Source organism: Eurosta solidaginis, chromosome 5 (genome assembly GCF_040869045.1).
Source record: "Eurosta solidaginis isolate ZX-2024a chromosome 5, ASM4086904v1, whole genome shotgun sequence".
Lineage (NCBI taxonomy): Eukaryota > Metazoa > Arthropoda > Insecta > Diptera > Tephritidae > Eurosta > Eurosta solidaginis.
The window spans coordinates 89,086,695-89,663,410 of NC_090323.1; the positions used below are offsets into that span (position 1 = coordinate 89,086,695).

Below are 576,716 nucleotides of genomic sequence, written 5' to 3' on the forward strand. Positions count from 1 at the left end.
GTTTTGTTCTTTGTTTTTATTCGTAGCGTAAAATTGGTGGATATAACCATTAATAAGGTGGATCGGAAACTCGTTGTTTTGAAGTATTTTTTTGATGATGCTTATATTTTTCGGGTGATATATTCTATCGGTGATGGAGAGAACTCGCCTGATAAAATTTTTGGCAGTGTTTATTATTATACTCCTATCATGTTTCGAGTTAAAATTTATTAACCTCCCGGAATCCGTAGGCTTTTTATACCAGTCAAAGGTTATGTTGTTATTTCTTATTACTACCGTGTCCAGAAACGGCAACATTCCATTATTTTCCATTTCAGATGTGAATTTTATTGAGTTATTATTTATCTCTAGTAAAAATATCTATTTACATTATAATTTGAAACAAAAACGTATATTATGGTATTCTAAATGGCACAACTATCGCTTCCTTGTGGTCGATCCGTAAGTCTTGCACAGCTGAATGACTTTTACTTAAAAAACTTGATATCTGCAATTAAAGATTGAAATATTTCTTAATAAACTAGATGATTTAAAAATATGACATAAATAAAATTTGTATCAAAGTTAAAGGCATCATCATTCTGTATTGCGAGCGATATCTCAGACGAATGATTCGTCTCTTGACGATTTCGTCTAGCCTCTATATTTTCTATCATTTTCGTTCGGCCCTTACTTTTCTTACATTAGTCAAAACATAAGGCGATACAATTTGTCAAGTAATATATTGCCAGATGTAAATTTTTTAAAAATTTATAAGAATAAGTTAAGTTTGTTATTTTATAGTACTAAATTTTTAATTATTGGAAACACTGAGGCGAATGCTTTCACACTTTGCTAGTGAGACTATTTTTCCCACTCGTTGAAACTTTTCTAACATTTTTCACAATTAAAAACTGCATTTTAACAAAAGAAAAAGGCACAAAATATGTTAGCAAGTATTTTGGGAATATTTAATTTCAAAAAAATTTTTTTTTCAGTTAAATAAATAAAAAAAATGTTGTATTTAGCTTTAACATTAAAGTACGTGTATTTAGAATATCATATGAAAAAAGTTACATTAAAAACTCAAGCGCATGCATCGGCTTTTCTTTGCCATTTCATCTAAAATTTCATCAACGGTAACAATTTGATCACGGTGGATGCTTAGTGATGCACAGCCATTCAATCGATTTTCACTCATCGTGTTTCTCAAATAGTTTTTATTCAGCCTAAGAGTTGAAAAAGATCTCTCGTTCGTTGCCGTTGTTACTGGAAGCGTACACAAGATTTTCAACAACATGTGAACATTAGGAAAAACCACAGAATCGCATTCCTGTATAGATAAATTAATAAAAAAAAAAAAAACCGAAGTATCTCCTTCAGGAATAAGTAGAATTCATGCTTTTTGAGCCTATGCATGAGATCTAACGTATACGTATATAAAATTGAAAAGAAAGAAACTGATCGAAAAGAAAAAAAATTAATGTAACAAAGTCATATTTACACGGAAAAAACACTAATGTGTTTTTTTACATTTTTAAATGTGAAAAACACATTATTTTTCATTTATCAAATAATTTGAATTTTACATTTTTGAAATGTGTTTTTGACATGCAAAAAATGTAGATATTATCTTATAATAATGTGTTTTCCACATGAAAAATAATATCAAATTTGCATTACATTTTAAAATAGGAAATGTGTACTTAAAAAAAAAAATGCTGTAAATTTAACATTATTTAAATGTTAAAAATATTTGCCTTTTCATTCCGATGAATGTAATCGCTGTTGAGGCAAACGAGCAAACGCCTGAATTGATTATATTCACACATGCAATAAGTTGGTTGATTTTAAATCAATGTCGATTATGTTCGTTTAAGTAAGTTGGATCATTGAACACGATCATGTTGCCGTTGTTGCCGAACGTTGTTGTGTTCGATTTTTGCTGTTCTCTGATATGTATGTAGATGGTCGTTAGGCAAATTTACAAGGAAACTTCTTTATGAAATTATAGTAAAAGTTAACATGTACATTTGTATATTTAATAAATTGCAGAATTATTATGAAACAGAATATGATTAAAATATATAAGTGTTCAATTCGTACATACATATGCTTGCATATTAAAAATATAATATCATCACCAAAATAAATATGTAGCAGAATTATAAAGAAATTTATTAACATAGACATAAAACATCAAATATTTTAATTGTAATGACCTAAAAAATCAAATGATCCGGAGGCAAGGTGGGGCTATAAATCCCCAAAACCCCCGTCGCTACGCCCCTGTATCTTATTATTAGTCAAAGTTTTAAGATTCTAAAGTGTTAATATCAGCTGCAACTTTCTGTCACTATGTTTTGCGACAGTTTTCTGATAGCGTCAGGCAAGAAGCACACGACGCGTAGCTTCATAGACGCGTACAAGATATGATATGTAGCTCCGATTTCTCTACGCCTCAGGATCTGCACACGAAGCTACTTTCGAACGTCGCTACAAAAAGCAAGCAATTATTGGAAAAAATAGGAAATTAAATTTCTTCAGGTATATCCGTCCCCGATACTAAAGGAAATAGGTATTACAAGTTGTTTGCATCCCCGTGCCTTTGTAAATTATGAAAGGCAACTTTACACCACCGCGGACTAGAGAAACAAGTGATTTCTAGTTTCCAACACTTTTTAGCCTTTTAATCGCTTCAACAATCTCTACCCAAGTTTTTGTGGGGTTGAATACTCTTTTTCGCTTTGGGAGTATACCTTTCACGCACTTTTATTAACTAAAATAACATTTTCTAACTAATTACACAAATTGTCATACAAACAAATTTAACAAACATCTTGTTCTTGCTTTTTTCAAGCGTACGTACGCTCAGGAACCAACATTGCTGTACGCTTATCTACCAGTGAGCTGCAATTATTCATGTGTTAAGGTTATTAGTGGACTAACCAAAAAATTAGTATTACACACATTTACATAGTCATGCTTCGTAAAATGAATAACCGCTCATAAGCCACGAAGCAGTTCAGTACTCAATTGTCTTATTGAGCAAGAAAGTCAACTGTGTTATACGAAAACACTAATTTTAATCAGTATGACTAACAGTACAATCAAATGAATATACTCATATCAGTCTTCTGACGTTAGCAACACAACGATGTACACGAAACTAAACTGAATACAGCGCTAAATAAAAACCGATAATAAACGAAGTATACAGTGTATTACATACGAAACCAACATGCTAATGAGTTAAAGCGACTATGATTTCAGTTTATACTCAACAATGTCATATACATACGTATGGGACATACATATGTGTTGCTGGGCACTCGTATGTATTTTCTATTTTATGTGCTAGTCACTCATAGTATTTGTCTGCACTTGACTAAATACACATTTATAAACAATTTTTTGGCTCATGACTAAGTGCACTAATTTTATTAGTACTCAAAGCAGACATCTGTTAGCTACATGAAGCTTTCATGCTTTGTCGCTTTCATGCAGCTTACGCCTCGTGTGCAGCCCTCCATTCAAGTACATGTGTTCGACATCAAAGCGTACAGATTTCGCCTGCAGCATCTAATACGCGTCTATGGCGCGTATCCTCGTGTGCACCTTACCCTGATAAATTATTGTCGAATGTTATATGTGCTCACGTGTAACATACGACATTATTTTATCCAGTCCACGATATGCAAATGTAAACTTTTGTATGTGTTTGTTGTTTTGTTATTGTTATGTATGCAAGATCTTTTAATAGCCTTACTTTCTTTATTTAATCCTATTAAACATTGTATTTGCGACAGACACATTTTACCAATGCGAACTATCGCGCATGTATTAGTCTAAGAGCCCGTGACGGCCAGGCCTTAGTTAAAGAATAAAATCTAAAAGTTTCTCTGTGTATGTCCACTATACAGGTAAGAACGATCCCAGGCTATGAAACTTGGGTCGTGGTGGCTTTGGCAGGTAGCAGGTAGTAAAGGTGTGTAAAATTGTGTCTCAAATTTAGTATAGTATAAAGCTCAATTTTCATACATTTTATTAGTGATAATATTAGAAATCGCCTCGTCCACAGCCAGACACTTAGTACAGTTCCAACCCTCTGCCAGACACCCTTAAAGTAGGGTTAGGGTAAGCTTAATTTAAATATTTTATTTTGCAAACAATTTTTTATACTGAAAGAGGGAATAATTATTGTGATTGTAAAACATTCAATGAAAAAGAAATTTAATTATAATTATAGCCCCTGAATACAAAGTAAAAAAATATTTTTTAGACATGTATTATTATTATTATTATTATTATTCTTAAATTCAAAAAAGTATTCAATTATTTTCATCGTTCTCGTCGATATCTTCATCATCCTCATCACTGCTACTTCTGTCTGTGGATTGGTCGTCGTCAGTATCTTCTTCTTCGCCATTTTCTGTGACGGCCAGGCCTTAGTTAAAGAATAAAATCTAAAAGTTTCTCTGTGTATGTCCACTATACAGTTAAAAACGATCCCAGGCTATAAAACTTGGGTCGCGGTGGCTTTGGCAGGTAACAAGTAGTAAAGGTGTGTAAAATTGTGTCTCAAATTTAGTATAGTATAAAGCTCAATTGTCATATATTTTATTAGTGATAATATTAGAAATCGCCTCGTCCACAGCCAGACACTTAGTACAGTTCCAACCCCCTGCCAGACACCCTTAAAGTAGGGTTAGGGTAAGCCTAATTTAAATATTTTATTTTGCAAACAATTTTTTATACTGAAGGAGGGAATAATTATTGTGATTGTAAAACATCCAATGAAAAAAAAAATTTAATTATAATTATAGCCACTGAATACAAAGTAAAAAAAATATTTTTTAGACGTGTATTATTATTATTCTTAAATTCAAAAAAGTATTCAATTATTTTCATCGTTTTCGTCGATATCTTCATCATCCTCATCACTGCTACTTCTGTCTGTGGATTGGTCGTCGTCAGTATCTTCTTCTGCGCCATTTTCTGTAATAATTAAACCAAGTTAACTTAATTGCGAATAGTTTCAAATGTATTTATAATAATTTGACATCATAGTAACATACCTGACGAAGCTGTTAAAGAATCACTTACATATATGGGTATTTCTCCAGTGTCGAATGCGACATTCGTACGCATTGAAAGTGAAAAAAAGCAAATGCCAAAACACTTTTTTATTTTGACAAATAATGAATCTTATACAATCTTGCTTAACACAATAATTTGTGTTCAGGATGATTTTAGGCAAGTGTTAATTTTCAAGAAAAACCAAGGAGTACGCTCACTACAAAAACAGAAGTAGCTTTATAAAATAATAGTTTAACCACAGATTTTAGCGAAACCTTAAGCAATAATTTATTGCGAATAATTTTAAAATATTTAAACATTAGTTATGTTAATAATGTTTTCTATTTTATTCAAAAATATTGAGTAGTTTATTTTTTTAATTCAGTTTTTATCAGGTTCGAATGCGACAGGTCGAACGCGACATTTTCTTACAATACATTTATATCAATAAGACAATACATTCAATTTATTAATTTATTACAAAAAAGTGGCAAACTTAACAAAATATATTTAATAAAGAAAAACAAAATAGATATATTCATCCTAAACATGTGTAACAAAGATCAACTTAAAAAATAGCCTTATTTAAATTTTTTGCGGTAGAGGGTGCAGTTCTAGCTGCTGTCAGCTGTTGGCCATTGCAACAAAACGCGTGGAATTTGGCTATACCTGGGATACTCTTTGTTTTGTTCCATTTTTCATCTAATTTATATGCAGACACAAATGTTCAATTTGAGCTGTTGACATAAAGTAAATTTGAATGCCTTTAACATTATTCTTTGCACATTCATAAAAGGAAAATGCATCGGATAAAACCAAGTTCTTGGATTTGGTTACCTGCCAGACTTTTTTTTAAGGACGGCTCCAACTCCATCAACGGCTCCCTTTCCGTGTGAACTGGAAAAAAAAATTCCATTCAACATAACTGCATTTAATTTCTTTTATGATATCGTTTAAACTACTCATGATGTATTTATTTTTGAATTGAGCGCAGCATCCATCGGAAAATATTGATATTTTTACAAACTGGGCAACAATTTTACTAATTTCGCGGAAAAGTCTCAAAACAAAAATATAAGCGTCATGTATATTATGTGTCTGTTTGCCACTTATGACCGCAAACTACTGTGAAGCACCATGTACCCAAGCTACGCAAGTAAAAATTGTTACCTGGTGGTAGCTGAAATGAGCACTTTGAATCTCATTTTGGTGTGTTAGCCTGTAGTTCTCGGCAAAATCTATTTGAATAACGAGCTCAGAAGCCTTCAGGTTATTTTTGGATTCTTCGAAATATTTCTGCTGAGCTCTTTTTACAAAAAAATGAGTTTTAAAAGAAGGTAATTTTGTTTCCAAATTTAAAATTAGGTTAGATACAGTTGATGTTGTACTAGAGAGAGCCATGTGGTTGTCTATTTTTTGCCATTGCTTCCTGCTTACTTCATCTTCTATATTAGCCAAATATGCAAGAGGAATAAGCTCGTCCTTTAAATTTGTTAGGCACTTTTTACAATTATTTGTCATGCAATATTCATTTTGAATATCGCTGCAAACAGATTGAAGGAACTCTTCACCATCTCTGGCAATATATTGAATATTTTTGGAACAACTTTTCAAAATATAATCAAAATTAGCATGATACATGCAAACACACATATTATGTGGCAATTTACTCACCAACTGCACATGGCGAGGTCGCATTTAAAAAAAAGTGGATTTTCCCATCTTTTCGCTTGGAAAATGTTTTTTTTTTTAAGTCTTCATATGTTTAAGACATGGTCATCAGCATAAAACGCTTTGCTTTTAATTGTCCGTTAATTATTATTGTGTCTTTTTTTCCAGCAGCTTGTACACTAATATTATCGTTCTGATAAAAATCAAGTACGGCACTAACCAAGATGTTTGGTATGTTCTTGTGAGAATGACTTTCGTTTGACTTTTCTATAGATAGCATATATTTTGTGACCAAGACTTCGAGAACCTTTCGCTTTTTTCCATATCCTTTGGCATCGCAACCTCTACCTTTTTAACAGCTTTGGCCAAACTTTGCTTACATAGGTACGGCGAGTTTGGGTTTTCCCTTACACATGTCGTTCTATTTTGTTGGTTTACTTTTTGTCGCCTATCTTTTTGTCTTAAGCGATTATATTCCCGCCTCTCTTCCATCAAATTTTCGTATTCTTCAGCCAGAGCTCTCCACTTTTGTCTAGCACTCCGCATTCTTTCCCTGTTTTTTAACTTATAGTTTTCATCATCCTTTAACTTCTCTCTCCACTTTTTGCATTTTGCTTTATTATTTTCGCTGTTGTTTTTACTCATCTATAATACAAAATTACATTTTTAGTTTCACATACTCAAGTAGGGGGTAATTTAAAACATAACGGTCATTTAATATATTCTTACCTTTTTATGGTGATGCACGCGACACACTTTAAATAAAATACCACGATCAAAGCGCTGAATATTTGCGAGCGAAATTTGTTTTATCAAATTTCTGGTAGGAATTTATATTTGCTAATAAATTTTGATGCTTATTGTACAAATATTTTCGAGTAACTGATAAGAAAACCTATTTTTCAAGGTTGAACGCGACATCCAAATACACATTCGAGCAAATAAGAAATTTACCGTAATATTCAATCGCATCGTTTGTTTTACATTTTTCTCATATTTCTTAAACATAAACAAAGAGTTTAAAGAGCAAATTTCAATGCTTAATGCCTCTTATTAAGAACATTGATAGCTCTCATTAAGAACATTGATAGAAACAAAAAGTGCAAGAGAAATGTTCAAAACAAAACGTTTGCACTTGTTCGGCTTTGCATGTCAATATATCTATATGTATTAATAATAAATGTAAAATTGGCTTATATTAGTTTAATTTAATAGATTTGTTTTAAAAATATGTTAAAAGAACATACTTTTATAGACTTTCAACTTTTTGTCTGTGGTTGACCTTTTTGGAGAAATGCCCATATGTAAATATAAATTAATTATAAATTGGTTTGAAAAAGCACAAAAAATAATGATATTTCAGTATCAAATACACTAAAAATCGCACTCCTATGGGAGGACCAATTGAAGAACCAGGCGTACCTCTTGATTTGCGAGTTAGCGCCAGTTAACGAAAGAAGAAGAAACTTTCGAACGGTGAAACCCGTGTAACAAATTGAGCAGCAATTTTTTTGAGAATGGAATCGAAAAAATCCATTTTTCAAAAAATCGAATCGAATCCAGCTCTAGCGTGTAACATCAACTATCCAGCGAATATTGTAATCGGAAGTGTTGATACAGACATTGTTGATATAATGCTTGCTCATATGTACTACCTAAAAAATTATTCGTTTGTTTGGATGCTGACGGGAACTGGAAACCACTTAAGATACGTGGACCTAACAAAGATACACGCAGAATTGGTAGAATCTCTTTATCAAAGCTTACCTGGATTGCACGCATAACAGGGTGCGATTATAATCCTGTATTATTCAGAAAAGGAAAATTAAAAACTTCTAAACTATTGAAAAAATGTTATGAATTCCAGGAAGGTTTCATTAAGATCGGTGACAGTGAACTAATTTAAAATAAAGATGAACAAGAAAACTTCTTTAATATTATTCAAAGATTTATATGCAATATATACAATATTCGTAATATCATTGATGTTGATGCAGCTAGACTTCAAATCTTCATAGATCGTAAACAGTCTCTGATGTGAATGAAGCTGTTAATCGAAAAAAATTGCGAAATTCCGACGCTAGCAGTTTACCACCTTGTAAAAGTGAACTATTACAGCAATTTTTACGAACAAATTATATTTGTACTATTTGGAACAATGCTCACTTGCAAAATCCATCTTATGTACCAGAAAATAATGGTGGGTAATGGAAAATTACCAATACCATTTTAAATGGTTTGAAGGGGATCAACTAGCAAATTATGTCAGTGATTCTTTAAAAACTTCGTCAGGTATATTACTATGATGTCAAATTATTATAGATACATTTGAAACTATTCGTAATTATGTTAACTTGGTTTAGTTATTACAGAAAATGGCGAAGAAGAAGATACTGGCGACGACCAATCCACAGACAGAAGTAGCAGTGATGAGGATGATGAAGATATCGACGAGACCGATGAAAATAATTGAATACTTTTTTGAATTTAATAATAATAATAATAATGATAATAATATTAATGATAATAATAATAATAATAATACACGTCAAAACAATATTTTTTTACTTTGTATTCAGTGGCTATAATTATAATTTTCTTTTTCATTGAATGTTTTACAATCACAATAATTATTCCCTCCTTCAGTATAAAAAATTGTTTGCAAAATTAAATATTTACATTAAGCTTACAAAGCTCTAAACCGTAATTAATAAATTTTTGGATGGTTGATTTAAGGATTCATTCGCGAACGCACTATCTCACTCGAACCCGCTTACGCACATATCCCTCGCGCGCGCACCTATACTAGATCTTTAATGTGTCTGGCAATACAGGGGAACTATCAAAACTGTCTGGCTACTGAGGAAACATCGTTTTATAGTTCTCCAAGTATCATATATAAAATTCAGGTTTTATACTATCAGCCCTATTCTGCATTTCGACTTGGATTGGAATTTTTTCGATTTGGCAATTTTGGTATTCTGTGTTCCAATCTCTTTCGATCCAACTTCGAATCGTTCGATTCTTTGTATTCTGCATTTCGATCGTAGTTCCGTTTTTCTAAGTTGCAAATTAGTTGGCGGAAAAATATTTTCTTTTTATTTTTTTATTAATTTATAACAGAATTTTAACAAAAATGTAAGTAAAACTTGTTAAGAAACGTAGAAGGCTTGATGATGATTGTTTTTTATATGTTTCCAGGTCAAAAACAACATGTCGATGTCGAAGTCCTTGGACGTATTTGCCCCGCAAAAGTATCTAACACATACTTGAAAGCATCCTTGTTAAGTCGAGAGTTTTTTTTGAACCTAAATAAGAGAATAAGTCTTTAAACTTTACCACTTTTAAGTTCAATTTCTTACAATTCGTCACTCATCTCAAATGGATTACACAAATGTCGCAATATTTGCCTTTCCATTCTCGTCTGGCCATTTTCGTATGCGTTGCTTTCCAACTCCACAAATATGCCGCGGCTATTGATTCCATTATAATAGACAGCTATAATTTGTGTCTTTTCGTTGGGTCCAGTTATATGCCAAAGCAAGCTGCCGGCGTAGAGGAAGGTGAAGCGAAAACGTAAACAATCCTTGCGGAAGGAATAAATAAACCTTTATAAAGTATTTTAGGCCAGTGCAACGAAATTAGCATCCTTAAAATTCAGAAAATGTCAACTATATTCGTGCAGGAATCCGTTTTAACAAAACTTGGTGGCCACGGCAGGGAATTGGCCAAAAGAACGACAAAAACACACTTACAATTATGAAAGCACTTCACTCAAAAAAATATAACACTGCGGCAATATATTCTATTGCTTTTTTTTTTTGTACAAAATGGCGTGGATAATAAAATATAAACGTTTTTCAGTGTTATTTACAAATTTGCTTTAATTTATTTTGTTCCAATGTTCACACATTCCGTACCAACAGATGATTTCGAAAAATCATTTGCTCTTCCTCTTCTCTTTACGATTCCGGCGTAATGCAGAATACCAAACTTCGATTAAAGCGGAGCGGAGAACGGGAACGTAATCGAAATGCAGAATAGGGGTATATAACTAAAGTACAATTAAAATTAACCCTACTTTAAGGGTGTCTGGCAGGGGGTTGGAACTGTACTAAGTGTCTGCCTGTGGACGAGGCGATTTCTAATATTATCACTAATAAAATATATGAAAATTGAGCTTTATACTATACTAAATTTAAGACACAATTTTAGACACCTTTACTACCTGTTACCTGCCAAATCCACCGCGATCCAAGTTTCATAGCCTGGAATCGTTCTTACCTGTATAGTGGACATACATAGAGAAACTTTTAGATTTTATTCTTTAACTAAGGCCTGGCCGTCACGGGCTCTTGCTCTATATATGCATGCTGTGAAAGTGGGTGGTTATGGGTCGGTATGAAGGTATCACCCGCACTAATTTTATGAAAAAATAATTCTCACATATTTGTACAGTCGTGACCAAAGTTTCACGTTGATATCTCTACTGTCAGTATTTTTGGCCACCTACTCCATATGCAAATGATATAAATGCATTTATTTACGTTGAGTATCTTACGAAGACTGACTTACTTAAAGCTGACATAACTTAATTCTAGCCCTAACCTCCCCGTTGGCGCTGCCACGATCGTGTTTGTTGTTGTTGTTGTCACTGTCGACTGTGCTTGTTTGCTTTATCGCTGCCGCTAAGGCGTTACGCTCAACAGACGCTAAATCAGCAAAAACCGATTCCCACACAAATCGTGGGAATCTTTACGAATGCTTAGTACTTAGCTTCCGCCGAAAATTCACCAGAAGCTATCGTTAGCAAAAACAGATTCTTACACAACGCATGGGTATCACCTTCTTATTGCGTAACTGGCGATAACTCTTCCCCCACCAAGTTCTTCCCAGTGCCTTATCTATTGCCATATTTAATATTTTTGCGGATCGTTGCGGATGTTTTTGTTTAATTTTCCAGAAAAATATGGAAGCGACCACGACTCCCAAGATAATGACCAAGGCGCTGATAATGGTAATTGTTGTTATTCTCTCTAGATGTGAGTAAAGGCTTTCAATAAGTTGTCTATTTTGCACACTATGGTGCTTCAAGTACGGCAAGCTGATCAAATACTTTGTATTCGCCAAAATCTATTTCTACGTTTATCGGAAGTTCCGCTGCTCTCGCTGGCATTGTTTTTATACCTTTCATGAAAATGAAATGGTATATTAACTTTGGCACGAATCTCAAAATTGTAAGTCCTTAAAGGAAAATAGATAGACCCACCATTAAGTATACCGAAATAATCAGGATGAAGAGATGAGTTGATTTAGCCATGTCCGTCTGTCCGTCTGTCTGTTTGTATGCAAACTAGTCCCTCAATTTTTGAGATATCTTGATAAAATTTAGGGAGCTGGTGTATTTAGGTGTCCGATTAGACATTTTTCGAAACCGGCTGGATCGGACCACTATAGCATATATCCTCCATACAACCGATATTTCAAAAAAAGGGGATTTTTATCATATCTTCCTCAATTTATCAGATTGAAGCTTCAAACTTCACCATATGCTTTCGTACATTGCACATACTGTTGTCTGAAAAAATGGATGAGATCGGTCGTATATATAGTATATATCCCCCACAACCGATTGTTCAGATAAGAAACTTTTCGTAATTACTGCCCCATTTTAAAAGCTAGAGGCTTCAAATTTCAACGAATGCTTAAAAAAATCACCGCTAGGTGGCGCTAGATCGAGATATTGACAAAAATCGTATTTGTGGTCCGAATTCGCTCATATTTGGAACACATAATACATACAAGAATAGAAAGCGATCTATAAAAAAAAATCGCCGCTAGGTGGCGAAAGGATCGAGTTATTCACAATTTGTGGTCCGATTTGGCTCATATTTGGAACATATAATACATACAAGAATAGAAGGCGACCTATGAAAAAAAAATTGCCGCTAGGTCCATATTTTGAACATATATTACATACAGTCCGGTAGAAGTGACATTAAAATATTTTGGAGTTGGAGAAGGGACAAGCATACGTGGCGCAGAGTCGAGTAAAGTCTCTGGAAGGTTTATGTATTGAGCACTTAGATTGTAACAAATTGTAAAGAAAAAGTCCTTGTAATAATGAGTCACTAAATAAACTAAATACAATGAGAAATAATAGTCAATTAAATAAATACTAAAAACTTGAAAATAAAATAATTTGAAAAAAATTGTTTAAGTTAAACGGTTTTATTGAAAACAATACTTACATGAAATAATAATAATACTAAAAGCTAGAAAATAATTAGGTAGGTCCTAGGTACTAGTAATCAAACTCCTCATCAATCTATGGCGTTGATCAGAAAATTAAATAAAAGCGTTGGACGCGTAAAATTTCTATTGATAGTAATTTATAAGACCAACTGAACCTTAACCATGTTATGCTACTCCTCGCATTTTTAGAAATTTCACGCGCCCAACGCTTTTATTTAATTGCCTGATCAACGCCCTAGTTTGGTGAGGAGTGTGATTACTAGTACCTAGGACCTACCTAATTATTTTCTAGCTTTTAGCATTATTATTATTTCATGTAAGTATTGTTTTCAATAAAACCGTTTAAATTAAATTTTTTTTTTATTATTTTTTTTTCTTTGCCTAATACAGAGTGAAAAAGATTGAGTGGGGCTTCGTTTGTCATGGAATGGATTGTTTTATTATATTCAATTGTAGCAAGTAGGACTAGATCTGTTGTTTCCTTTATTTTTAAATTTTCAAACATTGGGACATCTCCCCTAAAGTACTATGTAATCTTTCCACTTGACCATTTGACGTGCTATGAAGTGGAAGGTCGTTCACAATTTCTATACTGAAATAGTTTGATAGCATTGACTTTATTGTGTTCGAGTTAAATGATCGCTCATTGTCGCAGTAGATCACCTCTGTACCCGAAAAAAATTCAATATTTGCAACATTTTTGGCTTAACATCTACAATTGTCCGCGAGTCTATTGGTTGTACAATAGCAAATTTTGAGAACTTATCAATACAAGTTAGGTAATGCCTCGAGTCCGTAGAATAAATATCAATGTGAAGTATTTGGACAGGATGGGTAGGAATCGGGGTGCTGGCAATAGGATGATTCACCGGATGTCTATTATATTTTGCCAGTGAACAAATTTTAGTTTAAAGCCACCTCCCTCGCCAACTTGCTCATTTTTGGAAAGAAATAGTCATTTAACATTTGCTTGACGTTCTCTTGAGAGGCTCTGTGCGCCCTATTATGTTCAGTTACTACAATTTCCCTTTGTTCATTAGGGCCCAATATATCATACAACCCTCTTACAAACCTCTTTGTATACACAAACTTTGTAGTTGGAAATACCTCTACTAGGTTATGTTGAATATGGGCAAGAATCGGTAGTTCGCAATGAATTGCATTCACCACATCTGCGTTCACCGCATCCCGAGGCAAGTCCAATAGATTATGCCTATCAACAATATTAAAAACATATCTGGTTTTCTTCCCAAATAATATAAGAATTCGCTTTGAAGGATATTCATCTTCCTCAATTATAATTTGGTTTATCAGTGGTGTCAATTGTTTAGGTCAAAGATTCCTCGCTGTGCACGGTTGCACAATCCGAGGCTACGTCTTCCTCCAAAACATGTATTGGCTGTCGCGACAAAGCATCTGCCACATAGTTTTCCTTTCCTGGTTTATAGTGCAACTCTGCGTTATGTTCGTCGATGAAAGCTTTCCAACGCTTCATCTTTGCGTAAGTGTTCTGTCCGAAATCGCAAAAGTCAAAGGCTGGTGATCAGTAAATATGCTAAGATTTTTCACACCATACAAATAATTCCTAAGTGTCTTTAGAGCCCACACAATCACAAGTAATTCCTTTTCGTTAGCAGCAAATTGCACCTCAAAATTTGGATATTGCAAAATTACGTTCTCTGATATTAAAATTTCCCTTAATTTGTTGAAGGCATTTATTGTTTTTCATCAAACTGGATCTGAACTTTTTTTTGACTGAGATGCTTTATCTTTACCATTTTTCCTTTGAGCAGCTCTGTTAAGGGTCTAGCAATTGTAGCAAAATTCCTTATAAAACACCTGTAATAGCTGGATAGTCCAAGAAATGATCTAACCTCAAACAGATTGGTTGGTTGTTTGTAATTCTTAATTGCCCCGATCTTTTCTGGGCACGTTTTTATACCCCTTGTTGAAACCAAAAGCCTAAATACTCAACTTCTGTTTTGAAAAATTTAGATTTTTCTATCGAAACCCTCATGTTTGCATCACAAAGAGCCTGCAGCACCCACTGACTATCATGAGCGTGCTGCTCTTTCGATTTTGAAAAAATTATGACGTCGTCCACGTAGACATGGCAGGTCTTGCCAATTTGTTCCCTAAGCACGTCATAGATGGCTCGCTGAAAGACAATTGGTGCATTTTTGAGCCCGAATGGCATTCGATAAAATTCATATTTGCCATTATTTATCGCGAATGCAGTTTTTTCCCTGTCACTCTCTTTTAGTTCTATCTGGTGAAACTCTGATTTAAGATCAAGGGTCGTGAAAATTTGCACTTTCCCCATATTTGACAATATTGCCATTACGTTAGGAATGGGATACTTGTCATATATTGTTTTGGAGTTAAGCTTACGGAGCTTAAGACAAGACGTTTCTTTTTATTTCCCTTGTCGTCAGTGCCCTTTTTGTCAACTACCCATACTGGGTTATTGTGTGGAGACCTAGATGGCCTAATTATGCCAGCCCTTAAAAGCTGTTCTATTTCGTCATTTACACAGTCTACCGCCTCCCCTGGATAGGGGTAAAATTTCGAGTAGGCCGGGTCTTGGTCTGTAGTTCGAATCGTAGCGACAGTTTTTTCCTTTGGTCGGCAAATGCTTCTTTTTGGCTTTTAATCATTTTAATAATTTTTCCCATACTTCTTCTGGAATTTCCCCTTTTAGAATTTTTAGCACGTTCCAAGAGTAAAATTGTGTCTGTACGCAAATCATAATTTATTAATTTCGGACTCAAGTCTATTTTTGCGTTAACCTTTGTTAAAAGGTCAAGCCCTATAATGCCATCAAAAGTTGATAAGCTTGGTAGAACAAAAAAATTGGAATCGATACCGAAAACAGTTATCTTGTAAGATCATAAATGCAACCATGTCAACTAAATAATAGAATAAGCAAAAATACATCACTGTAAAGGAAGAAAAGAGAAGATGGTGGACTTCCGGTTCATTATTGGATTGACGACTGAAGAATAAAGAATTAAGATGAAAAAATGGATGAGATCGGTCGTATATATAGTATATATCCCCCACAACCGATTGTTCAGATAAGAAACTTTTCGTAATTACTGCCCCATTTTAAAAGCTAGAGGCTTCAAATTTCAACGAATGCTTAAAAAAATCACCGCTAGGTGGCGCTAGATCGAGATATTGACAAAAATCGTATTTGTGGTCCGAATTCGCTCATATTTGGAACACATAATACATACAAGAATAGAAAGCGACCTATGAAAAAAAATCGCCGCTAGGTGGCGCAAGGATCGAGTTATTCACAATTTGTGGTCCGATTTGGCTCATATTTGGAACATATAATACATACAAGAATAGAAGGCGACCTATGAAAAAAAAATTGCCGCTAGGTCCTTATTTTGAACATATATTACATACAGTCCGGTAGAAGTGACATTAAAATATTTTGGAGTTGGAGAAGGGACAAGCATACGTGGCGCAGAGTCGAGTAAAGTCTCTGGAAGGTTTATGTATTGAGCACTTAGATTGTAACAAATTGTAAAGAAAAAGTCCTTGTAATAATGAGTCACTAAATAAACTAAATACAATGAGAAATAATAGTCAATTAAATAAATACTAAAAACTTGAAAATAAAATAATTTGAAAAAAATTGTTTAAGTTAAACGGTTTTATTGAAAACAATACTTACATGAAATAATAATAATACTAAAAGCTAGAAAATAATTAGGTAGGTCCTAGGTACTAGTAATCAAACTCCTCATCAATCTATGGCGTTGATCAGACAATTAAATAAAAGCGTTGGACGCGTAAAATTTCTATTGATAGTAATTTATAAGACCAACTGAACCTTAACCATGTTATGCTACTCCTCGCATTTTTAGAAATTTCACGCGCCCAACGCTTTTATTTAATTGCCTGATCAACGCCCTAGTTTGGTGAGGAGTGTGATTACTAGTACCTAGGACCTACCTAATTATTTTCTAGCTTTTAGTATTATTATTATTTCATGTAAGTATTGTTTTCAAAAAAACCGTTTAAATTAAATTTTTTTTTTATTATTTTATTTTCTTTGCCTAATACAGAGTGAAAAAGATTGAGTGGGGCTTCGTTTGTCATGGAATGGATTGTTTTATTATATTCAATTGTAGCAAGTAGGACTAGATCTGTTGTTACCTTTATTTTTAAATTTTCAAACATCGGGACATCTCCCCTAAAGTACTATGTAATCTTTCCACTTGACCTTTTGACGTGCTATGAAGTGGAGGGTCGTTCACAATTTCTATACTGAAATAGTTAGATAGCATTGACGTTATTGTGTTCGAGTTAAATGATCGCTCATTGTCGCAGTAGATCACCTCTGTACCCGAAAAAAAATTCAATATTTGCAACATTTTTGGCTTAACATCTACAATTGTCCGCGAGTCTATTGGTTGTACAATAGCAAACTTTGAGAACTTATCAATACAAGTTAGGTAATGCCTCGAGTCCGTAGAATAAATATCAATGTGAAGTATTTGGACAGGATGGGTAGGAATCGGGGTGCTGGCAATAGGATGATTCACCGGATGTCTATTATATTTTGCCAGTGAACAAATTTTAGTTTAAAGCCACCTCCCTCGCCAACTTGCTCATTTTTGGAAAGAAATAGTCATTTAACATTTGCTTGACGTTCTCTTGAGAGGCTCTGTGCGCCCTATTATGTTCAGTTACTACAATTTCCCTTTGTTCATTAGGGCCCAATATATCATACAACCCTCTTACAAACCTCTTTGCATACACAAACTTTGTAGTTGGAAATACCTCTGCTAGGTTATGTTGAATATGGGCAAGAATCGGTAGTTCGCAATGAATTGCATTCACCACATCTGCGTTCACCGCATCCCGAGGCAAGTCCAATAGATTATGCCTATCAACAATATTAAAAACATATCTGGTTTTCTTCCCAAACAATATAAGAATTCGCTTTGAAGGATATTCATCTTCCTCAATTATAATTTGGTTTCTGTAACAATTCGCCGGTTTATCAGTGGTGTCAATTGTTTAGGTCAAAGATTCCTCGCTGTGCACGGTTGCACAATCCGAGGGTACGTCTTCCTCCAAAACATGTATTGGCTGTCGCGACAAAGCATCTGCCACATAGTTTTCCTTTCCTGGTTTATAGTGCAACTCTGCGTTATGTTCGTCGATGAAAGCTTTCCAACGCTTCATCTTTGCGTAAGTGTTCTGTCCGAAACCGCAAAAGTCAAAGGCTGGTGATCAGTAAATATGCTAAGATTTTTCACACCATACAAATAATTCCTAAGTGTCTTTAGAGCCCACACAATCACAAGTAATTCCTTTTCGTTAGCAGCAAATTGCACCTCAAAATTTGGATATTGCAAAATTACGTTCTCTGATATTAAAATTTCCCTTAATTTGTTGAAGGCATTTATTGTTTTTCATCAAACTGGATCTGAACTTTTTTTTGACTGAGATGCTTTATCTTTACCATTTTTTCCTTTGAGCAGCTCTGTTAAGGGTCTAGCAATTGTAGCAAAATTCCTTATAAAACACCTGTAATAGCTGGATAGTCCAAGAAATGATCTAACCTCAAACAGATTGGTTGGTTGTTTGTAATTCTTAATTGCCCCGATCTTTTCTGGGCACGTTTTTATACCCCTTGTTGAAACCAAAAGCCTAAATACTCAACTTCTGTTTTGAAAAATTTAGATTTTTCTATCGAAACCCTCATGTTTGCATCACAAAGAGCCTGCAGCACCCACTGACTATCATGAGCGTGCTGCTCTTTCGATTTTGAAAAAATTATGACGTCGTCCACGTAGACATGGCAGGTCTTGCCAATTTTTTCCCTAAGCACGTCATAGATGGCTCGCTGAAAGACAATTGGTGCATTTTTGAGCCCGAATGGCATTCGACAAAATTCATATTTGCCATTATTTATCGCGAATGCAGTTTTTTCCCTGTCACTCTCTTTTAGTTCTATCTGGTGAAACTCTGATTTAAGATCAAGGGTCGTGAAAATTTGCACTTTCCCCATATTTGACAATATTGCCATTACGTTAGGAATGGGATACTTGTCATATATTGTTTTGGAGTTAAGCTTACGGAGCTTAAGACAAGACGTTTCTTTTTATTTCCCTTGTCGTCAGTGCCCTTTTTGTCAACTACCCATACTGGGTTATTGTGTGGAGACCTAGATGGCCTAATTATGCCAGCCCTCAAAAGCTGTTCTATTTCGTCATTTACACAGTCTACCGCCTCCCCTGGATAGGGGTAAAATTTCGAGTAGGCCGGGTCTTGGTCTGTAGTTCGAATCGTAGCGACGATATTTGTATCATAAGGCAGTTTTTTCCTTTGGTCGGCAAATGCTTCTTTTTGGCTTTTAATCATTTTAATAATTTTTCCCATACTTCTTCTGGAATTTCCCCTTTTAGAATTTTTAGCACGTTCCAAGAGTAAAATTGTGTCTGTACGCAAATCATAATTTATTAATTTCGGACTCAAGTCTATTTTTGCGTTAACCTTTGTTAAAAGGTCAAGCCCTATAATGCCATCAAAAGTTGATAAGCTTGGTAGAACAAAAAAATGGGAATCGATACCGAAAACAGTTATCTTGTAAGATCATAAATGCAACCATGTCAACTAAATAATAGAATAAGCAAAAATACATCACTGTAAAGGAAGAAAAGAGAAGATGGTGGACTTCCGGTTCATTATTGGATTGACGACTGAAGAATAAAGAATTAAGATAATTAATCTGGACGTTTCTGCTGTTTTATTAACCATCGAAGCTAGAAGCAGGTATGCACCTTAACGTTAAGCTAATCGTTTATCAAAAAAATTCCACCGTTTCTGTTGACACTTCGAAATTTTATCGATAAAGAAATTGTCAAGATAAATTGTATCTCGTTTTTAACCGAAACTAAAAGCTTTCGTTAACGGTAAAAACGTTAACAAAAACCTGACAATTTATGTTTGAATTATGCTGGCAATGCTATAGCCATGGTGAAGCCGTAAAGTGGTAACAGCGAGCGGACATACACACAAACTCCATGTAATTTGTTTGTGTAATTCGTCGGTGGTAATGTCAAAAATACTCTGAGAAATGTTCGTACTGTCAAAATTCATGAGAAAAGTTGCAATCAGCTTGGCTAATGCTTTCCCCTTAAATGAATCCGCCATCAGTCAGCTTTGCCAGCATAGTTTTAAATTAATAATCAACATAAACGATTTGATTTCGTTTTGATATGGCATAAAACGAAACAAAATCATTTCGTTAATTTGACGTTCTTAACGTTAATAAACGAAATGAAATGACTTTGTTTCATTTATTAATGTTAATTATCGTAACGAAATGATATCGGTTCGTTGGTTAAGCATGCCTGGCTAAAAGTTATATCTCAGGTGTGTTAACGAACTATTATAAACAAATATTTTGTAAAATGGATGCTCGAGAAAACATTATCAAAGTTTTAACTGAAAATATGTGAATTTCCCTCCTACTGCCAACATTATACAATTACGCAGATTACTGCAAAATATAGTTAGCGTGGGAGATAATAAGTAGCTCCGCAAATACGATGAATACCACTCCGAACACAAATATATCGGAGAACATTCCGGACGAAATGATTCAGATAAACACTGCCGTTTCTATTGATTCCTCTGCCGCCACTGCCGTTACCGCCGTTCATACTGCCGCCACTGCCGTCTATTCTGCTGCTCCCGTATGCTCTGCCGCCACTGCCGTCACCGCCGTTTATACTGCCGCCACTGCCGTTCCAACTGCCTCTACTACCGATGTTTTGGTTGAATTCAATTCAACACCTGCTATTCACGATGTTTTTGTTGCCGTCTATTCTGCTCTGCCGCCACTGCCGTCACCGCCGGTCATACTGCCGCCACTGCCGTTCCAACTGCCTCTACTACCGATGTTTTGGTTGAATTCAATTCAACACCTGCAGTTCACGATGTTTTTGCTGCCGCCCCATCAAACTCTGCCCCAATTGACGCAAGAGCCACGACCATAAGTGTGGATGACGAACTGGTGGCGTTACGAAAACGTATGGAAATGTTAAAATTAATGAAGGAAATCGACGAGCTAAGAGCTAGTACTGGGGTACAACAGCAAGTTAGACTGGATTTTGCCGATAAAGAGCATGCTATGCCCAAGTTCAGTGGCGATGATATATCAGTGACGGTGGGGCATTTTCTTCAAGATTCCGAAGATGTAATGGAGTCGTCAAGAGTAGACGAACGATTCAAATTGCTGGCTTTTCGTCGCTGCCTGGTGGGAACAGCCAAAGTTGTCCTTACCACCAGCAAAGCGTTAAGCTATGCCGAGTTAAAAAAGGCCCTTACGACGGAATTTGAGGTGCCGATACAGAGGAACGCAGTTTATAAGATGTTGGCAAGACGCAAGTGGGACAAAAAGAGCGAGTCATTACATTGCTACGTTCTATTGATACAGGCAATAGGAAAACGGGCAAACATATGCGAAACAGAAATCATCGATTTCATAATAGGCGGCATAGGCAATGTAGTGCCAAATGCACATCTACAGTTACCGGCCAAAACACTTGATGAGTTGAAGGTATTAGTGAGCCGCTTTCAAAGAAAATATTTCACAGTAGAACCAGACTTATATTTGTTGGAAATTAAGTTATACTGTATCGAGGTCGATTACAGTGTCAGATTGGCAGAGCGGTAACTCTGAACACAAATATCGAATTGTATTAGATTAGGTATTAGATATAGATTATGTATTAGATTAAGAAATGTACGATAGTGAAGATAGAAATTAAGTTATAATGTATCAAGGAAAATACAGTGCGATCTGTAACTCTGAACACAAATAGCGAATTGTATCAGATTAAGAAATGTATGACAGTAAAAATAGAAATTAAGATAAGTTTAAGTTTCAGGCTGGTCGAGTTGTAAAATCATAGATGCAACCATGCCAACTAATTAATAGAATAAGAAAAAATACATCACTGTAAAGGAAGAAAAGAGAAGATGGTAGACTTCCGGTTCATTATTGGATTGACGACTGAAGAATAAAGAATTAAGATAATTAATCCGGACGTTTCTGCTGTTTTATTAACCATCGAAGCTAGAAGTTACAATCTTACATTTTTAATTTATTTTATTAAATCCGTGGATTGATTTTACAAAAAACGGAGAAGACACCGGTCTGATGCCTTGCAGTTCTTCTAATTTTTTTTATATAGTTTTTCGCTGTACCTGTGTCTACTAATAGCTTAATATGCCTACTTTCTCTACCTATGGTTCTACTGATCCATGGGAGAGATGATCTTTCCCTAAAAAAATCGCTTGTTCCTCTTCTTCAATTTCCGAGATCTCACCCTGCGCTGTGTTATTATAATTATCTTCCTTGTATTTGTCGTCGACTATATGATTTACTCTTTGAAGCTGGGGACCGGTATTTCGGTCGGAACCTGCATGTCTGTTAGGGTGTGATTGGTACTGCCTAGCGTTATGGAAAGTATTGTTCCTATACTGCTGCTCATTCCGAGTGGCACCATGTGATGGTTCCCTACGCCAATTTGTGCTTTGTCGCAGCTTTGATTCCGATGGATCAACGTCCATAGGAGTGACTTGCTCTTGTCTATTATTCCTATATTCATTTGCTCTGTATTGTCTGTATTCGAAATGGGGATTTTTTTGTTTTTATCCGAGTTGACGCATTTTTTTAGTTTACTTTTTTCTTCCATAGATGTAGAAAACTGTTGTTCAATAAGGGACCTTTGTCCGCATAAGTGAAATCTAGCCTCACAATTATTGCGTCATAATTCAGAACTGTATTAAATGATGCCAAAATGGCATCAGCAGAGCCCTTTATTTTATTTCTAATTATGCCGACCGATTGATGTCTGGAGCTACCCTGGTGGCTCCTGAAAACTTCATATGCTGTATGAGCAGCCTGTCGCCAGGACCCATATGAACTAATTTGCCCATCAAAATCTGGCAATGATTTTACCAAATCTAGGGGCACCTCACACTTAACTCCGGGTTGTATTTTCACCGGTTCGAATACTTTTGGTGTTTTTCCTGTAGTTAAAGTAGTCATCTGATCTGTCAGTTGCTTTATTTTAGCTTCAAAAACCTGCCTTTGCTTTTCGAGGGCGCTTGTAACGACCACCTGAACTAACGTAGTTACTTAAACCGTATCAATTTTTTGCGTAACTTGTAATTTATAAATCTTGTCCAGAAGGTTCTCTAATTTTGAGTCACTCATGAACTAAAAGTTTCCTATTCTAAGGCAATCTAACCGCGTTCAATGCACAATTAGCCAGTCACAACACACACAGACACTACAAACAAAAATTCGCTTCACAAGGCAGTCGGTTCTATGTACCGGAGCGACTCGGGATTTTTCCCGACCAAGGACTGTCATTTCAGTGTGACCCCATTTAATTTGTTTCGTCCCTCCCACAAATTGTCATCCTCCCAGCAGCTCCTTGCAGCAGGAATGCTAGATATTCTCTTACTCCGGGAACCCAATCCGGGTCCGTCTCCTGACCCCGGTCCTGAGAAATGGTTTTGCTGCATTTGCCAGAAAAGAATTTTTTTAGGACGGTCATACTCTGTTCAGTGTGTCTCGTGCAAGGGATGGTTGCATCGGACAGGTTGTTCTGGGCTTGATCCCAAAACCCGACGTCCACGTAACTTTTATAAATCTTTTGTGGCTCCTTGCTGCTCACGCCCAAGGGCGTCCCGTAGTCTACGCCTAAGCGTATCCCCACTACCTTCCAGCAGCTTCGCTGCTCAGCAAGCCACAACAAGTACCCGCTGCTGCTCGCGCCCCACGGCGCCAACAACTCAAACAGCTGATACCACTCATAACTACTACCTTCGTAGTAGAGCTGGTAGCAATGCTGAGCATCAGCCCCTGCCCCCGTCTTCTTCTCCCCCTCTCTTTTCTGGCAGCAATCGTGCAGGTCAGGGAAACAGACTCTTAGTCCCTGCCTCCGTTTGCACCGTCTGCCAGCACAGAATATATCGGTTTGCGACATCCGCTCAATGCAGCTCCTGCCTTGGGTGGTGCCACTTTCCTAGATGTTCTGGTCTCCGCGACGGCAACCCCTCGACGGGTTTCATCGCGCCATGTTTCCAGGTCGCAAACCCAAATCATCCGGGTACCCCAATGCTTGCCCAAGGGCGCCCAGTCCCAAGACCACAACAGCAATTGCGTCCTGGCCTTCCACAGCCTAGGCGTAGTCACCCCTCAGTTACCCCTAGAGTGGCGGCGTCACCCCTCATGCACTTCAGAATTCTGCAGTTCAACTGTAATGGACTAACTGGGAAGATTACGGAGATAGTCGATTTCATGAAGCGGCACAACATCCGCATTGCTGCGATTCAAGAGACTAAACTCACAGCAAGATCTGCATTGCAGACCTGCTCTGGTTATAATGTCCACAGGAAAGACCGCGAGAGCGGAAATGGAGGCGGCCTCGCGTTTATTATACACCTCTGTGCAATATCATATATTTGATCCTGGCATCGACCGCAGTGACAATGTCTTAGAACGTCAAGGCCTATCTGTCCGGTCAGGCGATGCAAATCTAGAAATCATCAACATCTACATCCCTCCTGTCACCTGTTGCCCCAGTGGATACCGCCCTAATATCGAGGCGCTACTCACTGGCAACAATCGCATTATCTTAGGCGATTTGAATGCCCATCACGACCTATGGCATTCAAACTTGCGGGCGGACAGTAGGGGTGAGATGTTGGCGGATCAAATAGACGAAACGACGTTCTGCACAATAAACGGAGACGCCCCCACACGTATGGTAGGAAGCTGTCATAGCTCGCCAGATATCTCAATCGTGAGCGCAGAACTCGTAAACTGCGTCAACTGGGAGCCGATGGTAACATTGGCATCCGACCACCTGCCCATACTTATTTCGTTCGAGCGTACCGCCGACTTCATCGTCACCGAAAAACGCACTTTCATAAACTTCAAAAAAGGAAAGTGGGAAGAATATAAATCTGCAACAGACAGCAGCTTTGCTGCCCTCCCTATCCCGACTGATGCCCGCCAAGGGGAGCGTGCCTTCCGTAAGGTCATTGAATCCGCCTCGGCACATTTCATTCCCGCCGGGAGAATTCCCGAAATCCGGCCCCACTTCCCGGCGGAGGCCGCGAGCTTAGCGAGGGAACGCGACCTTATAAGACAGCCTGATCCAGGCGACCCCCAAATAAGGGATATAAACCAACGCATCAGATTGCTTGTGGACGAACACAAGCGGGCGAAATGGGAAGAGCACCTAAGAGGTTGTAACCTCTCTACCGGTGTAGGTAAACTTTGGTCCACCGTAAAGTCCCTATCGAATCCGACTAAGCAAAAAGACAAAGTTTCCATCGCCTTTGGCGATAAGGTGCTGCCGGATGCGAAAAAATGCGCGAGCGCTTTCTGCCGATAATATATAATGCATCCTACGGTCGGCAAAGATAGACGGAGAGCCAATAGACACGCACATAAACACAAACTCAGCGCGTCACCAATTACCATCACCGCTAGAGAGGTTGAGGACGCCATTGGTCGCGCTAAACCATCCAAAGCAGTGGGCCCAGACGGCATAGCCATGCCGATGCTTAAAAACCTAGGGAAAGAGGGTTTCAAATATTTAGCGCTTGTCTTCAACCTGTCTCTTTCCACCTTTGTCATACCCGAGAAATGGAAAATGGCCAAGGTGGTCCCGCTACTAAAGCCTGGGAAACCAGCTAACGTAGGTGAGTCATATCGTCCGATATCTCTCCTATCGCCAGTGGCAAAGACGCTTGAAGCCATTTTGCTCCCTTATTTCTAAGCACATTTGCAGCTAGCCCCTCATCAGCATGGCTTCAGAAAACTCCATAGCACTACCTCCGCGCCAAATGTCATTAGCACCCAGATAAATTGCGGTTTGAGTCAATATCCCCACCATAGAACAGTACTCGTAGCGTTAGACCTATCAAAAGCTTTTGATACGGTCAACCATGGCTCGTTACTGCAAGACCTGGAAGGGTCTACCCTTCCCCCATGTCTTAAAAGGTGGACCGCAAATTATCTGGGTGGTCGGCAGGCATCGGTGCAATTCAGAAACGAAACATCAAAACAAAGGAGAATTAAACAAGGGGTGCCACAGGGTGGTGTCCTATCCCCGCTTTTGTTTAATTTCTACATATCTAAGCTACCTTCACCACCGGAAGGAGTCACAATCGTTTCCTACGCCGATGACTGCACAATAATGGCCACAGGCCCAGGCCCAAAGATCGATGATCTATGCAATAAAATAAACGGCTATCTCCCTGATCTCTCCAGTTTTTTCGCCTCGCGAAACCTGGCATTGTCACCGACTAAATCTTCCGCGACCTTATTTACAACATGGACGCCCCAAATGTCGACCATATTGAACATCCACGTCGATGGCACTACGCTACCGACTGTCCTACACCCCAAAATCTTGGGTGTGACGTTGGATCAGGATCTACATTTTGGTGCGCACGCAACCGCAATTGTTCCAAGAATTCAGAGCCGTAATAAAATCCTCAAATCCCTTGCTGGCAGTACCTGGGGAAAAGATAAAGAAACGCTCTTGACCACATACAAAGCAATTAGCCAGCCGATTACGTGCTACGCGTCACCCATATGGTCGCCAAGCCTAAAAACCACCCACTGGAAGAAACTACAGGCCTGCCAAAATACTGCTCTCAGAATCGCCACGGGCTGTCTTCTTATGTCCCCAGAACACCATCTGCATAATGAGGCGAGAATACTCCCCATCAGGGGGAGAAATGAGATGCTGACCAAACAGTTTCTGTTGAATACCCAGAAACCTGGGCATCCCAACAGACATCTGATTGACGAACCAGCACCGCCTAGGGGCCTAAGGAGTCATCTCCGTAAGCGTTTTGAGGAAATACGGCACCTGAGAACCCAGCCGTATGAAGCGGAAAAACACAAGCAGGTCCTTGGTGAACTCCATAGACAGGCGTCGGACCTTTATGTCGGGAATTGCCCGGTGAATCCAGTACTTGAAGAAAAATATCCAGAACTCGCAGAAGAGGAACGCATACTCCCCAGGGAAACGCGTGTCACTCTTGCTCAACTTCGTTCTGGATACTGTAACAGGTTAAACTCTTACCTATCCAGAATCAACCCCGACGTCCTTTGGTTTGTTTGTTATCTTTTGGTTTGGTTGTTATCCTTTGTAGTTGAACTTTCTCAGAGTTGGACGCCAATTTTATAAATGCATTTATTTACGTTGAGTATCTTACGAAAACTGACTAACTTAAAGCTAACATAACTAAATTCTAGTCCTAACCTTCCCGTTGGCGCTACCGCGATCGTTGTTGTTGTCGCTGTCGACTGCGCTTGCTTGCTTTATCGCTGCCGCTAAGGCGTTACGCTCACCAAACACTAAATCAGCAAAAACGAATTCCCACACAAATCGTGGGAATCTTTACGAATGATTCACCAGACGCTTTCGTCAGCAAACACAGATTCCCACACAATGAATGGGTATCACCTGCTTATTGCGTAGCTGACGATAACTTGCATGTATTATGCATGCGGTGAAAGTGGGTGGTTGTGGTCGGTATGAAGGTATCACCCGCACTAATTTTATGGGAATAATAATTCTCCCATTATTGTAAAGCCGTGACCAAAGTTTTATGTTGATATCTCTACTGGAAGTATTTTCGGCCGCCAACTCCATATAAGACCGACCAGTGTAGATTGTGGCGATGTTACTCTCATGCATAAGATTGCGTTAAACGCATCTATACGAAAAACTTCATTGTGGCTCGGCCATTATTCGTCACAACAATTACCTTAAAGTACGGCGACCCGATATTTCCGTTGCAAACTAGGCCAAGAAGTCTGTGAAGCTGACGTCGCTTAAATCTTCAACAAAGATTTGGCAGTAGCGATGTGGTCAGGAGGGTGGTGCCGTGGGTAGAAGTCCATGCAAGTGGGGAAAGCTTCTGATCGCCATTCACCAAGGAATGGCCAGTGCGATTCTATTGCTCGCGATTCAACAGCGCGCTTCTTCCGGTCGCTTGATGCCAATTATCCTCTGCGTAGCCGCTGAATATACGTTTAGTGGCCACTCTGACGTACTAGGTTTAAGGGCTAGCTGGGCTGGGGGATTTTCATCTCCCATCGGGCGTCTGTCTTCGGTCAAGCCGCTCGATATATGAACGTGCAAGTAAATTTCCATTTTTACTGAGCGGTATGTGCGCTGGGCTTAGGACCCGCCACGTCAAACCACTCTCTAATGAAAAACAACATAAGGCCTCTGTTAAGATGACAACCCTTACCTGATGACGATCACGGCAAACGTTTGATGGGCAATGACGAGTCTCGCAAACGTCAAGCTGTGTAGTTGAGTTTCTATCTGTGTTTTCAATAAATATAGTGTTTAATATTGCTAAATATAGTTTTATTGTTCAAATAGTTCGCGAAGTGCAATAATTGTGTATGCTGAATTAAGAAATTAGATTTAAATTCAATTGCTCTTACTTAAATTTTTAAAGTAAAAAACTAAAATTTTCATCAATTTTGGATATACACATATATGTACATATTCACTTGCAGTTAAATTGCCTAGCGTTTTGCATGGTTTTGTGGTTGTTGATAAGGTTCAGTTTTTAATAGTGTATTTTGTTTTTATTTTTGATTTTTTGCGTACACATTCTTTCCTCAGTGTCACAGCTGTTTGCGTGGTTTGTTCAGTGTTATTACAGTGCATCTCAAACTGCTCATACAGCATATCCCTTTCTAACAGCTACTTTTAAACTATTGTATTTTTTCTGTATAACCCGTTTTGCTATCGTTCAATTAATATTCATACTTTTCCTATTTTATTAATTCTCGGGTTTCTGTGCCATTTATATATATATTTATTCTTCACCCTCTTTAAGTTTATTAAGAATGTCGTGTCTATATCCAAACTGCTTAGTAAAAAGTGAATCGCATCCCTTCGTGGCATGCTGGCTTTGCGATGGGCTTGCCCATATGAAGTGCGCCGGTTTGTTAGCACGAGTGGTTGAAGAACTTAATGATAATAATAAGGGAGTGCGTTGGGCTTGTTTAAAATGTAGGCCTACCGAAATTGATCCTTTCAAGGTTTTCAAACAGACCCGAGATGGGTTCTCTGAAATAGGCAGAAATCTCCGCTTTGTTCGAGAAGTTTTAGCATTATGAGAGCTTCTTTAAGTCTTTCAAACACTCAAATGTAAACATTCCGGATAATAATCGTAGGCCTATCGATGTTTCCCTTCCAGCTCCCACTATGGGTGCTGATCCCAAAGTTCCTCCACCTCCAGTTCTTCCACCCGCAACGATTGAATTGATAAACCTGTCCTCACCGAGTCCCTTAGCAGTTCAACCATCGACAGCGGAATCTGAAACGCCGGCTAGTAGATTGATTACTCTCCCTATTAAAAAGTAGATTTTTGTGTCCAGATTCGAGAGAGACACTACAGAAGAGGATCTGAAGTCTTACATCATAAGTAAACTCAAATCCGAAAACGTGACTATTCGTCAATTTAATTTTAATTATCCTAGAGACATTTCGTCATTTAGGATTGACATAACCGCGCAACACTTTGAAACAATTTTAAATAATTCATTTTGGCCACCTGGGGCTTTTGTGCGTAAATTCGAGCATAGACGCAACGTTAATATTCGCAATCTTGCTGCCGTTCCTCATAACAATAATGCAGCAAAAAACTAAATATTAAATCTGTCCTTAATATATTTTATCAAAATGTAAAAGGACTAAACACGAAACTAACTGAACTGTACTTGAAATCATTTAACTGTAATTACAATATCATCGCTCTTAGTAAAACTTGGTTAAATCCTCATATATTTAATTCGGAGGTTCTTTGCAATGATTACCAAATATATAGAAATGAACACTTGAACAGAGTTGGAGGTGGAGTTTTGCTCGCGGTACATTCTTCTATACCTTCCACTGAGGTTAATTTACCTGTTATAAAAGCTACGGAATTTAAGTGCATTAGAATCCAGCTGGGGATAGGTTTTACCTATATTGCCATTTGCTATATCCCACCATCTGCTGATCCCCCGGTGTATATGAATCATATTACGTTACTGAAAGCTATCAATTCAATGTTGAAGCCTATTGATCCTATAATTGTCTTGGGTGACTTCAATCTCTCGCACGTATCATGGATCACAACCGACCATGGTACTGTACCGGTTTCTTCAAAATTGTCCAGCAACGACTGTTTAGCGGAAATAACTGAACTTTGCCTTAGACAGATAAATACAGTTTGAAACATGTTTGGGAGGGTACTTGATTTGGTATTTGTTGATAATACATCAAAATCCATTCTTAGGAGGGGTGAACTTACTGTACCTGAGAACCGTTATCATCCTTCGCTGGAAATAGTTTACGAAATGGAAAAAAGTTCTCGGAGTTGCACTAATACAGAAAACGACTCTAGTTATAGATTTGAATTCGCGACGGTTAATTTTAATAAACTTAGCCAAATTTTATCTACAGTAGTTTCAGGGGGGCGGCATCCTCCACCGGGCGCTGTAGTGTAAACAGCCAACAATTTAAGGCCAAATATTTAAATCAGCTACCCTGTAACAAAAATAGTCTAAATGTTCATCAACACATAAAAAAGCATTTTCAATTCTTGCTGACATAGCCATTCATACGATTTAATACAGATGTATGTAAAACACACGACCAAACAAATTTGCATTCAAGCAAATTTGAGAATGTTCCATTTCCCACAGAAGTCACAACTCAACACAGGTTTGTAGGTATATATATTGTATCAAGTTGTATCTAGGTATGTAAGTATGTGAGCTTAAGGTAAATATGTATGTAAGTATGTATTTAAATGTAAATATGCATGTAAGAATATGTTAGAATAATTTTGTATAAATAAGCTGACAACATTTGAATAAAAGAGCAATTAAGCATTGATCTTTGATCACTCACAACGCAGTCTATTTTATTTCAAAACTTTCACATGGCGATCCTGCCTATGATTCTTCTGGCTGATTTTTCAGCCTAATTTCATAGCTGGCAAGATGTTTACTGGCTGATTACAGCCTAAGCTTTATAAAAGGAACAAAGAGTGAAGCTATAAAACGAGTTTTTTACTCTAAATTTTATCCTGGAAGAAGAAAAGCAAAAAGGAGCTGATCAAACGAAATCTACTGAAAGCTAATTTGAAGAAATTTGGAGCACTCAAAAATGACGCCATTTAGCAATTTTTATGGTAATTTACTGGCTTTATAATCGAACTGATGCAGGAGCAGTGGATATGACCAATTTTGAGCACTCAAAAATGACGCCATTTAGCAATTTTTAAACATATTGATATTACCTCGGAAAGAACAAAAGAAACACATTCGGAATAAACAACAAGACTGGCAGCATAATAAGTATAAATATAATTACCTTAACTTTGAAATAGTTTTAACATTTTAGACATAATTTCTAAGCAGGAAAAATATTCGGGCAACCTAACAACTGCCTATTGACAAGCAAAAATTCAAATTTCTGCTGTAAAAACCTTTTTTTTGCTAAATTTTGAGACATGTTCCAAGAAGAGGACATACAAAGTCAATTTGATCAAATTTTTGAAAGATTAGTTAAACAAAATCTGAAGTTCCAAGAAGGTGAAAATAAACCACCTGAAATACCCAAGCAAGGTCCTAAGCCAATAACAATCGAGGAATATAGACAGAGAAATAAGATTCAAAAAATTGAGGAACCTAAAGTTCCAAAACCGATAAAATTGAAAAGAAAAAGAGGAGGAAAGCAGTTTGCCATTCGAAAAACAATAGCCAAGATTTATGAAAAAATTTATTTAAGCACAAATCAGACAGAAAAAATTAAACTAAAACAAGAAATCAAGGAATTAAGGAAAAATAATTATCAAAATAAAAACCAACCCAGCAATGTAAACATTCGGGTGTTGAAAAAAAAATATAAATAAAATACAATTTTGTAAAACTATTGATTTTAAAATTATGGAAAGTTCAAGAAAAATTAAAAGTTGTGTAAAAGGCCCACTTGAGGACCTTAAAAATGAAATTAAAATTGTAGATGAGGAAAAAACTCTAGTATGGTTGAAAAAATGGTGGAAACTTATTGATATGCCTGGGGAATCAACAATATGGAATGTAAGAAACCCACCAGCAACAACATCCGAAGAATTATATAGGTACGAAGTCAAATTTATGGGAAGGACAGATTAATCTATTGAAAAAAAAAAGAAAAATTTTTTTAATAAAAGAAAAAAAAACAAAAAAAAAATTTTATTTCATCATATTTTTTTACGATGGGAAGCCAAGAATCAAAAATAGAAAAACCAACGGCAAACGTTGTAAACTCAGTCCAAGTAGTAGATCATACTGAGACACTAGATACTATCAAAATCATGCTTCTAATAATCTGCGTAGTCCGTTGCATCAGTTTGTTTCTGAAACTCTACCCAACCCATAATAAATTCCTAAAAAAGCGATATACCAGCCGCGCAGGGGGTTTAGATAAGGTTTAACTAAATTTTAGCTACCATCCCCAATGGGCAAATGGGAAGATATCGTTAAACTACTTATAGAAGAAAAAACGATAGGAGAAAAATCTTACAATTGTATTAATAAAAATACAAAATAAAGGCAGAAACAGTAGTAAAGCATCTTAAAATAATAGTTGAAGTATTTAACAAAATAAGAAAAACACTTCAACAGTTGAATGGTAAACTAGACGGCAATCGAAAGGACCAAGCATATCAAATTTTTTCCAGCGTTAGAGACAAATTGGTGACCTCACTGGCAAGATATGATATAGAATTCAAAGTACCAACGAGTTTCAAGAAGGAAATAGAAATAGACTTTAGCACATTCCTTCTGGAGTCAGCCTCCGATTTAGAAGAGGAACCAGAAATAGAACAAAAAGTAGAAGAAGAAAAACAGGAAATTTTAACAGAGACATCAAACTCACACACTGAAATCAACAAAATGTCACAAACAATAGTCGAATTTTTAAAGACTGCTTCATCAGTTTTGCCACAATTCGATGGTAAAGCTGAAAACTTGAATAGCTTTCTGGGTGCTTTAGATATCTTAGAACAAATTAAGGATACCCATGAAGCTATAGCGGTTTCAATGATAAAAACCAAGCTGAAAGGAACAGCCAGAAACCTAATAAACACTGAAAGCACAATCGAAGCAATAAGACAAAAATTAAAAACAGTAATTAAAGGTGAATCGGTTGAAGTTTTGACAGCAAAACTCCTGAATATCCAACAGCGCAGTAAAACTTCAAATCAGTACACTGCTGAAATTGAAAAGTTCACAAAATCGTTGGAAGGAGCATACATATCCGAAGGACTAACACCAGAGTTAGCAACCAAGTATGCTACACAATCAGCTGTGAAAGCTATGTGTAAAAAATGCCCCAAAGATAAAGTAAAAACAATTATGCAAGCTGGAACGTTCAAAACAATGAACGAAGCCATATCGAAATTTACTAACAGTTACACAGAAGTAACTGGAAATACAAATTCACTACTACATATTCGCCAACAAAATTCCAATTTCCGAGGAAGCTTCCGCAGGAGTTACCAAAACAATAATTATAGAGGAAATTATAGACGTTCTTTCAATACGTATAATAATAATAATAATAACAAGAATAATAATAACAGACAAAATAACCAAAGACCTGGTCGAAATTTCGGATCGCGAGGAAATACCCGCAATAACACCAGAAATGTCCGAAATGTTACACAACAGGAAAACCAACAAACTCCACCTCAATAAATAACAAATTATATATTTTCAATTTACATCTTAATAGCTACATATCTTCCAGAACAACTCTGAATGATTCCATATCAACCCTCCTAATCGATACGGGAGCGGATATTTCAATAATAAAAAAGGGGCAGATTGACAGTAATGTGACGATAAATAATTCTCAAAAAACAGATCTAAGAGGAATTGGTCAAGAAATAACAAGCACTATTAGCACGGTTAAAGCAGATTTAAAAGATGATTACCTATTAATTAGACACAAATTTCACGTAGTAGAAGACACTTTCCCAATCCCATGTGATGGAATATTAGGATTAAATTTCATTAAAAAATATAATTGCATTTTCCGCACGATCAGAAGTAGTTCGACAAATTCACATAGAAAATAAATATTCAGATTTATTAATTCCACAACAAGAATTGTCTGAAGGTATTTTTATTGCAAACGCACTAGCAAATTCACAACAAACATTTGTTAGAATTATAAATACAACAAATAAAAATGCAACACTGCAAGATTTTAATATACGTACAGGAAACTTGAATGATTATAGAATAATTGAAAATAAAAAACTCGAAAATGAGGCCAACAATAAGGAAAAATTAGAAAGATTAAATAAAAATTTTCCAAAATTTGCAAATAAATCACTTAATGCATTATGTGCAGAATTCATTGACATTTTTTCATTGGAAACAGAACCAATTACTACTAGTAATTTTTACAAACAAAAACTTCATATGAAAGACAACAACCCAGTCTACGTAAAAAATTATAGAATACCAGAAGCTCATAAGAGTGAAATTAATAAAGAAGTAAACAAATTAGTTAAAGATGACATAATAGAACCTTCAATTTCAGAATTCAGTAGTCCAATATTATTAGTACCGAAAAAATCACTACCGAATTACCAAGGAAAAAGATGGAGAATGGTTGTAGATTACAGAGAAGTAAATAAAAAATTAACCGAAGATAAATTCCCTTTACCAAGAATTGATGACATACTAGATCAATTAGGAAGAGCTAAATATTTTTCATGTTTAGATTTAATGTCTGGATTTCACCAGATTGAACTCAGCGAAGAGTCAAGAGATATCACATCCTTTACAGCGGATAATGGTACTTATCGTTTTAAAGTAGCACCGAACTCATTCCAAAGAATGATGACATTGGCATTTGCAGGCTTAAAACCTTCACAAGCATTCCTATACATGACGATTTAGTCGTATTAGGATGCTCCGAAAACCATATGATTAAAAATTTACGAGATGTTTTCGCAACTTGTAGAAAATACAATTTAAAATTACATCCGAATAAATGCTTATTTTTCAAGCAAGAAGTAACTTACCTTAGTCATAAATGCACAAGCAAAGGAATTTTGCCAGAGCCCAATAAATTCGAAATTGTTAAAAATTTCCCAACACCTAAAAATGCGGATGACGCGAAAAGATTCGTCGCATTTTGCAATTATTACAGAAGATTTATCCCAAATTTTGCAGAATATTCTAGAATAATAACAAGACTTTGCAAGAAAAATTTAGTTTTCGACTGACAGAGGATTGCAAAAAATCCTTTGACTATTTGAAAGCTGCGTTAATAAGCCCTAATATCCTATAATATCCCGATTTCAATAAACAATTTTGTATAACAACTGACGCAAGTGGATATGTTTGCGGAGCAGTATTAAGCCAACCCAGCAGAATTTATTCATGCGCTTCTCTAAACTTCATTTTTGATGCGCTACCTTTTCACTTCTAAAAACGCTGAAAGATAGACATTTAGCAAAGTGCTCCGTATTAGCTACATAACATGCAGAAAATCAGCAAGCGCTTTTTTTTGCTTATATGTTTCTGCCATTTTGTTTTATTTTCATTTCGAGTTCAGCAGTCGAAGATTGAGTTTTTTGCACGTGCGTGTTTGTCGCGATTTCATTTATTAATAAAAATAGATAAATAAATCTAAGTATTGTAATAAAATATGTGCGGTGTTTATGAAAATATAAACTAAATTGGAAATTTGCCAAAAACTTAAAAATCAGATTGGTATATATAAAAATATAGAAGTGGGAGCTTTCCAGAATAATACAAACTCTTGCTGGCTTGGTTTTCATCATATTTTTATCTTTTTGGAGGTGAGTAGAGTGAATTTCAGTTGAATCCGTTTTGCTATAGATCCAATTTGCATTTTAATTCTTGTATTGAATATTCATTTTGCAGAGCACACTTGCATCAAAAACCACACATTGCGTCGTAGCTTGGCCTTTTCTAGGTGAGCAAAGTGCATTCTATAAGTGCCGCATGGAATAAATCTCATTGCACCACGTATAATGAAATTTTCATTTTGCAGAGAACTAGTTGTATGAGACAGGTAAAATGAGTTATGCGTTTTTGGGCTATAGCAAAAGGCATTTCAAGCGACTTGTAGCCAAAGAATTGAATAGTATCAAAACCATAGATGAGGAAGCCTCAAAAGATTCAACAAATAGCCCTGAATTATGCACAGATAAAGAAAATACCGATGCCAGTGAAATTATTGTTCCGGAAAATGCAGAATTTGAGATGCTTGTTATGGAACCGCCATTCAGTATTGTCACGGGATTTAAGGAATGGATGGTGAACCATAAAATAAGACGAGTCGCTGCAGAAGATATGCTTCATTTGTTAAACAAATCTGGTCTTAATGTCCCTAATTCAACAAGTGGTATTTTTGTAAAACAATCTATTCAGACGCGTGTAGTAAAATCTGGGGAATATTTTCATTATGGGATAGAGGGCATTAAAAAATGTTTGCAGTTGAAAGTCCCTCTAGATCAAAAAAGTTTACAGTTGGACATTGGTATCGATGGTCTTCCCCTATATAAAAGTTGCTCAAGTTCATTATGGCCAATTCTTGGATCAGTAGCAAACCATACCAATATGTCTCCATTTCTAATTGGATGCTACATGGGGCAAAAAAAACCCGAAGATATTAACGATTTCCTATTTGATTTTGTGCAGGAGTTTTTGATTTTAAAGGAAAGAGTATTGAGCTGGAATCTTCTACAGTTTTTATTAGACTACGAGCAATTATATGCGATGCTCCCGCTCGTGCTTTCGTTAGCGGAACTGTAGGTCATACTTCTGCCACAATGGATGCTCCAAGTGCACACAACAGGCTATGCAAAAAAGTGAATGTTCTAATTGTTCTGGGAAAAAAAGAAACGCTTGACATATAGCGTAACAGTTGGGCCCTTGAGAACCGACGATGACTTCAAGACGAGAAAGGACAAAAAATTCCATCTAAAAATGTTTATAAACAATGAACATATTCTAGAAAAGTTAAATGTTAACATGATAAGTCAGTTCCCTTTAGACGTAATGCATCAAATTGACCTGGGAGTTGTTAAAAAAATGCTGCTTTTAATATGGAATAATGAACTATGCAGTGAAAAGATTTCAAAAGAAAAAAAAGACGATATGGATAAACTTTTCGTATCTTTAAGAAACTGTATTCCAAATGAGTTCCACAGGATGCTTCGATCTTTCAATGACTTATGCCGATGGAAGGCTACAGAGTTCAGGCTGATTGTTTTATATGTGGGTCCTGTTCTGTTTAAAAACTTTCTAATACATACATATGTTGTACACACATTTCTTTCTACTTCATGCTTCTTACAGGCTTATTTCATCTACTAACTGTCAAGCTAATTTAGACTGTGTGCAAAGTATGTTAGAAGTATTTGTGCATAATTTTCAATATATTTATTGCGAAAACAAAGTAAGCTATAATGTGCATAATCTGCTTCATATTGCAAGTTGTGTGCAGCTATTTGGAAATGTAAATTCTTTTTCAGCCTATAGGTATGAAAATTATCTTCAAGTATTAAAAAAAGATTGCCGGAAGCCTAACTCTATATTACAACAGATTTGTAATAGAATCAATGAACGAAACGAATTGTCAACTAAAAATAAAATCGGCATGGGTAAAAATATAGTTACTCATAGGTTTCCATACTCAAATTCACCTTTATATACAAATTACAAGTTCAACGAATTCTTTTTGAGTATCGACGCACCCGATTGTTATTGCTACTTTAAACCATTTGTGCCTGCAAAAATTTATGGTTTTTTCAAAGATCAGTCTGGCCAAGAATATATTGTAGGTTTTTCTTAATAAAAGTAGTTTTTTCACTGAACCTGTGGATTCAATGTCGTCGTTAGGGATTGCATATGTTAGCAATCTCAGTGATAATGAAGAAATATTTCCAATTACAAACTTAATCAGCAAACGTATGTTTTTGCCAATAGGAGAGAGAACAGTTTTTGTATCAGTTTTACATTATTATTAAAAAAGGGTGACCGCTTGAAGAATGAAGGGCATGAAGAGAAGGTTTTCAACGAAGGCAGCGCAAAAAGAAATGCTCGGCAATTTAGAGGAGAACAGCCAGTTGCAAGCAAAATGCCCAAAAATTGGTAAGTATACCTTCGTTTAAATTAAGTAATTACTATTTATTTTCAGTACTTGATTTTTTTTCTAAAATTGAATACTTCTTTTCGTAGAATTTCACAACGAGGAGCAAACTAAGTTCATGAATGATCAAAGAACAGATATAGCAGACATTAAAACCATTTTGTCTCAGCAGCTTGAACTTCTAAAGGAACTAAAAACAGAGATATTAGCAATCAAACAAAAGATGGCAAGCCAAGATGTGGTTATCGAAAAATTGATGAAGAGAGTCTTACCAAACACATCAAATTTAACAATTCTTCCGTTCAAAACGATTGAAGAGTTTAAGTCTGCAGACAAAATTCCATCACAGTACTCTCGAGATGAATTGGTATTACGCAACGTTAACCTCTTCATATCACAACTTTTAGCTAAATAGGTATTTAATATAATTTCAGGTCGCATACGTACGCACTACTGTGGGAGTTACTCCAATAAGAAAAATTGTTCCCTTTTTATTTGCTGAATCTACTCTGCCTTTTATTAATTGGGATGGTCGTCACCAAAAATTTCCAATCAAATCGCTAAAGTTTTTCAATGAGATTGTTTTCCGTAAGCATAAATTTCCACAAATATGTACTTAACGTTAAAACTCTACTTCCATTTAACAGGTGCAGTTCATGGTCCCGATATGGATTTTTCTAAATTTGACAGTGAAATGCGAAAGGGGGTCCGATCCGCGAAAAACAAAATGTATAAAAGCAAATCCAACCAGTAATATTTTCTTTTGTAATACATACATATGTAAACTAAACTAAACTAGAAGTATTTATTTAGCATCTCAAAGTCAACTTAATTCATATTTATTCCATTTTTAAATTAAAAATAAATGTACATTAACATAAAGTAATTTAATAAATTCCAGTGTACTTATGTAAAATGAAAAGACAAAACGGACAATTTGAAGCATAAACTTAATTATTTATATGTATTTATTTTCACCATTTCTTATACTTATAAATCTCAATAATCTATTTTTTTTTTTATTGATTAAACAAAAGACAACCGTAAATTCTTCGCTAACCGTAAGAAATTAAAGGTTTATGTACTAAAAATGAATTTAAATATACACTAAACTTATGTTCATTTAAACAATTCATATCCTTGTTCTTATTCAACTTCGTATCGTAAATAGAAAAGCAGTTTTAAGAAGTGAGTGCAGTTCGCAAGAAAACACTCAAAAAATTCTAGGTCAAAAATAAAAAAGTTCCTTGAGCGCTTTCCTGTGAATTCTATTTAGCCCAATACGGGGACCCCAATACGCATCTGCCTCTCATTATTATATGCCAAAAAAGATGCGCCTCTAGGCCGCAGTACTAGTTGCGTAGTCGGTGCGCATCACTCCTGCATAATTAGTCGCTTAATCGATGCGCATCACTCCTACATTTTTGGTTGATTATTTAGGGCGCATCATTCACGCGACTCGTGAAGCGTTCTACCTGCGCAACATTCATAAGAAAGTGATGCGCCGATTTCCAATGACATGCCAATGTTAAAAGAGGCGTAATGAGCTACATACACGATGCGCTTCATTGCATCTACGAAGGGCTGCTAAAGCGCTTCCGATGCGCTATTCCGCCTATAGGGAAGAGTATGAGGGAAAACAATTACCAATTGCCTATGCATCAAGATCATTTACTAAAGGAGAAATTAATAAAGCAACAATTGAGAAAGAATTTGCATCCATTCATTGGGCCATAACATATTTTAGACCATACGTTTACGGTAGAAAATTTTTGGTCAAAACAGACCACAGACCCCTAACATTCCTATTTTCGATGAAAAATCCTTCATCAAAATTAACTCGAATCAGATTAGATCTGGAAGAATATGATTTCGAGGTGGAGTATATCGCTATGTAGCCGACGAATATCACGCATAGATATTAAAGACCTAAAACAAATATCGGTAGAAGCGTGTAAAATATTAAAAGTTACGACTAGATCGGAAACTAAGAAAAATTATAACAATAAAGATTCCAGTAGTAAAAATGAAGAAATAAAAAGTCACAAAGAGAACCCAATAATATTTGAAGCGCTAAATAAATGTGAAGTAAAGACACTAGTCCAGCTCGTTTTCGATCCTCCGAAATTACGTTTCAAGAAAGGAAAGAAAATTTGTAGCGAAATTAATATAAAAAATCTAATTGTTGAGGCGAAGATTGATTTAGGTAAATTCTTTGCCAGGCTTATAAAAGAAACCGGCAATTTAGGAATTAGAAAAATACAGTTGTGCTTAGGAGACAAATTGTTTAAAGATAATTATGCCCGGGTCGACACATTTAAAGAAATTGGTAGCAAAGTTCTCAAAAATCTAATTATAGCATTAACTCCAGAAGTTATGCACGTGACAACTAATGAAAAAATTAAAGACATTCTTCACAAATTTCATGACGATCCTGTTTTTTGTGGCCACCCAGGAATAAAGCGCATAACAAATAAAATAAAACAAAAATACTATTGGAACGGAATGAAAAACGACATCAGAAAATATATCAAAAAATGCACTCATTGCAATAATAATAAAATAATAAAAAACTTGAAAGAACCTATGATTATAACCGAAACGCCCACAAAAGCATTCGACACAGTACAAAGAGATACGATAGCGCAATATATAGCTTCTCCAACCCAATTGTCAACCTCACCATCGAGCGGCGAATCCCGTTTCACTAACAGACGAGGCTCTGGCGACCCCAAGCTCCTCATGGAACTTGGGGGTGGGGAGGGAGGGATGGCCTGAAGGTTTAATGTGGCCATATAAATCGTTCCCGAGATGGTCGGGCCAGCACCTTAATGGTGCTGTGTTACCGGAGCGTATCGGATCTGTATCCGACAAAGGACCATCACATCGATAACACTCCCCAAAGCCTTCGGGGAGTAACCTAATCGCTACAACAACAACAACATAGGCCGTATTCCCAGGTCGGAAAATAAAAATGAATATGCAGTTACTATAGTATGTGACTTAACTAAGTATTTAGTTGCAATACCAATACCCAACAAACACGCAAAAACAATAACGAAAGCGATATTCGAAAATTGTATCCTAGTTTATGGTTGCATGAAGACAATTATAACAGATATGGGAAGCGAATATAAAAATAGTTTATTTGAAGAATTATGCAAACTTCTAAAAATAAACCATAAAACGTCAACACCTTATCACCATCAAACTTTAGGCACAGTTGAACGTAGTCATAGAACATTCAATGAATACGTACGTTCTTACATATCCATTGACAAAAATGATTGGGATGAATATCTTAAATATTTTGCGTATTGTTACGATACTATTATTGTCCATACGAATTAGTATTTGCCAAAAAAACCCCAGATTTACGAATTTTTAAGAGAAAACACAGTAAGCCCATTATACAATTATGAGGCTTATGACAAAGAAATTAAGTATAGGTTACAAATAGCGCAAGATAGAGCATATAAATTAGTAAAACAGGCTAAAGAAAAACAAGAGATTAGTTATGATACAAATATTCACTATAAGGAAATAAGGAAATATAGGAGATGTAGTGCTAGTAAAAAATGAGTCAGGACATAAGTTAGATAATAGATATAAAGGGCCCTTTAGAGTAGAAAAGATCGACAGAAACAATAATTTTACTCTAACTCCATATAAAGTAGAAAATATCGATAGTAAAAATAATGACACTTTAGTCCCATCTAGAATAATAAATGAGGATAAGCAAAAATTTCCCAGTAACATAGAGAATAGCAATATCATAAATAATAATAAAATAATAATTCACAAAAATAGACTTAAATTAATAGAATAAGTAAATTTTCTACCTAAAAACATAAAACACAAAATATAGAATTAATTTATACTAGAATGCTCAAGCATTCTCCAAATGCATAAGCATTCTAAACAAAAAAGGGAGATGTAGTGTAAACAGCCAACAATTTAAGGCCAAATATTTAAATCAGCTACCCTGTAACAAAAATAGTCTAAATGTTCCTCAACACATAAAAAAGCATTTTCAATTCTTGCTGACATAGCCATTCACACGATTTAATACAGGTGTATGTACAACACACGACCAAACAAATTTGCATTCAAGCAAATTTGCGAACGTTGCATTTCCCACAGAAGTCACAACTCAACACAGGTGTGTAGGTACATATGTTGTATCAAGTTGTATCTAGGTATGTAAATATGTATGCTTAAGGTAAATATGTATGTAAGTATATATGCTTAAATGTAAATATGTATGTAAGAATATGTTAGAATAATTTTGTATAAATAAGCTGACAACATTTCAATAAAAGTGCAATTAAGCATTGAGCTATGATCACTCACAACGCAGTCTATTTTGTTTCAAACCTTTTACAGCGCTACTCACAGGGGGCGCCAAATGGTCCGCAAAGCGGAACTTCCTGGATAATTATTATTTTTGTTATAACTGATTTCTGCAAAATATTTTCTATACTAAAAAATGCACGCATATATCCGGGACACTTGCGACAGGTTGTGGAATAATTAAAAGCATATATCACTGTCAAACGTGAATCTGAAACACGATGGACAGCCAGAATAGAAGCGGTTAGCGTTATCGTCGGTGGGCTAGAGAATGTAGTAGAAAACTTAGAACAATTAGCAGAGGACACTAACACCACAAGTGACACCAGAAGCGAAGCTACAACTCTGTTGCCAAATATACAAAAGTTTAGTTTCATAACATTAGTTCATTGCTGGTATGAAATCTTATGGAGGATTGATCGTGTGCAGCTCAGATTACAAAATCCGGGGATGAATTTTAGAGAAGCGCATCATGATCTTAAATCACTAGCGACTGAACTATACGAAATTCTCTGTGAAGAAGCAATAAAAAAGCAAATTCTCTTTGTGAAAAATGGGATATTGATATAGTAAAATGTGTAAGAAGGCGACTCAAAATGCCCGGAGAATCGGGGCCACTGAGCAGTTTGGCCCAAATACGGTGCAGATATTGACAAAAACGTTTCTGACTTCAATGCTATCATTCACGCTATTCTGGAAAGACAGGTACCTAAGCGTAAACGTATGGTTGAGGGTTTCCTTCTGGTATGAAATACCGTGATGATTTCTCTATTCTCGTATCAACTTAACTAAACGCAATTAATATACCAGCAATATCTCCACTTCTGGTTTTTACATATTTAACGCCTTTGAATTATAAATACGGCCCTGACCTAATTCACACATGTTTTCTTAAAAAATGCGCTGAATACATTTATCAGCCCCTAACTGATTTATTCAACATGTCCCTAAAACATAGTGTTTTTCCTGCTGCTTGGAAGGAAATTTTTCTAATACCCCTCCAAAAAAACGGCAGTAGGTCATGTGTAGAACATTATCGAGGAATTGCAAAGTTATCGGCCATCCCAAAGGTATTTGAAGCCATTGTTACCAATCAGCTAACATTTTCCATTTCTACATTGATTGCAGACTCCCAACATGGATTCTGTAAAGGAAAATCTACAATTACCAACCTACTTGAATTCACAACTCATGTTTCTAATGGATTTAGAGAAAATCTTCACACCGATGTTATTTACACTGATTTCAGTAAAGCATTTGATAAAGTTTCCCACTTCTTGCTTATCGACAAGCTGAATCGACTTGGCTTCCAACCTCGTCTCACCCAACCCAGTAGATATTTTCGTATCTCTGCGGTAGAACGCAACAAGTAATTTTTAAAAATACTCTTTCAAATGCCATTTATGATCCCTCTGGCGTCCCACAGGGCCTTCATCTCGGTCCAATTCTGTTCTTGCTATCTATTAATGATATCTGTACCACAATAAAATGTTAAACCTTTTAGGTCATATGCGTCTATTGAAGAACGTTCCTTGCTTCAAGCGGATGTTAACTCCTTAGTTGCTTGGTGCAACGCGAATTCATTGCCGCTGTACCTCAATAAATGTAAATGCATGTGCCTCTCTCGGTATATCAGTAAATTATTTTGTTGACTTGAGAGTCACGATGGATGCTAAACTTAGTTTCCACCTTCATATTATGACTACTGTCAATAAAGCTAGAGGTGTTCTGTCATTCTTGAAGCGATGGTCTAAAAATTTAGTGACCCGTATGTAACCAAAGCCCTTTTAACCACATTAGTTAGACCGATACTAGAACACGGATCAATAGTCTGGAATCCGCGATATCTATTATGCAGATAGGCTTGAATCAATACAGAAGCAATTTTTACTTTTCTCTTTATGGAATCTTCATTGGGACTCTGCGTATAATCTTCCACCTTATACTAGGCGGTTAAAGCTTATCAATCTTCCAACCCTCGCAAGTCTTAGAGAAATGCTAGGCGTATTATGTATGGCTAAACTACTAAATGGACTAATTTCTAGCCCCTTTCTTTTGAACGAAGTAAACTTCATTGTCCCATCACGACCGTCAAGACATTACAAACCTCTTTTTTTGAGGCAATGCAGAACTAATTTCGAATTAAATGAATCTTTTCGGTGTTTGTGTCATGATTTTAACTCTCATCCGAATTCATCTGATATAACGGATTCACTTTTTACTATGAAGAAAACTGCCCGATCCTATCTTAACTCATAACAAAATAAAAAAATAAAAATAAAAAAAATGTAAAAAATTAAAAATTTAAAAAACAATAAAAAATTAAAAAAAAATCTGTATATGCTAAAAGCGTTAACTTATTTAACGATTTACTATATGTATAATTTCCAACTCTTATGCATAATACTCAACTGATGATTTTTATTCTGTAACTGAGCAGTTTTAGATCTCAACGCTTAACAAACCTCTGCCTATCAACAACTCGCCAAACAAAATCCGTGCGTCATACAGATGCGCTCCTCTGGGAGGGCTTTGGAGGGTGTTAATCCGTTGGATTTATTATTATTACTATTCACTTTTGCCCACAAATTCTACTTTGGACAAGGTAGGCAATTGAAAATTAAAGTCCTCTCTCGGCAAACGAAAATCATGATCTACAAGTCACTTATCGTGCCCGTCCTGCTATATAGTGTTGAAGCATGGATCACGACAACATCAGATGAAGCGGCTCTGGGAGTGTTCGAGTGTTCTATGTGCTGGCGACGGGTACCATAAAAAATTTAAAAATGTACGAGCTTTACGCAGACATCAACTTAGTCCAGCGAATTACAACGCAGCGGCTACGCTGGTTAGGCCATGCTATGCAAATAAAAGCTGATGCTCCGGCAGCCATAGCCGTTTCAACGGTTAAGCGCCAATTAAGTAAGTTAGGAAGATGTGGTCTACCATTCCAATACATTTACGCTTGAGTTGCATTAGGGCTCAAGTGTATAAATATGAACCAAATCGGACCACAAATACGATTTTTTGAAATATTTCGATCCATGTACCTATTGGGGTTTTTTCTTATTATTGTATTGTCATCGAGTTCTGAACTATATTCCAAGTTTCAAGCTTGTAGCTTATCGGGAAGTTACTTAAATTTTAATTACAAAATTCGTTCACCGTTTAAAAAGGGACTTACCTCTATCATTAATATCGCCCCCTCCCCATACGCTGTGATGCGCATTCGCATCCGCGCCTATGACAAGCCATCCTCTGGACCGTTCTTGATCCACCAGCCTTTTGAACTCCTCTGGTGGGGCTTCCACGTTATGGGCCATGTAGCAGGATGCCAGGATAAGGGATGCCTCCCCAACTGAGGAGGGATGACGCGATCCATCAAACGACAAAGGGCTTGAGGGGCGTTATATAAGCCAAATGGCATTACACAATAACGATAAAGTGGACGGTTAGGGACAGTGAAACAAGTGTAGTCACGGGAATTGGCTGCCAAGGGAATTTGCAAAAAGGCGCGGCGCAAGTCTATATATATATTTTGCCTTGGGTATTCTACTTAAAATACCATCTATGTGAGGAAGGGGATACGCATCTTTTACGGTTACGTTATTTACTTTTCTAGAATCTAAGCACAGACGGACTTTATTTGCCTTTTTCACTAGGACGATCGGACTGGAACACGGACTGTTTGGGGATTCTTCAATGACTCCAAGCTGGAGCATATCTTCGATCTTCGCATGGACGAGTTTTTCTACTGCAGGCGATATGGGAAATATCTTTGTTTAATCGGACGGACGTTAGGTTGTAGTTCAATTGTATATTCCATTAATGAGGTTCTTCCCAACCCTTCTTTTTCAAAACTGGGGAATTTGTTTTTAACTAACTCGAGTCTTCGTTGTTGTTCACAAGTTAGTGAGAGGACCCTTTCACATCGTTCTATTCCTAGAGATATTTCGGAAACAATATTTTGCGCTATTTGGAATTTTAGCCAAAAATCTATTCCAAGTATTATCTTTTGTGCCAAACATGGCATTACGAAAAATGTTATTGTACTAATTCTATCTTCAAATTTAACGTCCAAGTCAATGGTACCGAAGGCGATTTGTTTATTTCCGTCCGCCGTACCGACGTAAAATGTTTGCGTAGCTGGTGGTTTTTGCAAACGTCTTCAGCCAACGAAGAACCTAAACAAGATACTTCAGCTCCACTATCCAAGAGTGCCAATTGCTCAGTTCCCAGAATTTCAACTTTCGCATACGGCCTCAGGTCGGATGATTTTTTGAGGTTGTAGGACCATCAGGTTGTTCTGACTTTGTTGATCGCTTCAGTAAATGCTTTATTTGTTGTTCTTCGGATCTGAGCGAGGACTCATCTTTAAAGCCTCGCTCACCTTGGAGTTTTCCGGGCAGCAAGTTGCGCATTTGGGCCTATAGACTCCAGGTGAACCACAGCCATAACAAAATACTTTCCTGTCTTCAATGCAGTCAAAGTATCGGTGCCCTTCGCTTCTACAATTTTCCGGGCAGCAAGTTGCGCATTTGGGTCTATAGACTCCAGGTGAACCACAGCCATAACAAAATACTTTCCTGTCTTCAATGCAGTCAAAATATCGGTGCCCTTCGCTTCTACAATTCCAACAAATCAGTTTTGGTTTAGCTGGATATTTGAAAATTTCATCGATTTCATAAAGTGGGTTTTCTAAGGATTCGATCACGCACTGAAGTTCATTGGCGAAACACTGTCTCTGACTTACCATGGCCTTTGGGTTGATGGATTTGGAAATTTCGTTTTCCAGGCTTTCGCTTTTTAAACATAATCTACGGAATTCTGCTAAAGAGTTGACGGGTAAATGCAACAACTGTTGCCGAACTCTCGGCCGTAAATTGTGCTGTAATATTTCGACGAGCTCCTGCTCTGGTAGAGGAGAACGTAAAGGCTCTGTCAATTTAAGTACGGCATTTCTAAAATCGTCAAAGTTTTCTGCTGGTCCCTGTTTTCTACTGCGAATAAGCTCTTTAATTTCAAAGTCGCTTCTGTGTTGTTGAAAATTAGTAAGTAACGCTTCACAGAGCGTAACCCAAGTAATTCTTTCGACTGAGCGCCGGTATCTCCAGTACCAGTCTTTTGCTTCATTCGTGAATAGACTTTGAACGTGCTCGCATAGGAGATTAAAATTCCCTCCAAGGGTATCTATAACCTGACATTATATCCTATATATAAAATTATCGACGGATAACTTTCTCGGGCCATCAAATTTTATATCCCAGCTGGAAATCAAATGAGCTATCCTACTAGAATTTGGAACGCTAGACATGTCACTGAATCGGAATTGGTCAATCTGTCTGTTGAAATTTTGTTGGGGTGTATTTGGTAAATTCGGTATTTCTCTAGACCACTGGGGTGATAAATTATTTGCCGGAGCGTTGTCAGTATTATTAACTCCCCTAGGGCGAACGTTTGTAGTAAGTTCAGGTGGTTGAACGTTTAGATTTAGCCGGCCTAACATATTATTTAAGCAGCTTTCTATTCTATTTTCTATAAAATTCGACACGCGATGATCCAAATCATCGAATATAGATACCTGCGTTGCAGAAATAACTGCAGAAATAACTGCAGAAACGATGTTTCGTATACGATTATCTTCGTCATTACTTTGAGTATTAGCTGGATTTGCCGGGGGCATACAAGCATTCCCTTCAGTCTGGTGGTCATTTGCTGACGCCGACAATCCAAAGTCTCTATTGTCTTGAGTTTTTTGTATGGCTGTACGATTTTTTTCTGCGCGCTATTGTTTTTCCCGAAATCTTTACTTGAACATTTTGCACGACACTGTGGGCATGCGCTGTTTCTTTTAAGGTAAGTTAGCAGACATATTCTGTGAAAACGGTGGGAACAAGCCGTAACTAAAATATCGTCTCGCTCTAATAGACCTTCAGTGCATATTAGACACGAGTTCAGTTGAGTAGGCGAATGCCCACTGCTATTTCGGTTAGCCATCTTGTATATAAAAAGTAAACAAGAAAAATTATAGTTTTTGAAGCTTATAAGAATGTAAGACTTCTTTTCTTAATATAAAAGGTGAATATAAATTCCGTTGTTCTTATTCTAATCTCACATTAACATTCAAGATCATCTATGCCGTTTTGTTCATAATTATTGAACCATAAAAAGTACTCAGCTACTCAAATGCAAAAAAAAATGTTTCTCAAAGAATATCTCAAAAAAATTGTATAGTTTGATCACTCAAAAAAAAAAATGAATATTTTAGCAAGCACAAAGTTGTTGTCAATCTCTCCAGGTTGTGTGGTTATTATTTTGGGTAAGATGGTGCCAGGGTGACTAAAATAAGCGTCAATAATCTGAGGCTTTGAAAAGAAATTTATCTGTTTAAGGATTAGAACTAATCTCGTATATAATGATATCTTGAAATCATTGGAGATACGTGCTATACAAAAAAAAAAAAAAAAACAACTATTGAAAGCATCTCAAAATAGAAGGTGAGATAAAGATTGAAATCATGTGTCTGTAAAACATTAGTTGATTAGGCCATCGGTTAGCTAGAGGGCATATAGCCTTACTACAACTAAAATTCCTTATAGCTTTACCAAAAAAAATTCACATGTCTATGAAGTCAAAAAGAAACTAAAAACTTTTGTATTGTTATGGATTGCCATAGACACTATCATCAGCGGTCTATCCTGTGTGCATATAGCCTGTAGGGATAGCAATTCCAGCATTTGAATTCGTTTTGCATAATCTAACAACTGTAAAGAAAGTGATAATTTAACTCTTTATAAACACTGGTTAGAACTACGGCATATAGCCAGATGTGTCTCTTATTTCCAGAAACAAATGTTATAATAAAAAGTTAACGAAGCAGACGGACAATTAAATATTCCTAGAGGGAATAAAAAAAATGAGGCTTTGTGTTATTGTGAGTAGAGTACGCAACTCATTAATCACACGTTTCGTGCCCCACGTTGGGCGCCATTTTTATCTGTTATGTGACCGTAGTCCAGCAGTCGTGAAGGAGCTTGCATCGCTTGTCTGCGGCTGCTCGCATGTAGGCCGGAGCTGCATTCTGTAGGGGGGGGGGGGGTCCATAAACGCCACCACAAACCAAACTACCTTCACTTCGGTCTTCGCCCTAACAAGATGAATAATATTTTCCACACTATCCTATCAACTAACAAAGTGAAACCATCTCAAGACCAGTACTTACTTCTTCACTCACCACTACGATTCCTTACCGTTCTTGGCAGCGCACCTAATAATATGTTTTGGCTGCTCTTCGCCCTCCCTACCTTGGCTCTGTTGTTTTTGTTAGAGCCCCAAAGCTTCCACACAACCCTTCGAGAAATGACCAAAGATTACGATTACATAGCCATATTATATTAATCTTTATTACAATTCAGGTCCTTCTAACTATCTATAGGTTAAGTTGAAATAAGAAAAAAAAACTTAAGGTAACAAATGCTTATGAAAGTAGATAATTACTAACAATATTTTTTTGTGGGTTAAATTTTCTAAAGATCCTAACCTACCTCAACAGCTGATCTTACTCGCGGTCATTGGCCTACATTTCAAATAAAATTCTTTGCATATATTTAAGAGTATGAGAGTTTAAAAAAAAACATTGGTTGAGAACTTAGAGAGTTAAAATAAGGAATTGAGACGACTCATTTGTCTATATGTACATATGTATGTTTGTATGCATATACTTCCATTTGTCTTATTCAGAATTGTACACCCAAAAATACATATGACACTTTAAGCAAAAAACAAAAAACGCATGTTAAATTAAGGTATGTTACATTATTCAAACTTACATCGTGATTATTTTTTTTCCGTCCACAAATCCATCAAAGCGTCGAACGCCTCCTCGCTATGGTATTTCTTGTTCTGCGCTTTCCGTAGCTATATAAACCTTATTAAATTAGGTACATATGTATACATATATTTATATATATATATGCATTTATAATTTATATATACATATTATATATGCTGTTTTTGCAAAGGAGCGATCGGATTAGATAGCAAAAACAACAACCCTTTTGCGACTACCGCTAGGTCTTCGGTGCTGAAGTTAGATAGCATGCACGAGTATAGGTGTTTCCTTACCATGACTGCAGCTCTAACCCTGCTCTTTGCGTAATAAACGCTGAATCCGCGGGCGCTGAGCCCAGAAACCTTTCCGCCAGATGAGTCATGGCTCCTGTAACAGCGCCACATCAAACGAACCCTGCCCAAGAGTCAGTAGGAGCTCGCTTGATGCCACTTTACGGTGTTGGAGGTTTATCTGTAAGACTCGCAGTGCCATTAAGTTGTTTGTCTCCCACCAAATTATCCGCCACTGCGCTCACACAATGGATTTTTTCGCTGTTTTCCGAGTCTGGAGGTCCGTTTCTCCCTCCCCTGTTCGAAGCGTCTTTGTTACACTCGCAGCATCATTGAGCTGTTTGACCACATCCAAAATCTCTACTTTTACACCTTTACTCTTGTCTTTTCCTGCTACTTCCAGGCCTTTGTGGTCCTTTTCCACCTCTCCTGCTTTTAGCATTTTTTGATTCTTCTCAAAGTTCTCAGCACCATTGATTTGATCGTGCATCTCTGCCACTGCACTTTTTCCCCGTCCTTTGCCGCTACTTTCAGGTTCTCGAGCTCCTTTTCCACCTCCTCTGCTTTAAGCGTATTGGGGTTATTGTCCTGAGGACTCCGCTTCTTAAGGCACACAAATATACTACCTGTGCCCCAGAAATTTTTCCCAAGCTGTAAGTGCAACGATCCTCCGATTCCTTATTAATTTGGAGGATGTAGAACTGGGCCCCTCCACGGTTCGGGATACGTGGAGTACCTTCTAATCCCATCTTGGTATGTTCGGGTTCTGCCGCTGCAGCATGTTAAGCGTGTCTTCCGCCTTTACCACTCGGGGTATCCAAACCTTGACCTTTGGTATCGTGGGGACCAGTGCTCTATCCACCACCTCAACATAGCGTCCTCTTGTTTTTGAATGTCTGGAACAACTCTCTGCAGCCATTCTAAAGTCGCGTTATTGGTGCAGGTTATCAGTTTAACTCCATTGTCCCATCCAGCTGTTTCGAAGGCTGGTAGCGGTCTGTTCGGTTCATCATGCATCATTTTGATCATGATACTGATCAACTCCTCCTCTACGGATCTCCCCCTTTCGGTTGATATCTGCCTATTGGGAACGCTGCAATCTAGTAGTGCCACAGTCAGGGACTGCTTCGCAACTTCGCTCACCTTCTTCTCGGTGAAAACCGGACTCTCAGCGTTAGCTCCCTTTTATTATCATCGAGTAAGCTGGAGTCTGATTGTTATCTCCCTTTAGCTTATTAACATTTGTGTCTTTGCTTCTCAAGCCATTATTGCCTTCCTCCTCCTATATACAGCTTTTGAGGTACATGGCTTTGCAGTACTTATAATTCCCTCTTCGACCAGCTTTGCAGATTTTGAGGTTTGGTTCCTGTCATTCCGGCTAGTTCGCCTCCTGGCTCATGGACTGGGGCGTTTACTCTCCCCCTTCTGCCTCTTAAAAGCAGGTTTTTCAGGTTCAGCCGATTGCTGCATCTTACCTCTCGGGACTTCTTCCTCTTCGATGCGGTTGCAAAATTGAGGGTTGCTCGCAGCAAAGTTTTCGACAATGAACTGTCTTCGACATTTTGCCACTGTCTCACGGGACCACCTGGCCCAAGCCCTGCATAATTCTTAATGCAGCCCGATATTTTGAGAAGGTTCTCTTAAGCTCTGGCGGCCGCCGTGGTGTGATGGTAGCGCGCTCCGCCTGCCACACCGTATGCCCTGGGTTCGTACCCCGGGCAAAGCAACATCAAAATTTTAGAAATAAGGTTTTTCAATTAGAAGAAATCTTTTATAAGCGGGGTCGCCCCTCGGCAGTGTTTGGCAAGCGCTCCGAGTGTATTTCTGCCATGAAAAGCTCTCAGTGAAAACTCATCTGCCTTGCAAATGCCGTTCGGAGTCGGCATAAAACATGTAGGTCCCGTCCAGCCAATTTGTAGGGAAAATCAAGAGGAGAAGCTCGGCCTTAGATCTCTTTGGAGGTTATCACGCCTCACATTTATTTTTTTTCTCTTAAGCTCTCTATCTCGTTGTTCCCGTTCTAAATTAGTTCTATGCCCGGGCTAGTATGCCGCTCCTTCACCGAGGGCACTGAATGAAAAACAATCATCGCTATCCGCGTCCGAGTCATCCCTGAAAGCGATTTCCTCTTGCCCTGCTACCGACAAAATCGCCTTTTCGTTCTCCTTACTTTCTTTTAAAATTTTTGAGCTCGTCTTGGTCGTACGACAACCTGTCTGCAAGCGGGCTCAGCGGTCTAGTGTTAAGAATGGGGATAAGGTCATCATGTCTTCCCGAGACGGCCAGGTATCGGGAAGGCTCCGTTCAAATACAGCCGAATATACCCCCTGGCTGCAAATCGTGCAATAGGCACGGTCCGCATTGGCAGTTCTTGGTCACCGACATCCCGTCGCCCTCCTATGAAGCGAAACGGCGTAGATGCAGGCCCTAAACCGCTCAGTCCCATAGTCGGGCGCTATGGAGTTCGGCTAAGCCCTCACAACAACGACAAGGTACCTGCCATCAAAAAAAATTTAGAAAAATAGATAGAGGATAGAGAACCAATTGAGATGTACCCTGTCGGGAAAATGAAAAGGGAAGAGAAATGATATGCTGAACGAATAGTTTCTGTTGAATACCCAGAAACCTTGGCATCCCAAAAGACATCTGAATGAAGAGGCCCCGACTCCCAGGGACCTAAGAAGCCATCTGCGCAAGCATTATAAGGAAATACGGCACCTGAGAACTCAGCCGTATGTAGAAGAAAAATACAAAGATGTTCTCAGCTATATCCACAAAAGGCGTCAGACCTCCATGCCAGGAATTGCCCGGCAACCCCGTTCTTAAAGATAAATACGCTGAACTCCCAGAAGCAATTTCCTTAGGGAGACGTGAGTTACGTTATTATGTTAACTTTTAATTATTGTTGATTTCTACTATAAATTGTTAAACAACTTTGTGCCAAAAAGATATTTCTTGTATTCAAAGAAAAACTTATTTCATATTTCAATTCAATACAACAGAAATGTTCATTCTAAGGAATATTCTTGTTGCAATCGTTACAAATATTTTTTTAAATAAATCCAAACATTTAAATACAGAGTTTGAGTTTTATATCGGTTAGTTTTTACATATGAACATGTAAATTATTTAAAAACATATTTCGTGCGTCAGCTCAACATCGATCTGGATACTGTAACTGTTTAAACTCTTACCTAATAAAGTTATACGCCGCCGATATACGCCTACGCCGCCGCAGATTTTAGTCGTTTTTAGCACCCCGCCGCCGAATGTCAAAAATATCGGCGCGACGGCGGCGGCGGTGGCGTCCGGCGCGTTACTATATTTTCTACTCGTTTATTATTGTTTAGGCCATGTCATGTCGAAAATTGGTCGGATATGGTCGAAAGTGGTATCAACGGATGCGTAGCACTGCCATTTATAAGAAACTAATTGCGAAATTTAACTTTAATTGTTCATAAGTTATTTAAAAAGCAGGCGCCTTCGATGTCAGCGTAACACGGACTTTGCATCACCCAATAACGACAAAGTTATTAAAACAAAACACTAAAAGAAAAGTTTTATAATAAATTTATATGCTCAATTTGCTTATTTTTTTTTTAATTAATAATGAACAATGAATTCAAATAAAATGGCCCAAGGCGAACATGTTTTCAAATTGTCCTCAAGTTGTTAAAAAAACAAATTACACAAAAAAGGTGCCGAAAAAAATGTACATTGCGATGGGCTGAAGAAATAAGCGAAATCAGTGATGCAAAATCCTTTAGTAGGTTCTAGAGGCATAAACACTCCTTTGAAATGATGCTTACCTCAGTCATACTTAAGTTGAGGATATATGTATGTATGTATGTAGGTATGAGAAGGGTTTGACAGGGGTTTTGGGCTTACATTCAAACATCTGTTTATTTGCGAAACTATACAATAGCGTCTCAAATGTTAATTTTGATTTTCACACTTCATCCTTCATTTCCTAAAGTTGGCGGGCCTATCCAAAACTAGTCCTTTGGAGTGAATCACATTGTTTATAGCCTACCAACCAAGTTTAAATATAACCCACGCGTTACTGCTTCTTTTACAAATGTGAATACTTAGGCACATATCTTTGGTAATTTGAAAAAACCACCTAATTATAGTTGGGGTAATGGCGATACATAGACCTTTATCTGAAAAGCTAGCCACAATTCACCATTGTAACTTCCTATATTTTGTAGCAGCCATTCGGCGCTAGGGCTGTGATTAAGTAACACAGGGAGATCTGTAACGGATTTCTATTATGAAGCTAGAATCACTTTTATCCTAACTCGAATTAGGTTGTTTTTTCGAATTGCCAGGTGAGGCTTTGTCCTTCGCAAGAACACTCAAAGTGGTGAAGCAAAAGCTTTCCAAAGACAGTCGAACTAATGACCGTGTGTGCTACTACGCTAAAGTAGTGGAAACTGAAGCTACGCGGTCATCCAATCTAACATATCGTTTTGATTTAACGAAGACTATTTAAATCAATGTTGTGAACACTAACGTCTGCAAACTTTGGTCTACATTTTAAAAATTGTATCCAGGGCCCTTGTAAAATTTTAATTATGTAGATGCACCGAGGGTTATACGATTTTCACCCATGAGTTACGCAGTGACATCCACTTAGACTGCTTATGATTTCGAGGGCGGTATTCTTGGCCGAATAGTCACTCCCTAACGTTTCAAGATGTTTCTCTGGTGTAGCTCGGCAGCATAGCGCGACAAAAAAATCCGTTAGAAAGTCTTCGGAGCTACACCTAGAGCTTCTAGGAAAGTGACGTCGACGAAGGTACATATGAGTTCGAAGTCGCAGTCCTATAGCTTCTGTGCTAGCATATGGTGTGAAGGTCAGGAGGCATGCTAGCGACTGGTAGCGCACATCGGGAATTGTAGCTCTTAATCATCGGGAATTGTAGCTCGAAAAAACACGATGCCGCTGTGCCACGAGAGTCATGAGTATTAATAGACCATTAATAGCAACCGTAAGTCGACTTTGTGCATGACCGCCAAGGAGCCACAAATGATTTAAAGAAATTGTATTCGCGAAGATTATTAGGAGTTAACCCCAGGTGAAACTACGCTTTGCACGAGATAGTGTGTGACCATTTTATGTATCTCTATTTCTTTTGAGCAAACGCAGCAGTACCAAATCCAAAGACCGGGGTTAGGTTCCCTTCCCAAGACCGTCTGTTCTATGTACCGGAGCGACACGGGACTTTTCCCGACCAAGGACTGCCATTTCAGTGTAACCCCATTTAATTTGTTGCGTCCGTCCCACAAATTGTCATCCTCCCAGCAGCTCCTTGCAGCGGGACTGCTCCATATTCTCTTGCTCCGGGAAGGTATCGAACCCAATCTGGGTCCGTCTCCTGACCCCGGTCCTGAGAAAAGGTTTTCCTGCATCTGCCGGAAAAGAACCTTTTTAGGACGGTCATACTCTTGTCAGTGTGTCTCGTGTAAGGGATGTTTGCATCGGGCAGGTTGTTCTGGGCCAGACCCCAAAACCAGACGTCCACGTAACTTCTATAAATCTTTTTTGGCTCCTTGCTGTTCACATCCTAGGACGTCCCGTAGTCTGCGCCTTAGCGCCCCCGCTACCTCACAGCATCCCCGCTGCTCAGCAAGCCACAACAAATACCCGCGCCCCAAGGCGCCACCAACTCACACGGCTGCTCCCTCTCATACCTACAATCTCCGTAGTAGAGTCGGGAGCAATGCCGAGCATCAGCCCCTGCCCCCGTCTTCTTCCCCCTCTTTTCCGGCAGCAATTGTGTAGGTCAGGGAAACAAACTCTTAGTCTCTACCTCCCTTTGCACCGTTTGCCAGCACATAATATATACGTTTGCGACATCCGCCCAATGCAGCTCCTGCCATGAACGGTGACACTTTCCTAGATGTTCTGGTCTCCGCGACGGCAACCCCCGACGGGTTTCATTACGCTATGTTGCCAGGCCGCATACCCAAACACAACGGGTACCCCAATGCTTGCCCAAGGACGCCCAGTCTCAGGGCCACAACAGCAGTTGCGTCCTGGCTTTCCTCAACCCAGGCGTAGTCACCCGTCACTTACTCCCAGAGTGGCGACGTCTCCCCCTATGCACTTCAGAATTCTGCAGTTAAACTGTAATGGATTAACTGGGAAGATCAAGGAGATAGTCGACTTCATGAAGCGGCACAACATCCGCATTGCTGCGATTCAAGAGACTAAACTCACAGCAAGATCTACATTGCAGACCTGTTCTGGGTATAATGTCCGCAGAAAAGATCGCGAGAGCGGAAATGGAGGCGGCCTCGCGTTTATCATACACCACACTGTGTAATATCATATATTTGATCCCGACATCGACCGAAGGGACAGTGTCTTAGAACGTCAAGGATTATATGTCCGGTCGGGCGATGCAAATCTAGAAATCATCAACATCTACATCCTTCCGGTTATCTGTTGCCCCAGTGGATACCACCCTGATATCAGCGGCGTACTCACTGGAAACAATCGCATTATCTTAGGCGATTTCAATGCCCATCGCGATCTATGGCATTCAAAATTGCGAGTGGACAGTAGGGGTGAGATGTTGGCGGATCAAATAGAAGAAGCGACGTTCTGCACAATAAACGGAGACGCCCCCACACGTATGGTAGGAAGCTGTCACAGTTCGCCGGATATCTCAATCGAGAGCGCAGAACTCGTAAACTGCATCAACTGGCAGCCGATGGTAACATTGGCATCCGACCACCTGCCTATACTTATTTCGCTCGAGCGTTCCGCCGACTTCATCGTCGCAGAAAAACGCACTTTCATTAACTTTAAAAAAGGAAAGTGGGACGAATACAAATCCTTTACAGACAACCGCTTTGCTGCCCTTCCTATCCCAACTGATGCCCGCCAAGGGGAGCGTGCTTTCCGCAAGGTCATTTAATCCGCCTCGGCTCGTTTCATTCCCGCCGGTAGAATTCCCGAAATTCGGCCCACTTCCCGGCAGAGGCCGCAAGTTTAGCGAGAGAACGTGACCTTATAAGACAGCTCGATCTCGGCGACCCCCAAATAAGGGATATAAACCAACGCATCAGATTGCTTGTGGATGAACACAAGCGGGCGAAATGGGAGGAGCACATAAGCGGTTGTAACCTCTCTGCCGGTGTAGGTAATCTTTGGTCCACTGTAAAGTCCCTATCGAATCCGTCTAGGCACAATGACAAAGTTTCCATCGCCTTTGGTGACAAAGTGCTGTCGGATGCGAAAAAATGCGCGAGCGCTTTCTGCCGACAATACATTATGCGCGCATATTCAGCGCGTCACCAATTACCATCACCGCCAAAGAGGTTGAGGATGCCATCGGTTATGCTAAAGCATCCAAAGCAGTGGGCCCAGACGGCATAGCCATGCCGATGCTTAAAAGCCTAGGGAAATAGGGTTTAAAATATTTAGCACATGTCTTCAACCTGTCTCTTTCCACCATTGCCATACCCGAAAAATTGAAAATGGCCAAGATGGTCCCCCTACTAAAGCCTGGGAAACCAGCTAACATAGGAGAGTCATATCGCCCGATATCTCTCCTATCACCAGTAGCCAAGACGTTTGAAGCCATTTTGCTCCCCTACTGTAAAGCAAATTTGCAGCTAGCCTGTCATTAGCATGGCTTTAGAAAACTCCATAGCACCACCACCACGCTGAATGCCATTAGCACCCAGATAAATTGTGGTTTAAATCAGAAGCCCCACCATAGAACAGTACTCGTAGCGCTAGACCTATCAAAAGCTTTTGATACGGTCAACCATGGCACGTTACTGCAAGACTTGGAAGGGTCTACCCTTCCCCCATGTCTTAAAAGGTGGACCGCAAATTATCTGGGTGGTCGGCAGGCATCGGTGCAATTCAGAAACGAAACACCAAAGTCAAGAAGAGTTAAACAAGGGGTGCCACAGGGTGGTGTCCTATCCCCACTTTTGTTTAAGTTTTACATATCAAAACTACCTTCGCCACCCAACTACCCGCCACCAACTACCTGGCCACGGGCCCACGCCCACAGATCGATGAGCTTTGCAACAGAATAAACGGCTACCTCCCTGATCTCTCCAGGTTTTTCGCCTCGCGAAACCTGGCATTATCACCGCCTAAATCATCCGCAACCTTATTTACAACTTGGACGTCCCAAATGTCGACCATTTTGAACATCCACGTCGATGGCACTACGCTACGGACTGTCCTACACCCCAAAATCTTGGGTGTGATGTTTGATCAGGATCTACATTTTGGTGAGCACGCAGTCGCAATTGTTCCGAAAATCCAGAGCCGTAATAAAATCCTTAGATCTCTTGCTGGCAGTACTTGGGGAAAAGACAAAGAAACGCTCATTACCACATACAAAGCAATTGGCCAGCCGTTTGCGTGCTACGTTCCCCTATATGGTCGCCAAGCCGAAAAACTATCCACTGGAAGGAGCTACAGGCCTGCCAAAATACTGCGCTCAGAACCGCCACGGGCTGTCTTCTTTTGTCCCCAGAACACCATCTACAAAATGAGGCGAGAATACTCCCCATCAGGGAGAGAAATGAGATGCTAACCAAAAATTTCCTGTTGAATACCCAGAAACCTGGGCATCCCAACAGACATCTGATTGATGAGCCAACACCGCCTACGGACTTAAGAAGTCATCTCCGTAAGCATTTTGAGGAAATACGGCACCTGAGAACTCAGCCGTATGAAACAAAAAAACACAAGCAGGTCCTTGGTGAACTCCACAAACAGGCGTCTGACATTTGTGCCGGGAATTGTCCGGTGAATCCAGTACTCAGGGAACAGTACCCAAAACTTGCGGAAGAGGAACGCATACTCCCCAGGGAAACGCGAGTCACTCTGGCTCAACTTCATTCTGGTTACAGATTAAACTCTTACATATCCAGAATCAACCCCGACATACAAAATGTATACCCGCTGGCAATGTGTCCCCACATGACACCAACCATCTCTTTAATTGTAATGTGGAACCAACGCCTCTAACATCCCTTTCATTATGGTCCACCCCTGTCGAAACAGCAAGTTTTCTTGGACTCCCGTTAGAGGATATTGATGACAATTTGTGATCGGTCGCAGCTATTAGGTGGGCGAAACATTGCTACAACAACAACAACACCGGGGTTAGGTTCGAAGCCTCCCTGGAGTAGGAGAACGAGGGACAATCCCTCCGCAAAGAGCTACTCCTGAAAATGTTTGAACAATCTGCGAGTTTTTGAGGCAAAAACCCCGGATCTTTCCGAAATGCCTAAAACATTGATTTCCTTAAATACATACAAATAAAACCTTTCCTAAATATTATTTTTTAAATAGAAAAATCAAGCTTTTTAAAATAAGAACACCTGCGTACGCCGGCGCGCCGCCACGCCGCCGCCGCTGATAAAGTGATGGGCGTAAACCTCTATTACCTATCCAGAATCAACCCAGACGTACACAATCTATGTCCTGCTTGCAACGTGTCCCACATGACACCAACCATTTTTTCAATTGCAATGTGGAACCAACGCCTCTAACACCCCTCTCTCTCTCTGGTACACCCCTGTTGAAAATGCCAAGTTTAATTGGACCTCCGTTAGAGGATGTTGGTAGGAATTTGTGAGTAGTCGCTCCTATTGGATGAAGCGATGCACTGCTACAACAACAACAAGATGGTGCCCAGGAAAAAAAGCAAAAAAAGGACCACCTTAATCTATATGGCAAAGTATCGTATTAAAATTTGTGTTTACGCGACGTAGGCTGCCACCCGTCCCATCTCCCCCTTTGCACATACGTATATCCATGAATTTATATATGTATATAACCCGTATCTTGTATTATATTCGATTATTGAATTGTATTATATCGAATATCTATGAATTTATATATAACCGGTATCTTGTATTGTATTCGATTATTGAATTGTATTATATCGAATTATCCCCTACAATCAATGCATTGTATTTAACTTTAAATTTCCAACTGGGAATCCTCATGGACGTGTGGCAGCCTCTACCGCGCAAACCCACCAACTTGAATTCGCCGCATGTGCAGGATGGCGATCCGGCATGATCGCCACCTGTCAAAAAACCACCACCTTTTGGTCCCCTTTGTTTTGATTTTATCATAATTTTGAAGAAGCATCGCGCTTTACTAACTTTTATTTTGCAAATCCGCCATCGTTTTTCAGTTTGATTAAAATAATTATCGTGGTTTTCTCGCGTTTGCGGCACCCAAATCATTTTAAAATATTAATATTAACATACTTGCGAGGTGAAATCGTGGTCGTGTAAATTGAATCACAGTAATTCAGCTGAATATCGCGAAAAGCCGAGAACCGATACGCTGCTACAGTGAAAAAATCTAAATTTGTGAAAAGTTTACATCCAAATATATAATTCTAAATTTGTGAAAAGTTCACCGCCAAATATATTATCGCATATCTATTGATTTAAAGAAGTTTTATTTGGGTTTGTTGGCTAGACCTATACGGTTTTCATAATTTCATTTGAATCGGTGATTGATTTGAAACCAAGACACCAGGGTTTTGTTCATGAGAAATCTATCGAGTGCGTAAGGAAAGATCATCAAGGTTTTGGAGAAAACAGTGCACCACAATCCAGAACAACCAGTGCGTATAGCAGAAGCAGAACTTGCTAGGCAACCCTCTTGTACAAGGCGTAAGTTTGAGATCAGCAGCAAACCATCACCACCACATCGTCACCGCCAAAGCGCCATTGCTGCCGTGCTACGCCACATACATCACCATAAAGGAGCGGTTTCCTAACCAACCCTATGAAGAAAATCGGTGAGTACCATCCTCTAGTTTAACTAATGGTCCTTCGTCGCCATTGAACAATAATACTTCCTAAAGTATATCCCCCCAATTAAAATTTGGCGTTTCCCAAGAACTACATATATAGATTTTCCCGCCAAATACATAATTTTCCCGCCAAAAAATATATTTTCCCGCCATAAAAGTATATATTCTCACCCCCTATATACATATATACATATCGCGGTGCATTACAAACCGGCAAATCCCACACACACTTGCACAAAGTTAGCTCATTGCCCTTTAATACTTGTGTCTCTTGCGGTTTAATTTAAATACATATTCCCACATCTGTAGTATTATTCGCGATACCCAGCAGTAAATTCGGCCACATTTACATTGCTTGAAATACCCAGCAGTAAATTCTGCAGGTCATCCCAACTGCCCCAGACTAATCCCAATTCAGCCTTACTGTGCCTATATCGAATTATCCCCTAGAATCAATGCATTGTATTTAACTTTAAATTTCCCACTGGGAATCCTCATGGACGGGTGGCAGCCTCCACCGCGCAAATCCATCAACTTGAATTCGCCGCAAGTGCAGGATGGCGATCCGGCATGATCGCCACCTGTAAAAAAACCACCACCTTTTGGTCTCCTTTGTTTTGATTTTATCATAATTTTGAAGAAGCAGCGCGCTTTACTAACTTTTCTTTTGCAAATCCGCCATCGTTTTTCAGTTTGATTAAAATAATTATCGTGGTTTTCTCGCTTTTGCGGCACCCAAATCATTTTAAAATATTAATATTAACATACTTGCGAGGTGAAATCGTGGTCGTGTAAATTGAATCACAGTAATTCAGCTGAATATCGCGAAAAGCCGAGAACCGATACGCTGCTACAGTGAAAAAATCTAAATTTGTGAAAAGTTTACATCCAAATATATAATTCTAAATTTGTGAAAAGTTCACCGCCAAATATATTATCGCATATCTATTGATTTAAAGAAGTTTTATTTGGGTTTGTTGGCTAGACCTATACGGTTTTCATAATTTCATTTGAATCGGTGATTGATTTGAAACCAAGACACCAGGGTTTTGTTCATGAGAAATCTATCGAGTGCGTAAGGAAAGATCATCAAGGTTTTGGAGAAAACAGTGCACCACAATCCAGAACAACCAGTGCGTATAGCAGAAGCAGAAACTTGCTAGGCAACCCTCTTGTACAAGGCGTAAGTTTGAGATCAGCAGCAAACCATCACCACCACATCGTCACCGCCAAAGCGCCATTGCTGCCGTGCTACGCCACATACATCACCATAAAGGAGTCGGTGAGTACCATCCTCTAGTTTAACTAATGGTCCTTCGTCGCCATTGAACAATAATACTTCCTAAAGTATATCCCCCCAATTAAAATTTGGCGTTTCCCAAGAACTATATATATAGATTTTCCCGCCAAATACATAATTTTCCCGCCAAAAAATATATTTTCCCGCCATAAAAGTATATATTCTCACCCCCTATATACATATATACATATCGCGGTGCATTACAAACCGGCAAATCCCACACACACTTGCACAAAGTTAGCTCATTGCCCTTTAATACTTGTGTCCCTTGCGGTTTAATTTAAATACATATTCCCACATCTGTAGTATTATTCGCGATACCCAGCAGTAAATTCGGCCACATTTACATTGCTTGAAATACCCAGCAGTAAATTCTGCAGGTCATCCCAACTGTCCCAGACTACTCCCAATTCAGTCTTACTGTGCCTAGCGTACTCCACTCTCGACCAATAGGAAAGCTTCTGCCTTTGGTAGTCCCTCATAAATAAACACCAGGCAGTCCCCAAAAATTCCCAAAATAGCTAAAGTGAAATTAAGCAAGTCCCTTTTTAGAATGGCTACCGTGGTCAAACTAAAACACACTTGCACAAAGTTAGCTCATTGCCCTTTAATACTTGTGTCCCTTGCGGTTTAATTTAAATACATATTCCCACATCTGTAGTATTATTCGCGATACCCAGCAGTAAATTCGGCCACATTTACATTGCTTGAAATACCCAGCAGTAAATTCTGCAGGTCATCCCAACTGTCCCAGACTACTCCCAATTCAGTCTTACTGTGCCTAGCGTACTCCACTCTCGACCAATAGGAAAGCTTCTGCCTTTGGTAGTCCCTCATAAATAAACACCAGGCAGTCCCCAAAAATTCCCAAAATAGCTAAAGTGAAATTAAGCAAGTCCCTTTTTAGAATGGCTACCGTGGTCAAAACTAAATTTATTTCCGAAACGGATCTCTTTTCGGATTACTGCGCTCGGTTCGGCACAACCGACATCCAAGATAACACCGAGGCATCCCTAAAAATAAAAGATAAAAATATCGATGTGTTCTGGGAAAGGGTACAGAGCGCATATGACGCCGTCGTAGAGTCAGATGACAACGACCTTCCCGAAGACTTTAAGGCCTCAGCTTTCAACAAATACCGCGCCTGCCTTATAGCGTATGAGAACTCAAAGGCAAGAATATGCGATCAGCTCCAGCTAAGGGTACTAAGCAATCCCGCCCGCTACAACCACCACTCCCCAAGAAAGTTCCGGGATGCACCTCAAAGTACCCGCCTGTGACACCGAAGTCTTTTACGGGAGTTATGATCAATGACCGTCCTTCCGTGACATGTTCACGGCGGTCTATATCAACCACCCCAAACTCTCGAGCGCCCAAAAACTGTACCACCTCAGGTACAAGACCCAAGGAAAAGCCGGCCAAATAGTGAGCAATTCCCACTTAGTGATAACAACTTTGCTCTGGCGTGGGAAGCGCTGAAATCCCGATATGAAAATAAAAGAGTACTGGTCGATAATCAGATAAAAGTCCTGATGAACCTCAAGGCCATTCAGACTGAAAACAGCCAAGACATCCAAAAGCTGCAATCTTCCGTTAATAACTGTCGACAGATAGTTGGGATCCCATATTAATATATCTGGTAACCTCAAAACTCCCAGAAAATACAGATGCGCTTTGGCAGCAATGTTTAAGCTCCAGCAGAGCCCTACCGAACTGGTCCCAAATGAAGCAGTTTCTGACAACTCGCTACGAGATAGTGGAAAGGGTGGATCAATGGCGACCAGCCACACCCCGATATAATCCACCCTCCACAAATTTCTCAAGGCCTTCCCCAAGTCAGAGCAATCCCCAGTTCAGGCAGGCTCAAACCCAAAATCAAAGCCGCAACCTCCCGCACAATAACAACTACCCCAAAATCGCACAAATGCTCATGTGGCCGAGCATCAAAAAATATACGCCTGCAGAATGTGCAAGCAGTCTTCCCACACTCTACAAAGCTGCTTGCGTTACAAGAAGCTGACAATCCCTGAGCGAAAAAAATTCGTCAAAGTTGTCTATCTCAAACCCACCTCTTAAAAGACTGCACGAGCACAAGAACGTGCCTCTACTGCCAAGGTTGCCACAACTCCACCTTCCACGAGTATCTCATCAAACCAATGGCCCTCGAAGAACAACATCCCAAGTAGCAACTAGTCAGGACGTTACCAACCCAGAACCCAACGAAGAACTTCCCAACACCTCAAACGCTGCCTGCATCCAATCGTTCCATGCAGAAAATGATAGCCAAATCATTCTCCCCACAGCGATAGTGTCGATAGAACACCGAGGGGACTGCTTCAGGCTCAGCGCCTTAGTGGATCAAGGGTCAGAACGTAGCTTCATCTCTTCAAAAGCTCAAATCAACCTAGGCCTCCCATATACCCACTCCCTATTTGAAATATCGGGCATGGGAGGCGGAGTAGTACAAACCTCCAACAAATTATGCTCACTGACCCTAGTCTCAAATGACCACAAGGTAAAAATAAAGGCTCAGGCAGTAGTGCTACCTCGGCTCACTAGGCAACTCCCAACACTCAGGCTAAATAACGAACAAATACGTAAATGGCCACACCTCAAGCTAGCAGACCAGATTCTCAGAACCCCTCCCAAATCTATCTGGTGTTAGGCAGCGATCTCATCCCTCAAATCATGCTAAATGGCATAGAAAAGATCTCGCCCACACTGCTAGCCCAAAACACAATATTTGGCTGGACAATAAGTGGCCAAACCCCCGAGAAGGTCGGATCACACTCCTCTCAAGCGTGGGAAGTGACGAATGTCCAGCTGAATGAACAGCTAAGACAATTCTGGGAAATCGAAGAAATACCCAGAGTGCGAGTGGAAACCCCAGAAAATAAAATGTGCGAAGACTTTTATCAAAGCACAACCACTCGCATGGATGACGGTCGATATATGGTTCGGCTCCCCTTTAAACGAACATTCCCGAACGATATCGACCTAGGCCAATCCCGTACTGCAGCCCTACGACAGTTCCACGGTATGGAACGTACCCTCTCAAAAAAGGGCGATCTCAAGCAGCAATACGACCAGGTACTCGAAGAATATCTGTCCCTAGGCCACATGGAAGAATGCAGTCCCAATGAAATAGAATCCCTGGGTAAATACTGCTCGTTCTATCTCCCTCACCATGCGGTCGTAAGGCCAGACAAGAAGACCACAAAAGTCAGAGTTGTGTTTAACGCCTCTAAAAAGTCGGGTTCCGGTCACTCCCTCAACGATGTCTTATGTACCGGACCAACCCGATCTCCGACTTATGTTCTTGAAATAGCGAACATATAAATATGTGTTTAATGGCGATTTCGAGAAAATGTACCGCCAAATTCTCTTTCACGCCGATGACCGAGACTACCAACGGATAATATTCAGAACCCCCGAACACAGTCCAATAAAGGACTACAAGTTAAAAACGGTCACCTTCGGGATTAACTGTGCGCCTTTCCTGGCTATTCGCACTCTACACGAGCTGTCGAAAGATATAGCCGATTTCCATCCACGCGCAGCCCCAATACTCAAATACGAGACGTATGTTGACGATATTTTATCTGACAGTCATGATCTCCAATCAGCCGAGCAATCCCCAACAGAGACTATAGATGCTCTCAATTCAGCCGGCTTTCCCCTAAAAAAGATCACGGCAAACCATCCCGACATCCTCCAAAAAATATCGAAAACTGATCTGATGGAAACAAACTTTCTCGAGTTCGAAAAGACTAGCACCGCCAAGACCTTAGGCATCCAGTGGAACGCCCTAACGGATACATTCTCGTATACCGTCGACTCAAATCCGGCATCCGCTGCAGCCACGAAGCGGCAAATGCTGTCATCCATCGCGAAACTTTTCGATCCCGCAGGGTGGCTGGCGCCCATAATGATCCAAGTGAAGATGCTCATGCAAGAATTGTGGTTAGACGGGACCGAATGGGACGAGGAGGTTAAACCCATCCGCCTAGCCAAATGGACGCAGTTCTCTCAAAATCTTCCCTCTATCTCAGCCATCCATATACCCCGATGGATGAATTTTACGCCCGATCAATATATTGAGCTCCACGGATTCTGCGACGCCTCAGAAAAGGCTTATTGCGCAACCCTGTACCTAAGAAGTACCGTCGGTACTCAGGTCCACTCTCACCTTATAGTGTCCAAAGGCAAAGTGGCTCCTCTCAAAACTATTAGTCTGCCACGCCTGGAGCTTTGCGGAGCGCTCTTAATAGCAAAATTAGTCGCAGTAGTCCAATCCCATCTCGGCCTAAGTAAAAAAAAATTAATAATGTAGTCCGATTCGGAAATCGTGCTAGCCTGGCTAGAAAAGCCACCCCACTCGTGGAAAACACACGTCTCTAACCGAACAGCGCAGATTATAGACCTCGTAGGAAATGTCCCTTGGCGACACGTGGGAAGCAAAGACAACCCCGCGGATCTTTGAACCAGAGGATGTACTCCCGACGATCTCGCTAACTCATCGCTATGGTGGAATGGTCCAGAGTGGCTTTCCCGACCCCCCGAGGACTGGTCAACACCAACGGCCAGAAGTATTGTACCCCCCCAACTCCGCCGAGTCGAAGCACTGCATGCAGCGGAAGAGTCAGAAGATGCCTTAGCACGGTTTTCCTCCTATCCCCGCGCCTTACGCATAACAGCGTACATGTTGAAATTTATAACTCGGCTTAGAAATGATGTAGGAGGCAATCGTGCCCCTAACGACCCCGGCCTCTCTTACGCCGACGTCATGCGCGCGAAAATCTGTCTGCTGAGCTTGGCTCAGTCCAGATTATTCGCTTCCGAAAGAGCTTCCCTCGAAAATTCAAAACCAATCGGAAAGCGAAGTCCCCTACTGGCACTTGACCCCTTCCTGGACACAAACGGCATTCTTCGTGCCAACGGAAGATTAGTAAACGCCGACATGACCTACAATGAGTGTCATCCCATCATTCTCCCCGAAAAGGCTAGATTTACTACCCTCTATATAAGGTTTCTGGACGAGAGCTTCCTCCATGCGGAAGTCCGCCTCCTGCAACAAGCTATGAGGCAGGAATTCTACACCCCCCCCCCCCCCCCCCCCCACTCAAACCTCAGCTGAACAAATGTATTTTCCAATGTAAAGTCTGCTCGTAAAAGGTTATGTGGCCGTTTCGTTTGCTTCACCACCAAGGCGATCCATCTGGAATTGTGTTCCGATCTCACCAGTAAGGCTTTTCTCGCTGCCTTCGCCCGGTTTTTAGGGCGTCGAGGATACCCGAAAAAAATGATGAGCGACAACGGCACAACATTCATTGGTGCTAAGCGAGCTACCGAAGTCTCGACAGATATTGTCCAAAAGTACGCACCACAGGGCATCGAGTGGAACTTTATACCCCCGGCACATCCCCACATGGGCGGATTATGGGAGTCTGCCGTCAAAAGCTTTAAAACCCATTTTAAAAAGGTCGCCGGACACAAAGCTTCACCTTTGAAGAATTCTCGACGTTATTAATTCGTATAGAGGCCGTACTCAATTCTCGTCCCATCTCCCCGCTTTCTCAGGACCCAGCGGATCTCACCGCCCTCACACCTAGCCATTTTCTCTGAGGCGCACCCCTTCTCGCCATCCCCGAACCGAACTATCAACACCTCTCTATGATCAACCGTTGGAAACGGTTGAAAGTTTTACATCACCAATTCAGCAAGCGCTGGAAGAACGACTATCTCATGGAGTTACACAAGCGTTATCGATGGCAAACAACCCAACCTCCTCCTCGAAAGGGCGACCTCGTGGTCGTCAAGGAAGACAACCTACCCCCTACCGAATGGCGCCTAGGACGCGTGGAAGACACCCATCTCGGAAGAGACGGCCACATTCGAGTAGTCGATGTACGCACCCAGAATGGCGTACTCACCAGGCCCATCACAAAATTGTGCTTTCTACCGTCCTCTGAGCCTGACTCAGGCCCTCAAGGCTCGGTAGCATCCCCAGAACATAATACAGTCCAACTCCCTGTGCTATCGTAAAAATCTACATAAATAAGCTCAACCCCTGCCAACACTCCACTCCCAACATCATGAGTGACTAAACTTTATTTTATCCTATCTTCCTCAGATGGATCGCCAACGCCCTCCAGTCCCCGCAACGCGCCGATCGCCAGCATCACAGGTGACAGTACCCACAGCTTGCCAACGACGTGACGAAGTCCTGCCCGACTACCGACGATGCTGTGCATGCATGCGACCCCATGCACTATCAATGTGCTCCGTGTTCGCTGCCATGCATCCCCGACAACGCGCCTTGGTCGCACGGGCACACAATTATTGCACAAACAACTTGGCACTGTCACACGCAACACGCGCATGTTCATCCAGCGAGCGCTGCCACATCTGTGAACTCCCTCACCATACGTTGTTGCATCGAGACACCGGGAGTCGCCCACCCCCGAATGTAGAACAACCACCAAGGCGCCAGCGCCATTCATCGCGCCGCCATATGCCACGCCATCGCAGTAGCGGGAACGTTCAGCCACCACAACCACCACCCGCTGCAAGCACATCCAGCGTTCGCCGCAACAAACGCGCACCGACCGTGCCCAACCGCACTATACGATGCACCGCCACCGGCCTGCGAACCTCGACATACCAACGTAAAGTTGGGAAAATACTAATTAAAGAAGCAGTTCGAGCTCTGACCGAGCTGCCGCACACGTTAGGCGCTTAGTACGCCTAGGCGGGCCAGGATGTTTACGCGGCGTAGGCTGCCACCCGTCCCATCTCCCCCTTGCACATACGTATATCCATGAATTTATATATATAACCCGTATCTTGTATTATATTCGATTATTGAATTGTATTATATCGAATATCTATGAATTTATATATAACCCGTATCTTGTATTGTATTCGATTATTGAATTTATTATATCGAATTATCCCCTAGAATCAATGCATTGTATTTAACTTTAAATTTCCCACTGGGAATCCTCATGGACGGGTGGCAGCCTCCACCGCGCAAATCCATCAACTTGAATTCGCCGCAAGTGCAGGATGGCGATCCGGCATGATCGCCACCTGTAAAAAAACCACCACCTTTTGGTCTCCTTTGTTTTGATTTTATCATAATTTTGAAGAAGCAGCGCGCTTTACTAACTTTTCTTTTGCAAATCCGCCATCGTTTTTCAGTTTGATTAAAATAATTATCGTGGTTTTCTCGCTTTTGCGGCACCCAAATCATTTTAAAATATTAATATTAACATACTTGCGAGGTGAAATCGTGGTCGTGTAAATTGAATCACAGTAATTCAGCTGAATATCGCGAAAATCCGAGAACCGATACGCTGCTACAGTGAAAAAATCTAAATTTGTGAAAAGTTTACATCCAAATATATAATTCTAAATTTGTGAAAAGTTCACCGCCAAATATATTATCGCATATCTATTGATTTAAAGAAGTTTTATTTGGGTTTGTTGGCTAGACCTATACGGTTTTCATAATTTCATTTGAATCGGTGATTGATTTGAAACCAAGACACCAGGGTTTTGTTCATGAGAAATCTATCGAGTGCGTAAGGAAAGATCATCAAGGTTTTGGAGAAAACAGTGCACCACAATCCAGAACAACCAGTGCGTATAGCAGAAGCAGAAACTTGCTAGGCAACCCTCTTGTACAAGGCGTAAGTTTGAGATCAGCAGCAAACCATCACCACCACATCGTCACCGCCAAAGCGCCATTGCTGCCGTGCTACGCCACATACATCACAATAAAGGAGCCGTTTCCTAACCAACCCTATCAAGAAAATCGGTGAGTACCATCCTCTAGTTTAACTAATTTGTGTCCCTATTATTTTATGCAAAATTATTTTTTTACATCGATTTACATTGAATTCCTTTTTAAAAAATTTTGAAAGTGATGGTTTCCGTATGGCACGTCGACACCCCCAGCGAGTTAGGGGGATTAGAATATACCCGCGGTAGGTATGCCTGTCGCAAGAGCGACTAAAATACCAAATTTATTCAAGGGGTTGTGTAGCGCAACCCTCTCAAGGGGTTGCCAGCGAAAATATATAGCTTCTCTAACCCAATTGTCAACCTCAGCTACCCGTGGCGAATCATGATTCATTAACAGCTGAGGCTAGTTCCTCATGGAACTAGGGGTGGGGAGGGCAGGATGGCCTAGAAGGTTTAATATGGTCATATAAATCGTTCCCGAGATGGTCGGGCTAGTACCTTAATGATGCTTTGTTGCCAGAACGTAGCGGATCTATATCCGGCAAAGGGCCATCAAGATCGATGACACTCCCCAAAGCCTTCGGGGTGTGTCTTTATCGTTAATACAATAACAACAACATATATAGGAAATTTTTTTTGGTGGCATAAGCTGACATTGTTTTTGATATAAACACAGGTTCCCAAATAGACGAAATCCTTCACAGTCTCGAATTAACATACGTCAAGATTAAAGAGGCTGCCAAGGCGCGAATGCAATGTACGAATAACAATACCCAGGTTAATAAACAAATCCGCTGACGCTGATGGGTAGCCTTAGGAGCTATTCAAATACGTCGGCGAGGAGTTGGTAAGACGCCTCAACTTATGTGCAAAATGTGGACGGGTGTGATCTTAGCCCAGTCCACAAGAAGAGCTATCCTGCAAACTGCGATAACTGTCGCCGAATCGGCCTTCTTAGTATCGCCTTTAAGGACCTGTCAAGCGTGACGAGGCTTATTAGAGTTTATCAGTGCGGCTTCAGACCAGGTGAATCTACCCTCGACCACATTTTCACTATGCATCTCTTTTAAAAACCCACTAAAAAGAATTGGCATACATCTCCACTTTGTCCACTTTAAAGCCGCCTCGACAGCACGAAAATTAGTTGCCTACATATATGCCGCTGTGTCAGAAGTTAGTGATTTACCCGCAATTTACCTCCGAGGAGATTTAGGCAAAGCTTTTCTTCCAATTTGCGTCATACTCCTTTAAATCTTTTTCCTATTGGCGGGACGGGACCTTTATATTTTATGTCGACGCCGAACAGCTTCAGCAAGCCAGATGAGTTTTCAATGAGCTTTTCATGGCAGAAATATGTACACTCGGAGTATTTGCCAAACCCGCCCAGGGGCGACACCGCTTAGAAAAAATATTTTCAAAATGAAAATATTTATTTCTAAATTTCCGATATTGCTTTTCCTGGGAGTTGAACCCATGACCTTCGGTCTGGTAGGTGGAGCACACTACCACCACATCAAAGCGGCCGCCCCGCAAAACTTATACGACTGTGCAAAATGACGTTGAGCAATACCACCTGCTCAGGCAGGACCTCTCCGAGCTGCATTATGGGGTAAAATAGAAAAAGTTATCTCAAAATCAAATTTTTTTGTAACGGTTTAGCCTATTGCTATCACACAAAACAAATCTTGATAGGTCAATTCTTTGCCGATATGAAAAAAAAAATCTGATATTAACAGTAACGTTTTTGACAACGTTAACAGTAAGAAACACAACAAGAGGTGAACCTACACCTCTAACCGCAACATCACAATGGTCCAACCCTGTTAAAAATTGGACTTTGGTGACAATTTGAGAGTGGTCGCACCTAATGAACGGGGCGAAGCATTGTTAACACAACAACAACTCCATATGGGGGAAATATGGATTTAATGGTGAGTTTGGACAAAACGAGTTACCTGCTGTCATCAGAAAAAGAGTCAGCGCATTTGTATGAGCGACGACAACCTTGCCAATATCAATGGCAACGCTACTCCAACTGGAAGAGAGGAAGAGATTATTCGTAAATAACGAGCGAGGCGTACACCACGCCTTTATACTTTCCTTTTATTTTATTGAACTGATATATTTTTCATGTAACTTTTAAAACTTAAATTTTGATATCGCACAAACAATTGTGTGCCTACAGTTTTAGAGTGGGATCAGAATCCACTTGCTACGAAAAACAAAATCAAAAGCGTATGATTTTGTGGCAGCGCATGTGAGTACATGCAAAACGGCAAGTCATCCTTATTTTCTTGCAACAAAAACGAAGTGTGCAGCGACTGTGACGCAGCAGTGACGGAACGACGAATAAGTATCACTTAACGTGGAGCAGTGATTTTAAAACTCAGCAGCAGCGACAACGATTTATAACGAAAACGACTACAGGCAAATAGGCAACGATACAGCGGCTAGCAAGCAACGTCAAAACGAACGAAAACGAATTTGCAACGTAACAACGAAAAACCAGGGCGGCAATGTTCAGGAAGAATCAATGTCAAATCAATATCCCAGCTACAACAAGAAATGAAGCAACTTCGCAAAATGATGAAGCAGTTTTGCACACGCAAAACGCCAACGCTAGTAAAAACACGTCGAAGGTAGAAGAGCAAGAAGCAGGAGAGCAGCGCGCGGATAACGACAACACGGTAGCAGGCAACGAGAATGCAAGCGAACCTAATAGAAACAACGAGATTGTTCTAGAAGACGACGACAGCGCAATTTCAACTAATGTTGGTGCAACGCTACAAAATCAAGGAAGTACAAATTTCTCAAACGGAAATATGAGCAAGCATCGGTCAAAGAAATTTCGCATACACTGCCGGAATTTGATCCAACAAACAACGCAAGCATTACCGTATAGCAATTTATAGATAGGGTCAATAAAGTTTTAGAGACCTATCGATGAGATGAAAGAATTTTATTATTGGCTTTATACACCCGATTAAAAGGTGCCGCACGTATGTGGTTGGATGAATCACCCACAATGCACACAGCTTGTAATGATTTTGCCAACGCGTTGCGACTTTGGCTCAGGTAAAGACGAGGCAGAAATTCACTTTGCCATGGCTAGTGCGACACCACGACCAAAAGAAACTGTGAAGGAATATTGTTTCGGTATATCAACACTAGGTGTTCGGTACAAGCTTAGTGAAGCAGCATTCATCAGATACGCTGGGTCGGGTTTGAAACACCGTGAGCTCCAGTACAGTATAGCAGCAATGAAGTTTACAACGATGAAGCACATGCGCGATGCAATCGAGGATTATTTCATTAATCGTGGCGAGTCTAGTAAACCGCATGCAAATCAAGTAATCAAACGAGACGAAGCAAAAACAAAATTTTACGCTGTAGAGAAAGTTAACGAAACGAAACCGCAGCTGAAATGCTACAACTGCTACGAACCGGGGCATTTTTCAAACAATCGTCCACTACCACAAAAAGGTCATCGCTGTACAACTTGCAACAAAATGCATCATCCAAATGGAGGAAATTGCGACAAAACGACAGCAACTACAAGAGACTTGGGGCGGATAACTACATGAATGCCATGACAAAGCAGGTAACATGGGCGTAGATAAAACGATTAAGCACATTCTCAATATGTTTATGTTTTGGTTTCCTCGTATGCGTAATTAGGTGAGGAGCTACATCAACTCCTGCGTCGGATGTGCTCTGAATAAAACACCATGTGGACGACGATAAGGCCAGTACCATTACAACAACGTTAAGCCGATCCATTTAATACTATTCACCATTTAGGGCCGTTTCCTAACAGTTCCAAACGCAACGAGCACATATTGGCCATTGTCGACTCATTCACGAAATTTACCATAACACCGCGTTACACACATTCTCTCCTATGAACCAAAAAAAAAACGGAAAAATAAAAATTCACGTGTATCGGCGATTTTCATGTACACGTCAGAATTTTTTTTTATGTTATACTTTACACATAAAAAAAAAATCTGACGTGTACATGAAAATCGCCGATACACGTGTATTTTTATTTTTTATTTTTTCTCCCTTTTCCGAAAAAGGATATTTGGTGCATAGGAAAAATGTCACCGCAACCAAAAAAAAAAAAAAAAAAAACAAAACTACGAAAAAAATATAATTTCCAGCTCGGTGCCTTTCAAGCCTCAAAGAACTTTTAAGTAGGCATATTGATAACATCTTGTTACACACATTCTGTCCTATGACCCAAATATACTTTTTCGGAAAGGAGAGGAAAAATAAAAATACACGTGTATCGGCGATTTTCATGTACACGTCAGAATTTTTTTTTTATGTATAAAGGACTAGCCTTTATCCGCGGCCATGTCCGCAAGAAGAAAATGAAATATATGGGCTATGTCTAATGCATTTTATTTATGTAATTGAGTAAAAGAAGATCTAAAGGAGCTGATAAGCTGATAGGATCCACAAATGAAATTATCCAGAAAAAGCCACGAAAGGACCCCGACGATATCGCGGGCGGATACCGAAAACCATCCAGAAATGCCCCGATAGGGTCTCCAAAAGTTCCCGGAATAGTCCAAAAACCGAAAAAAACCGAAATGACAACGACACGCTTCTAGACTTATCCAGAGAACCATACAGAAATGATCCCTGAAGGGTACCAAAATGATCCCGGAAAAGTTCCGAAATGACCCTAACGGGCTCCCGGACGGATCTCAAAAACCATCCAGAAAATACCTAGGAAGGGTTCCTAAATTATCCCGACATAATCAAGAAAAGTTCCGAAATAAACACGAGGGGATCCACGACGGATCGCGAAACCATACAGAAATGATTCCGGAAGGGTCCCAAAATGATCCCGAAATAGTCCCGAAATGACCCTGACGGGATCCCGGACAGATCCCGAAAACCATCCAGTAATTATGCCGAAAAGGTCACCAAATGATCCCGAAATAGTCCTGAAATGAACCCGACTGAATCCCGGACGGATCCCGAAAACCATCCAGAAATGATGCCGGAAGGGAGATCAAATGATCCCGAAAAAGTCCTTGAAATGACCCCGCCGGGATCCCGGATGAATCCCGAAAACCATTAAGAAATGATGCCGAAAAAGTACCGAAATGACCCCGACGGGATCCAGGACGGATCCCGCAAACCATCTAGAAATGATACCGGAAGGGACCTCAAATGATCCCGTAAAAATTCCGAAATGACCCTGACGGGATCCCGAAAACTATCCAGAAATGATGGCGAAAAGGCCACCGTATTAATCGAGAAAAAGTCCCGAAATGACCCCGACGGGATCCCGGTCGAATACCAAAAACCATCCAGAAATGATGCCGGAAGGGACCCCAAATGATCCCGAAAAGGTCCTGAAATAACCCCAACGGGATCCCGGACGCATCCCGAAAACCATCCAGAAATGAGGCCGGGAGGACCCCAAATGATCCCGAAAAAGTCCCGAAATGACCCCGACGGGTTCCCGGGCGGATCCCAAAAACCATCCAGAAAAGATGCCGGAAGGCGGATCAAATGATCCCAAAAAATTCCGGAAATTACCCTGACGCGATCCCGAAAACCATCCAGGAATGATACCGAAAGGGTCCACAAATGATCTCATAATAGTCGCGAAAAAGTCCCTGAAATGACCCCGCCGGGATCCCGGACGAATCCCGAAAACCATCCAGAAATGATGCCGGAAGGGACCCCAAATGATCCCGAAAGTCCCGAAATGAACCCGACGGGATCCCGAAAACCATCGAGAAATGATGGCGAAAGGGTCCCCGTATTAATCGAGAAAAAGTCCCGAAATGACCCCGACGGGATCCCGGACGCATTCCGAAAACCATCCAGAAATGATCCCGGAAAAGTCTCGATATGACCCTGACGGGATTACAAAAAAGGTGAAGCTAATTATAAAACCATGTTAATAAGGCTGTAGGCGCGTTGGAGCGAATGAAATGTTAGAAAGAAACATACAGGTAAAGCTAATAAAAGCGTGCTAATAAAAACAATTGAAGGATGGCGGGAGGAGACGGAGAGCACCACAGATCGTTTTTCCAAAATTGTTTAGATCCAGATCTGTATGAGCCAGATACCAAAAATTATTGATTTAGGAGAACATTTATATTGAGTTATAATAATTTATAGATTTTATACCAAAGGGGTTGAGAAGGGGAGGAGGGGGACGGAGGGTGTCACTGCTCATTTTATAAGTTGTCGACTTATTTGAGCTATTGAGTTTGTAATATTGGTGAAGGTCAAGTTATAATGTGTAAAAATTATTAAAAAGGAATTTTTCGTGGGAGCCCTACCCCCCTTTCCATGTTCGAAAAAAATTTCGCTAGTAGACTATTGTCTGTGTCCCAAAACTCTTCAAAATCCGTGTAGCCGTTCTGGAGTTATTCAGTCACAAAGACGAAAAAATATAATAATTCAATTATAACTGTTCCTAGAGGGCGGGGACCTCCCCCTTTTGAAAAATATATAGCTAGTATATCCTTCTAGACTATTGGCTAAACGTGTGCCAAATTTCATCCAAATCTTTCCAGCCGTTCTTGCGTGATTGAGACACAAAGACAAACGTCTGGACATCCAAACATCCAAACTTTCCCATTTATGATATATACCAGCCTTTACCCGCGGCCCCGTCCGCAAGAGATAATAACATATATGACTATTCACGTTAGCCTGCTTATCAAGTTATCTGTTTAAATTATTTTTGCCAATGAATTTTATTTTTGTGATAGAGTAAAAAAAATAACTAAATGAGCTGATAACCTGAAAGACACGCTTACGTGAATAGTCCGATACAGTTTTTTCGAATTAAAAAAATACGTTTTGTTTTTAAGTTAAATTGATTGATATGACAGGGGTGAAGGAATTACTATTCATAGAACAAAGGAGTGAAACTGCAATTAGCTAAAACCAAAGAGACTTTTTTAGATGAAAATAGTGTTGCTTTTTAGGGTATTTAGTTGGTTAAAATATTACAAAAATTGTAATTATAGTTATTACAGTTCGTTACAGAATTATTCTAAAAAAATCAAAAATACACAGAACGAAAAAGGTGTGTTAGATTTTAAAGATAAAGCATACCGAATTTTAATTACGAATAATTTGCAGCGAATCCATGGGCATAAAAGCTCATAATTTAAAAAGGCATGTGCGCTGAACTACCGGTTTCGAAGAGTCCTTAAATGATCTCGGAAGGGTCCCAAAATGATACCAAAATAGTCCCGAAATGATCCCGACAAATCCCGAAAACCATCCTCAAAGGTCCCCAAATGATCCCGAAATGACCCGGACGGAGTACAGGACGGATCCCGAAAACCATCCAGAAATGATGCCGGAAGAACCCCAAATTATCCCGAAAAAGTGCCGAAATAACCCTGACGGGGATACCAAAAATTGTTGATTTAGGAGAACATTTATATTGAGTTATAACAATTTATAGATTTTGCACCAGAGGGGGAGAGGGGAAGGGGGGGGGGGGGTGAGGAGAAGGAGGGTGTCACTACTCACTTTGTAAGCCCTCGACTTATTTGACCTATTGAGTTTGTAATATTGGTGAAGGCAGTAAACGTAAAGTTATAATGTGTAAAAATTATTAAAAAGTAATTGTTCGAAGGGTCTTGATACCCCCACCCCCCTTTCCATTTTCGAAACAATTTCGACAGTAGCCTATTGTCTATCTGTGTCCCAAATTTCATCAAGATCCGTGAAGACGTTCTGGCGTGATTCAGTCACAAAGACGAAAAAATACAATAATTAAATTATAACTGTTCCTAGGGGGCGGGGACCTCCTCCCTTTTCAATAAAATATATCTAGTAGATCCTTATATACCATTGGCTATACGTGTGCCAAATTTCATCCAAATCCGTCCAGTCGTTCTTGCGTGATTGAGGCACAAAGACAAACGTCTGGACATACAAACATCCAAACATCCAAACTTTCCCATTTATAATATATATTAGATTAGACTAGCCTTTACCCGCGGCCCCGTCCGCAAGGAGAAAATAAAATATTCAGATATGTCTTCTCCAAATGTCTTGGCCGGGTCACAGCTCAGGGATGGTGCCGGTCAAGATTTAATGTAGAAAAGAAGAAAAAGTTTGGTATTAGAATTTGAATTTAAATATAATATCTTTATTCGAAATAAAGATTGTGCACAAAAATTAATTATATATATCTTTAGGTTACCTTTTGGTTGAAGCTGGAAACTGCGGCGGGATACGTCCTTTCTCCTTGATGTGTGAAAACAAGTGAAGTAAAAGAGCATAACAGGTCAATACCGCTTGCCAGTCAAACTGTTTATTTATTCCAGCGATGTTCATTTGTATGGTTAACATAAACAATTTGACTGGCACTGTTAACCAATATAAGAAAAATGCAAGGGCGACCTTTTATGTTTGGAGTTTGGGCTGTCGGCCTAAACATGCCGGCCCCCTTGCGACACGCAAGATCTATTTGGACATATTCCGCCGCTGGTTCGCAGAATTTGCTTAAATTAAGTTTACAAATATTTTCAGCTTAAGTTCCGCTTGAGCCACCTAAAGGAGAAAATTGTAAAATAATAAATGAAGGTACACATGGTTCTAATTCAGTGGCACATTTATTTTCAAATTTCATACATTTATGTATAAAATACGTTATTGCTTATGTGTATGCATAAGCAGTATTTAAAATTCATTTTTTTGTAAAAAGTATATATATAAAGTATTCAAGTTTACTATAAATTCAATTATGTTTTTTTTTTTGTGTATAAAAGTAGTAATGCAATTAATATATATATATAAATCAATTTAGCAGGCGCCAGACAATACCCAGCCATGGTGTTCTGTGCCAACAGGGGCCCGAAAGTTCCGGCTGGTATGGCGCCCAGCATAACCTTCGGGACCACGTCGGCACCGAGCACCAACCGGACTGGGGCGGCGACGTAGAACCGCGGGTCTGCGAGCCTGATGTTGGCATATGGTGTGGCAACCGTTGTGTCCAGGCTCGTTAGTGGGGTTTGCCTCCGGAAATGAGGCAACGCCACGGCATAAGTGGTGACGGTTGCCGTTTGCCCATGCTTGCCCCACAGCTTGATGAAGCACCCACGCCGATCCCCCAGAATCGTCACATCAAGGCCGAGTCGGCGGATGAGCTCTTCCGCGATGATGGACGTCGCAGCACATGGATCGAGTATAGCTCGAACCAGGTGCAAGCGTCCACCCGACTCAATCTTAACAACGGCCGTAGGTGCAACCGACGTGAGGCACTGGATCAGCTGCGGCGGCGCACGTGGGCTGACAACCGTCCCAGCCCGGAAGGCACTCTTTGGATGGAGGTGGAATGCAGGTGATTCCACTCTCCTTGCGGCGCGACTATGATGCGCTTGCTGCTTGCGTCGATTCTTTTTGCTTTTCCCTTGGTAGCTATTCTTCTGCGGTTGGAAAGTTTGCATTTCCAATCCGCTCGCGATCACCTCATGTCGAAGCATAGGTCGAAAACGGCGCGGTTGGAAAGTTTTCATTTCCAATCCGCTCGTAGAAGGTGGGTGGAATGCCGATGATTCCACTCCACGTGAGACCTCCGGGCGGAAAGCGGACGTTTCCGCTCCAGAGGACTCTGTTTCGACCTCGGATGCAATTATGGAGAGGGTGTCGCTTTCCTCGGTGGTTTTGTCGACGTAGCGAGCGTATTTCGGTTGGCGAGCAATTCTGATAAGGTAAATGTGAACTTCACCTTATAAGGGGTTGTTGGTGGAAGCAGGGTAAAGCGGGTGATATATAAATCCGCTATGGATGTATCGTATTGTAGAATAATTGATATTCATTTGTTTTGCAAATGATACCCTCGGACCCCCAAGACAGAAACAACGCCAACCCAAACATTACCAGGAAAGATTTTCAAGTCTAATTTATACATTCCAAGCATTTATAGCGTTTATTTTTGATTACTAACTCGTTTCCCAAAAATGTAAATGTCTACGTCATGCTTTTCCGTATGTGACGCATGTAGCCTTACGGATAATTGATGATGTGTCAATACCCTTATGCTACCGTACTAGTGAATCGATTGGTTGCAATATCGATATATTGCATATTTCACTAACTTCAGTTCCGGATTAATTAATGAAACGAAAAGAAAAAAAAACGTGCGGGAGTGAATTCTTTCTTAAAATTGTAATTTTAATTAGTGCGTGTGCGGGCGAGTAATGTAAATCGCGGACATTTAACTTTTCCGTCGTTAATTTGTCGTTAGTGAAGTGTTTTTGTGAAACAAAATATACATATGTGTATATATATTACAACAAAAAAGAGAGCAAAAAGGATATGATAATGAAGACCTATGAAAGGTCAAGCAAAAAACCTCCACCAAAGCAGAGTAACTGGCATAGTGAAAAGTGTGTGATTGTGTTTTTTTTGTTTTTTGCAACGATCCGCAATAAAATTATGCGATCGTGGAGTGACAACATACATATGTAGTAGGGTGAGCAGTGGTTTTTTTTTTTTTTTTTGTGAAAGAAACATTTTTTTTTCTTTTAAGTGTTTTTTTTTTGTTGGTTTTTGCTTCGAAAAGCAAAAACTTATTTGCAATATGTTGCATTAGGGTGAACCGAGCAACCCGAAATTTCTCCTCTGTTTTTTTTGTTGTTAGAAAATTTTTTGTTCCTTTCTTTTTTGTTTACTATTTAAACTTTTTACTTCGAAAAGTAAAAAGGAATTGTGCTATGTGCCGTGCATTATATTAGGGTGTCCTTAATTGAAAAATTTTTATTTCCGTAATTTTTGTTTTTTACTTATTTTATTTTTGTTTTTATTTTTATTTTGATAAAAACGGGTGTATGCAATGGAATTGGCAGCGCTTTGTTTAATTTAAGTAACGTTGCCTTTGCCATTGCACTATCCTTTTTTCGTTTCTTCGTAACAAAACAAAAAAATTGTGTTTATGTGAGGACCCCTGTATATAATGCACTAGGCGAAAGAACAAGGAAAATAATTATTTGAGGGAAATTTCATAATGTAATATGTGGTTTGCGAAACCCCGAACTTTTTTTTGATTGCTTAAGTAGACCCGAATTTTTTTTCTTTCATGATTCCATGCAGTCCAATGCACATAGTCATTGTGTATATGCCTGTGCACATGTTTTCGGTGGCGACTACCTGATAACCTCAATTTGTAGTGAGTGTGTAAAAATCGCGTTAAAAAATTGAAAACTTAATAATAGAAAGTGTTCATCAATTCTAGAAAAATATTGTTGCTTTTATAAATGAAAATCACCACCCATGTGCGCAAGCATGTATGTACATGTACATATGTAATATTAGGCTGCATCAAAAAAAGAAATTTTTGTTTCCACTATGAGTTTGTTGAAGTTGCTTCGTTTCGGTTAGGAGAAGTTTTGATGTTGTGTGGAGATTTTGTAACTCCAATTGTAGCGTTACTGCTGAAGATTAGGGTTTGACGTGTTTTCGGTTTCCGCGGTATAGGGTGGTAGTAATATTAGTTTGACAAGTGGTCTTGTTACTTGCCCCCTTTCAGTCCTTATATCCACAACGCGCACCCGGTTGTCTGAACCAGGGTGTAACCTTATAACACGCCCCAATCTCCATTCGTTGGGAGGAAGATTGTCTTCCCGTATAACCACCATATCTCCGACTTGCATATTTGATTTAGGATGCTTCCATTTTATCCGTTTCTGTAGTTCGGAAAGATATTCTGATTTCCATCTTCTGCAGAAGTTTTGATGTAATGCCTTGAGTTTCTGCCAGCGATTGACTATTGAGGCAGTATTTTCATCAACGCTGATTTCCGCTGGTGCTAATAGGTGTCCTCCAATCAGAAAGTGTCCTGGTGTTAGAGGCTCAAGGTCAGATGGTTCATTTGAAGCGGGGCTAAGAGGGCGAGAATTGAGACACGACTCAATTCTACATAACAATGTGTTAAATTCCTCAAAAGTGAATTTGTTGTTTAAGGCCACTTTTTTGAAGTGGCTTTTAAAGCTTTTCACTCCCGCTTCCCATAGTCCTCCCATGTGTGGAGCTCCTGCTGGTATGAAATGCCAATTTAATGCCTGATGGGAATATTTTGACAGGGTTTGGTTTCTTGCATCGGCAAGAAATTCCTTAAATCCAGTTTTAATGCACGTGATGCACCGAGAAAATTTGTTCCATTGTCCGAATAAATGTTTCTTGGACATCCTCGTCTAGCTACGAATCTTGAAAGAGCGGCTATAAACGAGGAAGTGCTCAAATCACTAGTGGCTTCTAAATGTATGGCCTTAGTAGAAAAGCAAACGAACAGACAAACGTAACCCTTTGAGGTACGACACCCGCGCCCACTGTAACTCTTAATATCGAAAGGCCCTGCGAAATCTACCCCTGTATTGGTAAATGCACGCGAAAATGTGGTGCGTTCTTGAGGTAGAATTCCCATGAGCTGATTTTGCGATCGTTTCTTGAAGATCGTGCAGATCTTACAATTATGAATTACGGATCGTATCATGGTTTTAACTTTTGGAATCCAGTATTGAGTTCTAATGATGCGCAGCATTAATTGGTTTTCACCATGGAGAGACATTTCATGGACAAACTGAACATACAGACGTGTAATCCTACAATTGTACGGAAGTATTATGGGATGGCGTTCAGATTCGGTAGTATCTTTGGATGCACCAAGTCGTCCACCCGTTTTCACTACTTCGTCTTCATCAAGATATGGAGTGAGCGAAAGTATTTCGCTTTCAGATCCAATTGGTGTTTTGGATTGCAAACTTGAAATTTCTGATCCGTAATATTGCTTCTGAGCAAGTTTTATTAAACGGGTTGTTGTAGCTTTAATTTCATCTGAGGAAATTAAATAAGATTCATGTTCACTACAATCTTTCGTTTTAGAATGCGTTCTATGAAAAAACCTGAGTATATATGAGATAACTCTTAAAGCCTAGGAAGATTTGAAAACCTATCGAGAATATCATTAATATTGCTTGAAATTGCGGTTGCATGTGCTTGTACGCATTTTTCTTCAATATTCGTGTTAAAATCCAAATCTTGTGTTGGCCACTTTTCCTTCTCTTCTTGGAGCCAAGAAGGACCCTGCCACCACAGAGTTGTTGACTAAATCCTCGGCTAGTATTCCTCTACTGGCTAAATCTGCTGGGTTTGTACCTGAATCCACATGATACCACGATGAACTTCCAACTTTGTCGACGATTTTTGTAATTCGATGCGCAACGAAAGTTGACCATGAGCACGGAGGTTTTCGTATCCAAGCCAGCACGATTGTCGAATCTGTCCACAGGCGAATGTTTTGTTGACCTAAATCAAGGTTAGCGCAGATAGATTCGGTTATCTCCGCTAATAATACAGCTCCGCAAAGTTCCAATCGAGGAAGTGAGATGGTTTTGACTGGAGCTACTCTTGTTTTTGCCAAAAGCAGATTCACAAATATGCCGTCGTTGGTTTCCACTCTCAAATACACGGCTGCACCATACGCTTTCTCGGAGGCGTCGCAGAACCCGTGGATTTCGACCTTTTCTGTTGGAGAAAAGGCTACCCATCGCGGTATTCGTATTTTGTCGATATCCTTGTACGTATTGGTAAAATTTTTCCACCTGTCTAATGTTGAAGACGAAACGGTTTCATCCCAGCCAGTACCCTCTAACCAGATATTTTGCATGATCATGTTTGCCACGATAATTGTTGGAGCTAGCCACCCTAATGGGTCAAAGAGTTTTGCGATAGTAGATAGTATCGCTCTTTTTGTGGGCTCGGTGTTTTCTTCTATAGGGTTTGCTATGAAGTAAAACTGATCGGAATGAGCATTCCACCTAATACCGAGCGCCTTTACACTACTTGAATCTTCAAATTCTTAGAAATCTTCGCTCAGTAGATGAGCTTTGGGAATACCCTGTAATATTTTACTGGAATTTGAAGTCCATTTTCGTAATGGAAAACCAGCTGAACTTAAAACCCTGGAAATTTCATCTCTTGCTCTGATCGCAGATGCAATAGTATGCCCTCCCGAAAGAACGTCGTCGACATACTTATGTTTTCGTAGGATATTTGAGCCGATTGGATGAGATTTTTCGGAATCATCAGCCACTTTAAGTAATGTCCTTATTCCTAGATAAGGACCACAATTAATACCAAATGTCACAGTTTTGAGCTCATACAGACTGATTTGATCATCTGGACTTGAGCCGAAAACTATTCTTTGGTATCTTGTATGATTATCATCTACTAGGATTTGCCTATACATCTTCTCAATATCGCTATTGAAGACATATCTGAAAAGTCGCCAGCGAAGAATTAATGTTGGTAAATCAGCCTGAAGCACAGGACCAGGAAGAAGAACATCGTTCAGGCTGACACCATTTGAAGAGCGTGAAGAAGCATTGAAAACAACTCTAACTTTGGTAGAGATGTTTTCTTCTTTTATTACTGCATGATGTGGTAAATAGTAATTATCGACCGCATTGGCAGATTGAATTGAATCTAATTTTGACATATGCCCCATAGTCTCGTATTCTAGTATTACTCTATTGTACTCCTTCTGTAAATCGAGATTTTTTCTAAGTCGGGTTTCATTTTTATAGAATTGAGAGCACGCTATTCTTAATGATGGACCTAGATTTATCTCTCCTGGGAATTCTGACCTGAACGGAAGCGACACAATGTATCTTCCGTCAGAATTCCGCTGCGTTGTACGTTGATACAATTCCTCACAAAATGTATCTTCTAATGTGGAGGCTTTAGCTTTCGGCGTGTCTTCGAGCTCCCAAAATGACCTTAGCTGCTTGTCTAAAGCCACTTCATTGTAAAAGGATACCCGATTATGATTGGTTGGACTGGCTGCATCAGCACGACCAGTCAGTATCCAACCAAAGACAGTTTCTTGAGCTAAAAGAGTGCTAAGAATATTTTTTTGATACCGTCTAATATGATTTGCGGATAAATATCCCCGCCCAGAACAAGATCAACTGGCTCATTCACGAAGAAACGTTTATCCGCAAGCACGAGATCAGGGAATGCTTGTTGTGTTAATGCACTAACATCGCATGTTGGCAAATTACCTGTCAAATGCGTCAATAGAAATTAGTGGGTCAACTGGGGACCGCAACTGAATGGCGCGCCTCTTTTACCTGCGCAGAAACTGAATTATTGATGCCCGAGACTTGAGCATGCATCTTTCGAGTTGGCAGGTTGATTCTTCGTCTGAGTCTTTCAGTGATAAAAGAGCATTCAGATCCCGAATCTATGAGAGCTCTGGCCGAAAAATCTGTACCATTATAATGAATGGTGACGCGAGCTGTGCCTAGTAAAACCCCTTTACTGGTATTAATAAAATTAGATTTTACAGTAGTTTTATTTTGCTGCTTTTTTTGTTTTGCAGATTCATTTTGAGATTGAGCTTGCCTTGAAGTGCACGGTTGCTCATCTGATGAATCTGCAGAATTATTTACCTGTGTAAGTTTTGCCTTGCTTGTCTGTAAATGCAGAAGGGTATTATGTCTTAAATGGCAGTTGCTGCAATTGTACGCACTTGTGCATTTTGACACTGAATGCCCCGATGACAGACAGTTTAGGCAGAAGTGATTTCTTTTTAGGAAAGCAAGTCTTTCATTGGTGTTCAAATTTTTGAACTTTGAACACGCATAAATTTTGTGATCATTGCTTTGACACATTTTACAAGTGCCTTTAGCTACACTTGCTTGGAAAGCGCCAAGTTTCTTTGGGGGATGTTCAGAGGCCTGCTTTGAGTTTTGTACCTTTTGAGGTTTTGTACTCTTTGTACCTCTTAAACCAGAGACTGATTCTAACGTTTGAAAACGATTTGTCAGAAATCGGTCCATATCCGCCCACTTGGAAGTTTCTGTCTTGTTTTCTACGGACTGTTCCCATAGGAAAAGGGTCACATCAGGAAGCTTAGTTGAACATAAGTATGAAATAATTGGATCCCAATTAGATATGTCAATATGATGACTTACTAACGAGGATATGCAATTATTTATGTCCCTTTGTAATCTTTTTATTGAATTACCGCATTCAGTTTCGACTGATTGAAGGTTGAAAAGAATCTTTAATTGGGTGTTGACTAATATTCTCTTGTTTTCATACCTGTCGCACAAATTTTTCCAAGCTATATCAAAACCATCATTCGTCAATTCGCATTTCTTAACGATTTCTCTGGCTTCACCTTGGGTTTTTTGTATGAGATAATATAATTTTTGTACTGGCGACAGGCTTTTATTTAGAATATAAATGGCCGTGAACATGTCACGAAAAGTTGGCCATGACAAATAATCACCTTTGAATATATCGGTATCACAAGGTGCTAAGTGCAAGTTGCGTGGCGTGAAGGCAGCATCGTTTTCCTTCTCTGCCCTTTCAAGTTTTTCTGCCAGGTCATTTATTTTTGTCATACACCGCACAAAAACAGTATAGCACGACTTATTTTTTTTCTAATTGCCGTAACATTCTTCTCAGATATATTTTCTGATTGTAGTAACGCATCAAAGGCTTCTTTAGCTTTTTCCCACATCGATTTCAACTCCTGCTGCTGAATTTTCAGCGAATTTTTGGAGTGTTCGCTAGTGGCTATGCTTAAAAATTCGATGTCGAACTCAATAATTGTGTCGACTAAGCGGTTATATGCTTCCATATTGAAAATTTAAAAAAATCGAAGCAATTGATTTTTCAAAAAAAAAAAACAAAAAACTACAGAGACAGAATCTGTGGAATTACCCAATTTGCTAATATAAAAATTAGAAAACGCTTTCCACCAACAAAATCAACCCAACAAATTAAATTAATTTCTGACAAATTTTGTGTAAAAATTACAAACGTAAATATTTATTTTGAAACAAGTAAACTCAAATTTAATAATTTTAAGAGTGATAAAACCAGTGGACTGTATGAAATAAATATATATATACGTATAAATATACGTGTTAGAACCAAAAGTAATTGCTCGCCAACCAACTATATTTATGTAAGTGTGCGTGTATATATGTATGTAGCACAGTATTGATTCAAAGCAAACGCAAGTGAAAAACTGAGCAAGAGTTGGAGGAAAAATGTTCCGTCCACTAAATAAATGCTCAAATTAAATTGTTTTGTTTTAAAAAGTGAATTGAATGTAGAAGCTGAGTGATTTTTGTGAAACTAATTTTTCTTAAATTCAACTGTGATGAACCAAACCCAAAAGTGAGGTTAATTACACAGTGCAGTGTTGTTGTTGTGGGCTGTTAATAACAGAGCAGTGCAAGTCATATAAATGTATATTGAATTAATTTATTTTTGAAAAATTACTTGCACTTTTCTATTAAATTAATCCCAAACACTGTTTGTACAAATAATTGTGTGCAATAAAGCAACAGCGAAGACCCTTAAGCCGTGTCCAATATTATTTACCGTCGGCGGCAAGCAATACTTGATGGACAAATGGGCTATTTGTACAACAAACTTTGTATTTAATTTTTTCACAATATCACTCGCGCACTTTTCACTTTCACTAATCTTATTTGAATGTGTACCACTGAAATATACCACGTACCTTTTTATATTTGTAGATGTCCTTTTTGATGCAGTGGATCCAATAATATATAAACAAATGGATTGTTAGTTCCTGTGTTGTTTAAGTTGGTATTGCTGCTGCTATTGACATGCAATTAAATATTTAAAACACTGTGTGTTGTTGTTTCGCAAAATGGTCGCTCAATATAATATTTAAACACTGTGGTTGGTTCGCAAAATGGTCGCTTTGAAAAAACGGATTGAATGGACCAATGTCTTGGCCGGGTTACAGCTCAGGGATGGTGCCGGTCAAGATTTAATGTAGAAAAGAAGAAAAAGTTTGGTATTAGAATTTGAATTTAAATATAATATCTTTATTCGAAATAAAGATTGTGCACAAAAATTAATTATATATATTTTTAGGTTACTTTTTGGTTGAAGCTGGAAACTGCGGCGGGATACGTCCTTTCTCCTTGATGTGTGAAAACAAGTGAAGTAAAAGAACATAACAGGTCAATACCGCTTGCCAGTCAAACTGTTTATTTATTCCAGCGATGTTCATTTGTATGGTTAACATAAACAATTTGACTGGCACTGTTAACCAATATAAGAAAAATGCAAGGGCGACCTTTTATGTTTGGAGTTTGGGCTGTCGGCCTAAACAGCCTGCTTATCTGTTTAAAAATTATTTTTGTTAATGTAATAAAAGGCACACTTACGTGAATAGTACAATAGCTTTTTTTCGAATTAAAAAAATACATTTTGTTTTAAGTTAAATTAATTGATATGACAGGCGTGAAGGAATTACTATTCATAGAACAAAGGAGTGAAACTACAATTAGCTGAAACCAAAGGGAATTTTTTAGATGAAAATAGTGTTGCTTTTTCAGGTATTTAGTTGGCTAAAATATTACAAAAAGGGTAATTATAGTTATAACAGTTCGTTACAGGTTTCATTTAAAAAAATTAAAAATAGTTAGAACGAAAAAGCTGGGTTAGATATAAAGATAAAACATACCGAATTTTAATTACGAATAACTTGCAACAAATCCATGGCTTTAAAAACTCATAATTTAAAAAGGCATGTGTGCTGAAGTACCCGTTTCGAGGAGTCCTTAAATTATCCCGACGGGATCCCGAAAACTATCCAGAAATGAACGCAAAACCTCCTCAAATGACCCTAACGGGATCTTGGACGAATCGCGAAAATTATCCTGAAATGATGCCGGAAGGGTCCCAAAATCATCCCAAAAAAGTCCCGAATTTACCCTAACGGGATCCCGAAAACCATTCAGAAATGATCCCGGAAGGATCCCCAAATAGTACCGAAATTACCCTGACGGGATCTCGAAAGTCATCCAGAAATGATACCGGAAGGATCCCCAAATGATCCCTGAATAGTCCCGAAATAAGTCCGACGGGATCCTGAACGTATCCCGAAAATCATTCAGAAATGATCCCTAGATAGTCCCGAAAAGGTCCCGAAATAATCTCGACAGGGTGTCGAACGGATCCCGAAAATCATCCAGAAATGATTCCGTAAATGTCTCGAAATGACCCTGACATAGTCCAGAAAAAGTCCCGAAATTACCCCGGCGAGATGCCGGACGGACCCCGAATACTAAGAAGAAATGATCCCGGAAGGGTCCCAAAATGATACCAAAATAGTCCCGATATGACCGCGACGGGATGCCGGATGGATCCCGAAACCAATCCAGAAATGATGCCGGAGGGTCTCGATATGACCCTGACGGGATTACAAATAAGGTGAAGCTTATTATAAAAACATGTTAATAAGGCAGTAGGCGCGTTGAAGCGAATGAAGAGGTAATAAAAGCGTGCTGATAAAAACAATTGATGGAGGAGGATGGCGGGAGGAGACGGAGAGCACCACCGATCCTTTTTCCAAAATTAAATTGTTTAGATTTCGATCTGTATGGGCCAGATACCAAAAATTGTTGATTTAGGAGAAAATTTATATTGAGAAATAACAATTTATAGATTTTGCACCAGACGGGAGAGGGGAAGGGGGGGGGGGGGGGGGGGGGTTGAGGAGACGGAGGGTGTCACTGCTTACCTTGTAAGCCGTCGACTTATTTGATCCATTGAGTTTGTAATATTGGTGAAGGTCAGTCTACGTAAAGATATAATGTGTAAAAATTATTAAAAAGTAATTGTTCGAAGGGTCGTGGAACCCCTCCCCCTCCATTTACTAAAAAAAAATTCGCCAGTAGACTATTGTCTATCTGTTTCCCAAATTTAATCAAAATCCGTGTAGCCGTTCTGAACTGCCGGTTCCGTAGAGTCCTTAAATGATCCCGAAAGGGTCCCAAAATGATACCAAAATAGTCTCGAAATGATCCCGACGGGATCCCGGACAAATCCCGAAAACCATTAAGAAATGATGCCGAAAGGGCCCCCAAATTATCCCGATAAAGTCCCGAAATTGCCTTTGGCGGGGTCCCTAAAACCATTCAGTACTGATCCCGTGAAAGTATCGAAATTACCCTGACGGGATCCCGAAAATCATACTGTAATGATCCCGGAAGGGACCCTAAATAGTCCCGAATTGACCCTGACGGGATCCCGGACTGATCTCAAAACCATCCAGAAATGATGCCGGAAAATTCTCAAACGATCGCGAAGTTGTCTCAAAAAACTCCCGAAATGACTCTGACGGTATCCCGGACGAATCCCGAAAACCATTCAGAAATGATGCCGGAGGAACCCCAAATGATCCCGAAAAAGTGCCGAAATAACCCTGACAGGTTCTCGAAAGCCATCCAGAAATGATACAGGAAGGATCCCCAAATGAACCTGGAATAGTCATAAAAATGTTCACAAATGATCCTGACGGGATCCCGGACGGATTCTGAAAACCATTCAGAAATGATCCCGGAAGGATCCCCAAATTATCACGAAATAATCCCGGACGGATCCCATATATGATCCCTAAAGAGTGCCCAAATGATACCGAAATGACCCTGAGGGGATCCCAGATTGATCCCGAAGAATTTCCGAATTAACCCCGACGGGATCCCGGGCGGATACCGAAAACCATCTAGAAATGATGCCGGAATGGTCCCCAAATGATCTCGAAAAAGTTCCGTAATGACCCTGACAGGATCCCGGACGGATCCCGGAAACCATCCAGAAATGATGCCGGAAGGATCCCCACATGATCTCGAAGTATTCCCGTTCCGAAATTACCCTGACGGGATTCGGAAAACTATCTAGAAATGATCCCGTAAAAGTCCCGAAATGAACCTGACACTCCATAAAAAGTCCTGAAATTAACCCGACGGGATTCCGGACGAATCCTGGAAACTATTCAGAAATTATCCCGGAAGGGTCCCAAAATGATCCCAAAATAGTCACGAAATCACCTAGACGCAATCCCGGACGGATCCCGAAAACCATCCAGAACTGATCCAGGAATAGTACCGAAAAGTTCCCAAAATAATGCTGACGAGATCCCGGACGGATCCCCAAAACTGTCCAGAAATGATCCGGGAAGTGTCCCAAAGTGATCCCGAAAAAGTCCCGAAATGACCACGACGGGATCCTGAGCGGATACCGAAAACCATCCAGAAATAATGCCGATGGATCCCGAAATCCATCCAGAAATGTTCCCGAAAGGGTCCCAAAGTGATTCCGAAATAGTCCCGAAATGACCCCGACGTTATCGCGGACGGATCCCCAAAATCATCCAGAAATGATGCCGATGGATCCCAAAAGCCATCTAGAAATGATCCCGGAATAGTCCCGAAGAGTCCCAAAATAACCCCGACTCGATCCCGGACGGATCCCGAAAACTATACAGTAATGACCACGGAAGAGTCCCAAAATGATCCAAAAATAGTCGCGAAAATGTCCCGAAATTACCCCGACGGGATCCCGGATGGATCCCCAAAACCATCGAGAAATGATCCCAGAAGGCGGAGGAGACGGAGAGCACCACCGATCGTTTTTCCAAAATTGTTTAGATCTCGATCTGTATGAGCCCGATACCAAAAATTATTGATTTAGGAGAAAATTTACATTGAGTTATAACAATTTATAGATTTTGCACCAGAATAAAAAGCACGAAAACGAATCGCATAATCCAGGTGTTACTAGAAGTCACGATCTACTTAGGAATGCCTGAACGCGGAACAGCTTTCACGCGAAAAGCGTTCCAGAAGTTTTGCAACGACAACAACGTCAAACATGTTCTCAACGCCGTCCGTATTCCAAGGGCAAATGGTCACGCCGAACGGATGAACCGCATTATAGTATCCATGCTATTACCAACAACCGAAAATGAAAAACGATGGGACGACGGGATGGGACCTTCCTTCAAATTATGGTCCACCCTGTTGAAACATCAAGTTTCCTTGGACTGCCGTTAGAGGATATTGATGACAATTTGTGATCGGTCGCACCTATTGGGTGAGGCGAAGCACTGCTACAACAACAACAACAACACCATGCCCAACAAGACTACAGGCTGTACCCCATTCCAGTTAATCTATGGGTATACGCCACAAGATATCCTGCACATCCAGCTCATCCAAGCGCTCCAAGATGATTCCAACGACATGATGACAAACACCGAATTACAGCAGCTACGAGATGTAGCTAATCGCATCGACGACATTGGAGCACACGCAAAAGTTCCATACGACTCCAAGCACTCCAGGCCGAAGACTTATAACGAAGGTGATCTAGTGCTTACCACAAATGAACCAATGAGCACGGGTATATTACGTAAGCTGGAACCTCGATACAAAGGTCCGTTAATTGTCAGCAAGGTATTACCAAATTACCGCTACGTAGTAGAAGATTGCCTCATGCTGAAAGAACACAATGCCACTATACGTCCTTCATTACATCTGATCAGCTAAAGCACGTTACCGCCTGATGATCCCGATGATATTAGTGACAACGACTGTGAGCGACGGCAGCCTTGCCAATATCACACTAACCGGCAACGCTACCCCAACTGTCAAACAGCTGGATACACACGAGCGAAAAAGAGGAAGAGATTATTCATAATTCGGATAACCAGCGAGACGTATATAGATTATTTAAAATAAACTATTAATTCTATAAATAGTTTTATTGAAATATTTGAAATATTAATAGGTATAACAAAATTTAATAATCTAACAAAATTTTATTATTTTGATACATTCCAAAATTTTCATTTAAAAAAGGTAACTTAATTATTTTAAAAAAATTGAAAAATCACAAGTAAGAAACAAGTAAAAGTATTAATATAAATAAAATAAACAACTTAATATAGACCCTACATTTACTCCCCCTCCAGTGATCAATAAAATTAAATATTCACCCCTATTCTGCATTTCGATTACGTTCCCGTTCTACGCCCCGCTTTAATCGAAGTTTGGTACATTGTGAATGATGACTAAGTGTGTTATCTTATCTGTCAACTGCCTGACAGGCTGTTCAATATGGCTACTTTTCAACGTTTTGCCTGGCTGTTCAATATGGCGGCGCCTATCTTCAGCGGGTGATAGAAAGAGATACAGAATGAGACAGCGATAGTCATTTACAAATCAGGTGATCCAATCACTTTGGAATTTTGACGTTTATGCGGAATATATCACACTTATTCATCATTCACAATGGTTTGGTATTCTGCATTACGACGGAATCGTAAAGAGAAGAGGAAGAGCAAATGATTTTTCGAAATCAGCTGTTGGCACGGAATGTGTGAACATTGGAACAAAATAAATTAAAGAAAATTTGTAAAAAAAACACTGAAAAACGTTTATATTTTATTATCCACGCCATTTTGTACAAAAAAAAAGCAATAGAATATATTGCCGCAGTGTTATATTTTTTTGAGTGAAGTGCTTTCATAATTGTAAGTGTGTTTTTGTCGTTCTTTTGGCCTATTCCCTGCCGTGGCCACCAAGTTTTGTTAAAACGGATTCCTGCACAAATATAGTTGACATTTTCTGAATTTTAAGGATGCTAATTTCATTGCACTGGCCTAAAATACTTTATAAAGGTTTATTTATTCTTTCCGCAAGGATTGTTTACGTTTTCGCTTCACCTTCCTCTATACCGGCAGCTTGCTTTGGCATATAACTGGACCCAACGAACAGACACAAATTATAGCTGTCTATTATAATGGAATCAATAGCCGCGGCATTATTTATGGAGTTAGAAAGCAACGCATACGAAAATTGCCAGGCGAGAATGGAAAGGCAAATATTGCGAGATTTGTGTAATCCATTTGAGATGAGTGACGAATTGTAAGAAATTGAACTTAAAAGTGGTAAAGTTTAATGACTTATTTTCTTATTTAGGTTCAAAAAAACATTCGACTTAACAAGGATACTTTCAAGTATGTATTAGATACTTTTGCGGGGCAAATACGTCCAAGGACTTCGACATCGACATGTTGTTTTTGACCTGGAAACATATAAAAAACAATCATCATCAAGCCTTCTACGTTTCTTAACAAGTTTTACTTACATTTTTGTTAATATTCTGTTATAAATTAATAAAAAAATAAAAAGAAAATATAAATGCAGAATACAAAAAATCGAACGATTCGAAGTTGGATCGAAAGAGATTGGAACACAGAATACCAAAATTGCCAAATCGAAAAAATTCCAATCCAAGTCCAAATGCAGAATAGGGCTGATTAATTAATGTTAAATGAAATTTTTTTTTGTGGAGTGTAGTGTATTTTTGTTTCGTGTATTCGTCATTATTGTATGTGCGGGTTTAAGTAAATCTATGGAAACAGTTTTAATAGTATTACCATGTTGAATTTTGAATGTTTTATTTTGTCTGGAAATAACTTTAAATGGTCCCTCGTAAGGTGGTTGTAAATTAGACTTATGAATAACTTTAAGAAAGACGTATTCACAAGTGTCTAAATTTTTGGGAATAAAATCATTTTCTTTGATATGATGAGTTATTTTTGATCGAACAATTGAGAAATGTTTTCTAAGTTTAGTAAGAGTTGCATTTGTGTTATCAATTTAATTATTATTATTAGAAACAACTAATTCACCAGGTAGTCTAATTGTTTGTCCATACACAAGTTCAGGGGAAGAGCATTTCAAATCTTCTTTAATAGAAGTTCGTAAACCTAAAAGTATCCAAGGTAAAATCTCTGACCAATGTGTGGAGTCGTCCGAAGCTGTAATTGCCGTTTTTAAAGTTCTATGAAATCTTTCAATCATTCCATTTGACTGTGGGTGATATGGAGAAGTGTGAATTTTATGAGCCCCTAATAAAACAGTTAATTCAGTGAATAATTTAGATGTAAATTGTGAACCTTGATCTACTGTAATTTTGAGTGGAATACCGAAACGAGGAACATAATTTTGAACAAATGTAGTTGATACTGTTTTTGCTGAAATATCTTTTAATGGATATGCTTCTGGCCAACGTGTATGTCTATCGATAATAGTCAATATATACCGATTTTCTTTGGATATAGGTAGTGGACCAACTAGATCCATATGTATATGTTCAAATCGTCCTGAAGGAATATCAATTTTTTGAATAGGACTTTTCGTATATTTAGAAATTTTACATTTTTGACAGTTAATACAACTAATTGCCCAATTATTAATTTCCTTACGCATTTCTGGCCAAAAATATTTAGATTGAATGAGACGTCTAGTTGTTCGAACACTTGGGTGAGATAAACAATGAATTTTGTCAAATATAATTTTTCTCATTGAATTAGGAACATATGGTCTTAAAGGTTTTTGAGTAATGTCACACCAAATATTGAGATTTAGAAGAGGAATATTAATTTCCTTTAAATTATTTTTGGAACTAAGATCTGAAATTAATTTTTTAAGAATTTCATCTTTTTGTTGTTCATCGTATAATGTTTGAAAATTAATATCTTTTGTTAAAATTGTATTAATATGTGGAATCCGCGAGAGAGTATCAGCTACTGTATTATTTTTGCCAGAAATGTATTGAATGTCATTGGTGAATTGTGCAATGTATTCAAGATGACGAGTTTGATGAGGTGATCTGTCTGTTTTTGAATTTAAAACATGTGTTAAAGGTTTATGATCAGTGTATATAGTAAATGTTCTTCCTTCAAGAAAATGTCTAAAGTGTTTAATAGAGAAATATATTGCTAGAAGTTCTCTATCAAAAGTAGAGTAATTTATTTCAGTTTGAGTTAATTTTCTTGAAAAATATGCAAGTGGTTCTAATGAGTTGTTACTTACTTGTTATAGAACTGCTCCAATTGCAACATTTGATGCATCTACAGCAAGTGATAGTTGACCATTTTTATCAAAGTGAGTGAGTAGTGTTTTTTGTGTAAAAATTTTCTTAACATTTTCAAAAGCTGAAGTAGTTTTTTCTGTCCAATTTAATTCTTTACGTTTATTTTTGATAGCAAAATTTAACATTTCATGTAGTGGACTAAGTTCTTTTGCCAACATTTTAATATATCTATAGTAATAATTCACCATACCTAAACATTTTTGTAATTTATTAATTGAGAGAGGTTTTTCAAAATTAGAAATTATTTCAACTCAGTCAAAAGAAGGCCTGATTCCTTCACTAGAAATTTCATAACTTAGAAAGTCAAATTTTTCAACTCATTATATACAATAAATTTTGTAGGTTTAATATTTAAATTATACTTCTCAAGTCTTTTAAAAACTGCTTTTAAATGTTCTATATGCTCTTCCTGATTGTTACTAGCTACTAATATGTCGTCAATATAGACAAAAACAAAATCTAAACCTGAAAATACTTCGTTTATGAAATGTTGAAATGTTTGAGCACTGTTTCGTAATCCAAATGGCATTCGTACGAATTCAAACATTCCGAATGGAGATGTTATAGCTGTTATGTGAATATCTTCTTCTGCCATTGGTATTTGGTGATATGCACGAATGAGGTCAATTTTCGAAAATATTTTTTTATTTTTTAAATCTATGTTAAGGTCATGAATATGAGGTAAGGGATACCTATCCGGTATTGTTATAAAATTAAGTCATCTGTAATCTCCACAAGGTCTCCAGTCATTTGGATCTTTCTTAGGGACCAGATGGAGTGGAGAAGTGATGTGAGAGTTAGAAGGTCTACATATACCAGTTTTGACTAAAAATTCAAATTAAGTTTTTGATATTTTTAATTTTATAGGATCTAGACGACGAGGTTTAGAAAAAGGAGATACTTCTTTTATTTCTATTCGGTGAACCGTTTTGTGTTGTACCTTTTCAGTATAATTAGGTTCACAAGTAATAAGGGGAAATTCATTTAAAATATTTATAAATTTATTTTCTGAAATAGGAATCTTAAGAGAAAATATGTCGCAAAAACCAGAAGATCCAGAGACTTTTAATTTTGTTTTCGAATCTGTAATTTCTTTATTTTTAATATCTACCAAAATACCAAATTTTTCTAAAAAATTTGCACCAATAATGGGAGTAGAAATATCTGCAAGAATGAAAGGGAATTAAAAATATCTTCTAAGACCTAAATCAATTTTTAAAAGCTTTGTTCCAAAGGTTTCTATGCTAGATCCATTAGCTGCCGAAAGTTTAAGGTCGGAAAAACGTTTATAAGTTTTAAATTTTGAAGAAGGAATAACTGAAACTATAGCACCTGTATCAATAAAATAATTTAATTTATTGAATTTATCAAATAAGAATAGGCGGTGGGACGATTGATTGTTAACTCCATTATTACCCACAGTCATAATGGATTTGTTTAGTTTAAAGAATTTGATTTTGAATTTGGATTATTTTTATTTACATTAAAATTACAGGGTTTAATACATTTGTAAGCATTATGTTTAAATTTTCGATAATACCAACATATATTATTATCATTATTAAAACTTCTAGATCTAGAAAAATTTCTGAAGTTAGATTGATTTCTTTCTCTAGATCTAGATCGAATTTTTAATTCATTAATATCGGTAGTAATTTGATTTAAATTTTAAAAAATTGTAGTAAAGTCAGTTAAATTTTTTACACATTATTTTCAATACTAGCTATTGAAGAAATTTTCTGATCCATAATTTAAAAAGTAATTCCTGACTAAAAATAGATGATGAACTTGTTAGTGACTTCATATATCTAAAAAGGTCAGATGGAGATCGATCTCCCAATTCAGTATTTGAAAATAAATTTTCAAGTCTGTTTTCCTCACTTAGAGAAAATCTTTCACAAAGAATTTTTTTTAATTGGATTAAATTTGCATATTGTTTCTTGTTGAGTTGAAATAAGAACATTTTGAAATTTGATATTATCATCAATAAAGTTATTTATTTCAAATTGTCCTTCAATAAGTAAAAACCATGTTTTAGGATAATCTGACCAAAATTGAGGTAATTTAAGGGATTTATTTGAATGGAATCTAAATTTATCTCCTTGTGTAGAATTGTCTGAGTGTGTGTCTGGAGCAGTATTAATGTTTGTATTTTGTGTTTGATTTAGAGACATTGTGTTATTCGTGTTATTATTTAAATTCTCTAAAGATGTAAAGGATCGAGTTTTTATTGGTGAACGTAAAACCATTAAAATTTAAAAATGTAATTGTTCCCTGGAAAGGAAGTTAACAAGAGAAAAACTAATACTTAAACGTGAAGTAAAGTTAAAAACAAAAAAATTAAATAAAATTTTATAATAAATTACAATAATTTGTTTATATATATATATATATATATATATATATATATATATATATATATATATATATATATATATATATAAATTTAATATTATTTAATTTTGATAAAAAAATTTTATTCATATAAAAATATATATTTATATTCGTACTTACATACAATATTTATAAATTATTTATATTTAAATTGCTGATATTGCAATGGCTTTATAAAAGTTGTCTAATAGAGTAACAGTTAAAAAAAGTATTAAGTGTTGTTGAAGTATCTTTAATGATGTTGCAGTGACTTTCATTTATAAAAAATTCATTGTAATTTTCGTTCAAAGAACTGCTGTATGAGATCATCCGCATTTAGATCAAAATCAGACGTCGATATTATGCGCAATTAGTTAATAAAAACAAAAGGCGTTGTAACAGCTATAAAAATATTAAATAAACGAATAAAGGAGTCGTTTATATGTAGGTACGAAGTACTTGAGAGCGACGTAATATTACTTGAAGATGAGGCCTTTGAAACTGCTTAATATGTATTAACTCTTATTTGTGCAGTAAATCAGGATAAGTTAGTTTCTTCTTCTACATGCATGCATGTATGGAGTACTCGCTATGGACCAACCGAGTACTCCAAAATTAACCACAATTCATACAAAAAATATGGTCCAATTAACATTGCGATGTCCTAGGACTGGACCATATACTCCAGCGTCGCATTACATCAGAGTAATCCATGGAGTACCCACAGTCCAATAAACATCGTGTAGTGATTACAATCGTTAAAAACGAGCAATGATCGGCTTACAATGTGTTCGTGTAGAAACATGTGTTGGTCCATTGCTGCATTTCAGTGGAGTATAATGGTAAGTACTCCAGTGGACCACATGATCCAACGATTTTTGCAGGGCCGTTTAGTCGATACATACTGCGACGAATATTAGTGATACTCACATCACTAGTCTGATGCTAAGTAAATTAAGCCACAACAACAATAAAGCAGACAATCACTTGTATCTGCATAAGCGAATCAATCATAATGTCTACACATATGTACGTACACCCAGCGGAGAAGCATCGCACAACCACATGCATATATCTGAGATACTCCCGAAAGTATGCAATAATTATGGAAGTAGCACTCGCATATACACGTGCTTGGGGTATGAGAGAAGCTTTAAAATCGTGCATCTGTATTTATAGCTGAGAAATTTATAGCTGATAACTAACTAGTAAATTCTGGAAACAGAAGCGCGTTCAAATATGTCGGCGAGGAAACCGGACAGTATAAAAGCGGCAACAGTTGAGGCACGACAAGTCAGTTTGATTTAAGCACGCTATCTGTCGAGAAATAGAAGTGTTATTCTGAAAGTAGTTTAATAAAGACCACTTTGCATTATCGAACATTGGAGTTATTTATTCAACAGTTTAGTGATTCGAACGTTAGCAGAAGGTTGCAAATAAGCGGAATTTCAGTAAATTCGTTACAATACATATATTAAACGAAAAATAAAATTTCCAAAAAGTGAATAAATTCACCAACACAAAAATTAATAAGCCGATCATTGCTCGTTTTTAACGATTGTAATAACTACACGATGTTTATTGGACTGTAGGTACTCCATGGATTACTCTGATGTAATGCGGAGCTGGAGTATATGGTCCAGTCCTAGGACATCGCAATGTTAATTGGACCATATTTTTTGTATGAATTGTGGTTAATTTTGGAGCACTCGGTTGGTCCATAGCGAGTACTCCATACATGCATGCATGGAGCACTCGCGATTTTTGCAGGGTAATTATGGAGGGCACAAAAAACTAGTTGGTTATGGTGGGATTATGACTAAAGCGTGGTATCGGACCAATAACTGATTATATTGATTTCATTATAACATATGGATATGGCAAGTTGGCCAAGGCTTAAACAGTTCCACCGTGACCGTTATGCGGGACCATGTTGGTAAAAGGAATTTAATTTTCTAATTTGGAGAAAACAAAATTTGCACAACAACAGTCAGATGAATGCTTTTGTAGGCCCACGATCGTCGGGTCAGCTATAATCTAAACACTTAAAACAGGAATATATCTAATACGTTACCTGAAATAAATCTTCAGCGGAGTTCATCATAGGAAGCTGATCACCAGCATTAGGGATGTCTCTTAAGATACCTAGTGGCAAAAACAAGATAAAGATAAGAGATAAAATTTTCAAAACAAGAAATTGTTAGTTTTTCATAGTATAAAACTGGGGATTTGTTTTAAATGTGTTTCTCTCGAAAGCCAAAATCCAGAGTTGGTTTTCAATGGCGATGTTCACACACGGAAACTCAATTGCTTTTTTCCGATTGCATAGCGAGAAGGTGGCGAGGCAAGACGGCGGGTGAGTTGTCCCCCCATCTTTCTTCCTCGGCCTACCTGGCCCACCGATTTTTTGAAAGAAAGTTGGCGGCAATTTGCATTCGTATGTGGACATTGAAAATGTCTATGCTGTACAAAACTATGGAGCTGGAGAATTCAAATTGACACCGTATTCCCGATTAATGTTTCGTGACACGCAACACATTTAAAAGTTTAGTGAAATAACTTCTTTTTTTAAATTTTGTTCTATGCTTCAAAAATATTTTCGCGAAAGCTTCCAAAACCCATAAAATAATGTAAAAAACGTAATAACTATTTCACACAGAGGGTTAATTATATAATTAGTCAAGTTTTCTACATTAAAGCCCTTGTTGAAAACAATCTTCCATACAAAATACAAATTCATAATTATCTCCTTATTGAATGCCTAATGGAGTCAAAAATCTAGTACGTTTTGCTTAATGGGTCGGATTTTATTGTCAGTGTCACAAATGACAATTAGAAAATAAATTATTTTCAATAATTTACTAAAAATAGAAAAACAGTAAAAATATTAAACATTTATTTTCGCTGCATTTGCTTACTCAAAACTTGTCACCTATACTTTACCAAGTGCCGATGGTCTACAGGTTTAGGATCAACAAAGTACAGTCCATCAATACAATAACTCGAGCAAAAACTGAAATATATTCACCACTCGGAGATATTCAAATACGGCGGCGAGGAGTTGGTAGGGCGAACGCATCAGTTTCTTTGGAAAATATAGTCGGATGAGTGCATGCCCGCATTTTGGAATCTAAGTGTTCTTTGTCCAGTCTACAAGAAAGGGGATATTTCCGGCATGAGTGAATTTGGTTTCCCCAAAAAACTTATACGGCTGTGCAAAATGATGTTGAGCAACCCATAAGCTCAGTCAGAATTGGGAAGGACCTGTTGTTATGTGTTAACAGTGCTTCGCCCCATTCAGTGGGCATGACCACTCACAAATATTCATCATGTGTGGCCACACCGCATGCAGGACATACATTATATACATATGTCGAGGTTGATTCTGGACAAGTAAGAGTTTAACCTGTTACAGTATCCAGAACGAAGTTGGGCCAGCGTGACTCCAGCATTTCGTTGTGCTCTTTAATGTTGAGCTCTTTGGCCTCACTATGTAGGTGGTGTTCGGGGGTCAAAAGGAGATATCCGGTGGCAGTTCTGATAGCAGCATATTGACAGACCTGCAGCCTAACCAGTATACGTTTTTAAGACCAGGCGACCAAACTGGTGACGTATAGCGCACGAGCGGCCGCCCAATTGCTTTGTACGTGGTTAGCAACGTTTCTTTATCTTTTCCCCAGGTGCTGCCGGCAAGCGTCTTTGTTCTTTAGATACAATTTCGGTGGCATCCGCCTTGAAGGTCAGAGTATTATCGAACTTTACCCCTAAGATCCTTGGGTGACTGACAGCCGGTAGTGTGACACCATCGACGTGAACGTCCAAAATTTGTGTCATCTGTTCCTTCGACGTCATAAACAGAGTGGCCGTGGATTTTGTCGGTGGTATTGCCGGGTTGCGCGAGGTGAAGAAACTAGAAATATCGGGGAGATAGCTGTTTATTTTAGAAACTAATTCACCAATTTAATGGCCAGGTCCTGTTGCCATAATCATGCAGTCGTCGGCATAGGAAATGATTGTAACTCCTTGTGGCGGAGGGTGTTGATATGTAGAAATTAAACAGAAGCGGGGATAGGACACCACACTGTGGTACCCCCTTTTTAATTTTCCTAGGTTTTGAGATTTCGTCCCTAAATTGAACCGACGCTTGCCGACCATTCAGATAATTTGCCGACTCGTTAGGCAAGGGGGATGGTGTGAGCCTTCTATGTCTTGGAGTAGCGTGCCGTGGTTTACTGTGTCAAAAGTTTTGAGTGCCACGAGCACCGTCGTACAATGGGGTTTTTCCTGATTTAGTCCGTAATTAGTCCGTAATTCGCGCGGTGCTGGTGCTGTACATTTCGCGGAAGCCATGTCGGTGCATGGCTAGGCGAAGATTTGCCGTGAAATGAGGGAGAAAACGGTTTCCAATGTTCGCTACTGTCGAAAGGAGTGATATCGGTCGATATGGCTCGCCTTGGTTTGCTAGTTTGCCAGGCTTTAGTAGTGGAATCATCCATGCCATTTTCCATTGTTCAGGAATGACAAAGGACTTCAGCGACAGGTTGAAAACGTGCGTTAGGTAGTTTATTCCCTCAGCGCTAAGGTGTTTTAGCATTGGCATGGCGATTCCGTCTGGGCCTATTGATATATATTGTTCGAATTAGATAAAGTTTTGTCGCCGAAGACTATGGATACTCTATCATTGTGTTTAGTTGGATTGGACAGGTATTTGACGGTTGAACACAATTTACCAACACCCGCAGAGAGCTTACAGTTCTTTAGATGCTCCTCCCCTTTGGTATGCTTGTGTTCATTCACCTGCCGCATAATATCCAAGTTGAGGCTTCTAAAGTGGGGGTTCTCTAGGGTTGAGATGTCTCGTCAGGTCACATTCCTTGATAAGCTTGCGGCTTCAGCAGGGCAATGCGGTATGATTTCAGGTATTCTACCGGCCGGAATAAAACGTGCAGAAGCTGAAGCGATGACCTTGCGGAACGCAAGCTCGCCATGCCGGACATCAGTTGAGATGGGGAGAGCAGCAAAAGATTGATTTGTGAAGGTTGTGTAGCCTTCCCAGTTAGCTTTTTTTAAATTAATAAAAGTCTGCTCTTCAGAAGTGATGAAATTAGCAGATCGGTTTATTGAAAGGAGTATGTGCAGGTGGTCAGCTGCTAAAGTAAGCATCGGCTGCCATTCAACGCAGTTTATGAACCCTGCGCTGACGATTGAGATGCCAGATGAGCTGTAATAATTAGCTGCAATTCGGCTGGGGGATCGCCATTTATCGTGCAGAAAGTCGTATTGTCTATTTGCTCTGCTAGTTGCCTGCCTCTCCTCTCGACTAGGAAGCTGGAATGCCAGAGGTCATGGTGAGCGTTGAAATCGCCAAGGATAATGCGGATTTCGCCACAGTAGCGTACTGATATCAGGGCGATAGCCACTTGGACGGCAGGAAGAATATAGATGTTAATTATTTCTAGGTCAACATCGCCTGGCCGGATGATTATGCTTTGACTTTCTAAGGTATTATCCCTGTGGTTGATGCTAGGTTGAAATAGACTATATTGCACGGTGGGGGCAGTCGTCACTCTGGGAGTCAGAGATGGGCGAAGGCGCCTTGAAGAATATATGCTTTGTCGAGTGTGCTGTCTGATTGCAGCTGGAGTACCTGGTGTCGATTAATTGGTAAAACTAAACGAGGTTTCAGACAGGGTGACCCCTTTTCTGCAGGACTTAACCGCTCTGGAAGAATATTCTATAAAACGTACATTTACTGGCATATGCTGATGATATTTATATCATCGAGGCTTGTTTACTCCAAATTGTAAAAGCAAGCGGTAAAGATGAGTTTCCTGGTGAATGAGATTAAACGAACTACCTGCTGTCATCAAGAAAAGAGTCAGCGCATATGCACCTTGGAAACAAAGCAGCCATAATTTAAGATTGTAAAAGACTTCGTTTATATGGGAACCGGCATTAACACTGACAACATCAGCTCTGAAATCCAGCGAAATATCACTCTTGCAAATAAATGCTACTTTGAACTAGGTAGGCAATTGAAAAGTAAAGACCTCTCTAGGCAAACGAAAATAGTGCTCTACAAGTCACTTATCGTACCCGTCCATGATATATGGTGCAGAAGCATGGATCATGACCACATCACATGAAGCGGCTCTAGGAGAGTTCGAGAGAAAAGTTCTTCGAAAGATTTATTAACTTCTACGCGTTAGCGTTGGCGAGTACCGAAGAAGATTTAGTGATGAACTGTACGAGCTTTACGCACATAATAGTCCAGTGAGTTAAAACGCAGCGGCTACTCTGGTTAGGTCATGTTATGCGAATGAAAGATGACGCTACGACTAAGAAAGTATCGGAACCCTCCCATGGAAGCAGAGTAAGAGGACGGCCCTCACTTCGCTGGAAGGACCAGGTGGAAAACGATTTAAACACCCTTAATGTGACCAATTGGACCCAGTTGGCAGAGCGAAGAAGCAACTGGCGCGACTTGTTGGACCACCATAACCGTTTAAACGGTTAAGCGCCAATTAAGTAAGTATATTTACCAAATGTGGTTCAAATGACAATATTGTGTTTTTTAGTGTAAGGATCTTTGATCCTTTAAGTGGCGCCCGAGCAGGGACGGTGAAGCTAGTGTATAAAGTGAAAAGAGGCTTATATTCCAAAAAATTATAAAACAAAAAACCGTGCGTTATAAGAAGTGAAAAGAGGCTGATAGCCTGTGGAAACGGGGGCAATGGAACATGACGTGTTCTGCGTTTTCTAACTCCGTGGTACAAATTGGGCAATGAGTATCTTCCTCTATCCTACGCTTCCATAAATACTCTTTGAAACCGCCATGTCCACTCATTATCTGCGTGAGATGGTAGTTCAGTTCGCCGTGCTTCCGCTCATTCCATTGAGCTACGTTCCAAACTAGCGTGAAAGTCCAACGCCCATTACTCGAGGCCTCCCTCCGTTCTTGCCACTTAGCTATTGTTTGTGTCCTTGCTCTTTTCTTGTCTTCTTCAGATGGTCGCTCGATATTAGTGTTATACAGATCGGTCATTTCGCTTGCCAGTAAGTCGACTAGGACTTACCGGGTTAGAACCAGGATCCCGTCGTCGGACACCGTCCGATAAGCACTTGCTATTCTTAAAAGGGCAAGTCGGTACGCTGCTAATATATATTTTTGATGGGTCTGTTTAGATCCATACCACACTGGCGCTGCGTATAGTATTATTGAGCTGGTTACTGTGGACAATAGCTGACGTGTAGCTTCGCTCGGACCACCTATGCTAGGCATTATTCGCATAAGTGATCCATTAACTTTGGTAATTTTCTCCCCCACCGCTCTGAAGTGCTCTTTGAAAGTTAACTTAGAGTCAATGTGCACTCCTAAGTATGTTAAGGAATCGTTTGAAATGATTGGATGATCCCCGACATTTAAGACTAACTCGTTCGCCGACCGTTTGGAGCTTACTAATACCACTTCCGTCTTTTGGCTAGCCAACTCCAGTCCCGTATTGGTCAGCCATTCCTTCATTCTTGCTACGGCGTCATTACCCAGCAAACACAGTTTCTAACGTTAGAGAAATATTGTAATTTTTTTTATTTTTAAAATTAAAAGGAAAAACAAAAACACAAGTGAAAACAAGATGAAGCAATACTACAAACACATGAAGTACAAATATGGACAAAATACATGCATTACACTGAAACACTATAGCAAACAAAAACACAAACTAGCAAAACAGATCGAACAGTTAAAGTTTTTACTGTAATGCAAGCAATACGGCTTAATCCCAAATTACTTATCAAATTCCATAAAGAATGTAAAGGCAGCAACAACATCTGGAAAAATCAAACAGCAACTGGAAAATTCAAAACGGGTTTTTCTCACAAAAATTCTAAACATCGAAATAAGTCAGACAAACATTAACATCAAAACAACCAAAGACTACTTGTACCATGAAAGCATCTTTAACTAACTCCGAGGTAGACGCGTTCACCAATCAACAGAACCTCCTTTTGACAAAGCCAACGAAAAACGATCAACAGTTATGACAAAAATAGAGAGACTTAAATACGAACAGATGCAGAAGTTAGGGATACACAAGAACAACAATTGGTTTGTTAACAAAACAACCGTCGATTTTCCCGATGAAGTCAGGTGGGTACTCTCTCTTGGTAGAAAATTCACACTACCAACAACAAAAACAAGTTTCTCACCAATACATACTATAGCTGAAATGGAGCAAGTTATCACAGGTATAAAAGACGAAAAAGAGAAAGAATCGGCAAGAAATATGCTAAGTAACAGAATAACACTCTTTAAAAGAAACATAAAACACAACGCTGCGGAAAAATTCATTTTAGCATCATTCGCCCACACAAAGGAGTTTTTGAAATCCCACAAAAACATTGTCATAACAGATGCTGATAAAGGCAACAAAACGGTAGCAATGTACGAATCGGAATACACAAACAAGATGAACGAATTACTGGAAGGCAAAAACACATACAAAACCATACGGGTAGACCCAACGAACACTCTACAGAGAAAAAACAATAACATAGCAGATGAGCTTTACAAAGCACAACACATAATGAGAAGAGAAAAACAACTTCTCACATGCACAGCAGCCATCGCGCCAAGGCTTTATGGACTACCAAAAGTTCATAAACCTCAAGTTCCTTTACGTCCCATTGCCTCGTCTGTCCTGGTCCCCTGTTACAATTTGTCAAAATATGTTGGAGAAATTCTCAAGCCACTTATTTCAGAAAGATTTAATGTGAAAAATGCATATGAATTGAAAGATAAACTAACTAATATATGTTTGTCCGATGATGAAGTGTTAGTCTCATTCGATGTCATTTCCCTGTTCACAAATATACCGACAATGCTTGCAACCAAGATTATAATGAACAAATGGGACAGAATACAAGAAACAACAAAAATCCCAAAGAAAAGATTTCAAGAAATCCTGGACTTTTGTCTCAAAGACAACAATTATTTTAAGTGCAATAACAAATTATACTTCCAAACATTTGGAATGCCAATGGGCACTCCCCTCTCCCCAACCATTGCGGACATTGTTATGGACGAACTACTTGACAACACCATCTCGGAGCTGAAACAACACTACAATATTGACATCATATTTATTTATTTATTTATGTAGACGACATTTTTGCAATAACAAAACGAAGCGTCACGAACAAGATTCTAGAGACACTTAACAAATATCATCCAAAACTCAAGTTTACAATAGAAATGGAGGAAAACGAAAGCATCCCCTTTATTGATGTCCGTATAAATAGAGACAAAAACAATATAATTCTGAACTGGTACTCTAAACCCACCTCCTCTGGACGTCTGATCAACTATTTCTCTTCCCAACCTAGGAAATATAAAATCAACACAGCGAAAAATTTAATTAGTAAAATATTGACAATAAGCCATAGAAAATTCCACGAAGCTAACATAGAAAAAAATATACAACATATTAAAAAGCAACAACTACCCAGTGCAATTGATACGCGAACTGATCACACAAGAGAAAATAATAACAGGAGAACAGAAAACGAAGCAACAAAACCCAGAAACATCTAATGCGTCAAAAAAATATTACAGCATCACATACATACCAAAACTTAGCGAGAACTTTGATCAGAAAATATTAAAGCAACAAAATATTACGCTTGCATACAAATCGAATGCAACAATATCCAGCATTTATACGAAAATGAAAAGCCCAATAGAAAAACAACAACAAAGCAACGTTGTTTATGAAATAAAATGCAAAGGCAACGACGACGAACGCTGTGATATCGGAACAACAAAAAGAGCATTAGGCGTCCGCTTAGCCGAACATGAATCGGATATAAAAGGCAAAAACAAAGCACAGCCTTAGCTCAACACATTTTAAGTAGTGGCCACGCAGCTGACTTTACCAACACCAAAATCATCGACAAAGAAAAGAGAGAAATAACGCGATACACATTAGAGAGTCTAAGAATATTACAAAGAAGGGAGGAGACGATAAACAAAACAGAGGACACCGATAATATAGCTTCAGCTTACTTGTTATGCATAAGAAAATGAACAGCAATTTAGTTTAGACAAGACTACCACAAGAAGTGGTACTGATGGTACTAGTTTTAAGCTCTAATATAATTGTTTAATATTGTAGTGAGTATTGCAAAAATTCAAGTGAATTTATTTCTTCTGTTTGTGCGAATGTATAATTGATATATGTCTTTCGTTTTTTAAAAATAAACAGAGTTGCCCCTGATGATGCTGAAATTTGTCAGCGAAACGTTGGGCAGAATGGTGAATTGAATTCTTTCATTTGCACCAAAATAAATGGATCAGCCAAGCCTGAAATAATTCATATAAATTGTAATTCTACATTAGAATTCTAATTTAGTTCTCTAATGCAATTCGAATCGAAAACTAGGTTAGAGAACTAGGTTAGAATTCGACTGTGAAACGATTCGAATAACACTAGAAATACGATGTTATGATTATTGTCACAGTTATCGATTATTTGCACGACATGATCACTCATTCTTAGTGTCATACAAACAAAATAAAAATAGTGGAAATATTACAAGTTGCGAAATGAGTTTTTTTTTATTTATAATAATAAATACTAGTAAATGAATCAAAAAAGGTTAAAAAATGAAAGCGAGCAGATTATTGAAGTGCTATTTGAATGGCATAAAAAAACGCTTCCTCATCCGTACCTCAAACCAACGCTGAGCTCAATCTTTAAGTACGTTTTTAATTTATTATAATAGAAAAAGAATTTGAAATATGTTATTCTTAATACATAAGATTATAACCAAATAAACGTATTTGATATAATGAAACAATGAAAATTTCGCTTATTTTAAATAATTGAACTTAATTGCGCATCACTCCAAAATTCTCATTAGCAACTCATTAGAATTTGGCGTTAGAATTCGATTAGAATTCTAACCCTTTTCTCGATATCGAGAACGAAGTCCCCTTTTTGTCGAGAATGCTATAATTCGCGACAGTTTCGCAAATCGTCCTCTAACCTTCTACCTTAGAGAAATACATTAGAATTCGATTCGTCTTCTAATCATTTTCTAACCTAAATGTTTGTTGGGTACATAATGCTTGAAGCAGGTCCAGTTTCTTGGCCACTACTACCACTGCAATATCATCAGCATATCCCACAGTTTGCGTGTTTTCTGGTAGATCAATCTTTAGCACCCCGCCATGCATTACATTCCAAAGCGTTGGACTGAGAACAGATCCCTGTGGGACGCCTCCTGTGATTTTGTACTCTTTTGTTCCTTGATCCGTGTCAAAAAGAAGTACTCTGTCTTTAAGAAAACTACCTATTATTCTGCGTAAGTAAGCTGGAGTGCCGAAGCTTTGCAGCGCTGCCATTATCTGCATCTAGTTCGCAGTGTTAAAAGCATTCTTGATGTCCAACAAAATCAGTGCACAGAACTTCCTTTTATTTTGGCCTCCAGAGATAGCTTCTCTAGCTATATTGACGACAGTTTGTATTGCATCTACGGTGGATCTTTATTTGCGAAATCCATATTGACTATTCGATAAGCCACCTGGTCTTTCTAGAGTCAGCTGTAGGCGCTCACTAATTATAAGCTCGAAAATCTTCCCTAGGGAATCCAGCATACAAAGTGGCCTATATGAGGATGGTTGGTCCGGCTGTATACCACGTTTCAGTAATAGGCCAAGTCTTTGTCGTTTCCAGGCGAGGGAACACGCCTTCTTGCATACAGGCATTAAAAAGATCAGTAAATAATGTAGCCCTAGTTGTGATCGCGGCTTTAAGGGCTATGTTTGGTACTTCGTCGGGTCCTGGGGATTTGTTATCAGCAACTCTTTTTGCAGCGTCCAGCACCTCTTGCTCTGTAATTTGCGGAATTTCCGTACTTTCTAGATCCTCGCTTGGATAAGTCCAGCGATCTTGCGCCGGGAAAAGTGTTTCAACAATAATATTCATCAGTATCGGGTACGTAGGTTGCTGTGATATCGGTCCTTTAACTTTGGCCATCACAGTTCTGTAGTCCGATCCCCAAGGATCTAGGTCGACATTATCCAGCAGTTCCCTAAAGCATAACTTTTTGCTCTTTTTTATGGCATTTTTAAGTGACTTTCTTTATGCGACGTAGGTGCTGTGTAACTCCGCATATCGTGGTGATGAGCGTGCCCTCTGCGCTATTCTTCGTGCTTTGTGACATTTTCTACGCTCTTCCGCAATTTCGTCATTCCACCAATATACCGGAGTGCACTGTGCTTTTCCGCGACTTCTGGGCATGGCAGCATCACATGCCATACATAGCAACTTAGTGATTTGAACCGACTGGTCTTCCGCATGCGATTCTCGTACTATGGCGTCCTTCCAGATAATATCAAATATTTGTGGGTCGAAAAGGTGCTGTTTCCATTTCCTACTTTGTCGATGTCTTGCTGCTACCGTTCGTGGAGTTTCGAGCAGCTCTACGCTAATAGCTTTACGGTCGCTGTGTGTGCAGACGTTGCTTATGGACCATTTTGCTCGTCTTGCTATTTCGCTGCTAGCGAAGGTGAGATCTATAATGGATCGTCTGGTACCTGTATCGAAGGTATATATCCCTCGTTCATTTAGGACTTCTAGCCTCAAAGAAGTAAGGCTTTCGAGAAGAACTCTCCCTCTTTCGTTGGTTCGTCTATTTCCCCACACAGATGACCATGCATTGAAGTCTCCACACACTAAAAGCGGGTGTTTACCTCGTGCTTCAGAGGTGATCCCGTATATCATGTCTTTGAATTCGGCGATGGTCATGCTCGGAGGGGCATAGCAACTGAAGACGTATATACGGCTGATTTTTGCCCACGTGAATACTGCTACCGTTGGCGTCATATTTTCCTGTGGGAGAAATTTCCCTGGTGCCCAAATTGAGGCTTTCCCTGCCGAATCTGAGTGCCAACCCTGCTCCTGACGATTTTTGTATTATTCACTATGTCATATCCTCCCTCATAGACTGTTTGGGATAATAGCTCTTGGGCTGCCTCGCAATGGTTTAAATTGAGCTGCAATACCCTCATGAGACAGTCATTTTGTTGCCCTCTCGTTGTGGGCATCTGAAACTGCCTGCTGAGTGTTGTCCCCCACATAGCGCGCATTTCGGTGCGTTTTCGCAACTTTCAGCCTTATGACCTTCCTGCATAGGCTAGACCTATCTACAGTCTCTTTACATTTCTGAGCTATATGCCCGTAGCCCCAGCACCTATAACAGCGTTTCTCTTGCTTAAGCTCTCTAATTCGGCAGGAAACCCATCCTACCCGGATTCTTTGCGTATTAAGAACCGCCTTGGCATCATCCGCTGTAAGGCTTATAAGTGCCGACTTCGTGCCACTGTACCATGTGCGTATGCTTTTTATGGCACTCACATCTGGAAGTTTGATGTTGCATTGCTGGTGGAGGGCGTTGCAAATTTCCTCGGGCGTAGTAATCTCATCGAGATCTCTGCACTGTAGTGTGACCATTTGGGACTTTGTTATAACTTTAGCCGAGTCCTAAGGTACCGCTTCAATTTCTGCTTGGTACGCGCTTGTTTTCCCTTTTTTCAGCTCTAGTATCAGCTCTCCTTTCGCCGATCTTCTAATCGTTTGGACGTCATCACCTAGATATTTTAATTCGTCGCATCTTCTCACTTTACGCAATATGTCCGCGTACGTCGCATCCCCCGCCTTGGAAATGATGATTGCATCCGGCCTAGCCTTAAGTACTTTTTCCTTGCTCTTTTTAGCTAACTGCCACTCTCCCGTCTTTTGGGCTGCAGTTTCCTCTTTCCGCTCCGTCTTCTCTTGTGTTTCTTGCCGTCGTTTGTGACCACCCACGTGCCCTGGTAAGACGTCTTTTAGTGTAGTAGTGGGTTTTGCCACGTTTTTCTCCTTGGTCGAGTACGAATTATTCCTCGGTTGCTTTCCTGGGGGTGATGGACTTCTATCCTTGGCACATTCGCTTGCACGCAATTTCTGTACTAAATTCTTTACATCTAGGGCCGACTCGATGTACAGCACTTTTATTACGGAGGCCAAGAGCTTGATTTCCGCGTGTATATTATTACGCTCTATGAAGAACTGCGTCAAGTCCTCAATCGCCTTGCCTAGCTTGGCCATCTTTTTTTCTCCAGGGGGGTTTTGCTGATTTAACGCAGCTGACGCCTGCTTAATTAGCTCACTTAATGTTGGTGTGCCCGTTTAAGCCTTGCTGTCGGAGCTCTTTTTGCAAAGCTTCGGTGTAGCACCCGGCGACAACGCTCCTTGCTTGCTTTCGGCCTCCGCTCCTTTGGGTTTCGTTACCACTTGCGACGAATTGTTAAGGCCCCCAGCCGATGGGCCACGCCCTTCTGGAGAGCGAGCTTGCTTCCTTCTTACGAATGGATTGAACGCCATTTTATTCTCCAGCGAAGGGGGCTATTACTCAAACTCACACCCGGAATACTCTTGGGAAGTCTAGCCATGATTTTTATCATCTGGCGTGCCCACTGGGAACTTGGCTTCCACATAGCCAAGTTTTCAAGCAAGCCAAAAGCAAAATTGCAGGTTTATGTTCACGCCTCTATACAAAGATATGTATTTGGGTGGGCATATAAATCCTGCAAACAAGAAACAAATATATGTACACACGTTTATAATATCAGTTTTTTATAACATCAGTTTTGATTGGTTTAATAAGTTTGCTTTTTGAATTTTCGCCAGATCACCTCAAAACAACACACTGGAAACTGTCTTTGGTTGTACGAAGGCACAACTTGGAAACAACAACATTGAGGAATTTATGCTAACAATACGTCAAACACAACAAAAGCACGGTGGTAAGACAACACGTCGACAACACTATATTTTTCTTGGCAACATAGATAGCAAAAACAACACATTTAAAACGGATCCAGAAACACACAGCTACCACGTAAGTTCAGGACATTAATGACGGCCAATACCGATCCAGGCAAAATTAACACTGCACAAGTTCGTTGGTAGCAGCAACAACAACATACAAAGCATTCCAACAAGGAGTAGATTTCAGCAAAATCTCAACAACCCCGGGCGCAGCAACATCAGATTTGGAGCCACTTTTTGATAGTTTTTTATATTTTTTATAATTTGTAAAAATTACCTTTTTTTAATATTTAGATTAACAGTTTAATACGAAAGGGTGAGGGCATATGGAAACATTTCTAATTCTGTTTAAACATTTTTCTTTAAATTTCTCCTAGTTTCACTTTAATTTCAATCTCCCTTTTTGCCAATTACTTAGTTCCTTTCACTTTCAGTTTAATTTTGTTTTTTTCTTTCCACCTATTCATTATTACGAAGTTCTTTTGATTTCTTATTATTTTGTCTTACCCCACAGATTATTACGATAATCTTTAATTACTCTTCTTATCGGGATACTCTGCCCACGTAACAAAAGGCAGAGGTTTGAACTTCTATAGTGAAATTTTTTTATTTTGTTATTTTTTTTCTGTACCCTTTAGAATTAGAATTTAACTTGTTAAGAAATTGGTCAATGAGAGGGCATTAAGGAGAGTCGGAATAAGTCTAGCTTAGTTTGAATTTATTTGAAGTTAGTTTCTGGTTCACTAATTGAATTGTATAATAATGCAATGGCATTAGGGTAGTCTAAGAACCAAGCGGCAGCTTTATTAGTTGAAAGTTAATTTAAGCCCTATATACGATTTTTCTCTGTCGGTTAAACTCATAGTTTTCTTTTAGAGACTAAGCAAATTGAACTTATGAATAAAATTGTTAGTATGTTTGGATGAAATTCGAATAAATTCATTATGCAGGGCTAGGTTGACAATATTTGGTGTAGGTGCTGCGCTTGCGCGCGATAAGGGTAAGTGAAGGTGAACATAGGGAAATGACTTGTTGGCGGACGGACGGACTTATGTCAGGTTTGGGGGCACTGTAAGTAGATAGGAGTCAGCACAGTGCCCACGGTGCGGTACACTTTGCACTGCAGAGGGAGGGTAGCCTCCACCTGACAGGACAGGCCTTCATCTTTTTGCCCTCTTAACTTAGCCCCTCTCGTATGTTTCCATCTTTTTCAGCTTTCCTCTCTTTTACAACACATGCAGGTATGAACCCCTTTTGTTCATGTGGCTGTGGGTGAGGACGGTGGTGAAATGCCCCGCCCAAGATGACGAGCTAGCCTGGACCCGCAAGCATACCTGCTTGCCGCCGCTCCTCGCCATCCAAACAGTCAGCCACGTAACAATGGCGCCCAAGGTCAATAGCCCGATCAATTTTTCATTTCCATGTTAATTAATTGTCTTTTGTTTTAAATTTCCCATTTTTATTTTAATTATTTCGCATTTATCATTTTTGAATTTCTTAATTTTTTTCAACCTCTCCTTCCTTAGATTTTCCAATTTTTTTTTCTTAAATTCTTTTTACCCTTCTAAACCCAATCCTTATTTCCGTCTTTTGACAGAACTGGGACCGCCATTTGGGTTCACCTGATCGACAAGTGTCATCATGACTAGAGGATAGGGATAAGCCGACTGTCCATGTCAGGGTTCCTTTGTTGAACTTCAACAGTTCGACAAAGTGATAACTGGCATGTCACTTAGCTAGTGGCGAGCTATTCAAGCTACCTTACCGGGAGTCCAGCATTCCTGGTAAGTGAGGTTTACAGTCGTCGCCACGATAGTAGAGGAGGTGTGGCATCCACTCTTAGGGACTAGCTCTTGAGCGTGATGTGCCACACTTCCACGGACAGCACGACGGACCAGACCTTAAGGTACTTAGATACGGACGTAATCACCTTCTTTGAACCTTCGCCAAGGCAGCACCAAATACACCAAAGCAAAATTCCTAAAAAAAAAATAATAACTTAATTGAATTCGTATAAAGTAGCGTTTTCACTTGTATTTCTATGAGAATTGCGTTTCACTAAGTTAGACATTGCATTAAGTTTTAGGTTTTTGGTAAAGGCTAGGCCTCACAAAACTATTAATTTTTTTAAATATCGCACACTTCTGTTGAACTTACATACACCTATACATAAATTTGAATTACACATATATTTACACACGTCTATATTTAAATAAGTGTCTTTTTGCAGACACATAATTGAATTGTATATTTTGCTGGTTTTCCTTTTTTACTTTTGGTGTCGTGTTATATGAATTAGACGTACATTTGAATTACATATCAGTGCGACCCTTACGTCATCATTAAATTGTTTTCCTTATCTCTTGTCAGGAGTCCAATTTTTCTTTAGCGTGTATCGCAGTGCGATTGTTACTCGGATACATTAGTGTGTCCGGCCAAATTCTAAATTGCTTTTTTCGATTTTTTTTTACATTTCTTATTTTTGTATCAGACAGTGAATGTCTGACAAGGGCCAAGACACGGATCACAGAGTTGTGGAGCGATTGGAAGTTTTAGACAGCAATAGGATAATTACTAGGAGTCGCACTCGGGAACTAGAAAATCTGATTGCCGGATCGATTTTTAATCAATATGATTCCGATGGTGAACGCACCACCAGCGGCTTCGGGCGGTCTTAATGTTCCTCGCACTGACGCCAATGAAAACGCAACCAGCGTCGAACAGCTGAGCCGAATGATGGCGCAACAGCAAGATTTGGTTGTAGAAATGGCGGCAGAGGTGCGGAACATTAAAGCCAATGTTGGAAGCCTTGGTGGCCGCGTGGCAGAGATGGAGGCGTCTGCGCAAGCGTCGGGACATCGGTCCGCCTTGTCATCTACGCCACAACCTCAGAACCAGAGGGGGAAACTACCGGACGCGATGGTACTCCGAATGCCAATCGGACTACCGAGCGAGATGGTGGTAACCCTCAAAGATGGAAAAAACTTGACGTAGAAAAATGGCACATTAAATTCGATGGGACCAACAAAGGGATGAGCGTCGAAAGCTTTGTAGTATCGCGTGGAATTCACCTCACTTCAAACACGCTTAACATTACAAACATACGTTCATTGACCCAGGTAACTACCATAAGTTCATTCGCGTTCACCAAGTCAACTAATGCATTAATGCGTCATACCCAAATTGTTGAAGTAGGAATCATATTGACAATATGTAAGTCAATATAATAATTCACTAACAAAGCATTCCTCACTATTGAGTCATGCACCTCTAGTATGTAATTATTAATGTAAGAATGTATATATGTATAGGTTAAGAACTTTTGTATAAATAGGAAAGAATTTATTCAATAAAGAAGATTTATGAATCTGATGTCAGCGCTGAACATTAGCGCCAACAAAAACCATTTTCTTTTAAAATCTAAAAGTATACATTGTACATGGCGATCCTGCCAGTCTAGATCAAAATTGGCAAAACTGCTAAAGATCTAGCTGGTCAGAACAACCTGTCGTAAAGCAGGGTTAGCTGGAGGAAGTCCTGCCAGTTCAACATTTAAGGCAAAATTGCTGATCAAGCAATGCCAAAAGGATTTCATTAACATAAATCCTGACAGTCTGAAGCAAAATATATCGAAGAAGATCTCAAAGATCCTGCCACAAAATTTGAGTCACCAAACAATTTTGGAAGCACACCTGAGCGATATGGAAGACCAAAAGGGCAACCGATTTGAATTTTAAAACGAACAAAGGCAAAAGAAGACAATATACTAGAACAAAGGGCATACTTCATGGCAATCAGCAAACCGCAATTACCACGCATAAAAAAGGGTGGAATAAAAATAATATCTGACTGACGGCCGGAGACCAACAATAGCAAATCAGCAGGACCAGATGAGCAGTACGACTAGCAGCAAGATTAGCAATGAGTTTTACGTATGTTAAGTATATACATTTTTAGAATAAATTGAGCGGCCTTAGGGACGCTTACACATTAGCAATTTTGCTTAGGCAATTTTTTTTTTTTTTTAAATCAGGAATGTTAATTAAAAATTAAGAGAACACTTGAAATTTATAATGTTCAAATATTAAAAATGAATTTATTCAGCTAAAATTAAAAAAAAGAAAACAAAAAAAAGAGAATTAGTAAAATAATTTAAGTTCGTAAATTGGAATGCTTAGGGCGTGTTTTTAAACTAGTCAGTTAACTTCCGACAGTTTCTATTATCCCTTTGTTAGGAATAAAATAACCACGGAGGAGAAATCCCATAGGACATTCTATAAATTTTTCTCACTCTGTTAAAATGCAAAGAGACTCCTCAGACTTTCCCCTCCAATGGTGGGACGAAAATACCATACACTAGGGACCTAAAAACGGAATTAGAAGGATTAAAGAAATTGTGGAAATAATAGGAATGGAAAGGGAATCCACAATAGAAGGCATAATAAACCCCACAACCAGGGTGGAGGGAATAATGCGGATGATGAGAAGTGTGTTCCCCGAAAACGCCAAATGTTAAATTAAAATAGCATCTGAAAATTTTTTTTTACTATGAAAAGATAAAAATATTTTTAAATATCTTATAAACTATACCAAGCTAGTAAATTATAAGTTTTTTTTTTTTTTTGAAATATTAAACATTTTTTACCTAAATAAAAATCATTTAAGAAATATTGTAGAATAACAATTTTTACAATAAAAAGATATAAATAAAATAAGATACTTAACATTTTATTAAAATTAGAAAAGTTTTAAAATGTCTTGGTGGGCAAAAATAGCCCAAGGCATCATGATAGCGATAGCCGGATACGAGTTAGGGAAGGAAAACTCGGAATCAACGGAAAATAGTCGTAAAATATGAACCACCAACAGAAATAGACACAAAAAACTCGCCAAACGTTCCAGATGTTTGGTTAGCATTAACATTTTGCGCATTCATGCTATTGATCGTCACAATAGCTATGACGCTCAAAAGTTGTATGAAATTCAAATATAGGCACCAAAAACCCGTTCAAACTCGTATCTAAAGAACTCTATTTTTAGTACCAAAACCAAAGCTGATGAATAGCGATAAACAATTCAATTATTAACCCTCAAAATGTCGCAAACGACCTTAAAGGCAGCTTCATTAGACTTGCCCAAATTTAATGAGAAATCAATAATTTCATTAGACTTACCCAAATTTAATGACAAATCAATAATTTGCACACTTCAAAGTAACAGTTTCCATGAAAGTTATCAAAAAAACATCCTTGAAGGCTGTCAAAAGAAACTATTTATAAAACAGCCCTGGTAAAATTTGCGTCAGTGGACATATGAAAAAAAAATTGTTTACAACCAGCCAATATTAACAACAAAAATGAAGAAAAGCCACAAAGAGAACCTATATATATATATATATATATATATATATGTTAAAGCGCTATATAAATTTGCAATAAAAGACAAGTCGCGCATACCCGCGGTAGGTATGCCTGTCGTAAGAGGCGACTAAAATACCAGATTCAAGGGGCTGTGTAGCGCAACCCTGCAGGTTGCCAGCGCAACATATAGCTTCTCCAAACCCAATTATCAACCTCACCTATCCGCGGCGAATCCTGTTTCACTAACAGACGAGGCTCTGGCGACCCTAAGCTCCTTATGGAACTTGGGGTTCGGGAGGGAGGGGATGGCCTGAAGGTTTAATGTGGCCACATAAATCGTTCCCGAGATGGTTGGGCCAGCACCTTAATGGTGCTGTGGTACCGGAGCGTACCGGATCTGTATCCGGCAAAGGACCATCACATCGATAACACTCCCCCAAGCCTTCGGGGAGCAACCTTATCGCTACAACAACAACAACAACAGGACCCAAATCCACCGGCTTTGGAGCCCACACATTCGAACCTATAAATATTTGTCAGAACTTATTAAAGCATGTATAAATCCTATTTGAATTACAAACTATACATCATTTTTCGAAACGCCCTAATGTATATTACAATGAATTTATATCAGTACATATAGCATGTAAAACATATAAAACTGAATTATATAAATTGAATTTACACATATAAAATAATCATTTTTTGAATCACCCTAATATACATAAAAACATTCAAGACAACATCTAATTTCTTCGTTTAAATAATTGTCTCTGCACGCATACGGTAAATATTTTGGTTGAACATTATAATTTTCACAGATATCCCATAACCAGCTGGAATTCTAAATAACGCTGGGAATACAGCAATGCAATAAGCAACACACATAAGCTCCCATTCCAAGACCAAGCAATTGCGACCAAGCACAGCAGGCATTGAGGCGAACCGTCGGGGCGGACATCGCACAAAGAGGAAACAAAAAAATGCAATGTACTAGAAAGACGTCACCTCAGCATACCAACAACACAGCGTGGGTACTAGGCACTTGCAAGTCACTTACGAAGGGCAACCAACTCGTTGATAACAAAGAGGCACAATAAGCAGGCAACAGAGGGAAATTGAAAGTAACTATGCTAACTGGAGATGCGTACCAATGAACTCGCATGCTAGGGGACAGTCCAAGGGGAATTACTACATACGTAATTAAGAAATAAATACTTATATATACAAGTAGATAATTGGATATATGGGTAGAATAATACCGTTGAACGTAGGATACCTTATGTAAATACATATAATAAGTAAGATTTATTGCTGCAGGATAACTGTCCACCTGCGCGTGGACAAGTATAAAAGGGCGACAAATTTTGCGAATTTGAGTAGTAGCCAGCTAGGTATAGTAGCCTGCTAACGCCTTGTTTAGCGGTGAATGGGATTCCTGGGATTTTTCCATCTCACGAGTTCTTTATTTTAGTAACTTTGGGTGTTTTTCCAACCCCATCGTTAGAGGGATTGTGGTGGTTTTTCCACCTGCGCAACCTTCAGGAAGAGCAGGGTATCTTTAAGTTATATACTTGGTGGGGGTTTTGCTAACTCCACCGACTGGGAGGAAGTGGTGGTTCTCCACCTCCGCTTTCTTTACGAGTAGTCTGAGACTTTAGTTTAAGCGTAGTCCCCGTGGGGGTTTTCCCAACCCCATCGGCGTAGAACCGACGGTGGTCTCCCACCTCCGTCGCCGTAGTATTAGGGTAGTTTTGATATTTTGAATAAAGAATTTATAACGTTTTAACAACAAACAGGGTCTTTCTCTTTAAAAGGAGACGATAGGGATTCTTCTCTATTCCCACAGGGATCCTGGACGGACTGAGCATACCCCGGCGTAAGGAAAAGTCCGTCACACACTAATATAAACTACATTGCTCTTCCGTCAATAACAGCTCCTAAATTTCTACATAATTAGTTACATATTTCATATTATAAATTTCTATAAATTAGCTATAAATTAGTTTAATGTAACCCTAATGAAATGAAATAACAATGAAAAGATGTTCTCTAATAGAAATAATTAAAGAAATAGTTATAAGTATGAGATTCTTCAGTTAGGAAACCTAATTTTTGGAGAGATCATAATTTTAGGAAAGATAGTTTCATTTAGCCACAGGTAGAATAGAAAATAGTAATAGAAAATATTTTTACTTCAACCCATACATATAATCCATACGAATAAGTTTAATCCGGTATAGAACATATTACATGACACAGTATAGAACACTTACTAGTAACACATTTGATTTAAAAACCAAAACAATCATGCTATAAGCATCCCAATTTACTCAACAATATAGATACGTAAGAAAGAGCATAACAAACAAAAGAAATAAAAATACTAACCCATGTTAGCACACATAAAGTAACTGTAACACTTTATAATAATTTGTAAACACATGCCGCTTTTTAAGGGAGTCGACGTCCTTAAAGGTCGGCTGTGCAAAAAAAAATAATAATAAATTACTCATCATAGTAAATACACAAAAAAAAAACAGAAAAAGTCAGCTTATTATGAAATAGCGAGAATGAGCATAACGGGCATAGTATGTAAAGCAAATGCATACGAATAAAAGCAAAAAAGAAAACATATAAACTTATAATATCAAGTTACCACTATGACATAAATTACAACTGAATGCAAAAAAAATTATTTGGTAACACCAAGTAAGTTGACTGGGTCATTCAACGAAAAATTAAACAACACGGCACACTAATCCCAGTGACATTGGAGTGACCGTCTATAATTAAGCATACAATTATATACTCTCACTTAATAGGCCGATGGTGTAGTATCGCGTGGAATTCACCTAGGAGGTGTGGCATCCACTCTTAGGGATTAGCTCTTGAGCGTGATGTGCCACACTTCCACGGACAACACGACGGACCAGACCTTAAGGTACTTAGTTACGGACGTAATCACCTTCATCGAACCTTCGCCAAGGCTTTTTGACAGTCTGAAGCAAAATATATCATATCAAAGATTCTGCTACAAAATTTGAGTCACCAAACAATTTTGAAAGCACACCAGAGCGATATGGAAGACCAAAAGGGCAACCGATTTCAATTTTAAAACGAACAAAGGCAAAAGAAGACAATATACTAGAACAAAGGGCATACTTCATGGCAATCAGCAAACCGCAATTACCACGCATAAAAAAGGGTGGAATAAAAAAAATATCTGACTGACGGCCGGAGACCAACAATAGCAAAACAGCAGGACCAGATGAGCAGTACGACTAGCAGCAAGATTGGAAATGAGTTTTACGTATGTTAAGTATATAAATTTTTAGAATAAATTGAGCGGCCTTAGGGACGCTTACCCATTAGCAAAAATTTTATTTTTGCTTAGGCAGTTTTTTTTTTTTTTTTTAAATCAGGAATGTTAATTAAAAATTAAGAGAATACTTGAAATTTATAATGTTAAAATATTGAAAATTAATTTGTTCAGCTAAAATTAAAAAAAAAAAAACGAGAATTAGTAAAATAATTTAAGTTCATAAATTGGAATGCTTAGGACGTTTTTTTAAAATAGTCAGTTAACTTCCGACAGTTTCAATTATCCCTTTGTTAGGAATAAAATAACCACGGAGGAGAAATCCCATAGGACATTCTATACATTTTTTCACTCTGTCAAAATGCAAAGGGACTCCTCAGACTTTCCCCTCCAATGGTGGGACGAAAATACCATACACTAGAGACCTACAAAAGGAATTAGAAGGATTAAAGAAATTGTGGAAAATAATAGGATTGGAAAGGGAACCCACAATAGAAGACATAATAAACCCCACAACCAGGGTGGAGGGAATAATGCGGATGATGAGAAGTGTGTTCCCCGAAAACGCAAAATGTTAAATTAAAATAGCATCTGAATTTTTTTTTTACTATGAATAGATAATATATTTTTAAATATCTTATAAACTATACTAAGCTAGTAAATTATAAAATTTTTTTTTGAAATATTTAAATGTTTTTACCTAAATAAAAATATTTTAAGAAATATTTTAGAATTACAATTTTTACAATAAAAAGTTATAAATAAAATAATATATTTAACATTTTATTAAAATTAGAGAAGCTTTAAAAGGTCTGGGTGGGCAAAAATAGCCCAAGTCATCATGATAGCGATAGCCGGATACGAGTTAGGGAAGGTAAACTCGGAATCAACGGAAAATAGTCGTAAAATATGAACCACCAACAGAAATAGACACAAAGAACTCGCCAAACGTTCCAGATGTTTGGTTAGAAGTTACAATTTGCGCATTCATGCTATTGATCGTCACAATAGCTATGACGCTCAAAAGTTATATGAAATTCAAATATAGCAACAAAACCCCGTTCAAACTCGTATCTAAAGAACTCAATTTTTAATACCAAAACCAAAGCTGAGGAATAGCGATAAACAATTCAATTATTAACCCTCAAAATGTCACAAACGACCTTAATGGCAGCTTCATTAGACTTGCCCAAATTTAATGACAAATCAATAATTTGCATACTTCAAAGTAATAGTTTCCATGGAAGTTATCAAAATAACATCCTTGAAAGCTGTCAAAGGAAAATATTTATAAAACAGCCCTGGTAAAATTTGCGTCAGTGGACATATGAAAAAAAAAATTTGTTTACAACCAGTCAATATTAACAACAAAAATGAAGAAAAGTCACAAAGAGAACATATATATATATATATATATATATGTTAAAGCGCTATATAAATTTGCAATAAAAGACAAGTCGCGCTCATTTTCATCTTACGATAGAATAATGTTAGCGTAGAAAAATTATCAAGCAACCAGATTGTTGAGGAAGTTATTGACTTAGGACAATATTCGACCAGGCATACGAGAAATGCCGGCAATCCAGGACTTGAAATTTATAAGGAAAAACACAGTTCTCCTGAGGGACAAATTGGTGATTAAGAATTGAATATTTACTGCAGTAGGCAAATTTAATAAAATAATAAAAAGGTACACAAGTTCTCAAAGATCAAATAATTGCACTAACCAAAGAGGTTGTGCACGTGACAATCCCGGTATAAAAATAACAATAATTCTTCATAAAAGTCATGACGATTCTGTCTTGGTGGCCGCCGCAGAAATCGCATGACAAATAAGATCAAATAAATTGCTGGAAAAATATGAAAAATAAATTAGCTAAACTGCTACCACTAATAAAACTATATTGCTCTTCCGTCAATAACAGCTCCTAAATTTCTACACAATTAGTTACATATTTCATATTATAAATTTCTATAAATTAGCTACAGATTTTTTTTGTACTGAGTTTAGTGTAACCCTAATGAAATGAAATAACAATGAAAGGATGTTTTCTTATAGAGATAATTAAAGAAATAGATATAAGTGTCAGATAGGAAACCTAATTTTTAGAGAGATCATAATTTTAGGAAAGATAGTTTCATTTAGCCACAGGTAGAATAGAAAATAGTAATAGCAAATATTTTTACTTCAACCCACACATATAATCCATACGAATAAGTTTAATCCGGTATAGAACATATTACATGACGCAGTATAGAACATTTACTAGTAACACATATGATTTAAAAACCAAAACAATCATGCTATAAGCATCCCAATTTACTCAACAATATAGATACGTAAGAAAGAGCATAACAAACAAAAGAAATAAAAATACTAACCCATGTTAGCACATATAAAGTAACTGTAACACTTTATAATAATTTGTAAACACATGCCGCTTTTTAAGGGAGTCGACGTCCTTAAAGGTCGGCTGTGCAAAAAAAATAATAATAAATTACTCATCATAGTAAATACACAAAAAAAAACAGAAAAAGTCAGCTTATTATGAAATAGCGAGAATGAGCATAACGGGCATAGTATGTAAAGCAAATGCATACGAATAAAAGCAAAAAATAAAACATATAAACTTATAATATCAAGTTACCACTATGACATAAATTACAACTGAATGCAAAAAAAATTATTTGGTAACACCAGGTAAGTTGACTGGGTCATTCAACGAAAAATGAAACAACACGGCACACTTATCACAGTGACATTGGAGTGACCATCTATAATTAAGCTTAAAATTATATACGCTCACTTAAAAGGCCGATGGTGTAGTATCGCGTGAACCTCACCTCACTTCAAACACGCTTAACATTACAAACATACGTTCATTGACCCAGGTAACTACCATAAGTTCATTCGCGTTCACCAAGTCACCTAATGCATTAATGCGTCATACCAAAATTGCTCAAGAAGGAATCATGTTGACAATATGTAAGTCAATATAATAATTCGCTAACAAAGCATTCCTCACTATTGAGTCATGCACCCCTAGTATGTAATTATTAATGTAAGAATGTATATATGTATAGGTTAAGAACTTTTGTATAAATAGGAAAGAATTTATTCAATAAAGAAGATTTATGAATCTGATGTCAGCGCTGAACATTAGCGCCAACAAAAACCATTTTCTTTTAAAATCTAAAAGTATACATTGCACAGCTTCATCTTTCGTGTTGAGCGAATGCGGGAACAACATGCTATTTCATTCTTCCAGCTTTTCACGGACTTTCATTGTCTGGTGTCCGGCGGTGCCTTGAAGTGGTATTGGCAGGTCCTCGAAGAACATGCAGATTAGCCCGATTTCGGTTACTTCGAGCTGAAAGCCGAGATACTAAGCCACTTCAAGTCCGCTGAGTCCGATTATGAAATAATCCGTGAAATCATGCAGAGGAAACAGCAACCCGCCGAAGCTTTCGACGACTTCTATAGCGAAGTACATAATTTGACATTCCGTTTGCGGAAGAGAATCCCTGAGAAGGAGCTAGTGGGCATAGTCAGGGGTAATCTCAAGCCGTACCTTGCCAATTTGAACTCGTTGGCGGAGCTCAAGGCGGAATGCAAGAGAGCCGAGAAGCTAATTAAGGAAAACAAAAGTAGGAGTAGGGTCGTTAGCACAATGGATTTTGAACAGTCGGGGATAGAAGCAGAAGCCAAAATAGAAGCTTTTGATAGGAAGCCTCAACGTCCACCCCAAGAAAAATCCCAATCCTCACCACAACACCAAACCACTTCCAATCCTATTAGTGCCCGTCCGTCTGTTAGTGATTCTGTTAGTCCTTCCGTGTCCAAGTCTACCGTCAATTCCTTTTGTGCGTCTCCCTTCCATTTAATGTTGTGTTTTTCGTGCGGTATGACGGTGGATCAATATGTGAAAAACCCGGCAGAAGCACAAAAACCAAATAAATGTTCGTCCGCGTTTCACAACATGGTGTGTTTTGCTTGTGGTAGTGATGCGTCCTTCTGTGTTTTTAAACCCAAACAGGGAAACCCGAGGCTGGCGGAGTTGACCGGGGACTCCAGCCAGGAGTTAGGCAACCCGGCAGACCTGAAATAAAAATTTTGAAGAAAGAAGAAATAGAACAAAGAGAGGAGGTTAGGAAAGCACAAGGGACGGTGGAAAAACGTAAATAGTTTACACCAAAGAAAGCTAGAGTATGAAGAAGCAAGAAGAAGGATATTTTGTGAAACCATAAGTACTAATAGGAAAAAGAGAAATTTTGAGAAGATTCAGAAGATGAGGGAGAAAAGGAGATATTTTAAGAGGTTGCGCAGCAAAATTCTCGCGACAATTGTCACTGTAAAAGGTGACAATAGATTTTTTGCCAAAACGAATGTAGGAGGTCAAGAAGTATTGGCTCTCTTGGATTCCGGGGCGAGTGCCAGCTGCTTAGGAAAAGCTCAGCGGCACTCCTGTGCGGTAAAAAGGCCTTGATTGTGCCAATCAGGGGCCAAAATATCCGAACCGCGAGCGGGGAGGAAACCACCGTGGTAGGGGTCATAAAATTACCAGTCGTGTGGGATAATACGACCAGAGAATTGGCATTTTTGAAAGTTCCTGATCTGCAACAGGAAGTATATTTTGGGATAGACTTTTGGCAGGCCTTTGGTATGAGTGTTGTAAGTAAAGGTATGAATGGGAATGTGTGTCCAAATGTTGCCAGTGTGGCGGAGATTGTACCCGCCGAGGGTGACTTGTCTTTCGTTACCGTGCAACACGTTTTAACGACGGAACAGCATAATATGTTGGAGCGTGTGAAGACCCAATTCCCGTCCTTCGCGGTACTGGGGTTAGGCCGGACAGACAAAGAGGAACACGTCATCGAGGTGGTGGACAAGAATCTGCCAGTCAAGCAACGCCACTATCCAATATCACCAGCCATACAAAAATTAATATATGCAGAGTTGGACAGGATGTTAGGAATGGGAGTAATAGAGGAGTCCAACAGCAGCTGGAATTCACCGGTCTCCTTGGTCATTAAAGGAACAAAGAATCGCCTATGCTTGGACGCTCGTAAGGTGAATGAGAGAACAGTTAAAGACGCATACCCGTTACCCCACATCGATGGAATACTCAGCCGGCTACAAAACACGAGATATATCTCTGCAATTGACCTCAAGGACGCTTTCTGGCAGATTCCCCTCGAGAGAAAATCACGTGAAAAGACCGCCTTCACTGTCCCTGGCCGACCCCTATACCAATTCACCGTAATGCCTTTCGGGTTGTGCAACGCAGCGCAACGTATGTGTCGTCTTATGGACAAGGTCATTCCGGCCGCTCTACGTGAATGTGTTTTTGTTTGTTTAGATGATCTGTTAGTTTGTTCCGAAGATTTTTCGTCTCATATGTGTTTGTTGGAAAAGGTCGTTCGGTGTCTTCGCGAGGCAAGATTGACCATAAACGTGGAAAAAAGCAAATTTTGTTTTAAAGAGGTTCGCTATCTAGGATACGTAGTCGGGGATGGTTGTATTCGAACAGACGCCAATAAAGTGGTGGCTGTGAGAGACTTTCCAATCCCAAAAACCCCGAAGCAACTACGACGGTTCCTGGGTATGTCGGGCTGGTACCGACGTTTCATACAGGACTACGCGACTATTGCAGCTCCGCTGCACGACTGCCTCAAAAAGGACAAAATAAAGAAATTTGCAATGACGGACGAAGCAATGAAGTCATTTGAAGTTTTAAATCAGTTTGATTTCTGCACCTTCACACAGCCTGACTTCAACAAAAAATTTTATATTCAATGTGATGCATCGACCGACGGAGTGGGAGGGGTTTTGTTCCAACTAGACGGTGACCAGAACGAAAGGCCGATTGCCTACGTTTCGGCAACACTAAATAAAGCGCAGAAAAACTATAGCATTACTGAACTTGAATGTTACGCCGAGATCGTGAATGTGAAGAGATTCCGACCTTACTTGGAGGGAACCCCGTTCACCATCATAACTGATCATGCCAGCCTCAAATGGCTCATGAATCAGAAAGATCTTTCTGGGAGGCTGGAAAGGTGGAGTTTGGAACTCCAGGGTTATGATTTCGATATCCAACATCGAAAACGTGCACAAAACGTGGTTCCTGACACACTCTCACGAATGCACATGGACGAAATACAGACGAATGACAGAGCCATAGACGTGTGTCTCGAGTCACCGTGCTTCGAGTCGGAGGAGTATACGGAGTTGAAAAAGACGGTGACCGAGAACAAAGACAAGTTACCGGATTTGTGTTTATCGGACGGTTACGTTTACAAACGGATGCAATTCGACAGGGGGGATGATCTTCTAGCGGACCAGACCTGGAAGCTCTGGGTTCCGTCGAAATTGCGACCGGGGCTGGTAGAGTCGACTCACAGCTCACCGTCCGCTTGTCATGGTGGCATCCACAAAACATTATCCCGACTACGTCAAAAATACTACTGGCCAGGAATGGTCACCGATGTATGCGCTCACGTAAAAGACTGCGAAACTTGCAAAACTAACAAAACTCAAAACTTTTTCAAACAACCCATGATGGGAAAACAAAAGCTCACAGAGCGACCTTTCCAACGTTTGTTTATTGATTTTATGGGTCCCTATCCACGTTCTAGTGATGGTAATGTCTTTGTCTTTGTGTGTTTAGACCACTTTTCGAAATTCGTGTTTTTGAAACCAATGCGGAGGGCCACTTCAGCGGAAGTCATAAAGTATTGGGAAAAAGATATTTTTCACATTTTTGGCGTGCCCGAATATATCCACTCTGACAACGGAAAACAGTTTATTTCAGAAATGTTTAGTAGTTTTCTTGATAAGTACGGCACTAAGCACATAAAAACAGCATTCTATTCGCCACAGGGTAACGCGGTGGAGAGGGTGAATAGATCTGTTCTGCAGATCATCAGATCCTTTATAAAGGATAATCAGAAGAATTGGGACAAATGCGTCAGTGATGCAGCATTTGCTCTCCGCAGCGTTACACATTCAGCAATCAACATGTCGCCATATTTTGCCACTTTCGGTATGCCCATGATACAGCATGCTGCATCATATGAGCTATACCGAAAGCTGGCGGCGGTAAAGGATGTTGATTGCGATGTGCAGGAAAAAAGCGATAGAATGCAGCAAATCAGAAATAAAATAATGAAAGAGCTGAAGTTGGCCCATGACAAGAGTAAAAAGGTGTATGATACTAGGAGTAAGGATATTAAGTTTCAAATTGGACAAGTGGTATACCGCCGAAACTTTAAGCAAAGTTCCCAAGTCGATAACTACAACGCTAAGCTAGCTCTGAAACAAATAAAATGTATCGTACTTAATTCCATAGGGAATTCTATGTATGAGCTTGGCGATAGCAATGGGAAAAAGATCGGTGTATACCACGCTAAAGATATTTTTGCAAAATAGTTACATTTTAATTGTTCTGTTTAATGTTTTTGTATTTGTTGTGGTAGCATTTGATTTATTTTATTACTCCAATTTATTGACACATGTTATTTATTCGACTCTTGATGTACGAAATTATTTACCAGCTTCTTGACCTTTTTGATTCTTGACGTTAATTTGTTTATTTGATTATTTTTGCAATTATTTATTTTTTTAATTTTTTTATTTATTCTATTTAAATTTTTGTATCACTTGACCATTTTGCTGTGATATTTTCCTATTAATTTTATTTGCATCTGTGATATATTTTTTATTTTATTTTTATCTTATCTTTAAATCTTTGCTCCTTTTATCTGTGACATTTTCTTTATTTTTTTATTTTATTCGACTTTTAGTTTTTAGAATTTATCTGTGATATAGCTTAAGGAGCAGGTAAATGTTAGCAGTGACCCAGTTTCCTAGCTCCTTGATGTTGCAACAAAATTATTACGAGAGGCAAGCTTTGAGACTTGAACAATAAGATTAGGCCCGGCATTGAGTCGTGGGTCGAGGCCACACGTTGGACGGGAAACAAGAAGTTGCAGGCTGCGTATGAATCCTTTTACTCACACGCTCCATAGTGCAGGCGAATGCGAGCCTGTAACGACAGCCTTTCACCACACTGGGCTAAATGTACGTCAACATGTTTCTATGTTAAGTGTCTGCCGCATTGTTACAGCGGAAGAAACACAGCGCGTTGGCATCATGTTGTTGGCGGTACTACAATGTTGCCAACAGCATTGCAACATTGCGGCCAAGACGCGATCTAGATGTATCTGTGTGGGTGCTATTTTGTGTGAACGTACAAATGTGTGAATGTATGATTGTGTGAATGTATAAAGGAAAGTACGGGAAATCCGAAAGTAAGTAGCTTGTATGTGTTAAGACTATCCGTTTTGGGTAACTTTCCTTACCACGGCGGTAGAGATAAAAAGGCAGAACGTTAGACAACGGGCCAAGGTTTGGTTGAATCAGTGTCCAGTGAAAGTGGCAGTTCGCTAAGCGCGAGTGAAAAAAAAGGAAGTTATGTTTTAAAGTGAAGTGCGCGACTAAATTCGCAAGTTAAGGGTTTCCAAGGAAGGCAATCCCATCAACAGCCAAGGGGGCTATTACTCAGACTCGCACCCGGAATACTCTTGGTAAGTCTAGCCATGATATTTATCATCTGGCGTGCCCACTGGAACTTGGCTTCCACATAGCCAAGTTTTCAAGCAAGCCAAAAGCAAAATTGCAGGTTTATGTTCACGCCTCTATACAAAGATATGTATTTAGGTGAGCATATAAACCATGCAAACAAGAAACAGATATATGTATACACGTTTGTAATATCAGAATTTTATAACATCAGTTTTGATTGGTTTAATAAGTTTGCTTTTTGAATTTTCGCCAGATCACCTCAAAACAACACACTGGAAACTGTCTTTGGTTGTACGAAGGCACAACTTGGCAACAACAACATCGAGGAATTTATGCTAACAATACGTCAAACACAACAAAAACACGGTGGTAAGACGACACGTCGACAACACTATATTTTTCTTGGCAACATAGATAGCAAAAACAACACATTTAACACGGATCCAGAAACACACAGCTACCACGTAAGTTTAGGGCATTAATGACGGCCAATACCGATCTGCTGAATCCAAAGCAGAAGCAACAACAACAATACTGTTGGCGACCGCTAGCAACAGATACAGGCAAAATTAACACTGCACAAGTTCGTTGGTAGCAGCAACAACAACATACAAAGCATTCCACCAAGGAGTAGATTTCAGCAAAATCTCAACAACCCCGGGCGCAGCAACATCAGATTTGGAGCCACTTTTTGATAATTTTTTATATTTTTTATAATTTGTAAAAATTACCTTTTCTTTAATATTTAGATTAACAGTTTAATACGGAAGGGTGAGGGCATATGGAAACATTTCTAATGACTATCTCCGTGATCTTCCCAGCTATTCCATTACAGTTTAACTGCAGAATTCTGAAATGCAACGGGGAAGACGTCGTCACTCTGGGAGTAAGTGGCGGGTGGCTACGCCTGGGTTGTGAAAGGCTAGAACGCAACTGCTGTTGTGGCCGTGGGACTGGACTTCCTTGGGTAGGCATTGGGGTACCCGATGTATTTGGGTTTGCGGCCTGACAACATGGCGCAATGAAACCCGTCGGGGGGTTGCCGTCGCGGAGACCAGAACATCAAGGAAAGTGGCACCGTCCAAGGCAGGGCTGATGCTCGGCATTGCTCCCGACTCTACACCGGAGGTTGTAGGTATGAGTGGGAGCGGCCGTATGAGTTTGGTGGTGCCATGGTGCGCGAGAAGCAGGGGGTCCCTGCTGTGGCTTGCTGAGCAGCGGGGCTGCTGGAGGGTAGTGGGGGCGCTAAGGCGTAGACTACGGGACGCCTTTGGGCGTGAACAGCAAGGAGCCACAAAAGATTTATAAAAGATACTGGTACTTCGGGTTTTGGATCTAGCCCAGAACAAACTGTCCGATGCACGAAGCACACTGACAAGAGTATGACCGTCCTAAAAAGATTATTTTCCGGCAGACGCAGCAACACCATTTCTCAGGACCGGGGTCAGGAGACGGACCCGGATTGGATTCGATACCTTCCCGGAGCAAGAGAATATGGAGCAGTCCCTTTGCAAGGAGCTGCTGGGAGGATAACAATTTGTGGGGGGACGCAACAAATTAAATGGGGTTACACTGAAATGACAGTCCTTGGTCGGGAAAAATCCCGAGTCGCTCCGGTACATAGAACTGACTGCCTTTTACATTGCTGATGTTAGTTGTTGCTGATTTGGTATTTCATTCCTGCCATCCGCGGTGCTGCTGCTGCCGACTGATTTTTTTCACCTTCTTTGCCTCTCTCTTTTCTCTTTGTATTTTTTCATGTTGATATGATGGCGTGGTTATACCGCTATTAACGGTAGTGCTTTGCTAAGGGCGTGGTTGTGCTCTATATCACCGTTATGCCATCGTACAGCCAGTTCAAAAAATAATTTTTCCGTATACATGTATGTATATGGTTTTTATTTTATTTATTCAGTGTTTATTTAAAAGTAAAAGTTCAATACACTCGATGTAATTTGTTTGAAAGAAAATTACAAATATAATATTTGGGAATATAAAGAAGCAAATGAATATGAATTGTTATTGTTGTTGTTGTTCACGAAAATTAATTTGTCGAATGACTAATGAAGAGCGGCTGTTGTGTCTACGTCCACGGCTATAGTTCAACTGCTTGCTATTTCTGCTTGCTCACACGACAACTGCTTATTCGCGCATTGTTCACCACGACTTCTCATTATTTCCACTATCGGTGCTCATTCCCAAATTCGGCCATTCTGTACTACTCATCTGCCTCAGATGAGCTACTTCCAAATTCAGCGTTGTCACCAAAATCAGATAGCTCGTCGTCTTGCACCCATGCTTTCATCTTATCGGCACTTGTTGTAGTTGAGGTGGGTCCCTCACCATCTCCCACCTTTTCCACTTTGTAGCGATCAAATCCTTTCGCTGCTATCACTCTGTATGGGCCCAAAAACTTCGGTTTTATTTTAAGGCCGACTCCGAACTGGGTACGTTCGATAGCTACGAGGTCATTTGCTTTGTACTTTGTTGCAGCCTTGCGCTTGCGATTGAATTGCTTTCGGTTCTCTTCTTGAATTTTACCTATGGCATTTTTTGCGTTCTCACGCGCTTCTTCTCTGCTTTGGTTAAAATCATCGATCCAATCCTCTTCAATTAATTTCATTATTTCCTCTTCATTTTTAGCTCGCTTCTTAACTCCTATTAATAATTCGAACGGTGTTGTCTGAATAGCTCGGTGGAACGTGTTGTTTAACACCCTTTGTAACACAGGTACTTGTTGAAACCATTTATCTAACTTGTCTACACAGAGCTTCGTTAGTACAGATATGATAGTCGAATTCAGCCTCTCCACCTGACCGTTACCTCTCGGGACACCTGCGGTTACATGTACAAGTTTTACATCATGGCTCAGGCAGTAATCTCTGAACACGTTTGATATAAAAGCGCCGCCTCGATCTGCGATTACTCGGTTGGGGTAACCAAACGTATCCGCCACTATTTCAAACTTTTTGACGACCTCTTCGGCATTGAGCGTTTTGGTTGGAAAAAGCCAACAAAACTTCGTAAAGCTATCTATCATTGCAAAAATATAGCGATACCCTTTCGTTGTTGTAGATAAGGGACCTAAATGGTCAATATGCAAGGTTTCTAGTGGTCGCTCACCTTTTGGTATGGGATTAAGGAACGACTCCTTCTTGCCTTGCTTCCGCTCCGCTAAAATACACTTCACACAGGAAGCGATGCACGCATCGATTCTTTTGGTCAAGTTAGAAATAAAATACTCACGCTCGATTTTTTCTTTAGTCTTTTGGTGGTGGAAGTGGCCATCTTCATGTGCTGTCCTAACAATGGTGTTTTTCATCTGCTCTGGAACGACATATAAAAAAGAACCGTTGACATTTTTACACAAAATACCATGTTGAACTACATAGTCCTTATAAGGCCCGTGTTTTAACGCTTCCATTATAGCACATATCGTTCTATCTTTTGATTGTGCTTGGCGTAACCTAGTTGCGATGCCATCTGGTTGCGCGCAAAGAACTACTGGATTTCGACTGAGAGCATCAGCATGCTTCATTCTGATGCCGGAGCGATGTTCAACCTCGTATTGATAATCTTCCAGCAAAAGTGCCCAACGTGCAATGCGCGTAACTAAATCTTTCTTCTTTAAAGTAAGAGCAAAAGCCTTACAATCAGTTACCAACTTAAAAAACTGTCCTAGGAGGTATGTGCGAAATTTTTTCACCGCTTGGACTACGGCCAATACTTCTAATTCGTAGCTTGAATAACGCGCTTCGGCGTCACCAGTTTTTCTGCTCATAAAGCACACCGGATGTAACTGGTCGTCCTTGTTGCATTTCTGCATCAGCACTGCACCGTACCCGTGTTGGCTTGCATCTGTATGCAGTTCGGTATGCCGACCGTATTCAAAAATTTGCAAGACTGGAGGGTTAACTAATTTTATTTTTAGTTCATTAAAAGCGCGTATTTCGTTTTTTCCAAAGTTAAATTTTGCACCGCTCTTTAAAAGCTGGCTTAATGGTCTCGCTACTAAAGCATACTCTGGAATAAACTTGCGAAAGTACCCCGTTAGACCCAGAAAGCTCTGCACCTGCTTCGTAGTTCGCGGCTGCGGAAAATTCATAACGGCCTTGATCTTGTGTGGCGAAGGGGAAATCGTGCCTGCCGTAACCAGGTGGCCCAAATACTCTACCTCGGACCTTAAAAATTGACACTTCGACCATTTAATGCGCATACCATTTTCCTCAGCGCGTTTCAAAACCTTCTTCAGTCGCTCTAATCCTTCGTCTACGGTTTTAGCGGGTATAATTAAGTCATCAACGTAAACGATGACTATGTTTTTATTTATTAAGTCTCTGAAAACGTAGTTTATGTAGCGTTGAAGAACGCTGGGTGAATTACATAATCCAAAGGGCACGCGTTGGAATTCGTACTGCCCCTTTTGCGTAACGAATGCAGTGAATTTTCTGTTCATCGGCTCTATTTCCACATGGAAAAATCCGTTCTCCAAATCGATCGTGCTGAATACAGAAGCTCCTTGTAGTTTGTCCAATTGGTCCTCGATAATAGGAAGCGGATAGTGGTCGCGTCTGATTTTCTTATTAAGATCGCAAAAATCTATACACAAGCGGTGCGACCCGTCCTTCTTTTTTACAAGAACCACTGGACTAGCATAATCGGAAGAACTTTCTGCTATGATTCCTTTTTGTAGCCACTCTTGTACCTGCTCATCAATAATCTTTTGCTCATAGGGCGGAAACCTCCGCGGTTTCTGGAAGATAGGTAATTCATCCAACGGGATGATTTTCATCCGAACAGGTAATTGCTTCGGTACCGCTGGCGAATATTCTTTAACCAATTTGCAAATGTCTTTTACCACGGATTTGTCGCATACAGCCGCAAAATCAATTTCGCTGCTAACCGCTTCAAGCTTGATGTCGGCTAGGAAACATGTACTATCTTCATCGCGAATGCAATCTTTAGATTCACCTAACCTCTTCACCTTTGTCAACTTGCCGGCATTTATGTTTACTACTGCCTGTTCAATTATGTTGGCCCCCAATAACATATTATATTTCATACAGCTGTCGGTCATGATATGCGTTTCAATCTCTTTGTAAATATCGCCATTTATTTCCATATCGAGTTTGCAAACACCTTTAGTGCCCACCTTAGAACCCAAACCAGCCACGGATATTGATTTGCTTCTGTTATAAGATGTCGGTTTTAATATTTTAACTACGGACTCTTTGATTACGCAAATGTCACTTCCAGTGTCAAGCAAGCCTTCGATGACGACCCCATTGACCTTCACTGGTACACACATATTGTTCACTGCGACAACATTTACCAGCGATGACTTTGTTGCTTTTAGACAATCACTACGCTTATGGCCGAAGTCATTACATCCGAAGCACTTTGGACCTTTGTGTTTTTGAGGACACGTATGGAACTCATGTTCGCTCGAACCGCAATTAAAACCATAACGTGATTTAGGTTTTGACTGCATCGTTTTGCTTTTGTCCGAACTTCTATCATGCGTAACTCGCTGTTTATCTTTTTGTACGCTCTCACTCTTTTTTAGTTTCTCGTATATTATCAGTTTCTCTTTGAATTCGTTTATGGAATTTGCCCCGTACAAAATCGTTTTACCGCTTTTACCTGTATCGTTGATACCCTGTATAACATAACTTATAATAGAAGCGACGTCTACTTCTGCCTGTGAACCTATATCAATCATTTTGTACAAGTATTCACGGCAACTTTCGTCGTGGTTCTTTTTTGTTGTTGCCATTTTTCTATATACGTCCGCTGCGTTAATTCTTGGTTTAAACTCCGTATATAATGAAGATTTTAATTCCGAGTATGAGCGAGGTTTGGCTTCACATTCAATGTACAGTTTTGCAGTACCGCTAAGGGATCTTTTACAGAATATGTAGCAGTGCAAATCAGTCCATCGAAAAGTTTCGGCGAAGCTCTCAAAATCGTGTAGCCATACCAGCACGCTCATAGTTTCGTCTCCGGTGAATTTTTTGATTATGCCTTCAATATCATTAAAATTTATTTTTGTCGTACCACCAACTTCTCTCTTCTCCATTCGCGTAGAGTTCGTCATGGTGTTTTCGAATTCCACTGAACGGTTACTGCTCTGCAGGTTTCTTCTTCTACGGCCGCTCATTTCAGTTTTCCGTATCACTACAACAACTGTGCTTCTTTTAAGACGAGAATATCCCGGTTGAGCCCCCACGTTATGGTTTTTATTTTATTTATTCAGTGTTTATTTAAAAGTAAAAGTTCAATACACTCGATGTAATTTGTTTGAAAGAAAATTACAAATATAATATTTGGGAATATAAAGAAGCAAATGAATATGAATTGTTATTGTTGTTGTTGTTCACGAAAATTAATTTGTCGAATGACTAATGAAGAGCGGCTGTTGTGTCTACGTCCACGGCTATAGTTCAACTGCTTGCTATTTCTGCTTGCTCACACGACAACTGCTTATTCGCGCATTGTTCACCACGACTTCTCATTATTTCCACTATCGGTGCTCATTCCCACATGTATGTATATACCACCACAATGTTGCCAATAACTTTTGTCCAAGTTCCAAATTTATATTTATTAAAAATTGTATTTTTAAATTTCTTTTAACTTTTGTCAAATTAATTTTTAAATATATATGTTCTAAAGAGTCCATTTTGCCATTTAGGATATACCTTTTCTTTGTGGCTTTTTTTACGAAATTTTATGTATTTTTTTTGTAGTTTTTTTTGAAGTTTTGTATATTTTTTGTCTGTTTTTTTTTTTTGAAATTTTGTAATTATTGTAGCTTTGAAATTTTATAAAAAAAAATTTGTAGTCTCTTTGTAATTTTATAATTTTTTGTGGTCTTTTTGAAAGTTTATAATTTTTTTTATTTTTTTTTTTAATTTTGTTGATAAATTGAAATTAGATATTACTTCATGCAATTTTGCAAATTTTCCGCCTTCACACAACCACCACGCACTATTTTTCCACTACCACCACACACATATTATGTATTCTATAAAAATTTTTAAAGCCTTTTGACTTTGTGCTGCGGGGGATATTTCCACTTCCCCGGAGCCATTATTCCGCAGGCATGGTCACGGTCGCCATGTAGGATGACCATCGTGGTCATGTATATGTCCATCATGGTGGACAGGAATTTGCTCCAATGCGGTATGCTGCTGCCGCAATTGAGTGAGTGCTTCCACTTGTTTGTGCGCACGCACGTTATAGTTTTCTGTACTTTTATACTCACAGCAAGATTATCGGACATCGAAATAAATAAAACGAAACTAGCACACTTTGTCTTATAATTAGTTTTATTGAAAACATATATGTAATACTCCTATATTGCTAGAAAACACAAAGTACATTCCCCAACATCAAAGTACAGAAATATAAAATATAGAAAAAGAAATTCGATGAACGAATGTACCTGAAATGACAATTTAGCTTTGAAAAATACATGAGCATATCAAGCATTAATTGTGAAATCGGTTATTGTTGGAAAATAATTTAAAATAAAAACTATTCAAAAAAAAAAAAAAATGCCGAGATTATGCTATCGCTGCAAAAATCATACACATAAAGAGAGGCGCCTAGATGAGTAAGTAAATTACATCCGTTTATGAAATAATTAAAACATTTTCTATTTCAGTATACCCAAAATGCTGGGCTTGTAAGAAAGTGGATGGAAGCATGTGGTATTGAAGATACATACCGGCATATGATTTACGTATGTTCTAAAAATTTTAAAACAAGCGATTATATAGGCTCGAGGTATTTGAAGAAGGACGCTTTCCCTTTTTTGTAACTGATGGCATGGATATTGATTCCATTATGTAAGGGTTATTTTTGTTTTTTTTTTTATTTGCATAACAATTATGCTATCTTATTTTAGATATAGTTACATCGACTACATACATACTTTGGTGGTTAACCAAATATATAAATATTTATTTTTTTAAAATATTACGTTATTTATTTTTGAGTTTAAATATTTTCCAACTAATTAGAATTTTCTTTTTTTTTTTGAAGTTATTCAAAAATTTTAAGTTAACACGAAAACTCAATTAAAAATTATTTTAAAAATTAAAGTAAAGAATACAAAGTAGTTAACACTATATTTACTCCCCCTCCAAGAAAATTTAAAACAAACAAATTATTAATTAATATTAAATGTAACCTTTTTTTCTTTTTTGTTGTTTAATGTATTTGTATTTGTATTTAAATTAGTGTTAATAAGTATGTTTGCTGGTTTAAGTAAATCAATTGCAATATTTTTAACAGTATTTTTGTATTGAATTGTAAATGTTTTATGTTTCTTAGGAATAACTTTAAAAGATCCTTCGTAAGGTGATTCTAAATTAGATTTACGAAGAATTTTAACAAAAACATACTTACAATTTTTTAATTTTTTATGAACGAAAAAGTTTTCTTTGTTATGATGAAAAACTTTAGTGAAGAGCGTCATTAGAAAAATCATGTTCTTTATTACTATTTGAAATAATTAATTCCCCATGTATTCTAAGTGTTTGGCCATAAACAAGTTCAGCAGATGAACATTTTAAATCTTCTTTAATAGAAGTTCGTAAACCAAGTAGAATGAATGGTAAAATGTCAGACCAATGAACCGAGTCGTTTGATGCTATAATTGCTGCTTTTAAAGTTCGATGAAATCTCTCTATCATGCCATTTGCTTGGGGATGGTAAGGAGATGTATGAATTTTATGAGAACCTAAAAGTTTAGTTAAATCTGTAAAAAATTTTGATGTGAATTGTGAACCTTGATCTAAAAAAAAAAAAAAAAAAAAACCTTGATCTACTGTAATATTTAATGGTGTACCAAATCGTGGTATATAATTTTGAATAAAAGTTTTTACTGTAGTATTTGTTGAAATATCTTTAAGTGGATAAGCTTCAGGCCAACGTGAAAATTTATCAATAATTGTTAAAATATAACAATTTTCATTTGAAACTGGAAGAGGTCTAACAATATCCATATGAATATGTTCAAAACGACCTGATGGTATTTGAATTTTTTTAATAGGAGATTTAGTATGTCTTGAAATTTTGGACTTTTGACAATTGATGCAAGATGAAGTCCAATCGTTAAATTCTTTACGCATGTTAGGCCAATAATATTTATTTAGAATTTTCTAGTTGTTCTTATACTTGGATGAGATAATGAGTGAATTTTTGTCAAATATAATTCTTCTCATAGAATGTGGAACATAAGGTCGAAAAGGTTGTAGAGAAACATCGCACCATATATTTAAATTAATAACTGGAATATGAATCTCTTTTAAATTATTTTTAGAATTTTGATCAGAAATGGTTTTTTGTAAAAATATATCAGTTTGCTGTTCTTTATATAAAGTTTCTAAATGTATATCTTGAGTTGAAATTGCATTTATTTCTCGAATACGGGAAAGTGTGTCCGCAACTATGTTGTCTTTTCCACATATATATTGAATATCATTTGTAAATTGAGCAATATATTCAAGATGACGTAGTTGACGAGGAGATCTATCCACTTTAGAATTTAAAACCTGAATTAAAGGGTTATGATCAGCATAAATTGTAAAAGTTCTACCTTCAAGAAAATGTTTAAAATGTTTAATTGAATTATAAATTGCTAAAATTTCATGATCAAATGTTGAATATTTAGTTCCTGTTGTAGTTAACTTTCTTGAAAAATAAGCTAAGGGTTCTAGCATATTATTGCTAGTTTGTTGAAGAACTGCTCCAATAGCAACATTGGATGCATCTACTGCTAATGATAAAGTACCATTTTTGTCGAAATGTGTAAGTAAAGTATTTTTAGCAAAAAGTTTTTTAACATTTTCGAAAGCTGTTGTGGTTTAATTTGTCCAATTTAATTGTTTGAGTTTGTTTTTAATTGCATGTGTTAACATTTCATACAGAGGACTAAGTTCTGTTGCTAACCTTTTAATATATCTGTGATAGTAATTTATCATACTTAAACATTTTTGTAACTTATTTATAGAAATTGGTTTTTCAAAATTTGTTATAATTTCAATTCGATCTAAAGATGGTTTAATGTCTTCGCCTGAAATTTCGTAACTTAAGAAATTTAATTTATTTACACCGAGAGTATATTTTGAAGGTTTGATATTTAAATTATATTCTTCAAGTCTTTTGAAAATTGATTTTAAATTATTTATATGTTGATCTTAGTTATCACTGGCAATAAGAATTTCATCAATGTATGTAAATACAAAATCGAAATCAGAAAATACTTCATTAATAAAGCGTTGGAAAGTTTGAGCACTGTTTCGTAAACCGAAAGGCATTATTACGAATTCAAACATTCCACAAGGGGTAGTTATTGCAATTTTATGAATGTCTTCTTCTGCCATTGGAATTTGGTGGTAAGCACGCACAAGATCAATTTTGGTAAAAAAAAAATGTTTTTTAAATCAATTGTTAAATCGTGGATATGTGGTAAAGGATACCGATCTGGTGTAGTAATAAAATTAAGTATTCGATAGTCTCCGCAAGTTCTCCAATCATTTGGTTCTTTTTTAGGAACGAGATAAAGTGGAGATGCAATAGAATTTGAGGGTCTGCATATACCCGATTTAACTAAAAAGTCAAATTCAGCTTTAGCAATTTTAGGTTTGATTGGATCAAGACCTCTGGGTTTCGAAAATGGTAAAATACCTTTTGTTTCTATCCTGTGAACCGTATGGTGTTTAACTTTTTTAGTATAATCTGGTTCCCAGGTAATAGATGGAAATTCCTGAAGTAATTTTGAAAACTTATTTTCGACAATAGGAATTTTGAGTGAGAAAATATCAGAAAATCCAGAAGATCCAGCAACTTTATTTTTTGTAGTAGAATCCATTATTTCTTTATTTTTTATATTGACAATAATTCCGAATTTTTCTAAAAAGTTTGCTCCTAAAATTGGTGTATCAATGTTCGCAATAATGAATGGAAATTCAAAATCTCTTCTTAAACCTAAATCAATTTTAAGTAGTTTTGTACCAAAAGTTTCAATTGAAGAACCGTTTGGTACAGTCAAAGTAAGATCCGAATTTCTTTTATAAATTTTAAATTTAGAAACAGGAATAACTGATACAACTACGCCGGTATCAATTAGAAAATTAAGTTTATTGAATTTATCAAATAATTATTAATAATTAAATTTTGTTCGGAATTTGAATTATGATTTTGATTAAAATGCATGGGGGTATACATTTAAGAGTGTTATTTTTAAATTTTTTGTGATACCAACAAATATTGGTTTGTGAATTAAAATAATTAAGTAATTCTTGACTTACAATGGAGTCAGTTCCTATAAGTGATTTCATAAATCTGATTAATTCAGATGGTGAAATATCAGTAAGTTCAGTTTTTGAAAATAATTGTTCTAATCGTTTTTCTTCGCTAAGAGAAAATCTTTCACATACAATTTTTTTGATTGTATCATATTTACTGAAAAGAGGAGGACGGTTAATAACGTCAAAAATTTTAGAAATAGTATCTCGTTGAAGGGTAACTAGAACATTTTGAAATTTTAAATTATAATCAGTGATATTATTAATTTCAAATTGTCTTCAACAAGTAAAAACCAGGCATCGGGAGATTCTTACCAAAATTGTGGTAATTTAATAGATTTAGTAGAAGAAACATTTGTAGAGTTATTTTGTGTTGAAGCATCTTGTGTTATATTAGAGATGCAGTTTTGTGTTGTATTAATGTTAGAATTTTGAATTGTATTGTGAGTCATTGTGTTATTTGTATAGTTATTATTTTGATTTTCCGAATTTGTAAAATTACGAGCTCGTACTAGTGAACGTAGGACCATATAAAAAAAAAATAAATGAATAATTTGAAAATTAGAAAATATTAAAAAATTTTTTTGGAAAGGGAGTTAACAACAAAAAGATATTAATAAAATAATAGTTGATAGATAATATTAACAATTGTATATATATTTATATTTAAATCAATAATATTAAAAAAAAAAAAATAATAATTAAATTTAATTAATTTTATATTATAAATTCTTTAATAAAATAATTATTTTAAATATATATATATATATATACTCACATTTTTTATTTATTTTTTATTTATTTATTATTTAAAGTCGACGACAAACTATGGTCGACTGCATAATATAAGATATATAAATATACAACTCAAAAGATAAAATTTAAGATATATCGAGCTTTCAACAATGTTATATTACAAACAAAGAAATATTAATGAACATTACTATTTAATTTCAGAATATAATAATAATAAGAAATATGAGCAGAAATAAGATCTTATGCCGAAATCTTATACTGGCGGAATGCATCAGATTCCGCTCAGCATGATTTCGGAATGCAGTGGATTCCAATCTCCCTGTTGGAATGCAACAAGATTCCAATCAGCATGTCATGGGAATCCGGCAGTGCTAAGAGTAGTGTAATGAGGATACGCCATCACAAGGCATAAAAAAGTAACATGACCTGTGTTGTTGGAATGCACCGGATTCCAATCAGCTCGATGCCTGACCCATAAGATTATACTGCCGGAATGCATACGATTCCGGTAAGTGACTCATAAAAATGCATGTTTTTTACGTTGTTGGAATGCACCAGATTCCAATCAACACAGTACTGTCTTGTTCCTTCTTAATGATACATGTTGATAAATGTTCCTCCATCCTTAAGCGAGATAGTTCCTGTTTTTTATCGAAGGAATAAAATGCCGGTAAATTAAATTAGCTTGTATCTCTTAAATTAGATAGGCAAGAATTGCATTACGTATAGTGGCAAAAGTACATTCAAGACTGATGCAGCTATACAAATCATTGTAGTGCGCGCACCAGATAAGAAGAGGATTATTTTTAGCAAAGTTTCGTCGACAAAGGGGTAAATAGAAAGGAACGTAGTGTCTGGATACTCTAGGGGGAACCGCAAAAAACAAGCGACTGAGGAGGTCCGCGGAATCAATTTCTCCAGTAATGAGCTTATGGATGAACAATACCCCCAGTAATATTCTCCGATTTTCCAGAGTGGGTAAGTTAATAAGAAGAAGTCTACTTCTGTATGGAGGAAGGTGGAGACTTGAGTCCCAATTAAGGCCGCGCAATGCAAATATCAAAAATTGCTTTTGAACTGACTCAAGACGCTTTATATGCTTTTGAGAAACAGGGGACCAAACGCATGAGCAATACTCGAGTATTGGACGAACCAGCGATGTGTAAAGAACCTTAGTGAGGTACGGATCATCGAACTCTTTAGCCCATCTTTTAACAAATCCAAGTAAACCCAACGCTTTGTTGGCTATAGATGAAATATGCATGTTAAAATTCAATTTCGGATCAAAAAGGACACCTAGATCATTTGCAATAGATATACGCTCCAAAGGCGTACCATCTATTACATAAGATTTCAATGCTGGCTTCACTCGGTGAAATGTCATATGCTTACATTTAGAGCAATTTAAAGCTAGTAAATTTGTTGTGCACCAACATTGGAACGAGTCCAAGTCGGCCTGAAGAAGATCCAAGGAACTCAAATCGGTAGGACAGTAAGTGTAGCAAAGTTTTACATCATCCGCATACATTATAGTATGGGAATATAATATTGTCTGTGGCAAGTCATTAATGAAAAGGGCAAAGAGCAAAGGGCCTAGATGACTTCCCTGGGGTACGCCGGAGGAAACTCCGAACGATTCCGACAGATTGCACTTGAACAGGACTTTTTGGGTCCGGTTAGAAAGATAGCTTTTCAGCCACATTAATAAGTGAAACGGAAAGCCCAGTAAATCAAGCTTATGAATAAGCAACTCGTGGTTGACGGTATCAAATGCTTTGCTGAAGTCCGTGTAGATGACATCCGTTTGCTTGTTCGCTAAAAATCCTTCCAAAACTATAGAGGTGAATACAAGCAAATTTATAGTGGTAGACCTTTGACGAATAAAACCGTGTTGACATGGAGATAAAAGACTAGAACACTGATATTGCAGTTGATTGGTGACAATCTGTTCAAAGACTTTAGGAATGACTGAAAGTTTAGCAATACCCCTGTAGTTTTCAACTTTTGACCTACTACCTTTTTTATGCAGGGGTATAATAAAAGACTGTTTCCAAAGTGCCGGGAATGACGCAGATCCCAGAGATAGCTCAAATAATTTTAAAATAGGCTCATACATGTTTTCGGCGCAGTACCTAAGCACGCAACTAGGAACACCGTCCGGTCCCGGAGAAAAGGTGGGCTTCAAAGATTGAAGACTCTGAAGAACAATATTACCATCAATAGCAGGATTCCTAATGTAATTCGAGCTATCTAAGCGATAGGGATATTGACCAGAATGAAAACCACTGGATGAATACGTGGACTTAAAGAACTCAGAAAATAGTTCAGCAACGTCGTCATCAGTGCAAGCTTTTTTACCTCCAAAGGTTAATGAGGAAGGATACCCAGAAGTTTTCCGTTTTGAATTTACGAAACTGTAAAACTTTTTTGGATTTCTAAAAAATTGGGCTTTACAACAACTCAAGTAATTTTTATAACAAAGCTGATTAAGACGGTGAAATTTAGAACGAGCTATTAGATATTTAGAGAGGTCTGCAGATGCTCCAGATTTCTTGAACCTCTTATAAAGCCTAGATTTGATGTTATTAAGTCTTATAAGTTGCCTTGAAAACCAAGGGGGCTTATTCGAACATAGGGTATAGCGAGTAGGAACGCATGTTGAGCAGTGGGAGTTAAAAAGTTTGAATCACTTATATTAACCCAACTAACTGTTGGCAAGTTAAAGTCACCAACAACAACAAGTCGATCGTTATCTCCCAACTGCGAATGCAAATCACAGATGGCCGAGCTATGACTAGCATAAACATCCATATCCGAACGAGGTGGTATATACGAACAGCAAACAATTACGCTATAGCTACCGAATGAAAGCCTAACTGCTATGAATTCGATATGAGAGATATTGTCCAGCGAAATCAACTCAGACGATAGGTTAGATTCAACAGCAATAAGGACACCTCCCGCTCTAGAGATGCGATCACGCCGATAAACAGCATATTTATTTGAAAAAACCTCAGAATTGTAATTATCAGGCTTTAGCCAGGTCTCCGTAAAAGCTACAACTTGTGCAGAAAAGTTGAAAGAATTAAGGAAGAATGGAACAAGTTTTGATCGTAAACCACGAACATTTTGATAATTAATGAGAAGACGGGACAGATCAGCAATTACCTTTGTGTTGTTATTACTGTGTTCGTCATACCGTTTTTTAGCTGTAATAAAACAGGTTCGGCCCTCGCCTTTCTCGTGAACAAGTGAACCACAGTATGCTTGGGCCAAAAAGAGGAATCAAGTACCTTATCGAAATATTCATCTGAAAGGGATATTTTAAATGAGGAGATGTCTCTCTCATATTTAAAGTTAAATTTATACACATTGATGTTACTAGTGGGTGCAACACCAAGTTTAGAGCAAACGTAATGAGCAATGTCATTTTCGGTAAGCGAGGCGTGTAATCGGGACACAAATACAGCCCTACGAGGTGGCACGGCAGTCACCTGCAAAGGAGTAGCGCACCAGAGAGCTGGGAAGATGCGGCCGTTATAGCGTTGGTTATCGAGCCCGTACTATTTTTTTCAGGTACACTTGTATCGCTAGCAACAACCCCAGTATCGGTAACTGTTATTGTTGGAGCTAAAGATACCGGTGGAGGTGTAGGATGAATTGGGGAGTCCAGCGAAATCAACATTGGTGACGTAGAACAAACAGCCGCAAAAGTACCACTATTAGTTCGTGCATCGTTTAATTTGCCATAGATCGTCTCACTGGAAGTCTCGACACAACCTTGTGTAGATTCTCGTGGAGATTCCTGAGCTGCATTGTTCATAACGTCTTTGGTTAGCCTGTTCGTATTAGTCAACGCGGTTGAAGGGACATTCGTAGGAGGACAGCTTTGCCCCTGACTCGAAGACAAGTTGGAGTCATTGTTGGGCATACATTTCTTTCGTTTTGGGGATTCAGATATCACTTTCAATTTTTTAAAGTGAGCCTCCATCGTTTTGAATCTTTCGTTAAGGTCACGAAACCCAATAAAAATGTTGTTGAACTCTTTCTGAGTTTGCCTCATAAAAGCTCGCATGTCATTTTCTACGGAACGACAATCATGACATGTCCAGTTCAGTCCAATTTTGCTGGATATTAGGTCAACCACCCGACCACCTATGTGAGAGAAACCGGCACAGATAACATGAGCCATATTATCACAGAGCCAACAACAAACATAAGTATCACCACGGGAAATTTTCTTTTGATTGGTGCACTTCTTGACACAGCAATCCAACATAATTGCAAATTTAAACAAACCCAAAAGAAAAATAGGCAAAAGAAACTATAAGTATAAGATAAATTGAACAGCTGTTCAAAAATTATGGGCAAGAGTTATTTTGGAGCACTGGATGCAAATCGCAAGACAGCGTATAGCTAGCAGCGAACACAACACAAAGCAAAAAGGGCACACAATGACTTGCTAATAGCAGCTACCAACAAAAAGGTATGCAGTTATCACAAATTTTCGTGAAAATCTATGATATATGAACACACAGGCTGAATGTTTAAATTGCACCATGAATATATTAACATAAAAATTAAAAAAAAAACATTTATTGAAATTTTTATTTTTGAAATATTGATTGATGATTTGCAATGGCATTTACGTTATTCGAGAAATTTTGATTGTTGATATTGATAAATATTTTCGTTTTGATTGTAGTTGGAAGTCTGGCTAGTCTGGTGACTAGAAGGTCTATATATCGATTTCTCTGATGAGCAAATAGCTTTCATACATGTAGAATGCATAAATTGTAAAGAATTTCAATATTACTTTAACATTTTTTTTTTTGCTTTCACAAATCGCAAATCAGTTCGTGCACTTAAAAATGTTGTATGTACATCTGCAGATAATGAAATACATACATACAATAATTCAATTAGATATTTGACGTTTCAGGGTAGTCTTTTAAATCGGCACTATGACGTTGGATTTCTGTTAAATTTTAAAAAATTTCTTTTTTGTTGATTTTTATTTATTTTTGTATTGTTATCTCTTAAGAATAATTTTGTATAGATGATAAATTTTTATTTTAGTTTGTTTATGTGGAAATGTTTTTATGTCGGAATTTTAGGTAAATTTAAGGAATAATTTTGTGATATGATTTTTTTTGCTTGCTGGTGCGATTTCATTTCGCTATTGTCTACGTCATGTTATAAAAAATTAAGTTTAGCACATGTTTAAATGAGCATATAAATAACTGGTTGTTTTGTGTATTGCATAAAATGTTCTAGTTCACGAGTTACACTGGGTTGTTTTCATTTTTCTTCATATATTTTTAAGTTGCGTTAAACAATTCATGATAACTTAAACCACACGTGTCTTTTATATTTTAAGTTTTGCATTTAATATTGGTAAGATGACGGTTGAAGATATATTGAAACTTCGCATGAGCTTCTGTTGGTAGCTACTTTCAGCTAGATGAGAAAAATTGGTTGCACGGAAGTACTACACCACTTTTGTCAAAAGAAAATTATATCGTTCTTGAACTTATTGGGGTTTTATTGATTATTGATTCGACTGTAGGATCGTTGGTAAGATCGCCAATATATTTGGTGGTTAACCAAATATTTAAATATTTATTTTTTAAAAATATTATGTTATTTATTTTTGGATTTAAATATTTTCCAATTAATTAGAATTTTCTTTCTTTGAAGTTATTCAAAAATTTTAAATTAACACGAAAACTCAATTAAAAATTATTTTAACAAGTAAGGAAGGTTAAGTTCGGGTGTAACCGAACATTAAATACTCAGTTGAGAGCTGTGGAGACAAAGTAAGGGAAAATCCCATGTTGTAAAAAGAACCTAGGGTAACCCTGGATTGTATGACATGTGTATCAAATGGAAGGTATTAAATAATATTTTAAGAGGAAGTGGGCCATAGTTCTACAGATGGACGCCATTTAGGGATTTCGCCATAAAGGTGGACCAAGCCTGACTCTAGAATTTGTTTGTACGATATGGGTATCAAATGAAATGTGTTAATGATAATCTTAAAAGGGAGTGTGCCTAAGTTCTATAGGTGGACGCCTCTTCGAGATATCGCCATAAAGGTGGACCAGGGGTGACTCTAGAATTTGTTTGTACGATATGAGTATCAAATGAAAGGTGTTAATGAGTATTTTAAGAGGGCCTGGGCCTTAGTTCTATATGTGGACGCCTTTTCGAGATATCGCCATAAAGGTGGACCAGGGGTGACTCTAGAATTTGTTTGTACTATATAGGTATCAAATGAAAGGTGTTAATGAGTATTTTAAAAGGAAGTGGGCCTTAGTTCTATAGGTGGACGCCTTTTCGGAATATCGTTATAAAAGTGGACCAGGGTTGACTCTAGAATGCGTTTGTACAATATGGGTATCAAACGAAAGGTGTTAATAAGTGTTTTAAAAGGGAGTGGGCCTTAGTTCTATGGGTGGACGCCTTTTCGGGATATCGTCATAAACGTGGACCAGGGGTGACTCTAGAATTTTTTTGTACGATATGAGTATCAAATGAAAGGTGTTAATGAGTATTTTAAAAAGGAGTGGGCCTTAGTTCTATATGTGGACGCCTTTTCGAGATATCGCCATAAACGTGGACCAGGGGTGACTCTAGAATGTGTTTGTACGATATGGGTATCAAATTAAAGGTATTAATGATGGTTTTAAAAGGGAGTGGCCCTTAGTTGTATATGTGAAGGCGTTTTCGAGATATCGACCAAAATGTGGACCAGGGTGATCCAGAGCATCATCTGTCGTGTACCGCTAATTTATTTATATATGTAATACCACAAACAGTATTCCTTCCAAGATTCCAATGGCTTTTGATTTCGCCCTGCAAAACTTTTTCATTTTATTCTACTTAATATGGTAGGTGTCACACCCATTCTACCAAGTTTTTTTCGAAAGTTATATTTTGCGTCAATAGACCAATACAATTACCATGTTTCATCCCTTTTTTCGTATTTGGTATATAATTATGGCATTTTTTTCGTTTTTCGTAATTTTCGATATCGAAAAATTAGGCGTGGTCATAGTCGTATTTCGGCCATTTTTTACACCAATACAAAGTGAGTTCAGATAAGTACGTGAACTGAGTTTAGTAAAGATATATCGATTTTTGCTCAAGTTATCGTGTTAACGGCCGAGCGGAAGGACAGACGGTCGACTGTGTATAAAAACTGGGCGTGGCTTCAACCGATTTCGCCCTTTTTCACAGAAAACAGTTACCGTCCTAGAATCTAAGCCCCTACCAAATTTCACAAGGATTGGTAAATTTTTTTTCGACTTATGGCATTAAAAGTATCCTAGACAAATTAAATGAAAAAGGGCGGAGCCACGCCCATTTTGAAATTTTCTTTTATTTTTGTATTTTGTTGCACCATATCATTACTGGAGTTGAATGTTGACATAATTTACTTATATACTGTAAAGATATTAACTTTTATTTTAAAATTTGAATTTAAAAAAAATATTTTTAAAAAGTAAATGTGGTCGTTCTCCGGTTTTGCTAATTTTCATTAAACAGACATATAGTAATAAGAGTAACGTTCCTGCCAAATTTCATCATGATATCTTCAACGACTGTCAAATTACAGCTTGCAAAACTTCTAAATTACCTTCTTTTATCGCACTTTTCCGATTTTTCGAAATTTTCGATATCGAAAGTGGGCGTGGTTATTGTCCGATATCGTTCATTTTAAATAGCGATCTGAGATGAGTGACCAGGAACCTACATACCAAATTTCATCAAGATACCTCAAAACTTACTCAAGTTATCGTGTTAACGGACAGACGGACGGACGGACGGACGGACGGACATGGCTCAATAGAATTTTTTTTCGATACTGATGATTTTGATATATGGAAGTCTATATCTATCTCGATTCCTTTATACCTGTACAACCAACCGTTATCCAATCAAAGTTAATATACTCTGTGAGCTCTGCTCAACTGAGTATAAAAATTAAAGTAAAGAATACAAAGTAGTTAACCCTATACATACATAATAAATGTTAGGACATCAGAAGTTGGATTTACACCCAGTACAATCATAGAGCTTACGCCTAGCATGAATATTGCTTTTGGTAGGAGTCTATTACTTATGTTTATCCGGTTCATACAATTAATTTTCGTATAAACCACACATCCATTTTTCCATATGTGACCCGGTCTATGAAAAGGTGGCTTATGACTAAAAAAAAAAATCAGCTGTTAACAGCTGTTTCTCGCAAAAAAAAAAAACAACTGTTAACAGCTGTATTTCGCAATCTCTTTTTTGAGTCAAAAGCCACCTTTTCATAGGCCGGGTCACATATACAGAAAAGGCTTTTATATTTATATTTTAGATATTGTTGCCGTGAGCGATCCGCATCCCAACTTTCGTAACATAATCAACCGCTGCCGCCAAGCATTGAGTTCATTGAGTTACCTCCAAGCATGACTATTGATTCTAGTAAGAAAGTATTTCCGTGTATAATTTCAATCCGAAAAAAATTAGTTTGAATTTCTTAATAGCAGTGGGATGCTGTAACTACTTAGCTACAATTCAGATATCGCAAGCATATTTTCGACACTTGCTGCCTTTAAATATTAATATCCATCTACATTAAGGAGGTGGTATCAAAATATTGATGGATCACCTGGTTTTACAAAACAGGCTTTAGAGGCAATTTCCTTGAGGACAAAAGACAATCGTATTGGTACATCTCATAATTGATGAGATGGCTATTAGGGAGCAAAAAAGGGCGGCTTCAAAGGCGGAATAGATATCGGTGTAATTCAAGAAAGTGAAGAAAATGACTCCATTCCCATCGCCAACAGCGTGTTAGTAATAATGGCTGTTTCACTAACTCCAATTGGAAGATACCAATTGGATATTTATTAATACGTTCTCAACGTGATGAGGAGCAGGCCTCTCTAGTGATCGAAGCACTTTATGCATTGCATAGCTGCGGAGCTCGGGTGTATTCAATACTTTTGATGGTGCACCAAAAAATGTTACCATGTGTACTAGTTTAGGAGCCAATTTCATGTATAGATCAAAATTTAATCCAACGTTCATAAATCCTGCTACGAAAGATAAAGTATATATTTTTTTTTTGATTTTTGCCACATGATTAAATTAGTACGGAATGTTTGGGCGACAAAAAAGTTATAAAGACGGAAGATGGACAACTAATTGAATGGAAATTTCTGGTTGACTTGTACAACGTTCAAAAACAAGAAGGACTACGTATAGCGAATAAATTAACAAAGAAACATATTAATTATAAAAATAGCATTATGAACGTTTAGTTGGCTACACCGAGAGAAAATATGCATAGTAAAAATTAATATTTTTTACTTGATTGGCGTTTAAATATGTCCGTGTTCAAAAATAATACGATCAGACCAAAGTTTAATACGTACGTATTTAAATGCTGTAAAGAGAACTTTGAATCCTAGATGTAAGCATTCAGCTTAAATGGCAACCGTGTTCAGGCATGCATGCCTACCTTCATTCATATATATGTAAGTACATTCTTTTGTACGCTTGTTGATAAGCGGAGCGGACTAAGTATATAAAAATGCGTTTATTCCATGCAGTGTTGCCCGTGTGCTTCATAAACTTCAAAATTGATACACATTTCAGCCCGTTTTGGAAAGAGATTTAAGGCTCGTTTTGCTATTATATGTTTCTCATTAACAGTTTAAAAACTAAAAAGAAACAAGGTTTAATATCTAACCGAATTAAATAATAGAACAATATTTTTTAAGTACAAATAGTAAATATTGCAGTAGTAGAAGATCGATCGATCAATCCTAATTAATCGCCTCAAAATAATATCTAAGTTATAAACAGAAAAATTCAATTCAGAGTTAAAAGCGTGGGGTTCTTGATATATTTAAATAAAATTTAACAATCCTTCTATTGGCAACTATCTATAAGAGAAAAGTTATGAAAAGTAGTAAAAGACACTCCACGCTTTTTTAACTCTGTATTGAATTTGTTTGTTAATATCTTATATTTTATTATAACTTTATTTTGATACAGTTTATAATAATTTTTCACTTTTTAGTTTGATAAGCCATAAAACGAGTTTTTTAGTTTTTTTTTTTAATTATACCGAAAGGGGGACTCCCAAATGATCATGAAATTACCCTGGCGGGATCCCGAAAACCATACAGAAATGACCCCAGAAGGGTCCCCAAATGATCAGTAAGTTCAACCGAAATACTAATTCTAGATAACGAAGTTCGTGAATTAGTGCGCTTCGTCAATTAAAATTATATTGCGGAAGAAACATGTGTAATTTAATTCAATTCGGTACCTACCAAATGAATAATAGTTAAGTGGCAACTCATTAATAACGGTATGATTTTATAGCAGCTTCAAGAAAAAGGAAAAATGTGTGAACAACTGAAAGAAATGTTGCGGGTTTCTTATTAATTAGATAAACTGCTAGAAGAATTAACCGGTAACTAAACAAATTTTTGTAAAATATTTATTAAAAAACGTGTAATATTATTTTTTATAATCGCTGGCATAGAATTCCGTCATTTGAGTTACTCAAATGAAGCTGATATTGCCGACGCTGTTAAGATAGTTGGGAAAAGAGCTGAATTTTGAGAAGAGCTTTTTGCTTGGCAAAAGAAAAATGTACGTAATACTATATTTTGAATTGTGCAATTATTATTCAAAGTGCAAGTGTATTTTATTAAAGAAAATAACGCATTTGGAAGCAAAATAGTTTGTGTAAGCACAAATATGTATGTGCATATGTACATATTGTGACGAATATTATCAACGTCCCTTAGCGTTACTATCATCTCTAAGCCAATACTAAGCAGTGACTTGTATGCACATCAACAAGTCAATCATTATGTCTATACATATGCCCATAAAAGCAGCGGAGAGCAACGCATAAACACATGCATATATCTGAGATACTCCCAAAAGTAGGCAATTATTTTTGCAAGTATCACACACATATACACGCGCATATGAGAAGCTATAAACGTAGTTATAGCTGGTAATTTTATGGCTGGTAACTAACTAATAATATCTAGAAATAGAAACGCCTAGAAATATGCCTACGAGGAAACCAAACAGTATAAAAGCAGCAACAGTTGAGGCACGACCAATCAGTTTGATTTAAGCAAGCCATCAGTTGCGAAGTATAAGTGTTATTGTGAAGTACTTTAATAAAGGTCACTTTGCATTGTTGAATAGTGGAGTTATTTATTCAACAGTTTAGTGATCCAACGTTAGTAGAAGGTTGCAAATAAGCGGAATTGTTCTAAATTCGTTACAATATGTATTTTTGCTAACGTCGTTTCTACTACCAGCGCTGGACGTAGCAGAGCAGTTTTTCTGTGTCTGAATAACCACACGGTGCATTTTGTGAGGATTCTGTGCATTATTAGCATAATAAAAACTTGAAGTGAAAAATGTTGGTTATTATAAATATTACTATATTTATTTATATATATGTAGGTCTGTGGTGGTGATGAACTCCACAAAAAAGATAATCAAGATGATTTCCATTATGCAGAACTTTTATTAGATATAGTAATAGTATTTAGCTTATTTTGTGCCTTAATATAACTACATATATACGTACAACCAAAGTTATATTTAATAAAAATAAGTATCTATAAAACCATAAAAGCGTTTTTTTAATTCAGCAAAAGCAAGTTTAAATATTTTTAAATTTTAATATACTATTTAATACTCAAAAAATAAGTAAACACGAAAGTTGTTTAATTCAATATTTCGTATTTGAATAGGATTTGAATATCATCTTATTACACGCAAATATTTCGTATTCAGATCGCTTTCAAAAGCTATGTAGTAAAATTAATATGAAAGTATTCAATTGAGCTTCAAATATTGCATATTCGATTCGAATAATTTCGTGTACAATGTCATATCAAATATGTGCATGTTTCATTTAAATAATTTGCTCTATACAGCACTTTCATTGCCGTGTTTAGTCAAATCATACGCGTTTGTATTTGATTCTACTATTTTTTTCCTCAGTGTATACAAACACTGAGCGGAAGTGTGGGTAAATCGCTTTTATTCTTAGAAAATATTTTACGAGACCACGTAATAAATACAAAATTTGAAGGCAGTAATGCTACTCAGAACTTTGTATGAATTTAAATAATATTGTCGACATTTTGAACTGTAAAAATAGATATTCTAAGAGGGAATTTGATGGACCCGTTACTGAAGAGACTTTTTAAATTAAAAGCGCAGGCAGAAGTATTTATAGAATATATGTGACCCGGTCTATGAAAAGGTGGCTTATGACTCAAAAAAGAAATTGCTAGAAACAGCTGTTAACAGCTGTTTTTTTTTTTTGAGTCATAAGCCACCTTTTCATAGACCGGGTCACATATCTTCTATAAATACTTCTGCCTGCGCTTTTAATTTAAAAAGTCTCTTCAGTAACGGGTCCATCAAATTCCCTCTTAGAATATCTATTTCTATTTTCTTTTCATAGTCGGATCACACATATTATACTTTGCGCAACGTATTCCTCTGATAAGAAATTGTAAAAAATTTGGTTTTCTTGGCCTAATTATTGATTTACAAAATATGTTGGAGTTATATACGAAACCTATGGCGTTCGGCCAATCCTATTTGTTGACGTATAAACTCTCTCAGGACTTTCTAGGGATCTTTTTTGGCGCCATTCGTGGAATAGGTGGTTTTAACAATAACCCGAATTCCGAGCAATTCAAGAGTGCCTATAAACGTCTTTCAGTTCGACATGAATTAAAGGAATTTCAAAACGGAAACTGTAGTTTTGATAATTTTAAGTGTTTCTTCTGGCGTAAGCAAAAAATCTAAATTACAATTTGACACGACGGGTGAATTTGACTATGCATATGTTGACACATTGTGGCAACTTTCTCCTTTTGTCGACGAGGTCGTACGTCATATAGCCGGTTTGGTATCGTGGAAGTTATAGCACAAATTAATATGCTTAACTTGCAGAGAACAACTTATTGGCACTGAAATTCGTAGGTTGTCGGCTTTAAAAAATCAGGGCCCATCTATTCCGGCTTCGAGCGATGTTATAAGTCTATGTTTACAAAGCGAAAAAGTTATAAGACAAAACGTACAAAAGCTTGATAAAACTAATATTAAATTGTATTTAATTATTCAAGTTATGAACAGCATTGGGGAGGTATTTGTGAACCATTTTATGGAAGATCACGTTAAAGTTGAAACCTTTTTCAGCAATGACTTATTAAACGATCACCGATGTCAACTTTGCATGTAAGTTGCAAATATGTATATGGACACACGCCTTTTTTACGAAAGTAAAAAGCAAACCGAAGATAAAGCATATATACGAAGAAAATTGACAAAACTAATTTTCTTCCACAACAATAATGTTAATACATTTCTGGGTATATGCAAATAATATGCCTTATCAGCTACAAAGTTAAAAGACCACGCGTCATTAAATCTGATATTTGTTAAGGTTGGCGATTTTGCTTTGAACGTGTTCGGACGTGTTTTTATTTGCTCATTTTGATTTTGTTTACTGTTTTTGGTTACCTTTTATTTTTCTCAATTAAACAATTTAACCATAGACGATTATTGCGTGGAAAATGCGGACGCACCCGTGGAGTACACCGAGAGGGTAATAATTCAGAGTTTTATAAATGGAGTACGGGATATCGAAACGAAGCAAGCAACATACGCAAACCCAAAACCTACATTCACAGAAACGGTATCACATGCTCTGATTCAGGAAACACCATCGTTTCTGTGTAAGCCAGCGTTCAAAGCACGCAGTGTGGAGGTGGAAAGGCCAGACTGAGTGAACACAATATTGGAGGCGCTGAAAGGATCGCAAAAGCAGAGTGAACGAGTTATCAAATGCGGGAAGCCCGGTCACATTGCACGTCATTGCGATCTTGATCCTAGTGGTTTCAACGGCATGGGTGGTCTTAATAACAAAGCTGGAGGGGATGAGCAAGAGCGAGTAAGATGTAGAGATCGAGAGCTAGCTTCAGCTATTGAATGTCCTGTGATATCAGTGTCGCAAATTGGTAGAAAATCGAGCAGTCTTACCGTCAGACGGAATGTGGATGGCAAAGAACGTGTACTGACTGTAGATACGGGCGCATCTCATTCCTTAATCCGATCAGACTTGGTCAACAGGAGAGTAAAGCCGTTACCTGGAGCAAGGTTGCGTACGGTCACTGGCGAGTATAACCAAGTCCAGGAAGAAGTGATATGTGAAGTCTTAATTGGAAAGGTCACAGTTCTACACAAATTCTTTGTGGCGGAGATCGTTGATGAAGTCATATTGGGAGTGGACTTCTTGGTTGACCATGAGATCAAAATAGATATGCAGAGAAGGGTGATGCGTTATGAGAACCAGGATGTGCCACTTAACTTCAGTTTGGAAAAAGGGTTCAGCAGTAATCGAGTGCTGGTGAAAGAGATTCGACAAAAACCACAAAAGTCAAAGGCAGCAGATCGGGCAAGGGTTGATGGAACGATTGGGCCAAACAAATCAAAACCAAAGGTACCTGCAAGAAAAACACTGGCACTGACAAACCCTAATGGACGCACTAAAACGACTGAAAGAATTTTCCAGAAAGAATGCAAGGGTGGTTTCAACCCAGCGCGCACTGCTGTTGTGAAACGTCAAGACGATACTGATGATGCAAAGTCAATCCGTCAAGATCAAGCTCTGCGAAGTAGTTCTTCATTGACCAAACAACAGAGTGCGAGGGAACGATCCAGAATAATGAGTAGTAAAATGAAACGCAGGTACGATGAGAACAATAATTCGGAAGGTTTCTTGGAGGGAGATTTGGTACTATTATACAACCCTCACCGGCAGAAAGGTGTTCCATCCAAATTTCGATGCAGCTGGGAAAGCTCGTACAAAGTTGTGAAGAAGATCAGTGACACCATATACCGCATACAAACCATTGGGAAACCACGAAGTAGAATAGTGGTACATTTGGAGATGCTAGCGGCGTTTAATCAGGAAAAATGTCTGATCGGGACGATCAGACTTAGGTGGAGGGCAGTGTGACAAATACTAGCAACACTAAGGGGTACTATCATCTCTAAGCCGATACTAAGCAGTATGCACATCAACAAATCAATCATTATGTCTACCCATTTGTCCATACGATTAGGGGAGAAGAGACGCACAAACAAATGCATATATCTTATCTGAGATACTCACAAAAGAAGACAATAGTTTGTGCAAGTATTACTCACATATACACGCGCATGTGAGAAGCTATAAACGTAGTTATAGCTGGTAATTTTATAGCTGATAACTAACTAGTAAATTCTAGAATAGAAAAGCCTAGAAATATGCAACGAGGAAACCAGACAGTATAAAAGGAAGCAACAGTGGAGGCACGACAATCAGTTTTGATTTAAGACGCTATCTGGCGAGCAATAGAAGATTTATTGTGAAGTACTTTCATAAAGGCCATTTTGCTTTATTGAATAGTGGAGTTATTTATTCAACAGTTTAGTGATTCGAACGTTAGCAGAAGGTTGCAAATAGGAGGAATTGCAGTAAATTAGTTACAATATATATATCTATATATATATATATATATATATATATATATATATATAAGCAAAGGAATTGATTACATTTCAAATCCTCAAAAAAAAAAATACCAAAAGTAATTTTGTATTTTCAGGCTTAAGTACAAAAAATTGTTTGTTTGTAATTGAAAAAAAAAACCTTTGCTCAAATGTAGTTCCTACCCAGTACCTTCGAAAGGAATTGCAATTGCAATTGAAAATTTTCCAATTACATTACAAGGAATGGAAAAAGTACTTTCTAATTTCCCATTCCATTCCTCAGAGGAATTGCGAAAGTAATTGAAAAACTACAAGTTAGTCTGTGAATAGGAACTTACTCCGATTGATGTGGGTGACTTTTCGGGTCACAGTTTTCATTATTTCATCAGATTCTTCTTGTGAGTGGGTACTGAAAGCATTTGGAAACACCAATGAATATAAAATCAATATCCTCTTAAAGTTCACAGCTAAGTAAGGGCATCTTCTTTCCTTACTCCGCTATCAAAGGGTAGTGGCTATAGGAAAGCAGCATACTTTTTGATTTTCTTTGATACATTCAGCTGGCGTTTTCTTTTGTTGTTACATATTTCACAAATGCAATATAGAAAACAGGATTCCGGGACAGATGTAAAATGCATTCCAATAAAAAACAATTTGTGTTGATGAAATTGTAAATTTTTCTCTTGACTTACCTGGCTTTATATGGGAAAAGGGTTTGGAAGTATGCTTCTAATATCCCTCACTAAGGTAGGCACCTTGTCGGTTGAGGCGGTTTAGGACTGGCATCTACGCCGTTTCGCCTCATAGGAGGGCGGCTGAATGTCGGTGACCAAGAACTGCCAACCCCCTAATTCACGGCGTTATTCGTACCGTGCCTATTGGACGATTTGCAGCCAGGGGATAAACTCGAACGAAGCCTTCCCGATACCGGACCACTCGGGAAGTATTGATGGTATTACCACAGTAAGGAGCGCTGCTGTGGAGGACGGTTCTTTCCCCGTAAATAATACTTAACCGCTGAGCCCGCCCTGTCGGGCAGGTGGTCATACGACGAAGTTGAACGACTCATTATCTAATTGTAATAAGGTAGGTGATAATGGGAGGACTGAGTCAGAAGCCAAAAACGACAAAAACGCATTAAGCGATGCGTCGGACCCGGGGAGCGAGAGTAAGGCTGATTCAATGAAATTCGTGTTGGAAAAGCATACAACTGAAAACGGTGTAGAAGAGTGGAGAAGTGTACTGGGCAGACAAGTAAGAGAGCCCTGTCGCATTACCGATCAGCACTGAGAATTGTCCAACGCCTGGGAGCAGTCGACCCAACAGAAGCGGAGATCGAGCGCTTGGGATGGGCTCATTAGGCGGTAGAAGTAGGTCGAAGGCAGTTCAAAAGGTTTGCTGCGAGAAACTCTCGGCACTGCAACCGGTACGAGTAGGAAAAAGTGTCGAATGGCAGAATGAAGAGGCAACGTTCGGCGGAAGGCGAAAAGTCTGCTTTTAAGAGTCTGAAAGGGCCCAAGGCGGCGTGAGAGCCGCGAGGCAGGGCAGCCGCATAGACAATATAAGTAGGCCTAAAGCTGTAGGACAGGTGGCCCCAACAGCGAGATAGCAACTACCTCGAAAGTTGCAAGTCAGAGGAAGGACATCAAAAGTGGCGAAGTGCCAACTAGGGAAGTAGAAGATAAGCCAAAGGGAGACCAAGCTAAGACTCCGGCTTTTCCCGAGAAGATGAATGATGTGGCAATGTAGTCACTGACTTTGGTGCTGGTTGATCGTAGGAATCCTTTCGGACAGATGACTACTGGAAGGTGGAGATCTGTAGAAAGGGAGCATATTTACTTAATGCTTAAGATGATACGGGAACAACCAGCCCTGGTGTGATGATAGCGCCAGCGAGCTTGCTGTGGCTGGAGGAAGTGGTTCCAAACCTCCAAAGCCAAGGCACGAGCGCGAAGTTCCAGGTGGTTGATAAAGCGCAAATCGCCATGGTACCAAAATTTAAAGTATGGATAACATGCGTGGTGAAGTCGAAGGATACACTGCGACTTCTGCAGAATCAGAATCTGAATATACCGACACAGGATTGGACTTTGGGATCAATAAATTGATTTCCATTGTGTTGCAATATCACCGGGCTCAGCGCTATGATTCGAGCTCACCTGATATATGTTTAAAAATTAATTAAAAGATTCTATAAAGGCCTTATCTAACCCAAAAAACACAATGATAACACAAGTCGGCAGCATCTCAGACCCACAAAGTGGACTATATATTTTCGGAGGATTTTGATGCTATGAATCGAAATCTGGCCTAAAAATTTCTCTATCAGTGTCTAACCCCTAGAAACCACCCCTACCACACCGCAAATTTCAAAATGCGATATTTCAGCGAAAAAATATTTGAGAAAACTCAACGCCATTTGAAAGATGCCATCCTTTAATTTTGGTGAACGAAAACATCTGCAAGACTACATAGCCCCAAATATGGGCAAAAAGGATTTTTTTTGCACTTTAGGTTAGGATATCTCGAAAACCAGAGCTTATAAAGCAATTATGAGGCCAGATTTGGATTCAGCGCATCATAAACCTTCGAAAATATATAGTCTGGTATCTGGGTCTGAATGTTAGTTAAATTATGTCGGCCTGTGTAATTTATCAATCGCCTTTGGCGATACAACTCTGAGGTCTCGAAGACATGCGTGAGCGGTTTTTGCCGGCAATTTTTAATGCCCGTAATTTTTAATTCCCCGGATGAGGGGAACATGGACACAAACACGACGTGTGACCCGTTTGAAGAAGCCATGGAAAAATCCAAACCTTCTAAATCAATAGGTCCAAATGGAATAGTCATGTCAATGCTAAGACATCTTGGCACTGAGGGAGAAAGCTACCAGAGGCACTTTTCAAGCCTGGGAAACCGGCTAACGAAGGTGAGTTATAACGACCGGTATCACTCTATTCGCGAGTAGCAAAGACATTGGAAAACTTCCTGCTCCGTCAGTTTAGTGCGAATCTTCGCCTACCCACTCATCAGCATGGCTTCCACAAAATACATAGCACTACCAGCACTGTTAAAAGCTTTTGACATAGTCAACCACGGTACTATACTCCAAGATATTGAAGATTCACCCTTTCCCCTTTGTATAAAAAGATAAACTGCAAATTATCTGAACCTAGCCGGCCAATACCACGGTCACTGTTTTGCGACGTGGAATATTGGACGTTCACGTCGATGGTGTTGCGCTACCGATTGTCAGCCATTAAAATATCTTGGAGTAACATTCGATCACACTCTCACCTTTAAGACGTATGCCATCGAAGTTGTATCTAAAGTACAAATACGCAACAAAATCCTCAAGTCGCTTGCCAGTAGCACTTGGGGAAAAGATGAAGAACCGTTGCTAGCCACGTACAAAGCAATTGGCCGGCCACTCAACAGCAAATCTAAACTACGATGATACAATCTCACCATAACCTTCCTCATATATGGCGAGAATAAATGAATTGCAAGTCATTGAAGGCAGTGCTTGTGTTCTAAAAATATTTTCTTATGGTCCAAAAAGTTACAATGGCCTCATAAAATCACCGTTTCAATCGCAAAAATATTTTTTACACTAACAATTTTTCAATTACTTTTGCAATTCCTTTGAGGAATGGGAAATTCGAAAGTACTTTTTTCATTCCTTGTAATGTAATTGTAAAATCTTCAATTACAACTGCAATTCCTTTCGAAAGTACTGGGGCAGAAATTACATTTGAGCAAAGTTTTTTTTTTTTTTCAATTACATACAAAAAATTTTTTGTACTTGATCCTCAAAAACTGAAATTACTTTTGGTATTTGTTTTTTTTTTTTTTTTTTTTTTGAGGAATTGAAATGTAATCAATTCCTTTGCTGTGGAAGGAAAGGAATTGATTACTTTCCTCAAGTATATGTAATGGGGAATCGACGGGTATTGATTACCTAAAGTAATCATTACTACCCAGCTCTGATTATTAGCAGGACACGAGTAACTCAGGCGAGGAACGGGCGAACATGAAGAGGACGTACGGTTGACAAAAGCATCGTTAAGAGTGTCAGGCTCTAGCGTGCATTCTACATTGTCACTAGCATATACCCGAAGGAGCTCGCCGAATGTTACCGCATCCCCGTCGACCGGCTCCTCCCAACGCTGCCGAAGCTTCTACGTGGCAAAGCACTCCAATGGTACCTCGCCGTAAGCAACAGATACACTGCTGGAGCGATCTGCGGAGGGAGGTACAAAATTTTTTCCTGCCTAAGCGTCACCTGCCTATGCGTTGGAAGAGGCCATCCGACAACGCAAGCAACAAGGCCGTGAAAAGGCCAAGGATTACATCCTCGCGTTGGAAACGCTGATCCGCCAGCACACAGCGATGTGTGAGAAAAACCACCTCGAACGGATCTACAATGGCCTACGCGTGGAATACCGCATCTTCGCCAAGCGCAGCGAGTTTAAGACAATCGAAGAGCTCCTGGAATTAACTGAGGAGTATGAGCTGCTAAAAGACGAGGAAGCGAAGCAGGGCAAAGTGGTGGTCCACAGCCTATACCACCTGAACACGGAATACGATAGCAAGGAGTGCTGTTGGCGCTGCAAGGGCCCTGCAGAAAGTTCTGCTCCAGTTGTGGACAAGACAACATCCTCTCCAGGAACTGCCCATGCCCTTTGACTAACCAAGCCACCGATAAGAACGCATCCAGGACACCGCCAAACGCTATTAAAGGAAACCGCCAAGGTCCGTATATACGGCCAGAGAAACGGAGGGAACCACCCGCCAGCGAACCAAACGCAAAAGCACATGTATATGGCCGTTTCTACATACCGGCGATCATCGAGGGCATGAGCGTGCGCGCACTACTGTACACCGGCGCCACCCTATCATACGTGAATGATACAGTACGGAAGCACCTGGAAAATAACAACATCAAACCGCGTCTTAACAAGCGGAGCATCCAACTGGCAGACCAGACGTGCGTCTATACATCGAACTCCTACCCCGCAAGGATTGTGTACCAAGGACGAACAACGGACACAATGATGTCCTAACCTGGCTGAACGTGTGATCCTGGGAATGGACTTTCTACGAGAAAGGGGAATCATCCTCACGCTGGCTGGTCAGCCGCTAGAAGCCACCGTGACCAAGAGAGCACCCGAACTGAAGACATTATGCGCATTAACGAGCCAAGAACACTTGCGCGAAGACCAAAACACGGAACTGGGAAACTTTTTGGCACACTAACAAAAGCGGTTTGGCGAAATTACCGGACCAAGCACTGCAGCCGAGCATACGATTATCCTCAAGCATAACCGGCCGCTGAAGCAACGATACTATCCCCGTAACCCTTCAACGAGAAGGTGGATGAGCTACTAGCAGCAAGAAGAATGGAGCCATCGCGAAGCGCATAAAGCTCGCCAATCGTGCTAGGTCGCAAAAAACAGGACACCTGGAGGATGTGCTTAGCTTACCGCCAATTAAACGCCGCCAGCGAACCGGACGCGTCTCCGCTACCGAAAATTGGAGCAATCATCGACCAGCTGAAGGAAGCCAAGTTTGTTTCAACCATCGACCTGAAGAATGGGTATTGGCAAATCCCCCTCGCCAGGAAGTCCCGACCATACACCGCATTCACGGTTCCGGGCAGGGGACTGTTCCAATGGAAGGTTATACCCTTCGGCCTGCACGCCGCACCCGCCACCTTCCAACGCGCCCTGGATACGCTACTTGGGCCCGAGCTCCAACCAAAAGTTTTCGCCTACCTGGACGATATCATCGTGCTGGGAGATACCTTTGAAGAATACTAGGCGATCTTAGGGGAAGTTTTTGAGTGCCTACAAAGACACAAGATGCAAGTAAATTTCGAGAAGTGTAGCTTCGTCCAGCAGCAACTCCATTACCTAGGACACATATATAGTTCAAAAGGAATCCACACCGATCCAGCAAAAGCATCCACTGTACAGGAGATGCCAGCGCCGCAAACGCTCAAAGAGCTCCGACGTTTCCTTGGACTCGTGTCATGGTACCGCCGCTTCGTCTCTACACTCGCGGCACCGCTTAACCAACTCCTGAAGAAGGGAAAAGTCTGTAAATGGGAGGCGCAACAAGACCACGCCTTCAAAGCACTCAAAGACAAGCTTTCCAGCGCTCCGGTACTTTGCTGGCCAGACTTTTCTCGACCGTTTTTCCTCCAGACCGACGCGAGCGGAGAGGGCCTGGACGTCGAACTTTATCAACGCCACTCCAACCACGAGAGGGTAGTAGCATATGCCAGCCGAAGCCTGACCCTGCTAGATAAGCGATATTCGGCCACCGAACAAGAATGCCTCGCCGTGCTATGGGGTATCCGAAAGATGAGACCGTATCTATAGGGGTATCACTTCACCGTCATCACCGACCACCACTCACTAAAATGGCTACACTCGCTCCAAAAGCCCTCTGGGGGAGTACCAAAAAGGAGCGCAGAACGTGGTAGCCGATGCGCTCTCCCGCTGCTCGCGACAACACACGGAAGCCGATATGTTGTACAGCGACTGGTACGAGAGAAAGGAAGACAGGTGCAGGAACGGCCGCAGGCTAACCCAGATTACCAGATCGTCGATAACTGACTCTTCCGCCATATCGCCCCGAGAAACTAACTATAGCGATCACCACAATGGAAACTATGCGTCCCAGCCGATCGACGAAAGGACGTGTTACAGGAAGTCCACGACGCCGCTGCCGCCGTTCATCTCGGGGTGAAGAAAACGCTCAAAAGAGTGCAACAAAACTACTGCTGGCCCGGGATGTTCCGCGTGTACTCAAGCACGTGCGGAAGTGCATCAAATGCGCTGAATATAACGTCGTACAGAAACGCCCAGCGGGATTAATGGCAACCATGCAATCTCCACGGCCGTGGGAAATAGTAACCGCTGACTTTGTGGGGCCGCTGCCCCGGTCCAAGCAAGGAAAACTTGCCTCCTCGTCATGGTGGATAAATTGTCCAAGTGGGTGGAATTGATCCCAGTGCGACAAGCAACCACGGCAAGCGTAATCAAGGCGCCACAAGAAAGAGTCATCTACCGATTAGGCTGCCCGAAAACCTTCCTCACCGACAATGGGAAACAGTTCATCGGGAAAGCGTTAGCATCGTTTTTGAACGACCACCACAAAGATCATAAATTTTCGGCAGCCTACGCACCCCACGCAAACCGTACCGAGCGAACCAACCGAGTCATAAAAACCATGATAGCGCAGCGATTCAAGGACGACCACCGCACCTGGAACAGGATATTCCACAAATAGCATTTGCAATAAACACGGCTAGCCACGAATCTACAACAGCAAAAATCAATTTCGGTCGAGACCTTACAGCACCGCACCAAGTGCGCACGGAGAGAGCAGTACCAGCGGAGGTTATGGGACGAGATAAACGGGCATTCAGCCAAGTCTTCGAGGCAACAGAAAAAACATTGCGACCTACGCAGACGGCAATGGAAACCACGCATAGGCGAGGGGGTGATGAAAAGGGACCACCCACTCTCATCTGCCGCAGATAAATTTGCCCAAAAGTTAGCACCGAAATAAAAAAAATTCCCGTTTACTTACTCATTGCAGGAACTAAAGCGCCCAAACAATGAGCCGAAAGCACTGACAACCCACACCGCCAGACTCGTCGAAACCGATACGCGTCCACCGCTCGAGGCAAGGGTGGGGCCGGCAAACAAAGCGAAGATTCAAAGAATACAAAATTTTTATGGACCACCAATAACGGAACACTTGATGGCCATAAAGGAATCAGACGCATAACCAGAGTTGGCACCAGCGCCACAAGAACGGCGCGCTCCCGAACACAACGACACGCAGAGGTAACACAAGAAGTACTACCGGAAAACGAGGAATTTTTCGAGGAACTAAACCTGAAGCGCCCGGCAAAGCTGAGCATGAAAAGCTCGACATTCCATTGGAGGAACTACCCGGTAAAGGTGAAAATGATGGGCGAAACCCGGGCAAAAGTCTCGCTGATGGTGGTCAAACGAATAGTACCAATCAAATAATACTCGGAAGAAGGGAAGGTCACAAAACAATTTATATATACCTGTTTTTACAAATACGCATGTTAGAGTAAGATAAAATGAAATGTAAATTATTTTTCAAATTGTAAAAAAAAATTACAACAACAAAAAATAATATATATGCATATATACAACATTAAAAGGGAAACAGGAGAAGTACGACAATGGATACAGTTTAGTGCGATCCCTTCCCCGAAAATACATCAAAAGAGAACTGAAATAATGACTTAAACATGAGATGTAAACATTATTTTTGTTAGATATAAGTGGAATTTCTCTGTATATTGCTGAGAGAAAAAGAAAAAAAATATTTAATAAAGTGCGTCGCCCACATGCACATCGACATGAAAGCTAGGCCATGCCTGGAGATCCATCTTTCCCCACAGCAGCTTTCCGTCACCCGAAGTGGGAGGGGGACTGTAACGTAGCGTTACAATAATATAACCCCCCTGTACCTCTGTCTTACTTGCGCCTGAAACTATGTCTACATAGCATAGCGAACAACCAACAGCTGATGGCAGGCAGCAACAATACAACCATCATATTGTTACGAATATTAGCAAAACTAAGGAGTGCTGCCATCTCCAGGCCGATGCTAAGCAGTGACGTGAATTCACATCAATAATTCAATCATTATGTATCTACATAAACGAATCAATAATTGCGTCTACACATATGTACACATTCCGACGAGCAACATTTACATACAAGGCAGCGAGAGATGAGATGTCACACACAGATGAATTTACTTATACGCTTATGTGTGTGAGGGAGACTGTAAACTACAAACACATGCATATACCTTATCTGAGTTGTCACAAGAGAGAGCAATAATTTGTGCACGTAGTTGTGGCTGGCGATTTTGTAGCCGAAACAACTAGTAACTTCTGGAAATCGAAGAGCCTAGAAGTATGCAGCGTAAACTATGACGATATCTAGCGAGCAATAGCAGTGTTATTTTGAATAGTAGAGTTTCATTGAGCTATCAATCAGTGTGGTTATTAATCAAGCTATTCGTTGCACAGTTTGTTATTGTGAAGTACTTTAATAAAGGCCATTTTGCATTATTACAAATTGGAGTTATTTATTCAACAGTTTAGTGATTCGAACTTAGCAGAGGATTGCAAATAAGAGGATTTGAAAGTAAAATCGTTACAATTGGTGTCAGAAGAGGAATTGTTGAATAAATTCCGAAGATTGGGAATACAACTTGGACATGGCAAAGTTCAGTGAATTGAAGATCCAGCAACTGAAAAAGGAGTTGGAGAACCGTGGATTAAATACAACCGGCAATAAGATCGAACTTCAAGCACGGCTACGAGAGGTAATGGAGTCGCAAGGAATTGATGTGGACGAGTTTGTCTTTTATCCTGATGGGGACGAAACAACAACAAAAATTGAAGAGAAAAACGAAACATCGCAGACAGTTACGAGCACAGACTTGAACATGATATTGGCTGCAATATCTGCACAAACATCGACAGTAGCATCAATGTCGTCGCAACTGGCATCTCAACTAGAAGAACAGAAAAAGTATATGTCATCTCAACTAGAAGAACAGAAGACGTATATGGTATCCCAACTGGAATCGCAGGAAACCCGTATAACATCACAATTGGAAGAACAGAAGACACATTTGGCATCTCAACTGGAAGCGCAAGAGGCACGTATATCTGAAATGTCGGCACAAATTTCGGAACAGGTATCATCGCAGGTCTTTGTGAAACTGGAAGAACAGGATGCAAAAATTTTACAACTCGAGGACAAAATTGATGCCGAAATAGAAGCGTTAAAAGGTCGTATGGAGCAGTTACAACTAAACCGCCCAGCTGTTTCAGCGAGTAATCCAAAGGTAAAGACACCATCCTTTGACGGTTCTGTTCCTTTTCAGGTCTTTAAGCTACAGTTTGAGAAGACCGCAGCAGTGAACAACTGGAATGCGGAAGATAAAGTTGCTGCACTGTTCGTGGCATTGAAAGGGCCTGCAGCGGAAATCTTACAGACGATTCCAGAGTACGAACGGAACAGTTATGAAACATTGATGGCTGCTGTAGAACGACGTTATGGAAGCGAGCATAGGAAACAGATTTTCCAAATTGAGTTGCAAAACCGCTACCAAAAAGCAAATGAGACATTGCAGGAGTTTGCTTCAGATATTGAAAGATTGGCTCATCTTGCAAATGCGGACGCACCCGTGGAATACACGGAAAGAGTGAAGATTCAAAGCTTTATAAATGGCATACGGGACGTCGAAACGAAGCGAGCCACATACGCGAACCCAAAGCAAACATTTTCTGAAACGGTATCCCATGCATTGACTCAGGAAACGGCGTCATTATTGAGTAAACCAGCATACAAAGCTCATCGTGTGGAAGTAGAAAGGCCGGAGTGGGTAGACACAATTTTGGAAGCACTAAGGGGATCTCAACAGAAGAATGCCGGAGTTATTAAATGTTTCAAGTGCGGCAACCCAGGTCACATTGCACGTCATTGCGATCTTGGTCCTAATAGTTCCAACAATGTGGGTGGCCGTAAACGCAAAGCTGGCGGAAATGAGCAAGAGCGTGTCGAAAGTAAAGAACGAAAACTTGCCCCGGCTGTTGAATGTCCTGTGATATCTGTGTCGCAGATTGGAAGGAAATCAAGCAGTCTTACCATCAGAGGGAATGTTGATGGGAAAGAGCGTGTACTGACTGTAGATACGGGGGCATCTCATTCCTTGATTCGATCTGATTTGGCCTACAGGGGAATAAAGTCATTACCTGGAGCGAGGTTGCGTACGGTCACAGGCGAATATAACCAAGTTCAGGGAGAAGTAATATGTGAAGTCCTAATTGGGAAGGTCATGGTTCTACACAAATTCGTTGTGGCGGAGATCGTTGATGAAGTTATATTGGGAGTGGATTTCTTGGTTGACCATGACATCAAGATCGATATGCAGAGAAGGGTGATGCATTATGAGAACCAAGATGTGCCACTTAACTTCAGTTTGGAAAAAGGGTTCAGCAGTAAGCGAGTGCTGGTCGAGGAGATTCGACAGAGACCACGAAAGTCAAGGAAAGTAGATCGAGCAAAGGTTGATGGATCGAATGTGCCAAATAAAGCGAAATTAAAAGTACCTGCGAGGAAAAGACCGGCATCAACAAACCCTAATGGACGCACTAAATTGACTGAAAGAATTTTTCAGAAAGAATGCAAGGATGATTTCAAGCCAGCGCGCACTTTTGTTGGGAAACGTCGGAACGATACTGAGTATGTGAAGCCAATCCGTCAAGAACAAGCTCTACAAAGCAGTTCTTTATTGGCCAAGCAACAGAGTGCGAGAGAACGATCCAGAATAATGAGTAGTAAGATGGAACACAGGTACGACAGGGAAAATAATTCGGAAGGTTTCCGGAATGGAGATTTGGTACTGTTAAACAACCCTCACCGGCGGAAAGGTGTCCCAGCCCAATTTCGGTGCAGTTGGGAAGGCCCGTACAAAGTTGTGAAGAAGATCAGTGATACCATCTACCGCATGCAAACCACTGGGAAACCACGGATTAGAAGGGTGGTACATTTGGAGATGCTAGCGGCGTTTAGATTGGGAGATTTGTCTGATCGGGACGATCAGACTTAGGTGGAGGGCAGTGTTACGAATATTAGCAAAACTAAGGAGTGCTGCCATCTCCAGGCCGATGCTAAGCAGTGACGTGAATTCACATCAATAATTCAATCATTATGTATCTACATAAACGAATCAATAATTGCGTCTACACATATGTACACATTCCGACGAGCAACATTTACATACAAGGCAGCGAGAGATGAGATGTCACACACAGATGAATTTACTTATACGCTTATGTGTGTGAGGGAGACTGTAAACTACAAACACATGCATATACCTTATCTGAGTTGTCACAAGAGAGAGCAATAATTTGTGCACGTAGTTGTGGCTGGCGATTTTGTAGCCGAAACAACTAGTAACTTCTGGAAATCGAAGAGCCTAGAAGTATGCAGCGTAAACTATAAAAGCGGCGCCAGCGAGTAAGAAGCAATTCAGTTTGATTTGAATTGTCAAGCAGTTTGATTAAGACGATATCTAGCGAGCAATAGCAGTGTTATTTTGAATAGTAGAGTTTCATTGAGCTATCAATCAGTGTGGTTATTAATCAAGCTATTCGTTGCACAGTTTGTTATTGTGAAGTACTTTAATAAAGGCCATTTTGCATTATTACAAATTGGAGTTATTTATTCAACAGTTTAGTGATTCGAACTTAGCAGAGGATTGCAAATAAGAGGATTTGAAAGTAAAATCGTTACAATATGGTAAATGGCCATATGCAACAAGCATCTGACGGCAAGCCAGTGGTGCATTTCTCCCGCAACAAGGCCATCGCCACAGTAGTGGTGTATTTCGCCAACGTTTTGTGGGGCAAGCCGCATAAATGGAGTGAATTTACATTTTCCAATTTAGTCCTCGCAGATGAGCCAGCGGGAGTGGTTGTCTTTTTAAAGACATAATAACCACTCCGGCTAGCTAGCTGGGCGGAAGGGGCGCTGTCATGGCGCGGGTCACCCTCCACCAGGACTGGACGACGCGAGTGGTGTCTTCGGACTACTTTTCCCTTCGTCACCCACCTTGGTATTGATCGGCCCGCCGCCCTAATGACCAAATAACCCCTCAACACGGGCTTAGCGGAAGGGGCGCTGTCATGGCGCGGGTCCCCCTCCACCTGGGCTGGACGACGCGAGTGGTGTCTTCGGACTACATTTCCCTCCGACGCCCACCTTGGTGTTGAGCGGCCCGCCGCCTTAATGACCGAATAACCCCTCCCCCTCAAGTCTGGTTTAGTAAGCTGGCCGGAGCGGTGGGACCACTCCCACTAGCTAGCTGAGGAGAAGATGGTGAGGCCGTGGCGCGAGTCACCCCATGCTGCACCAGGACGACGAGAGTGATGTCTTCGGGCTACTTTTCCCTCCGTCGCCCTGGTCTGGTAAGGAATGCCCCGTCGCCCGAACGACCGCACGACCCCTCTCCACAGCTCTGGTTTCGGCCGTGAGCCGATGCGTGCGCTCAAGGGGCTACCGCTGTGCCGTTAATGTGCACTTCCCCTCCACCCACTTCCCCTCCTCAGCTGCTGTCGCATCATCTGGTGCCGCCGCTGCTACGACGACCATTGGCCGTCCGCCATCCTACCGCCGTTGAGCCGCCACTGCTTCCGTCCCGCACCTGCTAGGATGGCCGTTGGCCGTCCGCCATCCTACCGCCGTTAAGCCGCTTGTAAATAAAGTTAAACAAAAATGATTAAGAGCCGAAGGCTGGTGAGTAGCGTTGGATAGCAATTCTTCTTTATTGACAAAATTCATTACTATTTATACTTAAGTTCTTAACCTATACGTATATACATACTTGCATGAGTCAATAGTGAGGAATGGTTTGTCAGCAAATTATTATATTGACCTACATATTGTCAATATGATTCCCCCTTGCCCAACGCATCAATATGTTGGGCGACTTGGCAAATGCGAATGAACTTATGGTAGTTATCTGGGTCAATTAGATATGAACGTATATTTGTAATGTTAAGCGTGTTTGAAGTGAGGTGAATTCCACGCAATACTACACCATCGGCCTTTTAAGTGAGCGTATATAATTTTATGCTTAATTATAGACGGTCACTCTGTCACTGTTATATGTGTGCCGTGTTGTTTCATTTTACGTTGAATGGCCCATTCGACTTGCTTAATGTTACCGAAAAAATTTTTTTTTTCAGTTTTAATTAATTCATAGTGGTAACTTGATATTGTGAGTTTATGTGTTTGTATTCGTTTGAATTTGCTTTACATACATGCTGATTTTCACTTTTTTCATAATATGCTGACTTTTGCAATTTTTTTTTTTTTGTATATTTACTATGAGTAATTTTTTTTTTTTTTTGCACAGCCGACCCTTAAGAGCGTCGACTCACTTAAAAATCGGCATGTGTTTACAAATTAACGTTTGTGAATTAATGGTAACTGGATACCAATATGAAAATTTTTTTTTTTTTTTTTTTTCATTTTTATTGACGAGTAAATTGGAATGATATTGTTGAAACTGGTTTTTTTTGTTTGTTAAATTATGTGAGTTAATAGCAGTTTTTTTGGTTATATTGGTATTTTCCTATTACTATTTTCTAGTCTACTGGAGTTGAAGTAAAAATATTTTTTATGGGTGTTTCCAATTCTATTCTACGGGAGTTAAAGTAAAAAATATTTTTCCTAAAATTGTGACCTCTCTAAAAGCGAGGTTTCCTAACTGAAGCAGCCCATACTTGTATCTATTTCTTTTTTTTGATATTTTTTATTTTAATTATTTCTATTAAATAACAGCTTTTCATTGTTAGTTCATTTCATTAGGGTTATATTAAACATAGTACAAAAAAAATCTGTAGCTAATTATACGGCAATTTATAATATGAAATATGTAACTAATTATGCAAAAATTTTGGAGCTGTGATTGACGGAAGAGCAAGGTAGTTTATATTAGTAGTAGTAGTTCAGCTACTTATTTTTAAATTTACCTACTCGAGTAAATATTCAATTATTTGCCACCAATTTGTCCCTCAGGACAACTGTGTTTTCCTTATAAATTTCAAGTCCTGGATTGGCAGCATTTGTACACAGTGTGTACAGCCTGATAAGGAATTGTCCGAAGTCAATTTTATCGTCTACAATCAGGTTGCTTGTATTTTTTACGCTACCATTTTACAAGCGCGACATGTCTTATTGCTGCAAATTCATTTATCGCTTCACATATATTTTTATTTGTTCTCTTTGTGACTTTTCTTCATTCTTTGTTTTTTTTTTTTTTGTTATGGGCTGGTTTTAAAATTTTTGTTTTTTTTTTTTCTTGTTCTTAGTTTGTGCCTATATCCACTGTCCTAGAATTTCCTATTGCTTCATGACCATCTTTGTCAGGCGCATTCAAAGGAATTATGCAAATTTTTGATTTGCTGTTAGCTTTAGGCAGGGCTGCCTTTACTGTAGATTGTGACATTTTTAGATTTACTGTTTGAGATTTACTTAAATTGTTTAGTGCTCTTCCTCAGTTTTGGGTTTGGTTTTAAAATAGTAGGGTGTAAGTTTAAGTAATAAGGTACTAACAATAGAATTCCTTAGATACGAGCTTGAACGGGTTTTAATTGCCTATATTTAAATTTCATATAATTTTTGAGTATCATGGCCATTGCAATAATCAATAGCCCGATTACGCAGATTAAAACTGCTAGCCAAACATCTGGAATGTTTGGGCTATTTTTTGCTTCTACCTCGGCTGGTGGTTCATATTTTACTATTTTATATTCTGATGCTTCAGAATTTTCTTTCCCTAGTTCATATCCGGCTATCACTATCATGATGCCTTGCGGCTATTTTAGTCCAAGCCATGTTAAAATTTTCCTATAATTATTTTTCTGCTTTTGTGAGAAATGACTAAATTAAATTTTTAATAAAATTTTTTTTTTATTTTATTCTTATATCCTATGCATTCCATTTTACTTGTTTATTTAGTTAACATTATTAAAGTATAAAAAGTGTTGTTCTTAATGGCAAAATTTGTTTAATTAAAAAAATTTTTTTTTTTTTTTTCAATTTACAAAATATTTTAGAAATTAATTTTTATGCCATTTTGCCTTATTTATTTGACATTATAAAGATCTAAGAAGAATTTTGCTACTTTTACTACTGTTTAAAATTTGTTTGATTTTCTTAAAAAAATTTTCTAAAGTTAATATTTTTAACATTTCTAGTTTTCTTACAAGTGAAAAAACATTTTTTTTTTTTCAAAGTATTGTTTAAAATTAAATTTTATGCTATTATTATTATTTTTTTTTCTACGCCACTTTGGGCTTAATCTTTTTCTCTATTTTTAGTTTGAGTTTGTGCTATTTTCAAAGCTGACATCAAACTTTTTGTAAAAAATTTGTTCATAAAAAAAATTCCCAAGCAAAAATAGAATTTTTGCTAATGGGTAAGCGTCTCGAGGCCGCTCAATTTATTCTAAATTTTTATCTACTTATATTAATTGCTGCCAGTCAGAATGTTGTTTTTCTGTTGCCCAATCATCCACGGTTTGTTGGTGTTGTCATTCTGTGATAAAATTTGATTACGCTTTATTCATCCTTGATTATGCTTTATTCATCCTTGGTTATATTCCACTTGATTATGCTTGGCTCATCCGTGACCACTGCTGTAGCTTAAGTTTGTTTTTTTCAATGGTATTTGGCTGTCCTACACTGTCTGCATTACATTCTTCTGCGCAACTAAATCATTGCCTGAATCTTGATTTATCCTTTTTGAAGTTGCTGAATTGGTGATAGGAATGTAGTATACTACTACTTCTACTGCTGTACGCGTTAAATTATTGTAGCTCTACTGCTGTACGCGTTACACGTAAAAACGTTACAACTTTACAATGTTACAACGGAACAATGTTACAACTCGCGTTAAAGTGATACTTTTTCCGTTTTTTATACAAACAAAAAAACTTGGCAGGATCTCTGATCAGTCAGATCCTTCAATCAATTTTCGCTTGTTAGGCAAATTTTATGTCCAGCTAGATCTTTAGCAGTTTTTTTAATTTTGATCTAGACTGGCAGGATCGCCATGTAAAGAAAGTTAAACAAAAATGATTAAGAGCCGAACGCTGTTGAGTAGCGTTGGATAGCAATTCTTCTTTATTGACGAAATTCATTACTATTTATACAAAAGTTCTTAATCTATACGTATATACATACTTACACTAATATTTACATACTGAAGGTGCATGACTCAATAGTGAGGAATGGTTTGTCAGCAAATTATTATATTGACCTACATATTGTCAATATTGTAACGAATCTGCCGCAAATCCTCTTATTTGCAATCCTCTGCTAAGTTCGAATCACTAAACTGTTGAATAAATAACTCCAATATTGAATGATGGAAAAATGGCCTTTATTAAGTACTTCACAATAACACTTATACTTTGCTACTCACTGGCTTAATAACCAAACTGATTGATAACTCAAATGAAAATTTACTATTGGCCGCCAGATCGCGTGCTTAATCAAACTGATTGATAGCTCAACTCAAACTGAATTACTTCTTACTCGCCTGCCCCGCTTTTATAGTTTACGCTGCATACTTCTAGGCTCTTCGATTTCCAGAACTTACTAGTTATTTTCGCTACAAAATCGCCAGCCACAACAACGTGCACAAATTATTGCTCTCTCTTGTGACAACTCAGATAAGATATATGCATGTGCCTGTGCATTGCCGCTCCGCTGCTCGTATACGTACATATGTGTAGACGCAATTATTTATTCGTTTATGTAGATTCATAATGATTGAATTATTGATGTGAATGTTTGTAGTTTACAGTCTCTCGCGCATACATAGGCGCATAAGTAAATGCATCTGTGTGTGACATCTCTTTCGGCTGCCTTATATATGTGTATACATGATTTGATTATTGACGTAAATACTGCTTGGCATGGCCTTAGCATCGCCTCAGTGATGGTATAGGTTAGTGATGCTAATATCCGTGACACTGCCCTCCACCTAAGTCTGATCGTCCCGATCAGACAAATCTCTCGATCTAAACGCTGCTAATCTCTCCAAATGAACCACTTTCATTTTGGTTCGTGGTTTGGTAGTGGTTTGTATGCGGTACACTACATCGTTGATCCGTTTTACAACTTTGTATGGGCCTTCCCAGTTACACTGCAATTTCGGGGACAAACCTTTTTTTTCGTTGTGGGTTGTATAGCAGCAGCAAATCTCCTTCCTGAAACCTTTCCGAATTAATTGCTTTATCGTACCTCGCTTTCATCTTGTCACTCATAATTTTTGCTCGTTGCCTTACCAGATCGTGTATCTCTCTCAGCTCTTCTTCTAAGACATCAGTGGATTTCTTGACATTCCTCTCCGCATCGGCATCTATCCCATACTTCAAATCAGCTGGCAGTCGAAGGTCATTGCCAAAAATTACCTTTGCGGGAGTTTGGCCCGTTGTGTCATGTACTGCCGATCGGTAGGCCATCAAGAATAATGATATGTGTGTATCCCAGTCCTTATGGTACTTGTCTACTACTTTCCTTAAATGCTCCTCCAATGTTCTATTGAAACGTTCCACCATACCATCGGACTGAGGATGCAATGCAGTTGTCCGTGTTTTTCGAATGCCCAACTTCTGGCACAGTTCTTGGAACACAGCTGATTCAAAATTCCTGCCTTGGTCAGAATGTAACTCCATTGGTACACCATACCTTGCAACCCATTCGTTTTTAACCACTTCTGCTACTGTTTCTGCTTCTTGGTTTGGGATTGGGTATAGCTCTGGCCATTTACTGAAATAATCCATAACCACCAGTACGTATTTGTTTCCGCGGTTGCTAGTAGGAAATGGACCTGCGACATCCATGGCGATCCTTTCAAATGGTGCACCTGAAATATACTGCTTCATCTGGCCATGACTTCGGGTTTTGGGCCCTTTCGCTCTGTTGCATACCTCGCAATTGGCAATCCACTCGGTGACCGACTGACGGCAGCCAACCCAATAGAATCTCTGCTTAATTTTCTCGAGTGTCTTCGTGATTCCAAGATGGCCTCCACTTGGACCATTGTGCAACTCGCTGAGCACGTCAGGAATCCTCTTTCTGGGAACAACTATCAGTTTCTTCTTGCATTGACCATCCTCACTCTCCCATACTCGATGCAAGCAACCGGATATCAATTCCAAACTGTTCCACTGTGCCCAATATGACTTCGCAATGGGACTCTCTGCTGACATATCCTCTCTGCTTGGTCTTTCGTTTCGTTCGAGCCCTTGCATAACATGTGACAGATCTGTATCTTCTAGCTGACACTTTCTTAGTTGTTCCTTGTCCCATTCTTCCGTACACGTTATAGTCATTAGCCGGACATCTATAATGTCTTCTTTAGCCTCGGCCTTTGAACAGTGCTTGCATTCCAAACTACATGGCCTTCGTGACATTGCATCGGCATTTCCATGGGTACTACCTTTTCGATGCTCAATGGAAAAGTCATAGCTTTGAAGTCGCTCGATCCACCGTGCCAATTGTCCTTCCGGATTACGGAACTGCAGAAGCCATTTCAATGCTGCGTGATCTATCCTGACATGGAATCGCTGGCCGTAGAGGTATTTGTGAAAATGTTTAATGCACTCTACCAATGCCAACAGCTCTCTCCGCGTAACACAGTAGTTCCTCTCTGGTTTTCCAATCGAACGGCTGTAATATGCAACTACCTTCTCCTGTCCATCGACCAGTTGTGATAAAACGCCTCCTGTAGCATATCCACTTGCATCTGTATCTAGAATAAACGGTGCTCCTGGAATCGGATATGCTAACATTGGGGCAGTGCACAAACGCTCCTTCAATGTTTGGAAAGCCACTTCTTGCTCCTTCTTCCATTCAAAAGCTTTGTTTTTTCTTGTAAGCTCATGGAGGCTATGGGCTACGCTGGACAAATTTGGTACAAATCGGCGGTAATATGTGCACAGCCCAAGAAAACTTCTCAATTCATGTAGGTTCTGTGGTCTTAGCCAATCCTGTACAGCCTCTATTTTTTCGTTCGCAGTGCAGATGCCCTCTGTCGTTACCTTGTGACCCAAATAATTTACTTCCTTTTTAAACAGCGCACACTTTTTGGGACTTAACTTCAGACCAGCGCCAGCTATTCTCTGGAAAACTTCCTCCAAGTTCTTAAGATGTTCATCAAAGTTCTTGCCCAATACGATGATGTCGTCCAGGTACACCAAGCATGTTTTCCAATGTAGTCCTTTCAGTACCTGGTCCATGAGTCTCTCAAAAGTAGCTGGTGCATTACTAAGTCCAAAAGGCATCACTGTAAATTGCCAAAGACCATCACCGACACTGAAGGCTGTTTTCTCTTTATCTTCCTCCTTCACCTTCACTTGCCAGTAGCGGCTTTTCAAGTCCAGCGTGGAAAACCATTTCGTACCAGATAGCGAGTCCAGAGTGTCGTCAATTCTTGGCAATGGGTAGCTATCCTTTTTCGTTACGTCATTCAACTTCCGGTAGTCCACGCAAAACCTCATTTTTCCATCCTTCTTTTTTACAAGTACTACCGGTGAGCTCCATGGACTAGCTGATGGTTCGATGACGCCGCTGTCGCTCATTTCTTGAATGATTTGACTCACAACTTCCCGCTTCGCCAGTGGAACACTACGTGGAGCTTGACGGATCGGCCTCGCATCTCCAGTGTCAATTTGATGTTTAACAACGTTGGTGCGGCCTGGTTTAGAATCATCCTGGTCAAATATGTTCGCGTACTTTAGGAGCAGTTGTTTTGCCTTACTCTGATATGCTTCCTCTAGCCCCTGTATCCATGCCGTGATGTCATTTGAAAGATCAGTATTACTAGCTGAAACGTGTTCCTGGAGCTATTCACAATTAATAACTACTTCAGCCTCTTGGCATCTTCCCAAAATAGCTCCTTTAGTCAGTTTGAGTGGTGACTTGAACTCATTGAGTACTCTTACCGGAATACGTCCATCTTGTTTTGTCATAGCCAGGGTTTTTCCTACAAGTATGTTTAGTGCTGATTTGTATGCTGCTTCGACAACCCACAATTTGTTTGTCCCACAAACTCCATCAACCTTTGCCCAGATGACTGCTTCGGATTTTGGTGGTATTCGCTAACTCTCTTCCACCAGCACTCGTTTACTGCTGTAGCCTCTCTCGTAGCCGAAATTAAGTGGCACATCCATGTTCTTATATCGCATCGTCTTGCTTTGCATATCGATCTTGATGCCTTGCTTGATTAAGAAGTCCACTCCAATTATGATTTCATCAACAATACCTGCCACTAAAAAATTGTGAAGTACCGAGACGTTCCCAATTGCTACTTCACATTCTACTTCTCGAATTACCTGTGTGTCCTCTCCCGTGGCTGTACGTAATCTTGCTCCAAGCAATGGTCTTATCTTCTTGTTGCTAAATCTGATCGAATGATGGAATGGGATGCACCCGTATCTACAGTCAGTAAACGTTCCTTTCCATCCACATGTCCTCCGACAGTAAGATTGCTTGACCTTCTTCCAATTTGCGAGATAGAGATTATGGGGCATTCAATTGAGGGAGCCAGCTGTCGCCCCTTGCGGCTGACTCGCTTTAGTTTAACGATTGAGTAGATTTGGAGATTTGCTCGTCTCCTTCAGCTCTGCGTTTACGGCCACCCACATTGTTGGAACTTCTGGAATTGCTACTGCAATGACGTGCAATGTGACCTGGGTTACCGCACTTGAAACATTTCATAACTCCGGCATTTTTCTGTTGTGATCCCTTCAGAGCTTCCAAAATTGTATCTACCCACTCTGGCCTTTCTACTTCCACACGACGAGCTTTGTATGCTGGTTTACTCAATAATGACGCCGTTTCCTGAGTCAATGCATGGGATACCGTTTCAGAAAATGTTTGCTTTGGGTTCGCGTATGTGGCTCGCTTCGTTTCGACGTCCCTTATGCCATTTATAAAGCTCTGAATCTTCACTCTTTCCGTGTATTCCACGGGTGCATCCGCATTTGCAAGATGAGCCAATCTTTCAATGTCCGAAGCAAACTCCTGCAAAGTCTCGTTAGCTTTTTGGTAGCGGTTTTGCAATTCTATTTGAAATATCTGTTTCCTGTGTTCGCTTCCGTATCGCCGTTCTACAGCAGCCGTCAATGCGTCATAACTGTTCCGTTCGTACTCTGGAACAGTCTGTAAGATTTCGGCAGCTGGTCCTTTCAATGCTACGAAGAGTGCGGCAACTTTATCTTCCACATTCCAGTTGTTCACTGCTGCGGTCTTCTCAAACTGTAGCTTAAAGACCTGGAAAGGAACAGAACCGCCAAAGGATGGTGTTTTTACCTTTGAATTACTAGTTGAAACTGCTGGGCGATTCAGTTGCAACTGCTCGATACGTCCTCTCAAAGCATCCACCTCGGCCTCGATTTTTTCTTCAAACTGTAAAATTTTTGTATCTTGCGCCTCCAACTTCGAGGAAATACGTCCTTCTTGCTCTTCCAGTTGAGCAGAGATCTGCGATGATATCTGTGCTGAAATTTGAGCCGAAATTTCGGATATACGCGTTTCTTGTGCTTCCATCTTCGATGTAATCTGTGTCGACATTTCTGACATACGCGTTTCTTGTGCTTCAATCTTTGATGTTATACGCGTTTCTTGTGCTTCCATCTTTGATGTTATACGTGTCTCTTGAGATTCCATCTGTGATGACATTGTCGATGTTTGAGCAGATATTGCAGCCAATATCATGTTCAGGTCTGTGTTCGCCATTGTCTGCGGTGTTTCTTCCATTTTTGTTATTTCCTCGCCATCAAGATGAAAGTCATACTCTTCCACATCGATTCCTTCTGCTTCCATTGCCTCTCGTAGCCGTGCCTGAAGTTCAAGTTTAACGCCGCTTGTATTCAGTCCACGGCTCTCCAACTCCTTCTTTAGTTGCTGGATCTTCAACTCACTGAACTTTGCCATGTCCTTGTTGTCCTCTGGAATTTATTCAACAATTCCTCTTCTGACACCAATTGTAACGAATCTGCCGCAAATCCTCTTATTTGCAATCCTCTGCTAAGTTCGAATCACTAAACTCTTGAATAAATAACTCCAATATTGAATGATGGAAAAATGGCCTTTATTAAGTACTTCACAATAACACTTATACTTTGCTACTCGCTGGCTTAATAACCAAACTGATTGATAACTCAAATGAAACTTTACTATTGGCCGCCAGATCGCGGGCTTAATCTAACCGATTGATAGCTCAACTCAAACTGAATTACTTCTTACTCGCCTGCCCCGCTTTTATAGTTTACGCTGCATACTTCTAGGCTCTTCGATTTCCAGAACTTACTAGTTATTTTCGCTACAAAATCGCCAGCCACAACTACGTGCACAAATTATTGCTCTCTCTTGTGACAACTCAGATAAGATATATGCATGTGTCTGTGCATTGCCGCTCCGCTGCTCGTATACATACATATGTGTAGACGCAATTATTTATTCGTTTATGTAGATTCATAATGATTGAATTATTGATGTGAATGTTTGTAGTTTACAGTCTCTCGCGCATACATAGGCGCATAAGTAAATGCATCTGTGTGTGACATCTCTTTCGGCTGCCTTATATATGTGTATACATGATTTGATTATTGACGTAAATACTGCTTGGCATGGCCTTAGCATCGCCTTAGTGATGGTATAGGTTAGTGATGCTAATATCCGTGACAATATGATTCCCGCTTGAGCAGTTTGGTATGACGCATCAATATATTGGGCGACTTGGCAAATGTGAAGGAACTCATGGTAGTTATCTGGGTCAATTAGATATGAACGTATATTTGTAATGTTAAGCGTGTTTGAAGTGAGGTGAATTCCACGCAATACTACACGCTACTTCCATCCCGCCGCTGCTACGACCGTAGCCGTCCGCCATCCTACCGCCGTTCAGCCGCCGTGCTGATCCCGCCGCCGCTTTCATACCGCCGTACCGATCCGTCCGTTACCCTACCACCGTTTAACCGTCCTACCGTTCCCATCACTGCCACGACGACCGTTAGCCGCCGCTCCCCTCATCATCTTGTAACGGAAAGCTGCTACCCTCCAAACACCTCCAGCCGTTGTGCGTGTGTTCGGAACAAATAAATATTGTGTTTTTATTCAGTAGGGGTTTGTGGGACCTTTACTCGACTCTGGATTAACTGAGCGTTACCCCAGCCTTAGACAAAACCCACCTCATACGATCTTGATTCTCAGATGGAGACTGCTTAAATTCCTCAACATAGGAAATTTCAACGGATTCTTTTTCGTGAGTCCACAGATAAACCCATCCGTCAATTCCAATTAAATACGGCCACTTTCGGCGCTCCCTACCTAGCAATAAGGACATTGCTTCAATTGGCGGACTATGTTCAAGACTCACACCTCCACCATTTTAACGCGAAATATGTTCGTTAACGACGTACTTGCAGGTGGCCACGACTTAGAATCCACCATTAGTTCGGCAGGTTTCCCACCTAGAAAGTGGACTGCCAATTGCAAGCAAGTTCTGCGCGACATTCGTGTTGCCCACTTGCTTAACCAAGACTTTTTGGATTTCGAAAATGCTACCAGCGTTGACCTTTAACTACTGACGTGAAATATTTGGACGTAGTTATTGCGGTGGGGGTAAATTTTACCCCTTTATAATCTATAAATAATTTTTGTCAACGAAAATTTTTTTAAATTATTTGCTTTTAATTAGAATAATAAAACACATTTCTAAATGAATAAAATAATAAATTTAAAGAAATCAAACTTCTAGTTTAACAAAACAAGGACTTTGTTTCATAGTCACTTTTCTTAAAACTAAAAAGTGCATAACTTAAAAAAATTGTAAAAAAAAAAATCAAAAACACATAAAGACACTTTTCACAGCCAAATGTATGACATTAGAATTACAAAAAGGAAAACAAACAAATATTATGTTATTTTATATATAAAATTATGTACTACGTAACCCCGGACGAGTGGTAATTTTGACACCAGCCCTGGTATATGTCCGCTTATACAATACCCACGACTGTCCAAACACAACTGAATAATACTAATAGGATAAAGAGAAGATACCAAGAGAATGAAATTGATAGCGCTCAACTGAAAATAGTAAGAGAGAAAACAAACTACGAGGGGTAAAATTTACCACCACCTCAGTACTTAAAGGTTAAAGCCCTTGGCATCCGGTGGAATGCCTGTTCAGATCAGTTCTATTTCAACGCTACAGACGTCAATCAATTCCAAGAAGTGACAAAGCGCAAGATTCTGGCGGCCATCAGGAAACTATTCGATCTCTCGGATGGCTGGCTCCCATAATTATAGTAGCGAAAATGTTGGTGCAAAATGTCTGGTTAGAGGGAAAAGGTTGGGATGAACAAGTGTCTTCGACCACATTAGTGTTGGCATAAATTCTCCACGGAGTATTCTGCAATTGACAACATACGTATCCCACGATGGGCTAAGTTTTCTCCATCCTACAAAATGGAACTCCACGGGTTTTGTGACGCCTCTGAAAAGGCCTACGCGGCAGCCATTTATATGCGCGTGGAAGAAGGCGAGGAGGTCCACATAAATCTGCTGTTAGCCAAGACTCGAGCAGCTCCAGTGAAAACGATATCTCTTCCGCGCTTGGAATTGTGTGGAGCAGTACTCTTGGCCGAAATGATGGACTCAGTCGTCACTAACCTCGAGCATCGATCCCTGCAGGTTTATCTCTGGACTGACTCCACTATCGTGCTCGCTTGGCTGAGAAGAGCACCACGCTCCTGGTCAACCTTCGTGTCCCACAGGGTTACCAAAATCATCGACAAGGTGTGGCAGCATCACTGGTATCACGTGGACTCATCCTCGAATGCAGCCGATTTAGCCAGCTCCGGATTTAATTGACAATTCTTTGTGGTAGCAGGGCCCTTCTTGGCTGCAAGAAGGAAAGTCAGAATGGCCAAAACAAGAGTCGGTCTTCCAAACCGACGAAGAGGGAAAGCGCGTGCTCTACCACGCAACGAAAGTCGTTGAAGTGTCGGATATATTCCAACGCTTCTCTTCGCTTCCGAGGGCCTTAAGAGTTCTATCGTACGTCTTTTGTTTCATCCAAAGGACCCATCCCATTCAGAAATCAATGTTTCAAGCAGCTTCTGTATCAATCTCTCCAGAGGAAATTAAAGGGACAACCCAGCGAATAATTGCCCTCTGCCAGCAACAACATTTTTCATCGGAGGTTTCGAATTTAAAATCTGGACTTGCGATAAGCGCTAAAAGCGAAATTCTAACCCTAACCGCATTTATCGACTCAAGCGGAATATAAAGAATCGGAGGTCGTCTCGGAGCATCGCAAGACCTCAGTTACAAAGAACGGCACCCAATCCTTCTGCCGTATAACTGCCATTACTCACGCTTGTTAGTGAAGTTTATCCACGAAATATCACTTCATGGAGATCTTCAGTTAATGTCGCGCTTCATTAGAGCACAATATTGGATCCCCCGGATCAAAGTTATGATCAAGTCAGTCATTCACAATTGCAAGGTATGCACTATATACAAAAAGCAAAAGCAATCTCAAATCATGGCTTCCCTACCTTCAGAACGCATGACTTTCTCTAGGGCCTTTACGAATACCGGCGTTGATTTTGCAGGTCCTTTCGATATAAAAAACTATAGAGGTAGAGCTTGTGTTATTACAAAGGAGTACGTGTGTCTTTTCGTCTGTTTCGCAACGAAGGCCATTCATCTAGAACCCACAAATGACCTTAGCACTGCCACCTTTGTAGCAGCCTTTTCTGGATTTATTTCGCGTAGGGGATATCCTAAAAACATATATTCAGACAACGAAACTAATTTCGTTGGAGCCTCCAGATCTTTTAAGGCTTTTCTATCTGATTCTCGTACTGCACTTCTTTCCAAGTACTTCTATCAAGAACTTTCTTGGCATTTCATACCCGCATCACCTCCTCACGTGGGGGGCTTATGGGAGGCTGGCGTGAAGAGCTTTAAACCCCATTTTCGAAAAGTAGCATCTGGACTGAAGTATACGTTTGAGGAGTTTTCGACACTTTTATCTAGAATTGAGGCTTGTCTTAACTCAAGACCCCTTAGTCCCGCTTCAAATGTCCTATCGAGCTTAGAACCATTGACTCCTGGACACTTGCTTATAGGCGCTCCTCTGTTATCTCCCCCGGAGATTGAAGTTAGCGAGAATCCAGCATCAGTGATCAACCGATGGCAAAAGATGAAAGCATTGCGTCATTCGTTCTGTCAACGATGGAAGAACGAATTCATTACGGTGCTGCAGAAGAGGACTAAGGGGAAGCGACAGCAGCCGGACATGAAAGCGGATGATCTCGTCGTGATCCGTGAAGATAACGAGCCTCCAAACGAATGGCGACTTGGCGGAGTCGTTGATACACATCGCGGTTCGGACAATCGCGTCCGAGTAGTGAAAGTTCGGACCGAGAAAGGACTAGTCACTAAACCAATAGTGAAACTGGTCCGACTACCATCTAACGCATCCGGAAATAAGTTTACGAAATACTTCGCCTCTATGCTCATCATCCACCCGTCGCCTCTACTTTCAAATTCATTTTGTACTCGATTAAAACGACTTCTTTTCATTACATAATGTATCGCTTTGTCGCACCACGCAAGACGACCGAAAATGGTTCGGACGCTTTTCCAATATCATGCCGCATCTGCAGCAACAATCACGACATCACGCTTTGCCCTCGATACCGAGCTAAGTGACCAGAAGAAAGATTGCGTGTGATATTGATCCATAAGTATTACCCGAATTGTCTGTCGCCCTTCCTCCGTATGGTGAACTGTCCGAGCTCCGCTCGCTGCCGTTACTGTGGTGAGAAACATCACACCACGCTACATATAGAGGGTGAAACGGGTACCATATCGGCTCCAACGGAGCAGTCAAACCGCCACGCTGACAACAACGACGAGTCCGATGACGCCCTGTCGATACATTTCACCGAGGATACTAAATCGGGCTCAACAGGTTGAGGAAGAGGAACTGGAGCAAAATGAGGCAGTTGGCGTTTTTCCAATAGAAGGTAGTGGCGCGGCATTAAATACTTTCCGCCCGCTGCTCCATCACGAAAGGCGGTCGCGCGACTTGACATTAAATGCTTACCAATCGCCGATTCCACGAAGCCTTACAGGTAGAGACTTTCGCACACCAGTCCATGAACGTTTTGGAAGCTCAGTAGCTCGTCCTGCTCCGCAGAAAAATTGGCGACACGGCGGCTCGGCATCAAATACTTTCCAACCGTCCAAACGTCGCAATCATTACAGAGCCCTTAACACCAGCAAACTGTATACGCGGAACGATCCTAAGCAATCTGAGGAGAGTAACTCCCTCGTCCTCCACCGCGCCGCACCGAAAGGTTTTCGTAGCGGGAAAATATCTTGAATTTCCTCTGCACCAATTTTGACCACCCTCGAGTCGATAGCACCTACCGCCATAGTCAAAATTGAGTCCGGTGGCCGACTTCACCTTATGCGGGCACTGATTAACCCTTGTTCGCCGAATACTACCATCGACAAGGAGATACGACTGGATCGCGCAGGGTGTAGCCACAGCAGGATTCGGTACATACATTTCGTGGAAGACATGACGTAAGCGAGCGGATATCGACACTGGCGACGGTAGTTGAGGAGTACGCGAAAGTAAGTCCAAGAACAAATATGGACGAAAGATTGCTACGCCATTGCATTTCATGCGATTAGCAGATCCGCAATTTTATATTTTATCGCCAATTCGGTTCGTAATCGGCGCAGACGTGTACGCCAAAATCATGGTGAGCAGTACACCAACGTCATCAATAGGAATCCTGCTATTGAACCGACCATATTCGGTTTGGTCATTTCCGGTGCCACGACAGGCTAGCAGCAGAAACATCTTTAATTTTTTGTCATTTTAAATTTGTTATTTAAATTTCAAATACTTAAATATGTACAAATTTTAGTTGTTGTTGTTGTTGTAGCAATGCTCGCCCCACCTAATAGCCGCGACCGATCACAAATTGTCATCAATATCCTCTAACGGGAGTCCAAGGAAACTTGCCGTTTCAACAGGGGTGGACCATAAGGAAAGGGGTGTTAGAGGCGTTGGTTCCACATTACAATTAAAGAGATGGTTGGTGTCATGTGGGACACATTGCAAGCAGGGCATACATTTTGTATGTCGGGGTTGATTCTGGATAGGTAAGAGTTTAGCCTGTTACAGTATCCAGAACGAAGTTGAGCAAGAGTGACACGTGTTTCCCTGGGGAGTATGCGTTCCTCTTCTGCGAGTTCTGGATATTTTTCTTCAAGTACTGGATTCACCGGGCAATTCCTGACATAAAGGTCCGACGCCTGTCTATGGAGTTCACCAAGGACCTGCTTGTGTTTTTCCGCTTCATACGGCTGGGTTCTCAGGTGCCGTATTTCCTCAAAATGCTTACGGAGATGACTCCTTAGGCCCCTAGGCGGTGCTGGTTCGTCAATCAGATGTCTGTTGGGATGCCCAGGTTTCTGGGTATTCAACAGAAACTGTTTGGTCAGCATCTCATTTCTCTCCCTGATGGGGAGTATTCTCGCCTCATTATGCAGATGGTGTTCTGGGGACATAAGAAGACAGCCCGTGGCGATTCTGAGAGCAGTATTTTGGCAGGCCTGTAGTTTCTTCCAGTGGGTGGTTTTTAGGCTTGGCGACCATATGGGTGACGCGTAGCACGTAATCGGCTGGCTAATTGCTTTGTATGTGGTCAAGAGCGTTTCTTTATCTTTTCCCCAGGTACTGCCAGCAAAGGATTTGAGGATTTTATTACGGCTCTGAATTCTCAGAACAATTGCGGCTGCGTGCTCACCAAAATGTAGATCCTGATCAAACGTCACACCCAAGATTTTGGGGTGTAGGACAGTCGGTAGCGTAGTGCCATCGACGTGGATGTTCAATATGGTCGACATTTGGGGCGTCCATGTTGTAAATAAGGTTTCGCGAGGCGAAAAAACTGGAGAGATCAGGGAGATAGCCGTTTATTTTATTGCATAGCTCATCGATCTTTGGGCCTGGGCCAGTGGCCATTATTGTGCAGTCATCGGCGTAGGAAACGATTGTGACTCCTTCCGGTGGTGAAGGTAGCTTAGATATGTAGAAATTAAACAAAAGCGGGGATAGGACACCACCCTGTGGTACCCCTTGTTTAATTCTCCTTTGTTTTGATGTTTGGTTTCTGAATTGCACCGATGCCTGCCGACCACCCAGATAATTTGCGGTCCACCTTTTAAGACATGGGGGAAGGGTAGACCCTTCCAGGTCTTGCAGTAACGAGCCATGGTTGACCGTATCAAAAGCTTTTGATAGGTCTAACGCTACTAGTACTGTTCTGTGGTGGGGATATTGATTCAAACCGCAATTTATCTGGGTGCTAATGACATTTAGCGCGGAGGTAGTGCTATGGAGTTTTCTGAAGCCATGCTGATGAGGGGCTAGCTGCAAATGTGCTTGGAAATAAGGGAGCAAAATGGCTTCAAGCGTCTTTGCCACTGGCGATAGGAGAGATATCGGACGATATGACTCACCTACGTTAGCTGGTTTTCCAGGCTTTAGTAGCGGGACCACCTTGGCCAATTTCCATTTCTCGGGTATGACAAAGGTGGAAAGAGACAGAATGAAGACATGCGCTAAATATTTGAAACCCTCTTTCCCTAGGTTTTTAAGCATCGGCATGGCTATGCCGTCTGGGCCCACTGCTTTGGATGGTTTAGCGCGACCAATGGCGTCCTCAACCTCTCTAGCGGTGATGGTAATTGGTGACGCGCTGAGTTTGTGTTTATGTGCGCGTCTATTGGCTCTCCGTCTATCTTTGTCGACCGTAGGATGCATTATATATTGTCGGCAGAAAGCGCTCGCGCATTTTTTCGCATCCGACAGCACCTTATCGCCAAAGGCGATGGAACCTTTGTCTTTGTGCTTAGTCGGATTCGATAGGGACTTTACGGTGGACCAAAGTTTACCTACACCGGTAGAGAGGTTACAACCTCTTAGGTGCTCTTCCCATTTCGCCCGCTTGTGTTCGTCCACAAGCAATCTGATGCGTTGGTTTATATCCCTTATTTGGGGGTCGCCTGGATCAAGCTGCCTTATAAGGTCGCGTTCCCTCGCTAAGCTCGCGGCCTCCGCCGGGAAGTGGGGCCGGATTTCGGGAATTCTCCCGGCGGGAATGAAATGTGCCGAGGCGGATTCAATGACCTTACGGAAGGCACGCTCCCCTTGGCGGGCATCAGTCGGGATAGGGAGGGCAGCAAAGCTGCTGTCTGTTGCAGATTTATATTCTTCCCACTTTCCTTTTTTGAAGTTTATGAAAGTGCGTTTTTCGGTGACGATGAAGTCGGCGGTACGCTCGAACGAAATAAGTATGGGCAGGTGGTCGGATGCCAATGTTACCATCGGCTGCCAGTTGACGCAGTTTACGAGTTCTGCGCTCACGATTGAGATATCTGGCGAGCTATGACAGCTTCCTACCATACGTGTGGGGCGTCTCCGTTTATTGTGCAGAACGTCGTTTCGTCTATTTGATCCGCCAACATCTCACCCCTACTGTCCGCCCGCAAGTTTGAATGCCATAGGTCGTGATGGGCATTGAAATCGCCTAAGATAATGCGATTGTTGCCAGTGAGTAAGGCCTCGATATTAGGGCGGTATCCACTGGGGCAACAGGTGACAGGAGGGATGTAGATGTTGATGATTTCTAGATTTGCATCGCCTGACCGGACAGATAGGCCTTGACGTTCTAAGACATTGTCACTGCGGTCGATGCCAGGATCAAATATATGATATTGCACAGAGTGGTGTATAATAAACGCGAGGCCGCCTCCATTTCCGCTCTCGCGGTCTTTCCTGTGGGCATTATAACCAGAGTAGGTCTGCAATGCAGATCTTGCTGTGAGTTTAGTCTCTTGAATCGCAGCAATGCGGATGTTGTGCCGCTTCATGAAATCGACTATCTCCGTAATCTTCCCAGTTAGTCCATTACAGTTGAACTGCAGAACTCTGAAGTGCATGAGGGGTGACGCCGCCACTCTAGGGGTAAGTGAGGGGTGACTACGCCTAGGTTGTGGAAGGCCAGGACGCAATTGCTGTTGTGGCCTTGGGACTGGGCGCCCTTGGGCAAGCATTGGGGTACCCGGATGATTTGGGTTTGCGACCTGGCAACATGGCGCGATGAAACCCGTCGAGGGGTTGCCGTCGCGGAGACCAGAACATCTAGGAAAGTGGCACCACCCAAGGCAGGAGCTGCATTGAGCGGATGTCGCAAACCTATATATTCTGTGCTGGCAGACGGAGCAAACGGAGGCAGAACTAAGAGTCTGTTTCCCTGACCTGCACGATTTGCTGCCAGAAAAGAGGGGGGGAGAAGAAGACGGGGGCAGGGGCTGATGCTCAGCATTGCTACCAGCTCTACTACGAAGGTAGTAGTTATGAGTGGTATCAGCTGTTTGAGTTGTTGGCGCCGTGGGGCGCGAGCAGCAGCGGGTACTTGTTGTGGCTTGCTGAGCAGCGAAGCTGCTGGAAGGTAGTGGGGATACGCTTAGGCGTAGACTACGGGACGCCCTTGGGCGTGAGCAGCAAGGAGCCACAAAAGATTTATAAAAGTTACGTGGACGTCGGGTTTTGGGATCAAGCCCAGAACAACCTGTCCGATGCAACCATCCCTTGCACGAGACACACTGAACAGAGTATGACCGTCCTAAAAAGATTCTTTTCTGGCAAATGCAGCAAAACCATTTCTCAGGACCGGGGTCAGGAGACGGACCCGGATTGGGTTAGATACCTTCCCGGAGTAAGAGAATATGTAGCAGTCCTGCTGCAAGGAGCTGCTGGGAGGATGACAATTTGTGGGTGGGACGAAACAAATTAAATGGGGTCACACTGAAATGACAGTCCTTGGTCGGGAAAAATCCCGAGTCGCTCCGGTACATAAAACCGACTGCCTTGGGAAGCGCCCAAATTTTAGTCGACTAGTTTCGTAAGTCAAGTTTGCTGTTTTCAAATTTGCAAATGCTCTTATGGTAGATTTCTCCCTTTTTCAATTTAATGTTCATTTCATAACTTCTTATGGTAGATTTTTCCTTTTTTCAATTTAATGTTCATTGCATAATTTCAAGTCAAACGTTGAACCGGCTGGTGTTGGCATTTCTAATATTGCCCATGGCAAGGGGCCGGCATGTTTTGGCCAGTGGCCTAATTAATTTCCTACCGGATAGCCACCCTCGAATTAACTATTTTTTTCGTTTGTCAGCAAGCAACCGCTAACTTCCAATTGTCCTCTTGATCCAGCATTTTCTTTCGTTAAGAGAGAAAATCCGGGGTTCGGTGGCGATTTGGAAGTTGTCGTCGTGTCTGATTTAGTTTGCCTGCCAACAAGTCACCAGCTGTTCCTGCGTTTTTTTCTCATCTTTGGATAATCAAAATACACAAAACGTGCGTTCCTAATTTCCTTTATTGTGATACTAAAATAATAGATATTGACGAAATAAAGACATATTTCTATGTATAAATACTAATTATTTTGCTTTTATTTCTTTTCTGCAAAACGCAATTCGTTCCATTCCCGCCAATTGTTTCGATTGTGTTTTTCCATTCTACAGTGAAATTTAGTGGAGTAGAGTTAGCAGATTTTACAGCATCGTCAACGATAGATTGGCATTGAAAATCACATTATAACCAAGCCCACGTTGAAAAATTTCAAAACAAGATACTTGACGAGTGGGTTAACTAAATATAAACTGACTTTAATTTTGTAAAATGGGAGTGGGACGGCCCACATTTAGTAAAGGAAAAATTCAAGGTTTTCAAGCCGTTGTTATCATAAATTACACGGGTCAACACAAAATTTGACTTTGACTTCAAAGCATTAAATTTCAATTCTTTATGTCGTAATTTGGCGAAAAAAATATATGGCATGGAAAAGTTTGCTTCCTATTTAGGAAACCGCTTGACCGAAATTTTTCAAAATCTGTGGTTTGAATTTTTAGTTCAAAATGAAAAAAATTCAAATAAATTTTTTTTATTAAGTTTTAATATCGAAATAACTTACAAAAAAGTGGAAAATGATTTAAAAGTGTAGACTTTTTCTTTTATGTTCAAAGGTACTATCCCTCAATAAACCCCAAATATAATCTCCCATCATGTTTTCATTATATTGGCCTTGATAACGTTCGAAAGAAAGTAAGGCTCTGCTTTACTTTTTGGTAAATTTAAATCCCTAATCAAATCATTAAAATCTTCAGTAGTGATGTAATGATGTTGTGGTTGTTCTGGTGTTGGTAAAAACTCCTGCGATAATTTTTTCGGTGGCTCTGATACTGGTCGTGTCAGATCGGGTGCGACTGGAACAGAAGAAGATTTAAGATCAGAATATTCGATAGGTTTTGCATTTTTACCCCTAAGTCTTTTACTCGGACTCACAATGCAAAAGTAAGTCTTTAACGTGGTCTTTTAGCTCTCTCCAGATTCTTGGTGTTGCAAATTTCATAGATCTTTTCTCACCTCAATACCAACCTAAAATATAGAAAGGGGAATCAATATGTCTACTTTATTTAATTTACTATTTTAATAAAAATTTGCTTACATTCCAAACATCTTTTACAATAACTACAAGCAACATGTGGACCCCATGTCTTGGCTTGATTCCAAACAGGACAGCCGAAATATGCTTCGTAGGCTTCACAGAGAATGAAAAATGTATTTAATTAATATTTTATGTCTCGAACTTTAATAAATTGCCCACATATATAACAAAAAGCATCAGCTTCGTATTTACACTTTCGCGACGACATTTTAGGTTATTCTAGATTTGTACAAAACACCTGCTCGTTTTCACTCTAGCGCCATTAGTATTGTTACTATAACTATTACGAAAGCAAACTTTATACCGAAAAAAGGTATTTTCTTTTCGGGTTTCTTTATTATAAAACAGAAGATCATGAAATAAACTTTAGGACAAAGAACAAAAATTTTTTTGTAGAGTCGTGTTATATTTATATATATTTTATTTTGTTTACTTTAAATATGTATGTTTTATTTTGAAGTTACAATTTTATTTATTATTTCATATTATATATCTAACATTTTCAAAAACAAAATTAAACTAGATTACTAAATATTTAAAAATTACAAGTACAAAAAAGATTAGAATAACAATTAAACAACACTATAGGGAACAACATACCTATCTTATATAAACTCCGAACGTCAACTGCTATGCAGATAAATTTTCCCTGAAGCTTTTCATGGAAGATATATACAGTCGGAGTGTTGCTGGCATGTGTGCCTAGCCTAATGCTTTTCAAAATTTTATACATCTGGTATTTCTTACATTTTAATATAACTCGGTTTAAGTTTCCGAAAATTTGATATGTACCTATAACTGCTTTCGGCTTCATTATTTCACGAAGAACCGAGAAGCAAGCACAAAAAAGTATGTAAGATTGAAATAATTTGCCTTTAATTCTAATTATATGTTCTTACAGATATTAAAACTCCTCATTTGTAACATTGTATTTTTCGCCATTAATAGAGTTACTAATATATTCGTTCTTCGAAATCATCGGTATTTTCTTGCGAAGCTTGCCTCCACAACATTTTAATATTTATTCTACGAACTGCCGTGAAAAGCCGCGATTTTTAATTGACGCATGCAACGCTATAATTTAAGAAGCAGAAGCTCAGACAAATTAAATGCAAATATGTCAAATTCTAACGACAACTCATTCAACGATTGTGAAAACAATGGCACCATGATGCTGCAATTGAAAGTCTTCAGCAACAAATTTTAGAATTGCAGATATCTCTGGAAGCTTCTGAAAAAGTCAGGTTGTGTCTTCAAGAGAAATTTGCAACAACAACAACATCACCTTTCGTCAGTTTAGTAACAAGTAAGTCACTTGCTGACTCGCCCCAGTGCTACAACGTCTGTTACATAGATGTATGCGTATACATCTACCGCCACCAAATGCCCAGCTCACCAGCTGTACACAAGTTTTGCCAGCAACGCTCAGAACAACCAAACTGCAGTAGCCGCTTCTGCAGACTTATTGCCGTCACGCTCATATATGTACCCGGAGTACGCCAACGCCGTCCATGCCCATCAACATGCCAACATTCAGACTATTGTGCCTCAATCTAACCATATTTTAGGAAGCCATCCTACGAACTACTCGCTTAATGCCAACTATACAAACGCTTATTCCATGCCCAATGTCGCCGCCGTATGTGGTCCTCCACATCCATCGCCATCACTTAATAATAATGCCCAAATCAACATGCAACCGTGTGTTCAACCTTTTGTTAAGAAATTGTAGGACTTGCCACAATTTTCAGGCGCTCCTGAAGAGTGGCCTATGTTTATTGTCGCATACAAAGAAACCACAAATCTGTTTTCCTACACCAACGTGGAAAGTTTACTCCGATTAGAAAAAACCCTTCGAAGCGACGCCCGCGCTAAAGTGGAATCTGTTCTGATTCACCCTTCTAGCGTGAATGCCGCACTAGCATCGTTAGAGTTTCACTTTGGACGATCCCAAGTGTTAATACTGTAACGATTTTTACTGCAAATCCTCTTATTTGCAACCTTCTGCTAAGTTCGAATCACTAAACTGTTGAATAAATAACTCCAATATTGAATAATGGAAAAATGGCCTTTATTAAAGTACTTCACAATAACACTTATACTTTGCAACGAATAGCTTCCTTAATAACCAAACTGATTGATAGCTCAAATGAAACTCACTCTTCGCCTCTACTGTCGCGCCTTTTATACTTTTTGATTTCTCATTGCATACTTCCAGGCTTTTCCATTCCAGAACTTACTAGTTAGTTTGAGCTACAAAATCGCCAGCCACAACTACGTTTGTAACATCTCATTTGAGTAATACTTGCACAAATTATTGCCCTCTCTTGTGAGCAATTCAGATAAGATATATGCATGTGTTTGTGCATTGCTTCTCCACTGCTCGTATACGTACATATGTGTAGACGCAATTATTTATTCGTTTATGTAGATACCATGGTTCAATTATATGGTTGGCTCATCTCATCAGCTGATTTTATTTATTTCATTGCATGGCCGAAGGGATTGTCAAAAGGAGATGGCAAACTCAAAATGAAACCAACACATTGGCAACATTTTCTTACACATACAAACACAGCTAAGTTTTATGTTTCCATTCCATATAATTCGCCCCAACACCAATACACAGATTTTGACAATTTGAACAGACATATTTTTTTGCTTTACAGATGAGCCAACCATGTAATTGAACCATGTGTAGATACATAATGATTGATCTATGGATGTGCATGATATCACTGCTTAGCATCGGCTTAGAGATGGCAGCACCCCTTAGTTTTGCTAATATTCGTAACAATATGTAACCAACTCACAAAAGCCAGAGCGTTTCCACCAATTACAAGTGGTAAAATCAACGAGATTGTTAATCTCAGCTCAATGGTCGCCAATTTGGTCCCTTTTTTGGAAAATGCAGGAGCAGCACCACATCTTTCCAATCCGATACTCCTAGATGAACTGGTAAGTAAGCTCCCACTTTATAAAAGAGAAGAATGGGCACGCCATACATTTGTTTTAAATACGCCCTTTCCGTCGATTCGAGAGTTTAGTGTGTGGTTGCAGCAAATGGCAATGTATATTGCAAAAGCAACTGAGATTAATCAACCACCTGCTAACCCCGAACAGAGAAGGTTATATTGGGTTGAACTGGCCGGTCCATGAGGACCTCACATAGACTGAATAAGTCCGTAGTGTTGCCAGAAGTTTGTTTTAACGATCAAACTGAATAACCCTATCAAAAACCAGGACCTATGTTATAAAATAACTGAGTCCTCTTGGCAAATACTAGAAGCTTCCTAGGACTTAAGCCACTTGCTGCTTCTAGATCTGACAGCTGTATCACTTCTAATAGCTGGATTCTTAGCCTGGCAAGCGCATATCTGAATAGAAAGCAAAGTGTGTATGTTGCCAAGGAAACCATAGGTTATATCAGTGCATAAAATTTAAAGATGCTGATTATGAGCAACGTTGGGAAATAGTAAAAAAGAATAAGCTTTGTTTTTGTTGTCTAGCTGCAGGCCACAATGTATCGAATTGCGCTCGACGTCGTACATGCGGCACATAATCGTGCCAAAAATTCCATAATAAGTTCCTACATAATCAAGATACCAAAAGTTCAAATATCGGGCCTACCGGCAACTCCGTGTCGTCTATTGCATCAGCTGTTGCTGTTAATACTTGTCCACCATTCGTAAAAAATAATAAAGATTTGGCAAATCAAGTGTACACAAACACAAACCAAAATATAAATAAAACTTTACTAAAATTTTTACCAGTCGAGTTATATGGCCCAAAAGGTAGTATTCGCCTTATAAGTGCTATGGTGACATTATTGGAAGAGCAAATATCAAATCAGATTGGCCTCAGAGGTGGAAAGGAGTTGCTGTGGCTCAAATGGTTCGATGACCAAACAACCAGCGAAGTTTCAAAACGGGTAATTTTGGAAATTTCGAGTACGCTTGATAAAAATACAAAATTTTATATGCAAGGTGTGCGAACGACGAAGAAATTGTTTTTACCTGCGCAAACGCGATGTGCAGAGATGTTTATTCAACAAAACGAGGAGATGCGCGATACTCCAATACAAAGTTACTTTAGTGCAATGCCAAAAATATTGATCGGCATGCCGCACACATATTTGGTTCGCCCATTGAGTATACTAAATTTCAATGAAAGTTTTACAGCACACAAAACTAAATTAGGGTGAGTACTATTCGGTTCAGATGAATATTGCTCCGATTCCGGTACAGTGTGTCACGTTCACATAGATGAGCAAAGTTTGAACGAATTTCAGAAGCAAGTTGCCGACTACTTTGCACTGGACGGGTTCGAGGCAAAGCTACCTGCTATAAAGTCAGTTGCCGACGTTAGGGCCGAAGAGATTTTGCGCAGTACGACGAAGCTTGTAGGTGGTCGGTACGAACCGGCCTTTTATGGAAAAGTAATGACATATCTTTTCCTAAGAGTACGCTGCCGCATTGAAACGTCTTCAATCCGTAGAACGCAAAATGTCAGGTTATGCTAACTACAAAAAATGGCACAACGAAACGATAGTAGACTATGTAAATAAAGGTTATGCAAGAAAGCTGACCTCAAACGAAGTTGAAAAACAAAGCGAGCGAATATGGTATTTACCCCGTTTTGCGGTATATAATGTTAATAAGGGTAATAAACCAAGGTTAGTATTCCATGCATCCGCTACAGTCAGTAATGTCTCTTTGAACTCTATGCTTATGAAGGGCCCTGATGTTTATCAACCGATACCATTGCAGTCGATATTGTATACATCTAGGGAAGGGAATGTAGCTGTATGCGGGGACATAAAAGAAATGTTCCATCGCATAAACATATGTGAAGAAGACATTAATGCACAACGGTTTATCTGGCGCAAGGGAGATAGATCAAGGCAGCCCGACATATATGTAATGAAAGCCATGATTTTTGGATATATCTGTTCACCATGCTCTGCACAGTATGTGAAAAATTTGAATGCATCGGAGATTCATAGCAAAGCAGGTTTCGTTCTCAGAGGTTTCGTTTCAAACTCTACACAATTACTGCAAGCCATTACACCCAAAGACCCAAAGCAGGAGTGTGTTTCGAAAAATATGTGCGGTTCAAAATCAGCATGCGACAAATGGAATGCATTGGGATGCTAAAAGAGATATTTTATTTTTTAATTTAACATTTACAAAAATACTAATTTCAGTTTTAAATTGCGATCGGAGACCAACAAAGGCAGAGTTGTTGGGGTTAACCCTGTCGATATTTGATCCATTTGGTTTCTTTGCAAATATTACGAAATTCAGCAGTCAAAATTTAAAGTTACACTCGGTGCAATTAATGAAACTGAGGAGCTGCTAGTTCGGTTGGTTCAGGAAACTGCCTTCGTGGATGAGCTTTTGATATTACGAAATAAAAAACAGATTCCCAGGTGGAGTCCGTTATTTACCCTGACACCCGTTTTGGACGCAAAGGGACTGGTGTGCCTTGGTGGTCGTATTGACAACGCCCTGTGTTTACCCGTCTGCAGAAGGAACCCAGCCCAGTAATTTTACCAAAGGATCATGCCCTGTCACGACTAATAGTCCAGGATTTCCATGAAGCATTTTATCACCAAAAACAGGAAGCTATTATATGTGCGATACGAGCTAAATATTGGATCCCGAATGTGCGAAGTCTCCTGACGTCAGTCAAGCGCGAATGTCAAGTCTACAAAAACGCATCAGCTATGCCGAGCCGTCCTATCATGGGTCACAAATACCAGCTGAACGTCTTTCACCATTCGTCAGAGTGTTCTCGTATACTGGTATTGATATTTTGGGCCAGTGATGGTCTCCATCGGAAGACGGCGGGAAAAGCGATGGGTGGCATTGTTCACCTGCCTAACGGTCAGAGCGAAACATCTCGAGGTGGCCAGGGATTTTTCGATCGACGCGGTTCCACAATCGAGCCTACTTATCAAGGCTGAAAGTTTAATTAATTTGCGTCCTCTTACGCAATTGATAACCGTGATGCCGACCCGATAACACCTAACCATTTTTTGTTAGGCTGTCCAAACTATATATCATGAATCAGAAAACTTTGTCTCCGAAAGCAGTGGCGAATTTTGAATTAAAGCAAACGTTTTGGCGCAGATGGATACTAGAGTATCTACCAACACTTACTCGTCGAATTAAATGGCACAAAAGGGCCAATCCCATTCAGGTGGGAGATGTTGTTATTGTATGCGATGATTCGCGACCTCTTACGCAATTGATAACCGTGATACCGACCCAATAACACCTAACCATTTTTTGTTAGGCTGTCCAAACTATATAAAGACTCCTGTTGAATCAGATAAACTTTGTCTCCGAAAGCAGTGGCGAATTTTGAATTAAAGCAAACGTTTTGGCGCAGATGGATACTAGAGTATCTACCAACACTTACTCGTCGAATTAAATGGCGCAAAAGGGCCAATCCCATTCAGGTGGAAGATGTTGTTATTGCATGCGATGATTCTCGTCCTCTTACGCAATTGATAACCGTGATACCGACCCAATAACACCTAACCATTTTTTGTTAGGCTGTCCAAACTATATACAGACTCCTGTTGAATCAGATAAACTTTGTCTCCGAAAGCAGTGGCGACTTTTGAATTAAAGCAAACGTTTTGGCGCAGATGGATACTAGAGTATCTACCAACACTTACTCGTTGTTGTTGTTGTTGTTGTAGCAATGCTCGCCCCACCTAATAGCCGCGACCGATCACAAATTGTCATCAATATCCTCTAACGGGAGTCCAAGGAAACTTGCCGTTTCAACAGGGGTGGACCATAAGGAAAGGGGTGTTAGAGGCGTTGGTTCCACATTACAATTGAAGAGATGGTTGGTGTCATGTGGGGACACATTGCAAGCGGGGCATACATTTTGTATGTCGGGGTTGATTCTGGATAGGTAAGAGTTTAACCTGTTACAGTATCCAGAACGAAGTTGAGCAAGAGTGACACGCGTTTCCCTGGGGAGTATGCGTTCCTCTTCCGCAAGTTTTGGATAATTTTCGTTAAGTACTGGATTCACCGGGCAATTCCCGGCATACACATACAAACACAGCTAAGTTTTATGTTTCCATTCCATATAATTCGCCCCAACACCAATACACAGATTTTGACAATTTGAACAGACATATTTTTTTGCTTTACAGATGAGCCAACCATGTAATTGAACCATGTGTAGATACATAATGATTGATCTATGGATGTGCATGATATCACTGCTTAGCATCGGCTTAGAGATGGCAGCACCCCTTAGTTTTGCTAATATTCGTAACAATATGTAACCAACTCACAAAAGCCAGAGCGTTTCCACCAATTACAAGTGGTAAAATCAACGAGATTGTTAATCTCAGCTCAATGGTCGCCAATTTGGTCCCTTTTTTGGAAAATGCAGGAGCAGCACCACATCTTTCCAATCCGATACTCCTAGATGAACTGGTAAGTAAGCTCCCACTTTATAAAAGAGAAGAATGGGCACGCCATACATTTGTTTTAAATACGCCCTTTCCGTCGATTCGAGAGTTTAGTGTGTGGTTGCAGCAAATGGCCATGTATATTGCAAAAGCAACTGAGATGAATCAACCACCTGCTAACCCCGAACAGAGAAGGTTATATTGGGTTGAACTGGCCGGTCCATGAGGACCTCACATAGACTGAATAAGTCCGTAGTGTTGCCAGAAGTTTGTTTTAACGATCAAACTGAATAACCCTATCAAAAACCAGGACCTATGTTATAAAATAACTGAGTCCTCTTGGCAAATACTAGAAGCTTCCTAGGACTTAAGCCACTTGCTGCTTCTAGATCTGACAGCTGTATCACTTCTAATAGCTGGATTCTTAGCCTGGCAAGCGCATATCTGAATAGAAAGCAAAGTGTGTATGTTGCCAAGGAAACCATAGGTTATATCAGTGCATAAAATTTAAAGATGCTGATTATGAGCAACGTTGGGAAATAGTAAAAAAGAATAAGCTTTGTTTTTGTTGTCTAGCTGCAGGCCACAATGTATCGAATTGCGCTCGACGTCGTACATGCGGCACATAATCGTGCCAAAAATTCCATAATAAGTTCCTACATAATCAAGATACCAAAAGTTCAAATATCGGGCCTACCGGCAACTCCGTGTCGTCTATTGCATCAGCTGTTGCTGTCAATACTTGTCCACCATTCGTAAAAAATAATAAAGATTTGGCAAATCAAGTGTACACAAACACAAACCAAAATATAAATAAAACTTTACTAAAATTTTTACCAGTCGAGTTATATGGCCCAAAAGGTAGTATTCGCCTTATAAGTGCTATGGTGACATTATTGGAAGAGCAAATAGCAAATCAGATTGGCCTCAGAGGTGGAAAGGAGTTGCTGTGGCTCAAATGGTTCGATGACCAAACAACCAGCGAAGTTTCAAAACGGGTAATTTTGGAAATTTCGAGTACGCTTGATAAAAATACAAAATTTTATATGCAAGGTGTGCGAACGACGAAGAAATTGTTTTTACCTGCGCAAACGCGATGTGCAGAGATGTTTATTCAACAAAACGAGGAGATGCGCGATACTCCAATACAAAGTTACTTTAGTGCAATGCCAAAAATATTGATCGGCATGCCGCACACATATTTGGTTCGCCCATTGAGTATACTAAATTTCAATGAAAGTTTTACAGCACACAAAACTAAATTAGGGTGAGTACTATTCGGTTCAGATGAATATTGCTCCGATTCCGGTACAGTGTGTCACGTTCACATAGATGAGCAAAGTTTGAACGAATTTCAGAAGCAAGTTGCCGACTACTTTGCACTGGACGGGTTCGAGGCAAAGCTACCTGCTATAAAGTCAGTTGCCGACGTTAGGGCCGAAGAGATTTTGCGCAGTACGACGAAGCTTGTAGGTGGTCGGTACGAACCGGCCTTTTATGGAAAAGTAATGACATATCTTTTCCTAAGAGTACGCTGCCGCATTGAAACGTCTTCAATCCGTAGAACGCAAAATGTCAGGTTATGCTAACTACAAAAAATGGCACAACGAAACGATAGTAGACTATGTAAATAAAGGTTATGCAAGAAAGCTGACCTCAAACGAAGTTGAAAAACAAAGCGAGCGAATATGGTATTTACCCCGTTTTGCGGTATATAATGTTAATAAGGGTAATAAACCAAGGTTGGTATTCCATGCATCCGCTACAGTCAGTAATGTCTCTTTGAACTCTATGCTTATGAAGGGCCCTGATGTTTATCAACCGATACCATTGCAGTCGATATTGTATACATCTAGGGAAGGGAATGTAGCTGTATGCGGGGACATAAAAGAAATGTTCCATCGCATAAACATATGTGAAGAAGACATTAATGCACAACGGTTTATCTGGCGCAAGGGAGATAGATCAAGGCAGCCCGACATATATGTAATGAAAGCCATGATTTTTGGATATATCTGTTCACCATGCTCTGCACAGTATGTGAAAAATTTGAATGCATCGGAGATTCATAGCAAAGCAGGTTTCGTTCTCAGAGGTTTCGTTTCAAACTCTACACAATTACTGCAAGCCATTACACCCAAAGACCCAAAGCAGGAGTGTGTTTCGAAAAATATGTGCGGTTCAAAATCAGCATGCGACAAATGGAATGCATTGGGATGCTAAAAGAGATATTTTATTTTTTAATTTAACATTTACAAAAATACTAATTTCAGTTTTAAATTGCGATCGGAGACCAACAAAGGCAGAGTTGTTGGGGTTAACCCTGTCGATATTTGATCCATTTGGTTTCTTTGCAAATATTACGAAATTCAGCAGTCAAAATTTAAAGTTACACTCGGTGCAATTAATGAAACTGAGGAGCTGCTAGTTCGGTTGGTTCAGGAAACTGCCTTCGTGGATGAGCTTTTGATATTACGAAATAAAAAACAGATTCCCAGGTGGAGTCCGTTATTTACCCTGACACCCGTTTTGGACGCAAAGGGACTGGTGTGCCTTGGTGGTCGTATTGACAACGCCCTGTGTTTACCCGTCTGCAGAAGGAACCCAGCCCAGTAATTTTACCAAAGGATCATGCCCTGTCACGACTAATAGTCCAGGATTTCCATGAAGCATTTTATCACCAAAAACAGGAAGCTATTATATGTGCGATACGAGCTAAATATTGGATCCCGAATGTGCGAAGTCTCCTGACGTCAGTCAAGCGCGAATGTCAAGTCTACAAAAACGCATCAGCTATGCCGAGCCGTCCTATCATGGGTCACAAATACCAGCTGAACGTCTTTCACCATTCGTCAGAGTGTTCTCGTATACTGGTATTGATATTTTGGGCCAGTGATGGTCTCCATCGGAAGACGGCGGGAAAAGCGATGGGTGGCATTGTTCACCTGCCTAACGGTCAGAGCGAAACATCTCGAGGTGGCCAGGGATTTTTCGATCGACGCGGTTCCACAATCGAGCCTACTTATCAAGGCTGAAAGTTTAATTAATTTGCGTCCTCTTACGCAATTGATAACCGTGATGCCGACCCGATAACACCTAACCATTTTTTGTTAGGCTGTCCAAACTATATATCATGAATCAGAAAACTTTGTCTCCGAAAGCAGTGGCGAATTTTGAATTAAAGCAAACGTTTTGGCGCAGATGGATACTAGAGTATCTACCAACACTTACTCGTCGAATTAAATGGCACAAAAGGGCCAATCCCATTCAGGTGGGAGATGTTGTTATTGTATGCGATGATTCGCGACCTCTTACGCAATTGATAACCGTGATACCGACCCAATAACACCTAACCATTTTTTGTTAGGCTGTCCAAACTATATAAAGACTCCTGTTGAATCAGATAAACTTTGTCTCCGAAAGCAGTGGCGAATTTTGAATTAAAGCAAACGTTTTGGCGCAGATGGATACTAGAGTATCTACCAACACTTACTCGTCGAATTAAATGGCGCAAAAGGGCCAATCCCATTCAGGTGGAAGATGTTGTTATTGCATGCGATGATTCTCGTCCTCTTACGCAATTGATAACCGTGATACCGACCCAATAACACCTAACCATTTTTTGTTAGGCTGTCCAAACTATATACAGACTCCTGTTGAATCAGATAAACTTTGTCTCCGAAAGCAGTGGCGACTTTTGAATTAAAGCAAACGTTTTGGCGCAGATGGATACTAGAGTATCTACCAACACTTACTCGTTGTTGTTGTTGTTGTTGTAGCAATGCTCGCCCCACCTAATAGCCGCGACCGATCACAAATTGTCATCAATATCCTCTAACGGGAGTCCAAGGAAACTTGCCGTTTCAACAGGGGTGGACCATAAGGAAAGGGGTGTTAGAGGCGTTGGTTCCACATTACAATTGAAGAGATGGTTGGTGTCATGTGGGGACACATTGCAAGCGGGGCATACATTTTGTATGTCGGGGTTGATTCTGGATAGGTAAGAGTTTAACCTGTTACAGTATCCAGAACGAAGTTGAGCAAGAGTGACACGCGTTTCCCTGGGGAGTATGCGTTCCTCTTCCGCAAGTTTTGGATAATTTTCGTTAAGTACTGGATTCACCGGGCAATTCCCGGCATAAAGGTCCGACGCCTGTTTATGGAGTTCACCAAGGACCTGCTTGTGTTTTTTCACTTCATACGGCTGGGTTCTCAGGTGCCGTATTTCCTCAAAATGCTTACGGAGATGACTCCTTAAGCCCCTAGGCGGTACTGGTTCATCAATCAGATGTCTGTTGGGATGCCCAGGTTTCTGGGTATTCAACAGGAACTGTTTGGTCAGCATCTCATTTCTCTCCCTGATGGGGAGTATTCTCGCCTCATTATGCAGATGGTGTTCTGGGGACATAAGAAGACAGCCCGTGGCGATTCTGAGAGCAGTATTTTGGCAGGCCTGTAGTTTCTTCCAGTGGGTGATTTTTAGGCTTGGCGACCATATGGGTGACGCGTAGCACGTAATCGGCTGGCTAATTGCTTTGTATGTAGTCATGAGCGTTTCTTTATCTTTTCCCCAAGTACTGCCAGCGAGGGATATGAGGATTTTGTTACGGCTCTGAATTCTCGGAACAATTGCGGCTGCGTGCTCACCAAAATGTAGATCCTGATCAAACGTCACACCCAAGATTTTGGGGTGTAGGACAGTCGGTAGCGTAGTGCCATCGACGTGGATGTTCAAAATGGTCGACATTTGGGGCGTCCATGTTGTAAATAAGGTCGCGGAAGATTTAGACGGTGATAATGCCAGGTTTCGCGAGGCGAAAAAACTGGAGAGATCAGGGAGGTAACCATTTATTTTATTGCATAGCGCATCGATCTTTGGGCCTGGGCCTGTGGCCATTATTGTGCAGTCATCGGCGTAGGAAACGATTGTGACTCCTTCCGGTGGTGAAGGTAGCTTAGATATGTAGAAATTAAACAAAAGTGGGGATAGGACACCACCCTGTGGCACCCCCTGTTTAATTCTCCTTGGTTTTGATGTTTCGTTTCTAAATTGCACCGATGCCTGCCGACCACCCAGATAATTTGCGGTCCACCTTTTAAGACATGGGGGAAGGGTAGACCCTTCCAGGTCCTGCAGTAACGAGCCATGGTTGACCGTATCAAAAGCTTTTGATAGGTCTAGCGCTACGAGTACTGTTCTATGGTGGGGGTATTGATTTAAACCGCAATTTATCTGGGTGCTAATGGCATTTAGCGCGGTGGTAGTGCTATGGAGTTTTCTGAAGCCATGCTGATGAGGGCTAGCTGCAGGGACTTTACGGTGGACCAAAGTTTACCCACACCGGTAGAGAGGTTACAACCTCTTAGGTGCTCTTCCCATTTCGCCCGCTTGTGTTCATCTACAAGCAATCTGATGCGTTGGTTTATATCCCTTATTTGGGGGTCGCCTGGATCAAGCTGTCTTATAAGGTCACGTTCTCTCGCTAAGTTTGCGGCCTCCGCCGGGAAGTGGGGCCGGATTTCGGGAATTCTCCCGGCGGGAATGAAATGTGCCGAGGCGGATTTAATGACCTTACGGAAGGCACGCTCCACTTGGCGGGCATCAGTCGGGATAGGGAGGGCAGCTAGGCGGCTGTCTGTAAAGGATTTATATTCTTCCCACTTTCCTTTTTTGAAGTTTATGAAAGTGCGTTTTTCAGTGACGATGAAGTCGGCGTTACGCTCAAGCGAAATAAGTATGGGCAGGTGGTCGGATGCCAATGTTACCATCGGCTGCCAGTTGACGCAGTTTACGAGTTCTGCGCTCATGATTGAGATATCTGGCGAGATGTCACAGCTTCCTACCATACGTGTGGGGGCGTCTCCGTTTATTGTGCAGAACGTCGTTTCTTCTATTTGATCCGCCAACATCTCACCCCTACTGTCCGCCCGCAAGTTTGAATGCCATAGATCATGATGGGCATTGAAATCGCCTAAGATAATGCGATTGTTGCCAGTGAGTAAGGCCCTGATATTAGGGCGGTATCCACTGGGGCAACAGGTGGCAGGAGGGATGTAGATGTTGACGATTTCTAGGTTTGCATCGCCTGACCGGACCTTGACGTTCTAAGACATTGTCCCTGCGGTCGATGCCAGGATCAAATATATAATATTTCACAGAGTGGTGTATGATAAACGCGAGACCGCCTCCATTTCCGCTCTCGCGGTCTTTCCTGTGGACGTTATACCCAGAGCAGGTCTGCAATGCAGAATCGCAGCAATGCGGATGTTGTGCCGCTTCATGAAATCGACTATCTCCGTAATCTTCCCAGTTAGTCCATTACAGTTTAACTGCAGAATTCTGAAGTGCATAAGGGGAGACGTCGCCACTCTGGGGGTAAGTGACGGGTGACTACGCCTGGGTTGGGGAAGGCCAGGACGCAATTGATGTTGTGGCCCTAGGACTGGGCGTCCTTGGGCAAGCATTGGGGTACCCAGATGATTTGGATTTGCGACCTGGCAACATGGCGCGATGAAACCCTGCGGGGGGTTGCCGTCGCGGGGACCAGAACATCTAGGGAAGTGGCACCACCCAAGGCAGGAGCTGCATTGGGCGGATGTCGCAAACATATATATTCTGTGCTGGCAAACGGTGCAAACGGAGGAAGGGACTAAGAGTCTGATTCCCTGACCTACACGATTGCTGCCGGAAAAGAGGGGGGGGGGGGGGAGGAAGACGGGGGCAGGGGCTGTTGCTCAGCATTGCTTCCGACTCTACTACGAAGATTGTAGTTATGAGTGGTAGCAGCTGTTTGAATTGTTGGCGCCGTGTGGCGCGAGCAGCAGCGGGTACTTGTTGTGGCTTGCTGAGCAGCGGGCTGCTGGCAGGTAGTGGGGGGGGTGCTTAGACGTAGACTACGGGACGCCCTTGGGCGTGAACAGCAAGGAGCCACAAAAGATTTATAAAAGTTACGTGGACTTCGGGTTTTGGGATCAAGCCCAGAACAACCTGTCCGATGCAACCATCCCTTGCACGAGACACACTGAACAGAGTATGACCGTCCTAAAAAGATTCTTTTCCGGCAGATGCAGCAAAACCATTTCTCAGGACCGGGGTCAGGAGACGGAGTAAGAGAATATGGAGCAGTCCTGCTGCAAGGAGCTGCTGGGAGGATGACAATTTGTGGGAGGGACGAAACAAATTAGATGGGGTCACACTGAAATGACAGTCCTTGGTCGGGAAAAATCCCGAGTCGCTCCGGTACATAGAACCGACTGCCTTGGGAAGCGAACACTTACTCGTCGAATTAAATGGCACAAAAGGGCCAATCCCATTCAGGTGGGAGATGTTGTTATTGCATGCGATGATTCGCGTCCTCTTACGCAATTGATAACCGTGATACCGACCCAATAACACCTAACCATTTTTTGTTAGGCTGTCCAAACTATATTCAGACTCCTGTTGAATCAGATAAACTTTGTCTCCGAGAGCAGTGGCGAATTTTGAATTAAAGCAAACGTTATGCCGCAGATGGATACTACAGTATATACCAACACTTACTCAGCAATTCTTATGGAAGTGTTCATGGAAAATCTGGAAGAAAATTACACACAGGTGATGAAGTCCAAATTAGGCGTGTCATTTTATGCTAGATACGTGGATGACATAATATGCGTTTTAACTTTTAAATACGAAGATCTTGTACTGGAGTACCTCAACAAGCAGCACGGAAATATAGAATTTACAATGGAACCGAAAAAGACGGAGGAATCAACTATCTAGACCTCACAAAAAATATTGATAAAGAAGCCAAAAGATTTAACTATGACATATATATAGGAAGCCAACGGCCACCGACACAATAATACACAATACTTCAAATCACCCCCAACAGCATAAAAATGCAGCATTAAGGCACTTGGTACATAGACTTGAAAGAACACCTCTTACACAAGAGGCATATAAGAGAGAACTTGAGGTCACATATAATATCGCTGCAAACAACGGATATAAAAAAGCACTAGTAGATAAGCTCAGAAGGACAAATGGAGAACCAAAAAAAAAAAAGAAAAGGAAAATAATAGCTGGACGACTATGACATATACTGGAAAAGCAACATATAAATTGGCAAACTTCTTTAAAAAATACAACATTAACACAGCATCCAAAACATCGAACAATCTAGGGCGAAAACTAAGAACTAACACTAACTCAGAGTATCCGTTTAGCAGACACGGCGTATACAAGCGTACCTGCGGATGCCAGCATAGTTACATAGGACAAACAGGACGGCAAATAAGAACGAGGTTCCGAGAACATATTAGAGATTACAACAAAAAAATACGGAATCCAAACATACCCGAGTCTAAATTCGCGAATCACATGGTCGAGAATGAATGTTCCCCAGCAAACATCAATAAGAGTTAGGGTTCTTCACATACAAACAAAAGGCCGGCGTCTCAATGTACTCGAAAACGTGGAAATCTACAAACAGAAAACATTCGACGGTAGACTAATAAACGAACATATAAACACAATTTCTGACACAATATTCGAGCCTTTAAAACTTGTTTACAAGGAACAAAGTAATCACACAGGTACAACAGACAAACACACAACAACAAATAAACACAAAACAATTAACACACCAAAACAACAAACCCACAAAGAAGGTCAAACGACTAAAATCACGGATTTTTACCTACCCCACACAAATCGATTAGTAAACCACCCTCGGTTCTGAATGAACATGCTGCACATACACAGGCATCAATTTTGACAATACCTGCTCATGTACCTACGAACTATAAATACAAATTTGACAAGGGCTGCCGGAAAATCGTTCGAATATACATCATGTAGCTAATTATTTTCATCTACGACCCTTTTAAAAATCTTGTATATAAAAGTGAGCGTGGTCTTTAACCGATCTCGTCCATTTTTCCTAGAAATATTTCCAGCTATAGGGAAAATTAATTTAATTAATATTAATTTTTCTTCGAGTTATGGCTCCCGAAACATAGAAAATTGCTTAGTCATAAAAGGGGCGGTGCTACACCCGTTTTAAAAAATTTTAGTGTTTTCCAATTTAATGTTATAATTCAATTTAGAAAGTTAAATTCTATTGACACAAAGCTCTTTTCGCTAAGATATAGCTTATTATTTTCGTCTACGACCCTTTCAAAAATCTTTTATATAAAAGTAGGCGTGGTCTTTAACCGATCTCATCCATTTTTTTCTAGAAATATTTCCTGCTATAGGGAAAATCTGTGTACCCAATTTTATTACGATCCGTTAATTTTTCTTGGAGTTATGGCTCCCGAAACATAGAAAATTGCTTAGTCATAAAAGGGGCCCATTTTTTAAAATTTGAAGTTTTTCCTATTTTCCTATTTATAAATGCACTTGGGAAATGAAATACCATTGATATAAAGCTCTTTTTTTTCAAAGATATAGCTTATTTTATTCGTCCAGGACCCTTTTAAAAATCTTTTATATAAAAGTGGGCGTGGTCCTTAACCGATTTCGTTAATTTTTCTTGAAAGCATTCCTTATAGTAAAGGCAACATCTCCGCCGAATTTTGTTACGATAGGTTTAACGATTTTTGATTTATGATTAATAATATTTGAAAAATTGATTTTATCACAAGTCAAATTTTTATCAAGAATCTCAATATCAGTCCACACGTCAAATTTCAACATTCTAGGTGTATTATTTACTAAATAATCAGGTTTTTGTGTTTTCCAAAATGTTATATATATAAAAAGTGGGCGTGGTTATCATCCGGTCTCGCTCATTTTCAATACCAATCTATTTTGGGTCCAGATAAGCTCGTGTACCAAATTTGGTGAAGATATCTCAATATTTACTCAAGTTGTGGTGTTGACGGACAGATGGACGGACGGACATGGCTCAATCAAATTTTTTTTCGATACTGATGATTTTGAATTATGGAAGTCCATATCTATCTCGATTCCTTTATACCTGTACAACCAACCGTTATCCAATCAAAGTTAATATACTCTGTGTGCAAAGCACTCTGAGTATAAAAATAGATTACCTTCATGGTTTTAAGCTCCTTCATGCAATAGTTTTCTTCGCTTTACCGAAAATGTCTCAATTGTAGATACGAAGTTAACGAATGAAATTTTTTTCTATGACACTATGGCATCGTTGCCATAAAACAAGTCCCATATTCACATCTTTTCTTCGACAGATGCCGCAGCCCTGTGAAAATCAATGGGCAAGAAACAGAATAGAAGCAGAAATTATAGAAACAAACAACCGGTGTGATAGCTGAATGGTTATAATAGCGGCGCACAGTGGTCGGTTCCATAGGCCAAAAATAAAAAAATCAAAGTGAAAAGTTTGTCACCAAATGTGTCATTAGTATCTCTTATTATAACAGCCTTTTAAAAGGAATATTTGTTTTTGTTGTATTCGAAGTGTACTCTTTAAGAATAGCTTCAAAAGTGAGGTTATGGTATTAGCTGGTTTTTGCCGCGTGAGCAAGTTAAAAATAAAGTGTACGTTTAAGCTTTTTAAAAATACATAAAATATCATTGTATCGAAATAAATAAAAATGAATATTAAAGTCAAAGGTATTTACTTCAGTTGTTTTTGTTTTTAATGGGCCGATAAAAACAAAAACAATTCTTAATATACCATGAGCACTTGGGAATGTCAAACAAAGTAATTGACAATAAACAAAAATCCAACATTATCAGTGATTTGCACCAGATGGCACAACACTGAATAAATATAGTTGGTAAAAGGAATAGAAGTAGCAAATTTGCCAGTCAAACAAACCACCGCTGTATAGCTAAATGGTTAGCGCAGCGTGCCTAAAGCGTACTGACGATGAAGGCTTAGCACCCTTCGAAATGGATCTATCTGCGCAGCTATGGCAGGTTGTCTGAACAATTTTCTACTTACTATTCCAAAAACAAAATACAATTTTTCAAATTTAGAAAAATTAAAAAATAAAAATAATTATCATTAGAAAAAAATTATTGTTCTGTGTAGGGTATTTGTAATAACTTTGAAATAATATCAACCTTTGTTATTTTAAATATTTTATGTATTCAAATTTGTTTTAATTTTCAATCTTGAATTTGATGTTTTCAAAAATTTTCATTCTTTGTAATGTTCTGCTGGAAATAGAATTCAATTCAATAAAATATTCTTTTTAAAAATATCTCTAAAAATATTTATCCTACAACTCTACATTCTGGCCTTGAGCTCGAATCGAACCTTGAGTCATTTATAAATAGGCCGATAAAAACAAAAACAATTGTTAATAAACCATGAGCACTTGGGAATGTCAAACAAAGTAATTGACAATAAACAAAAATCCAGCATTATCAGTGATTTGCACCAGATGGCGCAATACTGAATAAATATAGTTGGTAAAAGGAATAGAAGTAGCAAATTTGCCAGTCAAACAAACCACCGCTATATAGCTAAATGGTTAGCGCAGCGTGCCTAAAGAGTACTGATGATGAAGGCTTAGCACCCTTCGAAATGGATCTATCTGCGCAGCTATGGCAGGTTGTCTGAAAAATTTTCTACTTACTATTGCAGAAACAAAATACAATTTTTCAAATTTAGAAAAATTAAAAAACAACAATAATTATCATTAGAAAAAAATTATTGTTCTGGCCTTGAGCTCGAATCGAACCTTGAAGGAATTTACTTCATTTTGAAATTCGTGAATTTTGTGTTTTTTTTTATTTAAAATTTCACCAGTGCGTTTATTAGTGTTTATTTGCACAAATATTTCAATTTCAGCTAAAGTTTTAGTTGGGTTCTCACGATCCTCACGTTGGGACTCATATCATATTATTAGTCAAAGTTCTAAGATTCTATAGTGTTAATATCAGCTGCAACTTTCTGCCACTAACTATGTTTGCCACAGTTTTCTGATGGCGTCACCCTGATAAATTATTGTCGTACTTTATATGTGCTCACATGTAACATACGACATTATTTTATCCAGTCGACGATAAGCAAATGTAAACTTTTGTGTGTTGGTTTGTTATTGATATGTATGCAAGATATTTTAATAACTTTAATTTCTTTATTTAATCCTATTAAACATTGTATTTGCGATAGACACATCTTACCACTTTTTCCCCCACATCTACTTATTTTCTGTATGCATGCGGTGAAGGTGGGTGGTTGTGGGTCGGTATGAAGGTATCACCCGCACCAATTTTATGAAAAAATAATTCTGACATATTTGTAAAGCCGTGACCAAAGTTTCACGTTTATATCTCTACTGGAAGTATTTTTGGCCGCCAACTCCAACTCCATATAAGACTGACCACTGTGCGGCGCCTAAGCGTTGCCGATGAAGGGATAAAGCACGCCCCAGCGGATTATGGGGCTTACAACATACCCGCGGCAGGTATGCCTGTTGTAAGAGGCGACAAAAATACCAAATTGATTCAAGGGACTGTGTAGCGCAACCCTCTCAAGGGGTTGCCAGCGCAATATATAGCTTCTGTAGTTGTTGTTGTAGCGATAAGGTTGATCCCCGAAGGCTTTGGGGAGTGTTATCGATGTGATGGTCCTTTGCCGGATACAGATCCGGCACGCTCCGGTAACACAGCTATATTAAGCTGCTAGCCCGACTATCTCGGGAACGATTTATATGGCCACATTAAACCTTCAGGCCATCCCTTCCTCCCCACCCCAAGTTCCATGAGGAGATTGGGGTCGCCAGAGCCTTGTCTGTTAGTGAAACGGGATTCGCAGCTCGAAGGTGAGGTTGACAATTGGGTTTGGAGAAGCTATATATTGCGCTGGCAACCTGAAAAGGTTGCGCCACACAACCCCTTGAATCTGGTATTTTAGTCGCCTCTTACGACAGGCATACCTACCGCGGGTATATTCTAACCCCCCAACCCGCTGGGGGTGTATATAGCTTCTCCAACCCAACTGTCAACCTCACCTATCCGTGGCGAATCCTGTTTATTAACAGCCAGGGCTCTGGCGACCCCGAACTACTGTTGGATCTAGGGGGTGAGAGGCACTATAGCCTAGAAGGTTTCATGTGGTCATACCAAATCCTTCCCGAGATGGTCGGGCTAGTACCTTTATGGTGCTTGTTACCGGAACGTACTGGATCTGCATCCGGCGAAGGACCATCAACATCGATAACCCCATCATAGGACGGTGCTCGTGGGACTCAAAAGCTTTTGACACAGTCAACCAAGGCTCACACCTTCCCCTTGTTTAACAAGATGGACCGCAAATTATCTGAATGGTCGGCAAGCGTCGGTGTAATTCAGGAACGTAACATTCAGGAACGTAAACAAGGGGTGCAACAGGGTGGTGTCCTATCCCCAATTTTGTTTAACTTCTATATATCAAAGCTACCTTCGCCACCCGGAGTCACTATCGTTTCCTACGCCGATGACTGCACAATAATGGCCACAAGCCCTGGCCCACACATGGATGAGCTTTGTAATATATTTGCTATCTCCCTGATCTCTCCAGTTTCTTCGCCTCGCGTAACCTGACATTGTGACCGACCAAATCATCGGCGACCTTCTTTACAACATGGAAGCGCCAAATGTCGACCAAATTGAACATCCACGTCGTTGCCATCACGCTACCGCCTGTTTTACACCCTAATATATTGGGTGTGACGTTCGATCAGGATCTACAGTGCAGTCGGAAAGTATTAGAACAAGATGAAAACAGTTGTTTTTGTCGGTTTATCATATCATTTATTAAAATATTATTTACATATTCGCAGTAGTTTTGTACATTAACGTAGTTCTATGATCCGTAGACATTTTCCATGAATTTTACTGAGTTTCATCAAAATTTATAAGAAAACAGTGAGTATGTCACTTTAAGCGATTTTCTTGAGAATGGCCACCTTTTGCTTTGATGACTGCAGCGCAAAATTTCGGCATTCTTTCTACGAGTTTTTAAGTGTTTGATGTGGAATATTACACTGGTCGACGGCCAAAATTTACCAGAGACGCCGTTATGAAATTCGTATGTAAAACCACCCCCTTATTTCGAAAATCGAGTTCATTTTCGATTCTATGGTACCGCTTTTGAGATATTTGGAATTTACCGTTATTCAAAAAAACCAAAAAGATGGCTCCCTTTAATTACGTACGTCTCCCGAACGGGTCAAGCAATTGCAAATTACAGAATCGGAAAGACGATAAAATTTGCTATAAATGCATCATACATTCTTTTTTGCTCAGCGGGACAGTTTTCGAGATATTAGCTTATCATTTCAGATTTTCGTTTTTTTTTATGAAAAAATATAAAAACAATTACTCTTTGCGAGGGCCGCATTCCAAAACTTTTTTCCAGATATTTTTTCTTTACGTAAAGCTCTGTTTAATTAGAAAAAAGATAAGCTATCATTGAGTGCAAAACTGCGTAACTTATAAGCGATAAAATAAAAATACCCAGGTTGCGCAATTTCAACGTATACCTCAAAACGTATGTATGGTATAAAGAAGAGTGAAATATCTAGCTATGCTCTGTTTCTATTTAGTTAAAAGTTCAATTTATGAATGAAATTACCCATATTTTTAACTTTTTTTTTAAATATATTTATGTTTATACTATATTCTAACATCTTTATCTTAATTTGATTTTACTATATATAATTATGTGTTCTATTTTGACGCTTATTCAGTTTAGGATCGGTTTCTCTTATGAGAAACCAGCAGTAATCACCAATCATTGCGACGTCCCAGAATCCTTGATATCGATTCTCAATTAGTTTCATTTGCTGATGAAACCTTTCGCCATGTTCGTCACTTTCGTCGCCAAGATTTGCCGGAAAAAAGCTCAAATGTGAGTGCAGAAAGTGAATTTTTAAAGACATATTTTCGCCTGGAAAGAAAATATTAGTTAGGTAAACAAGTTATAGAATTTCGCGAAATTAATTTTAATAAGCCTTTAATATTTACCCATTTTCGCATAATTATTGATTAAGTCGTTCACTACCTGCTCGTAGTTAGGGCTTTTGTGTCTACCGAGAAAAGAAGCAACGATCTTTTCAAAGGATTCCCACGCTGCTTCCTCAACTGATGAGAGTAGTCCTTTGAATTGATTATTGTTGATCCACTTTTTTATTTGTGGTCCAACAAAAATACCTTCATTTTTCTTGGCTTGAGAAATATCTGGAAAAATTGTTTTCAAGTAGTCGAATGCTTCGCCTTCTTTGTCCAAAGCCTTAACAAAGTTTTTAATGAGACCGAGCTTGATGTGTAAGGGTGGAAGTATGATTTTCTCTTTCTTGACAAGAGGGGTGTATTTGATGTTATCCACACCAATGGTAAACTCGACTCTTTCCGGCCAATCCTTTCTGACGTAGTGGTCCTTACGAGCTCGGCTATCCCACTTGCAGAGGAAGCAGCAGTGCTTGGTGTAGCCACTTTGTAGACCGCATAGCATTGCAACGACTTTGAGATCAGAACATATTTTCCAATCGTGCTCTTCATATTTGATAAATTTGAGTAGTTTTTGCATTTCCTCGTAGGTTTCCTTTGTATTTACTGCATGTGCGATCGGGATAGAAGGCTGTTTGTTACAAATATGCAATAATACAGCCTTCAAACTCAGTTTATTGCTGTCTATGAACAATCGCCACGCTTTTGAATCATATGTTTGACCAAACTCTTTGAATAAACCAGGAATGTCGTTGCAGTAGCATATACTGTCTTTCTTGGTATAGTGTTTGGAAAATGGTTTGGGACGAGTTCTACAATATATCACCTTAACATCGGATGACACAAATTTAAATTGTTGCATACGAGAAGTGTGGATCTCGGCCTTTTCCTTGGATAGTTCCAAATCTCTTATCCAATCATTAAGTTGTGCTTGTGACAGAACGTTTCTCTCGTTTCCCATGCGAAATTCAGTACAACTTGATTCCTCGCACTCAGATATTACTGTTGACAATGGAACTGGATCCGCAACTGCCGTTGAATGTAGTACTGGTAATGTCACTGTAGGTACGCTGGCATAGGTTACTCTTCTTGATCTTCCAACGCCAAGTACTTTTGTTTGACAAATATAACTCTCTATTGAATGGCAAGTAGGTTCTCTCCATATCATTGGTGTATCAAATTTTATTTGTTGTCCTGATCCCGACTGAATCAATTCTACTCGACACGATGTACACAAAGTGTTTGGTGTCCATGGTTTTTCAGCATTTTAAGGCTCAATGCCAAAATACTTGGAGTATAAAGTTTTGATATGATCTGAGAACACTCGTCGTCGCCTTATGATAGTATATTGGCCACACATGAAACAAAACATATCTGGATCGTTATTACAATCAAATTCTCGCGTCCTTTTACTCATTTTATTTTTTTTAATAAATCACGGTTTTGAAATTTTACTTATGAACTGAACTATCTCCGGCGAGCTTTGCAGATGTTATGAAGTTTCAAGGCGCATTAACTCATATTTATACTCGGAACAAGAATAAAATTGAAAAAATCAAATCGTACCTAGACAGAAAGGTTCCTTTTTATACGAAGCCGGGAAAAGAAAATACTACCTGCTTTAGATGTAAAAATTTTCTGTGTCTTATAATTTTGAAAATCTACCTGCATACTTACCCATAAGTGACGGAAATACATGTTTATAACTACATGCCTACAGCAGGCTTCGAACCCAACCACTCTTCCTTTCGATGCAACCACTCTACCTACTATAAAACAATTCGAGTATTAAAAGTACTATTTGATTTATTTAAGGAAAAAGAATTATCATTGTTATGGTGTTATTCGTTTATCCGGATAATATCCCATTTGCACTTTATACCTTTAATATATGTATGTATACATACATTGAAGTTGCGCAACCTGGGTATTTTTATTTGATCGCTTATAACATACGTAGTTTTGCATCGATTTTTTTCGATGGTAGCTTATCTTTTCTCTAATTAAACAGAGCTTTACGTAAAGAAAAAATATCTGAAAAAAAGTTGTGGTTTTGGAATGCTGCCCTCGCAAAGAGTAATTTTTTTTATATTTTTTTCATAAAAAAAAACAAAAATCTGAAATGATAAGCTAACATCTCGAAAACTATCTGGTAGAGCAAAAAACAATGTATGACGCATTTACAGAAAATTTTATCGTCTTTCCGATTCTGTTTTGCAATTGCTTGACCCGTTCGTGAGATATACGCAATTAAAGGGAGCCATCTTTTTGGTTTTTTCGAATAACGGTAACTTGCAAATATCTCAAAAACGATACCTAGAATCAAAAGTGAACTCCATTTTCGAAATCAGGGGGTGATTTTACATTCGAATTTCATAACGGTGTTTCTGGTAAAGAGAAAAAGTTGAAATTCGTGGTGCAGTGTTATTCCACGCTTCGTTCAAACAATCGCAGAGGCCAGGAAGGTTTATATCTCTCATACGTCGATCCAATTCTTTCCAAAATAGCTCGATGGGATTTAAATCGGGGGATTTTGGTGGCCACTCCATTGTATCAAGGTCACCTGCGTTTTTCTTTTTTCGTTCTAAATAAGAAGTACAATGTTTTGATGTATGTTTGGGATAGTTATCTTGTTCGTAAATGAATCCACGACCAATCAAATTAATGCCAGAAGGTATTGCATGGCGTTGGAGTATACTGTGATACTGTTCTTTTTTCTTAATTCTTTAAATTTTTTTTTCCGTTGACCAACGCCAGCGTATGGGCGAAATCTATAGTGCCCGATTTTAAGAAGTCTGCTTCGGTAAAGGAAAAGGCCTCCGGCCTGCTCAACAAGGACTCGTGGACGGCGCTATTAAATTTGGTTTTGACACGGTGAAGGTCAAGGTGTACTCCAATGATTTAAAGGCGGCCTATGATCCGGAGCTGGAGATAGAGCCTGAAAAAGCGGAGAGCGAGGAGGAAGAGGACGCAAAACCTAACAGGGTCAGTCCGACGGATGACACGCTGGGCGGAGACGCGTCTTCGCTATCCTCGCAGACGCTGGACAGACTCAGTGCTTACACTGGAGAGGAGCCAATGTCTGATGGAGACGGCGATTCGACAGTGGTGGAGGTGGTCGGTGCTCGGCTTAGTGCGAGTCCTACAAATAAACCTCCACCACTGTAAAGCAGCATCTGCTGCGCTGCTGCTCCAGTTTTCCAGTGGGGCGGCTGACATAGCCCTTATCCAGGAGCCTTGGGTAGTAGAGCACAAGATATGCGGGCTGAAGGCGGCAGGATTGACGTTGGTCAGTGGTGCCACACGTGGGAAACCGAGAGCTTGTATCTTGGTAAGATCTATTATAAATTTTCTTTTTCTTCCCCAGTTTAGCGACGAGGATGCTATAACTCTGATATTGACGGTCGGTGGTACAGATGTTACACTGACGTCTTTCTACTTCCCCCATGAGGTGTCGGCTCCGACGGAGCTAGTCTGCAGGATAGCTCGGGAGGCGATGGACCCACTATTACTAGCGGAAGATGCCAATGCGCACCACGAAGCGTGGGGCAGCGGAGACACGAACGAGAGGGGTGAGTCACTCTTTGATTTTGTTATTTATCATAACTTTAAGATTTGCAATAGGGGTTCGGTACCCACGTTTGTTAATAGGAGCAGACAGGAGGTTCTGGACGTCACCCTGATGTCGGGCAGCGGGGAATCCTTGATAAAAAAAAACTGGATGGCGCTTGAAAACCACTCCTTTTCGGATCATAGATTTGTTGGCTTCGAACTTGGCGGGGTGGCGCTCAGAACTGGCTGGCACAGAAACCCAAAAAACGCCAATTGGCGTATCTATAGTGAGGAGCTTCAAAAGAGGCTCTCGGGATCTAGTGTTCGTATTCCCCAGAACTCTGCAGAGCTGGATAATATGGTTCACTTATATACGAAGGCTCTTAATAAGGCCTGCACTAGGAAGAAATCTAGAGGTAAAACCAAATCACCATGGTGGAACGCGGACCTAGACAATCTACGCAAGGCTTGTCGGAAAGCATTCAATCTTGCTAAAGCCTCCAGGGAGGCTGAAAAATGGGATGCATACAAAATGATGCTCGGGGATTATAAGAAACTGCTAAGGTCGACGAAGAGAACCTCCTGGCAGAAGTTTTGTAGCGAAATGGAGACGGCGTCTGAGGGATCCAGGCTCAGAAAGGTGCTCTCTGGTGCTCCAAAAAGTGTCCCTGGATGCCTGCAAGGATCTGATGGCACATGGACGGATTCGGCAGAGAGCACCCTACGCCTGCTCCTGAGTACGCACTTTCCGTGCGTTAGTGATGGAGAAATGAACTGGAGGGAGACCCATACTGGCGAACCGTTTGAGGGGAAGTTCATTACTATGGGCAAAATTAAATGGGCTATAATGTCGTTCAAGCCCTTCAAAGCACCAGGGCCGGATGGATTGGCCCGGTACAACTCCAGCCAACAATCGACCTGAGCTCCTTGTGGTTGTATAACATCTTCAAAGGAGTTTGTGCTCTTAACCATATGCCACGGGGTTGGAACGATTCAAGGCCCACCTTTATACCAAAAACTGGAAGGGCTGGTCACGCGACCCCTAAAGACTTCAGACCGATATGTCTGACATCCTTCCAGCTGAAGACACTCGAGAGGTTAATGGAAACGGCCGCACATTGTCTACATCCGAGCATGCGTATATGAAAGGGAGTCCACGGAGACAGCCTTGCATGCAGTTGTCTCCCGGATCGAGAAATCCTTGGGTTTCAAGGAATTCACACTCACAGCCTTCCTCGACATTGAGGAAGCTTTTAACAACGTTGCGCCCTCTGCTATAACTGATGCACTAACCGGCGTGGGCCGATTCGGGGTGAGTGAAACTTGTTCAGCAGTTGCTGTTGCGAAGAAAGGTTCATGCCCACCTAGCTGGTTCAACGGTGGTCAAACACATATGACTTACACACTTAATGAGATCTTGGTTCTTCTTGAGAAGGACGGATGCAGCAATGTATTCGCATATGCAGATGACCTCGCGTGTTAGTTAGCGGGAAGTTTCCGCACACACTATGCGATCTAATGCAAACTAAGCTGAGACTGGTGGAGGACTAGACCAGGAGTAAAGGTCTATCGGTCAATTCAGCCAAAACTGAACTGGTTTTGTCCACTAGGAAATATGATATTCCTGTGTTGCAGCTGCCGGTGCCAGCGGGTACGACCCTGACGCTTAGGAACTCTGCCAAATACCTAGGAGTAATTTTGGATAGGAAACTATCCTGGAGGGAAAACGCTCAGGAGCGTGTGAGGAGAGCAACGGTGGCACTGTACAGCTGTAGGGGAGCTGTTGCACGAAGATGGGGACTATCGCCAGATATTACCCTGTGGCTCTACGCTGCTGTGTTTAGACCAATCCTTCTATACGGGGCTTTGGTCTGGTGGACGAGCTTAGATACAAAATCGAACCTAAGAGTATTCCAAAAGGTACAAAAAAGTGCTCTAGTCTGCGTGGCGGGTGCTCTACGCACCACCCCTGCGGAGGCGCTGGATAATCTTTTTAATGTGTTGCCAATAGATTTAATGATCAAGCAATGTGCGGCCGTTTCTGCTCTACGGCTGCGGGAGTTATCCGGCTGGAGAGATATTGTGGTTGGCCATGCTGCCATCCTTAAGAATTTGGATTCGCCTTCGTCGGACTATTGCGCTCCGACTGCATTTTTCGATATGAAGTACGAGGTTGTTATCCCGGATAGGGATTATTGGTCGAAGGAGTCGCCGGACCTGAGCGATAGGCTGCAGATTTATACTGACGGCTCCAAACTGGATAAAAAGGTGAGCAGCGGGGTCTTTGGCGGCCACCGTGGTGTGATGGTAGCGTGCTCCGCCTACCACACCATATGCCCTGGGTTCACACCCCGGGCAAAGCAACATCAAAATTTTAGAAATAAGGTTTTTCAATTAGAAGAAAATTTTTCTAAGCGGGGTCGCCCCTCGGCAGTGTTTGGCAAGCGCTCCGGGTGTATTTCTGCCATGAAAAGCTCTCAGTGAAAACTCACCTGCCTTGCAGATGCCGTTCGGAGTCGGCATAAAACATGTAGGTCCCGTCCGGCCAATTTGTAGGGAAAAGGAAGAGGAGCACGACGCAAATTGGAAGAGCTCGGCCTTAGATCTCTTCGGAGGTTATCGCGCCTTACATTTTTTTTTGTTAGCGGGGTCTTTGCACTTCAACTAGGGTGGAACATATCCTTTAGCCTACCCGATCATTGCAGCGTCTTCAGAGAGGTGGCTGCTATAAATGAGGCCGTTGATCACCTGACGAATGCTGTTCACGGCTATAATAAAATTTGTATTTAACCTGACAGCCAGGCTGCACTAAAAGCGCTTGGATCAGTCACATGTAAGTCCAGGACAGTGGAGAAGTGCCGCAAATCTCTTAACGAAATCGCTGAGCAAACTTCCCTCAGTCTGGTATGGCTGCCTGGACACTCGGAAATACCGGGCAATGAGATGGCAGACAAACTTGCAAGAGGGGGCACATCCGTTCCGCTTTCGTCGTCCTGGAAGGGATTAAGCATGCCGCTCGCTACCTGTAAGCTCACTTTGAAAGGAATTTTCCTTATGGAAGCGGGTGTGAGATGGAGCAATCTCGTATCCTGCTACAACACTAAGCTCGTGTGGCCTGAATGGGACGCTCCTCGAATGGGAGTCTCCTGATTCTTAGAAGGGGGGACATATCTCTGGTGGTTAGACTTGTAACCGGCCACATAGCAATCGGGAAGAATGCACAACGGCTGGGTGCTCCTTATAATGACTACTGCAGGAGCTGCAAAGACGAAGAGGAGATAGAAACAGTCAAGCAAAGTTCATAGATCTGTGGGCTTAGGCCTGTGGCCATTATTGTGCAGTCATCGGCGTAGGAAACGATAGTAACTCCTTCTGGTGGAGAAGGTAGCTTAGATATGTAGAAATTAAACAAAAGTGGACACCACCCTGTGGCACCCCTTGTTTAATTCTTCTTGGTTTTGATGTTTCGTTTCTAAATTGCACCGATGCCTGCCGACCACCCATATATAATTTGCGTTCCACTTTTTAAGACATGGTGGAAGGGTAGACCCTTCCAGGTCTTGCAGTAACGTGCCATGGTTGACCGTATCAAAAGCTTTTGATAGGTCTAGCGCAACGAGTACTGTTCTATGGTGGGGGTTTTGATTTAAACCGCAATTTATCTGGGTGTTGATGGCATTTAGGGTGGTGGTGGTGCTATGGAGTTTTCTGAATCCATGCTGATGACAGGCTAGCTGCAAATTTGCTTTGAAGTAGGGGAGCAAAATGGCTTCAAGCGTCTTGGCTACTGGCGATAGGAGAGATATCGGGCGATAAGACTCTCTTATGTTAGCTGGTTTCCCACGCTTTAGTAGCGGGCCATTTTCCATTTTTCTGGTATGACAAAGGTGGAAAGAGACAGGTTGAAGACATGCGCTAAATATTTGAAACCCTCTTTCCCTAGGCTTTTAAGCATCGGCATGGCTATGACGTCTTGGCCCACTGCTTTGGGTGGTTTAGCATGACCGATGGCATCCTCAACCTCTTTGGCGGTGATGGTAATTGGTGACGCGCTGAATTTATGTTTATGTGCGTGTCTGTTGGCTTTCCGTCTATCTTCGTCGACCGTAGAATGCATTATATATTGTCGGCAGAAAGCGCTCGCGCATTTTTTCGCATCCGACAGCACTTTATCGCCAAAGGCCGGATGGAAACTTTGTCATTGTGCCTAGACGGATTCGATAGGGACTTTACAGTGGACCAAAGTTTACCTACACCGGCAGAGAGATTACAACCGCTTAGGCGCTCCTCCCATTTCGCCCGCTTGTGTTCATCTACAATCAATCTGATGCGTTGGTTTATATCCCTTATTTGTGGGTCGCCGCGATTGAGCTGTCTTATAAGGTCACGTTCTCTCGCTATACTTGCGGCCTCCGCCTGGAGGCGCAACCTACTAGGCGTCCTAGGGCGTGAACAGCAAGGAGCCACAAAAGATTCATAGAAGTTACGTGGACGTCTGGTTTTGGGATCTAGCCCAGAACAACCTGTCCGATGCAACCATCCCTTACACGAGACACACTGACAAGAGTATGACCGTCCTAAAAAGATTGTTTTCCGGCAGATGCAGCAAAATCATTTCTCAGGACCGGGGTCAGGATACGGACCCGGATTGGATTCGATACCTTCCCGGAGCAAGAGAATATGGAGCAGTGCCGCTGCAAAGAGGCTGGTAGGATGACAGTTTGTGTGAGGGACGCAACAAATTAAATGGGGTTACACTGAAATGACAGTCCTTGGTCGGGAAAAATCCCGAGTCGCTCCGGTACATAGAACCGACGGCCTTGGTAATCGTGCACCTCATCGTCTTTCTCCTCTCCTCTGTGTATGGGTGCAGATGAATTATATACATACTAAACAATTTTGCTTTTATTCGGATAGCGTCGATACGTTCGTCCACATGCGTGAACGCCAGTACTTGACGACAAAGTCTCTCCCCCCGAATCCGGCGCCGAAACTGCACTTATTTGTATGGCCACTCCAATAGATGTCACAATTTTTAATCTTCTTTCTTCCTTGTTTCGTCCAACGCATTTCTTGGATGGCGGTGACGTCAGATTTTGCTTTGACGAGGACATCAACCAGCCGGGCATCTGCACCAATCCCATTCAGGGAGCGGACGTTCCGTTAAGGGTTGTCTTTTTATCCGAGGCTTGTTGTTGCTTTTCATTGGAGTGTGGTTTGACGTGGCGGCTCACGAGCCCAGCGCATAACCCGCTCAGCGTGGGTGAAAATATTACTTGCACCTTTATATAGTGAGCCGCTTGATCCAAAACAGGCGCCCGCTCGCATCCGCACCTCGTGCAATCTGCTTTGAATCTTTCACTGACGTTTCTAAGGACGTATTGACGCCTATGGCTACCGAAAAGTTCGAATTTTGATTCGTCTGACCACAAAACTGATTTCCACCGATCAATCGTCCAGTCAATATGTTCTTGAGCCAACTTTAGTCTTTACTGTTTATTTACTGGCCGTAGAAGTGGCTTTCTGACAGCAATGCGTTCAATCATAACTTTTTCTTTAAGCCGGCCTTTGACTGTCGTGAGCGATATTGGTGAATCCAAGTCTTCATTGATTTCACGAATTTATGATGGCCTTACTTATTGCATATATTTTGTTGTCGATTCTTTGATTTGATAATGATTTGGGCTCGAATTTCGACGGATATTTCCTTTCGCTTGACCATTTTCAATCTTGAAAAATACAATTCTGAGGCTATTTCAACATCAACATCTTTTTTATCTTGTTCTAATATGTACTTTCCGACTGTAAGGAAACAGCTGCATTCATATATGCTGCCTAATTACATTTATCCCGGCGTCCTGCTGCGGAGGGCGCAAAGGGCGGTTGGTCATAGGCGCAGATGCAAATGCGCACCATAATGCGTGGGGAGGAGCAAATACGAACGAGAGAGGCAAATCTCTATTTTGTTACATCCTGCAAACCAATTTGCATATAGCCAACAGGGGAAATGTCCCTACATATATTGGTCCAATATCCAGCAATGTTCTGGATATTACATTGAGCTCCGAGCGTGATATATCAAGGTATGATTGGATGGTTCTTGATAGACCATCCTTCTCCGACCATGCGTATATCAGCTTCAGCATCCCCCTAAAGAGGGTAGAGAGGGGAGGAACCTTTAGAAACCCTAGGTCAACGAACTGGACTAAATTCCAGAAACAGGTAGAAGCAAAACTGGGACAACCCAGAGAGGTTGCCAATGTGGAGGAACTGGAGGAGTCGAATGAATTCCTAACAAGGACGCTTATGACTGCGTATAACAAAGCTTGCCTTCTAAGAATATTCAGAGGAAAAGCAAATCCGCCATGGTGGAGCAATGATCTGAGTCTTCTAAGAAGACAGGTAAAAGAAATGTTTAAGCTCGCAAAGACCGCGTAAAGCGAAGCGCGTCGGGACGAGTACAGGGATCAACTGAGGATCTACAAGCGTGAAATTTCCAGGGCGAAGAGAATCTCATGGAAAAGTTTCTGTACGGACATAGAGTGCTCCAGCGAAACAGCACGGTTGAAAAAAGTCCTAGCAAGGGGAAACATAGTCCAGGGACTAACAAAGAAAGAGAACAGGGAATGGTCACGTAATAGTGAGGAATCCCTTGAGGTGCTTTTCAACACACATTTCCCATCGGGAGACGGTTTAGAAGAGCCAGCCGACATCACTCACACTTCGATCATGGAGCGGGTAGTGCCGGGCTTGGTGACCGACACAATCGAATGGGCAGTGAAAACGTTTTCTATGTTTAAATCGCCGGGCCCGGACGGTATATTCCCGGCCATGCTACATGTTTCAAGTATGACGGTCGTGGAATGGCTTAAAATAATATTCGATGGGTGCATAAGGCTGAACCATGTACCGCACTCTTGGATAACTGCTCGTGTAGCTTTCCTACCAAAGGCGGGGAATATCGGTCACGTGTATCCCAAAGACTATAGACCCATTAACTTAACACATTTCTACTCAACACCTTTGAGAGGCTGATAGATTTGTACATAAAGTCCAACGTGGATGAAAAGCTGCTCTCCACAACACAGCATGCGTACACCAAAGGCAAGTCGGTAGAAACCGCATTGCATAGGGTGGTAATAAGCATAGAGAAATCCCTGCAATATAAGGAGTATGCTCTAGGAGTCTTCTTGCACATTGCCGGGGTTTTCAATAATGTTTCTAAATGGGCGATTATGGATGGTCTTAACTACATTAAAGTACATCCCGCCTTAATCAGATGGATCGGCTGCATGTTAAATTGCAGGAAGATTATATGGGGTATATAGGGCTTATCGCCCTCTCTTTCTCATTGGGTTTTTACAGGGATTGTAAGCCCTGTTCTATACTACGGAGTTCTTGTTTGGTGGAAAGCCACACAAAAAACAACATACCTCAAAAAATTAGATGGGGTATGCAGACTATTGGCGGCCACCGTGGTGTGATGGGTAGCGTGCTCCGCCTATCACACCGTATGCCCTGGGTTCAACTCCCGGGCAAAGCAACATCAAAATTTTAGAAATAAGATTTTTCAATTAGAAGAAAATTTTTCTAAGCGGGGTCGCCCCTCGGCAGTGTTTGGCAAGCACTCCGGGTGTATTTCTGCCATGAAAAGCTCTCAGTGAAAACTCATCTGCTTTGCAGATGCCGTTCGGAGTCGGCATAAAACATGTAGGTCCCGTCCGGCCAATTTGTAGGGAAAATCAAGAGGAGCACGACGCAAATTGGAAGAGAAGCTCGGCCTTAGATCTCTTCGGAGGTTATCGCGCCTTACATTTATTTTTTTTTTTTTATGCAGACTATCGATGCTTTGCATTATGGGAGCCCTGAAAACCACCCCGACGGTTGCACTGTATGCCATTCTGCACATTCCACCTGTAGACCTGGTAGCAAAGAACATAGCATTAACAACCGCAACCAGGCTCGGTGCCTCGGGGCAGCTTGAGCGCCGACCATATGGTCATAGTAGTATAGCGTCATCAATCACAAGACGAACAGACTACCTGATTCCCTATCTGCGCTTCGAGGGAGATCTTAAGGCCACAATAGAGGTGGACGGTTGGCGCAAGAGTGCGCAAATGGCGGACGAGGCGATACATGTGTACACAGATGGTTCCAAAGTAGTGGAAGGAGTAGGGTCTGCGGTATACTGTGCTGATCCGCAAACAAGCAGATCCTACAGGCTGCCGGATTACTGTAGCGTTTTCCAAGTGGAAATATTAGCCGTAGCCAAAGCAGTAGAAACCCTGGAAGAGAATAGCTTAAGCTGCAACCGTGTTAACTTCTATATTGACAGTCAAGCAACAATTAAGGCAATAATGTCGCATAGCACAGCATCTAAATGCATGTTAGAGTGTAAGCAGCCTCTGGAGAGAATCGGGACAGGGAGAAGCATATATCTATATTGGGTCCCAGGGCATATGGGAATAGATGGGAATGAAAAAGCGGACGAACTAGCTAAAAAGGGCGCATCCCTTGAAGCTTGTTCCGTAGACGTCCCAATTAGACTGGGCGAGATTAAGCGAAGGCGAGAGGTGCACACGATCGACCAAGCGGGAAAGGCGTGGGTTCAAGCGCGGGGCTGTAAAGTGCCGAAGATTATGTGTAGGTCTTACAACCTTAGACTAACAAAGTTGCTTCTATCATTAAAAAGAGAGGACTGTAGACTCACGACGGGTATTCTGACTGGACACTACCTTCTGGCGTCACATGCCTTAAAATTAGGTTTGGTCAGTGATACCAGATGTAGGAATTGCGGGTTGGAGGAGGAAACGATCGACCACGTTCTGTGCTCGTGCCCTGTACTTGCCAGGCTAAGACTACAGCTATTAGGAGTGATACAGCTGTCAGATCTAGAAGCATCAAGGGGCGTAAGTCCTAGGAAGCTTCTAGTATTTGCCAAGAGTACGGAGTTATTTTATAACATAGGTCCTGGTTTTTGATAGGGTTTTTCAGTTTGGTCATTAAAACAAACTTCTGGTAACACTACTGACTCAATCAGTCTATATGAGGTCCTCTTGGACCGGCCAGTTCAACCTAACCTAACCTTCCGACTGTACTGTACATTTTGGAGCGATTCTGCCGAAAATCCAGAGCCGTAATAAAATCCTCAAATCTTTTGCTGGCAGCACTTGGGGTAAAGACAAAGAAACGCTCATTACTACTTACAATGCAATTGGCCGGCCGATTGCATGCTAGGCGTCCCCGATATGGACGCCAAGCCTAAAAGGTATACACTGGAGGAAAATACAGGCCTGCCAAAATATCTACTGCCCTCAGAACCGCTACGGGCCAGAACACCACCTACACAATGAGGCGAGAGTACTCCCCATTCGGGGAGAGAAATTAAATGCTAAACAAACAGTTTCTATTGAATACGCAGAAACCTGGGCATCCCAGCAGGCATCTGATTGATGAGGTTACACCTCCCAGGGGCTTAAGGGGTCATCTCCGTAAGCATTATGAGGAAATACGGCATCTGAGGACACAGCCGTATGAAGCAAAAATCACAAGCAGGTCTTCAGTGATATCCACAAACATGCGTCGGACCTCTATGCTGGGAATTGCCCGGCGAATGCAGTACTTAAAGAAAAATACCCAGAACTAGTAGAGGCGGAACGCACTCTCCCTAGGGAACTGCGCGTCACTCTAGCTCAACTTCGATCTGGTACTATAACAGGTTAAACTCTTACCTATCCAGAATCAACTCCGACATACAAAATGTATGTCCTGCTTGCAATGTGTCCCCACATGACACCAACCATCTCTTTCATTGTAATGAGGAACCAACGCCTCTAACACCTTTCTCATTATGGTCCACCTCTGTTGAAACAGCAATTTTCCTTGGACTCCCGTTAGAGGACATTGATGACAATTTGTGAATGGTCGCACCTATTGGATGGGGCGAAGCACTGCTACAACAACAACAGCCAAACCAAATTTGGTTTAAAATTCAGATTACACGGTCTATGAGTTTCTGAATGTTTTTGCTTTGGTTTTAGCAACAAACGTTAAGAGACAATAGTCTCGAATGTACAAATTTATTAATAAACTTTGAACTTAGAACCAAAAGAGTATACATACAAGTATATTTTAAGATTTTTCAAACTGACTAAAATTTGATTTGTTCCACCCTTGGAGGAATGCTCAAGAGATGCCCAAGAGAGAAATAATTGCAGGCATTAACGAATTTCCAAAGCAGTTTCATAAAAAAATTTAAAAAGTAAAGGGAAATACTTTCAAAACAGGAGCTTGAAGTTTGGCTTACAAGCAGAATAATTTCTTGAGCGTCTTCTTATTATTTGGATACTGCGATTTACATTGCTTCAGCAGCTGACATTGAACAAACAAGGTTGAATTGCTACATATGTATAATCCAAATCCACAGCCAACACCAAACAATATAATAAGAATTCAAAAATTGTTAACGTTTTACAAGACGGTGCACCACGTAATTTTTATCGAAAATTAATAAAGGTGGTATCAAAACACGCGTTTTATTTCTATCGAAACTTATTCACAAAAAACCATAAAATGACCCCGAGAGGGTCCGAAATATGGGGCCCGATCCATAGCTTTTTTGCGTTGCCGGCCTTCGGTCGCGTTTATAAAAAATTACCCTGGGTGGGTCCGACACCGGTTTGGGGATCAAAAGTAAATGCGCGCAGAACACCTTTTTGCATTAGTGTGTGTGTGTGTACAACAAATCTGACTAAAAAACAACAACCACATGAAAATTAAAACCGATTTTTTGTTTATATCTTTTGACAGAAATAAAAATTTTAATAAAAATTTTAATTTTCGCTTCGGGATTATAAAAACGGAGATCGTGACGCGTGTTTTGATACCACCTTTGATAATTTTTGATAAAAATTAGGCGGTACACCGTCTTGTAAAACGTTACCCAAAAATTTATATTTGCACTTGCGTTATCAGTCTGCTTTTGTTGTACCTTCAAATTTTTTTAAATACTTTCATCTTTGTTTTCGCAATCAAAAATATATTTTTTTAATGACAAAGTCAAAATGTGAGTTTTTTGCATTTGTTGTGGCAAACTATTAGCGTGCATTCAAAGTGACGTCAGCGCCCAAAGGACGCAAAAGTGCAATGTGTACAGGCCTTCGAAATAAATAAACGCGATAATTAGTTTCGGCCGCCGTCTCGCCACTTAGTACGAAAAATTAATGAGCATGACGTTAAGGGTTGTCTTTTTATCCGAGGCTTGTTGTTGCTTTTCATTGGAGTGTGGTTTGACGTGGAGGCTCACGAGCCCAGCGCAGAACCCGCTCAGCGTGGGTGAAAATATTACTTGCACCTTTATATAGTGAGCCGCTTGATCCAAAACAGGCGCCCGCTCGCAGCCGCACCTCGTGCAATCTGCTTTGAATCTTTCACTGACGTTTCTAAGGACGTATTGACGCCTATGGCTACCGAAAAGTTCGAATTTTGATTCGTCTGACCACAAAACTGATTTCCACCGATCAATCGTCCAGTCAATATGTTCTTGAGCGAACTTTAGTCTTTACTGTTTATTTACTGGCCGTAGAAGTGGCTTTCTGACAGCAATGCGTTCAATCATAACTTTTTCTTTAAGCCGGCCTTTGACTGTCGTGAGCGATATTGGTGAATCCAAGTCTTCATTGATTTCACGAATTTATGATGGCCTTACTTATTGCATATATTTTGTTGTCGATTCTTTGATTTGATAATGATTTGGGCTCGAATTTCGACGGATATTTCCTTTCGCTTGACCATTTTCAATCTTGAAAAATACAATTCTGAGGCTATTTCAACATCAACATCTTTTTTATCTTGTTCTAATATGTACTTTCCGACTGTAAGGAAACAGCTGCATTCATATATGCTGCCTAATTACATTTATCCCGGCGTCCTGCTGCGGAGGGCGCAAAGGGCGGTTGGTCATAGGCGCAGATGCAAATGCGCACCATAATGCGTGGGGAGGAGCAAATACGAACGAGAGAGGCAAATCTCTATTTTGTTACATCCTGCAAACCAATTTGCATATAGCCAACAGGGGAAATGTCCCTACATATATTGGTCCAATATCCAGCAATGTTCTGGATATTACGTTGAGCTCCGAGCGTGATATATCAAGGTATGATTGGATGGTTCTTGATAGACCATCCTTCTCCGACCATGCGTATATCAGCTTCAGCATCCCCCTAAAGAGGGTAGAGAGGGGAGGAACCTTTAGAAACCCTAGGTCAACGAACTGGACTAAATTCCAGAAACAGGTAGAAGCAAAACTGGGACAACCCAGAGAGGTTGCCAATGTGGAGGAACTGGAGGAGTCGAATGAATTCCTAACAAGGACGCTTATGACTGCGTATAACAAAGCTTGCCTTCTAAGAATATTCAGAGGAAAAGCAAAGCCGCCATGGTGGAGCAATGATCTGAGTCTTCTAAGAAGACAGGTAAAAGAAATGTTTAAGCTCGCAAAGACCGCGTAAAGCGAAGCGCGTCGGGACGAGTACAGGGATCAACTGAGGATCTACAAGCGTGAAATTTCCAGGGCGAAGAGAATCTCATGGAAAAGTTTCTGTACGGACATAGAGTGCTCCAGCGAAACAGCACGGTTGAAAAAAGTCCTAGCAAGGGGAAACATAGTCCAGGGACTAATAAAGAAAGAGAACGGGGAATGGTCACGTAATAGTGAGGAATCCCTTGAGGTGCTTTTCAACACACATTTCCCATCGGGAGACGGTTTAGAAGAGCCAGCCGACATCACTCACACTTCGATCATGGAGCGGGTAGTGCCGGGCTTGGTGACCGATACAATCGAATGGGCAGTGAAAACGTTTTCTATGTTTAAATCGCCGGGCCCGGACGGTATATTCCCGGCCATGCTACATGTTTCAAGTATGACGGTCGTGGAATGGCTTAAAATAATATTCGATGGGTGCATAAGGCTGAACCATGTACCGCACTCTTGGATAACTGCTCGTGTAGCTTTCCTACCAAAGGCGGGGAATATCGGTCACGTGTATCCCAAAGACTATAGACCCATTAACTTAACACATTTCTACTCAACACCTTTGAGAGGCTGATAGATTTGTACATAAAGTCCAACGTGGATGAAAAGCTGCTCTCCACAACACAGCATGCGTACACCAAAGGCAAGTCGGTAGAAACCGCATTGCATAGGGTGGTAATAAGCATAGAGAAATCCCTGCAATATAAGGAGTATGCTCTAGGAGTCTTCTTGCACATTGCCGGGGTTTTCAATAATGTTTCTAAATGGGCGATTATGGATGGTCTTAACTACATTAAAGTACATCCCGCCTTAATCAGATGGATCGGCTGCATGTTAAATTGCAGGAAGATTATATGGGGTATATAGGGCTTATCGCCCTCTCTTTCTCATTGGGTTTTTACAGGGATTGTAAGCCCTGTTCTATACTACGGAGTTCTTGTTTGGTGGAAAGCCACACAAAAAACAACATACCTCAAAAAATTAGATGGGGTATGCAGACTATTGGCGGCCACCGTGGTGTGATGGGTAGCGTGCTCCGCCTATCACACCGTATGCCCTGGGTTCAACTCCCGGGCAAAGCAACATCAAAATTTTAGAAATAAGATTTTTCAATTAGAAGAAAATTTTTCTAAGCGGGGTCGCCCCTCGGCAGTGTTTGGCAAGCACTCCGGGTGTATTTCTGCCATGAAAAGCTCTCAGTGAAAACTCATCTGCTTTGCAGATGCCGTTCGGAGTCGGCATAAAACATGTAGGTCCCGTCCGGCCAATTTGTAGGGAAAATCAAGAGGAGCACGACGCAAATTGGAAGAGAAGCTCGGCCTTAGATCTCTTCGGAGGTTATCGCGCCTTACATTTATTTTTTTTTTTTTATGCAGACTATCGATGCTTTGCATTATGGGAGCCCTGAAAACCACCCCGACGGTTGCACTGTATGCCATTCTGCACATTCCACCTGTAGACCTGGTAGCAAAGAACATAGCATTAACAACCGCAACCAGGCTCGGTGCCTCGGGGCAGCTTGAGCGCCGACCATATGGTCATAGTAGTATAGCGTCATCAATCACAAGACGAACAGACTACCTGATTCCCTATCTGCGCTTCGAGGGAGATCTTAAGGCCACAATAGAGGTGGACGGTTGGCGCAAGAGTGCGCAAATGGCGGACGAGGCGATACATGTGTACACAGATGGTTCCAAAGTAGTGGAAGGAGTAGGGTCTGCGGTATACTGTGCTGATCCGCAAACAAGCAGATCCTACAGGCTGCCGGATTACTGTAGCGTTTTCCAAGTGGAAATATTAGCCGTAGCCAAAGCAGTAGAAACCCTGGAAGAGAATAGCTTAAGCTGCAACCGTGTTAACTTCTATATTGACAGTCAAGCAACAATTAAGGCAATAATGTCGCATAGCACAGCATCTAAATGCATGTTAGAGTGTAAGCAGCCTCTGGAGAGAATCGGGACAGGGAGAAGCATATATCTATATTGGGTCCCAGGGCATATGGGAATAGATGGGAATGAAAAAGCGGACGAACTAGCTAAAAAGGGCGCATCCCTTGAAGCTTGTTCCGTAGACGTCCCAATTAGACTGGGCGAGATTAAGCGAAGGCGAGAGGTGCACACGATCGACCAAGCGGGAAAGGCGTGGGTTCAAGCGCGGGGCTGTAAAGTGCCGAAGATTATGTGTAGGTCTTACAACCTTAGACTAACAAAGTTGCTTCTATCATTAAAAAGAGAGGACTGTAGACTCACGACGGGTATTCTGACTGGACACTACCTTCTGGCGTCACATGCCTTAAAATTAGGTTTGGTCAGTGATACCAGATGTAGGAATTGCGGGTTGGAGGAGGAAACGATCGAGCACGTTCTGTGCTCGTGCCCTGTACTTGCCAGGCTAAGACTACAGCTATTAGGAGTGATACAGCTGTCAGATCTAGAAGCATCAAGGGGCGTAAGTCCTAGGAAGCTTCTAGTATTTGCCAAGAGTACGGAGTTATTTTATAACATAGGTCCTGGTTTTTGATAGGGTTTTTCAGTTTGGTCATTAAAACAAACTTCTGGTAACACTACTGACTCAATCAGTCTATATGAGGTCCTCTTGGACCGGCCAGTTCAACCTAACCTAACCTTCCGACTGTACTGTACATTTTGGAGCGATTCTGCCGAAAATCCAGAGCCGTAATAAAATCCTCAAATCTTTTGCTGGCAGCACTTGGGGTAAAGACAAAGAAACGCTCATTACTACTTACAATGCAATTGGCCGGCCGATTGCATGCTAGGCGTCCCCGATATGGACGCCAAGCCTAAAAGGTATACACTGGAGGAAAATACAGGCCTGCCAAAATATCTACTGCCCTCAGAACCGCTACGGGCCAGAACACCACCTACACAATGAGGCGAGAGTACTCCCCATTCGGGGAGAGAAATTAAATGCTAAACAAACAGTTTCTATTGAATACGCAGAAACCTGGGCATCCCAGCAGGCATCTGATTGATGAGGTTACACCTCCCAGGGGCTTAAGGGGTCATCTCCGTAAGCATTATGAGGAAATACGGCATCTGAGGACACAGCCGTATGAAGCAAAAATCACAAGCAGGTCTTCAGTGATATCCACAAACATGCGTCGGACCTCTATGCTGGGAATTGCCCGGCGAATGCAGTACTTAAAGAAAAATACCCAGAACTAGTAGAGGCGGAACGCACTCTCCCTAGGGAACTGCGCGTCACTCTAGCTCAACTTCGATCTGGTACTATAACAGGTTAAACTCTTACCTATCCAGAATCAACTCCGACATACAAAATGTATGTCCTGCTTGCAATGTGTCCCCACATGACACCAACCATCTCTTTCATTGTAATGAGGAACCAACGCCTCTAACACCTTTCTCATTATGGTCCACCTCTGTTGAAACAGCAATTTTCCTTGGACTCCCGTTAGAGGACATTGATGACAATTTGTGAATGGTCGCACCTATTGGATGGGGCGAAGCACTGCTACAACAACAACAGCCAAACCAAATTTGGTTTAAAATTCAGATTACACGGTCTATGAGTTTCTGAATGTTTTTGCTTTGGTTTTAGCAACAAACGTTAAGAGACAATAGTCTCGAATGTACAAATTTATTAATAAACTTTGAACTTAGAACCAAAAGAGTATACATACAAGTATATTTTAAGATTTTTCAAACTGACTAAAATTTGATTTGTTCCACCCTTGGAGGAATGCTCAAGAGATGCCCAAGAGAGAAATAATTGCAGGCATTAACGAATTTCCAAAGCAGTTTCATAAAAAAATTTAAAAAGTAAAGGGAAATACTTTCAAAACAGGAGCTTGAAGTTTGGCTTACAAGCAGAATAATTTCTTGAGCGTCTTCTTATTATTTGGATACTGCGATTTACATTGCTTCAGCAGCTGACATTGAACAAACAAGGTTGAATTGCTACATATGTATAATCCAAATCCACAGCCAACACCAAACAATATAATAAGAATTCAAAAATTGTTAACGTTTTACAAGACGGTGCACCACGTAATTTTTATCGAAAATTAATAAAGGTGGTATCAAAACACGCGTTTTATTTCTATCGAAACTTATTCACAAAAAACCATAAAATGACCCCGAGAGGGTCCGAAATATGGGGCCCGATCCATAGCTTTTTTGCGTTGCCGGCCTTCGGTCGCGTTTATAAAAAATTACCCTGGGTGGGTCCGACACCGGTTTGGGGATCAAAAGTAAATGCGCGCAGAACACCTTTTTGCATTAGTGTGTGTGTGTGTACAACAAATCTGACTAAAAAACAACAACCACATGAAAATTAAAACCGATTTTTTGTTTATATCTTTTGACAGAAATAAAAATTTTAATAAAAATTTTAATTTTCGCTTCGGGATTATAAAAACGGAGATCGTGACGCGTGTTTTGATACCACCTTTGATAATTTTTGATAAAAATTAGGCGGTACACCGTCTTGTAAAACGTTACCCAAAAATTTATATTTGCACTTGCGTTATCAGTCTGCTTTTGTTGTACCTTCAAATTTTTTTAAATACTTTCATCTTTGTTTTCGCAATCAAAAATATATTTTTTTAATGACAAAGTCAAAATGTGAGTTTTTTGCATTTGTTGTGGCAAACTATTAGCGTGCATTCAAAGTGACGTCAGCGCCCAAAGGACGCAAAAGTGCAATGTGTACAGGCCTTCGAAATAAATAAACGCGATAATTAGTTTCGGCCGCCGTCTCGCCACTTAGTACGAAAAATTAATGAGCATGACGTTAAGGGTTGTCTTTTTATCCGAGGCTTGTTGTTGCTTTTCATTGGAGTGTGGTTTGACGTGGAGGCTCACGAGCCCAGCGCAGAACCCGCTCAGCGTGGGTGAAAATATTACTTGCACCTTTATATAGTGAGCCGCTTGATCCAAAACAGGCGCCCGCTCGCAGCCGCACCTCGTGCAATCTGCTTTGAATCTTTCACTGACGTTTCTAAGGACGTATTGACGCCTATGGCTACCGAAAAGTTCGAATTTTGATTCGTCTGACCACAAAACTGATTTCCACCGATCAATCGTCCAGTCAATATGTTCTTGAGCGAACTTTAGTCTTTACTGTTTATTTACTGGCCGTAGAAGTGGCTTTCTGACAGCAATGCGTTCAATCATAACTTTTTCTTTAAGCCGGCCTTTGACTGTCGTGAGCGATATTGGTGAATCCAAGTCTTCATTGATTTCACGAATTTATGATGGCCTTACTTATTGCATATATTTTGTTGTCGATTCTTTGATTTGATAATGATTTGGGCTCGAATTTCGACGGATATTTCCTTTCGCTTGACCATTTTCAATCTTGAAAAATACAATTCTGAGGCTATTTCAACATCAACATCTTTTTTATCTTGTTCTAATATGTACTTTCCGACTGTAAGGAAACAGCTGCATTCATATATGCTGCCTAATTACATTTATCCCGGCGTCCTGCTGCGGAGGGCGCAAAGGGCGGTTGGTCATAGGCGCAGATGCAAATGCGCACCATAATGCGTGGGGAGGAGCAAATACGAACGAGAGAGGCAAATCTCTATTTTGTTACATCCTGCAAACCAATTTGCATATAGCCAACAGGGGAAATGTCCCTACATATATTGGTCCAATATCCAGCAATGTTCTGGATATTACGTTGAGCTCCGAGCGTGATATATCAAGGTATGATTGGATGGTTCTTGATAGACCATCCTTCTCCGACCATGCGTATATCAGCTTCAGCATCCCCCTAAAGAGGGTAGAGAGGGGAGGAACCTTTAGAAACCCTAGGTCAACGAACTGGACTAAATTCCAGAAACAGGTAGAAGCAAAACTGGGACAACCCAGAGAGGTTGCCAATGTGGAGGAACTGGAGGAGTCGAATGAATTCCTAACAAGGACGCTTATGACTGCGTATAACAAAGCTTGCCTTCTAAGAATATTCAGAGGAAAAGCAAAGCCGCCATGGTGGAGCAATGATCTGAGTCTTCTAAGAAGACAGGTAAAAGAAATGTTTAAGCTCGCAAAGACCGCGTAAAGCGAAGCGCGTCGGGACGAGTACAGGGATCAACTGAGGATCTACAAGCGTGAAATTTCCAGGGCGAAGAGAATCTCATGGAAAAGTTTCTGTACGGACATAGAGTGCTCCAGCGAAACAGCACGGTTGAAAAAAGTCCTAGCAAGGGGAAACATAGTCCAGGGACTAATAAAGAAAGAGAACGGGGAATGGTCACGTAATAGTGAGGAATCCCTTGAGGTGCTTTTCAACACACATTTCCCATCGGGAGACGGTTTAGAAGAGCCAGCCGACATCACTCACACTTCGATCATGGAGCGGGTAGTGCCGGGCTTGGTGACCGATACAATCGAATGGGCAGTGAAAACGTTTTCTATGTTTAAATCGCCGGGCCTGGACGGTATATTCCCGGCCATGCTACATGTTTCAAGTATGACGGTCGTGGAATGGCTTAAAATAATATTCGATGGGTGCATAAGGCTGAACCATGTACCGCACTCTTGGATAACTGCTCGTGTAGCTTTCCTACCAAAGGCGGGGAATATCGGTCACGTGTATCCCAAAGACTATAGACCCATTAACTTAACACATTTCTACTCAACACCTTTGGGAGGCTGATAGATTTGTACATAAAGTCCAACGTGGATGAAAAGCTGCTCTCCACAACACAGCATGCGTACACCAAAGGCAAGTCGGTAGAAACCGCATTGCATAGGGTGGTAATAAGCATAGAGAAATCCCTGCAATATAAGGAGTATGCTCTAGGAGTCTTCTTGCACATTGCCGGGGTTTTCAATAATGTTTCTAAATGGGCGATTATGGATGGTCTTAACTACATTAAAGTACATCCCGCCTTAATCAGATGGATCGGCTGCATGTTAAATTGCAAGAAGATTATATGGGGTATATAGGGCTTATCGCCCTCTCTTTCTCATTGGGTTTTTACAGGGATTGTAAGCCCTGTTCTATACTACGGAGTTCTTGTTTGGTGGAAAGCCACACAAAAAACAACATACCTCAAAAAATTAGATGGGGTATGCAGACTATCGATGCTTTGCATTATGGGAGCCCTGAAAACCACCCCGACGGTTGCACTGTATGCCATTCTGCACATTCCACCTGTAGACCTGGTAGCAAAGAACATAGCATTAACAACCGCAACCAGGCTCGGTGCCTCGGGGCAGCTTGAGCGCCGACCATATGGTCATAGTAGTATAGCGTCATCAATCACAAGACGAACAGACTACCTGATTCCCTATCTGCGCTTCGAGGGAGATCTTAAGGCCACAATAGAGGTGGACGGTTGGCGCAAGAGTGCGCAAATGGCGGACGAGGCGATACATGTGTACACAGATGGTTCCAAAGTAGTGGAAGAAGTAGGGTCTGCGGTATACTGTGCTGATCCGCAAACAAGCAGATCCTACAGGCTGCCGGATTACTGTAGCGTTTTCCAAGTGGAAATATTAGCCGTAGCCAAAGCAGTAGAAACCCTGGAAGAGAATAGCTTAAGCTGCAACCGTGTTAACTTCTATATTGACAGTCAAGCAGCAATTAAGGCAATAATGTCGCATAGCACAGCATCTAAATGCATGTTAGAGTGTAAGCAGCCTCTGGAGAGAATCGGGACAGGGAGAAGCATATATCTATATTGGGTCCCAGGGCATATGGGAATAGATGGGAATGAAAAAGCGGACGAACTAGCTAAAAAGGGCGCATCCCTTGAAGCTTGTTCCGTAGACGTCCCAATTAGACTGGGCGAGATTAAGCGAAGGCGAGAGGTGCACACGATCGACCAAGCGGGAAAGGCGTAGGTTCAAGCGCGGGGCTGTAAAGTGCCGAAGATTATGTGTAGGTCTTACAACCTTAGACTAACAAAGTTGCTTCTATCATTAAAAAGAGAGGACTGTAGACTCACGACGGGTATTCTGACTGGACACTACCTTCTGGCGTCACATGCCTTAAAATTAGGTTTGGTCAGTGATACCAGATGTAGGAATTGCGGGTTGGAGGAGGAAACGATCGAGCACGTTCTGTGCTCGTGCCCTGTACTTGCCAGGCTAAGACTACAGCTATTAGGAGTGATACAGCTGTCAGATCTAGAAGCATCAAGGGGCGTAAGTCCTAGGAAGCTTCTAGTATTTGCCAAGAGTACGGAGTTATTTTATAACATAGGTCCTGGTTTTTGATAGGGTTTTTCAGTTTGGTCATTAAAACAAACTTCTGGTAACACTACTGACTCAATCAGTCTATATGAGGTCCTCTTGGACCGGCCAGTTCAACCTAACCTAACCTTCCGACTGTACTGTACATTTTGGAGCGATTCTGCCGAAAATCCAGAGCCGTAATAAAATCCTCAAATCTTTTGCTGGCAGCACTTGGGGTAAAGACAAAGAAACGCTCATTACTACTTACAATGCAATTGGCCGGCCGATTGCATGCTAGGCGTCCCCGATATGGACGCCAAGCCTAAAAGGTATACACTGGAGGAAAATACAGGCCTGCCAAAATATCTACTGCCCTCAGAACCGCTACGGGCCAGAACACCACCTACACAATGAGGCGAGAGTACTCCCCATTCGGGGAGAGAAATTAAATGCTAAACAAACAGTTTCTATTGAATACGCAGAAACCTGGGCATCCCAGCAGGTATCTGATTGATGAGGTTACACCTCCCAGGGGCTTAAGGGGTCATCTCCGTAAGCATTATGAGGAAATACGGCATCTGAGGACACAGCCGTATGAAGCAAAAATCACAAGCAGGTCTTCAGTGATATCCACAAACATGCGTTGGACCTCTATGCTGGGAATTGCCCGGCGAATGCAGTACTTAAAGAAAAATACCCAGAACTAGTAGAGGCGGAACGCACTCTCCCTAGGGAACTGCGCGTCACTCTAGCTCAACTTCGATCTGGTACTATAACAGGTTAAACTCTTACCTATCCAGAATCAACTCCGACATACAAAATGTATGTCCTGCTTGCAATGTGTCCCCACATGACACCAACCATCTCTTTCATTGTAATGAGGAACCAACGCCTCTAACACCTTTCTCATTATGGTCCACCTCTGTTGAAACAGCAATTTTCCTTGGACTCCCGTTAGAGGACATTGATGACAATTTGTGAATGGTCGCACCTATTGGATGGGGCGAAGCACTGCTACAACAACAACAGCCAAACCAAATTTGGTTTAAAATTCAGATTACACGGTCTATGAGTTTCTGAATGTTTTTGCTTTGGTTTTAGCAACAAACGTTAAGAGACAATAGTCTCGAATGTACAAATTTATTAATAAACTTTGAACTTAGAACCAAAAGAGTATACATACAAGTATATTTTAAGATTTTTCAAACTGACTAAAATTTGATTTGTTCCACCCTTGGAGGAATGCTCAAGAGATGCCCAAGAGAGAAATAATTGCAGGCATTAACGAATTTCCAAAGCAGTTTCATAAAAAAATTTAAAAAGTAAAGGGAAATACTTTCAAAAAAGGAGCTTGAAGTTTGGCTTACAAGCAGAATAATTTCTTGAGCGTCTTCTTATTATTTGGATACTGCGATTTACATTGCTTCAGCAGCTGACATTGAACAAACAAGGTTGAATTGCTACATATGTATAATCCAAATCCACAGCCAACACCAAACAATATAATAAGAATTCAAAAATTGTTAACGTTTTACAAGACGGTGCACCACGTAATTTTTATCGAAAATTAATAAAGGTGGTATCAAAACACGCGTTTTATTTCTATCGAAACTTATTCACAAAAAACCATAAAATGACCCCTAGAGGGTCCGAAATATGGGGCCCGATCCATAGCTTTTTTGCGTTGCCGGCCTTCGGTCGCGTTTATAAAAAATTACCCTGGGTGGGTCCGACACCGGTTTGGGGATCAAAAGTAAATGCGCGCAGAACACCTTTTTGCATTAGTGTGTGTGTGTGTACAACAAATCTGACTAAAAAACAACAACCACATGAAAATTAAAACCGATTTTTTGTTTATATCTTTTGACAGAAATAAAAATTTTAATAAAAATTTTAATTTTCGCTTCGGGATTATAAAAACGGAGATCGTGACGCGTGTTTTGATACCACCTTTGATAATTTTTGATAAAAATTAGGCGGTACACCGTCTTGTAAAACGTTACCCAAAAATTTATATTTGCACTTGCGTTATCAGTCTGCTTTTGTTGTACCTTCAAATTTTTTTAAATACTTTCATCTTTGTTTTCGCAATCAAAAATATATTTTTTTAATGACAAAGTCAAAATGTGAGTTTTTTGCATTTGTTGTGGCAAACTATTAGCGTGCATTCAAAGTGACGTCAGCGCCCAAAGGACGCAAAAGTGCAATGTGTACAGGCCTTCGAAATAAATAAACGCGATAATTAGTTTCGGCCGCCGTCTCGCCACTTAGTACGAAAAATTAATGAGCATGACGCAAATTGGAGCCTAAATCTCTTCGAAGGTATATCGTGCCTTGTATTTATTTGTTAATTAGTTTCTATTTTCCAATCGATCAAAATAACTCGAAAAATTATTATTATTTTCCAAGCGAAATAAAAAAACTCGAAAAAGATTTATATGTTATTTTTAAGTGAAAATTAAAACTCAAACAATAGGTAATTATTGAAAGCTAGAACTAAATAAGCGTACCTGAAATTCCCATTCCTGGGTGCTGAATATTATTCCATTGCTGTTGTAAACGCTGAGAATATAATTTAATTCTATCATTATATTCTTCATTTTCAAGGTTATGTAAATCCATGGCTCCAACATCGATCATATTCCTTTGAAAGATATAAAATTTCAATATTACTTTTCAACGAAATTTTGTAGTTAAGGGACAGGTGCAGAATACGAACTACCGAAATTACAAACGATAAATCTGGACTTATGAGAAATTTAATGCTAATTCTGACGTTATACCATTTTATCAATGCAAATGATAACAAATCAGATATTCGAGATCAAGATTAAAAAACATAAGGTGTTGATATAATTGAAACTTTATTTAATATGTATCTTTCTAGCTGCCTCGCGATCTGGAGCCTTGACCTTGCGAGCGTTGGACACGAACACAAGACGTGCTTAACCGTTTCTTCCTGCAGCCCACACTGTTTCTGACGAGGCCTAATTTATATGCTTGTGACGCCAGAAGGTAATCCAGTTAGTTTGCCATCATGAGCCTGAAGTGTTCTCCCTTTAGCGATAGGAACAAATTAAAATTAGTCCCATAACGTAGGATTTGGAGATGACCTTAAAAAGTTTGCAATCCCGCGCTGCTATCCTCGCCGTTCCTGCTTCATGGATCATACGAAACTCCTGTTTCCTTTTGATCTCTCCCAAGTGAATTGGTTGTTGTTGTTATTGTTGCAGTGCTTCGCCCCACCTAACAGCCGCGACCGATCACAAATTGTCATCAATATCCTCTAACGGGAGTCCAAGGACACTTGCTGTTTCAACAGGGGTGGACCAAAGGTGTGTTAAAGGCGTTGGTTCCACATTACAATTAAAGAGATGGTGATTAAAGAGATGGTATGTCGGGTTTGATTCTTGATAGGTAAGAGTTTAACCTGTTACAGTATCCAGAACGAAGTTGAGCAAGAGTGACACGCGCTTCCCTGGGGAGTATGCGTTCCTCTTCCGCGAGTTTTGGATACTTTTCTTTGAGTACTGGATTCACCGGGCAATTCCCGGCATAAAAGTCCGACGCCTGTTTGTGGAGTTCACCAGAGACCTGCTTGTGTTTTTTCGCTTTATACGGCTGGGTTCTCAGGTGCCGTATTTCCTCAAAATGCTTACGGAGGTGACTCCTTAAGCCCCTAGGCGGTGCTGGTTCATCAACCAGATGTCTGTTGGGATGCTCAGGTTTCTGGGTATTCAATAGGAACTGTTTGGTCAGCATCTCATATTTCTCCCTGAGGGGGAGTATTCTCGCCTCATTATGCAGATGGTGTTCTGGGGACATAAGATTTTAATTTTTAGGCTTGGCGCCCATATGGGTGACGCGTAGCACGTAATCGGCTGGCTAATTGCTTTGTATGTAGTCATGAGCGTTTCTTTATCTTTTCCCCAGGTACTGCCAGTAATGGATTTGAGGATTTTGTTACGGCTCTGAATTCTCGGAACAATTGCGGCTGCGTGCTCACCAAAATGTAGATCCTGATCAAACGTCACACCCAAGATTTTGGGGTGTAGGACAGTCGGTAGCGTAGTGCCATCGACGTGGATGTTCAGAATGGTCGACATTTGGGACGTCCATGTTGTAAATAAGGTCGCGGAAGATTTAGTCGGTGATAATGCCAGGTTTCGCGAGCCGAAAAAACTGGAGAGATCAGGGAGGTAGCCGTTTATTCTATTGCATAGCTCATCGATCTGTGGGCCTGGGCCTGTGGCCATTATTGTGCAGTCATCGGCGTAGGAAACGATTGTGACTCCTTCCGGTGGTGAAGGTAGCTTAGATATAAAGAAATTAAACAAAAGTGGGGATAGGACACCACCCTGTGGCACCCCTTATTTAATTCTCCTTGGTTTCGATGTTCCGTTTCTAAATTACACCGATGCCTGCCGACCACGCAGATAATTTGCGGTCCACCTTTTAAGACATGGGGGAAGGGTAGACCCTTCCAGGTCTTCTAGTAACGAGCCATGGTTGACCATATCAAAAGCTTTTGATAGGTCTAGCGCTACGAGTACTGTTCTATGGTGGGGGTTTTGATTTAAACCGCAATTTATCTGGGTGCTAATGGCATTTAGCGCGGTGGTAGTGCTATGGAGTTTTCTGAAGCCATGTTGATGACAGGCTAGCTGCAAATTTGCTTGGAAATAAGGGAGCAAAATGGCTTCAAGCGTCTTTGCCACTGGCGATAGGAGAGATATCGGACGATACGACTCACCTATGTTAGCTGGTTTCCCAGGATTTAGTAGCGGGCGACAGCACTTTATCGTCAAAGGCGATGGAAACTTTGTCATTGTGCCTAGACGGATTCGATAGGCACTTTACGGTGGATAAAATTTTACCTACACCGGCAGAGAGGTTACAACCGCTTAGGTGCTCCTCTGGTGCGTTGGTTTATATCCCTTATTTGGGGGTCGCCGTTATCGAGCTGTCTTATAAAGTCACGTTTTCTCGCTAAATTTGCTGCCTCCGCCGGAAAGTGGGGCCGAATTTCGGGAAATATACCGGCGGGAATGAAGCGAGCCGAGGCGGATTCAATGACCTTGTGGAAAGCTCCGGTCGCCGGGATCGATTTGTCTTATAAGGTAATGAGCGTTTCTTTGTCTTTTCCCCAAGTACTGCCGGCAAAAGATTTGAGGATTTTAGTACGGCTTTGGATTTTCGGTACAATTGCGGCTGCATGCTCACCAAAATGTAGATCCTGATCAAACGTCACATCCAAGATTTTGGGATGTAGGACAGTCGGTAGCGTAGTGCCATCGACGTGGATGTTTAAAATGGTCGACATTTTGGACGTCCATGTTGTAAATAAGGTCGCGGAGGACTTAGTCGGTGATAAGGCCAGGTTTCGCGAGGCGAAAAAACTGGAGAGATCAGGGAGGTAGCCGTTTATTCTGTTGCAAAGCTCATCGATCTGTGGGTCTGGGCCTGTGGCCATTATTGTGCAGTCATCGGCGTAGGAAACGATAGTAACTCCTGGTGGCGAAGGTAGCTTTGAAAGAGAAGAAAGACGTAAAGAGAAAGACGTAAATTTTGGATGCTCTTGCGAAAATTTTGTTAAATTATTAAATAAATTGTTATCTCGAAAGTAACTTGCTTACAAACTAGTATATTAATTGAAAATAAGCACAGGTATAAGGAAGCAATTAATATAATTGGCGAGGAAGGATGGAAGCAAGATGTGACAGGTGCAAAGGCACCATTCGGACAGAAGTTGTCAAGGCGTGTGTGGGAAATATTTCCATTTAACTAACAAATGCGCTGGCTTGGACCAATACAGCATAGATAAATTGAGTGAGGTTCCGATGATTATTCTATTTTCACACACACGGCTTATTGAATAATAAAGGCAGTTTTCTACATTAAGGCGCTTGTTGAGCTCAATCTTCCCTACAAAATTCGAATCTATAATTATTTCATTAGTGACTAATCGAATGCCTAATGAAATCAAAAGCCCAATGCAACTCTGTTGGCAGCATTCCGCTTCTTAGTTTTTGGTGTGCTCAGTGCTTAAAAATGTCATTTGTCAAAGTAATATAGCATGTCATATAGCATTGTCATTTTATTCGCTTGACATGTCATTCTTCATACTAATCGAGCAACTACTTCTGTGTGAAAGCAAAAAATTTACGATTTCATTAGAAGGTGAAATGAGATCATTAAGTTTCTGTGTGAAAACAGTATTAGGTTGATGTGCGATGATTGATTGCAGTAACGTTGATGAAAATGGCTGTGAAACAAAATGGCCAAACACTAGCTGAATATAGAAACGAGTTCGATATTTCTCTGAAGAAAAATGAAGACGACATTAAGCAAATACTGAAGGCGGTAGAAACAGCATTTGCTGAAAGAATTGAGGTAATGAAAAAAGCTCAAGAGACATGTGAGAAGTGTTAAAGAAGTAAATAAACGCCATAATATAACTGATTTTTTAAAGCAAAATAGCGAGCAGGTACGTAAGGAAATTGAAAACAACAGAGAAGATAAAAAGAAAATGGTTGAAGCAATAACTAAAGAAAATGAGAAAATGTGTGCAGAAATAAAGAAAAATACAAATGGGGATGCCAGAGTTTCATATGCAAACGCAGCTAAAAGTGCCAAATCAAAAAAAGAAGAGTATCCAGAGCTGCAGTTCCTCTAATAATTAAGCCATGTACCAAACAGGAAGTTGAAAAAACAAATTATGAACATAGTGGGTGGACAAGATGGAGTGGTAATCGTAGAAAGTGCAAATAATGTAGAGAGAGAAAAAATAACAAATGCAATTGAAAATAACCACTTACAAAGCAATTGGCCAGCCGATTGCATGCTACGCGTCCCCTATATGGTCGTCAAGCCTAAAAACTACTACCACCTGTAAGAAGCTACAGGCCTGCCAAAATACTGCTCCCAGAACCGCCACGAGCTGCCTTCTTATGACCTCAGAACACCATCTACATAATGAGGCGAGAATACTCCCCATAAGGGAGAGGAATGAGATGCTAACCAAACAGTTCCTGTGGAATACCCAGAAACTTGGGCATCCCAAAAGACATCCGATTGATGAGCCAACACCGCCTAGGGGCTTAAGGAGTCATCTGCGTAAGCATTATGAGGAAATACGGCACCTGATAACTCAGCCGCATGACGCAAAAAAACACAAGCATGTCCTCAGTGAACCCCACAAACATGCGTCGGACATTTATGCCAGGAATTGCCCGGTGAATCCAGTACTCAAAGAAGAGTCCCCAAAACTTGCGGAAGAGGAACGCAAACTCCCCAGCGAAACGAGAGTCACTCTAGCTCGACTTCGTTCTGGATACTGTAACAGGCTAAATTCCTACATATCCAGAATCAACCCCGACATACAAAATGTATGCCGCGCTTGCAATGTGTCCCCACATGACACCAACCATCTCTTTAATTGTAATGTGCAACCAACGCCTCTAATACCCTTTTCATTATGGTCCACCCCTGTTGAAACAGCAAGTTTCCTTGGACTACCGTTAGAGAATCAGGATGACAATCTGTGATCGGTCGCACCTATTGGGTGGGGCGAAGCACTGCTACAACAACAAAAACATCCCGGCGGCCCCCAAATAAGGGATATAAACCAACGCATCAGATTGCTTGTGGATGAACACAAGCGGCGAAATGGGAGGAGCATTTAAGTGATTGTAACCTCTCTGCCGGTGTGGGTAAGCTTTGGTCCACCGTAAAGTCCCTATGGAATCCGTCTAAGCACAACGACAAAATTTCCGTCGCCATTGGCGATAAAGTGCTGTCGGATGCGAAAAAATGCGCGAGTGCTGTTTGCCGACAATATATAATGCATTCCACCGTTGACAAAGTTAGACGGCGGGCCAATTACCATCACCGCCAAATAGGTTGAGGATGCCATCGGTCATGCAAAACCATCTAAAGCAGTGGGCCCAGACGGTATAGCTATGCCGATGCTTAAAAGCCTATGTAAAGAGGGTTTCAATATTTAGCACATGTCTTCAACCTTTCTACCTTTGTCATCCCCGAAAAATGGAAAATGGCCAAGGTGGTCCCGCTCCTAAAGCCTTGGAAACCAGCTAACATAGGAGATTCTTATCGCCCGATATCTCCCCTATCGCCAGTAGCCAAGACACTTGAAGCCATTTTGCTCCCCTACTTTAAAGCAAATTTGTAACTAGCCTATCATCAGCATGGCTTTAGAAAACTACATTGCACAACCACCGCGCTAAATGCCATTGGCACCCAGATAAATTGAGGTTTAAATTAAAACCTCCACCATAGAAGAGTACTCGTTGCGCTAGACCTGTCAAAAGCTTTTGATACAGTCAACCATGGCACGTTACTGCAAGACCTGGAAGGGTCTACCCTTCCCCCAAGTCTTAAAAGATGGACCGCAAATTATCTGGTTGGTCGGCAGGCATCGGTGCAATTTAGGGACGCAACATCCAAACCAAGGAGAATTAAACAAGAGGTGCCACAGGGTGGTGTCCTATCCCCACTTTTAACTTCTCATATCAAAGCTACCTTCGCCACCAAAAGGAGTCACTATCGTTTCCTACGCCGATGACTGCACAATAATGGACACAGACCCACGCCCACAGATCGATGAGCTTTGTAACAAAATAAACGGCTACCTCCCTAATCTCTCCAGTTTTTTCGCCTCGCCAAACCTGACATTATCATCGGCGACCTTATTTACAACATGGACGTCCCAAATGTACATCATTTTGAACATCCCAGGCAATGGCACTACGCTACCGACTGTCTTGCATCCCAAAATTTTGGGAGTGACGCTTGATCAGGATCTACATTTTGGTGAGCATGCAGCCATTGTACCGAAAATCCAGAGCAGCAATAAAATCCTGTTGTTGTTGTTGTAGCAGTGCTTCGCCCCATCCAATAGGTGCGACCGATCACAAATTGTCATCAGTATCCTCTAACGGGAGTCCAAGGAAATTTGCTGTTTCAACAGGGGTGGACCATAATGAGAGGGGTGTTAGAGACGTTGGTTCTACATTACAATTAAAGAGATGGTTGGTGTCATGTGGGGCATAGCAAGCAGGGCATACATTTTGTATGTCGGGGTTGATTCTGGATAGTTAAGAGTTTAACCTGTTACAGTATCCAGATCGAAGTTGAGCTAGTGTGACTCGCGTTTCTCTGAAGAGTGTGCGATCCTCTTCCACAAGTTTTGGGTATTGTTCTTTGAGTACTGGATTCACCGGAGAATTCCTGGCATAAAGGTCCGACGCCTGTTTGTGGAGTTCACTGAGGACATGCTTGTGTTTTTTTGTTTCATACGGCTGAGTTCTCAACCCGTATTTCCCCATAATGCTTACGCAGATGACTCCTTAAGCCCCTGGGCGGTGTTGGCTCATCAATCAGATGTCTGTTGTGATGCTCAGGTTTCTGGGTATTCAACAGGAACTGTTTGGTTAGCATCTCATTTCTCTCCCTGATGGGGAGTATTCTCGCCTCCTTTTGTAAATGGTGTTCTGGGGAAATAAGAAGACAGCCCGTGACGGTTCTGAGAGCAGTTGTTGTTGTTGTTGTTGTAGCAGTGCAGCAGTATTTTGGAAAGCCTACAGCTTCTTCCAGTGAGTAGTTTTTAGGCTTGGCGACCATATAGGGGACGCGTAGCATGCAATCGGCTGGCCAATTGCTTTGTAAGTGGTAATGAGCGTTTCTTTGTCTTTTCCGCAAGTACTACCGGCAAAAGATTTGAGGATTTTATTACGGCTTTGGATTTTCGGTGCAATTGCGGCTGCATGCTCACCAAAATTTACATCCTGATCAAAAGTGACACCCAAGATTTTAGGGGTGTAGGACAGTCGGTAGCGTAGTGCCATCGACGTGGATGTTCAAAATGGTCGACATTTGGGACGTCCATGTTGTAAATAAGGTCGCAGAGAACTTAGTCGATGATAATGCCAGGTTTCGCGAGGCAAAAAAACTGGAGAGATCAGGGAGGTAGCCGTTTATTCTGTTGCAAAGCTCATCGATCTTATTCATATGCAAACGCAGCTAAAAGTGCCAAATCAAAAAAAGAAGAGTTGCCAGAGCTGCAGTTCCTCTAATAATTAAGCCAAGTACCAAACAGGAAGTTGAAAAAACAAATAATGAACATAGTGGGTGGACAAGATGGAGTGGTAATCGTAGAAAGTCCAAATAATGTAGAGAGAGAAAAAATAAGAAATGCAATTGAAAATAATATTGGAAATAATTATGAGGTGAGGATCCCCAAAAAAATTAACCCATCTGTTCTTATAACCGGAATAAGTTACAAATACGAGATTGAGGAGCTTGCTCAAAGAATTAAAAGAGAAAATAATTGCTTAAGCCAAACCGACATATAAATTACAAAGTTATACCAAGTAAATAAAAATGGAAATATTTACTACAATGCAGTTCTCGAATTGGATGTCAAAGTGTTTGCGAAGATATTAGCTGAGGAAAGGCTTAATGTTGGATGGAAGCGATGCAGTGCAGATTTTGTGTTGTTTTAAGTGCTAAAGCTTCAGTCATAAAGCTAAAGACTGTAAAGAAACGGAAGTGTGCACTAAATGTCATGGCGCACATATTTCCAAAGAATGCAATGAGACAGCAATTAATAAATGTATCAACTGCATTAGAGCAAACAAAGATCTGAATATTGGACTAGATATAAACCACGATACTATGGACAGATTGTGCCCTGTGTATCAGCAGAAGGTGAATGTGACTATATCACGGAAAACCAAAGCGTATACTACACGTAATAAGGAAGGCTGTATCCTGCAGTGCATATATCTAATTAATAGTATTGTATCAAATAAAGTAGAACTCGAACGTCTTATCGAAGTTAAACAACCAGCCTTAGTAGTGTGCTCCGAAACTTGTACAACAGATAATATAATGGACTCCGAGTTAAATATTTCTACATTTAAATTAATCCGTTGTGATTCAAACAGTAGGCACACGGGTGGTGTGTTATTTTATATACATGAACAGGTAGAATTCAACGTTGTATGCAATAAGTCTTTCGACATGAACATGTGGTGTATTATTATAAAAATTAAAAAGGCGCTCTAAAGTGGGAATTTGGAGTAATGTATCACTCACCTAGTAGCAGCGATGCATATTTTGTTAAATATTTAAATAGTTCGGATAATAATCTAATTATTGGCGACTATAATATAAACATGAATATACCATCCACGTACTCTAACCAGCTTACAAGTGTGTTTGCACAAATGGCCATGATACAAAGAATTGATTTTAAGAAGAGAGTAACGGAGCACTCAGCTACAAAAATTTACCTACTATTTGCCAATAATGACCAGATCAAAATTGAATGTGCCAGCGAATATAAAATATCTGATCATGAGACAATCTGCTTTCAAATACCTACTACAAAATATTGCAGAATGAGAAAATATGCTAATGCCGTCTGTTGGGAGAACTACAGCGCGGAGAACCTGATAAATCTGCTGCGGATATGTGATATAAGTTCTATATCTAATATAGTAATAGAAAATAGGGTTCAGGCTTTGAATGATATCTTGTCTGAAGCCATGCAAACGTTGACATACGAGAAGAGGATCAATATACAATTGCGAAATAAGTGGTACGACCGTGAACTAACAGTACTACCTAAAAGAAAATTTGAATTATATAAAATTGCGATTAGCACAGGTCATTGGGATGATTATAATGCCGTTAAAAAAATATATAAAAAAAACTATAATACTTAAAAAGAAGAAATACATGGAAGATCAAGTGATTATTAATTAAGGAAATATGAAATCCATGTGGAAATGTTTGAAAGATGCTGTGGAACTTGCAGACAATAAAGAGCATATTAAAAAAATAGTATTTAACAGTGAATGTCTAGAAAATAGCAACGATATAGCTAATGTCTTAAATTGTTATTTTGTTCAGAGCCTAATCCAAATCAATGATAGTATTGAAACAATTGAACTTGTTGATAAAAGTGAAACAACCAGCTAGATAGCAACATTTGAGCTCACCAGTATCGAGTTAGAAGATATAATAAATATCACAAAATCATTTAAAAACAAATATGGCGGTAAAAATCTATTGTCAGAGAGTGTTATCAAGACCTCTATGGTGTACATTGCACACTCATATAAGGACATTATAAACGAATCATTTGATAGTGGCATTGTTTCCAGCTGCTGGAAGATATCCACAATAATACCAGTGGCAAAAGTAAAAAATACAATGAAACTTGACGAGCTGCGTCCGATTAATACCCTACCTATTGATGAAAAAATTATGGAAACAGTGGTGAAAAAGCAACTAGTAACATACCTAGACGATCATAATCAGACCAATTCTAAATATTCTCGCGGATTTTTTATTCCCGCGGAAAAATTCCTCCAATTCTTTTCTCCTAGGGAGAAGAAAAATTGGGGAATAGGAATTTCGAATTTTCGAAGTCAGCTGTTTTGTCAATTGAAATTTCGTTGCGCATTTCTTATTTTGTTTAAAAAATTGAAAAGTTTAATTATTTTTGCGAATTTGTTTGAAATTAAGAAATAAGGTATGAACAATGCACATTATTGCATTTGATGTGGTATACACTGAAATGAGTAATTAATTGGTGCCACAGCAACATCAACAGAGGAGCATAAGAAGAAGACGGCGGGTTAACACAAATCCGCCGGAGTTGCCTGCTTTCATTCTGCAAAGCAATTTTCTGGCGGCCACGTCGAGTTGAGTTCGCCTTTCGCCATATGCCAAAATATAATTAAGCCTTCTTAAAAAATCCTTGCGCAATTTCTGGATGGCTGCATCAAATATACAAAGAGCTCTTCCGTTGCTTATGATATACTTTTCGACTTAAAATAAAGAATATTGTGGTTGCTGTTGTTGTTGTATTAACAGTGGGAATATTGTGGTAGAATGTAAATACATATTTTAGCGCAAATTTGTACAAATAAGTGTTCTTTCTGAAAAGAACCAATTTCCTTTAACTATTTTGATGCATTCCCTTCAATTTAACTAGTGAAAAAACTCCTACGAAATGGCAAAGAAATCTTCCTCTCCCTCACATTCATAATACCTACTTTTCTCCCATAACCGGTTTCCTCTTTTTCGAACATTGCTCAGAATAGGAGGAAAGGGAGAAGTGAAAAAACTCTCAAGGAATTTTTATTTAGAATACGAGGAATGGGAGAAGGGAAAAAACTCGCACGGAATTTTCGTTTAGAATTGGGCTGAATATAACCATACCAGATCTATTAGGCTTCAGGAAAGGCCACTCCTGCGAAACAGCATTGAACATGGCTGTTGTTGATAAAAAGGTAGTGGTATCTTGCTTCGTAGACTTAAAGAGGGCGTTTGAAACAATCGATCGAAATGAATTGCTGAAGTTAATGAATAAAATTGGGATCAAAGGAAAAGCCTTGGAATGGTTTCGTAGTTACCTGAGTAACAGAAAGCAGAGGACGGTAATTGGAGACGCAGTTTCATCGGTTGTTGATGTTAACATTGGGCTGTTTATAATTTACATCAATGATACAAAAACTTCTTTGAGAAATTGTAAAATAAGTCTTTTTGCGGATGATGCATTAGTTAGCATTAGTGACAAAAATGAAGATTGCGCTGTCTTGAAAATACAAGAAGACTTAAATAATTTATATAAGTGGCTATGCAGCAGAAAGCTAAAACTTAATATTGATAAAACTAAGTATATGATATTTCACATGAACCACAACGTTATAAACCATAATAACTTAATCCAATCTAGTCTAAATATGAAAACCAATGCAATTGAAAGAGTAGATCAAATGAAGTGCCTAAGTGTAATAATTGATGAGAAACTAAGTTTCAAAGAACATATGAATCAGTTAGAGAAGAAAATTGCACAGAAAATAGGATTTTTGTATCGAACCTGTAAGCATATTAGCCAACATCACAAAATATTAGTATATAGATCAATTGTAGAACCACATTTTATTTACTGCCGAACAATACTACTATTGACACCCCAGCGGGTTAGGGGGTCAGAATATTCCCGCAGTAGGTATGCCTGTGCTAAGAGGCGACTAAAATACCAGATTCAAGGGGCTGTGTAGCGCAACCCTTCAGGTTTCCAGCGCAATATATAGATTCTCCAAACCCAATTGTCAACCTCACCTATCCGCGGCGAATCCTGTTTCACTAACAGACTAGGCTCCCGCGACCCCAAGCTCCTCATGGAACTTGGGGGTGGGGAGGGAGGGGATGGCCTGAAGGTTTAATGTGGCCACATAAATCGTTCCCGAAATGGTCGGGCTAGCACCATAATGGTGCTGTGGTACCGGAGCGTACCGGATCTGTATCCGGCAAAGGACCATTACATCGATAACACTCCCCCAAAGCCTTCGGGGAGCAACCTTATCGCTAAAACAACAACAACAACTACTACTATTGACAAATGATACGTTAATTAATAAGCTCCTAAAACAGCAAAACAAAGCAACGCGTTTAATACTAAAATGATCTTATAGAACATCAAAAAGTATGTTAAATTGGCTTAGTATTAAATAGACCCCTACATGAATGCACAAAAATATGCCTATGAATACATTCACACAAATTTTGTACAAGCACTCATTCAATTCAATGGCATGAGAACTTATGTGTATGCGTACAAAATGCTGTAAGTAGCAAAATATACAAGTACTTGCACGGTCTCGTCTCATGCAGCACAACTACAACCAATGGCGTCAACGCACTTGTATATTCAGTATATTCTTGTATATTCAGTAGTACTACATGTATCGCAGGTGTACTTGTGTATACAACTGCAGTTTGGTGAATTTTAATGAATTATAAAAATGTACACTAGTTGCCCGTGTAAAACCCATTTATTATAACAAAATAAAGTGCATAAATGTGCCATTTTAGGATTTTATTAATTTTTCATATTAATGCGTTTTCTTATGTTAGATATTAATATCTCTTTAACTAAGTAGATTTAACTTATGTATACTATTTAAGCAAGCATGTTTTTTTTTATATATGTTCTAAATATTTTTCATATTGATATGTAACAACATAATTTTTCCAACACATGTCGGGTTAAACCCTAGGGAACTACGCTTATCTGAAATTAATTGCTTGGCGCTTGAAAATACTCTTTCTGAAGGGGCACTACTAGCAGGAGTAGCAAATATTTTTCGGCTTAGCTGGAATAATAGAGGATATTTAAGTTTATTAAACTCCCACCACTTTAGAACGTCAAAATCGTTGTGCATGACCTCAGAAATATTTTCATATAGCATCAATTCTTGTTGTACTCGGTTAATACTACTAGGAATGTTTTGAGGCTGGAGAAATCCGGAAAATAGGCATTCTTTTTCGTTTGAAAGAGAATTCTGCTGACAGTTTTCTTTGTTTATCAAACTGTCTTCATTTATTAGCCTTTCAAGCAAAGTTTTACAATGTTATTTGACTTCATTTTTCTCAACAGCAGTAAAATGGGAGAGATTGTTAGTCGGTGGGAACAGAAATAGAGCTATTTTATGAATCATTGTTAAATTACTAAGTACACAGCCCTATTCTGCATTTCGACTTGGATTGGAATTTTTTCGATTTGGCAATTTTGGTATTCTGTATTCCAATCTCTTTCGATCCAACTTCGAATCGTTCGATTTTTTGTATTCTGCATTTCGATCGTAGTTCCGTTTTTCTAAGTTGCAAATTAGTTGGCGGAAAAATATTTTCTTATTTTTTTATTAATTTATAACAGAATTTTAACAAAAATGTAAGTAAAACTTGTTAAGAAACGTAAAAGGCTTGATGATGATTGTTTTTTATGTTTCCAGGTCAAAAACAACATGTCGATGTCGAAGTCCTTGGACGTATTTGCCCCGCAAAAGTATCAAACACATACTTGAAAGTATCCTTGTTAAGTCGAAAGTTTTTTTTGAACCTAAATAAGAAAATAAGTCTTTAAACTTTACCACTTTTAAGTTCAATTTCTTACAATTCGTCACTCATCTCAAATGGATTACACAAATCTCGCAATATTTGCCTTTCCATTCTCGCCTGGCAATTTTCGTATGCGTTGTTTTCCAACTCCATAAATAATGCCGCGGCTATTGATTCCATTGTAATAGACAGCTATAAATTGTGTCTGTTCGTTGGGTCCAGTTATATGCCAAAGCAAGCTGCCGGCGTAGAGGAAGGTGAAGCGAAAACGTAAACAATCCTTTATAAAGTACTTTAGGCCAGTGCAATGAAGTTAGCATCTTAAAATTCCGAAAATGTCAACTATATTCGTGCAGGAATCCGTTTTAACAAAACTCGATGGCCACGGCAGGGAATTGGCCAAAAGAACGACAAAAACACACTTACAATTATGAAAGCACTTCACTCAAAAAAATATAACACTGCGGGCAATATATTCTATTGCTTTTTTTGTCCAAAATGGCGTGGATAATAAAATATAAACGTTTTTCAGTGTTTTTTACAAATTTTCTTAAATTTATTTTGTTCCAATGTTCACACATTCCGTACCAACAGCTGATTTCGAAAAATCATTTGCTCTTCCTCTTCTCTTTACGATTCCGTCGTAATGCAGAATACCAAACTTCGATTAAAGCGGAGCGTAGAACGGGAACGTAATCGAAATGCAGAATAGGGCTGACAGTGTCCTTAAGCAATGTGCGCAGCCGTAGCTTCAAATCTTGTATGCATTCTGACTCATCGTTGGTTAATTCACAATGCAGCATTAAGTAGTAAACATGTACTATTACTAATTGTAAGGTTGGATAGCTATCGACTTCCAACTCTTTTGATGTTTCCTCAAATTTAGCCAGCACTTTAAGGGTATCTGTTAAAGCATTTAAGCTTATTCCACTAATACAGCTCAGTTGACGATTTTCCTCCAAAATATTTCCAACGTCAACCCAGTTATTTTTGAGAGACTGTAGCATGTAGTAAACTGTGTTCCATCTTGTCGGAGAAATGCTTTTAAGGGTTGTTGTTAATTGAGCATTGGCTCCAGATTTCTTGAAATACCTGACGACATGTGAACATTTTTCTTTCATTTCGCTAATATCGGCTGACTTGTTAAGAGATTTTTCCACGATGTTGTGCAATAAATGGGTTATATAAAATATGTGGTTGTGATGTTGGAAAGGGGCTTTCATGTTAGTTCCTCTATACGTAACAATAATGGCTTTATCCAAGGAGCAATCAAATTCGTCCAGAGCTTCCGTCACTTTTTGCAGAATTCTTTGATCTATTGTGAAAAAGTTCTTGAAAAACAAGAAGGGTATTGAAATAGGCAATTCTTATTGGTACAGGGCTCGGAGTCCATGGACTTAAAAGCAAGCAATTTTGTGACTAATTTTGCATTTATAATAAAGTGCAGCGTTAGTGATAAGTAGGAATGCTTTGAAACAGTGTCTGTCCATATATCCGAAGTGAGTCCAAGAAATCCGCCACTTAGTTCCTTTTTTTCTGTTCTCATTTCATCGTAGGGCGGCCACCGTGGTGTGATGGTGCGTGCTACGCCTACCACACCGTATGCCCTGGGTTCAAACCCCGGGCAAAGCAACATCAAAATTTTAGAAAATATATGACGGTAACCAATTAGAGGTTTACTGCTCAAGATGGTCACCCTCTCAAGCTACCGATTTATCAGAGTGTATGCTTAAGGTCAAACTAGAAGACCTAGATAAAATATGGGAAAAGGTGCTAGAGTCCCATCGAGATGCAAGTTTCTCTGATAATTATACAGATGTCAGCGGCTCGGTTGAGCAAAAATTTGCTAAATGCATGGAAACGTACCAAACATGCAAATCAGAAATTTTAGAAGCCTTACAGATTTTTAATGCTGCTAGCACCAACCAACAACAAATACCCGCCCACCCAATGAACAATTCAAACGCAAACGGTTTTTATTTAAAAGTACCACCATGCGACACCGAAGTATTTCATGGTGGATACGAAGACTGTCCATCCTTCAGAGCAGGCATGCTTAACCAACGAAATGATATCGTTTCGTTGGTTAAGCGTGCCTGCTTCAGAGACATGTTCACGGCAGTCTATAAAAACCACCCTAAATTATCACCCGCTCAAAAATTATACCACCTACGCCTGAAAACGAAAAGTCAAGCAGGACTTATTGTAAAACAATACCCGCTGAGCGATGATAATTTCGAGCTTGCCTGGGAAGCGCTCAGGTCTAGGTACGAGAACAAAAGGATACTCGTCGACAATCAACTAAAGACGCTGTTCAACCTGCCCACAATATTCACAGAAAACGGATAACAAATCCAGAAGATGCAGACAACAATCAACAATTGCATGTCAACTTTAAACACCCAAGGAATCCCGACAACGGACTGGGACCCAATCCTCGTTTATCTGTGCTCATCAAAGCTGCCAAGTGCAAGCCTTTCCCTATGGGAACAATCCCTCAGCTCCAGGAAGGAGCTGCCCCTTTGGGAGGACATGAATAAATTCTTCACCAGCAGATACGAAGTAGTAGAAAGACTAAGTACCTATAGACCAGGCAAGGCGAAACCCCAATTTTCGAGTTTTACGCCACGAACGGTGAATCAAAAGTCGACCCAATGTAACAATAATAGAACCCATGCATATCACACGGAGTTCAATAAAACGGCTTCGTGTAGATTATGCAATCAATTTGAAATTAGAAATAAATTAGAAATTTATCGGTATCAGACCGAATCAAATTTGTGAGAGAAAATAGTTACAGCGAAAACTGTTTATCAACGTCACACCCCAAGAACGAATGTAAATGTAGTTTCACGTGCGTTTATTGCCAAAAACGTCATAATTCACTACTGCATTTGCAGCCCAAACCCCAACAGTCGCAACCAAACCCCAGAGCTCAAAATGCCCAAGCCGGCACCCCTAGGAGAACGGACGACAAGCGAGCCTCAACATCGAAAGCCGCCGCAAAAGCCACCTCCTCCCAGCAGTCTCAAGACAAAAACCCGGTTTCTTCACTCTTCTCGAGTAATCATGGAACGACCCTACTACCAACAGCAGTAGTATCAATATACTATGCTGGCGAATTTCATGAAATGCGTGCCCTAATAGACCAAGGTTCCCAAAAAACTTTTGTATCATCCCGTACTACGGCGATTCTTGGCGATGATCAACTTTTACCACCGTTTCGTTCCTAATGCAGTACGTCATCAAATATCTTTAATCGGTTTAATCCCGGGGAACCGAAAAAACGATAACACCCCTATTAAATTCAATGACGAAACGAAGAGGCATTTTAATGAGTGCAAAAAGCAGCTGGCAAACGCAACCCTCAGGTCCGTCAAGCTTTCATAATTTCTACAAGGACTTCCAGAATTGGGAGTCATATGTACAACAATTAACGCAGAATTTCGTTGCTTATTCAGTTGAGAATGAGGAAAAGAAAAAAGCATATTTTTTATCGTGGATTGGTTCAGATGTGTACGAACTGTTGAAAAATTTGGAAACGATAATGTTGAAGACATGATCGAGTTTTCGGACTAAGTCCGCCCCCTCCGTCTGGCAACACCCGGCCAGTGCGACCAAGCGCAGGCAGTGCAGCTCAGCTGTGGTTTGCCAACCACCACCGCGCTCACTCTCAATTTTTTAGTTGTCATTAAACTACCCGCACACCTACACACATCTATTGTGCCCGCTCGCTCGCTAATTGATTTTTTTTGAATACCGCCCGCCCGCCGTCGCGTAGTTTTTTAATTCTTCCAAATTTAAATAAATTAAATTAATTATTATTTTGTAATGTGAAGTAAATGAGTGAAATTAAAGAAACCTATTATATATATACATCATAAACATTCGTACAATCCTTTTAATAAATACCGTGCTGTGAGAGTGTATTAAACATGGTCCTTTGCGGCCAAAACGCACCAGCGACAAAAAACATAAAATAAAATAAATATAAAACAAATAAACACAATTTATATAAAAAAAAACAATCTTTAGTTAAAAACGCAGTTCGGTACGGACATAAAAAAAAACTACAAACTAAACTAAAAGTTCGAAATTCAACAAAATAAAAAATTATAGATATACATAAAACACACCTACATATACAGATGTACACAAAAAATTATTAAGGTTAGGGTGGTGAGAAAAAAGAAAATTTTTTCTTTGTATTTTACGAAAATAAATAAAATAAAATTTACATTGAAAAAACAAAATTGTTACAAAATACATAAAAATACAATACACAACAAAAAAAATTATTTTACAAAACAAAACAAAGTAACAAGTTTTATTTACAAAAAAAATTTCTATATAAAAAATAAAATTGTTTATTAGAATATACACATTGAAATTTAAATAACGTTTAAATTTACAAAACAAAAAAATACCTAAGTGAAGAAACAAGAACAGAGAAGAAAGGAAAAAATAAAAACTTTATATACATTTTTTTCATGCAACCAAAAATAAAATACAAAAAGTGCTGGAAAAACAAAAAAGGGTGTTGCGAAAACAAAAGTTTTTGAAATAATTTAAACAAAAAAGAAATTAGTGGGAAATTTTCAAAGCGCTGAAGGCGGAAAGAAGAGAAAAAGTGAACATTTTTTAAGAAAAAAGTTTCTTTTGCGAAAAGAAAATAAAATAAAATTAAAATAAGAGAAATAATCAAGAGAAAAGAAAATCCTTGAAAAAAGATAAAAAGTTAAACTTTAAAAAAAAAACAAGGAAAATTTAAAAAGTGAAAATTTTTGAAAACTAATATTTTAATTAAATTGTTGAACAAAACCACAAACAAGAACAAGCAACAAAAGAGAGTTGAGAACAAAAAAAAACGAAAGTACGAAGTTTTCTTTTGGAAAAAATTTTTTACACAAAACAAAAACTCAACATACATTAGGGTGAAAAAAAAAAGTTGGAAAAAGTGGTGAAAACAACACTGTGAAGGAAAAAATAATAACTTTGAGAAACAGAAAAATTTTCAAAAAAAGGCAAAAAAATATTAAATTTAGTAACGAAAACACAAAACACGGAAAATATAAAAATATTAATACAAAAAAAATAAAGAAGATAAAGTTGAGAAAAAGTAAAGTGCAAAAAAAAAGAAGTTTGGTGGAAACAGAAAAAATTATTTTTAAGAAAAAGAAAAATACGTTTGGAAAAATTTAAATTATTTGAGAAAAAATTTAAGTATTTGGTCAAAAGGGGTTTTTTTGAAGAAAAAAAAGAAAAATTCACGTTTTATAAAAAAAATAAAAAATTTAAGGAAAAATACAAATTTTTAAAATAAAATAAAAGTTGAAAAACATAATTGGAAAAAAAACACATACATACATCAAAAGAACATCACCATTACACCAAAGGCACACAACATCAAGGAGGAACAACACAGCATATCACAAGTCACACATAAAACCAACAAAAAATGTCAGAGTGAGTACACCGTTTACCCAATATATTCCCATATATATTCCCTCCGTCTAAAGTACGGACCCCAAATCTAAAATACCCAAATTTATATACCCCTCCGATCTAAAGATCCGGACCCTGGGTATATAACCCACATCAAAAAGCCTAAACGGCAAAATATTTCATTTGCTTACTCACTGTTACCAACAGGTACGGTCCCTTCAAAAAACCCATATAAATTTTTCAACAAGTAAATTTGCATTCCCGTACCAACGGAAAATCCACTGCCCGGTTCTATATACCCAATAAGTTCGTTGCGCTAAATATCTACATAATTATAAAAATATATACGTATATATGTAATATATGTATATACCAACTTAGTTCGGTAATATCACCCGAGCTACATATTTCTCCAGCGTGAAAAGCACCGCTGCCCAGTTTACCCTTATATACATATATTACATAAAATATATTTTATAAAAAACCCATAGCAACGAACTTTGCCAAATTTTTGTCACTTTTCCTAAAGTTTATTTTACCGGTGCACCCAAGATTAATTTTGCATACAAACCTACAAGTATATGCACCCATAACACCCACACCCACTTGTATATCTTTTTGCATAAGCCAAAAACCCACCCTCAACAAAGTAATTGTATGACCATATGTAACTACATAATAGAAGGAAGCAACAAAAAGATCACCGATCACATATTTGCATACATTTACTTTGTCAATAGATCAAGTGCATTGGCACGGCAACAAAAGGTATTGTTGTTACACCACAGTTTACCGGCAAATATATTTTACCCATATATATATATATACATACATACGTACTATATACCCATATTACTTGTGCTCAGAAGCGCTGAGACAAGTACATATAACAAACCAAAAAGCCGGTACACATTAGGCCGGTCTCAAAAAATAAAAAATAAAAAACCGAGTGAACACAAATATTATAATATTTATATTATTATATACCCACATTACTTGTACTCAGAAGCGCTGAGACAAGCCCGTATAAAGAACCAAGCGTACATTAGGTTGGTTTCAAAAAAAAAAAAAGATTTTTTTAAGAATTTTTTTTATTTCCTCAGCTTAATAAAAGCTCCCCTCTTTGACATACTACATTAAGTTGTAATGCCGAAATCGTCGGACGAAACCCAAAAACTGACCACTGCAGATAAATGCCTGCAGGAATTCATATATGACGGTAACCAATTAGAGGTTTACTGCTCAAGATGGTCACCCTCTCAAGCTACCGATTTATCAGAGTGTATGCTTAAGGTCAAACTAGAAGACCTAGATAAAATATGGGCAAAGGTGCTAGAGTCCCATAGAGATGTAAGTTTCTCTGATAATTATACAGATGTCAGCGGCTCGGTTGAGCAAAAATTTGCTAAATGCATGGAAACGTACCAAACATGCAAATCAGAAATTTTAGAAGCCTTACAGCTTTTAATTACTGCTAGCACCAACCAACAACAAATACCCGCCCACCCAATGAACAATTCAAACGCAAACGGTTTTTATTTAAAAGTACCACCATGCGACACCGAAGTATTTCATGGTGGATACGAAGACTGGCCATCCTTCAGAGCAGGCATGCTTAACCAACGAAACGATATCATTTCGTTACGATACTCAACGTTAATAAACGAAACGAAGTCATTTCGTTTCGTTTATTAACGTTAAGATCGTCAAATTAACGTTAATTTGACGTTCTTAACGTTAATAAACGTTAATTTGACGATCTTAACGTTAATAAACGCAACGAAATGACTTCGTTTCGTTTATTAACGTTGATTATCGTAACGAAATGATATCGTTTCGTTGGTTAAGCATGCCTGCTTCAGAGACATGTTCACGGCAGTCTATAAAAACCACCCTAAATTATCACCCGCTCAAAAATTATACCACCTACGCCTGAAAACGAAAAGTCAAGCAGGACTTATTGTAAAACAATACCCGCTGAGCGATGATAATTTCGAGCTTGCCTGGGAAGCGCTCAGGTCTAGGTACGAGAACAAAAGGATACTCGTCGACAATCAACTAAAGACGTTGTTCAACCTGCCCACAATATTCACAGAAAACGGAGAACAAATCCAGAAGATGCAGACAACAATCAACAATTGCATGTCAACTTTAAACACCCAAGGAATCCCGACAACGGACTGGGACCCGATCCTCGTTTATCTGTGCTCATCAAAGCTGCCAAGTGAAAGCCTTTCCCTATGGGCACAATCCCTCAGCTCCTGGAAGGAGCTGCCCCTTTGGGAGGACATGAATAAATTCTTCACCAGCAGATACGAAGTAATAGAAAGACTAAGTACATATAGACCAGGCAAGGCGAAACCCCAATTTTCGAGTTTTACGCCACGAACGGTGAATCAAAAGTCGACCCAATGTAACAATAATAGAACCCATGCATATCACACGGAGTTCAATAAAACGGCTTCGTGTAGATTATGCAATCAATACCACGCAGTCAAATCTTGCGTTAGGTTTAGAAATTTATCGGTATCAGACCGAATCAAATTTGTGAGAGAAAATAGTTACTGCGAAAACTGTTTATCAACGTCACACCCCAAGAACGAATGTAAAAGTAGTTTCACGTGCGTTTATTGCCAAAAACGTCATCATTCACTACTGCATTTGCAGCTCAAACCCCAACAATCACAACCAAACCCCAGAGCTCAAAATGCCCAAGCCGGCACCCCTAGGAGAACGGACGACGAGCAAGCCTCAACATCGAAAGCCGCCGCAAAAGCCACCTCCTCCCAGCAGTCTCAAGACAAAAACCCGGTTTCTTCACTCTTCTCGAGTAATCATGGAACGACCCTACAACCAACAGCAGTAGTATCAATATACTATGCTGGCGAATTTCAAGAAATTCGTGCCCTAATAGACCAAGGTTCACAAAAAACTTTTGTATCATCCCGTACTACGGCGATGATCAACTTTTACCACCGTTTCGTTCCTAATGCAGTACGTCATCAAATATCTTTAATCGGTTTAATTCCGGGGAACCGAAAAAACGATAACACCCCTATTAAATTCAATGACGAAACGACGAAGCATTTTAATGAGTGCAACAAGCAACTGGCAAACGCAACCCTCAGGTCCGCCAAGCTAGACCCGCCCCCCCCCCCCCCCCACGATGGATACGAAATTTGGTAGGCCAGGTATTGTGTGCTATTTATGTGCTAATTTGTTCCCAAAATAAAAAATTTTGTGCTCAAAATATAAGTACTTTTTTTTACCTCAAAATGGGGGGTCCAGCTAGACCCCCCCCCCCCCCATAGGCACTAAGCCAAACAAAAAAATTTAAATGTGGGAATTATATGCTGTTTATGTGCTCAATAGTGCCAAAAGGAATTCGGTTTTTTTACAACTTTTAATGATTTTTTTTAAAACTTCAAAAGTGAGGGTCCAGCTGGAGGTCCAGACCCCCCCCCCCCTCATAAGCACTTGGTCAAACAAAAAAATTTAAATGTGGGAGTTATGTGCTATTTATGTGCTCAACAGTGCCAAAAATAATTCGGGTTTTTGACAACTCTTAATGTTTTTTTTTTAAACATCAATAGTGCCAAAAAGAATTCGGTTTTCGACCACTTTTAATGTTTTTTTAAACATCAAAAGTGGGGGTCCAGCTGGGCGTCCAGCCTAGACCTCCCCCTCTCATAAGCACAAGGTCAAACAAAAAAATTTAAATGTGGGAATTATGTGCTGTTTATGTGCTCAATAGCGCCAAAAAGAATTCGGTTCCAAAAAGAATTCGGTTCCAAAAACAATTCGTTTTTTTGACAACTTTTAATGTTTTTTTTTTTAACCATCAAAAGTGGGGGGTCCAGCTGGACGTCGAGCTATACCTCCCCCCCCCCCCTCATAAGCACTAGGCCCAACAAAAAAATGTAAATGTGGGAATTATGTGCTATTTATGTGCTATTTATGTGCTCAATAGCGCCAACAAGTATTCGGTTCTTTGACAACTTGATTTTGTCCAAACTCCAAGACGTCCACCTAGACCGCCCCCCCCCCCTCATAAGCACTTGGTAAAAGACAAAAATTTTAATGTGGGAATTATGTGCTATTTATGTGCTCCAACATAAGCTACGGTCTGTCCAGAAAAACAAAGAGGTGGCAAGGGGGGAGCGGGGCATATAACCCCAGACGTCAAAATCGAAACGGGATAAGTGCAGAGTTTTGTGCTATTTATGGGCTCAATAGTTCCAAAAACGATTCGTTTTTTTGACATCTTTTAATGTTTTTTTAAAACATCAAAATTTGTGGTGTCCAGCTGGACGTCCAGCTAGACCCCCCCATAAGCACTAGGCCAACAAAAAATTTAAATGTGGGAATTATGTGCTATTTATGTGCTAAATAGTGCCAAAAATAATTCGGTTTTTTGACAACTTTAAATGATTTTTTTAAAACTTCAAAAGTGGGGGTCCAGCTGGACGTCCAGACCTCCCCCCTCATAAGCGCTAGGTCAAACAAAAAAATTTAAATGTGGGAATTATGTGCTATTTATGTGCTCAACAGTGCCAAAAATAATTCGGTTTTTTGACAACTTTTAATGTTTTTTTTAAAACATCAAAAGTGGGGGGTCCAGCTGGACGTCCAGCTAAACCCCCCTCGTAAGCACCAGGTCAAACAAAAAATTTAAATGTGTGAATTATGTGCTCTTTATGTACCCCAACATAAGCTACGGTCTGTCCAGAAAAACAAAGGGTTAGCAAGGGGGGAGCGGGGGCATATAACCCCAGACGGGAAAAGCAAAAAAGCTGGACCGCAAACTTTTGATGTTTAAAAAAAAACATTAAAAGTTGTCAAAAAACCGAATTCTTTTCGGCACTATTGAGCACATAATTCCCACATTTAAATTGTTTTGTTTGGCCTAGTGCTTATGAGGTGGGGGAGTCTAACTGGACGTCCCGCTGGACCCCCCACTTTTGAAGTTTTAAAAAAATCATTAAAAGTTGTCAAAAAACGATTCATTTTTGGACCTGTTGAGCCCATAAAGAGCACAAAATTCTGCACCTATCCCGTTTCGATTTTGTCGTCTTGGGTTATATGCCCCCGCTCCCCCTTGCCCCCCCTTTGTTTTTCTGGGCAGACCGTAGCTTATGTTGGAGCATATAAATAAAACATAATTCCCACATTTAAATTTTTTTGTTTGACCTAGTGCTTATGAGGGGGGGGGGGGGGGGGGTCTAGCTGGACGTCCCGCTGGACCCCCCACTTTTGATGTTTAAAAAAAAACATTAAGTTGTCAAAAAACCGAATTCTGTTTGGCACTATTGAGTACATAAATAGCACATAATTCCCACATTTAAATTTTTTTGTTTGGCCTAGTGCTTATGGGGGGGTCTAGCTGGACGTCCCGCTGGACCCCCCACTTTTGAAGTTTTAAAAAAATCATTAGAAGTTATCAAAAAACCGATTTCCTTTGGCACTATTGAGCATATAAATAGCACATAATTCCCACATTCACGTCCAGCTGGACCCCCACTTTTGATGTTTAAAAAAAAAACATTAAAAGTTGTTAAAAAAACGAATCGTTTTTGGAACTATTGAACCCATAAATAGCACAAAATTCTGCACCTATCCCGGGTCCAGCATGACGGACCTGCAACCCTCCTCATTCACCCAGCGACAAACGCTAAAATATCGTTGTGTACAGACGCCAGCGATACCGCTATTGGTGCTGCACTCCACCAAATCGTTAATAATAATCTGAAGCCACTGGCATTTTATAGCAAAAAGTTGACCGATACGCAACGGAGGTATATCACCTACGACCAGGAGTTGCTCGCAATATATATGGCCGTTGCTTTTTAGAGGGGAGACCTTTCGAGATACGAACCGATCATAAACCACTCGTTTACGCATTTACACAAAAACCGGAAAAGACGTCACCACGGCAGCTGCGACAACTAGATTTCATCGGGCAATTTACCACGACCATCGTTCACGTTTCTGGTATTGAAAATATAAACGCCGACGCACTGTCACGTATAGAAGCAATCGAGCCAATAACAATCGACTTCAATCATATCATATCGCCGAACAACAAACGATATGTCCAGAAATAAAAAAAAAACTAATAGAAGGTAATACTTCCCGCCAATTGAAATGGATACTCTTACCAGGCACGAAACATAAAATCTGCTGCGATGTGTTTACGGCAGAGGTACGTCCATTTATACCAAAATCGTTCCGTATAAATATCGTCGACAAGATGCATAGTATAGCGCACGGTGGTGTTCGAGCAACCACCAAGCTCATCAAGGCACGTTTCGTCTGGCCGAACATGGGAAAAGAAATAACGAGCATAGTTCAACAATGCATCAGCTGCCAACGATCTAAGGTTAGCAAACACGTCCAATCTCCGTTACAGCCAATTGCGTTACCATTATCCAGGTTTGAGCACATTAATGTTGAGATAATAGGTCCATTACCACCATCTAACGATTATCAATACTGCCACACGATCATTGACAGGTACACTCGCTGGCCTGAGGCACTACCGATTCACGACATATGCGCAGAAACAGTAGCCAAAAAACTAGTCAACATTTGGTTCTCACAATTTGGTATACCAGCACGCATCACTACCGACCAAGGAAGGCAGTTTGAGTCCCAGCTCTTCAAGGAGTTGTTACGCATGCTAGGCATAACACATCTGCGTACAACAGCATATCATCCACAGGCGAACGGAATCATTGAACGATGACATCGAACCCTCAAAACTGCAATTACTTGTACCGAACGAAATCATTGGGTTGATGATCTGCCTATATTACTACCTCTGTGGCAACCTAAACAATTGAACTACGCTAGTAACCCAGCAAAATTGAAAGAACGAAACAAAACGAAATACAAGTGCACTTAGCAAAAAAGAAGAAAAAGTTTTCAATCGTCATCAAAACGCCGGCAGGCGCATTTAAATTCGACACCAAATATTCATATGAAATTTTCATCTTTATTAAATAATTAGAGTTCCTTAGTCGTAGTAAATAACTTGCAATTGAATTAAAATGTGTCTTAGTGTAGTAAGCGTTTACAAAGTGAATTAAAGTAAACACATAAAACCTTAAACTCGTTGATTCATTATCCCCATACGGTTCAATCAGTATCTCTACGGGCGAAAATTTACGCTCATACCATAAGCCGCTGGTAACTATTTTTAACCCTAGCAAACATCTGCCGTTGATGACAGCATATAGGTTACAACGGTGGGCTTACAATTTTGATATTAAATATCGGGCAACAGCTGCACATGGAAATGCAGACGGAATTTCGCGTTTACCAATGTCCACAGACGAAAACTTCGACAAGCAAGAAACCTGCTACAATATTACCGGTTTATCGGCACCGATCAACGCAGAAGTCATCCAAAAACGAAGCGAAGCGGACAACTTACTGAAAAAAGTACATAATCGAGCAATGGTTGGGCGGAAAAACAGCAACATCAAAATTTTAGAAATAAGGTTTTTCAATTAGAAGAAAATTTTTCTAAGCGGGGTCGCCCCTCGGCAGTGTTTGGCAAGCGCTCCGGGTGTATTTCTTCCATGAAAAGCTCTCAGTGAAAACTCATCTGCCTTGCAGATGCCGTTCGGAGTCGGCATAAAACATGTAGGTCCCGTCCGGCCAATTTGTAGGGAAAAGCAAGAGGAGCACGACCCAAATTGGAAGAGAAGCTCGGCCTTAGATCTCTTCGGAGGTTATCGCGCCTTACATTTATTTTTTTTAGTTCCTGAATACCAGAACTGGCCAAAAGCTACAACTGCTTGGGAACGAATAGATATTGATTTTGCCGGTCCGATTTTCGGCTCAATGTGGCTTATTTGCATCGATGCATATTCGCGGTTCCCATTCGTCACACAAATGTCATCGACCACAACCGAAAATACAATAACAGCATTATCAGCAATTTTCGCGATTGAGGGATATCCTAAAACCTTAGTTAGCGATAACGGTGCTCAGTTGACTTCAGATGCTTTCCAACAATTTTGTAAGATACATGGAATACTCCATAAAACAACAGCGCCATTTCGTCCAGCTTCAAATGGATTAGCCGAACGTTTCGTACAATCATTTATGACATCAGTCAAAAAAAATATTCAAGACGGGTTATCAACAAAATCTGCAGTTTTGAGATATCTCGCTTCATATCGATTTACACCTAACATACAAGGAAAAGCTCCAGCTGAGTTACTTCATGGCCGTCCAGTACTTTTTGAACATCCGAGAGAAATAACAAAAACCGTCAGCATGTAACAAAGTATGAAACCAATCAGAAGGTATACGCTCGAAACTACGGTAAAGGAGAAAAATGGGTCGATGGTGTTATCAAAAGGAAAATTGGAAATAAGATGTACATGGTACAAACCACACAAGGCTACATAAAACGTCATGTTAAACAGCTAAAGGTGAGGTACAACGTAAACAACGAATAAAGATTGAGAGACGTTTTATACAGATCCAATAATTTCACCGTTAAATTCGTTAAGACGTTGTTCAGAAAAACCGACATTACAACGACTACACGGCAGCGATTTAGTTTAGCACCGCCCGATTTCGGGGTTTAACTTGGTATCAAATGAAAGAGAGAGTTCTCCCGATCACAAATATACATATTTTAAAGTGCGCAAACTTATAATTTAAAAGTACAATTTTTATATGTGTATACGTATATATATATTATAACATTACAAATCTGTGCTGCCACATCTAAAAAACGGAACAAGTGCAGAATCGAAAAATAACTCATAAAAATACATTTCATCTGATGTATATATATCTTTAACTTTTCTAGTCTTTATTTACCAAAAATTTGAAAAAGCTCTTTTTTGCATTCGTGAACGAGCTGTTATTACCTTATAACTCTTATGTTTATTGTTATGTTAGCCGATCCAGCACTGGTTGCGCCATGCACAGTAATTCTGCGTAAAACACCTTTCTGCGTAGGCGGCCTTCGGCCGCGCTTATAAAAAATAACCCTGGGCTACGCCATGCCAAGTCCAGGTGTGTGATATAACCGTGGCTACCGCCAGGGTGATGTCCTTCTGCGTAGTACACCCTGCTGCGTAGTACACCCTTCTGCGTGGCAGTAGCCACGGTTATACCACACACCCGGACTTGGCATGGCGTAGCCCAGGGTTATTTTTTATAAGCGCGGCCGAAGGCCTCCTACGCGGGAAGGTGTTTCAACTTTTCAAAATGAGTAATAAAAATATATATTTTCCTTTTTCTTTATTAACTGAAAGGTGGCAAGGTAATATTTATATTTGTTTTTTTTTTGTTTATGTGGCACCACAGCTTTGTAATGTCATCAATAAAATATATATATACATATATAAATGTGCATGTTGCTATAAAAGCGCGATTGATTTAATAAACATATTTATAATAAGTAAAACAATGCAAAAATGAAATGTAAAATATACAAAAATGCAATTTAAGTTTATCGTTGCCAATTTATATAGATATGTATGTAGATTAAGGTTTTGAAAGATGTGTAAATTGTGATTTAAAGTGCTATAGAAATTTGCTAAATTTTCAAATTTTAACAACAAATAACTTTTAAATTATAAGTTTGCGCACTTTAAAATATATGTATTTGTGATCGGGACAACTCCCACAACATTCATTTGATACCAAGTTTTACCCCGAACTCGGGGGGTGCTATTCTAAAATTTTCCCGACTACACCTACAATGGAAATTCTTCCACAAAATGCTGAGCCATTTCAGAATCCCCTAGCGAATGAAAATCAAACGCCGAGGTCAAGCATTCCGTCCGAATCGGATAAACCTTGACGAAAAAGTAATCGAATACGTCGAGGTGTATTGTGGAACCAACGCCTCTAACACCCCTCTCATTTTGTTCCAACCTCGAGTAAACAGCAAGTTTCCTTGCACTCCCGTTAGAGGATATTGATGATCGTGATCGGTCGCACCTATTGGATGGGGCAAAGCACTGATACACTGATCACAAATTGTCATATGTATCCTCTAACGGGAGTCCAAGGAAACTTGCTGTTTAAACAGGGGTGGACCATAATGAGAGGGGTGTTAGAGGCGTTGATTCCACATTACAATTAAAGAGATGGTTGGTGTCATGTGGTGACACATTGCAAGCAAGGCATACATTTTGTATGTCGGGGTTGATTCTGGATAGGTAAGAGTTTAACCTGTTACAGTATCCAGATCGAAGTTAAGCTAGAGTGACTCGCGTTTCCCTGGGGAGTATGCTATAATACACTTCCACCTTGCACACTTGTGTGTATTGAGCTTAGTATGCAATTGAAAATATTTGGATTTTCAAATGCATAGTAGGCGAGGTGAAAAAATAATTTGAGTTTTGGATTTTTAATTTGAGGTAATCGAACGAAAATAAGCGTGTTCGTTTTATATGCAAATTAACTAACAAATTTTAAAAAACATATTTTAATTGTTAAATAAAATATTAATATAAACATTTGCTAAAAATACGTGTGTGTTATTCAATTTAAGCGTATGTGTGTGTATTGGTGCATAAATGCACGTAAGAAGACATTCCTTTTATGGTGTCTTCATAATGCGTTCCTCATCCACAAGTTTTGGGTATTTTTCTTTGAGTACTGGATTCACCGGGCAATTCCTGGCATAAAGCTCCGGCGCCTGTTTGTGGAGTTCACTGAGGACCTGCTTTTGTTTTTGGCTTCATACGGCTGAGTTCTCAGGTGCCGTATTTCCCCATAATGCTTACGGAGATGACTCCTTAAGCCCCTGGGCGGTGTTGGCTCATCAATCAGATGTCTGTTGGGATGCCCAGGTTTCTGGGTATTCAACAGGAGCTGTTTGGTTAGCATCTCATTTCTCTCCCTGATGCGAAGTCTTCTCTCCTCATTATGTAGATGGTGTTTTGGGGACATAAGAAGACAGCCCGTGGCGGTTCTGAGAGCAGGATTTTGGCAGGCCTGTAGCTTCTTCCAGTTAGTAGTTTTTAGGCTTGGCATGCAGTAGGATGCAATCGGCTGGCCAATTGCTTTGTAAGTGGTAATGAACGTTTCTTTGTCTTTTCCCCCAAGTACTGCCAACAAGAGATTTGAGGATTTTATTACAGTTCTGGATTTTCGGTACAATTGCGGCTGCATGCTCACCAAAATGTAGATCCTGATCAAACGGCACACCCAAGATTTTTGGGTATAGGGCAGTCGGTAGCGTAGTGCCATCGACGTGGATGTTCAAAATAGTTGACATTTGGGATATCCATATTGTAAATAAGGTCGCGAGGATTTAGTCGGTGATAATGCCAGGTTTCGCGAGGCGAAAAAACTGGAGAGATCAGGGAGGTAGCCGTTTATTCTGTTGCAAAGCTCGTCGATCTGTGGGCCTGGGCCTGTGGCCTTTATTGTGCAGTCATCGGCGTAGCACACGATAGTAATTCCTGGTGGCGAAGGTAGCGCTTCCCAAGGCCGTCGGTTCTATGTACCGGAGCGACTCGGGATTTTTCCCGACCAAGGACTGCCATTTCAGTGTAACCCCATTTAATTTGTTGCATCCCTCCCACAAATTGTCATCCTCCCAGCAGCTCCTTGCAGCGGGACTTGCTCCGGGAAGGTATCGAACCCAGTCCGGGTCCGTCTCCTGACCCCGGTCATGAGAAATGGTTTTGCTGCATCTGCCGGAAAAGAAGGACGGTCATACTCTTGTCAGTGTGTCTCGTGTAAGGGATGGTTGCATCAGACAGGTTGTTCTGGGTTAGATCCCAAAACCAGACGTCCACGTAACTTCTATAAATCTTTTGTGGCTCCTTACTGTTCACGCCCTAGGACGTCCCGTAGTCTGCGCCTTAGCGCCCCCCCCTACCTTCCAGCAGTCCCGCTGCTCAGCAAGCCACAACAAGTACCCGCTGCTGCTCGCGCCCTACGGCGCCACCAACTCACTCGGCTGTTCTCACTCATACCTACAATCTCCGTAGTAGAGTCGGGAGCAATGCCCAGCATCAGCCCCTGCCCCCGTCTTCTTCCCCCCTCTTTTCCGGCAGCAATTATGTGGGTCAGGGAAACAGACTCTTAGTCCCTACCACCTTTTGCACCGTTTGCCAGCAGAGAATATATACGTTTGCGACATCCGCCCAATGCAGTTCCAGCCATGGACGGTGCCACTTTCCTAGATGATCTGGTCTCCGCAACGGCAACCCCCGACGGGCTTCATAGCGCCATGTTGCCAGGCCGCATACCCAAATACACCGGGTACCCCAATGCTTACCCAAGGACGTCCAGTCCCAGGGCCACAACAGCAGTCGCGTCCTGGCTTTCCACAACCCAGGCGTAGTCACCCGTCACTTACTCACAGAGTGATGACGTCTCCCCCTATGCACTTCAGAATTCTTCAGTTAAACTGTAATGGATTAACTGGGAAGATCACGGAGATAGTAGATTTCATGAAGCGGCACAACATCCGCATTGCTGCGATTCAAGAGACTAAACTCACATCAAGATCTGCATTACAGACATGTTCTGACTATAATGTCCACAGAAAAGATCGCGAGAGCGGAAATGGAGGCGGCCTCGCGTCCGGTCAGGCGATGCAAACCTAGAAATCATCAACATCTACATCCTTCCTGCCACCTGTTGCCCAGTGGATACCGCCCTAATATCAGCGCCTTACTCACTGGCAACAATCGCATTATCTTAGGCGATGTCAATGCCCACCACAATCTATGGCATTCAAACTTGCGGGTGGGCAGTATGTAGTATTCACTCATTAAGTTATTCATTCATTTGTTCAAACATATATTTCAACCCGTTTTGGAATGTCTTAAAATATATTGACTCTTACATACATATTCATACAATTGTACATACGTATATTTTGGCTCTTACCTGTAGACAAATTATTAACATGATTCACTTATGCTTGCGTTGCACATTCCACAGCCAATTTTAATTATGCTTAGAATGCAGTTCCCAGGGAACTGAATTGAATGTATATGTGTGTTATACTTAGTTTGTAAGTATTAGTGTAAGTAAGTATTTTAGCTCATAGAAATTTTGTATAAAAGAAAACAATTTTTGAATAAAGAAGAGAATTCAACCTGCTGCCGTTTCGTTTGGCAGTAAATTCTATCTGGTGCCGCTAACTGGGCACTGCAACCTACATTTCGATTTTCTCTTATCCGCAAACATTACATGGCGATCCTGCCATTTCCTTATTATTCTTTAGAACTGCTGAATTAAATAGGCAGCTTCCCTCGGCTGCTGCTTGAAATATAGGCAGAATTCCTCTAAAAAATCCTGCAAAATTTGAAACAGGACAAAATATCAAAATTACGGCGATATAACAAAAAAAAAATTTCGAGGAATTACCGATAAAGAGACAAACATCAAGAAGATAGCAGATTATTATGAACACATGGAATTGACGCGTAAGCGTAGAGAAGTGGAATAGACCTTGGGCTGCAGACACACATCAAGAAGACATGGAATAGAACTTAAGTTGCAGACACACATCATTATTTTAAAAGCATTTGGCAACCTAACTGCTGCCAGTTTACGGGCAAAAAGGAGATTTTTGCTAATAAAATTAAGAATTTTTTTCTTCTCACACTAACTTTTTCAATGAACGAAATCAATAATGAAAAAGAATTTGACACATTATTCATGCATTGTTGTAAATCAATTGAGGAAGAAGTAAATAAATTAGAAAAAGAAAAAGAAGCAGAAATATTTAAACAAGGCCCTAAGGCAATTAGCATAGTAGAATAAAACAACAAAAAATTGAGGAACCAAATATTCCGAAACCCACTAAAAATAAAAGAAAAAGAGGAAAAAGATTTAACATAAGAAAGGCTGTAGCCATATTGCATAAAGAAATTAATTTGACAACAAACACAGAGGAAAGGATACGTCTAAAAAATAAAATTAGGGAATTAAAAGAAGTATAAAAGAATTTTTTTTTAAGGAAACATTTTTTAAATTATAATGCCGAACAAAAACCCAATCACTACGCTTGAGAATAAAATAGAAAAAAAAGATTTAGAAAAGGAGTTACAATGGCTAAAAGGCTTTTGGAAAGATATTGGTATGACGAGGGAACCAATGTGGAGGATGTAATTAATCCTACTACTAGAATCGAGGAAACCAGACGCATGCTGATAATGTATAACCTTACAGAACATAAATAAATAAATATAAAAAAAAATTTTTTTTTAACAAATTATTATTTCAAAATGGGAGGCAAAGAATCCAAAGTAGAAGAACCCAATGCAAACGTAATTAATTAAAGATAAATTAGTATCCTCATTAGGTAGATATAACATTGAGGCATTAGTCCCAACGTCATTTGAAGGAGAGATAGAAATTGATTTCGCTAGCTATTACCTGAAACTGAAAGCAATAAAATGTCACAAACAATAGTCGAATTTTTAAAGACTGCTTCATCAGTTTTGCCAGAATTCGATGGTAAAGCTGAAAACTTGAATAGCTTTTTGGATGCTTTGGATATCTTGGAACAAACTAAGGATACCCATGAAGCTGTAGCGGTTTCGATGATAAAAACCAAAGGAACAGCCAGAAACCTAATAAGCACTAAAAGCTCAATTGAGGCAATAAAACAAAAATTAAAAACAGCAATTAAGGGTGAATCAGTTGAAGTTCTGGCAGCAAAACTCCTGAATATCCAACAGCGCGGTAGAACTGCAAATCAGTACACTACTGAAATTGAAAAGCTCACAAAATCGTTGGAAGGAGCATACATATCTGACGGACTAACACCAGAGTTAGCAACCAAGTCTGCTACACAATCAGCTGCGAAAGCTATGTGTAAAAACTGCTCCAGCGATAAAGTAAAAACAATTATGCAAGCTGGAACGTTAACAACAATGAACGAAGTTATATCAAAATTTACTAACAGTTGCACAGAAGTAACTGGAAACACAAATTCAATTTTACATATTCGCCAACAAAATTCCAATTTCCGAGGTATATTGTTGTTGTTGTTGTAGCAATGCTCGCCCCACCTAATAGCCGCGACCGATCACAAATTGTCATCAATATCCTCTAACGGGAGTCCAAGGAAACTTGCCGTTTCAACAGGGGTGGACCATAAGGAAAGGGGTGTTAGAGGCGTTGGTTCCTCACTACAATTAAAGAGATGGTTGGTGTCATGTGGGACACATTGCAAGCGGGGCATACATTTTGTATGTCGGGGTTGATTCTGGATAGGTAAGAGTTTAACCTGTTACAGTATCCAGAACGAAGTTGAGCAAGAGTGACACGCGTTTCCCTGGGGAGTATGCGTTCCTCTTCCGCGAGTTCTGGATATTTTTCTTCAAGTACTGGATTCACCGGGCAATTCCCGACATAAAGGTCCGACGCCTGTCTATGGAGTTCACCAAGGACCTGCTTGTGTTTTTTCGCTTCATACGGCTGTGTTCTCAAGTGCCGTATTTCCTCAAAATGCTTACGGAGATGACTTCTTAGGCCCCTAGGCGGTGCTGGTTCGTCAATCAGATGTCTGTTGGGATGACCAGGTTTCTGGGTATTCAACAGAAACTGTTTGGTCAGCATCTCATTTCTCTCCCTGATGGGGAGTATTCTCGCCTCATTATGCAGATGGTGTTCTGGGGACATAAGAAAACAGCCCGTGGCGATTCTGAGAGCAGTATTTTGGCAGGCCTGTAGTTTCTTCCAGTGGGTAGTTTTTAGGCTTGGCGACCATATGGGTGACGCGTAGCACGTAATCGGCTGGCTAATTGCTTTGTATGTGGTCATGAGCGTTTCTTTATCTTTTCCCCAGGTACTGCCAGCAAGGGATTTGAGGATTTTATTACGGCTCTGAATTCTCGGAACAATTGCGGTTGCGTGCGCACCAAAATGTAGATCCTGATCAAACGTCACACCCAAGATTTTGGGGTGTAGGACAGTCGGTAGCGTAGTGCCATCGACGTGGATGTTCAATATGGTCGACATTTGGGGCGTCCATGTTGTAAATAAGGTCGCGGAAGATTTAGTCGGTGACAATGCCAGGTTTCGCGAGGCGAAAAAACTGGAGAGATCAGGGAGATAACCGTTTATTTTATTGCATAGCTCATCGATCTCTGCGCCTGGGCCTGTGGCCATTATTGTGCAGTCATCGGCGTAGGAAACGATTGTGACTCCTTCCGGTGGTGAAGGTAGCTTAGATATGTAGAAATTAAACAAAAGTGGGGATAGGACACCACCCTGTGGCACCCCTTGTTTAATTCTCCTTGGTTTTGATGTTTCGTTTCTGAATTGCACCGATGCCTGCCGACCACCCAGATAATTTGCGGTCCACCTTTTAAGACACGGGGGAAGGGTAGACCCTTTCAGGTCTTGCAGTAATGAGCCATGGTTGACCGTATCAAAGGCTTTTGATAGGTCTAGCGCTACGAGTACTGTTCTATGGTGGGAGTATTGATTCAAACCGCAATTTATCTGGGTGCTAATGACATTTAGCGCGGAGGTAGTGCTATAGTTTTCTGAAGCCATGCTGATGAGGGGCTAGCTGCAAATGTGCTTGGAAATAGAGGAGAAAAATGGCTTCAAGCGTCTTTGCCACTGGCGATAGGAGAGATATCAGACGATATGACTCACCTACGTTAGCTGGTTTCCCAGGCTTTAGTAGCGGGACCACCTTGGCCATTTTCCATTTCTCAGGTATGGCAAAGGTGGAGAGAGACAGGTTGAAGACATACGCTAAATATTTGAAACCCTCTTTCCCTAGGTTTTTAAGCATCGGCATGGCTATGCCGTCTGGGCCCACTGCTTTGGATGGTTTAGCGCGACCAATGGCGTCCTCAACCTCTCTATCGGTGATGGTGATTGGTGACGCGCTGAATTTGTGTTTATGTGCGTGTCTATTGGCTCTCCGTCTATCTTTGTCGACCGTAGGATGCATTATATATTGTCGGCAGAAAGCGCTCGCGCATTTTTCCGCATCCGACAGCACCTTATCGACAAAGGCGATGGAAACTTTGTCTTTGTGCTTAGTCGGATTCGATAGGGACTTTACGGTGGACCAAAGTTTACCTACACCGGTAGAGAGGTTACAACCTCTTAGGTGCTCTTCCCATTTCGCCCGCTTGTGTTCGTCCACAAGTAATCTGATGCGTTGGTTTATATCCCTTATTTGGGGGTCGCCTGGATCAAGCTGTCTTATAAGGTCGCGTTCCCTCGCTAAGCTCGCGGCCTCCGCCGGGAAGTGGGGGCGGATTTCGGGAATTCTCCCGGCGGGAATGAAATGTGCCGAGGCGGATTCAATGACCTTACGGAAGGCACGCTCCCCTTGGCGGGCATCAGTCGGGATAGGGAGGGCAGCAAAGCTGCTGTCTGTTGCAGATTTATATTCTTCCCACTTTCCTTTTTTGAAGTTTATGAAAGTGCGTTTTTCAGTGACGACGAAGTCGGTGGTACGCTCGAACGAAATAAGTATGGGCAGGTGGTCGGATGCCAATGTTACCATCGGCTGCCAGTTGACGCAGTTTACGAGTTCTGCGCTCACGATTGAGATATCTGGCGAGCTATGACAGCTTCCTACCATACGTGTGGGGGCGTCTCCGTTTATTGTGCAGAACGTCGTTTCTTCTATTTGATCCGCCAACATCTCACCCCTACTGTCCGCCCGCAAGTTTGAATGCCATAGGTCGTGATGGGCATTGAAATCGCCTAGGATAATGCGATTGTTGCCAGTGAGTAAGGCCTCGATTTTAGGGCGGTATCCACTGGGGCAACAGGTGACAGGAGGGATGTAGATGTTGATGATTTCTAGATTTGCATCGCCTAACCGGACAGATAGGCCTTGACGTTCTAAGACATTGTCCCTGCGGTCGATGCCAGTATCAAATATATGATATTGCACAGAGTGGTGTATAATAAACGCGAGGCCGCCTCCATTTCCGCTCTCGCGGTCCCTCCTGTGGACATTATACCCAGAGTAGGTCTGCAATGCAGATCTTGCTGTGAGTTTAGTCTCTTGAATCGCAGCAATGCGGATGTTATGCCGCTTCATGAAATCGACTATCTCCGTAATATTCCCAGTTAGTCCATTACAGTTTAACTGCATAATTCTGAAGTGCATGAGGGGTGACGCCGCCACTCTAGGGGTAAGTGACGGGTGACTACGCCTAGGTTGTGGAAGGCCAGGACGCAATTGCTGTTGTGGCCTTGGGACTGGGCGCCCTTGGGCAAGCATTGGGGTACCCGGTGTAAGGCGCAGACTACGGGACGTCCTAGGGCGTGAACAGTAAGGAGCCACAAAAGATTTATAGAAGTTGCGTGGACGTCTGGTTTTGGGATCTAGCCCAGAACAACCTGTCCGATGCAACCATCCCTTCCACGAGACACACTGACAAGAGTATGACCGTCCTAAAAAGATTCTTTTCTGGCAAATGCAGCAAAACCATTTCTCAGGACCGGGGTCAGGAGACGGACCCGGATTGGGTTCGATACCTTCCCGGAGTAAGAGAATATGTAGCAGTCCTGCTGCAAGGAGCTGCTGGGAGGATGACAATTTGTGGGAGGGACGAAACAAATTAAATGGGGTCACACTGAAATGACAGTCCTTGGTCGGGAAAAATCCCGAGTCGCTCCGGTACATAGAACCGACTGCCTTGGGAAGCGATTTCCGAGGTATCTTCCGCAGGAGTTACCAAAACAATAATTATAGAGGAAATTATAGACGTTCTTTCAATACCTATAACAATAATAATAATAACAGACAAAATAACCAAAGATCTGGTCGAGATTTCGGATCGCGAGGAAATACCCGCAATAACACCAGATATGTCCGAAATGTTACACAACAGGAAAACCAACAAACTCCACCTCAATAAATAAAAAATTATATATTTTCAATTTACACCTTAATAGCTACATATCTTCCAGAACAACTCTGAATGATTCCATATCAACCCTCCTAATCGATACGGGAGCGGATATTTCAATAATAAAAAAGGGTTAAATTGACAGTAATGTCACGATTAATAATTCTCAAAAAACAGATGTAAGAGGAATTGGTCAAGGGATAACAAGCACTATTGGCACGGTTAAAGCGGGCTTAAAAGATGATTACCTACTAATTAGACACAAATTTCACGTAGTAGAAGACAATTTCCCAATCCCATGCGATGGAGTGTTGGGATTAAATTTCATTAAAAAATATAATTGCATTTTAGATTATCAAACAGGAGGTGACACTCCAATACTAAGACCATACGACTACCCAGAAAACATAATAATTCAGATGACTAACAAACCAACAATCCATAGTATTTCAATTCCCGCACGATCAGAAGTAGTTCAACAAATTCACATAGAAAATAGAAATTCAGATTTATTTATCCCACAACAAAAATTGTCTGAAGGTATTTTTATTGCAAACACACTAGCAAATTCACAACAAACATTCCTTAGAATTATAAATACAACAGATAAAAATGCAACACTTCAAGATTTTAATATTCGTACAGAAAATTTGAATGATTATACAATAGTTAAAAATAAAAAACTCGAAAATGAGGCCAACAATAAGGAAAAATTAGAAAGATTAAATAAAAATTTTCCAAAATTTGCAAATAAAGCACTTAATGCATTTTGTGCGGAATTCATTGACATTTTTTCATTGGAAACAGAACCAATTAGCACTAATAATTTTTACAAACAACATCTTCATTTGAAAAACAATAGCCCAGCCTACGTAAAAAATTATAGAATACCAGAAGCTCATAAGAGTGAAATTAATAAACAAGTAAACAAATTAGTTAAAGATGACATAAAAGAACCTTCATTTTCAGAATTCAATAGTCCAATTTTATTAATACCGAAAAAAACACTACCGAATAACCAAGAAAAAAGATGGAGAATGGTTGTAGATTACAGACAAGTAAATAAAAAATTAACCGCAGATAAATTCCCTTTACCAAGAATTGATGACATGCTAGATCAGTTAGGAAGAGCTAAATATTTTTCATGCTTAGATTTAATGTCTGGATTTCACCAGATTGAACTCAGCGAAGAGTCAAGAGATATCACATCCTTAACAGCAGATAATGTGATAGGAAAACACAATATAAAGAAATAAATTTAGGAAATTTAGTGTTAGTAAAAAATGAATCAGGGCATAAGTTATATAGTAGGATAAAGGATCCTTTAGAGTAGTAAATGTCGATGAAATTAATTCCCTATAAGGTAGAAAAGAACGATAAAAACAATGTAGAAAATAGAAACATAGAAAACATAAATCAAACTAATAAAAATAAGAAAATTGTAATACACAAAAATAGACTTAAACTCATAGAATAAGAGCACTTTAACTTTATAAACACAACGAAAATTTCTATTGTATGCAAAAGAAAAATACCATAGTAAAACAAAACAAAAGAGAAAAAAGAAACAAATGTAAACTATTCTTTGGAAATCAAGCTAAATGTCACACAAAAAAAAAAAAAAAAAAAAACAAAAAAAAACCCCAACAAGCAAACTAAGTACAAACGGATTCAAAACCATTAACCTAACTTGAGTAGCCACAGACAATTCGTGTACAAAATGGATGGTGTAGCATTCACTCATTAAGTTATTCATTCATTTGTACAAACATATATTTCAACCCGTTTTGGAATGTCTTAAAATATATTGACCCTTACACACATATTCATACAATTGTACATACGTATATTTTGGCTCGCTTTGGTACGGCATGAGATTCTATTGACACATTCATTCATTTGTACAAACATATATTTTGCACACCGCGCATCATATGGTAACCTGAGCCTTGGTATGACACTGTTTAGAGCTTGCTCGCGACAAGCCTTTACCTGTAGAACAATTATTAACATGATTCATTTATGCTTGCGTTGCACATTTCACAGCCAATTTTAATTATGCTTAGAATGCAGTTCCCAGGGAACTGAATTGAATGTATATGTGTGTTATAGTTAGTTTGTATGTATTAGAGTAAGTAAGTATTTCAGCTCATAGAAATTTTGTATAAAAGAAAACAACTTTTGAATAAAGAAGAGAATTCAACCTGCTGCCGTTTCAATTGGCAGTAAATTCTATCTGGTGCCGCTAACTGGGCACTGCAACCTAGATTTCGATTTTCTCTTATCCGCAAACATTACAAGTAGGGGTGAGATGTTGGCGGATCAAATAGAAGAAACGACGTTCTGCACAATAAACGGAGACCCCCACACGTATGGTGGGAAGCTGTCACAGTTCGCCGGATATTTCAATCGTGAGCGCATAACTCGTAAACTGCGTCAACTGGCAGCCGATGGTAACATTGGCATCCGACCACCTGCCTATACTTATTTCGCTCGAGCGTTCCGCCGACTTCATCGTCACAGAAAAACGCACTTTCATTAAATTTAAAAAAGGAAGGTGGGATGAATACAAATCCGTTACAGACAACCACTTTGTTCGCCTCCCTATCCCGACTGATGCCCGCCAATAGAGCGTGCTTTCCGCAAGGTCATTGAATCCACCTCGGCTCGTTTCATTCCCGCCGGCAGAATTCCCGAAATTCGGACCCACTTCCCGGCGGAGGCCGCAAGTTTAGCGAGAGAACGTGAATTATAAGACAGCTCGATCCCGGCGGCCATCAAATAAGGGATATAAACCAACGCATCAGATTGCTTTGGATGAACACAAGAGGTTGTAACCTCTCTGCCGGTATAGGTAAACTTCGGTCCCCCGTAAAGTCCCTATGGAATCCGTCAAGGCACAATAACAAAGTTTCCATCGCCTTCGGCGATAAATTGCTGTGGGATGCGAAAAAATGGGCGAGCGCTTTCTGCCGACAATATATAATGCATTCTACGGTAGCCAAAGATAGACGGAGGGCCAACAGGCACGCACATAAACATAAATTCAGCGCGTCACCAATTACCATCACCGCCAAAGAGACTGAGGATGCCATCGGTCATGTTAAACCATCCAAAGCGGTGGGCTCAGACGGCATAGCCATGCTGATGCTTAAAAGCCTAGGGAAAGAGGGTTTCAAATATTTAGCACATGTCTTTAACCTGTCTCTTTCCACCTTTGTCATACCCGAAAAATGTAAAATGGCCAAGGTGGTCCCGCTACTAAAGCCTGGGAAACCAGCTAACATAGGAGAGTCATATCGCCCGATATCTCTCCTATCGCCAGTAGCCAAGACGCTTGAAGCCATTTTGCTCCCCTACTTCAAAGCAAATTTGCAGTTAGCCTGTCATCAGCATGGCTTCAGAAAACTCCATAGCACCACCACCGCGCTAAATGCAATCAGCACCCAGATAAATTGCGGTTTAAATCAAAACCCCCACCATAGAATAGTACTCGTTGCGCTAGACCTATCAAAAACTTTTGTGCGGTCAACCATGGCTCGTTACTGCAAGACCTGGAAGGGTCTACCCTTCCCCCATGTCTTAAATGGTGGACCGCAAATTATTTGGGTGGTCGGCAGGCATCGGTGCAATTTAGAAATGAAACATCAAAACCAAGAAGAATTAAACAGGGGGTGCCACAGGGTGGTGTCCTACTTGCACACTTGTGTGTATTGAGCTTAGTATGCAATTGAAAATATTTGGATTTTCAAATGCATAGTAGGCGAGGTGAAAAAATAATTTGAGGAGTTTTGGATTTTTAGGTAATCGAACGAAAATAAGCGTGTTCATTTTATATGCAAATTAACTAACAAATTTTAAAAAACATATTTTAATTGTTAAATAAAATATTAATATAAACATTTGCTAAAAATACGTCTGTGTTATTCAATTTAAGCGTATGTGTGTGTATTGGTGCATAAATGCATGTAAGAAGACATTCCTTTTATGGAGTCTTCATAATTCGTTCCTCATCCACAAGTTTTGGGTATTGTTCTTTGAGTACTGGATTCACCGGGCAATTCCTGGCATAAAGCTCCGGCGCCTGTTTGTGGAGTTCACTAAGGACCTGCTTTTGTTTTTGGCTTCATACGGCTGAGTTCTCAGGTGCCGTATTTCCCCATAATGCTTACGGAGATGACTTCTTAAGCCCCTGGGCGGTGTTGGCTCATCAATCAGATGTCTGTTCGGATGCCCAGGTTTCTGGGTATTCAACAGGAGCTGTTTGGTTAGCATCTCATTTCTCTCCCTGATGCGAAGTCTTCTCTCCTCATTATGTAGATGGTGTTCTGGGGACATAAGAAGACAGCCCGTGGCGGTTCTGAGAGCAGTATTTTGGCAGGCCTGTAGCTTTTTCCAGTGAGTAGTTTTTAGGCTTGGCATGCAGTAGCATGCAATCGGCTGGCCAATTGCTTTGTAAGTGGTAATGAACGTTTCTTTGTCTTTTCCCCCAAGTAGTGCCAACAAGAGATTTGAGGATTTTATTACAGTTCTGGATTTTCGGTACAATTGCGGCTGCATGCTCACCAAAATGTAGATCCTGATCAAACGTCACTCCCAAGATTTTTGGGTGTAGGGCAGTCGGTAGCGTAGTGCCATCGACGTGGATGTTCAAAATGGTCGACATTTGGGATATCCATGTTGTAAATAAGGTCGCGAGGATTTAGTCGGTGATAATGCCAGGTTTCGCGAGGCGAAAAAACTGGAGAGATCAGGGAGGTAGCTGTTTATTCTGTTGCAAAGCTCGTCGATCTGTGGGCCTGGGCCTGTGGCCTTTATTGTGCAGTCATCGGCGTAGCACACGATAGTAATTCCTGGTGGCGAAGGTAGCGCTTCCCAAGGCCGTCGGTTCTATGTACCGGAGCGACTCGGGATTTTTCCCGACCAAGGACTGCCATTTCAGTGTAACCACATTTAATTTGTTGCATCCCTCCCACAAATTGTCATCCTTCCAGCAGCTCCTTGCAGCGTGACTTGCTCCGGGAAGGTATCGAACCCAATCCGAGTCAGTCTCCTGACCCCGGTAATGAGAAATGGTTTTGCTGCATCTGCCGGAAAAGAAGGACGGTCATACTCTTGTCAGTGTGTCTCGTGGAAGGGATGGTTGCATCGGACAGGTTGTTCTGGGCTAGATCCCAAAACCAGACGTCCACGTAACTTCTATAAATCTTTTGTGGCTCCTTACTGTTCACGCCCTAGGACGTCCCGTAGTCTGCGCCTTAGCGCCCCCCCCCCTACCTTCCAGCAGCCCCGCTGCTCATCAAGCTACAACAAGTACCCGCTGCTGCTCGCGCCCCACGGCGCCACCAACTCACTCGGCTGCTCCCACTCATACCTACAATCTCCGTAGTATAGTCGGGAGCAATGCCGAGCATCAGCCCCTGCCCCCGTCTTCTTCCCCCCTCTTTTCCGGCAGCAATTATGTGGGTCAGGAAAACAGACTCTTAGTCCCTACCACCTTTTGCACCGTTTGCCAGCACAGAATATATACGTTTGCGACATCCGCCCAATGCAGTTCCAGCCATGGACGGTGCCACTTTCCTAGATGTTCTGGTCTCCGCGACGGCAACCCCCCGACGGGCTTCATAGCGCCATGTTGCCAGGCCGCATACCCAAATACACCGGGTACCCCAATGCTTACCCAAGGACGTCCAGTCCCAGGGCCACAACAGCAGTCGCGTCCTGGCCTTCCACAACCCAGGCGTAGTCACCCGTCACTTACTCCCGGAGTAATGACGTCTCTCCCTATGCACTTCAGAATTCTGCAGTTAAACTGTAATGGATTAACTGGGAAGATCACGGAGATAGTAGATTTCATGAAGCGGCACAACATCCGCATTGCTGCGATTCAAGAGACTAAACTCACATCAAGATCTGCATTACAGACATGTTCTGGGTATAATGTAAACAGAAAAGATCGCGAGAGCGGAAATGGAGGGGGCCTCGCGTTTATCATACACCGTTTGTCATGTCCGGTCAGGCGATGCAAACCTAGAAATCATCAACATCTACATCCTTCCTGCCACCTGTTGCCCAGTGGATACCGCCCTAATATCAGCGCCTTACTCACTGGCAACAATCGCATTATCTTAGGCGATGTCAATGCCCACCACAATCTATGGCATTCAAACTTGCGGGTGGATAGTATGTAGCATTCACTCATTAAGTTATTCATTCATTTGTACAAACATATATTTCAACCCGTTTTGGAATGTCTTAAAATATATTGACTCTTACATACATATTCATACAATTGTACATACGTATATTTTGGCTCGCTTTGGTACGGCATGAGATTCTATTGACACATTCATTCATTTGTACAAACATACATTTTGTACACCGTGCATCATATGGTAACCTGGGCCTTGGTATGACACTGTTTAGAGCTTGCTCGCGACAAGCCTTTACCTGTAGACAAATTATTAACATGATTCACTTATGCTTGCATTGCACATTCCACAGCCAATTTTAATTATGCTTAGAATGCAGTTCCCAGGGAACTGAATTGAATGTATATGTGTGTTATACTTAGTTTGTAAGTATTAGTGTAAGTAAGTATTTTAGCTCATAGAAATTTTGTATAAAAGAAAACAATTTTTGAATAAAGAAGAGAATTCAACCTGCTGCCGTTTCGTTTGGCAGTAAATTCTATCTGGTGCCGCTAACTGGGCACTGCAACCTACATTTCGATTTTCTCTTATCCGCAAACATTACATGGCGATCCTGCCATTTCCTTATTATTCTTTAGAACTGATGAATTAAATAGGTAGCTTCCCTCGTCTGCTGCTTGAAATATAGGCAGACTTCCTCTAAAAAATCCTGCAAAATTTGAAACAGGACAAAATATCAAAATTACGGCGATATAACAAAAAAAAAATTTCGAGGAATTACCGATAAAGAGACAAACATCAAGAAGATAGCAGATTATTATGAACACATGGAATTGAAGCGTAAGCGTAGAGAAGTGGAATAGACCTTGGGCTGCAGACACACATCAAGAAGACATGGAATAGAACTTAAGCTGCAGACACACATCAAGAAGACAAAGGGAGATAGCAGATTATGTATTATCTAGGTAGTTTATTTTAAAAGCATTTGGCAACCTAACTGCTGCCAGTTTACGGGCAAAAAGGAGATTTTTGCTAATAAAATTAAGAATTTTTTTCTTCTCACACTAACTTTTTCAATGAACGAAATCAATAATGAAAAAGAATTTGACACATTATTCATGCATTGTTGTAAATCAATTGAGGAAGAAGTAAATAAATTAGAAAAAGAAAAAGAAGCAGAAATAATTAAACAAGGCCCCAAGGCAATTAGCATAGAAGAATAAAGGCGTAGAATAAAACAACAAAAAATTGAGGAACCAAATATTCCGAAACCCACTAAAAATAAAAGAAAAAGAGGAGGAAAAAGATTTAACATAAGAAAGGCTGTAGCCATATTGCATAAAGAAATTAATTTGACAACAAACACAGAGGAAAGGATACGTCTAAAAAATAAAATTAGGGAATTAAAAGAAGTATAAAAGAATTTTTTTTAAGGAAACATTTTTTAAATTATAATGCCGAACAAAAACCCAATCACTACGCTTGAGAATAAAATAGAAAAAAAAGATTTAGAAAAGGAGTTACAATGGCTAAAAGGCTTTTGGAAAGATATTGGTATGACTAGGGAACCAATGTGGAGGATGTAATTAATCCTACTACTAGAATCGAGGAAACCAGACGCATGCTGATAATGTATAACCTTACAGAACATAAATAAATACATATAAAAAAAAATTTTTTTTAACAAATTATTATTTAAAAATGGGAGGCAAAGAATCGAAAGTAGAAGAACCCAATGCAAACGTAATTAATTAAAGATAAATTAGTATCATCATTAGGTAGATATAACATTGAGGCATTAGTCCCAACGTCATTTGAAGGAGAGATAGAAATTGATTTCGCTAGCTATCACCTGAAACTCAACCAAATCTAGGGGAAACCCCAAAAATTGAAATTTTTAATAAAACCTCACAAACTGAAAGCAATAAAATGTCACAAACAATAGTCGAATTTTTAAAGACTGCTTCATCAGTTTTGCCAGAATTCGATGGTAAAGCTGAAAACTTGAATAGCTTTTTGGATGCTTTGGATATCTTGGAACAAATTAAGGATACCCATGAAGCTGTAGCGGTTTCGATGATAAAAACCAAACTGAAAGGAACAGCCAGAAACCTAATAAGCACTAAAAGCTCAATTGAGGCAATAAAACAAAAATTAAAAACAGCAATTAAGGGTGAATCAGTTGAAGTTCTGGCAGCAAAACTCCTGAATATCCAACAGCGCGGTAGAACTGCAAATCAGTACACTACTGAAATTGAAAAGCTCACAAAATCGTTGGAAGGAGCATACATATCTGACGGACTAACACCAGAGTTAGCAACCAAGTCTGCTACACAATCAGCTGCGAAAGCTATGTGTAAAAACTGCTCCAGCGATAAAGTAAAAACAATTATGCAAGCTGGAACGTTAACAACAATGAACGAAGTTATATCAAAATTTACTAACAGTTGCACAGAAGTAACTGGAAACACAAATTCAATTTTACATATTCGCCAACAAAATTTCAATTTCCGAGGTATTTTCCGCAGGAGTTACCAAAACAATAATTATAGAGGAAATTATAGACGTTCTTTCAATACCTATAACAATAATAATAATAACAGACAAAATAACCAAAGATCTGGTCGAGATTTCGGAGCGCGAGGAAATACCCGCAATAACACCAGAAATGTCCGAAATGTTACACAACAGGAAAACCAACAAACTCCACCTCTATAAATAAAAAATTATATATTTTCAATTTACACCTTAATAGCTACATATCTTCCAGAACAACTCTGAATGATTCCATATCAACCCTCCTAATCGATACGGGAGCGGATATTTCAATAATAAAAAAGGGTTAAATTGACAGTAATGTCACGATAAATAATTCTCAAAAAACAGATGTAAGAGGAATTGGTCAAGGGATAACAAGCACTATTGGCACGGTTAAAGCGGGCTTAAAAGATGATTACCTACTAATTGGACACAAATTTCACGTAGTAGAAGACAATTTCCCAATCCCATGCGATGGAATGTTGGGATTAAATTTCATTAAAAAATATAATTGCATTTTAGATTATCAAACAGGAGGTGACACTCCAATACTAAGACCATACGACTAAACATAATAATTCAGATAACTAACAAACCAACAATCCATAGTATTTCAATTCCCGCACGATCAGAAGTAGTTCAACAAATTCACATAGAAAATAGAAATTCAGATTTATTTATCCCACAACAAAAATTGTCTGAAGGTATTTTTATTGCAAACACACTAGCAAATTCACAACAAACATTCCTTAGAATTATAAATACAACAGATAAAAATGCAACACTTCAAGATTTTAATATTCGTACAGAAAATTTGAATGATTATACAATAGTTAAAAATAAAAAACTCGAAAATGAGGCCAACAATAAGGAAAAATTAGAAAGATTAAATAAAAATTTTCCAAAATTTGCAAATAAAGCACTTAATGCATTATGTGCGGAATTCATTGACATTTTTTCATTGGAAACAGAACCAATTAGCACTAATAATTTTTACAAACAACAACAAACAATAGCCCAGTCTACGTAAAAAATTATAGAATACCAGAAGCTCATAAGAGTGAAATTAATAAACAAGTAAACAAATTAGTTAAAGATGACATAAAAGAACCTTCATTTTCAGAATTCAATAGTCCAATTTTATTAGTACCGAAAAAAACACTACCGAATAACCAAGAAAAAAGATGGAGAATGGTTGTAGATTACAGACAAGTAAATAAAAAATTAACCGCAGATAAATTCCCTTTACCAAGAATTGATGACATGCTAGATCAGTTAGGAAGAGCTAAATATTTTTCATGCTTAGATTTAATGTCTGGATTTCACCAGATTGAACTCAGCGAAGAGTCAAGAGATATCACATCCTTTACAGCATATAATGTGATAGGAATATACAATATAAAGAAATAAATTTAGGAAATTTAGTGTTAGTAAAAAATGAATCAGGGCATAAGTTATATAGTAGGCATAAAGGATCCTTTAGAGTAGTAAATGTCGATGAAATTAATTCCCTATAAGGTAGAAAAGAACGATAAAAACAATGTAGAAAATAGAAACATAGAAAACATAAATCAAACTAATAAAAATAAGAAAATTGTAATACATAAAAATAGACTTAAACTCATAGAATAAGAGCACTTTAACTTTATAAACACAAAGAAAATTTCTATTGTATGCAAAAGAAAAATACAATAATAACACAAAACAAAATAGAAAAAAAACAAATGTAAACTATTCTTTGGAAATCAAGCTAAATGTCACACAAAACAAAAAAAAAACAAAAAAAAACCCCAACAAGCAAACTAAGCACAAACGGATTCAAAACTATTAACCTAACTTGAGTAGCCACAGACAATTCGTGTACAAAATGGATGGTGTAGCATTCACTCATTAGGTTATTCATTCATTTGTACAAACATATATTTCAACCCGTTTTGGAATGTCTTAAAATATATTGACCCTTACACACATATTCATACAATTGTACATACGTATATTTTGGCTCGCTTTGGTACGGCATGAGATTCTATTGACACATTCATTCATTTGTACAAACATATATTTTGTACACCTCGCATCATATGGTAACCTGAGCCTTGGTATGACACTGTTTAGAGCTTGCTTGCGACAAGCCTTTACCTGTAGACAAATTATTAACATGATTCATTTATGCTTGCGTTGCACATTCCACAGCCAATTTTAATTATGCTTAGAATGCAGTTCCCAGGGAACTGAATTGAATGTATATGTGTGTTATAGTTAGTTTGTATGTATTATTGTAAGTATTTCAGGTCATAGAAATTTTGTATAAAAGTAAACAACTTTTGAATAAAGAAGATAATTCAACCTGCTGCCGTTTCAATTGGCAGTAAATTCTATCTGGTGCCGCTAACTGGGCACTGCAACCTAGATTTCGATTTTCTCTTATCCGCAAACATTACAAGTAGGGGTGAGATGTTGGCGGATCAAATAGAAGAAACGACGTTCTGCACAATAAACGGAGACGCCCCCACACGTATGGTGGGAAGCTGTCACAGTTCGCCGGATATTTCAATCGTGAGCGCAGAACTCGTAAACTGCGTCAACTGGCAGCCGATGGTAACATTGGCATCCGACCACCTGCCTATACTTATTTCGCTCGAGCGTTCCGCCGACTTCATCGTCACAGAAAAACGCACTTTCATTAACTTTAAAAAAGGAAGGTGGGACGAATACAAATCCGTTACAGAAAACCACTTTGCTGGCCTCCCTATCCCGACTGATGCCCGCCAATAGAGCGTGCTTTCCGCAAGGTCATTGAATCCACCTCGGCTCGTTTCATTCCCGCCGGCAGAATTCCCGAAATTCGGCCCCACTTTCCGGCGGAGGCCGCAAGTTTAGCGAGAGAACGTGAATTATAAGACAGCTCGATCCCGGCGACCATCAAATAAGGGATATAAACCAACTCATTAATTGCTTTGGATGAACACAAGCGGTTGTAACCTCTCTGCCGGTGTAGGTAAACTTCGGTCCCCCGTAAAGTCCCTATGGAATCCGTCTAGGCACAATGACAAAGTTTCCATCGCCTTCGGCGATAAATTGCTGTGGGATGCGAAAAAATGGGCGAGCGCTTTCTGCCGACAATATATAACGCATTCTACGGTAGACAAAGATAGACGGAGGGCCAACAGGCACGCACATAAACATAAATTCAGCGCGTCACCAATTACCATCACCGCCATGCCTAGGGAAAGAGGGTTTCAAATATTTAGCACATGTCTTTAACCTGTCTCTTTCCACCTTTGTCATACCCGAAAAATGTAAAATGGCCAAGGTGGTCCCGCTACTAAAGCCTGGGAAACCAGCTAACATAGGAGAGTCATATCGCCCGATATCTCTCCTATCGCCAGTAGCCAAGACGCTTGAAGCCATTTTGCTCCCCTACTTCAAAGCAAATTTGCAGTTAGCCTGTCATCAGCATGGCTTCAGAAAACTCCATAGCACCACCACCGCGCTAAATGCAATCAGCACCCAGATAAATTGCGGTTTAAATCAAAACCCCCACCATAGAATAGTACTCGTTGCGCTAGACCTATCAAAAGCTTTTGTGCGGTCAACCATGGCTCGTTACTGCAAGGCCTGGAAGGGTCTACCCTTCCCCCATGTCTTAAATGGTGGACCGCAAATTATTTGGGTGGTCGGCAGGCATCGGTGCAATTTAGAAATGAAACATCAAAACCAAGAAGAATTAAACAGGGGGTGCCACAGGGTGGTGACCTATCCCCACCTTTGTTTAATTTCTACATACCTAAGCTACCTTCGCCATCAGGAGTTACCAACGTTTCCTACGCCGATGACTGCACAATAATGGCCACAGGCCCGGACCCAAAGATCGATGAGCTTTGCAACAGAATAAACGGCTACCTCTCTGATCTCTCCAGTTTTTTCGCCTCGCCTGGCATTATCACAAAGAAACGCTCATTACCACATACAAAGCAACTGGCCAGCCGATTGCATGCTACGCGTCCCCTATATGGTCGCCAAGCCTAAAAACTACCCACTGGAACAAGCTACAGGCCTGCCAAAATACTGCTCTCAGAACCGCCACGGGCTGTCATCTTATGTCCCCAGAACACCATCTACATAATGAGGCGAGAATACTACCCATCAGAGAGAGAAGAGAGATGCTAACCAAACAGTTCCTGTTGAATACCAGAAACCTGGGCATCCCAACAGACATCTGATTGATGAGCCAACACCACCTAGGGACTTAAGGAGTCATCTCTGTAAGCATTTTGAGGAAATACGGCACCTGGGAACTCAGCCGTATGAAGAAAAAACACAAGCAGGTCCTTGGTGAACTCCACAAACAGGCGTCGGACCTTTATGCCAGGAATTGCCCGGTGAATCCAGTACTCAAAAAACAGTACCCAAAACTTGCGGAAGAGGAACGCATACTCCCCAGGGAAACGCGAGTCACTCTAGCTCAACTTCGTTCTGGATACTGTAGCAGGTTAAACTCTTACATATCCAGAATCAGCCCCGACATACCAAATGTATGCCCCGCTTGCAGTGTGTCCCCACATGACACAAACCATCTCTTTAATTGTAATGTGGAACCAAGGCCTCTAACACCCCTTTCATTATGGTCCACCTCTGTTGAAACAGCAAGTTTCCTTGGACTCCCGTTAGAGGATATTGATGACAATTTGTGATCGGTCGCAGCTATTAGGTGGGGCGAAGCATTGGTACAACAACAACAAGGTAGCTTTGATATGTAGAAGTTAAACAAAAGTGGGGATAGGACACCACCCTGTGATACCCCTAGTTTATTTCTTCTTGGTTTTGACGTTTCGTTTCTAAATTGCGCCGATGCCTGCCGACCACCCAGATAATTTGCGGTCCACCTTTTAAGACATGGGGGAAGGGTAGACCCTTCCAAGTCTTGCAGTAACGTGCCATGGTTCACGGTAGCAAAAACTTTTGATAGGTCTAGCGCAACGAGTACTGTTCTATGGTGGGGGTTTTGATTTGAACCGCAATTTATCTGGGTGCTAATGACATTTAGCGTGGTGGTGGTGCTATGAAATTTTCTAAAGCCATGCTGATGACAGTCTAACTGCAAATTTGCTTTGAAGTAGGGGAGCAAAATGGCTTCAAGCGTCTTGGGTACTGGCGATAGGAGATATATCGGGCGGTATGACTCTCCTATGTTAGCTGGCTTCCCAGGCTTTAGTAGCGGGACCACCTTGACCATTTTCCATTTTTCGGGAATGACAAAGGTGGAAAGAGACAGGTTGAAGACATGCGCTAAATATTTGAAACCCTCTTTCCCTAGGCTTTTAAGCATCGGCATGCCTATGCCGTCTGGGCCCACTGCTTTGGATGGTTTAGCATGACCGATGGTATCCTCAACCTCTTTGGCGGTGATGGTAATTGGAGACGCGCTGAATTTATGTTTTTGTGCGTGTCTGTTGGCCCTCCGTCTAACTTTGTCGACCGTAGAATGCATTATATATTGTCGGCAAAAAGCGCTCGCGCATTTTTTTTTGCATCCGACAGCACTTTATCTCCAAAAGCGATCGAAATTTTGTCATTGTTGCTTAGACGGATTCCATAGGGGCTTTACGGTGGCAAAGGTTACCTACACCGGCAGAGAGGTTACAACCGCTTAGGTGCTCTCCCATTTCCACATAATGTACTAATGTTTGCGCGGTATGGACGTAAAAAATTCTGCTCGGGAAAAGTTGACTAAAATAATAGTAAAACGCTCCTAAGAAATGTTGAATATCGCTGCAATTGTGAGATAGAGACTCAGTAAGTGTTTAATAATAATTTTGCTAAAAATAAAGTGAAAATATTTTAAATTTAAACTATTTTAATCTACATTATTAATATAAAAGTGTTCAAAATAAAAATAATTAAGCCACAAACGCGGATAAACAAACGGGAAAGAGAAAAAGATCAACACGGCAAAATATGGGCGTGTGTGGTAGTACCAGAGGGGAAAGTGGCATACCGTGCGAAGGTGTGTGTGGTAAAATATACCAGGCATGCTTAACCAACGAACCGATATCATTTCGTTACGATAATTAACGTTAATAAACGAAACAAAGTAATTTCGTTTCGTTTATTAACGTTGATTATCGTAACGAAATGATATCGGTTCGTTGGTTAAGCATGCCTGAAATATACCATGACAGCGTTCAATGCTCAGGAGTTGATAAATACAGCTCAAAAATTATTGGCGCGAAAAACAATATGGTTCGGTTTATGTGTGATGAATGTGTAACATACATTCAAAACGTTGACTTGGTGTTACAAGAGAGTGAGTATAAGTTTGAGTTTGAAAGTGTAATGAAAACAAGCCAAAATGAAATAAAAGCTCTATTGGAAGCAGTTGAGAGTCGTTACACTGAACGTGCTGCGATGATAAAAAATCGCAAAAGCAATTTGAAAAAAAAAAATAGGGGAAATGAAATGTTTATATACCATGGTTGAAGAGATAAAAAATAAAACTGATTTAATTGGCAAAGGCAGTGAAAAGGTACAGAATATGGTTGAAGAAGTGAAAAAGCTGGCAGAGCTAATTGGTAAAGGCAATGAAAGAGTGCATACTGGAATAAAAAAAATAAACAGCAATAATAATGAAAAGAGAGTGTCATATGCAGATGCCATAAAAAATAATAATAAAAAGAATGAAGTACCACAGCTTAAAAAAGACGTCGCAATAATAGCGAAACCAAAAGAAAAACAAACAAGTGAAAAAACAAAGCAAGATCTGAACAACAAGGTGGATCCGAAAAATCTAAAGATTTCCAATATCGAAACAAGAAATAATGGGGTGATGGTAATCCATAGTAAAAATAATGATGAGCGTGAAAAAATAAAAGTAGCAATTGAAAACAACATTGGTAGAGAATACGAAGTGCCTGATCAGATTCGTCCAAGATTTGTAGTCACGGGTATAATTTTTAAATACGAAAATGATGTGCTAATTGACACCATAAATAAACAAAATGAATGAGTACACTAAAAATTGTAAAAAAAATTGAGAGAAAACGAGGTAACCCAATGGTGCTAGATCTAATTATTGAAATTGATAGAGGACTTTTCCAAGATTGTGGCAGTTGAGCGAATTAACATCGGATGGGAAAGATGCAAAGTGTATGATGCGATAAGCGTACTAATGTGCTACAAATGTAAGGGTTTCAATCATAGAGCATCGGATTGTAAAAGCGGTGCCATGGAAAACATAGCTCAAAAACGTGTGAAGAAACCCCCATAAATAAATGCCTAAATTGTATAAAGGCCAAAGAAAAGTTGAAGTTAGAAATAGACATTAATCACGAGACATTTGATAAAGAGTGCCCATGCTATATCATTAAATTACAAATAAAAGAACAAAAGCTCGGGTATTAGCAATTAAGAAATAATGAAGGTACCAATATAAAAGTACAAAATAAGCAGAAAGCAGAGTTAAAGTCTATATACCTCAATACTAGCAGTATTACGGCAAACAAAGCCGAAGTCCAAAGAATGGTTGACGAAGAAAATCCCAATATTGTGTCATGTGCTGAGACCCACACCACAGCGAATATAAGTGAAACAGAATTAAATATTATTGGATATAATCACGTTAGATGCGATTTGCATAGCCCACACACAGATGGTGTCCTTATATACATTCATAAATCGATCGAATTTAAAGTAGTATTTAAAAACAGTATTAATAATAACCTATGGTGTATTGTGATTAAAACCCTAAAAAATACGATTTACGCCTCGATTCTGAGCGTTACCGTTAAAATAGTTCCGAGAACATTATGTAACCGAATATCGTTACCAGTTCCTTTACGGCCCAAGTGGTAACGCTGTCATCATCAAGAAACTCACCAGTGTCTGTGGAGAAATTTTAATGGTAGTTTTCTTCGCTTTCACGGTTGCCACTTTGGTCCATTTGGACCAAAAATGGTCCCTTCCAACCCCATTTCGTCCGCTGGTCCCTTTTCTTCAATTTTGGTCCTTTTTCAGGCAGTAGCCACGATTGGTACTTTTCTTTCTTTTTCACTCAGGTAAAAATTCACAATATTGCCAAAAAATTCGCCACACTTTCGTTAGCCCCCATATAATTTTGAATTTACTTCAATGGAACTCTCACCATAAAAAATTGCTCAGTCAGTAAAATGTACCAGAACAATAACATTTCACCTAGGATATAATTAAGCCAGGCATTAAAAAGAAAAGTGTTGGCAAACACATTGTCGTTAATTGTTGATGAAATAACCGACTAATCAAAAAAAAACTCTTGTTGTATAATAATATTAATAACGGCTAGACATTTCGATCGGTTATACAACACTATGTAAAATATATGAAAATAAAAATTTCTTCTGGCCTAGCATAGCTTATAGCGAGCACTCTGTCGTGAGCCTAACACTTTCAAAACTTATAAAAAGAAATTCTCGTTTGGAAATTTGATATTTAAATCTTTCTCACCCAGCTCAATGAGTTCAAGGAATTCCAGGACTATTGTGGTGCTAAGCCACGCAAGGTAATTGAAAACTAAGTATATTCGCACAAGAAATATTTTAACTCGAAGACAGAAGGAAGCAAATGCAAAGAAATTTGATTTCGGAAGAAATGTTTTGTATAAAATTATTCCAGTAGGTGCTAGCAGAATCCCTGAGTCCTGGGATCAAAACTTACACTTACTGAATCTAGGCTCGGATATTAAGTTTAAACGCTAAGAGAAAAGGTAAGCATCTATAAAAATAGCACTAACAAAATTGCCTAGTTTCATTTATGAGTTTTCCACATAAATAGTTCGGCAACACCAGAACGCAAATTTTGAACCGTTTCTTACTAAAACCTAACTGCACTATACATTTTATTTCATTGCAATCAACAACATAATGCTGGAACCAAGAGCTTTGTGACCAAAACTAGGTTCGGAACGTTTGGTTGGTGGAAGACATAGACTTATCCTATGTCAAAATATAGTCAGCCCTATTCTGCATTTCGACTTGGATTGGAATTTTTTCGATTTGCCAATTTTGGTATTCTGTTTTCCAATCTCTTTCGATCCAACTTCGAAATGTTCGATTTTGTGTATTCTGCATTTCGATCGTAGTTCCGCTTTCCTAAGTTGCAAATTAGTTGGCGGAAAAATATTTTATTTTTATTTTTTTATTAATTTATAACAGAATTTTAACAAAACTGTAAGTAAAACTTGTTAAGAAATGTAGAAGGCTTGATGATGATTGTTTTTTTATATGTTTCCAGGTCAAAAACAACATGTCGATGTCGAAGTCCTTGGACGTATTTGCCCCGCAAAAGTATCTAACACATTCTTGAAAGCATCTTTATTAAGTCTGAAAGTTTTTTTGAACCTAAATAAGAAAATAAGTCATTAAACTTTACCACTATTAAGTTCAATTTTTTACGATTCGTCACTCATCTCAAATGGATTACACAAATCTCGCAATATTTGCCTTTCCATTCTCGCCTGGCCATTTTCGTATGCGTTGCTTTCCAACTCCACAAATAATGCCGCGGCTATTGATTCCATTATAATAGACAGCTATAATTTGTGTCTGTTCGTTCGGTCCAGTTATATACCAAAGCAAGCTGCCGGAGTAGAGGAAGGTGAAGCGAAAACGTAAACAATCCTTGCGGAAAGAATAAATAAATCTTTATAAAGTATCTTAGGCCAGTGCAATGAAATTAGCATCCATAAAATTCAGAAAATGTCAACTTTATTCGTGCAGGAATCCGTTTTAACAAAACTTGCTGGCCACGGCAGGGAATTGGCCAAAAGAACGACAAAAACACACAATTATGAAAGCGCTTCACTCAAAAAAATATAACACTGCGGCAATATATTATATTGCTTTTTTTGTACAAAATGGCGTGGATAATAAAATATAAACGTTTTTCAGTGTTTTTTACAAATTTTCTTTAATTTATTTTGTTCCAATGTTCACACATTCCGTACAAACAGCTGTTTTCGAAAAATCATTTGCTCTTCCTCTTCTCGTTACGGTTCGGTCGTAATGCAGAATACCCATCTTGTTAAGAAATGTAGAAGGCTTGATGATGATTGTTTTTTTATATGTTTCCAGGTCAAAAACAAAATGTCGATGTCGAAGTCCTTGGACGTATTTGCCCCGCAAAAGTATCTAACACATTCTTGAAAGCATCTTTATTAAGTCTGAAAGTTTTTTTGAACCTAAATAAGAAAATAAGTCATTAAACTTTACCACTATTAAGTTCAATTTTTTACGATTCGTCACTCATCTCAAATGGATTACACAAATCTCGCAATATTTGCCTTTCCATTCTCGCCTGGCCATTTTCGTATGCGTTGCTTTCCAACTTCACAAATAATGCCGCGGCTATTGATTCCATTATAATAGACAGCTTTTATTTGCGTCTGTTCGTTCGGTCCAGTTATATACCAAAGCAAGCTGCCGGAGTAGAGGAAGGTGAAGCGAAAACGTAAACAATCCTTGCGGAAAGAATAAATAAATCTTTATAAAGTATCTTAGGCCAGTGCAATGAAATTAGCATCCATAAAATTCAGAAAATGTCAACTTTATTCGTGCAGGAATCCGTTTTAACAAAACTTGCTGGCCACGGCAGGGAATTGGCCAAAAGAACGACAAAAACACACAATTATGAAAGCGCTTCACTCAAAAAAATATAACACTGCGGCAATATATTATATTGCTTTTTTTGTACAAAATGGCGTGGATAATAAAATATAAACGTTTTTCAGTGTTTTTTACAAATTTTCTTTAATTTATTTTGTTCCAATGTTCACACATTCCGTACAAACAGCTGTTTTCGAAAAATCATTTGCTCTTCCTCTTCTCGTTACGGTTCGGTCGTAATGCAGAATACCCATCTTCGACTAAAGCGGAGCGTAGAACGGGAACGTAATCGAAATGCAGAACAGGGGTGAGTATCATTTTTGGTTGCATGCCCATATATTTGTTTGTTCAGCTTGAATTAAAGGAAAGTCTTCACTATGTTTAGTCAAATTTTATATAGAAACATCCTAAAATTTTGTATTTTATACTAATAAAATAAAACAAAAATTTGGTTCTTTTTTTCGATGAATTTCGGTCCCAAATGAAAACATGGTATGGCAACCGTGTTCGCTTTACCGAAAATGTCTCACTTGTACATACGAGGTTAACGAATAAACGGGACGATGTGTATATGCATATTATGTATGTTAGGTTTCTACATAGGTATATTGTAATTTATTCTGTGAAAGTACATAATGTAAACAAATATGTATAGCAAGAGGCAACACTTTTTTACTATTATCTTTACTTATTTGCGCTTACAATTCTTTATTTTTCAGTTTTTCCCTTTTCTGAACAACAGCTGTTGTGTGGTTATTTCGATGTAACCACCTACTTTTGTGGGTAAAAAATTATCCGGCTACTTTCGCAGGTAGAATACCAAAAGGGTGTAAAAGTTGCCACATGATTTCGTTACCGTGGTGAAGAATGTTGTTACCACACTAGAATCGGGGCGTAAATGGAAAATTGGTGTAGGGTACCACTCACCAAACACAAGCGATGCTGAATTTATAAACTAAGTATATGGACGAGGTGCTAGAAGAATATTTTTGTGAAATTGAAAACAATATTATTATAGGCGATTTTAACATAAATCCGAACGTAGTCAACTTACACAAACCAGCTAAATCATACATTCGCGATGGCATCAATGTACAAATAATTAAGTTCAATACAAGGGTGTAACAGCAGCCTTAACAAATAATAAAAATGTCACCCTGTTTCCAAATTGCTGCAACACCCGTTGTCTACTGTGAACGGACAACAGGTATTGGAACAACTTGGAAACAGAGCAACTCGGCTCGGCAGAAAAAGACCGGCCATTATAATAATTTGGACGACACAAGAAAAAACACGAACATTGGCAAAAACCTAAAAAAACTAAAATAATATCAATATCAATTACAAAAACCATTGTATAAAGCAATATGAGCAAAGCTCGCTAATTAAATACATAAAATAAATCCAGTTGTACAAACTAAAGTAAATAATTGATAAAAAAAGTGTAAAATAATTAAAAGACATTTAGTATACAACCACTTAATAAATAAAAAAGAACTAAAACTAAAAATACTGCGTTTGGTGTCTTGTGAGTGGAGTAAGTGCGTTGCGCGTGCAAAGCGCACGTCCATTTTTCGGAAGTACATTTCTTGAACTTTATATTTGCTGCAACACCCGTTGTCTACTGTAAACGGACAACAGGTGTTGGAACAACGTGGAAACAGAGCAACTCGGCTCGGCAGAAAAAGACCGGCCATCATTAAAATTTGGACATTGGAAGCAACACGAAGTGGTGTGGGCGAAGATAAAATATTCTTTAAATACAAAGTAATTTAACAAATACAGTGTAAAGTAAACTATAGAACATTTATTGTACCAAAAAAAACTAAAACCGAACATAAATAAAGGTACTGAAAATTAATTTGAAATACTGTGTTCGGTGTTGGAAGTTTTTATGTGGAGTGCGTTGCGTCGTGCAAGCGCACGTCCATTTTTCGGAAGTACATTTCTTGAACTTTATAAGGGTAACAAAAGTGTCACAGACAAAAATGGACCTTCTTTATAGTAACAATGATAAAATTGAAATAAAAAATCTAGAAAACCATAGAATATCAGACCATGAAACGATCTGTTTCAAAATGCCCGTTAAAGAAAGACAGAAAATCAGAATATATGAAAATCGCGTATGCTGGGAACATTATACAAAGGAAAGTCTGATTGTTCTCCTTAGGAATTACAATATATCGGAACTGAATAAATGTGATATAGGACTTAAGGTTCAAACTATTAACACTATCTTAGGGGATATAATGGCAACGCTTACATATGAGAAACGAGTGCAAATTAAATTAGTAAATAAATGGTATGACCGAGAGCTTACATAGTTAAACAAATTAAAATATGAGCTTTACAAAATAGCACAGAGTGCAAATGAGTGGGATAGTTATAGTTATACAAAACGTAAATATAAAAAACTTTTAAAAATAAAAAAGAAGCAATACATGGAAAATAAAATATCGCTTAATTGCAACAATCAAAGACTAATGTGGAAATGTCTTAAAGATGCCATAAACATGAGTAATGACACAGTCCAAATAAAACGTATAGTTATAAATAGTAGACCCCGATATCGCGGCCCAATTGAATCAGTTCTTTGTCGAGAGCATCACAAGCGACATTTGAACAAGCGACAACAGATGAAGCCACAGAGGATATTAGGGGAAGTGTTTTTGAACTGAAGCAAATAAATGTGGAGCAGCTCTTGTGAACAGCAGCTAACTTAAAAAATAAGTATGGAGGAAAAAAACTGGTATTAGAAGGTGTATATAAAGACAGTATAGAATATTTGGGATACGCTTATACATGTATTGTCAATGAGAGCTTTAGAGAAGTTGTAGTCCCAGCATGCTGGAAAGCATCGACAGTGATACCAGTTGAAAAAGTTAAAGGGACTGAAAACACCAGAGGAAATACGGCCTATTAATACGTTGCCTAGTGATGAAAAGATTTTAGAGAAAATTGTAAAAGACTAGCTTCTCGATTACCTAAATAAAAATGGAATTATCATACATATGTGAACAATCAGGGTTCAGAACCAAACACTCTTGTGAAACCGCTCTAAATCTGGTTATAGTAGAATGGAAAGAAAGCCTGTCAAAGAAGTTAGTAACAGTGTCGGTCCTCCTGGACATAAATAGGGCATTTGAAACCATCGATGGGGTCATCATACTGAGGAAACTGCACAACATTGGGGTACGTAATACAGCACTGCGGTGGTTTAAAAGCTACCTTACTGGAAGAAAACAGAAAACCATAATTAGGAGCGCATCGTCGCCGGAAGTTGATGTTTACATAGGTCTTCAACAAGGATCTGTTCTTGCTGCAATATTATTCATTGTATATATAAACGATATAAAGAGTTGTCTTAGCCACTGCAAGATACGACTCTTCGCGGATGATGCAATATTGACAATAAGTTGTTCGTCGGAGATAGAAGCTATGTCTAAAATGCAAGCGGACTTGAATGCTGTAAATAACTGGTTGTGTCAAAATAAGCTTAAAATAAATATTGAAAAAACGAAATGGATGAGCATGAGAAGAAAGAATGCAGAAGAAAATAATATAGCCTTGAAAATAGCAAATAGTACCATACAAAAAGTCAAAGAAATCAAATACCTAGGAATTATAATTGATGAGAGACTTAAGTAATTTTTTTTATTTTATTTTTATTTATTTATTTATTACGGTCTTTAAGACCTAGTTGATGTTAAGTAATCATTTGTTTCATTAAATATTAAGTGTTTAACAATATAAAAATAGTTTTGCTTTAAAGTTTAACAATCTTTTATCGCAGTAGGTAGTTCATTGTACATTTTGTACCCTGTGTATTCTAAAGTCTTCTTTGCGAACTCTGTTCTTACTCTAGGCAGTCTTATATTATTGCAGTATCTAATTCCATAACTATAGATCTCGTGATTATATACAGCCCAATTCTAAACGAAAATTCCGTGCGAGTTTTTTCCCTTCTCACATTCCTCGTATTCTAAATAAAAATTCCTTGAGAGTTTTTTCACTTCTTCCTTTCCTCCTATTCTGAACAATGTTCGAAAAAGAGGAAACGGGTTATGGGAGAAAAGTAGGTATTATGAATGTGAGGGAGATTTCTTTGCCATTTCATAGGAGTCTTTTCACTAGTTAAATTAAAGGGAATGCATCAAAATAGTTAAAGGAAATTAGTTCTTTTAAGAAGAACACTTATTTGTACAAATTTGCGCTAAAATATGTATTTACATTCTACCACAATATTCTCACTGTTAACACAACAACAACAGCAACCACAATATTCTTTATTCTAAGTCGAAAAGTATATCATAAGCAACGGAAGAGCTCTTTGTATATTTGATGCAGCCATCCAGAAATTGCGCAACGATTTTTTAAGAAGGCTTAATTATATTTTGGCATATGGCGAAAGGCGAACTCAACTCGACGTGGCCGCCAGAAAATTGCTTTGTAGAATGAAAGCAGGCAGCTCCGGCGGATTTGTGTTAACCCGCCGTCTTCTTCTTATGCTCCTCTGTTGATGTTGCTGTGGCACCAATTTATTACTCATTTCAGTGTATACGACATGAAATGCAATAATGTGCATTGTTTATACCTTATTTCTTAATTTCAAACAAATTCGCAACAATAATTAAACTTTTCAATTTTTTAAACAAAATAAGAAATGCGCAACGAAATTTCAATTGACAAAACAGCTGACTTCGAAAATTCGAAATTCCTATTCCCAAATTTTTCTTCTCCCTACGAGAAAAGAATTTGAGGAATTTTTCAGCGGGAATAAAAAAATCCGCGAGAACAAAATTCCGCGAGAATATTTAGAATTCGTCTGATAGTATTTTATTGCTCAGGTAACTCGGTAGCATTCATAATCTTACATGATGTATAAATTTCAAAGTGAAGTAACTTATTGACTGTTTTATACTAAGCCAGTTAACCGATTCAGCATTATACTTCATGTGAATAAATCAATCCCATGCATTTTTTATTTCCCATGAACAAAAAATTCGTATCGATAATTTCATGTGAATCAATCCTTATATTCGAATTTCGAATATGCTATTGTGAACATCACTCATGTGTTGTTTACAAATTTTTGCAGAAAAAATTGCTGTTGTGTAGTCAAACATTTTTATTTTTGCGTTAAATATTAAAATTGTAATGATTAGTGCTTACTTGCGCCTTTGTCTAATTGAAGAAGAAACTAATACCAGTCAGCAATTGGCTGAACGAGTGTCCAGGAGGATATTACGCGACAAGTGTAATCCCCTTGAATTACCCAATGCAAGGTAAAAATGCAAATAATTATACTCGTAAACCAAATAAATAATCGCGTTTTAACTATTTATACATAGCTTTCACCAATTGTATATCAAATATTTGTTGGATGTATTGCACAGTTGTCTGCCAGTGGCACGTAAACGTTTTGCAATAGACACAGTCGTAAAGCTTTCAGCTGCTCTAAGATTTGTTGGTGAAGGAGCATACCAAAAAGGAGTAGGGAGACAAGTGGATGTTGGCTTATCGCAGTCAAGTTTTAGCCACGTCTTTTCTGAAGTATTGAATGTTTTTGAGGAGTGCCTTTGCAATAAGTGGATAAAATGGCCTACTAAAGACGAAACGCGTGAAATTGCTTTGGATTTTCATCAACAATTTAATATCCCAGGCATTATTGGCTGCATAGATGGCACACACGTTAGAATTATAGGCCCTAAGAATAATAAACACTTATATTATAACAGAAAGGGTTACTATAGTATGAATGTTTTGCTGGTAGATTGGTAAAATTTGTGTATGCTTTTACGCATGTTAATAATTTTATCTGCAGGTATGTGATAACAAAATGGCAATCACATACGTCGATGCTACACATGCTGGAGCCTGCCATGACTCATTAATTTGGAATACAAGTGAATTGAGGGTTTCAATGGGGCAGGATTACTTGCTAGGCACTAGAAATGTTTGGCTGCTAGGTAAAATTTTAATGAAATCTGTAAGTCCCAAAATCAAATTTTGTTCATAGGCGACGCTGGATATCCACTGGAGCCTTGGTTGCTAACACCCCACAGATCAGCGGAAGAGGGCTCCACAGAAAGCAAATTTAATGAGGTTCATGCACGTGGACGTAACATTGTGGAAAGGACCAATGGCGTCTTAAAAAATAGATGGAGGTGTGTACTAGGAGCCAGGGAGCTACATTATTCGCCTAAGAAAGCAGCTCAAATTACTAATGTCTGTTGCGCGTTGCACAATATATGCTTAAAGTATCGGTGCGATGACACACCTTTTATTTCAAATATAGCTTCTCAACCGGAAATTTCTGAACACATGCAGTTTGAAGAATCTGAATCGCATTCATCATACCTCAATGAGGCTAAGCGTATTAGAGCAAATATAGGCAATTGCCTTATGTAAATTTATGACAAAATGTTTTTATAATTGAATGACACTCTTCAAAGAAATGTCTGATTTGTATTAGCTCAAAAGCAGCTTTATTGTTCACCTTGCTTTACCAATTTGAAAAAATAAAGTACATAAAATTCATTTCTTTTACAAAAACGTTCGAAACATTCTAATTAATGCCTAAGCTTTTCTTTGCAGCTAGTATTTTCAAATTTTGAACCTCGATTTGGCTGTTTATAAGTATGAGTTTACGGTCAACTTCAATTTTTCTGAGCCGTTCAATTTCCAAATTGTGGCGTTTTGTTTCCTTTAGTAAACTGTTTTGAATATTTTGAAAGTTTTCGAGGCCTTGGTTTAATTCCTTTAAGTGTCCTTCTATTTCAGTATAGTGATGACTCTGGATTTCCAAGCCCTTTCTGACGTTGTCATTAATTTCTTTTTGAACATCTAGTTCAATTTTTAATAGCTCCGAAGGGTTAATTTTTTTGCGAGTTTGCTGGCTGGTTTTTTGTGCAGGCAAAGCACTTTCCCTTTGCGTGTCACCGGCAGTTTCGGTGCTATTTTCGTCCAAGCTATTGTCCATGCAACTAAGTTCCACTTCAGAGTCCTCACTAGAGCTGTTGTCTTCATCACTACTGTCATTTTCACGTTGCTTACCAGTTGATTTCGTTGCATTCAAACCAAAAGGCTTGCCATCTTCGACACCTTCCGCAGCTGCTACTGACGCAGTTATATCCAAAATTGACTGTTCTAATACAGAAAAAACATGTTGCTTGCAAGGTCCTCCACCGGTCTTTTTCCTATTTTTGGTATTTTCGACAGCCTTGTTACGTACGTATCGTTTTGATCAATCCAAACCTGTAAGCAATGGCTATATAAATTATGGCACATTCCATAGCCACATTGCATTGATAGTCACCTTTTCCATTCGGAGATTGATTTTGATGGTGGGCCTATGCTATTGAGGGAATTGTTCAATTTCTTCCAAAAAGCCAGCACTTTATCTTTATTTTTTTTTGAAGCCCTTTCCTATTTCAGGATTTTCGGCCATAGTGCTTACCAAGAAAGTCAACTGAGTTTTGTTTATAGACCTAATGTGATATAAAATAATTCTTAACTAAGTTTAATAAGCAATAAACAATCCTTACATTTTATCGAGTGTTGTTCCCCACTTTCAGTTTTGCGAACAAATTCTATACATTCACGTGGAAAAAAATTTGTTGACGGTTAGGGTAATTTTTCGAAAATGGGAAATTTTTCACATGTGAAGTTCACAATGAGAACAGAACAAATGTGGGAATTTTTCCATTGGGAATTGCATTCACGCGAAGTTTACAATAAGGCTGATAGTTTTTGATGTTCTTGGGGGACATTTTAATATAAATCGCATTGCCTTGTTTTGTTGTATTTGTAGTCTATTAATTTGCATATCACTCGCTATCAGCAGAATTGTAGGACAGTATTTAAAGTGCGGCTCAATAATTGAACGATACACCAGTATTTTATGTCGTTGACTAATATGTTTGCATGTACTGTACATGATTCCTATTTTCTGCGTAAATTTTCTTTCAAGATAATTTATATGTTCTCCAAAATTCAGGTTTTCATCAGTTAAAACTTCTAAGTACTTCATTTCATTTACTCTTTGAATTAAATTGTTTTTTATCTTCAGAGTTATATTATTTAAATCGTTATCACGTATGATGTTCTGGTTTTATCAACTGTGTCAGAGGCCCGTTTCAAGTCTAAGAAGACAGATGCCACAACTTTTTTATCTGATATATCTTCTTTCCATTCTGCAATAACCATGTTAAGTGCTGTTTCACAAGAAAGGCTCTTCCTGAATCCAAACTGTTCTGGTATAATAACGTTGTGCTTTTCTAGGTATGCCACCACCATTTCCATAATTTTCTGATCTGAGGGTAACGTATTGATTGGCCGTAGCTCCTCCGGTTTGACTGTATTTTTTACTTTTTCCACAGGTACTATTGTTGAAACTTTCCAGCAGTTTGGAACAATTCCACTATTTAGGGACTCATTTATTATGTCTTTGAAAACACCCTCAGATAAAAGCTTTTCTCCGCCATATTTATTTTTAAATGCTTTTGTGATATTCATTATATCATCTAACACAATGTTAGGATGCAGTAGGCATTTCTTCAATACTATCACTAATTTCGACTATGCTCTGTACAAACTAATTGTTTAGGGCATTAGCTATATGATACTCATTATCGAGGCATTCGCCATGTATTACTATCTTAGTGATATGTTTTTTGTTATCTATAAGCTCTGCGAGGTCTTTCAGACACGTCCACATCCGCTTCATGTTTCCGTTATTGCTGTGAACTCTGCCTTCCATATACATCTTCTTCTTATACATAATAGTACTTTTGTATATTTTCTTTAATACATTGTATTCATCCCAGTATCCTGTTTCTGTGGCAATATTATATAGCTCAAGTTTTCTTTTATGGAGAGCTGTAAGCTCACGGTCATACCACTTATTTCTCAGTTGTATTTTTGTTCTCTTCACATATGTCAGTGCTTGCATTACTTCAGTAAGAATATTGTTCAGGGCTGTACTTTTATTTTCTACTCCCGCGTTACGCATAGAGCTAAAATCGCATGTTCTTAGCTTATATAAAAGGTTTTTGGAACTTTAGTATTCCCATGAGGTAAAAGTAGAGTAACTTCTCATTTTTCAAAACTTTGTTGTTGGCACTTTGAAATTAATTGCTTCATAATCCGAAATTCTATATTCAACTATATTTTCCGATCTAACTTGATCATTATTACTAAAGAGCAAGTTTATTTTGGTAGACGAGTTCTCTGTTATTCTCGTATTGAAATAAATTCTTTGAATCATTGCCCTTTGTGCGAATAAACTTAATAGGTGTTTCGAGTATGTTGACGATACATTCATATTGATGTTAAAATCTCCAATTATGATATTATTGTCTGAATCCTGGAGGTTTTCAGTCAGGATTTCATCTAAAAGCGTAATGAAGTCGGCGTCACTGCTACTCGGTGAGTGATAAAATACACCAATTTGCCATTTTAATGCACATTTTTTGATTTTTATAATAATGCACCATATATTCATGTTAATGGCTATATTGTAGACTATACTATACTCTAAATTTTCATGAACATATATCAAAACACCACCCGTATGTCTACTATGGGAATCGCAACGAATACATTTGTATGTCGGAATATTTAATTCGGTATCCATTATAAGATCAGTTGTGCATGTTTCTGCCCATAGTACAATGTTTGGTTTTGATGTATATTGGAACGATTTTCCGTCATCCCTTGTCAAATTTGGTTTTGAGACAAACCGGTTTCGGCGTTGTGCCATCATCAGTGTCGATTTTCGTTCTGATCTGTTGTTGTCATTTGTCCTGTATTTATAGTTCGTAGGTATATGAGCAGGTATTGTCAAATTGATGCTTGTGTATATTTAGTTATGTGTATGTGCTGTGTGTTCGTTCAGAACCGAGATTGGCGTGTCCGGCTTGTGGATTTTTGGTAGCGCAACCAGTGGAGGAGCCGAAGGGTTCATTTGGACCAATCTATGTGCCATGTTAGAATCTACTATATTTGTTGCATTTTTTATAGCAACTTTGATTTGTTTTTGGTATTCATCTGTGGGATCCTCTCTCATTCTACGACACTTCATTTCCTCTATGAGATCCTCGGTTTTGGATATATATTGCTCTTTTTCGATTAGCACAGTGGTGTTTCCTTTGTCCGCTTTCGTTGTGACAATATTGTTTTTCCTTCTTTTATGCCGTAGATTCTTTATTGTTTTCTCCTCTGTATTCGGTTTTTGTCCTTCTTGTGCTTTCACCTCCTTTTTTATGATTTCCCTGCACATGTGTCTTGCGTGCTCCTGTTCTTCCTGTGGTATCAATGATATTGCGATCTCCGCATCTACAATCGCTTGCTCCGTTTTTCTTACTGTATTCTGGTCCATGATATTGTGCTTCAGGCCCTTTTCGAGAAGTTGTGCCTCTTCCTTGGTAATGGCCACTGTTGTGAGGTTAACGAACTTGTCATGAAACTGGTGAGTGTTTTGGTTTTGGTTACCCTCTCGTCGTCCTGCCAGCTTGTCCAATTTTCGGTTCAGCGACCTGTATTTTTGTTGTAGTTCCTGATCGACCTCTGTCTTAATGCGGTCGAAACATTCCATTAATGCAGTCGTAGGTAGTTGTTCTGCCAATCTTAAATGGATAGATAATAACTCCGCATTTATCTCATCCTTCTTCGAGTATAAGCTTTCCAACTCATATTTTAAAAAATCCTTTTCCGCTTTTCTAACTGTCTTCCTGCTAGATTTGGTATTTGCCTTTATTGTTATTTTTGCGAATTTCGGAGTAACATTCAATTCCAGGCATTGTTTGTTGAACCAAATGCTCGCCTTTGCTTTATATATTTTCAGTAGGCGTCGCTTGTAAATTGTTAGTAGTCCGTTCGCGTTCAAGTTAAAAGCCTGACAAGCAATAACTGACTTATCTTGTTTGGTTCATTTTCCGACAGGGTGGATAAATGATGTATATTGGAGCGATTTTCCGTCATCCCTTGTCAAATTTGGGTTTGAGACAAACCGGTTTCGGCGTTGTGCCATCATCAGTGTCGATTTTCGTTCTGATCTGTTGTTGTCATTTGTCCTGTATTTATAGTTCGTAGGTATATGAGCAGGTATTGTCAAATTGATGCTTGTGTATATTTAGTTATGTGTATGTGCTGTGTGTTCGTTCAGAACCGAGGGTGGTTTACTAATCGATTTGTGTGGCTGACTGGGGTAGGTAGAAATCTGTGATTTTAGTCGTTTGACCTTCTTTGTCGGTTTTTTGTTTTGGTGTGTTAATTGTTTTGTGTTTATTTGTTGTTGTGGGTTTGTCTGTTGTACCTGTGTTATTAAGTCGTTTCCTGTAAACAAGTTTTAAAGGCTCGAATATTGTGTCAGAAATTGTGTTTATCTGTTCGTTTATTATTCTACCGTCGAATGTTTTCTGTTTGTAGATTTCCATGTTTTCGAGTACGTTGAGACGTCGGCCCTTTTCTTGTATGTGAAGAACCCTAACTGTTTTATTGATGTTTGCTGGGGAACATTCATTCTCGACCATGTGATTCGCGAAGTTAGACTCGGGTATAATGTTTGGATTCCGTATTTTTTTGTTGTAATCTCTGAACCTCATTCTTATTTGCCGTCCTGTTTGTCCTATGTAACCATGCTGGCATCCGCAGGTAAGCTTGTATACGCCGTGGCTGCTAAACGGATCCTCTGAGTTAATGTTAGTTCTTAGTTTTCGCCCTAGATTGTTCGGTGTTTTGAATGCTGTGTTAATGTTGTATTTTTTAAAGAAGTTTGCCAATTTATATGTTGCTTTTCCAGTATATGTCATAGTCGTCCAGCTATTATTTTCCTTTTCATTATTTCTTTTTGGTTCTCCATTTGTCCTTCTGAGCTTATCTACTAGTGCTTTTTTATATCCGTTGTTTGCAGCGATATTATATATGACCTCAAGTTCTTTCTTATATGCCTTTCTTATACGACTTAATAACACAGGTACAACAGACAAACACACAACAACAAATAAACACAAAACAATTAACACACCAAAACAAAAAACCGACAAAGAAGGTCAAACGACTAAAATCAAAGATTTCTACCTACCCCAGTCATCCACACAAATCGATTAGTAAACCACCCTCGGTTCTGAACGAACACACAGCACATACACATAACTAAATATACACAAGCATCAATTTGACAATACCTGCTCATATACCTACGAACTATAAATACAGGACAAATGACAACAACAGATCAGAACGAAAATCGACACTGATGATGGCACAACGCCGAAACCGGTTTGTCTCAAAACCAAATTTGACAAGGGATGACGGAAAATCGTTCCAATATACATCATTTATCCACCCTGTCGGAAAATCAACCAAACAAGATAAGTCAGTTATTGCTTGTCAGGCTTTTAACTTGAACGCGAACGGACTACTAACAATTTACAAGCGACGCCTACTGAAAATATATAAAGCAAAGGCGAGCATTTGGTTCAACAAATAACAATAAAGGCAAATACCAAATCTAGCAGGAAGACAGTTAGAAAAGCGGAAAAGGATTTTTAAAAATATGAGTTGGAAAGCTTATACTCGAAGAAGGATGAGATAAATGCCGAGTTATTATCTATCCATTTAAGATTGGCAGAACAACTACCTACGACTGCATTAATGGAATGTTTCGACCGCATTAAGACAGAGGTCGATCAGGAACTACAACAAAAATACAGGTCGCTGAACCGAAAATTGGACAAGCTGGCAGGACGACGAGAGGGTAACCAAAACCAAAACACTCACCAGTTTCATGACAAGTTCGTTAACCTCACAACAGTGGCCATTACCAAGGAAGAGGCACAACTTCTCGAAAAGGGCCTGAAGCACAATATCATGGACCAGAATACAGTAAGAAAAACGGAGCAAGCGATTGTAGATGCGGAGATCGCAATATCATTGATACCACAGGAAGAACAGGAGCACGCAAGACACATGTGCAGGGAAATCATAAAAAAGGAGGTGAAAGCACAAGAAGGACAAAAACCGAATACAGAGGAGAAAACAATAAAGAATCTACGGCATAAAAGAAGGAAAAACAATATTGTCACAACGAAAGCGGACAAAGGAAACACCACTGTGCTAATCGAAAAAGAGCAATATATATCCAAAACCGAGGATCTGATAGAGGAAATGAAATGTCGTAGAATGAGAGAGGACAACAAATCAAAGTTGCTATAAAAAATGCAACAAATATAGTAGATTCTAACAACCCCTCGACGGGTTTCATCGCGCCATGTTGCCAGGTCGCAAACCCAAATCATCCGGGTACCCCAATGCTTGCCCAAGGGCGCCCAGTCCCAAGGCCACAACAGCAATTGCGTCCTGGCCTTCCACAACCTAGGCGTAGTCACCCCTCACTTACCCCTAGAGTGGCGGCGTCACCCCTCATGCACTTCAGAATTCTGCAGTTCAACTGTAATGGACTAACTGGGAAGACTACGGAGATAGTCGATTTCATGAAGCGGCACAACATCCGCATTGCTGCGATTCAAGAGACTAAACTCACAGCAAGATCTGCATTGCAGACCTGCTCTGGTTATAATGTCCACAGGAAAGACCGCGAGAGCGGAAATGGAGGCGGCTTCGCGTTTATTATACACCACTCTGTGCAATATCATATATTTGATCCTGGCATCGACCGCAGTGACAATGTTTTAGAACGTCAAGGCCTATCTGTCCGGTCAGGCGATGCAAATCTAGAAATCATCAACATCTACATCCCTCCTGTCACCTGTTGCCCCAGTGGATACCGCCCTAATATCGAGGCCTTACTCACTGGCAACAATCGCATTATCTTAGGCGATTTCAATGCCCATCACGACCTGTGGCATTCAAACTTGCGGGCGGACAGTAGGGGTGAGATGTTGGCGGATCAAATAGACGAAACGACGTTCTGCACAATAAACGGAGACGCCCCCACACGTATGGTAGGAAGCTGTCATAGCTCGCCAGATATCTCAATCGTGAGCGCAGAACTCGTAAACTGCGTCAACTGGCAGCCGATGGTAACATTGGCATCCGACCACCTGCCCATGCTTATTTCGTTCGGCGTACCGCCGACTTCATCGTCACCGAAAAACGCGCTTTCATAAACTTCAAAAAAGGAAAGTGGGAAGAATATAAATCTGCAACAGACAGCAGCTTTGCTGCCCTCCCTATCCCGACTGATGCCCGCCAAGGGGAGCGTGCCTTCCGTAAGGTCATTGAATCCGCCTCGGCACATTTCATTCCCGCCGGGAGAATTCCCGAAATCCGGCCCCACTTCCCGGCGGAGGCCGCGAGCTTAGCGAGGGAACGCGACCTTATAAGACAGCTTGATCCAGGCGACCCCCAAATAAGGGATATAAACCAACGCATCAGATTGCTTGTGGACGAACACAAGCGGGCGAAATGGGAAGAGCACCTAAGAGGTTGTAACCTCTCTACCGGTGTAGGTAAACTTTGGTCCACCGTAAAGTCCCTATCGAATCCGACTAAGCACAAAGATAAAGTTTCCAAAGTTTCTACGCTACCGACTGTCCTACACCCCAAAATCTTGGGTGTGACGTTTGATCAGGATCTACATTTTGGTGCGCACGCAACCGCAATTGTTCCAAGAATTCAGAGCCGTAATAAAATCCTCAAATCCCTTGCTGGCAGTACCTGGGGAAAAGATAAAGAAACGCTCTTGACCACATACAAAGCAATTAGCCAGCCGATTACGTGCTACGCGTCACCCATATGGTCGCCAAGCCTAAAAACCACCCACTGGAAGAAACTACAGGCCTGCCAAAATACTGCTCTCAGAATCGCCACGGGCTGTCTTCTTATGTCCCCAGAACACCATCTGCATAATGAGGCGAGAATACCCCCCATCAGGGAGAGAAATGAGATGCTGACCAAACAGTTTCTGTTGAATACCCAGAAACCTGGGCATCCCAACAGACATCTGATTGACGAACCAGCACCGCCTAGGGGCCTAAGGAGTCATCTCCGTAAGCATTTTGAGGAAATACGGCACCTGAGAACCCAGCCGTATGAAGCGGAAAAACACAAGCAGGTCCTTGGTGAACTCCATAGACAGGCGTCGGACCTTTATGTCGGGAATTGCCCGGTGAATCCAGTACTTGAAGAAAAATATCCAGAACTCGCAGAAGAGGAACGCATACTCCCCAGGGAAACGCGTGTCACTCTTGCTCAACTTCGTTCTGGATACTGTAACAGGTTAAACTCTTACCTATCCAGAATAAACCCCGACATACAAAATGTATGCCCTGCTTGCAATGTGTCCCCACATGACACTAACCATCTCTTTAACTGTAATGTGGAACCAACGCCTCTAACACCCCTTTCCTTATGGTCCACCCCTGTTGAAACGGCAAGTTTCCTTGGACTCCCGTTAGAGGATATTTATGACAATTTTTGATCGGTCGCGGCTATTAGGTGGGGCGAGCATTGCTACAACAACAACAACAAAGTTTCCATCGCCTTTGGCGATAAGGTGCTGTCGGATGCGAAAAAATGCGCGAGCGCTTTCTGCCGACAATATATAATGCATCCTACGGTCGACAAAGATAGACGGAGAGCCAATAGACACGCACATAAACACAAACTCAGCGCGTCACCAATTACCATCACCGCTAGAGAGGTTGAGGACGCCATTGGTCGCGCTAAACCATCCAAAGCAGTGGGCCCAGACGGCATAGCCATGCTGATGCTTAAAAACCTAGGGAAAGAGGGTTTCAAATATTTAGCGCATGTCTTCAACCTGTCTCTTTCCACCTTTGTCATACCCGAGAAATGGAAAATGGCCAAGGTGGTCGCGCTACTAAAGCCTGGGAAACCAGCTAACGTAGGTGAGTCATATCGTCCGATATCTCTCCTATCGCCAGTGGCAAAGACGCTTGAAGCCATTTTGCTCCCTTATTTCCAAGCACATTTGCAGCTAGCCCCTCATCAGCATGGCTTCAGAAAACTCCATAGCACTACCTCCGCGCTAAATGTCATTAGCACCCAGATAAATTGCGGTTTGAATCAATATCCCCACCATAGAACAGTACTCGTAGCGTTAGACCTATCAAAAGCTTTTGATACGGTCAACCATGGCTCGTTACTGCAAGACCTGGAAGGGTCTACCCTTCCCCCTTGTCTTAAAAGGTGGACCGCAAATTATCTGGGTGGTCGGCAGGCATCGGTGCATATCAGAAACGAAACATCAAAACAAAGGAGAATTAAACAAGGGGTGCCACAGGGTGGTGTCCTATCCCCGCTTTTGTTTAATTTCTACATATCTAAGCTACCTTCACCACCGGAAGGAGTCACAATCGTTTCCTACGCCGATGACTGCACAATAATGGCCACAGGCCCAGGCCCAAAGATCGATGAGCTATGCAATAAAATAAACGGCTATCTCCCTGATCTCTCCAGTTTTTTCGCCTCGCGAAACCTGGCATTGTCACCGACTAAATCTTCCGCGACCTTATTTACAACATGGACGCCCCAAATGTCGACCATATTGAACATCCACGTCGATGGCACTACGCTACCGACTGTCCTACACCCCAAAATCTTGGGTGTGACGTTTGATCAGGATCTACATTTTGGTGCGCACGCAACCGCAATTGTTCCAAGAATTCAGAGCCGTAATAAAATCCTCAAATCCCTTGCTGGCAGTACCTGGGGAAAAGATAAAGAAACGCTCTTGACCACATACAAAGCAATTAGCCAGCCGATTACGTGCTACGCGTCACCCATATGGTCGCCAAGCCTAAAAACCACCCACTGGAAGAAACTACAGGCCTGCCAAAATACTGCTCTCAGAATCGCCACGGGCTGTCTTCTTATGTCCCCAGAACACCATCTGCATAATGAGGCGAGAATACTCCCCATCAGGGAGAGAAATGAGATGCTGACCAAACAGTTTCTGTTGAATACCCAGAAACCTGGGCATCCCAACAGACATCTGATTGACGAACCAGCACCGCCTAGGGGCCTAAGGAGTCATCTCCGTAAGCATTTTGAGGAAATACGGCACCTGAGAACCCAGTAGTATGAAGCGGAAAAACACAAGCAGGTCCTTTGTGAACTCCATAGACAGGCGTCGGACCTTTATGTCGGGAATTGCCCGGTGAATCCAGTACTTGAAGAAAAATATACAGAACTCGCAGAAGAGGAACGCATACTCCCCAGGGAAACGCGTGTCACTCTTGCTCAACTTCGTTCTGGATACTGTAACAGGTTAAACTCTTACCTATCCAGAATCAACCCCGACATACAAAATGTATGCCCTGCTTGCAATGTGTCCCCACATGACACCAACCATCTCTTTAATTGTAATGTGGAACCAACGCCTCTAACACCCCTTTCCTTATGGTCCACCCCTGTTGAAACGGCAAGGTTCCTTGGACTCCCGTTAGAGGATATTGATGACAATTTGTGATCGGTCGCGGCTATTAGGTGGGGCGAGCATTGCTACAACAACAACAACAACAACTACTAACTGGAAGAAGCTACAGGCCTGCCAAATACCGCGCTCAAAACCACCACGGGTTGTTTTGTTTATGTCGCCATAACACCATCTATGAAATGAAATGCTAACCAAACAGTTCCTGTTGAATACCCAGGAACCTGGGCGGCCCAACAGACATCTGATTGATGAGCCAACACCGCCCAGGGGCTTAAGGAGTCATCTCCGTAAGCATTATGAAAAAATACGGCACCACAGCCGTATGAAGCTAACAAACTAACAAACAAGCAGGTCCTCAGTGAACTCCACAAACAGACGTCGGACCTCTATGCCAAGAATTACCCGGGGTATCCTGTACTCAAAGAGCTATCCCCAAAACTAGTAGAAGAGGAACGTACTCTCCTTGGGAAACGCGAGTCACTCCAGCTCAATTTTGATCTGAATACCTATCCAGAATGAACCCTGACACACAAAACATATGTCCTGCTTGTAATGTGTCCCAACCTGACTCCAACCATCTCTTTAACTGCATTGTGGAACCAACGCCTCTAGCACCCCTCTCCGTATGGTCCACCCTGTTGAAGCAGCAAGTATCCTTGCACTCCCGTTAGAGGATATTGATGATCGTGATCGGTCGCACCTATTGGATGGGGCGATGCACTGCTACAATAACAACTATCGTTTCCTACGCCGATGACTGCAAAATAATTGCCACAGGCCCAGGCCCACAGATCGATGAGCCTTGCAACAAAATAAACGGCTATCTCCCTGATCTCTCCAGTTTTTTCGCCACGCGAAACCTGAGTGTCACCGACCAAATCATCGGCAACCTTATTTACAACATGGATGCGCCAAATGTCGACCATATTGAACGTCCACGTCAATGGCACTACGCTTCCGACTGTCTTTTTCCGGCAGTATTTCGGGTAAAGATAAAAAACGCTCATTACCTCTTACCAAGCAATTGGGCAGCCGATTGCATGCTACGCGTCCCCGTTTGGTCGCCAATCCTAAAGGCTACTTACTGGGAGAAAATACAGGCCTGTCAAATTTCGCCGTCAGAACCGCTACGGGCTGTCTTCTTATGTTCCCAGAACACTATCTACATAATGAGGCGAGAATACTCCGCATAGGGAGAGAAATTAAATGCTAACCAAACAGTTTCTGTGTGAACCCGAACCAACTCCTCTAACACCCCTCTCAATATGGTTAATCCCTGTTGAAACAGAAGTTTTCTTGGACTCCCGTTAGAGGATATTGGAGATGAGGCAAAGCACTGCTACAGCAACAACAGTTTTTGTTAAAATGTCACATACCGTGACATCCCAGCAAAGAACTGCTTGATCCAGCACCGCCTCCACGGGGCTTAAGGGAAAATCTCCATAAGCACTATAACGAGATGCGGCACCTGCCAACACAGCCGTTTGATCCAGACAAGCATAAGCAGGCCCTAGGCCACATCCACACAGAATCGCAAACGCCTTTGCCAAGACCCGCCCGGTGAACCCCGTTAATAACATGCAATATCCTACCCTTGCACAAGAAATATAGAAAGCATACTAACAAAGGAGACACGAATCACCCTGGCCCAGCTGCAACAGGTTAAACTCATACTTGTCCAGAATCAACCCCGACATACTTAATGTATGTCCTGCATGCGATGTGTACACATAAGACACCAATCATCTTTTCAATTGAATTGTGCAACCTACGCCTATAACACTAATCTCACTATAGTCCGCCCAGGTTGATACAGCCAGTTTCCTTGGACTCCGGTTGAGGACTTCGATGGCAAGGTAGTTGAATAAGGCGAAGCACTGTTAACTCAACTGCTAAATACACCATTTAGATTAAACTCACATAGCTGTCGTTTGCACCAAACGACACAACGAATTTTCATCCTTTTTAGGCAATGATTGAGAGAAGCCGTTGTTAACGTTATCCAAGTTTGCTTGCCTCAAGGCTGGGCTATTGTGAACTGTTGGATCAGCTAATAGGTAAGTGCGTTCACTTGGTTCATAATTGAACTAGAAAGGGGAAATAAGACATCATTTTCTTTGAAATTGATTGCATTTCAACACAAACCTGGTTAGCAATATCTTCCGAGCAATGAATACATCCACAAAATGTAGTCAGGCAGTTCCAAACAGGACGTAAATATTCCATTTTATTAGCCCTCTATAGATTGTAATCTCTTTTAATAAAATTTTGAGGATTATCAGCAGCTAGCCTGATTCCTCGATTTTTTAATAGATTTAATCGATCTATTTTTTTAATTTTTCGATTTTTTAGCTTTCGCACTTTTGATCATCTTCATCACAGTTACAGTAGGTACAATTTAATAGTTACGTCAAAGAGGATAAATACAATAAGAGCCGTCACTGTTTATTTTGTGGCGAGTATTCGCTGGAAATTGAAAAAATTGATGCCGAATGTTTTCTGAGAGGGACATTTTTAATTGCCTCGCATTTATCCATGCCGTGTAGGCCCCTTGTGCAACTGTGATTTTTGGAATGAGAATTAAATAAGTTAATTAAATACAGTCGGAAAAATAAACACAAATACCCCACGAAAATGTATAGAAGACATTCATAAACATCTCGCCCAAAAAAAAAGTAGCGACTACTGCGGCAGTTACTCACGAACGTACGTACCAAAAACGTGTCAGCTGACACGACCTATCTTATGAGTATGCAATGTAAACGAAAACTCACCGACGTGCAACGCCCGCACGTACCTAGCCCGGAACGTAGAAATCAAAACAATTTTGATTTTTTCCGTAAGAACGTGTCAGCTGATCGCCCTCTCACTAGACAGAGTTGCCTAGTAAACTTTTGTGCGCTAATTTTTGACCGTTTGCAGTTTCATGCAAAAACACCCAATTAAAGATTGAAAAATTGTGACAATAATTCGAAATAATTATGTAAAAGTGCAGATTATAAATATGTGATCTATTTATATTTATTTAATATTAATTCCAGCCTTTTACAACATCAAAAATTAAATTGGAAAAAGTTGATGTTTCCATAAGCATGCATGCAAAATGGTCAATGGCAACAGTGCTTAACTGTAAACAATACACACACAAATATGTTATATACATGTACACAGACGCACACAATGATTCCTACGGGCTTGAGGGTTCGCTCAAGCGTGTTTCGTACGACAAACGTCCGTACGTACGGCAAACGTTGGTGGGTAATTGCCGCTTACCTCTCAGTATACATCGAGTAAATGCCTAAAAAATAACGAGTGACGGCTCTTATTGTATTTATCCTCTTTGGTTACGTTCCATTGAGACTTGAGCGAGATACGGATAGAAATTTAACATGCAAATGCAACAACAACGTTGTGATCCTGATATTTATCTGGTTCAATTTCTGATCCGTATAGCAGTTCTGTTCGTTTCGTTTTCTGTAGTAGATTTTTTGACAGCTAACCACTTTTGAGTTGGTAGCACTCATGGCTCAACTATATGGTTGGTTCATCTCTACAGCAACAACATACATTTGTTCACATTGCCGAAATCAGAGTGTTGCTGTTAGACGAATGGAATGGAATGAAATCATAAAATTTAGCAGCATTTGTATGTAGTAAGAAAATGTTGTAAATTCGTTGGTTTCATTTTAAGTTTGCCATCTCCTTCTGACAATCTCTACTACAGTGAAATGAAAAAAATAAAATCAGCTGGTGAGATGAGCCAACCATATAGTTGAGCCATTGTAGCACTGAACTAAATATGTGTACATTTGTGTATACATAAAATAATTCGCCATATTTAAAAGCAAAAACACTGAAAGAGTAAAGAACTTGAAGATGATGTAAGGAAAATAAATAGTTTGCTTACGTGCGAAACTATTCAAATGACAATAATTCTATCAGTATCTTAAAATTTTGTGTACGTTTCTTCTTATTTTCAACAAAACAGATGTTTTATATTATTGCTGCCAGTTCTCATAAAGTTGATCCAGATCGTTCCAATGAGATTTGAGCCAGAGCCAGAGCTCGATAAACCAATGGAACGGCCCTAATATTTACGACGTTATTGTGTATAACGCAAAGCGACGCGAAGAGTCACTTTCACCCATGCGTAAACAAATTGATATCTTACGGCGTTATTATGTATAACGCAAAGCGACGCGAAGAGTCACTTTCACCCAAGTGAAACCAAATTCGTATCATATAAGAGCATTCATTCCCTTCGGTGACTCTCAGTGACTTTCGGTGACTGTATGTGATTGTCTTGGGTTTTTTCGTATTAATAGCGACGCAAAGTGTCACGAACACTCATTTTTGCTGTCAAAATATTCACTTGCTTCTGGGTCGCGTTGCTTCATTCACTTGGGTTTTCCATTGTCGTTTTTTTATCATTTTTGAGTAAAAATCTTAGCGTTTCGGGGAAAAAAGAATGAAATTTTCTGTAGACATAAAGGTTATATATAGAGTTTCGTTCAATGTATATTTCGTCAAAAATTTTTACAGGAATAAAAAAAAACATTAGCGAAACCTATACAAATTATAGTCAGGGACCAGAACAGTTATTCCTTTTGTAATAAAAGTGATATGTTTGTGAAGGTACACGCGTTAAGGTTGAGAATAGATGAGAGACTGACTTTATTTAATTTGTTAATGCGGCAGTTACTCACCGACGTGTGCCGTACGTACGGACGTTTGTCGTACGAAGCACGTTTGACCGAACTCTCAAGCCCGTAGGAATCAATGTGTGCGTCTGTGTACATGTACATAACATATTTGTGTGTGTATTGTTTACAGATAAGCACTGTTGCCATTGACCATTTTGCATGTATGCTTATGGAAACAGCAACTTTTTCCAATTAAATTTTTGATATTGTAAAAGGCCGTAATAAATATTAAATAAGTATAAATAGATTACATATTTATACTCTGCACTTTTACATAATTATTTCGAATTATTTTCACAATTTTTCAAACTTTAATTAGGTGTTTTTGCATAAAATTGCAAACGGTCAAAAATTAGCGCACAAAAGTTTATTAGGCAACTCAGCTATCAGCTGACACGTTCTTACGGAAAAAATTAAAATTGTTTTGATTTCTACTTTCCGGGCTACGTACGTACGGGCGTTGCACGTCGGTGAGTTTTCGTTTACATTGCACACTCATAAGATAGGTCGTGTCAGCTGACACGTTTTTGGTACGTACGTTCGTGAGTAATGCGGCAGTTACCCACCGACGTGTGCCGTACGTAAGGACGTTTGTCGTACGATGCACGTTTGACCGAACTCTCAAGCCCGTAGGAATCAATGTGTGCGTCTGTGTACATGTACATAACATATTTGTGTGTGTATTGTTTACAGATAAGCACTGTTGCCATTGACCATTTTGCATGTATGCTTATGGAAACATCAACTTTTTCCAATTTAATTTTTGATATTGTAAAAGGCCGGAATACATATTAAATAAGTATAAATAGATTAAATATTTATAATCAGCACTTTTACATAATTATTTCGAATTATTTCCACAATTTTTCAAACTTTAATTAGGCGTTTTTCCATAAAATTGCAAACGGTCAAAAATTAGCGCACAAAAGTTTACTAGGCAACTCTGTCTAGTGAGAGAGCGATCAGCTGACACGTTCTTACGGAAAAAATCAAAATTGTTTTGATTTCTACATTCCGGGCTACGTACGTACGGGCGTTGCACGTCGGTGAGTTTTCGTTTACATTGCACACTCATAAGATTGGTCGTGTCAGTTGACACGTTTTTTCTACGTACGTTCGTGGATAACTGCCACATAACTGCCGCATAAGACTTAAAACTACGTACATATGTATGCGAATAAGCATGTGGTTAATTTACATGGCTATGTGAATGTATTTGGAGTGGAGCATTATTTATGTATATATATACAACAATAGATTAATACATTTGCGTGAAATATTTAACATATATAACACACCTCCACCCTTAATTTGATAAAGTTGATTTAATAAATAATTAATTTTATGAAGTTAAATTGTTTCTTCTTGGTTTTCGAATGTTCGGCGGTGAATAGCGATTAACACCTCGACGTATTCGATTACTTCTTCGTAAAGGTGTAGCCGATTCGGACGGAATGCTTGACCTCGGCGTTTGATTTTGATTCACTAGCGGATTCGAAGATGGCTCAGCATTTTGTGGAACAATTTCCATTGTAGGTGTATCCTGTTGTAATGTCGGTATTTCTGAACAACGTCGTAATGAATTTGACGGTGAAATTATTGGATATGTATAAGACGTCTCTGAATCTTTATTTATTACTTCGTTGTTTACGTTGTACCTCACCTTTAGCTGGTTAACATGACGTTTTGTGTAGCCTTGTGTGGTTTGTACCATGTACATCTTATTTCCAATTTTCCTTTTGATAACACCGTCGACAGATTTTTCTAATTTACTGTAGTTTCGAGCGTATACCTTTTGATTGGTTTCATACTTTGTTAAATGCTGATGGTTTTTTGTTATTTTTCTCGGATGTGCAAAAAGTTGGCTCAAAAGCGTACGTACTGGACGGCCATGAAGTAACTCAGCTGGAGTTTTTCCTTGTATGTTTGGTGTAAATCGATATGAAACGAGATATCTCAAAATGCAGATTTTGTTGATAACCCGTCTTGAATATTTTTGTTGACTGACGTCTTAAATGATTGTACGAAAAGTTCAGCTAATCCATTTGAAGCTGGGTGAAAGGGCGCTGTTGTTATATGGTGTATTCCATGTATCTTACAAAATTGTTGGAAAGCATCGGAGGTCAACTGAGGACCGTTATCGCTAACTAAGGTTTTAGGATATCCCTCAATCGCGAAAATGGCTGATAATGCTGTTATTATGTTTTCGGTTGTGGTCGATGGCATTTGTGTGACGAATGGGAACTGCGAATATGCATCGACACAAATAAGCCGCATTGAGCCGAAAATCGGACCGGCAAAATCAATATGTATTCTTTTCCATTCAGTTGTAGCTTTTGGCCAGTTGTGGTATTCAGGAACTGGGGCAGGATTATTGCCCTTACATACATTGCATTTTTCTGCTTGCTGTGTTATGTCTGTATCTATCCCATCCTCGTCGCCAGTTGATATCTCTGTATCTATTCCTGGCCACCACACATATTGACGTGCTAACTGCTTCATACGGACTATTCCCCAATGGCCTTCATGCAACATTTGTAGAATTTTTTGCTGCAAAGAGCGAGGAATCACTATTCGACTAACATCGGTGTGTAAGCATAGCATATTGTCTATAATGGTTAAGGCAAATTTGCGATTGAAATAAGGCAAAATATCTTGATCGCATTGTGGCAATTTTTCTGGCCAACCATTTGATACATAATGCCATACCTTCTTTAGCAAGCTGTCCGCTTTGCTTCGTTCTTGTATAACTACTGCATTGATCGGCGGCGCTAGGCTAGTTATATTGTAGCAGGTTTCTTTCTTATCGAAGTTTTTATCTGGGGGCATTGGTAGGCGTGAAAGTGCGTCTGCATTTCCATGCGCAGTTGTCGACCTATATTTAATATCAAAATTGTGCGCCATTAGTATGACAGCACAACGTTGTAACCTGTTTGTTGTCATCAGCGGCAGATGTTTGCTAGGATTAAAAATAGTAACCAAAGGTTTGCGGTCTGTTATTTATTTAATTTAATTTATTTATTTAAAGTCGACGCAAACACAAAACGGTCGACTAGTTATTGTAATAGGCAGATATATATGTAAAATACAGAGCCATTCTTAAAATTAAAAAATTCAAAAAAGGTACATAGAAAATTTGTATGTTATAAACATTTGACATCGCATTGTATAAGAAAAAATAAAATTAAATAAAATATCAGTGCTTAAAGCTACGATTTCTGAATCGTCTGCTCGAATCTCTGTTTTGGAAGCCAATGCGATGAAATTTGAAGAGGACATGACATGCATGAAAAATATGTTAGCTGGTGTCATGGAACAGAGTGCTGCGCCGGATATCTCCGCTGATGCGGTTGCTTTCGGCATCTCGTATCTTGAAGGTGAAGACTTAAAACGTGTATTTAACCTGTTGTGTAAATCTATTGACTTCCATTCTCCTCAAATAAGAGATATTTTTCGCACAAAACCTTCAAATTCAAATCCAAATAGTGCTATTATTATTAAATTTCACTCGCCTCTCGACCGTAACCGGACCCTGCGAGCTTTTCGTGAGCATCGGAAAAGAACAAAGTCGGCTATTCCCTAAATCCTCTTGGTTGTGAGGGTTTTTTTCATATTTATGAAAGCCTCTCTAAAGAGAATAGACTTCTGCTGCAATAAGCTGTCAAATTGCGACGAAATGGGAAGCTGAAGTTAGCATTTACAATTAGAGGTGCAGTGTATGTGAGGAGTGACAGCGCTTCGAACAGCCCGCCAACTGCCATAAGCTGCGTAGACGACTTACATCAGTTTCGCTAGTTTAGTCTTAAGTATTTGTCCTAGTTGTAGTGAATTAATCTTTGTAAGGGTAGTTAACTCAGTTATTGCACTTTCTCGATTTATTTACTTTCTTGTTTTCTTAAGGTTGCTTTTCACTTTTGCTGTCCTAATGTTGGTGGGTAATGATGCGAATAGCATTGGCGATAATAGTCTTGTACTTATGAATATTTTATGCAGTCGTCAAAAGGGTTTTAATGTCGTACACTTTAATGCGAGAAGCCTATTTATTGAGAAAATGGATCAGGTTAGGAGAACATTTGAGCAATCTTCGGTGGATGTTATATGTGTGTCGGAGACATGGCTGAGGCATGAGATAAAGGATGCGCACTTTGAGATAGGTGGGTATACGATGTATCGAAATGATCGAATGAATAAAAAGGGTGGTGGGGTAGCCATTAACTGCAAAAAATATCTAAAATCGAGCATGGTATCCCATGCAGGCGGAGTTACAACTGAGTACTTGTTGGTTCAGGTGTCCAGTCCCCTGTCTAAAGTCCTCTTGTCATGTGTGTACAATCCCAATAGATGTTTTAGTGTAAATGATTTCTTTAATACGTCGTCTTTAATAGCTGTTGATTATGATGAAATAATAGTATGTGGTGATTTTAATGTAAATATGTTATCACGTGATATGTATAGCACCCGTCTTTTAGATGACATGTCTAGTGTTGGTCTTTCTTTAGTAAATTCCTCTGTACCGACCAGATATGGGAATAATTGTTGTCCTAGTCTATTAGATTATTTTATTGTGTCTGATTTGTCTTCTGTCTTAAAGTTCGACCAAATTTCGTTTGTGTCTGACCATGATTTAATTTTCTGTTCCTTTGACATTACTTTTGACCATGGCAATTTAGTTTCGGTTCCTTCAAGTTTTTCTGACTATCGCTCGATCAATTTTAACAATTTGAGTACTGAGATGTCTAGGGTAGACTGGACTTATTGCTGGAGCTTGCCATCGGTAAATGACAAGCTAAACTTTTTAAATAATATATTGTTATCTTTTTATAATGCTCATGTACCGATGCGCACAGTTTAGCGAAAATCTCGATCGTGCCCATGGTTCAACAAAACTGCTCGTGACATAATATGTAAACGTAACAAAGCCTATGCAGTATGGAAACGGAATCGCACGACCCTGAAGATCTGAATGCAGTATTCGTTAATTATGCTACCTCTTCCAATGTCCCAATCACCCACCCGATACATTGTCCTGTGAATTTTTCCCAGAAATTTGAATTTTGTGCTGTGTCGGAGCATGATGTGGTTAGATGCATTTATAAGGTACGCTCAAATGCTATTGTTGAGGAGGGTATTCCTGTAAAATTTATAAAAATTGTTCTTCCACAGATACTGCCAGCCCTGACCCACATTATCAACCACTGCATCACAACCTCGTGCTTTCCTGATGTCTGGAAGATCGCATCTGTCCTTCCTGTAGCTAAAAATAAGTCCGCCTGCCGCCTAAGTGATTTTCGTCCCATAAGCATCCTTCCTGCGTTGTCGAAGACCTTTGAGAGCTTGTTATCAGAATAGATCCATGCTTATATTGACAAGTTCAATCTACTTTCCCCATTCCATTCTGGATTTAGAGCAAAGCATAGCTGTTCAACTGCAATAATCAAAATCTTGGATGATATTCGGGCGCCCTATGATAGTAACAAGATAACTATGTTGTGTCTGCTCGAATTTTCCAAAGCGTTTGATTCTGTCTACCACACGTTGTCGTGCATGAAGCTAAAGTCTTATTTTGGTTTTGGGGACTTTGCCTGAGGTCTCATGAGGAGTTACTTGGGTGGTAGAGCGCAACGAGTGAAGGTGGGATCGCAAGTCTCTAGTCTTAAGAGGTTATCAAATGGTGCCCCCCAAGGTTCTATACTTGGACCGTTATTATTTAGCCTATTTATTAATGACATATTTACCACCTGCAGGTATGCTCAAATGCATGCTTATGTAGATGATATTCAACTTTATATGTCTGGAACACATGCGCAAGTTTCTGAACTTTGTGCCAAGTTTAATAGTAATTTGTCAGCTATTTCGTCTTGGGCACAAAAAAAATTATCTTTCCCTTAATAGTGATAAATCGTATGTGCTACCTATCTATATCTAAAAGGCAAATTAACTCATCAAATCTACCAGCTTTATATATCAATTATAAGTGCCTTAAGTACGTGTCTAAAGTAAGGAATCTGGGGGTTGTTATTAACTCTAGTCTCTCTTGTGATGATCATATTAACGCTGTTATCAGTAAAGTTTACTACACTCTACGTAATCTACGAATGTCTGCCCCCTTCACCCCACTTGGAATTAGGAAGCGGCTTGCTATACAACTAATGCTACCAACCATCTGCTATTCGGATTGTATATACAGCAAATTAGATTCAAAATGGGCACATAAGATTGATGTCGCCTTTAATCATATCACGCGGTATGTCTTCGGGTTGGCTAGGTTGATCATATATCAGCGTGGCGAACGAGTCTCTTGGGTTGTGAAATATCTCAGTATCTTAAGGCTAGGAACTGTATATTTTTGTGTCGCGTGATTGCTGATAAAATGCCTACTTATTTATATAACAAGCTAACATTCTCTAGATCTGCTCGCATAAGTGACTTGATCGTGCCCAGCTACAATTATTTAAACTCTGCAAGACTTTTCTTTGTCAATGCTATCCGCATTTGGAACTCTATCCCCAACCCGGTTCGCAATAGCTTAAGTAGAAGCAACCTTAAGAATGTTATATTTTCTTTCTTTGGTAAAGTTTATACAAATTAGAATCTGAGTTTAGCTACTTATTAATCTAGTCAATCATTGTTGCAAAATGTCCTTGTCACAATTCTTGTGAAACTTATATATTATCACTTTTATTACTTTATGGAATAATATATACATTTTTAAGTTTTAAGTTTTAAAAAATTATACTCATTATTATGTAACCATTGTTGCACTATAAAAGATCATACAAGATCTTATTGTGCTAATACTGTCAGTAAATAAATGAAATGGAATGAAATGAAATAAAAATATCAGGCTAAACATAAGAGTATAGCAGTATGTAAAGCAGCAAACGAACATTCAAAGCCAATGCAGTTATACAAATCATTGTACCGCGAGCACCAATGACGCAGGGGACTGTTTCTAGCAAAATTTTGTCGGCATAGAGGTAAATGAAAAGGCACAAAATGTCTGGACGCCCCTAGCAGGAACCGCAAAATTTAGTTGACTGATTAGGGTCAGGGGATTCAATCACACCAATGATGAGCTTGTGAATGAACATAACGCCAAGTAATACTCTACGATTCTCTAGAGATGGCAAATTAATAAGAAGAAGTCTATTCCTGTATGGTGGAAGATGAGTACTTGATTCCCAGTTGAGACCTCGTAATACAAAAATTAAAAAACCGCCTCTGGACCGACTCAATCCGATCAACATGGATTTGGTAGATCGGAGACCAGACACATGAACAGTACTCGAGAATAGGACGTACCAGCGAGGTATAAAGGATCTTTGTGAAATAAGGGTCATCAAACTCTTTTAGCCCAACGTTTGATAAAACCTAATACACCAGTTGCTTTGTTTATAGCGGTTGAAATATGTGTGGTAAAACTTAATTTCGGATCTAAATAAACTCCTAGATCAGTTACAATAGATATCCACTCCAAGGGGTCGCCGTTAAGTGTATAAGATGATAGGACCGCTTCACACGGTGAAAAGTCATTTGCTTACATTTAGAGTAATTCAAAAAAAGTAAATTTGCAGTACACCAGCTTTGAAATGAGTCAAGATCGGCCTGAAGCTGATTAAAACAGAACAAGTTTGAAGGCAGATATGTGTAACAAAGTTTTACATCATCTGCATACATAAAAGGCTCTAGAATGTAATATAACCTTTGGTAAGTCGTTAATGAACAGGTTAAAGAGTAATGGACCCAAATGGCTACCCTGGCGCACGCCAGAAGTTACATCAAACGACTTTGAAAGATTGTTGTTAAAGAAGACTCGCTGAGTCCTACTTTCAAGATAACTTGAAATCCAACTTAATAAAGGCGCTGAGCGTAAATTTTCTTCCGTACAGATACTGGTTAAAAACTTTGTACTCCGAAGACGACAGCTAAACCTTCCCATTCGATTTGGCTGTACTTAACTTGATGCTTATCTAGCGTTTTAGATGCAAACCCTATAGAGCGTTCGCTGCCATCTTGATGGATGTGCGATAACACTACACCAATACCAAAAGAAAATGCATCAGTAGCGAGGGACTATCGGTAAATTTTTCATTAAAATGTGATAATTGAGTAGCGTTCAAAATATGCTGTTTCAAAGATGTGAAAGCTTGTTGCTGTTGTACACCCCACTTAAAAGGAATCCCCTTCCTGCGAAGTTGGTTGAGAGGTGCGGCTAATTGTGAGTAATTAGGAATGAAGTTGTGATAGTAATTCACTTTGCCCATAAACGCCTCAAGCTCTCGAAGATTAGCGGAAGGATTCAGTTCCTTAACTGCTCGCAACCCTGAGTGGTCCGGAAGGATCCCCTTAGCGCTTATCCGACGACCTAAATACTCAATTTCGGTTTGAAAGAAAGAACATTTCTCTCTTTTACATCGTATTCCGTTTTCTTGCAATATTTTTTAACATTTGCTCAACTCGGCTGAAATGCTGCTCGGTGGTGGGTGCTGTAATGATAATATCATCTAAATAATTTCCGCATCCTTTTATGTCAGTCAGAAGTTGTTCTAAATATCGTTGAATAATAGCTGGCGCACTTGCTGGTATTGAAAACAGACGAAGAGGCGTGTTTACAACCATCATCTGTTTCGAAGGTTCATCCAGCATCATTTGTAAATATGCGTCTTTTAAATCGATTTTAGTAAAATGCTTACCGTGGCGTATTGTATGCAAAAGAGCTTCGCGCGTTGGTAGTGGATACTGCTCAACGTCAATTTGTGCATTTACCGCTTGCTTAAAGTCACCACAAATGCGTATTGTCCCGTCTGGCTTTTGCGCAGGTACAATGGGCGATGCCCAATTACTGAATTTTATATGTTTCCAAATACCAGCCTCCGTAAGTATATTTGCTTCAGCTTTGAACTTATCCATTTGTGCAAATGGTATTTGCCTCGATTTAAAAAACTTGGGTGTACCGTTTGGTTTAAGTACAACACTCGCTTTAAAATTTTTGTTCGCCCCGGGAGCAGGTGCAAAAACCTCCTTATATTTTCTAGCTAGTTCCTCGATTTGCGGTTTTAATTCAACTACTACATTCGCAACTTGTTGAATTTCAAATCCAAAGACTTTGAATAAATCCAAGCCGAACAAATTGTTACATTTCTCTATCCTGGTCACTTTCAAGGTAACTTTCTCTGATTTATTTCCACAGTTTGCGACAGTGTGCAACTCGCCCCAAAATTGGAATTGGTTGTTGACCGATCGCATGTAATATACGATTACACTTATTTAGCTTTGGCCTCTTTAGCTGGTTGTAAGTAGAATAGTTAATAACTGAAACTGTTGCGTCGGAGTCCATTTGGAATTGAACTATTTGGTTTAAAAGTTTGACATCAATAATATTTTTGTTTGACTCAACTTTTACCACACCGGTTAAACTATACACTTCCTCAAGTGAGTCTACGGTATTTGCATTATGACTTTATTTCTTTGCATACTCGCTGCTTTGTTTTTTTTTTTTGCACACTTTTCGTTTCATCGTAACTCTTTTTATTTTTGCTTTTCATACAGACAGGGCTATGTGTCCCTTTTTTTCACAGTTTTGACAAATGACAGTGCGGAACTTACACTTGTCTCTCGAATGAGAGTTTCCGCACCCCGAACAAGATTTTAGGTTGGTTGTGTTTGGCAATTCGCTAGTTTTTTGCTTACTTTGTTGTTTTCGTGTTTGCACCAAGTTTATTTCTTTTTCGCAATTTGCTTTTATCGTCGCGACCTTCTTTGTTGTTGTTTCATACGTCTCAGCAATTACTAGCACATCTTCAAGTGTTGGTTGCAATTTTTGAAGCGCTGCGACACGAACGAAATCATAAGGAGTGTGAACAATTATTTGATCGCGTATCATATCATCGACAAAATTTGATGAACACCCTGCTGTAGAGCACACGAAATGACATTCGCGGGCGATTCCCCTAAGGTCGGCAACCCAATCTTTATGTGTTTGTGAGTCTTTCATCGTTCTCTTAAAAAAATCTTACCGTGCGGCTACAATGTGTCTTTTCATTTGGAAATGACCCGTTAACTTGTCTATTAACTGTTTGTACGAAAACGTAAGTAAATTATTGCTCCGAAATAAATTTTTTAATAGCTCATACACATCAGAGCCAATCCACGATAAAAAGTAGGCTTTTTTCTTTTCATCATTTTCAACTGAATATCCAAGAAAATGTTGCGTTAACTGTTGCATATATGACTCCCAATTCTGCAAGTCCTTATTGAAATTGTGAAAAGTGGGCATATGACTGATTCACTAGTACCCTGGCTTGGACCACTAGTCCGCTCCATGAATGTTTTCATCCACTGCTGCTCCTCTATGAGGCTTTTTGCAAATTTCTGCTGTTGTTCCAGCAAAGTAACAAAACTTTCTTTATCAGTCGCCATCTTAATTTTTCGATTACCACCGCCGCGAATTAATTTTCAAAATTTTTTTTTTTTTTTACTCGTCGCCAGTTGATATGTTTGTGAAGTCACACGCGTTAAGGTTGAGAGTAGATGAGAGACTGACTTCATTTAATTTGTTAAGACTTAAAACTACGTACATATGTACGAGAATAAGCATGTGGTTAATTTACATGGCTATGTGAATGTATTTGGAGTGGAGCATTATTTATGTATACATATACAACAACAGATAAATACATTTGCGTGAAATATTTTACATATATAACAAAAAGTCCTTCAAAAAAAATATTGGTATGGCCTAGAAAGTTCAATGTGGTCATATTAAATCGCTCCCGATATGGTCGAGCTTGTACTTTAATGGTGCTTGTTACCGGAACATACCGGATATTTATCCGGTAAAGGACCATCAACATCGATAACACTCCCTGAAACCTTCGGGGAGTTTCTTTATCGCTACAACAATAACAGTTGGTTATGGTTTTTCGATAACAAGTTTCTTGTGATAGAAGCAAACATTCTAAATTGTCCCTACAGGTTTCATATCCAGATATTTACGAGAATGGATTGGCGAAAAATTCTTAGTTATAGTGTCGTACTTTTATTCTGGTAATAAAAAATATAAGTCTGGATTTAACTCTTATTTGGTAATTCTTTACTTTAGCTCACTGCTAAAGAGGTGTCAAAAGACGCGCTTTGGACCCAGGATCACGAACCCGAAAGCGGAATTGGAAATATCATTTCCTTTCGGAGATAGTTGCAAACAAAATTGAAAATTTTCACGTGGTTGTTGTAATTTTGATGATTTTGTGTACGCACAAGAAAAACTGTAGGTAAAAGTGTTTTGCGCGGAGATAGAATTGGTCTCCATACCGGTGTTGGATCCACCAAGGGTAATTTTTCATAAGCGCGGCCGAAGCCAATGCGGAAAGGTGTTCTGCGTAAAAATACTATGGATCCCACCCCCCCGTTTCGGAGCGCTACAGCACCATTTTGCGTTTTTTGGAAATATCTTTTGACAAAAATAAAATTTGGAATTTCCGTTTTCGGATTCGTGGTCCTGTGATAAACCCGCGTCTTTTGACACCTCTTTCGATATGTTTGGACGAGTTTTAGAAGTTGTTAGCTAAAGTACAGAATTACCCTTTTATTTTCGGACTTATAAAATAAATATCCGGATTTTATTTTTTAATGTGGATTTTTTTGAAAAAGGATGCATAATTCGTCATGAAAATGCTATAGGTATCCCCGGAATCCTATACACCTTCACCAAGGAATAATTTTTAACCGGACTTTTTCGAGACAAGAAAAAAAACCTATTAAAATGAATCACTGATTATAACTAATCGTTATACTATAGTTCTGTCACTATCTTTCGTCTTTCTTAGTTTTATGTCAAAAACTAATTCTGAGTAATAGGAAAATACTATGCTGGCGAATTTCATGAAATTCGTGCCCTAATAGACCAAGGTTCACAAAAAACTTTTGTATCATCCCGTACTACGGCGATTCTTGGCGATGATCAACTTTTACCACCGTTTCGTTCCTAATGCAGTACGTCATCAAATATCTTTAATCGGTTTAATTCCGGGGAACCGAAAAAACGATAACACCCCTATTAAATTCAATGACGAAACGACGAACCATTTTAATGAGTGCAACAAGCAACTGGCAAACGCAACCCTCAGGTCCGTCAAGCTAGACCCGCCCCCCCGATGGATTCGAAATTTGGTAGGCCAGGTATTGTGTGCTATTTATGTGCTAATTTGCTCCCAAAATAAAAAATTTTGTGCTCAAAATATAAGTACTTTTTTTACCCCAAAATGGGGGGTCCAGCTAGACCCATCCCCCCTCATAAGCACTAGGCCAAACAAAAAAATTTAAATGTGGGAATTATATGCTGTTTATGTGCTCAATAGTGCCAAAAATAATTCGGTTTTTTTTTACAACTTTTAATGATTTTTTTTAAAACTTCAAAAGTGAGGGTCCAGCTGGACGTCCAGACCCCCCCCCTCTCATAAGCACTAGGTCAAACAAAAAAATTTAAATGTGGGAGTTATGTGCTATTTATGTGCTCAACAGTACCAAAAATAATTCGGTTTTTTGACAACTCTTAATGTTTTTTTTTAAACATCAATAGTGCCAAAAAGAATTAGGTTTTTTGACCACTTTTAATGTTTTTTAAACATCAAAAGTGGGGGTCCAGCTGGACGTCCAGCCTAGACCTCCCCCTCTCATAAGCACAAGGTCAAACAAAAAAATTAAAAAATTTAAATGTGGGAATTATGTGCTGTTTATGTGCTCAATAGCGCCAAAAAGAATTCGGTTCCAAAAACAATTCGTTTTTTGACAACTTTTAATGTTTTTTTTTTAACATCAAAAGTGGGGTGTCCAGCTGGATGTCGAGCTAGACCTCCCCCCCCCCCCCCCCCTCATAAGCACTAGGCCCAACAAAAAAATGTAAATGTGGGAATTATGTGCTATTTATGTGCTCAATAGCGCCAAAAAGTATTCGGTTCTTTGACAACTTCATTTTTTCCAAACTCCAAGACGTCCAGCTAGACCGCCCCCTCCCCCCCTCATAAGCACTTGGTAAAACACAAAAATTTGAATGTGGGAATTATGTGCTATTTATGTGCTCCAATATAAGCTACGGTCTGTCCAGAAAAACAAAGGGGAGGCGAGGGGGGAGCGGGGGCATATAACCCCAGACGGCAAAATCGAAACGGGATAAGTGCAGAGTTTTGTGCTATTTATGGGCTCAATAGTTCCAAAAACGATTCGTTTTTTTTGACACCTTTTAATGTTTTTTAAAACATCAAAATTTGTGGTGTCCAGCTAGACCGGCCCCCCCCCCCCCCCCCCAATTAGCACTAGACCAACAAAAAATTTAAATGTGGGAATTATGTGCTATTTATATGCTAAATAGTGCCAAAAAGAATTCGGTTTTGTGACAACTTTAAATGATTTTTTTAAACTTCAAAAGTGGGGGTCCAGATGGCCGTCCAGACCCCCCCTCATAAGCGCTAGGTCAAACAAAAAAATTTAAATGTGGGAATTATGTGCTATTTATGTGCTCAACAGTGCCAAAAATAATTCGGTTTTTTGACAACTTTTAATGATTTTTTTAAAACATCAAAAGTGGGGGGTACAGCTGGACGTCCAGCTAGACCCCCCTCGTAAGCACCAGGTCAAACAAAAAATTTAAATGTGTGAATTATGTGCTATTTATGTACCCCAACATAAGCTACGGTCTGTCCAGAAAAACAAAGGGTTAACAAGGGGGGAGGGGGCATATAACCCCAGACGGCAAAAGCAAAAAAGCTGGACCGCAAACTTTTGATGTTTAAAAAAAACATTAAAAGTTGTCAAAACACCGAATTCTTTTCGGCACTATTGAGCACATAATTCCCACATTTAAATTGTTTTGTTTGGCCTAGTGCTTATGAGGTGGGGGGGGGGGGGGGGGGGGGGGGGGGGGGGGGGGGTCTAACTGGATGTTACGCTGGACCCCCCACTTTTGAAGTTTTAAAAAATCATTAAAAGTTGTCAAAAAACGATTCGTTTTTGGACTTGTTGAGCCCATAAAGAGCACAAAATTCTGCACCTATCCCGTTTCGATTTTGTCGTCTTGGGTTATATGCCCCCGCTCCCCCTTGCCACCCCTTTGTTTTTCTAGACAGACCGTAGCTTATGTTGGAGCATATAAATAAAACATAATTCCTACATTTAAATTTTTTTGTTTGACCTAGTGCTTATGGGGGGGGGGTCTAGCTGGACGTCCAGCTGGACCCCCCACTTTTGATGTTTAAAAAAAAACATTAAGTTGTCAAAAACCAGAATTCTGTTTGGCACTATTGAGTACATAAATAGCACATAATTCCCACATTTAAATTTTTTTGTTTGGCCTAGTGCTTATGGGGGGTCTAGCTGGACGTCCCGCTGGACCCCCCCACTTTTGAAGTTTTAAAAAAATCATTAAAAGTTATCAAAAAACCGATTTCCTATGGCACTATTGAGCACATAAATAGCACATAATTCCCACATTCACGTCCAGCTGGACCCCCACTTTTGATGTTTAAAAAAAAAAACATTAAAAGTTGTTAAAAAACGAATCGTTTTTGGCACTATTGAACCCATAAATAGCACAAAATTCTGCACCTATCCCGGGTCCAGCTTGACGGACCTGCAACCCTCCTCGTTCACCCCCAGCTACAAACGCTAAAATATCGTTGTGTACAGACGCCAGCGATACCGCTATTGGTACTGCACTCCACCCAATCGTTAAAAATAATCTGAAGCCACTGGCATTTTATAGCAAAAAGTTGACCGATACACAACGGAGGTATATCACCTACGACCAGGAGTTGCTCGCAATATATATGGCCGTTGCTTTTTAGAGCGGAGACCTTTCGAGATACGAACCGATCATAAACCACTCGTTTACGCATTTACACAAAAACCGGAAAAGACGTCACCACGGCAGCTGCGACAACTAGATTTCATCGGGCAATTTACCACGACCATCGTTCACGTTTCTGGTATTGAAAATATAAACGCCGACGCACTTTCACGTATAGAAGCAATCGAGCCAATAACAATCGACTTCAATCATATCGCCGAACAACAAACGATATGTCCAGAAATAAAAAAAAACTAATTGAAGGTAATACTTCCCGCCAATTGAAATGGATACTCTTACCAGGCACGAAACATAAAATCTGCTGCGATGTGTCTACGGTAGAGGTACGTCCATTTATACCGAAATCGTTCCGTATAAATATCGTCGACAAGATGCATAGTATAGCGCACGGTGTTGCTCGAGCAACCACCAAGCTCATCAAGGCACGTTTCGTCTGGCCGAACATGGGAAAAGAAATAACGAGCATAGTTCAACAATGCATCAGCTGCCAACGATCTAAGGTTAGCAAACACGTCCAATCTCCGTTACAGCCAATTGCGTTACCATTACCCAGGTTTGAGCACATTAATGTGGAGATAATAGGTCCATTACCACCATCTAACGATTATCAATACTGCCACACGATCATTGACAGGTACACTCGCTGGCCTGAGGCACTACCGATTCACGACATATGCGCAGAAACAGTAGCCAAAAAACTTGTCAACATTTGGTTCTCAGGCAGTTTGAGTCCCAGCTCTTCAAGGAGTTGTCACGCATACTAGGCATAACACATCTGCGTACAACAGCATATCATCCACAGGCGAACGGAATCATTGAACGATGACATCGAACCCTCAAAACTGCAATTACTTGTACCGAACGAAATCATTGGGTTGATGATCTGCCTATATTACTACCTCTGTGGCAACCTAAACAATTGAACTACGCTAGTAACCCAGCAAAATTGAAAGAACGAAACAAAACGAAATACAAGTGCACTTAGCAAAAAAGAAGAAAAAGTTTTCAATCGTCATATCGTCATCAAAACGCCGGCAGGCGCATTTAAATTCGACATCAAATATTCATATTAAATTTTCATCTTTATTAAATAATTAGAGTTCCTTAGTCGTAGTAAATAACTTGCAATTGAATTAAAATGTGTCTTAGTGTAGTAAGCGTTTACAAAGTGAATTAAAGTAAACACATAAAACCTTAAACTCGTAGATTCATTATCCCCATACGGTTCAATCAGTATCTCTACGGGCGAAAATTTACGCTCATACCATAAGCCGCTGGTAATTATTTTTAACCCTAGCAAATATCTGGCGTTGATGACAGCATATAGGTTACAACGGTGGGCTTACAATTTTGATATTAAATATCGGCAACAGCTGCACATGGAAATGCAGACGCAATTTCGCGTTTACCAATGTCCACAGACGAAAACTTCGACAAGCAAGAAACCTGCTACAATATTAGTGGTTTATCGGCACAGATCAACGCAGAAGTCATCCAAAAACGAAGCGAAGCGGACAACTTACTGAAAAAACTACATAGTCGAGCAATGGTTGGGCGGAAAAATTGCCGCAATGTGATCAAGATATTTTGCCTTATTTCAATCGGAAACTTGCTTTAACCATAATAGAAAATATGCTATGCCTTCAAACCGATGTCATTCGAATAGCTATTCCTCGTTCTTTGCAGCAAAATATTCTCCAATTGCTACATGAAGGACATTGGGGAATAATACGTATGAAGCAGTTAGCACGCAAATATGTATGGTGACCAGGCATAGATACAGACATAACACAGCAAGCAGCCAAATGCAATGTATGCAAGCGTAATAATCCTGCCCCAGTTCCTGAATACCGTGGCGGCCACCGTGGTGTGATGGTAGCGTGCTCCGCCTACCACACCGTATGCCCTGGGTTCACACCCCAGGCAAAGCAACATCAAAATTTTAGAAATAAGGTTTTTCAATTAGAAGAAAATTTTTTTAAGCGGGGTCGCCCCTCGGCAGTGTTTGGCAAGCGCTCCGGGTGTATTTCTTCCATGAAAAGCTCTCAGTGAAAACTCATCTGCCTTGCAGATGCCGTTCGGAGTCGGCATAAAACATGTAGGTCCCGTCCGGCCAATTTGTAGGGAAAAGCAAGAGGAGCACGACGCAAATTGGAAGAGAAGCTCGGCCTTAGATCTCTTCGGAGGTTATCGCGCCTTACATTTATTTTTATTTATTTATAATAATTATATCTCCGTGCTCCTTTTTTTAAAATGTTCTTGTATATCGGTGATTCTACTGATTTTCGAACAACGTTGTGAATTATTTCGAAAGGTGTATCGCAAATAATCAACAAGCATCGGTACAATTTAGATACGCAACATCTAAGCCCAGAGGAATTAGGTAAGGGGTACCACAGTGTGGTGTCCAATCGTTGCTTCTGTTTAACTTCTATATATCGAAGCCACTGACTGCACGATAATGGCTACAGGTCCCGGGCCAACCATCGATGAAATAGGTAATAAAATAGACAACTATCTCCTGATCTCTCCAGTTCTTTCGCCTCGCGAACCCTGACATTGTCACCGGCCAAATCATCGGCGACTTTATTTATAACATTGATGCGCCAAATGTCGACCATATTGAACATCCAAGTCGCACAGTGGCGCCTCTGCCGCCAACTCAGTGGGAGGTCTCCCCCTTTTTCTGCTACCAAATACGGGTGCCGAAACGAAGCTGCCCCGAGGCATCGAGCCTCGTTGCAGTTGTTAAAGCTAAGTTCTTTGCTACCAGGTCTATATGTGGGATGTGCAGATTGGCATACAGTGCTAAGCATTGATAGTCTGCATACCCCTTCTAATTTTTTGAGGTAGGTTGTTTTTTGTGTGGCTTTCCACCAAACAAGAACTCCATAGTAGAGAATAGTGTTCACAATCGCTGTAAAAACCCAATGAGAAAGAGAGGGTGATAAGCCCCACGTATACCCCAGCATTATTTTACATGAATAAAGTGCCGTTGATGCCTTCTTCACCCTCTCCTCCACGTTGAGCTTCAATGACAGCTTACTGTCTAGGATGATTCCTAGATATTTTGTGCAAGGTTTCTCCTGTAGGGTCACCCCTCCTAAATTGGGCCTGCTCTTTGTAACCAAGACCATATCCGTCTTCTCCGCGTTGACTTTCAAACCGAAATTAGATGTGCAGGTATAAATATCCCGAAACGCCCGAACCATCAAAGAGCAAATCGTTGGAAGGCTCTTTCCACTTATACAATTGCAACGTCATCTGCGTAAGCTGTAAGTTTTACGGGCCCCTCATCGAATCGCCTGAGCAGTTGGTTGATGACCAGCGTCAACAACAGAGGTGATAGCACCCCTCCCTGCGGCGTGCCCCTGTCCACTGATTTATTGGCCTCGTACAGTTGCCTTTGTGATGTAATCTTCCTGCAATTCAACAATTAGCCGATCCATCTGGTTAAGGCTGTATGTAATTTAATCCAATTAAGACCATCCATAATCCGACTTCATCACGCATGGTATCCATACTTTAACTTTTGGTACCGTGGGGATTTGCGCTTTATCCGCCACCTCAAACCGCTTAATGCGTATTTGTCGTCCTTGGCATGCGACTCAGTCCTCTTATCATCGTCCTTATTACAATTAGGTAATGAGTCTTTCATCTTGGTCGTACCACTACCTGCCAGACAAGGCCGGTTCAGCGGTCCAGTATTATATACGGGGCAAGAACCGTCCGCCACAGCAGCGCCCCTTACTGCGGTACCGCAATCAATACTTCCCGAGGTGGCCCAGTATCGGGAAGGCTCCTTTGGAATACTGCCGAATTTATCCCCTGGCTGCAAATCATCCAATAGGCATGGTCCGCAGTGGGGTTGATAGTTATTGGTCACCGACATCTCGCCGCCCTTCTATGAGGCGAAACGGCGTAGATGCCAGTCCTAAACAGCTCCGCCTCATAGTCGGGTGCTATGAAGTTGGGATAAGCCCTCACACCAACGACAAGATGCATACCCTAGTGATGGGCCACTGTGGTAGACATGGCAACCCTATTGTCTCTCTCTCTCGGTCATGCCATTTCCATCACGCTTTCTGTGAAGCGGTGATGTCGGCCTTTGTCTTAAAGAGGACACTAGCCAGTCGGGCATTAGTACATGGTTTCCTAACAAGTCTAAAAAGCTGGACCGCAAATTATCTCAGTGGCAGGCGTGCCTCCGTTCAATTTTGGAACGCTAAATTTACGCCCAGAAGGTTTCAACAAGGGGTGACGTAGTGTGGTTACCGAAATCTTTGGTGTGGCCTCTGTAGAGAAAGACGGCAACTCCCAGTGGCGGCACATTGCAATTTTTTTATCAATATAATAGTGTTTTCTTTTCTGGAAAAAATTGTTGCCTAAATAAATGGTAAAACCTTAATACACAAGAACACAAATGGCTACCCCGTGTATCAGATGATTCTCTAAAGCGCGCTGTCAAGAAACAGTAATATAAAACCAAATTGTCACAATTGTTGTAAAAAAATTACGGAGATGGACAATTTTATGCATTTTATGGAAATGGACACACAAAATGTTAGCCCATCATTCAAAACTTTACAGCGTAAGTATGAATAATAAATTTAAACTACAATTTCAAAGTTCCACTGGATTTTCCTCTTTGCAGTGTGGTCAGAAGGTGAAACACGTCTCCTCCTCGAGAGGTACGCCCAATACTTACCTGATATTGGCCCACTGAAAACACTCAAGAATAAAAAGGATATGTGGGTAAAGATTTCAACAGAAATTGAAAGGAAAAGCCCGAAACAGTGCGAGGATCGCTATAAAAGATCATCCGGCGAAAGAAAGCAGCTGTGACGAACAACAACGCAACAGGAGCAAAAAGACAGGAAATAGATTTCGAAAGCGAGCTCGATAAAATTTGCAAAATTGATGACTCCCTAGCACCCGAAATCCGAATGAGCAGCCATAAAGTTGTCGTTAACTGCAAGGAGGTTGTTAAATGCGAAACAAAGAAAAAAGTAAAATCAATCCAAGAAATATTGAAGGAAATTCACAAAATAAAGAGGAATCACGGGAAAGACGTCATCGGGAAAAAATGTAGGCAGCGGATAAAATGCGAAGTTTACTAGAAAAAATACTGGAAAATAAAAGTCAATAGAAGTCCTAATTACAGCCATAGTTGTGCACAACTATGATCACAGCACAAAGTTCCTAACCACATCACATTTTATAAGACTGAATTCAATTTTTATTTTGTTTAACCAAAGAACGCATTTACTTAATTTTTGTATTTATTTATTGAAATAAAAATCAAATGATTATTTACATATGTATGTTGTTGTACCAGTACTTCGGTCTGCTTCATCGGAAGCCGTACGGATATTAGTGTGTAAAAATAAAATTTTACAGATTGAAGTTGCGATGCAGTAACTCTCGTCTCTCTTGGCAGGTTGCTTTCTTTTGGCAATAGGTAGTTTATTAGATACTGTTTACTGACGATTTCATTACCTCACCCAATAGATGGCGTTCAGGAGGTATGAGAAGACATCCAGTCGCAGTTTTGAGTGAGGTATTATGGCAGGCTTGCAGCTTCTTCTATTGGGTGTCATGTAATGCAGGTGACCATATTGGCGACGTGTAGCACAGTACCGACTGGCCAATTGCCTTACATGTAGTCAGTAACGCTTCTTTGTCTTTCTCTACAGAGGCCACACCAAATATTTCGGTAACCACCCTACGTCACCCCTTGTTGAAACCTTCTGGGCGTAAATTTAGCGTTCCTAAATTGAACAGAGGCACGCCTGCCACTGAGATAATTTGCGGTCCAGCTTTTTAGACTTGCTGGGAAACCATGTACTAATGCCCGACTGGCTAGTGTCCTCTTTAAGACAAAGGCCGACATCACCGCTTCACAGAAAGCGTGATGGAAATGGCATGACCGAGAGAGAGACAATAGGGTCTTGCCATGTCTACCACAGTGGCCCATCACTTGGGTATGCATTTTGTCGTTGGTGTGAGGGCTTATCCCAACTTCGTAGCACCCGACTATGAGGCGGAGCTGTTTAGGACTGGCATTTACGCCGTTTCGCCTCATAGAAGGGCGGCGAGATGTATGTATGTATGTATAATTTATTCAGTCTATGATTAAACAATCTTACAGACTAGAATAGAAAAGCAAATAAATACTTAAACAAATAATCAACTGAAAACCACAACGAATAACGTAAGTAACATGACTAGCGAAAACAAAAAATAAAAAGATAATGCAAGTAAAGATTACAGGAACTCTTGCAAAGTTGACTTGAAGATGCTTCTCGACAAAGAAAAATCAATAAAAAACCTCCCTGAGAGTCTATTAAATTCATTTAGTGCCCGAAAAATTGGGTCAAAATTACAATAGTTAGCCCTGCAAGCACTCATGTAAAATGGAAAAAATGTTCGAAGACTCCGATTAGGTACATTAAGCGACACCTTCGCTAAGAGAACTGGGCAATCAAGAGAGCCAACTATTAGATCATAGACGAACATTAGCAGATGTTCTATCCTTCTGGATTCGAGAGGTTGGAGATTTATGAGTAAGCAGCGCGAGTGATAGGATCGAATTGGGTCGTCAAAGTTGAGTGAAAATAGACAAAAACGAGTAAATTTTCTTTGAAACCTTTCAATTCTGGTAGCATAGCAGCTATAGGTAGGATTCCAAACAATTGAGGCGTATTCTAGTTTTGAACGAACGAGAGAGGTATAAAGAGCCTTCCTTGTATAAGGATCCTTAAAGTCTTTTGCATATCTACGAAGAAAGGCAAGGTTTCTGTGAGCCTTGGGAAGCATATAAGAGATATGATTGACAAAAGAGAAAGAGGAATCAAAAACAACACCTAAGTCAATAAATTCATTAATCGAAACCAGTCGAGCACCTGCGATATCGTAGAGGGTGGAATATAAGTTAGATGATTTAGTAAAAGACATGTGGAAACATTTATTCACATTGAGGAAGAGATTATTGGCATTACACCATTCAATAAGATTATTTAGGTCATTTTGTAGGAGTAGGGATTCCGACTCGCCATTAACTCTATGAAATAACCTTAAATCATCTGCATATAGAAGGAAAGAGGACGAAAAAAAAACAGGAACCAATATCATTTATAAAAAGCACAAACAACAAAGGCCCGAGAATGCTACCCTGAGGAACCCCAGACGTTGCATAAAAAGGTGAGGACTTGCAGCCCTCGATTTCAACACATAGAGACCGGTTCGATATATACGATTTTAACCAAGATAAGAATACAGAGTGAAATCCAATATACTCAAGTTTAGATAGTAAGATTTGATGTGAAACTTTATCAAAAGCCTTTGAGAAGTCGGTATATATGGTTTCAACCTGGCAGCCATCCTTAAATGCAGAGATGCAGAAATCAGAAAACGACCCTAGATTAGTGACAGTAGAGCGACCAGCAACAAACCCATGTTGACGCGGGTCAATCACCCTTTTAATGATAAAAGACAACTTCTCCTTTATGATTTTTTCGAAAAGCTTTGAGCATACTGTGAGTTTGGCAATCGGCCTATAGTTAGAGATGTCATTTTTATTACCAGATTTAAAAATAGGACATTGAGCTCCTTTTCCATCTATCGATAAAAGTTCCAGAGGACAGAGATAAATTGAAGATATGGCAAATGGGAGCGCAGAGAGTTAAACTACAGTGCTTCAGTACAAAGGCGCAAAGGCCAGCAGTGTCACAACTTAGCGAGGGTTTAAGGGAAAGCCATGGTTCAATTATGTACAGGTTGGCTCATCTCATCAGCTGATTTTATTTATGTCATTGCATGGTCGAAGGGATTGTCAAAAGGAGATGGCAAACTCAAAATGAAACCAACACATTGGCAACATTTTACTTACACATACAAAAACTGCTAAGTTTTATGTTTCCATTCCATACCATTCGCACCAACACTAATACACAGATTTTGACAATTTGAGCAGACATATTTTGTTGCTTTACAGAGCCAAAATATTATCTATAACATTGCTTTCATAGAACGGGTGACATTCGTAGGAGTTAGAATACCATTACATTGAAAGTCTGTCCAAACAATATTAGGCAGATTGAAATCACCAAGTATGCAAAAACTCGCATCAGGGTGGCTTTCGCATAGATTGACGATGTTCTCGACATGAGATGAGTATAAGGAATCACCACTGTTCGGCGGTATGTACGAGCAACATATGAAAGTTGAACTAGAGGAACTGGAAATACAGACGTACAGCTGATCTAGTAATGAATCATGATGTAGAAGTTGAAACCTCGATGAATGCAGGTTTTTGTTAACTGCAATCAACACTCCACCCCCTTTCTTTTGACCAGTTTTCACGGAGCCTCGATCTTTCCGGAAGGTTAGGAATAACCTAGAGTCAAAGTATTCTTCATCAAAGAAGTCTTCATTGAGCCACGTTTCCACAATGACATAAACGTCATAGTCCAAACGAGACGAAGACAAAAGAAAATCATTAGATTTGGTGCGCATGCCGCCGATATTTTGAAAGTAGACTCTCAAACGTGAATTCGATGAGCAAGTGTGGATATTATGATTGTTGTTGAGTTGATCATTACGTGAACCTCCGCTCTGTATGGAATCGCCCGCTGGGGGTGCAGAACCTTTCGATCTCACCTTATTTTTTGTTGACGTATTTGAAGAATTGATTATGTTAGATGTCAGAGCATTTGACAATGATGATTGTGTAATAGTTGCAGATGAAGAAGTAAGTGCATTATTAATGTTGGTTGTAAGAGCATTTGACAATGTTGACTGAGGATTAATTGTAGGTGAGGTTGCCAATGTATTTGACAATAATGATTGTTTGATAATTGCAGGTGTAGGAGTAGATGAATTGTTAATGTTAGTTGTCAGAGCATTTGACAATGATGATTGTGTATTAGTTGCGACTGTAGAAGTAGATGAGGCTGCCAATGTATAAGTGGATTCAGGAACATTATGAGTCAGAGCAAACGAAGATTGTGTTTGTTTATTTGCAAATGTAGATGTGAAAGAAGATGGATGTTGAGAAGAGGCAAATGTAGACAGAGCGCGAAAATTATTAGAATAGGAACCGTTTGACGGCTGCATAGAAATTGTTAGTGGACTATGAACATTAGAGTTAACATTATTTCTGATGTTGAGATCCGGAGAATATGCAGGAACACTCAAATTATTGTTGGACGAATGCAAAGAATTGATTAGTTCTTCCTTTAGCGAGTCAAATTGTTTAGAAAACTTTAGGAATTTATTATCAATAGCACTTGTGATTAGCTCCAAACCAAGCTTTTGAGCTGTGAGCACAGAATCAAGAGCTTTACAGAGCTTATCCGGCATATCTACACACTCTTCACACACGTACAACAAATGGCGATTAGATTTAATTAGTCTAATATCATAATCAGAGATATTTTTGCAACAAGCACGATGAAATATTTTTTGCAAAAGCCGTTACACGGCACAATATTAGAATCCGACTTGGAAAAACATTTATTGCACTTTGCGCAGAAATCATCCATGACAAAAAATACAAACAATTAAAGTAAAATTGAGAGAGCGGTAAACAAAAACACGACCGCGCACAACGAATATCCACAAGTGTCGGTGACCAATAACTGTCAACCCCCTAATATAGGGTGTTATGCGGACCATGCCTATTGGATTATTTGCAGCCAGGGGATAAATTCGGCAGTATTCCAACGGAGCCTTCCCGATACCGGGCCACCTCGGGAAGTTTTGATTGCGGTACCGCAGTAAGGGGCGCTGCTGTGGCGGACGGTTCTTGCCCCGTATATAATACTGGACCGCTGAACCGGCCTTGTCTGGCAGGTAGTGGTACGACCAAGATGAAGGACTCATTACCTAATTGTAATAAGGACGATGATAAGAGGACTGAGTCGCATGCCAAGGGCGACAAATACGCATTAAGCGGTTTGAGGTGGCGGATAAAACCATGCGTGATGAAGTCGGATTATGGATGGTCTTAATTGGATTAAATTACATACAGCCTTAACCAGATGGATCGGCTAATTGTTGAATTGCAGGAAGATTACATCAAAATGGGAACTGTACGAGGCCAAGAAATCAGTGGACAGGGGCACGCCGCAGGGAGGGGTGCTATCACCTCTGTTGTTGACCCTGGTCATCAACCAACTACTCAGGCGATGCGATGAGGGGCCCGTAAAACTTACGGCTTAAGCAGATGACGTTGCAATTTTCATAAGTGGAAAGAGCCTTCCAACGATTTGCTCTTTGATGGTTCGGGCGGTTCGGGATATTTATACCTGCACATCTAATGTCGGTTCGAAAGTCAACGCGGAGAAGACGGATATGGTCTTGATTACAAAGAACAGACCCAATTTAGGAGGGGTGACCCTACAGGAGAAACCTTGCACAAAATATCTAGGAATCATCCTAGACAGTAAGCTGCCATTGAAGCTCAACGTGGAGGAGAGGGTGAAGAAGGCATCAACGGCACTTTATTCATGTAAAATAATGCTGGGGTATACGTGGGGCTTATCGCCCTCTCTTTCTCATTGGGTTTTTACAGCGATTGTGAACACTATTCTCTACTGCAACAATTTTCACAAAAGAACGAAATACCCCGTAAAGGCGTTGTGTGCTTTTAAGAATAGAACAACAACCCTTGCGCGGCGTGTAAAAAGCGTGACACTTTTGACAGAAAAGAAAACGCTATAAGTTACCGACGCAAATACTGGCAACCCAGACGCGTAGTTCCACCCTTATTTGGGGAAATACATCCAACCAGTTTGGTACCGTATTTCAAAGCATTCTGGTTGTGGAAAATACATCGTTTACCGGTAAATCCTGGCGAATGACACGTGAATCTGCATATAGTTGTAGGTTTCCTCTTGTTTTAGCATATTCTGAGCTGAATCGCAACCCGGCTGAGATGCTATCTATTAGAATAATATAAAATTTTTTTATTATTTAAAAATGCACATGCGTATGAAAAACAGAAAGTAGATAATGTTGTTGTAGCATTAAAGACACTCCCCGTTATCGACTTTGTTGGCCCTTTGCCGGATGCAGATCGGGTACGTTCCGGGAACAAACACCATTAAGGTACTCGCCCGATCATCTCGGGAGGGATTTAGTATTACTAAATGAAACCTTCTAGGCCATCCCGTCGATTCTATACAACTTAATATTATTTTCGGCGAAGGCCGCCATTGCAGAAAGGTGTTCTGTGCAAAAAAATTTTTAATTTCCGCTTTCGTATTCTAAAAACGGAGCTCGGCACGCGTCTTTTGATACCACCTTTGTTTAGGTTATGCACTGTCTTGTAAAACGTTAAATTTTTTTGGTTTTGGAAATCGAATCTTCCAATTCAAATTGGTGGCAAGAGTACTTGGTTGCCTCTAGTTAAAGCGCCAGGTTAATTTGGAAGTGCCTAAACAGCTAACACATGTCACAACTTAACTTAAATGCCCGTAGCACAAGAATTTTTTCTTTTTACACACCAGGTTAAGCGAGAGCTTGTAAGTTTTATTATCACAATTATATTTCTTCTTCGTTTTAAAATGTTTTCCCGGAATAATTAATAAATTGTCATTTCGATGACAGCATGAAACGTCGATGTGTTAGTGGAGAGCGAAAAAAGCTTTGAATGTTTTGGTGAACTAGTTACCTCTGGCTTGTAGGAGTGTTGCTACTGTTACAATAGCTATCATCCGGTGGCAAAATCCTGAGCCAGATAAATAATTTTGCATGTAAATGCAACAACAACGATTTGAGCCAGATAAATCCAGATAGAAGTCTGGTTCAATTTGTGAGCCAGATAATTTTTTAATAACTTCTTTTTAGGTTGGCAACGCGGCCTTTAATATACCTACTTTTTCAAAAATAGATGTCGCTGCTTAGCCTTTCGCCGTATGAGTTAAATGAAAAACAGCGGCGACATCTGCCTATCACATTTCACGTGTGCGAAAATTTCACGACATTTGCTTCTCAAGTCTCTCAATGATCCAGAACATTCCCGTGAGAATTGAGCGTGAGCCGGAGCTGTAAAACTCACTGAAAGACGGCAAATGGCTCGGTTTTTACAGCCAGCAACACTTTTTCCATCCGTGGAGGATTGCCAAAAAAAAGTTACAATTACCAGCAAATGGTACACAACACTCGAAAGCACCACCACAAATGTAAAAGAAGCTGGGAAGAAGATATAAACATAGCCATAAAACCGATTTGGGAATGATTCAAAACAGTTTTCCATTTATTTTGTATAAACATTTTATTTGGCATTTGAAAAATGAGCTAAAGTGGTACACTCAGGCATTTGTTTGTTTTATTTTTTATTTTTACATCTTCACAAAATGGAATTTCAATTATTGAAATAATAAACACTGCACTTAACAACAATATTAAAATCTATTGATTTACACCGTCTCTTATTTACAATTGTCAGGTGTTTATCTGCAATATTGCCAGCTCGTTAAAACGATGTTATTCCGAAAAAATTGCACTGCAAAGTTTTCCGAAATAACAAAATTAACAAGTGGTTATACCATTGAAGATAAATACAATAAGAGTCGTCACTCGTTATTTTGTGGCGAGTATCTCGCTGGAAATTGGAAAAATTGATGCCGAATGTTTTCTGAGAGGGACATTTTTAATTGTCTCGTATTTATCCATGCCGTGTAGGCCGCTTGTGAAACTGTGATTTTTGGAAAGAGAATTAAATAAGTTAATTAAATACAGTCGACAAATAAACACAAATACCCCGCGAAAATGTATAGAAGACATTTATAAACATCTCGCCCAAAAAAAAGTAGCGACTACCTCTCAGTATACATCGAGTAAATGCCAAAAAAATAACGAGTGACGGCTCTTATTGTATTTATCCTCTTTGGTTATACTGGCTACGTATTGGGATTGACAATCTCAGTGAATACGTGGTGAATACGTAGTGACTACGTAAGAGGACAAACGCGAATACGTAAGAAGTTATAAAATACGAATTCTGGGTGGATGTGAGTGAATGCGACGCAAACATTCACGGTGACATACATAATACGTGCCTTATAACAGCATTCATTCACTTCGGTGACTCTCAGTGACTATCGGTGACTGTAGGTGATTGTCCATTCAAAAAACGCTAGTAATCTATAAATAATGTAAGGAATACTCCTTTGGGAGTATAGGACTGCTCCAAATCTAATCTGTATTCATGCAAAAAATGTGCTCCAATTAACATTGCGATATCCTAGGAGAGGAGTAGGTGATCCCACTCTCGCTTTGTTTGTGAGTATTCCATAGAGTACATACGTGAGAGTACTTTCCAAAGTACTTTCACTGTAGTACACCATGGAGCACCCACAGAGGATAATATGCCAAAGTACTAAAGAGCAATTGTGTCGGAAAGAATTATCGAAGTGAATTTAATTTAAAATGAAGTAAATGAAGAGGGGCAATACAACTTTTATATTTTATACTACGAATATTCTTATGTTATTTAGCATTTGCGTGAATAAAGAAACTAATATTTCTCTATACATACTTTAGTATGTATACATAAAACCAGTGCGCTGCTGCATTTTATCGGAGTTTCCAAAGTAAAATTTTATTATTAGTTATTTGCATGCAATATTTTACTTTTGGCAACTCTGTTCGATCGTCATCGTGTCGTGATCACTGTCGTTAAAAAACGAGCAATGATCGGCTGATGGTGGTCCGCAAACGCATTGCAAAGGAGTATTTTTAGAGTACTCCAACATGAAGAAAATGGAACACGTAATCCAACAATTTTTGCAGGGGTCTTAGGTTTTTTCGTATTATATAGCGACGCAAAGTGTCACGAACACTTTTTTTGCTGTAAAAATATTCACTTGCTTCTGGATCGCCTTTGCTTCATTCACTTCGTTTTTTCATTGTCGTTTTTTTTTTAATTTTTGAGTAAAAATCTTAGCATTTCGGGGAAAAAAGATTGAAATTTTCTATAGACATAAAGGTTATATTTAAAGTTTCGTTCAATGCATATTTCGTCAAAAAATTTTACAGGAATAAAAAAAAAACATAAGCGAAACCTATACAAATTATAGCCAGGGACTAGAACAGTTTTTTCTTTTGTAATTAAAGTCCCTCAGAAAAAATGTTGGTATGACCTAGAAGATTCAATGTGGTCATATTAAATCGTTCCCGACATGGTCTAGCTTGTACCTTAATGGTGCTTGTTACCGGAACATACCGGATATTTATCCGGTAAAGGACCATCAACAACACTTCCTGAAACTGACTTATCTTGTTTGGTTGATTTTCCGACAGGGTGGATAAATGATGTATATTGGAACGATTTTCCGTCATCCCTTGTCAAATTTGGTTTTGAGACAAACCGGTTTCGGCGTTGTGCCATCGTCAGTGTCGATTTTCGTTCTGATCTCTTATTGTCGTTTGTCCTGTATTTATAGTTCGTAGGCATATGAGCAGGTATTGTCAAATTGATGCTTGTGTATATTTAGTTATGTGTATGTGCTGTGTGTTCATTCAGAACCGAGGGTGGTTTACTAATCGATTTGTGTGGCTGACTGGGGTAGGTAGAAATCTGTGATTTTAGTCGTTTGACCTTCTTTGTCGGTTTTTTGTTTTGGTGTGTTAATTGTTTTGTGTTTATTTGTTGTTGTGTGTTTGTCTGTTGTACCTGTGACGGAAAATCGTTCCAATATACATCACTTCCTGAAACCTTCAGGGAGTTTCTTTATCGCTACAACAACAACAACAGTTGGTTAAGGTTTTTCGATAACAAGTTTCTAGAGCTAGAAGCAAACATTTTAAAGTGTCCCTTCCGAGTTAAAATCCAGATACGAGAATGGATTGGTCTAAAATTCTTTTCATTTGGATGAACCGTATCTTAGTTATAGGGTCGTACTTTTATTCTGTTAATAAAAAATATAAGCCTGGATTTAACTTTCATTTTTAACTCTTTACTTTAGCTCACAACTGCTAAAGAGGTGTCAAAAGATGCGCTTTGGACCCAGGATCACGAAACCAAAAGCGGAAATTGGAAATTTCCTTTCGGAGATATTTGCAAGCAAAATTGAAAATTTTCACGTGGTTGTTGTAATTTTGGGTAAAAGTGTTTTGCGAAGAGATAGATTTGGTCTCTAAACCGGTGTTGGGCCCACCCAGGGTAATTTTTTATAAGCGCGGAAAGGTGTTCTGCGCTAAAATACTATGGATTCTAGAGAATTGTACTTTTATTTTCGGACTTATAAAATAAATATACGGATTTTAATTTTTTGTGTGTATTTTTTTGAAAAAGGATGCATGATTCGTCATGAAAATGCTATTAGTATCCCCGGAATCCCATACACCTTCACCAAGGAATAGTTTTTAACCGGACTTTTTCGAGTCAAGAAAAAAAAACCTATTAAAATGAGTCACTGATTATAACTAATCGTTATACTATAGGGGTATTCCATCCCAATTCGACCAATTTTGAACCCGACCCCTTTAGAATTGGCTGAAAGTTTTTCTTCTTTTTCTAGCTTACGAAAGAGGTTTTTCAGAATTTTTTCAAATTTTTTCATCCAACTCAAAAAAGTTATGAATTTTTAAATAAACACTGTTTTTGTTTTCAAAATGCTATAACTTTTTCAAAAATTGACCTTTTTTTAAATTTGTGTTTAAATGTACTTTTCGGAACAAACACAAACAAATTTTAAAGTTTTTTTTTAATTTTTCAGTTTTTCGAGATTTTTCGAATTTCGCCAATTTTATTTTTTTTCTCATAAAAAACTTCAATCAATTCTGCAATCATCCCCACTAATCCCAGAGTGGGCCGATTTTTTTTATATTTTTTTTTATTTAATTGAAAAATTTTTTTTTTTATCAATTTTATTTATATAACAAAAAAATATAAGAATATGATTTTTAAGTATTCTTTTCTTTATATATTATGGTAATCTACGATTAAAATAACCAGGATTAATGACTGACACAGTAAACATGTAAGTTTTCTAAAAATAATATTACAAATTATGAATTTATTTTCTGGCGTTTAAATATTTTACAAATTCTTTGTTCTTCTGAATTTGGAAAGTTTTTAACATACAAACAACCATTTTTGTCAGGAATTATGCAATGTAATTGTTGAGTTCCTGTAATCGATATTGTTTTCAAAAATCATTCATTCAAATTTTTTACTGCTGTATTATAATCATCTGGGAAAACTTGACTGTAATGTTTTGCAAGTTGTCGGGATCAGAAGTCCATTTAAAAAGTCCTTCAGGTGTCGTTATTTGATTATCAACCTCGAGTTGGAGACTTGCTCTTGCTGCATATCGTTTGGTAATGCCACCAATACCATCCCACGGACCTTTGCCATGAGCAGTCGCAAAAAAGTGCTATTCGGCAGAAATGTCAAAATCATCTTCATGATAATATAAATTTACAAAGTTTTTGAAGTTTTTAAATTGTTGAGGAGCTCCATCAGAAAAATAATAAATCTTGTCACAACGTTCAGGAAAACTCTTCACATAATCAGTAATTATTTTAATAAAAACATGAACAGCAATGGCATCATGATTATTACAATCTGAAATAATTGCTAAGCTTTTGTGTTCAAGTTTGCCATTTACTTTATAATAAATTACTACCGGAAAAATTGTTGCCTGGTTGTTGTTCCAGTGAAAATCAGATGCCGCATTTTGCACTACGAATGCGTAATTTTCTGCAAAATCACAAATAATAATAAATTCATTTGGTTTTAATGTTTCTTTCAACGTTTTTTTTGAAAATTTAGCTTGTTCTTTGGCGATGAATGAGTGAGGTAGAAGAGTTTTTAATTCACCACAAAAATCTTCAACAAATTCTTGTTTAGGCTTAATAAAAGTTTCTAAACTGCTTCTCGGCTTTGATATCCAATACTTATAGGTAATATTCTCAATTTCGTGGTTCTCAAAACATGTCAGTAATATATTAATCAATTCATCTACCCCTGGACAGTTATTAAATCTACCCAAATTACATTAAAACGATGGAGTTTCACATATAATCATGCTCAAGCAATCGCTATAGTGTTGAACGGGCTTTTCTACATTTCTCGTTAAAGAATTAATATTTGCACCTGAAATGATTAAGTTAAATGAAAATTTACGCATTTGCAATTATTAATAAATTTGATATTTACCAAGCATCATCAATTTAACGTTTTGATGGATCGTACATACACAGAGGGTGTGTTCCACTTGCCCCTGCTAACACACAATGTTTAGGTCGCAAAGAAGCAAATTTCGAAAATCCAATTTTCTCTGCAGCGTTTAATTCCCGAAAAAGTTGGTATACTTCTTTTAAGTTAGACAGGACAAGTCTTTTTTTGGACGTGCACTCGATTACCATCGTCACTTCGAACTGAAACAAAGTCTTTCATACCTGGCCATGGTACAATTACCAGGTAAACGCATCAGAGTTGCATTTTACTTGTTTTTTCATTCGAAGGTGGTCATAAAATGTCAAACTTTGTTTATGTTTACATTTTTTGTTTATATACGTTTGATGTGAAAATTTCCTACTACGCAGTGGTTTTTCAATGTTTTGCAAATTTTTGTAAGAAAAGAAAAAAGAATTTACTTTGTTTTGTGTATATTTAAATATGGGAAAGTGTTGTTTGTGCAATATTAGAAAGGAGAAATCGGGTGTGAAGCTGTTCACAGTCCCGCAAGATCCAAGGAAGAGGAAAAATTGGGAAAAAGCTTGGGGTTAAGTTTCCGCAAAATGGCTTCATTTTCTCGCTCCATTTTCAAGCCTTTGACCTTATTGTGGGAGCGAAGAGAGTAAATTTGATGCCCAACTCCACTCCGTCGCTATATTTACCGGCTTTTATGTAAGTATTCACTTTCCCGATTGGTGCAAGATATAAAATGAAATATAATTTTATTTATGGTAGTAGTGCAGTTTACGGTACCCACCCTAAAGTAGGGCCAAGATTTTCGAGTGAGGTAACAAAAGACGCGTATTAATCTCGAGAACAATAATCAGAAGGCGGAAAAAAGTTATCTCTGTCCGGAGATATTTGCAGTTGAAGTTGGCGATTTTAATGTGGTTGTTGTTGTGTTTATACCCACAAAAAAAATTGTGCATCACCGTGGCGGTAGGCACGGTTATACCACACACCCGGACTTGGCATGGCGTAGCCCAGGGTTATTTTTTATAAGCGCGGCCGAAGGCCGCCAACGCAGAAAGGTGTTCTGCGCAAAAATACTATGGATCCCACCCCCGGTTTCGGAGGGACCCGGGGTCTTTTTTCGGTTTTTCGTTAATATCTTTTGAACGGGTAACTTCCGCTTTCGGATTCTTGATCTAGACGTGAATACGCGTCTTCTAATACCTCACTCGAAAATTTTGGCCCAAATTTCGGTGGGTACCGTAAACTGCACTATTACCTTATTTATGACTTAGGAGTACTAATCAAGAGTTGGTTAAAAATGAAAGTTGTCTCGTCGTCCCCAACCGTAATTCCTACGGTGATCTACCAAAATTTCGGGCAATACTTTCGCCGCTACAAAGTGAACCTTTCATCTCTAACATGAAAGAAAAGTAAGTTAATATATGCAAGTTATTTGATAAAGTCCCTTCTACATGTTTGGTTTTTTTTGTTTAAGTGACACCTTTGGAGCGAAAAGCCAATACTTGGTACAGAAAAACTGCAGCACACAAACGGATATACATAATGTTCAACAAATAAGCTTTGAACCCAGACGCAGTAAGTTCCCGTAGTTTATTCACTTTACTTTTAGTCTTTCTAATACCTCATCTAAATTTAAATTATTTAGTGAAATATTACTCCAGTGCGCAATGGAGTCGAAATTACCCGCTTGAGGGTGGAAAATCTTAAGCTACGTGAGGAGAATGAAGAATTGAAAAGAAAAATTGCCAACACCGCCATCGTAATGTCTGCCGTCGAGTCTGTTTTTACAGGACAGATGCAGAAGATGTTGCTACGTGGTAAGTGTTTTCCGTTACCTTGTATTGTATATATACTAATTCGCATGCGTAGAACTTAGGAGTAAAATACAATAACTTTTATTTGTGCATAGAACTTGGGATTGGGCTTAAGACCATTTATGTATTCAACATTACAAAATAAAACAAAATAGTTCCCACCCAGTATTTTTGAAAGTTTTGATCAATATATATATATATTTATATTTAAATATCATACCCCAAGATGATTAAAACGTTCAAATTTAAAAGCATTTTCTGTTCGAAAATTAACGTATCGTCGAGAGTACCATAAATTGGTTATTATTCTTGAATAATCATTTATGATTCCTATTTCGAAACGCTTTTTTTCATATTTGATATCATTGTAAAATTGAGCTTTAATAGTTTTAGAGTAATATTTGACTGCTTTTCACAGTCATTTTCTGATCATATTCGTGAATATATTTCAATCGTTTTGGTTGAGGTTTTTGAATCATTTTTGAATGCCATTATAATGCATTTATTCTTCATATCTCATTCAAAATAGGATACTACATAATAATCTTATTTCATCAGGGAAGAAAGCATGCGAAAGTGAGCTATTCGAACCACAGCTAACTCGCAAACAAACTTGACCGATATACACCTGCGACTACAACATCCAACATCAGCATTATCGTCTGCATCTTAAAATACGGATACGATACGGGATGTTGACGCCGTATCCAGGTATGTCAAGATAGTTTCATTTACCTGGGGTTCAAATAGCTCACAACCTATGTATTATCCAATCATTAAGTATTTTTTGGGAAGCTGAAGGAGAGAAATGGTTGGGGAAATCTTCGTTCACGAGCAGCATTACATTATTTTTGTCTTGAAGAATATCTCTTTTTATATATTTTTTCTTAGCTTCATGAAAAAATATGTGTATGCGAAAAAAATAAGATTTTTAATGAAAAGTAAAATTTCAACAAGAATACAATTCATTATTCAGTCAACAAATATATTCATAAAAGAATCAGAAAAGCTGAATGAAAAATGATTATAAATTTTTGATCACCTAAAGTAAACACATTTGATTCAAATATGATTCCAAAATGTGACTGAAAAACTATATTCAGTTTTTGATCATCAAAGGTAAGCATATTTGATTATTCTTTTTGTTGGGTTGATGGTGAATGAGGACAAAACGAAGTACCTGCTGTCATCCAGCAAAGAGTCAGCACATACGCGCCTTGGCAACCAGGCTACTGTTGGCAGCCATAATTTCGAAATAGTAAAATACTTCGTTTATTTGGGAACCAGCATCAACACTAGCAACAACATCAGCACTGAAATCCAGCGAAGAATCAATCTTGCCAATAAATGCTACTTTGGACTAGGTAGGCAATTGAAAAGTAAAGTCCTCTCTCGGCGAACGAAAATCATACTCTACAAGTCACTTATCGTACCCGTCCTGCTATATGGGGCAGAAGTATGGACCATGACAACAGCAGATGAATCGGCTTTGGGAGTGTTCGAGAGAAAAGTTCTTCGAAAGATTTATAGTCCAGTGAATTAAAACGAAGCGGCTGCGCTGGCTAGGCTATGTTATGCGAATGAAAGATGATGCTCCGGCCAAGAAAGTGTTTCTATCGGAACCCGCCTATGGAAGCAGAGGTAGAGGGCGTCCCCCACTCCGTTGGAAGGACCAGGTGGAAAACGATTTAAACTCCCTTGGTGTGACCAATTGCCGCCGGTTGGCGGAGCGAAGGAGCGACTGGCGCCTTGTTGGACGGCCATAACCGTTTAGATGGTTAAGCGCCAATTAAGTAAGTAAGTTTTGTTGGTTTTTATGAAATATTAAAATTTAGTCATTAAAGGACTTCAAAAATGATTCCAAAAATTTATCGAAAAATGCTTTTTAGTTTTTCATCATCAAAGGTATTCATATTTGATTATTTCTTTTGTTCAATTGTATGATAACTCATTGTTTAGTCAGAAAGAGTAATCAAATTGTATTGATATGTAGGGAAATTCAAAATTGAATCACCCAAATGCTGAGTGGGTTACCGATGCCCAAACAACATATAGTTTTCGGTGCATATGCTCACGGCAAACACCTCTTCTTTAACTTGAATAGTGTAATTATTTAGTTGTAGTAGCTCCACGAGTCCTAAGACAGTAATCTGTTAGCTCGCCCACAAAGTCATGTTTTACTTTGTGTATGTATATCTCTATAAAAAGAAAAAAATAGGTTTGTGTACTCGAGAGATAAGCTTACATAGATGAATCGTTTGAGCTACTCACGAATTCTATTTGCGATCTAATTCCTGGCCGATTGCAGAACTTCCAAAAATGCTTGCTTATTGTATACGAAGTATTGTTATTCATTTGCATATAAATAAAAAAGTGTATGTTCGGTTGCAACCGAACATGATATACTCAGCTGTAGGTTTTCGAAAAGTCCCGTCCCTCGATTCAAAGGTTAGAATAAGTCACCACAGATAAAGTTTCCAAAGGAGGAGAAAATGTGGGGAAAATAGATTGGGAATATTTTTTTATTACTACCTTTGTTCAACTCTTTTATCTCAATATGCGCTTTTTTATTTGTTAGAAAAAACCGTAAGATGGAAGTGGAATGACATATCGAAGGCAATATGCCTTCACGCCTCTGGACCCAGAGCTTATAGGCATTTATACCTAAATGGGTTTCCACTGTCAAATGTTAGCACTCTGCAAAGATGGTGTCAAAAAGTGCCTGTATGTGAAGGTATATTGCATATCTCATTAGACCTTATGCGCAACATAAGTGAACTTTCGGCACAAGAAAAAGTGTGTGTATTGGCATTCGATGAGATGAAAGTGGCTGAAGTCTATGAGTACGAATCCAATGGAGACTTCGTGAGGCAACCGGCGAAGCTTGTCCAAGTGGTAATGGTACGGGGGTTGTATAAGAGCTGGAAACAACCAGTCTTTTATGATTTCGATTGCAAGATCGATGCTAAAATTCTCAAAAGTATAATATTATCGGTACAGGGCGCTGGCTTTCCCGTCGTTGCAGTGAAAGGCATAAGTAAGTGTGCTGTAGTAGAAGTGGTTATTCGTCCGGAATTTTTTGTTTTGTCGTCCAGAATGATGTATAGTGAAAAATGGCATAAGAAAAAAAACACGTAGAGAAATTTCTTAAATTTTTGTACTGAGTTTTCCGGACGAAGGGGCCAGAGCAAGTTTATTGGGAAGGCATTTATGTATTTAAATTTGTCCTTTATATAAATTAAGCAAACAAAAAGTAAAGCTAGGGGCAGAGTTATTCTCCAGCACTACCGCAAACGCCATACGGCGCTGCCACCAGCTAGGTATGGACGTTTGCAATGCGGTTGATACAGCGGATTTAATCCAGCTAGTGAATGATTGGTTCGATGTGGTTAACTCATCTGTAGAGAACTACCACTACCCGGGAAAAGTAAAGTATTTAATAAATATATTACAAACCGTATAAAAAAAGTTTTTCTTAAAGGAGCCATTTGGCCTCAACCTCCAGCAGCAGAAAGAAATCCTACAAAGGATGGATAAATTTATGTCAGAAGTGGTAATACCGGTAATTCCCAAAGAAGGAAAGGCACAAACTGAAAAAACGGACATAGAAATATTTCAGGAGGGTGTGTTGATGACCACTAGAGCTCTGCCAATGTTGTACAAATATCTACAATCAACGTATAATTTCAAATATATTGCGACTCGCCGTCTAAATCAAGATTTACTTGAACACTTTTTCGGGACCATTCGTAGTAATGGGGGTCTTAATGATCATCCTACACCGAAAGATTTCCGATATAGGCTTCGTAAATATATACTGGGTAATAGTTCGTGCTGATTGTACCATATTTAATTTTCACTACTTAAATATTCTTACAGCAAGAAATACTAAAAATTTAGATAACACTGGAAATGTACGACAAAACTCAACAGAATGGCTCAATACATCGAACCCTGACGATTTTCTCCCGATTGAGCCAAACCCTAACGAGCCCAATGAAGCGGAAGGTGAAGACCATGAAATTGTTGACGCGCTAAGCGGTATTAATATACACTGTGATATTGGCGTTCTGCAAAAAGACGCATTAGCGTACTTGGCGGGTTATATAATCCGAAAGCAGAATCTCAAGCAATATGAGGATACAAATGCCACGGTATATCCTTATACCGATCTTGTATCAAAGGGTCTTTTGAAGAAACCTTCGTTTCACTTCATGAATGGCATAAAGAGTTTAGAAGCTGTATTTAACAACGTGAACTCAACTGAAATCGCATGTTTCAAAAATTTGAAACAGTACTTGGTTGACCAGAGTACATATGTGGACCTTCCAGAAAATGTAAAAAGATTTTTTTTCAAGTGCCGCATCTTTTTCCGAATACGGCATTTGAATAACCTTTAAGGTAGAGAAAGCAAAGTCGCGAGTAATGCGAAACAAAAAAAATGAGTAAAGTAACTCTATAATCTGGTAAAAGAAAGATTTATAATTATTTTACTCAAATAAAAATTATATCCTTATTTCAGCACAACCCTGACGATACGAAAAACGGCCCTTATCAGGGCCACCACTAATCACCAAAGAGAAAAAATTGCTAATCAATTATGCCTACGCAAAACGGCCCTTATCAGGGCCATCAAGAGCAAAATTTGCTAGACAATTATGTTTTACATTTTATAAATTTACTTCTGGATTATTTATATCCTCCATATTATTAAAATTATGGTTATTTTCAGGGCAATACATAGAAAAAGGGGATGACAAGAAAACAAAACCGGAGTATAACCGATACGGAAACACTCCAAACCGAACTTTTGTCATAGCAGGCACCGATACCAGATCCAGCCTAAAACCGAAATTGATACAAAGCCTCCTGGTTGTTAGAGCTAAGACGAATTTAATTTGTTGTGAAAATTTCATATTTCGCAGTTTTTTCAAACATTTTACGAATTAATACATTGAAAATTCTTTCTGTGAAATGAAATTGTGATATTTTAAATTTATTGTGAAATCAAAAAGTATGTAAACATATTAATAATAAATATCAATCTAATGTTTACACGGAAATGAGTTTTAGTCTCAGAAAAACATTTTGTGAGGAAGCTCCAAATTGATAACACAAACAAAAAATAATTGAAAGAAAAACATGCCCTCCTACATAGTAAGCTTTTTTTGTTGCATTAAAATACATCGAGGGTAAGTCTACCGTGTCGAACTTGCTTGAGTTTACAATCTTTGTATCCAACAGTTTTAAGACTAATTATGAAGTTGATATTATTTATATTTATTTTAGTAACGTATTTGATAAAGTTTCTCATTCCATACTTTTAATCAAATTTAATCGGTTAGGATTTCCTCCATTGTTCTTCTCTTGGGTTTCTTCTTATTTGAAGGAAAGAAAACAAACAGTTATATTTAATAATTGTTGGCCTCGGTTCATTAACGTAACTTCTGGTGTTCCACAGTTTTGGTCCAGTTTTGTTCCTGTTGTTCATTAATGACCTTCCAAGTGTTTTGAAGTGCTGCAAGCCGTTGATGTACGCTGATGATGTCAACCTGGTAATGCCTATCAAGCGGATCTGAATAGTCTAGTTGATTGGTGTAATGTAAACGCCTTGTCACTAAACCTCCCTAAGTGTAAGTTCATGTGTATTACAAGGAAGTCCTGTCAATCCCATGATTATGCTATTTGGCGATTATGTAAGACTAACTTTATTGATCTAGGCGTTAAAATGGACCCAAAACTGAATTTTAAATTTCATATTGAATCTTGCGTCAATAGAGCTAAAGGTACTTGACTTTCGTTAAACGTTCGTCTAAGGAATTCAATGACCCATACGTTACAAAAACTGTTTTTATATCATTGGTCAGGCCTATTTTCGAATACGCTTCAATAATTTGGAATCCACGTTATCAGGTTCATTCTGACAAGCTGGAATGGTCCAGAAACAATTTTTGTTTTTTGCTTTAAAACACTTAACATGGGATACTTCCAAAAATCTTTCCCCCTACTGCAACCGGTTAAAACTACTACAGTTGCCCACGTTAAAGAGCCGCAGGGAGATGCATGGGGTCTGGTTTATTGTACAACTAATAAGTGGGCCGATAAATAGTCCATTTTTGCTTGGCGAAATAAAGTTTAACGTTCCAACTAGGCCATCTAGACATTTTCTTTAAATTTTTTTAAGCTACATGCAGATCGAATTATGAAATGCATGAACCACTTCGCTGTTTATGTCATGATTTTAACAAACACTGCAATAATTTTGAAGCCTGTGACTTGTTTCTCAGTATTAAAAAATGTCATTCAACTACATTAAATTTGTAATTTGAAATGAAGCAAGAACGCTAACCGTGGTAATACTGCTCAACCCTCTATTTTAAATATGAAAGTACTAGTTATTGGAAACTTGTTTGCAAAATTGTGATTTGATCATTGTCTTTATATGTACATATGTACTCAAATTTATTCTGTATAAATTTTGTCTACTATTAATTTCCTCTATTGTTGCCATGTTCATAAATTCACGTGTGCCCCCTACTGGGCAAACAGCTCCCTCATGAGTACTTTGAGCGAGGTCGTTTGGAGATACTTACAAGAATTCGTTTACAACATTTTAAACTTCTGCTTACTTCTAAGTTTTGAATTCAAATTATCAAGCGTTTAATTAAATAATGTTTAATATTATTTTAAAATTGATGACTGAATATGTTATTTATATCGTCCATTATATCTTTAAATTGTCTGTATAATTGTTTAATTTGTAGACTGATAAATAAAATTAAATAAATAAGATGTGCGACTTAAAAATTTAAACTTTTTTCTACTTATTTTTCATAGACATATATTATGTGGGTATTAACAATAAACAGGATTCATATAATACAATAAGGCGGCTCATTGCTGATCTTCTACACCCATATCTGCATCCATTGTATTTGTTCTTCTAAACGCGTAATAGCTTCGTTATACGAAAAATTGTACTTATCCGTGAATATGTGAACCAGCCACTCAGGCATTAAGGGATTGGCAAATAACGTAGAGTACTGTAAATATAAAAAAAAGGTTAAACGTTTTATGTACGCATTAAAGATGGCTCAAGCCAACATCGCCTAGGAGCTTAAGGAGTCATCTCCGTAAGCATTATGAGGTAATCCGGCACCTGAGAACTCAGCCGTATGAAGCAAAAAACACAAGCAGGTCCTCAGTGAACTCCAAAAACAGGCGTCGGACCTTTATGCCAGGAATTGCCCGGTGAATCCAGTACTCAAAGAACAGTACCCAAAACTTGCGGAAGAGGTTCGCACACTCCCCAGGGAAACGCGAGTCACTCTAGCTCAACTTCGTTCTGGATACTGTAACAAGCTAAACTCCTACCTATCCAGAATCAACCCCGTCATACAAAATGTATACCCTGCTTGCAATGTGTCCCCACATAACACCAACAATCTCCTCAATTGTAATATAGAACCAACGCCTCTAACACCTCTCTCACTATGGTCCACCCCTGTTGAAACAGCAACTTTCCTTAGACTCCCGTTAGAGGATATTGATGAAAATATGTGATCGGTCGCTCCTATTGGATGGGGCGAAGCACTGCTATAACAACAACAACAAGCCGTCGAATATTCTAAATCATCTAAAGCAGTAGGCCCGTCCCTGAATGCCTCACAAATTGAAACTGGCGAGGGTGCTACCGCTAATAAAACCAGCTAACATAGGAGTTTCATATCGTCCGAACTCTCTCCTATCGCCAGTAGTAATTTCACCATAAGCCTACGACTTGCCAATCATCCGCAAGGCTTTCGAAAATTGCTTACCACCACTGCTCTGAATGACATCAACACACAAATAAATTGCGAAATGAACCAAGACCCCATTATCCCTAGAATATCATAATTCGTCGAAACGACGACGCATGTTTTTGTTTTTAGTTTTTCTCCTTAAATTATGTTTTTTTTTGCTGATTTTTTGTATAGATAATATTAAAAAGCTAAACTGTTTTGTCTTATGTCTTATGAAGTATGATGTTTACGTATTAAAAATAAGTATGATATTCTAGGGTTATAAAACAGTACTCGTAGCGCTAGACTTATCAAGACCTTTGACACGTCAATCACAGAACGTTGGCTCTAGACTTTGAAGTGTCTGCTCAATCTAAAAGGTGGACTGCAAATTATATGTGTGGTCGGCGGGCATCGGTGCAGTTCAGGAACCTAACATCAAAACCTGGAAGAATTAAACCAAATCCTCGGCGGTCTTGTTTACAACGTGTATGCGGCAAATTTCGGCAATATTGAACACCCATGTCGATGGCATGACGTTACCAACTGACCTACAAACAATAATACTGGGTGTGACGTTCGATCAGGACCCACAACCTTAACAAATTCTCAAGTACATTGCCGGCAGCAAAAGTGTTTATCGCTACAACAACTAAACTCACCAACCATCTTTTCAATTACAATGTGGAACCAACGCCTCTTACACCCTTATCTCTTAGCAAATTTCCTCGAACTCCAAGTTTCCCGTAAAAGGATATTGATGTGTGAGTGATCGCAACTTTTGGATTGGGCGAAGCACTGCTACAACCACAATAAAAGTTAGTGGTGTTATGGATACGGGAGTCCTTTTCGGATATGAATTCGCTAAGCTCAGGCACGAGGCCGACTGCCGAGAGAACCCATTTTGCACCCCTCGAATCTTAGGGCTTGTGTGTTTTAGTTGTCTTTTACGACTGGAATGTTCTACCATGGGAATGTAGTGAGGCCCTTAGCCCGGTGGTGACCGGAAGGTTCGATCAGGGCAACTCAGAACGTTCGCATGAAATTCGGTGAACCGAAGTCATATCCGACAAAAGCCCTAAAATATTAAAAAAGTGAAATCTGGGTGGGGTCTGCCTTTCTTATTTTAATATGATTGGTTTTATAAGGGATCAAAGGACAGATAATTTTTTAAAAAACATTAAACAGGATATACATATTTGGAAGAGCCAAGGGTTCGAACTTCAAAAAATCCATTGCCCAGAAAAAGGTTAGTTTGTCGTATAATGAAATATAGAAATATTTTGCATACCAATGAAGTGCCTTTTGTGTTTTTACGTACACTTCATCAAGTTTGGGCATCATTTTACATTGCTTTATATAGTATATAAGTTCAATAACAAAATAATGACTAATGCCATTATGACCGGTAACTTTTGGCTTTGAGCGCAACTTATGGAAAACTTCATCCAGCTTATGCTTATATTAAGAAGGGTATTTAAAATTTCATCAGCGGACATATCATCCAGTGATCTGTTATAAAGCGAAATTCTAAATTTAATATTCATTGGCATAATATGATAAATAATCAAATATATGTACTACTCACAATATTTCAAAATGATTTCAACCATTTTTGACACTTCTATTAAATCTTTGAATATATTCTCCATATTTTCATTAAATCTCAATTTTGCCTTTCCGCTGCGTTCATTATCTGCAATTTCTTCGGGTGTTGAATAAACAATACGTCTACGACGCCTCTGCTGCTTTAGTTTCTTTCGCCTGCGAATATTTACTAGTTTTAGATGCATTTTTCGACGATTTAACTAATTCTTCAGGTTTCTTCTTACCCAGCCATTTACTCATGGGTAATAGTGCAGTTTACGGTACGCACCGAAATTTGGGCCACAATTTTCGAGTGAGGTATCAAGAGACGCGTATTCACGTCTAGGTCAAGAATTCGATAGCGGAAGTTAACTTTTTTTACCCGTTCAAAAGATATTAACGAAAAACCGAAAAAAGACCCGCGGGTCCCCCCGAAAACGGGGGTGGGATCCATAGTATTTTTGCGCAGAACACCTTTCTGCGTTGGCGGCCTTCGGCCGCGCTTGTAAAAAATAACCCTGGGCTACGCCATGCCAAGTCCGGGTGTGTGGTATAACTGTGGCTACCGCCACGGTGTTGCACAATTTTTTTTGTGGGTACAACACAACAACAACCACATTAAAATCGCCAAATTCAACTGCAAATATCTCCGGACAGAGATACTGAAGACTTCGACGATGTTTGCACCGAACCGGTTATTTTGGGTGCCACAAGTTTAGCTGGCGTCGTCTCAACAACAAAATAATCACTTTCAGAACCAAACGTTTCCGTACGAGATCTTTTGATCGCTTTTGGTTCTTGAAATTTTCACTCTCAGCGGCGGATACTTCAAAACGTATTGGTTTTACAGGCGAACGGCGTTGTTCTGGATTTCGCCTCGGATTTGGTTTCTGCTTCCTGCTTGTTCTTCTCTCCGCTGCATTTGTTAAATTTGAAAATTTTTGGCTTATTAAATCTATATTATCACTTTTTGTTGACAACAAAATACATGTCAGTTTTCTTCTTCCGTCACTTTTGACAGAAAAAATTGAAAGAACGATTGACAGTTTATGGTCAAGCGGCAACAACAAAATACACGGGAGGGTTGCATTTTCACTTATGCTTCTACCTGGTAATTGTACCATGTACCTGGCATCAGAGCACTGTACTCATCATCGTTATAAAAATTTTGAACTTTCAATTTTACTTCATCTTTAATTTTCCTCTCTATAAAAAAGATGTAATTGAATTTTCAATTGTATTTCAAATATTAATTTTACATTATATATACCTGATTTCGATTCAGGTGTTGAAAGTATACCTTTTTCTTCAACCAACATTTTCGCTAGCCTTGTCATATGTCTTGATGAATTCATAGTTTCACAAATACGCCTTTCAGTCCATTTTTCTGGTAATAATGTTAATATTTGTATTTTCAAAGACTTTTCCGTTTCTTTATCGTTGAATTTGTCACACAGCATTTTAATTAAAGCTCGAAAGTTTTCACCATCATCATCGATCGATTCTTCATTAGTAGAAGAGAGTAAATCCTTTTTCAAGTTCTCAGATATTTTAGTTTGTTGTACAAAAATTGATTGTCTTTTGACCTTCTTGATGGAATTGGTGATTGGTTCAACAGTTGTAAATCGCGGTTTATTACAGTTAATTGATTTGCAGCGCTAACTTGGGATGCCGGGGTTGATTGTAAATCATCTGTGTTACTGTCACTATCAATCTGAAGTTGAGCCAGAGTGACTCGCGTTTCCCTGGGGAGTATTCGTTCCTCTTCAGTAAGTTTTGGGTACTGTTCCCTGAGTACTGGATTCACCGGGAAATTCCTGGCATAAAGGTCCGACGCCTGTTTGTGGAGTTCACCAAGGACCTGCTTGTGTTTTTTTGCTTCATACGGCTGATTCTCAGGTGCCGTATTTCCTCAAAATGCTTACGAAGGTGACTCCTTAAGTCCCTAGGCGGTGCTGACTCATCAATCAGATGTCTGTGGGGATGCCCAGTTTTCTGGGTATTCAACAGGAACTGGTTAGCATCTCATTTCTCTCCCTGATGGGGAATATTCTCGCCTCATTATGTAGATGGTGTTTTGGGGAAATAAGAAGACAGCCTGTGGCGGTTCTGAGCGCAGTATTTTGGCAGGCCTGTAGCTTCTTCCAGTGGGTAGTTTTTAGGCTTGGTGGGCATATAGGGGACGCGTAGTACGCAAACGGCTGGCCAATTGCTTTGTATGTGGTAATGAGCGTTTCTTTGTCTTTTCCCCAAGTTGTGCCAGCAAGGGATTTGAGAAGTTTATTACGGCTCTGAATTGTAGGAACAATTGCAGCTGCGTGCTCACCAAAATGTAGATCCTGACCAAACGTCACACCTAAGATTTTGGGGTGTAGGACGACATTTGGGACGTCGCGAATGATGACATCGACCGCAGGGACAATATTTTAGAACGTCAAGGATTTTCTGTCCGGTCGGGCGATGCAAATCTAGAAATCATCAACATCTACATCCCTCCTGTCACACCTGTTGCCCCAGTGGATACCGCCCTGATATCAGCGGTGTACTCACTGGAAACAATCGCATTATCTTTGGCGATTTCAATGCCCATCACGATCTATGGCATTCAAACTTGTGGGTGTACAGTAGGGGTGAGATGTTAGCGGATCAAATAGAAGAAACGACGTTCTGCACTATAAACGGAGACGCCCCCAAACGTATGGTAGGAAGCTGTCACTGGAAAAAATCGCATTATCTTAGGCGATTTCAATGCCCATCACGATCTATGGCATTCAAACTTGCGGGTGGACACAAGGGGTGAGATGTTAGCGGATCAAATAGAAGAAACGAAGTTCTGCACTATAAACGGAGATGCCCCCACACGTATGGTCACAGTTCGCCGGATATTTTAATCGTGAAGGCAGAACTCGTAAACTGCGTCAACTGGCAGCCGATGGTAACATTGGCATCCGACCACCTGCCTATACTTATTTCGCTCGAGCGTCTCGCCGACTTCATCGTCGCAGAAAAACGCTTTTTCATCAACTTTAAAAAAGGAAAGTGGGACGAATACAAATCCTTTACAGCGTGCTTTAGAGATCCCGAAATTCGGCCCCACTTCCCGGCAGAGGCCACAAGTTTAGCGACAGAACGTGACCTTATAAGACAGCCGATCCCGGCGACCCCCAAATAAGGGATATACACCAACGCATCAGATTGCTTGTGGATGAACACAAGCGTGCGAAATGGGAGGAGCACCTAAGCGGTTGTAACCTCTCTGCCGGTGTAGGTAAACTTTGGTCCACTGTAAAGTCCCTATCAAATCCGTCTAGGAACAATGACAAAGTTTCCATCGCCTTTGGCTGTTGGATGAGAAAAAATGCGCGAGCTCCTTCTGCCGACAATACATTATGCAAACCATCCAAAGCAGTGGGCCTAGACGGAATAGCCATGCCGATGCTTAAAAGCCTAGGGAAAGAGGGTTTCAAATACTTAGCACATGTCTTCAACCTGTCTCTTTCCACCTTTTTCATACCCAAAAAATGGAAAATGGCCAAGGTGGTCCCGCTACTAAAGCCTGGGAAGCCAGTTAACATAGGAGAGTCATATCGCCCGATATCTCTCCTATCGCCAGTAGCCAAGACGCTTGTAGCCATTTTGCTCCCACACTTCAAAGCAAATTTGCAGCTAGCCTGTTATCAGCATGGCTTTAGAAAACTCCATAGCACCACCACCGCGCTAAATGCCATTAGCAGCCAGATAAATTGTGGTTTAAATCAGAAACCCCACCATAGAACAGTACTCGTAGCGCTAGACCTATCAAAAGCTTTTGATACGGTCAACCATGGCACGTTACTGCAAGACTTGGAAGGGTCTACCCTTCCCCCATGTCTTAAAAGGTGGACCGCAAATTATCTGGGTGGTCGGCAGGCATCGGTGCAATTCAGAAACGAAATATCAAAGCCAAGAAGAATTAAACAAGGGGTGACTCAGTGTGATGTCCTATTCTCACTTTTGTTTAATTTTTACATATCAAAACTACCTTCGCCAACAGAAGGAGTTACTATAGTTTCTTACGCCGATGACTGCACTATGTTGTTGTTGTTGTTGTTGTAGCGATTAGGTTGCTCCCCGAAGGCTTTGGAGAGTTATCGATGTGATGGTCCTTTTCCGGATACAGATCCGATACGCTCCGGTAACACAGCACCATTAAGGTGCTGGCCCGACCATCTCGGGAACGATTTATATGGCCACATTCAACCTTCAGGCCATCCCTCCCTCCCCACCCCCAAGTTCCATGAGGAGCTTGGGGTCGCCAGAGCCTCGTCTGTTAGTGAAACGGGATTCACCGCTCGAAGGTGAGGTTGACAATTGGGTTGGAGAAGCTATATATTGCGCTACACAACCCCTTGAATCCCATGACTGCACTATAGTGGCCACAGGCCCGGGCCCAAAGATCGATGAGCTTTGCAACCGAATAAACGGCTACCTCCCTGATCTCTCCAGTTTTTTCGCCACGCGAAACCTAGCATTATCACCGACTAAATCACCACCTTGGCCATTTTCCATTTTTCGGGAATGATAAAGGTGGAAAGAGACAGGTTGAAGACATGCGCTAAATATTTCCTAGGCTTATAAGCATCGGCATGGCTATGCCGTCTGGGCCCACTGCTTTGGATGGTTTAGCATGACCGATGGCATCCTCAACCTCTTTGGCGGTGATGGTAATTGGCGACGCGCTGAATTTATAATTATGTGCGTGTCTGTTGGCCCTCCGTTTATCTTTGTCGACCGTAGAATGCATAATATATTGTCGGCAGAAAGCTCTCGCACATTTTTTGGCATCCGACAGCACTTTATCGCCAAAGGCAATGGAAATTTTGTCATTGTGCTTAGACGGATTCGATAGAGACTTTACCGTGGACCAGAGTTTACCTACACCGGCAGAGAGGTTACAGCTGCTTAGGTGCTCCTCCCATTTCGCCCGCTTGTGTTCATCCACAAGCAATCTGATGTGTTGGTTTATATCCCTTATTTGGGGGTCGCCGGGATCGAGCTGTCTTATAAGGTTACGTTCTCTAGCTAAACTTGCGGCCTCCGGCGGAAAGTGAGGCCGAATTTCTCGAATTTTACCGGCGGGAATGAAGCGAGCCGAGGCGGATTAAAAGACCTTGCGGAAAGCACGCTCCCCTTGGCGAGCATCAGTCGGGTTTGGGAGGACAGCAAAGCGGTTGTCTGTAAATGATTTGTATTCGTCCCACTTTCCCTTTTTAAAGTTTTTGAAAGTGCGATTTTCTGTGACAATGAAGTCGGCGGTACGCTCGAGCGAAATTAGTATAGGCAGGTGGTCGGATGCTAATGTTACCATCGGCTGCCAGTTGACGCAGTTTACAAGTCCTCCGCTCACGATAGATATATCCGGCGAACTGTGACAGCTTCCTACCATACGTGTGGGGGCATCTCCGCTTATTGTGCAGAACGTCGTTTCTTCTATTTGTTCCGCCAATATCTCACCCATACTGTCTGCCTGCAAGTTTGAATGCCTAAATCGTGGTGGTCATTGAAGTCGCCTAAAATAATGCGATTATTGCCAGTGAGTAAGGCGCTGATGTTAGGGCGGTACCCACTGGGGTAACAGGTGGTGAGAGGGATGTAGATGTTGATGATTTCTAGGTTTGCATCGCCTGACCGGACAGATAAGCCTTGACGTTCTAAGACACTGTCCCTGCGGCCAATGTCGGGACCAAATATTGATATTGCACAGAGTGGTGTGTAATAAACGCGAGGCCGCCTCCATTTCCGCTCTCACGATCTTTTCTGTGGACATTATATCCAGAACAGGTCTGCAGAGCAGATCTTGCTGTGCGTTTAGTCTCTTGAATCGCAGCGATGCGGATGTTGTGCCGCTCCATGAAATCGACTATCTCCGTGATCTTCCCAGTTAATCCATTACAGTTCAATTGCAGAATTCTGAGGTGTAACGGGGGAGACGTCGTCACTCTAGGAGTAAGTGATGGGTGACTACGCATCGGTTGTGCAAGGCTAGAAAGCAACTGCTGTTGTGGCCCTGGGACTGGACGTCCTTGGGTAAGCATTGGGGTACCCGGTGTATTTGGGCTTGCGACCTGGCAACATGGAGCAATGAAACCCGTCGGGGGGTTGCCGTAGCAGAGACCAGCACATCTAGGAAAGTGGCACCGTCCAAGGCAGGAGCTGAAATGGGCGGATGTCGCAGACATTTATATTCTGTGCTGGCAAACGGTGCAAAGGGAGGTTGGGACTAAGAGTCTGTTTCCGTGGCCTACACGATTGCTGCCGGAAAAGAGGCGGGAAGAAGACGGGGGCAATGGCTGATGCTCAGTATTGCTTCCGACTCTACTACGGGGATAATAGTAGCAGCCGTTTGAGTTCTTGTCGCAGTGGGGCGCGAGCAGGTACTTGTTGTGGGTTGCTGAGCAGCGGGGCTGCTGGAAGGTAGTGGGGGGGGGGGGGGGGGGGCTAAGGCGTTGACTACGGAACGCCATTGGGCGTGAACAGCAAGGAGCGCCAAAAGATTTATAAAAGTTACGTCGACGACGGGTTTTGGGATAAAGCCCGGAAAAACCTGCCCGATGCAACCATCCCTTACACGAGACGCACTGAACAGAGTATGACCGTCCTAAAAAGATTCTTTTCCGGCAGAGTTAGCAAAACCATTTCTCAGAACCGGGGGATCCGGATTGGGTTCGATACCTTCCCGGAGCAAGAGAATATGGAGCAGTCAAGCTGCAGGGAGCTGTTGGTAGTTGAGCCATGGTATCACTGAAATAAATATTTCGCCATATTTAAAAGCAAAAACACGTAAAGAGTAAACAACTTGAAGAAAATGTAAGAAAATAAATAGTTTGTTTACGTGCGAAACTATTTAAAAGGTAATAATTTGTAACAGTCGATTTAGTGAGCCAATAAGACTTATATGTAATATTTGTGGTGAAAAAATTACAGAAGCTACTTTTTCTGTAATGCCATGCTAAACTCATCGCCTTTCTCAGGTCTTTCAGTGCAATACTTACATAAAAACCTGCTGTGTGAGCGCGACTTATGAAACAGTAAAAGTCCAATCTAAAGCTTAGTAATATTCTATGCATTTGATGGTAACCCTAATAGCGATACTGCATTAATTGTGAATTTTGTCAACTTGACAGTGGAGAGATGTCAAAACACCTGCACAAAAAAGAGCAACCTCACACTTCCGCTGGCGAGAGTATTTCCTTTTTTGAAGTTGGCGTTGAAGCAGATCGTTTAATGTGAGTTGAGTGGTCAATGCGTGGTGCTTTTGTCAAAGCAAAAGTATTACATTTTTCACAAGCCCTCATGTAAAAATTATTAAATTAACTAAAAGAATCCGGAGTATCAAAAAAATATTGAATAGTTCCACCTCGTGATGTAAGTTAAATTGAATGCCCAGCAAATTGCTATTGCTCTTATGACGTAAAACGTGTTCGAAACAAAGAAGCCTCAAAAGAAGAAGCAGAACGGAGGGCACAGCTATAATCGACAGACGGGCGTCAAAGTAAAAATAGACAAAACAAATCAATAGCATTTTGGAAAAGAAGGCATACAATTCTTCTTAATACCGAAAAGTAGCAATCGAACCGGATTTTCGCTAAACAAAATGACTGATTTTATATTTGGTGATCAAGCCAGTTCCGGTAATTATGTTTTTCAAAGTACATTTTCATACATTAACACTCCACCTGCAAGTCCAAATGCCCCAAATTCACTAGTGAATACACCACCACCTTATCTTATATTGAAGCCAATACAAAAACAGACTTCTTTATACATATATAAACCTGTTACCATTCAAGGAAAACAGATATTGCAGAAGCGTTCTAGCTCCCCAATTACTATAATCCGGAATGTAAATAAAGTTCCAGCCAAAGTAATTATGTTTCATTAGTAAATTATGGCGAAGATGTACGTTTGCCAGTTTTAACAGATTGATCTCAGCTGTTGAAAAATTTCCTAAAATAGCTTTATAATTGGACGAAATCTCAATTTGCATAATATTAAAAATTCTAGTTTTTTTTTGCTATTTTATATTTTTCATTATATGTTAACAAATATTTATTTTACATTCATATACATACATATGATGTATACATATGTGCTGTATTATTGGAAAAAAAAAATTTTTGATTGTTATACAAATTAAAAAATGCCAAGATTAAGTAAAAAATCAAAACTAAAACGTCTTTACTAAGATATTGTAACGAATTCACTTGCAAATCCTCTTATTTGCAATCTTCTGCTAAGTTCGAATCACTAAACTGTTGAATAAATAACTCCAATATTGAATGATGGAAAAATGGCCTTTATTAAAGTACTTCACAATAACACTTATACTTTGCTACTCGCTGGCTTAATAATCAAACTGATTAATAACTCAAATGAAACTCTACTATTGGCCGCCAGATCGCGTGCTTAAGCAAACTGATTGATAGCTCAACTCAAACTGAATTACTTCTTACTCGCCTGCTCCGCTTTTATAGTTTACGCTGCATACTTCTAGGCTCTTCGATTTCCAGAACTTACTAGTTAGTTTCGGCTAAAAAATCGCCAGCCACAACTACGTGCACAAATTATTGCTCTCTCTTGTGACAACTCAGATAAGATATATGTATGTGTTTGTGCATTGCCGCTCCGCTGCTCGTATACGTACATATGTGTAGACGCAATTATTTATTCGTTTATGTAGATACATAATGATTGAATTATTGATGTGAATGTTTGTAGTTTACAGTCTCTCGCGCATACATAGGCGTATAAGTAAATGCATCAGTGTGTGACATCTTTCGGCTGCCTTATATATGTGTATACATGATTTGATTATTGACGTAAATACTTCTTATCGTGGCCTTAGCATCGCCTTAGTGATGGTATAACTTAGCGATGCTAATATCCGTGACACTGCCCTCCACCTAAGTCTGATCGCCCCGGTCAGACAAATCTCTCCATCTAAATGTTGCCAACCTTTCCAAATGGACCACTTTCATTTTGGTTCGTGGTTTACCGATGGTTTGTATGCGGTACACTACATCGTTGATCCGTTTTACAACTTCGTATGGGCCTTCCAAATTACACTGCAATTTCGGGGACAAACCTTTTTTACGTTGCGGGTTGTATAACAGCACCAAATCTCCTTCCTGAAAACCTTCTGAATTAATTGCTTTATCATATCTGGCTTTCATCTTGTCACTCATAATCTTTGTTCGTTGCCTTAGCAGATCATGTATTTCTCTTAGCTCTTCTTCCAAATCATTAGTGGATTTCCTGACATTTCTCTCCGCATTGGCATCTATCCCAAACTTCAAATCAGCTGGCAGTCTAAGTTTATTGCCAAAAATTACTTTTGAAGGGGTTTGGCCCGTTGTCTCATGCACGGCTGATCGGTAAGCCATCAAGAATAATGGTATGCGGGTATCCCATTCTTTATGGTACTTGTCTACTACTTTCCTTAAGTGCTCCTCCAATGTTCTATTGAATCGTTCTACCATACCATCGGATTGAAGATGCAATGCAGTTGTCCGTGTTTTTCGAATGCTTACACATTTCCTGGAACACAGCTGATTCGAAATTCCTGCCTTGGTCAGAATGTAACTCCATTGGTACACCATACCTTGCAACCCAATTGTTTATAAACACTTCTGCTACCGTTTCCGCTTCTTGATTTGGGATTGGGTATACCTGTGGCCATTTGCTGAAATAATCCATAACTACCAGTACATGTTTGTTTCCGCCGTTGCTAGTAGGAAATGGACCGGCGACATCCATAGCGATCCTTTCAAATGGCGCACCTGAGTTATATTGCTTCATCTGGCCATGACTTCGTGTTCTGGGCCCTTTCGCTCTGCTGCAAACCTCGCAGTTCGCAATCCACTCAGTGACCGACTGACGGCAACCAACCCAATAGAATCTCTGTTTAATCTTCTCGAGCGTCTTCGTGATTCCAAGATGACCTCCGCTTGGACCATTATGCAGCTCACTGAGCACGTCAGGAATCCTCTTTCTGGGAACAACTATCAGTTTATTCTTGTATTTACCATCCTCACTCTCCCATACTCGATGAAGGCAACCGGATATCAATTCTAAACTGTTCCACTGTGCCCAATATGACTTCGCAATGTGACTCTCTGCTGACATCTCTTCTCTGTTTGGTCTTTCATTTCGTTCGAGCCCTTGCATAACACGTGACAGATCTGCATCTTCTAGCTGTCACTTTCTTAGGTGTTCCTTGTCCCATTCATCTGTACATGTTATAGTCATTAGCCGGACATCTATAATGTCTTCTTTAGCCTCGGCTTTTAAACAGTGCTTGCATTCCAAACTACATGGTCTTCGTGACATTGCATCAGCATTTCCATGGGTACTACCTTTTCGATGCTCAATGGAAAAGTTATAGCTTTCGAGACGCTCGATCCATCGCGCCAATTATCCTTCCGGATTACGGAACTGCAGAAGCCATTTTAAAGCTGCGTGATCTGTCCTGACACGGAATCGCTGGCCGTAGAGGTATTTGTGAAAATGTTTAATGCACTCTACCAATGCCAACAGCTCTCTCCGCGTAACGCAGTAGTTCCTCTCTGGTTTTCCAATCGAACGGCTGTAATATGCAACTACCTTCTCCTGTCCATCGACCAGTTGTGATAAAACGCCTCCTATAGCATATACGCTCGCATCTGTATCTAGAATAAATGTTGCTCCTGGAATCGGATATGCCAACATTGGGGCAGTGCACAAACGCTCTTTCAATGTTTGGAAAGCTACTTCTTGCTCCTTCTTCCATTCAAAAGCTTTATTTTTTCTTGTTAGCTCGTGGAGACTATGGGCTACGCTGGTAAAATTTGGTACAAATCGGCGGTAATATGTGCACAGCCCAAGGAAACTTCTCAATTCATGCAGATTCTGTGGTCTTGGCCAATCCTTTACTGCCTCTATCTTTTCATTCGCTGTACGGATACCTTCTGTCGTTACCTTGTGACCCAAATAATTTACTTCCTTTTTTGGGACTTAACTTCAGACCAGCGCCAGCTATTCTCTGGAAAACTTCATCTAAGTTTTTAAGATGTTCATAAAAGTTCTTGCCCAATACGATGATGTCGTCCAGGTACAACAAGCATGTTTTCCAATGTAGTCCTTTCAATACCTGGTCCATGAGTCTCTCAAAAGTAGCTGGTGCATTACAAAGTCCAAAAGGCATCACTGTAAATTGCCAAAGACCATCACCCACACTGAAGGCTGTTTTCTCTTTATCTTCCTCCTTCACTTCAACTTGCCAGTAGCCGCTTTTCAAATCCAGCGTGGAAAACCATTTCGTACCAAATAGCGAGTCCAGAGTGTCCTCAATTCTTGGCAATGGGTAGCTATCCTTTTTCGTTACGTCATTCAACTTCCGGTAGTCCACGCAAAACCTCATTTTTCTATCCTTCTTCTTTACAAGTACTACCGGTGAGCTCCATGGAATAGCTGATGGTTCGATGACGCCGCTGTCGCTCATTTCTTGTATGATTTGACTCACAACTTCCCGCTTCGCCAGTGGAACACTACGTGGAGCTTGACGGATCGGCCTCGCATCTCCAGTGTCAATTTGATGTTTCACAACATTGGTGCGGCCTGGTTTGGAACCATCCTGGTCAAATATGTTCGCGTACTTTAGGAGCAGTTGTTTTGCCTTACTCTGATATGCTTCCTCTAGCCCCTGTGTCCATGCCGTGATGTCATTTGAAAGATCAGTATTACTAGTTGAAACGTGTTCCTGGAGCTGTTCACAGTTAATAACTACTTTAGCCTCTTGGCATCTTCCCAAAATAGCTCCTTTGGTCAGCTTGAGTGGTGACTTGAACTCATTGAGTACTCTTACCGGAATACGTCCATCTTGTTTTGTCATAGCCAGGGTTTTTCCTACAAGTATGTTCAGTGCTGATTTGTTGGCTGCTTCGACAACCCACAATTTGTTTGTCCCACAATCTCCATCAACCTTTGCCCAGATGACTGCTTCGGATTTTGGTGGTATTCGCTGACTCTCTTCCACCAGCACTCGTTTACTGCTGTAGCCTCTCTCGTAGCCGAAATTAAGTGGTACATCCATGTTCTTATATCGCATCGTCTTGCTTTGCGTGTCAATCTTGATGCCCTGGTCGATTAAGAAGTCCACTCCAATTATGATTTCATCAACAATCTCTGCCACTATAAAATTGTGTACTACCGTGACGTTCCCAATTGCGACTTCACATGATACTTCTCCTAGAACCGTGCTGTCTTCTCCAGTGGCTGTACGCAATCTTGCTCCATGCAATGGTCTTATCTTCTTGTTGACTAAATCCGCTCGAATGATGGAATGAGATGCAGCCGTATCTACAGTCAGTAAACGTTCCTTTCCATCCACATGTCCTCCGACAGTAAGATTGTTTGACCTTCTTCCAATTTGTGAGATAGAGATTATGGGACATTCAATTGAGGGAGACAGCTGTCGCCCCTTGCGGCTGACTCGCTTTAGTTTAACGATTGAGTGGACTTGGAGATTTGCTCATCTCCTTCAGCTCTGCGTTTACGGCCACCCACATTGTTGGAGCTATTGGAACCGGTGCTGCAATGTCGTGCAATACGACCTAGGTTGCCGCACTTGAAACATTTAATCACTCCGGCATTTTTCTGTTGTGATCCCTTCAGTGCTTCCAAAATTGTGTCTACCCAATCTGGTCTTTCCATTTCCACACGATGAGCTTTGTATGCTGGTTTACTCAATAGTGAGGCCGTTTCCTGAGTCAATGCATGTGATACCGTTTCAGCAAATGTCAGTTTTGGGTTTGCGTATGTAGCTCGCTTCGTTTCCACGTCTCGTATGCCATTTATAAAACTCTTGATTTTTACCCTCTCGGTGTATTCCACGGGTGCGTCCGCATTTGCGAGATGAGCCAACCTTTCAACATCTGAAGCAAACTCCTGCAATGTCTCATTTGCTTTTTGGTAGCGGTTTTGCAATTCAATTTGGAATATCTGTTTTCTATGCTCGCTTCCATAACGTCGTTCTACAGCAGCCATCAATGCTTCATAATTGTTCCGCTCTCCTTCGGGAATCGTCTGTAGGATTTCCGTTGCTGGCCCCTTCAATGCCACGAACAATGCAGCAACTTTATCTTCCGCATTCCAGTTGTTCACTGTTGCGGTCTTCTCAAATTGTAGCTTAAAGACCTGGAAAGGAACAGAGCCGTCAAAGGATGGTGTTTTTACCATTGGATTACTCGTTGAAACTGCTGGGCAATTTAGTTGCAACTGCTCGATACGTCCTCTCAAAGCATCCACCTCGGCCTCGATTTTTTCTTCAAACTGTAACATTTTTGTACATTGCGCCTGCAACTTCGAGGAAATACGTTCTTCTTGCTCTTCCAGTTGAGCAGAGATCTGCGATGATATCTGTGCTGAAATTTGCGCCGACATTTCGGATATCCGTGTTTCTTGTGCTTCAATCTTTGATGTTATACGTGTCTCTTGGGCTTCAATCTTCGCTGTTATACGGTTCTCCTGCGATTCCAGCTGAGTTTCCATCTTGGATGTAATCTGTGTCGACATTTCTGACATACGCGTTTCTTGTGCTTCAATCTTCGATGTTATGCGTGTCTCCTGCGATTCCAGTTGAGATGACTTTGGTGACGACATTTCTGAAATGCGTGCCTCCTGTGCTTCTATCTTGGATGTTACTGTCGATGTTTGAGCAGTTATTGCAGCCAATATCATGTTCAAATCTTTGCTCGTGACTGTCTGGGATGTTTCGTTTTTCTCTTCAATATTTGTTGTTGTCTCGTCCCCATCAGGATAAAAGACAAACTCGTCCACATCAATTCCTTGCGATTCCATTACCTCTCGTAGTCGTGCTTGAAGTTCGATCTTATTGCCAGTTGTATTTAATCCACGGTTCTCCAACTCCTTTTTCAGTTGCTGGATCTTCAATTCACTGAACTTTGCCATGTCCTTGTTGTATGCTGGAATTTATTCAACAATTCCTCTTCTGACACCAATTGTAACGAATTCACTTTCAAATCCTCTTATTTGCAATCCTCTGCTAAGTTCGAATCACTAAACTGTTGAATAAATAACTCCAATATTGAATAGTGGAAAAATGGCCTTTATTAAAGTACTTCACAATAACACTTATACTTTGCTACTCGCTGGCTTAGTAACCAAACTGACTAATAACTCAAATGAAACTCTACTATTGGCCGCCAGATCGCGTGCTTAAGCAAACTGATTGATAGCTCAACTCAAACTGAATTACTTCTTACTCGGCTGTTCCGCTTTTATAGTATACGCTGCATACTTCTAGGCTCTTCGATTTCCAGAACTTACTAGTTAGTTTCGGCTACAAAATCGCCAGCCACAACTACGTGCACAAATTATTGCTCTCTCTTGTGACAACTCAGATAAGATATATGCATGTGTTTGTGCATTGCCGCTCCGCTGCTCGTATACGTACATATGTGTAGACGCAATTATTTATTCGTTTATGTAGATACATAATGATTGAATTATTGATGTGAATATTTGTAGTTTACAGTCTCTCGCGCACACATAGGCGTATAAGTAAATGCATCTGTGTGTGACATCTTTCGGCTGCCTTATATATGTGTATACATGATTTGATTATTGACGTAAATACTGCTTATCGTGGCCTTAGCATCGCCTTAGTGATGGTATAACTTAGCGATGCTAATATCCGTGACAATATACTTGTAAATTACTTGCTGATGTTGGAGATTTATGATGAAAATGCCTGCTGTATGGTCTGCAAGGTTGCATTCTTTTGAGTTTACCGCGTTTACACAATGAAATGTGCGCGTAAATTTATACAAATTTATACAATTTATATATGATTTTTCATGCAAAATTTCACAGCTCGTTTACGCACTAGATAAATTTATACGTTTACACACTTTATAAGGTTACATGAGTCCCCCTATACAAAAGTACATCGTAAGAGTGGGAGAGAGTATTTGTTTAGTGAGACAAACCAAACACAAAAGAATGTACTAATTATTTCACAGCTTAAGAGAGATATACAATCTTCCACGACACTCTCACCAGGAGCCTGCTGATGTCATTGCTCGAGACAAAAAAAAAACATGTAAGTTTTTTAATTGTTTTGCTTACCATTTTTTTTGTTAGCATACATACTCTCGCTGCACATTTCATTCTTTCATTCATTATGCATATTTACATACAACCTATCCCACTTGTGACGATTGCAGAGTAAAAAAGTATCATGATATTTTCTTTCCCATTTTAATCACATCCCTTGTGACATAATTGTTATGGCTTGCGACTTGTTAAAGTATGGTTGCTATAAAAGTTAGTCTCAAGCTACTCTGGTGCTCTATCTCCAAATGATTATGAAATATTTTTAGAATATGTATACATTCTTATGTGTATAACTAGCATGTAAGTTTGGAAATGCCTATGTAAACCTCTACCATTGTAGATAGGTAAATTTGTTGATTTAATTCCTACATGCTATACACCTTAGGGTGTCCAGTCAATAAAATTAGTTTAGCCAAACCTTAGAGTGAAAAGCTTAGGCAGGAAGTAGGTTACCATGAATTGTTAAAAAAGATTTTGTATTTCAACTGAAAAAAAAGAGAAATAATCTATGTAAGCTCCACTTTATTATAATTAAAGTAGTTTAAACTGTGTAGCGGGTTTAAGCAAGGCAGGTTTTCACCTTTGATGTACTTAGCGTTAAGAAAATTTTGATTTATTGAAGGTATTAAAGGAGTATACTATGTAATGGTAAAAGTTTACGTTATTTTCCTGAAGTAATGTGGTAAGTCCCCCCAAGCCGACTGATTGCTAGTTTTGTAAAAGGGCCCCGCCCGACATAAACTTTCCCAAAACTTCTATGAAAACCTTGCTCGGTAAGAGTGAGGAAAAATCATTGCAAATAGATGACGCCCAACACGTGGGGCAATACCGTTGTGGGTTAAGGTAAAATTAATTGATTATAATCGTTTTTGTCGTTGCTTTTGCTGTGGGTGGTCGCTTTTCTCGTTGTCTAAGTTTATATTCTTATTTTAAATCATGTAAGTGCCGTGATACCAAATATTTTGTTAAGTATAGTTCATTATATAATTCTGTGCATTGTGGTGAAGTAAAATCCTGCATTTGGGAAGTTATTTTGCTAATTTAGTGATTTTAAATTTATAAATTTTTTGTTTTTTTTTTTTGCATTTGTATTCCACAAGAATACACATACATACGTTCATATATCTTCATTCGTGTGCTGCATTAATTTTTTTGTATTTTTTTGCTTCTTTATTTTTTGTTCTAGGAACAGCTGTTTGCGTGCATTCTGTGGGTTCCAGCCGTCATTGTGCTTTTGCTGTTTTAAAGCTAATAATCCAGTGCCTCTAAATTGCTTATATTTTTCTTTGATATATCAGTGGCTCTCAAACTTCTTGATTTTGTTTTTAACCCTATTCGAAAGTAACCATATTCAAATTTATATTTACATTTAATTTTTTTTTTTTTTAAAAAGCTCGAATTCAACCTCTTCTGCTCCTAGTGTACCTATTCCGGTTTCTTCCTTGAACTCAATATCTTTTGCTTTACCTAATCCTGTCTCTACCCCTAGCCTTGACAACGATGTTAATCAGGGGTATCCCCCACCACCTGAACCTTCTTCGACGGCGTTAACGATGATGCCGTCGAACTCATCTGCTCCTATTTCGTCCATAACTTTGGAAATCAGCTGTTACGACCCAGCGTTTCAGAAGATAGGACAACTTTGATTGCTCCAGTAACTCATAATTTACCAAGCCCTAATAATGCGGAAATAACGATTGGAAGAAAACTTACAGTTGTTCCTCCAAGAAAAGCTATCTTTGTGCCCCGTTTCTCAAGTGATACAACTGCAGACGATATAAATTATTTTGTAGCATTCACTCATTAAGTTATTCACTCATTTGTACAAACATATATTTCAATCCGTTTTGAATGTCTTAAAATGCATTGACACATACATATATTTTATATATATTTTGACTCGCTTTGGTACGGCCTGAGATTCTATTGACACATTAATTCATTTGTACAAACATATATTTTTTACACCGTGCATCATCTGGTAACCTGAACCTTGGTATGCTACTGTTTGGAGCTTGCTCGCACCAAGCCTTTTCCTGTATACAAATTATTAACATGATTCATTTGTGTTTGCGTTGCAGATTCCACAGCTAACTTTATTTATACTTAGAATGCAGTTCCCAGGGAACTGAACTGAATCTATATGTGTGTTATAGACATAGTTTGTAAGTATCATGCGGCAGTTACTCACGAACGTACGTACCAAAAACGTGTCAGCTGACACGACCTATCTTATGAGTGTGCAATGTAAACGAAAACTCACCAACGTGCAACGCCCGTACGTTAATAGCCCGGAACGTAGAAATCAAAACAATTTTGATTTTTTCCGTAAGAACGTGTCAGCTGATCGCTCTCTCACTAGACAGAGTTGCCTAGTAAACTTTTGTGCGCTAATTTTTGACCGTTTGCATTTTTATGCAAAAACAATTGTGAAAATAATTCGAGATAATTATGTAAAAGTGCAGATTGTAAATATGTAATCTATTTATATTTATTTAATATTAATTCCAACCTTTTACAACATCAAAAATTAAATTGGAAAAAGTTGATGTTTCCATAAGCATGCATGCAAAATGGTCAATGCCAACAGTGCTTATCTGTAAACAATAACTCACAAATATGTTATGTACATGTACACAGACGCACACATTGATTCCTACGGGCTTGAGGGTTCGGTCAAACGTGTTTCGTACGACAAACGTCCGTACGTGCGACACACGTCGGTGGGTAATTGCCACTTTAGTGTAAGTAAGTATTTTAGCTCATAGAAATTTTGTATAAAAGAAACAACTTTTGAATAAAGAACTTAATTCCGTCTGGTGCCGCTAAATGGGCACTACACCAAATCCAATTACTTTTTATTCCCATCATTATATGGCGATCCTGCCTAAATTGGCATCCTGCTTTATTATTGGCATCCCACATCATTATTGGCATCCTGCCTAAATTAGCACCCTGCCTTATCAATGGCATCCTCATCATCATATTAGCAAACTAAACAACACTTGTTCCAGTAACTAGGGTTTAGGATAACCAGTTGGATGATAACCGTTTGCATCTGCCACATTTGTCCACGCAATGGGTATACCTTCCATTGAAATGTATTGCACTACCGCCACCAAAAAGGCCTCCACCGACGCATAACGAAATAGAATAAATAAGAGATCCTTTTTATGATCACCAGTTGGATGATAACCCTTTGCATCTACTACATATGTCCACGTAATGGGTATACCTTCAGTTGAAATGTATTGCACTACCGCCACCAAAACCAACGCATAACAAAGTGGAATAAACAAGGGATCCAGCAAGCTAGAAAGAAGGAAAAATCGTGGAGGACCAGCCAAGCAGAATTGGTAAGTTATTTTTTATTTAGTTCATAAAACTCCTTAAATGTGAAAAACATTTTTTTTTAAATGTTTACTGATGTTTTCAAAAACAGAAAAAATTTTTTAAGCCCAAAATGGCATAGAAAGCAAATTAAAAAAAGGAATAACAAAATTTTTACAATGGGAGGTAAAGAATCCAAAGTAGAAGAACCCAATGCAAACGTAATTAATTCCATTCAGGTCGTTGACTATAGTGAAGCATTAAAATTTATCAAAATCTTGTTGATAATATTAACAATTTGCACTTGCCTAAATTTTTTTCTCAAATTATACTCAGCGCAAAATAAATTCTTAAAGAAAAGATAAATAACCCGAGCAGATGGTCTAGACAAATTCTAATTCTAAAGTACAAATACATACCCCAATTGAGAAATGGGAAACCATTCTGAACACGCTTGTAGAAGAGAAGACCTTGGCGGAAAAATCTTATAAGTGTATCAAAAAAAAACACAAACATACTAAGATTTACTGTGTTGAAACACCTCACGACAATATTACAGTCGTTAAACAATATAGGAAAAATCATACAAAGGTATATAGCAATTTAACAGCTAAACATCAGATAGAAGCACAACAAATTTTTTCCAGTGTCAGGGATAAATTGATATCCTCACTGAGTAGATATAACATTGAGGCGTTAGTCCGAACATCATTTAAAAAGGAAATAGAAATAGATTTTGCTATCTTATTACCAGACACTCAACACAATTTAGGGGAAGCCCCAAAAATTAAAATTACTGATAAAAATTCTCAAACAGAAAGCGATAAAATGCCACAAACAATAGTCGAATTTTTAAAGACTGCTTCGTCAGTTCTGCCAGAATTCGAGGGTAAAGCTGAGAACTTGAATAGCTTCTTAGATGCCTTGGATATCTTAGAACAAATTAAGGATACCCATGAAGCTATAGCAGTTTCGATGATAAAAATCAAGCTGAAAAGAACAGCCAGAAACCTATTAAGCACCGAAAGTTCAATCGAAGCAATAAAACAAAAATTAAAAACAGCCGTTAAAGGTGAATCAGTTGAAGTTTTGACAGCAAAACTCCTGAACGTCCAACAACGTAGTAAAACGGCAAACCAATACACTGCTGAAATTGAAAGGCTCACAAAATCGTTGGAAGGCGCTTACATATCTGACACCAGGGTTAGCAACCAAGTATGCTACACATTCAGCTGTGAAAGCTATGTGTAAAAACAGCTCCAACGAAAAGGTGAAAACAAGCAAGCTAGAACGTTCACAACAATGAACGAAGCCATATCAAATTTCACTAACAGTTGCACAGAAGTAACTGGAAATCCAAATTCAATACTACATATTCGCCAACAAAATCCGTTCCGAGGTAACTTCCGCAGGAGTTACCAAAACAATAATTATAAAGGAAATTATAGACGTTCTTTAACTACCTATAATAATAATAACAGACAAAATAACCAAAGATCTGGTCGAAATTTCGGATCGCGAGGAGATACCCGCAATAACAACAGAAAGTCCGAAATGTTACATAACAGAAAAACCAAAAAACTCCACCTCAATAAATAAAAAATTATATATTTTCAATTTACACTTTAATAGCTACATATTTTCCAGTTAGACACAAATTTCACGTAGTAGAAGACAATTTCCCAATCCCATGCGATGGAATATTAGGATTAGATTTCATTAAAAAATAAAACTGCATTTTGGATTATCAAACAGAAGGAGACACTCTAATATTAAGACCATATGACTAACCAGAAAACATAATAATTCAGATGACTAACAAAACAACAATCAATAGTATTTCAATTCCCGCACGATCAGAAGTAGTTAGACAAATTCACATAGAAAATAACAATTCAGATTTACTAATCCCACAACAAGAATTGTCTGAAGGTATTTTTATTGGAAGCACGCAAGCAAATTCAAAACAAACATTTGTTAGAATTATAAATACAACAAATAAAAATGCAACGCTTCAAGATTTTAATATACGTAAAGAAAATTTGAATGATTATACAATAGTTAAAAATAAAAAACTCGAAAATGAGGCCAACAATAAGGAAAAATTAGAAAGATTAAATAAAAATTTTCCAAACTTTGCAAATAAATCACTTAATGCATTATGTGCAGAATTCATTGACATTTTTTCATTGGAAAGAGAATCAATTACCACTAATAATTTTTAAAAACAAAAACTTCATATGAAAGACAATAACCCAGTCTACGTAAAAAATTATAGAATACCAGAAGCTCATAAAAGTGAAATTAATAAACAAGTAAATAAATTAATTAAAGATGACATAATAGAACCTTCAATCTGAGAATTTAATAGTCCAATTTTATTAGTACCGAAAAAGTCACTCCCGAGTATCCAAGAAGAAGGATGGAGAAAGGTTGTACAGACAGATAAAAACAAAATTTAACGCAGATAAATTCCCTTTACCAAGAAATGATGACATACTAGATCAATTAGGAAGAGCTAAATATTTGTCATGCTTAGATTTAATGTCTGGATTTCACCAGATTGAACTCAGCGAAGAATCGAGAGATATCACAAATTTTACAGCAGATAATGGTACTTATCGCTTTAAAAGATCACCGTATGTCCTTAAAGTAGCACCGAACTCATTCCAAAGAATGATGACATTAGCATTTGCAGGCTTAAAACCTTCACAAGCATTCCTATACATGGACGATTTAGTCGTATTGGGATGCTCCGAAAATCATATGATTAAAAATTTACGAGATGCTTTCGCAACTTGTAGAAAATATAATTTAAAATTACATCCGGATAAATGTTTATTTTTCAACCAAGACCTTGGTCATAAATGCACAAGCAAAGGAATTTTGCCAGACCCCAATAAATTCGAAATTGTTAAAAATTTCCCAACACCTAAAAATGCGGATGAGGTGAAAAGATTCATCGCATTTTGCAATTATTACAGAAGATTTATTCCAAATTTTGCAGAATATTCTAGAATAATAACAAGACTTTGCAAGAAAAATATAGTTTTCGACTGGACAGAGGATTGCAAAAAATCCTTTGACTATTTGAAAGCTGCGTTAATAAGCCCTAATATCCTACAATATCCTGATTTCAATAAACAATTTTGTATAACCACTGACGCAAGTGGATATGCTTGCGGAGCAGTATTAAGCCAAGAGTATGAAGGAAAACAATTGCCAATTTCCTATGCATCAAGGTCATTTACTAAAGGAGAAATTAACAAAGCAACAATTGAGAAAGAATTAGCCATAGGCCATTCATTGGGCCATAACATACTTTAGACCATACATTTACGGTAGAAAACTTTTAGTCAAAACAGACCACAGATCCTTAACATTTTTATTTTCTATGAACAATCCATCCTCAAAGTTAACTCGAATCAGATTAGATCTGGAAGAATATGATTTCGAGGTGGAGTATACGGTAGGTAAAGAAAACTATGGAGCCGACGCATTATCACGCATAGATATTAAATACCTAAAACAAATATCGGTAGAAGCATGTAAAATATTAAAAGTTACGACTAGATCGGAAACTAACAAAAATTATAACAATAAAGATTCCAGTAGTAAAAATGAAGAAATAAAAAGTCACAAAGAGAACCCAATCATATTTGAAGCACTAAATGAATGTGAAGAAAAAAGACTAGTCCAGCTCGTTTTCGATCCTCCGAAATTATGTTTCAAAAAAGGAAACAAAATTTGTGCCGAAATTAATATAGAAAATCTAATTGTTGAGGCGAAGATTGACTTAGGTCAATTCTTTGCCAGGCTTATGAAAGAAGCCGCAATTTAGGAATTAGAAAAATACAGTTGTCCTGAGGAGACCAATTGTTTAAGAATAATTATACCCGGGTAGACACATTTAAAGAAATTGGTACCAAAATTCTCAAAAATCTGATTATAGCATTAACACAAGAAGTTATGCATGTGACAAATAATAGAAAAATTAAAGAAATTCTTCACAAATTTCATGACGATCCTGTTTTTGGTGGCCACCCAGGAATAAATCGCATGACAAATAAAATAAAACAAAAATATTACTGGAAGGGAATGAAAAACGATATCAGAAAATATATCAAAAAAAGCGTTCACTGTAATAAAAATAAAATAATAAAAAACTTGAAAGAGCCAATGATTATAACCGAAACGCCCACAAAAGCGTTCGACACAATACAAATAGATACGATTGGCCCTCTTCCCAGGTCGGCAAATGGAAATGAATATGCAGTTACTATAATGTGACTTGACCAAGTGTTTAGTTGCAATACCAATACCCAGCAAACACGCAAAAACAATAGCCAAAGCAATATTCGAAAATTTTATCCTAGTTTATGGTTGCACGAAGACAATTATAACAGATATGGGAAGCGAATATAAAAATAGCTTATATGAGGAATTGTGCAAGCTTCTAAAAATAAACCATAAAACATCAACACCTTACCACCATCAAACTTTTAGGCACAGTTGAACGTAGTCATAGAACATTCAATGAATATGTACGTTCCTACATATCCATTGACAAAAACGATTGGGATGAATATCTTAAATATTTTGCGTATTGTTACAATACTACCCCATCTACAGTTCATAATTATTGTCCATACGAATTAGTGTTTGCCAAAAACACCAGACTTACGAATCTTTAAGAGAACATATAGTAAGCCCATTATACAGGCTTACGACAAAGAAATTAAGTATAGGTTACAAATAGCGCAAGATAGAGCATATAAATTAGTAAAACAGGCTAAGGAAAAACAAAAAATTAGTTATGATAGGAAAACTAAATCTCCTATATTTAGTCGATAGCATATATATAGGGTCCCGTGGAGAAGAAATTAAGGAAATCTAAATCATTAATTTTCATTATATTTTTTTTAGAAATATAAATATAAGTTTGACCTGTTTCATCTAGGAAAATCTCGCCTTTTAGAGAGGTCATAAGTTAGATAGTAGATATAAAAGTCCCTATAAGGTAGAAAAAATGATAACAATAATAATTTTACTATAATTCCATTTAGAGTTCAAAATATCGATAAAAACAATGTAGAAAATAAAAACATAGAAAACATATATCAAAACAATAAAAATAAGAAAATTGTAATACATAAAAATATATTTAAACTTGTTACGGTCTTCTGTTATGGTCTACGGTTTCGATTCACTTGGGAGCGTTTTCGTGCGAACACACCTAGTGACTGGGGATGGGACCTAAAAGTTGCGATGGAAAAGTATGGAAAAAAATCGGCGGTTACTAGCGAGCAGATAACCACGAGTTTCCGGCTGAGGTAGAGAAGAAAAAAAAATTAGTTCGAGCGAAAAAGAGGAAAAAACCACGAATGCACGAGTTTCCGGCTGGAAAAGAAAAAAGCCAAGAACTGAAATTAAAACGAGAGGGTTGAAAAGGAAATTATTACCGATACCACAAACCGCAGCAGCAAAAAGCCCCGCAAATTTAGTGGCAAATATATGTAAGAACTGGAAATAGGGTACATCGAATGATGTGCGGCATCACCAGAGCAATGGATGCAACCACATTAGTAGCAACCGCAATAATAATAGTCGCGGCCAAACACAGTTGCCACTAATGCGTCGTACACAGCAACGAGTAGGTGGCGTAGGAGCAGCGAATCGAGAACTCAGCAAATAAATGTTAAACAACCGCAGAAGCAACAAGCACAAAGGAATAACCAGCAACAACAAGAACAACAACGTCACCAGTAACCACGCCGGCAGAGGCCCACGGTACATACCAGGCATGCTTAACGAACGAAACGATATCATTTCGTTACGATAATCAACGCTAATAAACGAAACGAAGTGACTTAATTTGTCGTTCTTAACGTTAATAAACGAAACGAAATGACTTCGTTTCGTTTATTAACGTTGATTATCGTAACGAAATGATATCGTTTCGTTCGTTAAGCATGCCTGGTACATACTCTGGCCGGCTATGTAAGTACCAGAGACTGGGTGAGTTCGTTTTTTTTTCTTGCTCTAAAACGCGTACGCATCTTTGCGCGTTGATACTTTGCCTTTTGCTTGTGGCTCGTGCGTTATGTACCCTATTGTATGAAGTCCTGTCAGAAGGCAACCCATCATTGTCCTATTTGTGATGCATTCATTGGCACCTATTCAAATTGGGTTCCAGTAAACTAAAACCGAAAAATTCTAACATGTCCTCAATAAAGCCAGAGCAGGAAAAGTGTCTGTCTTAAACAAATCAAAATACAGCGCGGATATAACTCGGGTGGAGGTGATAGCTTTCACATTACAACCTCCCAAGGACGTGCCCATAATGTATTTAGACATATACGCGCCCATACTTGATATTATATGTATTCAATGCAAATGCGACACCAGTAATTATTATTTGTAATGTGTCACATTCATAATACGGCAGCATTAACGATTATGAAATTGAAATAAACTTCCTACAAATATTCACTTGCATGAACACCCAACAAAAAAATGGGTTGCGATTTTAAGTAAAATTTCGGAAACATGATTCAATGCAATTTCTATTTATGTATATTTTTCTCTGCATACTACCACGCTGTGTATGTGCATAAGCCAATTAAAAAAAAAAAGGGAACATTGCAATTATCTGCCAGAAAATAGATTGTCATATCAAGGCGGTAGACTTCGCTAAATCGTAAATATATTTTCAACATATAAATCCAACTAAATTATATATTAATGCAATCAACTTTATCCTTAAAACGTAGATTATGATTGAAAAGAGTACTTAAATGTTTTGAGAAGCGTAAATAGTTACGGTATACCTAATTTGAAAGTCTCGGATTATTAAATTTTAAGCCAAAGTTTAATAATAATAATGATCAGCTAAATGAGATACTGTTACGTACTTTTAGTTTATAGAAAGGTTATGTACTTTAGTATTTACATTTAAAAAAAAAAAAAATTTTACCATTAAATACATAACTACTCGTATAAGATATCTTCTGAATCACTTTTCAATATTAAAGAGTTTGGAAATTTGCGTTCAAATTTTTCTGTGCGTTAAGTAGACTAGAAACACAAACCTGCAAAACAAATTAAGCATACAAAGAAATGTTAATTAAAGGAAAGAAAACGTAGCAATTTTATGACTATATATTCTGTGAGAAATGAAATCAAATCCATAAATTGCCAAATTACTTGTAGTTTTAATTAAATGAAAATCGTAAATAAAATAAACAAAAGTAAAATAAAGTAAACTAAAATAAAATAAACTATAATAAAATAAAATAAACTAAAAAAAATAAACAATTATTTTTTGTTTATATACTCTTCCGCCCCCTTTATTAATTATTAATAATTGTACTTACCAATAAGCTTACAACTAAAATCTACAGCTAAAAGCGTACAATAAGAATTTAGTCTCTGTTTCGCTAGTAGAGTAGATGAAAAATTGAAATGAATTTTGTAACCATGATTATTTTTTAATGTATCTTAAATAAATTGTAATTAGAATGGGAATGCTGACATCGCCCTTTATTATAAGGCATAGGGTAAAACAGGTAAGGGGCCACCGAAATTCAGGTGCGTCGGTGGCCATGGTTTTGAGGGTGGGATCAGCACCGGGCGTCGCAACAACACCCGCGGCGCCCCAAGTATATTCGGCCCATTTCCTTTTTGTTTGTTTTCTTTTAAATTTTCAGCGGTTTTTTTTTTTAGTTTGATTTTCGCGTTAGTAACCGGCCATGTCCGGTTCGGAAAATTTTGTTTGCGGTTAACTTTTTTTAATTTAAATTTTGAATGTTTAACGGTCTGTCCGTGACCTCCGGTTCGGCCGGATGTTTGAATTTAGTTTGAGTCGGTCTCTGCGCTTTTTGGCAGTTGATTTGAATATGCATGATATGACTTTTTTTCTGATTATGGCGCAGGACCAGTAAGGTTGGCAAGGACCCGCCCCAGTCGACAATGACTAGCCACTGTGCACCACCACATCATGCCGACCGCCTTCCTTACTACTTCCACCGAAAATGCGTTACCATAACAAACTCATAGAATAAGAGGACACACAAAGAAAATTTTTATTGTATGCAAAAGAAAAATACAATAATAAAAAACAAAACAAAAGAGAAAACAAATGTAAACTTTTCTTTGGAAATCAAGCTAAATGTCATAAAATACTGACACACAAAAAAAAAAAAAAAAACCCAACAAACAACGTAAGCACAAACGGATTTAAAAATTAGCATAACTTGAGTAGCCATAGATAATTCGTGTAAAAAATTATATATGTCTGCTCTTTCAAAAGGCTGATGGTGTAGCATTCACTCATTAAATTATTCACTCATTTGTACAAACATTTCAACCCGTTTTAGAATGTCTTAAAATGCATTGACTCTTAATATTAATACATTTGTACATACATATATTTTGATTCGCTTTGGTACGGCCTGAGATTCTATTGACACATTCATTCATTTGTACAACAATATATTTTGTACACTGTGCATCATCTGGTAACCTGAACCTTGGTATGCTACTGTTTGGAGCTTGTTCGCAACAAGCCTTTACCTATTGACAAATTATTAACATGATTCATGTGTGCTTGCGTTGCAGATTCCACAGCTAATTTTATTTATGTTTAGAATGCAGTTCCCAGGGAACTGAACTGAACGTATATGTGTGTTATACACTTAGTTTGTAAGTATTTTAGCTCATAGAACTTTTGTATAAAAGAAACAACTTTTGAATCAAGAACTTAATTCCGTCTGGTGCCGCTAAATGGGCACTACACCAAATCGAATTATTTTTTATTCCCATCATTACAAGATGCATCTCTTCTTTCAAGACAGATGTTTCTGCAGATTGTTTTGAGATGCTTTTGGATAAGTCTTTCTGGCCAGATGGAACGTTTGTCCACGAATTTACGTCTAGGTCTGGAAATGTCGCTCGAACTCCACGACCTATTCCTGCCTCAAAAAACTAGTTGTAGATCTTGGCATCAACTTCTATTATCAGAATGTTAGGTGCTTGAACACCAAACTAATAGACCTTTTTCTTCCCAAGGCAGTCGATCCTATGAACCGGAACGACTCGGGATTTTTCCCGACCAAGTACTGTATTTTCAGTGTGACCCCATTTAATTTGTTTCTATCAGCAGCTCCTTGCAGCAGGACTGCTCCATACTCTCTTACTCCGGGAAGGCATCGAATCCAATCCGGGTCCGTCTCCTGACCCCGGTCCTGAGAAACGGTTTTGCTGCATCTGCCGGAAAATAATCTTTTTAGGACGGTCATACTCTGTTCAGTGTGTCTCGTGCAAGGGATGGTTGCATCGGACAGGTTGTTCTGCGCTTGATCCCAAAACCCGACGTCCACGTAACTTTTATAAATCTTTTGTGGCTCCTTGCTGTTCACGCCCAAGGGCGTCCCGTAGTCTACCCTTAAGCGCCCCCCCTCCCCCCACGGCCACTACCTTCCAGCAGCCCCTCTGCTCAGCAAGCCACACCAAGTACCCGCTGCTGCTCGCGCCCCACGGCGCCAACAACTCAAACAGCTGATACCACTCATAACTACTACCTTCGTAGTAGAGTTGGTAGCAATGCTGAGCATCAGCCCTGCCCCGTCTTCTCTCCCCGCCTTTCCGGCAGCAATCGTGCAGGTCAGGGAAACAGACTCTTAGTCCCTACCTCCGTTTGCACCGTCTGCCAGCACAGAATATATAGGTTTGCGACATCCGCCCAATGCAGCTCCTGCCTTGTGTGGTGCCACTTTCCTAGATGTTCTGGTCTCCGCGACGGCAACCCCCCGACGGGTTTCATCGCGCCATGTTGCCAGGTCGCAAACCCAAATCATCCGGGTACCCTAATGCTTGCCCAAGGACGCCCAGTCCCAGGGCCACAACAGCAATTGCGTCCTGGCCTTCCACAACCCAGGCGTAGTCACCCGTCATTTACCCCCAGAGTTGCGGCGTCTCCCCTTATGCACTTCAGAATTCTGCAGTTAAACTGTAATGGACTAACTGGGAAGATTACGGAGATAGTCGATTTCATGAAGCGGCACAACATCCGCATTGCTGCGATTCAAGAGACTAGACTCACAGCAAGATTTGCATTGCAGACCTGCTCTGGGTATAATGTCCACAGGAAGGACCGCGAGAGCGGAAATGGAGGCGGCCTCGCGTTTATCATACACCACTCTGTGCAATATTATATATTTTATCTTGGCATCGACCGCAGGGACAATGTCTTAGAACGTCAAGGCCTATCTGTCCAGTCAGGCGATGCAAACCTAGAAATCATCAACATCTACATACCTCCTGCCACCTGTTGCCCCAGTGGGTACCGCCCTAATATCAGGGCCTTACTCACTGGCAACAATCGCATTATCTTAGGCGATTTCAATGCCCATCATGATCTATGGCATTCAAAATTGCGGGCGGACAGTAGGGGTGAGATATTGGCGGATCAAATAAAAGAAAGGACGTTCTGCACAATAAACGGAGACGCCCCCACACGTATGGTAGGAAGCTGTCAGAGCTAACATTGGCATCCGACCACCTGCCCATACTTTTTTCGCTCGAGCGTACCGCCGACTTCATCGTCACTGAAAAACGCACTTTCATAAACTTCAAAAAAGGAAAGTAGGAAGAATATAAATCCTTTACACAAAACCGCTTTGCTGCCCTCCCTATCCCGACTGATGCCCGCCAAGGGGAGCGTGCCTTTCGTAAGGTCTTTGAATCCACCTCGGCACGTTTCATTCCCGCCGGGAGAATTCCCGAAATCTGGCCCACATGCATTCTGAATAAGTTTGGTAAATGCTTGGTCCTAATATATGTCTATGATAATTCTAGATTATCTTTAGTCCGAACTGACGCGTTGGTATTGCCTGAAGATGTATATCACCCTGCATTGGAGTTAATTGCTGAAACCTTTAGCCTTCCAAAATAACGTAGCAGCTATAATAATTGGTCTGCTGCTAGGTTTTTATTTAGGAAAACTGACTTCAGGAAGTTAAGAAATGAGCTTTCCTCTAATCCCAAGAGGTTTGGTAGAAAATCAGTTCAAGTGCACAATTACACAGTTGGTGACTACCGGCTGGAGCAAGTCACTAGATTTATTAACCTGGGTGTTACATTTGACCCAAAACTTGACTTTAAATTTCATATTGAAACTTGCGTGACCCGATCGAAAGGAGTTCTTGCTTTTGTTAAACGATGGTCTAAGGAATTTAATGACCCCTACGCTACAAAATCTCTCTTTACTGCTTTAGTGAGACCTATACTGAAGTATACATCAATCGTTTGGAACCCGCAGTATCAAATCTATCGTGACAAGCTTGAATCGATTCAGAAAAAATTCCTACTTTTTGCTTTGAGTTATTTGGCGTGGGATCTAACAAGAAATCTTCCCTCTTACAACAGTGGGTTAAAGCTTATAAACCTACCTTCTCTCGAGAGTCGCAGGAAAATGCTTGGTGTGTTGTTTATGATGCAATTATTGAGAGGAACGGTGAATAGCCCGTTTTTACTTAGCGAGATCAAATTTAATGTTCCCATGAAGCTATCAAGGCATTTCCATCCGGTTTTTTTTGAGCACATGCAGGTCGAATTTCGAAATGCACGAAGCTCTTCGTTGTTTGTGCCTGGATTTTAACAAGCATTATTGTAATTTTAATACGTAGGACTCGCTTTTCAAAATAAAGAGGTGTATTTTATTTGAGTTAAATTAGTATATATGTATACATATTTCAAAAAACTAACTATAACTTACTGTTACTCCATTTTATGTATATATAATTATAGCAGCTCCCTTCTGAGCACCTCCCGGTAGCCCCCTACTTGGAAATCAGCTCCTTTCTGAGCAATGCACGTCAGCTCCCTTCTGAGCACCTTCGCCTGCCCCTTACTAGGCATAAGTATACAAAACTCATACCCTCTTGTAAAGGTAAGTTATTTATTTAAATTATCGCGCATATAATTATACATGTCACCTCTTAATATCAAATATGTAACTATAACCCTTAAGATGGTTTACTTAATGCTTTACACTGCACATTCGTTTTGTATAAGACATACTATTTTTAAATGTACTGCTATTTGTTATTTAGTCTGTTTAAATTGCTCAATTTGTAGACTAATAAATAAATAAATAAATTGCAAAGCACACCACACTCAGTAGGTTTGCTCCCATATCGTAGAATGGATAACTAAGTGTTATTTTTCTGTCTACGCTGTAAATAATGTTGACCTTCTGTCATTATTTACAAAGATACCGTATGCAGGATTCGGGAATTAACAATTGCGTTGTCAGTAAGAAAGAAGGGCAGTCAGGAGTTCTGCTTAGGTAACATGTCTTGAGTATCACCGTCTGCTCAACAATTTCAAATAGCTTGAATCAGCGCCGACAGTTAAATCACTTATTCTATATATGACCGATATAAAGTAAAGTGATCTTACGGAATTGTGACTTAGACATTCAGTCCAAAGAACAACTGTCGGTTTACATAGTTTTATTATAGCGTTTTCTTTTCTGAAATAAATTGTTGCCTAAATAAATGGTAAAGCCTTAATAGAGTTACTCCTACCCCAGAAAATGTTCAGCATTTATAGTGCATACAAAGAACATTTCAACTCACCATATTCACTCATATTAACAGAGTATATGTGGAATTAACAGCGAATTGAGAGTTTCACAGGGTTGCACTGCTACACCGCCATTTTATACAGGGTAAAAGTGTAACGCTTTTGCGTTGCGAGCAGACAACAATTTTTACAAAAGAACGAAATACCCCGTAAAGGCGTTGCTTGTTTTTTAGAATAGAACAACAATCCTTGCGCGGCGTACAAAAGGCGTAACACTTTAGCTAGAAAAGAAAATGCTATTAGATTTCCTTGCCAATACCAACCTTCTACTAACATTCGAATCACTAAACTGTTGAATAAATAACTCCACTATTCAATAATGCAAACTGGTCTTTATTAAAGTACTTCACAATAACACTTCTACTTCTCAACAGATAGCGTGCTTAAATCAAACTGATTCGTCGTGCCTCAGCTGGTGCTGCTTTTATGCTGTTCGGTTTCCTCGTTGGCATATTTCTAGGCATTTCTATTTCTAGAATTTACTAGTTCGATGAAGATTGCATACTTTTGTGAGTATCACAGTAATATGCATGTGTATGTGTGAGAACTACTTTGCTGATGATTGCATGCTTTTTTGAGTAACTCTCCGCTGCTGTATGTACATTTGTGTAGACATAATGATTGATTTGCTTATATAGATACAAGTGACTCCTTAGTATCGCTTAGAGATGAAAGTAACCCTTAGTGTTGCTAATATTCGTCACACTGCCCTCCACCTAAGTCTGATCGTCCCGATCAATACCAGGGTATGGAAATTGAGATTTAAGCATGTCTGACTTATATGCTCAACCGCCATGATTATATGCAATTCAATAATAATAATTTTAGTAAAATATTGTAACGAATTTAGTGAAATTCCACTTATTTGCAACCTTCTACTAACATTCGAATCACTAAACTGTTGAATAAATACCTCCACTATTCAGTAATGCAAACTGGCCTTTATTAAAGTACTTCACAATAACACTTCTACTTCTCAACAGATAGCGTGCTTAAATCAAACTGATTCGTCTTGCCTCAGCTGGTGCTGGTGTTCGGTTTCCTCGCTGGCATATTTCTAGGCGTTTTTATTTCTAGAATTTACTAGTTCGATGAAGATTGCATACTTTTGTGAGTATCACAGAAATATGCATGTGTATGAGTGAGAACTACTTTGTTGCATGCGTTTTTGAGTAACTCTCCGCTGCTGTATGTACATTTGTGTAGACATAATGATTGATTTGTTTATGTAGATACAAGTGACTGCTTAGTATCGCTTAGAGATGAAAGTATCCCTTAGTGTTGCTAATATTCGTCACACTGCCCTCCACCTAAGTCTGATCGTCCCGATCAGACAAATTTCCCGATCTAAACGGCGCCAGCCTTTCCAGATGAACCACTTTCATTTTGGTTAGTGGTTTACCAATGGTTTGTATGCGGTAAACTACATCGTTGATCCGTTTTACAGCTTTGTATGAGTCTTCCCAGTTACACTGCAATTTCGGGGACAAAATTTTTTTCCGTTGTGGATTGTATAACAGCACCAAATCTCCTTCCTGAAAACCTTCCGAATTAATTGCTTTATCGTGTCTGGCTTTCATCTTGTCACTCATAATCTTTGTTCGTTGCCTTATCAGATCGTGTATTTCTCTCAGCTCTTCTTCCAAAACACCAGTGGATTTCTTGACATTTCTCTCCGCATCGGCATCTATTCCAAACTTCCAATCAGCTGGCAGTCGAAGGCCATTGCCAAAAATTACTTTTGCAGGGGTTTGGCCCGTTGTCTCATGCATTGCTGATCGGTAAGCCATCAAGAATAATGGTATGTGGGTATCCCACTCTTTATGGGACTTGTCCACTAATTTCCTTAAGTGTTCCTGCAATGTTCTATTGAATCGTTCCACCACTCCACCAGAATGAGGATGTTATGCAGTTGTCTGTGTTTTTAGAATGCCCAATGATTTACACATTTCCTGGAACACAGCTGATTCGAAATTCCTGCCTTGGTCAGAATGTAACTCCATTGGTGCAGCATACCTTGCAACCTAAATGTTTATGAACACTTTTGCTACTGTTTCCGCTTCTTGATTTGGGATTGGGTATACCTCTGGCCATTTGCTGAAATAATACGTAACCGCCAGTACATATTTGTTTCCGCAGTTGCTAGTAGGAAATGGACCTGAGATATCCATAGCGATCCTTTCAAATGGCGCACCTGAGTTATATTGCTTCATCTGGCCATGAATTCGGGTTTTGGGCGCTTTCGCTCTGCTGCAAACCTCGCAGTTCACAATCCACTCAGTGACCGACTGACGGCAACCAACCCAATAAAATCTCTGTTTGATCTTCTCGAGCGTCTTCGTGATTCCAAGATGACCTCCGTTTGGACGATTATGCAGCTCACTGAGCACGTCAGGAATCCTCTTTCTGGGAACAACTATCAGTTCCTTCTTGCATTTACCATCCTCACTCTCCCATACTCGATGAAGGCAACCGGATATCAATTCTAAACTGTTCCACTGTGCCCAATATGACTTTGCAATGGGACTCTCCGCTGACCTCTCTTCTATGTTTGGTCATTCGTTTCGTTCGAGCCCTTATATAACACGTGACAGATCTGTATCTTCTAGCTGACATATTCTTAGCTGTTCCTTGTCCCATTTATCTGTACATGTTATAGTCATTAGCCGGACATCTATAATGTCTTCTTTAGCCTCGGCTTTTGAACAGTGCTTGCATTCCAAACTACATGGTCTTCGCGACATTGCATCAGCATTTCCATGGGTACTACCTTTTCGATGCTCAATGGAAATGTCATAGCTTTGTAGTCGCTCGATCCACCGTGCTAATTGTCCTTCCAGATTACGGAACTGCAGAAGCCATTTCAACGCTGCGTGATCTTTCCTGACGCGGAATCGCTGGCCGTAGAGGCATTTGTGAAAATGTTTAATGCACTCTACCAATGCCAACAGCTCTCTCCATGTGACACAGTAGTTCCTTTCTGGTTTTCCAATTGAACGGCTGTAATATGCAACTACCTTCTCCTGTCCATCAACCAGTTGTGATAAAACGCCGCCTATAGCATGCCCGCTCGCATCTGTATCTAGAATAAACGTTGCTCCTGGAATCGGATATGCCAACATTGGGGCAGTGTACAAACGCCCTTTAAATGTTTGGAAAGCTACTTCTTGCTCCTTCTTCCATTCAAAGCTTTATTTTTTCTTGTTAGCTCGTGGAGGCCATAGTCTACGCTGGCAAAATTTGATACAAATCGCCGGTAATATGTGCACAGCCAAAGGAAACTTCTCATTTCATGCAGATTCTGTGGTCTTGGCCAATCCTTCACTGCTTGTTTCTTTTCATTCGCGGTGCAGATGCCCTCCCGTCGTTACTTTATGACCCAACTTGCTTCTTGAACAGAGAACACTTTTTGGGACTAAGTTGCAGATCAGCACCAGCTATTCTTTGGAAAACCTCCTCCAAGTTCTTCAGATGTTCTTCGAAATTCTTTCCCAATACGATGATGTCGTCTAGGTACACTAAATATGTTTTCCAATGTAGTCCGTTCAGTACCTGATCCAAGAGCCTTTAAAAGTAGCTGATGCATTACACAGTCCAAAAGGCATCACTTTAAATTGCCAAAGACCATCACCGACACTAAAGGCTGTTTTCTCTTTGTCTTCCTCCTTCACTTCCACTTGCCAGTAGCCGCTTTTCAATCCAGTGTCGAAAACTATTTCGTACCAGATAGCGAGTCCAGAGTGTCGTCAATTCTTGGCAATTGGTAGCTATCCTTTTTCGTAACGTCATTCAACTTCCGGTAGTCCACGCAAAACCTCATCTTTCCATCCTTCTTCTTTACAAGTACTACCGGTGAGCTCCATGGACTAGCTGATGGTTCGATGACGCCGCTGTCGCTCATTTCTTGTATGATTTGACTCACAACTTCCCGCTTCGCCAGTGGAACACTACATGGAGCTTGACGGATCGGCCTCGCATCTCCAGTGTCAATTTGATGTTTCACAACGTTGGTGCGGCCTGGTTTGGAGCCATCTTGGTCAAATATGTTCGCTTACTTTAAGAGCAGTTGTTTTGCCTTACTCGGATAGTCTTGCTCTAGCCCCTCCGTCCATACTGTGATGTCATTTGAAAGATCACTATTACTAGTTGAAACGTATTCCTGGAGCTGTTAATAACTACTTCAGCCTCTTGGCATCTTCCCAAAATAGCTCCTTTGGTCAGCTTGAGTGGTGACTTGAACTCATTGAGTACTCTTACCGGAATACGTCCATCTTATTTTGTCATAGCCAGGGTTTTTCCTACAAGTACGACCGGTGTTGATTTGTTTGCTGCTTCGACAACCCACAATTTGTTTGTCCCACAATCTCCATCAACCTTTGCCCAGATGACTGCTTCTGATTTTGGTGGTATTTGCTGACTTTCTTCCACCAGCACTCGTTTACTGCTGTATTCTCTCTCGTAACCGAAATTAAGTGGCACATCCATGTTCTTATATCGCATCGTCTTGCTTTGCATGTCGATCTTGATGCCTTGGTCGATTAAGAAGTTCACTCCAATTATGATTTCATCAACAATCTCTGCCACTATAAAATTGTGTACTACCGTGATGTTCCCAATTCCGACTTCACATGCTACTCCTGCTAGAACCGTGGTGTCTTCTCCCGTGGCTGTACGCAATATTGCTCCATGCAATGGTCTCATCTTCTTGTTGACTAAATCCGCTCGAATGATGGAATGAGATGCACCCGTATCAACAGTCAGTAAACGTTCCTTTACATCCACGTGTCCTCCGACAGTAAGATTGTTTGGCCTTCCTCCAATTTGCGAGATAGAGATTATGGGGCATTCAATTGAGGGAGCCATCTGTCGCCCCTTGCTGCTGACTCGCTTTAGTTCAACGATTGATTGGTCTTGGAGATTTGCTCACCTCCTTCAGCTCTGCGTTTACGACCACCCACATTTTTGGAATTGTTAGGGTTGGTGTTACAATAACGCGCAATTTGCCCTGGCTTTCCACACTTAAAGCATTTGACTGCATCATTATTCTTCTGCTGCGTACCCTTCAATGCTTCCAAAATTGTGTCTACGCACTCTGGTCTTTCTACTTCCACACGATGAGCCTTATATGCTGGTTTACTCAATAGGCAGGCAGTTTGATGAGTCAATGCATGTGATACCGTTTCTGCGAATGTGGGTTTTGGGTTTGTATATGTCGCTTGCTTCGTTTCCACGTCCCGTAATCCCTTCATAAAACTCTGGATTTTTACACTTTCAGTGTATTCCACGGGTGCGTCCGCATTTGCTAAATGAGCCAATCTTTCAAAATCCCACGCAAACTCCTGCATAGTCTCGTTAGCTTTTTGGCAGCGGTTTTGCAATTCTATTTGGTAGATTTGTTTCCTGTGCTCGCTTGCGTACCGTCGTTCTACAGCAGCCATCAATCCTTTATAACTGTTCCGTTAGTACTCTGGGATGGTCTGTAAGATTTCCGCAACTGGTCCTTTTAAAGCTACGAACAATGCAGCAACTTTATCTTCACTATTCCAGTTGTTAACTGCTGCGGTCTTTTCAAACTGTAGCTTATAGGCCTGGAAAGGAACAGAACCGTCAAAAGATGGAGTTTTTACCTTGGGATTGCTTGCTGAAACAGCTGGGCGATTTAGTTGTAACTATTCCATACGACCTTTTAAATCATCTACTGCTGCCTGAAATTGAGCCATTTTTGCATCGTGCGCTTCCAGTTTTGATGATACCTGTTCCAAAATTTCTGCCGACATTTCAGATATACGTGCCTCTTGCGCTTCCAATTGAGATACCATATATGTCTTTTCGTCTTCCAGTTGAGATGACACTTGCGACGTCATTTCTGAAATACGTGCCTCCTGTGATTCCAGTTGGGATGCTATATATGTCTTCCGTTCTTCCAGCTGAATTTCCATCTTGGATGACATATATGTCTTCTGTTCTTCCAGTTGAGTTTCCATCTTGGATGTTATACGTGTCTCCTGTGATTCCAGTTGAGTTTCCATCTTGGATGTTATACGTGGCTCCTGTGATTCCAGTTGAGATGCCATTGTCGATGTTTGGGCAGATATTGCAGCCAAAATCATGTTCAAATCTGTGCTCTTAACTGTCTGCGATGTTTCGTTTTTTCTTCAATTTTAAGTTATTGCATAGATCTTATCGCGGGCTTGGCGACTAAATCAAAAAAAACCGTAACGGATATTTGTCAAAAAAGGTTCGAAAAGGCTCGAAAAGGTTCGGTGTTAGCAAACGGCCAAATACATAAAATTGGATCTCTATCATAAACAGCGGTGGGCACCACTACATTTACACGGTTACCAAATTGAGAATGGGTTAGTAAACACGAACGCGTAGCGAACACGAAAGCAAAATCAATTATTTATTTAGTTTGATTTCAATGCTTGAATGGTTAACACGTGTCACACGCACTCTTTGGTACTCTGTTTTAAGCGCGCGTGCGACACTTCCTCACCGTACGACCATCGAAATCAAACTAAAAGAGCTGTCGTTGATTTTCACGAAGTAGCCATTGTGCTATCGCTTATCGTATACATATATGGTCGCTAACAAGCCAACCTAATAAAACCGCACTGCGTTTTTTAGCGCACGCAAACAACCAGCGTTTTTTGCCCTAACCCAAATAAGCATGCGTTGCGACAATGTAAAGCAAGTGTGCAAACGTCAAATCTAAATGTCACGCAGAACAAAAATTGGAAATCAAGTTAGGTTTTCACGCAGCAAATTCAATTTGAGTTGCTCTCATACAAGTTGTATGTGCATGAGACATTTTTGACAGACAATGACTTGCGTGCGTTTATATTAGGCTGGTTTGTTAGCAGGTGCTAAGCTCACGCCCACCCCGGTTCATAAAGTTAAAGTTAGAGTTAAAGTTAAAGTGAATGTTAAAGTTAAAGCGAAAGTTAAAGTTAAAAATAAAATTAAAGTTAAAGTTAAAGTTAAAGTTAAAGTGAAATTTAAAGTTAAAGTTAAAGTGAAATTTAAAGTTAAAGTTAAAGTTGAAGTTAAAGTTAAAGTTAAAGTGCATGTTAAAGTTAAAGCGAAAGTTAAATTTAAAGCGAAAGTTAAAGTTAAAAATAAAATTAAAGTTAAAGTTAAAGTTAAAGTGAAATTTAAAGTTAAAGTTAAAGTGAAATTTAAAGTTAAAGTTAAAGTTGAAGTTAAAGTTAAAGTTAAAGTGCATGTTAAAGTTAAAGCGAAAGTTAAATTTAAAGCGAAAGTTAAAGTTAAAGTTAAAAATAAAGTAAAGGTTAAAGTTAAAGTTAAAGTGAAAGTTAAAGTTAAAGTTAAAGATAAAGTTGAAGTTGAAGTTGAAGTTAAAGTTAAAGTTAAAGTTAAAGTTAAAGTTAAAGTTAAAGTTAAAGTTAAAGTTAAAGTTAAAGTTAAAGTTAAAGTTAAAATTAAAGTTAAAGTTAAAGTTAAAGTGAAAGTTAAAGTGAATGTTAAAGTTAAAGCGAAAGTTAAAGTTAAAAATAAAGTTAAAATTAAAGTTAAGGTTAAAGTTAAAGTTAAAGTTAAAGATAAAGTTAAAGTTAAAATTAAGGTTAAAGTTAAAGTTAAAGTTAACGTTAAAGTTAAAGTTAAAGTTAAAGTTAAAGTTAAAGTTAAAGTTAAAGTTAAAGTTAACGGTAAAGTTAAAGTTAAAGTGAATGTTAAAGTTAAAGCGAAAGTTAAAGTTAAAGTTAAAAATAAAGTAAAGGTTAAAGTTAAAGTTAAAGTTAAAGTTAAGGTTAAAGTTAAAGTTAAAGTTAAAGTCAAAGTTAAGGTTGAAGTTAAAGTTAAAGTTAATGTTAATGTTAATGTTAAAGTTAAAGTTAAAGTTAACGTTAAAGTTAAAGTTAAAGTGAATCTTAAAGTTAAAGTTAAAGTGAATGTTAAAGTTAAAGCGAAAGTTAAAGTTAAAGTTAAAAATAAAGTTAAAGTTAAAGTGAAAGTGAAAGTTAAAGCTAAAGTTAAAATTAAAGTTAAAGTTAAAGTGAATGTTAAAGTTAAAGCGAAAGTTAAAGTTAAAGTTAAAAATAAAGTAAAGATTAAAGTTAAAGTTAAAGTGAAAGTTAAAGTTAAAGTTAAAGTCAAAGTTAAAGTTGAAGTTAAAGTTAAAGTTAATGTTAAAGTTAAAGTTAAAGTTAGAGTTAAAGTTAAAGTTAAAGTGAATGTTAAAGTTAAAGCGAAAGTTAAAGTTAAAGTTAAAAATAAAGTTAAAGTTAAAGTGAAAGTGAAAGTTAAAGCTAAAGTTAAAGTTAAAGTTAAGGTTAAAGTTAAAAATAAAGTTAAAGTTAAAGTGAAAGTTAAAGTTAAAGATAAGGTTAAAGTTAAAGTTAAAGATAAAGTTAAAGTTAACGTTAAAGTTAAAATTAAAGTGGATGTTAAAGTTAAAGCGAAAGTTAAAGTTAAAGTTAAAGTTAAAGTTAAAGTGAAAGTGAAAGTTAAAGTTAAAGTTAAAGTTAAAGTTAAAGTGAAAGTTAAAGTTGAAGTTAAAGTTAAAGTAAAAGTCAACGTTAAAGTTAAAGTTAAAGTTACATTTAAAGTTAAAATTTAAGTTAAAGTTAAAGTTAAATCCAAAGTTATAGTTAAAGTTAAAGTTAAAGCTAAAGTTAAAGTTAAAGTTAAATTTAAAGTTAAAGTTAAATTTGAAGTTAAAGTTAAAGTCAAAGTTAAAGTTAACGTTAAAGTTAAAGTTAAAGTGAATGTTAAAGTTAAAGTTAAAGTTAAAGTGAATGTTAAAGTTAAAGCGAAAGTTAAAGTTAAAAATAAAGTTAAAGTTAAAGTGAAAGTGAAAGTGAAAGTGAAAGTGAAAGTTAAAGCTAAAGTTAAAATTAAAGTTAAAGTTAAAGGTAAAGTGAATGTTAAAGTTAAAGTTAAAGTTAAAGATAAAGTTAAAGTTAAAGTTGAAGTTAAAGTTAAAGTTAAAGTTAGTTGTTGGGGTGGTGCCTATGCTTGTAAAATTCATTCGCTTTTAATTCTACAAAAATGTCTTATCAGAAGAATGTGCAACGTTGGTCGTTTAACGCATTCTATAGATCTTTTCAAAACATTGAATATTCTTCCCATGAGACATTTATACTATTATAAAGTTCTAAAAAATTTTTTTATAAGGAGCGGGTATGCACAAAGTCCGATATACAACATTCACAATCTAAGAAGGGCATTGCTGCCTCTAGTAAGAGTTCCTAGATTTCGTACCACACTTTTTCGTAACTTCTACACCATTGTCTCTTGTAAACTATACAATAAACTACCTGCTGGGTTATAGCTTATTGCAAGGCTACCAGCGTTTCTGAGGGAAGTGAAGAAATGGCTTCTTGGTTTCAATCATGAGGAGATAGAAATTCTGCTGCGTCCTATCTCATAATTCTTTGATTTTTATTAAGATCTGATGTACTTTTATAGTAAAAAAAAATAATAACTTTATATCTCTAATTATTGTTTGTATTTATAATAGTTGTATCATTGAATCTCTCTACTCATGCTTATCTTATATATTGTACCTTTTTATTTTAATGCGCCCCAAAAGCATTTTAAAAAAGCGAATACCGAATGGAAGAAATGGCATTTCCACTGCTCATAATATGAGTATTTATTGTCATTATCTATTTTCTTATGTAATTATTAACTTAGATTGTAATACTGTATAATTATAAATGTTTATAAGAAAATAAAGAAAGCAAACAAACAAACAAAACAAAAGCCGTTTTATTGAACTCCGTATGATAAGCATGGGTTCTATTATTATTAGATTGGGTCGAGATTTGATTCACCCTTCGCGATGTAAAACTCGAAAATTGGGGTTTCGCCTTTCCTGCTCTATAGGTACTTAATCTTTCTACTACCTCATATCTGCTGGTGAGTAATTTATTCATGTCTTCCCAGAGGGACACCTCCTTGCGGGAGCTGAGGGATTGTTCCCATAGTGAAAGGCTTTCAATTGGCAGCTTTGATGAGCACAGAACGAGGATCGGGTCCCAGTCCGTTGTCAGGATTCCTTGGGTATTTAAAGTTGACATGCAATTGTTGATCGTTGTCTGCATCTTTTGTATTTGTTCTCCGTTTTCCGCGAATATTGTGGGTAGGTTTAACAGCGTCTTCAGTTGATTGTCGACGAGTGTCCTTTTGTTTTCGTACCTAGATCTGAGCGCTTCCCAGGCAAGCTCGAAATTATTATCGCTCAGTGGGTATTGTTTGACAATAAGTCCAAAATGTCCCTTTGTTTTCAGGCGTAGGTGGTATAATTTTTGAGCGGATGATAATTTAGGGTGGTTTTTGTAGACTGCCGTGAACATATCTCTAAAGGATGGCCAGTTTTCGTATCCACCATGAAAGACTTCGGTGTCGCATGGTGGTACTTTTAAATAAAAACCATTTGAGTTTGAATCATTTATTGGGTGGGCGGGTATTTGTTGTTGGTTGATGCTAGGAGTGTTGAAAAGCTGTAAAGCTTCTAAACTTTCCGATTTGCATGTTTGGTAAGTTTCCATGCATTTAGAAAGTTGTTGCTCAACCGAGCCGCTAACATCTGTGTAATTATCGCAGAAACTTACTTCTCGATGGGATTCTAGCACCTTTGCCCATATTTTATCTAGGTCTTCTAATTTGACCTTAAGCATACACTCTGATAAATCGGTAGCTTGGGAGGGTAACCTTCTTGAGCAGAAAACCTCAAATTGGTTACCGTCATATATGAATTCCTGCAGGCATTGGTCTGCAGTGGTCAATTTTTGGGTTTCGTTTGTTTTTGGCATTATAATTTAATGTAATTTATCAAAAAAGGGGAGCTTTTATTAAGCTGTGAAATTAAAACAATTTTCCTCAAGTGTTTATTGGGCAAAAAAATTTTGGTTTTTGAAACCAGCCTAATGCACGCTTGGTTCTTTATACGTTCTTGTCTCAGTGCTTCTGAGTACAAGTAATGTGGGTATATAAATGGGTGTTCACCGGGTTTTTTTTTTTTTTGAGACGCGCCTAATATATGCTGGGCTGGGTTTTTGTTAAATATACTTGTCTCAGCGCTTCTGAGTACAAGTAATAGGGGGACTCATTAAAGCATACAAATTTATAAGGTGTAAAATTATATCCATCTTCACACGCTGTTATATTAACGCACCTAGTAATATTCTTGATAAACTTAATTGTCGATCAGCGGTATGATTGCCAAAAAATGTTTGTTTTGTTATACAAATTAAAAAATGCCAAGATTATTCTGATAAAATGGACGGCAATTATGTTTGCAAGGTTGCATTCCTTTCAGTTTACCGCGTTTACACCATGAAATGTAGGTGTAAATTTATACAAATTGTGTAAATGATTTTTCATACAAAATTTGACAGTTCGTTTATGCACTGTATAAATTTATACGTTTACACACATTATAAGGCATTTATAATGTTAAATGAATCCCCCTAATATGGGTATATACGTATATATTTATATACATATCTGGTCCGGTTTTTCAGTAGTTCGTTAAGCTAAGCTTAAACTAAGTTTGCTTAAGCTCTAGTCAAATTTAAACTCCAGTTAAACTACTGAGCAGTTTTTCAGTCACAGTTTAAGACCGCCTTTGGGGTATGCTGTTTTGTGCGGCAACATTGGTTTTTTCATTATCTAGATAATTTGTACATACGGCAACAGCTGGATTTCGTTTACCCAACAAACATGGAAAAAAATTCTCCAGCGAAATATGTATCTAGCTCCGGAAGTGATATCCAACATCATTATTTAATTATTTTTAAACCAGATAGTTCTCGAGTTGATATCCAACTTCATTCTCCAAATACTATCCAACCTTTGAGAAATTTTATAAAATTAAAAGTTTTCGATTTGCTCTCCAACATCATTAATATTTTCCAATTATTATCCTAATTTCGAGAGATTTTGAGATATGTATAGTTCTCAAATGAATATTCAACACATTTCTCCAGTTGATATCCTACATTGCATATCGAGTTGAAAAAAATCTCCAAGGTGGTACCACCAAAACCAACAGCTGTTTATTGTGAGAAATATACACGGGGTTGATAGCAGTAATGAAGCGTAATTTAACAAAAATAAATTATATAGGCGGCCACCGTGGTGTGTTGATAGCGTGCTCTGCCTACCACACCGAAGATCCTGGGTTCACACATTTCATTTCATTTCATTTATTAAAAGAAATATATATTAGCACAATAAGATTATGTATGATCTTTTTTAGCCCAACAGACATTAAATAACAGGATAATAATAAAACATACAAGCTTTATATTTAAAACATTAGCCAAACCTATTTAATGTATATAAAATAGCGAGCATGACTCGGGCGCATCTTGCGCAACCAATATAAAATTCTCTTATCAAATATCAACAGAAATCAGGTGTTCTATTAACTTACAGCTTGCGCTGCCATCTAGCGTATAATAGCAACTGTCGTCAATCAATTAAAGCTTACATCTTGTGCTTCCATATAGCGTACAATAGCAACCACCGGTAATGCAGTGCAAATATTCACAAAAGTGCCATATGTCAAATAGATTTCCTTGTGTGCTCACAATCGTTTATTTTTAACAAATTATTTTAATAAAATTTAGCTAAACAAAAGCATTACGACCAAAATTGCCCAAAGCTCGCTAATAGCCCGGAAGTCCATGTTTACAATCAAAGCTTTATTTATAGATTTGGATTCAAAATAATAGCAAAAAGGGACCCCTACATAAAAACAGCAATTAGAAACAATATTGTAACGAATTTAGGGAACTCCGCTCCTTTTTCACCTTCTACTAACGTTCATATCGCTAAACTGTTGCATAAATAACTCCAATATTCAATAAAGCAAAATGGTATAATAAACTACTTCACAATAACACTTCGCAACCAATAGCGTGCTTAAATCGAACTGACTCCCTCTGTAAGATTTCAGCAGCAGACCCTTTCAATCCCATGAATAGTGCAGCAACTTTATCTTCAGCACTCCAGTTGTTCACTGTTGCGGTCTTCTCAAACTGAATCTTAAATACCTGGAAAGGAACAGAACCGTCAAAGGATGTTGTTTTTACCTTTGGATAACTTGCTGGAACAGCTGGGCGATTTAGGTGCAACTGCTCCATACGACCTTTCAACGCTTTTATCTCGGCATCAATCTTGTCCTCGAGTTGTAAAATTTTTGCATCCCGCTCTTCCAGTTTCGCAAAGAGCTGCGATGATACCTGTTCCGAAATTTGTCCCGACATTTCAGATATACGTGCCTGTTGCGCTTCCAGTTGAAATGCCATAAATGTCTTCTGTTCCTCTAATTGTGCTTCAATTTTCGATGTGATTCCTGTTGAGATGACATTTGCGACGACATTTCTGAAATGCGTGCCTCCTGTGCTTCCATCTTGGTGTTATACGTGTCTCCTGTGATTCTAGTTGCGATGACATGTTGGTGGGTATATGTGATGACATTTCCGTTATACGCGTCTCTTGTGCTTCAATCTTGGATGTTACTGTCGATGTTTGAGCAGATATTGCAGCCAATGCGCGTGTATATGTGAGTGATACTTCCACCGATGATTGCCTTCTTTTGGGAGTATCTCAGATATATGCATGTGTTTGTGCGTTTCTCTACGCTGCTTGTATGGACATATGTGTAGACATAATGATTGACATGTTTATGTGTGTTCAGTTAGCAGTAATGCTCCTTCAGAATCTATTTTTTATGCTTGTTTATTAATATTGTAATATTAGATTAAAAATTACTTAAAATTCATTTACATACATATTCTGATAAACAATAACTCTAATTACCAAAATAATGTGAACTATGTTTTATGTTCTCTTAGATTTACATCACTATATCAGGCCACGAGCCTAACGGGTTAATTTCCATTGCTTATACATATACGTTCTTTTCCATTACAGCAAATGGTAAAAGTTTAGTTGAGGGGTCGACTGCTAATACGCTACCAAAAATATCGAGAGAGGTGTCAAAAAACGCGTATTAATCTTTAGAACAATAATCCGATCGCGGAAAAGAAAAATTTTATCTCTGTCCGAAGATATTTGCAGTTGAAGTTGGCGATTTTCATGTGGTTGATGTTGTGTTTGTACCCACAAAAAAAATTGTGCATCACCGTGGCGGTAGCCAAGGTTATACCACACACCCGGACTTGGCATGGCGTATCCCAGGGTTATTTTTTTATAAGCGCGGCCAAAGGCCGCCAACACAGAAAGGTGTTCTGCGCAAAAATACTATGGATCCCACCCCGGTTTCGGAGGTACCCGCGGGTCTTTTTCCGGTTTTTCGTTATAACTTTTGAACGAGTTAAATTTTTATTCTCCGCCTTCGGATTATTAATACTGATGTCAAGACTCGTCGTTTGACACCTATCTCGATATTTTTGGTAGCGTATTAGCAGTCGACCCCTCAACTAGACTATTACCCAGCAAATAAGCAGTAGAAAAAGTAAAATGTTTTTAGTTCTTCTACCGCGCTCATTACTGTGTACACGCAAATAATAAACTCAATAAAGCATAATTACACGTTTGTGACTACATAGCATAAATATCGAAAATTCGTCTTTAAATTTAACACTGGCGACCGTGACAGGACGCGTTAATCCACGAGATTTAAGTTTGTTTAATAGCGACGATATAAAAAATATACTAAGTCGGAAAATTCAGATCGTAAAATACTCGCCGCGAAACTGTAAAAGTACGCCGGTTTTCGTAATTTTGTAAATACGCTAAGAAGTTCTTAAAAATTGTGAAAAGTTTCTAAAAAGAAGCAAAATCACAAAAATAAAAATAAAAATCACTAAGAACTGGAAGCCCACCTGGCAAGTTAGGGACACTCTATAGCAGTACATGTCTAACAACAAATTAGCTATCAGGTCACCTTTGGTAACTATAACAGCAGCAAGTTCCTCTCAGCATAACCTTCAACAACCTTCAGTATGACCGACGCGAAAATAGCTAAATTAAAAGTAAAACGTACTACAGCTATTGGGCAACAACAACGCGTAAAAGAATTCGTTGACAAAAATTTAGCCAATGCATCAGTGGAGGAATTTAATACCAGATTGCAGGCACTAAAAAAATACTTCGCAGACTTTCAAACTATTCAAGAACACTTAGAGGAGTTGGAAACAGTGATACAGAGGCGGTACGTCCAACATATGAAGAACCCTATTTTTCATTACGACCAAAATTAATGACTGCAGTAAGCACCATCAAGCTCAAAACTAAAGGTCTGACTGGGGAGATAATCAGAAGCATCCTTCCGTGGTAAGTCACTCAAGTTGCCTGAAATTCCTATACCTACGTTTTCAGGAGATTACACCCACTGGCTGTCATATTACGAAACGTTCTCGGCGCTGGTACATCGCAATGCGGCGCTTGATGATGTCACCCGTTTCCATTATTAATAATATTATAATAATCATTAAGAGATGGCGCCCTTCGCCGAATCAGGTCAATGGAAGTCACTGCTGACAACTACAGCGTTGCGCTCAAGCTACTGGTGGATCGATATGAACGACGTAATATCATCGTACGGGAGTATATAAGACAACTTCCTAACATACCCTCTATAGCGGCAAAGGTTGGCCCAACTGCTTTGCGAGACTTAATTGACTCGGTAAGTATCCAATTAAGAGCCTTATCGTCATTGGGGAGACCAGTAGAACATTGCGATGACTTGGTTATTGAATATCGATCAAAATTCATATCTAAATCACGTGCAAAAATTCTATAATTTCGATCCAACATCATATATATTCAGCAATCCTACAAAAATCACGTTTTGGCAAACTACACGAAACACTGGTGACAGCGGACAAATCAACGAATATCGATCAAAATTCATATCTAAAATCACCTCTAAAAATTCTATAATTTCGATCCAACATCATATATATTCAGCAATCAATTCAATATATAACGGGGACACTCAAGTAGCGGCCCTACAAAAAATCACGTTTTGGCAAACTACAAGAAACACTGGTGACAGCGGACAAACCAACGGTGCATTTTTTTATAATAAATTTCTGTGTAAGTGAATTGCTCAGTTTATTTAAGTAATATAAAGTAGCTTTTTGATACACAAAATTATTTTACTGCGTCACAGTTTTTTTTTAGCCATTTTGCTTTGTCGCACATTCAACTAATGAGAGAGTCTGAACTATCTAGCCTTTTTAACTCATTAGCTATAAAAGATAAAACACAAGCGACCATGCTTCCTGAAGACATAAGCACTGTTGTTACAGCAGCAATATCGGTTGCATTAAAATCCCAAAGGGAAGATTTCGACAAGAAGTTAGATGACCTTTCGAAAAAGTTTACAACCTCCTTAACTTCCAAAGTAGAATCTTTTGAAGAAGTGCAAATTGTAAGTCATGTAGGATGCGAAGAAACCCTCGATCTCGTAAAATCTTTGCCTGAGTTTGACGGCAAGCAGGAAAATTATGTATCATGGAGACAAGCGGCACACACGGCTTACAAACTCTATCAAGGTTATGACGGAAGCGCAAAACACTATAAACTAAAACTATAATGATTTACGAAAGCTAATTATCGAAGTCTATAAACGAAAAATATAGAATGGATGCACTGCGAGTTTTAATTTCTGGTTTGAAAAAACCCCTTTGTGACATTTTATTTTCTGCGCGCCCAACGGACTTACCATCAGCCTTGGCTCTTGCACAGGAGATGGAAGCGAAACATGAACGGTACGTTTTTGCCACAAATTTTTCAAAGCGTTCCGAGGAAAATCATTAAAAGTTAGACGGAAAACCAGTAACCAACCAGAACATTTAGGTGCCCATAAAAATCCACATTATCACAATAATAGCAATAAACCACAAAAGCGCAGTACCTTAATTTGTTTGGGGTAACTTCAGATTTTATTATATTACCTAATTTGTTAACTTTCGATGCAATAACTGGACTTGATCTATTAACGCAGGTTAATGCTATATTAGACTTGAAAAAATGTAGAATTATACACGATTTTGGAGCCGAAAGGCTTTTCTTTACTAAATGTGAGATTATCAACACTATCAAAATACGCAGGATAACGTACCTTATGCAATAAAAGGAGAATTTTAGAAATGATCAAAGAAAGATCAAATGCTTTTGCTGACCCAAATACATGTTTACCATTCAATACGAATGTAGTTGCCACAATTCGTACAAAACACGAGAACCCTATTTATTCTAAGTTATATCCATACCCAATGGGGGTTGCAGATTTTGTCAATAAAGAAATGAAAGAATTTTTACACAATGGAATTATAAGGACCTTTAGATCACCCTACAATAACCCAATTTAGGTAGTGGATAAGAAATGTTTCGATGAGGAAGGTAACAGGAATAACCGTCTAGTAGTAGATTTCCGAAAATTAAACGAAATAACTATTGATGATAAGTATCCAATACCAAATGTTATGTCGATCTTATCAAACATGGGCCAGTCTCAATATTTTACAACCGTCGATCTCAAATCAGGGTTTCACCAAATTGAGCTGACAGAGCGAGATAGAGAGAAAAGGGTTTTTTCTGTCAACAATGGAAAATACGAATTTTGTTGTCTTCCATTTGGTTTAAAAACCCCTCCTAGTATATATAGTTGTTATGTTTACGTGGATGACGTAATAATATATTCGCAAACAAAGGAGCAACATATTAAAGATATAGATTGGGTTTTGAGAAGTTTATACGATGCTAACATGAGGGTTTCAGTTAAAAATCACAGTTTTTCAAAAGCGAAATTGAGTATCTCGGTTTTGTTGTGTCAAGGACTGGCATTAAAACATGTCCTGATATGCTTAATGCTTAACTTCCCGGTTCCTGAAACTTTGTATAGTCTCAGGTCATTTCTAGGATTAGCAAGCTATTACAGGTGTTTCGTTAAAGAATTTTCCAGTATAGCTAAACCTCTGACGGACATCCTGAAAGAGGCACAGTTAGCGTCAATAAATCGAAAAGAGTAAAAATCGCATTAAGCTTAAAACAATACCATGCCTTTGATGTTCTAAAACGTATCTTGATATCAGAGGATGTAATGCTTACTTATCCAGACTTTAAGAAACCATTTGATTTAACAACGGACGCATCTAACCATGGATTGGGTGCGGTTTTATCTCAGGAGGGTAGGCCCATAACTATGATATCCCGAACCTTAAAATTAAATTATATTATATGCCCGGAAAGGAGAATCATGTTGCTGATGCTTTGTCGCGCCAGCAGGTGAACGTAATAGAGGAAAGTCCAAATTCGGACTCAGCGACAATTCATAGCGAGCAATCATTAACTTATAACATAGAAGCGGTTGAAAAGCCAGTAAATTGTTTTAAAAATCAAATAATTATCGAGGAGGATAATTTCCCATCCAAACGAACTTTTATCCTTTTTGGAAATCGAACAAGACATATTATTCACTTTAGTGAGAAAAGCACGCTCTTGATAATTCTTCAAGACCTCGTAAATACCAACGTGGTAAACGCAATTCATTGTAGTTTACCCATTCTAGCTCACATTCAACATGAACTAGTAAAAATATTTCCAAATACCAAATTTAAATATGAAAAAAAAATTGTAACTGACATTTTTAACCCAAATGAGCAAACCGAAATTATAATTACCGAACATAATCGTGCAGATCGTGCCGCGCAGGAGAATGTTAAACAAATATTAAATGACTATTTTTTTCCAAAACTGGAAAAGAAGGCAAAAGAAGCTGTCGGAAACTGCAAAATTTGTTCAAAATCAAAGTATAATAGACACCAACGTAAGCATAAAATTTCTGAAACACCAGTCCCTTCATACCTGGGAGAAATCCCCCACATTGACATATTTTCTACTGACTCGAAATATTTTTTAGCATGTCCGGACAAGTTTTCTAAATTCGCGGTTGTTCAAACGATAACATCCAGAACAATTGTTGACATAAAACCCTAACTCATACAACTTTTGAATATATTCCCAAGGGCTAGATTCATTTATTGCGACAACGAGAAGTCATTAAATTCAAATACCGTCAGATTTCTCCTGACCAACAGTTTCGGTATTGATATTGTAAATGCTCCACCTCTTCATATGACTTCAAATGGCCAAGTGGAAAGGTTTCATAGTACCTTGATAGAGATTGCTAGATGCATGAAGCCAGAAAAAAGCATTGACGACACAAGGGACTTAATTTTGCTTTCGACAATCGAATATAATAAAACAATACATTCCGTAATTAATAAAAGGCCAGTCGACATCTTAAGACCCAATACAGACATTATTAATAATGGAATATCGACACGTATAAAAAAGGCACAACAATTAGAATTAAAAACCCACAACAGAGCCAGAATAGAGCGTACATTCAAGGCAGGGGACAAAGTTTTGGTGAGAAGGAAAACTAGACTTGGAAATAATTTAACGCCCCTCTACGAAGAACATATTGTTGAAAAGGACTTAGGAACTACAGTTCTTATTAAAGGAAGGGTGGTCCATAAGGACAATTTAAAATAGACATACCTTGTAAACACAAGTTCAGATACGCATCAGTTTAACTGAAAGTCGCTATTCGATTTACCTTTTAAATGTTGATTGCAGAAGTTTATGACTGATCATTTCACAAATATTTATTTCAATTGAAGAACCAATATTTTTATATATTTATAATTTTAGGAATTGCAAAAGAATATTTTGTACAAAATTATGAATTAGTAATAGGAAAATCGATTTAATAGCCCACGTATAATTAAGCTCCAAAAGAACTCCCAACTCCAAAACACTTGCCATCCACGCCTGGCTTACATATTTTTCAAATTGTCATCCAGCAAAGTGTACGGCTCAATTCTATAAAACGAACATACTATGGTTAAGCGCGCCAATACAGTAATTGTAAAAAAGACAAAACCTGAGGACGCTGCCCATTTAGAGGGGGAGGAGTTAAGCACACAAAATTGATGACCACCTTGATATCTCTGTTATGACGTCACCTCCAACTTTATAAATATAACACTTAACAGCATCGCTATTATTTGCAATACAAGAGTGCGCTGACTGCTGTGAGAGCGGACCGAATGGTTGGCAGCGTAAGCCAAGATAACGGTAGCCTTCCTTTGTTATTTCTAATTGGAATAGAGTGTAACTCTGATAAATGACAGCGAAGAGCGAACTAGTGGAAGTTTACCACATTCTTATTGGAGCAAGGCTAATTAGATTTAAGTTCCAATTGGATTACGGCGGACGTAACATTTTAACAAGCGATATTGTAAACTTTATATAACTAAAATATATGAAATAAAATATCGAAAATTTATATAAATAAATTAGCGGTACCCGACAGATGATGTTCTGGGTCACCCTGGTCCACATTTTTGTCGATATCTCGAAAACGCCTTCACATGTACAACTAAGGACCACTCCCTTTTAAAACCCTCATTAATACCTTTAATTTAATACCCATATTGTACAAACACATTCTAGAGTCACCCCTGGTCCACCCTTATGGCGATATCTCGAAAAGGCGTCCACCTATAGAACTAAGGCCACTACGTGTTAAACAATCATTAACACCTTTCATTTGATACCCATATCGTACAAACGCATTCTGGTCCACCTTTATGGCGATATCTCGAAAAGGCGTCCACCTATAGAACTAAGGCCCACTCCCTTTTAAAATACTCATTAACACCTTTCATTTGATACCCATATCGTACAAACACATTATAGAGTCACCTCTGGTCCACCTTTATGGCGATATCTCGAAGAGGCGTCGACCTATAGAACTAAGTCCCACTCCCTTTTAAAATATTCATTAACACCTTTCATTTGATACCCATATCGTACAACACACATTCTAGATTCACCCCTGGTCCACCTTTATGGCGCTATACCGAAATGGCGTCCACCTATAGAACTATGGCCCACTCCTTTTTAAAATACTCTTTAATACCTTCCATTTGAAACCTATATCATACAAACACATTCCAGGGTTACCCTAGGTTCATTTTGCTAAATGGTGATATTCCCTTATTTTGTCTTCAAAGCACTCAGCTGAGTATGTAATGTTCGGTTACATCCGAACTTAGCCTTCCTTACTTGTTTTAAATTGACTTTATTATTATCGTTGTTATGACATATTTGGCTTTTTATCCTAGGTATTTTCTTGGAAAAATTATATGAAAATTTATCGAATATCTGTAATTTAATATTGTTACGAATATTAGCAACACTAAGGGGTACTGCTATATCTAAGCCGATGCTAAGCAGTGACGTGAATGCACATCAATAATTCAATCAATATGCCTACACATATGTACGTACACGCAGCAGAGAAGCAACGTACAAACATATGCAGATATCTTATCTGAGATATGCAATTATAATTGTGGAAGTGTCGCTCACAAACACACGCGCATATGAGAGCTATACACGTACATCTGTAGTTATAATTATAACAGATAACCAACTGGTAGATTCTAGAACAGAAGCGCCTAGAAGATGCAATGAAGAAATCAAAGAGTATTAAAGGCCTCAACAATAGAGACGCTACAAGCAATTTTTGATTAAGCACGCAATCTGTCAGGCAATAGTAGAGTTATTTATTGTGAAGTACTTTAATAAAGGCCATTTTGCATTATTAAATATTGGAGTTCTTTATTCAACAGTTTAGTCATTCGAATTTAGCAGAAGGTTGCAAATAAGAGGATTTGCAAGTAAATTCGTTACAATATTTTCTTCGTTTATGTCTTCAGTCGGTTGTTGTAGTTGTTCGTGACGTTTCGTCATAGACCTCGTCTGTACTGCTAAAATTTGATTATTTGAATTTTTAAGTTCTTGAATTGAAATTCACGATAATGTGTTTTCCTTTGATATATTCTATGGTAAAATTATATTCTGATAGTTCAAGCCGTATACGTGAAAGTTTTGAAGAGGGGTCTTTCATGTTGAACAGATAAACTAATGGACGATGATCGGATTTTACGGTAAAGTGAGTCCCGTATATGTACGGTCGAAATGGTTTTATTGCAAAGTAAATTGCTAAAACTTCTGGTTCAATGATTGATTTTTTCTGTTCTGAGTTATTGAATATTTTTGATGCGAAGCAAATTGGTAAATCGTTACCATTGTGGGTTTGACTCAAAATGGCACCGCAACCAATTTTCGGAGGATCAACCGTAATTATGAATTCTTTTGTGAAGTCTGGGTATTGTAGAATTTTAGGTGAAATTAAAGATTTACGGAGTTTTCCAAAAGCAATTTCACAAAAGTTGTCCCGTTTAAATTCTACTTTCTTCCTGGTAAGCTCATTCAAAGGTGCTGCTATTGATGCAAATTCTGGTATAAACCTTCTGTAGTAGGTAGCAAATGCTACAATTCTGCGAACTGCATCTTTATCGCGTGGTTTTGGGTATTTTTTAATTGCAACAATCTTTGAATCGTCAGACAGCAGGCCTTTGGGCAAGCATTTATGACCAAGGAATGTAACTTCTGAACGCACGATATTGCATTTTAAAGGTTTTAAACGTAAACTGAACTTTTTACATATTTGGAAAACTTTTTCTAAATTTTTGAAATGGTGAGTCTCGCCACAACCAATAACTATTACATCGTCAACATATAAAAAGGCTTGATTGGAAGAAATACACGAAAAAGCAATAGACATCATCCTGGAAAATTAGTTTGGAGCAACCTTTAGTCCGAATGTTAAAAGTTTCCAACGAAAAGCACCACGATCGGTACTGAAGGAGGTGATGTCTCTAGAATTCTTATGTAACGGAATTTGATGAAAACCGGAGTATAAATCTAATCTTGAGAAGTATTTTGCTCTTCCGAGATTATCTAAAATGTCGTCTACACGCGCTAGTCGAGATTTATCAGCTATTAATTTTTTATTTACAGCTCTAAGTCAATGCACATTCTATATGATTTTCGGCCAGTTGAGTCCTTTCTAGGAACCAAACTTAAAGGACTATTGTAATTTCAGTAACTTTCTTCGATTAAATAATTTTTTAGCAAATTATCAACCTGTATATTTATTTCGTTGTGAGTATGGTAGTCTATAATTTTTAATATATACTTATTCTTATACTTAGTCTTATCTGTCAATATAAGTTTTTCTTCGTAAAAAGTCTTTAGGGCAAATATATCTAAGCATTTTAAGCAGAAATCAAGAAGTTCGTCCTTTGCGTACGTGGGCATTTGTTTTATTAAAATTGATTTTAGTTCTTCTAAACTTTCTGCATCATCTGAAGCTATATTAATTTTGCATATATGAAAATTGCTAATATCTTCTGTTTTAATATTTAAATCTTTTATGTACTTTACTTCGTGTGTTGTATTACTTTTAAAATCGGATTTTTCGTATCTACTATGCATTTGGTTGTGAAGATGCCATCGGAAATCTCATGAGAATCAACAAAAACTGGATTTTTGGAATTACCTAAATTGAAAATACGGAAAACTTCGCACCTTGGTGGAATTCTTAAACTATTGCTAGATGCGCTATGTAAAATTAAAGCTTTAACCCTTTCTGTCCCGTGCAAAACTGTATTGTGTCGTTTCAGTAGTTGATTATGCATTTGTTTGTTTTTTGAAAGTCCTTTCCGAGTATGCCGTCTGATGGTATATTGAAACTGTCATCAACCACATGAAGAGTATGTGGTATTAAAATGTTCGTTATTATTAAGTTCGTCTCTATTGTGTCGAATGCAGAAATTGTCTCGGATGTTACACCTGTGATGTTAATAATATTACTGTTATCTATTGCTGAATTTATCGACAAACTGGAAATTTTAATTAGGGAAATATCCGCCTGCGAGTCTACTAGAAACGTACATGTTTTGCCGGAATCGGTCACTTTTACTTCGATGAAGTCGGAATAATTTAAATTTAGACAGTATATTGATTGTTTTTACTTAGTTGCTTAGCTCCGGCTCCCTCAGTGCTCGCGCCTGTGGGGCTTCGGCGTTTAAAGCCCTAACGTTGGCAGAGTTTCTAGTATTTGCGTTTTGGTTGTTGGTATTTCTTCTATTTGCGGACTGACTATTATTATTATTGTTGTAATTATTTGTTCGTTACTATTGGAATTGCTCTTTCGAAAATTTGAATTATGCTGCCTATTTGAGTTACTGTTAAATCTTAAATTATTGTTATTTTGCCTGTAATTTTTGTTACTTCTAAAATTCCCTCTAAAACTTAATCTACCAGGGCGTGACCGAAAAGCTAGCACTTGCCGTTTCTTTACCTCCTGTTCGCGCTCTATTATCATCTTCGCTACAACGTCCTTTGAATCTTTGGATGTGGTTGACGCCAGGATTGATTTTACCATATCCGAACAGCTATTGAGTCTGCAAACGCTTATGGTCTGTTTAACCGCCATCTCATGAGCCTTTGCCTGTTTTAATCCCCTATGATTAAGGAACGTTCCAGCGAATCCGAAAGTTCTTCTAATAGTTGTGAAAATTCTGAAAAATTGTTGTTATTTACTCTCAAAGCTGCGATTTTACCTGCGACAACTTTCTAGTTGTCTGGCTTTATTTTACCGCGCAATGCTTCTATAATTTGGCTCACTGAATTTATTTCCGCTGGTAAGGATTCACGAGTTTTGCCTTCGAGTTTGGATTTTAAAAATGCAATGAAAATAGGAGTGAAAGTTCCGTCAGAGAATACTTCTATTAATTTAACTTTCTCTATAAATGAGCCAAGTGCTAACGGGTCTCCACTGTAGTTTTTTCACATAATCGAGGCACACGTACTAATAAACGATTTTTTCTGATCGGTTGTGGCCATGGTTGTAACATTAAGAATCGGCGATATAATAGAAAAACTAGAATTTGGAATTACAGGTTGCTCTAAAATCCTAAACAGTCTGTACTCAGCGATAATTTATTTTGTTCACTTGTTAAGGTATCAGTTGAAGATGCAATTGAAGCTGAATCGGAGTCTGAATTTTCTGAATCTAAATCTTGCTTTGAATTTTTGGAATCTAAGTCTTGCTCTGATTTTTGGAATTTGGATCTGGATGTGAATTTATAGAAACTACCTTCCTATTTCTTAGGTCCATACGTATTGAAACGAACAGACGAAATATTAAAATTTTATTGGAGCAAGATATGTGGAATTTATTTATGAAGACTGAATAGAAATTGAATTTAAAGGAAACAGAATTTCAACGAGAGAATTATTCGAAAATGGATTATGCTTGATTGGAAAAGTTATGCAGAATTGAAAGATAAGTGGAATTTGAGAGTGTAAAACTTAAAGAATTATCCGGTAATTTAATGATAATCTGAATTTTGCTTATAGAACTGATTTAAGTTGAGCTCAAAAGAAAATAATGAAAGTATTTTTAAAGGAAATTTGAAAATATTGTAAAAAGAAATTTATGAAAGTATGTATTGTAAAAGAAAGCCAAACTATTATCAAATTATGTTTTATGGCGGACGCACCGTTTAAAGTCAAAATGGTATGGTTTTATTTTTATAGATACGGGCGCACCGCATCTTTTCAAACTTGGAATATAAATGTCCTTGGACGTACCGGGATTAAAAAAAATGTATGTCATATTTATACACGGACGCACCGCTTTAAGGAAAAATTGTAATCATTGTTTTTATCGCGGAAGCACCGCTTACGAAAAAGTAAAAAAAATTTAGTTTTTTTTTTGTTTGTATTTTTTTTTTGATGGTGCCGACTGTAGGGCAGAGTGGGACTAAAACTAGAAGCAATTAAAGAAAAATTAAAAAAAAATTTCTTTTTCTGTTTTTGTCCGACCCTGTCCCACAGTGCCTATCCAAAATCTTACAAATATACCTAAAGGTATGTTCAATTCAATTAATTTTTTAATATGATGCAAAAAACATTTTTTTTGGAATAAGTACGGTAAGTAGTTTTTTTTGAAAAATTGGAAAAATTAATGTGAAATAAAATTTTTTTCCATTTTAAAGAGTATGGTAAGTAGATATCGAAAATTGAAAATAAATTTTTTTATAATTTAATTTAATTAATTAATTCAAATATTTTTGTAAATTTTGTAATAAGTTTGGAAAAATAGTTGAAAATTTAAAATATAAATAATTGTTATATAAAGAAAAGTGAAAATATTATTTTGTGATAATGTAAATAATGGCAATTTTTTCGCACGCCATACCAATTCAATTGCTGCTGGGCTCGATTGATTGCTTGCTGTAGCTGCTGTTCTGCTGCTGTGCCTGATGTTCTGCTGCTGCTGCTGTTGGATGGTGTCAATTCTTTTTTTCTCTGTCTTATGTCGTACGTTGGTTTGCCGTTATGATGGTGGCGTGGCTAGTGCCGTTATTAAATTGGTGTGGCTAGTGCCGTTTTGTCACTGAATAATTTGTACAGTTTATGCCAAAACGCATATTTGAGTTTTACTCTTTTTTTGAATAATATTATTTCTGCTTCTGATTAGTTCGTTGTATTATTAATTTGATTATTCTTATTATTTCCGTTTTTATTAAGTCTTTATATTATACGTATATATATTTTCTTCCAAATGTTCTTATTTCAACCCATATAAAAGATTCATTATTTTTCTCTCTCACTAGCCACTGCCAAAAACACTGCCATGAACCACTACCACTAGTTTAGTCGAACATTTTGTATTTTTTCTTTTTTTAAGTTTTTGAAAATTTTGTGATTTTGAGTGAATTCATAGTATTTTGTCGTAAGTTTTCCAAATTTTTTAATATTTGTAGATTTTTATTGCTTTTAAATTTTTTTGTAGATTTTCTGAGTTTTATATTTTATTGTAATGGTTTTTAAATTTTGTAATTTTTTTTGTAAATGATTTTTTTAAATTTTTGTATTTTTTTTGTTGGGTTTTTCTAAATTTTGTATTTTTTGTAATTTTTAAACCTAAACTTTTTTTATAACTTTTTTATAACAATTTTTGATACATGTATTTTTGTAAATATTTTGTTTCATTTTATGTAAATTTTATGTGGGTTTTTTCCCACTTAATCGGTGGTACACCCACGCCTGTTGGGAGGTTTGCCTTCTTTCGGCCACTCGCCATATATGCAGGCCTTCGGCTCACGATCGCCATGTAAAAGATCCATTTTTCGGATCTTCAAAAGTTCTGCACGCACGTACACGGCTGCTACTTGCACACACAATCCTTTTACTTTCTTCATTCTTTAAATTAATAAAACTGTTTTTTCTTTTAGTTATATTTAATAGTATTTTCTGTAAACTTTAGTTCTAAAGTTCTTTTACAACTTTATTTAAAACCTTTTAGTTTCTTTATACAACTTTGTTTAAAACTTTTTAGTCTCTTTACTGTTCTTAAATAATGTACTTTTATAAACTATCTAAAAAGTTACACTTATTTCCTTTTATGACTTTAATTTTCGCGAGTGGTGCACCGGCCGGTTAACTTCAACCTGTCCAATGGCATTCGGTTGCGCTCGTTTTCAACCCACGCTGTTGCGATCTTTTCACATCGCTGAATGCAATTGGCACTGCTGTTCACCAACAGCTCACAGCGATGCCAGTTGCACTCAGTGTGGGTTCAGTGCGTAAAGGCTGGCTTGCACTTAGCCGTAACGTAGCGGCTACAATGCGAGTGGATTTGCTCAGATAACAAGAACTCAAGGGTCTTCGATAAAGCGGGAAGAATGGTTATGGGACGGAAATCAGATGGAGTACCAGCACTAGTATTTTTAGCTAACGGAAGAATGATTGCGAGCTTCCATGCATCAGGAAAACTCGAAGTTGTAACACAATGGTTGATAATATGTGTTAGGGTTGGCAAAATATGAGAAAGAATTATTTTTAGAAATTTTACCGGGATTCCATCAGCACCAATCGCGTTTGAGGGCATCTTACAAACACATCTTGCAACACCAAACTCCGAGACGGCACAGAATTTAAATTGCTGAACCGATGTAGGTGGAGATGGTATGTGCTGGGAAATGGTGGCGCTGGGTGAGGAAGTACGATTTACAAATACATCATTAAGCTCGCCAGGGTTAAGAGAACAATTTGGATTATCTTTAACATACACACGAAGGTTTTTTAAATTACCCCAAGGGGACATTATTTGGCAGATTGGAATTTAACATTTTACCAAAATACTTGCATGTTTCACGTTTGATAACGGCAGTAGTTTCATTTCGAACATTCTTACAGGTACACCAGTTCAAATCAATCCGATTATTTTTCCACAGTGCATAGGCCTTGTTGCGTTTGGAGGAGAACCCCCGCTTAAAATCTCTTCGGAGGTTATTGCGCCTAATCTTTGTTTATTTTTTAAATTATATAATTTCATTTTATTTTCGTGAAAATACTGTAGTATGGATCTTACATTTGAGTTAGAGAACCACAAGTTGTTAATTAAATTTTTTCAACTTTAGTAATAGCATTTTTTACTTTACAAAAATTCCCCCTTTTGCTGAGTATGCTATGGTTCTCGAGTTGAGCCACTGGTTCGAAACAACTCTTGAGAGTTTAGAAGTATGCCTAGTTATCAACATAAGCTCTAATGGTACTAAAGCCCAAATGCTTGTTGGGTATATTCGACGCCATTTCGAACGAACGCAAATAAATGATAGGTTAACTAGAGTTTAACCCTGCTAGATAGGCCGCTTAATCTCAGCTTAAACTTTAGTTAAAGTATACTGAAAAACTGCAGAATAAGTTTAAGCGTAGTTTAACTGGCAAAATGAGTTGAACTTGTACTGAAAAACCGGGCCTACGTGTAAAATATATTTGCCGGTAAACTGTTGTGTACCAACAATACCTTTTTGTCAATAGATCAGGTGCATTGGCACTGCGACCATAGTTTACCCGTACTGGCCGGGTGTTGCCAGACGGAGGGGACGGACTTAATCCGAAAATTGGATCATGTCTTCAACAGTCCTCGACATCCTTTTTGTAGGTAAATGGGGTTAAAAAGCCTCCATCAGGATCTGGAATAGAACCCAGATTAAAGTCACCCAAAATACAGAACATTTGGTGAGGTAATAGAGAATCAATGATAAAGCTGATCGGGTCTGTCGTAGAATCCGATATTCTCGGTATCGGTTTTCTATCCGTCAATTTTTTTCATTAGGTTCCGCGCAATCCGATCTTTTCGATTTTAATGTTTGAGTTTTTTTATCGATTTCAGGTGTCGCGAAAACCGAGATTACTTACTGGTTTTGTTATCGGAAACAAAACGGTGAAGTAAATGCTAACGTTTTCATTTGTTTGAATTAGAAATTTGTAAAATTTTGCAAATTGTAGGAATATTGATCATATTTTGTGAAAAATTCAGTTCATATTTAACACTAAAATTCTGTTTGCAGGGGAAAGCATAAAAACAGAGCTCAAAATGAAATACTTATGGAATTCATGAAGAAGTACCCGGACATCGCCAGGGGTTTCACAAAAAGGGATAAGACACTTGTTGATTCCCTGTTGCGACAAATAGTGGAATCACTGAATAGCGCAGAACCTCCCACAAAATATGTGAATGGTTGGAAAAAAGAAATAAATGGTTTACATTTGTGTTAGTAGAAGCCCTACTCCTATTTATTTTTTTGGATATGGACAGATCGGAAAAGTGAGGTAAAGAGAAAGTTGACACACAACAAATTTTAGGAACGCGCCACTGGTGGAAGGCCATTTAGTAAACAAACCCTAAACCCTGTGGAGGAAACCATAACGCGTATTTGCGGAATGACACAAAGTTTTGAAGATGTTTCCGGAACATCCGTTGGCCTTGAAGAGGAATATTTAATATCAAGCGACGATGAAATGCTTTCAACTTTTAAACGTTCCCGTCTCGAATGCTCGATGGCTCGAAATCACGTTAAAGCCGACACAACAAATGAGCGGCTAACCAAATTTATAGAATTGGACACTGAGTGGAAGAAAAGTGTCTCTAACAAAATGGATGATATCCTCCGGATACAAAATAAAAGAAGTGAATGAACGCTTACCTGAAGCCGTTGATAGGTTAACGCAGGAATTTGTGTGCTTTAGCTCTAAAATTTTACGTTTCATAAGTCAACGTGAAAGGGAGATGTATGCCCCTTGGGCGAGTACGAGCAATCGTAAAGATGTAGGTACTTTTCTTACTCAAACTTTGTTTACTTTCTCGTACTATTTTTACATTTCATCATATTTTTTTCTATTTTATTAATTTACATACAGCTGTGTTCAATTGTATAGTAGCGCAATTCTAAGTGGCATAGTTTAAAAACAATTTTTGTTTTTTTAAATTTAAAATATAGTGGAACAGCAAATAGAAAGCACATAATTAAAAATTTAAAGCTAACACGAAGTTCTAGAAAGTAAATGGAACTTCTAAAAAAATGTCATAAAAATTAAAATTTTTTAACAATTGTTTTTGTTTTATTGGCCTATTGATAAAGTATTCAAGGTTCGAAACGAGCTCAAGGCCAGAACAATAATTTTTTGTAATGATTATTGTTTTTTAATTTTCCTATAATTGAAAAATTTTATTTTGCATATTGGTGTTTTGCAATATTAAAGATTAGTATCTTGGGATACAGGCAAATTTACATTCTCATTCCACTCGACGTTATACTGCAGGCAGATGTTATGTAGTACGCAACAAACATTTATAATTTTAACTACTTTCTCAGGTTGATAATGCAAGGTCCCTTGTAAGCAACGGAATCGGCTTTTCAAAACTCCTATAGTCCGTTCTATTATGTTCCATCCCGAGCAATGTGCCATGTTAAATTTGTATTCTTGAGATGCATACGGAGGGTCGCGATAAGGTGTCAACAAAAATGGTTCGATGGCATATCCTGAATCGCCCAAAATATTGTCGAGCATTGCTTATATTCCACACAAAGGAGTTATGGCTTGCATCAGGGTAACGCGCATCTAGAGCATGAACCATCATATTGCTGTCGCAAATCTAAAACCATAAATTTCGAATAACATTTACTAGAAGAAATTTTAAAAATACTCACAATTATCGCATTCATACTAAAATAGCCCTTTCTGTTAAAGAATAAATGCACAAATACCCCACGAAAATGTATAGAAGACATTTATAAACATCTCGCCCAAAGTAAAAGTAGCGACTACCTCTCAGTATACATCGAGTAAATGCCAAAAAAATAACGAGTGACGGCTCTTATTGTATTTATCCTCTTTGGTCAAGGTTTCAGATAATATGGTACTTCTGCCCAAACTTATATTAATGTCGTTCCCTACAGAACGTTGATACGATCTTTCTGCTAGGAATCGAGGCAAATCGCATACCTTCAAAATTGAAGGAATGGATGTTGTAGGTATATACCTATTAATGGTATTCAGCACCACTGAAAATGCAACTTTGCTTAAACGATAATGGGCCGCAAATCTGCAAGGAAAAATTTTTCTGAACTCGGTACAGAAATAAAACATTAATATGTATCTATAGCGGAAGAAGGATTGATTTCATGAAAGATACAAAATGTTCACCAGTTGCTTGAGTTAGGCAATTATAGCTGATTCAACGAATAGCTTCAAAACGACTTTTTGCAAACATCAGACTTAGCATAGTGACCGATATACATATATATTTAATGCTTTTTACACTTACACAGACCCCGGAAGTTCTAGAGTATTGGTGTGGTCTCTTAAGCGCCGTCTTTCACTCTCGCATCCCGTTTCTCATGCATAATTAAAAAAGCAATTATAATAGAGCTCATATTTCTTCTCTATGGTTTTTTTGCAAATTAATCTTTGGAAAAAAGTATAAGTTAAACAATTTTATTAGCATTTGCAACCAAATACCAATTTTACACCCAGCTGATTCGAATATCGGTTTTGTTTAATTGCGAAAAACGCCAAATCCGATCGAAATTCGCGACACCAATTCGAACAGATATCGGTTTTCATTTCCGACAAAAATCAAATCCGAGTCGGATTCTGCGACATACCTGGATATTATTAATATGTGACGTACAATCCTTAATTGTTATTTGGTGGGATGTAACTAGCAATGAAGAAAATTTCACGTTTCTTCTATATCTACAGAAATACAAATTTGCTCAATGTTGGCATCATTAACGTGTAGTTGCACTTCACGACTTATCAGAGAAGATGCTACCGCCACCAAAATACCGCCCCTTCTAGTTACTCCTGGTTGCAGTATTCTGTCTTTTCTATAGACATTACAAAAACGATCAAAAAGCTCTGATAATAAAAAAAAAACAACAATAATACCGACCGTTTTTTCGCGAATAACTTTTAAACGAGTTGACAAATATAATTTGTGCCTTTGGATTCTGAATATTAATATTTTAACATCTTTGGGTACCTCTTTCGACAAGTTTGACGGGGATTGTAATATTACCAAACTTTGGTATTTAAAAGCTTTTTTTCATAAACGAATAGTGTCCTAAAGTTCCGGATGATAACTTTGTGATTTTCGGGACCACGTCCACCCTTCAAAAACAAATTTAGATATCGAGGTACACTATTCGAAAGATTCCCCCTTAAGCATATATGTCACTACTTTATTTTCTTGTATTTTTTGTTTGAAAAACTAACTTTAACCTATCGAAAGTCAAAATACAAAAACAATTCGGCAGTAAGCTTAAGAGGGACAAATATGCGTTCAATCAAAAATGAAATAAAGATGGGAAGACAATTACGTCTACCATATTATCAATAAAGTTCAAGACGCGGAATTTATTTGGAACCACACGCTTCCTGCCTATAAACTGAAATACAAAAAGCAACAATTTTGGATTGAGCTGGTGAAGGAAATGAATTCAATATTCACTCCCAATGTACCATTCCAATACGGTGAGGTTTCAAGCTTAATTATAATGTTATTTTAGAATTATAGAGGTATGTGAGGTCATCAGCCTATTGTGCCATCATCTCGTTCACAACACCTCGTCCAAGCAAACATCCCACATAATTTCCTTTGGCTTAAGGGTTTGTGGGCACGTTTAATTTGGCTATTGCGAGTCAAAAATTTGGCTTAGAAAGGCATATATTCCTTCGAAAAGATTGTGTTGCTCAGATTATCTGACATTTTATTGTCCATCTCATACTCTTGTGGCATTCCAAGTTGACTAATTTCCTAGGTATGCCTTGCGTCTTTTTGGCATGTAACATGTTTTTTAACGGTATCGAGGAATCCATAAGATTAATATTAGATAAGATATGGTTTATTCACTGTATAATGTATTTACTTTACCGATATTCAGTTGAAGTTACGCATAAGTGGTGCAACTTAATCGTACTTTAGTACAGAGAAGCAGCAGATAGAGAACACAAGACGAAGCAGAGCAAGCGTTGATGAGAGGAGGCCCTGAAAATTTTATGGCTCCTTGAAGTTCCTGGTCGTCGTGAACCAGTGTCCACCGTCGGTGAATAATTTCAATAAAATAAGTTTGGAAGTAATGAATTTTTCTTTTCTCTATTGTTGTATAGAAATTTGAGTATATTAGAGCCCAATGTAGATCAGATCCAGCGCCGTTGAGAGAAAATCCGGGCCCGGGACTAAACAATTTACGAGCCCCCTATAAAAAATCCACTAATACATTTAAATTAATGACGCCTCAGTCATGAATCATTATTGATGGATTACATCAAAAAAAATTGCAACATCAACTAAATGATTTTTGGACTAAGAGCTGAAAATAAAATTAACACAGAATATTTATTGTTTATACTGTTTTATTGTAACGTAGACATAAAATTCTCTTTTAACAGCCACGTATTTTTTTAAATAATCTTTTCTAGTTATTTGGTAACATTTTAGTACATTTCTGATAAATATAATGATGATTATAAATTTTAGTTATTCAGTATAGAAGGTTCGGATATCAAAGAGTGGCTTTACTTGCCTTTTTCGCTGCAAATTTTTTTTAAATTATATCAAAATTTAACTGTCTTGTCAAAACGGATTCAACAAAAAGCATGGCAAGTCCTGAAACTCGCTCTTGAGATCAACACGATCTGTGAAAGTTTTTGATTCTTGGAAGAACGCTGAAGGAACGTTCTACACTAGCTACAGTAACAGGTATAGTGCTAAAGATACGTAAAGCAACAAAAATGTTGCGGAAAATTTTATACAGATTTTGAACATAAATGGCATTTAGCAATTCCAATGGTGACAGACCTTTATCAAAATTTGCTTTGTAAATGTATTTCAAGTGAATTATTTCGCATTCTAAGCTTTGAGAAACGTCCGACTTGTATTTTTCGACCAATTTTGCTGCGATCGCCCGAACCGTAGTTTCAAATTGCCACGTCTCGTACAAATCGTTCTGAGGGTGGGGCCGTGTGTAGAAGTCCACGATAGTGGGGAAAGCTTCTGACCGCCATTCACCTGGGAATGGCCAGAGCGGTTCTTTTGCATGCGGTTCAAGCAGCTCACTACTGCCGGTCGCTTGCGGCCAAGTATCCTCTGGGTAGCCGCTAAACACCCGTTTAGCGGTGAGCTAATGTCAGAAGGCGACAACCTGGCTAGGCCACTCTGACATAATCGGTTTAAGGGCTAGCCGGGGAAGATCTCATCGGAAGCGTCTGTACACCTCTAGGTGCGGCTGCAAGCGGGCGTCTGTCTTGGAGCAAGCAGCTCGCTATATAAACGTGCCAAGTAATATTTTTACCCCCGCTGAGCGGGTTGTGCGCTGGGCTTGGGACCCGCCACGTAAAAACATACTCCAATGAAATATAACAACAAGCCTCGGATAAATACACTCTCTATTGATGATGACCATGGCAAACGTTTAAAGGACATTGAATTGAGGGCATGCAACTGGAACGTCCGCTCCCTGAATGGGATTGGTGCAGATGCCCGGCTGGTTGATGTCCTCGTCAAAGCAAAATCTGACATCACCGCCATCCAAGAAATGCGTTGGACGAAGCAAGGAAGAAAGAAGATCAAAAATTGTGACATATATTGGAGTGGCCATGCGAATAAGCGCAGTTTCGGCGTCGGATTCGTGGTGGGAGAGAGACTTTGTCGCTAAGTGCTAGCGTTCACGCCTGTGGACGAGCGTCTCGCCGCTATCCGAATAAAAGCAAAATTTTTTAATATATCATTCATCTGCGCCCATGCGCCGACAGAGGAGAAAGACGATGAGGTGAAAGAGACTTTTTATGAACAATTAGAAGGCACATACGAGCGCTGCCCCCGTCATGATATAAAAGTCGTGCTTGGCGACTTTAACGTCAGGGTGGGCAATGAAGGTGTTTCTGGCCCTACAGTCGGAAAGCTCAGCCTACACAATGAAACTTCTCCTAACGGACTGAGGCTGATTGACTTTGCCGGTGCTCGAAACATCGTCATATCCAGCACGGAGTTCATGCATAAAAAGATACATCGAGCTACATGGCTGTCTCCTGATCGAAATACCCGCAATCAGATCGATCACGTTGTGATAGACGGACGGCATGCCTCCAGTGTTTTAGATGTGCGCACGATCCGAGGACCTAACATGGACTCGAACCTTTATCTCGTTGCAGCCAAAATACGCACCCGCCTCAACGCGGCTAAAACCAAGGAACAAAAAACACAAGGAAAGCTAGACGTCGAAAAGCTTCAATCACAACAGACTGCCAATGATTTCGCAACTCGACTCTCACACCTGCTCTCTGAGAGCACAACTCATCCTGAAGGAATACAGGAGCAGTGGGAGCATATCTCCAAAGTATTTCGTACTGCCGCCGAGGAAAAAATTGGTTACCGGCGGCCACGAAAAAACAACTGATATGATGAAGAATGCCGCGTTGCAACCGAAAGAAAAGACGCTGCCTACAGGGCTGCGTTAAAAGCGAGCGCGACAAGAGGAGTGTGTGAACGCTATCGTGAGTTGAAAAGGGAAGCGAGACGCCTTTTCAGGAAGAGAAAAGCAGAAGCAGAAAGGCGAGAGTGCGAGGAGCTTGAGCTGCTAGCCACCAGGAATAACGCCCGAAAATTCTACCAAAAAATACGGCGACAGACGGAAGGTTTTAAGACCGGGGCAAACTCCTGTAGGAATGAAAACGGCGACCTTGTAACTGATGTCCAGAGAGTGCTTAGATTATGGAGGGAATACTTCTCTGCTCTCCTCAATGGAGGCAGCAATTCACCGCGCAGAGATGAAGAACCCGATCCCGCAATCGATGATGATGGAATATGTGTCCCTCCGCCCGATTATGACGAAGTTAGAAAAGCAATAACCAGATTGAAAAACAACAAGGCCGTGGTTTCGCTTAAGTAATGCGTTTAGTGCTTGTATTAATCCTGAAACATGGTTTGCGAATGGTCTGATTACCTCAATTCTAGCCGACCACCTAGTGTCTGAAAGACTGTGAAGAGAGCTCGGTACATTTTCGTTGTGGACTGCTACTGAAAATAGTAAAACATTTTTGTACAATTCCGAAGAAAGTAATTGCAGCCGTACAACATTCTGCAGCATCAACACCACATAAATTGAGACTGTGTGTTGCACAAGGCGTGTAATCAGCATTCCAATTTTTGTCGAGAATGTGACGTTGTGCTCCGTTGTAAGCTCCTTTATATTGGCGCCGTTATCGTATCTTTGTGCACGACAATCTTCAATCAAGTATGGCAAATTAGATCAGCGATTTTCTGACCAGTTTTTTGGTTACAATTCACGAAAGCCAAAAACCGTTCTTGAATTGTAAAACTTGTTTCTTTCGAATTGAAATGGAGGTAGCGTAAAATGAACGTAGTCTAGGTGAATAGCATCAACGATATTAGCAAAATACTTGACTTTCTTGCGTTGATCTAATATAGTTTCCCTCACGTGTTTTGCATAAATTTCTATAAACTCTTTCTGAATGTCTGAGGAAAGATAGTAAACTTGTAAACGTTTGTGCTGCTGTTGTGAAATTCTAACTTTCTCCAAATGATCTGTAAGTATCGGATCATATTGGCTTATGAGATCTTAGATGCCCAAAAAATGTCCATCGTTTCGTTCACCAAGATATGTATATACTTTCGCCATTGAAAGCTAGGCCTCTTTCACCCAAAAATAAAATAATATCCAAAATTCTATATAAAATGTCTTTTCACTTTTGAGTTTCAGTGATTACCTGTTCATTGATAAATGTATCAATTGTAGCCTCCTTTTGAATTCGATTTTGTAAGGATCGCCATTGAATATAACATTTAATGTGATCTTGAGTTGCTGGTATGGTTGCAAGACTTTTTGAAGATGAACCTTGATCAGTGTCACCACGAAACTTTACGATTTCGGATTCATGTAAACATATATTTTTGTTTGATGTTTTTATTGTCTCCTCACTGTTCGAAGGCCCAGGTAAAAAATCATTATCAATAGTCGAATCGGATGCGGAACCTGAATGGTGAACACAATTATGCGTGATATCAGAATAGTGTGCATTTACACAGTCACTTTAATTTACTTTAATCCAGGGATCATAAATAATGGTAGTTTTCATTTTGCGCTCAGAAAATAACAGTTGTTTTTCGAGTTTTTTATTTCACTTGAAAAATAACCGTTAAGTTTTCGAGTGAAATTAAATGGGAAAATAATCGCTATTTATTGAGCGAAAGATTAAAATAACCTTTATTAGCAGTCCCTGCTTTAATCACTTTAATTTTATTTGAGCACTCGGCGAGAAGTATGATTCAGCCCTTATATTGTTTCTTACTTACTTTTTGGAATTTCTAAATTGCAGAGCTAAGTCGAGTTGTTCGGTCCAAAATTGTACCCAAATAGGGTTTTTTGTTTTTTATTATTTTCTTCTTCTATCTTCATGCGTTCAGCACGTTCTTTACGCTTTTGATTTCTAGGTTTGTGGTGGTACATGGCACAGCAGGTCTAAAAAGTATATTACTTATTACTGGTGACTGATCTCAATTATTTATTTATTCGTATTGTAGAGTAAAATATAAATTTGAATTGTCGTTGATTAGTGTGAATGGTTTGAATATGATTGATTTCTTCATAATTAGTTATTATAGCCTATCAAACACACTTATATACAGATCCTTTTTTCTACGATATTTAATTTACCAGAGATGTAACGCTTCAAATCTACGGTACAATAATATAATATTATAGTTCTGGTCAACATATATTTCTATTTAAAGAACCTTTCAACATCAAATGTTTTAATGGAAAAGATACAGTCTTTACGCTACAAATATTTTTGAGACACATTTGGCTAGAAAGTAATACCAATTATTTTCTCTCGCCGAGTACTCCATAAATAGTGTAAGGAATACTCCTTTAGGAGGATAGGAGTGTTCCAAAACTAATCTGTATTCATACAAACAATGTGTCCAATTAACATTGCGATGTCCTAGGAGAGGAGTAGGTGATCCCACTCTCGCTTTGTTTGTGAGTATTCCATAGAGTACATACGTGAGATTAGTTTCCAAAGTACTTTCACTGTAGTACTCCATGTTGCACCCACAGAGGATCATATGCCAAAGTACTAAACAGGAATTGTGTCGGAAAGAATTATCGGAGTGAATTTAATTTTAAATGAAAGTAAATGAAGAGAGGCAATAAAACTTTTATATTTTATACTACGAATATTCTTATGTTATTTAGCATTTGCGTGAATAAAGAAACTAATATTTCTCTATACTATAGTATTGTAATGGCACCCTACGGTCAAACTTAACACATCAAGCACACACCAGCTGATGTCGAAAATGCAACCCGGCGAGCGGCTTGCACAAGAGATACATATTTTAATCATTAATTTTTCACACACGATTGAAGACGACACGTTAAAACTAAGAAGTGTTAAATATATATAAAACAAACATTAATAAAAATCATTTAATTAAACAATTTAAAGACAAATTAAATAAAAGTTAAAATTACAAATAGCTGTGTTTGTTTGTTGTTGGTGTGTGAGCGTGGGGCTGCAAACCAAAAATTAGTGGCATCGAAAGGCCACTTAACATGGCGGCCGTGCCATCGGGCCACACCGCGTGGTGCACAAAATGGCCGTCAGTAAATTTTGCTTTTACCAATAATCAACTGGCAGCAGGCTGTGGAAAAGACGAAAAAGCGGAGTTTAAGAAATCATTGACAAGTTTTAGTGCAATCGTAACTAGCTCCAACATTTTTTAAACATCTTTCCAAAAAAAAAAAAGAAAAAAACTACAAGTAGCGATATTTCAATAACATTTTCATCGTCGTTAAATTGAGTGGTACCGCACAAATTGAATAATGGAGTACGTCCTGGATACGCAGCCGGTGTTGGCGGTAATACTGTAATGGAATCGGGCGGAGAATGTCTTCGCGCATTTATATTCGTTTCACCTGAACAAATATGCTCATATGGATACGGCTACAACGCAGATTGCATTTCCATCATCCAACGAGTTTCAACATCATCGTAATCTATCCACCGAATCTTCACTTGTAACGCTGGTACAGCAACGTTTATGTATTTACTAGCCTTTACCCGCGGCCCCGTCCGCAAGGAAAATTTTAAATATATGGGCTATTCGCGTTAGCCTGCTTATTATCTGTTTAAAATTTTGTTTTCTGTCTAATGCATTTTATTTTTGTAATTGAGTAAAAAAAAAAACTAAATGAGCTGATAACCTGATAGGATCCCAAATGATCCCGAAATTATCCAGAAAAAGCTACGAAATGACCCCAACGCTATCGCGGACGCATCCCGAAAACCATCCAGAAATGCCCCGAAAGGGTCTCCAAAAGTTCCCCGAATAGTCCCAAAAAACCCGAAATGAGAGCGACACGATTCTAGACGTATCCAGAGAACCACACAGAAATGATCCCTGAAGGTGTTCCAAAATGATCCCGAAAAGGTTCCGAAATGACCCTGACAGGCTCCCGGGCGGATCTCAAAAACCACCCAGAAAATATCCAGGAAGGGTCCCTAAATTATCCCGACTAACTCCAGAAAAATTCCGAAATGGCTCCGAGGGGATCCACGATGGATCGCGAAAACCATACAGAAATGATTCCGGAAGGATTCCAAAATGATCCCGAAATAGTCCGGAATTGACCCAGATGGGATCCCGCACAGATCCAGAAATGATCCCGGAAGGGTGCAAAAACTATCCCGGAAAAGTAACCAAAAATCCCGAAATGGCTCCTACGGCATCCCGGACGGATCCAGAAATGATCTCGGAAGGGTCCCCAAATGATCCCAAAATGGTCCCGAAATGACCCTGATGGATCCGGCAAACCATCAAGAAATTATGCCGAAAGGGTCCCAAAATGATCCCGAAATAATACAGAAAAAGTCACGAAACGACCCCTAGAGGATCCCCAAATGATCCCGTATTAGCCCCGAAAAGGTCCCGAAATAACCCCGACGGGATCCCGGACAAATCCCGAAAACCATCCAGAAATGATGCTGGAAGGAATCCCAAATGATTCCGTAAAAGTCCCGCATTGATTCCGACGGGATCCCGAACGGATACCCCGAAATGACCCTTAAGGGGTCATGGACGGATCCCATAAACCATCCAGAAATGATCCCGATATAGTCCCGAAGAAGTCCCGAAATGACCCTGACGGGATCTCGAACGCACCCCTAAATGACCCTGACGGGATCCCGGACAGATACCGAAATCCATCCAGAAATGATCTTGGGAGGGACCCCAAATGATCCCGAAAAAGTCCCGCAATGATTCCGAGGGGATCCTGTTCGGATACCGAAAACCATCCAGAAGTGATGCCGGAAAGGTCCTCAAATGATCACCTAATACCAAAATGACCCTGACGGCATCCCGGACTGATCCCAAAATCCATCCAGAAATGATCTTTGGAAGGTCCCAAAATTATCCCGAAATAGTCTCGGAAAAGTTCAGAAATTACCCTGACGGGTTCCCGAACGAATCCTGAAAGCCATCTCTAAATGATCCCGAAAAAGTCCCTAAATGACCTTGACTGAACCCCGAAAGGATCCCGAAAACTATCCAGAAATGATGCCGGAAATGTCCTCAAATGATCACCTAATAGTTCCGAAAAGACCCTGACGGGATCCCGAACGGATACCGAAAATCATCCAGAAGTGATGCCGGAAAGGTCCTAAAATGATCACCTAATAGTTCCGAAATGACCCTTAAGGGGTCATGGACGGATCCCATAAACCATCCAGAAATTATCCCGATATAGTCCCGAAGAAGTCCCGAAATGACCCTGACGGGATCTCGAACGCACCCCTAAATGACCTTGACGGGATCCCGGACAGATCCCGAAATCCATCCAGAAATGATCTTGGGAGGGACCCCAAATGATCCCGAAAAAGTCCCGCAATGATTCCGAGGGGATCCTGATCGGATACCGAAAACCATCCAGAAGTGATGCCGGAAAGGTCCTCAAATGATCACCTAATGCCAAAATGACCCTGACGGCATCCCGGACTGATCCCAAAATCCATCCAGAAATGATCTTGGGAAGGTCCCACAATGATCCCGAAATAGTCTCGGAAAAGTCCAGAAATTACCCTGACGGGTTCCTGGACGAATCCTGAAAGCCATCCTTAAATGATCCCGAAAAAGCCCCGAAATGACCCTGACGGGATCCCGAAAGGATTCCAAAAACTATCCAGAAATGATGCCGGAAAGGTCCTCAAATGATCCCCTAATAGTTCCGAAATGACCGTGACGGGATCCCGAACGGATCCCGACAACTATCCAGAAATTTTGCCGAAAGGGTCCACAAATGATCCCGTATTAGTCGAGAAAAAGTGCCGAAATTACCCCGACGGGATCCCGGACGAATCGCAAAAACCATCCCAAATGATCCCGAAATAATCCCGAAATGACATCGTCGGCATCCCGGACGGATACCGAAAATTATCCAGAAATGATGCCGGAAAGGTCCACAAATGATCCCCTAATAGTCCCGAAATTACCCTGATGGGATCCCGGACGGATCCCGAAAACCATCCAGAAATGATGCCGGAAGAGCCCCCAAATGATCCCGAAAATGTCCCCAAATGACCCCGACGAGATCCCGCACGGATCCCGAAAACCATCCAGAAATGATGCCGGAAGAGCCCCAAATGATCCCGAAAAAGTCCCCAAATGACCCCGACATACTCCAGAAAAGGTTCCGAAATGGCTCCGAGGGAATCAACGACGGATCGCGAAAACCATACAGAAATGATTCCGGAAGGATCCCAAAATGATCCCGAAATAGTCCGGAAATGACCCAGATGGGATCCCGTACAGATCCAGAAATGATCCCGGAAGGGTCCAAAAACTATCCCGGAAAAGTAACAAAAAATCCCGAAATGGCTCCTACGGCATCCCGGACGGATCCAGAAATGATCTCGGAAGGGTCCCCAAATGATCCCAAAATGGTCCCGAAATGACGCTGATGGATCCGGCAAACCATCAAGAAATTATGCCGGAAGGGTCCCCAAATGATCCCGAAATAAAACAGAAAAAGTCACGAAACGACCCCTAGAGGATCCCCAAATGATCCCGTATTAGCCACGAAAAAGTCCCAAAATGACCCTGACGGGATCCCGAAAGGATTCCGAAAACAATACAGAAATGATGCCGGAAAGGTCCTCAAATGATCCCCTAATAGTCCCGAAATGACCGTGACGGGATCCCGACAACTATCCAGAAATGATGCCGAAAGGGTCCGCAAATGATCCCGTATTAGTCGAAAAAAAGTCCCGAAAGGACCACGACGGGATCCCGGACGAATCCCAAAAACCATCCAGAAATGATGCCGGTAGGTATCCCAAATGATCCCGAAATAGTCCCGAAATGACCTCGTCGGCATCCCGGACGGATCCCGAAAATTATCCAGAAATGATGCCGGAAAGGTTCCCAAATGATCCCCTAATAGTCCCGAAATTACCATAATGGGATCCCGGACGGATCCCGAAAACCATCCAGAAATGATGCCGAAAGGGTTCCCAAATGATCCCGTATTAGTCGCGAAAAAGTACCGAAATGACCCCGACGGGATCCCGGACGGATCCCGAAAACCATCCAGAAATGATGCCGAAAGGGTTCCCAAATGATCCCGTATTAGTCGCGAAAAAGTCCCGAAATGACCCCGACGGGATCCCGGACGGATCCCGAAAACCATCCAGAAATGATACCGGATGAGCCCCAAAATGATCCCGAAAAAGTCCCCAAATGACCCCGACGAGATCCCGGACGGATCCCGAAAACCATACAGAAATGATGCCGGAAGAGCTCCCAAATGATCCCGAAAAAGTCCCCAAATGACCCCGACGATATCCCGGACGGATCCCGAAAACCATCCAGAAATGATGCCGGAAGAGCCCCCAAATGATCCCGAAAAAGTCCCCATATGACCCCGACGAGATCCCGCACGGATCCCGAAAACCATCCAGAAATGATGCCGGAAGAGTCCCCAAATGATCGCGAAATAGTCCCGAAATGATTCCGGAATAGTCCCGAAAATGTTCCAAAATAACCCCGACGGGATCCCGGACGGATCCCGTAAACTATACAGAAATGATCCCGGAAGGGTCCCAAAATGATCCCGAAATAGTCCCGAAAAAGTCCCGAAATTACCCCGGCGTAATCCCGGACCGATCCCGAAAACCATCCAGAAATGATCCCGGAAGGGTCTCGATATGACCCTTACGGGATTACAAAAAAGGTGAAGCTAATTATAAAACCATGTTAATAAGGCAGCAGGCGCAATGGAGCGAATAAAAAGTTACATAGAAACATTCAGGTAAAGCTAATAAAAGCGTGCTAATAAAAACAATTGATGGAGGGCGGATGGCGGGAGTAGAGGAGAGGACCACTGATCGTTCCTCCAAAATTGTCTAGATCTCGTTCTGTATGTACCAGATACCAAAAACTATTGATTTAGGAGAAAATTTATATTGAGTTATAACAATTTATAGATTTTACACCAGAGGGGAAGATAAAAGGGGGGCGGGCGGGCGGAGGGTGTCACTGCTTACTTTGTAAGCCGTCGACTTATTTGACCCCTTGAGTCTGTGATATTGGTGAAGGCCAGTATAAGTAAAGTTATAATGTGTAAAAATTATGAAAAATAATTTCTCGAAGGGGTCGTGGGACCCCCACCCCTCTTTCCATGTTCGAAAAAAATTTCGCTAGTAGACTACTGTCTGTGTCCCAAATTTCATCAAAATCCGTGTAGCCATTCTGGCGTGATTCAGTCGCAAAGACGAAAAAATATAATAATTAAATTATAACTGTTCCTAGGGGGCGGGGACCACGCCCCGTTTGAAAAATATATAGCTAGTAGATCCTTCTAGACTATTGGCTATATGTGTGCAAAATTTCACCCAAATCGGTCCAGCCGTTCTTGCGTTATTGAGTCACAAAGACAAACGTCTGGACAAACATCCAAACATCCAAACATCTTAACATCCAAACTTTCCCATTTATAATATATATTAGATATGTATTTATACGTATAAAAAAACTATTATTTTCATACGTACATTTCAAAATCTAAATATTTTCATAAATTGATATAAAAGAAAAAAAAGTTATATACGGCAAATTTTTCATACATATATTAAAAATTTCAACGCATTCACTGTGTTTTATATAACATGTGGACAGCCTCTTTTGCTTGAAACATCCACACATTTTTTTAAGGTTATTTTGCAGACGGTACTTTGCAGAATTTGGGAATTGCAATATATATAGAATATTTTAAATATTATTTCGGATTTGCATATGAGTATAATTGCCAATTGATACACTCTAGTGCGTTTTAACTGACTAATTTAATTAATTCTCTCGAGATTTTTCTTTTCGAACATGAGTTCCTTACAAACCTCTTATTAATTCCGTGCAAATTCAAAAGTTTCTAAGTTTTTTTTGCATTCAGTATCCGTCCTGGAATTCATTAGGCGATAAATTAATCAAATTTAAAAATTTCAACTTTATAAATTTAATTTTTCCATATTAATACCCACTGCGAAACTCCTTATAAACTCCGTATTAATTCCCTACCAATAAGGCGTAAAACCAGCCTTATGAAACCCTTATTAAACCGTACTTAATAAATCAATACAATGTGAGATTTTTTTGTATAAACGGTGGTTTGTTAAAAACCAATTAATTTTTCGATATATGCGGTGGTTCCGTTAAAAACCAATTAAATTTTTTTGATATATGCGGTGGTTCCGTTAAAAACCAATTAAATTTTTTGATACATGCGGTGGTTCCGTGAAAAACCAAATTAGATTTCTTTAAATAAAGCGGTGCGTCCGTGAAAATATATGAATTTTTGAACTGATTACCACATTTTTGAGATTTTTACCAATTCATGCCTATATACTTTTGTGCCATTTTAAATTCAAGTACTTCTTACAGATTTTTCATACAATTAGATTTCAGTTACAATTAATTCTGCCAATAAATTTTTAAATATTTCGTTAGCGACAATTCACTGTAAATCAATTCACCTTTCCCAAAATATTTCTTTTCTCTTTTTCCTTAACATTTCAACTTTAATTATAAATTCCTACATTCAGATAAGTGCTTCATAAATGTCATAGTAGTTAAACTAAATTCTTTCGCTATTCTGGTAACTACATATATACAACCTTAGAGATAGGAAGAGAGTTCACAAAACTTCAAATTCAGTTTCGACTTTAGGTACAATTACCGTAAATTTAAATTTTTCAAACTTTTCTCCTAAACATACGTTTAATAAATAAATAGTTCTCACACAGTTTATATTTTACATGTTGTAAATGAAGACTTTAATATTCCATCCGATGGCATATTGGGTAAAGATTTTCTGAAAATTAACAAATGCATTATTAATTATGAAAGAAATAGAATTTCCTTTTGGGTAGGTAATGAAAAAGTCGCGATACCAATCCTACATGGAACAGAAAACGACAGTTGTATCATTCCTCCCAGATGTAAAATATTCAGACTTTTTGATTTAGGAGATTCACCCGAGCCACTTTTCGTGGACTCGCGGGAAATTGAAAAAGGTGTTTTCACAGCTAGGTGCATTGTTAATTCCAGTAATCCAATAATTAAAATCATAAATATCACGGATGATATAAAGTATATGAAAAGAAACAGTTTTCAGACAGAAAAACTTTCAAACTACAATGTTTATACAATTAACAAGACAGAAATAGAAAACAAACGTACGAAAAAACTAATTTCGATTTTAAAAAATCACATACCTCAACATGCCCAAAGTAAATTAATTGACCTTTGCATAGATTATGCCGACATTTTCGCTCTTGACACGAACAAAATGACTTTAAACAACTTCTACGAGCAAAAATTAAGATTGACAGACAACGAGCCGGTATATGTAAAAAACTATCTATTGCCGTACTCCCAACGCGAAGAAATAAATCGCCAAGTAAATAAACTGTTAGACAACGATTTGATTGAACCCAGTTACTCTAATTACAATAGTCCTTTGATTTTAGTCCCAAAGAAAGATACTAAGGGTCAAAAAGCTTATCGTATGTGCGTAGATTTTCGCGCAGTAAACAAAAAACTCATTGCTGATAAATTTCCACTAGCTAGAGTTGACGATATTTTAGATAATCTCGGTAGAGCAAAATATTTTTCCACATTAGATCTTTTTTCTGGATTTCATCAAATCCCCTTGCATCCTGACTCACGTGACATTGCGTCTTTCAGCACTGACCGAGGTGCATTTAGATGGAAAGTGCTTCCATTCGGCTTAAATATAGCACCTAATTCATTCTCACGAATGATGACAATAGCTTTTTCGGGTATACCACCCAATGTCGCATTTTTGTACGTCGACGATATTATCGTCATAGGTTGCAGTGAAGCACACCATATTTAAAATCTTTCAAAAGTTTTCAATACTTGTAGGTCTTTCAATCTAAAACTTAACCCAAATAAATGCAACTTTTTACGACCAGAAGTTACATTTTTAGGTCATAAATGTTCAGCCAAAGATTTGTTGCCAGACGACTCCAAAATAAACGCAATTAAAAAGTATACAAAGCCAATTGATAAAGACGCGGTAGGACGATTCGTCGCGTTTGCAAACTATTACAGAAGGTTTATACCAAATTTTGCGTCACTGGCAGCGCCTCTAAACCGATTAAGTAGAAAAATAGTTGAATTCGTTTGGGATGTAGAGTGCGAAAGGAAATTTTTATCTTTGAAAGCAGCATTACTTTGACATAAATTACTTCAATACCCAGATTTTACGAAACAATTCATAATTACCGTTGATGCTTCAACAACTGGATGTGGCGCTATTTTGAGTCAAGAACAGCAAGGTAGTGATTTACCAATTTGCTTCGCTTATAAAGCATTTAATAAAGCCGAACATAAAAAGCAAGAATAGAATTGGAACTTTTAGCTATTTACTTTGCAATCAAGCAATTTCGACAATACGTTTATGGCACACATTTTATTGTAAAGTCAGTCACAGACCTCTAGTATACCTTTTCAATATGAAAGACCCCTCTTCAAAACTTTCAAGAATTAGGCTAGAATTCACGAATACAACTTTACTATAGTTTATATAAAGGGTAAATCAAACGTTGGTGCTGATGCACTATCGCGTATTACAATCGATGAGATTAAAGAATCGAACAAACAAATTTTAGCAGTACAGACAAGATCAATGACAAAACGGCAAAACGATGAAAACGTTCTTAAGAAAACAGAAAAAAAAGACGAAAAACAACTTACTTTACACGTTTATGACAAATTTTCATTTAATTATTCGAAAAAAGTTCCGCGTATAAGAACCACAATTTTTTATGATGATAAAAGTCAAATTTCTAAAATGCATATAAGCGCACATATGCGACGCAAAAACATAGAACTACTTAATATAGATATTGGTAACGAAATAACAAACTTAGGAGAGTTACTTTCGAAGTTACAAACAGTAGCTAACAATCACCATATTAACAAAGTTGAATGGCCAAAAGATGATCTATTTTTCAATTATTGTACAATTTTAAATTTAAAACAATGCGGAAATAAAATTTTAAAAACGTTAGAAATACTACTTACAGACCCAGTAGAAACGATAACAGATGGCAATACAAAAATCAAAATCATGACAATTTATTAATGACCCCATATCAGGCCGTCACTGCGGTGTTAAAAAGCTTTACGCAAAAATTCGTCCTAAATACTTTTGGAAAAACATGACTCGTGACATTGCTAAATTCGTCAAAAGTTGTCAAAAATGTTTAGTAAACAAAGTCAAACCATAAATTAAAGAAAATTTAGTACTGACTCCAACGCCGAGTAAACCATTTGATATAGTTATTATTGATACAATCGGACCTTTACCACAATCGAGTAACGGTAACAAGTTCGCAGTTACCATTATATGCGATTTAACAAAATACCTGGTAACAATATCAGTGTCAGATAAAAGCGCAAAAACAATAGCTTCAGCAATTTTCGAGAGTTTTATTTTGATATATGGTCCTATGAAATCCATCAGGTCAGATTTAGGTACCGAATATAAGAATGAAATTCTTGCAGAACTTATGAAACTTTTGAATATCAAACATGACTTTTCAACAGCGTATCATCACCAAACAGTTGGCTCAATAGAATGTAACCATAGAGTATTTAACGAATACCTACGGGCTTATCTTAACGAAAACTTCTCTGATTGGGATATATTTAAAGTACTTTACTTTCTTACACAATACAACATACAATACTGTTTTCGACAACAATTTGAACTAATATTTGGTAGGAAGCCAGTGTTACCAAATGAACTAAAAAAAGAAAACATTGCTCCAATATATAATGTAGAGAATTACGCAAAGGAAGTGAAGTACCGTATGCAAAAACCCATGCATTGGCAAAAGAGCTCATAAATAAACACAAGGAACGTAATAAATTGTATTACGATAAAAATATACGTCCTTCAGACATTGCATTAAACGATACGGTAATAGTAGAAAAAGAACCGCGCGATAAACACGCAAGCATTTACGAGGGTCCATACGTAGTTAAGCAAATGGATGGCGTAAATTTAACAATTTTTGACAGAAAAACTAAAAAATTCAAAACAATCCATAAAAACCGTGTACAAAAAGTAACATAGACCATTTTTATCCGTACGCTAAAAGGAACACAAAAAATTTTCTATTTTATTAATATTCAAAAAAAAAACAATCCAATTATATAATTATAACTTTTTCACTTTATTATAATTACAAGTATATATATACAACATACAAAATAATTATAAAAAATAAAAAAGCAACAATTCCTTATCTAATGTAAAATTATAAAAAAAAAACAAAAAAAGAAGAATATATTGTACTTTATAGTATTTAAAACTTTACAAAACTTTAACTATAGTTTAACTAATAGTACAAAAATTAACTGAATTTTGTATCAAAACTTTATACATAATCTGTATATACAATATATTATATCATATAACTAATATTTGCATAATGCAATGCAATGCAAAACAAAAATATCTTTTTCAATAACATTGTATAAATAAATTTAATCAGCATTAATTAAAACTCTTTTTACATATTAAATAAGTTCAATAGCATTGTATAAATAAATTGAATTACCACATATTAAAACTATTTTACATATTAAATATTAAATAATTCCAATAACATTGTACAAATAAATGTACTTATTATTAATTGAAACATAAGCTGATATGTGTTTGAATTCATCCATTTAAAACATCTTACACATCAATTGATTTTGGGCAAGAAGAAGCCGGCAGAATTGATCACCTTGCCGACTCCATCTTTTCCTAAGGAGGTTGATGTAATGGCACCCTACGGTCAAACTCAACACATAAAGCACACATCAGCTGATGTCGAAAATGCAACCCGGCGTGTGAGCGGCTTGCACAAGAGATTCATATTTTAATCATTAATTTTTCACACACGATTGAAGACAACACGTTAAAACTAAGAAGTGTTAAATATATATAAAACAAACATTAATAAAAACAACTAAAAACATTTTATTAAACAATTTAAAAACAAATTAACAATACTCCTTTGCAATGCGTTTGCATTGCTCGTTTTTTAACGACCGTGATCACGACACGATGACCATCGAACAGAGTTGCCAAAAGTAAAATATTGCATACAAATAACTGATAATACAATTTTACTATGGCGACTCTGATAAAATGCAACCGCGCACTGGTTTTATGTATACATACTATAGTATACAGAAATATTAGTTTCATTATTCACATAAATGCTAAATAACATAAGAATATTCGTAGTATAAAATATAAAAGTTGTATTGCCCCTATTCATTTACTTTCACTTTAAATTAAATTCCTCCGATAATGATTTCCGACACTTTTTAGTACTTTGGCATATGATCCTCTGTGTGTGCTCCATGCAGTACTACAGTGAAGTACTTTGGAAAGTACTCTCACGTATGTACTCTATGGAATACTCACAAGCAAAGCGAGAGTGGGATCACCTACTCCTCTCCTAGGACATCGCAATGTTAATTGGATCACATTTTTTGTATGAATACAGATTAGTTTTGGAACACTCCTATACTCTTAAAGGATTATTCCTTACACTATTTATGGAGTACTCGCATTTTTTGAAGGGAAGTTGTAGGGTCTTAAGAGTCCAAAGATACGAAAACCCGGTTTTTACCCGTATCTTAAGATTGTGAGGGTGTCCGGAAAATTTCGTGTATGCAGTCTTGGTTAGCTCTTCAAGATCTACTAGAAAAATACCATCATTTCCCAGGTTTACACTTCATTATAATATTAAAACTAAATGCAAATATTCGTTGCTTTTGAAATTCGGCTTATAAATTGCACATGGAACAACTAAAAACTCTCCTGAATTAAAAAACAAATGTCTTAGTACATCTAAAGCATGGGCCCCCTCAGAAACCTCGGACCCGGGGGAATTCCCCCATTCCCCCTCCCCTCTCGTCGGGCGTAAGTAACCGCTGTTCGGCTTTTTGATATGGTAGATATGGTGAATATGATGAAGGCATTCAAAAAGCACGATGGAGCATACAAATATTAGTAACGTCCCCTGGTAAGTCTACTATCGCCCATATCTTCAAATCGACCAGAGCCATATTTCAGAGCAGAGCTTCCCAATGCAGCCGGTTCTATGCACCGGAGCGACACGGGATTTTTCCCGACCAAGGGCTGTCATTTCAGTGTAACCCCATTTAATTTGTTGCGTCTCTCCCACAAATTATCATCCTCCCAGCAGACCCTTGCAGGGGGAAAAGAATATTTTTAGGACGGTCACACTCTTGTCAGTATGTCACGTGCAAGGGATGGTTGCATCGGATAGGTTGTTCTGGACGTCCTTTTAACTTTTATAAATCTTTTGTGGCTCCTTGCTGTGTTCGCCCAAGGGCGTCCCGTAGTCTTCGCCTAAATCACTGCCGGGACGACCCCTCTTAGAAACACTTTCTTTGATCTGGAAAAACTTATTTCTTACATTTTGATGTTGTTTTGCCCGGGGCGTGAACCACGGCGATGCTGATGGTTAGCTAACCAAATATTCGCTCCGGCTTCCGGAGTGATATCGATCGATGAGACCCACCTTCGCTAGCTGGTTTTACACACCTTAAAAAAAAATAAATGTAAGGCGCTATAACCGCCGAAGAGATCTAAGGCCGAGCTTCTCTTCCAATTTGGGTCGTGCTCCTCTTGATTTTCCCTACAAATTGGCCGGACGGGACCTACATGTTTTATGCCGACTCCGAACGGCATCTGCAAGGCAGATGAGTTTTCACTGAGAGCTTTTCATGGCAGAAATACACTCGGAGCGCTTTCGAAACACTGCCGAGGGGCGACACCGCTTAGAAAAATTTTCTTCTAATTGAAAAACCTTTTTTCTAAAATGTGTATGTTTTTTTGCCCGGGGTGCGAACCCAGGGTATACGGTGTGGTAGGCGGAGCACGCTACCATCACACCACGGTGGCCGCCACACTTTGGTAGTGGAATTATCCTTGCCTATTGGAATGACGTAGGACTTCAGTTACAAATTGAGAACGTGTAGTTTACTCCCTCATCACCAAGGTGCCTAGGAATCGGCATGGCTATACAACCTGGGACAATTGACTTGGTGGGCTTGGCCTTTTTAATGGCTTCCTTAACCTCGGTTGAGATTTCATATATGAGGGTCCTGGCCCTTATCGTGATGAGCTCGGCTGTGAAATAAACAACAATGTTTTCGGCAATCATATAATGTTGCTATATGGGTGTTTAGTTGCCTCTTATAACAGGCATACCTGCGCGCCTATATTCTTAGCCCTCTAACCCGCTACTTGTTTGCTTCGTGTCTCCGATATGGTGCCGAGCTGAGACGAAAAATACACCGAAGGAAAATATAGGCCTGTCGAAACGCCGCACTCAGAACTGTCATGGGATATCTTCTTATATTACTGAAACATCATCCACACAGTAAGGCGACACATCACACCAATCTACTTTTCAATTACAATGAGAAACCAACGCCTTTAAAACCCCTCTCATTATGGTCCACCTCTGTTGAAACAGCAAGTTTCTTTGGACTCCCGTTAGAGGAAATTGATGACAATGTGATGATTTGGTTGGTAGCACCTATTGGGTGGGGCGAAGCTCTGCTACAGCAACAACAGAGCAGATGATGATTTATAACTTTAACTATCATATCGCGTCTTGCACATAAATAATTTTAAATATTTTTTAGGTTCTCAGACAAGAAAACAAAGATGATCTCGACTACTACATTGAATTCTTAGATGAAGATATCGACGCGGAACAGTTCAGATCTGCTAGCCAGCCATTAGAAGCCATGGGCGCTACCGATGCAAATAGTTTTAAAATAGTTTTCGATGTAGTCCTTTCACCACCATTAGGTACCAATGAAGGTATTATTCAATTTGTAGAGAAAAAATCATGGGCCATGTTTTAATAAAACGACGTATTAAAAAATAAAATGATGCAAATGACAACGCTTCTGCTTTAATCGCAGCATCCCAAAATTTAACTAATGCTTATTGTGCTGCATCCAAAAATGAAAAGCAAACAGTTTTGCCACCTAAATTGCTGATGAAATATTTAAACTCGATGTTGATCTTCAGCTATCAGCTAGACAATATATGCATACTATTTTGATAAATTTGCAAATCGAGCAGCTAAATCGAAACGTCCAATGCGACTAGTATATACTATTTGCGAGTTTACCTTTTTATTTAACACTGTATGAACTTTAACCTATGTCAATAAATGCAATTTAAATACATTTTTCTTGGCTTTATTCCATAATTATTTATTTTTTTTTTTATTATTTCTTTCTATACAAGATGTATCAATATAGAAGTATTATAATAGAATGTTGTCCCTATATGCACCTGTGCAACAAGCTTACATAGGTGGGACCATAATTAATTTAACGCTGCGAAATAGATTTCAAAATTTCGCCTTATTTCATCTGTACTCCTTTTTGGCATATTTCTTTCGCTTGAAGTTAACGTATAATTGCTTCCTATTATTTGGTCAATTTCAGCATCCGAAATCGCGTCAAAACTACTTTTTGTGTGCATATTTTATGTGCGTAAAAAATTATGCACACATATGCAAGCGAGCACTACTTGAACGGCTGCAGCTGGCGCTCGGTGTATGACCGAAAATAAAACACGGAAACGATTTGCCAGAATTCCAAAAGTGTTTTCGACAACACGCCTGTTTCACGAAACCATGTTATTCAGCCCTATTCTGCATTTCGACTTGGATTGGAATTTTTTCGATTTGGCGATTTTGGTATTCTGTGTTCCAATCTCTTTCGATCCAACTTCGAATCGTTCGATTTTGTGTATTCTGCATTTCGATCGTAGTTCCGTTTTTCTACGTTGAAAATTTGTTGGTTTTCTTTTTATTTTTTTATTAATTTATAACAGAATTTTAGCAAAAATATAAGTAAAACTTGTTGAGAAACGTAAAAGGTTTGATTATGATTGTTTTTTATACGTTTCCAGGTCAAAAACAACATGTTGATGTCGAAGTCCTTGGACGTATTTGCCCCGCAAAAGTATCTAACACATACTTGAAAGCATCCTTGTTAAGTCGAAAGTTTTTTTGAACCTAAATAAGAAAATAAGTCATTAAACTTTACCACTTTTAAGTTCAATTTCTTACAATTCGTCACTCATCTCAAATGGATTACATAAATTTCGCAATATTTGCCTTTCCATTCTCGCCTGGCAGTTTTCGTATGCGTTGCTTTCCAACTCTATAAATAATGCCGCGGCTATTGATTCCATTATAATAGACAGCTATATGTTGTGTCCGTTCGTTGGGTCCAGTTATATGCCAAAGCAAGCTGCCTGCGTAGAGGAAGGTGAAGCGAAAACGTAAACAATTTTTGCGGAAAGAATAAATAAACTTTTATAAAGTATTTTAGGCCAGTGCAATGAAATTAGCATCCTTAAAATTCAGAAAATGTCAACTATATTCGTGCAGGAATCCGTTTTAACAAAACTTGGTGGCCACGGCAGGGAATTGGCCAAAACAACGACAAAAACACACTTACAATTATGAAAGCAGTTCACTCAAAAAAATATAACACTGCGGCAATATTTTCTATTGCTTTTTTTTGTACAAAATTGCGTGGATAATAAAATATAAACGTTTTTCAGTATTTTTTACAAATTTTCTTTAATTTATTTTGTTCCAATGTTCACACATTCCGTACCAACAGCTGATTTCGAAAAATTATTTGCTCTTCCTCTTCTCTTTACGATTCCGTCGTAATGCAGAATACCAAACTTCGATTAGAGCGGAGCGTAGAATGGGAACGTAATCGAAATGCAGAATAGGGGTGACTATATTTAATTTCGGAATCTGTAAGTCTCAGATGAGAGTAAGACTTCATTAAATACTCCTTGAGAGCAAATGCGTCATCGGCTAATAGTGCATATGGTGATAAAGTTAATGAAAGCGGATCAAAATTTGGAGGAGGTATTTTAACTCCATTTCTTTCTATAGCGTATTTCAATTCCGAGTTTAGCCAAATTCCTGCGTCTCCTACTCTTCTGTCAACATCGACATCTGCATAAATAAAACGGCAATTGGCATCTGCGACTGCCATCCATCAATACAAATGAATGATATCCTTTATAATTAAAGTATGAAGATCCACTTTTCCTCATCGTCAGTATCTTACAATGCTTCTCTGAAAAGTGTCATTATAGCTTGTAATTGAACTCCTTAATAATAAATATATTTTAATTTACCATCTAAAGCACCGATGCAATTCGGAAATCCCCACATCTCATAAAAATCCTTCGCAATATTCAGCCAGTCCTCTTCCATTGCTGGAAATTTTAAATACTCCTCGTTTAAAACTAAATATAGTGCAGGAATAGATTCTTTTTAAATTTGTCGATTGCTGAATGCGGAATGGCAATTGAAGAGACATTTGGCTTTCACCTATGATGTGTACTGGGTTTCATACCGGCAAAGCTATCATTTTTTTTCTTCCAAAATTCCATTCTTTATTTTAAATAAAGCAATGCACTAATTTAATGTATGTCCATTCCCTATTGCAAATAAATTAATTCACTAACTTAAATACAGATAACTTCATTGTGAATAGTATCAATCATTGATTGTCAATATCCCATTACTGTAATTTATGAAGTGTCAAAAATGAGTAGAATGCAAGAAAGAAAATTGATAGAAAGGGAAGAAGGTATCCGCTTCTGGTCAAAGGAAGCCTATATATACAGGTTTTTCAGCTGAAAACCGTCTCTTGTTCCTGTTTTCCAGCCAGCGGTAAGATCATACACGTGATCCAACTTTTGTTTGTCGGTACGGATTTTTGCCAACAGTCGATACGGTTTTTACAGTCGCGTTAGTGTAAAGAAAATCTTTTCGAAAAGTCGCGTTGACCGTACACACAAAAAAATTAAATTAAGTAAAATAATAAATAAAGCAAAAAAAAAATCCGAGTACGCAAACATAAATGTAACTTTACACAATATTGTTGAGGTCGGGAGCCAACCATCATTTGGAATTGGAGAAGGGTATTGCAAGTTGCCCAGAGGACACGCAGCCAGCAGCTAAGTGGTCATGGGAATTGGATTCCTGAGTTTTTTTCTTTTTCTTGGTGTTTATATATTGGATTTTTATGCGATTAGCAAACTATACCAAATAGACATAGGTAGCAAATTTAGGACAGAAATTTGCTAAGAAACCGAAAGGTAGAAAGAAAATTATTTGTTTGCAAAAATTAACTTGAAGGGAAATAGGAATAAAGAAAGAAAAAGCAATGTAAGAAGTTTTTTCTTTCTCTCAGAAAATATTTAATGTCCAAAAAAAACAATCTTTTCTAACTCTCATAGTATATGTACGTATGTATGATAAACCTAGAGAACAGGTACAGTTAGGCTCAAACTGAACTTCAAGTCGTGCTCAGTAGAAACTGAAAAGGGTTATCATAAAGATAAGAGAGTTTTTTCTGTTATATATGCGTGTCGTTCATTCATTTATACATAGATATCTACAATCCTATTGTATATATTGTAACGATTTTGCTGCAAATCCCCTTATTTTCAATCCTCTGCTAAGTTCGAATGACTAAACTGTTGAATAAATAACTCCAATATTGAATAATGTAAAAATGGCCTTTATTAAAGTACTTAACAATGACACTTATACTTTGCTACTCGCTGGCTTAATAACCAAACTGATTGATAAATCAAATTGAAATCTACTATTGGCTGCCAGATCGCGTGCTTAATCAATAACTGATTGATTCCCCAACTCAAACTGAATTACTTCTTACTCGCCTGCCCCGCTTTTATAGTTTACGCTGCATACTTCTAGGCTCTTCGATTTCCACAAGTTACTAGTTAGTTTGGGCTACAAAATCGCCAGCCACAACTACGTGCACAAATTATTGCTCTCTCTTGTGACAACTCAGATAAGATATATGCATGTGTTTGTGCATTGCCGCTCCGATGCTCGTATACGAACATATGTGTAGACGCAATTATTTATTCGTTTATGTAGATACATAATGATTGAATTATTGATGTGAATGTTTGTAGTTTACAGTCTCTCGAGTACACGTAGGCGTATAAGTAAATGCATCTGTGTGTGACATCCCTTTCGGCTGCCTTATATATGTGTATACACGATTTGATTATTGACGTAAATACTGCTTGGCATGGCCTTAGCATCGCCTTAGTGATGGTATAGCTTAGTGTTGCTAATATCCGTGACACTGCCCTCCACCTAAGTCTGATCGTCCCGATCAGACAAATCTCCCGATCTAACTGCCGCTAGCATCTCCAAATGTACCACTCTTCTAATCCGTGGTTTTCCAGTGGTTTGTATGCGGTAGATGGTATCACTGATCTTCTTCACAACTTTGTACGGGCCTTCCCAACTGCACCGAAATTTGGCTGGAACACCTTTCCGCCGGTGAGGGTTGTTTAACAGTACCAAATCTCCCGCCAAGAAACCTTCCGAATTAAAGTTCTTGTCATGCCAGTGTTTCATCTTACTACTCATTACCCTGGGCCGTTCCTTCACACTCTGTTGTTTGGTCAATGAACCACTTCGTAGAGCTTGCGCTGGACGGATTTGCTTTGAATATTCGGTATCGTTCCCACACTTCACAAGAGTAGTGCGCTCCGGCTTGAAACTACACTCGTATTCTTTCTCGGAAATTCGTTGCTTCGTTTTCCTGCGTCTTTTAGGTTTTGTCAATGCCAGTGTTTCTCTCGCAGGTACTTTTGATTTTGATTTATTAGGCCCATTCGGTCTATCAACCTTTGCCTTTGACTTTCGTGGTCTTTGTCGAGTCTTTTCCACCAATACCCGATTACTGCTGAACCCTTTTTCCAAACTAAAGTTAAGTGGTATGTCCTGGTTCTTATAGCGCATAATTTTCCTCCGCATATCGATCCTGACGTCATGGTAAACTAAGAAGTCCACTCCCAATATGACTTCATCAACGATCTCCGCCACAACGAATTTGTGTAGAACCATGACTTTTCCAATTAATACCTCACATACCACTTCGCCTTGGACTTGATTATACTCGCCTGTGACCGTACGCAACCTTGCTCCAGGTAATGACTTTACTCTCCTATAGACCAAATCAGATCGAATTAAGGAATGAGATGCCCCCGTATCTACAGTCAGTACACGCTCTTTACCATCCACATTCCCTCTGATGGTAAGACTGCTTGATTTCCTTCCAATCTGCGACACAGATATCACAGGACATTCAATAGCCGGGGCAGGTTTTTGTTATTTACATCCGACACGCTCTTGCTCATTTCCGCCAGCTTTGCGTTTCCGGCCACCCACATTGTTGAAACTATTAGGACCAAGATCGCAATGACGTGCAATGTGACCTGGATTGCCGCACTTGAAACATTTCATAACTCCGGCATTTTTCTGTTGTGATCCCTTCAGAGCTTCCAAAATTGTTTCTACCCACTCCGGCCTTTCTACTTCCACAAGAAGAGCTTTGTATGCTGGTTTACTCAATAATGACGCCGTTTCCTGAGTCAATGCATGGGATACCGTTTCAGAAAATGTTTGCTTTGGGTTCGCGTATGTGGCTCGCTTCGTTTCGACGTCCCGTATGCCATTTATAAAGCTCTGAATCATCACTCTTTCCGTGTATTCCACGGGTGCATCCGCATTTGCAAGATGAGCCAATCTTTCAATGTCCGAAGCAAACTCCTGCAAAATCTCGTTAGCTTTTTGGTAGCGGTTTTGAAATTCTATTTGAAATATCTGTTTCCTGTGTTCGCTTCCGTATCGCCGTTCTACAGCAGCCATCAATGCGTCATAACTGTTCCGATCGTACTCTGGAATAGTCTGTAAGATTTCCGCGGCAGGCCCTTTCAGTGCCACGAACAGAGCTGCAACTTTATCTTCAGCATTCCATTGGTTCACTGCTGCGGTCTTCTCAAACTGTAGCTTAAAGACCTGAAAAGGAACAGAACCGTCAAAGGATGGTGTCTTTACCTTTGGATTACTCGTTGAAACTGCAGGGCGATTTAGGTGCAACTGCTCGATACGTCCTCTCAAAGCATCTACCTCGGCCTCGATTTTTTCTTCAAACTGTAAACTTTTTGTATCTTGCGCCTCCAACTTCGAGGAAATTCGTCCTTCTTGCTCTTCCAGTTGAGCAGAGATCTGCGATGATATCTGTGCTGAAATTTGCGCCAACATTTCGGATATCCGTGTTTCTTGTGCTTCTATCTTCGATGTTATTTCTGACGACATTTCTGCAATATGTGTCTCCTGTGATTCCATCTTGGATGCCATATATGTTTTCTGTTCTTCCAGTTGAGTTTCCATCTTGGATGTTATACGTGTCTCCTGCGATTCCAGCTGAGATGACATGTTGGTGGATATTTGCGATGACATTTTTGTTATACGTGCCTCTTGCGCTTCCAGTTGGGATGCCAATTGCGACGACATTGATGCTACTGTCGATGTTTGTGCAGATATTGCAACCAATATCATGTTCAAGTCTGTGTTGGTAACCGTCTGCGATGTTTCGTTTTTCTCTTGAATTTTTGTTGTTGTTTCGTCCCCATAAGGATAAAAGACAAACTCGTCCACATCAATTCCTTGCGACTCCATTACCTCTCGCAGCCGTGCTTGAAGTTCGATCTTATTGCCGGTTGTATTTAATCCACGGTTCTCCAACTCCTTTTTCAGTTGCTGGATCTTTAATTCACTGAACTTTGCCATGTCCAAGTTGTATTCCCAATCTTCGGAATTTATTCAACAATTCCTCTTCTGACACCAATTGCAACGATTTTGCTGCAAATCCCCTTATTTGCAATCCTCTGCTAAGTTCGAATCACTAAACTGTTAAATAAATAAGTCCAATATTGAATAATGTAAAAATGGCCTTTATTAAAGTACTTCACAATGACACTTATACTTTGCTACTCGCTGGCTTAATAACCAAACTGATTGATAAATCAAATTGAACTCTACTATTGGCCGCCAGATCGCGTGCTTAATCAATAACTGATTGATTGCTCAACTCAAACTGAATTACTTCTTACTCGCCTGTCCCGCTTTTATAGTTTACGCTGCATACTTCTAGGCTCTTCGATTTCCACAAGTTACTAGTTAGTTTGGGCTACAAAATCGCCCGCCCCAACTACGTGCACAAATTATTGTTCTCTCTCTTGTGACAACTCAGATAAGATATATGCATGTGTTTGTGCATTTCCGCTCCGATGCTCGTATACGAACATATGTGTAGACGCAATTATTTATTCGTTTATGTAGATACATAATGATTGAATTATTGATGTGAATGTTTGTAGTTTACAGTCTCTCGAGTACACATAGGCGTATAAGTAAATGCATCTGTGTGTGACATCTCTTTCGGCTGCCTTATATATGTGTATACATGATTTGATTATTGACGTAAATACTGCTTGGCATGGCCTTAGCATCGCCTTAGTGATGGTATAGCTTAGTGATGCTAATATCCGTGACAATATATAATCTCCAAAGCCGCTCATCCAGGCTGCAACGAGGGAAGCGCTTCACTTCGGAATCAGTACATAACAACGTGAGTATTTGAAATTATATAAAACAGTTTTGCCTTTTAAATTTTATATACTTGTTTTATTAACATTATCTAATGGAAAAAAATTTTGGTTGTAAAATATTGCCACGATTAAATATCAATTTTTTTCTAGCACCCTAATATACATAATTTTCTGCGCACGAACATACACATGTGCATAGTTACATAAGCAAGTGACTTTCTTTTGACCGCCGCTCTGAATAGCATAAGCTAGAACGAGCGAAGAGTAGTTTAAATTGTAGGAGAGAGCCTTTTCTTTTGGCAATATACATTTTGCTTACTCTCTCTAATTCCGAAAATTAATTTTATAAATTTTGTTTGTTTTGATTTGAAGTTTCTACTTCTTTCATATTGAGGTAAGCCTATATAAAATTAGAAGTCAAGTATTACAACAAAAACATAGGCATGTAGATATAAGGTCAATCACACTTTTTGAATATATGTACGTTATCTGTGGAAATAAACGAATTTTTGTATTGATCAGAGGAAAATGATCGTTTAAGTTCTTTTCTATCTCTGTCTGAACCCGAAGGTGACGTAAGTTGTAGGAAGGCGGGGCTTTCACCCATTTTTAAAATTTCCCCACAGAAATGAAAGCCATGGATAGGGAGGGCAACGGGCAGTTTCACCATCTAAAGCTGCCAGGATTTTAAATGGTAAGGATCTGTAGTGTGGCTAATCACTCAACGTGATTTTGTTGTTGTTATCTTTTTTTTTAATGTAGTTAATTTTTTGGTAATTGAATTAGTCAGTCCGCTAGTGTGCACAATTTTTTTTGTATGGCCTACTTGTGTAGACTCACTAGTGTTACCATTCTTTCTTGAATCCCACGGCAATGGCTGAAACTCCGGGCTGGACAAAGAGCAAGGTGCACACGGTGGGGTAACACAGAGAAGGTGGATGTCTGTGGAGGAGCTTTCCAAGCTGCACAGGAGCGATCCATTACAAAAATGCCGCCCAACGTGGGGCCCACTAAACGTGGGAGCTCCGAAGTTTTTCTTGATATTTATGGCAAATTTTTTTAAAAATTCACTTATACCATTTTTCACGGAATGCCTTTGTAGTTGTTTAGTGCATTTATAATTGCCCGTGAAAATATATTGATGCTCGTTATACCTTAAGGGAATTACGATTTGCCTTATTGTATATTGGAATGCAGTTAAAATACGGACTTATTGTGCGTTTTACTGACCGATACAATTCAGGTGAAAGGTTCATTACTTTTAAACTTCGAACCAAAGTTCGATGTGTCAGATTTTTTGGGGTCATATCTTGAGAATAATACGGAATATGACCACAAGTCAAATTTTTTTTCAATTAATTTTTATTTCACACGCTATCCTTACCTTTACAATATTTATGCCTTCTTACAACTTTACGAAACCTTTGGACAGAAGAGAAATACATATCTTGTTATATCTTTTGTGGAGAGTAAACTAAAACAAAAATTATAAAAACAAATAAAATAATATAAATAATTTTTTTGTAAAGCTAGTGAAGATAGAAATTGTCAATATGTCTGTACGCTACAGCAACGAAAACTTGCCTAGAAATTCCGGTCAGTTTTGTATACCCTGTCAGGAATATATTGGGAAAAACTACGAGATTTTGCAAACCGCTTGTAGTCACTTATTTCACCGTGCGTGTCTACTAAATTGGCTTAAAAATAACCAAGCTTGCCCACAGTGCAGAGCGACTTGCAACTCTAAGCAATGTACAAACCCGAATACCTCCGTAATGGGTACCCGATCGAAAACTACGTCTCAAAGAGGAATGTCTACTAATGCAACCCAGGCAACTGTACCACAAACTGGTGGTCATCAACAACAACAACAACAACAGCAAAAAGAGATGCAACCTCCGCAACAGCAAACATCTTCGGAACACAATACCGGTAATCCCTCAGCGACTGCAAATGCTGCCCCAGAAAACACTGACCTTAATGAAAGCCGCATTCGAAGCATAGTTACCGCTGTCTTATCTGCTAGGCAAGCTTCAGCATTAGAAGAGTTCGAAAGTAGGGTATCTCAACTTATTAAAGATAGGATTCAAAGCTCGTTAGCTAGCGTTCATATAGATAACCCAAACAACAATGAGGCTAGCATTCCGCCTCAGCAACCCTATAATGTCAATAGGCCGCAGGATAGCCCAGTTTCTTAAATAGGCCCCCCTTACTTCCTGGGAACGATCATTTCAGACTAAGTGATATGTCTAGTGTGACTCACGCTGGCAAAATATCCCAACTTATTTCCAGCTGGGATATCAAATTTTACGGATCAAAAAAATTGACCGTAGAAAACTTTATTTACAGGATAGAATCTCAAGTTGTCGACGCTTTAGCGGGAAATTTTAACGTATTGTGTGAACATGCACAGATTCTCTTTACGAAGGAAGCTGGAAGGACTGGTATTGGCGCTATCGCAGATCAGTCCAATGTGTTACTTGGCCAGGTTTATGTGAGGCCCTAAGATTAAATTTCGAGGAACATAGAACCGATACTGATATCAAAGAAGCGATGAGAGCTAGGAGACAAGGTAATACAGAAAGTTTTGACGAATACAAAACCGTGGTATTAAAGATAGCTGAAAGCCTAAAGAACCCAATTAGTGAACTGGAATTGGTAGAGATGTTACAAAGAGGACTGCGTCCTAGAGTCAGGCAACAGCTTTTGTATGTGACTGTTAACTCAGTTGCACAACTACGAATGCTGTGCTTAAAAGGAGAAACGCTTTTGCAGGAAAAAAAATAATTCATCTAATCAAACCCGAACTATTTCTAAACCAAATTTTAGCAAAAAACAAGTAAGCGAAGTAGAATTCGAAGAAGACTTGGATGGCAGTGATGCGATACCTCCTGCTGCAGATGCTAACGAATTGGCAGCTGTCAGCTGTAAGAAAAACAGATTCCAAACAGATACCATTTTTTGCTACGGCTGTGAAGTTGATCGTAGCAACTGATGAAGACACTACGTATGTGTCGAAACAATTGTTTTGCTCTTGTATTTTTAATTTAATAAAGACAAAAACAATAAATATATTGTTTAATCGACTTTAAGGTGTATCAATTTTATATTGTCGTGTGTGTGAGTCGTTTACCGCTCTAAACTAACTATTTAGTTGGCTGTGGACTTGTTGGAGTTTATAAACCAAATTGTAAAGCTTGTAGTCCGAAAAACTCGAATGTGAGCGAAGGCTCCATGACGAACCTTCGCAAGGACAAGTAAGCGAAGTAGAATTCGAAGAAGACTTGGATGGCAGTGAAGCGATACCTCCTGCTGCAGATGCTAACGAATTGGCAGCTGTAAGAAAAACAGATTCCAAAATCATATGTTGGAATTGTAGGCAAGAAGGCCACAGGTATTTCGACTGCGTCGCAGCACGTACCATTTTTTGCTACGGCTGTGGACTTGTTGGAGTTTATAAACCAAATTGTAAAGCTTGTAGTCCGAAAAACTCGAATGTGAGCGAAGGCTCCATGACGAACCTTCGCAAGGACAAATAAAAATTTACCTGGATGAAGATAATAAAAATAGGCAGGGACTAAACGTGACTGGAAAAGAGTCTACCCAAAAAGTATTTAAAATAATACCATATAATGAACGAATTAGAATTTATAAAGAAAAACGCAATGAGATTTTAGGCAGTAAGGATAGGAGTGATACAAAACGATCTGCTTTGCGTGTGAGTGATTTTTGGCGGAAAGTTAAAACCAATCGTAAAAATGTTAGTAACCTCGTCTATTCAATTACTAACAAAGAAAATGATCTTAGGCCATATGCAGAAGTAGTTATTGAAGGTAGGAGACTCCTGGGATTGTTAGACAGTGGAACGCAGGTGTCTTGTTTAGGTAATAACTTAGCTAAAGAAATCTGTGATCAGCACAAATTGTCTACACACGCTGCTACGATAAGTACGGCAGATGGTCGAAATCAAATAGTATATGGCACGATTTACTTCCGGTATCGTTCAAAGGTCAAACAAAAAGCATTAAATTTTATGTTGTGCGAAGCATAGCCCAAGATTTAATACTTGGCGTTGATTTTTGGAAAGAATTTAACATATCACTACACCTTATCGCGCAAATAGACGTAGATGATAAAACAGAAGAGCCTGAAAATGCCAATAAACACGATCTCACGGAACAGCAAGCCATAAAGTTGAAAAATGTTATAAATACCTTTCCTTCTTAGGGAGAACTTCTCTAACTGAGCACGTAATAGAAATTGAAGCAAACGTTAAATCAACGAAACAAAGGTACTTTCCTATATCCCCAGCCATAGAAAAACTGGTACATAAAGATATCGATGAGATGCTAAAGCTAGGGGTAATTGAAGAAGCACCAAATAGTCCTTGGGCAAGTCCCATAGTGTTAGTACGAAAGCCAACGAAAGTTAGATTGTGTCTCGATGCTAGAAAAGTAAACAGTGTAACAGTAAAATATGCATACCCTTTACCGCATATCGACGGAATATTAAGTCGATTGCCGAAAGCTGAGTTCATATCTTCACTGGATTTGAGACGATCTTTCTGGTAAATACCCTTGTCGGAAAAATCTCGTGATTTGGCATGCTTTACTGTTCCGAATAGATCATTATACAGATACCGCGTGATGCCCTTTGGCCTGTGTAATGCACCACAAGCCCTTTGTCGTCTAATGGATCACGTGATACCAGCAAACCTGAAAGATGAAGTTTTTTTTATTTGGATGACCTCCTTATTATTTCAAATAGCTTTGAAAAACATATATCTGTATTATCTGAAGTTGCATATCAACTTCGAAGGGCTGGCCTCACTATAAATGTACAGAAAATTAAATTTTGTATTCGCGAAGTAAAATACCTAGGTTTTATTTTGGGAAATAGTACTCTTTGCACTGACCCAGAAAAGGTTTTATCCATGATAAATTTCCCAGCGCCAAAGACGGTGATACAGCTTAGAAGATTCCTTGGTATGGTAGGATGGTATCGGCGATTCGTAGATAATTTTGCATCGCTAACTACGCCACTAACAAACCTTAAAAAAGGCCGTGGATTCCACTGGAATGAAGAAGCGCAAGCAGCTTTCGAAAAACTAAAGAAAAAGCTTGTCAGTGCACCAGTTTTAGCCAATCCGGATTACCAAAAGCCCTTTTTAGTTCAATGTGATGCCAGTAATCAAGGTGTAGGTGCTGTACTGGCCCAAGTGAATGACCAAGGGGAAGAAATGCCTATTTTGTATTTTTCAAAAAAACTAAATCATGCCCAGTCGAATTATAGTGTAACAGAGCTTGAGTGCTTAGCTGCAATATTGGCAATTAAGAAATTTCGTCCTTACGTTGAGGGTCAAGAATTCACCGTGATCACTGATCACGCAAGTCTTAAATGGCTCATGCAACAGACCGACCTTAGCGGCAGATTGGCGAGGTAGTCGCTAAAATTACAGGGTCACAAATTTCAAATTGTACACAGACGCGGAACCCAAAACATTGTTCCGGACTGCTTATCGAGGCAGAACTTTGAAGAAATCTCTGAAGTCAGTTTTTATCCCATTATTGATATGGAGTCAGATGAGTTCGAGTTCGAGGATTATCAAAAACTAACATTACAAAAGGTATAACTTGCGTAGTACGTCCACTACTTTTAACATTGGAGATGAAGTTTACCGAAGGAATTTCGTACTCAGCGATTCTTTGAAAAAGTTCTGTTCAAAATTTGCACCAAAGTTTATTAAAAGCAAAGTGGTAGGTATGAAAGGAAAGAATATCTACCAACTAGAAGATCTAGACACAAAAAGAAGAGAGTTTTACAACAAGAAGAATATAATGAAAAGAGTTTCCTAATTTTAACCCTCTTCAAAACATTGCCACTGTGCAGCAATGTTTGTTTTGTACTGGGTTCCATACCGGCAAAGCTATCATTTTTTTTCTTCCAAAATTCCATTCTTTATTTTAAATAAACCAATGCACTAATTTAATATATGTCCATTCCCTATTGCAAATAAATTAATGCACTAACTTAAATACAGATAACTTCATTGTGAATAGTATCAATCATTGATTGGCAATATCCCATTACTGAAATTTACGAAGTGTCAAAAATGAGTAGAATGCAAGAAAGAAAATTGATAGAAAGGGAAGAAGGTATCCGCTTCTGGTCAAAGCAAGCCTATATATACAGGTTTTTCAGCTGAAAACCGTCTCTTGTTCCTGTTTTCCAGCCAGCGGTAAGATCATAAACGTGATCCAATTTTTGTTTGTCGGTACGGATTTTTGCCAACAGTCGATACGGTTTTTACAGTCGCGCTAATGTAAAGAAAATCTTTTCGAAAAGTCGCGTTGGCCGTACACAAAAAAAAAAGAATTAAGTAAAATAATATAACGATATAATAAAGCAAAAAAAAAAAAACACATCCGAGTACGCAATCATAAATGTAACTTTACACAATATTGTTGCGGTCGGGGAGCCAACCATCATTTGGAATTGGAGAAAGGTATATCAGAGGACACGCAGCCAACAGCTAAGTGGTCATGGGAATTGGATTCCTGAGTTTTTTTTCTTTTTCTTGGTGTTTGTATATTTGATTTTTATGCGATTAGCAAACTATACCAAATAGACATAGGTAGCAAATTTAGGACAGACATTTGCTAAGAAGCCACTAGAGAACAAGTAAGGACGGGACTATCTTCGGCTGTGCCGAAGGCTTAATACCTTTCATGAATGGGGCTGAACAATAATCTTATCCCATTCGTAATATCCGAATAATCGGATGTATAAGATAAGAAATATATAGTGAACAGATCTACATACCTAAACGATATTTAAGATAAATATAAAATAAAAAATAGGTAGGTACTTTGTGTGAGGATGCAAAGTTTCATGTTTTTTGTGGTCTGCGTGTATAAACTATGACTACGAATAACGTATTTCAACAATATATGACTTAAACGTAACTATTTGATGAAATTTTATGAACTTTGAAGCTTCTAGCCGTAAAAAAGAGGCAAAAAAATACAGTTTATATGGGGTATATAGTATATATACCACCGATCTCTATGATTTTTTCAGACAACAATATATGCTATATACGTAAGCATTTGGTGAAATTTGAAGCTTCTAGCTGTTAAAAAGGGGCAGAAATTTCGCAAAGTTTCTTATCTGAACAATCGGTTGTATGAGATATATACTATATATACCACCGATCTCAATGATTTTTTCAGAGAACAATATATGCTATCACGTAAACATTTGGTGAAATTTGAACATATCTAAACGATTTTTAAGATAAATATAAAATAAAAAATAGGTAGGTACTTTGTGTTAGGATGCAAAGCTTCACGTATTTTGTGGTCTGAATGTAAAAACTATGACTACGAATCACGTATTTCAAAAATATATGACGTAAACGTAACTATTTGATGAAATTTGATGAATTTTGAAGCTTCTATCCGTAAAAAAGGGGCAAAAATGACAGTTTATATGAAGTATATAATATATATACCACCGATCTCTATGATTTTTTCAGACAAAAATATATGCTATATACGTAAGCATTTGGTGATATTTGAAGATTCTAGCTGTTAAAATGGGGCACAAATTGCGCAATGTTTCTTACCTGAATAATCGGTTGTATGAGATATATACTATATATACCACCGATCTCAATGATTTTTTCAGACAACAATATATACTACACACGTAAGCATTTGGTGAAATTTGAAGCTTCTAGCTGTTAAAATGGGGAAGAAATTGCGCAAAGTTTCTTATCTGAACAATCGGTTGTATGAGATATATACTATATAGACAACCGATCTCTATGATTTTTTCAGACAACAATATATGCCATATGCATAAGCATTCGGTGAAATTTGAAGCTTCTAGCTGTTAAAATGGGGCTAAAATTGCGAAAATATATATATATACTATATATATATACTATATATACCACCGATCTGTATGATTTTTTCAGACAACAATATATGCTATATACGTAAGCATTTGTTGAAATTTGAAGCCTCTAGCTCTTAAAATAGGGCAGCAATTACGAAAAGTTTCTTATCTGAACAATCGGTTGTGAGGGATATATACTATATATACGACCGATCTCATCAATTTTATCAGGCAACAATATGTGCAATATACGTAATTATATGGTGAAATTTGAACTTCAATCTGTTAAATTGAGTAAGATATTACATAAATCTTCTTTTTCTGAAAAATCGGTTGTATGGAGGATATATGCTATAGTGTTCCGATCCGGCCGGTTCCGACAAATGTCTAATCGGACACCGAAATACACCAGCTTACCAAATTTTATCAAGATATCTCAAAAATTTAGGGACTAGTTTGCATACAAACAGACAGACGGACAGACGGACATTGCTAAATCAACTCAGCTCTTCAACCTGATTATTTCGGTATACTTAATGGTGGGTCTATCTAATTTCCTTTAAGGACTTACAATTTTGAGTTTCGTGACGAAATTATATACCATTTTATTTTCATGAACGATAAAAATAGGTAGGTACTTTGTGTGAGGATGCAAAGCTTCACGTTTTTTGTGGTCTGAATGTAAAAACTATTACTACGAATCACGTATTTCAAAAATATATGACGTGAACGTAACTATTTGATGAAATTTGATGAATTTTGAAGCTTCTATCCGTAAAAAAGGGGCAAAAATGACAGTTTATATGAAGTATATAATATATATACCACCGATCTCTATGATTTTTTCAGACAAAAATATATGCTTCTATCTGTTAAAATGGGGCTTCTTATCTGAACAATCGGTTGTATGAGATATATACTATATATACCACCGATCTCAATGATTTTTCCAGACAACAGTATATACTATTCACGTAAGCATTTGGTGAAATTTGAAGCTTCTAGCTGTTAAAATGAGGAAGAAATTGCGCAAAAATTCTTATCTGAACAATCGGTTGTATGAGATATATACTATGTATACCACCGATCTCAATGATTTTTTCAGACATCAATATATGCTATACACGTAAGCATTTGGTGAAATTTGAAGCTTCTAGCTGTTAAAATGGGGCCGAAATCGCAAAAAAAAGTATATATACTATAATTATATACTATATATACCATCATATATATTATATATATCACCGATCTCTATGATTTTCTGACACAACAATATATACTATATACGTAAGCAATCGGTGAAATTTGAAGCTTATATCTGTTAAAATGGGGTAGAAATTGCGCAAAGTTTCTTATCTGAACAATCGGTTGTATGAGATATATACTATATATACAACCGATCTCTATGATTTTTTCAGACAATAATATATGCTATATGCGTAAGCATTCGGTGAAATTTGAAGCTTCTAGCTGTTAAAATGGGGCTAAAATTTGCGAAAATATATATATATGCTATATGTACATATATACTATATATACCACCATATATATACTATATATACCACCGATCTGTATGATTTCTTCAGACAACAATGTATGCTATATACGTAAGCATTTTTTGAAATTTGAAGCCTCTAGCTCTTAAAATAGGGCAGCAATTACGAGAAGTTTCTTATCTGAACAATCGGTTTTGAGGGATATATACTATATATACGACCGATCTCATCAATTTTTTCAGGCAACAATATGTGCAATATACGAAATTATATGGTGAAGGTTGAAGCTTCAATCTGTTAAATTGAGTATGATATTACAAAAATCCTCTTTTTCTGAAAAATCGGTTGTATGGAGGATATATGCTAAGTGGCCCGATCCGGCCGGTTCCGACAAATGTCTAATCGGACACCCAAATACGCCCGCTCACCAAATTTTTTTCAAGATATCTCAAAAATTCAGGGACTAGTTTGCATACAAACAGACAGACGGACATGTCTTAATCAACTCAGCTCTTCAACCTGATTATTTCGGTATACTTAATGGTGGGTCTATCTATTTTCCTTTAAGGACTTACAATTTTGGGTTTCGTGACGAAATTAATATACCATTTCATTTTCATGAAAGGTATAAAAATAGAAAGAAAATTATTTGTTTGCAAAAACTAACTTGAAGGGAAATAGGAATAAAGAAAGAAAAAGCAATGTAAGAAGTTTTTTCTTTCTCTCAGAAAATATTTAATGTCAAAAAAAAAAATCTTTTCTAACTCTCATTGTATATGTACGTATGTATGATAAACATAGAGAACAGGTACAGTTAGGCTCAAACTGAACTTCAAGTCGAGCTCAGTAGAAACTGAAAATTTTAGTATGTTCGTTAATCTAAAAATGTGTACATGCAGTGGAAAAGAAAAAAAAAGAACAATTGAGATGAATACAACATTTTAGAAAAAATAGGAAAAAAATGTAATAAGCAAAGTGCGGTTAATTATAATTAAAATTTAGATTAATTAAGTATTTGAAAGAAAAAAAAATCAAGTAAGCTACAAGTGTGCAATGTGAAAGAAGAAGAAAACTTCTTACAAAGTGCATAAGGTACATACACGTGGAGCGCTGATACTACCCCCATTCTTAAAGTTTTAATATTTTTTTTTTTTGAATTTTCACTAGAAAATGAATGCAGTCTAAAAAAAAAAAAAAGGTTATCATAAAGATAAGAGAGTTTTTTTCTCTTATATATGCGTGTCGTTCATTCATTTATACATAGCTACCTACAATCCTATTGTATATATATAATTTCCAAAGCCGCTCATCGAGGCTGCAACGAGGGAAGCGCTTCACTTCGAAACCAGTACATAACAACGTGAGTATTTGAAATTATATAAAACAGTTTTGCCTTTTAAATTAATCTTTAATAAATTTTGTCCATCAAAACAAGTAGAGTAGAAAGCAGTAACGTAAAAAAAAAAATAACTTTTATTGCAAGAAAATACGTAATTATATATATATATTGCCTACATACATATATGTTTGCAGTTTTAAATGCTTATATACTTGTTTTATTAACATTATCTAATGGAAAAAAATTTTGGTTGTAAAATATTGCCACGATTAAAAATCATTTTTTTTTTCTAGCACCCAAATATACATAATTTTCTGCGCACGAACATACACATGTGCATAGTTACATAAGCAAGTGACTTTCTTTCAGGGATGCACCTTAACGTTAAACTAATCGTTTATCAAAAAATTTCCACCGTTTCCGCTAAAACACTTCCAAATATTATCGATAAAGAAATTATGAAGATAAATTGTGTCTCGTTTTTAACCGAAACGAAAAGCTTTCGTTAACGTTAAAAACGTTAACAAAAACGTGATACTTTATGTTTGAATTGTGCTGGCAATACTATAGCCATGGTGAAGCCGTAAGGACATACACACACAAACTCGATGTAATTTGTTTGTGTAATTCGTTGGTGGTAATGTCAAAAATACTCTGAGAAATGTTCGTACTGTCAAAATACATGAGAAAAAATGCAATCAGCTTGGCTAATGCTTTCACCTTTAATGACTCCGCCATCAATCAGCTTTGCCAGCATAGTTTGAAATTAATAATCAACATAAACGATTTAATTTCGTTTTGATATGGCAGAAAACGAAACAAAATCATTTCGTTAATTTGACGTTCTTAACGTTAATAAACGAAACGAAATGACTTTGTTTCGTTTATTAACGTTAATTATCGTAACGAAATGATATCGGTTCGTTGGTTAAGCATGCCTGCTTTCTTTTGACCGCCGCTCTGAATAGCATAAGCTAGAGCGAGCGAAGAGTAGCTTAAATTGTAGGAGAGAGCCTTTTCTTTTGGCAATATACATTTTGCTTCCTCTCTCTAATTCCGAAAATTTATTTTGTAACTTTTGTTTGTTTTGATTTGAAGTTTCTACTTCTTTCATATTGAGGTAATCCTATGTAAAATTAGAAGTCAAGTATTACAACAAAAACATAGGCATGTAGATATAAGGCCAATCACACTTTTTGAATATATGTACGTTATCTGTGGAAATAAACGAATTTTTGTATTGATCAGAGGAAAATGATCGTTTAAGTTATTTTCTATCTCTGTCTGAACCAGAAGGTGACATAAGTTGTAGGAAGGTGGGGCTTTCATCCATTTTTTAAATTTCCCACAGAAATGAAAGCCATGGATAGGGAGGGCAACGGGGCAGTTTCACCATCTAAAGCTGCCAGGATTGTAAATGGTAAGGATGTGTAGTATGGCTAATCACTCAACGTGATTTTGTTGTTGTTATCTTTTTTTTTTTTGATGTAGTTAATTTTTTGGTAATTGAATTAGTCAGTCCGCTAGTGTGCACAATTTTTTTTGTATGGCCTACTTGTGTAGACTCACTAGTGTTACCCTTCTTTGTTGAATCCCACGGTAATGGCTGAAACTCCGGGCTGGACAACGAGAAAGGTGCACACGGTGGGGTAACACAGAGAAGGTGGATGCCTGTAGAGGAGCTTTCCAAGCTGTACAGGAGGGATCCATTACAGATGGTAAGAAGTTGTACAATATTTCAAGGGGAAATCACACACGATGCTTCTGAACGAACAGTTTGTTGCGTAAAAACGACACCTTAAACTGAAAGCGCCAATTCGTTTGGGGTTTTATCCTACATATATAGCCAGAGCACGCTACCATCACACCAACACCACGGCGGCTTACATCGAAACCGATCAATTATTTCTGTCAAAAGTGGTGATATTCGGAAAATATCTCAAAACAAATACCAAATTAGTTCAGAATTTATCCCAAAAACTACACCCAAAAAGTCGTTATTTCGAAGTGACCCGCAAAAGTGGTCGCAGATTGATTCCGAAATAATCTTTGTTAATTCCAGAAATATAAAACTTGCTCTCCTCAGTAAAACCTCAATCCGTCGCCAAAAACCCCAAGTAGTCCACATTATCAGCATAAAAACCCAAACGAAGTGCTGGTTTAAGTTTTTTAGTTTTTATGCTATGTTCAGTTAGTTACCAGTGGCCAAATAGCGCAGGATCAATTGTAATCGTTCTCCTGGCCCAATACAGCTTCTCATTTTTGTATCTTTTTTCGAGATGTAGTGACGCACTTTTTCCAGCAGCATCTCGAACTGAGCAGCAGTCATTCGTAAGATGTTTCGATATAGCTTGCTCTCTGCACTGAATTACCCTAAAGAGCTTACAACTAAACCCTACGACGAACATAAAGTATAAATATAATGAAAGTAAAATCCTATTTAAGGTATTGTAGTTTACAATTCTTTGCTGCTGTCCCCATTCCGATGGATGTCCAGCAAGGTGAGCGCGCGAAACTGCAACCCTAGTAAAAAGAACGTGACTTGGCGTGTCAACTCAACCCTATAATCCCTCATATCAGGAACCTTAAGTTGGATATTATGCGAGTGGTAAATGAACACAAACGTGCCAAATGGGAAGAACATATTAAGAACTGTAACCTCACTGCGGGAGTCGGTTAATTCTGATCAACCGTCAAATCTTTGCCTAGCTGGAAAAAATACAATGCTGAAGAAATGCGCTAGCGCTTTCTGCCGTTAATTTTAATGCATCATTCAATAGACAAGGCTATATGTCCTACAAAAAGACGGACATATAAACACAAGCACGCCCATTACCGTCACCACCACAGAGGCTACGAGATCCATGCATATTTTATATGAAGCATTGCAGCGCATTCTTGCAAACTTCGTTATTAATTAATAAGTTTATGGGGTACTCTCTGTTTCTCTTCTTAAAAGCCATTGTGCAGCGTATTTCTTTTTCTTTAATTTCTGTTTCCCTCTTACAGTAAGAGCGGAAGCATGCAACAAACAATTTGTTGCAATATTTAAAATTTCCAAAGCCATTATTTTGTATTTATTTAGTTTTAATTTGTTAACATTAAGTTAAAATATAAAGAAAAAACGGCCGAATGTCAAAGAAACTATCGAAATACAAATTGGCTAGTTTGTTTTTAACAGCCTAGATTGTATTTTCTTTATTATTTTCGATAGTTTTTTTCAACATAGCTTGCCCGTTTCTACTTACAGCAAAATTATATGTACCATTTCTTCCCACAAAATACAGGAAAAAATACAATATAAAGTAGTGTCATATAGGTATTAATCACAAACAACACACACGAGATTGCGCATTGCGCATGTAAACAAAAGATCAGCTGTTTTTTATGGGCAATTTTTACTTAATTTTCCTTTAGCTCTTGTTTTTCCTCTCTTTTATTCGTTCAAGCAGTCAAGTGTGACGCAGATGCGCAGAACGAAGCAATTTTGAACTTGTGAATGCGCAATCTTCTGTATGTGATTTGTGGGTATTGTTTTAACACTACGCCATCAACCATACATAAATATTGTCCTTTGGAGTTAATATTTGGAAAGAATCCCAGAATTTCGAATTTCTTAAGGATAACAAAATAGGTCCATTGTATAATCACGAAGCTTATGACAAGGAAGTTAAATATCGACTTCATATAGCAAAACAAAGAGCTAGACAATTAGTAAAAGATGCTAAATAAAAACAAAAATCTAATTATGATAAAAGTAGCTACAGTAATGAAATAAAAATAGGAGACCTACTGTTAGTTAGAGAAGAAGTAGGTCATAAGCTAGATAATAGATATAAAGGAAATTATAAAGTAAGAAGTATCGATAAAAACAATAATTATACGTTAATACCTAATAGGATAGGAAATAGCGATAGTACAAACAAAATAAAAATAGGCTTAACACAGTATAGAACATTTGCTAGTAGCCCAAATGATTTGAAAAAAAAAAAAAAAATCTAAACAATCGTATTATAAGCATTCCAATTTACTCACTAAACAAAAATTAGTACCATAGATATGTAAGAAAGAAAATGTAAATAAACAACAAAAAAAAATATAATTAATACAAATCCATGTTGACATCAAGTGACTGTTACTTCATAATAAATTTGTAAACATAAACAGATTTTAGATGGGTCGACACACTTAAGATTCTGATATGTAAAAACAAATGTCAATAACACTTGATGCAAAACATTATTCATAATAACAAGCACACAACCATACAAAATAAATACACAAAAAATAATAATATGTAAATACGAAAGTCAGTACAACAACTTAAATCATATACGTTCCTCTCTTCAAAACATATTAAAAAATGCACAAGCAAAAGAACAAAAGAAAAAAAAAGGTCAACACAAAATCACACATGTACAAATCACACATTCTATGTAAACGGATATAAGAATAAGTAAACAAACCCTTCACTCTCAATATCAAGTTAGCGGAATACAATAAATTACAATAGAAAACTAAAAAGCAATTAAAATTTTATAAACTCTAAGTGGGTCATTAAGTCACTTTAAGGATCACGTATCCATCAGCATGACTGATCGACAGCGTCGGTTTGTCAATGCGACTGCCCAAATATTATTGCATAGTTAGGTAATAAGAATATTTTGCTGACTTGGTATATTAGAAATTAGAATGTAGTTATTCTTAGTGTGTAAGTATTGCATGTAAATATTGTAAGTAATTTTACTATAAAGGAGAAAGTATTTCTGAATAAAGAACAATCAGATTTCTGCGCTGAACCTAAGCGCCTACAAAATCTATTTTGTATTAATTCCAGTTAATATATTATACTCTGCCGACCCCAAGTTCCTCGTGGAATCAGGTGGTGGAGGTGGGATGGCTTAGTAGGTTTAATGTGATCATATTAATCGTTTCCGAGATGGTCGTTGTTGTTGTTGTAGCAGTGCTTCGCCCCATCCAATAGATCTGACCGATCACAAATTGTCATCAATGTCCTCTAACGGGAATCCCAGAAAACTTGCTGTTTCAACAGGGGTGAACCATAATGAGAGGACTGTTTGAGGCGTTGGTTCCACATTACAAACTAAGAGATGGCTGGTGTCATGTGGTGACACATTGCAAGCAGGGACATTTTGAATGTAGGGGTTGCTTCTGCATAGGTAAGAGTTTAACCTGTTACAGTATCCAGATCGAAGTTGGGCTACAGTGACTCGCGTTTCCATAGTAAGTGTGCGTTCCTCTTCTGCAAGTTTAGGGTATTGTTCTTTGAGTACTGGATTCACCGGGCAATTCCTGACATAGGGGTCCGACGCTTGTTTATGGAGTTCACCAAGGACCTGCTTATTTTTTTTTTGGCTTCATACGGCTGTGTTCTCAGGTGCCGTATTTCCTCATAGAGCTTACGGAGGTGAGTCCTTTAGCCCCTGGCCGGTGTTGGCTCATCAATCAGATGTCTGTTGGGATGCCCAGGTTTCTGGGTATTCCACAGAAACTGTTTGGTTAGCATTTCATTTCTTTCCTTTATTGGGAGTTTTCTCGCCCTATTGTGCAGGTGGTGTTCTGAGGACATAAGAAGGCAGCCCATGGGGATTTTGGGGGCAGCATTTTTGCCTGTATTTTCTTCCAGTGAGTAACCTTTAGGCTTGGCGACCGTATCGCGTACCATGCAAGCGTCTATTTATCTTTACCCCAAGTTCTGCCGATTTATCGAGTTATATTAAATATTTATTACAGTTCGGAATTTTCGATACAATTGCTAGTGCATGCTCTCCAAAATATAGATCCTGATCGAACATCACACCCAAGATTTTAGGGTGTAAGACAGTCGGTAGCGTTTCTCTTGTTGTTGTAGCGATAAAGTTGCTACCCGAAGGCTTTGGAGAGTGTTATCGATGTGATGGTCCTTTGCCGGATACAGATCCGGTACGCTCCAGTACCACAGCACCATTAAGGTGCTAGCCCGACCGTCTCGGGAACGATTTATGTGGCCACATTAAACTTTCAGGCCATCCCCTTCCTCCCCACCCCAAGCTCCTCATGGAACTCGCCAGAGCCTCGTCTGTTAGTGAAACAGGATTCGCCGCGGATAGGTAAGGTTGACAATTGGGTTTGGAGAAGCTATATATTGCGCTGGCAACCTGAAGGGTTGCGCTACACAGCCCCTTGAATCTGGTATTTTAGTCGCCTCGTACGACAGGCATACCTACCGCGGGTATATTCTGACCCCCTAACCCGCTAGGGTTAGTCGGTAGCGTAATGACATATGGTCGACATTTGGCGCGTCCATGTTTTAAATAAGGTCACCGATGATTTGGTTGGTATCGGGTTACGCGAGGCGCAAAACTGGAGAGATTGGGGAGATAGCTGTTTATTTTATTACAAAGATCATCGATGTAGTAAACAATAGCATAGGCGTAGAAGCAATAGTGACTCCTTCTGGTGGTAAAGGTAGCTATTGATATGTAGAAGTAAACAGAACTTGAATATGAGTTTTTTTTTTTAAGTTATTGCGAAAAAAGCATTGAGGATTTTTAATATCTTACGAGGTACCTTTGTACATGTTTCTAAGAATAAAGAAAGCCAGCATTTTTTGAAAATTTTAATCAAAAAATATTTAAATATCATACCCCAAGAGGATTAAAAACGTTCAAATTTAAAAGCATTTTCTGTTCGAAAATTAATGTATCGTCGGGAGAAAAATGTACCTTAAATGTGAATATTCTTCAATAATCGCTTATGATTTCTATTTCGAAACGCTTTTTATTCATATTTGATATCATTGTAAAATTGAGCTTTAATTGTTTTAGAGTAATATTTGACTGCTTTTCACAGTCATTTTCTGATCATATTCGTGAGCATATTTCAATCGTTTTGGTTGACATTTTTGAATGCGATTATGATGCACTTATTCTTCATATCTCATTCAAAATAAGATACTACATAATACTTTTATTTCATCAGGAGAAGAAAGCATGCGGAAGTGAGCTATTTGAACCACAGGTCATTCGCAAACAAACTTGACCCATATACACCTGCGACTACAACATCCAGCATCAGCTATGATCGTCAATATCTTAAAATACGATACGGACGGGATGTTGAAGACATATACAGGTACATATGTATGTCAAGAGGGTTTCACCTACCTGGGGTTCAAATAGCTCACAACTTTGTTGAACAATACAACTATTATGTATTTTCTGGGAAGCCGAAGGTGTAGAAAAGGTTGAGGAAATCTTCGGTCGCGAGCAGCATTTGCATTATATTGTCTTGAAGAATATCTTGATAATAAAATTTTTATATACATATTTTTTCTGAACTTCATGATTGAAAAAATGTGTGTATGTGAAAAAAAAAAGATTTTCAATGAAAAGTAAAATTTTAACAAGTATAAAATTTATTATTCAGTCAACAAATATAGTCAGAAAAGATTTAGAAAGCTGCATTAAAAATAGTTATAAATTTTTGATCACCTAAAGTAAACACATTTGATTCAAATATGATTCCAAAATGAAAAATTATATTCAGTTTTTGATCATCAAAGGTAAGCATATTTGATGATTCTTTTTGTTGGTTTTTATGAAATATTAAAATTTAATCATCAAAGGACTTCAAAAATGAATCCAAAAAGTGATCGAAAAACGCTTTTCAGCTTTTGATCATCAAAAGTATTCATATTTGATTATTTCTTAAACTTAAAAAAATTTTAAATCGGTATTTAAGTGTAAATCGATCCATGAAAGCATCGTGAAATAACTTATGTTTTTTTGGTAGTTAGCGTTATCGTTTAGCTTGGTTTTGCTAAGAATTTTGTTATTTTTGTGGTAAAAATCAACATTCAACACAATTTTTAAAGTTGCAATTGAAGTTCTGAAAGTTCGGGAATTTCAATTGAAGTTCAAACAATTACAATTGAAGTACAGAATTTTCAATAGAAGTTCAGTAAATTGTAATTGAAGCTCAAACATTTCAACTGCAATACAGAAAATTACAAATGAAGTTCAGAAAATTACAATTTAAGTTCAATTAATTAAATTGAAATTAATTTATAATTTTCTGAACTACAAACGGAAATTCTGAACTTCAATTTTAATCACCCTTATTGTCATTGTCGTCATCGACATCGTCGTCGCTTTTCAGTCGATGCACATCGTATCGACGTCGTCGTCACTTTGACACCAAATCGGTATTGGCTAAGCTTGTTGAGACGACGCCGACAGTTTATCGATAAAACGAAAGGAAAATATACCATCTCTGCCATTTCTGGATCAGCTGTCCGATTTTTTCTTACTATTTCTGAATCTTTTTTTGCGATTTAAGCTTTGTTTAAACATTTTATTTCAAGATTTTACAAAAATGTTTTTTATGACAGTAGTGCGATCTCTATTGACGAAAATAATAAAGAGGAGCTTAGACTATATAGAAAAAAAAAATTATGAGTAACTCCGATGTATTTCGTTTGCCAGACAACAAGTATTCACCCTTATTGTCATTGTCGTCGTCGACATCGTCGTCGTATTTCAGTCGATGTCACATCGTATCGACGTCGTCGTCACTTCGACACCAAATCGGTATTGGCTAAGCTTGTTGAGACGACGACAATTTATCGATAAAACGAAAGGAAAATATACCATCTCTGTCAATTCTGGATCAGCTGTTCGATTTTTTTTACTATTTCTGTGTCTTTTTTAGCGATTTGAGGTTTGTTTAAATATTTCTTTTCAAGATTTTACAAAAATGTTTTATTATGAGCTCTAGTGACGCTTCCCAAGGCAGTAGGCGCTTCCCAAGGCAGTCGCTTCCATGTACCAGAGCGACTCGGGATTTTTCCCGACCAAGGACTGTCATTTCAGTGTGACCACATTTAATTTGTTGCGTCCCTCCCACAAATAGTCACCCTCCCAGCAGCTCCTTGCAGCAGAACTGCTCCATATTCTCTTACCCTGGGAAGGCATCGAATCCAATCCGGGTCCGTCAACTGACCCCGGTCCTGAGAAATGGTTTTGCTGCATTTGCCGGAAAAGAATCTTTTTAGGACGGTCATACTCTGTTCAGTGTGTCTCGTGCAAGGAATGGTTGCATCGGACAGGTTGTTCTGGGCTTGATCCCAAAACCCGACGTCCACGTAACTTTTATAAATATTTTGTGGCTCCTTGCTGTTCACGCCCAAGGGCGTCCCGTAGTCTACGCCTAAGCGCCCCCCACTACCTCCCAGCAGCCCCGCTGCTCAGCAAGCCACAACAAGTACCCGCTGCTGTTCGCGCCCCACGGCGCCAACAACTCAAACAGGTAGCATTGCTGACCATCAGCCTCTGCCCCCGTCTTCTCCCCCCCCCCCTCTTTTCCGGCAGCAATCGTGCAGGTCAGGCAAACAGACTCTTAGTCCCTACCTCCGTTGGCACCGTTTGTCAGCAAAGAATATATAGGTTTGCGACATCCGCCCAATGCAGCTCCTGCCTTGGGTGGTGCCACTTTCTTAGATGTTCTGGTCTCCGCGACGGCAACCCCCCGACGGGTTTCATCCCGCCATGTTGCCAGGTCGCAAACCCAAATCATCCGGGTACCCCGATGCTTGCCCAGGGACGCCCAGTCCCAGGGCCACAACAGCAATTGCGTCCTAGCCTTCCACAACCCAGGCGTAGTCACCAGTCACTTACCCCCAGAGTGGCGGCGCCTCCCCTTATGCACTTCAGAATTCTGCAGTTAAACTGTAATGGACTAACTGGGAAGATTACGGAGATAGTCGATTTCATGAAGCGGCACAACATCCGCTTTGCTGCGATTCAAGAGACTAAACTCACAGCAAGATCTGCATTGCACATCTGCTCTGGGTATAATGTCCACAGTAAAGACCGTGAGAGCGGAAATGGAGGCGGCCTCGCGTTTATCATACACCACTCTGTGCAATATTATATATTTGATCCTGGCATCGACCGCGGGGATAATGTCTTAGAATGTCAAGGCCTATCTGTCCGGTCAGGCGATGCAAACCTAGAAATCATCAACATCTACATCCCTCCTGCCACCTGTTGCCCCAGTGGATACCGCCCTAATATCAGAGCCTTACTCACTGGCAACAATCGCATTATCTTAGGCGATTTCAATGCCCATCATGATCTATGGCATTCAAACTTGTGGGCGGACAGTAGGGATGAGATGTTGGCGGATCAAATAGAAGAAACGACGTTCTGCACAATAAACAGAGACGCCCCCACACGTATGGTAGGAAGATGTCACAGTTCGCCAGATATCTAAATCGTGAGCGCAGAACTTGTAAACTGCGTCAACTTGCAGCCGATGGTAACATTGGCATCCCACCACCTGCCCATACTTATTTCGCTAGAGCGTACCGCCGACTTCATCGTCACCGAAAAACGCACTTTCGTAAACTTCAAAAAAGGAAAGTGGGAAGAATATAAATCTTTTACAGACAACCGCTTTGCTGCCCTCCCTATCCCGACTGATGCCCGCCAAGGGGAGCGTGCCTTCCGTAAGGTCATTGAATCCGCCTCGGGATGTTTCATTCCCGCCGGGAGAATTCCCGAAATCCGGCCCCACTTCCCGGCGGAGGCCGCAAACTTAGCGAGAGAACGTCACCTTATAAGACAGCTTGATCCAGGCGACCCCCAAATAAGGGATATAAACCAACGCATCAGATTGCTTGTGGATGAACACAAGCGGGCGAAATGGGAGGAGCACCTAAGAGGTTGTAACCTCTCTACCGGTGTGGGTAAACTTTGGTCAACCGTAAAGTCCCTATCGAATCCGACTAAGCACAAAGACAAAGTTTCTACCGCCTTTGGCGACAAAGTGCTGTCGGATGCGAAAAAATGCGCGATCGCTTTCTGCCGACAATATATAAAGCATCCTACGGTCGACAAAGATAGACGGAGAGCCAATAGACACGCACATATACATAAATTCAGCGCGTCACCAATCACCATCACCGCTAAAGAGGTTGAGGACGCCATTGGTCGCGCTAAACCATCCAAAGCAGTGGGCCCAGACGGCATAGCCATGCCGATGCTTAAAAGCCTAGGGAAAGATGGTTTCAAATATTTAGCGCATGTCTTCAACCTGTCTCTTTCCACCTTTTTCATACCCGAGAAATGGAAAATGGCCAAGGTGGTCCCGCTACTAAAGCCTGGGAAACCAGCTAACATAGGAGAGTCGTATCGTCCGATATCTCTCCTATCGCCAGTGGCAAAGACGCTTGAAGCCATTTTGCTCCCTTATTTCCAAGCAAATTTGTAGATAGCCTAACATCAGCATGGCTTCAGAAAACTCCATAGCACTACCACCGCGCTAAATGCCATTAGCACCCAGATAAATTGCATTTTAAATCAATATCATAGAACAGTACTCGTAGCGCTTGACCTATCAAAAGCTTTTGATACGGTCAACCATGGCTCGTTACTAAAAGACCTGGAAGGGTCTCCCCATCCCCCTGTCTTAAAAGGTGGACCGCAAATTATCTGGGTGGTCGGCAGGCATCGGTGCAATTCAGAAACGAAACACCAAAGTCAAGAAGAATTAAACAAGTGGTGCCACAGTGTGGTGTCCTATCCCCACTTTTGTTTAATTTCTACATATCTAAGCTACCTTCACCACCGGAAGGAGTCACAATCGTTTCCTACGCCGATGACTGCACAATAATGGCCACAGGCCCAGGCCCAAAGATCGATGCGCTATGCAATAAAATAAACGGCTACCTCCCTGATCTCTCCAGTTTTTCCGCCTCGCGAAACCTGGCATTATCACCGACTAAATCTTCCGCGACCTTATTTACAACATGGACGTCCCAAATGTCGACTATTTTGAACATCCACGTCGATGGCACTACGCTACCGACTGTCTTACACCCCAAAATCTTGGGTGTGACGTTTGATCAGGATCTACATTTTGGTGAGCACGCAACCGCAATTGTTCCGAGAATTCAGAGCCGTAACAAAATCCTCAAATCCCTCGCTGGCAGTACCTGGGAAAAAGATAAAGAAACGCTCATGACTACGTACAAAGCAATTAGCCAGCCGATTACATGCTACGCGTCACCCATATGGTCGCCAGGCCTAAAAATTACCCACTGGAAGGAACTACAGGCCTGCCAGAATACTGCTCTCAGAATCGCCACGGGCTGCCTTCTTATGTCCCCAGAACACCATCTGCATAATGAGGCGAGAATACTCCCCATCAGGGAGAGAAATGAGATGCTGACCAAACAGTTCCTGTTGAATACCCAGAAACCTGAGCATCCCAACAGACAGCTGATTGATGAACCAGCACCGCCTAGGGGCTTAAGGAGTAATCTCCGTAAGCATTTTGAGGAAATGCGGCACCTGAGAACCCAGACGTATGAAGCGAAAAAACGCAAGCAGGTCCTTGGTGAACTCCATAAACAGGCGTCGGACTTTATGCCGGAAAATGCCCGGTGAATCCAGTACTTAAAGAAAAGTATCCAACACTCGCGGAAGAGGAACGCATACTCCCCAGGGAAACGCGTGTCACTCTTGCTCAACTTCGTTCTGGATACTGTAACAGGTTACACTCTTACCTATCCAGAATCAGCCCCGACATACAAAATGTATGCCCCGCTTGCAATGTGTCCCAACATGACACCAACCATCTCTTTAATTGTAATGTGGAATCAACGCCTCTAACACCCCTTTCCTTATGGTCCACCCCTGTTGAAACGGCAAGTTTCCTTGGACTCCCGTTAGAGGATATTGATGACAATTTGTGATCGGTCACGGCTATTAGGTGGGGCGAAGCATTGCTACAACAACAACAACAACGAAAATAATAAAGAGGAGCTTAGACTCAATAGAAAAAAAATCAGAAATAACTTCGATTTTTTCTAGCTCAGCTACAAGAACTTCGAATTATTGCGCACTCGTTATTTTCATGTTGAATATCTAAAAAAACAATGCATATTACATATATGTATATTTAATTAATTAAAAAAGAAATGTTTTACTTACAAATTTTACTTCTGTCGTCAGTAAAAACAGCGTCGACACAAATGGCGTCGTGTGAGGGCGACGATGACAGCAAATTTGCTTAGCCAATACCAAACATGTGTCGACAGTCGTCAATAGTTATCGAAAACTACAACGGCAATACCGAATTTAAAACGTCGTCGTGAGTCGTCGTCGTTCAGTGACGACGACGCCAATAACAATAAGGGTGATTGTCATTGTCGTCGTCGACAACGTCGTCGTATTTCAGTCGACGTCACATCGTATCGACGTCGTCGTCACTTCGACACCAAATCGGTATTGGCCAAGCTTGTTGAGACGACGACGACAATTTATCGATAAAACGAAAGGAAAATATACCATCTCTGTCAATTCTGGATCAGCTGTTCGATTTTTTTTACTATTTCTGTATCTTTTTTCGCGATTTGAGATTTGTTTAAATATTTCTTTTCAAGATTTTACAAAAATGTTTTATTATGAGCTCTAGTGACGAAAATAATAAAGAGGAGCTTAGACCCAATAGAAAAAAAATCAGAAATAACTTCGATTTTTTCTAGCCCAGCTACAAGAACCTCGAATTATTGCGCACTCGTTATTTTCATTTTGAATATCTAAAAAACAATGCATATTACATATATGTATTTTTAATTAATTAAAAAAGAAATGTTTTACTTACAAATTTTCCTTCTGTCGTCAGTAAAAACAGCGTCGACACAAATGGCGTCGTGTGAGGGCGACGACGACAGCAAATTTGCTTAGCCAATACCAACATGTGTCGATAGTCGTCAATAGTTATCGAAAACGACAACGGCAATACCGAATTTAAAACGTCGTCGTGAGTCGTCGTCGTTCAGTGGCGACGACGCCAATTACAATAAGGGTGATTATAACAACTTTCGGGGGTTTAGAATGTATTAATGTTTCAACTGAAAATATTTTACTTTATTTCAGATTTGAATACTATTTTCGTCTCAATAAAGCTGCCTTCAGATATGTAACGGAAACGATTCAGCCGTTGAGATGGCAGCAACGTTGCGATTTTTGTGGCAAGGTTCCTATGAACTAAGTGTGGGAAATGATTTCCATCTTGGACTTTCCCAGCCATCCGCTAGTGCTGTACTTTGTGAAACACTCGACGTTTTGGAATCATATGTCCTCTTTGGATAAAATTTCACATAACAGAGGCTGAATTCAGAGAATGAAAGGAGTATTTTTTCGAAAAAACTGGCTTTCCAGGAGTTATTAGCTGCGTCGATGGAACTCATATACAAATTTTGGCTCCTAGAAAACAAAACCAGCATCTATACTACAATAGAAAGGAATTTTTTAGTTTAAGTGCCATGATTGTAAGAACAGATAAACTTTCAATCGGCTAAATAATAATTTTTGAACAAACAATTTGACATATTTGTGATCATAAGTTGCGACTAAGTTATATGGATGCTAGGCATGCGGGTTCGGGCCATGATTCCCTGATATGGAACATTAGCCATGCTAGAAGAATTCTGCGAGAAGGATACGATGCTGGAGAGCGTAACTTCTGGCTTTTAGGTAAAAACCAACTACACACAATTTAAATCATGTAAAAGTTATATAAACTTTTTTATATTTGTGGGCGATGCGGGCTATCCTCTAGAACAATTTATTATGACACCGTATCGAAGCACAACAGAAGGAAGTCCCGAGGCTATTTACAATACCAAGCACGCCAAAGCTAGAAACATAATTGAACGTACTATTGGCGTACGGTACCAAAAGTTAAAGTATGGATACCATGCGTGATGAAGTCGGAGGATACACTGCGACTTCTGCAGAATCAGAATCCGAACATACCGACACAGGAATGGAAGGTACTTACTGTATCTCGGCCTACGGAGGAAGGTCAGTTCTACATCTTACAAATAAACAAGCAGGCGGAGGATATTTTGTACACGCAGCTTGGCAAAATGTCCTTTGGCACTGGGAAAATTTACATGCGACTCAGGAAAAGAAGTCCCGAGGATAAAAACCCTAACACGCTAGAGGTGGACGAAGTCGAAAAGGGCCTCAAAAGCCTAAGGGAAAAAAGACAGGAGGAGGTCCCCGACGTCACCACGAACGTGCTAGAAGAGGACCAACCGCTAAATGGTGCTGTGACTCGCACAGAGGAACACCCGTCACAACAGTCACGAGAGGCTGAAGGGGGCCTCGAATACTCTAAACCAGAGCCGGCCACACAAATACTAAAACATTCCCCACAGTGTGGTAAAAGAAAATGTGGACTGTGAAGTTCGAAATTAAAAAGGATTCTGGTTATTTGATTTCAAGCTAATCCTAACAATATTTACTTATATTCATATAACTAAGAACGCGGAGGTCGAGCCAGATAAAACTTTTTTATAAAAGAAGGTATGGCGTTTCTTCAATGCAAAATTTACTTAAAAAAATCACTTTTTCATTAAGAAAGAACTATAAAACAAAGTAAATGTAAAGATAGAAATATATATTTTCAAAACATAAAGTTATTCAATAAAAAAAATGTATAAAAATTAATAAAACTAAATAGAACGTATACAAAGTTACTTGTATTAAATTGTCAATATTTATTAATAATTAATTATTATTAATTATTAATATTTAAATTTTCAATATTAATATGTATGTTCAAAGGAACTTAATAATACTAACTAAAACGTATTCAAAGTCACTTTAACCTTGCAGCATATTGTTTTTATTATGTGCCCAAAAATCGACTTTTCCTTTTGCATCCACTGTTGATTTTAGGGAGTGACAAGCGAAAGCAAACGATCGTTGTCGCACCTCGTTAGTGTCTGTGTGAAAGTACGAACTCAAATTGCACAATGTGCAACTTTTGGCCGGCTCTGCTCTAAACCGAAAGAGCAATGGGAGGACGACGACGTCAAGACGAAGGTGCTGGAGTCCTACAGATAAACCTCCAACACGGTATAGGGGCGTCGAGCGAACTCCTCCTAACCCTTGAGGAGGGTTCGTTTGACGTGGCACTGATCCAGGAGTCATGGCTCTCATCGGGAGGAAAGGTTTCTGGACTTAGCGCGGGCGGGTTTGGCGTTTACTACGCGCAAACGGAAGGACGGTTGCGAGCTGTAGTAATGGTAAGGAAACAGCTGCATTCATATATGCTGCCTAATTACACCACTGAGTATCTCATTGCGGTGGCCGTTGAGCAAAAGAATAAGCAGGCATTTATCCTGGCATCCTGCTACATGTCCCATGCTGCGGAGGTTCCACCGATGGAGTGCAAAAGGCTAGTACAGGAGGAAGGGCGCAAAGGGCGATTGGTCATAGGCGCAGATGCAAATGCGCACCACAATGCGTGGGGAGGGGCAGATACGAACGAGAGAGGCGAATCTCTATTTTGTTACATCCTGCAAACCAATTTTAAGATAGCCCACAGGGGAAATGTACCTACATACATTGGTCCAACATCCAGCAATGTTCTGGATATTACATTGAGCTCCGAGCATGATATATCAAGGTATGATTGGATGGTTCTTGATAGACCATCCTTCTCCGACCATGCGTATATCAGCTTCAGCATCCCCCTAAAGAGGGTGGAGAAGAGAGGAACCTTAACAAGGACGTTTATGACTGCGTATAACAAAGCAGGCTCTCTAAGAAGATTCAGAGGAAAAGCAAAGCCACCATGGTGGAGCAATGAGCTGAGTCTTCTAAGAAGACAGGTAAAAGAAATGTTTAAGCTCGCAAAAACCGCGGAAAGCGAAGCGTGTCGGGACGAGTACAGGGATCTACTGAGGATCAGCAAGCGTGAAATTATCAGGGTGAAGAGAAACTCATGGAAAAGTTTCTGTACGGACATAGAGTGCTCCAGCGAAACAGCACGGTTGAAAAGTCCTAGCAAAGGGAAACATAGTCCAAGGACTAATAAAGAAATAGAACGGAGAATGGTCACCTAATAGTGAGGAATCCCATGAAGTGCTTCTCGATACACGTTTCCCATCGGGAGACGGTTTAGAAGAGCCAACAGACATCACTCACACTTCGATCACGGAGCTAGTAGTACCGGGCTTGGTGACCGATACCAAGATCGAGTGGGCAGTGAAGACGTTTTCTAAGTTTAAATCGCCGGGGCAGATGGTATATTCCCGGCCATGCTACAGGTCTCAAGTAGGGCGGTCGCGGAATGGCTTAAAATAATATTCGATGGGTGCATAAGACTGAATCATGTACCGCACTCTTGGAGAACTGCTCGTGTAGCTTTTCTGCGAAAGGCGGAGAAGATCGGGCACGTGTATCCCTATATATCCTATAGACCCATTAACTTAACATCATTTCTGCTCAAAACCTTTGAGAGGCTGATAGATGTGTACATAAAGTCCAACGTGGATGAAAAGCTGCTCATGCGTACAACAAAGTAGACAGCGCATTGTATAGGGCGGTAATAAGCATAGAGAAATCCCTGGAATATAAGGAGTGTGCTCTAGGAGCTTTCTTGGACATTGCCGGGGCTTTCAATAATGTTGCAAAATGGGCGATTATGGACGGTCTTAATTACATTAAAGTACATCCTGCCTTAATCAGATGGATCGGCTGCATGTTAAATTGCAGAAAGATTACATCACAATGGGGATTGTACGAGGCCACCAAATCAGTGGACAGGGGTACGCCGCAGGGAGGGGTGCTACCACCTCTGCTGTGGACGCTGGTCATCAACCAACTGCTCAGGCAATTTGATGAGGGAACCGTAAAACTTACGGCTTACGCAGATGACGTTGCAATTGTCATAAGTGTAAAGTGCCTTCCAACGATTAGTTCTTTGATAGATTGTGCGCTTCGGGATATTCATACCTGGGCATCTAATGCCGGGTTGAAAATCAATGCGGAGAAGACGGATATGGTCTTTTTTACAAAGAGGTACAAGGTCCCAAATTGGACCCGGCCTAAGTTAGGAGGGGAGAAACCTTGCACAAAATATCTAGGAATCATCCTAGACAGTAAGCTGTCATGGAAGCTCAACGTGGAGGAGAGGGTCAAGAAGGCCTCAACGGGACTCTATGCATGTAAAAGAATGCTGGGGTGTACGTGGGGCCTATCGCCCTCTCTTTCTCATTGGGTTTTTACAGCGATCACAAGCCCTATTCTATACTATGGAGTTCTTGTTTGGCGGAAAGCCACACAAAAAACAACATACCTCAAAAAATTAGAGGGGTATGCAGACCATCGATGCTTAACATTACGGGAGCCCTGAAAACAACCCCGACGGCTACACTGTGTGCCATTCTGCACATTCTATCTGTAGACCTGGTAGCAAAGAACAAAGCATTAATGACCGCAACCAGGCTCAATGCTTCTGGGCAGCTTGAGCGCCGACCATATCGCCATAGTAGTATAGCGTCACCAATCACAAGACGAACAGACTACCTGATTCCCTATCTGCGCTTCGAGAGAGATCTTAAGGCCACAATAGAAGTGGAGGGTTGGCGCAAGGGTGCGCAAATGGCGGACGAGGCGATATATGTGTACACCGATGGTTCCAAAGTAGTGGAAAGAGTAGGTTCTGCCGTATACTGCGCTGAACCGGAAATAAGCAGATCCTATAGGCTGCCGGATTACTGTAGCGTTTCCAAGCGAAAATATTAGCCGAAACCAAAGCAGTAGAAACCCTGGAAGAGAATAGCTTAAGCTGCAACCGTGTTAACTTTTATATTGACAGTCAAGCAGCAATTAAGGCAATAATGTCGCATAGCACAGCATCTAAATGCGTGTTAAAGTGTAAGCAGTCTCTGGAGAGAAGCGGGACAGAGAGAAGCGTATATCTATATTGGGTCCCAGGGCATATGGGAATAGATGGGAATGAAAAAGCGGACGAACTAGCTAAAAAGGGCGCATCCCTTGAAACTTGCTCCGTAGACGTCCCAATTAGATTGGGCGAGACTAAGCGAAGGCGAGAAGTGCACATGATCGACCAAGCGGGAAAGGCGTGGGTTCAAGCGCGGGGCTGTAAAGTGTCGAAGATTATGTGTAGGTCTTACAACCTTAGACTAACATAGTTGCTTTTATCATTAAAAAGGGAAGTCTGTAGACTCGTGACGGGTATTCTGACTGGACACTGCCTTCTGGCGTCACATGCTTTTAAATTAGGCTTGGTCAGTGATAGCAGATGTAGGAAGTTCTGGTTGGAGGAGGAAACGATCGAGTACTTTCTGTGCTCGTGCCCTGCACTTTCCAGGCTAAGACTCCAGCTATTGAGAGTGATACAGCTGTCAGATCTAGAAGCAGCAAGTGGCTTAAGTCCTAGGAAACTTCTAGTATTTGCCAAGAGGATGGAGTTATTTTATAACATAGGTTCTGGTTTTTGATAGGGTTTTTCATTTTGGTCGTTAAAACAAACTTCTGGTAACACTACGGACTCAAACAGTCTATGTGAGGTCCTCATGGGCCGGCCAATTCAACCCAACCTTGGCTTATTAAAAAACCGTTTTCGCTGCCACGCAAATTGCTAATGTATGTGCAGCACTTCACAACATATGCATTGATTTTAGTTGTCGCTCTGCAAACGAGTATGTACACAGTCAAGAGCAGAACTTAGAGAATAGTGAAAATATTGATGATGTAGAAAATATCGTTAATATGAAAGCATCCCAAATTAGAGAGCAAATCAAAGCCAGCTTTGTATAGTTTCAAACTGAAAATTTCAGTTAATTTTTTATTGTGTACATCTATGCATTAAATTCAGTCGTCTTAATAACTAATATCACAAAAAAAAAAAAAATAATTCACAAACGGAAAAAATTCATTTTCTTAAAAACAAAATATATATATATATATAAATCAGTCTTCTTTTTTTTCTAAATTCTTAAGTTTAGTTTTCGCTATTTTAATTTTTATGGCTTTTAAAACCATATTCATTTTATGAAGTTCTACTTCCCTACATTCTTTTTTCTTTAGCATCGTTAGCTTTACCTCCTCAATCGCGAGCATTTTTTTTTTTGGTACCGTGCCGTATCTCGTAAACGGTACTTAAGTGAATTTAGCCTGTTCGTGGCATCGGTAAGAACCCTCTCTTGCATGCTACTGTGTTTCTCTAAAAGATCGTCTCTGCCCTTTTTTTTGGATTTGTATACTCTAGTACATCAGGCTAATCCTGTTTTTTTTTTTTTAATTCATACATACTTTTTTTTTTTTTGATCCGAATTCTGATTTATGTGTTATTTATAATTTTTTGTTACCGAGTCTTTGAGAGGCAGTGGCTTCTTAAGCGCCGAGATCTGAAACCGCTCAGCTACAGAGAAACTCATCAGCTGAGAAATATAGATTCACAAAATACAATAGATTAAAAGTATAAATATATTTTTTTAATTATTAAGAGAAGATAGAACCGTCTTTTTTATGGCAAAGAGCGAGTCCGAAACATCATTTATTCTCGAGTGAGAGTTATAATCTTCACACAAACATAGAAAAGGTTTGTGTAGTTGGAAATTGTTTCTGCATTGTTTAAGAATTATAGGTTTATAATGCCTTGAAACTCGGCATGGAATATTCAAGTTTACTTCGTTCAAAAGAAATGGGCTTGAAATCGATCCATTTAAAAGTCCAGCCTTAAATAGTACACCTAGCATTTCTATATGACTTGCAAGGGTAGGAAGATTTATTAGTTTTAATCGATTAGTGTAAGGAGGAAGATTATACGGAGAGTCCAATTGAAGATTTTTCAAGGCGAAAAGTAAAAACTGTTTTTGAATTGATTCTAGTCTATCCATATGAACTTGATAACGCGGATTCCAAATTATCGATCTATATTCTAATATCGGCCTCATCGATGATGTAAAAAGGGTTTTTGTAACGTAAGGATCACTAAACTCTTTTGCCTATCTTTTCACAAATGCTAAAACTCCTCTCGCTTTATTGACTGTGGTATTAATATGAGAGTTGAAACTAAGTTTGCAATTCATTGTAACTCCCAAGTCGACAAAAACATCAACGCTTTCCAGAGTTTGGCCATTAATTGTGTAGGAAGCTAGCTGTATGTTCCCACGTGAAAAACACATGGATTAAATTTTTCTATGTTGAGAGGCATAAAATTCGCATTACACCAAGTAAATAAACGATTTAAATCCACCTGGAGTACAGAACGTTCTTCAACCGACGCGTATGACTTAAAAAGTTTTACGTCGTCGGCATATATTAAAATTTTAGAATATTTTATAGTTGTAGAAACATCGTTTATAAATATCAAAAACAGAATAGGACCGAGATGGCTGCCCTGGGGCACACCGGAGGGAACATCGGTGACATTCGAACAAATGTTTTTAAAAATTACTCTTTGAGTTCTACCGCAAAGATAGGATGAGATCCAGCGAGTTAGGGCAGGTTGAAAATCAAGCAGTTCGAGTTTATAAACAAGTAATGAGTGGCGTACTTTGTCGAATGCTTTGCTGAAATCAGTGTATATAATGTCGGTATGATGATTATTTCTAAACCCATTAAAGACGGTAGTTGTAAATTCAAGCAAATTGGTTGTGGTTGATTTGGCTCTACAAAAGCCATGCCGAGAACTATCTATCAATGTAGAAATCGAAAATGTAAGGTGCTTAGTAACGATTGCTTCGAAAAGCTTAGGGATTGTGGAGAGCTTTGCTATTCCACGATAGTTTTCAGTAGACGACTTGCTTCCTTTTTTATGGAGTGGGATAAGAAAAGATTCCTTTCAAGCCGTCGGGAAAATTCCATTTTTTAAAGAGAGGTTAAACAGATCAGTAAGGGGCTTGTAAATTTATTCCGCACATTTTTTAAGAAAACATGTTGGATCAAATCGGGACCGTATTTGGAGGATTCTTTTAAGGTCTTTAGATGTAGTAGAACATCTTCAGGCAACAAATGTGGGGAATATCTTGAGTTACTAGAATGGAGCTCATACGGATAATTTGTAGGTGATGAATCAACCACAGCAGAGTAATTAGAGTGAAATAATTGAGCGAAGAAGTTTGCAATCTCTTGATCGTCGCTGGAAATGCTATTTCTAAACTTCATGGCAGAAGGAAACCCGCTAGTTCTGCGTTTAGAATTTACGAAATCATAAAAAACTTCGGGTTGCAAATAATGTTTCCTTTAAATTTACATATGTAAGCTTTATAACACTTTTTATTAAGTTCAAAATACTTATGACGGAAAATAGCGTACTGTGCATAAGCAGAATGTAAACCGGTTCTCTTATATAATTTGAATAAACGTGATTTCTTATTTCCTCTTCGGAAGGAAAATCCGGTGGATGCAGTTGAACATCTGAAATTATTTGCGGATCATCCTGGACAACACAATTTACGTAAGCTACTATAGTTTGCTCAACCGGCAGCTGTACACCGTGTACAATCCCTTCCGGGTTCAGCTGCTTATCGAATTGCAGGAAGATGGCCACTGCCTCTTCCAACGGATTTAGCGTAAATTGTTTATTCATGCCACCACCTGTTGCATTGCTTTCTTCCCTATTTTTCACCAGTTTTTTCTGCACTTTAAATTTTAAATCTCGCCATACCGGCAGAGTATATTTGGATTAAAACTATGTTCTATTAATTGAATTACTTTAATTACTTTTTGCCAACCGTCGCTGTCTCTCAAAGGTGGTCCCAAAGAATTTAATTTTATGCTGATCGCTTCACACTGTTGTTTAAAATTTGCTGGTGCCATGCCTCTTTGGAAATCTTTTGCTAGGCAAGGATTTTTTCTAGCTCAGCTATAAGAACCTTGAATTGTTGCGCACTCGTTATTTTCATTTTTAATATATAAAAAAAGCAATGCATATTACATGCTTGTACATTTAATTAATTAAAAAAGAAATGTTTTACTTACAAATTTTCCCTCTGTCGTCAGTAAAAACAACGTCGACGAAAATGGCGTCGTGTGATGGCGACGACGACAGCAAATTTGCTTAGCCAATACTAAAAATGCTGATGGATTGCCTGCGGAGCTATTCAAGTACGGCGGCGAGGAGTTGGTAAGGCGCATGCAGCAGTTTCTTAGCAAAATATAGGCGGACGAGTGCATGCCCGACGGTTGGAATCTAAGTGTTCTTTGCCCACTCCACAAGAAGGGGATACTGCAAAATGCACCAACTATCGTGCAATCAGCCTTCTTAATATCGCATATAAGGTCCTTTCAAGTGTATTGTGCGAAAGATTGAAGCCCACAGTGAACCGGCTGATTGGACTTAATCAGTGCGGCTTCACACCTGGTAAATCTACCATCGACCAGATTTTCACAATGTGCCAAATCTTGGACAAAACCCGTGAAAAGATAATCGACACACATCACCTCTTCGTCGACTTTAAAGCCGCCATCGACAGCACGAAAAGGAGCTGCCTATATGCCGCTATGTCTGAATTTGGTTTGCCCGCAAAACTTATACGGCTGTGCAAAATGACGTTGAGCAACACTATCAGCTCAGTCAGAATTTGGAAGGACCTCTCCGAGCCGTTCGAAAATAAACGGGGTTTCAGACAGGGTGACCCCCTATCGTGCGATTTCTTTAATTTGATGCTGGAGAAAATTATACTAGCTGCAGAACTTAACCGCACTGGAACAATATACTATAAAAGCTTGCAATTACTGGCATATGCTGATGACATTGATATCATCGGCCTAAACACCCGCGCTGTTAGTTCTGCTTGGGTTTGATGGTGAATGAGGACAAAATGAAGTACCTGCTCATCCAGCAAAGAGTCAGCGCATACGCGTCTTGGCAACCACGCTACTGTTGGCAGCCATAATTTCGAAATAGTAAAAGACTTCGTTTATTTGGGAACCAGCATCAACACTAGCAACAACATCAGCACTGAAATCCAGCGAAGAATCAATCTTGCCAATAAATGTTACTTTGGACTAGGTAGGCAATTGAAAAGTAAAGTCCTGTCTCGGCGAACGAAAATCATACTCTACAAGTCACTTATCGTACCCGTCCTGCTATATGGGGCAGGAGCATGGACCATGACAACAGCAGATGAAGCGGCTTTGGGAGTTTTCGAGAGAAAAGTTCTTCGAAAGATTTATGGACCTATACGCGTTGGCGATGGCGAGTACCGAAGAAGATTTAATGATGAGCTGTACGAGCTATACGCAGACATCAACATAGTCCAGCGAATTAAAACGCAGCGGCTGCGCTGGCTAGGTCATGTTATGCGAATGAAAGATGATGCTCCGTCCAAGAAAGTATTTCTATCGGAACCCGCCTATGGAAGCAGAGGTAGGGGGCGGCCCCACTCCGTTGGAAGGACCAGGTGGAAAACGATTTAAACTCCCTTGGTGTGACCAATTGGCTCCGGTTGGCGGAGCGAAGGAGCGACTGGCGCGCCTTGTTGGACGGCCATAACCGTTTAGACGGTTAAGCGCCAATTAAGTAAGTAAGTAAGCAAATCGTTCAGTTATGCCAGTGATTACCGAATCAAAGATCACCAAGAATGTATTGTTTTTAAAATCAGACTCTGGATCATCCGTAATCATTTCATTTCCATTATCTTCAAAACGTCTTTTGGGTTTTCTCTTTCGAATCTCCGGAAACTTTGGCGAGATGTTCAATTAAATAGCAACTGTTTTGTATTCATTTAAAATTGTTTCCCATTGGTTCCTGATCAACTTCAAATCAGCTCATAAGGCATCTAGATGTTGGACCTCAACGTCTATGGTGGCATCGCTAGCTTGGAGTACGACGTTTCTTTCAATAATGGTAGTCAGTATTTTGAACCAAATTGAGGACAGCAAGATACATTCGAACTTGTTGATGTACTTGAGAATGCTGGTAATGCTTTTAGTGCTTGTGTTAATCCTGAAACATGGTTTGCGAATGGTCTGATGATTACCTCAATTCTAGCCGACCACCTAGTGTCTGAAAGACTGTGAAGAGAGAGAGTACATTTTCGTTGTGGACTGCTACTGAAAATAATAAAACATTTTTGTACAATTCCGAAGAAAGTAATTGCAATCGTACAACATTCTGCAGCATCAACACCACATAAATTGAGACTGTGTGTTGCACAAGGCGGGTAATCAGCATTCGAATTTTTGTCGAGAATGTGACGTTGTGCTCCGTTGTAAGCTCCTTTCTATTGGCGCCGTTATCTTATCCTTGTGCACGACAATCTTCAATCAAGTATGGCAAATTATATCAGCGATTTTCTGACCAGTTTTTTGGTTACAATTCACGAAAGCCAAAAACCGTTCTTGAATTGTAAAACTTGTTGCTTTCGAATTGAAATGGAGGTAGCGTAAAACGAACGTAGTCTAGGTGACTAGCATTAGGCATAGCATCAACGATATTAGCAAAATACTTGGCTTTCTTGCGTTGATCTAATATAGTTTTCCTCACGTGTTTTGCATAAATTTCTATAAACTCTTTCTGAATGTCTGAGGAAAGATAGTAAACTTGTAAACGTTTGTGCTGCTGTTGTGAAATTCTAACTTTCTCTGTAAGTATCGGATCATATTGGCTTATGAGAACTTAGATGCCCAAAAAATGCTCATCGTTTCGTTCACCAAGATATGTATATACTTTCCCCATTGAAAGCTAGGCCTCTTTCACCCAAAAATAAAATAATATCCAAAATTCTATATAAAATGTCTTTTCACTTTTGAGTTTCAGTGATTACCTGTTCATTGATAAATGTATCAATTGTAGCCTCCTTTTGAATTCGATTTTGTAAGGATCGCCATTGAATATAACATTTAATGTGATCTTGAGTGGTCATGTGATCGTATGCTGACAGTTTATCGTATAGCGGATAGCAAAAACTCATTATTCACGGTACCGATGTCGAAGTCGTTTAAATAATCTGGACTTTGATACAGAGTTGCTGGTATGGTTGCAAGACTTTTTGAAGATGAACCTTGATCAGTGTCACCACGAAACTTTACGATTTCGGATTCATGTAAACATATATTTTTGTTTGATGTTTTTATTGTCTCCTCACTGTTCGAAGGCCCAGGTAAAAAATCATTATCAATAGTCGAATCGGATGGGGAACCTGAAGGTGAACACAATTATGCGTGATATCAGAATAGTGTGCATTTACACAGTCACTTTAAAAAAAAAAAAAAAAAAAAAATAAATGTAAGGCGCGATAACCTCCGAAGAGAACTAAGACCGAGCTTCTCTTCCAATTTGCGTCGTGCTCCTCTTGATTTTCCCTACAAATTGGCCGGACGGGACCTACATGATTTTTTTTATGCCGACTCCGAACGGCATCTGCAAGGCAGATGAGTTTTCACTGAGAGCTTTTCATGGCAGAAATACACCCGGAGCGCTTGCCAAACACTGCCGAGGGGCGACCCCGCTTAGAAAAATTTTCTTCTAATTGAAAAACCTTATTTCTAAAATTTTTGATGTTGCTTTGCCCGGGGTTTGAACCCAGGGCATCCGTTGTGGTAGGCGGAGCACGCTACCGTCACACCACGGTGGCCACCATCACACAGTCACTTTAATTTACTTTAATCCAGGGATTATAAATAATGGTAATTTTCATTTTCCGCTCAGAAAATAACAGTTGTTTTTTCGAGTTATTTCACTTGAAAAATAACCGTTAAGTTTTCGAGTGAAATTAAATGGGAAAATAATCGCTATTTATTGAGCTAAAGATTAAAATAACTTTTAGTAGCAGTCCCTGCTTTAATCACTTTAATTTTATTTGAGCACTCGGCGAGAAGTATGATTCAGCCCTTATATTGTTTCTTACTTACTTTTTGGAATTTCTAAATTGCAGGGCTAAGTCGAGTTGTTCGGTCCAAAATTGTACCCAAATAGGGATTTTTGTTTTTTATTATTTTCTTCTTCTATCATTTCATGCGTTCAGCACGTTCTTTACGCTTTTGATTTCCAGGTTTGTGGTGGTACATGGCACAGCAGGTCTAAAAAGTATATTGCTTATTACTGGTGACAGATCTCAATTATTTATTTATTCGTATTGTAAAGTAAAATATAAATTTGAATTGTCGTTGATTAGTGTGAATGGTTTGAATATGATTGATTTCTTCATAATTAGTTATTATAGCCTATCAAACACACTTATATACAGATCCTTTTTTCTACGATATTTAATTTACCAGAGATGTAACGCTTCAAATCTACGGTACAATAATATAATATTATAGTTCTGGTCAACATATATTTCTATTTAAAGAACCTTTCAACATCAAATGTTTTAATGGAAAAGATACAGTCTTTACGCTACAAATATTTTTGAGACACATTTGGCAAGAAAGTAATACCAATTATTTTCTCTCGCCGAAAACACTGGGTGACATCCCTTCAAAAAACGCGAGTACTCCATAAATAGTGTAAGGAATACTCCTTTAGGAGGATAGGAATGTCCAAAACTAATCTGTATTCATACAAAAAATGTGCTCCAATTAAAGGTAAGGCCACATTAGGCTGCACTACGCAGCACTACACTGAACTACAAAATATTCTTTGCATGTATTCTTATGAGGCAATTCACACCTAGCGTCAGCAGCACTGCGCGACCCGGCACAGCGCGGCAAATTTGATCAACTAGGCAAAAATGCCGCTTTGGGAAGTGGCGCGCAGTGCTGCTGCCGCTAGGTGTGAATTACCGAGCGGCAAAATATGTTTACAATATTATTATTGGCCTAGTTTAATATATTTACAAAATGCAAATAAACGAGGAACAGCTTATTATTTTAATAAGTAATTATCCCGAACTTTACAATTTACAAAATGAGCATTACATGAATACTACGAGGAAAAACAATATTTGGGCCGAAATCTCAAAGGAAATTGGAGCAGATGGTGAGTAAACTGTTTTTGTTCTTGCGTTTGCATTTTCCGAGAGGTTGCGTTGAATATATCCATGTTTTAGTTAAATAATAAATCATTCACGCTTGCAGACAGTTTACAGCGAGGGTAATGAATTTGTTGCAACAGGTGATAAACTATAATCAATTGAACAAGGAGCCAATGAAGACACTAAAGGTTTAATCGTGGTCTTTCCGCTATTATTGTTATGGCTTAAAAAAGCCTTAAAGGTGACAGTGTAATCGAACTTTACCCCTAAGCCGTTCAAAATTTGCGTTTATTTGTTCGGTGAAGGTACCAGGTCGTGCGAGCTGAAGAAACCAGAAAGTCTGGGAAGATAGCAGTTTATTCTAGAAACTAATTCGTCTATTTGTAGGGAAAAATCAAGAGGAGCACGACGCAAATTGAAAGAGAAGCTCGGCCTTAGATCTCTTCGGAGGTAATCGCACCTTACATTTATTTTTATTTTATAAATCGTCTATTGGAGGGCCAGGTTCGGTTGCCATTATCGTGCAGTCGTCGGCGTAAGAAACTATAGTTGTTGTTGTAGCAGTGCTTCGCCGTCCAATAGGTGTGACCGATCACAAATTGTGATCAATATCCTCTAACGGGAGTCCAAGGAAACTTGCTGTTTCAACAGGGGTTGACCATAATGTGAGGAGTGTTAGAGGTGTTGATTCCACATTACAATTAAAGAGATGGTTGGTGTCATGTAGGAACACATTGCAAGCAGGGCATACATTTAGTATGTCGGGGTTGATTCTGGATAGGTTAACCTGTTACAGTATCCAGATCGAAGTTGAGCTAGAGTGACTCGCTTTGTATAATCTATCTAATCTAATCTAATATATATTATAAATGGGAAAGTTTGGATGTTAAGATGTTTGGATGTTTGTCCAGACGTTTGTTTTTGTGACTCAATCACGCAAAAACGGCTTGACGGATTTGTATGAAATTTGGCACGCATATAGCCAATAGTCTAGAAGGATCTAATAGCTATATATTTTTTAAAAGGGCCGTGGTCTCCGCCCCCTAGGAACAGTTATAATTTAATTATTATATTTTTTTGTCTTTGCGACTGAATCACGCCAGAACGGCTTCACGGATTTTGATGAAATTTGGGACAGAGATAATAGGCTACTGGCGAAATTTTTTTCGAGCATGGAAAGGGGGAAGGGGGTCCCACGACCCCTTCGAATAATTACTTTTTAACAATTTTTACACATTATAACTTTACGTATACTGACCTTCACCAATATTACAAACTCAATGGGTGAAATAAGTCGAGGGCTTACAAAGTGAGCAGTGATACACCCCCCCCCCTCCTTTCCCCTCTCGTGCAAAATCTATAAATTGTTATAACTCAATGTAAATTTTGTCCTAAAATCAATAATTTTTGGTATCTGGCTCATACAGATCGAGATCTAAACAATTTTGGAAAAAGATCAGTGGTACTCTCCTCCTCCCGCCATCCGCCCTCCATCAATTGTTTTATTAGCACGCTTTTATTAGCTTTACCTGTATGTTTCTTTGTAACTCTTCATTCGCTCCAACGCGCCTGTTGCCTTATTAACATGGTTTTATAATTATCTTCACCCTATTTGTAATCCCGTTTGGGTCATATCGAGACCCTTCCGGGATCATTTCTGGATGGTTTTCTGGATCTGTGCGGGATCCCATCTGGGTCATTTCCGGACTATTTCGGGATCATTTTGGGATCCTTCCGGAATCATTTCTGTATGGTTTTCGCGATCCGTCGTGGATCCCCTCGGAGCCATTTCGGAACTTTTTCTGGAGTATGTCGGGATAATTTAGGGACCCTTTCTGAATATTTTCTGGATGGTTTTTGAGATCCGCCCGGGAGCCCGTCAGGGTAATTTCGGAACCTTTTCGGGATCATTTTGGAACACCTTCAGGGATCATTTCTGTGTGGTTCTCTGGATACGTCTAGAATCGTGTCGTTGTCATTTCGGGTTTTTTTTTGGGACTATTCCGGGAACTTTTGGAGACCATTTCGTAGATTTTTCTGGATAATTTCGGAATCATTAGGGATCCTATCAGGTTATCAGCTCATTTAGTTCTTTTTTTTTACTCAATTACAAAAATAAAATGCATTAGACAGAAAACAAAATTTTAAACAGATAACTTGATAAGCAGGCTAATGCGAATAGCCCATATATTTAAATTTCTCTTTGCGGACGGGGCCGCGGGTAAAGGCTAGTATTATATAATTAAATATGGATATAAAGTTTTTTACTTTAATATTGTATTTGAATTTATTAAATATATCAAGCCGTTTGACCAATTTGTGGCATAAAAAATATTATATAATATATAATTAAATATGGATATAAAGTTTTTTACTTTAATATTATATTTGAATTTATTAAATATATCAAGCCGTTTGGCCAATTTGTGGCATAAAAAATATTATATAATATATAATTAAATATGGATATAAAGTTTTTTACTTTAATATTGTATTTGAATTTATTAAATATATCAAGCCGTTTGGCCAATTTGTGGCATAAAAAATATTATATAATATATAATTAAATATGGATATAAAGTTTTTAACTTTAATATTGTATTTGAATTTATTAAATATATCAAGCCGTTTGACCAATTTGTGGCATAAAAAATATTGTACTTCATTGCGACTGCAGTGTGGAAAATCACCTTATTTCGGCAGTTGTTTCGGAAGCGGCCTATCTCAGAAAACGTTTGAAGAAATCCATATTTCAGATTTTGTTTAAAAACGCCTTATCTGACCTCAAATTCAATATATTTTGACATTATGCATAAAATCCTGAGATAGGGCGTTTCTGAAACAGCTGCCGAGATAGAACGATTTTATATGGTTAAATTTAGATTAGTTGTTTACATTAGTAATGTATTTGAATTTATTAAATAAATTATATAATTTAACTTCGACGAGTTCCTTGTAGTGCAATATTATTCTGCCATGACACGGTTCCTTGAGGTGAATTGAAGTAGTCCTTAAGTTTATCCCGTACCTGTATGGCGTTATTTACAAAATTACCTCCTATACGGGGAAGATCTCTCAAACGAAGTTCGCCACAATCTTCGTATTCAGTCTGTACTGAATCATCTCTTAAAAAATTGTGCAGAGCACAAGTGGCCAGGATGACATTATCTACGTGTTCTGGGCTGAGGCATATTTTTCGATAGTACACTCGAAATTTCTGAGATAAAATTCCGAACGCATTTTCGGAAACTCTTCGGACTCTGCTGTGCCTATAATTATAGACCTTTTTCTTCATATCGGTTAGTTGTGAGCCAGGATAAGGTCGCATAAGATAGGGTTTCAAAGGGAAAGCTTCGTCACCAACTATAACGTGTGGTATTTGAATGTTAGTTCCTGGCAATTTTTTTGTGCCTGGTATATTCAAACTGTTATTTTCCAGTCGCATAGCCAAATCTGAACGCGAAAATATACCAGCGTCGCTATTTTTCCCCAAATCGCCTACATTGACATAAATGAATTTGTAGTCTGCGTCTACTAGGGCGAGCAGAACAACAGAAAAGAACTTCTTATAATTGAAGAAGAGGGAGCCCGTTTTGGGGGAGCGAAAATCTCCATATGTTTTTCATCGAGTGCTCCTATGCAGTTACTATAGTTCCATTTTTCAGAAAATTCCCTTTCTATTTTCTTCCATGTGCTCTCATTAGGTGTTGGCATTACTACTTCTGACAACACGTCCCATAATGCTTTGCAAGTGGAATGCACTATATCTGCTACTGTTGAGTTTCCCAATCGAAAAGAAGACGCAATTGTCTTGAATGAATCGCCTGTTGCAAGAAATCTGAAAAAAAAAACAAAGATATAATATGAGTATTGTTTGTTTTTTTTATTTCTAGAAACTTTATGTAAAGAAAAGTAGAAATCTCTAAGGGATAGCTATTCGAGAAATATTAAAAAACGAAAAACCAGAAGTGGACATGGTGCGTCCGCCTGTAAAAGATGGAAGTATGAGCGTCAGATGGAATTTCTCCGCCCTTATATACAGGAACGACAAACTAAAACAAATTTCCAAAGGTCCGAATCGGCTTATGAGAGCTTTAATGAAGAGTCTTTGCAAGATGACGATACTATAAGCCTACCCCGAACTTCTTCATCGAAAACAAGAACATCAACTCCTAGTGCCAAGAAAAGAACTCATCAGTCGCAACCTTCAGTAGCTAGTGTTTTACAAAATTTTTTAACCAGTCGGCAAACAGAAGTACCGCAATCAACAGCAACTGGAAGTCCAATACATTCCTTCTTCAAGGCAATGGCAGACTCCGTTTCAGTTTTACCCTTGGACTTGCAATTGAAGCCAAAGAATAAAGTTTTTTCAATTGTGTCAGAAGTGGAAGAGGAACATTTAGAAAGGAGCTCAAGGAGTACTCAGCAGGTCTACGATGATCGTTCGCGAAACTCGGCAGATGTACATATTCAACAAGTTGAAGAACGTTATATTGAGCACCTCGAAGATCCTTACAGTGAACATATTGAAGAGGATCCACGAGTACATGTTCAAGAAGACCCCCAAGTATGTTATGTTGTTGCACCAGGCGGCTATTTAGTCCCACAAGGCAACACATAAAATGTTAAATATAGGGCATGATTTAAATTTGAAAAATATTTCATGCCTATATGACACTACTTCCTTTTCGTGTATTTTTCTTGTATTTTTTTCTAAATTTTTTATCGTGCTCCCTCTTAATACGGCTTCAGTACTGGTGTAAGTGAGTAAACTATGTATATTCAAACAAAGAAAATACAAGAAAAATACAATATGTTTGTTAAAAACAAATCAGCCAGTTTGAATTTCGTTAGGTTTTTGTGCCATTTTAACAACCAAAAATTTATTTTTTTTTTTGGAAAAATTTGCGCATAAATACAAAACGAAAATCAAAGTCCTGGAGAAGTCATTTCAACCAAAAAGGAATCCATAATTTTCACTCATTATTATCTTTTGTTTTATTGTGAAGAAACTTCACGAAAAATAAAGTTTTCAAAATGAACAAAAACATGTTTCGCTCATTTATTTTGTGTGTAATGTTGGTCTCGTCTTCGCATATGAGTTATTGTTATTGTAATTTGCTTTTCCGATAAAGTTTCGTCCGCTTTTCTAGTTTGGAATCAAAGACATATTCATATACGGCCTTATTAACCAAACCTTATTAATCAAAACAAGAAAGCATAAAAAAATTTCGTAATTGTAGCAGCATAAGTATGACAAGAAAAAATTTTAATTTAGGTACATTCGATTATTGAATATAAAAGCATTCAGGCTGGGTGCGAGTTCGCCTAAATTGTAGGTACCTGAACTAATATCCCACTGAAAATTTCCAGCACTGTCATAACTTAGGAAAAAATCTATCGAAACTGTTCGAGTTTACTTGACAGTTTATATTGTTAGCTTTTAGGAAAATTTAAAAATTTGCAGTGTATTTGCGTATTTGTTGGCGCTGTTGTAAATTTATTAAAATATTGGTAACGTCTTACAAGACATGGTTTTCTGTTCAAAGAAAAACTATGAATCGGGCCCCCATTTTCAATATTCCCGGCGTTATTTTTCATAAACATTTGGTATTGCGGCGTTTATAAAACATTACCCAAATATTTCATTGTGCTACCCAACTGTAACGTTTCCGGTTGATATCCTTTCTTGCCTTTTGACATAGATATTCTCCGATTCTGTCAAGCTTATTTGGCGAGCTGAGCTAGTAAAATGTTAACTTCTTCATGTTTGACTTAACAAGACTATCCTTCGGATTAACTGGAAATATATTATCTACAAACCGTTTGTAGCGGTGATTTCTGTCGAAAGATATATAAAAAAACAGAAAACGATCCCGAGAGGGTCCGAAATATGGGGCCCTATCCATAGTTTTTTGCACAGAACACCTTTTCGCGTTGGCGGCTTTCGACCGCGATTTAAAAAAAAATAAGGTAAAAGTCTAGTTGAGGGGTCGACTGCTAATACGCGTCCAAAATTATCGAAAAAGGTGTCAAACGACGCGTCTTGACATCAGTATTAATAATCCGAAGGTGATAAATAAAACTTTTAACTTGTTCAATAAATGTTAACGAAAAACCGAAAAATTACCCCGGGTCCTTCCGAAACGTGGGTGGGATCCATACCCTAGGACTGGACCATATACTCCAGCTCAGCATGACATCAGAGTAATCCATGGAGTACCCACATGAATAAACATTGTGTAGTGATTACAATCGTTAAAAACGATCAATGATGGGCTTATAATATGTTCGTGTAGAAACATGAGTTGGTTCATTGCTGCATTACAGTGGAGTATAATGCTAAGTACTCCAGTATGACACAAGTGGACCACATCATCCAACCATTTTTGCAGGGTAGTATTTTTGCGCTGAACACCTTTTTGCGTTGGCTTCCTTTAGCCTCGCTTATAAGAAATCACCCTGGCCGGTCCACCAATGGAGTGGGATCAAAAATAAATCCGTGCAAAATCCCTTTGTACACAAAATTTTTTTTCAGTGCACAACAACATGACAACAGCCACATGAAAATCACCAAGAAAAATTTCAAGCATAACTTACTTCAAGGTTACCATTAGTCTTTCTTCCGGACATATCGCTCTTCTAAAAAAGGTGTCCTCTTTTTTAATGTGAGGCAGCATTAAGGCTAACAATTTTTTAAACTTTTCTTCCGTCATGCGAAAGTAAGTGTAGAATTTTGCACCATCTTTTTTTAATCTTGGCAAAAGAGTGTGGAACTCTCCTTCCTCATATCTTGAGGATGAGATGTCGTGCAACCATAACCGCGGTCTTTTTCTTTTCCTTTCCTCTTCCTCGCACAAAAACGAAATAATTACAGCTTCAAAAACTGTGTCGTCCATTTTGTTTTTTTTTTTTGGGGTTTTGTGAATTGAATCTTTCAATTCCAAAGATGGCAAGAGGACCTTAAATTGCCCTTTAAATCGCCAGGTTAACAAACGAATAAGGGTAATATACTAGCAACATTTAGACGTGCCCAAGCAGCTAACACATATCGCAAAGTAAGATCCCGTAGCACAATTTTTTTCCTTGTAATTGTTGAATATATGGCTTGTTGTGCTTTATCAAGATTTGTAATTCTTCGGAAATTATATTTTTGTGTCATTAATATATAATTGGGTATTTCAATCCCGTTACTTGCACTTTTTGTCCTTTGTGGAATTATATGTATGTTTTCACAAATTACACGTTATCCATTGCTTGGTAAAATCACTACAAAAAACGATGTTTCTGCTTCGACGGTATACTTGCGAGTGTCTTCCATTTTGCAAACAAAAATAAACTCAAACTTTTGCCGCAATTTGTCGCTCGATTGCCGCTTAATGTGAATTGCCAAATTTGTCGTACTGTGAGGCGCCGCTGCCGCTACATGTCGCGCCGCTTAGCGTGCACGCACCTTAACATTGCGATGTCCAAGGAGAGGAGTAGGTGATCCCACTCTCGCTTTGTTTGTGAGTATTCCATAGAGTACATAGAGTACATACGTGAGAGTACTTTCCAAAGTACTTTCACGGTAGTACCCCATGGAGCACCCACAGAGGATCATATGCCAAAGTACTAAAGAGGAATTGTGTCGGAATGAATTATCGGAGTGAATTTAATTTAAAATGAAAGTAAATGGAGAGGGCCAATGCAGCTTTTATATTTTATACTACGAATATTCTTATGTTATTTAGCATTTGCGTGAATAAAGAAACTAATATTTCACTGTACTATAGTATGTATAATATATATATATATGCAAAAATTGTTGGATTACGTGTTCCATTTTCTTCATGTTGGAGTACTCTACCAATACTCCTTTGCAATGCGTTTGCGGACCACCATCAGCCGATCATTGCTCGTTTTTTAACGACCGTGATCACGACACGATGACGATCGAACAGAGTTGCCAAAAGTAAAATATTGTATACAAATAACTGATAATGAAATTTTACTATGGCAACTCAGATAAAATGCAACTGCCAGATGAACCAGATAAATATGAGGATCACAACGTTGTTGTTGCATTTGCATGTTAAATTTCTATCCGTATCTGGTTCACGCACCAATGGAACGTAATAGACAATGACAATAAGGGGTGAATTTTCTGAACTACAAATAGGAATTCTGAGCTTGAGTTTAAATTTTCTGAGCTTGAGTTGAAATTTTTGAACTTCAATTGTAACTTTCGACCCTCAATTGCAGCTTTCTGAACTGAAATAAAAAGGTATAGCATTAAAATTGGCGAATTACAAGTCAACTTACTCAAATTATGAATTGTCTACTCCGATTTGATGGTTTACTGCAACCAATAGTTCTGATAATTCTTCTCTTTTGTTTTCTATATCATTAATTAATTTATTTAAGTTTTCCTTAACTTTGTATGCATACAATCGCATACAATAAAATTTGTATATATGGCCCCCAACAAGACTGAAAAACTATTCCTTCCTTATGACTTATAGTTAATAATTTACAACTAATATAAATAATCTAATATATTATACAAATTTTGAATAAAAGAAATGTTAATGGATTTGAATTAGAGAAATGTTTTATGTATATAGCAATTTCAGATATAATCCAAGTAAAAAAACTGCTCGTAAAAAATACTCGTAAAGTTACAGGTATATAACTTAAAAAATGACTGCCATTTGACAGTTATGTAAGAAAAGTACAGCACTATAGTTTGTTTACATTTCGATAACCTAATACCGTATATGTGTGAGCAGTATGGACAATCGTATAAATAGGTATGACGGAATGGACTGGTCACAAAAGTTACCGCTGCCCTGTACAAATGCTACTGAACGATTTACGTGTTCCATCGACACAGATTTTAGTCGTTTTACTATCCAATTTACGGGTACAGTTTTTGCTGGGTAATTACACATAATGATCGTTGCATTGAGTAATCGAGCTCTGGCTCACAATCAAATATCACTGGAACGATCTGGACCAACCTTATGAGAGCTGGCAGCACTAATATAAAACATCTGTTAAAGTTGATGGCGATGTTCCACATTCTCTTTTCCCTAAAAGTGAAATTTATTTTATTAACATTTAAATAGTTTCGCACGCAAACAAGCTATTTATGTTCCTTACATTTTCTCCAAATTGTTTACACTTTCCGAGTTTTTGCTTTTAAATTAGGCGAAATCTTTTATGTATACACATACATATTTATTTCAGTGCTACCAACCCTAAAGTGGTTAGCTGTCAAAAAATATGCTACAAAAAACAAAACGAACAGAACTGCTATACGGATCAGAAATTTAACCAGATAAATATCAGGTCACAACATAGTTGTGGCAATTGCATGTTAAGTTTCTATTTGTATCTGGTGCACGCGTCATTTGAACGATACTATAGAAATGTAAATTAAAAATTTATAGAAAAATCTTAGGGGCTCCGGCGATCAACAACGAGATTGCGTGGATTTTTGTATGGGTTCGTGTCGGGTATTTGACGCTTGCCCCTCGACAAACAAATAAAACGTCATCAATCAAGTTTGCGTTGAGAAACTGTAGCGTTCGGACGTGAATATGTCGTAATCGGATGATGATTTTTTTTCTACTTTGAACTACAGCAGTTTTATTAAATAAAAGGGAAGGGGTAATTGTTTACTTTAGGTCACAACTGCTAAAACCCGACCAAAAATATCGGGAGAGGTGTCAAAAGACGCGTGTTGATCCTAAGACCACGAATCCGAGAGCGGAAATTCAAAATTTTCTATATGTCAAAAGTTATTTCCAAAAAACCGAAAATTGGCCCCGGAGCGCTCCGAAACCGGGGGCGGGATCCATAGTATTTTTGCGCAGAACACCTTTCTGCATCGGCGGCCTTTGGCCGCGTTTATAAAAAATTACCCTGGGTGGTTCCAACACCGGTTTGGAGACCGACTTTTACCCACTGTTTTTCTTGTGGGTACTACAAAATTATCAAAACAACAACAACCACATGAAAATTTTCAATTTTGTTTGCAAATATCTCGGAAACGAAATAAAATTTTTAATTTCCGCCACCGGATTCGTGATACTGTGATCAAAGCGCGTCTTTTGACACCCTCCCGATATTTTTGGACGAGTTTTAGCAGTTGTTAGCTAAAGTAAACAATTACCAGAAAAGGAAAAAGAGTGATAAAAAGAAATTGTGGATGAAGAGCTTGTACGCAAAACGTAAGACATTGATAGTTTTCTATAAATTTTAATATGAATTGCTGTTCTTCCGCGCATTTCTTCATTTTGAATGTCAACACAAACTAAATACAACAATGCTGTCTTAGAGCCTCCTGCGATTTACAACGAGATTGACTGAATTTTTGTATGTGTGCGTGTCGGCTATTTGACGCTTGCCCCGCGACTATCAAATAAAAGGCCATCAATCAACATTTACATTAAGAAACCGTAACGTTCGGATGTGAATATGTCGTCATCAGATGATGATTTTTTTTACTTGCAACTACAGCAGTTTTATTAAATAATAAAAAAATTAAAAAACATTTTATTAAATAATAATAAAAGCTTTACATTCCATAAAGCTTGTAAACATTGATAATTTTCAATAAATTTTAATATGAATTGCTGTTCTTCCGCACACTTTTTCAATTTGAATATAGATACAAACTAAATACAACACTGCTGTTTTGTCAATCACATCCCGTGACTATCAAATAAGCAAGCGTCAAATGAAAAAAACAAAATTTTTTGATTTTCATCAACTTGTAGCCGACAACAAATACGTGTCACCAAGCCACCCGACTGCACTAACACATAAAATTCAAATTTATAACCAGATTGACTGAATTTTGTGTGTTTAGTGCAGTCGGATGGCTTCGTGACGCACGTACTTGTTGTCGGCAGATTTATAACCAGATTGACTGAATTTTGTGTGTTTAGTGCAGTCGGATGGCTTCGTGACGCACGTACTTGTTGTCGGCTACACGTTGATGAAAATCAAAAATTTTGATCTTTTCATTTAACGCTTGCTTATTTGATAGTCGCGGGGTGTGATTGACAAACCAGCAGTGTTGTATTTAGTTTGTGTCGACATTCAAAATGAACAAGTGCGCGGAAGAACAGCAGTTCATATTAAAATTTATTGAAAATTATCAATGTTTAGCAGCTTTATGGAATGTAAAGCTTTTATTAATATTTAATACAATTTTTATTATTTAATAAAACTGCTGTAGTTGCAAGTAAAAAAAAGTCATCATCCGATGACGGCATATTCATGTCCGAACGCTTCGGTTTCTCAATGCAAATGTTGATTGATGGCTTTTTATTTGACAGTCGCGGGGTAAACGTCAAATACCCGACACGCAAACATACAAACATTCAGTCAATCTGGTTGTAAATCGCAGTGGCCTCTTAAACGTAAACGGCCCTTAAGCGCGATTGCGAACGTCTCGATATGGACGACCGACGATATCTTCTAGTCACATTCAATCAGTTACTGCGATTTCTATCGATGAAAATGATTGTGATATTTTTGAGTCGCTACGACGAAATCAAAGGTATACGTTATGCCTTGGTGGTGAAATAGAAGCTTGATTACTTAATTTTGACACTAATGGCTATAAGAATGTATAAGAGAAATCACCTTATCGTGCTGGCAGATATTGTTTTATGTTGACATAATTCTATTCCAGATTCCTGGTACTCGTGTCGGCTACGGTGCTGTTTGCCATATTTTTGCTAAGCCTTCGTAGTTGGCTGCAGCGCTGTAAAAAAAAGCTTAAAGATTCATATGATGGGCCTGTGAATATTGGAATATTTCATCCATATTGCAATGCTGGGGGCGGTGGCGAGCGTGTTTTGTGGTGTGCTGTTCGAGCACTACAGGTAATTCGATGTTTTATTCGACAGGATTACACTTCGGTCTAGAATTGTGTTATAAACATTTATGGTAACGTTTTCAAGACCACCTAATTTTTATGAAAATTTATCAAAGGTGGTATCAAAAGAAGCGTATCGGCCTCCGTTTTAAGATACGATACCGTAACGTTTGGGTTGGATTTTATATAAGGTGCCACGATTTTCAAACTTTTGCTTATTTGTAGGGTAGAGGGGGTCCTAAAAATCACAAAATTATCATCCGCAACTCTAGGAAACTCTTAGTTTATGAAATATAAGCTTTTTAATTTCCAAATTTAGTAAAATTTCAACTTAAGTCCTGCACTTAAAATTCGGGTCGCAAATGTCGATAGCGGTATCAAAAGACGCGTATTTGCGTCAAGATTCAGAATCCGAAAGCAGAAACTACATTTTTTATCTCGTTTAAAATTTATTCGCGGAAAACCCGTCGGTACTATTGTCGCTTTTTTCGTTGTTGCAATTAAACAAACGAAAACAAATGACGATGGTGAATACCCCCAGCGGGTAAGGGGTCAGAATATACCCGCGGTAGGTATGCCTGTCGTAAGAGGCGACTAAAATACCAGATTCAAGGGGTGTGTAGCGCGACCCTTCAGGTTGCCAGCGCAATATATAGCTTCTCCAAACCCAATTGTCAACCTCACCTATCCGCGGCGAATCCTGTTTCACTAACAGACGAGGCTCTGGCGACCACAAGCTCCTCATGGAACTTGGTGGCGGGGAGGGAGGGGATGGCCTGAAGGTTTAATGTGGCCACATAAATCTTTCCGAGATGGTCGGGCTAACACCTTAATGGTGCTGTGGTACCGGAGCGTACCGGATCTGTATCCGGCAAAGGACCATCACATCGATAACACTCCCCAAAGCCTTCGGGGAGCAACCTTATCGCTACAACAACAACAACAACGGTGGTGAATAGTGTTGCCAGCTCCGCAACAATATCTGTTTATCTTTGTAGAACATTATAAGGTGGTGGCACGTCGACATAAATGCAAACAAACATACACTATTAATGTATTTTGTTTTTGTAAAACACTTAATAATTGTAGTCTAATATTATTTGGGGTGCTGCGCAGAAGGGTGTACTACGCAGAAGGACATCACCGTGGCGGTAGCCACGGTTATACCACACACCCGGATTTGGCATGGCGTAGGCCAGGGTTATTTTTTAAAAGCGCGGCCGAAGGCAGCCTATGCAGAAAGGTGTTCTACGGAGAATTACCGTTGGAATCTCTATAAATTCCAATTTTTTTTTTTTTTTGACAAATGTATCTATTCTGCACTTGTTCCAATTAAATACATTAATTTAAAATTATTCAGAGAATTACAAAACAAAATACATTGATAGTGTGTTTGTTTGCATTTATGTCTACGTGTCACCACCTTATAATCTTTTACCAAGTTAAAAAGATATTGTTGCGGAGCTGGCAACACTATTCACCATCTTCATTTGTTTTCGTTTGTTTAATTGCAACAACGAAAAAAGCGACAATAGTACCGACGGGTTTTCCGCGAATAACTTTTAAACGAGATAAAAAATGGGTAATAGTGCAGTTTACGGTACCCACCGAAATTTGGGTCAAAATTTTCGAGTGAGGTATCAAAAGACGCGTATTCACGTCTAGATCAAGATATTAACAAAACACCGAAAAAAGACCCGTGGTCCCTCCGAAACCGCAGATGCGGTCCATAGTATTTTTGCGCAGAACACCTTTCTGCGTTAGCGGCCTTCGGTCGTGCTTATAAAAAATAACCCTGGGCTACGCCATGCCAAGTCGGGGTGTGTGGTATAACCGTGCCTACCGCCACGGTGATGCACAATTTTTTTTGTGGGTACGACACGCAGGACAACTTGAAATTTTACTAAATTTGGAAATCAAAAGGCTTATATTTCATAAACTAAGAGTTTCCTAGAGTTGCGGATGATAATTTTGTGTTTTTTAGGACCCCCGCCACCCCTCGAAAAAAAGAAAAGTTGGAAAATCGTGGCACCTTATTCTAAATATTCCGCCAGTGGCTACCGCCACGGTGTTGCACAATTTTTTTTGTGGGTACTAAACAACAACCACATGGAAATCGCCAACTTCAACTGCAAATATCTCCGGATAGTGATAAAATTTTTCTTTCCCGCATTCAGATTATTATTCCAGAGATTAATACGCGTCTTTTGACACCTCACTCGATATTTTTAGTAGCGTATTAGCAGTCGACCCCTGTTGTTGTTGTTGTTGTAGCAGTGCTTCGCCCCACCTAACAGACGCGACCGATCACAAACTGTCATCAATATCCTCTAATGGGAGTCCAACAGGGGTGGACCATAGGGAAAGGGGTGTTAGAGGCGTTGGCTCCACATTACAATTAAAAAGATGGTTGGTGTCATGTGGGACACATTGCAAGCGGGGGCATACATTTTGTATGTGGGGGTTGATTCTGGATAGGTAAGAGTTTAACCTGTTACAGTATCCAGAACGAAGTTGAGCCACAGTGACACGCGTTTCCCTGGGGAGTATGCGTTCCTCTTCCGCAAGTTTTGGATACTTTACTTTTAGTACTGGATTCACCGGGCAATTCCCGGCATAAAGGTCCGACGCCTGTTTGTGGAGTTCACCAAGGACCTGCTTGTGTTTTTTCGCTTCATACGGCTGGGCTCTCAGGTTCCGTATTTCCTCAAAATGCTTACGGAGATGACTCCTTAAGCCCCTAGGCGGTGCTGGCTCGTCAATCAGAAGTCTGTTGGGATGCCCAGGTTTCTGGGTATTCAACAGGAACTGTTTGGTCAGCATCTCTTTTTTTCCCTGATGGGGAGTATTCTCGCCTCATTATACAGATGGTGTTCTGGGGACATAAGAAGACAGCCCGTGGGAATTCTGAGAGCAGTATTTTGGCAGGCCTGTAGCTTCTTCCAGTGGGTATTTTTAGGTTTGGCGACTATATGGGTGACGCGTAGCACGTAATCGGCTGGCTAATTGCTTTGTATGTAGTCATGACCGTTTCTTTATATTTTTCCCAGGTACTGCCAGCAAGGGATTTGAGGATTTTGTTACGGCTCTGAATTCTCGGAACAATTGCGGCTGCGTGCTCACCAAAATGTAGACCCTGGTCAAACGTCATACCCAAGATTTTGGGGTGTAGGACAGTCGGTAGCGTAGAGCCATCGACGTGGATGTTCAAAATGGTCGACATTCATGTCGACGTCCATGTTGTAAATAAGGTCGCGGAAGATTTAGTCGGTGATAATGCCAGGTTTCGCGAGGCGAAAAAACTGGAGAGATCAGGGAGGTAGCTGTTTATTTTATTGCATAGCTCATCGATCTGTGGGCCTGAGCCTGTGGCCATTACTGTGCAGTCATCGGCGTAGGAAACGACTGTGACTCCTTCCGGTGGTGAAGGTTGCCTAGATATGTAGAAATTAAACAAAAGTGGGGATAGGACACCACCCTGTGGCACCCCAAGTTTAATTCTCCTTGGCTTTGATGTTTCGTTTCTAAATAGCACCGATGCCTGCCGACCACCCAGATAATTTGTGGTCCACCTTTTAAGACAGGGGGGAAGGGTAGACCCTTCCAGGTCTTGCAGGATCGAGCCATGGTTGACCGTATCAAAAGCTTTTGATAGGTCTAGCGCTACGAGTACTGTTCTATGGTGGGGGTTTTGATTTAAACCGCAATTTATCTGGGTGCTAATGGCATTTAGTGCGGAGGTCGAGCAGTCGACCCCTCAACTAGACTATTACCAGTTTCTTTTGCATAGAGGACCTTTCTGCGTTAGCGGCCTTCGGCCGCGCTTATAAAAAAATTACCCTGTCTGGGTCCGACACCGGTTTGGGGATCGAAACTAAATGCGCACAGAATACCTTTCTGCATTAGTGTGAGTATGTGTACAACAAATGTGGTAAAAAACAACGGTAATAGTCTAGTTGAGGCGTCGACTGCTAATACGCTACCAAAAATATCGAGAGAGGTGTCAAACGACGCGTCTTGACATCAGTATTAATAATCCGAAGGCGGAAAATAAAAGTTTTAACGCGTTCAAAAGATATTAACGAAAAGCCGAAAAAGACCAGCGGGTACCTCCGAAACCGAGGGTCGGATCCATAGTATTTTTGCGCAGAACACCTTTCTGCGTTGGCGGCCTTCGGCCGTGCTTATAAAAAATAAACCTGGGCTACGCCATGCCAAGTCCGGGTGTGTGGTATAACCGTGGCTACCGCCACGGTGATGCACAATTTTTTTTGGGGGTACTAACAACAACAACCACATGAAAATCGCCAACTTCAACTGCAAATATCTCCGGACAGAGATAAAATTTTTCTTTTCCGGGCTCGGATTATTGTTCCCGAGATTAATACACGTCTTTTGACACCTCTCTCGATATTTTTGGTAGCGTATTAGCAGTCAACCCCTCAACTAGACTTTTTGCTTCCCAAGGCAGTCGGTTCTATGTACCGGAGCGACTCGGGATTTTCCCGACCAAGGACTGTCATTTCAGTGTAACCCCATTTAATTGGTTGCGTCCCTCCCACAAATTGTTAACCTCCCAGCAGCTCCTTGCAGCGAGACTGCTCCATATTCTCTTGCTCCGGGAAGGTATCGAATCCAATCCGGGTCCGTCTCCTGACCCCGGTACTGAGAAATGGTTTTGCTGCATCTGCCGGAAAAGAATCTTTTTAGGACGGTCATAATCTGTTCAGTGTGTCTCGTGTAAGGGATGCTTGCATCGGACAGGTTGTTCTGGGCTTGATCCCAAAACCCTACGTCCTTCCAGCAGCCCAGCTGCTCAGCAAGCCACAACTAGTACCCGCTGCTGCTCGCGCCCCGCGGCGCCAACAACTCAAACAGCTGCTACCACTCATAACTACTATCTCCGTAGCAGAGTCGGTAGCAATGCTGAGCATAAACCCCTGCCCTGTCTTCTCCCCCCCCCCCCCCCCCCCCCCCTCTTTTCCGGCAGCAATCGTGTAGGTCAGGGAAACAGACTCTTAGTACCTACCTCCCTTTGCACCGTTTGCCAGCACAGAATATATATGTGGCGGTGCCACTTTCCTAGATGTTCTGGTCTCCGCGACGGCAACCCCCGACGGGTTTCTTTGCGTCATGTTGCCAGGTCGCAAACCCCAATCTACCGGGTACCCCAATGCCTACCCAAGGACGTCTAGTCCCAAGGCCTCAACAGCAATCGCGTTCTGGCCTTCCACAACCCAGGCGTAGTCACCCATCACTTTCTCCCAGAGTGACGACGTTTCCCCATATGCACTTCAGAATTCTGCAGTTAAACTGTAATGGATTAACTGGGAAGATCGCGGAGATAGCGAAACTATCACTATCTCTAGATAGGAGATAGTCCCCCCAGTGGGTTAGGAGATCAGAATATGCCCGCGATAGGTACACCCTGTTGTTGTTGTTTTAGCAATGTTTCGCCCCACCTAATAGCTGCAACCGATCACAAATTGTATATCCTCTAACGGGAGTCCAAGGAAACTTGCTGTTTCGACAAGGGTGGACCATAATGAAAGGGGTGTTAGAGGCGTTAGATCCCCATTACAATTAAGGAGATGGTTGGTGTCATGTGGGGACACATTGCAAGCGGGGCATACATTTTGTATGTCGGGTTTTTTTTTTATTATTTTATTTATTACGGCCAAAAAAGCCTAATTCATTGTATAGTACAATTTACAAAATTCATAATTGTTTCTTAAAACTATTTCATTAAAAAAGAAATGAGTAAATTTATGAGTAAATATATAGAAATAGTTTTTCTTTAAACTTAACAACGTTTTCAGTCTTTTATCTCTGCTGGTAATTCATTATACATTTTATAGCCTACGTATTCTAAGGTCTTTTTTGCGAACTCGGTTCTTACTTTGGGCAGTCTTAAATTTCTGCTACTCCTAGTTCCATAGTTATGGATCTCATGATTGTACTGTATCCTATCACTCAGATAATTTGGTAACATTCCCTGTGTTATGTAATGTATACACTTCAAAGAGTAATAACAGATTAATTGTTTAATACTAAGCCAATGTAACATAGGAAGCATAATACTTTTTGATGTTCTATAAGAGCATTTTAGTATCAAACGCATTGCTTTGTTTTGCTGTATTTTGAGCTTATTAATTAACGTATCATTTGTTACTAGTAGTATTGATGGGCAGATATTTTGTGATGTTGGCTAATATGCTTACATGTTCGATACATAAATCCTATTTTCTGTGCAATTTTCTTCTCTAAATGATTCATGTGTTCTGTGAAACTTAGTTTCTCATCAATTATTACACCTAGGTACTTCATTTGATCTACTCTTTCAATTGCATTGGTTTTTATTTTCAGACTAGACTGGATTAAGTTATTATGGTTCTTGTTAAATATCATATACTTAGTGTTGCGGCCGGGGTAGGCTTGAAATTAACAGGCGTTCGAACTCGTATTATTGAGCTAATATGCTCTGGATATGCTCTGTTTTATTTCCTAAATAATTATAATGTTACAACATATGTATGAAATACAAGTACTGAAAATAAACTTACGTTTTGGTTTTTCGCCTCCCGTCTAACTCGCCGCTCAAATTCGTTTTAATCGGTTGCAATGAAATGCAAAACTTTGACAAAGGCGAAGGGAGTTGCCAGATCGGCCAAATTCATAAGTTTGTTTCCATTAGTACAAAGTGTAGAGAACAGGGTAATACAAATATGAAAACAGGTAATACTAACATAAAGAACAGAATAATACAAACATAAGTAACGACTAAACTACTTTAACGATTCTCGCCAACATCCCGACCACCGTGAATCTGGTCAGATTCACCAACATCTAGCCGAGCCAATACGCACGCTGGTCGCCGGAATAACCCAACTGTGGTCTGCACCTCCGCTGCTCGGACTTGGTCGTCCTTCCCTGGGAACACGCGAACTATTCTTCCCAACGGCCACTTGGAGCGATGTATATTACTGTCGCACAACAGGACCAAATCTCCTGGTCGCAATGGCTCGACCGGTTGGTACCACTTAGTGCGTCGACACAGATCTGGCAGATATTCCTGAACCCATCTTTTCCAGAAGCGATGCTGTGCTTGTTGCACCTTCCTCCATTGCTTCCTAGACACCGTGTGATCTTCTCGCGGATGAGGAGTCTGTTCTGAGTTGGCAGTACCTATAAGAAAATGGTTAGGTGTTAAAGGTTCGTCTGTGGGTGTTTCTAATAGAATGTGCGTTAACGGTCGGCTATTCACAAGGTTTTCCGCTTCACACATAAGACTGTATAAACTTTGCTCGGGTAGACTCTCATTGTGTAGAGCATGCCCCATGGCCCGCTTGACGCTGCGCACAAGTCGCTCCCAGCATCCACCTACATGCGGATTCAACGGGCAATTAAACACCCACTCGATGCCCTCAGTTGCTAGCGCGTCGGCTATCCTCCCATTCGCGAAGTCCGAACGTTGGCGCTGCATTTCTTTATTAGCGCCGGTGAAGTTAGTAGCGTTATCCGACCGTATGCGAACCGGGGTGCCTCGCCTGCACATGAAGTTGCGAATGCATAGTAAACAAGTATCGGTACTGAGGTCCTTGGCAATCTCCAAATGTATGGCACGCGTCGTCAGGCATGTAAACAAGGCTATCCAACGCTTCTCCTTCCGTCCGTCCTATAGTTACGAAGAACGGTCCCATGTAATCTAATCCGACATTGGAAAATGGCCTCAAAAATGGCGTTAGCCTATCCTCTGGCAGCTGGCCCATTATCGGTGGTCGCGGTTGCGCACGATCCTTCTTACAACTTTGGCATTCCTTAGCGGCGCGTCGAACGGCTGCTCGAATATGGGGTACCCAAAACTTTCGGCGGATTTCGGCTATTATAGTTCCTTCATTCTGGTGCTTCGCTTTAAAATGATAGTACATGACGATTATATTTGTGACGTGGTGCTCCTTCGGAAGGATGATTGGCCTGCGACTCTGGAACGGTATTACTTCAGCGGCATCAATGCGACCCTTTATACGCATGACTCCTTTCTCATCGATGTAAGGTGTCAGCTTCCACAAATTGCTATTGCCCCGCAGTTGTTTCCCTACACGCAGAGCCTCATACTCTTCAGGATACGCGTCCATCTGTACCGCTCGACAAACTAAGTGCTCCGATGCTTCCAGCTCCGCTACGGTTAGATATCCGTACTCCCTTAGTATTCTGTGCTTCTTCCGAGCGTTGTTGCAAAACCGCAACATCCACGCTATAACTCTTTTCATACAAATGAAACAAGAGAATCTTTTAAGCGTATCGCCTCCATAACTGAAGTGAAATAGGAACATAGTGCGAAGTTCTTCGCTGGTTTGCGTCTGGGCCACGACTGCCGGCCACTCTGATTCGTCCTTATACAAGAAGTTTGGTCCTGTCGCCCAGAATGATTCACGTTTCCCGCTTGGTAAGCGCGTTGCAAAATCGGCTGGGTTGTCGATACTGGGCAACCATCTCCAGTCTGTTGCTTTACTGCCTGCCAGCACTTCGTTCACTCGGTGTGCCACATATGGCTTATACCGGCGGTGATCCGAGGTTATCCACGCCAACGTTGTCTTAGAATCGCTCCACATGATTGTTTTTACAGGTGTAAGGTCATGGTTTTGAAGTACTGCTGTACGAATTCGCGTGGCTAAAACGGCCGCTTGCAGCTCCAGACGTGGCACCGTTGTCAACTTTAAAGGGGCACATTTTGCTTTGCCCATCACGAACGCCAAACGTATTATACCACACCCGCTGCTGATTCTCCAATACGCCACTGCTCCATAAGCCGATTCGCTGGCATCGGCAAACACATGTAGTTCTACCGACAATTTAAAGAAGTTTTCATCATAACATCGCGGCATTAGTAAGGTTTCGATGTCCTTTAGCATGTTCAGCCACTTTCTCCACATCGCGAAAGCTTCATCCGGTATACCATCATCCCATCCGACCTTCTCTTGCCACACTTTCTGCAAAATCAATTTTGCCACTATCGAGTATTCTGCTGCCAAGCCAAATGAATGGAACACTGACATGGTTATCCGCAATGCTTCTCGCTTAGTGGGTCTTTTTGCGCCTGTCATTAACTTACCATCGATTTTGTTGAATGATAAGGCGAATTTTAGCTCATCCTTTACGTTATCCCAAACCATGCCAAGCACTCTCTGGAACTGTTCATCGGCAGATCTATCGAGATTCACCATGGTCAGTGCATTTCCTCCGTTTCAGCGTTTCAGCTCAAAACCACACTGTTTGTGTACCCAGACTACTTCCTTGGTCACGCGCACAGCTTCTTCTTCAGTGGTAAAACAATGCACATAATCGTCAACATAATGATTGTGGATAATCGCAGCTGCTGCTTCAGGGAATACTGTCTGGAACTCTCTGGCGTTTTTGTTCTTCACGAACTGCGCGGAGCATGGTGAGCACGTCGCGCCGAATATCATCACCGTCATAACGTAATCCTCCACTGGCGCTTCAGGTTCGATCCTCCATAGAAATCGTTGCGCCTCTTGGTCTTCGCGCCGTATCTGCACCTGATGAAACATCTCTACGACTTCTGCGCAAACCCCAACTTATCTCTGCCTGAATTTCATTAATATGGTCGCTAGCGGCTGACCCAAGTCCGGCCCGCTTAGCAGAACTGAATTAAGTGAAACGCCATTAACTTCTGCTGCAGCGTCAAATACTACTCGTAGCTTTTCCGGCTTGTTAACGTTGCGCACTCCGAAATGTGGCAAGTACCACGTCCTTTTACCACACTGCTGTGCTTCCGCTTCGTGCAGACGCCTTATATTCACCCATGATATGCGTATACTGCTCTCGGAGGCCAGGGTCTTTAGAAAACTTTCGCTCCAGTGCCCTTAATCTCCTTTCTGCCATGCCTCTACTATCAGGGAGTTCCACCTGATCGTTCTTCCACAGGAGTCCCGTTTCGTATCGTTGCCCCTTTCGAACTGTCGTTGTGTTAAGTAAATGTTTGGCTTTCTCATCCGCTGCGCTCTCCACATGCGCATGTGCACCACTGGCTTCCATCGCATCGTTCACTATGAAATTTTCAACCAATTGCTCGAGCTTCGACTCACCGCTCTTATGCACAAACAGGGAATGGTAACTTCCGGACGGTTGCTGCACATGACTTGGTCCGTAAAGTACCCATCCAAGCTTTGTCAACACAACCGTTGGACCGCGCCTTCCGTCAGCTATTACACGTTTCGCCACGCCCAAGTGCGCATTATCTAGACCGATTAATAATTCTGGTATCGCCGCGTCGTACTCAGCGATTGGCAGCTGCTTGGAGAACCGATGCTTCCACTGTAGTTCTGACTTGTTCAGCGTTTGCTTTGGCAACTGCAAGTCTTCGACGACCTTAACGTTTTTCGTACAAAATCTCCTCGCGTTTGCATCGAGCCCTGATATTTGAATATTACTATTAAAAACCGTTTGAGTTACAGCATTGTTTCCGAACCATTGTAATGTCAACTTCTCTTTATTACCTATCAGAGCAAGCTGATTTGCTAATCTCCTATTCATTAACGACACTGCCGAACCCTCGTCAATAAAGGCATAACAAACTACCTCCCGCCCATTCGCATACAATTTGACGGGTAGAATTTTGAACAAAATATTTAAGTTTTCTTGTCTTGCGACCGCGTTAGTAAAAACTGGTTGCCTTGTTGTGTCTTGACGCTGAACTCCACCAGCTATTCGTTGTTCATCTGCATGCAGCAGCACGTGCGCTTTCTTCGCGCAGTTTGGTGCAGAACATTGGTGCTCTTTTCCACACTTGTTGCTTCTGTGCCCACGCCTTAGACAATTAAAACACAACCTTCTCTGTCGCACAACCTTCCATCTCGATTCGACGTCCATTGGCTTAAACCGACTGCATTCTTCTATGTGATGTGCCTCTGTACACAATTCACAGCTGACCGCTTGCTTACCGTTTGTACCAACGTGAAAGAATTTCATCCGCCCTTCATTACTCCTTTGGACCGGTCGCGTTTTCTGGGTTGAATTGAGGCTGCTGATGTTCACCACGCGCGCCAGCTCCTGTATCCACTCACTGAAATGGCAGATTGTCGCTCTGGGTGTAATGTTTATGGCATGGCGAGCCCACTCAAATCTTCGCGATGGTGGCAGCTTAAACAGCAACTCTTCCATAAGGGTAGGATTGGCTAGGTGGTGTTCACAACCAGCAGCTTCGAGAAACGTCGTTAAATTTTGCACCTTTGTAGCAAACGGCACCAGCATATCCAAACGATTTTCCGGTATTGGCGCACAACTTCGAACGCGCGCAATCTGACTCTTGACTAGTTGCTCTGGTCTACCAAAACGCTCACCTAACACATCGATAACTCTTGGTACATTATTGCTATGAATGAGCAGACATTCAACTACTTCGCGCGCCTTTCCTTTAATGGCCTTCTGAAGTCTTATCATATTTTGCCGCTCATTATACCCGTACTCCTGAGTCGTCATAATGAACGATTCGCGAAACATTGACCAGTCCTCAGGTTTTCCGTCAAATTCTGGCACATCATATAATTTCTTGACGGCTCCTTGACCGGAGGAACTACTCAAAACGCGATTCAAACTGGCCAAAGTTTCTGCAATCGACCAATTTTCCCTTATTATGTCATTTCCCCAGTTGATGAGTTGCCTTCACCCAAACGCAAACCAGTCGCCGCATTATTTGACATACTCGCAAGCTGCGCCACTGTGTTTTGTAATTCAGCCATTTGCTTTACCATAGCGCTAATTTGTAACTCAAGTGGAGATTGTTGTTGTTGTTCAATTACATTTTGTTCTTGAACAGTGGTATTTAGATCGTCACTACCACCATCGTCATATACATGACCGCTATTTGACCCTGAACGCGTTAGTGGCATGTTATACCGATACCCTTGCGCTTTGTTGTTGCAAATAAAAATTTCCGACCACCGTTATCCCTAACCGCACCGACTTACCCACTACGCTAACCAAATTCAGGTACTCACCCCTTCTCCAATATTTCACAATGTCCTTGTCCAGCTATTGGCTGTGTTTTTGCATACTGCACGTTCAAATTACTCAAAACTCCAAATTTGTCCCATTTGGTTATGTATATATAAAAATTGTCGGTGGCCAATGAAAAAATTGGCACATGGAAACGTTGTCAAATGCAATAAAATGCGCACGAAAAGTATGCAAATGAATTTAGGTTTAGCAAAACGAAATAAAAAATATTGCGGCCGGGTTAGGCTTGAAATTAACAGGCGTTCGAACTCGTATTATCGAGCTAATATGCTCTGAATATGCTCTGTTTTATTTCCTAAATAATTATAATGTTACAACATATGTATGAAATACAAGTACTGAAAATAAACTTACGTTTTGGTTTTTCGCCTCCCGTCTAGCTCGCCGATCAAATTCGTTTTAATCGGTTGCAATGAAATGCAAAACTTTGACAAAGGCGAAGGGAGTTGCCAGATGGGCCAAATTCATAAGTTTGTTTCCATTAGTACAAAGTGTAGAGAACAGGGTAATACAAATATGAAAACAGGTAATACTAACATAAAGAACAGAATAATGCAAACATAAGTAATGACTAAACTACTTTAACGATTCTCGCCAACACTTAGTTTTATCAATATTAAGTTTTAGCTTTCTACTGCATAGCCACTTAAATAAATTATTTAAGTCTTCTTGTATTTTCATGACAGCGCAATCTACATTTTTGTCACTAATGCTAACTAATGCATCATCCGCAAAAAGACTTATTTTACAATTTCTCAAGCAAGTTTTTATATCATTGATGTAAATTATAAACAATATCGGAGCAAGTACTGAGCCTTGTGGCAGCCCAATGTTAACATCAACAACCGATGAAACTGCGTCTCCAATTACCGTCCTCTGCTTTCTGTTACTCAGGTAACTACGAAACCATTCCAAAGCTTTTCCCTTGATCCCAATTTTATCCATTAACTTCAGCAATTCATTTCGATCGATTGTTTCAAACGCCCTCTTTAAGTCTAAGAAGCAAGATACTACTACATTTTTATCAGCAACAGCCTCTTTCCACTCTGTAATTACCATATTCAATGCTGTTTCGCAGGAGTGGCCTTTCCTGAAGCCTGATTGCTCTGGTATGATTATATTATGATCGTCTAGGTATGCTACTAGTAGCTTTTTCACCACTGTTTCCATAATTTTTTCATCAATAGGTATTAATCGGACGCAGCTCGTCAGGTTTCATTGTATTTTTTACTTTTGCCACTGGTATTATTGTGGATATCTTCCAGCAGCTGGGAACAATGCCACTATCAAACGATTCGTTTATAATGCCCTTATATAAGTGTGCAATGTACACCATAGAGTCCTTGATAACACCCTCTGACAATAGGTTTTTACCGCCATATTTGTTTTTAAATGGTTTTGTTATGTTCATTATATCTTCTAACTCGATACTGGTGAGCTCAAATGTTGCTACCGAGTTGGTTGTTTCACTTTCATCAACAAGTTCAATTGTTTCAATACTATCATTGATTTGAATTATGCTCTGAACAAAGTAACAATTCAAGTCATTAGCTATATCGTTGCTATTTTCTAGACATTCACCGTTAAATACTATTTTTTTAATATGCTCTTTATTATCTGCAAGTTCCACAGCATCTTTCAAACATTTCCACATGGATTTCATATTTCCTTTATTAATAATCACTTGATCTTCCATGTATTTCTTCTTTTTAAGTATTATAGTTTTTTTTATATATTTTTATAAGGGCAATCATCCCAATGACCTGTGCTAATCGCAATTTTATATAATTCAAATTTTCTTTTAGGTAGTACTGTTAGTTCACGGTCGTACCACTTATTTCGCAATTTTATATTGATCCTCTTCTCGTACGTCAACGTTTGCATGGCTTCAGACAAGATATCATTCAAAGCCTTAACCCTATTTTCTAACACTATATTAGATATAGAACTTATATCACATATCCGCAGCAGATTTATCAGGTTCTCCGCGCTGTAGTTCTCCCAACAGACGGCATTAGCATATTTTCTCATTCTGCACTATTTTGAAGTAGGTATCTGAAAGCAGATTGTCTCGTGATCAGATATTTTATATTCGCTGGCACATTCAATTTTGATCTGGTCAATATTGGCAAATAGTAGGTTAATTTTTGTAGCTGAGTGCTCCGTTACTCTCGTATTAAAATCAATTTTTTGTACCATGGCCATTTGTGCAAACACACTTCTAAGCTGGTTAGAGTACGTGGATGGTATATTCACGATGGTATATAACGTTGAATTCTACTTGTCCATGTATATAAAATAACACACCACCCGTGTGCCTACTGTGTGAATCACAACGGATTAATTTATATGTAGAAATATTTAATTCGGAGTACATTATATTATCTGTTGTACAGGTTTCGGAGCACACTACTAAGGCTGGTTGTTTAACTTCCATAAGACGTTCTAGTTCTACTTTATTTGAAACAATACTATTAATATTAAGATATATGCACTGCAGTATACAGCCTTCCTTAGTACGTGTATTATACGCTTTAGTTTTCCGTGATATAGTCACAGTATATTTGGTTTGTTGCTAGTATCCCATATGTTTTTTCCTAACATTCAGCTTCTGCTGATATACAGGGCAAAATCTATCCATAGTATCGTGGTTTATATCTAGTCCCATATTTAGATCTTTGTTTGCTCTAATGCAGTTGATACATTTATTAATTACTGTCTCATTGCATTCTTTGGAAAAATGTGCGCCATGACATTTAGTGCACACTTCCGTTTCTTTACAGTCTTTAGCTTTATGATTGAAACCTTTGCACTTAAAACAAAACACAAAACCTGCACTGCATCATATACTCGGCAACGTTCCCAACCTACATTAAGCCTTTTCCAGCTAGTACATTTGCGAACGCTTCAACATTCATTTCTATCACGGCATTATAATAGTTTTTCGCGTTCTTTTTCACTTCATATTGCTTAACAATTTTTATGTCCGTTTCACTTAAACAAATGTTTTGTCGGTTAATTCTTTGCACCAGTTCCTCGTCGCTATATTTAAAATTTATACCAGTCACCATGACTGCTGGTTTTCACGCTTCCCAAGGCAGTCGGTTCTATGTACTGGAGCGACTCGGGATTTTTCCCGACCAAGGACTGTCATTTCAGTGTGACCCCATTTAATTTGTTTCGTTCCTCCCACAAATTGTCATCCTCCCAGCAGCTCCTTGCAGCAGGACTGCTACATATTCCCTTACTCCGGGAAGGTATCGAACCCAATCCGGGTCCGTCTCCTGACTCCGGTCCTGAGAAATGGTTTTGCTGCATTTGCCAGAAAAGAATCTTTTTAGGACGGTTATACTCTGTTCAGTGTGTCTCGTGCAAGGGATGGTTGCATCGGACAGGTTGTTCTGGGCTTGATCCCAAAACCCGACGTCCACGTAACTTTTATAAATCTTTTGTGGCTCCTTGCTGCTCACGCCCAAGTGCGTCCCTTAGTCTACGCCTAAGCGTATCCCCACTACCTTCCAGCAGCTTCGCTGCTCAGCAAGCCACAACAAGTACCCGCTGCTGCTCGCGCCCCACGGCGCCAACAACTCAAACAGATGATACCACTCATAACTACTACCTTCGTAGTAGAGCTGGTAGCATTGCTGAGCATCAGCCCCTGCCTCCGTCTTCTTCTCCCCCCCTCTTTTCTGGCAGCAATCGTGCAGGTCAGGGAAACAGACTCTTAGTCCCTGCCTCCGTTTGCACCGTCTGCCAGCACAGAATATATAGGTTTGCGACATCCGCTCAATGCAGCTCCTGCCTTGGGTGGTGCCACTTTCCTAGATGTTCTGGTCTCCGCGACGGCAACCCCCCGACTGGTTTCATCGCGCCATGTTGCCAGGTCGCAAACCCAAATCATCCGGGTACCCCAATGCTTGCCCAAGGGCGCCCAGTCCCAAGGCCACAACAGAAATTGCGTCCTGGCCTTCCACAACCTAGGCGTAGTCACCCCTCACTTACCCCTAGAGTGGCGGCGTCACCCCTCATGCACTTCAGAATTCTGCAGTTCAACTGTAATGGACTAACTGGGAAGATTACGGAGATAGTCGATTTCATGAAGCGGCACAACATCCGCATTGCTGCGATTCAAGAGACTAAACTCACAGCAAGATCTGCATTGCAGACCTGCTCTGGTTATAATGTCCACAGGAAAGACCGCGAGAGCGGAAATGGAGGCGGCCTCGCGTTTATTATACACCACTCTGTGCAATATCATATATTTGATCCTGGCATCGACCGCAGTGACAATGTCTTAGAACGTCAAGGCCTATCTGTCCGGTCAGGCGATGCAAATCTAGAAATCATCAACATCTACATCCCTCCTGTCACCTGTTGCCCCAGTGGATACCGCCCTAATATCGAGGCCTTACTCACTGGCAACAATCGCATTATCTTAGGCGATTTCAATGCCCATCACGACCTATGGCATTCAAACTTGCGGACGGACAGTAGGGGTGAGATGTTGGCGGATCAAATAGACGAAACGACGTTCTGCACAATTAACGGAGACGCCCTCACACGTATGGTAGGAAGCTGTCATAGCTCGCCAGATATCTCAATCGTAAGCGCAGAACTCGTAAACTGCGTCAACTGGCAGCCGATGGTAACATTGGCATCCGACCACCTGCCCATACTTATTTCGTTCGAGCGTACCGCCGACTTCATCGTCACCGAAAAACGCACTTTCATAAACTTCAAAAAAGGAAAGTGGGAAGAATATAAATCTGCAACAGACAGCAGCTTTGCTGCCCTCCCTATCCCGACTGATGCCCGCCAAGGGGAGCGTGCCTTCCGTAAGGTCATTGAATCCGCCTCGGCACATTTCATTCCCGCCGGGAGAATTCCCGAAATCCGGCCCCACTTCCCGGCGGAGTCCGCGAGCTTAGCGAGGGAACGCGACCTTATAAGACAGCTTGATCCAGGCGACCCCCAAATAAGGGATATAAACCAACGCATCAGATTGCTTGTGGATGAACACAAGCGGGCGAAATGGGAAGAGCACCTAAGAGGTTGTAACCTCTCTACCGGTGTAGGTAAACTTTGGTCCACCGTAAAGTCCCTATCGAATCCGACTAAGCACAAAGACAAAATTTCCATCGCCTTTGGCGATAAGGTGCTGTCGGATGCGAAAAAATGCGCGAGCGCTTTCTGCCGACAATATATAATGCATCCTACGGTCGACAAAGATAGACGGAGAGCCAATAGACGTGCACATAAACACAAACTCAGCGCGTCACCAATTACCATCACCGCTAGAGAGGTTGAGGACGCCATTGGTCGCGCTAAACCATCCAAAGCAGTAGGCCCAGACGGCATAGCCATGCCGATGCTTAAAAACCTAGGGAAAGAGGGTTTCAAATATTTAGCGCATGTCTTCAACCTGTCTCTTTCCACCTTTGTCATACCCGAGAAATGGAAAATGGCCAAGGTGGTCCCGCTACTAAAGCCTGGGAAACCAGCTAACGTAGGTGAGTCATATCGTCCGATATCTCTCCTATCGCCAGTGGTAAAGACGCTTGAAGCCATTTTGCTCCCTCATTTCCAAGCACATTTGCAGCTAGCCCCTCATCAGCATGGCTTCAGAAAACTCCATAGCACTACCTCCGCGCTAAATGTCATTAGCACCCAGATAAATTGCGGTTTGAATCAATATCCCCACCATAGAACAGTACTCGTAGCGTTAGACCTATCAAAAGCTTTTGATACGGTCAACCATGGCTCGTTACTGGAAGACCTGGAAGGGTCTACCCTTCCCCATGTCTTAAAAGGTGGACCGCAAATTATCTGGGTGGTCGGCAGGCATCGGTGCAATTCAGAAACGAAACATCAAAACAAAGGAGAATTAAACAAGGGGTGCCACAGGGTGGTGTCCTATCCCCGCTTTTGTTTAATTTCTACATATCTAAGCTACCTTCACCACCGGAAGGAGTCACAATCGTTTCCTACGCCGATGACTGCACAATAATGGCCACAGGCCCAGGCCCAAAGATCGATGAGCTATGCAATAAAATAAACGGCTATCTCCCTGATCTCTCCAGTTTTTTCGCCTCGCGAAACCTGTCATTGTCACCGACTAAATCTTCCGCGACCTTATTTACAACATGGACGCCCCAAATGTCGACCATATTGAACATCCACGTCGATGGTACTACGCTACCGACTGTCCTACACCCCAAAATCTTGGGTGTGACGTTTGATCAGGATCTACATTTTGGTGCGCACGCAACCGCAATTGTTCCAAGAATTCAGAGCCGTAATAAAATCCTCAAATCCCTTGCTGGCAGTACCTGGGGAAAAGATAAAGAAACGCTCCTGACCACATACAAAGCAATTAGCCAGCCGATTACGTGCTACGCGTCACCCATATGGTCGCCAAGCCTAAAAACCACCCACTGGAAGAAACTACAGGCCTGCCAAAATACTGCTCTCAGAATCGCCACGGGCTGTCTTCTTATGTCCCCAGAACACCATCTGCATAATGAGGCGAGAATACTCCCCATCAGGGAGAGAAATGAGATGCTGACCAAACAGTTTCTGTTGAATACCCAGAAACCTGGGCATCCCAACAGACATCTGATTGACGAACCAGCACTGCCTAGGGGCCTAAGGAGTCATCTCCGTAAGCATTTTGAGGAAATACGGCACCTGAGAACCCAGCCGTATGAAGCGGAAAAACACAAGCAGGTCCTTGGTGAACTCCATAGACAGGCGTCGGACCTTTATGTCGGGAATTGCCCGGTGAATCCAGTACTTGAAGAAAAATATCCAGAACTCGCAGAAGAGGAACGCATACTCCCCAGGGAAACGCGTGTCACTCTTGCTCAACTTCGTTCTGGATACTGTAACAGGTTAAACTCTTACCTATACAGAATCAACCCCGACATACAAAATGTATGCCCTGCTTGCAATGTGTCCCCACATGACACCAACCATCTCTTTAATTGTAATGTGGAACCAACGCCTCTAACACCCCTTTCCTTATGGTCCACCCCTGTTGAAACGGCAAGTTTCCTTGGACTCCCGTTAGAGGATATTGATGACAATTTGTGATCGGTCGCGGCTATTAGGTGGGGCGAGCATTGCTACAACAACAACAACAACAGAACCCAGCCGTATGAGGCGGGAAAACACAAGCAGGTCCTTGGTGAACTCCATAGACAGGCGTCGGACCTTTATGTCGGGAATTGCCCGGTGAATCCAGTACTTGAAGAAAAATATCCTGATCTCGCAGAAGAGGAACGCATACTCCCCAGGGAAACGCGTGTCACTCTTGCTCAACTTTGTTCTGGATACTGTAACAGGTTAAACTCTTACCTATCCAGAATCAACCCCGACATACAAAATGTATGCCCTGCTTGCAATGTGTCCCCACATGACACCAACCATCTCTTTAATTGTAATGTGGAACCAACGCCTCTAACACCCCTTTCCTTATGGTCCACCCCTGTTGAAACGGCAAGTTTCCTTGGACTCCCGTTAGAGGATATTGATGACAATTTGTGATCGGTCGCGGCTATTAGGTGGGGCGAGTATTGCTACAACAACAACAACAACTGCTGGTTTCACTTTTTTGGGAATCTTAACCTCATAGTTATTTCCCAGATTATTCTCAATGGCATTTTTTATTTTGTCACGCTCATGGTCATTTTCGCTTTCAACAATAACAACTCCGCTTTGCCTTGCTACTATATTAGTTATTTGCAGACCTTTAGGGCCAACTTTCGAGTTTAGGTCAGTTTTGATTATTTCTATATTTTGTCTTTTATTCGGCTTGACAATTAAGGGATGATTCTTTCTAATGTCTGGCAACACATCTTTTTTTTTGTCCATCATTTTTTGTTATCGCTGCGTATGACACTTTGGCTTCAACACTATTAACATTTTTGTTTATTTCATTGCACATTTTTTTATTCTCTTTACTTATTTCTTCAATCATTTTCTTATTGTCATCCTTGTTTGTTTTCAATTCATCACAGACCTGCTCGCTGCTTCGCTTAAAGCCTTCAGCAATTTCCCGGATTTTGTTCACTTCTACAACACTTTTTCGCATGATTCTTGCGCTTTTTGCATTGCCTTAATTCTGTCGCTAAATGCAACTTCCACTGCTTTTAAAACTTGCTTTATTTCTCTTTCATGTTTCTTGAGAGCATTCTCAAATTCATTCCTGTACTCAGATTGTTGTTTGCCATTTTTGCTCACTACCATTTGCATATCTTTTAGAATGTCATCTACGTTATGAACATACTGCACACAATCAGTACACATAAATCTAAGCATTTCACATTCTTCTAATTTACTAACACTGTATTAGTCTATGCCAGAGCATTTTGGTGATAAATGATAATATTTCCCACACACCCCTTCGCAACGAATTTTTGACACTTCTCCACGTATTGTACTTTTGCACTTGTCGCATTTACTCTCCATTTTTTTATATAGAATGAATATATGTATATATATGTATCAAACTTTGTAAGTGTATGCGTTTTGCTTTCTTTATTTAGAGTCACTTTCTCGCAAATATATTAAATTAAAAAAATCAAACTTTATTTGGTATAATATTCTTGAAACCAACTTCTGATTCCACTTTTTGAGTCTCTGTCTCACACATTATTTATTCTTGAAAAGTATTTGAATATAGTTTTACCATTTTAAAATGTAAAATTTGAGGAGCAGAAATAAACACAACCGTATCGTTTGAAAGTCTATGCTAATGGGGGGTTGATTCTGGATAGGTAAGAGTTTAACCTGTTACAGTATCCAGAACGAAGTTGAGCGAGAGTGACACGCGTGTCCCTGGGGAGTATGCGTTCCTCTTTCACAAGTTTTGGGTACTTTTCTTTGTGTACTGGATTCACCGGGCAATTCCTGACATAAAAATCCGACGCCTGTTTGTGGAGTTCACCAAAGACCTGCTTGTGTTTTTTTGCTTCATACGGCTGGGTTCTCAGGTGCCGTATTTCCTCAAAATGCTTACGGAGATGACTCCTTAAGCCCCTAGGCGGTGTTGGCTCATCAATCAGATGTCTGTTTGGATGCCCAGGTTTCCGGGTATTCAACAGGAACTGTTTGGTTAGCATCTCATTTCTCTCCCTAATGGGGAGTATTCTCGCCTCATTATGTAGATGGTGTTCTGGGGACATAAGACAGCCCGAGGCGATTCTGAGAGCAGTATTTTGGCAGGCCTGTAGCTTCTTCCAGTGAGTAATTTTTAGGCTTGGCGACCATATGGGTGACGCGTAGCACGTAAACGGCTGGCCAATTGCTTTGTATGTAGTAATGAGCGTTTCTTTATCTTTTCCCCAGGTACTGCCAGCAAGGGATTTGAGGGTTTTATTACGGCTCTGGATTTTCGGAACAATTGCGGTTGCGTGCTCACAAAATGTAGCTCCTGATCAAACGTCACACCAAAGATTTTGGAGTGTAGGACAGTCGGTAGCGTAGTGCCATCGACGTGGATGTTCAAAATGGTCGACATTTGGGACGTCCATGTTGTAAATAAGGTCGCGGAAAATTTAGTCGGTGATAATGCCAGGTTTCGCGAGGCGAAAAAACTGGAGAAATCAGGGAGGTAGCCGTTTATTTTATTGCATAGCTCATCGATCTGTGGGCCTGGCCTGTGGCCATTATTGTGCAGTCATCGGCGTAGGAAACGATTGTGACTCCTTCCGGTGGTGAAGGTAGTTTAGATATGTAGAAATTAAACAAAAGTGTGGATAGGACACCACCCTGTGGCACTCCTTGTTTAATTCTCCTTGGTTTTGATGTTTCGTTTCTAAATTGCACCGATGCCTGTCGACCACCCAGATAATTTGCGGTCCACCTTTTAAGACATGGGGGAAGGGTAGAACCTTCCAGGTCTTGCAGTAACGAGCCATGGTTGACCGTATCAAAAGCTTTTGATAGGTCTAGCGCTACGAGTACTGTTCTATGGTGGGGGTTTTGATTTAAACCGCAATTTATCTGGGTGCTAATGGAATTTAGCGCGGTGGTAGTGCTATGGAGTTTTCTGAAGCCATGCTGATGAGAGGCTAGCTGCAAATTTGCTTGGAAATAAGGGAGTAAAATGGCTTCAAGCGTCTTTGCTACTGGCGATAGGAGGGATATCGGACGATACGACTCTCCTATGTTAGCTGGTTTACCAGGCTTTAGTAGCGGGACCACCTTGGCCATTTTCCATTTCTCGGGTATGACAAAGGTGGAAAGAGACAGGTTGAAGACATGCGCTAAATATTTGAAACCCTTTTTCCCTAGGCTTTTAAGCATCGGCATGGCTATGCCGTCTAGGCCCACTGCTTTGGATTGTTTAGCGCGACCAATGGCGTTCTCAACCTCTTTAGCGGTGATGGTGATTGGTGACGCGCTGAATTTGTATTTATGTGCGTGTTTATGTCCGTCCATCTTTGTCGACCGTAGAATGCATTATATATTGTCAGCAGAAAGCGCTCGCGCATTTTTTCGCATCCGACAGCACTTTGTCGCCAAATGCGATGAAAACTTTGTCTTTCTGCTTAGTCGGATTCGACAGGTACCTTACGGTGGACCACAGTTTACCCACACCGATAGAGAGGTTACAACCTCTTAGGTGCTCCTCCCATTTCGCCCGCTTGTGTTCATCCACAAGCAATCTGATGCGCTGGTTTACATCCTTTATTTGGGGGTCGCCTGGATCAAGCTGTCTTATAAGGTCACGTTCTCTCGCTAAGTTTGCGGCCTCCGCCGGGAAGTGGACCGGATTTCGGGAATTCTCCCGGCGGGAATGAAACGAGCCAAGGTGCATTCAATGACCTTGCGGAAGGCACGCTCTCCTTGGTGGGCATCAGTCGGAATAGGGAGGGCAGCAAAGAGGTTGTCTGTATAAGATTTATATTCTTCCCACTTTCCTTTTTTGAAGTTTATGAAAGTGCGTTTTTCGGTGACGATGAAATCGGCGGTACGCTCGAGCGAAATAAGTATAGGCAGGTGGTCGGATGCCAATGTTACCATCGGCTGCCAGTTGACGGAGTTTACGAGTTCTGCGCTCACGATTGAGATATCTGGCGAACTGTGACAGCTTCCTACCATACGTGTGGGGGCGTCTCCGTTTATTGTGCAGAACGTCGTTTCTTCTATTTGATCCGCCAACATCTCACTCCTACTGTCCACCCGCAAATTTGAATGCCATAGATCGTGATGGGCATTGAAATCGCCTAAGATAATGCGATTGTTGCCAGTGAGTAAGACTCTGATATTAGGGAGGTATCCACTGGGGCAACAGGTGGCAGGAGGGATGTAGATGTTGATGATTTCTAGGTTTGCATCGCCTGACCGGACAGATAGGCCTTGACGTTCTAAGACATTGTCCCTGCGGTCGATGCCAGGATCAAATATATAATATTGCACAGATTGGTGTATGATAAACGCGAGGCCGCCTCCATTTCCGCTCTCGCGATCTTTTCTGTGGACATTATACCCAGAGCAGGTCTGCAATACAGATCTTGCTGTGAGTTTAGTCTCTTGGATCGCAGCAATGCGGATGTTGTGTCGCTTCATGAAATCGACTATCTCCGTAATCTTCCCAGTTAGTCCATTACAGTTTAACTGCAGAATTCTGAAGTGCATAGGGGAGACGTCGCCACTCTGGAGGTAAGTGACGGGTGACTTCGCCTGGGTTGCGGAATTGCTGTTGTTGGACTTGGGCAAGCATTGGGGTACCCGGATGATTTGGGTTTGCGACCTGGCAACATGGCGCGATGAAACCAGTCGGGGGGTGGCCGTCGCGGAGACCAGAACATCTAGGAAAGTGGCACCACCCAAAGCAGGAGCTGCATTGGGCGGATGTCGCAAACATATATATTCTGTGCTGGCAAACGGTGCAAACGGAGGTAGGGACTAAGAGTCTGTTTCCCTGACCTACACGATTGCTGCCGAAAATGAGGGGGGGGGGGGGGGGGGGAGAAGACGGGAGCAGGGGCTCATGTTCAGCATTGCTACCGACTTTACCACGAAGATAGTAGTTGTGAGTGGTAGCAGCTGTTTGAGTTGTTGGCGCCGTGGGGCGCGAGCAGCAGCGGGTACTTGTTGTGGCTTGCTGAGCAGCGGGGCTGCTGGAAGGTGGGGGGCGCTTAAACGTAGACTACGGGACGCCCTTGGGCGTGGACAGCAAGGAGCCACAAAAGATTTATAAAAGTTACGTGGACGTCGGGTTTTGGGATCAAGCCCAGAACAACCTGTCCGATGCAACCATCCCTTACACGAGACACACTGAACAGAGTATGACCATCCTAAAAATATTCTTTTCCGGCAGATGCAGCAAAACCATTTCTCAGGACCGGGGTCAGGAGACGGACCCGGATTGGATTCGATACCTTCCCGGAGCAAGAGAATATGGAGCAGTCCTGCTGCAAGGAGCTGCTGGGAGGATGACAATTTGTGGGAGGGACGCAACAAATTAAGTGGGGTTACACTGAAATGACAGTCCTTGGTCGGGAAAAATCCCGAGTCGCTCCGGTACATAGAACCGACTGCCTTGGGAAGCCTACACCCTGTAGCTGTGGCTAGTTGTTTAACCACTGCCGCAAGATGGGTCCTCTAAGCATTATCTAAGCGAGGATAGGCTTTTTTCTTGCGCAAACGAAACGTATACGCGTGTAAAAAAAAACACGGCTAATATCCTCTAAAGGGAGTCCAAGGAAACTTGCTGTTTCAACAGGGGTGGACCATAGTGAAAGGGGCGTTAGAGGCGTTGGTTCCACATTACAATTAAAGAGATGGTTGGTGTCATGTGGGTACACATTGCAAGCGGGGAAAACATTTTGTATGTCGGGGTTGATTTCGCCTCATTATGTAGATGGTGTTCTGGGGACATAAGAAGACAGCCCGTGGCGGTTCTGAGAGCAGTATAGTAGCAGTAGCAGGCCTGTAGCTTCTCCCAGTGAGTGGTTTTTAGGCTTGGCGACCATATAGGGGACCCATAGCATGCAGTCGGCTGGCCAATTGCTTTGTATGTGGTAATAAGCGGTTCTTTGTCTTTTTTTTTACCCAAGTACGGCCAGAAAGGGATTTAAGGATTTTATTACGGCTCTGGATTTTCGGTACAACTGCGGCTGCGTGCTCACCAAAATGTAGATCCTGATCAAACGTCACACCCAAGATCCTGTTACAGTATCCAGAACGAAGTTGAGCAAGAGTGACACGCGTTTCCCTGGTGAGTGTGCGTTCCTCTTCCACAAGCTTTGGGTACTTTTCTTTGAGTACTGGATTCACCGGACAATTCCTGACATAAAGGTCGGACGCCTGTTTGTGGAGTTCACCAAGGACCTGCTTGTGTTTTTTTGCTTCATACGGCAGGGTTCTCAGGTGCCGCATTTCCTCAAAATGCTTACGGAGATGACTCCTTAAGCCCCTAGGCGGTGTTGGCTCATCAATCAGATGTCTGTTTGGATGCCCAGGTTTCCGGGTATTCAACAGGAACTGTTTGGTTAGCATCTCATTTCTCTCCCTGATGGGGAGCATTCTCGCCTCATTATGTAGATGGTGTTCTGGGGACATAAGAAGGCGGCCCGTGGCGTTTCTGAGAGAAGTATTTGAGCAGGCCTGTAGCTTCTTCCAGTGGATAATTTTTAGGCTTGGCGACCATATAGGTGACGCGTAGCACGTAAGCGGCTAGCCATTTGTTTTGTATGAAGTAATGAGCGTTCCTTTATCTTTTCCCCAGGTACTGCCAGCAAGGGATTTGAGGATTTTATTACGGCTCTGGATTTTCGGAACAATTGCGGTTGCGTGCTCACCAAAATGTAGATCCTGATCAAACGTCATACCCAAGATTTTCGGGTGTAGGACCGTCGGAAGCGTAGTGCCATCGACGTGGATGTTCAAAATGGTCGATATTTGGGACGTCCATGTGTTAAATAAGGTCGCGGAAAATTTTGTCGGTGATAATGCCAGGTTTCGCGAGGCCAAACAACTGGAGAGATCAGGTCTTACAGTAACGTGCCATGGTTGACCGTATCAAAAGCTTTTGATAAGTCTAGCGCAATGAGTACTGTTCTATGGTTGGGGTTTTAATTTAAACCACAATTTATCTGGGTGCTGATGGCATTTAGCGCGGTGGTGGTGCTATGGAGTTTTCTGATGTTGATGGCAGGCTAGCTGCATATTTGCTTTGAAGTATGGGAGCAATATGGCTTCAAACGTCTTGTCTACTGGTGATAGGAGAGATATCGGGCGATATGACTATCCTATGCTAGCTGGATTCCCAGGCTTTAGTAGCGGGACCATTTTCCATTTTTCGGGTATGACAATAGTGGAAAGAGACAGGTTGAAGACATTTGCTAAATATTTGAAACCCTCTTTCCCTAAGCTTTTAAGCATCGGCATGGCTATGCCGTCTGGGCCCACTGCTTTGGATGGTTTAGCATGGCCGATGACATCCTCAACCTCTTTGGCGGTGATGGTAATTGGTGACGCGCTGAATTTATGTTTATGTGCATGTCTGTTGGCCCTCCGTCTATCTTTGTCGACCGTAGAATGCATTATATATTGTCGGCAGAAAGCGCTCGCGCATTTTTTCGCATCCGACAGCACTTTATCGCCAAAGGCGATGGAAATTTTGTCATTGTACCTAGACGGATTCGATGGATGGGGCGAAGCACTTACAACAACAACAACCACACAATCATTTATACAAGTTACTTAGCTCATGTTGCACTTTCGCAAGTGCAATATTAATATTATATTCACTGATCATAATTAATGCATCATCTGCTTTCTCTGCTTCAAATAGTTGCGGAACCATTAAAGTTCAATATCAGTTATGCCAAACCGCTGCGTTTTTTTATTAATATCTCTATCCACCCTTTCAAAAGCTCTTTTGAGGTAAATGAAAACTGGAACCACTAATTTTTTGTTGTTTAGCTCTTCTTTCCAATCAGATATCACCAAGTTCAGCGCTGTCTCACAGGAATGTTTTTTTCTAAATCCTGACTGTTGGTAGACTAGTATATTATTTACTTCAAGATGATTCACCAACTGATTCTTAACAACGTCTTCGAGAATTTTAGCATCACTTGGCAGGGTATTTATGGGTCTAAGTTCTTCAGGTTGCGTTGTCTTTTTTACTTTTTCCACAGGTATTATTGTAGACGTTTTCCACATTTCAGGTACCCCACCCATCTTCTAAGCTGTTATTGATTATTTGAGCATAGAAATATTTGGTATACGATATACAATCTTTTAGTACACCTTCGGATAGAAGTTTTCTCCCGCCCATTTTATATTTAAAGTCCTTTAGGATATTAATAACTTCATCGGTGGTAATTTTAGCAAACTTTAATTTTGAATGGACTTGTGTATCCTCCAGTGCTACTTGACAGGCTTCTATGTTATTATTAATTTCAATCACGCTGTTTACAAAAAATCTATTAAGACCATAGCCAGATCGGTTTCTTTTTCAACCAGTATGCCATCCAGTATCACCTTTTTTATCCCTTCGTTATCTTTAGTTAGGTTAACCGGTTGTTTGAAATACTTTCACATTTCTTTAGCATTATTTTCATTCATAATGATTTTATTCTCCATGTACTTTATTTTTTTTTTTACTTTGACTTTTTGTATGCACTATTTATATTTTTATTCATTTGTGTCAATTCTCTGTCATACCATTTATTCATTAACTTGATATAAACTTCTTTCTGTAGGTTAAACTTTCCATAGCCTGAATCATTATGTTATTAATTAAATCAACTTTTACATTAATTGATAAGTTTACAGTAAAGTTGAAGTTAAATGATCTAAGGATGCTTATTAATATATCGATATTATATTTGTCCCAAGCTATGATTTTCTTGATCAGTCTCATCTTGTATATTTTGGACGTTTTAATATTAAATTTTATAGTTTCAAGATCGGATATTTTGTATTCCTGCCAATTATTACAGTAAATTTCGTCCGAGTTTGAAAATAATAAATCAATTTTAGATTCACTTGTATCTTTGATTCGCGTATTAAATTATATTTTTTGGGTAATAGCCTAGAACAGGGGTCGAATCGAACAGGGGTATGAATGCAACATACACATATTTGGCAGGCGAGGTTTTGTTGAACCCAAGTTCCTCATGGAATTAGGGGTTGGAATGGCCTGAAAGGTTCAATGTGACCATATTAAATCGTTCCCAAGATGGTCGGGTTAGTACCTTAATGGGGCTTGTTATCAGAACGCATTGGATATATGTCAGGCAGAGGACCATCAACATTGTGAACACTCACCAAAACCTTCGGGGATTGTCCATAGCGCTACAACAACAAAAAAAATATGCCTGTCGTAAGAGGTAACTAAAATGCCCAAATACCTACCTTTTCCGAATCATAGAAGGTAAATTTTTTTTTTGCACCACCTAATTTATATTAAAAACTAGCAGACCAGGCAGACGGTGTTCTACCCTAGATAGATAGGTAGATAATTAATTGAGGATCGCACTGCTACCATTGGTTATTGTGCCCTCATCTGCTTCACAACACCTCATCCAAGCCGACATCACTGATGAACCGTAGCAGTTCACCTGGCTTGAGGGATTTGATGTGAGAATGCTCTGGCCATGTTGATCCCATAAACTTAGCTCTACGTCTTGAGATTGCATCACACTCCAGGAGGATATGGTCCGCCGTCTCCGCTGATCGATCACAAAATCGGCATGTGTTGTTCGATATTATACCCAGCTTTTGCATGTGGCTGTTCAGTCTACAGTGTCCTGTAAGAATAGCTGTTCGAATTCTTAGGTTATTTTTCGAGAGGCCTATAAATGCCCTGTATCGAGTTGTGCAGTAACCCCCTAACAGTAGCTTAGATTGTCTCAGGCCTGGCATATTACGCCAGTGTTCTTCCCTCTTTTCCTTTTCTTCTGCTAATAGATGCGCCCTAGCTTCCTGTGGGCCGACTGGCAGGAATGGCTCAGGACCAATAGGTAGTATCTTTGCTGCTTCTCTGGCCAGGCCGTCCGCCTGCTCGTTTCCCTCGACTCCCCTGTGGCCAGGAACCCAGGCCAGCAGTAGTTCATTGTGTGCTCCTAGTTGATTCAGCTTTTCCACGCACTCAAGGACTAGTGCTGATTTTATTTCAAATGCCGAGATGGCCTTGAGGGCGGCCTGGCTGTCACTGAGTATGGCAATTTTCTCATTGGGGTATTTCCGCTGAAGGTTCAGGTCCGCGCACTGGCTTATGGCGAATACCTCCGCTTGAAAAATGTTCGGGTATGCTCCCAGAGGTATTGATATCCTGGCTCTGGGTCCAACGACTCCAGATCCAATCCCCTCTGTGGTCTTCGAGCCATCGGTATACCATACTATACTGTTTAGCTGCTGAATGCTCTCAATTCTCGTTTCTTCCCACGTACCCTTGTCTCCCAGTTCTACTTTATATTTTTTCTCATATACTATCTGCCTGAGGATGTCATCCCTCGGGAGTTGAGAGATTGGGATCTTCTCTCTCAATTCCTCCATGTTCCGGGACGATATGACTTTACCTTTGCCCGAGCCCTCCTTGACGATATTAAGGAGGGCTCGCTTGGCTGACTGCTCTATCGATATATGCAGCGGGGTTAGATCGAGGATAGCTTCCAGCGCTGTTGTGGGGCATGTGCGCATGGCTCCCGTGATGCACACACATGCCAGTCGCTGAAGTTTTGACAGCGCTTGCCTCGTCGTCGCCCGAGTTGTTCTCGATGCCCAGGCTATTGAGCCATATGTTACCATATGTTTTACTATCATGGTATACATCCATCTTAGCACGTGTGGGCTGCAGCCCCATGATTTGCCTGCTAGACGTTTGCATACCATGATGGACCTCGTGGCCCTAGTCTTCATGGAGTCGAAGTGTTGTTTCCACAAGAGCTTGGTGTCAAAAGTGATCCCCAAGTACTTCACTGCGGTTCCATATTCTAGTTCCACGCCATCTATTGTTATTGCTCTCAGGGCTGGTAGGACCCTTTTTCTGGTGAAGGGGATGATGGTTGTCTTACATGGGTTGATGTTAAGACCCACATTGGCGCACCATTCCCTTGTAATGTTCAATGCTCTTTGTACTATGTCACAGAGCGTACTCTCGAATTTACCCCTTGCAATTATGACGATGCCGTCAGCATATCCTTGGCATCTTATGCCACTGTCTGATAGCTTTTGCAGGAGTTCATCCACTACTAGGCTCCACAAAAGGGGTGACAGGACACCTCCCTGGGGGCACCCCCTCGTTGTAATAACCTTAACTGCGCTGCTGCCTACTTGAGCTTCAGCGATTCTTGTGCGGAGTAGATTGTCAATCCATTTCTGGATTCGCGCCTGAACTCCTCTTCTCTGCAGTGCTATGTTTACGCTTTCGTGAGATGTGTTGTCAAAGGCACCCTCAATATCAAGGCGCAAAGCGCTGTTTCCCCTGTTTCGAACGCCGTCTGTATTTCAGATGTTAACTGTTACAGAGCTGTGTCCGTGGACCTACCCGCTCTGTAGGCATGCTGGCTATAATGTAGGGGCCAGCTCTTGAGGGCGTTCGACCTGATTTCTTGGTCTATTATCTTTTCCTTTGCCTTCAAGACAAAGGAGGTTAGACTTATTGGTTTGAAGGACTTTGCTTGTGAATAGTCCTTTTTACCTACTTTTGGTATGAATACTACTCTTGCTCTTCTCCACATCGTGGGTATATATCCCAGTGCCAGGCTATCTGTCATGATCCTGGCGAGATGTGGGATGATCTGTGTCCCTTGCTGCATTAGCGTCGGGTAGATGCCATCCACCCCCGGAGATTTGTATTTCTCAAAAGATTCCACTGCCCATCTGACTCTGGCCTCACAAAAGAGGGAGTTGGCTAGTTGCCAGTCCGATGGGGTTGGTCTAACTCTGGGAAATACAGGTTCCGGTACTTGCGGGGAGGCCTCAGGAAAATGCGCTTGTAGCAAGGCCTTTGCTCGCTCTTCCACCGTTTCGGTATAGGTACCGTCTGGGAGCTTAATTGCTAGGTTTGTCTGCCTCTGCTCTTTGGCTAGGGCATTGTGTAGCCTTTCCGCTGCAGGCGTGCTGGAAATTCCCTCACAGAAATTTCTAAAACTTTCTCTTTTTGCTTTTCTTATCTCCTTATTGTACTTAGTTAGATTCTGAGTGTATTCCTCCCAGTTGCCGGTTCTCCTTGCCTCGTTAAAGAGTTTCCTGACTTTCCTCCTTATCAACGTCAGGTCATAAGACCACCAGGGGGTTGCCTTCTTACCCTTAATCAAGGAGACACGGCAACTGGAGTTATAGGCATCTATCATTATTTGATTTGCCATCCACCCTGCTCTCTAACTCGGTACAATTGGTACCTCTGCCTTTACTCTTAAGGCTATCTATGTTAGCTTCTATAATATTTTTGTAGCTGTCCCAGTCTGGGATTTCTTCTAGGGTTGGTTTGCCCCGATACAGCGCCCAGCTCAAACCTTATGATTCTGTGGTCCGAAAAGGAGGGTTCTTCTGAGACCCTCCATTTCGCGATCATGTTCTCAGTTAGGTTGTTGCCGAGCGTTATATCAAGGACTTCTGCCCTAGCTCTCGTAACAAACGTCGGTTTACTCCCGACGTTGTATATACTTAAATCATTGCTGGCTATACATTCTAGCAAACACTCACCCCTTTGGTTGGTATCACTGCTGCCTCATTCCGTATTGTGGGAGTTAGCATCGCTGCCTATGATTAGAGGAAGTTTCGCTCTTCTGCAGTGAGCTACCAGCTTCTGTACGTTATCTGGGGGACCATGTTGTCGTCCCCCGGGAAATAGGCTGCGGCTAGCACAATGCTGGAGTCGTCCCCATTGATCCTTGCATCGATTTGCACCGCCACCAAATCTCGACTTAAAAACTCTGTAATTCAAAAATAGTTAATATCTGTTTTAAGCATTACACATGCTCTAGGTCTCTCCTGGGAGAGATCCCAAATTACTTTACTATTACTCACATTGAGGCCCCTCACCTGTCCCTTGTATACCCAAGGTTCCTGTATGAGGGCAATGCCCAGATCATCCGAGGCAAACTCCCTCGCCAGTACAGCCGAGGCTGCAATGGCGTGATGGAGATTGATCTGGGCTACCTGGATACTTTGCCGGTCATTTTGGCCCGGCCGGCCTCATCGGATCGTCGTAATCCGACAACCCGCTCTCGCTGTCGTCCTGCTTGTTTAATGCCAGCTCCTGGAGGTTCAAGCCCTCGATGAGCTCCTGTGTGGTAGGGATTTCATCATACCTTGGCTGTGCGATTGCGTCGCTTCCGCCTGCTGCGGTGGGAGGGTTTGTGGACTCACACGCTCGGATGGTGTCCGTGCTTGCGTCCGACATGTCCTCGTCCGACGTCTCGTGTTTGTCGCCGCCCTCTGCCTCCGCCCTTTCTTCCGGCCGCTCACTGTTGCCTGGTTGCCTCCAAGGTCTCACATGGATCAAGCCGTACCTGTAATGCAGCTTGAAACCATTCCTACGAGTGAGCTGGTAAGATTCCTCGTCAATGCCCACGTCGAGACGTAGGCCCGTTTCTTCCGCGCTGCAGTTTATGATGCGCCACCTTTGCGTTTTGAGGCCCTCGTTTTGGTTCGCGAGGAGCCGGATCACAAATTCTTTGGGGCGTTCCGCACTCCTGGGGAGGAACATTGTCACATTATGTGTGGGCGGTATATCGTCCCCGCGCCTCGTACATAATGGTGGCCCTGTCCACCCCTCGAGTGTTGGTACTACCTCTTCGAGCCACTTCGCTGTTCTCTCGTCCTCGCAGTCTACGAGGAGGAGCCCTGCTCTGAAATACACCCCGCAAAAAATTAGGGCATGCCCACACCCCCTGAACACTCCCTCCATTATCTGTTCCTGGAGAATCGTCAGGTCCTCTTGACTGAGGGCATCCGCTGGGTAGTTCCTGGGCAGCACAGCCACTCGGATACCCCTCAGGGCGTCCGAGTAGCTCTGCTGCCTTGGTGCTGTCTCAGCGGGTAACCCGGTCGCCCTGGCCAAATTCTCCCGGCGCATGGTTGCTGTGTTCTGTGGAGCATGGGCCCGTTACCTTTTTGAGCTGGGAGTTTCTTCCGGTGTAATCTGCCCGATCCTATGCTTTTCAGCGGGACCGGGGGTATGCTAGCCAGCTGCCGCTGGCTGTGCTCTACTTTCGCCTCTATTCCTCCGTTCGGCGGTCGCTGATCTCTGCTCGTTGGCTGGTTTGTGCCTGTGCTCGTCTGCCCTGGCTCTTGCCTCCCTGGGCGACAGGCCCTCCTCAAGGTATCGGAGATACCATTTTGTACCTGATCCACTTAGTCCCAGGTGCCATTTGTCCGTAAGCGATCCTGGTCTGCCCGGTGGTGGTAGTGCAGGTTGCCTGCCTCTGTTATGCCTTCTGTTGGGCCTCCACTCTTCCCGGTTTCGTCTGGTGTCGCTCCCTTTCTGGGTCCTATCGCAGCTGTCTTGTGAGCTGCTTCCAGAATCATGCTTCGACGGTGATCGCCCATGCTTACTCGGCTCTCTAGAGGGCCTGCTAGGATGGTTGTTGCCACCTTCTCTCGTATGTGTAGAGGTACCGTCGGAGCTACGTTTGGTTGCTGTACCTCTTTCATCGGGAGGCCATAGAGGCGATGCTCTATGGTGGTACTGGGCCCTCCATGGTTCGCGGGTTTATTGCTCGACGCCTGTCCCTCCTGCTCCCCTTCCTTGATTTGCCTGCGCTGCTCACCTGTGGCCCAGATGCCTCTGGGGATCGCGGGTTTCGTCGCCTTTTGCTTATTATGCTCTTCTGGCCCGCGTTGCTTTCCTTGGGTATCTGTGTTGCCCTTTGGGTTCGCGGGTTTAAGAGCCGGTTCTCTGCGCACTCCAGCGCTGGTGGAGGGAGATTCGTCATCCCTCATATGCTCTAAGAAGAGCATTGCCTCCTCTCTCGAGAGGCTCTCCAGGAATTGCCTGGAGTACTTGCGTGGCCTGCTACTGCTTTGCCCGCTGCTCTTCTTGGAGCCCGCTTTCTTTGTTTCGTTGCTGTTGTTGTTTGGTTTTTGTTTTTCTTCATTTTTGTCGTACGACAACATGCTTGACGTGGCAAGCGTAGTTGTCAAATTATTTATTTGGGGAACTGGGTTGGTCCGCCGCGGCAGAGCCCCTTGACGCGGTAAGGCCATGATTACTCCCCAAGGTGGCCCGGTGTTGGGGAGGCGCCGTTATAATACAGCCGGTGTTGTGGACCTCCTGGCTGCAAACCAGTCCAATGGGCACGGTGACGCATGACACCCTGGATTAGGAGGTGACAGTTCCTGGTTACCGATAGCGTTCGACCACATCTGTCAGGTGAGCGCGGTTGCGCCGCTCCCATCTGACCAATTAGTATCGAATGCGATCGGCATAAGCCCCTGCACCGCTACAAGGTGACTGTCTTCGCAGGAGTGTTCTACCCTAAATTTGGTCTATCTGCATACATCTTAATAAGTTCTTTCCGTCTAACTCTGCCTCCCCCCCTCTTATATTTTTCTTAATCTTTTATTCACTCCTCCCTCCGTCTTTCGATTCAGCTATCTCTATTTCGTCTCACTCTATCTCTTCCTCAGTCTCCTTCTCCTACCCTCTTCTCTTCTCTCAAGTTCTTCTCATTCTCCTTCATCTCTTATTGCCTGTCCCAGAGGGTGGTCCTAATCCCAGTCCCTGTCCGTCTCTGGCCTAGTTCCCGGAAAAAAGGATAGTAAATACTAATACAGGCAAATTAATACACCAAATTTCAGGCAAATCGAATAGGACGTACATAGGTACTTATATAGGTATGTGGGTATTATTAATTCATGTCTTTATTTCGGCTTCGCATGCTTATTTATCAGTTTTGCCAGGTTGATGCCACTAAATCGAATATTACAATGGAAATTACTGTAAAGCTCTCAGCAATAGCTTTCATTTGATATCCATAATACACACACATTGTACAGTTATCCGGGTCGACGTTTTGGCCTATATCTCAAGACCCTAGTCACACAGCGATATAAAAATTACTCTGCACTAAAGCACACATCAACAGCTTCAATTTGATACCCATAATGTAAAAACGCATCCTAGTATTACCCTGATCCACATTTTGGCCTTTTGGCTCGGGTATTAGCAATTAAAAAATTATGAGGTTATCAATCTAAAAGATAACAAACATTAGGCAGCGAAAGTTGAAAAATAAAATAAAGTGCATATACCTTAATATAAACAATATCACAGCCAATAAGGAAGAAGTTGAAATAATGATAGAAGAAGAAGCTCCAAATTTTGTTTTTTGTACAGAGACTCATACCACAGAGAATATCAGTGATTCAGAGCTTAATATTGTTGGTTATAACCATACAAGGTGTGATTCACACAGCCGACACACAGGTGGTGTATTGATATATATTCATAAATTGATTAGCTTGTTATGGATTTGCATTTTCGATGGAAGCAGTAGGGAAGGCGGTGGGCATGATGTGGTGGTGCACAGTGGCTAGTCATTGTCGGCTGGGGCGGGTCCTTGCCAACCTTACTGTTCCTGCGCCATAATCAGAAAAAAAGTCATATCATGCCTATCAAAACTAAAAGCTGTCAAATTCAAAAAAAAAACCGACAGAAGCGCAGAGACCGACTCAAAACGCTTATCAATACAAATTAAAACGACATCCGGTCGAACCGGATGCCACGGACAGACCGTTAACATTCAAAAATTTAAAAATTCAAAATTAAAAAAAAAACTGACGCAAAAATAATTACCGAACCGGACATGGCCGGTTACTAACGCTAAAATCAAAAATAAAAAGTTGTTGCGACGCCCGGTGCTGATCCCACCCTCAAAAACCATGGCCACCGACGCACCTGAATTTTCGGTGGCCCCTTACCTGTTTTACCCTATGCCTTCTAAATAAAGGGCGACGTCAGCATTCCCATTATAAATACAATTTTTATTCAATACTCATTATTAATGCCTTAAACCTTTTCTCTGAAAAATCATTGAATTATTAGCTAAATTCTAATATAAACTACACTCTCTAACAACAAGGTATTCAAATTAATTTGCTTATGTTTTGTTAGCAAAGAAAAATATATATAAAGTTCTGTTTTGGTTATTATCATAAGGGGTTGCCCTTAAAGTACATTGTTACGATAATCACTTATTATCTGTTTTTTTTTTTTCTTCTTTTTTTGCACTTACAAAATTATTATGTTGTTGTAGTGGAACTTATTTTTGAGTGTAACAAAATATCAATTCGGTATAATTCGCATAGTATAATGATACTAATATCTAATGTGTACTAAGAAAAGTGTTTACAAAAGCAATAAAGATGAAATTGCGATAGCAATAGGTATTAGGTGCACGTAGATTACTTTCGTCTTGTTGTTTGAAAGATATTGCCCGCAATAGGGATTCATATGTATATATATGTATATATATATATATATTGCATTTGTAAGATATAAGAAAAGAGAAATTTGAATTCAAAATCCTTTTGCCAATTCGTGCATAATCGACAATCGAAGAATGGCTGCTGTCGCAAAAAAAAATTTTCTTTAAATTTATGGTTAAGCTCCCAAAAATGAATCGCTAAAATGTTTCACGTGATAGCGACGCTTATTATATTAGAGCTAACTTCAAACATTTTAAAGTGACAAAACATATTATTAAAATGATAAAAAAAAATGTATACCTTTTAGTTTTTTTTGTAAAGCTAATGCTTAGGTAGGTATTAGGTAAATGGAATTATACTCGTAAATTGCTGAATACAATTTTAGTTATATTTAAAAGGTTTTGTTCAATATAATGTATATAAGGTGCATTCCCAAATAAACGGCGTATGTTGGAATTAGTGTTGAGCGTTCTAACAGGTAAGTGCTGCTTGACATGACTGAGACAAAACTGCCTGTTTATTTGTGAACACCCCTTTTAAAATATGTAAATAATTTTGCATATTAAACTGGTGTTGCATTCTTTAATATCTTGTCAAGTTGCAAAACATAAGTGTTCATGTAGTAATTCTTTTGGTTAGATAATCAATACAAGCTAAACTTAAATGGTGGAAATCATTTATGTGTAATTTTTTTTCTATAATAAGTTAAACTATCCTTTCATCTTTTGTGTTGATAATTCTTAAAAAAATGTCGTAATTTTGACGGAAAAAGATCGATCCTTGTCGAATGGTTTACCCGGGCTGTATAAAACCCTCTAAGTACCACTTGGAAGCTCCTTTAACTACCCTGCAAAAATGCTCTCGTCATTCCACGCCGTTTCACTAGTTATCATACAGTCATAGGTTATATTCCTAGTCACATTTGCATGGGCGTGGGTAAGTTTTGTGACCAGAATTTTTTGTAGGGTAATTATATCTAAAGTTATACCTTGCTGGTACTTACATGGCCGACAGAGTACGTACCATGGGTCTCTGCCGGCGTGTTGTCGCTGGTGAAGTTGACTTTGCCGGTGAATCCGACGCTGTTGTTGGTTGTGGTGCGCGGTCTTGGGCGCGCCGTATTGGTACTGTTGGTGGTTGTTGCGCTCTGGTCCGAGGTAATCGAATGAACCTGGTGGCGATAAAGCTTCGTGCTGGCCTTTACGATCTGGATGACTTGGCCATTTTGACGTTAGTTGTATTGCGCGGCAGCGTACTGTTGGCCCTGGAGGCGGAATTGGTGGTCGGACGCTTTTCCGAAGGTGGTAGGGTACTTCGTAACGTAGAGAAAGGGGTTTATCTTCGGATTGCAATGGTTCTCATCAACATTTAGCTCAGTGCCGTCCGAATCCGTATCGGAATCACTAACACTTTCCTCACTAAGTGTGGCTGTGAAACGCCGACCTATCTCACTAGATATTATATACGTTGCACTTGTGTCAACACGACACCACCGTGATAAGGTTTATTCCCACTTGTTTGTTCTTCTAGTAGTTGGGCCTGCAATTCCTCGTTGCAGTCTTTTGGGTCTTCCACAATGCTAGTTGAATACGTGCATAGCCGGCTAGGGTGTTTGGCGATTCGTTAAATATAAGTGGGGATGTGCAGTTGACGTAGCAATAATGTTAATAAAGCAGTTGGCGCCTTGCTATATTGAAGTTGTGTCAACCGATGTTACACGATCCCTTTTTTTTTATATATCGCCAAGCCGCCTCAATTTTAGCTGCAGCCAATCACACTTTTTTCCGGAAACTCGTGGCAATTTTCGCTAGTGATCGCAGATCTGTCTTTTCCTTGTTTTCGATACTTTTGTATCGCAACTTTCGCTACATCACCAGTCACTAGGTGTGTTCGCACGAAAACGCTCCCAAGTGGACCGTAACCGTAGACGATAACAGCAGACCGTAACAAGCTTCAAAGTAATATACAACAGTAATATAAACAATAATATGTGGTGTGTTGTGCTAAAAACAACGAGAAGCACAATTAAGTGGCAAATTGGTGTAGTATACCATTCACCGAATACAAACGATGCTGAGTTCATTAGATACATGGGTGAAATGCTGGACGAATATTTTAATGAAAATTTAAACAATGTCATTATTGGTGATTTCAATATAAACATGAATGTAAGGTCAACTTACTCAAACCAGCTAAACCAAACATTCACATCAATGTCAATGAGACAGTTAATCAATTTTAATACAAGAATAACCGAATCATCACAAACCAAAATAGACATTCTCTATAGCAATAGCGGTGATATCGAAATACAAAACTTAGAGAATCAGAGAATATCAGATCATGAAACAATTTGTATCAAACTGCCTGTACAAAAAAACTACAAAATGAGAGTGTATGATAACCGCTTATGCTTGGACAACTATACGGGGGAAAATTTATTAAATCATCTTAGGAATTATAATCTGGCCGAACTTACAAACTGTGACATCGATGAGAAAGTCATAGTCATAAATAAAATTTTGGAAGACGTAATGGATACGATAATATTTGAAAAGCAGGTTCAAATCAAAATAATGAATAAGTGGTGCGATCGTGAACTTACAGAACTGAACAAGCAAAAATTTGAACTTTACAAGTTGGCAAAGATATCAAACTCATGGGAGAATTACAATGATATAAAACGACACTACAAGAGAGTAATCAAGTTTAAAAAGAAGAACTACATGGAGAATAAAATCACAATCAACAGTAACAACCAAAGGCTGATGTGGAAATGTCTAAAAGATGCTGTAAATATGAACAACGATAATTCTCAAATAAAACGAGTTTTTATAAACAACACTTATGTTGAGGAAGATTATGAAATTGCAAGACAATTAAATCAGTTTTTTATTGAAAGTATAAGAATAATACGTAGTAGTATTGAAACCATTATGCCAGTTGAAGCTGAGGTAGACATAAATAGAAATTTATTTGAACTTAAAAATGTAAGTGTTGATCAGTTCTTGCGTACAGCGGCAACATTACAAAATAAATGTGGTGGAAGAAAACTATTAACAGAAGGTGTCGTTAAAGATAGTATTGTATACTTAGGATACTATTATACTAGCATAGTTAATGAAAGCTTCAATAGTGGTGTTTTTCCAGCATGCTGGAAAACGTCGACAATTATACCAGTTGAAAAAGTTAACGGACCAGTAAAACCAGAAGAAATACGGCCAATAAATACGTTACCTAGCGATGAAAAAATATTAGAGAAAATTGTAAAAGAACAGCTGCTAGAATATGTAAATAAATATGAAATTATTATTAGCGAGCAATCAGGGTTTAGATCAAAACACTCCTGTGAAACCGCACTGAACATGGCGATAGCAGAGTGGAAAGAAGGAATGTCTTGCAAACTAGTAACAGTCACAGTTTTTCTTGACCTTAAAAGAGCTTTTGAAACTATTGATAGAGATATAATGTTCAGGAAATTATATAACATCGGCGTCCGAAATACAGCTTTAACGTGGTTCAGAAGCTACCTTACAGGAAGAAAACAGAGAACTTTAATTAGGAACGTGACATCTCCTGAAATATAAGTTGAAATAGGTTTACCACAGGAATCAGTACTAGCCGCGATTCTGTTCATAATATACATAAATTATATTAAAACTTGTTTGAGCCACTGTAAAATAAGACTATTTGCAGATGATGCATTGTTGGCGATAAGCTGTCCATCCGTAACTGAGGCCATATAAAAAGTACAAGCGGATATAGACTCTGTATATAAATGGCTATGTCAAAACAAGCTCAAAATTAATATTGAGAAAACAAAATGGATGGTTATGAGTAAAATACACTCAGGAGTTGACAATGTAACCCTAAAAATAGCAAATATCCCATTAGAAAGAATAAACCAAATAAAATACTTAGGAGTTATAATAGATGAAAGATTAAAGTTTGATGAGCATCTTAAATATGTAGAGGGGAAAGTTTCAAAGAAGATAGGTTTTATGATACGGTCGTGCAAGCACATAAGCCGATACTATAAAACAATGGTTTATAAGTCTATCGTTGAACCTCATTTTATATATTGCCCAACGATTCCGTACACCGTAAATTTTTTGTCCGCTATGTCTTCTTTCTAATCTGCAATTACCATATTCAACGCTGTTTCACAAGAATGGCTCTTCCTGAATCCCGAATGTTCTGGGATAATCACATTGTGCTTCTCTAAGTATGCCACAAGTTGATTCTTCATCACTGTCTCCATAATTTTTTCATCTGTAGGTAACGTGTTAATTGGACATAGTTCCTCAGGTTTCATTGTATGTTTTACTTTTTCCACAGGTATTATTGTTGAAATTTCCCAGTAACAAGATACAATACCGCTGTTTAAGGACTCGTTAATGGCATCTTTAAAGACACCCTCCGATAAAAGCTTGTCGCCGCCATATTTCTTTTTAAGTGATTTTGTGATAATAATAATATCGTCCACTGTCCAATGTCAGTAAATTTAAATGTTTCAAATGGGCTACTGTGATTTGCGCTTATTTCATCCCCATTTACAATTTCTTCGATGCTATCATTAATTTCAACATACTTTGTATAAAAAAGTTATTTAGGGCATTAGCCATATCATATTCATTTTCCAGGCATTCACCGTTAATTACAATTTTAGTGATATGTTTTTTAACATCATTAAGCTCGGCGAGGTCTTTTAGAACTTCCACATACGTTCGTATCGCCATTGTTATTATTTTCTCTATCTTCCATGTATTTATTTTTTTTTATAAATTATAGTTTTTTTATATATTTTCTTAATGACGTTATATTCGTCCCAAAATCCAGTATTTCGAGCAGTTTTATAAGATTCTATATTTCTTTTATGAAGGTTTGTTAATTCTCGGTCGTACCACTTATTTCTTACCTGTATTTGGGTCCTCTTTATATAAGTCAGTGCCTGCATAGCCTCAGTTAGAACTTCGTTCAGGGCTTTAGTTTTAGTTTCTACTCCGGAAATTGACATAAAGCTGAAATCGCATGTTCGTAGCAAAGTTAAAAGATTTTCAGGACTATAAAATTCCCAACATGTAACAGTAGCATATCTTCTCATTTTACAAAGCTTTGTTGTTGGCACTTCGATGTGGATTGTCTTATGGTTAGAAACGCGATGTTCACCTATATTCAGATCCTTGTTTGCTCTTATGCAGTTAATGCACTTGCTTACTGCATCCTTTATAACAACAACAACCCATTTTTAGCTTATATCGTTTTACAGAAATATAAATTTTAATTTTCGCTTTCGGAGTCTAAAATCGGAGGTCGAAACTCGTAAGGTACTAGCCGACCATCTCCGGGGCGACTAATATAACCACAAAAAAACCTACTAGGCCATTCCGCCCTCCCCATCCCCTAATTATATGAGGAACATTATTCGTTCTCTCGCCGCGTACGGAAGTGTTTTTAAGCGCTCTTATATTTTCACATATTCTTATATTTTCTTTCGTTTTAAATTGGGATAACCCTAATGAGTTGGTGGATAAATTGAGGTTGCTTATATCTTCAACAAGTGCTGGTCATAACAACCATCAAAACGAGAATATATCAATTATTGAAGAGTTGCGAGAAGCAAATATTATTAAGTAATATGAGTATAAATAAATTTGTATATTCCTCATTTGATAATAGTCGGTCGAAAACGAAAACAATGCTAGACCGAAATAAAAACCTTAATTTAAACGAGAAAATAATAACTAACCTAGCTGCTCCTATAGAAGACGATGATGCCACTTCGAAAGTGTTCTTTTTCGAAGAGTTAAATAAGATAAAAACTAAATTAGAACATCAAATCAGAGAAATAAATACAATCCTGAATAATAGTATTGAAAATGATGTATCGATTCTTGAGGAATTAACAGACCGGCGAATAAAAAGTGAATGTGGGGAGGAATTAAGTAATATAAACAACTATTTATTTATTATTGAGGCTTATTTGATGCGTTTCGTTGTGTTGAAACAACATCCTACGGAAAAAGATGTAGAAGTGCTAAAAATAAAGTTCCCTACTATAAAAGCATTAACAAAATGAATAACAAAAGAGCTATTGTAGAAGAATTACATAAACAAGCTAGAAAAAATTTTTAACTAAGTCGTGTTATTGTTAAAGGAATCGATGATTTATGGCAAGCTGACTTGGTGGTAATGACTCAGTACTCAAATAGTAATAATCGTTATCAGTATCTGTTAACTGTAATCGATACATTTTCCAAAAAAGCATGGGCTGAAGCAGTTAAAGATAAAACTAAAGAAAATGTAACACATGCAATGGCTAAGATTTTAAATTCAAGTAGCCGAATACCGAGAAACCTGCAAACAGATGATGGAAAGGAATTTTATAATACTAACTTTAAGAGATTATTACAAACAAAAAATATAAATCACACTGGTCGACGGCCAAAATTTACCAGAGACGCCGTTATGAAATTCGTATGTAAAACCACCCCCTGATTTCGAAAATCGAGTTCATTTTTGATTCTATGGTACCGTTTTTGAGATATTTGCAATTTACCGTTATTCGAAAAAACCAAAAAGATGGCTCCCTTTAATTACGTATATCTCACGAACGGGTCAAGCAATTGCAAATAAGTTTACAGAATCGGAAAGACGATAAAATTTGCTATAAATGCATCATACATTGTTTTTGCTCAACCATATAGTTTTCGAGATATTACCTCATCATTTCAGATTTTTGTTTTTTTTTTATGAAAAATATGAAAAAAAAATTACTTTTTGCGAGGGCAGCATTCCAAAACCACAACTTTTTTTCCAAATTTAATTAGAAAAAAGATAAGCTATCATCGAAGAAAATCGATGCAAAACTACGTAAGTTATAAGCGATCAAATAAAAATACCCAGGTTGCGCAATTTCAACGTATACCTCAAAACGTATGTATGGTATAAAGAAGAGTGAAATATCTAGCTATGCTCTGTTTGTATTTAGTTAAAAGTTCAATTTATGAATGAAATTACCCATATTTTTAACTTTTTTTTTTTAAATTTATTTATGTTTGTACTATATTCTAACAATCTTTATCTTAATTTTATTTTACTATGTAGTCGAAATAATTATGTGTTCGACTTTGACGCGTATTCAGTTTAGGATCGGTTTCTCTTATGAGAAACCAGCAGTAATCACCCATCATCGCGACGTCCCAGAATGCTTGATATCGATTTTCAATTAATTTCATTTGCTGATGAAACCTTTCGCCATGTTCGTCACTTTCGTCGCCAAGATTTGCCGGAAAAAAGCTCAAATGTGAGTGCAGAAAGTGAATTTTTAACGACATATTTACGCCTGGAAAGAAAATATTAGTTAGGTAAACAAGTTATAGAATTTTGGGAAATTAATTTTAATAACCCATTTTCGCATAATTATTGATTAAGTCGTTCACTATCTGCTCGTAGTTAGGGCTTTTGTGTCTACCGAGAAAAGAAGCAACGACGTTTTCAAAGGATTCCCACGCTGCTGTCTCAACTGATGAGAGTAGTCCTTTGAATTGATTATTGTTGAACAACTTTTTTATTTGTGGTCCGACAAAAATACCTTCCTTTATCTTGGCTTGAGAAATATCTGGAAAATTGTTTTCAAATAGTCGAATGCTTCGCCTTCTTTGTCCAAAGCCTTAACAAAGTTTTTAATGAGACCGAGCTTGATGTGTAAGGGTGGAAGTATGATTTTCTCTTTCTTGACAAGAGGGGTGTATTTGATGTTATCCACACCAACGGTAAACTCGACTCTTTCCGGCCAATCCTTTCTGACGTAGTTGTCCTTACGAGCTCGGCTATCCCACTTGCAGAGGAAGCAGTAGTGCTTGGTGTAGCCACTTTGTAGACCGCATAGCATTGCAACGACTTTGAGATCAGAACATATTTTCCAATCATGCTCTTCGTACTTGATAAATTTGAGTAGTTTTTGCATTTCCTCGTAGGTTTCCTTTATATTTACTGCATGTGCTAGCGGGATAGAACGCTTTTTGTTACCAATATGCAATAATACAGCCTTTAAACTCAGTTTATTGCTGTCTATGAACAATCGCCACTCTTTTGAATCATATGTTTGACCAAACTCTTTGAATAAACCAGGAATGTCGTTGCAGTAGCATATACTGTCTTTCTTGGTATAGTGTTTGGAAAATGGTTCGTGACGAGTTCTACAATATATCACCTTAACATTGGATGATACAAATTTAAATTGTTGCATACGATAAGTGTGGATCTCGGCCTTTTCCTTGGATAGTTCCAAATCTCTTATCCAATCATTAAGTTGTGCTTGTGATAGAACGTTTCTCTCCTTTCCCATGCGAAATTCAGTACAATTTGATTCCCCGCACTCAGATGTTACTGTTGACAATGGAACTGGATCCGCAACTGCCGTTGAATGTAGTACTGGTAATGTCACTGTAGGTACGCTGGCATAGGTTACTCTTCTTGATCTTCCAACGCCAAGTACTTTTGTTTGACAAATATAACACTCTTTTGAATGGCAAGTAGGTTCTCTCCATATCATTGGTGTATCAAATTTTATTTGTTGTCCGGATTCCGACTGAATCAATTCTACTCGACACGATGTACACAAAGTGTTCGGTGTCCATGGTTTTTCAGCATTTTTAGGCTCAATGTCAAAATACTTGGAGTATAAAGTTTTGATATGATCTGAGAACACTCGTCGGCGCCTTATGATAGTATATTGGCCACACATGAAACAGAACATATCTGGATCGTTATTACACTCAAATTCTCGCGTCCTTTTACTCATTTTATTTTTTTTACTAAATCACGGTTTTGAAATTTGACTTATGAACTGAACTATCTCCGGCGAGCCTTGCAGATGTTATGAAGTTTCAAGGCGCATTAACTCATATTTATACTCGGAACAAGAATAAAATTTAAAAAATCAAATCTTACCTAGACAGAAAGGTTCCTTTTTATACGAAGCCGGGAAAAGAAAATACTACCTTCTTTAGATGTAGGCTTTAAAAATTTTCTGTGTCTTATAATTTTGAAAATCTACCTGCATACTTACCCATAAGTGACGGAAATACATGTTTATAACTACATGCCTACAGCAGCTTTCGAACCCAACCACTCTTCCTTTCGATGCAACCACTCTACCTACTATAAAACAATTCGAGTTTTAAAAGTACTATTTGATTTATTTAAGGAAAAAGTATTATCATTGTTATGTTGTTATTCGTTTATCCGGATAATATCCCATTTGCACTTTATACCTTTAATATATGTATGTATACATACATTGAAGTTGCGCAACCTGGGTATTTTTATTTGATCGCTTATAACTTACGTAGTTTTGCATCGATTTTCTTCGATGATAGCTTATCTTTTTTCTAATTAAACAGAGCTTTACGTAAATAAAAAATATTTGGAAAAAAAAGTTGTGGTTTTGGAATGCTGCCCTCGCAAAAAGTAATTTTTTTCATGTTTTTTCATAAAAAAAAAACAAAAATCTGAAATGATGAGCTAATATCTCGAAAACTATATGGTTGAGCAAAAAAAATGTATGATGCATTTATAGCAAATTTTATCGTCTTTCCGATTCTGTAAACTTATTTGCAATTGCTCGTGAGATATACGTAATTACAGGGAGCCATCTTTTTGGTTTTTTCGAATAACGGTAAATTGCAAATATCTCAAAAACGGTACCATAGAATCAAAAATGAACTCAATTTTCGAAATCAGGGGGTGATTTTACATACGAATTTCATAACGGCGTTTCTGGTAAAGAAAAAAAGTTAAAATTCGTGGTCCAGTGTCATTATTCAACATTTTCATCATTAAAAGCATCTATAATAGAGCGATTAAATAGAACATTAAAAGGAATGATGTGGAAAGAATTTAGTTTTCGGGGAACTTATAAATGGATTGATATCTACAAAAATTTAGCCAATGATTATAATAATACTATTCACAGGACCATCAAAATGACTCCAAATGAGGTAAATTCCTCGAATGAACAACATTTATTGGACACTGCATACAACAATTCAAAAGTTTTTCATAGACCAAAATTTAAAATTAATGATGAGGTTAGAATAAGTAAATATAGACATGTATTTGAAAAAGGATATACACCAAATTGGACAACAGAAGTTCTTAAAATAAAGTCAATTAAAAACACAAACCCTACAACATATATACTTGAAGACTATCAAGGCAATGCTATTAAGGGAGGATTTTACGAATATGAACTTTTGAAAACTAAACTCCCTCATGTATATTTAATTGAAAAAGTTTTGAGACGTCGAAACAATAGAGTTTATGTTAAATGGTTAGGATTCTCTTCTGAACACCAGGAATTGTGTGAATGTTAATGATTTAAATTAATAAAGTAAATAAATAAACAAATAAATAAAAAAGTGTTTTAATAATTATTTCAGTTAAGTATTTAATGATAGCCTATCAACATGTCGATTACATTAACAATAAGTGGTAATTCATCTATACTGGTTGCAAATTATTTCCCTCCCATAGAACTCAAACAAGATTATGCCTGTGTGTTAATCAGTTTTGACTCATATCATACAATTCCAAATGTGGGCAAAGAAAACAATTTGTTTCACATTGGATCGAATGTTATTGAGATACCTGTTGGAACATATGAAATGGATGATATAGTTGAGACAATCACTAAAATATATGACCCTTCAAATCAAGGGTATATTGATATAAGCGCTAACCCCAATACATTTCGAACTGAAATTATGAGCTTTAAGGAAGAAGTAAATTTTGATAAAGAACGCTCAATTGGTCCATTACTAGGTTTCAGTAGGAGGTACTGAAGTCGGGAATTGTTCATTACTCGGACAATTCAGTGTATATAACAAAAATAAACACGATATCTGTTGAATGTAATATCATCAACGGATCATATATAAATGAACTATCTGTGCATACAATTCATCAGTTTTCACTTAGAGTTAGCCCAGGATATAAAATCTCAGAAACACCTTCTAATGTTATATACATATTTACCGGTTAATACACGCCAAATAAGCACTCTAGTTCTTCGAGTTGTTGATCAAACTGGTAGCTTGGTTAATTTTCGTGGAGAGAACATATCAATAAGACTGCATTTAAAACCTATCTAAAAAATGATAATTTTTAATAAAAAGCCACCACATACAGATTTTTTGAATAGCGCTCGCGCATTTTTTCGCACCCGACAGCATTTTATCGCCAAAGGCGATGGAAATTTTATTGTTGTTGTAGCAGTGCTTCGCCCCATCCAATAGGTGCGATCGATCACAAATTGTAATCAATATCCTCTAACGGGAGTCCAAGGAAACTTGCTGTTTCAGCGGGGGTGGACCATAATGAGAGGGGTGTTAGAGGCGTTGGTTCCACATTACAATTAAAGAGATGGTTGGTGTCATGTGGGGACACATTGCAAGCAGGGCGTAAATTTTGTAGGTCGGGGTTGATTCTGGATAGGTAAGAGTTTAACCTGTTACAGTATCCAGATCGAAGTTGAGCTAGAATGGCTCGCGTTTCCCTGGGTAGTGTGTGTTGCTCTTCCGGAAGTTTTGGGTATTGTTCATTGAGTACTGGATTCACCGCGCAATTCCTGGCATAAAGGTCCGACGCCTGTTTGTGGATTTCACTGAGGACCTGCTTGTGTTTTTTGGCTTCATACGGCTGAGTTCTCAGGTGCGTATTTCCTCATAATGCTTACGGAGATGACTCCTTAAGCCCCTGGGCGGTGTTGGCTCATCAATCAGATGTCTGTTGGGATGCCCAGGTTTCTGGGTTTGGTTAGCATCTCATTTCTCTCCCTGATGGGGAGTATTCTCGCCTCATTATGTAGATGGTGTTCTGGGGACATAAGAAGACAGCCCGTGGCAGTATTTTGGCAGGCCTGTAGCTTCTTCCAGTGAGTAGTTTTTACCCTTGGCGACCATATAGGGGACGCGTAGCATGTAATCGGCTGGCCAATTGCTTTGTAAGTGGTAATGAGAGTTTCTTTGTCTTTTCCTCAAGTACTGCCAGCAAGAGATTTGAGGATTTTATTACGACTCTGGATTTTCGGTACAATTGCGGCTGCATGCTCACCAAAATGTAGATCCTGATCAAACGTCACACCCAAGATTTTGGGGTGTAGGACAGTCGGTAGCGTAGTGCCATCGACGTGGATGTTCAAAATGGTCGACATTTAAGACGTCCATGTTGTAAATAAGGTGGCGGAGGATTTAGTCGGTGATAATGCAAGCTTTCGCGAGGCGAAAAATCTGGAGAGATCAGGGAGGTAGCCGTTTATTCTGTTGCAAACCTCTGTGGGCCTGAGCCTGTGGCCATTATTGTGCAGTCATCGGGGTAGGAAACGATAGTAACTTCTGGTGGCGAAGGTAGCTTTGCTATGTAGAAGTTAAAAGTGGGAATAGGACACCACCCTGTGGCACCCCTTGTTTAATTCTTCTTGGTTTTGAGGTTTCGTTTCTAAATTGCACCGATTCCCGCCGACCACCCAGATCATATGCGGTCTAGCGCAACGAGTAATGTTCTATGCGTCTTGGCTACTGGCGATAGGAGAGATATCGGGCGATATGACTCTCCTATGTTACCTTGTTTCCCAGGCTTTAGTAGCGGGACCACCTTGGCTACTTTCCATTCTTCGGGAATGACAAAGGTGGAAAGAGATAGGTTGAAGACATGCGCAAAATATTTGCAACCCTCTTTCCCTAGGCTTTTAAGCATCGGCATGGCTATGCCGTCTGGGCCCACTGCTTTGGATGGTTTAGCATGGCCGATGGCATCCTCAACTTCTTTGGTGGTGATGGCAATTGGTGACGCGCTGAATTTATATTTATGTGCGTGTCTGTTGGCCCTCCGTCTATCTTTGTCGGCCGTAGAAAGCATTATATATTGTCGGCAGAAAGCGAATTTTTCGCATCCGACAGCACTTTATCGCCAAAGGCGATGGAAACTTTGTCATTGTGCCTAGACGGATTCGATAGGGACTTTACGGTGGACCAAAGTTTACGTAAACCGGCAGAGAGGTTACAACCGCTTAGGTGCTCCTACCATTTCGCCAGCTTGTGTTCATCCACAAGCAATCTGATGCGTTGGTTTATATCCCTTATTTGGGGGTAGCCGGGATCGCACTGTCAAGGTCAAGTTCTCTCGCTAAATTTGCGGCCTCCGCCGGAAAGTGGGGCCGAATTTCGGGAATTCTACCGGCGGGAATGAAGCGAGCCGAGGCGTATTCAATTACCTTGCGGAAAGCTCGCTCCCCTTGACGGGCATCAGTCGGGATAGGGAGGGCAGCAAAGCGGTTGTCTGTAAAGGATTTGTATTCGTCCCACTTTCATTTTTTAAAGTTTATGAAAGTGAGTTTTTCTGTGACGATGAAGTCGGCGGTACGCTCGAGCGAAATGAGTATAGGCAGGTGGTCGAATGCCAATGTTACCATCGGTTGCCAGTGGACGCAGTTTACGAGTTCTGCGCTCAAGATAGATATATCCTGCGAACTGTGACACCTTCCTGCCATACGTGTGGGGGCGTTTCCGTTTATTGTGCAGAACGTCGTTTCTTCTACTTGATCCGCCAACATCTCAGCCCTACTGTCCGCCCGCAAGTTTGAATGCCATAGATCGTGATGGGCATTGAAATCGCCTAAGATAATGCGGTTGTTGCCAGTGAGTAAGGCGCTGATATTAGGGCGGTTTCAACTGGGGCAACAGGTGGCAGGAGGGATGTAGATGTTGATGATTTCTAGGTTTGCATCGCCTGACCGGACAGATAGGCCTTGACGTTCTAAGACATTGTCCCTGCGGTCGATGCCAGGATCAAATATATAATATTGCACAGATTGGTGTATGATAAACGCGCGGCCGCCTCCATTTCCGCTCTCGCGATCTTTTCTGTGGACATTATACCCAGAACAGGTCTGCAGAGCAGATCTTGCTGTGAGTTTAGTCTCTTGAATCGCAGCATTGCGGATGTTGTGCCGTTTCGTGAAATCGACTACCTCCGTGATCTTTCCAGTTAATCCATAACATTTTAACTGCAGAATTCTGAAGTGCATGGGGGGAGACGTCTTCACTCTGGGAGTATCGCTTCCCAAGGAAGTCGGTTCTATGTACCGGAGCGACTCGGGATTTTTCCCGACCAAGGACTGTTATTTCAGTGTAACCCCATTTAATTTTCTCGCTCTTGCTCATCTCCTCCAGCTTTGTACTTAAGACCACCCATGCTGTTGGAACCACTAGAATCAATATTGCAATGACGTGCAATATGACCTTGTTTCCCGCATTTGAAGCATTTGATTACCCTGTCATTCCGCTTTTGCGATGGTTTCAACGCCTCCAATATTGTGTTCACCCAGTCTGGCCTTTCTACTTCCACACGGCGTGCTTTGGAAGCTGGCTTACACAGAAGCGATGCTGTTTCCTGAATCAGAGCATGTGATACCGTTTCTACGAATGTTGGTTTTGGGTTTGCGTATGTCGCTCGCTTTAGTTTCGTTATCCCGTATTCCATTAATAAAGCTCTAAATTTTTACCCTTTCTGTATATTCCACGGGTGCGTCGGCATTTGCCAAATGAGCCAACCTTTCAACATCCGAAGCAAACTTATGCAAAGTGTCATTAGCTTTTTGGTAACGGTTTTGCAATTATATTTGGTGTATTTGCTTCATGTGTTCGTTTCCGTACCGCCTTTCTAGAGCGCCCATCAATGTTTCGTAGCTCTGGAATGGTCTGTAAGATCTCAGCAGCAGGTGCTTTTGATGCTACGAACAATGCAGCAACTTTATCTTCGGAATTCCATTTTTTCGCTGCTGACATCTTTTCAAATTGGAGCTTAAATACCTGGAAAGGAACAGAACCATCAAGCGTTGGGGATTTTACCTTCAGAGAAGACGTTGAAGTGATTGGACAGTTCAATTGTGACTCCTGAATACGATCTTTTAACGCATCAATCTCGGCCTCCATTTTATCTTGTCGACCACTAAACCCTTCCTGAAACTGCGCTAGTTTCTCTTCCATACGCGCTTCCAGTTATGCAGAGATCTGCGATAATACCTGTGCTGAAATTTGTACCGACATTTTGGATATACGTACTTCTTGTGCTTAAATTTTAGATGTTATTTCTGACGACATCTCTGAGATACGTGTCTCCTGTGATTCCAGTTGGGATGCTATATATGTCTTCTCCTCTTCCAGTTAGGATGTTATACGTGTCTCCTGCGATTCCAGTTGGGATGCCACTGTCGATGTGCAGATATTGCAGCCAATATCATTTTCAAGCCTGTGTTCGTCACTGCCTGCGGTGTTTCGTTTTTTTCTTCCATTTTTGTTGTTGTCTCGTCGCTATCAGGATGAAAGACATACTCTTCAACATTGATTCCTTCTGATTCCATAGCTTCCCATAGTCGCGATTGTAGCTGGGATTTGTTGCCAGTTGTATTCAATCCGCGAGCTTCCAACTTCTTTTTGAGCTGCTGGATCTTTAATTCACTTATCTTCGCCATCTCCTTGTTGTATCCAAAATCTTCGGAATTTATTCAACAATTCCTCTTCTGACACCAATTGAAACGAATTTTGGGAAATTCCACTTATTTGAAAACTTCTGCTAACGTTCGAATCGCTAAACTGTTAAATCACTCCAATATTCAGTGTTGCAAACTGGTCTTTATTTAGATTACTTTGGGAGTAGTACTTCACTATTATACTTCACAACCAATAGCGTGCTTAAATCAAAACTGATTCGTTATTCCTCAGCTTGCGCTGCTTTTATACTCTCTGTTGCCTCGTCACAATATTTCTCCAAAGGTGTAGACGTTTCACCTTGTAGAATCTCCTGCTTGGTTACCAGCTAAATATATATACATGTATATTTGTAGTTTATGCGTTTTTCATAGTCATATGCGTGTGTATGTGTGAGTAACTACTTTGGCTGATGACTACGTGTATGTGTGTGTGAGATATCTCTTCGTCGACTTCTACATAAGAGCGGCTGCTTTATTGTTGTTGTGCATTTATTTAGTAGCAGCTTAGTGACGCTAATATTCGTCACAGTATGTTTGTGAACAGGGATACTACGTCCGATGCTATTAGAATTTCGTCGTATTCCATTTTTAGGTTTTTAATGTTTTCTTTTAGTCGTTTTTTATATTTTATTTGTCTGAAACGATGTTTTTTAGTATCTGACGCTAAGTATCTCGATAATCTCGACTATGGTACTGTCACGTACACGTTGCTTTGGTTCCCGATGGTGGCCCTAGCTAGCTCAGTACATTTGGCAGGCCGTGGTTCTCAACCCGCCATCTTGGAACCGGACACACACATATATTTATTAACTTCCGTTCAACCTCTTCGGATCCCCTTACCCATCGCACAACAGGAATCCCACCCAACCTTGGACCGCTCGCATCGTCCAACCTACTCTGCGGTCACCCTAATGCCATGCTCCATACTCCTACTTACCTCCTTATCATTCCATCCTTACATCCCGCCCCAAAAGAAATTAGCAAGCCATACTACTTCTCTTTTCACTTCAATAACGCATTTTTAATAAACATAATCTTAAAATCTATACACGAATGAAATAAAATCTTATACAAAAAATCAAGCTTCGTTTATATTCAATAATATTTTTCTTCAAACACCTTAATTTATATATATACATATATGTAAATTTTAATTTAACACATATGGGTTCCTTCTTCGCAAAAAAAAAAAAAAATGTATATCCTTATGCAAACATATAAAAGTAAAAATAAACGTATTACAAACAGTATTTATGAACGCGTAAACAGGCCTATAAATATTATCAACCTAAAAAGAATCAAAATGCGCACATGAATTCCGTATAAAAAAACTGTATGACAAATGTTCAAATATATTTCTGGGTCTTTCTGTCGCCAAAATCACCAAACTCTTATCTACTCAAGTGGAGTTATATAAAAAAAAGAGTTTTAAAACACACCCTAATGCCTGCCTAAAAGAGCTCTTTTATGTGGGGATTGGGGGGCTTATTGGTGCAGGGTTTATACCCTCTGCAAAAAAAAAAAGGGTAAGACAAAAAAAAACAGTCTAAATCGTTTTGGTATATCTTGTGATTGATAGACACCTTACAATTTTAAAGAATTTTCGATCTAATCTGAACATTACGTTTAAGACTAAAACGAATAAGTGACTCGGATATATGTCAATGCACATACATGTGATTTTCAAATTTTAAAACATTTTACAATTTGGGATACGAAAAAAGGAATTTTAAGACTACCCTGACTTGTTTGTTAATTTTCTATCTACCATAAAAAGCTTTTGTACAAATTACATTATGGTGAACTTTTTTGCTGGATGCTATAATGAGGTAGGTCGCTCCAACGTTAGGGTACATGGCTAGGTGAATAAACAAATCCAATTGGACGCAGCTTTCCGAGACGCAAGTAAAAGGATTTATTGGTGATGAAATGGTAATACCAAAATCGTGATGAGATGCAATTACGATTTTTGCTTGATAAAAATGTTGTAGGGTTTTGATAGATCGGAGATCGAATTGTATCGAATTTGTAGGCAATGACGCTGAGTTTGTATAAAATGACGTCGAATATGTAGAAATAATATGGACTTTGTACAAAAACGGTGTTGATTTTATAAAAATGGTTGATACTCGTAACAATTTTGATGTTGAAGTTGCAAACAGAATTGTTGCATTTGTAAAATTTGATACCGAATTCGTATAAATTCGTAGTTTTCGTAAAAATTCGTGATTTGTAAAAATTGTGATTCGTAATAAAAGTGATTCGCAAAAAGTGTGATTCCCTGGCGCTTTAAAAAGGCTTCACTGGCCACCTCCGGTTCCCACTACGAGAATGAAATCTCAATTAGCGCCAATTAAATTCTTTCACTAAGGCTCCCAAAACCGATTTGGCGTTCACGCGCCTTATGTCACACATACATTAATATTATATTGCCCTCATACCTACACGCAATATGAAACGAATGTATCCGCAAAAAATTTATTTTAATCAAAAAGAAAAATCAAAGAGATAGTAAATTTTTAGAATTTGGGATTACGCAAGAAAACAATGATTGAGTGGGAATCTTCACTCAGGAAAATCCGTGCCTGCGGATTTATTGAAAAGGCTGGTGACCGAAGTCAAAATTGAGGTCGCGTGAACCCCAAACGGCGCGAAAGTCTAGATGATAATAAAAAAAAATCCTTTAGCATTTAAGGACTCACCTGATTATTAAATATTCCACATCTCTATGCCGCAAATAAATCCTGTCCTGGGGGGGTTGGATGCAGCGTCGCCCTTTTTCTTTAAAATTATCGACCGAGACCGCTTTTTTTTAAGTGAAGGCAATTTGCCTCATATCAAAACTTAAAAATTATTATTATCGGCACTACACTGATCCCTTCTGGATCTTCGCGCACAGGGAATTTTAATACTTAATAACACCAAACAAATCAAATATATTTCCTTTTTTTTTTTTGGAAAGCGGCGCGCGCACTTGAATTCGATTTGCTGCTATATTTTACTTTATTTCTGTTCTCCTCCAGTTACCCCTTTTATACTATCCAACCCGCTGAAAAGAACCGTTTCCATTTGCCGTTTCCCACGGTCTTTCTTTTGTCTACCGCAATCATGACCACCCTATATCTATCCCTGTCCTTATTCTCAACATATCATGCACACCCATCCGGCAACCTTACCAACAAAGCTTTTTTCGTCATTGTGAATTTACGTGAGTTCACAATGGTGTTTTTTGGGACATTTTCATTTGACGTTTCTCGTGTTTACATTTTTGGTAAACACGATTTCTATAATTTTCATTATGTTAAAATGCTGATGTGCTACCAAAAAAAATATCGAGAGAGGTTTCCACGACGCGTATTAATCTCGAGAACACTGCCACGAAGGCGAAAAAAATGAAAATTGTATCTCTGTCCGGAGATATTTGCAGTGGAAGTTGGTGATTTTCATGTGATTGTTGTTATGTTGTGTACCCAACAAAAAAACTGTGAACATAAGTGTTTTGCGTGGATATAGTTTTGGTCTCCAAACCGATGTTGGACCCACCCAGGGTACTGTTTATAAGCGCGGCCGAAGGCTGCTAACGTAGAAAGGTGTTCTGCGCAACCATTCTGTGGATACCACCCCCGGTTTAGGATGGAGACCCGCTGGTAACTTTTCGGTTTTTTTGTTCATATATTTTGAACGAGCAAAAAAAAAATTTATTTCAATATTGCTGTTTTAACAGCGTACTCCACCCTAACATATGAAGCTCTATACATCCGAGCGGGCCAAGGTGTGAGTGAAGCCCAACGCGGGGACGACCCAAGACCTGACAGTACGTTCAGCGAAGAAAAAATAGGCAACAGAGGTATGTGTTCTTTATGAACTTGGGGTAATCCGTATATTCTCGGCGCTGTAGCTGCTGGGCACGACAAGTACTGTTTCTCCTTCATATTAATGTTTTGCTTTGTGTAGAGGTCATTCACTATTTTGTTGTTTTTAAGTAATAGAAATTGGGTAGAGTCAGTTCTTATACTTTTATACGTCAGCTTGTCATTCAAGATGTCTTTCATTTTTTCTTCGTACTCTGATTTGTACATCATCTCAGTCCTATTTCCTTTATCCACGTTCGTGATGACTACAGAGTCCTTATGTCGTTTAAGAGTTAGTTTTCTTCATAGAATTGAGATATGCATTTCTCTTTCGGACTGTTAAATTAATTTTTAAAGTTATTTACCCTGGTTGCAAACTTGCATCTAACTATGTTTTTTCTCTATCATCTGGCATCGTCTGTATGCCTTGCTCGATATCTGTTATTAGATGTAAAAGTCTTTTTCGAGATGGGAAGCGCGATTTTTTACCCAAGGAGAGTAGCCACCGGAACTCTGTGGGAATGTCTTTTTGTCTTGTTCGTGAACCAATCTTCATTATGTTTCAAATTATATTTATCGAAGTTTTCTTTTGTTGCAGTGAACAGTTTTTTATTTAGATTTATTTAAATTTTCTTTTTTTCTAAATATTGATTTTGAGTTGCAACTATTCAGTTATACTCCTTTTCATCCAAAATTCCACTCATTGTTTGCTTGATTTTTCTTATAAGGCCATAAACCATTTCAATTTTCATATTTGCTTCTTTGATTTCTAAGTTTAGTACTTTTATTAAAAATTGGTTTTCAATGTTTTGCATTTCCTTCTTCGTTATTTCAAGTTTAAATCCCAATATTATTTTACTTGTCTCACCCTTTAAATGTGGCGGTGTGATCCCATAGTCCTTTCATTTAAGTAAAAATTTGAGTCGTTGTCTTGCGAGAGGCAGATGGTATTTTTTGCATTCTTCAATAGTTGGCAGGTGTCTATATTGTATTTGTACCTTATATGTTGGAAAAAATGTCTCATTTTGCTGTTTTTATTTTCGCATTTGCTGCTTCGGTGTAGCTCTCCGATCAGTTTTAATTTTTTTATATTGGCCAGGTCGTGAAGTTTTAATTATTGAATTATGGAGCTTTTCGGCAGATTTTTTTGAAATAAAACAGTCGTTTATTCTCTCTTACGTGTTTCCACGCATATTCGCGTCTTCCTCGGGAAGGCTTTATTAAAAATACGAAAAACAAGTCATTTATAATTATCTATTTACACCATAAATTGAAACCAGGACGGAAAATAATAATAATTTTTTTTTTTGAGTCGAAAAAGTCTTGGTCAAAAAATTGTCCTAGGTGAAAATGTTTGAGTTGCCAGGTATGCCTATAGCAATATCATGTCGAATCATGCATTCTTTTTATTTCTCGAACTTTTTCCACAAAAGTCCACATATAAAAGTTAAATCTGTATTTTTATTTTTTCAGTCCGATAGAACTAGTTAAACTCGCACTTTTAAAAATAAAAGTCCGGAAATAAAAGTTAAATCCGGACTTTTATTTTTTAAGGCCAAGATAAAAGTCGTCCCGCTTGATAACAAATAAACGGCTTATCCGAATTAAGAAATTTCTTTTATTTTTTTATTTCCGGGGTCCTTATCGCTACAACAGCAACAATTAATAAGTATTATTTAATGCCTCTGAATACTAATATGGAAAATCGTTTTTATTCGTATCATTCTAGGCGAAATACGACAACATTAAAATTGTTATATATACAGGAGACATCGACAGTTCGCCAAACAGTATTATGGAAAAAGTACAAGAAACTTTCAATATAAATATTGACAAACAAAATACAAGCTTCGTTTATCTGAAACGTCGATTGCTAGTGGAAGCTAAATTGTATCCGTATTTCACATTGCTGGGGCAAAGTCTCGGATCCATTATTCTGGGACTAGAAGCTCTTTGTCGATTTCCACCTGATATTTATATCGACACCACAGGATATACTTTCACGTTGCCTTTGTTCCGTTTTATTGGTAACTGCAAGGTCGGGTGCTATGTGCATTATCCCACAATAAGTATGGATATGTTGCGGCGTGTTCAACGACGTGAATATTGTCATAACAATCAAGCCTACGTGGTTAGAAACCCATTCATCACCTGGGTCAAGGTTATATACTATCGAATTTTTGCAAAGGTTTGTAAAGTTAACTTATACACATGGTATATGTTCAGCATTGATTATCGTATCCGTCAAAATAATGTACGCGAAATCAAATATTTCTTTCTACATATAGGGAGGTTCCACCAGAAAGTGTACCTTGGTCCGAAGAAAATATTTCTTATAAAACTGTGTGGATACAAATGTTGTAAAACCTTCAGTCATCCTTTACATATTCAATTTATGCTTTAAATGCATATTTAATAACTTTTTTACCTCAAAGTCAGCTGCTCATTTAACTATTTCATTTAGGTTGAAACATGGCGGAACGATACAAGGTGGCAGCATGGTGGCATACCTACAAACATAAATAAAAGTTCCATGTACTTTGTTTTTGTAAATTCGATGGACAAATGTCAAGTATCATGCGCCGGAAGTTGATGTATCAAATCAAATAAAAAAAGTTTCTAATCAGCTGTCCCATGCTGCCACCTTGTATCGTTCCGCCATGGGTTGAAATAGTTTGTTTTGGAAAAGCTGTCAAACAATTTGTGATTTACCACTCAAGCGTTAAATAATAAAAAAATAGCTCCCCTACCTCATTTTTATTTAATAAAGCTGATGTAAATACCAAATTTTATAAGCCATACATTTTTATTATTAGATGCTTTGAATAGTATCGTTATTCCAAATTTGCAAGCCGTTCTTTCATTTCATATTTGTTACACAATATTAGAAACTCATTTCAAATATATTCAGCAATTCAGTTCTGCATTCTTCGAAGTTTTTAAAGAACTACACAGTGTTACAAAAAATACAAAACTGAGAATACCTGGGAAGTGATCCAAAGATGACTGCATATAAGATTTTCCCCCGGACACCTCCAAAATCGTGAGTTATGGGGTTTTTCATACCTTTGGAATCTTACAGAATTGGTTGGTTATAAACCGATTCTCATTTTTTTCTGGTTCCTATAAGAAGAAATTTAGACCTTTCCAACGATATATGCATATATTAACTAGGAAAACATAACACAACTATGAAAACCTCTTCCAATTAACCAGTTTTATACTTTTTTTGGGTTTTGTCAACGGGGCCATTAGTCTCAGAGCCCGTGACTGCCAGACCTTTGTCATTTTATAAAAGTTGAAATTTCGTCAGTGCATACTTCCAACTGAAGCAGGATCGTTGGTCTATTATAAAACTTGAGTCATGGTGGCTTTAACAGATATCGTGCAAAAATTTTGCAGAAAAATATACCTATCTTTCATCATTTTATAAAGACTGATTTTCATATATGGTCTTCGTCACGATATAAGAAGCCACCTAGCCTCATTGCCAGACACTTTCCATAGTGGCTTTGTCCAGCCAGACAGAATAGAAGTAGCAAATTTGCCAGTCAAACAAACAACCGCTGTATAGCTAAATGGTTAGCGCAGCATGCCTAAAGCGTACTGATGATGAAGGCTTAACACCCTTCGAAATCTATATATTGCGCAGCTATGGCAGGTTGTTTGAAAAATTTTCTACTTACTATTCCAAAAACAAAATACAATTTTTCAAATTTAGAAAAATTAAAAAAATAACAATAATTACCATTAGAAAAAAATTATTGTTCTGGCCTTGAGCTCGAATCGAACCTTGAATCATTTATCAATAGGCCGATAAAAACAAAAACAATTGTTAATAAACCATGAGCACTTGGGAATGTCAAACAAAGTAATTGACAATAAACAAAAATCCAGCATTATCAGTGATTTGCACCAGATGGCGCAACACTGAATAAATATAGTTGGTAAAAAGGAATAGAATTAGCAAATTTGCCAGTCAAACAAACCACCGCTGTATAGCTAAATGGTTAGCGCAGCATGCCTAAAGCGTACTGATGATGAAGGCTTAGCACTCTTCGAAATGGATCTATCTGCGCAGCTATGGCAGGTTGTCTGAAAAATTTTCTACTTACTATTCCAAAAACAAAATACAATTTTTCAAATTTAGAAAAATTAAAAAAATAACAATAATTATCATTAGAAAAAAATTATTGTTCTGGCCTTGAGCTCGAATCGAACCTTGAATCATTTATCAATAGGCCGATAAAAACATAAACAATTGTTAATAAACCATGAGCACTTGGGAATGTCAAACAAAGTAATTGACAATAAACAAAAATCCAGCATTATCAGTGATTTGTGCCAGATGGCGCAACACTGCATAAATATAGTTGGTAAAAAGGAATAGAAGTAGCAAATTTGCCAGTCAAACAAACCACCGCTGTATAGCTAAATGGTTAGCGCAGCATGCTTAAAGCGTACTGATGATGAAGGCTTAGCACCCTTCGAAATGGATCTATCTGCGCAGCTATGGCAGGTTGTCTGAAAAATTTTCTACTTACAAAATACAATTTTTCAAATTTAGAAAAATTAAAAAAATAACAATAATTATCATTAGAAAAAAAGTATTGTTCTGGCCTTGAGCTCGAATCGAACCTTGAATGAATGGTTAAGAATGCATACATCTCTTGAAAAATACTCTTTCGTTAAAAATATTTAACATTTTCTTAAAATTCTTAAACAAAAGTTTTATTTTTTGGTATTTTTGCATATATGTACATTTGTGCACTAAGGAGATTTAACTCTTCAATATATTTTTTATGCTAATTTGTATGCTGATCGTTAAGACAAAATAAATGAGTATCCTTTATTATGTTGTTTGGGCCAATTTATAAATATTAATGTACCTATGTTAATATTGTGCAAAAATTATATTATTACCTGAAATAAATAATTATTAATGTGAATATTAATATCCCCAAAGAAGAAGACGTAAGGTAACGCCGAAACGCGTCGGGAATAACAAATATACCCTGTTTTAATTTATGGCCACAAATGCTCATTTTAGCAAACTAAATGAGTATCCATTTTTAATGTTTTTTTATGGCAGCCCTAAAGGAGTTATTTTAGAAAGAACAGTTGGTTTTCACGAATTTTGTTATTAAAATGTGTACGTAAGTTGAATAAGCAGTGCTAATAATTTATTTAATTTAATTTAAAATCAAAACAAAAGTGAGCTTTTTTATCAATATTTTTTTATCAATATTATTGCAAAGGTAAGTACCATACAGTGCGATTTTCTATATTATTTGGTTGTTGTTGTTGTTGTTGTTGTAGCGATACGGTTGCTCCCCGAAGGTTTAGGGAGTGATCGATGTGATGGTCCTTTGCCGTTTACAGATCCGGTACGCTCCGGTAACACAGCATCATTAAGGAGCTGGCCCGACCATCTCGGGAACGATTTATATGGCCACATTAAACCTTCAGGCCAATCCGGTATTTTAGTCGCCTCTTACGACAGGCATACCTACCGCGGGTATATTCTAACCCCCTGACCCGCTGGGTTAATATATATTATTTGGTATAATTTTCCGGTGAACTTTTTTGAAAGGACAAATAAAAGAAAGAAATGGAAGTAAAAGAGAGGAAAGGAACGGAAATGAAAGGAAAGAAGAGGAAAGGAAATGACAGGAAAGGCGAGGAAAGGAAATAAAAGGAGAGGAAATTACAGGGTGGAAAGGAAGGGAGAAGACAGCACCGGACAGCGAACGAAAGGACAGGAAATGAAAGGAAAGGAAACGAAAGAAAGGAAAAATGCAACAACAAATTACTATTTTTAAACAATGCAACCTGTGTGAAACAACGTCTGGGTTGCTAGATATAATTTATATAATTTGTCAATATTTCGGTTTCAATCTGAAACCATCCTCAGGACTAGAAAAACACAAAATTACGAATAACAAACATTAGGCAAACATAAGAATAGCAGGTGGATAATATTTTACATATTTGCATATAGCTCATACAGATCGAAATCTAAAAAATTTTGGAAAAACGATCAGTGGTGCTCTGCTTCTCCTTCCGCCATCGCCCCTCTTTCAATTGTTTTTATTAACACGTTGTATGTTTGTAACTATTCATTCGCTTCAACGCGTCTGCTGCCTTATTACTCGTAACATGCTTTTATAATTAGCTTCACCTTATTTGTAATCCCGTCAGGGGTTTTTTCGGGATAAATTGGGGACCCTTCCGGAATCATTTCTGGATGGTTTTCGCGATCCGTCCGGGATCCCGTCAGGGTCATTTCGGGACTTTTTCGTGATTATTTGTGAACCCTTCCGGCAGCATTTCTGGATGGTTTTGGCATCCGTCCGGGATCCCGTCAGGGTCATTTCGGGATCATTTGGGGACCCTTCCGTTATCATTTCGGGATCCGTCCGGGATCTCGTCGGAGTCATTTCAGGACTTTTTCGGGATCATATCTGAATAGTTTTCGGTATCCCATCAGGGTTATTTTGTGATCTTTTCGGGACCCTTCTGGGATCATTTCTGGATGGTTTTCGGGATCCCGTCAGAGTAATTTCGGAACTATTTCGGGATCATTTGGAGACTTTTCCGGCATCATTTCTGGGTGGGTTTCGGGATCTGTCCGTAGTTATTACAAAAATAAAATACATTACACAGAAATACTTTTATAATAAGCAGGCTAACGTGAATATCCCATATATTTTATTTTCTCCTTGCGGACGGGCCGCGGGTAAAGGCTAGTAATAATAATAATACCCAACGGATTAGTACCCTCCAAAGCCCGCCCGACCGACGCGAGGGTCACATCCGCATGACGCACGGATTTGTTTTTGCCGAGTTGTTGATAGGCGGAGGTTGTTAAGCGTCGAGGTCTAAAACAGCTCAGCTTACTTACTTAATTGGAGCTTAACCGTTTAAACGGTTATGGCCGTCCAGCAAGGCGCGCCAGTCGCTCCTCTCTGCAAACCGGCGCCAATTGGTCACAAAGCTGCTCAGCTATAGAATAAAAATCATCAGCTGAGTATTGTACAATTCAGTTAGAAATTTTACATATACTTCAGAGTTTAACTGAAAGGTATGAAAATAAGCGTAGTTTAGTGAAGGCTCAACTCGACACCGTCTTCGGCATAAAGCCCATAGAGTCTAATTGTGGTAAATCAATAAAGGATTTACAATTAAAATTGAATAATTGTATGACATCATTAAAAGGTCAAAAAAATAGATCTGTGGGACGCCCTCTTTGTATACCTGTGTGCTAAAAAATTGCCCGAAAGCAGCCTCTCGCTTTGGGAACAGTCTTTGGGGAACAAGACAGAGATAGCTAAATGGGAGGACATGAACAAATTTCTTTCTGACCGATTTCTTGCGTTGGAAAACGTGTCTGGCCATAGAGGCAATAAGACTTCAAAAAGTGTTAAGCCTCATATTACAAAACCAACTCCTGAACCCCAACAAAAAAAGGTTGGCAGCTTCCAAACAAGCGTCAAGAAATTTAATTGTAAAATGTGTCACACAAATGAGCATAAACTACGCAACTGCACGAAATTCCTTAAACTTTCACCTGCTCGTAGAGTCGATTTTATTAAGAGCAATAATAGCTGCCTGAATTGTTTATCGCCTGGACATACTGTGTCGAAATGTACAAGCTCATACAACTGCAGCACTTGTCATTCTCGACACAATACTCTCCTACATATACAAAAAATTCAACAAAAGACAGCAGCGCATGCAAAGCATTCGGATGATTATGCCCCATCAACATCAAAACAGGCTAGGGAGAGACAAAATTCAAAGTCCCATGAGAAGCAAGTCTCGAATGTGCAATCTTGTCATGCGCATACAACCACAGGTGTACTGCTAGGCACTGCTCGTGTCAGCATTAATTACAATAATACCAGTTTTTCAGCTAGAGCCCTAATTGACTCTGGTTCTGAGTGCTCGTTCATAACCGAACGTCTTAAACGTCGAATTAACCTGTCATCCAAGAAAATTCGCGCTCAAGTTTCCGGTATTACCAACGCATTCTCTGCACAGATCAAGGAATCTTGTTCAATAGAGTTGCGGTCCCTAGTTGACCCATTATTCTCTTTGAAAGCAACGGTCCTTGTCCTGCCTCAACTAACAGGGAATCTTCCAACGTGCCAGATCAGCGCGATGACAAAGCAATCATTCCCAGATATCGAGTTGGCAGATAAAAGATTCTTTGTAAATGAGCAAGTGGATCTAGTTCTCGGAGGGGACATTTACCCTCAAATAATTCTGAACGAATTGCAGAAGAATGTGCTTGGTACACTCTTAGCACATGAAACTGTTTTCGGCTGGATTCTTACAGGCCGTGCAGATGCTCAAGAGCAAACAAACCGAATAGTCTCTTACTACAGTGACACATCATTGGATAAACAACTATCCGCCTTCTGGGAGCTCGAAAAACTCCCAAAAAAGAAACGTCTAAATCCAGACGAACAATACTGCGAGGAATTGTATAGAAATACAACCACAAGGGATAATACAGGGAAATATACTGTCTCACTACCATTTAAACGGGAATTTCCATCAAACATCTCTCTAGGACCATCTCTTAAAAGAGCCTGCTCTCAGTTCTTCCGGAACGAGACACGCCTCGCAAAAAATCGTAACCTACAGACGGAGTACAATCGAGTTGTGACCGAATACGAGGAATTAGGACATATGTCAAGGATCAACAGCATCGTGCCACCAGACTCCTCTGACCATTATTTCCTACCTCATCACCTTTTCATCAAGGAAGAAAGTACCTCCACGAAACTTCGCGTTGTTTTTAACGCATCTAGTCCGACTGCAAACGGAGTAAGCCTGAACGACGTTCTTTATACGGGCCCTATCCTACAAGCGGACTTGACGATTCTCATTCTTCGCTGGAGACTATACAAATACGACTTCAACAGCGATATTGAGAAAATGTACCGACAAATTATGGTACATCCGAACCAAACCAAATACCAGCGCATAGTATTCCGTACTAGCTCTGAAATCCCTATCAGTCTACGAACTAAAGACTGTGACATTCGGGGTTAACTGTGCTCCTTATCTAGCAATAAGGACACTTTTACAATTGGCAGAGTACGTCGAAGACACCTTTCCAATTGCATCCACAATACTAAGAGAATACATGTATGTGGATGATATTCTTGCTGTTGGACACTGCATCCAATCAGCAATTTCTGCCAGAGATGAAATATCTCAAGCATTCCAATCAGCCGGCTTTCCACTAAGAAAATGGACAGCTAATTCCGACCAAATACTAAAGGATATCCCCAAACAACATCTCCTTAACAAAGATTTCCTGGAATTCGAAGACGCAAGTTCAGTGAAGGCACTAGGAATCAGGTGGAATGCACATAATGAGTTTTACTTCATCGCAAAACCAATGGAAAATTGCGACACTTTAACCAAAAGAGCGATCTTATCGGCAATCGCTAAGTTGTTCGACCCATTAGGATGGCTTGCTCCAATAGTAGTTGTAGCCAAAATAATCATGCAAAACATTTGGCTTGAAGTTACAAAATGGGATGAAGATGTATCACCAACTACTAGGGAACGTTGGAACACCTTTATGGAAAAGTATCATGAAATTAATAACATTGGAATACCGCGCTGGACTCACTTTTCCCCGCACAACAAAGTGGAAATTCACGGTTTTTGTGACGCATCAGAGAAAGCGTATGCCGCGGCGGTATACCTGCGAGTGGAAAACAACGTCCAAGTTCTGACCAATTTGCTATTGGCAAAAACAAAAGTAGCTCCGGTAAAAACTATATCGCTTCCCCGACTGGAATTATGCGGAGCCGTACTACTCTCCGAAATGATGGAAACAATTCTAACAAATCTCAACTTAGGGAATCCAAAAACCTACTTATGGACCGATTCAACGATTGTACTGGCATGGATACGAAAACCCCCTTGTTCGTGGTCAACTTTCGTAGCACACCGTATCACGAAAATCGTCCAAAACGCCGGAAAGGATAATTGGAGTCATGTGGATTCGGGATCAAATCCAGCCGATATGGCTAGCAGAGGACTCCCAGCACATGAACTGGTTTTCGAATCTACCTAGAGCTTTGAGGGTGATATCTTATGTCTTGAGATTTCTCGAAAGAACTCATCCAAAGACAAAAGATTATTTTAATAAAACTTCGTATCTGGTTTCATCAGATGAAATCGAAATCGCTACGCAACGCTTAGTTAAGATGTCACAACAACAGTTTTATCCCACAGAATATAAAAATCTGAAGGCAGGCAAGCTAGTAGATTGTAAAAGCGAAGTGCTTCCTCTTGATCCTTTCTTAGACAAGTATGGCATTATAAGGACTGGTGGTCGCATCCGCGCGGCTCTAGACCTACCATACAATGAACGCCATCCAATAATCCTACCCTACACATGCAAATTTTCTCGCCTTTTAGTTCAGCTTATCCATGAAATCTCTTTACATGGAGAAAATCAACTAATGTTTAGGCTTATTAGGACCCAATACTGGATTCCTAGGGTTAAAAATATGATAAAATCCATCATTCACAATTGTAAGGTCTGCACAATCTATAAAAAACGTGTACAAACCCAACTTATGGGTAACCTTCCCAAGGAACGTACCACATTTTCCCGACCATTTACTAATTCAGGGGTAGATTTTGCAGGACCATTCGACATAAAAAGTTATAGAGGTAGAGGTTGTCGAATTTCGAAAGGTTATGTTTGTTTTTTTTTTAGTTTAAGTGCTTTCTCTTATTTCTCATAATAACTCACAACATTTTTTGTGGGGTATTTGAGACAAGCTAAAGCACTACAACCAAATTGCAATTAACTTTGCACAAATAAACTAATCTTTACAACTGATCGCTTCTGCGATCATTTCTGGCTTTTCTAGCACAAAAACTAGAAAGAAAACTTAAATGCACATCTTGTCTTAAAACATCATACATTATTCCGGGACATAATTGGCATATGTAAATTTGTTTGATGTCCACCACGGATGAAGGTGGAGGGCAAAACCTCAAACCATTCTTTTTGGGATGAATCAATCTTCAGGCGTGCAAGTACGTGTGTACCCCAAGGAGTTCAAAGTAATTTGCATAATCTGAAAAGAAGACAAAACAAGAAGTTATTAAAATGATTAATTTAACACAAATTATAAAATTTTACAACTTGTTTACTTACCATCATCATGTTTATTATGTAATGACATTCTTCTTCATCCATTTGTCATTCTTTCATCCCCTTTCACTTCGCCGTGTGGTGTTGCCATTTCAGCAAAATAAATGCACACCAATTTTCAGTATGCGTGTTCCCGAGGTGCATCACAGGAACCAATTTTTTTTTTTTCATCAATATTCCAAATTAAATGAATGATGAATGCTTTACTGAATCTTCTTGTAAAAATAACCACGAATGGTAAATGAAATAGGAAAAAACGTGAAAAGTTAATAATGACTTACAATTAAAAATTATTTAGCAAGAGCTTTTGTCGAATACTACAATAACTAGCCTGAAATGCGAAACCTTTCTTGGGTGGCAGGAATCTTGTGACAAAAGTAGTAACAAAATAAAACTAAAGCACAAACTTTCGATCATATTCGAAATAACAAATTTTTCTGTCGTAGTCCAAATTAAAAGTTTTCGGCCTTAGCACAGAAAGTGGAGTTGCCAACCACATAAAGGCATGCTAGAGGGTCAATATAACTTTCGAAATAACTCAAAATTCTTAAAGCGTTCGCCACTCAACAAAAATTCATTTTTAAAATAAAACATTTTATTAAAATTAAAACCAAATTTAACAAAATAAATCCAATCTGGCACGGAGACCCGTCCTTTCCGTCTGGATATAACCTTAAATCTTATAAAGTTGAAATCTGGAACGGAGACTTGGCCTATTTGTCCAGATGGAAAATAATCTTACAATCGTCGAAATCTGGAACGGAGACATGTCCTTTTCGTCCAGACTGCGAAAAACTCGAAATACAAACGAGGTTTATGCTAATAAAGTGCGTTGAATTGTAACCCGTTCTTGTTTTCAGCTTTAATATGTTGCTTCTTTTCTTCCTACAGCGGCCTCTATGACCGATGAAGTACGAGCGCGATCAGCCAACACAAATTTCTTCAAAATAAACAAAAAATTAAATCTAGTTTTTAATTACTACTGTGCGTGACAGCTGAAGCATGGAATTCCTCCCACAGATGTTGCTTACCGCAAGGGGCCGGCATTTTTAGGTCAGAACCTAAATATTTATATCTATTTTACACGGCCACCCCAATGCATAATTCATTTAGTTGCACATATGTATTTACATAAATACACTGTCATGTATTGCTAACACGCATGCATACAACCTCATATTGTCACTCACACATATAAGCAGAATAATACGGGTAACTGAGTTTTCCATCGGATAACAAATATCCCTTGGAAAACCCCCGCACGATCTCCGTTCCGACACAACGGAGATCATTTTCTTCTGTTCTGTTCTATTTCAACCACGGAGGAAGAAAGTCGCTGCCGCTGTCACGCCACATCATATACCAAAGGTAAAATATTGTACTAACTTAATACAAAATAAATTAATTATTGTCTTTGTTACTTATACAAATATTTGCCTTTTATTTCCTTTTCCATATCCACATATATATATTCTCCGTGCTACCACGCACCGTGCGAGAATATACATTGATCTAGAGCCGCGCGGATGCGACCACCAATCGCAATTGCGTGCTCTTCTGAATGGTGGGCGAATGGATGATGGATTCGATGCTGATTCTGGTGTTGCTGCTGTTGTTGTTGGAGGGGAACCTCAGGACAGCGATGTAATGGCGAAGAAACTGGCGATGCCGCAAACCTGGATGCACAAATAGCTGTACTTGAAGAGCGGACAAAAATGTTAATGCCCCTAGCGCAAGCCATTGTATCTCTGCAATGGATATAGCCGGCATGGTGCCAAAATTTTCAGTGGATAATGCATACCCAATTGAAAAATGTATCAATGATTTCAAGAACGCGGTGGAAGTTGGCTACAAGGACGATCATTTCAAATATATGGGTATGCGCCGCTTGCTGTCGGGTACAGCTGCCACTTTTCTACGTACGTCATCGGCATTCAACTTTGGCGAGTTGAAAGCAGCGCTCTATAAGCAGTTTAAGCGAAATGTTTCGACCAGTGATGTGTATAAGTAGCTGTCCCGACGCCGGCGCGCACCTAATGGAGGCATCATATCATACATTCTGTCAATAACAGGGACGGAAAATAATAATTATATTTTTTCGGATTTGAAAAAGTCCTGGTCAAAAAATTGTCCTAGGTGAAAATGTTTGAGTTTCCAGGTATCCCTATAGCAATATCATGTCGAATCATGCATCCTTTATATTTTTCGAACTTTTTCCATAAAAGTCCACATATAAAAGTAAAATCTGTATTTTTAATTTTTAATCCGATAGAACTACTTAAACTCGGACTTTTAAAAATAAAAGTCCGGAAATAAAAGTTAAATCCGGAATTTTTTTTAAGGCCAAAATTAAAAAAAAATTAAAAAAAATGTTTGTTTCGGTTAAGCCGTCTCTTTGTTATCAAGCGGGACTTTTATTTTGACCTTAAAAAATAAATGTCCGGATTTAACTTTTATTTCCGGACTCAAACAAATAAAAATCCGAAAATAATTTTTATCCTGATCCAAATATATTTAAAGTCCAAAAAAATTAATAGTTTTGCAAGGAATTATATTATAAAAGGAATAACAGTTTCGGCTCCTGGTCAATAAAGGAGATTGCGGACCAAGCAAATCTGAGTGAGGACGAGATAATTAGTGCGGTGATGGATGGCCTGCGTGATAACACCACATACACCTCCATACTATACACAGCAAAAGATTTGGATAGCTGCAGGCGCTACTCTTAAAATATGAAGAAAAGCGAGGAAACGACACTGCAGCAAGAAACACTCAACAGCGTTCAGAAGTTGGAAGCAAACCAGGATCCATAACCAAATGCTTTATTTGCTGAGAATACGGGCATCTATCAAAGCAATGCAATCAACCAAAGCGGATCAAGGGATCATATTTTCGTTGTGGAAGCAAGACCATGTGCTAAAGCAGTGCAACCAGCCGTCGACGAAAATGGTAAACGCTGTGGACGAGGAGTCGATTCATCATGATGCTATGTCCAATGTTGAGCTTTATCAAATCGTAAGTACTGCCTTTTGTAATGGGAACATGAACAATAAAAACTTTAAGACATGTATTTCTTTGATTGACAGTGGTAGTCCTGCCAGCTTTGTGAGCAAAAGTCTTTTGCCTTTGTGTGATGACGAACTAATCGTAACAAATTTCTACAGCCTCGGCGGCAATAAACTAAGAACTTTTGGAAGAATTGACTGTGAGATTTCGCTAAATGGCAAATCTAAAATAATTTCATTATATATAGTTTCTGACCTTTTATCTCAGCCATTGCTTCTTGGAACAGATTTTTTTAAATTATTTAATAAACTTTTCATGTTAAACTGTAAAGATCTTAAATTTGAATTAAATGGGCTAAACTCAAACGTGTCT

General features: G+C 39.3%; 3 protein-coding genes, 2 long non-coding RNA genes and 1 pseudogene across 16 annotated transcripts in view; 4 read left to right on the forward strand and 2 right to left on the reverse strand.

The window, feature by feature from the left end:
• Positions 1–301: 301 nt before the first annotated feature.
• Positions 302–318,844, reverse strand: Lamtor1 (Late endosomal/lysosomal adaptor, MAPK and MTOR activator 1). 2 transcript variants are annotated; one of them, XM_067788981.1, is made up of 5 exons: positions 318,587–318,841; positions 318,362–318,528; positions 241,974–242,107; positions 100,840–100,910; positions 302–487 (listed from the first exon to the last, which is right to left on the reverse strand). In XM_067788981.1, the coding sequence occupies exons 1-5, from the start codon at positions 318,665–318,667 to the stop codon at positions 395–397; spliced, it is 546 nt and encodes a 181-aa protein (XP_067645082.1). In that variant the 5' UTR covers positions 318,668–318,841; the 3' UTR covers positions 302–394. The 2 variants fall into 2 exon arrangements, with proteins under 2 accessions (XP_067645082.1, XP_067645083.1); XM_067788982.1 differs by lacking the exon at positions 302–487 and adding an exon at positions 99,111–99,167 and having other exon boundaries at positions 318,587–318,844.
• On the forward strand, positions 37,554–38,878 carry LOC137252781 (uncharacterized). Its single transcript, XM_067788868.1, has 3 exons — positions 37,554–38,260; positions 38,348–38,625; positions 38,693–38,878. The coding sequence occupies exons 1-3, from the start codon at positions 38,158–38,160 to the stop codon at positions 38,876–38,878; spliced, it is 567 nt and encodes a 188-aa protein (XP_067644969.1). The 5' UTR covers positions 37,554–38,157.
• A 34,926-nt stretch (positions 318,845–353,770) lies between the features above and the next one.
• On the forward strand, positions 353,771–354,714 carry LOC137254646 (uncharacterized). Its single transcript, XR_010954053.1, has 3 exons — positions 353,771–353,870; positions 354,446–354,583; positions 354,649–354,714. It is a non-coding gene; the product is annotated as an uncharacterized lncRNA (long non-coding RNA).
• Positions 354,715–361,490: 6,776 nt separating this feature from the next.
• On the reverse strand, positions 361,491–494,025 carry LOC137252865 (uncharacterized). Of its 4 annotated transcripts, XR_010953673.1 has the most exons (6): positions 493,730–494,025; positions 493,367–493,534; positions 460,418–460,648; positions 433,097–433,262; positions 432,511–432,776; positions 361,491–362,031 (listed from the first exon to the last, which is right to left on the reverse strand). It is a non-coding gene; the product is annotated as an uncharacterized lncRNA (long non-coding RNA). The 4 variants fall into 4 exon arrangements; XR_010953674.1 differs by lacking the exon at positions 432,511–432,776 and having other exon boundaries at positions 493,730–494,022; XR_010953675.1 differs by lacking the exons at positions 361,491–362,031; positions 432,511–432,776 and adding an exon at positions 422,674–422,810 and having other exon boundaries at positions 493,730–494,023.
• Positions 461,506–481,447, forward strand: LOC137252782 (putative nuclease HARBI1; annotated as a pseudogene).
• Positions 494,026–505,938: 11,913 nt separating the features above from the next.
• Positions 505,939–576,716, forward strand: part of Alg11 (ALG11 alpha-1,2-mannosyltransferase) — a 392,778-nt gene continuing 322,000 nt past the window's right edge. For all 8 annotated transcript variants that reach the window (XM_067788977.1, XM_067788972.1, XM_067788974.1 and 5 more), the window contains exons 1-3: positions 505,939–506,054; positions 506,120–506,312; positions 563,871–564,329. In XM_067788977.1, the coding sequence (XP_067645078.1) occupies positions 506,041–506,054; positions 506,120–506,312; positions 563,871–564,329 (666 nt within the window). In that variant the 5' untranslated portion in view covers positions 505,939–506,040. The remainder of the gene's footprint in view (positions 506,055–506,119; positions 506,313–563,870; positions 564,330–576,716) is intronic.

Excerpts from the sequence above, each read along its gene's own strand:
- LOC137252781 (XM_067788868.1), top strand. The coding sequence starts at position 38,158 with ATGAAGGGCATGAAGAGAAGGTTTTCAACGAAGGCAGCGCAAAAAGAA. Across the intron at positions 38,261-38,347 it reads AGCAAAATGCCCAAAAATTG|AATTTCACAACGAGGAGCAA; the intron begins GTAAGTATACCT and ends TTCTTTTCGTAG. Across the intron at positions 38,626-38,692 it reads AGTACTCTCGAGATGAATTG|GTCGCATACGTACGCACTAC; the intron begins GTATTACGCAAC and ends ATATAATTTCAG.
- Lamtor1 (XM_067788981.1), bottom strand. The coding sequence starts at position 318,667 with ATGGAATATTTACGTCCTGTTTGGAACTGCCTGACTACATTTTGTGGA. Across the intron at positions 100,911-241,973 it reads CCCAGGAATGGGAATTTCAG|GTATCTTAAGAGACATCCCT; the intron begins GTACGCTTATTT and ends TTTTGCCACTAG. Across the intron at positions 488-100,839 it reads CCGCTGAAGATTTATTTCAG|ATATCAAGTTTTTTAAGTAA; the intron begins GTAACGTATTAG and ends CTTTAATTGCAG.